The sequence below is a fragment of the Giraffa tippelskirchi genome, chromosome 13 (genome assembly GCF_054371585.1).
Source record: "Giraffa tippelskirchi isolate mGirTip1 chromosome 13, T2T-mGirTip1v1.2.pri, whole genome shotgun sequence".
In the NCBI taxonomy this organism is placed as follows: Eukaryota; Metazoa; Chordata; class Mammalia; order Artiodactyla; family Giraffidae; genus Giraffa; species Giraffa tippelskirchi.
The window spans coordinates 118,110,767-118,687,482 of record NC_137287.1 but is presented as its reverse complement, the minus strand read 5'-3'; the positions used below and the strand labels follow the sequence as shown (position 1 = coordinate 118,687,482).

The 576,716-nt window shown below is 45.7% G+C and overlaps 7 protein-coding genes, 7 long non-coding RNA genes and 4 other non-coding genes across 87 annotated transcripts; 6 read left to right on the top strand and 12 right to left on the bottom strand.

Annotated features, from left to right (window-relative positions):
• The first annotated feature begins 939 nt into the window (after nucleotides 1-939).
• PTGIS (prostaglandin I2 synthase) lies at nucleotides 940-54,706 on the top strand. Of its 2 annotated transcripts, XM_081561090.1 has the most exons (11): nucleotides 1,100-1,292; nucleotides 14,657-14,780; nucleotides 16,814-16,992; nucleotides 19,782-19,925; nucleotides 24,908-25,059; nucleotides 33,989-34,170; nucleotides 42,510-42,678; nucleotides 43,649-43,830; nucleotides 44,942-45,093; nucleotides 47,721-47,801; nucleotides 51,961-54,706. In XM_081561090.1, the coding sequence occupies exons 1-11, from the start codon at nucleotides 1,219-1,221 to the stop codon at nucleotides 52,169-52,171; spliced, it is 1,650 nt and encodes a 549-aa protein (XP_081417216.1). In that variant the 5' UTR covers nucleotides 1,100-1,218; the 3' UTR covers nucleotides 52,172-54,706. The 2 variants fall into 2 exon arrangements, with proteins under 2 accessions (XP_081417218.1, XP_081417216.1); XM_081561092.1 differs by lacking the exon at nucleotides 51,961-54,706 and having other exon boundaries at nucleotides 940-1,292; nucleotides 47,721-48,527.
• LOC145533529 (uncharacterized) lies at nucleotides 36,400-43,247 on the bottom strand. Its single transcript, XR_014074144.1, has 3 exons — nucleotides 40,628-43,247; nucleotides 36,997-37,690; nucleotides 36,400-36,877 (listed from the first exon to the last, which is right to left on the bottom strand). It is a non-coding gene; the product is annotated as an uncharacterized LOC145533529 (long non-coding RNA).
• Nucleotides 54,707-64,004: 9,298 nt separating the features above from the next.
• On the top strand, nucleotides 64,005-167,060 carry KCNB1 (potassium voltage-gated channel subfamily B member 1). Its single transcript, XM_081561089.1, has 2 exons — nucleotides 64,005-64,571; nucleotides 163,989-167,060. Exons 1-2 carry the CDS (start codon nucleotides 64,005-64,007, stop codon nucleotides 165,996-165,998), a joined length of 2,577 nt encoding a protein of 858 aa, XP_081417215.1. The 3' UTR covers nucleotides 165,999-167,060.
• On the top strand, nucleotides 112,059-116,311 carry LOC145533528 (uncharacterized). Its single transcript, XR_014074143.1, has 2 exons — nucleotides 112,059-112,675; nucleotides 113,531-116,311. It is a non-coding gene; the product is annotated as an uncharacterized LOC145533528 (long non-coding RNA).
• On the bottom strand, nucleotides 134,625-134,697 carry TRNAE-UUC (transfer RNA glutamic acid (anticodon UUC)). Its single transcript has one exon. It is a non-coding gene; the product is annotated as a tRNA-Glu (tRNA).
• Nucleotides 167,061-179,868: 12,808 nt separating the features above from the next.
• Nucleotides 179,869-221,252, bottom strand: LOC145533353 (uncharacterized). Its single transcript, XR_014074016.1, has 5 exons — nucleotides 221,164-221,252; nucleotides 212,276-212,354; nucleotides 209,240-209,416; nucleotides 185,709-185,901; nucleotides 179,869-180,600 (listed from the first exon to the last, which is right to left on the bottom strand). It is a non-coding gene; the product is annotated as an uncharacterized LOC145533353 (long non-coding RNA).
• A 36,841-nt stretch (nucleotides 221,253-258,093) lies between these two features.
• LOC145532255 (uncharacterized) lies at nucleotides 258,094-261,425 on the bottom strand. Its single transcript, XR_014073109.1, has 5 exons — nucleotides 260,778-261,425; nucleotides 260,355-260,463; nucleotides 259,465-259,530; nucleotides 259,048-259,124; nucleotides 258,094-258,309 (listed from the first exon to the last, which is right to left on the bottom strand). It is a non-coding gene; the product is annotated as an uncharacterized LOC145532255 (long non-coding RNA).
• Nucleotides 259,295-259,386, bottom strand: LOC145533616 (small nucleolar SNORD12/SNORD106). The gene has a single exon (XR_014074203.1). It is a non-coding gene; the product is annotated as a small nucleolar SNORD12/SNORD106 (small nucleolar RNA).
• On the bottom strand, nucleotides 259,607-259,697 carry LOC145533615 (small nucleolar SNORD12/SNORD106). Its single transcript, XR_014074202.1, has one exon. It is a non-coding gene; the product is annotated as a small nucleolar SNORD12/SNORD106 (small nucleolar RNA).
• On the bottom strand, nucleotides 260,539-260,630 carry LOC145533617 (small nucleolar SNORD12/SNORD106). The gene has a single exon (XR_014074204.1). It is a non-coding gene; the product is annotated as a small nucleolar SNORD12/SNORD106 (small nucleolar RNA).
• Nucleotides 261,426-261,451: 26 nt separating the features above from the next.
• On the top strand, nucleotides 261,452-288,994 carry ZNFX1 (zinc finger NFX1-type containing 1). Its single transcript, XM_081556904.1, has 14 exons — nucleotides 261,452-261,544; nucleotides 263,569-263,724; nucleotides 267,477-269,288; nucleotides 275,749-275,880; nucleotides 277,466-277,614; nucleotides 278,195-278,344; nucleotides 278,956-279,070; nucleotides 280,676-280,926; nucleotides 282,609-282,748; nucleotides 283,744-283,898; nucleotides 284,331-284,476; nucleotides 285,313-285,423; nucleotides 285,746-285,841; nucleotides 286,473-288,994. The coding sequence occupies exons 2-14, from the start codon at nucleotides 263,664-263,666 to the stop codon at nucleotides 288,909-288,911; spliced, it is 5,757 nt and encodes a 1,918-aa protein (XP_081413030.1). The 5' UTR covers nucleotides 261,452-261,544; nucleotides 263,569-263,663; the 3' UTR covers nucleotides 288,912-288,994.
• A 2,258-nt stretch (nucleotides 288,995-291,252) lies between these two features.
• On the bottom strand, nucleotides 291,253-308,465 carry DDX27 (DEAD-box helicase 27). 2 transcript variants are annotated; one of them, XM_081556906.1, is made up of 21 exons: nucleotides 308,331-308,465; nucleotides 306,929-307,075; nucleotides 304,886-304,945; nucleotides 304,467-304,632; nucleotides 303,523-303,569; nucleotides 303,315-303,401; nucleotides 302,479-302,584; nucleotides 301,415-301,588; nucleotides 300,584-300,734; nucleotides 299,779-299,878; nucleotides 299,525-299,666; nucleotides 298,540-298,693; nucleotides 297,326-297,407; nucleotides 297,036-297,213; nucleotides 295,355-295,461; nucleotides 295,058-295,160; nucleotides 293,630-293,724; nucleotides 293,410-293,533; nucleotides 292,579-292,666; nucleotides 291,547-291,621; nucleotides 291,253-291,417 (listed from the first exon to the last, which is right to left on the bottom strand). In XM_081556906.1, the coding sequence occupies exons 1-21, from the start codon at nucleotides 308,421-308,423 to the stop codon at nucleotides 291,399-291,401; spliced, it is 2,298 nt and encodes a 765-aa protein (XP_081413032.1). In that variant the 5' UTR covers nucleotides 308,424-308,465; the 3' UTR covers nucleotides 291,253-291,398. The 2 variants fall into 2 exon arrangements, with proteins under 2 accessions (XP_081413032.1, XP_081413031.1); XM_081556905.1 differs by lacking the exons at nucleotides 291,253-291,417; nucleotides 291,547-291,621 and having other exon boundaries at nucleotides 292,155-292,666.
• LOC145532256 (uncharacterized) lies at nucleotides 299,330-308,850 on the top strand. The gene is made up of 2 exons (XR_014073110.1): nucleotides 299,330-303,744; nucleotides 308,077-308,850. It is a non-coding gene; the product is annotated as an uncharacterized LOC145532256 (long non-coding RNA).
• Nucleotides 308,851-311,961: 3,111 nt separating this feature from the next.
• Nucleotides 311,962-333,801, bottom strand: LOC145532252 (uncharacterized). The gene is made up of 2 exons (XR_014073108.1): nucleotides 333,417-333,801; nucleotides 311,962-313,682 (listed from the first exon to the last, which is right to left on the bottom strand). It is a non-coding gene; the product is annotated as an uncharacterized LOC145532252 (long non-coding RNA).
• STAU1 (staufen double-stranded RNA binding protein 1) lies at nucleotides 332,500-388,604 on the top strand. 46 transcript variants are annotated; one of them, XR_014073105.1, is made up of 17 exons: nucleotides 332,500-332,716; nucleotides 342,540-342,610; nucleotides 350,774-351,062; nucleotides 352,717-352,841; nucleotides 355,851-356,007; nucleotides 357,962-358,100; nucleotides 359,129-359,294; nucleotides 369,143-369,241; nucleotides 379,364-379,576; nucleotides 380,632-380,775; nucleotides 382,744-382,890; nucleotides 384,125-384,200; nucleotides 384,424-384,584; nucleotides 384,670-384,743; nucleotides 385,324-385,446; nucleotides 386,213-386,298; nucleotides 387,064-388,406. XR_014073105.1 is itself a non-coding variant. In XM_081556860.1 (17 exons), exons 4-17 carry the CDS (start codon nucleotides 350,858-350,860, stop codon nucleotides 387,077-387,079), a joined length of 2,016 nt encoding a protein of 671 aa, XP_081412986.1. In that variant the 5' UTR covers nucleotides 332,821-332,888; nucleotides 332,933-332,967; nucleotides 342,540-342,610; nucleotides 350,774-350,857; the 3' UTR covers nucleotides 387,080-388,604. The 46 variants fall into 46 exon arrangements, 44 of the variants coding, with proteins under 44 accessions (XP_081412985.1, XP_081412983.1, XP_081413020.1 ...); XR_014073103.1 differs by having other exon boundaries at nucleotides 379,346-379,576; XM_081556860.1 differs by lacking the exon at nucleotides 332,500-332,716 and adding exons at nucleotides 332,821-332,888; nucleotides 332,933-332,967 and having other exon boundaries at nucleotides 384,424-384,743; nucleotides 387,064-388,604.
• A 6,586-nt stretch (nucleotides 388,605-395,190) lies between these two features.
• On the bottom strand, nucleotides 395,191-449,204 carry CSE1L (chromosome segregation 1 like). Of its 15 annotated transcripts, none has more exons than XM_081556851.1 (27): nucleotides 448,853-449,204; nucleotides 438,012-438,106; nucleotides 434,503-434,619; nucleotides 424,107-424,202; nucleotides 421,629-421,771; nucleotides 419,290-419,391; nucleotides 419,070-419,215; nucleotides 418,644-418,734; nucleotides 415,396-415,503; nucleotides 413,868-413,960; nucleotides 411,962-412,129; nucleotides 411,727-411,856; nucleotides 410,842-410,907; nucleotides 410,223-410,425; nucleotides 409,708-409,792; nucleotides 406,989-407,050; nucleotides 404,602-404,738; nucleotides 403,384-403,487; nucleotides 401,505-401,602; nucleotides 400,150-400,300; nucleotides 399,796-400,004; nucleotides 399,328-399,425; nucleotides 399,140-399,225; nucleotides 398,534-398,615; nucleotides 397,169-397,315; nucleotides 396,041-396,272; nucleotides 395,191-395,409 (listed from the first exon to the last, which is right to left on the bottom strand). In XM_081556851.1, exons 4-27 carry the CDS (start codon nucleotides 424,195-424,197, stop codon nucleotides 395,320-395,322), a joined length of 2,922 nt encoding a protein of 973 aa, XP_081412977.1. In that variant the 5' UTR covers nucleotides 424,198-424,202; nucleotides 434,503-434,619; nucleotides 438,012-438,106; nucleotides 448,853-449,204; the 3' UTR covers nucleotides 395,191-395,319. The 15 variants fall into 15 exon arrangements, with proteins under 15 accessions (XP_081412977.1, XP_081412976.1, XP_081412979.1 ...); XM_081556850.1 differs by having other exon boundaries at nucleotides 438,015-438,106; XM_081556853.1 differs by lacking the exon at nucleotides 448,853-449,204 and adding an exon at nucleotides 448,124-448,283 and having other exon boundaries at nucleotides 438,015-438,106.
• Nucleotides 449,205-449,848: 644 nt separating this feature from the next.
• On the bottom strand, nucleotides 449,849-528,396 carry ARFGEF2 (ARF guanine nucleotide exchange factor 2). Of its 9 annotated transcripts, XM_081556838.1 has the most exons (40): nucleotides 528,112-528,396; nucleotides 514,684-514,714; nucleotides 513,451-513,574; nucleotides 505,290-505,436; nucleotides 504,152-504,331; nucleotides 503,554-503,796; nucleotides 498,868-498,877; nucleotides 498,523-498,591; nucleotides 496,580-496,731; nucleotides 494,019-494,149; nucleotides 492,593-492,827; nucleotides 491,448-491,547; nucleotides 490,602-490,741; nucleotides 489,344-489,452; nucleotides 488,501-488,669; nucleotides 486,565-486,676; nucleotides 485,835-486,040; nucleotides 484,894-484,978; nucleotides 484,619-484,790; nucleotides 483,839-483,990; nucleotides 482,530-482,658; nucleotides 481,338-481,496; nucleotides 477,786-477,933; nucleotides 476,553-476,652; nucleotides 474,454-474,494; nucleotides 474,183-474,352; nucleotides 470,815-470,966; nucleotides 468,815-468,987; nucleotides 466,427-466,587; nucleotides 464,685-464,815; nucleotides 464,424-464,553; nucleotides 463,061-463,196; nucleotides 462,478-462,616; nucleotides 462,315-462,369; nucleotides 460,642-460,756; nucleotides 457,918-458,048; nucleotides 454,815-454,983; nucleotides 453,544-453,682; nucleotides 450,979-451,096; nucleotides 449,849-450,453 (listed from the first exon to the last, which is right to left on the bottom strand). In XM_081556838.1, the coding sequence occupies exons 1-40, from the start codon at nucleotides 528,230-528,232 to the stop codon at nucleotides 450,277-450,279; spliced, it is 5,361 nt and encodes a 1,786-aa protein (XP_081412964.1). In that variant the 5' UTR covers nucleotides 528,233-528,396; the 3' UTR covers nucleotides 449,849-450,276. The 9 variants fall into 9 exon arrangements, 8 of the variants coding, with proteins under 8 accessions (XP_081412964.1, XP_081412961.1, XP_081412959.1 ...); XM_081556835.1 differs by lacking the exon at nucleotides 498,868-498,877 and having other exon boundaries at nucleotides 503,544-503,796; XM_081556833.1 differs by lacking the exon at nucleotides 498,868-498,877 and having other exon boundaries at nucleotides 464,298-464,553; nucleotides 503,565-503,796.
• LOC145532251 (uncharacterized) lies at nucleotides 522,967-528,079 on the bottom strand. Its single transcript, XR_014073107.1, has 2 exons — nucleotides 525,723-528,079; nucleotides 522,967-524,327 (listed from the first exon to the last, which is right to left on the bottom strand). It is a non-coding gene; the product is annotated as an uncharacterized LOC145532251 (long non-coding RNA).
• Nucleotides 528,397-576,716: the final 48,320 nt, after the last annotated feature.

The window sequence follows — 576,716 nt, the reverse complement described above, 5'->3', positions numbered from 1 at the left end:
TTCTGACCCAGGGATCGAACCCGTGTCTTCTGCACTGGCAGGCAGATTCTTTACCACCAAGCCACCTGGAAGCCTGGACAGCACTCTAAGCGCCATGTAATGGCCACCATATTCTGAGTGTGTACTGTGCTCCAGGAACAGGTGGTGGACTTAGGCTCATTGGTTTGTCCATTACAACAATTGTGAATGGAGGACTCAGAGCCAGATGCCCCGAGCTCTTGCTTCCCCTCCACTGTAGTTCAGTTCAATTCAGTTCCGTCACTTACTCTTGTCGGACTCTTTGTGATCCCAAGGACTGCAGCACACCAGGCCTCCCTGTCCGTCACCAACTTCTGGAGTTTACACAAACTCATGTCCATCGAGTCAGTGATGCCATCCACCCATCTCACCCTCTGCGGTCCCCTTCTCCTCCCGCTTTCAATCTTTCCCAGCATCAGGGTCTTTTCCAGTGAGTTAGTTCTTTGCAATCAGGTGGCCAAAGTATTATTGAAGGCAATATAGGGGCGGTACAATCCAGCCCAACCCCACTCCACTTGGACCAACAGAATAGAAAACTAATTAATGGTCTATGCCGTCTATGGGGTCGCACAGAGTCGGACACGACTGAAGCGACAGCAGCAGCAGCAGCAGCCCTTCTGGGATGGGGATGGGATGGTGGGGGCGGGGCGAAGGGAGGGCAGGGGGAGAGTCTTCTGCGGTGGCGGATACTTAGGTGGAGGGTGGAGGAAGGGCCCCCTCCCGCCCTTCCCACCTGGGTCTCTCCTCTCCCGCCATGGGACCCCTCATCCTAGCACTTGCCTCTCTCCCGCCACCCCTCCGTCCCCCATACTCCTTTCATGCTCAACACCCTCCTCCCCGCAGGATCCCTCCGTCCCTGTAGTCCCCACCTCTCTCCTACATCACCCCTCCCGTCCCACCACGTCCTCCTTCCTTTCCCGCTCGCATCTCCCCTCCCGGGCACCCGCACTTTCCGCAGCTCCTCCCGCCCGTGCCCGCTCTCCTGGGCCAGCGGGTGGGAGCCTGGCCCCCTGGAGCTGAGCCCGGGAGCGACCGCACCCGCCCTGGGTACCCTGGAGCGTTCGCGGGCCCCGCCCCCGGCGGGTGGGCGGGGCGTGGGCTGGGGGCGGGGTCGGCCCCGGGACTGGGACCCCTTAGCCCCCGAGGCCCCCGAGCCAGCCTCTCGCGCTCCGCCGCCTGAGCCTGGACGCCAGTCCTGCCATGTCGTGGGCCGTGGTCTTCGGCCTCCTGGCCGCGCTGCTGTTGCTGCTGCTGCTGACCCGCCGGCGCACGCGGTGAGTGCCCCCCAAGCCGGCCGGGTCCCGGCTCCCCCCACAACCCGGCCGGCCCGCGCGGCCCCGGGCTAGACAAAGGGGCGTCTCCGCTCAGGCGCGCGCCCCCCGGCTGCAGCCAGGGGGTCGCCGAGCCCGCTCAGGCCCGTGTCGGAGCCCCCCACCCCCGCTCCAGTTCTCCGGGCAGGAGGGGGTCACTTTCCCGCCGTCCCCACCATCCCCCAGGCGAGCCTGGAGGTGGGGGTCCAGGTGCCGGGCAGGGGGACTTCTGCGCCCATCTCCCGCCCCGGGGAGGGGGCCGGGCCCAAAGTTGGGGAGATGCGCGCGGGGACAGGGGCCCCAGAGGGCTGATGACCCACCGCACACACTAGCAGGGCTGGACTGCAAGAAGCTCAGGCCTGGCCCAGAGCTCAGCGCCAGTACCTGAGAAGGAGTTTCAGTTAGAACCGGGGTGCAGAGTGGGTGCGTGGACACGCTCCGTGTGACTCCCGGTGGAAGAAGCCCTCTCCTGCCCTTCACCCTCTGTCTGCGTCCTGCACCAACTCCGCATCAGCCCCCAGCCCCGCTCTCAGCAGCGTGTGGGCAGCTTTATTCCTCACCCCATTACACAGATGGCAGAGTTGAGGCCAGAAAGGCAGAGGCCCTGAAGGATGCCCTCTTACGGGGCCTGGAACCACCTTCCACAGGATTCCCCGACCCAGGGGAAGGAGCTGAGTAGTCTCCGTGTTTCCTCCTGCCTGAGAAACTCACTCCTGGAAAAGGGGCTCCCTTCTGCTGAGGTCCAGTAGCCTGGCAGAAGAGAACCAAATGTCTCAGCTTCCGAGTCCTAAGGATTCTCCTGCTCCTTTGACAATCCGCCATTTAGGAGAAAAGTAAAATTTAAATCAAGGAGATGGCAGTAAGTCTCTTTTTAAAAAATGTTTAAAAGATTAATTTGAATTGAACAAGGAATTATATTTGACTTAAGCATTTATCCCATTATAGATAAGACTGAAGCCCTTCTAACTACCCTCCCCAAAATTCATACTTCTCCTGTTGATTAATTTGGGAGGAACCTTCCAGATCTTTTTAAAAGTACGCCTTTTATTTTACATTGGTTTTATATTACAGGAAAGTTGTACAAAGAGTTCCCAAATACCCTTCACCAAATTCCAGCTATTGTTAACGGCTTACGTTATCATGGTACAATCGTTAAAGCTAAAAAAACGAACACTGGCCTGTTACGATTAGCCAGACTCCAAGCTTTGTTTGAATTTCGTCTGTTTTTCCATTAACGTCTTCTTTCTGTGCCAGGATCTCATCCAGGGTACCTCAGTGCCTTTGGTTGTCATATCTCCTCAGCCTCCCAGCTTTCCTCATCCACGTAGACATTTTCCCCGTAGATAACTCGGGGCGGTGAAAGTGTGTTTGTTTAAATCAGTGTGTCTGAAGCTTGCAGAAATTTTCTGGAAAACTTTTAGTTTTAAACAGTGTGTTGGTTGAATTTCTAAACAATGATCTCACCATAGTTTTCTTCAACCTCTAGACATCTTTCCAGATGAAACTTAAAACCATACATTCAATCATTTGCCTGGAAAAACGAAAAAGAAAAAAAGACCACAGATAAGTTTCCCTATGGATTATGAATTATTTTTCCTAAGTTGTCAGGCTTTTTGGAAATGCTGTAAAGAGTTGTTTTCGGACTGTATCTTGGCTGTTTTCCCTCTAGATTTTCATTTTGACATCTGTTCATGCAGCTCTATGGACTTCCCTGGTGGCTCAGCTGGTAAAGAATCTGCCTGCAATGCAGAGACCTGGGTTCGATCCCTGGGTTGGAAAGATCCCCTAGAGAAGGGAAAGGCTACCCATTCCAGTATTCTGGCCTGGAGAATTCCATGGACTGTATAGTCCGTGGGGTTGCAAAGAGCCGGACACAACTGAGTGACTTTCACATGTAGCTCTATGGCGGGTATGAGGGTCACTGACAGCTGGTGGGGAGCATTATGTAGACCATGGGGGGCAGTTGCTTGGGCCCTTGGAAGACCCCACAGGGACCCCGATTAAGACCCCCAGTCTCATTTTCTTCTTCCAGCTCAGCGAGGAGAACTCTTGTTACCCCTGTTTTACAGAGGAGGTCACTGAGACTCAGAGAGGCCTTGCCCAGGGTCACCTGGATTAAAAATCTAGGCTGTAAAAATTTTTAATTTTCAGAAGAAATGAATTTTCATGGTTCCCACACATTTTATTCGTGATCTGAATGCCCGAAAGTCTTAAACCACATGATGTTAAGATAGTAAGAGAAGCAGCTACAATCAGAAGATTCTTAAGGAAGGACAAATTATCAAGTGTTGGAAAAGAGAGACATGAGACTGATGCTGTGTAGACAGTGATTCAAAGTTTGAGTCAAAACACTCAAGGCCTTGCCTCTCCCACGGCTCATTGCTTTCTCCTGATCAGCCCGCCTGGTGAGGTCCATTACCCTACCTGATAGCTGGGGCTTAGGAAGGCTAAGTGACCTCCGTACATCTGCACAAAAGTTATACTGTACATCTAGCAGGTTCCAAAATGTTGCTTTTCTCACTCAGAGGAAAAAAAAGCGCTACTTCAGTCAGTCAGTTACTCTTGTCTTTACCTTTGGCCTTTAAAAAAAAAATCAAAACATTTTTAATTATGAAAAATTTCAACTATATAGAAAAAATAAAAAGAATTGTATAGGAAACCCTTGCACCCACCACTTGATTTGACAGTTGTTAATATTTTTAATTACAGATATTATGATATCTCAATACTAAGTATTTCAGCATACATGTTAAAATTTCTTTTTTAAAAAATAAATTTCTACGGTCTTTTTTTTTTTTTCTAGCTGCACTGCACATCTTGTGGGATTTTAGTTCCCTCACCAGGGATCAAACCTGGGCCCTTGGCAGTGAGAAGAGAGTCCTAACCACTGGACTGCCAGGGAGTTCCCTAAAAGATAATTATTATATATTTTTTAAATTTTATTTACTTTATTATTTTTTTGGCTGTGCTGGGTCTTCATTCCTCTGTGGGCTTTTCTCTATTTTTGGTGAGCAGGGGCTACTCTCTCGCTGTGGTACACAGGCTTCTCATTTAGGTGGCTTCTCTTGTTGAGGAGCACGGGCTCCGGGGGCCGTGGCCCTCAGTAGTTGCAGCTCCCAGGCTCTAGAGCACAGGCTTAGTAGTTGTGGCACATGGGTATCCCCTTTGGATGTGGGATCTTCCTGGCCCAGAGATCGAACCTGTGTCTCCTGCATTGGCAGGCGGGTTCTTTACCACTGAGCCACGAGGGAAGCCCCCCACCCCCCACCCAAAAGATAATTCTTAGTATCTAGTTCCCAGTCCAAATTCAAATTTCCGCTGTCAAGGTAAAGATTTTTAAAACCTGGCTCAGTTACCGTGCGTGTTTCCCCTGGTGTGAGTGTGGAGTTAGGAGGTCTTGGGTTGGGACTTGGAAGTCTAACTCCTGGGCCCTCTGGGGCTAATGCTCTGCCTTGTGATTACCAGAAACATCCTTCCTACTCTCCGGGCCTTAGTTTCTCCATCTGTGCTCTGCGATGGCTCATGCAGCTGGTCTCCCATGCCCCATCCCACTGCAGCAGGCTGAATGCATTGGCCTTCCTCTTTGTGCTTGTGTGGCTGCTGCAGGGAGCACTGGAAGAGGTCTCCTGGGTGGGAGACCCTTTTCGGGGGAGGGATCAGAGGCCATGGTGGCATCAGATGAGGGTTCTTAGAGGCACAAGGGCCTCTCTGGGCCCTTCCAGGATATAGAATTACCGGGCACAAATAACTCTGTCTCATTTCACCGCGCAGTAACTGGAGGTCCCCACATGGTAGTCCATGGCTGGATTCAGACCCAGGTGGGTCTGGTGTGGGCCACACAGTACAAGGGGAGAAAACTGGGGGAGTCCACACACACAGTTCCAGATTTCCTGCTTCTCCTGGAAGATCTCGCGGCACTTGCTTGGCACTCAGCAGCAGAACCCGCTCTAAACCTTGCCACAGTCCCCACCACTCCCTATTGCCTCTCCAACACACAACTTTTCTGCTTATCGCTATGCTTGCTCTACTGTTTCTTTCTTTTTTTTATTATGCTGAGAAACAATTCTATGAATCTGTGTCCACTGCAAAAATGGGAAAGCAAGCTAGAGCAAGATAGCCATGTGGTTATTCTACACCCTGGAGGCAATAAAGGGAAAAGTGGAAGAGGGTTAGGGAGAACCATTGGTGAGCAGCCAACAGCCTGCAATGAGTCCTGGGGAAGGAATGGGTTAAGCAGTTTAAATAGAAGCTCACGAGGTTCCAATTCAACTGGGCAGCAAACGGCCTCTCTGATCTTCCATGAAGTCCTCCCCGAGGCCCTGAAGGAGTTGAGACTACTAAACAGAGAAGTCCAACCATCCACCCACCCACGCTGCTCAGCTGAACGAGCAGCCTCTGCTCTGGGCCATCCAGAACATGGGCTGTGTGTCAGGCAGCTGACCTGCACTAGCTCCCTGAACCCTCTATCAAGTCCGGAAGGCAGGTGCTGCTCATTTAGCACCAACTGTGTGCTTGACTCATTCTTCTGAGACCTATGCATTAAGCGCCTACTATGTCCCAGACAGAGAAGGAAATGGCAGCCCACTCCAGTATTCCCACTGTTCTCAGTACTAGGTCTACAAGAAGTGTCCACCTGTACAGAAAGGATGGGATACGTCAAGGGGCCCAAAGGTGGGTGATATCCAGGCGTGACTTATACCCTGATTCTCTTGAAGTTTCAAGGGGGAGAGAGAGACAGGACAGGACGTGGGATTGGCGGTGGGGTCTGTGAACAAAGAAGGAGCAGGTTTTGAGGGACTCCCGTGGTAAGAATCAAGGCTCCTGGGAGGATCAGAAGAGCTGCCTCTGTATCTGAACCAGGAGGGTCAGGCAGTGCTCCACCGAGTGGGCCGGAGCTGTGGATGAGAGGGTCAAGCCTGGCATCCCTGCCCCCCAGGGCCTGGCAGTGCCTCAAATCAGTGAGAGTACCAGTGGGCGAGGCTAGAGACCGCAGACCCCAAAATAGAGCCTCCTCCATCCACCCTGCTGGCCTCCAGCTGAGTCACCCTGGAATATGACTGGGGCCGAGTTGGATTCCAGGCCTGTGGGCTGAAGGAGCTACTGGCACTTCAAGGGTCAGACGCTTGGGCCACCAGCTTCCTGCCTTTGTCTGCGCCTCCTCAGGACTTTTCTGGGGAAAGATAAGTGATGCCAGCAATAACAGCAGGCCCGCTGGGGACCTCCGGCAGCAGCGGAGTGAAAGGCGTGGAAAGGAAGTCCCACCCACACCCCAAAAGATGTCTTGGGCGAAAACCTCCTCCTGCATCTGGGCAGGTTCCTGAAACCTCTGTGTCTCAGTCTCCTCACCAGAAAAGTGGGGGTCCACGTGACCACTTGGGGCGACTTGGAGCCAGGGTCGCATGAAGACTGTGGGCTCCGTAGCCAGGCCTGCCTGAATTAGAGGCCTAGACCCTCTATGGTGGGTCCTCGGGCAAGTGGCTTAGCCCCTCTAGGCCTCAGTTTTGTCTGCTGTAAAATGGGTTGGATAGGAATACTTCCTTCTGCAAAGGATACTGAAAGGTTGTTGCTGAACCACAAAAAGACGCCGGGATTCTTGGCCTCTGGAGAAAAAGAATTCAATCCGGGGCCAGAGATGAGGCTTGATCGCTCAGAGCTTTTGTGTAATAAAATTTTATTAAAGTACCCAGCAATTAGACCAATTGTGGAATGCAGCGTGGGAATGAGCCCAGGACAGGAAGGCATTGTCTTGAGGGTCAAATGGCAGATTCAGAACTTTTGGAGTCAGCAGAAGTAGGCTCACATAGATTATCAGGCCCATCTTAAAAGTACAAAGTCAGAGCATAGAAAGTAAAGACATAAAATGACGCCACTTAGTTCTGGTCAGGGTGCCACCTCTTAATTTGAGTGTGATGCACCCATGAATCAATTCCTGGCACTTTGACAGCTGTGGGAGAAGAAAGAATAACCTGGTAAGGGCCTTCCCAGAGGGGCTCAAGGGATTGGCCCCCAGATCCCAATGTTTTTATCAGGACCTCGGTTCCTGGCTCAAATAAAGGCTTGCTTGACTCAGAGGCTGGGTCAGGAGTCATCTCCTGGAGTTCCGTTAATGCCTGTTGGAAAGCTGAGAGCTGAGTTACAAAATTAGTTAATTCTAAGGCTTTACGAAAACTTTTCCATTGAGCATTTTCAGGAATTACTAATTGTCCATTTGCAGACTGTAACCATCCTTTATCTGTAATCTTTGCTCCTCTTTTCTCATATCTTTCTAATTCTTCCTCAGTATATTGTGGTTTTTCCTGTTCCATAGCACCTGTCCAGATCAAAGGCATCTGCGGTGAAGGGGTTTCCAAAAGTGCTGCATTTCTAGCTTGACAGTCAGCCAGCTGATTTCCTTAGGCTACTTTACTCGCATCCCTGCTGTGCCCTTTGCAATGCATACCAGCTACTTCTTCAGGACAATAAATAGCAGTTAAAAGTCTCTCGATCTCTCTGAAATGCTTAATAGGTTCTCCTGTTGCCGTTTTAAACTGTCTTTCTTTCCATGTTGCAGCACGAGCATGTAAAGTCAAATAAACACACTTAGTATCAGTGTAGATATTTACTCGCTGCCCTTTGCTTAATTCTAGAGCTCGGGTCAGAGCCACAAGCTCCGCTAACTGAGCACTGATTCCCTGGGGGAGAGATTTTGCTTCTAAAACCTGTTCAGCCGTCACCACGGAGTAACCTGCTTTACGCTTCCCCTCCTGAACAAAAGAACTGCCATCTGTAAATATTTCCATGTCAGGATTGTCTAATGGGGTATCCATTAGATCTTTTCGAGCTGCATAGTTTAGAGTTAGAAATTGGGAACAATCATGACAGGCGTTTCATTTTCCTTCTCAGGAAGGAAAGTGGCAGGATTTAAATTTCGACAAACTTTAAGCTTAGTTAGTGGTCCTTCTAACAACAATGACTGATATTTAAGAAGCCTACTGTCTGTCATCCAAGTATTAACCTTAGAATTTAAGATTCCACTCACATCATGAGAAATCAATACAGTAAGATTTCGTCCATGGATTATTTTTAAGGTCTCAGGTGTTAATAAACCCGTTGCCCCTATTACTCGTAGACAGTGTGGCCACCCACGTGAAATTACGTCTAATTATCTGCTTAGATAAGCAATAGGTTGCAGGTGAGGCCCTCGGGGGTTGTGTCAAAACTCCCAAGGCATACCTTTTCTTTCATTGACAAATTAAATTCTGACCCTGTGGGCAAGCTCAAAGCGGGAGCTTGCAGGAGGGCAGTGTGAAGAACCTTAAAAGCCTTTTGAGTATCTGGAGACCAAACCAGTTTGTCAGTTTGGGCCTGCTGAGTCTCAGCTATAAGTTTATATAAAGGCCGGGCAAGTTCCCCGTAAACCGGAGTCCAAATGTGACAGTAGCCTGTTATTCCCCCAAATCGTCTTAATTGTCTTAAAGTCATAGGTAGGGGATGATTTAGTATAGGTTTAATTCTCTTGGGGCCTATGGCCCTAGTCCTTTCTGATATGACTAGGCCCAGATATCTAACAGATTGTTGACAAAGCTGAGCCTTTTCTCTTGATGCCTTGTAACCACAGCCTGCCAAAAAGTTTAAGAAATCTCCTGAGGCTTGTGAACACGCTTCCTCTGTCTCAGAGCAGAATATCATCTCCATATTGTAGTACCACTGCTTCAGAGCTATTCAAGTTTTGTAGATCCTGTGACAAACTTGGCCCAAATAAGAGAGGGCTGTCACGAAATCCCTGGGGCAAAACTGCCCAGGTTACCTGAGAAGCTGGCTGCGTAGGGTCTTCAAAGGCAAATAGAAATTGACTTTCCTCTGCAAAGACACTGAATAGAAGGCATCTTTTAAATCAGTTACTGAGAAGTATTTGACTCCTTCAGGAATTTCAGACAATAGAGTATAAGGATTAGGCACCACGGGGTGTAAAGGAACTACAGCCTCATTTATTGTTCATAAATCTTGAACTAGTCTCCATTTACCATTTGATTTCTTAATACCCAAAATAGGAGTGTTGCATGGACTGGTACAGGAAATTAATAGTCCCTGCTCCTTTAAATTCTCAATGATGGGTTTTAACCCTTCCTTAACCTCAGGTTTCAGTGGGTACTGCTGCTTTTTTTTTTTTTCTATGGAATACCTTAAGTATTTATTTGGGAACATCAGTGACAAAGAGAAATGACACTCAAAAATCCAGGCATATCCAAGAACCCTGTTTATGATACATGGACTGAGGCAGTTTCTCCTTTTGTCTTTGGAAACTGACTTTAATAGACAAGATTCCAAGCTGACCCTCCAGATGCACCCCCTGTTTACCCGCATGGTTAGATTTTATACGGACGGTTGACTTGAAGAAAGAGAATTGTGTTCTTTTGCTTCATTAGTCTGATTTAATCAGGTAAGTCTTCAACCAGGGAACTCTTTTCTGCAGTAAAAGATGAAATTCATGAAACTTCTTGTTGTTTAGTCACCAAGTTGTGTCCAACTCTTTTGCGACCCCCATGGACTGTATTCTGCCAGGGTCCTCTGTCCATGAGATTTCCCAGGCAGGAATACTGGAGTGGGTTGCCATTTCCTTCTCCAGGGGGGTACTGCTTCTTATGTGGAAATAAGCGCGGGTCTTTGAGCTTGACAACTACAGGAATAGTATTTTGTGTTCGACCCACAGATTTTCCATCAGCCCATACTCTAGGATTTACATTTTGTTCAATTAAAGGGAGAGAAAGGGAGGGCTTCATATTCATGAAAACAGAGGCCTGGACCTTGCTCAGTATATCCCTCCCCAAAAAGGGTGAGGGAGACTCTGGCACGATTAGAAACTCGTGTGAAAATAGCACAGAGTCCCAGTTATAGCTTAAAGGACAACTGAAGTAATACCTTTTGGCTCGTCCAGACCGTCCCATTACGGAAGCAGATTGGGAAGAAAGTGGGCCAGGGGCTTCAGTAAGCACAGAGAAAGTTATCCCAGTATCTAAAAGGAAATCGCTGGATTGGCCCCCCACAGTTATCAATACCCGGGGTTCCTCAGGTGTAATTAGGACGGGAGCTTGTGTGGGGACCCCCGGGCACCTTCAGTCCTGATTGTCTTGAGAGTCTGACCCCTGGAACCTATGCCTCTGGGGGCAGTCTCTCCTCCAGTGTGGTCCCTTGCAGACCAGACATGGAGCCGGGGCGGCTTGGATGTCTGAGGGCAATCCTACTTGAGGTGCCCTCCTTTCCACAGTAATAGCAAGCCCATCCCTTTTCATCTGGGTCCCTCTGGGCATTTTTCTCAGGCTGTTTAAGAATGGTTCTTACAGCCGTTACAAGGGCTTCTGCCTGTTCCTTTGTTTTCCTCATGTTCCCTACCGTAATAAACTGTTTGAGCCAGTTGCAACAGATTATCTAAAGACTGATTTGGTCCATCAGTTCAGTTCAGTTCAGTCACTCAGTCGTGTCCGACCCTTTGCGACCCCATGAATCGCTGCACGCCAGGCCTCCCTGTCCATCACCAACTCCCAGAGTCTACCCAAACCCATGTCCATCGAGTCAGTGATGCCATCCAACCATCTCATCCTCTGTCGTCCCTTCTCCTCCTGCCCCCAATCTTTCCCAGCATTAGGGTCTTTTCCAATGAGTCAACTCTTCGCATGAGGTGGCCAAAGTATTGGAGTTTCAGCTTCAACATTTGGCCCATATACCTGTTTTAATAGCTTATGGAGGATATCTGGAGCCAATTGAGTGAGAAATCTATCTTTGAAGATCACTCTTGCCTCTTCACTTTCAGGATCAATCTCAGTGAATCTGCGAAGGGCTTCTCTCAGTCTGTCTAGGAGTTTACCAGGAGCTTCCTTCTCCTGTTCTGTTTGCCAATTTGGCATAGCTTAAAGTTTTAGCATGTGCCTGCCTGAGTCCTTCAAGAATACATCTGACAAAACGACTCTGATCCCATCTTCCTTTAGCTGTGTTGTAGTCCCAGTCTGGTTCTGTAGTTGGGACCGCCTGATTCCCAGTGGGGAGGGCAGCTATCTCGTCCTCCCTCTTCCCTACTGATTCATTACCAATCCATTTGTCTCCATAAGCAACCACTTTCCCCAAAACTCAAGATTTTGAGTCGGGAGTCAGTGTTTGTCCCAAGATATACATCACATCCTTCCAAGTAAGGTCATAAAGCAGTTAGTCCTGTAAGGGCTTCTATGTACTTTTTGGATCCTCTAAATAGTCTCCCAGATCTTCCTTGATTCTTTGTATTTCTTGATAAGAAAAGGGCTTGTTAACTCTCATAGACTGACTATTTCTCCTGGTGGGTGCTTCATGAAGAGGCAGTGCTCAAGATGCTCAAGAAATGGCACCAAGAGTCATGTTGGTCCTGCTTCTCAGACCCACTCCAGCTGCCCCCCGGTTGCCAGGCACCAGGCACTGTTCTGTTACCCCCTTCATCTTCGTCACAGCCCGATGTAGTGTCAACACTTCTGTTTTACAGATGAGGAAGCAGGCAGCAAGAAGCAGTCTCGTGGCCAGCAAGAAGCACGGCTGGTTGGAAGCCAAGTGGTGCTCAAGTCTGGCCCCTGACCTGTCCTGTCCCCTCCGAACCCCCGCTCTGGTGCAAAAGTCTCCACTCCCGTCCTTGGGTTGTGACCTGAGCTGGGCGGGGGCTGGCACGCACTGGGCTCCTCCCACCCTGTGCTCTGCCATCCTGGAAACGGAGCCTCCAGGAGAAGCTGGCTCCCAGAGAGATGAGGGGGGAACAGAAGGGTCCTGGCCTCTCCCTCGCACCCGCTTCCAGTCCCAGAGCCGCACCTTTGCGAGTCTGCTCAGTGAGGGGCTCGGGGGCAGGGTGGGGTGGGGAGAGGAGGCGGCGGGTGGGGAGGTGCTTCCAGCTGCCCTGCGCCCTCCCCTGGTGGGGCTTCCAAACTGCCCGGACTCCAACCCCTCCAGTCTAGCCAGTCTCTCCTTCCACCACCTGTCTCCCCGTTCGGGTTATGTTGGGGGACAGTCAGACTGAGGAGGCAAGAGGCCATGGTGGAGGAAGGTAGACCAGGATGGGGAAAAGGATGAAGGGAAGGTGGTCCTCCTGGTCTGCTGGGCATGGCACAAAAGCCCCCTGTCCTGGGAGGGGGGGAGTCGGCTGCTAGGCCTGGCTCATGAGGGACCGCAGCCTCCACTCCCACCTATGTTGATTTAGCCTCCTGACACGTCTTCCTCTTGCAACCTTTTCTAGGGGGAGGGGGGTGTGTTGTGTGGCGTGCACCGTCTTAGTATCTTAGTTCCCTGACCAGGGATCGAACCTGTGTCCTATGCAGTGAAAGTGCAGAGTCCTAACCACTGGACAGTCAGGGAATTCCCTCTTGCAACCTTTTAAAAGCATAATCACGTTACTTCCTAAATCCTATTTCAAACCCTCCAGAGGGTCTCCATCACACTTGAAATAAAAGCCAGACTCTCCCCTTGGCCACTGGCCCTTCTGGTCCACAGGTCGTCTCCAGTCTTTTGGCCCCACATTCTTCTCCATTCCGGCCACATGGGCTCCTGCTGCCTTGAGAGCCTCGCCATATGTGCTTCTACCCCAGGGCCTTTGCACTTGCTGTCCCCTCTGCCTATAAAGTTCACCCCTCTCTTTCTTCGGGTCTCTGGTCACATGGTGCCTCCTTGAAGAGACCCTCCCTGACCACCATCTGTAAACTAGCCCTCTCGCTGTATCATATCACCTTCCTTTTTTCTTTAATGAGATACAGTTCATCTACTATAAAATTCAGTCTTTCAAAACATATAATGAATCATATGTTTTTAGTATCGGTTTCAGTAGAGGTTTTTAGTATTGTCACCGGATGTGTAGCCATCACCGCTATCTAACTCCAGAGTATTTTCATTGCTCCAAAAAGAAACCTGGTCCCCATGAGCTGTCCCTCTCCATTCCCCTCTCCCCTTAGAACCTGGAGACCACAAATCTACTTTCTCTCTCTATTGGTTTGCCTTTTCTGGACATTCCACAGAAATACACTCAACACGCTGTGTGGCCTTTTGTGTCTGGCTTCTTTTGCTCAGCATGGTGGTTGTGAGGTGATTCCACACTGTAGCAGGAATCCAGACTCCACTCCTTTTCATGACTGCATAATGTTCCACGGCATGAATACACCAGGTTGCGTTTATCCATTCATCAGCCAGTGGGCATTTGGGTTGGCTCCACTTTGGGACTATTATGATTAATGTTACATGATTAATGTTACTGTGAGCAATAGTGTGTGTCTTTATGTATGAACATGTGTTTTCAATTCTTTGGGATCAATTGCTGGGTCATGTAGTCACTCTTCCTTTCAAGAAACTGCCAGTTTAGTTTCTGGAGCAGCTGCACCAATGTACATTCCCACCAGAAATATATGAGGATTTCATTTCTCCGCATTCTTGCCAGCCCTTATTTTCCTTTTTTTTTTTTATAATTATGGCCGTCTTAGTGGATTTGAAGTGGTACTGCATGTTGTTTTGATTTGCATTTCCCCAGTGATTCATGATGTGGGGCATTTTTTTCATGTGCTTACTGACCATTTGTGTATCTTCCTTGGAGAACTGTCTATTCAGATTCCTCTGTGTATTTTTAAATTGGGTTATTCGTTTTGTTCATTGCCATGCTCTCCAACCTCATCCGCTCTTGGTGGGCATGACAGGAAGTGTGAGATGACCAGGACCCTGGTCCTTGCTGGCTCACACAGAGAGCTCTGTATCCTTATACACCTGCAGGGAGATGACCACCTTGATTGGACCCCCTGATATGTACCAACGTCAACTGGTTCCCCAGCTTCTACTCTCAGCCCCCTGTGGTCCATTCCCTGCTCAGCAGTTAAAAGAATCTTGTAAAAACCTGAACCAAATCCTGCCCTCTTCTGCTCCAAACTTGCCTGGCTCTCACCTCACTCAGAGAAAACGCTAAAGACCCCAGAGTTGCCTCCAAGACCCTATGTGGTCTGGACACTGTTACCGCTCTGGCTCAACTTCTGCTATTTCTTGCTTGTCAATCCAGCCACACTGGCCCCCTCATTGTTCTTCAAACACACCAGGCATGATCCAACCTCAGGGCCTTTGCACTTGCTCTGTCTGCCTGGGAGCGCTCCTTGTAGACATCCGTGTGGCTCCCTCCCTCTCCCGCTTCAGGTCTTTGATCAAATGTCTCCTCAGGGAAGCCTTGTTGTTGTTCAGCCGCTAGGTCATGTCCCACTCTTTGTGACCCCTTGGACTGCAGCGTGCCAGGCTTCCCAAGGTCTCAGCCCATGCCCTGCACTCTTTATCTTCTTCCCGGCTCTATCCGATGGTGACAAGTGCTGTGACTCCTGCAGGCGACCTGGCGAGCCTCCCCTGGACCTGGGCAGTATCCCCTGGCTGGGCCACGCCTTGGAGTTTGGAAAAGATGCTGCCGGCTTCCTCACTAGGATGAAGGAGAAGCATGGTGACATCTTTACTGTAAGTGCCTCTTGGGAAGGACGGGGATGAGCAACTGGACCTATTAAACCTGCTGTTTACTGATTTCTTCAATATCCATCCATACGCTAACCATCCAGTTGTCCAGCCAACTTTCTGTATGCCTGTCCAACTGTATGTCCAACACTTATCTAACACACATCCCTTCGCTACCCTCCCAGCATCTTCCCAACACCCAGCTATGCATTCACGATCTGTCAAATAAATGTACATTCATCTAACTGACCTCTATCCATTCATTCAACTTCCATCTATGACATAGCCACCCATCCATCTAACATCTTAACCTTCTGCCTCTCTGCCCAGTATCTAACCAGCCTTCTTCCATCTTGGTATCTATCTAGTATTCATTCGTATATTCCCTTTCTATCAAACCTCTATCCACCTTTCTAAATATCTATCCATTATCTGTCTATTCATTTATTTATCATCTAATCCTCCATCTGTCTACCCAAATGTGTGTAGTATTCTTCCACTCATGGACCTAGCATCCATCCACCCTTTATCCACAGATTCAACTTCTACCAGCTTCCCTTCTCCTGCTTACCTGCCCATGTTGCCATTCATCTGCCACTACCACCCAGTACTCGATTATCCATCCTTTCAACATCCAGCGTCTGTCCACTTCATACATATCTATTTATATCTCTCTCCATCCACCACTTCAACATCCATACAATCACCACTGATCCATCCACTTCCGTGTATCCTTCTAACTTTCATGTGTCCAACATTCACCGTTCAATCTGCTGGCCCAGCGCCCACTTAGCATCCTACCATCCGTGTACCCAACAGTCATTCATACATTTAGTTTGCAGCCAACTTGTAGCCACCCATCCATCCATCTTTCCATCCAATGTAGATTCAGTGATCTGTCCTTCCACTTATCCACCCATCTAACTATCCATCCAGTCGCATTTTTTCTTGGGTATTGGGCCTGCATTTTATAAGAGTTTGATTAATATGACTCATGGACCACATTTTGAAAACAAGGCCAAGACAGTGGGTAGTTACAGTTGTGTGACACCCTCCACCGACATTTGAGGGGAAATACCGTTACCTTTGTTGACTACAGGATCACAGTTCTCCAGTGCTGTTTCCTTCCCATCTTGAGTATTGTGTTATGTACAGAGTTCAGCCTCCCAAAGAAGTAGACAGTGCTTTCACATCCACTAGCATTTACCCAACAGTATCCTTACTTCCTTCCATCCACACACACACACACCCCTGTAACGTACCCTCTAGCATTATCCACCAGCATTCTTTAATCCATCCATCCATCCATGTATTCATCCACCCAGTTCATCCATCTGTCCATCAGTCCTTCTGTCCTTCCATCCATTAACCCATTCATCCATCCATACATTCACCCACACGAACCTATAATGTATCCACCAGCATTTGTCTGCCAGCATCCATCCATCCATCCATCCATCCATCCATCTATCCTTTCATCCATCCTCCCATCCTTCCATCCACCCATCCTTCCATCCTTCCATCCATCCATCCTTCCACCCATCCATCCATCCATCCATCCATCCTTCCACCCATCCATCCTTCCATCCATCCATCCATCCATCCATCCATCCATCCATCCTTCCATCCAGTCCATCCACCTGTGATGCACACATGTCCCTCTGCTGCCTTCTGTGGACAGACTGTCTCCTGGCTGCTGCAGATACAACCACCAAGACCACCGTGGCAAATGCTTACAAGTGAGGTGGTTAAGAGCATAAACTTTAGTGCAAAAAAGTGCTGAATCCCAGTCCCAGCTCTGCCACTTCTCGGCTGTGTCATCTTGGGCACAGTGTGTGCCTTCTCTAAGCCTCATGTGTCAGCTCTAAGTGGGTAAATGATAGTCCCTGCCTCGCAGGGTGATTGTGAGGGGTGGATGAGGGGACGTTGTCTATAACGTACTTGGTGGGGTCAGCGCCTGGCACAGCTAAGCCCTCGGCCCCTGAGAGCCTGTGTTGTGCATACCTGTGCTCCTCGCTCCGTCCCTGCCCGCTCCCCAGGTGCTGGTGGGCGGCAGGCACGTCACGGTCCTCCTGGATCCCCACTCCTACGATGCGGTGGTGTGGGAGCCCCGCAGCAGGCTGGACTTCCACGCCTACGCCGTCTTCCTCATGGAGAGGATTTTCGACGTGCAGCTTCCGCATTATAACCCCGGTGATGAAAAGTCCAAGATGAAACCGTGAGTGGCCACAGATGGCACCTGATGGATGGGCCAGGGTGGGCAGTCGGCTTCTACCTGGGTGGTTCAAGTCCTGTATGGGCTGAACTGTCTCCACAACAGGTGTCCAGTAAAGACATTTCATTTTGGACTTCCCTGGTGGTCCAGTGGTTAAGACTCCTTGCCAGAATGCAGGGGACATGGGTTCAATCCCTGGTTGGGGAAGATCCCACGTGCCTTGTGGTGTGACCAAAAAAATAAAAGATGTTTTGAGAAAACAAAAAGCAACAAGCAAATGCAGGGAATTGAAATGAAGAATTCTTTCCTTCTCAAGAGACAGGGCTAATTTTTAGTAGAAGACTGGGGTTGGCATCAGCCGGACATGGATTCAAATCCCAGCTTTCCCACTGCTTATCTTTGTTATTTTGGGCAATCACCCACCCTCTCTGAGCCTCTGTTTCTACATCTGTCAAATGGAGGTAGTAGGGTGATTAATGTTTCTGAGTCCATACTCTGTGCTGGGCACAATATGATCTCATGAGCCTTCCTAGCAATTTTGAAGGTTAACTTACGGCCCCATTTTATAGATGAGGACACGGGGGCTCAGAGAAGAGAAGCGACTTGCCTGAGGTCACACAGCAGGTCCTGAAACATAAAGGATATTCACATCAACAAAAGGACCTGTGAGCATATCTACTGTCTTCACTCACATGCTGGTCATTGTCTTAGATTCACAGGCACAGAATGACACCAGTTTCCCTTTGAAAGGGAAAGTGAAGTCGCTCAGTTGTGTCCAACTCTTTGCGACCCCATGGACTGTAGCCTACCAGGTTCCTCTGTCCATGGCATTTTCCAGGCAAGAGTACTGGAATGGGTTGCCATTTCCTTCTCCAGGGGATCTTCCCGACCCAGGGATCGAACCCAGGTCTCCCACATTGTAGGCAGATGCTTTGCCATTTGAGCCACCAGGGAAGTCTGGTGGCTTCCCTTTGAAGACACCTGCCAAATGCCAGGTGTTTTCATAGGCACATGTTCATATCTGTGCAACAGCCTTAGAGGTAGGTATTTTTTTATCCATATTTCACAGATGAGGACACTGAGGGTCAGAGAAGTGACATGACATACCCAAGGTCAACCACTAGTAAGTGGCAGAGCTGGGATTTGAACCCAGGTCTGCTGTGTCCACAGCCCATTCTTCTCCCCATGAGATACTGAGGAGATAAGACTGCATCTGCGCCTAAAGAGTGCATGCAGCCTGGTGGTCATCTTTAGAAAGAGTCACCTCCTGGGGTCAGGAAAAGCATCTAGGGGTCTGGGTTTTGCAGGACTGCTAAAGCTGAGGAGAGGCCGGCATCATAAGGTGAATATTGATGAGAGGCAATACTCAGTCTGACCGTGGCTTTGTGGAGCAGATTTTAGGAGTATTCCTGAGCCTGAGTGTCCTGGATCCCGCTATTCCATTGGTCCCATTAGCAACAAGAGTCCACAGTTGGTTCACTGCATCCTATCCCCCGACCCAGGGAAGATCCCAGTTTGCTCCAGGGTCTGCTCCCAAGAGCTTCTGGGCTTTTCTCACAAGTTGGCGTGAGGTCCTCTGGGCATGGCTGCTGCATCTGTTGATGACCACAGTCCCCACTGAGGACTCACGCTTGGAATAGAGTGATAAGTGTTGATCACTGAGCCAGCTCCCAGGTACCGAGCACCGTGTTAAGCCCTTTAACATATTGTCTCACGTGGGTCATGTCTATTGTTTTTCCAGTAATGAAACATCCAAAAGCTTTTATTATCTGAAGTTCACAACCCCCCCCCTGGAAGTTTTCCCATCTTGAATTCTCAAAGAAACGAGGGGCTTGCTCAGTCTAAAGGGATCTATCCTATTTCCAAACCCCAGGGGGCGACAGAGAGCCGGAGCCCATGATTGTGACGCTAGTACTGTTCTTGTTGTTGCCACCAGGTGGCGCTGTTGAACATGGGCTCTGCGCCACCCTGTGGGCTCCTCTCTTGATTCACTGGTACCCTTTGTGGTCTAGGTTCTTGCAGACTGTAGAGGGGCCTTACGCTTAGGTAGAAGATCCCATCTTCCCCAGCTTCTAATCATATGCTCAGTCATGGCTCAATGTTGAATGTTGTGGAGGCTCGGTACAGAGAGGCTTCTAGCTTTAGCCACACATTCTCCCAGAACTGGTCCTCTCCGTAGTATCCTAGGTACATAAATAATGAGACCAGATCACCAGCCATATTCCCTTACTCTGCATGTAGCCTTCACTCGGAGTCATGTCTTATCAGCAGCACTTGGCTGGGGACACTTTATCCAAACATATCTCCCTAACTTTGAATCTCAAGGAAAAATGGTTGGTTTCTTAGTTTTACCTCTTCTGTAAGTCTGTGAGTTCCTTATCTAAGCAGGCACAACTATCATGGTTAAGCATTCAGACTCTGGAGTTGGGCAGATCAGGGTTTCAGTCTTAGCTGTATCACTTACTGTCTGGTGAGCTTGGGCAAGTTACTGTCTTCTCTGTCCCTTAGTCTCCCCATCTGTAAAATGGGTATCATAATAGTAACTGCTATCCCTAGTGTGGTCAAAAGATGAAGTGAGATCATTGTGCTTGGCACAATAAATAGTAACTGTTGCCATTGTTGACAGTGATAGAAATAATAATATCATTCTGGTTAAGCTGGTCACCCAAAGAAGAACTGGAGCCCTGAGACTCTGAAGTCTGGGGAAGGAGGTGCTTGTGTGCTATATATATATATATATATATTTTTTTTTTTTGGAAGCTACACTCTCACTGCTTTGTTCCTTGCCCCAGGACTCTCCTCCACAAAGAACTCCAGGCGCTCACAGATGCCATGTATACCAACCTCCGCACTGTCCTGCTGGGTGACACCGTGGAAGCGGGCAGTGGCTGGCATGAGATGGGCCTCCTCGAGTTCTCCTACAGCTTCTTGCTCAGGTGAGCCCAGCACTCTGGACCGCCATGAATAGTGGCCAAGGGAACCAAGAGGACTTTATGGGTGCAGAAGCGGTTTGGGATGGTCCCAAGCCAAGGCTGCAAGATGACATTTTGTACCTGAAACTCCGAGTGGTCACCTGGTCCTCAGCCTATGGGCTGTAAAGGAGACATAGGCTGGGAAAGGGGCCTTGCTGGTCACCCAGAAGCTTGGCAAAGAGGGCCGGTGTGACTGGAGCCTAATGAGCTGAGGAGATGGGGCAGGGCAATGAGGATGCAGTTGGCAGAAACCAGGTCTCACAGAACTTCAAAGCCGTGGAATTTATTCTAAGATGAGTGACATTGGGAGGGTAAGCAGGGGACATGACACTATTGGACTTAGAATTGTTTTTTTCTAATATTTATTTATTTCTCTGGCTGTGTCGGGTCTTAGCTGTGCACGTGGGACCGTCATTGCTTCCTGCAGGATCTTCATTGTGATGTGCAGGCTCAGTAACCCCATGGCATGTCAGATCTTAGTTCCCCAACCAGGGAGCAAACCTGTGTCCCCTGCATTGGAAGGCGGTTCTTAACCACTGGACCACCGGTGAAGTCCTAGACTTAGAGTTTTAAAAGCTCTCTTTGTCTGCCAGATGGAGACTAGACCATAGTTCGGGTGGATGACAACAAAAGAGAGGCACGGGGACCTGTTAGAAGGCTGTTGTAGTTGCAGAGGTGAGAGAGAATGGTGATCTGGACCAGGACATTGGGAGAAATGGGGCAGCTTTGGGCTTCCCTGATAGCTCAGTTGGTAAAGGATCTGCCTGCAATGCAGGAGACCCCGGTTCAATTCCTGGGTCGAGAAGATCCGCTGGAGAAGGGATAGGCTACCCACTCCAGTATCCTGGACTGGAGAATTCCATGGACTGTATAGTCCGTGGGGTCACAAAGAGTCGGACACAGCTGAGTGACTTTCACTTTCACTTCACTCTGGGGGATGAGGTTGATGGGACCTGCTGAAGGACTTGATGGCCTGGTAGATGGAGGAACATGGCCACAGGTAGTGAGGGAAAGAGATTCAGTAAGGACAGCTCGTTGATTTTTGGTGGCACCATTAATGACCAGCACCTCATAAAAGCAAGACATTTCAACCGCTCGAAAAAATTAGAGCAACAGCTTCAGAATAAAGGACAGGCGTTTGCTGACACATATGAGTACCCTGGGACGTTTATGACACATGTGTACATGTAGGCTCAATGGGTGCTAATACATTTAATTCACACAATATCTCTATGAAGCAGGTGCCTCACAAACCCCATTTGACAGATGAGAAAACTAAGGCCTGGAGAGCCTAAGTCATTTGCCCAGAGTCTCCCGGTCGGGACCCTGGGAGGGCTGGCTGCAGAGCCTACACCCTCAAGCACAACCCTTGCTGGGTTCACTTTTTCTCATTTTACCCTGGACTGGTGCAGACACCTTCAAGGGCTGTGACTGGTCTGGGTGATGCTGGTCTGGTCCACCCTGTCATCGTATGGTGGGGAGACTGCGGTCCAGAGAGGGCCCCCCCAGCAAGATCACAGTGGGGAGCCTCCAGATCTCCTGGTTCCTGCCACCCTGTATGCTTTTGAGGGCAGAGAAGTCAGAGGAGAAGCTGAGACACTGGGGGAGGTAGGGGCCGCGTGGTGGCAGCTGGGTCTGTTCAGGTCCGTGGTGAGAGCAGGCTCTGCGCTGGGGGCAGATATAAGTGGATGCCTGTGTCTTCAAGGCCTGAGCCCTGGCTGCAGCTCCTGCCTCCCGGCTTGGCAGCAGCCTCTGGCCTTTTCATCGCCATCTGCAGCCCCTGAAATAGAGAGGGAGTGGGCGAGCTGGACGGCAGGTACCCTGATGGGGAGGCGCGTCTTCACGGAGCCCAGCTCACAGGGTTCCACCCGTCCTGCATGCGCCCGGGCCTCCCTCAGTCCCATCCAGAGTTCTGACTTTGATTCCTCTGGGGTCATCTCACCAGCCTCCTCGCTGCCCCTTGAACAGGCCAGGCACGCTCCCGCCTCGAGGCCTTTGCAGTTTCCGCTCCCTTGCCCAAGACTGCTGTTCTCTACATGCCCGCACGGCTCCCACCTCACTTCATTCAAGTCTCGTCTCAAGGGTCACCTCCTCAGGGAGGCCTTTCCTGACACCTCATTTACTATAATTTACTCTGATGTCCCCCGGGGCTTCCCAGGTGGCTCAGTGATAAAGAATCCACCTGCCAATGCAGGAAACACAGGTTTGATCCTTGGGTCGGGAAGATTCCATGGAGGAGGAATTGGTAACGCTCTCCAGTATTCCTGCATGAAAAAGCCCCTGGACCGAGAAGCCTGGGGGGCTACAGTCCAGGGGGTGGCAAATAGTCGGGCATGAGTGAGTGAGCACACAGACCTCTTATCCCCCAGCCTTATTCCAGCTTTTTCTGGCTGGCCTCTAGCGCCACCTATGGGTCAAGCATGTATTTACAGGTAACGTAATCACTTCCTGCCTGTCTTAGCTGTATTAGGTCTTATTTCCAAGTGAAGGAGCCTTAGAAAGGGCACCGCGTCCACAGTGTGAAATCTCGTGGTTCTTCCTGGTTTTCTTTTCTTTCTTTTCTTTTCGGGAGGATTTTTTTTTTTCCATTGCCTATTTTTGGTAGAAATTTTATCTAAGGAACTAGTTTTCTGCTTTAAGAAAAACAAGCAAACAAACAAACAACACCAGTACAAGAAGGGTGTTGAACTGCCGCGTCACAGAGACCTCGGGGCCGGGGGAGGACTGTGTGGCCCTGCCAGCTCGTCCCCGTCTGAGAGCGGTGGCCGTGACTCCGCTCCTGCCCCGGGCTGCCAGGCGGGGCTGCAGGCAGCCAGTGGCCAGACACTCCCCTTTCTCAAGACGAGATGGAGGGGGAAATCCGGGTTTTGTGTTCAGTTCAGTTCAGTTCAGTCGCTCAGTCGTGTCCGACTCTGCGACCCCATGGGCTGCAGCACGCCAGGCCTCCCTGTCCATCACCAGCTCCCGGAGTTGACTCAGACTCATGTCCGTTGAGTTGGTGATGCCATCCAAGATTTTGTGTGAGTTTCCCCAAATGTTTAAACATGCATTCAGTTTGTTTTTAGGAAGACACAATTAACCAAACAAAACACGTTTCTGGACTGAATCCTGTCTGTGGGCTGTACCTTTACAGCTTCTGCCGTAAGGGGACTGAGGGTGTTTTTCTGGAGAGGAGGACCCAGGGCTTACACGTCTGGGAGAGAAGGAGCAGGGAATCCCTTCCAAGCTGATGCAGTGGCGTCAGTGGGGCCCGAAGGTCAGAGCTCGTTCCAGCCATTCTGAAGGAAGGATTGCTTCCTCCTCATCCAGTGGGATGGGCAGGTCTTCAACCCGCCATCTCTGGGGGGCGTGGAGGCCAAGACGGGAGGAGGGGAGGGCAGTGGGAGGCAGGGAAAAGTAGGAGAGCAGCTCGGATAACTGAGCTCAGAATCATGGTGACCCTGTATTTTCTTCTAAGATCAGTGTTCTTGGGATTGAGTTCTAGCTATCCATCCAGCCAGCCACCCATCCATTCATCCACTCTCCCTCCCTCCTCCCATCCGTCCATCCATCCACCCATCCTTCCATCCATCCATCCATCCACCCACCCATCCTCCCATCCATTCATCCACCCACCCATCCTCCCGTCCATTCATCCATCCACCCACTCTCCCTCCCTCCTTCCCATCCATCCATCCATCTACCCATCCTCCCATCCATCCATCCATCCATCTACTCATCCTCCCATCCATCCACCCATCCATCCATCCATCCACCCACCCTCCCACCTTCCCTCCCTCCATCCCATCCATCCACCCATCCATTGATAGAATGTTTACTGAAGACTTATTGCACACCTACACTGTGTAAATGAGGGTGGGGACTAGACAGGCGTCTCTCAGCCCCACCCTCCCACATCCCTGCTTCCATCCTCTCTTCAGGAGAATCCCTGTCCTGGGAGATCCAGGGGCTAGGAGTAGCTGTGGGAGGCTGCGTCAGGGCCTCACGGTGTCTCTCTGCAGAGGTCCTGGCCCCTCTCACTGCGTGGAAAAAGTGAAAACCTGTGGTTTCCCTCCCAGGACTGAGGCCGGTGGGGCTGGGCTCCTGGAGCACTGAAAGTGAAAACATGGGTGGTGAAAACATTTCCTCTGGGAGCATTCCTGCGGGCACTGTAAATGTGTGTGTTGTGCGTATGGTGTGTGTGTGTGTGTGTGTGTGTGTGTGCACTTGCTCTTGCATCTCCTCCTTTCTCCCTACTCCCCCACCAGGCCCCGTCCCTCTCCTGCTCAGACCCCCCTTGCCCTTGAGGTCAAGGCCAGCCGTCCCATGTTGACGGCCAGCCCTGTGTGATGGGCTCTGGCGACTCCCAGGCCACTCCAGCCCAGCGCCTGGCAGTCCTGGGACCCAGCCATGGCTGCTCCCTTGGCTGCAGGCCTTTGCCTGGGCTGTGCCCTCTGCCAGAACCCCTGTCCCCTGCTTATCCTGCAGGTTCCAGCTCAGATCCTGCCTCCTCCAAGGAGCCTGTCCTGACTTCCTCTCCAGGGGCAGGAACCCCTTTTCCCGACCTGGGGCCCCCATCTTGCCCTTCCACCTACTCTGCTTACCCACTTCCAACAGCGCATCCGCGCTCCTTCCTGCGGCAGAGGTTGGCTCTTCCCTGTGCCCTGGACCCCTCCCTCTGCCCATCGTGCAGCTTGACCTGAAGGGGTGCCCCGCCCCTCCCTCTCCCGCGTTGTCCCTCCCGCTGAGCCCTGGCTGGCCCACGGCTCCTCCGCTCACTTCCCTGTCTGTCGTGAGGGGCTTGTGTCTTTTCTTCTCTGCTGACTCTCTGGCCCAGTCCCTGACATAGGGTAGGAAAATCTGGTGCTCCCCAGAGATATGAATGAAGCAGAGCTCATAGGCAGCCCCGAGAGCTCAGTTGGGGCCATTCAGAGACGGCCTGCTGACCCTCTGTTTGCTGCCTCCAGAGCCGGCTACCTGACTCAGTACGGCGTCGAGGCACCGCCACACACCAAGGAGAGCCAGGCCCAGGACCGCGTCCACTCAGCCGACGTCTTCCACACCTTCCGCCAGCTTGACCTGCTGCTTCCCAAGCTGGCACGTGGCTCCCTGTCAGCAAGTAAGCACTGTGGGGTCTTCGGTGGGCTGTTGGGCTGGCAGAGGGGCCCAGAGAGGGAGTCCACCCTCAAGCCGAAGGATCATAGATGACACGAGAAGGAAAACATTCTAATGCCTTTTGAGGCAGTGAGGTCCCCGTCATGAGGGTATGCAAGAGCACACTGGTGGGAAGGCAGGGCTTGGACTAGAGCTGGGGTTCCTGTTGGAAATTCTGGTACAGCACATCTGGAGTGGGGCTTGGGGGCCTTTTGTGTGTGTGCTTCCTTTCTAGGTTTAAGATTTAATTTGCTTTAAAGACTCTTTTTGTTTCTTTAGAAATTCTTACAAGTAGTTTATGCTGATTATAAGACGTTTAAGCCAAATAGAATAATTTAGAGGGAATAATAAAAGATTTCTCCACCTTCTTCTCATCCCAGTCCACCACTTCTCTTCCCCTCCACAGAGGTGATCTTTATTACTAGCATGGAGAGTTTTCTCTAAACACACACACAGAATTCTTTTTTTTTTAAATTGAGGTATATTTTATATATAAGTAAGCACACAGTCCTAAATGCACCGCTGAGAGATGAATCTAAACTTTCCATGCCCTTTCCCAGTCAATATCCACCCCCTAGAGTTAGCCACTATATGGATTTCTTCCACCTCAGCTACTTTTACCTGTTCTTGACCTTCCTATACAAAGAATCATAGAATATGTGCACTTGGATGTCTGATTTTTTCCACTCAACTTTATGTCTGTAAGATTCATGGAGATTGTTGTATGTGTCTATGGTTTCTTTTTCGTTGCTCTGCAGTATTTCATTGGAGTAATAATCACAATTTGTTAAACATTCCTGGTTGAGGGGCACCTGGGTGGTTTCCAGTTTGTGGCTATGAATTAGGTGGCTGTGCACGTTCTTGAACACGTCTTTCTGGCACAAATGCCTTCATTTCTCTTAGTGTTCAGCCCTGTGCTTTTTTAATATCAGTGTGGCACTCTGGAGGAATTGTTCTGCTAGAGTTTTCACTGAGCTCCACATCTAGAACTTCCCACATGGGTTTGTAAAAACCCACCGCCTTCATTTTTGTGGCTACAGAGGGAAATCAACATTGGTAGAAAGCGTTCTGCTGGATTCAGGGAACCAGACCCACAGGAACCCCTGGGATGCATTCTCCCCTGGCCGCTGTGTCTGAGACTTCCCCAGGGAGAAGAGTCCCCTGGGGCCCTTGTTAATAAGTCTGCAAGCGCCATCCCAGTCCTTTTGATTCGAATGAGCTTCCCTGGTGGCTCAGAGGGTAAAGAATTTGCCAGCAGTGTAGAAGTTGTTTAGTCACTCAGTCATGTCCAACTCTTGGGACCCCATGGACTGCAGCATGCCAGGCCTCCCTGTTCTTCACCATCTCCCGGAACTTGCTCAAACTTCTGTCCATCAAGTCGGTGATGCTGTCCAACCATCTCATCCTCTGTTGTCCCCTTCTCCTCCCGCCTTCAATCTTTCCCAGCATTAGGATCTTTTCCAGTGTGTCAGCATCAGGTGGCCAAAGTATTGGAGCTTCTGTTTCAGCATCAGTCCTTCCAATGAATATTCAAGACTGATCTCCTTTAGGATTGGCTGCTTGGATCTCCTTGCAGTCCAAGGGACTCTCAAGAGTCTTCTCCAACACCACAGTTTGAAAGCATCAGTTCTTCAGTGCTCAGCCTTCTTTATCGTCCAACCCTCACATCCATACATGACTACTGGAAAAACCATAGCTTTGACTAGACAGACCTTTGTAGGCAAAGCAATGCAGGAGACCAAGGTTCGATCCCTGGTTTGGGAAGATCCCCTGGAGGAGGGCATGGCAACCCACTCCAGTGTTCTTGCCTGGAGAATTCCATGGACAGAGGAGCCTGGTGGGCTACAGTCCATGGGATCACAAAGAGTCAGACAGGACTGGGTGACTAACACTTTCACTTTCTCCAGGAAGACTGGGACATGTGTTTTTGACAAGTTTCTGACAACTCAGCCATGAGAAGGCTGAGAAACACTGTGTCCTGGTCTCAGAAACTTGTAGGAAGACTTGGATTTGAATCAGTACTTTGTTGCTTCCTTGCTGGTGATTTAGGGCAAGTTATTGAACTTCTTTTTGCCCTTGGTCTTTTCTCTGGAGGGGCAATTGAAGCCCGTGGTTAAGACACTCTGGGCTGAGGTGGCTTGAGATGGGTCACTGGCTCTTACATACTTTCTCCGTGCCTCAGTGATCCCATCTGTAAAATGGAGAGAACAGTAGGATCTTCCTAGAAGGTGGCCGTTAGGATTGGCTGAGGTAATGAGAAAAAACATTATTTGTTGAGCAGTTTCTTTGTGCCAGATAACCAGGTTAAACACTGTGTCATTTAATGCTTACAACAGCTCATTTTAAAAAATCAAACTTTAACACGTTATATCGTTTAAGTTAAAAAAAAAGCAAAAAACATAGGGGACTTCCCTGGTGGCCCAGTGGATACGAATCTGCCTGCCAGTGCAGACGACACAGGGTTCAATGCCTGGTCTGGGAAGATTCCACATGCCTTGGAGCAGCTAAGCCTGTGCACCGCGACCACTGAGCCTTCGCCCCAGAGCCTGCACGCTGAACCCACGGAGCCGCTTTGCTGCAGCTGCTGAGCCCGCTCGCCTAGAGCCTATGCTCCACAGCAAGAGAAGCCCCCGCAGAGAGAAGCCCCAGCACCACAACAAACAGCACTCATTGCAGCTAGAGAACGCCCATGCAAAGCAATGAAGCCTCGGTGAAGGCAAACATGATAATACAACAAAAATAAAATAAGCAAAATTTAAAATTATATATATACATAAAAGAAAGAAACATAGGAACTGCCCTGGTGGTCTAGTGGCTGAGACTCTGTGCTCCCAATGCAAGGGGACCGGGTATGATCCATGGTCAGGGAACTAGGTCCCACATGCCACAACTAAGAGTTCACATGATGCAACTAAACATCCCTCATGCCACAACGAAATCAAACACCCCGTATGCCACAATGAAGACCTGACGCAGCCAAATAAGTATTTTTTTAAAAAGAAACATATTCTTGTGATAGATGCAGACAGAAAAAAGTAATAATGCTCTTCCAAGCCCATCTTCCTGTGGAAACCAGTGTTAACATACTCATATATCCCTTCAGTGTTTTGTAGGGATACTCTATTTAAAAAATGGAGACAGGTATATATATCTAAAGTGTCACTGTGTGTGTTTGCAAAAAGGGATTATATTTATTATCTGCAACTTATTTTTTTAATCTAACAATATAGCTGCACAATCTCCCTTGTCAATTCAAACATCTTCTAGAGGCATTAGCCAATGCAATTAGATAAGAGAAATCAATTACCAATATAATAATGAGTAAAGAAGAAATAAAACTATCCCTATTTGCAAGTAATCTGATACTGTGCCCAGAAAACCCCAGAGAATCTATAAAACTAACTCAAGCATAATATATATATATATATACGTATATATATATGTATATATATATGTGTATATATATATAGCAAAGCAGAAGGATGTGAAAATCAACATAAAAAACCCAGACATCTTTCTGGCTCTTTCAGGTCACTATTTAGACAGCCACCCCCTCCAATGGATATTTATAATTGTTTCCTTTTTGTGTGTGTGACTGTTATAGTTGGCATTGTTGTTGTTGTGCAGTTGCTAAGTTGTGTCCAGTTCTTTGCGACCCCATGGACTGTAGAATGTCAAGCTTCCCTGTCCTTCACCATCTCCCAGAGTTCACTCAAACTCATGTCCATCGAGTCAGTGATGCCATCCAACCATCTCATCTTCTGTCGTCCCCTTCTCCTCCTGCCCTCAATCTTTCCCAGCATCAGGGTCTTTTCCAATGAGTCGGCTCTTCGCATCAGATGGCCAAAGTATTGGCGCTTCAGCATCAGTCCTTCCAGTGAAAGTTGGCATTATTAAAATCCAATGAAAGTTGGTGTTATTAAACTCTTTTTTTCAGGTAAAGAAACTGAGGCTCAGAGAAGTGAAGTCATTTTTCATAGACACATAGCTGGTAGGTGGCAGAGCAGCAAGACAGGCTTGATGTTTGATTGCAAAACCTAGTGCACGGAGCACGGACACAGCCCAGCTGTGATTGCTTCTCCGGGGAAGAGGAGTTTCTCCGTTGCTGTTTCTTCCATACAGATGCCCTGGGGGAGTCTGGGTAGATGCCGAGAGGGACCCTCCCTTTTATCCTGGGAGCAGCTGTGGACTGGGTATGGGAAGGCTGCATTTCTCAGTATGGGCAGCAGGTGGCAATGTGGGGGACGATTTCTGAACTTAGGACAGGAGGCTGGGATGCAGAAGGGCCCCCGGAGCTTGCTATGGGGCATGTGAAGCTATGCAGCTACTTCGGAAAAGCAATTTGGTAGAACCTATCAGCATAAAATACACACACCTTTGATCCTGTACTTCCGCTTCTTGGAGATCCCCCCATAGAGATGCTCCCATGTGCCTACAAACCCACAGGTGTTCATTGCCTGTTATCTGTGGAAAATTGTTTTCCCTGGAAAATTGAAACCTGGTGCCAAAAAGTTTCAGGACCACTGTCTTAGAGTTTCTTTCTTTTTCTTTTATTATTATTGTTGTTGTTGTTGTTTACTATTTTCATGCCCTATTCCTCCTCTGGTTTTAGAAATATAAACATTTTAAAAGAAGATTGAGCTTTTGAGGACCTTAGACAATCGAATTTGGTGCTTCTCGTACAGGAGAGAGTTGGGGGGCAGTAGGGAGTTAAATAGAGCCCTGAGCTAAGCAAACCGCTTCTTTCTCGAGTAATCATTTCTCTGGATTATTGGCTGTTTTATTTGAATATTGTTTGGGGGGAGAAGCATTCTCATGTTAAAGAATCACAGGGTCTAATGCAAAAATCAAATGCATTTTAAAGGTGAAACACAAGACTTTAAAAATATGTCTCCACTGGGGGCCCTTCTGAACTGTACTCTTGGGTTTCTAGGGGACAGAGGTGTTTCCAAACCTAGACCTCTTGCTTTACAAATGGGGAGACTGAGGGACTTCCCTGATGGTCCAGAGGCTACTCTGAACTCCCAACGCAGGGGGCCCTGATCAGGGAACTAGATCCCACAGGCCGCAACTAAGAGTTCACGTGCCACAGCTAAATAGCTGGCGTGCCTCAGTGAAGAGCGAGGACCCCAAGTGCTGCAACTAAGACCTGGTGCAGCCAAACAAAGAAAGAAATATTTGAGGAAAAATAATGCGACTGAGGCTCAGAGATGGACAGGGCCTCAAGCCAAGCCCACCCAGCATGGGAAGTCTGGGATTGAACCTGTTTCTCCTGCTTCTGACCGAGTTCCCAGTCACATGAGCCTGGCAGTTCTGATTCACAGCCTCATTACATGGGGGCTGATAAATAGTACCTTACAAGAACGGCGGGATATAGCAAGTGCAATTTGCCAAATCCCTGCCAGTGCGGAGTGTGCTCCGCGTGTGATCTTTTTGAGTCCTCCTAGTGGTCCTCTGAGCCAGGTTGCCCCCATTTTTGAGATGGGGAACTGAGTCTCAGAAATACAGTGATTTACCCAAGTTTATCCTTCTAGGAAGGGGCAGAGCTGGGATCTCAACCTGGGTTGCTATGGCTGCAAACCAGGTGATCCTTATTTCACAATTTATTGTTTCTTAATTATAGAAATAATACACGAATACATTCCCCTTGGGCTAATAATTCACTAACATTCATTCAGCTTTGTTTGATAGTATAGCTAATGTTTATTAGGCCCGGGCTAGGCCTCACTCTTCAGGCTTTATCATGTGAATGCATTCAATCCCTGTACAACCCTATGTGGTGAGTACTCGTACCTTAATTTATAGGTGAGAAAACCGAGATGTTCAGAGGTGAGGTGCCTTATTCAAGATCAGGCACTCTGCTCCAGAGCTTGGGCTCTTAAGTGGGCTTCCCTGCCTCTTGTGAAAAAATAAAATATCGCAGAGAAGGCGTATACTCTTCTGACTCACTCTCTGTATCGACATCTATCTCCAAGGTAACCATTGTTACCAATTGAGTGTGGCACTGCTGCAGTCCACGGGGTCATGAACAGTCGGACAGGACCGAGCGGCCGAACAACAACTGCTAAAACAGTGCCATCCTGTAGAAATAGAATGCTGGCCACATATGTAATTTTACATTTTCTAGTAGACACATTTAAAAAAAATAAAGAGGAATTCCACAGCATTCCAGTGGTTAAGACTCCAGGCTTCCACTGCAGGGGGCACAGGTTTGATCCCTCGTTGGGGAACTAAGATTCCACATGCCGCAGGGTGCAGCCAGGGGAAAAAAATCCCATAAGAATAAAATAAATACATAAAATTAAATATAAAAAAGAGGTGAAATCAACTTTAATAATATTTTTCTTTAACCCAATATATCGAAACTATTAGCATTTTAGCATGTAATTAATATAAAATTACTATGATATTTTACATTTTGTGTCTGTCGCCAAGACTTGAAATCTGGTATGTACTTTTGACTCACAGGACATCCCAATTCTGAGTGGCCACACTTCACGTGCTCAGTCAGCATATGTGACTTGTGGCTTTCTTTCTGGACAGAGTTAGTCTTGACCCTTCTCCAGGTGCACATGTGAAACACAGTACACCCCAGTTATACTCAGATCCAAATACAGCAAGCCCTGGTTTTCCCAGCAGGAAGGGTTTTGTTTTTTGGTTTGGTTTGTCTTTTTAGTCAACCTAAACGTGGAAATAATTACAACTGGAAATGAAATAACATTTCCTTATCAGTTTTGTTGAGCAACCGTGGTTAAGCTCACACGTTGTATAAACTAACCGTTTAGAAATGCTTTCTTCTCACACTCACCTCTCAGCAAGTGGCTTGTTCAGACTCCGTCTTGGACACCTCTGTCATCTCCATCAGTGGGGTGGCAGGTGGAGTCACCAAACTCAGTTTTCCAGAACCTCTTTCTTCACTCCCGTATCGTCTGATTGAAATATGGAATTAACTTTTTGAATCTATCCATCCATGAATCTATGATCTTTCGCTGGAAATTCTTTACGGGGCTGGGGTTGGTGCCAGATTTTGTTTCACGTGATTCAAACGTTGAAAATATAAAATGGTAACAGCGAGACGTCTCCCATCCGTCCTTGTCATCCTTCCCTCCGCCCTGTCCCCACCACCCTGCCCACAGTCAGCTAGTGTTATTGGTTTCTCGTGGATCCTTCCAGAGTTCCTTCATGTGAATACAAGCGGACATGATGTCATTCTTTCTTTTCTCTTTTGCTCACAAGTGCATGGGGAGACACACTGGTGTGGACACTGCTTTTTCCTAACAGTGTAGCTATAATGAAATCTTGTGTAAGATTTTGTGTGTCCTGCACTATTCTAGGGGCTCTAAAAATGTTAAGCTGATTTTACCAAATTGCCAATATAGTTGTGTTTTTTTTTTTACTAATTTTTTTAAAGACTTTCTCCTGGACCTTTTGTTTTATTTATTTTATTATGATTCTTTTTATTTTTTTTAAGAGCTGCTGTAGGTCTTCGTTGCTACAGGGGTTTTTCTCTAGTTGCAGCAAGGAGGGGCTACTCTCTAGTTGTGGTATGAGGGCTTCTCACTGTGGTGGCTTTTCCTGTTTCAGAGCACAGGCTAGTTGCAGCTCGCACAGGCTTACTTGCTCCGTGGCCTGTGGGATCTTCCTGGACAGGGGATAAAACCCATGCCTCCTGCCTTGGCATCTTTACCACTAAGCCACCAGGGAAGGCCCCCAAAATACACATAACACGTAGCAAATATACATAACAGGAAAATCATGTATTTCGGACGAACAGTTGGCCTCTTTGCTTTAAATTGAGAAGTATGTCACCTGAAAAAGTGTCTAGAGGTGGAAGAAAAGCATATGGAGCATATTACGGGAAAACGTAATTAATATGCTTAAATAAGTTTCACCGCCACTTTACATTCCGTCACGTGAAGCCTGGTTTAGAGCCACTGGGTAGATGGGTCTTCCTGAAACACTGGTTTGTGGGTCAAAAAAGTCAGTGAGAGAGTTGCTAGTACTTTGGAATTTTGTAGCAATCCAAGTGACTCCTTCTTTTCCAAAGGGTGATTTGGGGGAAAGAAAAAAAACAAATTTTATATTTGCACATGTGTCAATGCAGCATCGTCTTGTAGCATTAACAAAATATATGAATAGTAAGCACTGACTTTGTGCCTTCAATGGTCTGCCTGTGTGGGCCACTGTACAATTTTCTGGAATATAAACACACCATCGTTTATTTCGTGGTGTTTGTTAACTATTGATCCGGGTGCCAAAGCGGACCCTCAGAGAAGCTTTTGTGACCCGCGCGGTGATTAGAAATGACTTACTGAGATGCTGACTTTAAAACACATGAGGGGATTCCACGTGAACATTTGGATTTCAGCTTCTCCTGGAATCACAGGCCCCCTGGCTGTGCCTTCTCTGTCAGGCCCGAGGGCCTGGTGGGTGTAGCTGAGTGGAGCCCCGGGACCCTCCTCCCTCGTGCACTGGACCTGCCCTTTCCTGCAGGTGTTGAGTTTGAAGCCCAGACCCGTCCGTCCCCTCCTGGTGGTCCGCTCGGTCATTTCTCCTGGCCGACGCTTTGCCCTCGGGGTCTCCGCACACACGTGGGCCGGCCTTCCTCTGGGATCAGACCCCGGGAAGGGAGCACAGGGCTCCCTGTTTCCTGTTCCCTCCCCTGCTCTGCGAAGAAACCCATTCATTTAACAAATGTTGGCGGAGCACCTCCTCTCGACCAGGCCCGCGTTTCAGGACTGGGGTCCCTGGAGCTTTCTCCTGATGGAACTCCCCACCCACACCCTGGGGTGACATCCAAAGACCCTTGGCCTCAGGGGGGAGGGCAGGGCAGGGTGGCCCTGGGCTGGAGGTGGATCTGTAACCCCCCCATCCTCTGTGCTCCATCCCTGCAGGGGATAAGGACCAGGTGGGCAAGGTCAAAGGTCGCCTATGGAAGCTGTTGTCCCCAGCCAGGCTGGCCTCCCGGGCCCACCGGAGCAAATGGCTGGAGAGTTACCTGCTGCACCTGGAGGAGATGGGCGTGTCGGAGGAGATGCAGGCCCGCGCCCTGGTGCTGCAGCTCTGGGCCACACAGGTGGGTGCCAGCGGTGTGGATGTAAGGCTGTGCCTGTGAGTGCCTGTGTGTGTGTGCGTGCACGTGTGTACTATGAGGCACACTAAGGCAATGTGCCTGCGAGTCCGTGAGCATGTGCCTGCATGGGCCTGTGTGTGCGCCTTACACGGGTGAGTGTGGGCCTCTGTGAGTATGGGTGTGGGTCCGTGCACACACACCCAGCTGTCTGCCCCCGTTCCCCCACTCTCAACTGCCAAAGTGTCTCATGAACAGGACTTTTCATTCAATATATACATTTTTAATTTGGAAAAATGTCAAACTTACAGAGAAGCTGTATTAATAGTTTCATGAACTCATATACACTTCACCTTAATTCCTCAATTTTGTTCATTTTTATTGGAGTACAGTTGATTCACAGTGTTAGATTCCCCAGTTTTAAACATTTGACCACATTTGCTTTCTCTCTCTCCTACTCTTGATTATCTTATTGAATCATTTGCAAATTAGTTGCAGGCATCATGATTCTTTGCCCCTAATTTCTTCAGTATGTGTATCCTAAGAGCAAGAATACTCTCTTCCATCTCCACAGCGCAGTGATCAGATTCAGGACAATTAACCCAGATATAGGACCATTATCTAATATACAGTCCACATTCCAGTTTTGCCAGTTGTTTTAATAATCTCATCTTGGTCCAGCACCGAACCCAGGATCACAGACTGCATTTAGTCATTATGCCTTCTTAGTTTTCTGTAGTCTGGAACAGTTTTGGTGCCTTTCATTGTTTTTCATGACCTTGAGGTTACTGAAGTGTGCAAACCAGTTATCTTGAAGACTCGTGTAGAAGTTCCAGGAACTCTATTCAGTGCTCTGAGTTGATCTAAATGGGAAGGATATCTAAAAAAGAGGGGATATATATATGTATATATGTGTATATATATATGTAAATGTAGCTAAATCACTTTGCTTATCATCCAGAAACTAACACAACATTGTAAAGCAACTATACTCCAGTAAAAAAATTTTAATTAAATGAAAAAAAAAGACTGACCTAAAATCTATTTTGATTGAAGCCAAACTTGATTGAGTCCTATTTACAATGACCTTAGATAATTTTGCTTCATTATTAAATGTATTATGTTTTCATTGGGGATTCTGAAAATAAATTAATTGCTCAAGAAAAATAAAAGTTCCACTGAGTACTTACCATGGACCTCAAAGACACTACTCTGTGTTGCTCATATTTCAGCCAGGAGTAGGGGTGGGGGAGACATCAAGGAAACATGTAGGGTGATTTCGGGTGCTGACATGCAGGATATAAAACAGGGTCATGAGTAGATAGGTCCAGGGGGTCTACTCTGGCCAGGGCGGCCTCTCTGGGGAAGAGCTGACTGAGCTGAACCCTGGATGATAAGAAAAAGCTAGGTTTGGGGACTTGGGGAGGGTATGGGGATAGAATATTCCAGGAGGGGGAAACAGCATGTGCAAAGGCCCTGGGGTTGGATCATGCCAAGTGTTTGAGCAGCAGCGAGGAGTTGACTGCAGCCAAAGCAGAGTGGGGGGCAGGGGGGCTGTGGGACTGAGGGCAGAGATTATGGAGGGCCCTTGGGTCCTACTCAGTAAAGACTCGAGATTTTTTTTCTGGGTTAAGTGGAAGCCCTGACAGGGTTCTGAGCAGGGGAGGGACAGGATCTGAGAAGCAGGGACATGGTGAGCAGACAGTGGTGGCAGGACCAGTGGTGGCCATGGAGACAAGGAAGAACTAGATAAATTTTGGAAACAAAGGGAAGGCAGTGCCCGTGGAGCTGGTGATGGCCCGGATGTTGCTGGCAGCGAGACAAAGCAGAGAGAGGGCACTGCATCTCCAGGCCTGGCTCCAGCCCTCGCCCCAGCCTAGAGCCCCTCCTTCTCTCGGCCTCACCTCGGCAGTGGTGGACGGTTGCACAGGCTGACATTTCTGGGTAACTCCTCTCCCATCGACTTACGACTTATTTTTAGTTTTCTCTCAAAAACGTAAAATGTCCTTGCAGGCAGAGGCTGGCAAGGGAAGGGGTTGGGTTTAATCAGCAGTTGGGGCCCCATTAGTGTCTAATAACATATTTATGGGCAGTGACCTGGAGCTCCAAACTGTCCCCAGAATCCCTTATGGAAATGGCCTCTGTCAGCAGAACTGTATGCTGGCCTGGAGGCTTGAGTGGCAGCAAGTCTGGGGAACAGCCTCTGGCAGCGCTAGGAGAACCGGGAAGGAGTTGGGGTCGGGATGTCCTCTCAGGTTGAGTCATTGGCAGCGTACACAATTCAGGCCGGTGGAAGACCCTTCGAGATCTTGAGTCTTGGGAGCAGGGCCAAGAGGTTGGGTAGCTCAGCAGTTTGGGGCACAGGCTCTGTAACCAACCTGCTTGAACTTGGATCCTGAATCTCTGCCCCTTCCTGGAAAGTCAGATCCTTAACTTCTTGGTGCCTCAGTTTACTCCTTTGTAAAATAGAGACAGCAGGACCTTCCTCAAGGCGTTGTGGGGAGGGTGAAAGGAAGCGATCTAGGTAAAGTCCTGTAACTGTGCTTAGCTGATAACCAGAGCTCAATAACCATATTCAAGGGACTTACCTGGTGGTCCAGTGGCTAGGACTCTGCCCTCTCAGTGCTGGGGGCCCAGGTTCGATCCCTGGTCACAGAACTAGATCCCACATGCTGCAACTAGGAGTTCCTTTACTGCAACTAAATATCCCCACCTGCCAGAATTAAAGATCCTGCATGCTTCAGTTAAGACCTGGTGCAGCTGAATAAATACATAAATAAAATTTTTAAAAAGTCATTTAAAAAATTCAAGAAGTATTTAGTGTGCACCCACCTGTGTGCCAGACACCGTTCTAGATGGTGGGAGTGGAGCAGTGAGCAGAATGAAGACCCCTGCCCTTAAGGAGCTGACGTTCTGGTGAGAGAAGGCAATTAATAAGCATGTTAATGTATTACAGATAATGAGTTCTCTATGGATAAAGCAGGCAAAGGGAGTGAAGAGGGGCTGCTTTTTTGAGTGGTCAAGGAAAGCCTCTCCAGGAAGGTGGCATCTGAACAGAAACTCAAAGGCAGCGGGGACATGCACCATGTAGATGTGTAGGATGGGGAGGGAGGACAGTGAGTGCAAAGGCCCTGAGGTGGGGATGAGAGTGACATGGCAGGGAGGTGGCAGATGCCAGACCAGGGAGGGCCCTGCAGGCCACGGGGAGGACTTCCGGCTTTTCCTCTGAAATGGGAGCCCTTTAAAGGCTCTGAGCAGAGGAGGGACATGGCCTGCCTTCTGCTTTAGGGGGGTCATTCTGGCTACGTTGCTGAGAACAGACTGTAGTAGGCGGGAAGTGGAGGCAGGGAGACCAGAGAGGAGGTCTACAGACGCTCGGCCAACGGGAGATCACGATCGTGGAGGCGCTGCACCGTGAGGATGAAAAGCGAAAGCGGTGTTTCAAGTCAGACAGACTCAGGTGGAACCCCAGCTCTGCTCACTGACTAGCTGTGCGACCTTGAACAGGTCCCTTCAATGTCACCATCTGAAAAGAGGAGGTCAGGGTAATAAGAATAATAGCTGTGCACAGAATTGGGTTTTCCCCCTTCGGTAGTTTGATTTTGAGATAATTTTAGGTTATAGGAGAGTTGCAAAGATAGTACAGAGAGCTCCCGAATACCCTTCCCCCAGCTTACCCCAGTGTTAACTTCTCACAGAACCACAGTGCATGCGGGGAACCTAAGCAGTCAGCACTGCTGACTAGTCATTGAAAGTCCACACTTCATTCAGCTCTCCCGTTTTTCCACTCATGTCCCTTTTCTCTTCCAGGGTCCAGTCCAGGACCAAGTTTGCACGTCTTCTTTCATTCCCTTAGAAAAAAAAATTTAATCCCCTCCAAAATGAAAAGAAATGTTACCTGTGATCTCCCCCACCCCTCAGCTCTGCGCTCTCTTGAGCTTCAGATGGACTTGCCCCGGGGGTGGCAGGAAAGGCCAGCAGCAGCTCCTGGCCACTTGGCAGCCCCTCCTCCCGGTGGCGAAGGGCTTCTGTCTTGAATACTAGCGCAGATCCTAAGTCTGGTACCCACTGGTGAGTCCATCACTGACTGACTGACTGGACCAGGCCGGCTCCTATGACCACACTGAGGTCTGGAGGGGGTTTGTTCAGCCCCAGACGGTCCACACAGACTTCGAGTGAAATGGAGGCGGTTCTCCGAAGGAAAATGGGCTGAGGAGCGATGCGGTGCGGGCAAGGCTGCAGGCCAACCCCGCTCCTGTTGACGGACAGTGCGGAGGGGAGGCCACAAGGTGGCGCACGTGAGTCCCCGCGCACCGGGCCTGGCCCCCAGGGAGCGCCCCCTGGAGGTCAGCTCCCGGGTGACGTTCACAGGAAACGTAGAAGAGCGCAGGGATGCTGCTGGGAGGGACTTCGCTGTGGGCAGGAATGCGATGAGACCCGAAGGGTCCTCCTGGGTGAGCTGAGGCCAAGCCCCACGGGAGAACACTCAGCTTCCAGGGCAGTGGTCTAAAGATCTCAAGGGTGTGTGATCAGATGCACACAGACACACACTCACACCTCTGTGCAGTTGGGTGGAAGACAGTCTGTCACCTCCCCAGCTCGTCACAGCTCCCTCCTGAAGGCAGAATTGACTGAGAGCCTCCTTTCCCAGTGCTGCTTTGTAATTAATGAGCAGGGGTCCCCATCTGACCATCTGGACAAGATAAAAGGGCCCTGGCACTGAGTTAACCCGGAGCCGAACTATTTATCGCCTACGTTCCGCTGGCTGTTTAAGTGATGGACAGCAAGTGACCTAGCTTGTCTCAGCTGGACCTGAGGTACTGGAGAAAACCTCAGAGAGAGGCCAGGGTCCCCATGGGTTCCTAACCTGAGGGAGGGGCCGGTGAGAGGGAGCGACGGTTTCTGAGCTCAGCCTGCGGAGGGAGTCCTTTATACTCCTTGTGGCCACCCCAGGAGTGAGCGTGTTTTTACTCCTATTTTACCAAGAGGGAGGTTCTGAAACCCAGAGAGGGGAGGGGCTTCTACAGAGTCACAGGAGGTGGGCAGCTGGGATTTGCACAATTCTGCCTGATCTTGGTCCTGGTCCGGGGCTCTGCCAGCCCCCTTCCAGGCTGCTTTGGAGGTCCCCAGCCCAAAGGGACACAAATAATTTATTCAACAAATATCATCGAGCCCCCACTATATGCTGGGCAGCGGGCAGGACTTGGACGTGCTTAGATTTCCTTTTCAGTTAAAGGTGGAGTGATACCGGTGCCTGCTGGATGAGGGAACCTGGCACCTCTGAATTCATGGCAGCTAAAGAGAAAGAAAATCCGTTCCACCATCACTGATGCCCCTCCCAGCTTCTGTCCCAGAGGCAACCTCAGCTGCCAGGTTCTAGAGTCTCTTTCCAGAGCTGGTCTGTGCTCTTCATATATATATATATGTATATACGTATGTATGTATATATATCTCCCTCTTTAAATACACACACAAGCGGTAGGACACTGAGCCTCCATCCTGCAGCTTGCTTCGGTGCATCTTGGCTCGAGACACACATCTGAATGCACAGTCAGTTCCTTTTTAACCACTTCCGGTATCATCATCCTATGGATGGATCATCGTTTATCTCTGCTGCTGCCAAGTCGCTTCAGTCGTGTCCGACTCTGTGCGACCCCATAGACGGCAGCCCACCAGGCTCCCCCGTCTCTGGGATTCTCCAGGCAAGAACACTGGAGTGGGTTGCCATTTCCTTCTCCAATGCATGAAAGTGAAAAGTGAAAGTGAAGTTGCTCAGTCGTGTCCGATTCATCGCGACCCCATGGACTGCAGCCTACCAGGCTCCTCTGTCCATGGGATTTTCCAGGCAAGAGTACTGGAGTGGGGTGTAATTGCCTTCTCCGTCGTTTATCTCACTGATCTCCTATTGCTAGATATTGAGGTTGCTCCCAGTCTTTTGCTGTTACATCAGCACTGTGGTAAATATCCTTGTGCAAATGTCCTTTTGTCCACGTGCAGTTGTGTCTGTAATAGAATTGCTGGGTAAACATGACATTTGATGGCTACTTAATATTCCATTATGAAGATTGGATAGGAGAGTCATTTATGGTAGATGAAAATCTTCCTCCGAATCAAGGTTAATTTGTATTCCAGCCACATCTAGAGTTCATTTAAGGGTACCCCATACATATTCAGCCACATGCTGAATACCTGACTATTACTTAGCCAAGGATGCAGTCTTGGAGCAAGAAGTTTTTATCCATTTTCCTAATTACCTAACTCCTGAGAAGTTTTACATAATTTTTGTTCAGGAAGCAAATAGCTTTCATGATCACCGTTGGTTATTGCTGCTTTGCTACATCCACATACGATACTCAAATATTTGAAAGCAAAAATTCAGATATTGTACCAGTTCCCTATTGTTGCATGACAACTGACCACAAAAACTCAATGGCATACCCTGATGAATGTTTATTTAACTCACCGGTCTGTGGGGCTGCTAGGAGTCAGCTGGTCTAGACTGGGCTCAACTGGACAGCTCAGCTCTGCTCCGTGTTTCTTGGCCTCCTCTTGGGATCAGGTGGCTCATTGGGCAAGTGGAAATGCACAAGGTCTCTTAAGGCCTGTGTTCAGTCAGTTCTACCTCATTCTATTGGCCAAAACACATCACATGGCTGAGCCCCAATCCACGGGACCTCCCTTTAATGGGAGAAAGTACAGAGTCACATGGTAAGAGGCATGGATGTAAGGAAGCGTGGGGAATTGGGGCTAAGGATGCATCCATCCTCAGATTTAATAATAATCTTTGTTTTTAAAGTCTGTTTTTGAATTTATTACAATATTGCTTCTGTTTTATGTTTTGGGTTTTTTGCTGGCAAGGCATGTGGGATCTTAGCTTCCTGGCCAGGGATCAAACTCATACCCCCTGCACTGGAAGGCAAAATCTTAACCGCTGGCCTGCCAGGAAAGTCCCAACAGAAATCTTAATTGATACATTGTGTTCTTATTACCAACATTTTCACTAATTCAGTTCAGTCACTCAGTTGTACCCAACTCTTTGCAACCCCATGGACTGCAGCAAGCCAGGTTTGCCTGTCCATCACCAACTCCCAGAGCTTGCTCAAACTCATGTCCATCGAGTCAGTGATGCCATCCAACCATCTCATCTTCTGTTGTCCCCTTCTCCTGCCTTCAGTCTTTCCCAGCATCAGGGTCTTTTCCAGTGAGTCAGTTCTTCACATCAGGTGGCCAAAGTATTGGAGTTTCAGTTTCAGCACCAGTCCTTCCAATGAATATTCAGAATTGATTTCCTTTAGGATGGACTGGTTGGATCTCCTTGCAGTCCAAGGGACTCTCAAGGATCTTCTCCAACACCATAGTTCAAAAGCATCAATTCTTCAGTGCTTAGCTTTTTTTATAGTCCAACTCTCACATCCATACATGACTATTGGAAAAACCATAGCTTGGACTAGATGGACCTTTGTCAGCAAAGTAATGTTTCTGCTTTTTAATGTGCTGTCTACGTTGGTCATAGCTTTTCTTCCAGGGAGCAAGCATCTTTTAATTTCATGGCTGCAGTCACCATCTGCAGTGATTTTGGAGCCACAAAAAATAAAGTCTGTCACTGTTTCCATTGTTTCCCTATCTATTTGCCATGAAGTGATAGGACTGGATGCCATGATCTTAGTTTTTTGAAAGTTGAGTTTTAAGCGACTTTTTCACTCTCCTTTTTCACTTTCATCAAGACGCTCTTTAGTTCTTCTTCCCTTTCTGCCATAAGGGTGGTGTCATCTGCCTATCTGATGTTATTGATATTTCTCCCAGCAATCTTGATTCCAGCTTGTGCTTCATCCAGTCCAAAATTTCTCATGATGTACTCTGCATAGAAGTTAAATAAGCAGGGTGACAATATACAGACTTGATGTACTCCTTTCCCAATTTGGAACCAGTCCGTTGTTCCATGTCCTGTTCTAACTGTTGCTTCTTGACCTGCATACAGATTTCTCAGGAGGCAGGTAAGGTGGTCTAGTTAGCTACAGAGATTCACTGAAATCACTGTGAACAGTTCACGGATTAGCTGCGGAGATTACCTGTGTGACCTCAGTGCAGTCATTTTGCTCAAGGTCAGGGATGCCAAGAACGGCCTTGAAGTAGGCACGGGGCTATGCCAAAGCCGCAGAGCATGTTTGAACCATGTCCTGAGCTGAAGGTAGATGGGGGTCATGCGGGGGGTGGGGGGTGGAGTGGGAACCCAGGCTTCCCAACCCCTGTACCTGGGCCAGGACTGTGTCCATGGCACAGACCAATCAACTCTCGCCCCAGCTTTGCCCTCTGGGTGGTGCAACAGAGGCTTCTTCTCATTTCAGGGGAACATGGGTCCTGCTGCCTTCTGGCTCCTGCTCTTTCTCCTCAAGAACCCCGAGGCCCTGGTAGCCGTCCGTGGAGAGCTTGAGACTGTCTTCTTGGGAGCAGAGCAGCCCATTTCGCAGATGACCACCCTCCCACAGAAAGTTTTGGACAGCATGCCTGTGCTGGGTGAGACAGACCCTTCAAGAGAGCCCCAGAGACCTGGGTGTCATGGGCACCCCCCTCCCCAAGCCCTTCCTCCCCATCATGGATTCCCATCAGTTCCTCTGATCTAAGGCCCCCCCAGGCCTCCTATCTTCACAGACCTGGTGTCTCTACACCCCGGTCTTCACTACCTGAGTCTCATGGCCTAGTGGGAGGCTTTTGGTTGCAGGTGGCAGAAAACCTAACTTAACTGGGCTGAAGCAGAAAAGGGATTTCACTGGGGGCAGGTAACTAAAAAGTCTAGAGGGACTAGCTCCAGGCGCAGGTAGATCCAGGTGGTTTAACGACACCTTCAGGTCTCAGTTTCGCTTCGTCCTCAGCTCCATTTTCCGCTCCAGTCTAGAGCTGGCAAGGCGGCCGCCCCTGGCGCCAGGTTGCCTGCCCCGGGGCGGGTGTGCGTCTCTGCCACGTTCCTAGCCAAAGTCCCAGGAATGGCTCTCATTGGCTCTCTTCAGGTCATGTGCCCATCCGGAGCCAATCATGAGGCCCGGAGGGTTGGGCTGCTCTGACCAGCCAGTCGCAGCGCAATCCCAGGTGTTGGGTCTGGACCGCGCAGCCTAACCCCTGAGGGCGGTAGAGGGGTGGTCCCCGGAAGAAAACAGGGAACTGTTTCCGGAAGGAGGCCGTCCGCTGGGCAGGAGGACCCAGCCAAACCCCGCTGTCTCCCCAGCGCTCTTTGATACCTGCCTGGCTCCCACCTTCCCGCGCAGCTTCTTCTAGGATCAGACCCAGAAGGTCATGTCCCAGGTCTCTGCGGCAAACGCCTCTCATCGCGCGGCCGGTTTGGGCCTGGCTCTGTGATGGCGGGAGAGCCATGCACCTTCCCTCAGACTCTGCACCTGCCTCTGTCAGATGAGGGCCGGGGGCGGGGGCGGTATTTCAGTGGCGGAGGGGACGCTGCTGACCGCCCCCGCCTTGACCCTGCCCCGTGCAGACAGCGTGCTGAGTGAGAGCCTCAGGCTCACCGCCGCGCCCTTCATCACCCGCGAGGTCGTGGCCGACCTGGCCTTGCCCATGGCGGATGGGCGGGAATTCAGCCTGCGACGTGGGGACCGCCTCCTTCTCTTTCCCTTCCTGAGTCCCCAGAAGGACCCGGAGATCTACACAGATCCTGAGGTAAAGACATATCAGGGGTCGGGGGGCGGAAATGAGTGGGTTCGCGTGCTGCGCAGTCTCAGCGGCAGCCCGTTGGGCTCTTTATTTGCCGTGGATCCCGGCCCAGACTACTGTCACCTCTGTGTCTCTGGTTTCCTCGCCTGTGAAATGGACCTCGTAATAGCACCTACTGCCATGGGGTTGTCAGGAAGACTACATGTGATTATGTTAAGAAAGATCTTCACAGCACCTGGTACACAGACCAAGCGCTTTGCAAGGGACAGCTGAGCAGTTTTTCCTATATTTAGCATCTTATACTGTTAGCTTCTCAACACTTGTCCCTCTCCCTAGATTTCGAAATGTGGCAGACTTTCACGATTTATAACAGTTTTGGATGTTTACTGTGTGCCATGTTCTGTACTGTGCATGCGTGCATGCATGCAGCCACCACCTGTCCATCCATCAATGCATCCATCCATCCATGCAGCGATCATCAACTCACTCTCCCATCTGTCCACTGGTCCAGTCACCTATCCTTCCACCTACTCTGTACAAAAAGCCCCGTGCTCAAATACACTCTTCATGTTACCACTCTACAAAGTAACCAGGGGAAACTGGCATTCTCTTTTGTAAAAATAATTTTAATTTCATTTATTTTAAATTGTTTTATATTTAAAATAATGCATACTTTAAGACAGAAATATAGACATCTATGTATTTACAAATAAAAATCTGTCTTCATTCCCTTCCTCTCCACTTCCTCAGGGTTCCCTAACCATGGTTAGGAGTGTGTCCTTTAGATATTTATGTCTTTTTACAGGCACATAATACGCTCACACTCATGTGAATAAGTATGTGTTTATATATTCACAGAATCACACAATATTCTGACACTTTCTTTTTCACCCAACACCCAGTCTTAAAAGTTCTTTCCAATGTCAGCTCACACAGAACAAGCTCAGCCTTGTCGTTAGCTGCCATCATGTTTAACCAGACCCCATCAGCTGAGCTTTACATTGTTTCCACTGTTTCTCTCTTATAAACAAGATTGTGATAAACAGCTTCAGACATTTTTCTTCATACATCCCTATTTTGGGGATGGAGTCAGAAAGGGACCTTCTTCCTGTTTCAGGTATTTAAATACAACCGATTCCTGAACCCTGATGGATCAGAGAAGAAAGACTTTTACAAAGATGGGAAGCGACTGAAGAACTATAGCCTGCCATGGGGAGCAGGGCACAACCAGTGTCTGGGGAGGGGTTACGCCGTCAACAGCATCAAACAGTGAGTACCAGGCGCGGGGAGCCAGGGGCCCCATAAATTCTCTTCCCTGGACCCCATGCGCTTTGGCCCTCAGATCACAGACCGGGAGTATGACATCCGCCTGTCCTTCTGTTCATCTGGGTAACCTCTGCCTCTGTTTCCTCAACTGTAAAATAGGGGTGCTGATCATCTTACATCCCAAGGGTGTCAGGACAAGTAAATGGGACCTTTCTAGGTACTTCAGCCACTGCCTGGCTCATTGTAGGCTTTTAATACAAGTTATTATTGTAATTACTACTATCCCCACTTTAATGTGCAGGCATTATGCTAGTGAATGGGCACATTCCATTAACCTTTGGCCTCAGTTTTCACAGCAGTAAAATAGAGATCATTTACAGTTGGTTCCACTCTAAAACTCCCAGTGCATTCTTGAAAATCCCTGCGCTGTGGGAAACCACACGATAAAAACCACAGGGCTGTAGTGGAAATAGACCCGGGGCCCAACATTCAGAAACCTCATCAATGACACAAAAAGATAACGCGCCCTGGAAAACATGGTAGCGCAGGTTTATTGTTGTTCAGTCGCTCAGTCGTGTGGACTCTTTGTGACCCCATGGTCTGCAGCACACTAGACTTCCCTGTCCATCACCAACTCCCAGAGTTTACCCAAACTCATGTCCATCGAGTCGGTGATGCCATCCAACCATCTCATCCTCTGTCATCCCCTTCTCCTCCTGCCTTCAATCTTTCCTAGCATCAGGGTCGTTTCCAATGAGTCAGTTCTTCCCATCAGGTGGCCAAAGTATTGGAGTTTCAGCTTCAGTGTCAGTCTTCCAATGAATATTCAGGGTTGATTTTCTTTAGGATTTACTTTAGGGCCCTACCACAGGTTTACACACGTTAGGTGGAATAAATAGAAACACCTAAGTGGTACAATAAATACAGTGCTTTACTTTGCCAGTGACCTGACGTACGTTTGCCATGGAAGTGGGCATTGGATGGAGCCATGAGTCACACTGAAGCCTGGGAGGGGGTTATCTGAGGTTGGACGCCTGATGGGAATGGTGTGACTCATCACCCACCTGGTGTACTGAGGTCGCTGGGGGACAGAGTATAGGTGTGTGCGTTTTGTGAATTCCTGCTCAGCTTCATTCAGCTGGGTGCAGTTTTTCATTCTCTTAGTGTTTCTTGTGGATGAAGTGACCACAGGCAGACGTGAAATTTGCATTATGCTTCATTCACGCCCTAATGGATAAATCCCACTGGCACGAATTCTCATGTTCAAAACAAGTGTTACAGCAGAACCGACTGTAGTTCCTACTCCAAAAAGTTTTTGGACAGATGAGAGAGATAATGGATACGAAATGCTTAGCAAAGTGGCTGGCACATAGAATTCAATAAGTTAGCTAATCTGTTATTTTTGTCTCAGTTCATCATCATGATAACTGACTCTACAGGTCAAAGCATTCCTCACGGTCAGGCACCTGGTGAATGAAGGTGCCAGGCTCCAAATCCAGGTGTGGGTACAGACCCCCCAACACACTGGTATAAACTCACCCTCTACCACTCTACAGCTTCAGAGCTGGAAGGAACACAGCCCACCCTTTTGACCCTCTTTGACCAGCCAGAGAAACTGAGGCCCAGAGTGGGAAAGAAACCCGAGGAGTCACAACCCCTTAAGAGGCAGAGCCCAAGTCTGCACCCAGCTCCCCTGCCCAGAGCGTTGACATTGCTCTGTCCTCATCTTTCCTCCTTTTTACTCATTCAGTCAGATGAAAGGGTCTTCCCTGCCGTGTGTTGTGCCAGTGTTGGGTGCCTGGGTGGCGGTGGGGGCAGTGATGGTAGGGCCCAGAGGAGTAGAGGATCAGGCTGACCTTCACTAACACAGGCAGTGGTAAGATCCGGCTGGTGGAACCAGTTCACACTGCAGTTCACACTGCCACCCCTTTTACGGGCCCACTGATTGCATCATCACATGGTTCGTGTACTTGTCAGGACAGAGTTCCAGGTGATGGCCATGCCTGCTGTGCGTCCTGCTCTCCCAGCATCTCCACGGCTGTCTGGAGGAGGGGTGCCCGCTTCTGATCTCATGAAGGCGGCTGTGGCTTAGCAGCAGCCCAAACTAGGGCAGACAGTCAGGGTTCCAGGAGTTTGCTGGGGCCTGGGGTGAGGATGGTGGGGAGAATCCGGAAGGGTCAGTGTCTGTATTAACCAGGAGAAACTCAGTTTTGCTGCTGTGGCAAATGACCCCCAAGTCGACCTCCAAGCTTGTACAGGTTTGGTTCCCACTCACGCAACGTCAGCTGTGGGTTTCGGGGGGTGCTCTTCCCCTCCATGCAGGAACTTGGGGGCCAGATTCTTCCCATCTTCCAGCTTCATCATCTCAACATGAAGCCCAGGCAGCCGAGAGAGCTGGAGAGCGGGGCAATGGCTCTAAAATGCTTTGGCTGGAATTGGCACACGTCACTCCTGCCCACAGCCTGTCAGCCAGGACTCGGAAGCACGTGGCCTTTGCGCTCTGCTTGCTCACCTTCCTTTCCCAGAGTGAGAGCTGGGGTCAGACCAGGAGGAAGCCCTTGCTTTCCTGCCTGCCTCTGAACGGATGCCCCTCTTTCCCCCTTCACGCCTCTGACACCATCTCTCTCTAGATTCGTGCTCCTTGTGCTGACACACTTTGACCTGGAGCTGATCACCCCGGACGTGGAGATCCCTGAGTTTGACCTCAGCAGGTACGGCTTCGGGCTGATGCAGCCAGAACATGATGTGCCCGTCCGTTACCGCCTCCGGCCGTGAGCTCGCCCAGCCTACCCCATCACCCAACTGCCCGTGCCTGCGTTCAGCCCGGGTGCTGTGCTCTGAACATCCAACAGTGCCAACGTTACCCCTTCCCTGCTGTTTTTCCGAAGACTGTGCCTGGGGGCAGTCGGATGTAGGGGGGAGAAGGGGAGTGAAGAAAAGACACCAAAAGCGGCACAGATTATCTGCGGCAAAGTTCCAAAATGACACTCTTTTGCTCCCAGCTCCTCCCACCTTTATGAAATCCACTAAAGCTACGGGTACATGTGCTCAGTCGCTCGTCGTGTCTGACTCTTTGTAGCCCCACGGAGTGTAGTATGCCAGGCTTCTCTGTCCACGAAAATGTTCCAGGCAAGAATACTGGAGTGGGTTGCCATTTCCTGCTCCAGGGCATCTTCCCAACCCAGAGATCGAACTTGCATCTCTTGCATCGCTAGCATTGGCGCCACCTAAAGCTACAGCAGACAGGGCAAGCTAAGAGGCCTCCTCACTGCTGTGTCCCCAACCCCCAAGGGACTATCATCCAATGCCCTGGGTGTGGTCCAGGCCATAACAAGTCAAAGCAGACGCTGGCCATAAAAAGTCCATTCGGGGCCTAGCAGTACATCTGTTGATATAAACTCTGTCCCTGAACTGTTATTAAACTACCTAAAGCCAAAGAGTCTCTTAGCATATCCGCTTTCCTGGGTGTTCCCTTCACTAGACACATCCCCCATCTCTCTGTTCACACCGATCCTTGAGAAAACGCAGGAGGGTTTCCCGAGGCTGGAGCTTCCACGGTGTGGGCTGGGGGCAGCCTTTGGATGCTGGGCTCCGAGGAGCAGGCTTCTCAGCATTAAGATTTCCAGGCTCCACATGGGATGGGCTCTCCCAGTGCTGGGACTCAGGCAGGGAATTAGCAGGACACAGCCTAGACGGGATGGCCCCCGTGAAAGCAAGCACCCAGGACTCCTGGGGCTGGTGGAGCCAAACGAGGAGACCTTGGTTTCCCCCATTCTAGCTCAGGAGCTCCAGCTCTGGGCCCCATCCAGACTGCAGGCCTGTTTTGTTTGGCCGCGTTTATAAAAAATACGGTAGTGTTGCCTTGTCATCTTTGGAAGAGTTGATTGAAAATGTCCAGTTTCTCTTGAAGACTTGAAAGATCTGTCCACACTGGGCCCGTGTTCCCGAGGGCCACCACTAGCCAGAGCCCAGTAGCAGCTGTCTCCCTTATCCGGAGCCCATGCGCTCTGGTTCACCAGCATTTCTACTTGGTCTGCTTTTCCATTCACAGTACCTCCTGTCCCTCGAAGGCACCAAAGTTTGAGAACCCTGTTCCTGCTCTTAGAGGTGATACTGTAGGAGGCGGTAGGATCCTGCTGATGGATTGTTTGTCAGACCAATGGTCCTTCCTATCCTGGGCGCGCCACCCTTTGATCAAACAGATCAGTGATGAAAACTTGCTTTTGCGTTTAGGGGAAAAAAAAAAAACAGATCAAAGAGAAAAATTGCCTGGAAGCCTTTATTAGGATGGTAAGTATTCTTGTTAATATTAGGTCCTGTTTATTGAAGACCCTCTAAATGTCTGTGACAGGAACAGTTTCTATTTTGATGGCATCTCTGGGAGGAGAGGATGGTGACATGCTCTTTATAGATGAGGAAATGGGCTTCAGAGAGGTGAAGTGACTTGCCCAGGGTCACAGAGCTTACAAGCTGATAGAATTTCACAAACAGACGTCCTCTCCCAGCAGCAAATGCTAGATGGGCAGCTCTGTGTTCCTTGAGCTCAGAGGGGTGGTGGAGGGGCAGTTCTGTTTGGCAGCAGACAGCATACAGAGCCAGAGGCTCCCATGGGTGGATGCATCTCATGAGATGCAGACACACACACACACACACACACATAACTAGATCTCTGTAGCTTTAGCTTGAGTGATAAGAGAAGACCTGAGATCTCTGAATGTTCTGGGGTCTAGTCTCTTCTCAGAGAGGCACCGGGGCTTGGGGGCTTTCCTGGCCCCCAGCCTCCAGGCGGCCCCAGGATTCCCAGAGTCTTTGTGATTGGCAGGAGGCAGGATATCCCCAGGGAAACCCATCTTCACGCCTGGGTGACCCCCGCTGCCGCCTGCTTCTTAACTCTGCAGGAAATCAGAGCTGGCAGCCTCCTGTGGGAGGAGGAGCTGGTTTCCATGGCAACCCTCAGCTGCCTCATCCTGACTTGGAGGGGAAGGAAGGAGGCCGGCAGAAATAGCTCTGGGAAGATCTCTGGCACGTGGCTTCTACCCTGATGTGCTTGGGAAAAGCCCTCTGATTATCCCCTTCCACAACAGGGCTGCTTTGTCGCTGAGACTAGATTCTCACCCATGTTCAAAAAAGTGCCTGTTCCCTTTAAAGAGGGCACCTGCTTGGAGCCACAATCATTAGGAAGAGACAATTCTCCCACCAGGCAGCCCCAGCTGGTATTGGAGATATTGAAGTATAGCTTGGGAGAAAGTGCTTTGAACCCACCTTTGTTTTCATCTTTTTTATTTTTTCTTTTTTTCCTTTCTTCTAAAAATACCAAGGTTGGAAATACCCGTACGTTGACCTAAAGGAGTGTTTCTGTACCACCATCATGATAATTATTTTTTTGCTGTATTTTGTATTGTTGTTTACCAGTTTATTTCCTTTAAATGGTCTCATTTTTAAAAACTTAAATTTGTTTAAAAAGGGAGCTTTTTTTCCACTGCCGGTAACTGACAACATGTATCACTTGCTGCCAAAAATAGAAAGTGATTGTGAAAAATAAATCTGCTGGGGAGGGGTCCCCTTTGCTGGTGTCACCAAGGCTCAGAGCCTGACTCTGTCTCTTCTGAGTTACAAAATGGAAGAGACAACTGTTTGAGTGGCGTTAAGGCCATGCCAGCAGCACCCTGAGACTTGATCCTCGTCATGGGGTGACGGGGACAGGAAGAGGAGTAAGGTGCCCACCCCACGAGTGTGCATCACACCCAGTGCGAGGGCCACCCTGGGTCATCTCCCACCGGTGCATCCCACCCACAGTGAGCAGGGGACATCTCACCTGCCCATTCTCCAGATGGAGAAACAGGCCCTGAGAGTGGAATCTTCTGGCCCAACAACATTAATCTGGATGTTTTTTGTTGTTGTTTTTAAAGATGGTGTTTTGTGAGTAGCAGTGATTGTTCCACCTTGCTGTTTTAATAAAGAATTCTATTTTTATATGATATTGTCGAGTGGAAATGTGCTGAAATACATCAAATCATCCTTGTTTGTGGAACTGCCTCTGACTGTGAGTCAGATTGAGAGTCGACTGTGTCCAGGGAGGCGAGGTTAGCGCCTGCGAAGGGAATGGAGCACCTGGGTGCCTGGCTCTGGGACACGGCCTTTCTTGGACAGAATCAAGTCACTCCCCAGCCTCCTTCCAAGTGGCATTACTGTCTCCATTTCAGAGGAGGAAACAGGGTCAGAGAGTCAAGTGGCTGGCCAGGATCACACTGTAGTAAGTGGTAGACTGGGATTCAATCACAGGCTCCCTGCCTCCTGAGACCAGGGTCAGAATCTATCAGCAATTCCCCTGAGGGCAGAGGAGGGACCAGGTGCCCATAGAGGACCTTGGGGAAGAGGCTCACCACCCAAAGTAAAGCAAGCAGGAAAAGTCTCTTACAAACTTTCCACATGTTCCATATGCTTCATGTAAATATATGCAGTTGTTTTAGTATTTAAAACAAGGGGAGAGAAGTTTTTTTTTTTTGGCCACACCTCGAGGCATGTGGGATCTTAGTTCCTTGACCAGGCATCGAACCTATGCCCCTTGAAGTGAAATGCAGAGTCCTAACCACTGAACTACCAAGGAATTCCCAGGAAGAAATTTATTAAATTAGCTTTGGGAAAACTTGAAAAGGGAAAATTGCTTTTTTTCTCTCAAATCTTTGAATAATAATACTGTCCTGAGGTGAATGTCCCTCCTATCAGTTTCCTCATCTGTGGGGGGCCACAGAGACACATTTGGTGGGATTGGATTGGGCTGTGACAGACCTCTGAAAGTTACATAGCAGTACTTTACACATTAAGATGTTTATATTCAATACAGCAGACATTGCTTTCTCTCTCATACAGATACAGACAATCAAAGGTGTGTGGCATCTCCACAGTCACCAGGCTCTTCCTTTTGGTCCTTCCAGCATCTGTAACCAGTGCTTTCTACCTCAGGGTCCAGGATGGCTGCTTGAGCTCCTGCCATTTTGTCCACATTCCAGCCAGCAGGAAGAGAGGAGCAAAAAAGAGAAAAATCTGCTTCTATCTCGTTGGTCACAATTTAGTTGCATGACACTCCTTACTGCATAGGAGACTGGGAAATGTAGTCTTTCTCTCCAGGAGACCAACATGTGCCTGAGGAGGGGCACTGCACCCCAGCTTGAGAAGTGCTGCACTATGCTCTCTTGTTTGCCATTCCTGATCTGAGCCACATGCAGGACCAGAGGGACAACACTTGGCTTCTCTGAGCCATTGACTTTATCAGCAGTCTGCAGCTCCAGGGTTTTGACCTTTCAGATTCTGTACCATAAAAGTTAACAGAGACTCCAGACTTTATTTTGCCAGGTAAGAACATTAAGAAATGCATTTGTCATTTACTTCCATTATCAGTCTATGAATGGACATTTGAATACCCCAACACAGAAAAGTAGGTTCCATATCAGAATTAACACAGTCACTCAAGAGTCAATATTAAATAACTCCAAAGTGGAAACAACCCAAATGTCCTTCAACTGAAGAGTGGATAAACACAATGTGGTATATTCATACAACGGATACCAATTGTCAACAGAAAGAAATGAAGTGCTGTTCCATGGTACAATATAGATGAATCTTAAAAACACCTAGCAAAAGAGGCCCGTCACAAAAAGCTACATATTGTACATACTGTATGATTCCATTTATACAAAATGTACAGAATCGGTAAGTCAGTAGTGGCAGAAAGCAAGTTAGTGGTTTCCAGGGGTTAAGGAGCGGAAGTTATGGGGAGAACAAGAGATCTTTTACACTCATCTGTGAAAGTGCTGCACTCAATATGCCAGCAAATTTGGAAAACTCAGCAGTGGCCACGGGACCAGAAAAGGTCGGTTTTCATTCCAATCCCAAAGAAAGGCAATGCCAAAGAATGCTCAAACTACTGCACAATTGCACTGGTATCACACTCTACCAAAGTAATGCTCAAAATTCTCCAAGCCAGGCTTCAGCAATATGTGAACCGTGAACTTCCAGGTGTTCAAGCTGGTTTTAGAAAAGGCAGAGGAACCAGAGATCAAATTGCCAACATCCGCTGGATCATTGAAAAAGCAAGAGTTTCAGAAAAACATCTATTTCTGCTTTATTGACTATGCCAAAGCCTTTGTGTGGATCCAATAAACTGGAAAATTCTGAAAGAGATGGGAATACCAGACCACCTGACCTGCCTCTTGAGAAATCTGTATGTAGGTCAGGAAGCAACAGTTAGAACTGGACATGGAACAACAGACTGGTTCCAAATAGGAAAAGGAGTATGTCAAGGCTGTATATTGTCACCTTGCTTATTTACCTTATATGCAGAGTACATCATGAGAAACGCTGGGCTGGAAGAAGCACAAGCTGGAATCAAGATTGCTGGGAGAAATATCAATAACCTCAGATATGCGACACCACCCTTATGGCAGAAAGTGAAGAAGAACTAAAGAGCCTCTTGAAAGTGAAAAAGGAGAGTGAAAAAGTTGGCTTAAAGCTCAACATTCAGAAAACTAAGATCATGGCATCCGGTCCCATCACTTCATGGCAAACAGATGGGGAAACAGTGGCAGACTTTATTTTTCTGGGCTCCAAAATCACTGCAGAATGGTGACTGCAGCCATGAAAGTTATGACCAACCTAGACAGCATGTTAAAAAGCAGAGACATTACTTTGCCAACAAAGGTCCATCTAGTGAAAGCTATGGTTTTTCCAGTAGTCATGTATGGATGTGAGAGTTGGACTGTAAAGAAAGCTGAGCGCCGAAGAATTGATGCTTTTGAACTGTGGTGTTGGGGAAGACTCTTGAGAGTCCCTTGGACTGCAAGGAGATCCAACCAGTCCATCCTAAAGGAGATCAGTCCTGGCCGTTCATTGGAAGGACTGATGTTGAAGCTGAAACTCCAATACTTTGGCCACCTGATGTGAAGAACTGACTCGTTTGAAAAGACCCTGATGCTGGGAAAGATTGAAGGCAGGAGGAGAAGGGGATGACAGAGGATGAGATGGTTGGATGGCATCACCGACTCGATGGACATGAGTTTGGGTAAACTCTGGGAGTTGGTGATGGACAGGGAGGCCTGGCATGCTGCAGTCCATGGGGTCTCAAAGAGTAGGACATGACTGAGCGGCTGAACTGAACTGAACTCCCTTGTTTAAAAGCCTTCAATTCCATTGCAATAAAATCCAGACACCTCCAGCCAACCCTCACCTACATGGTCTTTCTCTCCTCCTCTGTTTTTCTCTTCCACTCCTCAGTCCGTTCTCGCCCTCCCATACTCCGCCCTAGCCACAGCTGCAGTCTTCTATCTCTGTCAACCCTCTCGCCTGCCCCAGGGCCTTTGCATCTGCTCTCCTTTCTACCTTTATGGCTTGGTGATCACTCTGACTTAAGACTCATCAGCATCATCACTCTCTCAGGAACTTCTTGAGCTGAAGTCACTGCCTTTCCTTACCACTATTCTTTTTTTTTTTTAATTCCCTATGCATTTTTATTCTCCGATTTAGTCAATTTTTCATCTTGCCTGCACTTAGAGGCTGCCTATGAAGTCGTTACCACCAATTGTGTTAGCTGTCGTAAATAAATAATCGTTGCTTGGACTGTCTTCATGATGGGAGGTGGACAAGACTCTACTTCTGAGCACAAACTTCCTGGAGCTCAGCCCAAGAAGGAGGACAGGGAGGATTACCATTCTCTACACAGCACGGCAGCAGATGTTTTCTAAAGGAAGGAGCGTTTTAAATAAAGCGACAAAGAACCTTTCAGCAGAAATGATACCAGCATCCTGACAATCGCCCGTTTTGTTCTGGCAGAAGATTGTATTGATTTTGGGGCTTCCCTGGTGGCTTAGATGGTAAAGTATCTGCCTGCAGTGTGGGAGACCCAGGTTTGATTCCTAGGTCAGGAAGATTCCCTGGAGCAAGAACTGGCAACCCACTCCAGTATTCTTGCCTGGAGAATCCCATGGACAGAGGAGCCTGGTGGGTCAGGAGCCATGCAACCATGGGGTCACAAAGAGTTGGACATGACTGAGGAACTAGATAACATGACATGATGTGATTAAAATCAGAACATGAAGATAGACTATCATGACATGCATGGTTCTTGGATACGTGCTAAGATAATCAAGAGGGAAATATTTCACAGCCCACTTTTAAAAATTAAATAGTCAATATACAATATGATAGAAGGTTCCATGCATGTTCAGTCACTCAGTCATGTCCGACTCTTTGAGACTCCATGGACTGTATCCCCCCAGGCTCCATGGAATTTTTCAAGCAAGAATACTGGAGTGACTTGCCATTTCCTACTCCAGGGGTTCCCATTATTCGTACTCTCACACTTTTACTTCCTTCCTTCACAATGAGTATCAATATTAGATTATTTTTAAATGTCTCTGCTTGTATCTCCTGTTTAAATGTGAGCTCCAGGAGTGTGGGTTGGTTTCACCACTGCTGCATTCCCAGCATGCAGCCTAAGCTCAGCACCTAGTAGGTGCTTGGGGAATACATGCTAATATGTAAGTGAATGGCCTTTTCCTCAACTTGCGAGAGTGTGTCCTTTATTTAGACAGTGACGAGTCATAAAGGGGTATAAGCAGGGGAGTGAGTTGGTCACGCTTATGCCTTTAAAGGTCAATCCTCATCACAGCGGGGAGGTTGGAGTCAAGGAAGTAGAAAACTAGGGAAGGCAGATGAGAGAGGAGGCAGAGGAGATCAGGTCAGCATGGACAAGGGCGATGGGAAAGAGATAGAAGAGGGATCAGTCCCCAAAGACCAGGAGGGCTGGATTTAATGAAATATTATCTTCTGAGAATCAGTTAATTAGCTCTTGGTCTCTGTGGCGTTGATTTCCTCCTTTTGCTGACTCACGCCTTTTCTATTGCATCTTGGAGTTCCCAGGCTCTTCTGTGGGGAAGAGGTATCAGTTTACCTCTAATTGCTCTGCTGGAAGCCCATGCCTCAGTCCATTCTGTATTTCATCATTGTCTGGCCACAGACCCTGGAGGGAAGTCAGTGGCTTTGGCACAGTCCAGGCCATCAAGGGGCTCAGGGACTACATGCAGGTTTACCAATCTCCCTCTGTGAGGACCCTCTGGTGGCGTCCACATTGTCTCCCAGGGAGGGAGTTCAAGAGATCAGGCCTTGGCTTAGCACAGAGCATTACCTGTAGTAAACACTTCAGCATGGTAGGTGGTAGATGGTGGGGATGTCTGAGAAAGTGCATAGATTCGTGGGTGACTAGGTGGGTAGATGCATGAATATCTGGGCTGGATGAGTGATTGGGTGGGGATGAATGAGTAAGTAGAGGCATGGGTGAGTGGATGGTAGGTGAATGAGTGGATAGATGGATAAGTGATTGGGTATATGGACGGATGGGTGAATGGCTGGATGGATGAATGGGTAGAATGACAGATGGATGGAAAGACAGATGGTATATGGGTGGGTAGATGCATGGATAAATGGTAGGTGAGTGAATGAGTGGGTGGAAAGATGGATACTGGGTAGAATACAGGGATGAATGGAAAGAAAGATGGATGAGTGAGCAAGTGAGTGCACGGATTGATGGGTAAGTGGTGAGCAAAAGATGAAAAGAAAAATGGGAAAATGTTTAGGTTGGTCAGAAAACCAAGCACACCCACTTTCCAGAAACCTAGGCCAGAAACTCAGGGCTTGATAAAGGTAATCAGGCTAGCATAGAACAGGCACTAGAATCAAACATCTGGTCACTCGAGGATCATCCAACAGCTAATAGGTAGAGTGCTTGTTATATAGTAACTGCTTAATGTTAGCTGCTGTTATTGTGGTTGTTAGTAGTATTACTAATGTTGACTTAATATGAACTTGTTAATGCTATGTTTGGTGCTAAACACTTCATGTGCCTTATCTCATTAGTTCCTCCCAGCAACCCTGGGAGGTAGATTCCATCATTAACCCCATTTTACTCATGATTATGATTATGATTATTTGATTTTATTATTCTTATTGGGGCAAAAGAAAAACAGGCAAAAAGACAGAATCCAAGCTGATAGAAGAATCCCTGGGGCTACTGGAACTGTATCTGGGCAAGGCCATAGCATAGAGCAGTTGTCCTGAGTGACAGCCACTCAGAAATGTCAATTATTTCCCTTGAGCCTTTGGGTACCCCCATAACCACCCTCAGAAAACAACGATTCCTTCCCAAGGGTCCATGGGCAGAGGCGGGAGGGGATTAATTAGTTTGCTCAGTACCCAGAAGTGCCCAGAAATCTGAGTAAGACACTTAGTGAGGTTATAAATAAGTGATGCCTGGTAGTTTGGAGTCCAAGAAAAAAATCTGACTTCAAATGGACATGTCTCTTGCCAGCCCAGCTTAGAGGGGGATTCACTTGTATTTACATGGATGAATTAGGCTGACTTGACGGCACACAGCCTCAGGGAAACTCCCAACACCTCTCAGCGGGTGGTCTGCCAAGAGGGTCTGAGCAGAAGAGAGCTTGTAACTTAGTGCTTGTACTTGGCCACCCACTCACTGGTTGACCACTGGGAAGCTACTCCTTTCTAGTTTTCCCATCTGTAAAATGAGATGGTTATACTTGAGCTCTCAATGCAAGTCCCCTTCTCTATGGAGCATTCTAAGTTTTATTAGTCTTTTTGCACTCTTTCCTGTAAGTACATTATAAGGAGATGGTAAACTTCTGGTTAGTGGAGAGAGGACTGAATCAGTTGGGCTTTTGGGGATTTAATCTGGCTTAATCACAACTCAACCTGGCTTAGGTAAGAAGGGATATTTACTAGTTCCCATAAGTGGAAAAGCCAGAGGCACTGCCTTCAGGGATGGCTGGATCCAGGAGCTCTACAACATTGACAGGACTCAGTATCTCGGTCTCCAGGCTCTACATTCCCTTCTATTGGCTTTATTTCTAGATAGTCTCTCTGCTCATGATGACAGAAAATTCTAAGAAATGAAGACCAGATGCTTTCAAATAATTTATAGTCTTTTCATTCAGAAAATAAAATTTCTAAACTGGGCACTCTGCAGAGCCTGGGGAACCAGAGAGTGGCAAGACAGCTTCTTTGGACTCCCATGGCCTTTGTGCACAACAAGCATGAGCTTAAATTTATACCAAGACGAGGAAAACGACATAAACAAGAAAAGTGGCTTGAGTGAGGAGCATTAAGGAGTGGCAGGAACTGTAGCAAAGTAGAGAGCACATTCTGCCTAAAGGGTACAGCTGTGATTCAAGGCCAGCCACTCCTCTGTGCCAGCTGTAATTGCCATGTTACACAGGAATGTGGGCCAGTGTTAATAAGTTCCTCTAATTTTTCAAGAAAAGCCAGAAATCCAAATTTTCATGTAAGCTCCTCTGATGTTGACTTAAACCAAAAAGCTGCAGATAACCAGCTCATAACCTCTGCTATTTAGCATAGGGGATTGCCCAGAGGACCTGTGCACTGCTTACATACTAGACATTCCTTTTAAAAAGATATGTACAAATATCAGTTCAGCTAATTTGAGTCTGTGAATTGTCTCGGGGGGACTCCTCGTGAAAGGCCTGGAGTCAGAGAAGAGGGCCATAAGAGAATTCTTTGCCAGTTTTATTGCCTATGTACCTTGCCCCCATCCTCACGAATAAGACTGAATATGCTTGGAGTCAGATATGTATTTATTCATAAGTGTTTATATACCTTCCTATAAGAGGATTTATTTGTTCATTTAATAAATATTTATTGAGCATTTACCCTGTCCTTAGCATTGTGCTGGGCACTATGGGAATAGTGTGGCAGACACTGTTGACTGGCTACCCAACTTTAATCTCCACTTCTTCCTTGTTAAATAACTTCAATTTTGTAAAGGCAGTAATTGGCCTAGGCTTCTGGTGTGAATCTTAACTTCCTTTGACAATGATTGGTATGGAAGTGACCCATGAAATGGAACTTGGTAGAGACTGCCAGGGGATAAAAGCATAAAAGGAGAAATATTTTTTGCCACATTGGCCATCTCCTTCTTTCTGCTTTTGAATATGATTTTATGGAGGCCGATGCCTGGAGTGGTGGCAGTCATTTTGTGACTATGAGGCAACAAGCTTGGGACAAAAAGCCAATATGTTGAATAAGGCAGGGCAAAAAATGGAAGAAGCCTAGGTCCATAGTAACATAATGAGCTGCTTAATCAACTCTCATACCACCCTCTTCCTAAATTTTTATGGGAGATAACTAAATATCCTTATTCTTTAACCTCCTGTTAAAGTATTCTGATGGTTGAGATGTGCAAGACAGACCACTTCCTGCCCTTGGGTAACCTACAATCTATCAGATGATGAGAGCTAGCAATGAGTACCCGCTTTCTATAAATTCCTCATAATAATTTACTTCCTTATTTCACACAGAAAAAAAATCAAGGCTCAGAGAGGTTAAACCACCTGCCCAAGGTCATTCTGCAAGAAATGGCACCAGTCACCTAACGTTGTGACTCCAGAACTCACTCTCTGAGACACTAGCCACACTTCCTTCTTGAGTAAGTTTGTGCTGTATCCTTTGCACTGAGTAAATGAATAAACAAGTAGTAGCAACGTGACTTTTGCAAAAAAAGTTACAGAGCTGTTTGTACTATCTGTGCTTCTAAGACCCACTGTACACATATCTTTATCTGTATCTGGAGCCAGAGTAAGAACTTTACAGGAATCAGGCCACCTGGAGTGATGAATCTGAATGACATGGAGTATCTAGCCTTGGGCTTGCAGAGGACTCTCCCCTGTCAGAGCCCCATGACTGTGAAATTGCCCAGCCATTCCCACCACCACCGTCCCAGTCCAAACCCCATTATCTTTGACCTGGACAATTGTGGAAGCCTTATGATGGGTCTTCCTGCTGCTACCTTTTGTCCCCCAAATTCTGTAAAGCACACAGCAGCTAGAAGAATCACTACAAAATATATAGCAGCACATGGGTCTTCTCTGCTTAAAACTCTATCATGGCTTTCCATTACGATTAAGAAAAAAGTCAAACTCATTCCTTAACCTTGAGAATAAAATCCCAACTGGGATATGCCTGGCCTGATCCCATCCACCTCTCTAACCTCTTTTCCCAAGCTCATTTCTACCTTAGGACTTTTGCTCTTTCTGTTTCCCCTGCCTGTACCTCCTTCCCTGGAACTTCACATGGTTGTCTTCTCCCTGCCCTCAAGTTCTCACCTTAGATTTATCACCTCCTCCAGGAAGCCCTCCCTGCCTGATCACCCTATCTAAATTTGCTGATGCCTCATCGAGTCATGCTCTCTCTCACTTACTTTTCTTCACAGCATTTCTCAGTATTCAAATAATCTGGTTTATTCATTTACTTGTTCATTAACTGTATCTCCCACCCATGAGTATAGAGGCTGCCTGATTTAGTCTCACTGTATCTCCAGTGTTCCGAGTAGTTGTTGTTTAGTCGCTAAGTTGTGTTTGACTCTTTGTGACCCCTTGAACTGTAGTCTGCCAGGCTCCTCTGTTCACGGGATTTTCCAGGCAAGAATACTAGAGTGGGTTGCCATTTCTTTCTCTAGGGGATCTTCCCTACCCAGGGATCGAACCCATGCCTCCTGCATTGGCAGGCGGATTCCTTACCACTGAACCACTAGAGAAGCCTGTTGACCTGGCACATAACATAGTAGGTGCCCACTAATTACTGGCGGAGAGAATAGGATTTTCAGACTGGGAAATACCTTTGCCTTCTATTAAATTGATTTAAGATTTACCGACCTTGACACTATTGACATTCAGAGCTGGAGAATTGTTTATTGCGGGGCTCTGACCTGGGCACTGGAGGATGTTTGGCTGCATCTATGGCCTCTACCTATGAGATGATGGCACCTTGGACACAGATCATGATAATGGAGATGATGAGAAATGAACAGATTAAAATATAAAATACTATTATGTGCAACTCTGTGGAAATGAATCTCAATTTTAGAAATGAAGCAAAGGGTCAGGGGTGGGGTGGGGAACTGTACCTCAGGGCACTGTGGCTTGTTCAGTTTTTCCTCCAGGGAAAGAGCTCACTGCTGTGTCCACAGCACCCATTTACTTACCATGCAGTAGATATGTATTTGAAAGAGTAAACAAGTAGGGATTTCCCTGGCTATCAACTGATTAAGACTTCGCCTTCCAGTACAGGGAGCGCAGGTTCCATCCCCAGCCTGGGAGCTAAAATCCCATATCCCTTACGGGCAAAACACACAAAGCAATACTGCAGCAAATTCAATAAAGACTTTTTAAATGGTCCACATTAAAAAATCTTTAAACAAAAAAAGAAAAAAGAGTGAACATGGGGGCCCAACTGTGGCATCCTTAGGGAGGCCTTGCTCACTTCTCTAGGTAAGTTAGTCAAATTTTTTATTCATTTCTGGAGATTATTTGATCCATGCATTCTCCCCCACTGGACAGGGAGCTCCAGGGAAAGACATATTCCTTGCTGAGCCTGGCATAGGACCCGGCACACAAGAAGCTTTCAAAACCAATTGTCCAAAGTAACATGAATGAATGAATGAATGAATGAATGAATCACCAAGGTTTATAAGCTAGCTCATCCCTCACTCTCTCTTCCCATCACCTTGCTTTATTTTTCTTCTTAGCTGTTATCACCCGCTGCCACACTGGATATTTATTTGTTGATACACTCATTGCTCACCTTCCCCCACTAGAATCTAGAATTCATTTCTAGAATTAGAGCTTAGAGTCTAGAATGGAAGCTTATGAAACCGAGGGCTATTTAAAATTGCAATTTTTCCTCCTCACTCCACCTCCCCTCCCTCCTCACCATCCCCCACCCCCCATTCCCTTTCTTCTGCGCTTATCATGGTCTGACATATTCTTTGACTTTCTTGGTTTTGGTCTGCTTCCAACCAGCTCCACAAGAGCTGGATGTTTGCGTTTGGTTCACAGCTGTATCTCAGACGCTTATCTCAGGGCCTTGCATTCAGTAGGCTCTCAAGCCACACTGCTGACCGGATGAAGGAAGGTGGAATTGAGAGGCAGGCAGTCGTTAGGGGCACATCCTTTGCCCAAATCCCTAACCCGCCCCCAGCCTCACCAACCGGCCGGGCCGGGCAGGCAGGAGTTAAGCGGCGCGCACGCTTCCAACCCGCAGGTGGCGCCGTCCCGCCTCGGTGCCCGACTCCGGGCGCTCAGAAGTGCGGGACAGAATCGCAGCGAGCGCGGAGCCAAGCTCAGCTCCGACTTGTTGATCTCGCCCAAGCAGCCAGCCGCCACCGCTGCCGCGGGAGCAGAAGAGGAGGAGGTGGATCGCGAGGCGCCGCCCGACCTCAGTCCTGCCACCCGCGCCCCCAGCGCCCGCCCGCGCCCCCAGCCTCGGAGAGCGCGCTCCGGCCCCGCAGCGCCTGCAGCTCCGGCGCGTCGCCTGCCCGGCCGGCGTAGGCCGGGCCCAGCCCGGCCCCGGGTCCGCCGCTGCCCGCGGGCGGGGGCGCCCGGGCGACCGCGGCAATGCGCGGTCCCTGGCCCCGGGAGGCGGCCACCCTGGGGGTGAGTGTTGGGGCGTGCGGCGGGGACGCAGGGGGATCCAGAAGAGGGGCTCGCTTGTCGCGGTTCGGCCTGTCGGTCTACCCAGGCTCCGCGGTTTCAGGCTGGGGGTGGGGGGGTGGCGGAGCAAGAGCCGGGGCCCGGGGGAGACGCGCGATCCCCATTCTTGGGTGAGGGGGTAGGGCGTGAGCTTCACATGCCTGGGGGCTCAGAGGAGCCCTGAGATCACCAGTGCGCGGAGGGAGGAGGGCTCGTTTTGAAAAGGCCAGAAAATTCAGCTCCTTTCCCTGCCTCCCACCTCCCCCACCCCTTCCCTTCCAAGCCCCGGGAAAGGCGCAGAACCCGGAGTTATAAAAAGCCATCGCAGGAAAGGAGCGAGGAGGAGGAGGAGGAGGAGGAGAAGGAGAAGGGGGCGGGGAAGGAGCTAGGGGAGGACGGGCCAAGTGGGTCCCCTGGACTTTGTGCGCCAACCCCCGCCGTGGGGCAGGGGGAGCGGAGGGAGGGGCGGGACCCCGCGCAGAGCTTGGCTTTGCGTCTTCCGTGTTCACCTCGTTTCCGGAGAGACCTCAAGAGATGCTCCCGTGTGGCTTGGGGAGAGGGGTCGCTCCAGGACAGTGGGGCTATCGTGACTATCCGGTCTGTTGTGACCGACAGGTGGGCACCTGAAACCCTCCAGAATTCCCCCAAATCTTTAAAGGTTTAGAAAAAGCAATCCCCCTGTCACCGCCCCGCCGCACCCCCTCCCTACCCCCCAGCCTTCAAATCCTAATTATCTCGGAGTGGGGGAAGGAAAAGATAAGAAGTATTTTTTTAAAAAAAAAAAAAAAGAAAAGAAAAAAAGTTTTTTCATTCAGCTGCCCTCCTCTCCGCATGGCGGGGCCAGATGCGGCCCTCGACGGGGAGACCCAGAGAAAAGCGAGTTTCAGCACTCGACGGGGCGGACAGCGCCCCAGGCGGCAGAGTAGAGCCAGGGCGGCGGAAGCCCGGGGTGGGGCCTCCCGGGTCCCCCAGGCGCCTGTTGGGGGCCCTCTCCCCGCTCCAGAGGACGGCCCCTCCCTCCAGCCACGGGGTGGGGCGGACTTCAGCACCGGCGGGAGGGACAGCGCCCAGCCCGGCTGCGGTCCTGAGCGGCTTAAGCTCCGGGAAGGTCAAGGCCTGCCGGTGCCCGGGTGAAGAGGTGGGGAGGGGCCGCGCACAGCTCCGTGTCCGCTGACCTGCGTCCGCTTTCTGCCTCGCAGCCGTCGGGATGGAGGTGAGAAGACGGCCGTGACGCGCGCCCGCGTCGCCCCCTGCACCCCCAGCAGCCCACAGCGCTCCCTGCCCCCCTCCCCCGCGGCGGCCGGCCTCGCTGTCGAGTGACAGCGGCCTGGGGGGGCAGGGGGGGCGGGGGCGGCCGGACCAGCGATGCCGGCGGGCATGACGAAGCATGGCTCCCGCTCCACTAGCTCGCTGCCACCCGAACCCATGGAGATCGTGCGCAGCAAGGCGTGCTCGAGGCGAGTCCGCCTCAACGTCGGTGGTCTGGCGCACGAGGTGCTCTGGCGCACCCTGGACCGCCTGCCCCGCACGCGGCTGGGCAAGCTCCGCGACTGCAACACGCACGACTCGCTGCTGGAGGTGTGCGACGACTACAGCCTCGACGACAACGAGTACTTCTTCGACCGCCATCCGGGCGCCTTCACCTCCATCCTCAACTTCTACCGCACCGGGCGGCTGCACATGATGGAGGAGATGTGCGCACTCAGCTTCAGCCAAGAGTTGGACTACTGGGGCATCGACGAAATCTACCTGGAGTCCTGCTGCCAGGCCCGCTACCACCAGAAGAAGGAACAAATGAACGAGGAGCTCAAGCGCGAGGCAGAGACGCTACGCGAGCGGGAGGGCGAGGAGTTCGACAACACGTGCTGCGCGGAGAAGAGGAAGAAACTCTGGGACTTACTGGAGAAGCCCAATTCCTCTGTGGCCGCCAAGGTGAGTGAAATCCGGGCGGTGCTGGGCTGGGGGTTTCTGCTTGTGTGCCCAGATCGAGGACCACGGCTGGGGGACTGTGGCTTAGTTCCCACAAACGTGAAGACCAGGAAAGAGAAAGGGCTGTGGCTGAGATCTCAGAGGTGAGAACCAGCCACCCCTTCAGACTGTTCCTTCCTGTATGGCTCTGGCCACCTCATCCTTTTATTATTCAATACTTTATACCCCAGTTTTGCTGGAGGAAAGGATTTATGGAGACTTATGAAAACCCACATCAAGAGAATGGACACTGCAAATAACAGGGCACAGAGGGACAATAAAGCCTCGAGATGGAGTAGAGTTGTGTTAGGTCTATTCTACATAATGCTCCCTTGGGGATGCCTAGACCCAGGCTAGAGGAGCGTCACTCTGCAATTTTAATACTTATCCCTATATTTATAACCCCACTTTGCTCCAAGGAGGGAATGAAGCAGCTTATAGACCTACTTGGAGGACACTGAGATACTGTCAGGCAGTTTTAACATAAGTGAGAAAAATGAGGCAAAGGGACTCTGAGGAATGGGTATGTGCGTGTATGATGCATGCAGCTGGTTGTGGATGCCTGTGGGCAAAGGTTCACCCTTGGTTTGTTCTTTCTTCATTTATTTGGTGAATTGATTCCCGAATGGTTGATGCAGCTTCTAAAGATGCTTTGGCTGTCAGAAGAGGATGTAAATTTTGAAATAAGGGAGAAAAAATGAGGCAATGTGAAAAAGAAAGCAGGAGAAAGAGGCAGGAATGGGTCCCATCACAATGGATAGAACTATGTGCTGCCGGGTAAAAAAAAAAGGGGGCTGTAAGGGACAAAGGAAGGCTTGGGCAGACCAGGGCAGGAGGTCATTTGCTGATGAGCAACTTGTCTGTGTTTGGCTGGGACTCGGGGATACCTCAGAGAGATGGGGGCCTATCTTCACGTGGCCAAGGTGCTGGCAGTTGCAAGGAAATGACAACACATTGTGTGCAGTGCCACAAAAGAGGCCATGCGGGGCCCAGAGGGAGCCAGAAAAGAGAGGTGTTAAAGTCAGAATCCAGGAAGACCAAGCTGGGAAAGATACGTTGAAAATAACTCGTTCCCTGAGAGCAGGGCCAATAAAAGAGGGGAAGAACAGGTAAATGTATTTGTGGCAAAAAGAAAAAGAGAGAAGGAAATCTGCATGCCAGCCATGATGTGTGAGCTTGGGCTGCCTCCTGGACAGCCTACTGTCCAGAGGCCTGTCCTGCCCTCTCATTGTGGGTGCCCCCTGGCTCAACTGGCCCCTCACTAAAGGCCCATGTGGAGGGCCAGGTCTGGAGGGCGTTTTGAGGGGGTCCCCTCTCCAGATCTGGCTGCCCAAGGAGAGGCCTTTGAGAGTGTGACTGAAGGACTGAGTGGCTGGTTGGAGCACGGAAAGAGGTTTTTTCTTTTCCCTGTCCAGTCTAAAGAGGACACAGAGATTCCTAGGCCCGTCTCCTCTTTGTGGGCTGCCTCTGGCCATAATCCTGACCCAGGTTTCGTGTCCAAAAAGCCTCTATCTTAAGACATAGTCACTCACCCTTAACCAGCTTAGGATCAGCAGACTTATTTTGCTATTTCCAGGCCTGACCAGGTTTCTTCCCCTCCACACCTGATTTAGACCCAGATATGACTCCCTCCTCTCTGTCCTGTCCCTAAGACAAGAGAGTGAGGGGCAGAGTAGGCAAGGGTCAGTTTCCCAGAAGAAGCAGGCAAAGGGCTCTGTTTGGGTTGGTGCCTGGCAGCTAGGCAGGTGGCTCAGGCTTGCTAAAGGCGCTGGTTGGGAATAAACAGCTTTATCACTCCCTTGGGTTAATCCGATCACAGGGACGAGTTTCATGTCCTCTCTGTGATCGTGGGCTGGGGCTGCTGGCTAGTCCTGGAAGATGGACGGTCTAGGATATTTGCAGCCAAGGCTGAAATGGTGGAGCAGGCAGGCTCATTGGCCCTCAGCGTAGAAATCCTGCCATTGATCACATATCCACTGTATATGGACAACACATTTAGCCTTATACCAGTTCCCTATTATTATATCCCACCTTTCAAAAAGAGGGACGACCAGAGAGGTTAAGTAACTTGCCTAAGGTCACACAGCAGGCTCACGGGAGTAGCCAGAAATTCAGACTCAAGTGTGATTTTGAATTACTCTTCTTTCCACAGTGATTAAGTACCATAGCCTCCTTCCCAGTCTCCCTGCTTCCACCTTTGCCTCCTGCAATCCATTCCCCATTCAGAAGCCAGAGTGAGCTTTTCTAAATGTAATTGGATCACATTATTCAACCGCTCAAAATGCTCCAGAGAGTTTTCCCATCACAGAATAAAGTCCAAACCCTTCACCACGAATTCGGCCCCATGACCTCTCTGAACTCATCTCTTCTCTCCTCTGGTTCACTCAGTTTCAGCCTCACCAGCCTCCTTGCTCATCCCTACACAGATCAGTCTTTGTCCTAACTCAGGACCTTTGCACTTGTTCCTACCACCTGGAATTCTCTTCCCCATATTGTCCCATAGCTGCTCACTCTTTCTCATTCCTTTTAGGAGCTGGTCCCCGCTCAGATGTGCCCTCCTCTAAAAGACCTTTCCTGACCTCTATCTAAGACAGCCTCTCTTTTCTTACACTGACATCTTGCAGTGTCTTTCTTGCACAGGGCTTGAGCACTATCTGAAATTGTACCTGCTTCCTTGTGTTTCGCAGTTCCTCCTCTATAAGAATATGAGTGTCATGTATTTACTGCCCCACTCTCAACCCACCTGCAACCCAGTTCTCTGTGCCTCTGGCCTCCTTCAGTGATTTGTTCTTTGCCCTCCCCACCCGCTCCCAGCTCCCCAACTTGGAAGCTTCACATATTAGAACAGCAAGGGCTGTAGAAATTTCTCAGAGTTTGCAGGATAAGAAGTCAAATGGAGTACCATGGCTGGGTGATTGTAAGATACAGAAATGCCATATCTTACATATGTAAGACCAAAGACAGACCTGGGTTTTAAGGCCAGGTTCACTGTCTCTCCAGTTTCTGGCCTTTGGGGAGTTCTTCACCTCTCCAAGCTGTAGCCTCCAGCCTGTAAAGTATAGATAAAAGGCCCACCTTGAAGGGTCATCGTGTTTGCCAGAATTTAGCACAGTGCCTCCCTAACAGTACATAGGGCTTATTTTCATAAATAATAAGCAGCAGAGCCCTTTCTCTATGGCTGGGTGGGCTGGGCTGCAGCGAGTCTTTTCCTTCTGATAGCAGCACTGAGTGGCTGTGCTGCTGCTGTTAATAATTGATGGATGTTCTGGCAACTCGGAGACAAAGCAAAGCACAAGTCCTTGCCTTCCCCGTCAGGGGAGTGAAAATCAAAATCCATTAGACAAAAGGCAGCGTGATTGATTCTAGTTTGGAAGCTGGGGTCAGTCTCATCAGAGTGATGGGGTTGTGGTTCTGGGCCACCGCTGGGTTTCTGCTTTCTGGGAAAACTACAAGCTTTTCTCAGTAGGAGAGACAGAGAGCTAATTTGCCAGGCCAGGAGGGTCTTCGGTCCCTGGAAGAGTCTCAGGGTTAAAGCCTGAGATAATTTCCAGAGGAGCTGCTGTCTGTTGTGCCAGGCTCCGATTAGTGATGCTCTCTATGCACTATCGTTGAAATCCTTTCAGCAATTCAATCAAGGTCGTCTTCCCGCTTGGGCTGTAAGTCACAGAATAGGAAACTGGAAGTGGCTTCTATAAGAAGGAAGATGCATCTTCTTACCTAACAGGGAGTTTCAAGGTAGCTGGCTTTGGGCTAATGGTTCCATGATGCCATTAGGATTCTAGATTCTTATTTTAAATTAATTAACTAGGCTGTGTCAAGTCTTAGCTGCAGCACGAGTGATATTCGTTCGGTCATGCGGGATCTCTCATTGGGGCACACGGACTCCCTAATTGTGTCAAGTGGGTTCCAGAGCACTTGGGGCTTCAGTAGTTGCAGCACGCTGTCTAAGCTGTTCCGCGGCACGTGGGATCTTAGTTGCTGGACCAGGGATGGAACCCGAGTCCCCTACACTGCAAAGCAGATTCTTAACCACTGGACCACCAAGGAAGTTCCAGGATTCTAGATGCTTTCTGTCCTCCTACTTCTCCAGCTCCTGCAGGTAGCTTGGTCCGCAGGCTGGATGCCTGGTATCATGAGATGGCTACCCAGTTCCAGCCTTCAAATAGACACATGATGTCCAACCAGTGAAGAGGGGTGTGCCTCTTCTGTGCCATCTTTTCTTTTTTTTTTTTCCTGCCAGCTTAACCTTTCCCAGCTGCCCCCTGGCAGACTTCTTTTGAAATCCCACTGGCCAGGATCAGGTCACATCCTCATGCTCTATCCGCAGGGAAGCCTGGGAAAGCAAGTGTCTGGCCTTTTCAGATGAAGGAGGGGAATGGATTCAATGAGTGGTGTTAATATTATTTTACAAAGAAGAAATGGAAACTTAAAATAAGAAATGGAAGAGGGACAGTCACTTGCCAGAGCTCACACAACTAAGTGCGCTCAGTCAATATTTGTTGAAGGAATGAAAAGGGCAGAGCGAGGGTTTGAACCCAGGTTGGCCTGGTTCCCGAGCCTTTGCTTCTTCATCCCAGACTCTTGGGCAGATCATTCAAGTTCTCTGAGCTTCAGTGAACTCCTCTGCCAAACAGTGATGATATAAGTGCCCAACCCTCAGGATTTCAGATGGCGAATGTAATTTTCAAATGAAAGTACTTTATGAGTATGAATCATGTTATGATATTCCAAAGTGGAAGTATTCTTCATTTAGAGATGCTGGTCAGTGGTTTACCCACCACAGATTTGATTAGGAATCAGTTCTGGGGCTTTCCTGGTGGCTCAGTGGTGGGGAGTCTGCCTGCCAGTGCAGGATGGGTTAGACCCCTGATCCAGGAGGATCCCACATACCGCGGAGCAACTAAGCCCGTGAGCCCCAGCTACTGAGCCTGCGCTTTAGAGCCCGGGAACTGCAACTACTGAGCCCAAGTGCCCCAGGGTCCATGCTGTGCAACAAGAAAAGTCACCCCAATGAGAAGCCCACACACAACTAGAGAGGAGCCTCTGCTCACCACGACTAGATAAAAGCCCTCACAGCAAAAAGACCCAGCACTGCCAAAAATAAATAAACAAGTAAAAACTAAAAAAAGAAAAAAAAAAATCAGCTCTGGAGTCCTACAGATGTGGTTCATTTCTACATCGATTACCAGGAATATGACACCTCGGGCAAGTTCCATTCCTCCTCTGAGTCTCAATTTCCTCCTCTAGAAAATGGGAATTATAATGGAGCCCACCTCTTAGGGCCTTTATGAGATAATCTGCATAGAGAGCTTAACCCAGCGCCTGATATATGGTAAACATTCTATAAGTGACAATAGTGATTATTTGTATTACCACCAGATTCCTCTATTTTAACTACTCCCCCGCTTGGCCACATCCCCTGTTACAGTGTTGTTGATTGTAGACTCACTGGCTGCCCCCTTGGGATTTCCTGCCTTTAATGTGATGATGCTTCTGCTTCCTTGATCTGATCCAGGGGCATTCACGTTTTATCATCAAGAAAAATGAGGGAGGGACTTCTCTGGTGGTCCAGTGGCTAAGACTCCGTGCTCCTAATACCTTCCCTGGTCAGGGAACCAGATCCCACATGCTGCAGCAAAGACCGAAGATCCTGCATGCCACAGCTAAGACCTAGAACAGTCAAATAAATAAATATATAAAGTTAAAAAAGAGGTAAAGTGAAGGAAACCAACTCAGAATCCATGGGGCCAATCCAGTGCCATGAGTCGTCTGGCTGAGGCACCTGCCGGCGCCGGGTCAGTCATCCTGGATGTTTGCATTTATTCCTCGGAAACAAGATGCCAGAGGTTCAGAATCCCTGCTGTGGGGTCACAGAGACCTGGATTTGAATCCCAGCCCCGACATTGCCTAGCTCTGGACTTTGGACCAATCTCTTCACCTCTCGTAGCTTCTGTTTCCCCCTCTGTAAATGAGAATGGAAATAAAAGCCACCTCCCAGGGGTGCCCGGAGGATTTAGTATGACAGTGCATGGAAAGTGCTGAAGCCACGCTTCATAAATCCAGCATCCTGATTTGATAAAGGGAAACACGAAGGAGGCTTCAAGGACTTGCCGGGGTCACACAACAAGTCAGGCAAGATCAGGGGCTGTTCTCAGGCCTTTCTGGCCCCACTCCCCTGTTACCCTCACTGAGCTTCCGAGGCCTTTCTTTCCATTCCTTGATCAGGTCATACCTTGGCAGCTGGTCTCGCGGGGGTTTTGAAAGGCTCCGAAAAGCCAGAGATTGTCGGAACGCTCAGGAAGGAAACGTCCTAGCCAAATGAGCAGTTTGGCCAAAGTTGGATTGACTGACAGAGAGCAAGCACGCGTGGGGCACCGGCTCCATCCCCCGCACTGTGTGTACTTCCCACACGCGATGGCACCGTGGATGGGAGCCCTGATCTCAGAACTGGGTCGCCCAAGTTCAAGGTCTGACTCCTCTGCTCACTCACCGTGTGATGTGTGGCAAACTGCTGCACCTCCTTGCACCTCGGTTCCTTCACATGAAATGGGGGCAATAGCAGGGTTGTCTCATTGAATGGCCATCAGAATTAAACGAATATGCACGCAAAGCATTTCAAATAGGGCTTGGTACACAAAAAGCCCTCAGTAACTCTTAGAGGGTTTTATTTTGTGAGTTTTTTCTAATTAATATTTTATTTTTTCATTGGAGTATAATTGCTTTCCAATGTTGTGTTAGTTTCTGCTGTGCAACAAAGTGAATCAGCTGTATGTATACACATATCCCCTCCTTTGTTGTTTTTTTGTTTTATAACATGCTTTATTGTATAACATATGTTTAACATCTTCCATGTCAAATTAGAGTTCTACATCCTTCATCTTAATAACTTTATTGTATGCCAATTGTGTTTATCTTAATTTTTATTACTTATTTCCTAGTCTGGAATTTTTTTTTAATTGAATGTTTTGTTTTTAATTGTCATTTCATTTAACCCTCTGAACTGTCCTGCCAGATAAATAAGATCCTTTTCAAAAATTCATTATTCTTACAAAATGATACATACTCATCATAAGATGAAGTTACGTAACTTGGCTCAACGTCACACAGGCAGTTGGAGCAGAATGGGGACCCGATTGTGATGGAGAAGATATGATCAACCTCTCAGCCACGTCCTTTTAGCTCTTAACCTTTGCAGGGTCAGTAGCCCACTCCCAGCTGCAGCACTTGCAGCTTCTTTGCCTAGAAGCTTCCTCTGGCCATTGGAGTCCAGTAAAGACAGGGAGTTCTGGCCCTACCCGGAGGAAGCAGCCCTCAACCGATGACTGATGGAGAAGGTGCATAAATACTTCAGCTCCCTCCCCCGGTGCATGTCTGCATGCTTGCTAAGTCGCTTCAGTCGTGTCGCACTCTGTGACTCCATGGACTGTAGCCCACCAGGCTCCTCTGTCCATGGGATTCTCCAGGCAAGAGTACAGGAGTGGGTTGAAATGCCCTCCTCCAGGGGATCTTCCCCACCCAGGGATGGGGCTCGAATTCACATCTCTTACGTCTCCTGTGTTGGCAGGCGGGTTCTTTACCACTAGTGCCCACCTGGGAAACTCCCTCCCCCTAGATAGGGGTACAACTCCGAGGTGCATGGTCCACAGTGGCCCCCAGAGGTCCTCAGCAGAATTCAGCCCCAGGTGCCCACAGGGGCTCCTTGCTTGACAGTACACTCTGGCCTCTTTCCCTTCCCTGTCCCAGATCTCCTCTGGTAGCGGCACCGGGGTGTCCTGCAATCACCTTCCACCTAAACCATTTCTCTCAGATTCTTGTCTTAGGATCTGGTCCTGGGGCTGCAACCAAAGACTTGTGGGAAACCTCTGACTCCTATCTGGGATCATCTTTTTTTTTTCAGTGTTCATTTGGTTGCATGGGGTGCAGCACGTGGGGTCTTCATTGCTGTGCACAAAGTCTCCAGTCGTGGCACACTGACTCAATAGTTTGCAGCACGTGGGCTTAGTTGTTCTGCGGTGTGTGGGATCTTCGTTCCTCTCCCTGGGATCGAACCGCGTCCCCTCTGTTGGAAGGCGGTTTCTTAACCACTGGACCACCGGGGAAGTGGCTGGGATCATCTTCAAAGAAGACATTCCAGGGCTGGCTGGGCTCAGTCAGCCTCACCTCCATTTCCCACAGAAAATAAAAACAACAGCAACAGCGGCAGTGGCCACCCCTCTGCTTACGGTGTGCCGGGCGCAGCGCAAAGAGCATTGAACGCACAGTGGTGTTTGATCCCCACAGTCACCCCTCTACGGAGGGGTAATTATCCTCATCTGCAGCTATGGAAACTGGGGCCCAGAGAGGTGAAGTCACTGGCCCAGGGTCACACAGTGAATGGGAGGACTGTGAGCCTGTGATCTGGCCTCCATACCGTGCAATTGACCTTCAGGAAGTGAGAAGCAAGTTTCACGCGGCCTCTTCACCTTGGAGGATGGAAGTGCTCTGAATGTGAGAGGTCTCCAGGGTCTTCCACCTGACTTGGGAGCATTTCTGGCTCCTGCTCCTTTATGACCTTGGCCCCAAAAGGCTATGGGCAGGGACTATTGGAGACACGGGCTAAGCAGTAAGCTTTGTTTTCATGGATAATTTAAATAGATCAGGCTCTACCTTCTTGAGGGGGGATATTCTCGATTTTGGTGTCTCTGGTAGAGGTGGGCCCAACCAGATGGGGTCAGGGACAGACGGACACCCCAGCTCCCAAATTGGAGGGGGAGCTGAAATTGACATGTTTGTATCAGGAGCACCAATTCTCCTTTAAAATTTTCCCTGATGACATCAATAACAAATAAGACATAATGTAACCACATGACACATATTCCTGTGGGTACGGGAATGGCCTAGGTTCAATTCCACCCCCACTGCTTCCTGGCCATATGAGCCCACAAGGCACCTCACTTGTGCAAGGCTGGGGGTGGGAATAATAAATAGGGTGCTCTTCACAGAGCAGGGATGTTCACCCCCATCTGAACATTTGGGTCACCTTAGCTTCAACAAACACCTGTGCCCAGGCCCCATGATTGAAACAGTCTCTGGGTGATTTCTTTTAATTAATTAATTAGTTGGGCTGCCTCAGATCTTAGTTGCGGCATGTAGAATCTTTGTTGAGTCGTGGGGGATCTTTTATTTCAGCGCCCTCGGACTCAGTCACTGGGGCACCTGGGCTCCAGAGCACATGGACTTAGTTACCCCAAAGCATGTGGAATCTTTCCTGGGTTGGGGAGATCCCCTGGAAAAGGGATAAGCTACCCACTCTAGCATTCTTTGACTTTCCTGGTGGCTCAGATGGTAAAGAATCTGCCTGCAATGCAGGAGACCGCAGTTCGATTCCTGGGTTGGGAAGATCCCCTGGAGGAGGGCATGGCAACCCACCCCATTATTCTTGCCTGGAGAATCCTCGCGGACAGAGGAGCCTGGAGGGCTACACTCAATGGGGTCGCAAAGTGTAGGACACGACTGAGAGACTAAGCACAGGACAGCACAGAGACTGAGGCCTTCAAAAAACCAAATACATATACTTCTTGGACCTGAGCAATTGTGAAAAAGAAATCATGAGACAGGAAGATGCAGGCTAACTGGATATCTGATGTGATGGCAGAATGAATGCTGTTCCTTTAGGTGTGATAATTGCCGTTGTGATTATGTTTGAAAACATTTACGTTTTATAGATGCATAGTGAAGTATTCATAGATGAAATAAATATGCAATATTTTGGTTGTGAAACAGGGTACCACGGAGAAAGATCAGCAAGGAAGTGGGTGGCAGTGATCTGGTGAGGGAGTTTAACTGGGATGGTCAGATAAGGCCTCTAAGAAAGTGCTGGGACTTCCCTGGTGGTCCAGTGGTTAAGAATCTGCCTTGTAATGCAGGAGACTCGGGTTCCATCCCTGGTCGGGGAACTAAGGTCGCACATGCCACAGAGCAACTGAGCCCACCCACCACAACTAGAGAGTCTGTGGGTCACAACGGAAGATCCCACGTGCTGCAACTAAGACCTGACACAGCTGAATGAATACATGAATGTTTAAAGAAAAGAAAATGCCAATTAAGCAGAAACCCGAAGGAAGGGAGAGAGGGAGGCAGGTGGACTTGAGGGGAAGAGTTTGTTTCTGATGGAGAAAACAGCACGTGCTAAGGCCTTGGGGCAGCAGCACGTCTGGGAGAGTCAAGAAACAGCCAGTGGCCAGTGTGGCGAGGGGAGTGGGGCAGGCGTGGGCTGGGGAGGTGAGATCAGAGGGACGACGTTGTTGCTGTTGGACTCTGGCCTTTCTTCAGAGTCTGAGCCTCTACACTGGCCTCCCTGCCTCCAGCTGTCCCCTTCCAGGTCATCCCCTGCAGGGAACCCCAGTCGTCTTTCTCAAAGATGATAATTTGCTCATGCTCACCCTTCCGTGGCTCTCACTGCCCCCGGAGTCAAGTCCAGACTCCTCAGCCTGACCTTCAAAACCTCAGCCCACCACTCCACCGCGGTCTCCTCCTGTCCATTCCCCGTGGTACCCTCTGTTCACATCACGCCCACCTTTTCGCACTCCCTGAGTACTCCAGCCTGCCTGGGTCCTGCTCCACGCTTCCATCTGAGCCGACTTCTTCACCCTGCGCCCCGTTCTTCCTCCTGTCTGCCTGCAGCCTCACTCTGTTCACCCTCCAAAGGCCAGCTTCCCCCTCCCCCACCACCCACACCCTCTCAGGCAGCGCCGCCTGCTCCTCCGCGCCCCACGTCTAGGCTCCGGAAACCTGATGTTCATACCTTCCTCGCACAAAATGCTCTGAAGACTGGCTTATGAGTTGTTCTGTGGATGCCAGGCCCACAGAGAGAAAGGGACGCTTAAGAGAGCAGGCTCTGCAGCCTGACTGCCTACACTCACATCTCAGCTCAGTGGCGATCCAAACTGCGGCCCCTTGGGGGGATGACAGTTTCTCCTGGCTTCGATTTCCTAAGCCAGAATTCGGGTGCCTCGCAACAACCGCAGTCGTTATGACAATTCTATATGAAGCGCTTGGCGGTCCCTGGCGCTCAGCAAGTGTTCGGTACAAGTTAACTGTTGGTGCTGTTGTTATTTTTTTATTGCAGTTAAGGGTTCATAAATGTTTGTGGAGTGAAAGAATGAGCAAATTGGCATGATCGTGTGGTGGTCAGAGGGGTCTCTCTTCTCAGGCAAGGGTCTCCCAGGTGTACCCTCCCCCACCCCCCCAGTCTCCTCCCACCAGGTGGTCTCTACCTGCCCACCACCATCCCCACGCTTCCTGGGCCAGGAAACGACTCCTGAGCTTCCATTCATAGCGGGGAGGCATGGTTAAATTAGATACTTGAGATGTTCTTTCGCATTTTGACTGCTCCATTTTTGCTCTGTAGCTGGGCTGGTCTCCACCGTAATTGCCCACCATGGCCTGGCCTGGCAGGCAGACACTGTCTTTGAGAGAATAATGCTACACTGGCCAGTTCCACACATCATTCACATCCGCCAGGTAATGGGCCTGGAATCAAACAGCTTCTAAAAATAGACCATTATATTTCTCTAATTGCTACCTAGAGCCATCCCTGAGACTTTCCAAGGCCTGTGTGATCCTTAGGGCCCTTGACCTTGGCCAGCATTGATTCTCAGAGTCTTTGTAGACCCAATTGCACTTAACAAAGAGGCAACCTATGATTGCCCTGCCAGGGGCATGTGAGAAGAGGAAAGAGAGGTGGTGGTGGTGGTTGTTCAGTCTAAGTCCTGTCCGACTCTGTGGGACCCCATGGACTGCGGCACGCCAGTTTCTTCTGTCCTCCACCATCTCCCCAAGTTTGCTCAAATTCATGTCCATTGAGTCAGTGTCGCTATCGAACTATCTCATCCTCTGCCGCCCCCTTCTCCTTTTACCTTCAGTCTTTCCCAGCATCAGGGTCTTTACCAATGGGTCAGCTCTTTGCATCACATGGCCAAAGTATCGGAGCTTCAGCTTTACCATCAGTCCTTCCAGTGAATATTCAGGGTTGATCTCCTTTAGGATTGACTGGTTGGATCTCCTCGCAATCCAAGGGACCCTCAAGAGTCCTCTCCAGCACCACAATTCAAAAGCATCAATTCTTTGGTGCTCAGCCTTCTTTATGGTCCAACTCTTAAGTCCATACATGACTACTGGAAAAATCATAGCTCTGACTATATGGACCTTTGTCAGCAAATTGATGTTTCTGCTTTTTAATACACTGTCTAGGTTTGTCATAGATTTCCTTCCAAGGAGCAAGCATCTTTTAATTTCATGGCTGCAGTCACTGTCTGCAAGAAAATAAATTCTGTCACTGCTTCCACTTTTTCCCCATTCTATTTGCCATGAAGAGATTGGACCAGATGCCATGATCTTAGTTGTTTGTTTTTTTTTTCGATTCTCACATCCATTTTCTGGCTTTTTGTTTTCCCTTGCACTTACATGATTTAATTATTTTTTATTTCATTATTGTTTATCTTTAAATTTGAATTTCTAATAGTTATGGTTTTGCAGAACATTATCATTATTGGGGGTTTTTTCCTAAACACTGTCTCTTTAAATAAATCCATATTATCCACATTTGAACACTTTAACCATTTTTTGTGTACTCAGTCAGTCACGTCCCACTGTACAGTCCCACGGACTGTAGCCTGCCAGGCTTCTCTATCTATGGAATTTTTCAGGGAAGGATACTGGAGTGGGTTACCATTTCCTACTCCAGGCATGATCTTTGTTTTTTTGATGCTGAGTTTCAAGCCAGCTTTTTTACTCTCCTCTTTCACCCTCATCAAGAGGCTCTTTAGTTCCTCTTCACTTTCTGCCATTAGAGTGGTATCCTCTGCATATCTGAGGTTGCTGAAATAGACTTAAAGTTCAAATTGACTTAAGCAAAAAAAAGGTAATTGAAAAGAGCTGGGCTAGGTAAGGCTTCAGGTAGGGCTGGATCCGGGGGCTTAACTATGTCATCAAGAATTGGTCTCCAATCCATCTAAGTTTCCTCTTATCCACGTTGGCTTCTCAGCAGGCTGTGCAAACATGGCTGGAAAGATAACATCCAGCAACTGTATGTTTCCATTCTGGGGGAAAAGCGAGTTTCTTTCCTAGTGATTCCAGCAAAATCCCAGGGCTGATTCTCACTGGCCCATCCCTAAGCCAATTACTTAGCCAGGTCTGGGTCACATGACAATGGCTGGCTCTGAGATGAGACTAAGAATGGGAAATAGGTAATTCTTCAAAGGAAAATTGAAATACTGTTGCTAAGAAAGGAGAAAATAAATGTAAGCTGGCAAAAATAATCCATAGCCATTAGGGAGCTTATAGCCTGCTGGAGGGAGATAGGCATTAAACAAATAAAAAGTTAAATGAAAGGATAATCATAAAATGTAGCATATATGCTGGGGAGGAAGGAAGGTGTTTTGATAGAGAGTAACAGGCCGAGGTCAAAGAGGGGCTCAGGTGGCCCTTTCTGAGACCCTGAACTTGATTTCTCTCTTTTCTGAGCCACAGTAGTGACCATCTTCTGCAAATTCTGTTTCAACCTCTCCTGTACCATTTAGCATGCTCCCTCTGGTGTTCTATTTTCTCCTCATCCTGTCTTATAGCTTCAGCTAAAGCAGGATATTCTCAAAGTCTAGGACTTTATCTTACTCATTGCTGTGTTCTAAAGCAGGATGGGTGGCCAGTTTTGTAAATCAAGTTTTATTGGAACATGATCATGTTCATTTATCTATTAATGAGGGCTGCTTTTGGTAACAACAGCATTGAGAGGGAAAGTTTTCTGACCTGTGTTCTAAAGTCATCCCAGAGCCTGATGCAGGCTGACTTTTCCAGAGGGAGTTTGTTGAAGGACTGGAGAAAGGGAGCAAAGGCACAAGCTAGCCGTGTGACCTTGAACAAATCACTTAACCTCTCTGGGCCTCTGGCTCTGTATCTTGCGATGCCAGCTGCCCCTTCTCCTCCCTCAGATCTTGGCTCATATAGCACCTCTTCAGAAAGAATCTCCCTGACCTTGAACTACCAGTTTGGACTTGGTGGCATTTCCGCTCTTTCCATGATAAAAATCTCTCTGGTTTACTTTGAGATTAGGCCCACTTGAGGCAAGTGTCCTTCCCCTCCTCTTCACCGTGTTTTTCCTCGTCTCCTATGCCCTCTCCCTGGTGGCATGAGTGGAAAGAGCTCTGACTCGGAACTCTGGAGGCCTGCGTTCACAACCCCAACATCACCACATAGGAGCTATGAGACCCTAGGCAAACAGATCCAGCTCTTCAATGGTTCTGCTTCTTTACCTGAAAAAATGGGCATAGTAACTTGTCAAGCAGGACTACTGGAAAGACAGTTGCACTCTCTTGTCCCAGAGTGGCCAGCACGGAGCTGGCCAGGCATGGATGCTCCATTCATGTTGCTGATTTTCCTTCTCTCTTCCTTTTCTCAAAAGGCAGAGGGGAAAGAGAGGCTACCCTAAACCTTGCCTTAATTAGGCCTGTGTGTGCTCAAACACTTCATGCAACGACTGTGCCAAGGAGTAACTGCAGAGCTGGAGGGGCTTAGACGCTCCCCCAACCTTCTCCCCAGTCTCCATCACCCCTGCATCCTTTGATGTGGACACACGGAGCTTTCTCCATCTTACACAAAGCCCCAAGCAAATGCAACCCAAGCTAAGTCCCCTGGTCCCTCTGCCCCCGTCCAGGTTTCTACCTGCCAGTACGCCCTGCATAAAAATTTTAGATTCTTGCTGGCCTCACGACTGGGAGGATAGGCCAATCCAAAGAGGTGGTTTTCAACACTCAGCCTTAGTGTTAGGGAGGCAGGAGGAGTGGTGGTTGCCACAGTGACCTGGAGCAGACGTGCCATCTAACAAGGCAGCTGGATTCAGGTCTAGGTTGGATTCTGCATCCAGCCTGGGTTCTGAGCCCAACCAGAAATGTGAGCTTTCACTGAGATATCCCAATTTTTCAATGTTGCTGAAGAATTTTTTAAAAATTAAAACCATTTGAGTGAGCCAAACAGAACGCCTCTGAGGGCCACATTCAGCCTTTGGGGTTCCACTTTTTAACCCCTGCAGCATAGAACCTTTGATGGCTAGAAATGGCAGGGGGGATCGCTTCTTGCCTCTGAGACCCTCCTATCTGGAAGGGAGTGGGGTAAGGGGGATAGAGCTTGGATGACAGAAGCAACAGGTCCCCTCTCCTTACTCCTGGCATCAAGGACCACACAGAGTGGCAAGTGTCTGTTGAATGAATGACTGTCCCACACAGATGGAACTTGGCTCCAAAACTCAAGGCAGCCCATCCCTGGTGAATGCCAACACATGTCGGGGAAATTCATGTGTTGTCCTAAATTTACTAGCTAATAGGATCCTAAGTCCCCCTCCCCAATCTCCAAAGAGAGCAGGAAGAAAAATCTGCTGAAGTGATTAGAAAAGCACTGAGTATTGAGTCAGCAAGCCAGCTTGACTCTGAGCCTCAGGTTCCTCATTGGTAAAATGGGAATAGTAAATTCCTGGGTGCCAGAGGATAGAATGAGATATAGCTTGTGAAGCGCTCAGCAAAATACAACAAATAATTGTTAGCCAGCGTTATTCGTATTGTTGTTTTCATCCTCTTCATATCATCCAAGCTTCTGACTTGTTTCTGGGGGCCGTGGGCCTGTGGGAGAGTTAATTGTGTAGAGTTCAACTTTATATCCTTGTGGAATCATGCTGGCTCTTCAAATTCAGGTGGGAAATCTTGGGATTTCAGAAATTCTTGATTAGGGTTGATTAGGGTTAATTCTTGATTAGAGATTAGGGTACCTGGGATTGGAATTCTGGTGTTCAGGGTTGGAATTCTGTCACTGTAGATCACTGCTGTGGTTGATTGTTCATTCTTGGAGCATCGCCATTCAAGGTCACCACTCTGTGGTTCAGTCAGAATCCTCAGATTTGTCACTGGACCCAAGGAGTACAAGGCCAGAGTGTTGATATTTGTGATCAAAAACTCCAGCAAGGTTGGATTGCTGATGTTTCCGGTTGGAATTCACGGATGGAGTTGGAATTCTGAGGTTCCAGATCAGGGCACCTCAGTGGCCTTCATGATTGGAGTTCTGGCAGGCACATTCAGAACGCTGGTGTTTCGAGTCGGAACTCTTGTTGCCAACTTGTTATTTTTGGGTCTCATCCCTTGTATGTGTCATTACTGCTCATCACTCACCTTCCTGGCAGAGTTCCTGAAGAAATGCAAACCACAGAAGGTCCCCAAACCTTGATTTAGCCAGAGGGGTTCTGTTAATGGCTCTTTTCGTTTCTGACGCCCAGACACTCAGGTGGCGCCATTAGAGGTGACGTGATCCTCAGGAAGGCAGCCCAAGAGGGACTCCCCCACCCCACCATTACCAAAGACCCTTGAGCCAGTTGTCAGCTCCACTTCTTCTTGCTGGTGGGCCTGGAGCAGGCCCAGGGGTGCAGTCCTGCCAACCCCTTAGGGGGCACCTGGATGATCGTACCACCCTGTTATCCAGAGAAAGACAAGCGGTGTCAGGCAAGGTGAGAACAGAGTGCCAAGGGCTCGTGGCTTCCCCACATGTGGCTGGCAGCAACACGGGGTGGGGGACGTGGAAGAGTTTGCTGGTCACTGTGGTAACAAATGCATTCTTGGTGCCAACAGGAGGGGGAGCTTCATTGATTGTGGGGTGGAGAGGTGCCAAAAAATCATCTTTAAACTCTGCTTCTTGTTGTTTTAGTCGCTAATTCATGTCTGACTCTTTTGTAACCCCACGGACTGTAGCCCACCAGGCTCCTTCTGTCCATGAGATTTCCCAGGCAAGACCAGAGTGGAATGCTGTTTCCTTCTTCAGGGGATCTTCCCGACCCAGGGATCAAACCCACGTCTCCTCCATTGAAAGGCAGATTGTTTACCACTAAGCCACCAAGGAAGCCCCAAAACTCTGCTTACAATGGTGCAAATAATGGACACTCAAGGGGCACTGAGTGGAAAGGGCTCTTGCAGGGACAATTTGTTAGGTCGCATCCACTAGTAAATGGTTACAGCACCCCATCCCCCGACCTTCACACACTCCATTCCTTTACCTTCTTTTGTGTTTTCTCATAGCCCTTTCCACCACCTAGAATGCTATATGTTTATCTGGCTCTTGCCTGTCTCATTCTACTGCATTATAAGCTCCATTAGACAGGAACTTGGTCAGATTTTACTTCTATCTTCCCAGTGCTAAAACTGTGCCTAGCATATAGAAGTTCATAAATAAATGTTTGTTGAATAAATGAATGAATTACTTCTAATGAATGGCCCCTTCTAATATAGTTTTTTTTTAAAATATTTATTTAATTTATTTATTTGGCTGCACCAGGTCTGAGCTTTGGCACATGGGATCTTCAGTCTTCGCTGCAGCATGCGGGATCTAGTTCCCTGACCAGGGATTGAACCCAGGCCCCTTGCATTGGGAGCGTGGAGTCTTAGCCACTGGACCACATGGAAGTCCCTAATATAGTCTTAGAGAGTTTTCTGAGCTCTCAGATCATGAGCTCTCTCTCATGCAGAGCCCATCTGTAACAGCATCCACTCCACCTAGACAGTTTTTAGATGGGGATAAGGGGGAGCAGCAGTAGGAAGAGGCATCCACCCGTCCATGGCTTGTCGCTGTTCTCAGGATAATTTCCAAAATCCTTATCTGGCCGCTAAGGGCTTTTAAGAGCTGCCACCCCACCTTCACGTTACACACACATCATATGGCTCCTCATCTCCTTTCTCAAATCTTCTAGACACCAATCTTCCGGACTTCTGGGTCTCATCTCAGGGCCTTTGCACATGCTGTGCTGATGAGAACAATCCAGTAGCTCCTACCCTGGCCTCCTTGGCCTCCTTAACTCATCCTTTAAAACTACTTGAACACCCCTCCCTTGACTTCCCAAACTTGATTCTTCTTTACCTCCACCACCTTTTTTTTTTTTTTAATTTCCCACACTTTTTATTTATTTATCTATTTTTTAGCCACGCTGCATGGCTTTTGGGAATCTTAGTTCCCCAACCAGGGATTGAACCTGAAACTGTCAGTAGTGAAAGTGCAGAATCCTAACCACTGGACTGCCAGGGAAGTCCTCTGACTTCCCAAACTTGATGTCATTCTAAGCCATACAATGGGCCCTGATATTTCTTTCAAGGATTTGTCATTAGACCCCCTCGGTCACTGCTTGCGGATTCCCAGGTTCATGGCTTGGAGATAATCTTCCCTGAACTGGAGGTTCCTTGGAGGAGGTGCCCAGAGTCCCTTCCCTTTCACTCAGAAAAATGCAGAACCTGGTTCCTCCTCCCAGATATGAGACATTCTCACTCCAGGGAGGAGGAGTTTTCATCTCCCAGGAAGACTTCTTAGCTGCCCTCCCGAGCCTGTCTCATACTAACCCGTCACTGGGGACCCTGTGTTTGCTCCGTACTTCTCACCTTCCAGCTGTCCAGGCCTCCCTGGGGACTCTGAGGACTTTAGAGGCACAACCCCACCTATTTCTCTGACAACATCCACAAAGCTGCACTCCTACAGCACTCATATAGACGTGAACTCAGACAGCCCCACAACCCCCTCTGAGGAAGGTACTGTGTTTTGTCATTTTTTTATACTTATTTCTTTATCTGCACTGGGCCTTAGCTGTGGCATGTGGGATCTTTCACCTGTGGCTTGTGGGGTCTCATTCCCTGACCAAGGATTGAACCTGGGCTCCCTGCATTGGAAGCATGGAGTCTCAGCCACTGGACCACTGGGGAAGCCCCGAAGGTACTGTTGTTATCCCCATTTTACAGATGTGAAACTGAGCCCCAGAGAGGTGGAGTAACACACACAAGGATGCAACTAAGACGGGGCAGGGCAGCGTCTGACCCCGGCTGTCACCCGCAGAGCCCAGGCACTGGGCCAGCATACGCTCTGTTCTCCTCACCACAGCTCTCCCTCACTTGCTTCTTCCTTTTCTTCTTGGGCTTCTTGCCTTTCTCTTTTGACTTCTCTCCCTTTTCTCCTTAAGCAGCTCAAACACCCTCCAAGTTTTTAAAAGAACCCCAACTATGTGGACGTTTTGCTGTATTTTTCAAATTCCAGAAATCATAGAGCATTGGGTGTTTTCACATCTTTGTGATGTAAAGGGGGTGGAGGGGAAAGGTGGTGATTTCCAGTTGATCTGCTGGAGAAGAGTGTGGAAGGGCTAAGGATAAATGTCCTCCCAGTGTTGTGCAAAGCCTCCCACCTCTCTGACTTCATCTCCGCCACAGTCTCTTGGCTCCCTGTGTCCATCTACACTAATCTCATACTAAATTCCTTCCTGCCTCAGGCCTTTGCACATGCTTGCCCTCTGCCTGGAATTCTTTCCCCATTCTTCCTCACCCACTTATTGCCTGTTCATCCTGAAGCTCCCAGATCAAATGTCACCTCCTCCAGGAAGCCCTCCAAATGGGTCAAACCTCCCAGTAATGGTTTTCAAAGTTCTATGTACCTCTTTTGGATGGCCCTTGTTCTCACTGTAATTTCACATCCATTTTGGTGATTATCTGATTACTCTGCCTTCCCTTCCCCATGCAGATTGTGAACTGCCCAATGGCAGGACTTGTCTGCTGTGTTCACCTGTCTCTCCTGCACATAGCACTGTGCCTACCTCCATTTAAGCACTCTATAGGATTGTGTTGAATGAATTGATGAATGAAAGAATTTGGAAGTTAGTCACAATCGGCAGGAAGCAAATATCAAACTCTTTTGAGTGAGGAGTGGGTGAAATCATTTGAAATGTCTGGCTGGAACTCCAACCAGAAGGCTCTTATCATCCCAAACTGAAAGGAACAAAGGTACCAAATTCTTTCCAAAGAGCCAAATATCTTCTCTGGTGCTCAGAATGTATTGATTGATATTTAGTGTCTTCTATCAGCTCTTTTTATAAAGGTGCTTACTTGCGTTATCTTTTATAGGGTGCTATTGAGCTTTTCTAAAGCAAATGCCACATAGGAAGACTCTAAACCCAGGAAACAGAAGTTCTGAGGGAGGTTTCTAAATGAAAGATCCCAGAAGATTCACCAGAAATATGGTGTAGTTGGAAGTTAACGCTACCTTTGGGGGCAGATGGACTTGGTTCAAATCCCAGCCCCACCACTAGTGCCTGGAGCCTCCAACAGGTCACTTCCTCTCTCTGAGCTGACATTTTCTCTGAACGTCATCTTCGGAGACCAAAGCCAGGAGAGAGGGACGCCCTTCCTCTTCCCTGGCTGTTTCCGCCAAGTTCCAAGGTTGGCTCTGATTGGCCACGCTTGGATCACGTGCTCATCTCTGAACCAGTCCGACGTCGCTGAGGGGGCCCGCTTAGGCCAGAAACCACCACTGAATGCGGGGGAAATACCCGAAACATATTTACTTAATATTTGCTTAATACTCTTATTAAAAAATATTTACTTTTCTTCTTTAAATTCATTAATTTATTTTACTTCAATCAAATTATTTTAAGAGGAAATTTGATATCATGAAGAATTGGCACCATTTGCCGTAAGTCATATTGTGATCTTCTAGCCAGATGCTGGAGCCTGACCCTTGCTTTCTTTGGATTCAGAGGGGTGACGTTCGTGAGTTAGAGAGTTGTGACAGTCCTAGTAGCTTCCAACACTGACTTTCTCCTTCGGGAGTCTGAAGGTTCAAAGGAGAATCGGGAAAGCTAGCACCTTCTCACTTTGAATCAATAGGATTTGATGTCTTTCCCTGTACAGCTAACCCTGTCTTGGCTGCCTGTGAGACCCACCTGAGGATCTTCGAAAAATCCCAATGCCAGGGCCCCGCCTCCAGACCATTTAAATCAGAATCTCTGGGGGTAGGACCCAGGGACTGGTATTTTGCCAAGCTCCTAGGTGATTCCAGTGTGTATCACGATCGAGAAATCAGATTTCAGTGTGTCTGGTACTGGCGGTGTGTGTGTTCCACACTGGCACCCATAGAGGTTCAGCAAGCCTGCTGGGCTGCAGGTAGGGGCTCACTGAAAGCCTAGGGTGCCCTGGGCTGGTCAGAGTGGTCCAAAGGCACTTTGGACCTTTTAGGTCCTTTTTCCCTAAGAAATTAAGTGAGCAGGAGTCCAGGGAGGATCATTTAACACCGTCAAAATGGAAGGAAAGACTCATCTATCTCCCAGTTCAGCAGGATAAGGTTCCTGGAATGAAATTCAACTCTCACCCTGACCCTACCCTCTGATATCTGAGGTCTGACTGATTGCTATCTGAACCAGCTGTTAACCTCTTCATCCATCAGCCATCCCAGACCCAGGTCTGCGGCAGGCTAGCTGTGTGGCCTCAGGGAAGTCACTCAGCCCCTCTGGTCTTCAGGTTCCTCATCTGCACACTGGGAACACATTGCTGGGCTGTGTGATCTCTAAGGGCATTTCTACCCTGGGAACCCATGGATCTTCATCAGGGAGGCAGCCACAGGCTCCTTAACCGCTCACCCAAGCCCTAGGTCAGGGATTGTCAAACTCCAGCAGAATACAGATTCCTAGGTCCAGCCCCCAGGCTACAGAATCAAAGTCTCTAGAGGCAGCCTGGGATCTGCATTCTAAACAAGGATCTCAGTTGATTTTGATGCTGGTGGTCCTCAAAGTACACTTTAAAAACATAGCGTCTCTGCCTTGGGGCTCACCATAAAGACCTCTTCTTCAGCCCACACGAGCCACACCCTTCTCCCAGTAGCTTCCTTTTTATAGGTGGAGAAACTGAGGCTCAGAGAGGCCAAGTCCTATGCCCAAAGGTCTGCCCTGAGTACATGGCATAGCTGGGATTCAAACACTGAATCTGCCTAACTCCAAAGCTGGAGTTCTCTCTGCATCCATTTATAATTTTTCCCCCCACACTGGCATGCGGGATCTTAGTTCCCCAATCAGGGATCAAACTCATGCCTCCTGCAGTGGAAGCACAGAGTTCCTAACCACTGGACCACCAGGGAAGGCCCTCACCATCCGTTTTTAAATGGCGCCTTCTGCCCCCTGCACTCTTTCCACCTTCCCTGCTTTGTTGTTATTTTCTCCCGTAGCAATTATTCCGTTCTGGCCCACCTAACTCCTGGCCTACTTGAATATACGCTCCATGTGAGCAGGGCTTTCTGTTATATTAGTGTCCCCACACCTGAAGTAGGGCCAGGCACCCAGCAGGTATTTAATCAACACTTGTTAATGAATAAAGTCACCACGCCTCTCTAAGCCTCAGTTTCCCCATGCATAGATGTTTGACTCCGGCTTCCCAGGTGGTGCTAGTGGTAAAGAACCCGTCAGCCAATGCAGAAGACGTAAGAGATGCAGGTTCGACCCCTGGGTCAGGAAGATCCCTTGGCGGAGGGCATGGAAACACACTCCAGTATTCTTGCCTGGAGAATTCCATGGACAGAATTCCTGGCAGGCTACATACAGTCCATGGGGTCACAGAGAGTCAGACACGACTGAAGTGACTTAGCATGCACGCACACAGGAGTCTGACTCACCCACTCCAAAATGCTGAGCTAATAGGTGTTTTGCTCACTGTAGATTGCTGCTCCCAGGGAAGGGGTTTGCGCTTGGCATGAGTGAAGGGGAGGTGTGGGCCTGCTCAGGGCCCAAGGGTCTGGTGCCTTTAGCAGCCGGGGTGGGGGCTGCAGGCCAGGCCCTCACCTCCCCAGGGACCCTCTGCCTCACCTCTCCTGCTCCACCACGCCCCCTTCTCGCAGAATCAGATCCCACCATCCTCCCACGGCCTGTTCTGGGGCCTTCCCCGAGGCTCAGCCAGGCCATTTTGTCTTTCTTCACCTTGTAACTTCGTCCGCACCGCCTGTTCCTCCAGTCCAGCCCCCATACCGACCTGCTTTGGTGAGGCCTCCCCAGTGAGCAGATTAGCTCGGAGCATCTGAAAGCAATGATTCCGACATGCCACCCTGAGTGCCTCGCAGATTCTAGAATCCTACAGACAGAATAATTCTAACTTGTATCTGGGCTCTGTGGGCCCAGATATGCGAAGTGCTGTTTTTTTTTGAATTTCTTATTTTTTCAAATACTCCATTCCTTGGCCTGCCATGCAGGGAGGATGGTGGAAAATGAACCTCAGCTCGCTCCAGTCTTTTCCTCAGTTTCTTCCAAGGGTCGGCCCTGACCAGGGAGGTTTAGGGCTCGATGAGTTAACGCAGTAAGTCCACAGGCTGGATGCTGTAGGAACTTGATCTACATCCCTTTCCGGGCCTCCCTCACTCGCTGTCTCCTAAAGTTCTTTCTCTGGGAAGCTTGTGCATCAGGCTCTCAATGTCTGCTCTGGGGACACCCACCTAATAGTTATCAGGGGAAGTGATTGTGATGACATTTTTTTTTTAATAATTTTATTTATTTTTATTTTTGGCTGTGCTGGGTCTACACTGCTGCTCAGCTTTCTCTAGTGGTGGGCACGGGCTACTCTAGTTTCGGGGCACAGGCTTCTCATTGGGGTGGCTTCTCTTGTTGCAGAGCACGGGCCCTAGGGCACGTGGGCTTCAGTCATTGCCGTTCCTGGAGCTCAAGCTCATTAGTTGTGACGCATGGGCTTAGTCGCTCCTCGGCATGTGGGAGCTTCTGGGATTAGGGATCGAACCCAGGTCTCCTGCATTGGCAGGCGGATTCTTCACCACCGGGCCATCCGGGAAGTCCCTGTGGCTCAGACGGTAAAGCATCTGCCTGCAATGCAGGAGACCTGGGTTCAACCCCTGGGTTGGGAAGATCCCCTGGAGGAGGGGATGGCAACCCACTCCAGTATTCTTGCAGAGCCTGGCAGGCTATAGTTCATGGGGTCGCAAAGAATCAGACACGACTGAGCAACTAACACACACAAATACGAGGGACTGACAACTAAAAGCGATCCTCAGTCTAGGCCATTCCTGCCCTCCTCCCATCTCCCCTCCATCTTCAGGATGACCCCAGACCACTCCCCATTGTCCTGCGAGGCTGAAAGCTTTAGCGTCTTCTGCTGACTCGGTCGGAAAAGGCAATGGCACCCCACTCTAGTACTCTTGCCTGGAAAATCCCACGGATGGAGGAGCCTGGTAGGCTGTAGTCCATGGGGTCACTAAGAGTCGGACACAACTGAGCGACTTCACTTTCACTTTTCACTTTCATCCATTGGAGAAGGAAACGGCAACCCACTCCAGTGTTCTTGCCTGGAGAATCCCACTCCAGTGTTCTTGCCTGGAGAATCGCAGGGACGGAGGAGCCTGGTGGGCTGCCGTCTATGGGGTCGCACAGAGTCGGACATGACTGAAGTAGCTGAGCAGCAGCGGCAGCTGACTCGATGGGGACATGGCCAGAGTGGGCTGCAGCTCAAGCCTTTGTGTGCAAAGGGCTTTTAAAGGCTGGTCTGGCCCTCCTTCTCCACCCTCTCTGCCAGGAATGCCTCCCCTCCCCAGTACGAAAGCACTGGCAAGCTGGGCCTTGTTTCCCTTTGGCCTGGGTGTTTTCTGAGGTTTGGCTTGGCAGCCTTCTGCGCTGACCTTGGACTGCGTAATGAATTCGGGAGAGGCTCTGTGCCAGGTCCCCATTAACATGGTCTTTGAGGGTGTCTTGGAGCTCTCAAACGGTTTTGGCCTGTTCAGGTCAGGAAGTAGAGAGGGTGAGCCAGGCAGGGAGAAAATGATAGATTCAATGGTCCTAAGGCCCTGTGTGACCTTGGACAAGTCACACCCCCTTGCTGGGTCCCCGATCCCCCAACTCTAAAGGAGGGAATTGGGCTGGGTGATTCCTCCCAGCTCCCTGATGCACCCATTCATTGGAAAAACATTTACAGTGTGCTGAGTATGTGCCAGGCACTCTTCTAAGTTCTGGGAGTGGTGGTAGTAGTGTTAGTCACTCAGTCATGTCCAACTCTTTTCGAACCCCATGGACAGTAGCCCACCAGGCTCCTCTGTCCGTGGGATTCTCCAGACAAGATTGCCAGTCCCTCCTAGGTTCTCGGAACATGGTAGTAAATGAAACAAAGTCCCTTCCTTGTGGGATAGCATAGCCCTACTCGGGAGAATAGGAAGAATGTGGTTTTCTAATCAGAAGATGTGTTTGTTCGTTTTTTTGCCATTGACTTCTCCAAGCCTCAGTCTCTTCATCTGTAAAGCAGTGTTGTGCTGGGACATCCCTGAGATAGGGAATGCAAATGTTCTTGGTAGTAGCCGCTTCTAACATTTATTAAGCACCTACTGGTTTTCAGGGCATAGATATAGATAACACTTTGGCCACCTGATGCAAAGAACTGACTCACTGGAAAAGCCCCTGATGCTGGGAAAGATTGAGGGCAAGAGGAGAACGGGGTGACAGAGGATGAGATGGTTGGATGGCACCTCTGACTCAATGGACATAAGTTTGAGCAAATTCAGGGAGATAGTGAAGGACAGGGAAGCCTGGCGTGCTGCAGTCCACGGGGTTGCAAAGAGTGAGACACAACTGAGCAACTGAACAACAGCCATGGAGATAGTAACCCTCATGGTCTCTCTATAAGGAGGGGTCCTCTAAGGATGGTGAATGAAGGCTCTGCAGCCATATTGAGTTAAATCCAACTCTGCCACTGCCTAGCTGTGTGACCTGGGACAAGCTTCTGCACCTCTCTGTGCAGGTTCCTTACCCATAAGAGAGGGGTCTATATACTAAGCTGGCTGGAAGAATGGAGTGAGTTAGGACTTATACAGGCCTCAGAACAGTGCCTGGCACATAGTAAGTGGTCCATCCAGGGGAGGTGGGTGTTAGTCATTCCATTTATGGAGGAGGAAGCTGAGACTTTACATACTTTCCTGAGGTCAACCAGTGAAAAAAGAGTTAAAGGAGATGCTGAAGGAACCTTCCTGTGGTCTGGTCCCAGTGCCCAGAACTCCCCCATATTCCTTTAGCCAACTGGGACCTGGAGAGGCTAATTTGAGCTGCAGACTGAAGCCGTTGGATTTATAGCTCAGAAACACCCCTTTCTGAATGTGTACCTGGGTGCATCCATGAGCTTGTACATGGTGCATCCATGCACGTATGTACAACTGTGCACATTTACTTGAATGTGTCTGAATATGTTAATAGTCATCATCTCTATATGAGCTTCAAAAACAGGCAAAATGGAATTTGGTGAGAGAAATCAGAACAGTGGTTGCCTCTGGGAATGTCGACTGGAAGGAGGCCCTGAGGGAACTTTCTGGGTGATGGAAATACATGTACCTTAATGGGGATGGTAGTTATGCAGGTATATCCATTTATCAAAAGGCATTGTGCTGAAACACTTAAAACTTGTGCATTTTATATGCATAAATTATATTTCAATAAATAAAAGCATATCAGAGGAAAATGATCAGAATGCGATCCAGTTTACTGAGGGTGAACTAGCCACATGCCAGGCACTGTTTTGGGTACCGTACCGGTGTCTACCATTTACTCCTCACAGCGGCCCCACATAGCATGCCTGTGTGTACCTTGTCTGCGGCTCTTTCTACGCAGATGTAGGAATGGATCACCAAGCACATAAGTACACTCATTCATTCCCAAACTTGAGGGCCTCAGCAGGCAGGCACGAGGGTGCACATGTGTCCACAGAGACATCCACAGGAATAGATGTCTACCAGCACCTGTGTGCTATATGCAGGAGCATCACTGGACCATAGTCAGATGCTAACGGCGTGCCAGGCCCTGATCTGTGTAGACAAATCAAGTGCTCTTTCAGACAATAGTGGCAAGAGACCGACAGCCTGCCGCCTGTGCCAGGGAGGGGTGGGGACTCATGGGCACCAGGCAATTAGCATCTCTAAAGGGCGTCTTGGCTGACTGGTGGCTAATTTGCAGACATGTCCCATCAGCCAAGCACAGCAGGGGGGTGATGGGCCTCCACCAACTTGTGAGCCATTTTTGGCTGTTCCTGGAAGGAACCCACACTTCTAAAAGTATGAACAGAGCCTGCCTGCTCACACCAGCCCTGCCTCTGTCCTCTTTACCGCCTTGTGAGTTAGGGAGGACATGGAACCTCAGAGAGGCTTAGCAACTTGTCCAGGGTCAAACAGCTAGCAGGCCAGGGACCCAGGACCCAGGGCTTTGCAGTCATGCGTGTCTCTCACCACCATCAGGCACTCACAGACAGCTTTCAAGACTTTTTTTTTAGCCTTTCCTTTTACTAAAGCTACTGTTGTTTTCTTAGTATTTTTCCCATAAATGGTTCATTTAAAAATTTTAAGTTAGTTTATTTTCAAAAGACTCTACCATGAATGGAAAACGAGGATCAGATACCCATAAACTGAAGTAGGGTGACCAACCTTCCCTGTCCCCGTTTGCCTGGGACCGAGGCAGTTCTCTGCACATGGAAATTTTCAGTTTTAAAATTGGATGGTCCTAGCAAATGGGGTTGAGTTGCTTACCCTGAATGGAGGGCAAGTTTAAAAAAGAATACTGTGTAAATGAGCCAGATTATTAAACTGTGGCCTGCCACAGGCTGGGAGCCTGGAGTTTTGGGCTTGGAGAACCTCTTTCCTGCCATCTCCCCAAAAGTCCCAGGGTCCATTCTGATTGGCTTGGCTTGGTCATGTGCTCCAACTGAACCAATCCTTCTTGCCAGGGGAATGCACAGTTCTGATTGGTGAGCTCAGCTCAATGACCCTCCTGGCTCCAGAGCCAAGGGATAGTTCCTCCAAAGAGTGAGGGGGTAGTCCAGTGGTTAAGATTTCACCTCCCAATGCAGAGGACCCAGGTTCGATCCCTGTTTGGGGAACTAAGATCCCACATACTTGACACAGCCAAAAATTTAAAACTAAAATTTTTTTTTGAAGAGTGAGGGCACTTTTTACTGGGAGGAAGCCCCCCAGGCAGACACGAAACATCAGTTGACCCCCCCATTCTCATGGGAACAGTCTCCTCTTACTCTCCCAGGCCCTGGTTCCCGACCTGCTTCTTGCTCCCTGTGCCCCTTCCCTTCTCTGCATCGACAAAATGGAGGGTTGAGGGAGGTTGACTTGAATGATCTCTAAGAATCTTCCAGGCTTTGGCATTGTGAGATTTGTCTTCCCTGGAACAATTATTAGGTGGAATATAGTGGTTGTTACTGTTTTTCTCCCTTTCAATTGCTCAGAGATAGATGAGAAAAGGGGAGGTCAAATAGCATGAGTAAAGGAGCACAAGACATTTCCAGACTCAAATCCTAGAGGTCACTCTTTCTGGCTCTGTGATTTTGAGCAAGTCACTTCATTCTCTGAGCCTGTTTCCTCATCTCTAAAATGTAAGAAAGATAGAACCTATTTAAAAAGGTCACAGTGAGGATTAAAAATGGCAGAAGGTCTTTCTAAAGGGACTATGTCTGCAAGGAGGCATTTGGGGGCAAGAGACAGAAAAGCCAGTCAAACTGGCACACACAGTGAAGGGCATTTATCGGATGGTGTAACAGAAAAGTCTCGGTGAGTTTTGATCCAGGCGTTAAAGAGGAGTCACATGTCTTTTTAGTGTCTATGATTCAATCTGCTTTGCCCTTCTCTGTGAGTCAATTTTGCTCTTGGGCTGGTTCCCCTCATGAGAGCACTAAAGGTAATTCTAGACTTCACATTTGCATACCATGTCATCCAGAAGAAAAGAGAACTCCCAGCATTCCGGCAAAAGTCTCAGAAGTCAATCTCATTGGACTAGTTTAAGTCACATGTCACACACTGAGCAATCTCAGTTGTTAGAGGATGCAGCATGCTTATTGGCTTATCCCTGGGGCCGGAGTGGAGTCAGCTTCCTGAGGACCAAATGGATCTCTGGCTGACCAGGAAGAGATTGGGAAGGGAAAAATGCATGCTGGGAATGATGCAATAAGAGGCTGAAGATTACCAGAGACCCTAGTGATGACAAGGATGAAAGAGTTCTCAGGGACATTTCTTGTCCTTCACTATCGTTTACACAAGGGAAAACTGAGGCTTAGGGAGACGAGGTACCAGGTGGGTGTCACGTAGAAAATGTGAACTGAGATCTGCCTTTGGTGAGTTGCTGTTAGATCACATTGAGGTAATAATAATGCTTTAGGAAGGAAAAGAAGGACTAAAATGCATTGTGTGCCTACTCCATGCTAGATTTTCTACCCTCAGCATGTCATTTAATCCTTGTAGCCATTCTGTAGGATCTGTCATTGCTCCCATTTTACAGATGTGAAATGTAACACTGAACAACTCAAAGTGACCTGCCCAGAGCCACACATGCTAAGAGATGGTACAACTGGGTTACTAAGCTGGTTGTATATGAATTCCCATCAGAAGGACACTTGCATTTCATAGGACTTCCCTGATGGTCCAATGGCTAAGACTCTGAGCTCCCAACAGAGGGGGCCTGGGTTTGATTCCTGGTCAGGGAACTAGATCCCACTTGCTGCAACTAAATCTCCCCCATGGCGCAAGGAAGATGGAAGCTCCCACGTGCCACAACTAAGACCCAGTTCAGCCAAATAAAAAATTTAGAAAAAAGGCCACTTGAATTTCGTGTGGACTACCTATGTGCCAGATGCTTCCCTGGACACCATCTCTTGCTTGAGGACTCAGTGGGCCCGTCCCCATTTTGCCAAAAACCCTGTCTCTCTGTATACTATTATGTCAGAAATCCCTTCTTGGCTTCCAGAAATGGTCTGTTTTTCAAGTTGTATTTGCTAGCAGGGACTTTGTGACTTCTCTCTTCCTCTTTCTTTATCCTGCTCCTCATACCCTGCCCCCAACCTTTTCTGGCCTGGCAGTGTCCCACTGGGAGGTTCTGAATCTTTCAGCTCCCTGATACCCAGCCCTGGGGCTGGCCGAGGAAATTTTTCTGAACTCCCAGGCCTTTGTCTCCCTGGGCCCCAGGGCTCAGCCCCGCCCCCAGCTGCCCCCTCCCGGGCCCCTCCCCAACACTGGTTTGGGGCCAATGTTTGGGCTGCTATGGCCCTGGCCAGGCTCGAAAAAGGAATTATTTCTGTCTCCTTGCATAGTTCTCAGACCAATTCCCAAAATGGGAAGTGGCCTGGGAGGTGGGGAGGGCCTCCCCACCCCCAGCTCTGGTGAAGGAGGGAGGAAGGGAGAACTTGGCAGAGCTGTGAGAAAGGAGGGGGCCCAGCCAAGGACTCCATGCACCACCCCAAACACACACACACACACACACACTACAGCCCTTCTCCAGCAGCCTGTAAAAAACAGTAAGCCTTTAGGGTGGTCCCAGGCTCTTGGCTACTTCATAGGAAGAAAGGGCTCCAGGGATGGAACAGGGCATGGTGAAAATAAAGACACTGGAGAATGTGTGTGGACACCATGCCCAGTACTATTAGAGGACTGAGGCTAAGGAAAGAGGAGACTCAAGCTGGAAAGTTGCCTCCAATCCCGGCTGAGGGATGGGCAGCTAGCCCGCCCAGAGTGCTGTGCTATGGCCTGCTGAGCGTGGTCTTCCCCTCTCCTCTTCTTGGAAGCCTTCCCTGGCTGCACAGGTGTTTGTGTCAGGGTCCTGCAAGGGGTGTTCAGACCCCCAGATGGTTATTCTGTGACCACCTGTATCCCAACATCCTTCACAGGGTCCAGTTACTACTCTGCCCGGCCTGTATCATTATGATGACCAGCTGGGTCACTGGCAGGGGTCAGGGGGCAGGTTGGGTCGGACTGGCTGGATTGTTGACCAAACCACTGACTAGAGAAGGAATGTCTGAGTGATCGGCTTGGCAGTTGCCTGTCTTCCTGATGACCTGTCCATCTAACAAACTGATCACAAGCCCAAGTCACTGTTGGTCTGTCTGTCTTCCTGCCTGGGTGTCTGACTGACTGGACGGTTAACTGACTGGGTGAACGGTTGTCTGACTGTCTTTCTGTCCACCTAGGTGTCTGCCTGACTCACCTGTGCTGACTGAGTGGGTGACGGACTCTTTTTCTGTCTCCAGACTGGCTGAGTGGTTGCAAAACTGAATGGCTCCCTGTCTGACAACACTGGCAGAGCTCTGACTAAGAGGATGACTGACTGACTGTCTGACTGAGTGTTGGATCTCACTAATTGAATGCATAACAAGTTGTCCATCTCCTTGTTTAAACACCTTTATGAGTGTCTGACTGACTGGCCATCTGTCTGCCTGGGTGTCTGACCCAATGGCTGAGTAACCACCTGATGATCTACCTGCCTCCATGTCTCTCTGACTGGCTGACAGTCTGTTGGGCTATCAGTTTTCCAGGGTGTTTGACTGAAATTAGATGTATGACCAAGTGTATTTCTTCATCTCCTGGTCTGACTGCCTACCTGCCTGCCTGCCTGCCTGGCTGTCTCCATGTCTAACTGGCAAGAGGGCTGACAACCTGTTTGTCGGTCTGTCTGCTGGGTGTCTGTTGTATCTGACTAATAGATGATGACAAAGTGTCTGTCTGTCTATCTCTTTGTCTGACTGACTGACTGACCATTCGTCTCTCTGCCCAACTGTCTGACCGTGTGCCTGATCAAATTGCTGAATGACTGACTCGTATCTGCCTGTCTCTGTGTCCAACTGACAAGATGGCCAACAGGATGACTGGCTGTTTTTTCACTTCCATGTCCCACTGACTGGCTCACTGGATGTTTGACCCTTGACTCCCCAACTAGGACACAGCTCACAGGCTTTCCCAGGTAGTGGCAGGGCTTGAAGGACGCACGGCTAGAACACTCCCAGCCCACCTCAGCAACCACGCTTCCTGCCATCTCTCCACGTACCACCCCCATGTACCCCCTTAGCCCCCGCCACCCACAGGAGCTAAAGTCCTTTCCCCTCTAAAGAGGGGAAGGGAACTGGGTGGAAAACTCAGCATCTGCTCCATCTCTGCAATTTCAAAATGTCTGCACTCTGGGCAGGGGGAGGAAGTCGTGATGAACGTGTGTTTCTCACCCCATCCCCCGCCCCTATTTTCAGGGAACCCCGAGAGGCCTTACAGAGGAAACATGCTTCAGGGAGATCACAGGACGTGCTCCCAGTGTGCTGAGCTCTGCCCCAGCCCTGCTACCCTAGGAAGAGAGGGACCCTTTTCGATCTTCACACTCGCGCTGTTCACACACGGGCGGATTCCCAGGCCAGCCATCTGAGGGGCAGACAGCTGCCACCCGGGGAGACAGATTCCTTCTGCCAGCAGCCCTCCTCCCACAGGGAGCTCTGCAGCCCCTCAGAATGAAGCCAGGCTGTGGGGAGTGGGTCAAGCTCCGCGGAGAAAAAGGAGGGCACCGTCCTTTCCCACTGGCGGAGCTTCCTCCTGATGACAGAATTCTCCCAGCTGCGGGGCAGCTGTCGGACCTCCCTTCCTTAAAGACAGTTCTGCCGATGGATTTTATTTCAGGGTAAATACTGTGCAGGACTATGGGAGAAGGAGATGGGCAGGGAGAAAAAGGAGGGGTTTGAGAGCCTTTGGATGGAAAGGGGCCTCCCAAGAATCTAGCTCCACCTAAATCATGCCTTCCTTAGCTTCTTCAGGGCTCCCCAGGCCCCGCCAGGCTGCCCCTGCCGCGCCAACCCCCCACCCCGGAGGCGGCAGTCTGGACGATCCTCACGAAGGTAGAGGCGTTGATTGGTCCAAGCTCAGGGAATAGTGGGAAGAGGACCTTTTGGAAGATCTCCAGACCCCTGGACAGTAGACAGCAGCGGCTGGTGATGGTGCCCTGTACCTGAGGCCAAGGTAAAGCTCAGCCCAGGAGCAGGGCTCTGCCCGTGAGCAAGGTCATGGCTCACCCTAGGGCCAAGTCAGGGTTGACTCTGTGGCCAAAATTTGGGATCTGTCAGTGACCAGTTTCCGGGCTCAAGCAATGAGCATGATCAGGATTGAGAGCGTGACCAGCACCAGGACTCAGGGTGAGGAGGGTCAGGGCTAATTCTTGACAAGGATCAGAGCTAAATCAGAGGCTGAGGTCAGTGTGTGACCTGGATCATAGCTCTCAGCGTAAGACTAGGTCTGTGACCAGAACCGGGGCTCAGACCGTGACTGAATTGAGAGCTCTGTTGTAATCAGGGTCAGGGCTTAGACTGGGATCAGGGTCATGAAGGAATCTGTGACCAGAATCAGGATTCATTGTGACCAGGATTAGAACTGAGTTTGTGACCCAGGGCAGGGCTCGTGTAGGGGTTAGAGCTAGATTCAGTCTGGATCCTTGAGCTCTAAGAGTCAACTGAGGTCCTTATCCCTAAAGGACAGGCAGGCAGAGGCACTGTGAGTTCCTGGTGGTTCCTGCCCATCCTGCTCCCTCCCGCCCCTGGGCTCCGAGGGCAAAGCCAAGCTGCCACGTGCACCTCGGGGTCAGGTGAGTTACAGAGGGGTGCTCCCTCGTCCTTGTGTGTTCTGCTGGTGGTGGGACCAGAGAGCCATCCTCAGTTCTGGAGGAGGGTGAGGAGGCAGAGGAGTGCCCCTGATGAACAGGGAAGAGGAGGAAAAAGAGAAGAAAGTCATGAAAGGAAGTATTTACAAGTTTGAGATCTAGAGTAGACAGCCCAGGTTTCAGTTCTGGTTCTGCCACTTACCAGCTGTGTGACCTTGGGCAAGTTACTCATCCTCTCTGTGCCTTTGCTTTCTTATCTATAACATGGGAATAAAAATCCTATTGACTTCATGAAAGTGAAAATGTTAGTTGCTCAGTCATGTCCAACTCTTTGCAATCCCATGGACTGCCGCCCGCCAGAATCCTCTGTCCACGGGATTCTCCAGGCAAGAATACTGGAGTGGGCAGCCACACCCTCCTCCAGGGGATCTTCCCGACCCAGGAATCAAACCCAGGTCTCCTTAATGCAGGCGGATCCTTTACCATCTGAGCCACACTTTAAGTCCATTTACTTCATAGGATTGAAGTAACGATTAAGTAAATTAACATGTGTAAAAAGAGCCTCTTGATGAAGGTGAAAGAGGAGAGTGAAAAAGTTGGCTTAAGGCTCAACGTTCAGAAAACTAAGATCATGGCATCTGGTCCCATCACTTCATGGGAAATAGATGGGGAAACAGTGTCAGACTTTATTTTTTTGGGCTCCAAAACCACTGCTGATGGTGACTGCAGCCATGAAATTAAAAGATGCTTACTCCTTGGAAGGAAGGTTATGGCCAACCTAGATAGCATATTTAAAAGCAGAGACATTACTTTGCCAACAAAAGTCGGTCTAGTCAAGGCTATGGTTTTTCCAGTGGTCATGTATGGATGTGAGAGTTGGACGGTGAAGAAAGCTGAGCGCCGAAGAATTGATGCTTTTGAACTGTGGTGTTGGAGAAGACTCTTGAGAGTCCCTTGGACTGCAAGGAGATCCAATCAATCCATCCTAAAAGAGATCAATCCTGGGTGTTCATTGGAAGGTCTGATGTTGAAGCTGAAACTCCAATACTTTGGCCACCTCATGCGAAGAGTTGACTCATTGGAAAAGACCCTAATGCTGGGAAAGATTGGGGGCAGGAGGAGAAGGGACGACAGAGGATGAGATGGTTGGATGGCATCACCGACTCGATGGACATGGGTTTGGGTAGACTCCGGGAGTTGGTGATGGACAGAGAGGCCTGGCGTGCTGCAATTCATGGGGTCGCAAAGAGTCGGACACGACTGAGCGACTGAACTGAACTGAACTGAACTGAAAGTGCTTGCCGAGTGCCTTGTTGTTGTTCAGTAACTAAGTTGTGTCCGACTCTTTGTAACCCCGTGAACTGCAGCACGCCAGGCTTCTCTGTCCTCCCCTATCTCCTGGAGTTTGCTCTGACTCATGTCCATTGAGTCTGTGATGCCATCCAACCATCTCATCCTCTGTTGCCCCCTTCTCCTCCTGCCCACAAAGTGCCTGGTAGGTTGTAAGTTCGGGGTTTTAATTGTCTTAGTTCCAAAGCCACACGAGGCCACACCCTGTGCACAGCCTAGGAAGGAAGTCATATAAGGGGAGAGAGGGCTTGAGCCTAGGCTCCTGACCCCTGGCCAACTCCCCAGATCTGTAAGCCTTCCGTTAAGTTCCAATGCCTCTGTCATCTCCTGGACACCATCATTGTTACACAAATAATGCTGGTGGTTACTTCTCCAGTGGATCTGTGCTCCCAACTATAGCATCTACCCCTCGAGAGCTGGTTTCTCATCTTTCCTGCTTAACACTGTATTCTTAGCACCCAGCATAACAGCTGCACACAGTAGATGCTCAAGAAACAGTTACTGAATATGTGAGCATAATAAAGGCATCCAGGTGCTGTGCTTTGCCTCTGATTTTTTGATCCAATCTTTTAAAACTTGATAATTAAAATGAATGCACCTACCCAGTGAAGACTAACTCAAAGGATACCAAAGGGTATAAATGGAAAGATAGCAATCTCACCCGCACATCTCCAGCCTCAGGAAAAAAAAAAACATTTTCTTGTACTTCTTTTAAAAATCTTTTTCATGTCTTTGTATCTTCATACTCAAACATTTCACAAGCAGTGCAGCAATAAGGGTTTTTGCCCATTTTGTCCACTGCTATATTCCCACTGCTTAGAACAGAGCCTGGCAAGTAGCAGGTTTTCAATAAGGGTATGTTGAAAATTCAATTTTTTTTCTAATACCAATGGAATTCTGTCATACATCCTGCTCTGTACTTTGCTTTTTAACTATTAATAAATTAATAAACCTTAGAGCTCTTTCCACATCAGCAAAAACACATTTACCTCATTTGTTTTTAATGGCTACATAATCTTCTAGGCCATGGATGAACCATAATTTATTTAAGTAGATCCTCCATTGAGGTGGTTTGTTTTTTCATTTTTCTTTTAATTTAATGTAATTAGTTAATTTATTTTTGACTGAGCTGAATCTTCATTGCTGCACGAGGGCTTTCCCTAGTTAAGACAAGCAGGGGCTACTCTCTCATTGTGGTGTACAGGCTTCTCATTGAGGTGGCTTCTCTTATTGCAGAGCGTGGGCTCTAGGGCTCTCCAGCTTCAGTAGTTGTGGCTCACAGGCTTAGTTGCCCCGGGGCATGTGCAATCTTCCCGGACCAGGAATCGCACCCGTGACCCCTGCATTGGGGGGGCAGATTCTTAACCACTGGACCGCCAGAGAAGTACTGGTTTTCATTTTTGTGATACCTGCTTCACGCATTGACTCTGCAAACGGTTGTCTCTGATTATGACTAAGACAACACCTCAGAGGGGTTGTCACTTGCCCAAGCTCACCCAGCACACCTCCAAACCCACTCCACCACCACACTCAGGCCTACCAGTGGCCCTCACTGAGTTTTTCCATCACCAATCTCAGAGAAAGCTGCCCTGCAACAGTTTGATCTCCTGCACAGGGTTGCACCTTCAGCATGGGTCTCCTAGACTTTGCAATGCCTCCCAAGAGCCTAATGCGGTCTCAGGAGAGTAAGAGCCCCAGATGGACATGGGATCCGTTCCTCCAGAGTTGTGGTTCAGTGCTCAGCCAGGGGTGTTTTGCCACCCAGGGGACACTTGGCAATGTATGGAACATTTTTGGTTATCCCACCCAGAACGATGGGTGCTAGTGGCATCTAGTGGGTAGAGGAGAGGGATGGTGCTAAACATCCTCCAGTGCACGGCCCTCTAGACAAGAAAGATCCAGCCCCATGGTGCCTTGGTGGAGAAACCCTGTGTTAAGGGCATGGACTCTGGCCCAGACTTCCTGGAACCAAACCCTGACCTGCTGAGTGATCTTAGGCAAGTTGTTTAACCTCTCTGTGCCTCTGTTTCCTTATCTGTAAAATGGGGATAAGAATAGGCACTCTCGGGACTTCCCTGATGGTCTGGTGGCTAAGAGTCCGAGCTCCCAATGCAGGGGCCTGGGTTTGATCCCTGGTCGGGGAACTAGATTCCCACCTGCCGCAGCTAAAGACCCTGCATGCCCACATTGAAGATTCCATGGGCTGTGACTAAGACCGGGCATGGCCAAATAATAAATAAATAAATGAGCAAATAAAAGAGGCCCTTTCTTCCAAATGTATACATATTAGGTTTGTAGAGCACTTTGGCAAGAGCTTACCTATGGTAAGCTCTCAGTATATGAGACCATAGTTGGAATCCTTGCCCTGAGAATCTAGGTGTCAGAGTGAGCTGGAGGAAGATGTGGTCTGTAGTGAAAACAGGGCAGCCAGGCCGTTCCCTGCTCTGCAGCCCAGCCTCCCTCAGGGAGTGTGACTATAGTCCACAGATAGAAATAGAAGCCCCTGGATGCTACTGACCTCTGATCGGTCAGGAATGGAGAAAAAACTGCTCAGAAGACTGTTTCCATTTTGGGGGCTGAAAAAGCAGCTCCCAGGGGACCCTCAGACGTCGAGGATTTTCCAGAAGCTGAGCATGGGAAGGTCTTAGAGACCAGCAACCCCAAGCTATCCATTTTACAGATGGGGAAACTGAGGCCCAGAGAGGGGGTAGGACTTGCTCACACAGCAAGGCAGCGGCAGATCTGAGCTGAAAGGCAGCCTAGGACGTAATCTCTGCAGCTCCACCCAAAGGCCCTTCTCAGGCACAGATCGGTATCCAGGTTATAGTCATTCTTCCCTCTTTGATGAGAGGCTCTGGAGTCCAGCTGCCTGGAAAGTAAGGTCAGGTAAGTGTTCACAAGCACAGCTTTGACCTCAGACAAACCTTGGTTCAAATCCCAATTCTACCAGTTACCTGCCATGACCTTGAGTAGGCCACGTACAATTCTCTGAGCCTCAGTAAAATGGGCATTAGCATTTTTTGTCATTGAAAGGGTTAAGACAATGCCTGGGGGCTCTGGCACATTGCTGGTGGAATGCAGATTGGCCAAATCTCTTTGCAGGACAATCTGACATTTGGGAACACGCTCCCAATGCCTGGGGCCCAGGTGCCATCCCTGGTCAGGGAACTAGATCCTTTATGCCAAAACAAAGAGCCTGAGTGCCGCAACTAAGACCCAGCTCAGCCAAATAAGTAAATAAAAAGAAATATCTAAATTAAAAAATAAATGACATCTGCCATTTCTACTCCTGGATCTCCTGGAGGGCATGGCAACCCACTCCAATATTCTTGCCTGGAGAATCCCATGAACAGAGAAGCCTGGCAGGCTACAGTCCATGGGGTCACAAAGAGTCAGACATGACTGAATGACTGAACACACACACGGAACACACACGTATACAGCTATGTGCTCACATGTGGGAAATATATGTAATTGGATAATCTTTGCATGGTTGAGAAATGTGGCCTAAGGGGGGACTGGTTGAAGGACTCATGGGACATGAATACAAAGTCTTTGACACGATAATTTAATTAACTTTGAGACTTTGTGTGTACTGATTCTGTAACAACCTCCAAGACATATCATTAAGTGAATAAGTAAGATCCTGAAGAGTAGGTATAAAGAGTGCTACCTTTTTGTGGGGAAAAAAGGATATGAAATGAAGTGGAGTGAAGTCACTCAGTCGTGTCCGACTCTTTGCGACCGCATGGACCAGGTTCCTCCGTCCATGGGATTTTCCAGGCAAGAATACTCGAGTGGGTTGCCATTTCCTTTTCCAGGAGATCTTGCTGACCCAGGGATTGAACCCAGGTCTCCCGCATTGTAGGCAGACGCTTTACTGGCTGAGCCACCAGGGAAAATATAAATGCTATATATGAATAGTACATTAGTCAGGAAGGCATGCAGCTGCAAGGAACAGAACATTCAACAAATGATGGTTTGAACAAACACAACAAAAGTCCAGAGTTGGGTAGACCAGTGCCAACCCAAATTCCCAAGGATTCAAGCATCTTCCTTCTTCCCCATTCAGAGTGTGTGGCTTTGATCCTTGTGGTTTCAAAATGGCTGCACTGCCTGCAGGCATCAAGTCCACATTCCAGGCAGAAAGGAAAATGAAGGACAAAGAGCTAAAGGAAAATAAAAAGACAAGTCTTCTTTTCTAGGTGCTTTGTCTTTGGGGGGAAGTAGAAAGGAATGCCTTACCCAGAGACTTTTACCTACATTTCATTGCACAGAACTGAGGGCTGCTCCTGGTTGGGATTCTGTTAATAAGCTGGAGGATGGATATTGAGTAGGGGTCCACCATTCATAGCTCATCACTGGAAGGATCCATAAGAAACTGGGAACAGTGGTTGGTTCCAGGGAAGGGAGCTGAACCACAAGGAATGGGGACAGAAGGGAGATTCCCCCCTTTACCTGTATGTATATTGTCTTGTACATTTTGGATTTTCAAATGATATACATGTATTACCTTCTCAAAAAATATTATTTATGTAAAAATGTAATTTAGAAAAAAGGCAATGTCTACAAAATGCCTGGCACATAATAGGCTCTCAGTAAAACTGACTTTCTATTTAATCACTTGTTTTAGCATCGGATGTGGATTAGATTGCCAGGTCTGCCACGTCTAAGCTTTGTGACCTAGGGCATGTATCTTTATCTTTCTGTGCTTCCATTTCCTTGAACAAGATACAGAAAAACACATTCTTTGAGCGGCTGGCAGAGAATTCCTCCCAGGAGCCCAGTGCTGTTGGAGAGACCTCTTGAAATAAGTGAGCTTCTGGAGGCGGTGGGGGTGCAGCCAATGCTTCCCAGGAAGAGAGTGAAATTATGCTTCGTGAGATAAACAGAAGAATTGCTGGTGGGAATAGGGCATTGTTGTTCAGTCGCTCAGTCGTGTCAAACTCTTTACAACCCCATGGACTGCAGCACACCAGGCTTTCCTGTCCTTCACTATCTCCCAGAGTTTGCTCAAACTCATGTCCGTTAAGTTGGTGATGCCATCCAACCATCTCATCCTCTGTAGTCCCCTTCCCCTCCTGCCCTCAACCTTTCCCAGCATCAGGGTCTTTTCCAATGAGTCGGCTCTTCGCATCAGGTGGCCAAATTATTGGAGTTTCAGCTTCAGCATCAGTCCTTCCAATGAATATTCAGGATAGGTTTCCTTTAGGATTGACTGGTTTGATCTCTTACTGTCCAAGAATCTTCTTCAGCGTCACAATTTGAAAGCATCAATTCTTCGGCACTCAGCCTTCTTTATGATCCAACTCTCACATCCATACATGACTACTGGAAAAAACCACAGCTTTGACTATATGGACCTCTGTTGGCAAAATGATGTCTCTGCTTTTTCATACACTGTCTAGGCTGTTCATAGCTTTTCTTGACTGCCAACCATGTGCCAGGCACTGTTCCAAGTGCTCTTGCATACATTTGCTCACTTAACCCAGACAACAGTCATTCAAGGGGTCTATTATTATTACCATTTTATAGATGAAGAAACTAAGTCTGGGGACTTCCCCAGGCAGTCCAGTGATTAAGACTCTGAATTTTGAATGCGAGAGGAGCATATTCCATCCCTGGTGGGGAAACTGGGCTCCTGCATGCTGTGTGGTGCGGCAAAAAAAAGAAAAAAGAAACAGTCTGCAGTTAAGTCTGCCCGAATGACAGTGTTGGGTGGAGCTGGGTTTCTCATGGAAATTGGTAGCAGAGGCAGAGCCAGGGCCCAGGCAGGGACAGGACACTTGGTCACAGGAGAGGGACATGGATTCTGAGTCTACACTTTCATGGGAGTTTTCAGGGTTCTGGGTAGGGTCTGTGGATTGCGTGTTGACCTTGGACAGTGCGAGGAGTTCAGACTGTTCATTAGGGAGGAAGCCTCCTCTCTGAAAGTCCCTGCAAAGGTCAGGGCTGTAGGGAGATGCAGGCAAGACCAGGAATGGGATGGTGCACTCCACACCAGCCCCTGAGCACTTCCCGCACCTCCTCTTTCAGCCTCCAGGCCAGGCCCCCATCATCTCTCACCTGGTCCATCATGGTAGCCTCTTCCCAGGTTTCCCAGCTTCCGTCCTGCTGACTTCCACCCCCGAGTCCACTCTCCATCCCCAGCCAAAGGGCATCCGTGAACACCCGAGTCAGAACCCATCCCTCCTCTGCTCTCAACTTCCCCATGGCTCCCACCTCACTCAGAATAAAGCTACCGTTCTCAGCATAGCCTACCAGACCCTCCATGATCCAGCCCCCATCAATTCTCTGGTGTCACTTCCTGCCACCCTCCCCCTGACTCCTTACATTCCAGCCCCACTGGATTTTTTAAAACTTTTTTTGGGGGGGGATGGGGGAGCTGCATGTGATCTTCAGTTGCAGCATGTGGAATCTAGTTCTCTGACCAGGGATAGAACCCAGGCCTCCTGCATTGGGGGTGTGGAGTCTTAGCCACTGGACCACCAGGGAAGTCCCCAGCCCCACTGGATTATTGCTCCTGCCTCAGGGCCTTTGCACTTGCTGTTTCTCCAGGTGCCTGCCCACCAGATATCAGTGACTCCCTCCATCTCTTCATTCAGGTTCAAATATCACCTCCTCAGAGTGGCCTTCCTGAACCACAGTGCCTCTCCCCTGCCTATCCCTCTCTTCCCTTCCTGCTTTATTTTTCTTATCACCACAAGTCAAATGATACTTTTATTTGTTCCCTTGTCTCCTTCTTGTTAGCTCCCTGAGAGGCCAGGCTTTTTGTTTTGCTCACTCAGCTCATAAATATATCTATCTATCTGCATACACGTCCACATACATATAACAGCTCTGGTGAGATACTGAGATGTGTAACTCACCCATTTAAAATGTACAATTCAATCATTTTTAGTATATACAGAGCAGTACAACCATCACTATAATCAATTTTAAAACATTTTAAAAATAGTTTTGTTTGATAAGAGGAGAATCTTACTCACATAAATGCTCTATCATTTTATTTTTTTGGCTGCACTGTAAAGCATGTGGGATCTTAGTTCCCTGACCAGGGATCGAACCCAAACCCCCTGCAGTGGGAGCATAGAGTCTTAACCACTGGAACACCAGAGAAGTCCCTGAAGCATTTTTGTCATCCCCAAAAGAAAACCCGTACCCATTAGCAATCACTCTCTATTTTCCCACCCCCTTTCCAGTCCTAGGCAACCACTGATCTACTTTCTGTCTCTATGGTTTGCCTCTTCTGGACATTTCACATAAGTGGGGTCATACAATATGAAGCCTTTTGTGTCTGGCTTCTTTCAGGTAGCATAATGTTCTCAAAGTTCTTTCAAGTAACATGTATCAGTAGTTCATTCATTTCTATGGCTGAGTAACATTCCATGGTATGGAGGATGCTGCATTTTGTTTATCCTTCATCAGCTGATGGATATTCAGGTTGTTTCTTCTTTTGGCTATGATAAATAATGCTGCTGTGAACATTTGTAAACAAGTTCTTATGTGGACATAGGTTGTCATTTCTAGGAGTGGGATTGCTGGATCTTTTGGTAACTCTATGTTTAACCTTTTGAGGAGCTGCCAGACTGTTTCCCAAAGTGGCTGTGTCTTCTGGCATTCCCACCAGCAATATATGAGAGTTCCAGTTCCTCTTCACTTGTTACTATCTGTTTGTTTGTTTGTTTGTTTAATTCTAGCCATCCTAATGGGTATGAGGTGGAATTTCCCATTGTTGTTTTTTTTTAATAATTTTTTTTAAACTTATTTGACTGCACTGGGTCTTAGTTGCAGCATGCAAACTCTTAATTGCAGCATGTGAGATCTAGTTCCCTGACCAGGGACTGAACCCAGGCTCCCTGCATTGGGAGTGTGGAGTCTTAGCCACGGGACCACCAGGGAAGTCCCTTTCCAGTGTTTTTGATTTGCCTTTCCCTGACGGCTAATCGTGAACATTACTTGAGTGAATTGAACGACAAAATCTACATGGCTCAGCCAACTCAACTGCCCTCCAGATTAGGGCAGGGCTAAAGTCTGTTGCTAAGAGGACTGCCCCACCCCTGCAACACACAAACACACACACACACACACACCCCACCAGCCAGGATCCTGTCTGAGGCTGGCCACTCTCCAGGGCAGCCCTCCACTCTGACTGGCAGGGGTGGCCAGCTTTGGGGGCTAAGCTCTAGGAAGCATCACTGCAGTCCCCTCCCCAGTATTACAGAACCATGGCTGGGTCTCCCCTCCTTCCGTTTGCTCCTCAGCCTTTGTGGGAGCTGCTGCTACCTCCTGAAAAAAAAGTGAGGCTCTGACTTCTGGGCCCTGGGACACCATCTGAGCCCTGTGCTAACTCAGTGAGGGGAGAGGCTCCAAAGTGGCCAAGACTCAGCCCATGGAGCTCTCCCTGTAGTGGGAGAGGTACCTAGTGCACACGTAGACAAACGTGTAGGTGATTTCAGGAAGGGATAAGTGCAGTGAAGAAGAATAGAGAAGGAAAAGGGAAGCTGAGTGACAAGTAGAGAGGCTGCCAGTTTAGATGATAATAACAGTACTAGATGTGGCTTCCCAGATGGCTCAGTGGTAAAGAATCTGCCTGCCAATGCAGGAGATGTGGGTTCAATCCCTGAGTCAGGAAGATCCCCTGGAGAAGGAAATGACAACCCGCTCCAGTATTCTTGCCTGGGAAATCCTATGGACAGAGGAGCCTAGTGGGCTACAGTACATGGGGTCCGAAAGAGTTGGACAAGACTTAGCGACTAAACAACAATAGGACTAGACACTTGTGTGGTGTTTACCAAGGGTCAGGTTCCAGTCAAAGCAGTTTACATATATTTCCAAGTGAGGCAATCAGAGAAGTCTGTCACGGAGAAAACAGATCCTGCTCCCCCCCCACACACACACATACACACACACACACACACGCTTCATGGGCATTGACTTTAAACCAGAAAAATAAGGAGCCATGTGAATTGCAGCATGAGGGCACTTCAGAAGTGAAATCAGCAAGTACAAAGGTCCTGGGGTGGAAATGCATTTAGTAGTTTCTAGGACTAGTAGAGAGGCCAGTGTGTGGGTGTGAAAGTGAAGGGAGCGAGCAGGAGGTGAGGTCAGCAGAGTTGAGGGGAGGTGCAGATCAGGGTAAGTGACCTCGCAGGGAGACCTGTAGGGAGAACCCAGATTCAAACCTGGCTCTCAGAACCTGTAGCCCAGGGCTCTCTTGGGGGCCACACACTCCTCTTCTGTCACCCTTGCTCTCCTCTCCACTCCCAGGAGAAGGCATCTCGTGGGGGTCTGTAGCTCTCCTGCCCAGAGGCTGGGAGAACACAGCATGACCCTCTTTTCCTGGCCCTGTTGGGGCCCAGCATCAGCCTTCACTGGAGCCCAGGTCCTCCACTCCCCAACTGCGTGGCCTTGGCCAAGGGACCTGACCTCTCGGGCCTCAGATTCCTCCTCTGCCAAATGGAGATCTCACCTCAGAAGGTCTGTGTGAGAATTAACATAGGCTGAGATCACGACTTCCCTGGTGGTCCAGTCGTTAAGAATCCACCTTGCAGTGCAGGGGATCCAGGTTCGATCCCTGGTCAGGGAACTTCGATATCACATGCCACAACACAACTACTGAGCCCTCGAGCTCTGGAGCCCAAGCACCACAACTAGAGAGTCGGTGCACCACAATGAAAAGACCCCACATGATGAAACAAAGATTCCAAGTGCTGCAACTAAGACCTGACACAGCCAAATACATAAATTTTTTTTTAAATACATTCATATGAAGCTTAAAAAAAATAGGGTGAGATAGACCCAGTGCTTAGACTGACACCTTGTAAGTGCTTAATAAATCTGGCTTCTATTATTTCAACTGCTATTTCATTTTATTTTTACTCCTGCCCTATACTATGTGTGATGGACAGGGGTGGGGGTGCTTCTGGTCGGCATAACTTGGAGCCAGGGATCTGGGGGCAGAGTGAGGAGGGAGAGGGTCCAGGGCACAGACCCCCAGGAGGGGTCTCATCTGACACTGTAGGCCCAGTGCTAAGAGGATAAGTGAGTGAACTGTGAGTCAGGAAGAACTTGCAAGGGCGCTTCCCTGGTGGTCCAGTGGTTAAGACATCCCCTTCCAATGTGGGGGTTGCAGGTTTCATCCCTGGTCAGGGGAGCCAAATTTTTATTTGTCTCATGACCAAAAATAAAATAAAACAAAACAGAAACAATACTGTAAAAAGTTTAATACAGATTTTTTTAAATGTGGTCCACATAAAAAGAAATTTTTTAAAAGAAGCTTGCAGGGTACCTACGATGTGCCAGGCCTGCTGCTCGGCATAAGTGGAGTGGGGATGGAGAACCAAACAGAGTCAGCATCACTGCCGACACCTCCCCCTCCCACTGCCACCCCCACCCTCAGGCCGGCAGCTCCAAACAGACCGTAGGCACTGTCTCGAGCTCCCAGCTCCTGCAGTAGCGCTGGACTCCATGCTCTGAAGGGCCCCACACTTTGTTTATGCTCTGCTGTCACTGTCTGGAAAATCATAATAATTTCTGAACAAGGGGCCTTGCATTTTCACTTGGCACTGGGTTCTGTGTATCAGGCATCCAGCCCTGGCTGACACGGAGCTAAGCTAGAAGGCCCCCCTTCCCTTGCCAGAGCCAGCCAAATGGATGCTTGCTTTCTGTTGGGATTTGGAGACATTATTTGATCTCTCTCATCAAGCGCCTTGTGAGTTTTCTCGGAGGGTCAAGAGAAGTGTTTGTCTTTTAGGGGAACCGGAGAGCCCAGGAAACAGAGAGAGAGAGGACTGCACAATGCTTTAATAGGGAGGAGGTGGGGGCTGCAAAGAGTTGGATATGACTTAGCGACTAAGCAACAGCAACAAAAAAAGATGGAGGGGGGCTGATTATCAGGGACTCTGTCCCCTGAGATTTTTCTATAAATCACACCTCTGACTTCCAGGACCCCAGAACCTCCTGGAAGGGAAGGGAAATACCACTGGTCAGCACCACTTTGTGCCCAGAGCTTTCCCTAATGTTATTTCACTGAATCATCATCATTATTATTATTATCAGTCCGTTTTGCACAGGATGAAGCTGAGACTTTGTAAGGCAATGCCGATTGCTTAAGATCCCCTGGCTCATGGGAGCAGGGGAGGGAGATAGAGCAGCGGGGGTGGCAGAAAGCAGGACCACGTTACCCATTTCACGGGCCCTGAGAACTTTGGCCTCGCTCCCCGAAAAATACTAAATGTTACATTTGATGGCTGCACTGATACAAAGGTGAATAGATTAAGATTGCATATGAAAACATCTTCTGCAGTCTAAAAGTCCATTGTCTTTCCGGGATTTCCCTGGCGGTTCGGCAGTTAGGACTCCTCCCTTTTCACTGCCAAGGGCCCAGGTCTGATCCCTGGTCGGTGACCTAAGATCCCTCAAGCCATGCAGCACAACTGAAAAATAAAAAATTCATGGTCTTCCTTCTAATTATAAAGAAGTGAGAACACTGGGGAGAGGTCCCTAGAAGCCACGTGAGCCCCACACGCTATCCCTCCGGCATGTCATAGAGAAGTTGGCCCTGGCAGGTGTAGAGGCAGAGAAAAAAGAGAAGAGAAGAGAGAAGCGGGGAGAAAGCAGAGGAAGAATAAACCAGGCGGCATTACACATCAGAGACACCAAGGCTGCAACGAAACAGGATTAGCAGCAGCCAGAACTTCTGCTCTCTGCCCAAGCATTTGCACCCTGGGACTCGCCTCCCCTGAGACCCTCCTCTCCCTGACCACCTGGACTCACTTCCTCTGGAAGCTCTTTTTTTTTTTTTTTTAATTAATTTATTTTATCACACTGCATTAGATGTAGGATCTTCATTCCTTGACTGGGAATCGAACCCCACATTCCCTGCAGTGGAAGGGCATGGTCTTAAACATTAGACCACCAGGGAAGTCCCATCTCTGGAAGTGTTATCTTCCCAGCCTGCACCTGTCTGAAGCTACAGCTAGATCAGCCCTGTCCCACGACCCCCACCCCACCTGTTCTAGAAGCCACTTCTCTGCTTCCCAGACTGGACCTGGGTCTTCTGATTTATGCCATCACCTCGGCGGGCCACACCAGTCATGCAGCCAGCAGCACTGTTACCCTTTGCTGCCATTAACATGGCTCTTTACTTCCGGTAAAATGACCTTAATTTATCAGGCATTATGACTAATACCAGATGATTATGGCCATTAATATTTATGGCTTTCAGTCCCAGGAGGGGACTTGGGTGCTAATTGGCACTCTTCTCTTTACTTCTTCGATGTTCTGGGTTTCAGCTTCTTAGTTTCAAAGAGAAATATTGGCTGAGGCATTTTCTTATTTCTGGATGATTCTCTCATTCCATTCCCTCATTTCCTTGTGATTCTGTAAGCAGTCTAGAAACACGCCGGATGCACTGGGGGCTCCAGGACACTGACGAAGGGCTGAGGTCACGGCAGAGCGGAAGATGGCTGCATTGAGCTGCCAGGAGAGGCAGTGCTTTTGCCCAGAGGAAGGGAGACAGCAGGGAATGTGTACATTTGCCCAGAAACAGAGCCCCGTCTCAGACACCCACGCCTTCCTCTATCTCTAATCAAACGCTTTCTGGTCTTTTTATATAAGGTGGAATCCAAATCAACCCTTCCCAACACCCATCTCTGGGTTGGTTGAACAAATGGAGGTGTTTGGGGGCATCTGTTTCGGTGCTCGGATTGGAGAGGACATATCACACTGCTTCTCCTTCTGGCTCTTAGGTTTGGGGGCACTGGGAGCTGATGTCGCCTGTGCTGAGAGAGGTGTCCTTGTCGTCTCTCCGGTTCGAATGGAAGATATGTTGCAAATGGCAGCCTGTTGCCATGGTCACTAAGGCGCTTCCTTCTGGGGGGGGCGGGGAGCGTGGCCTGCCTGGGGGTCCCCGGACGGCCTCGCCCACTCCCGTTTGGGCCCCCTCTGCTGGGGCATTCAAATCAGAACGCCCTTCTGGAGCTATATGTGAATGAGGTGCCAGGAGGCCCCTGAGTTGGGATGGAGCACTGGTATCCTGACTGAGGCCACAGTCCAGCTCCGGGGAATGGCAACCGTGCCAGAAAATGGGCACCAAGTACTGCCAAACCTCCCAGTTATCTAAATGAGAAATTTGGCTTATAGGCTCACTCTCCCAATTACTTTTATTGTTGGCAAAGACGGCACATCGTAGAATTTTTAAGAACGGTGTGGGCCAAACAAAACACGTTCGTGGGCCAGCCATTTTGTCTGGCCAGTTCGGCAGTAATTCCGCAACCAGAGCGGAGAAGCGTCATCCAAAATGGCAGCCCTGTTCAGCGCGCTTTTGGGGTCATGAGGTCAGCGAATCCAGGAAAGCGGCTTTGTGAGGAGACGGGAGGCCCGGGCAGGCAGATTCTTAGCCACTGCTCCACCGGGCGAGTCCCTCCCTGTTGGTGTTGATCCTGGGCTCATAAAGGGGCGTGTGGCCTTGCGTCTGCCCCCAGCTTGCTGAGTGAGTTTGAACTCTCCGCCCTCCCAGGGTTTCCCCATCCATCTGTACCATGATGGGATTGGATCATTTCGGAGGGTCTGGCTACTGCTCACTGACTGCCCCTCCTATGCTCATTTACTCTGTGTGGCATGATGTCCACTCTGTATGATGCCCAGAAATTTCCAGAGATTTCACAGTCAAGAAACTGCTGCCTCCGTTCCGTTCACATCTTCATTACCAGTGACCTGTTGAACAAACCTCTGTGAAGGTCGCTGAACTGGGAATGGGGGTGAAGCCCTGAGGAGGACAGGCAAGATCCCTGGCCCACATGAGCTCACCTCCTGCTGGTAGAGGCAGGAAGAATGGAAGGATCATCCCATTTCTGCTCAGACACTGGCGAGATACTAGGCTTGACTCATTACCTGGATTGGTTTGGACAATGTCCTGTCTTTTCAGACTCAGCTGAGCTATTATAGCCTCCAGGAAACCTTCCCTAACCAATTTCCCCACCCTTCTTCCTTCCACCTGCCGCCCCTGTGAGTCAGGATTTGCCTCTGAGTTTTCTACTTCAGTACTGTTGACATCTGGATAATTCTGTAGTGAGGGCTGTCATGTACACTATAATATGTTTGGTAGCATCACATACCTCTACCTACTAGATGCCAGTAGCACCCCTGATATGCTCTCACACACACACAGTTATTGTACCAAAAATGTCCTGTGGAGGGGGAAAAAATCACCTTTGGGTAAAAACTGCTGATTTGAGACCATCATGGTGGCCCCATTCCTTTTGTCAGTGATGGCTTAAATGTGGATATGTGATGCCACCCATCAGATCTTCTGGGACATTTCTGGAAGGGTTTTCATCTATTTCAGAAAATGACAGAAGGATGAGAAGGACGTTTTTCCTGTTCTTGGTTGTGGTCATGTCTTCACATGATGGTCAAATGATGGCAGCCACTTTGGGTCCATGAGGTGAGTGAGCCTGGGAAAAGAGCCAATCCTCTGAGGTTGGTAGAGCAGATGGTAGAGAACTTGGATCTCTGATGATATTGTTGTCAACCTCAGTGATGGGGTAAGTCTATCTCAGGACATTTTGTTATGTGAAGCTATAAATCCCCTGCTTGTTTGACTCTTTCTTAGTCAGAATTTTCTGCTTCATGAACTAAGAACATTTCTCACTGATAAATCATGCTTTAGACCTTATCTCACATGTCAACTTCCTCACAGAGATCTCCTCTGCTCCCTGGTAGAAATTAGGGTCCCCTTATTATTCTGAACTTTCCTCTGGTGGCATTCATCCCAATTTGTGTTAATATTTTGTGCATCTGTTAAGGTTCATCTTCCTCTACTAGTCTGTGAGCTCCATGAGGACAAAGAACCTGTTTTATCTTTTCTTTCTACCATACCCAGTGACTTAACACAGTGCCTGGCAGGAGACCCCCAATATATTTTTGTTGAAATAATGAATGAATGGGGAAATGGGTGGGTATATGGCTAGAGGTATGAAAAGGTGTGTGTTTGAAGCTGTGCCTGTACACTTTGGTGGGGAAGTCTTCTTAGGTCTGCAAACCCCAAAGCTGAACCTAGAACTTCAAAAATAAAGGGAGGGCCCCTGAAAAGCATCTCATTCAACTCTGAAGAAAGCACGCCTGTGAAATCACATTATGCAAATGCTTCACAAGACAACAACCTTGTCTTCCTTGAACCTAGACATCAGGGTTATTTGAGAAGTGGCTACAGAGGCCACAGTGCAGAGCGGCCTGCCAGGCAGAGGAAGGACAGAGTCGAGAAAAACAGCACAGATTTAGCCTAGAATCCCTGGGTGGGTGGAGGTCTGAGAAAAGCTGCTTGGCTTTGTTCAAGTGAAATCTGATGAAATGTGGAGAATCATTCTATCAGAGGTAGTGAGGAGTGTTCTGGCTGAATCGCCCACCTGGACAGTGAAGGGGCCAGTGAGCTGGGATTTCGTGGTTCAGATGGGGAAACCAAGGCCCACAGAGAGCGAGGAACTTGACTGGCATTCCCCAGCAAGTGGCCTCAAGTCACCTGGCTAGTTGCTTGTATTGTGCTGTAGCTGAAAGCATCACCCTGTGTGACCTTGGGTAAGTCACTTCCTTTCTCTGAGCCTCCATCTCTTTGCTGGGATAATCGGGGTGGCGAGGTTCTCTCGAACTAAGCAAGGCTGTTGGGTGGCTTCAGCAAGGCATCAGGGAACAAGCCCACAGGTGAATCGTTGGGGCTTGGGGTTGGAATTCTATCTTGAAATCCTTCTTGAGACATCCAGGAAGACAGCATGGGGCTGCCTGAACTGGGGATATTTTCTTATTTGTGTGTTTGCCCTTCTAACTGAAACTCTGTTGTCATGGAAATGCTTCTCTTGGTATTCTTTTAAAAATGGTTCGGTTGGGATGTAATTCATGGCATAAAATTCACCCATTTAAAAGGTATAACTCAGGGGTTCCCCTGGCAGTCCAGTGGTTAAGATCTGAGCTTCCACTGCAAGGGGCACAGGTTCAATCCCTGGTCAGGGAACTAAGATCCCACATGCCTCAAAGTGCGGCCAAAAAATACATAAATAAAACCCTGGGAACCTATATGTTTTTTAAAAGGTATGACTCAGTAGGTTTTAGTATATTTGCAGAGTTTGTGCAGCCATCACCGCAGTCTAATTCTAGAACATTTACATCATCCCCCAAAGAAACCCCATACCCATTAGCAGTCACGCTCCATTCCTGGGTTCCCTCGGCCCCTGGCAACCAGTAATCTGCTTTCTGTCCATTTAGATTCACCTCTTCTGGACATTTCCTATAAATGGATCATACACCAGGTGGCCTTTTGCATCTGGCTTCTTTCACTGAGCGTAATGTGTTCAAGGCTCATCCATGTTGTAGCATGTATCAGTGCTTCATTCCTTTTTATGGATGAATAATATCCCATTGTATGGATCTGCCACATTTGGTGCATCGTTCGTCAGTTTGTAGGCATTTGGGTTTTTTCTACTTCCTGGCTTTTGTGACTAAGGCTGCTATGAACATTCATGTACATGTTTTCATGTGGAGAGAGGTTTTCGGTTCTCTTGGATCTATACCCAGGAGTGAAATTGCTGGCTCACATGGCAACTCTGTTTAACAGTTTGAGGAACTGCTCTCTGGGTCTCTCTCCCCTCAGATGGTGGAGTAGAATTCAGGTCAGAGCTGCTCTTGTGGGTCAAGGCTTGTACCTCATGTTGGATGTTGCCAAGGTCTCTTCCTCTGCTCGAATGTTCTAAGGGGGCCCCACAGTAAGACATTTTGGATTCAGGTCTGCTGCTTCAAGGTTGTGTGATCTCAAGTAGGTGACTAAACCTCTCTAACCTCCATTTCCTTCCCTGCAAAATAAGGAAAGATGCCATTCCTGGCTTGAAAGATAATTATGACAGTCAAAATGAGGACATGTGTGCAAGAAGTATTTGCAAAAGCTAAAAACAGCTGTGTGTTACTGTGCAGCTGCTATGCTGTGTCCAATTCTTTGCGACCCCATGGACTGCAGCGTGCCAGTAGAGATATTATTTATTCATTCAACAGATATTTGTCAAGAGCCTATTATTTGCCAGATACTATGTTAGGTGATGGGGATGGACCTGTGACCAAGGCAAGTAAAATGCATGCCCTCTGAGATTTTACATTCTGGTCTTTTCAGACGGTGGCCAGCCTCTCTATAATCTTGAGCAAACCGTGCGTCCTTTTCAGGCCTCAGTTTTACCACCTGTTAAATGGGTGTGCGGGATACATCCAGGTGGAGTCCATCAGTAAATGAACCATACTGGGCACAAATGAACCATACTGCAGGGACATAAACTCCCAAACTGCAGGGATCATCTTTAGGAGACAAGGAGAGTGGGCTCTTCCTAGACGTTCAGAATAGTTCAAGACGGTCCATGCAGGAAAGGCATGTGGACTAGAACAAGCTTCCTTCCGCATCTCTTCCACATCTCTGGGACTCAGTGACACCACCATCCCCAGGCAGCTCCCAGCCTAACAGGCATGATTCTGTTACATCTCCTGGCTCTTTCCTGTGGTGGAGCCCAGCCTGGTGGTCCAGACCTGGCTGCTGGCCACAAGTGAGAAAGGGGCCCTCTGGGAGTGTGTGTTCCTCACGAAGAACAAAGATGTGGGCAGCAGTCTACAATGGATGCGGAAAAACACCGCTTTTTGTTTTCTCTCTGGAAAGGTGGCTGAGTGAGCCACGGCAGGGGACCCAGAACATCTGTACTGAAAACACTGTTATTATAAGGCAGCCAGAGGAAGGAGCCAGGAGGGGCTGATGGAAGACACCACCCTTATCACCCTTGAATGCTCTCCAGACTGGGGTTTGGCCCCAGGAGAACCCTGAGCCAGACTTGATACCAAGGGTGATTCTCACTCCTGCTTCCCTACACCCCTGCTGGCTCTGACCGTGTCCCTTGCCTTGCTCCACAATCTTCTGTGGCTCCCCACTACCCTCAGAAGAAGCTGAAGGACTTAACAAAGCATTCAAGGCCCTCCAGGTTCTGGTCCCAAGTGACTTTGCTGGCCTCTTCCCACTCCAGGCTACTTCTTAGCAGTCCTAGAACTTGCCCTACACTTTCATGCCTTTGCTTACCCAGTCCCTTCACCTAGAATGCCTAGATTAGTCCATCAACTCAATTCTACCTAATCAAAGCAAAAAAATTTCTATGCCCCACTCCCTCCATCCCAAACCAAGCTTAGTGACCTTAGCCTAGAGACCTGGCTTGAGAGTATGAAATTCCCCAGAGACTGCGTGTGGTCAGGTGAATGAATGAAGGTGACCAAGAGGGGTGCCCAGCAGACAGAAATTCTCAAGCTCAGTCTAATGGAGTGGATGCTTCTCAGGCTTCCCTAGTTGCTGAGATGCAGGAACATGTAGCTTGATCCTCCAGTTTTGCAAGAGAAGTTGAAAATTGGGATTATAAAATGAAATCTCCCCAATTTTATGAATGTTAGCAACTAATTCAATGTTTTGGAAACACTTTTTAGACCAAACAAAATGTATCTATCAGCCAGATTCAATTTACAGGCCACAAATTTTCAATTTCCCTTTCCTTGTTACAAACAGAAGAAGCTAAGTCACAGTGTGTTATACGTCAGCAGTCTCCAAACTTTGAGGCACCAGGAGCCAGTCTCATGGAAGACAATTTTTCCTCGGACCAGGGGGTGGGGAGATGGTTTGGGGATGATTCAAGTGCGTTACAGTTATTATGCACTTAATTTCTATTATTATTACATCAGCTCCACCTCAGATCGTCAGGCATTCAATTCCAGAGGTTGGGGACCCCTGTTATACGTGATACAGACATATTTGGCCTTATCCTTGAGGCTGGGTTGGGTGCTCTCTCCTAGGGTGGTCTTGACAGTATCTCTCTGAGGAGATGAGATTTGTGCAAAGACCTAAAGGGAGTGAGGGAGTCAGGTTGTGGTGAATCTGGAGGAAGAACTTTCCAGAAAGTCAGACCTGCAAACGCAAAGGCCCTGAGACAGGAAAGAGCCTGGTGTGTCTGAGGCATAGCAGCAAGGCTGTGGGCTGGAGTGGAGTAAGACAGGAGGAGAGTGGAAGGGGATGAGGAATGATAACCAGGTCCACATCTATACAGGGCCAATGGGAGGCTGAATTTAATTCAGAATGAACAATGAAGACAACAAATCGATGAATGAATGAACAGATGAATGAATGAATGTGTTCCAAACTGCTCACTGGAATATTCATATTCGCTGTGGGAGTGTGGATGTGGCTGCTTTGTCTTAGGGTCTGAAGTCTTCAGAATTATGCTGGAAGATGTTGGTCTGTAGTTAACATCGCCAGGTTGCCGTCAGTCTGGAGCTGTTTTAATGGTGCTTGATTAGAAGCCTCAGATGGAGAGGGGTCTTCATGAGGGTGGGTATGTATGAGAAAGACAAATGGAGAGGAACCAAGCATAAAGAGATGGGGCTCACCAGAGTACCCGTCTAGTACCCTCATCCCAGCAGGCCAGGGACAGCAGGCCTCCAGGTGGGTCTCTGAGCTCCCCAGCACGCCCATGAGACTTCTCATCACCAAGTCCTCAGGACTCCTGCAGCCACCCCTGGTGAACCCACCGGTGATAGCATGTGGCAGACCCGCTCCTGTCCTTGGCCGCACTCGGCCTATGAGACTATTTTCTGCCTTGACTCAGGCACTGGCATCCCAGCTGCTGGCAAGCGAGTCTGGTGGGGTTGCCATGGCGACCCTCAGGCATGGATTCCCAGAGATGCTCCCTGCATCCTCCCGGAGCCTGCCACTGCTGATTGCTGGGGGAGAGCATGACTCACCGTTAAATATATCGCGGCCGTCCCAAATTGGCGGCTCAGCCCCGGCAGCCGGATGTGGGGACAGGCAGCATCTGGGGGAGTGTGAGGTTGGGAGGCTGAGAGGCACGACCTCCTGTGCGTCTTCAGAGCCTTCGGCTCCTGTCGCTCCCGGGCGGTACCTTCACCAATTCCCTGCCCAGATCTCCTGCCTTTCCCACTGTCTGGGTTTCAGTCCCAACTCCATTCACTTGCTAGCCGGGTGACCTTGGACAGGAAGCTTTCCTTCTCTGGGTCTCAAAGTCCTCATCTGTAAAATGGGGGTGATGTGAATGCCAACGGTCCAGAACTGTGGAGGGTCTGAGCTTTCACTTGGCTTGCAAGCTAACAAGTGAGCCTGCCACAGTTGAGTGGATACTGGCAGGAGACATGAGCTCGCTGTGTCAGAGATGAAGGACTATGACAGCCCAGCAGGCGGCATGAACTTCACGTTCCCATCAGCCCTCTTTGCCCCCAGGTTCCATGGGAGCCCTTCAAGGTGCCCCAGATGGCTGCTGCACCACCTGGACTTGTCAGCTAAGGATCCCCGGGCTTAGGAAACACCCAATTTTATAAGAAAGCTGCTGGCAAACCGGCTCAGCCTTTGCCCTGGTAGGAGACCTCATCTTTATTATATTGATGGGGAAACAACTCTCGCTGTACTATTTCTATCTTCCAAGGCTGCTGGCTAGACATCCTTGAGGAGAGAGCCCAGAACAAGGCTCTCATTGTCTCTTGCTCAGAAGACAGGCAGACACGGAGTGACCCGTGGAGAACTGTCTCCTGCATCAGTCTGTAGGGCTGTTGGGAGAGCAAAGGAGTTCATACATGTAAACTGCTTCACACGGCCACCTGGTGAAGAATAAGCACTTAATAATGTCCGCAGTTATCATATGATTCTCAGCTTTTGTTGTTGTTTAGTCACGAAGTCGTGTCTGACTCTTTTGTGACCCCGTGGACTGTAGCCCACCAGGCTCCTCTGTCCATGAGATTTTCCAGGCAAGAATACTTGCCTGGACTGCAAGGAGTTGCCATTTCCTTTTCCAGCGGATCTTCCCAACCCAAGGATCAAACCTGCATCTCCTGAATTGGCGGGCAGATTCTTTACCTCTCAACCATCAGGGAACTCCCTTCATAATATAATCTCTTTTTAACTAGTAGGAAGTCAGAGGCCTTCTGCTCTGTGGTTTCCCCAGTTAGGTGACTAAGAAAATCCCAGCTTCTATCCTTTCTCACCAGGACATACCCACTTATCTCCTGCGCTCCTCAAAGCTTTAACAACCCATAGTCCACACCCCAGGCTCCTCCCTCTGACTTCTCTGGGTTCTTTTTTTTAATGGCTTTATTGCGAAAATAATGTATATACCATAACATTCCTTCATTTTAAAATGTACAGTGCAATAGTTTTTAGTAAATTTACGGAGCTGTGCTATGAGCTGATTTCAGAACATCTCCCCAAGAAAAAACTTCCCACCTACTTGCATTCACTCCCCATTCCCACCCACAGGCCCAGGAAACCACACATCTGCTTTCTGTCTCTCTGGATCTGCCTCTTTTGGAAATTTCATAGAAACAGACTCACACAATACGTGGCCCTTTGCATCTGGCTTCTTCTGTTGAGCATAGTATTTTAGAGATTTGTCCATGGCGTTGCATGCATCAGCACTTTGTTCCTTTTTTATAGCTGAGTAGTATTTCATTCTTTGTCTAGTCCACACTTTGTATCCAATAACCTTCCCTAGGTTCCTGATGAGAGCTTTTGGGATGCTGTCAGTTTTGGCACGGGCATTGACTGTCACAGCTGGGATGCTGCTGTTGGCACTCATCAGGCCTTATCCTGTCATCTTGGCCCTTTGGGGAGTACTGGCGAGCTGAAAATAAGAGAGGAACAGTTTGGCAGATGGAGTTTTAGAGACTTTTAAAACCACACGGCACATCTACTTCCATGAAAAGCAAGCAAACCCACTTCCATGGAGCCAGTCCAAGCCCTGGAGAAAGAGGCATTCATGAAGATTTTACAGGCCAAATTCTCCTTCCTCTTCCCAGCTCCATCTCCACGGCAGCCCCACATGATCGTCCAAAGAGAAGAGCAGAAGGAGAGGTTTCTGATGCTTTCCTATACAATGGCCTTATCTCCTTAGACATTCCAAATAGGACAAGAGCTCCCAGATAATTCCATGTTCCATGAAAAATAAGTGCAATACTGAATTAAAGGAAAACATCTATTCTCCACCTCTGCCACCTTCACCCCTGACTGTGGAGGTTCTGGGGTGTGTTTGGTTAATAAAAGATTCTGTCTCAAAAAAGAAAGAGTCCATGACTATTCTTAGCTATTCTAGTTGATGAGCTGGAGAGAGATGGGGGAAAAGTCAGCAGGTGAAGTTTTCTGGCCTGATTTATTGACCTTCCTTCAAATAACCAGGAATCAGGATTCCCCGGTGGCTCAGACAGTAAACAGTCTGCCTGCAATGTGGGAGGCTCGGGTTCGATCCCTGGGTCAGGAAGATCCCCTGGAGAAGGAAATGGCAATGCACTCCAGTATTCTTGTCTGGAAAATCCCATGGATGGAGGAGCCTGGTGGGCTACCGTCAGTGGGGTCGCAAAGAGTCGGACATGACTGAGCGACTTCACTTTCCTCCTTTCAATAACCGGGCTTTTCTGTTGTTATTCACATCCTACCTCTGGATTTAGGGTTCCTGCAAGATGTAGGAAATGCTTTGCAAGTTGGGGAGAGTGGTGGGGAGATGTTCTGCTTATCTATTGCATAACAAGCCACTCCCAAGACTTAGTGGCTTGAAATAAAATCAATCATTGATTTTTTCATGAATCTGCAACGAGTACAGGGATGGGTGGAGCTAGTTCATTTCTACGGGGCACATGGTGCCCACTGGGACACCTCAGCTGGGGCTCCCTCACACAGCCCAGCCTAGGAGTCGTTACTGGCTGTCAGTTCCTCTCCATGGAGTAGTCTGCATCTCCTCACAGCATGGTAACTGGGCTCCAAGCGTGATCATACCAAGAAACAGGAAGTGATAGATGCCCGTTTCTCAACGCTCGGGTCCTGAAACTGGCAACACATCATTTAAGCCATACTCTATTGAACAAGCAATTGCAGAGCCCAAATTCAGGAGGAAGGAACATCAACCTCACCTCATGACAAATGAGAGGCAAAGATCGTGATGGCAGTGTTTTCTTTTGGCCATGCTGTGCAGCGTGTGGGATCTTAGTTCCCAGACCAGGAATTAAACCTGCACCCCTTGCCACTGGATCACCAGGGAAGTCCCTGAAAGTGAAGTTTGAAGACTCACGTGGCTAGCAAGTTCATGGGACATCAGTGGGTCAGGAGGTTTTGGAAGAAGGTTTTGTGACGGGACTATCAAACTGAAAGGGACTGCCCTAGAACAAGACCCCCCTTGTTGCCTCGTGTTGGCCAAAGGGGCATATGTGCTCAGTCACTCAGGTGTGTCTGACTCTTTGCGACCCCTTGGACTGTAGCCCCCCAGGCTCCTCTGTCCTTGGGATTTTCCAGGCAAGAATACTGAAGTGGGTTGCCATTTCTTTCTCCAGGGGATCTTCCCAACCCAGGGATTGAACCTACTTCTCTTCCATTAGCAGGTGAATTATTTACCACTGAGCTACCTAGAAAGCCCCTGGCCAAAGTTGATTTCAGCCAAATTTCATTTTGCTTCGTGGGCCAAATGTGAAGCAGGACTCCACCCTGCCTGTACTATGCCCCCAGGTCAGTGTCCTGCCTTTGGAAATCCAGGCCTTCTTGCTCAGTCTTGGCCCACAACATCCTCTCACAAGTGGGGAAACCCAGGGACTTCCCTGGCGGTCCAGTGGTTAAGCCTTCCAACGCAGAGGATGTGGGTCCCATCCCTAGTCAGGGAGCCAAGATCCCACATGCTTCCTGGCCAAAAACCCAAAACATAAAACAGAAACGATATTGTTACAACTTCAATAAAGACTTCAAAAATGGTCCATAGCAAAAAATCTTTAAAAAGAAAAAAAAAAGAATGGGGAGACCCACTAATGTGTTGGCCCGGCAACACACAAGTGCCTGCGCCAGGCCCCTAAGCCCCTGCTTTAACGGAATCCAGAGAAACCTCTCCAGACACACCTTTCACCAGAGCTTTTAGGGAAAATAGCTAGAGCTCTCTGGCTTCTTCCGGGAACACACCAGCAGTGAAGCCCCTGAACTCAGTGTACCTCATGACTGGACACTTCTGTCGTCTGGATTTTCTAGAACCCTTTTTCTTCAGACCCTGGCCAGCAGGCCTGTCCTTACCTGCATGGCTGTCTTAGCAGCAAATTGCTAATGCCAGTGTGCTTGGAGGATCTCTTCTTGGATAGGAGGGGACAAGACCAGGTTTTGGATGCTGTCTTCTGCTCTTAGTGGCTGTGGGTCATCAGGCAAGTGACTTCACTTCTCTGAGTCTCCGTTTCCTTTTCTGGCAGGCAGGAATACTGTTCCCAGATATCGCAAGAATGAAGTTGACTGTACCTGTTACACTCCATAATAGCTGCTCAGTTAATCGTAACTGTCATGATTGTGAATGATCATTTTCTGCCTAATAATGGTCTTTTGGAAAGGTGAGCATATTCCAAGGAAAGCCGATTTTGTGTGAGATCTCATTTGCTGGGACTTCCCTGGTGGTCGATGGTTAAGACTCCACCTCCCAAAGCAGGGAGCCCGGGTTCAGTCCCTGGTTGGGGAACTAGAGTCCACGTGCCGCAGTGAAGATCGAAGATCCCAAGTGTCGCAACTAAGACCCGGTACAGCCAACTAAATAAATAAATAATATTTTATTTAAAAAAGATTTCATTTGCTGTTTACAAAGGAATATTTCCTAGTTCCTTGGTAACCGTGCATTTGGAGCAATATGTCACGATACAAATTTTACCCTGAGCCCCAAAAAGTTCTCACTGTGTTTCTTAACTACCTTGGCTAAACAGAGCATGCTTTGCCTCCAGTCAAACGCACAAAACAGGTATTGTTACAGCAGTGACATGGGCTGGTGGCCAGCAGAAAAACTGCCCAACCCCAGTGGGAAGTCATATCTGCATTTCTTGGAAGGAAAAATCCACGGGGCATTTCAGAACTCCTTAGCCCAATTGGAGTACTAAGGAGTCTGGATTCACTTGTTTGTTCTCCAACAAATCTTTAGTGTCTACTATACACCAGCCCCTTGCTAGGCTCCAAGCATACAGTGATAAAGGAAAAGAGCCAAGGCCCCAGAGCTCATGAAGCTTACAGTCTAGAAAGGAGAGAGGAACGAAAAACAACAGGACACCATGAAATATATATCTGTCCACAGATGCGCTTTCCTGGTGGCTCAGCAGTAAAGAATCCACCTGACAATGCAGGAGACACAGGTTCAATCCCTGGGTCGGGAAGATTCTCTGGAAAAGGAAATGGCAACCCACTCCAGTGTTCTTGCCTGGAAAATCCCATGGACAGAGGAATCCAGTGGGCTACAGTCCATAGGGTCACGAAAGAGTTGGCCACGACTTAGCAACTAAACAACAGTAAATCCACAGATGTAATAAGGAAGGGCACAGATTTTGATGGAAAGTTGGTGGCATTTGCAGTAGGTCAGGGTAAGCTGTTCTAGCGGTGTGACATTTAAGCAGAGACCTGAAATAAGTGAAGAAAAGAGATGAGTGTTAGGTGGGGGGTGGAGTGTTCTAGGCAGAGGGAATGGCCAGTGCAAAGGCCCTGAGCCTGGAAGTGCCTGGTGTGTTCCAGGAGCAGCAAGAAGGCCAGTGTGGTTGGAGCAGAGTAAGCAAGGGAGGAGCGGAGAGAGGCAGGCCAGAGAGGGAAGAAAGGCCTGCCACGCAGGGCCTCACGGGCCTTGTAAGACGTCAGCCTTTGTTCTGCGTGCATTGGGAGACAGTAGGGTTTGGAGCCAAGAAGAGAGAAATGACCCAGCTTAGGTTCTGGGACACCTCAGATGAATGTGGAAAATGAATCGGTTTATAATAGGCACAAGGACAGAGGGAGGAAGATAGTGAGGAGGCGACTGCAACAGCCCAAGCAGAAAAGGATGGTGGCCTGGCCCAGGGGCATCTGTGAGAGGAGGGGGAGAAGTGGGTACATTCCAGATACCTCTTTTTTTTTTTTTTGGTCCACACTGTGAGACACGGGATCTTAGTTTCCCCACCAGGGATCGAACCCACGCCCCCTTCTGTGGAAGCCCAGAATCTTAACCACTAGACCGCCAGGGAAATTCTCCCGAAATCCCTTGAAAGTAGATGAGACAGGTCTTGCTGATGCATTAGCTCTTCTGAGATTCCCTGTCACTGGTGCCTCCACCTGCTCCCCCATCAGCAGGCTCAGCAGCACAGTCTAGACCAGGTCGGCTGGGCTCTGCCCACCTGGGGAGATGGCGGCCTTATCCACCCAATCTGGTGACCCAGGCACTGGGCAAGGGCCACCCTGGCTTCTCCTAGGTGGTATCTCAGGAAGAGTTCTGGACTGAAGACCCTTACCATGGGTGACAGCCCCCCCACTGTGTGACATTAGACAAGTCCCCTTCCCCATGCTGAACCTCAGCTTGCCTATCTGTGAAATGGGAATTTTGAAACCAACCCTACTTCCTCCTGGGGTGGCTGTGAGAAGTCAGATGCAGGCTGGGCACGAGTTCTGAGGGCAGCAAAGGGCCACATTCACAAAGGGGTTAAACTCCAGTACGTTATCAGTAGTGATATTTAGTCATTTCTGCTGTCCTGCGGGCTGCTGGGGAACTTTGACCTTGGTTCAGGTCAGGCCACAGCTATGCTAAATCAACATATCTCACTTTTCTTATTGAAGTATAGTTTATTTGCAATATTAGTTTCAGGTGTACAACCTAGTGGTTCTATATTCTCACAGATGATACTCCATTTAAAGTTATTATAAAAGATTGTCTATATTCCCTGTGCTGTATATTAAATCTTTGTGTCTTATTTATTTTATACCTAGTAATTTATCTCTCATAATCCGCTACTGTATCTTGCCTCTCTCCCCACTGGCTAGCCACTAGTCCATTCTCTGTATCGGTGAGTCTGTTTCTACTTTATTATATTGATTCACTTATTTCATTTTCTTAGATTTATAAATGAAAACATATAACATCTCTTACTTCGATGTTGTGGCTAAACAGCCTGGGGTGCGTGTGGGGTCAGACAGAACTGGGTGGAGCTTCTAGCTCAGTTTCCGGAAAGTCAGCTAAAAAAACCCTATGATCCCCCCAGTTCACAGCCAGACCAGCCTTCCAGCCTGGTATTCCCTCCTGCCCCGTCTCACCCAAGGTTCCCAGGGGTGAGCTAGGCCCCGCTCCTGCATCCCGGTGAATGTCTCACTGTCCCCCGGGAATGGCTAAATGTAGATCATGGGCTTACTGTTCCTCTTCTCTGAGCTTCCCTGGTCTCTCCCTGAGAGCTGGGTCCTTCAGGCCAAGAGAAACCTTGATTCAGTTCAGTCCCTCAGTCGTGTCCAACTTTTTGTGACCCCAGGGACTGCAGCATGCCAGGCTTCCCTGTCCATCACCAACTCCCAGAGTTTACTCAAATTCACGTCCATCCGGTCGGTGATGCCATCCAACCATCTCATCCTCTGTCGTCCCCTTCTCCTCCTGCCCTCAATCCTTCCCAGCATCAGGGTCTTTTCCAATGAGTCAGTTCTTCGCCCCAGGTAGCCAAAGTATCGAAGACTAGAAGACTTCTATTTTTTGAGATTCCTGAAATATGAATTTATTTTCTTAAACCCCCCAAATGAAGACCTCCCAAAACTTGCAGAACATTTAAAATACTAAATTGAACAAATTCATGCTTTTGACCTACCTGCACAAAATTACAGCACAGTGTATGTGTGAGGTTCACAAGATAAGCACAGGATTTGTTTTATGTGCTTATGTATTTACATTTTAAATTCATGCTGTTCTCGTGGCCTGAGCCAGTGATGGGAAGCAAGAGTGGCAGTCTTTTCTCATCATCATCACTTGTGTCCCTGTTTGTGTATGTAACCCATTTAGAGTTAAGATCAAAATTATAAAAATATTGGGATGTCAGTATTTTAAATAGGTGATATATTTTCTTGATGTGAAAGTTAAAGTGTTAAAAGGGGCACATAGTGAAAAGTCCTTCTCCTACCCCTGTCCCCAGCCCTCCTCCCCAGAGGCAGCCACAGTTACTAATTTCTTCTGATTCTTTCCAGAAACAATTTAACCACATACAAGTTCATCCTAATTCATACATGCATAGATCCTTTTTCTTTGCTTTATTGAAATGGGGGCTGGCTACACACATTGTTCTCATCTTCCTCTGTTTGCTAACATTATTCCTCAGGGATTTTTCTCTATTTATGCATCTTGAGCCATCCTGCCCCTTTTTTACAGCTGCATAGTATTCCATTGTATGGCTGACTCACTGTTGATTTAACTTTTGCATTGTTGATGGACACTGAGGTTGTTTCAAAACTTTCTAATCTAATAAACAACAATGCAGTGAATAACTTTATACTTATGTCATGAAAACTTGTTGAAGACCCTTAGGGATTAGGAGGTCTGGGAGGAATGGCCCTTTTTTACATACCTCCAGCCCCTTCCTGGAAGCTGAGGCTTGATTAAGGACAGCATCACAAAATGGACAAAGAACATTCCAGGCAGAGGAGACTGCAATGCAAAGGCCCTAGGGCAGAAATGAGCTCAGTATATTCGGAAATGGCAAGAAGGTCATTGTGGGTGGAGTGGAACCTGTGAGGGGGAGAAGTTAGGACTTCAGCAGGTAATGGAGCCATGGTGAGGTGAGGCAGGAGGGAGCTAATGAATAAATGAAGCCATTCACTGACATTCATTCATTGACACCTGAAGGCATCATATTCCAAGAGACAAGCATGGCCCTCCCCTGACCTCTGGGAAGATTGGTGCCCCCCTCCTTGGGTCCCCTAGAGCTTTCCCAAGGCCACTCACAGAGAGGAAAGAGCCCAGTGACCTGCCACAGGGCTGGAACCCACCAGGTCTTCAATCAGCTTGGCTCTGGCCTCTCCCAGTGCCCACATTGGCATGGGCCAAGCACTTTTTTCCATTATTTTTATCATTTTGTTTATTTTTATTTTTTGTCTGTGTTGCGTGGCATATGGGATCTTAGTTCTGGACCAGGGATCCCAGAGTCTTAACCACTGGACCACCAGGGAAGTCTCATACATTTTCAAAATGATGGGAACTCATGGGTGCTGAACTGGGCGGAGCTCAGAATATTCCACCACTTCAGCCACTCTAAAACACTCTCCTCCATCTTTGCATGGCCAGCCCAGTCTCTCTCTGAGCAGCTCACCTTCTTGGTCCACCAATGATCCATTACCTCCCTCTCCTGGTCCCCACCCACCTGGCCAGCCTGCCCCATCTCCTCACCCTTTGCAGCCACCATGAAGCTTGGTGGTTTCACAGCCCAGCTCTGCCCTGACAAGCTGTGAGCAGCCTGCTTTCACTGCTCATAGGGGTGAAAGCAGTACTGGCCCCCACCTTTCAGGGCTGGAGCGAGATGCAATAAATGCACATAAAGTATTCTGAGCAGGGTCTGGCACGGAGAGTGCTCCGAAGGTAGGGCATTGCTTTTCCACCCAGGGCCTTAAATCTCATCTCCTTTCATTCATTGCTTGTGTGTCATCAGGCTCCTGTTCTGAACCATGAGCTGGGGAAGGGAGTGTTGCCAGTCGGGTTCAGCCCTGTGCCCCCAAGTGATATTTAAAGAGACCTTGGAGGAGAAGTCCAGAGTTATCTGGGGCAGGAGGGATGGGGAGAGAGCAGAGACCGTGTGTGGACCCTGGGGGCGGCCCAGTGGGGGAAGGGGAGAGGAGCCACGGACTGTGGAGCAGTGAGGAGGGGCGTGGGGACCAGAGGGAGCGGGCGGCAGGGGCCAGGCCCTGCAGGGCCTTGAGAGCCACAGCTCGGGGGTCTGGGTTCATTCCCGAGGTACCAGGGAGCCACAGGAAGCTCGAAAGCAGAGGGGTGATGCCTTCAGGTCCTGCAGAAGATTCTGATCTTGGGGTTCTCCGGGAGGAGGGGTTGGAGGAGGCAAGAGAGTGGGCAGCGCCGACTCAAACCCTGACTGCCCTCTGGGGTCTGTCTGTCCGTCTGTCCCTCTCCTCTGTCCCCCTCGCCCTCTCCCCCCTCTTTTTATTCTCTGTCTCTCTCCCTCTCCTCACTTCCCTGCTTCCTCCTTGTCTCTTGTCTCTGACCATGGAGTCTCTCTCGTACCCACTCACCTTCCCCTCTCCTTCCGGCTCCTTCTCTCCCTCCCTCCTGCCGCTTCCCTGAACAGAACTCTAATTCATCTTCCCCACGCTGGCTGGCCCTGGCGCCCTTCCTTTGGCAGAGCTCATTATTTTAATTAAACTCTGGGATCTGTTTTACTAGCCTGACATCTTGCTTAGGGAAACCAAAAGAGGTGCTGCCTGGGGCCAGGACGGGAAGCCGCCAGGCACTGTGGGAAGGTTTCCATCGCCCTTGCCCTGTCCGGGGAAGGGGCCCGGCTCTTAAAGGGGCAGCTGGGCATGGCGGCTAGGGTTTGAGGTCTGGCTTGGCCTCAAAGCCCCATCACTTCCTCGGGCAAGCTCCTTCCTGGGCTATAAAATGAAGAATTAATAATTCTTCTCTCATAGGATTTTGAGAGGTTTAAGTGAGTTAACACAGTACTCTTCATATGACCCACTGAGGGTCATAAAATCAATTTAGTGGGTCACAACCACCACTGAAAACCCAAGAACAACAACAACAAACAAACAAAAATGCCACAATATGTCATCACTCGGATCCATGTTGTGTGAGGAGCCTTCATTTCAGGGCGGGAATGCTCTCTGGTTTGTTTTGTAAATGTCTCTCTTCCTCAGGCGGCCCTTTAGAAGGCTTGAAAGTACAATTAAAATACTCAGCAAAGTTCATACAGTAGATACCCAAACCATGGTGGCTGACGTTTTCTTGTGGGTAGCAAGAAAAGACTTCCTGTTGACTCCTCTATAGCATCAGTAGTTTCACCCCATCTTACACACAGGAAAACACTCAGAGAAAGAAGAGGGTGTCCCATGCCAGTGGACCAAGCAGAGCTGCAAACCCTGGCCTGACCGGGCCTGAGTACTGCCTACCCTCCCATCTAGGTCTGCAGGCATGCATGCGTGCTAAGTCGTTTCAGTCGTGTCTGACTCTTTGCGACCCCGTGGACTGTAGCCTACCCGGCTCCTATGTCCGTGGGATTCTCCAGGTAAGAGTACTGGAGTGGATTGCCATACCCTCCTCCAGGGGATCTTCCCGACCCAGGGATCAAACCTGTGTCTCTAACGTCTCCTGCATTGGCAGGCAGGTTCTTTACCACCAGAGCCACCTGGGAAGCCCCAGGTCTGCAGGAGGTGGAGGAGTAATCCTCTGACTGCTAATGAGAACTCCGGCCTGGAAGGACTCGGGTCTGTCTGGGCAGGGGCTTCTGGGGCTGGGGCTACCCTTGGCTGTGACCCCAGAGGCAGCACAAACCCCCAACCCAGTGATCTTGCCTCTCTAGTACCCCACATCCATGTCAGAGGGGAGAAGGCTGCAGTTTTTCTGCTTCTTTCTGGGCTTTCCAGAAGCCAACAAGTCTAGGGGAAATTCCCAAGTGTAGCAAAGGAAGATGCGGTGGCTTGTGCAGGGCTGTGAGGAGGGGTGGCCAGTCTGACAGGGTCTGCAGGCTATGGAAAGGCAGGGGGAGGAGGGGAGGGGACCACTATGAGGTCACAACAGAAAACAGGCCCTCAGCTGAGAGGTGGGAAACCTGGGTCCCAGGCTTAATTCTTCCCCAGCAGGGTTGTGTGCCTGAGGGCCAGTTCCTTCCCTTCTCTGGGCCTCAGATTGTACGCCTGTATAATGGGCATGGTGACTCTGAGGCCCTTTAGGAAGCTCACCACTCAGACATCTCAAAAACGCTCCCATGAGCCTGCGATTCTGATTCTGAGAAATCTCCTCAACTTCCCCAGTGGGGAAGGCCTTGTATATTTATTCATCCAACAAACATTTATTGAGCACCTCCTGTGTACAGGGAGCTGGGGACACACAGGGGATCAAGGCAGACCCAGTCCCTGCCTCTCATTCTAGGGCACGAGACAACAAGCAAGACAGAAATGACCGAGTGCTTTCAAAGCCCTGAAAGAGGGTCTTGGGATAACAAGTGAGGGTAGGGGGCCTGCTTTACCAAGATGGTAAGGAAGCCTTCTCTGTGGAGGTAACACCTGAGCTGAAACCTGAAGGGTGAGGAGGAAGGAGACCCAGGGAGACCTCAGGACAGTGAACCACAAGTGCCAAGGCCCTGAGGCTGGAGGGCCAAGAGGCCAGGGTGAGGAAGAGGTGGGTGAGATGGGAGAGGCCGTCAAAGCCAGATCAGGCAGGGCCTTGAGGCCTTTGATTGGCTTTGTTCCCAGTGCTCCGGGACACCCTAGGGGCTTTTGAGCAGGGCAGTGACTGGATCAAAGTGTTTTTAAAAGATGCTTCTGAGTGGAGAATGGGTTGCAGGGGTGACAGAGGACAGGGGGACACCAATAAGGAGGCCACTGCTGTTGTCCTTGCAGGATTCAGGAACCTGGAGCAGGGTGGTGGTGGTGAGGGATGTGGGGACAAGCAGTCAGACTCTGGATCCCTTTTGAAGGTGGAGAGAGCGGTCAGGGAGGGCTCCCGGGTTGGTGGCCTGAGGCTCTGGGAAGACGGGAGTGCCCTTAGCCGCAACAGGGAAGGGCCAGCACAGAGCAAGTGGGGGCTTGGCTTGGCCTCGCAAAGTTGGAGACACCTATGGGACATCCAAGTGTCAAAGCCAACCTCCTCCCACCCAGCCCGGCCCCGCCCGCCCAGATGCCGGGTGGAGGGGAGCCGGTCCTGCGGCAGAGACTAATTCCCATGACCCAGTTCTGTCTGCTGGTGGCTATGTGGGTCACCTGGACGACAGCGCCGTGCCGCTCAGAGCCTGTCCCGCACACACCCTCCCCTGGCCAGTGTTTTCAGTTCTCTGGACCCTGCGGCCCCGAGAACACTGAGGGAGGGAAACCGGAGCCTTGCTGGTCCACTGGCCCGTCTATGAGCCCCGGAGCCCCCGTCTCTGCTCTTGTTGTACCCTCTGCCTAAAATCCCCTCTCCCCTCCTTTTATTCTTTTTTTTTTTTAATTTTTGGCCACACCCCACAGCATGTGGGCCCTTGGTTCCCCAACCAGGGATCAAACCCGTGCCCGCTGCATTGGAAGGTGAAGTTTTAACTCCTGGGCCTCGGGGGAAGTCCCTCCGCCCCATCTCCCCTCTCAACTCTCACATATTCTCTCCATCCTTTTATGTCAAGCCCAGAAGCCGCCAAGAAACCTTCCTGGGTTTCCACTTAGAGTAATAGGTACCATATTTTAAATGCCTATTAAGTGCCAGGCTCTGTAAAAAGTAATTTATCTTTCTGGTCCCATCTAATCTTTGGAGATAGACATTACTTCTTCTGTTTTACTGATGAGAAAGGGTTGAAGGAGGTAAAGTCACGATCTTGAGGTCATGTGAGGGAAGTGGTAGGGGTGGCAGAAATTCAAACTATACTCTGTCATGTTTTACAGAGCAGCTTAGGTACTTATGTGCCTAAGGGACTTTGGGCTCCTCAAGAGCATAGATTGAGTTTATTTAGTTTTTGCATCCCCAGAATCTGGCACAAGCCCTCCATAAATGCTGGCTGGCTGGGTGGCTGGATAGATAGATGGATATGTAGGAAGATAGATGGATGGATGCCTAGTAGATGGGTGGGTGGATATGTGGATGGGTAGGTAGATGAATTATAGATGAACAAGTGGCTAAATAATGGATGGATAGATGGATAGATGGTGGGTAAGTACATAGATGGGTAGATGGAAGGAAGGAAGGATGGGTGAGGTGGATGGAGTAGAAAAAGAGACAAGAAAACTGTAAGAGATAGACAGTTTCCACATGAGAAAGCTGTTCTTGCACATTAAGTCATTGGTGATGGTCCCCTCTGACCTCAAGGATCAAGCAGTTCAGAGGTCAGCTCTTTTCAAAGAAGGCAGGAAACAGATCCACCATACATTCAGCACCTGTTATGGATCAGGCACCATCCTAAGAACTTTGTGTGCATTAATCAATCCTCACAAAAGCCCTATGAAGAGAGTACTATTCTTATCTTATTTCTCAGATGAGAATCAAACCACTTACCACAGGAGTGAGACCCCCATGGATGATCATAGTGCTGCCTGTTGGTGGGATGTGAATTAGAAGCTACAGTAATTCCAAGGTGTCACAGAGGTAAAGAATCTGCCTGCCAATGCTGGGGACACGGGTTTGATCTCTGGGTCAGAAAGATCCCCTGGAGTAGGAAATGGCAACCCACTCCAGAATTCTTGCCTGGAAAATCCCATAGACAGAGGAGCCTGGTGGGCTACAGTCCATGGGATGGCAAAGACTCAAACAGAACTGAGCATGCACGCATCATCTCAACTCTGAAAGGTTTTCTGACCCCACGGCCTTTGTACTTACTGGTCTCTGCCTGGGGCCACCTCCCATGATCAGCTCCTCCTCACAGTCAGATCTTAGCTCAAACATTTCCTCTCAGAAAGGCCGTTATCAAACACCTTACTCAGTAGCCCCCCAACTATTCTAAGAATTACTTACGGAGAATACAGATTTGGCTGCTGAGGTAGAAACACAAATAGATGTGGCTTATGCAATATCAAATATGTTTCTTCTCTTTCTTTCTCAGTAAGGAGAGGTCACTGGTTCTTGAAATGCGGTATATACATCTGAGGCGTGTGGGGCCCCCACAAAGCAGGAGGGTGCAGTGGTTAAGAAAGGGCTCTGAATCCAGCTCTGCCTGAATCCAAATCTCACCACCATCTCTCACAACTGAGGTCAGGTGGACCTGGCACAAGGACCTTAGCCCCTCTGAGCCTGTATTTCCAATCTGAAAATTCAGTTGTTAATAACATGTCTAGTTCATAATAATCCCAGGAATGAATACACACAAAATGTCCAGAGCAGGGGTCAGCAAGCCAGGGCCTATGGCCAAGTCTAGCCCACCACCTGTTTTTGTATGGCCTGCCAGGTACAAGTGGTTCTTACATGTTTCAGTCACTGAAAAATATCAAAGAAGAAATCTCAATTCAGAGAATATGAAAATTATATGAAATTCAAATTTTACTGTCCCATAAAGTTTTATTGGAACACAGCTCATTTGTTTCTGTCTGTTTCTGGCTGCCTTCATGCAAAAGATGCTGCTTCCCTGGTGGCTCAGATGGTAAACAATCTGCCTGCAATGCAGTAGACCTGGGTTTGACCCCTGGGTTGGAAAGATCCCCTGGAGAAGGAAATGGCAACCTACTCCAGTATTCTTGCCTGGGAAATCCCGTGGACAGAGGAGCCTGGCAGGCTACAGTCCATGGGGTCACAAAGAGTCGGACTCATCTGAGCGACTAACACTTTGACTTGTGCCAAGTGCAGAGTGAAGCAGGAGAGAGGCAGCTTTGTTTCTGCTTCAGATGTAAACTTAGGGCTCAGTTTTCACCAGAAAGGCATAGAGGGGTGAAATATTTATTTATTTGGCTGCTCTGCATCTTAGCTGCAGCATAAGAACTCTTAGTTGCGGCATGTGTGATCTAGTTCCCTGACCAGGGATCAAACCTGGGCCCTCTAAATTGAAAGTACAGAGTCTTAGCCACTGGACCACCAGGGAAGACCTCTGCCTCAAGGTTTGAACCGGAGAAGTCAAAGAGTGAGCAGGAGAGGCAGGCCATGCTCTCAGGGAGCTAGAGGCTAGCAGGGAGCCCAGACCTGGAGGCAGAAAGCATGGTAACAAAACAGAACAACTCGAGACTACAGAGAAAAGCTGGTGATTAATTGCCAAGTAAAAGAACAATGGGATCCAGTGGGACTGGTGTGGCCCAGAAAAAGGCCTTGATTTTGAGGCAGGGCATCTCAACCTCAGTTCCGTGGGAGAATCCTTTGTTGTGGGGGAGGGGGGCTGTCTTGTGCATTGTGGATGTTTAGCAGCATCCCTAGCTCCACCCACTAGAGGCCAGTATCAGGCCCACCCCACAACCACCGTGACAACTAAGACCTTCCGCTGGGGGTACATTGCCAATTGTCCCCTGGGGAGCGAAACTGCATCTGGGTGAAAACCAGAGTTTTCAGGTGTAATCTAAACTGTTGGCATCTAATTTGGAAAGCTTTTAACCCTCCTGCAGCCTCAGGTGTAGTTCATCAGTTCAAATGCATCCTGGCATCAAGCAGGTAACTGTCATCAGCAGGGCTGCTGGTTTGAGTCCTCTGTCCTACAAAATTAGGCTGACTCTGAAGGTCATTCATTGTACATATGGGGAGGGTGAGGCCCAAAGATGGGGAAAGACTTGCTGAGGTCACACGTGGCAGAGCTGGACCCAGAACCAGACTCAGTTTCCCCAGCCATAAAATGGGTTAGACTGGATGGGGAGGGCGGCCTGGCAACTGTTCTCTCCCAAGACTCAAGTGGTGCCTCCTGTGAGAAGTCTTCCCTCCTCCCACTCCCAGATGGATGCGGTTTCTCCCAGGCAGTGGGCTCCCCCCTCCCCTGGACCCTCTCACACTGCTTTGCAATGATTTGCGTGTCTGTCCCTCTGCTGCCTAGACAGGACGGACAGTTGGGTCTTACTTGCTTTTGCAGACCTGGTGTCTGGTCCAGAGCTGATCATCTTTAGTTCAAATCTATGCATTTTTATTTAGGTATATATGCAGTATACCAGCCCTTCATTCATTCAACCGGCAACCCCCGTGCATCAGGCACCACAGTGCTAGGAGTTGCAGGTTTGGCGATGAACACAATAAACATGGTAGACTGGGCTCCACTGCACTGTATCTCCTAGCAGAGCGGTGGAGATGGGCATTGCACCTCATCCTGCAAACATTCAAACTCATGTTGGCGGGGCCAGGAAGAGAGTGAGGCGCCCAGGGTGTAAAATTTAAGATGTTCACCCTCGAAGTGGTACAGGGTATGCCCCCTCCTCAGCCTGGCCCTGAAAGCAAGAGCAAAGAGACGTGCTCTCATCAGGGAGGCAGCAGAGGGTCATGGAAGGTGCCCCGAGAAGGGAAGATGTATAAACACACACATCACTCAGGGTAATGGTGCCCCACCCCCTAACCAATCCAAGCCCCCTTTATATGACGAATATTCTGTGAACTCCTCACCACTAAATGAAAGTCATAGCTAATACACTTGACTTGGTCGGGAAGATCCCCTGGAGAAGGAAACAGCAACCCATTCCAGTATTCTTGCCTGGAAAATCCCCCAGACGGAGGAGCCTGGCAGGCTACAGTCCCTGGGGTCGCAGAGTCGGACACGACTGAGCGACTTCACTTTTCACTGTTCCCTGGCAGTCCAGTGGCTAAGACTCTGCACTTCCACGGCAGGGGGCACTCCCAAGGGTTTGATCCTTGGTTGGGGAACTAACATCCTACATGCTGCACAGTCAAAAAAAAAAAAGAAAAAGAGGTAGATAATATACTTGACCTATGTACAGAACTCATCCCCCAGCCAAATCAATACACATAATGCCCTAACTTTAGCAGAAAGGAGAATTACAAGGAAAATAATTTATATTAAACTTGTATGCATTTCAATATACAAATGCCTGGTCACGACAAGGACTCCAGAAAACACGATGAAGCGTCAGGTGCGTACCCTATACATAGAAGCGCTCCGAGTGCAACAGAGACAAAAACGGAGCCACAGGTGTGCTGGCAGCCCAAATACCACGAGTGGCGTTGCCATCAGCCGCGTGGTTTTTCCAATGTCGTGAGTATCTCTCAGTAAAGTTCTGAACAGATGAAAGTACAGTTCTCCAGCTGTTTCAGTCAATGGTTGCATTACTGGAAAATTCGGGATATGTTAAACCTTGGCACTGGTGGAAGATATTTGAGGTGTTTAGATGTAAAATGGAGTCAGAGTCTAAGTTGGAGAAATCATAAGCAGCCCTGTTTTGTGCCGTTCAGGTCACCCAGCATACCAGCCTCTGCCCCCTGGGTGCCCGAGTGCCCCCCCATCCTTGGGACAGCCTCACACTTTTCCAGGCCTTCTGGGCAGAATCACTGGAACCAGCCTCCAGCCAACAGCCAGTCTCCAAGCAGAAGGCCACTCTTATCTGTTGGTCCTTCTCTTCTCAACCTAATGGCTTGTTTACACTTCATTTACATTATCAGGGGCCTGGCACACTGACAGCAGCTTCTCTACTTTTTTTTTTCCAATTTGTGCACATCCTCGGCAATTAGCCTTGTAAGTAAAGGAGACGATACCAGCAGAAATGTCCTCCTAGACCAATCTGAACCAGGCTTGTTCCCATGAAGTCAGCGGCCCCTGGCTGACTCCACCGTGAATTCTCAGCTGCTCCAGACCAGCCCTGTGGACATTAACCAGCTCCCCTGCGTGCTCACAACCAGAAATGGCAGCTCACGAGGTCTGGAACCCCTGCACTTGCTTCTTAGAACCAGAACCATAGTGAGTGCTTCTATGAGCTAAAGCCTTTTTTTTTTTTTTTATAATTTTGTTGATTTATTTTTTTGGCTGTGCTGGGTCGTAGCTGTGGTATGTGAGCTCTTCAGTCTTCACGCAGGAGCTTCAGTTGCGGCAGGTGGTATCTAGCTACCTCATCAGGGATCGAGCCCAGACCCCCTGCAGTGGGAATGCGGAGTCATAGCCACTGGACCACCAGGGAAGTCCCTATGAGCCAGACTTTTAACTCGAACAGACTTTCTTACCCAAGCGGCTAATGCATAACAACTGGGTTTCTCTCCCTTGAGAAGGAAAAGACAGAAAAAGAAAATTTCTTTTATTTCCTCCTTCATCCTTTCACCTTTCCCAAACGAGCCCCGCCTCCACATTAGACATGCACCTCCCGGTCTCCAAGAGGGAGATCTCATCCGAAATAAAGTACTTCACTTCTTGCCTTTAGAATTTCCGGATTTTAAGTCCTCCCAGTTGAAAGCTAGGGATCTTTAAGAGTAAAGGATGATGATTCATGATTCATCTTATGTAATTATCCTTGGAAACAAACCCATGAGGCATGTGAACCTACTGTGTGTTATTTCTACTCATCCTCACCACCTCCAGGGTAGACCTTTCTCATGCCCGTGTTTCCTCATTTCCCGTGAGGAAACAGAAGTTCAGAGAGGGCTTTGACTCGCCCAGGGTCACACAGCAGGTCTGCTGCAAAGCCGGAGTTCACCCCGGATCCACTGTTCTCAGAGCCCACCCTTGTTACAGTCACCCTGCCGCAGAGTGCTTTTCCTTCTCCCAGGGTAGAAATAGCTGTTTACTCTATTTTCTATGAACAGGTTTCCAATGAGGCCTCCAGAATGTGTGTGATCAAGCCAGCAAATTCAAAAATACAGCTCTTATTACGGAACTTAGTATTAGCCAGCCACCCACCCGCCTGGCTCTAATTAAAGGCCTGTCTGTCTTCGGCTTACACATCTCGGCTTTCTGGGGCCTATAATTTAACCAGTTGCAATCAAGCCCCGGAGAGTTGCGGGTAGAAGACTGGCCTCCCCACTCCTCGCCTTACTGAGGCTAGTGATAGAGAGACAGAGTACCATTAATATGGCCTTGGGTTCGAACCCTGACTCAGCTGCTCGGGTGAGGCCAGCAAGGTACAAAAGTGCAGGATCAGTATTATTGATTTTTTCTTTTCTTTCAAACTCCAAGATGGCTCAACATGGCAGATCCTGTCTTTATATAAGATATAGATATTTTGTTCATCATGCGTTTTTTTTTGCATTAAGTATGATTTTCTAAAATAGTGCGCTAAGATATTATGTATCTTGATTTCTGAGTTTTGGGAGACTTCAGCTTTGTACCCTTAAATTTTTTCACCCTAGTCTTGGCCCTGGTGCCACTTCATATAACCTTTGTCAAGTTACCATCCACTCGCCTCCAAGCTGCAGTTTTCCCACCTATAAAGTGGTGTTACTAATAGGACCTACCTTATTGTGTGGCTGGATCTCAATCCCTGGCATACAGCTGGCACACAATAATAGCTGCCAGTGTGGGGGAAGAGAGAAACTGGCATTGGCATTGGGGGTGGGATGAGGCTTTGATGCAAGGCTGTGCATCACCGGGCTTCTCCCATCCCTAGCTCCCACTCACTGAACACCAGCCCCAAATGTGACGATCAGAAATGCCTGCCCACCCACAGTTTTCTCAATGCCTCCCAGAGGACTGCCACCACCACTAGGCTAGGTCATCATCTTGGAGTCACACAGACCTGGGCTCAAATCCAGGTTGTCATTTAGCTGTGTGACCTTAGGCAAGTTCCTTAACCTCTCTGAGCCTCTTATGTGTTTTTTTTCCTTCATTTGCAAAATGACACCAGTATCTCATAGGGGTGATTTGAGTGTTTGACTATCCAATTTGTGGTAGTTGCTGCTGTTATGATTATGTCATTTGTATTCAAAGCAGTAAGCTCTTCTTGGAGCAAAGCTCTCTGTGGCAGTTTGTGGGGGAGGAGGGAACCAGCTACCAGATGAAGTTGTGAAGGAAGAAGCAGATCTAGCCTGCTAAAGTGTATTGTTTGAATTGAACTGTATTTACATATTTTAATTAGTTGCCAGCATTAACAATTTGGAAGATTTCATGGGGAAAAACTAGACTTGTTTGTTTGTTTGCTTCTCTTAAGAAGTCAGAAAATGAGGCCGCCTTTGGACCACCTCTTTTCCCTCCAGGAGCTGGTGAGAGGCAGCTTGAGCATCCCTCCCTACGGGAATTTTACATCCAGCCGACTGGAGCTGTTTGCACTTCTTGCCTGGGTCCCACAGGCCACCTCGTTTGCAACCCCGGCTGGCTGTGAGGGAGGGGGAGGGACGGAGCACTCCTTAGGAAGCTGGAAGGAAGGGTTCTAAAAGGAAGCAAGGGAGTAGGTCTGGGTTGTCAGGGAAGATAAGAAGTCCTGGCGGAATTCGGAGTGCCTCAAAAGTGGCTGAGAGAATCAGGTTTTATTTGCTCAATCTTGCAAGCTCATCGCAAATTGCTAAGAGCCAGGAAAATGTTAACATTCTAGGGATGGAGGCTGAGAAGAGGCATAGCCAGAGCAAAAACCTGGATGCTGGAATCCTCCTAAATTGCCCAAGGAAAGTGGGCAGAGGCTGGGATCAATCAGAGAGGGGATGGAGCACCAGGTCAGAGACCCCTAATCTAGTCCTGGCCCTGCCGCAGACTGGCCTGGAGACCTTGGTCAGTCACTCCCCTCTCTGGGCTGATCCTAGACTCTTACCCTAGAACAGGTAAAAGGGAAGCATTGAACCAAGGAGGCCTTTCTTCAGGCTCTGAAATTTGAGGTCATCTTCTTCATTACACTCATCATCATGCCAGTACACAGTAGGTGCTTAAGCAGCGTGGTACTGTTTTGGCACACAGGTGCACGGAGCTGTGTGGTAATTTCGCCCCACCCAGGGCTGTATTCTCTGAAGGCAGGGCTTAACAGCCCTAGGAACAGCCGGAGAAAGTAGCTGTGTTTGTAATCGCTGCCTGGGCTGTGGGCTGGAACTCTAGGGAAGATTCCAAACACAGGCAAGACAAAAAAAAAAAAATGGTTAGATGTGAGCTGGGGTCCCTTGGAGGGCTGAGGGCTCAGGAGACAGACTGTAGGGACGAGGTAAGGGAGCCTGGTCCTTAGCAACCACTGGTCCGGCTCAACTGTGATTTCTCTGAGGAGGGAATCAAGTGGTGAGTACCTTACCCATGGCAGCTGCCACAGGGCCTGACATGCTTGAGGGATGCATGAATAATTGAGGAAAAGAAAGATGGAGACAAACACAAATATAGGAAATGAGAGAGAGGAAAGGATGGATGGATGGATGGATGGATGGATGGATGGATGGTAGAAGACCAAAGGATATTGGATGTTGCAAAAGTGGATAGAAGATGGATGAATTTTAAAATGCACCATGAGTGGAAGGAGGAAAGGATGAAGGGAGGGACGGAAGATGAGAAAGAGAGAGAAGGAAAGCGGGAGAACTGACAGATGGAGAGCTGGGTGGAAGAACGAGCAGGTAGACAGTAAGTCAGTGAGAGGGAGGAAGAGGAACCGTATCTGGTTGCATAGATGAGTGGACACATAAATGTCAACTGGTAAGTGGCTGGCTGGCTGGCTGAATATAAGAATGGAGAATAGGTGAAAGGAAGGAATTAGATGTGCGGTAGATGAATGAATGGATAGAAAATTGAGTGGATGGATGAAAGGATGGAAGAAAGGAGGCTTAGGTCCGCCTCTGAAAAACAATCCACTAATAAGCGTTTATTGAGCCCCCGCTGTGTGCCTAGCCCCATACTAGACACTGTACAGACAGAGAAACAAAGTCAGGCTCCTTCCCCACCTCGCCCCCATATTCCAGAACCCCCTCCCACACACACAAGGAATTCACTGTCCAGTTGGGGAGAAATATTCAGAGGCTGGGTCCGTTGGCTAAGACAGCTCAGGTAAGAGGTACGATCCACAGCAGTCCATCAAGTCAGCCTGCAAACCAGGCTCCTCCACTTCAGTCTCAGAACCCTGAGTAGGAGCAGAAGATCCTGGCCAGACTTCTTGTGTGGGCTGCGAGGAAGCTTTCTGAAATGTCTCCCTGACTGGCAGCTCGGTGAGAGCAGGAACCACGTCTGTGCTCACCGCTGCACCCCAGCATCTAGTGGAACCCATCCTCACACACAACGCAGTCAATGGCGTTTCTTCCATAAATGAATGAGTAGATGAGGGAATGAATGAATGGAAGCCTAGTAGCCTGTCCTATGGCTGGAGGCAGACCCCATCACCTTTGCAAACCTCAGTGCCCTTGCCCCTGCCATGGATTATGAAAGAGCTTTGTGGGATTTCCCTGGTGGGCCAGTGGCTAAGACTCCGAGCTCCCCAATGCAGGGGGTCTGCGTTCGATCCCTGGTCGGGGAACTAGATCCCACATGCCGCAACTAAGAGTTTACATGCTGCGAGGAAGTTCGAAGATCCTGCAAGCTGCAACTGAGATCCGGAGCAGCCAGATAAATGAATAAATAAAATAAATATTTTTGAAAGGAAAATGCTTTGTAAACTAGGGAGAGATTTACAGATGGAAAGTCTGACGTTAATAGAGGCAATTGTAGTAACACTAGCACCTATCATAGGAGCAATAAGAGCCCCAGAAGTGATCACGTTCATGGTGGTGATGATGGTGTTATTACTGGCAGTGGTAAAAGAAGTATTAATGAAAGTAGTGATTTTATTGATGATGACAGTGATGGTTATTTTCTTGGTGGTAGGAAGAACAAAACTATTGATAGCTATGGAAAAGAGAAGGGAGGACGTTCTAGGAGGTAAAAAATATTCTGATTTCAGTTGCAAGTGACAGAAATCCAATACGAACTGGCTTATGCTCGAAAAGAAAGGGAGGGATGATTTATTGGCTCAAGCAGCTGGAAAGTCCAGAAGTAGCTCTGGCTTCTGGCCCAGATAAACAGGCCCTCGAACCATATTGTGAGGACTTGTCACTGCAACTTAGTCTCTCTCCATCTTTGGTCTCTGCCTTCCCCTGGATGAGCTTCATTCTCAGGCAAGCTCTCTGGGTTTCCAGGCCTCCCATCTCCCAGCTAGATATTCCCCTTGGAAAAAGAACTGCTCCTCTCCAGGCCCAGGGTGATATCCAAAGTCCCATGGCTTGCTCTCATTGGCCCATTTTGTATCACATGTCCATCACTCAGCCAGTCACTGTGTCTAGGAGGGCTGGAATATGCTGACTGGACCAGCCCGGGTCCTATGGCCACTCCCAGAACTGGAGGTGGATAGGTGACATCAGGGAAGGAGGACAGAGATGTACGTGGCAGGAAACCAGTGGGTGGCCTTCAGAGGCAGGGCCAGGCAGGTGACAGAGATCAAAGGGCCTGGTGCAGCAATTAATTTTTATCCTCCCTGTGCTCCGGGGATGGGGAACAACTCTTAAGTTGGATGATAGAGCGGAGCTGAGCTCACATCCTGGCTCTGCTGTATGCTAGCTGTGTGACCTTGGGCAAAGTACTTAACTTCTCTGTGGCTCAATTTTCTCATCCATAAAATGAGATGACAAAAATGGGTCGTTTTGAGCGTTAAACAACTTATTGCTTAGAGCGGGGCCTGGCATATAGTAAGTACCGAATAAATAGAAGTAATGTTGCCAATTTATATAACTTAATGGGGGTTAAAATCTCTTCTCTCTGACTGGACACTCATCTCCTGGATCTTCATACAGCTGTAACCTTCTCCTTCAGGCCTCAGTTCAGATGTCACCTCCTTCAAGAAGCCCTCCCTGACCACCACAGCTACCAATACCCTCCCCACACCTGGTCACGCTCTATTCCATTAACCCATTTTCTTTGTAGTACCTGAAGTGACCTTGTTAATTTATGTTTTCTCATTTAATATCTGTTCCCCACACCCAAATGTCAGAGTCTTGAAGACAAAGTCTGTCTTGGTCACTCTGTGTCCTGAGAATCTCAAACAGGGCTGGGCATGTAGCTTTGGCTCCATAAATGTTTGCTGAGGGGACTTCCCTGGTGGTCCAGTGGTAATGCAGAGGGTGTGGGTTCAATCCCTGGTTGGGGAGCTAAGATCCCCCATGCCTCTCAGCCAAAAAAATCAAACCATAAAACAGAAACAGTATTGTAACAAATTCAATAAAGACTTCAAAAATGATCCACATCAAAAAAGAAAATCTAAAAAAACGATTGTCAGATGAATGAATGGATTCCTCTTGTTTTCCTTGACACAGTGTCTTTGTACAGTGTTTCCCGCATCAGGGAGGACTCTGGTAGAGATGCGGGCATGGGGGAGGGGTGCAGAGCCACACTCCCCACAATGGCCGGGGTGGAGCGGGGTGGGCACCTGGATGAGCCCGTCACCCTCTGCCTTCAGAGAAGTGCTCCCTTTAGTCTGTGTCCCTGGCTGTGTGCAGGGTCGCAGCTCTGGGGGGCCTCGGGGGGCCAGGGAGTCCACTTTGACTTGGGTCAGCCCAGCCAAGGTCAGGCTAAAGCCGGAAGGCTAGGACGCTCGGATTACACATCCTTACATGTCCGGCTGCTTAGGGGGATTAGTGCAAACACCACGCCTACCTGTCCTGTCCAGGACCGAGACAGGGGCCCAGGAGGGTGGGTCACAGGCTACCTCTGTGTCCCCACCCTTCAGGCCCATCCTGCCCTGGGGAAGCCTCAAGACCCACCAGACACTGGGCCAGGACTGACAGACAGCATGCCTGTATTTTCCGAGCATCTTCATTGCCATTTGCTGAACGTCTCCTGTGTTCCAGGCCTGAACCCAGCATTTGATAGTTTCTCATTTGGTCCTTCAAGACGGCGGACTGGGTGGGGGAACTTCCCTGGTGATCCTGTGGTTAAGAATTCTCGCTACCATTCCAGGGGGCACGGGTCAGGGAACTAAGATCCTACATGCCATACAGCCAAAAAAATGAATTTAAAAAACAAAAGATGGCTTTAAAAAAAAAAAATGTGGTTCCTCAATAAATAGTCATGGAGCACCTACTATGTGCCTGCACAGGTCTAGGTACTGCGGACACAGAAGTGATAAAGGTGGTCGCTATATTCATGGAGCTTTCAGAAGGTAGGACACAGTCAGTGAGGAAATAAAGATTTTTTTAAATGCACTTCAGCTCCTAAAGCAGGGGATAGAGGAGGGGAAGGGAAGCCATGGCAGCGGGTGAGATCCGGCTTATCCTTCTTCTGGTCTCAGGAAGGTGATCTGTGCCCCAGAATCCACTGTTGGTCGGGAGGAGCATCGTTGTCTGGAAGTTAAATGTGCTCCTCTGCCCATGGAATTCTCCAGGCAAGAATCCCGGAGTGGGTTGCCACTCCTTCCTGGAAGGGATCTTCCCGACCCAGGGATCAAACTCGAGTCTCCTGCATGGCAAGCGGATTCTTCACCATCTGAGCCACCAGGGAAGCCCGAATATGGATCATTGTCCCATAAACATTGGCTGAATGCCTGAATGACTATTCTGCTGTTGCTCAAAAGCCCTCCATCGCTCCCCATTACCTGCAGGGTCTCCTGCAGACCCCGCAGCCAGTCTTCACAGCCCATCACGCCCTGGCCCCAGGTGCTCCTCTGGCCTCACCAGTGTGTTCCTCCCTGTTATTGCCATCTCAGAAATGGCTGCTACCGGCCTCCTGGTTGCTCAGGACAGAACTCGGGATTCCTTCTTGACTCTTCTTTCCCTCACCTCACATGTCTGAGCCATTGGCAATTTGGTTTGTTTTACCTTCAAAATATGCCTTGAATCTGTTTTCTGTATTCTCAACAGCCACCGCCATCTCTCACCTGGACACCTGCCAGGTCCTCTCAGTTGAATTCTTGCTTCCATGTCAGTCTCCCCACAGGCTGTTTACCAAATGCAGCTGGAGGGTCTTAAAAACCTACACGAGGCCATGCCACTAGCCTGCTGAGAAGCCCTCTGTGGCTTATTGTGTTCTCAGAATCTAAACATCCTCTCGAGTCTTCAAGGCTTTCTTCACTTCTCTTTAGGACCTCATCTCCAACACCCCTTGCCTTCCTCCCAGCTCTGGGCACATAGCTCTCCTTTCTCTTCCTCTTACAATCTATTGCCTGCCTCAGGGCCTTTGCACTTCCTGTCACCTCTCCCTGGGACACCTTGTCTGCCTGTCTTCCCATGCCCGGCTCCTTTGCATCCGTCAGATCTGCCCCCAAATGTCAGCCCCTCAGAGAGGCCCTCCCTGGCCACTTGCCCTAAAGTAGTCACTCCTCCCCTCCCTATTTTTTTAATCCTATTACTTTGTTCTATCGGCAGGATGAGGAGCGGAGAATGGTTGGGGGGAGGGCATCAGGGAGATCTAGAAATGGAAGAAAATGCAAAGAGGGGTCTGGGCAGGAGGAGAAGGCGGCAACATGGGATGAGATGGTTGGATGGCATCACCGACTCAATGGACCTGAGTTTGAGCAAACTCCGGGAGATAGTGAAGGACAGGGAGGCCTGGCATGCTGCAGTCCATGGGGTCACAAAGAGTCGGACATGACTGAGCCACTGAACAACAAAGGAAGCCACAGCACGACCAGGAAGAGCAGACCATAGCACAGAGTGGTGGGGGGCTAGAGCGGGCAAGGATTCCAGCCCCACACCCCTGATCTAGAGTATCCCACGGGCCCAGCTGCAGACCCAGCGTCCTTAAGGGGCCCATGACTGCTTCCTTGGCACTGTTTGAACCTTTCCTTCATCGCTGGCCACACTTCTAATGATTTATTCCTAGGCTCACAGACCAAGATCCCTGCAGAGGCCAAGCAGGCCTCATAAACAACTTGCGTGGGCCGCCTGTAAGACTTTAAAAGCTCAGGCCTGGACGAGCTGGCGCTCAGCCCTAGCCTGGGGTTCACAGAGGAACATGGGCTCAGAGGAGCCAGAGCTTCATTTTTTTTTTTTTGAGAAGTTGGAAATCTGAGTTCATAGGGGACATAAATGTTGGCAGATAATTACTGTGTGGGCCCACATTACCCACCCGTAGGCAGGCGGAGCCCTCCAGTTGGACGGGGGTCTCAGTTCGCACTTGGCACGGCCACTCGCCCTTCACCAGTACCAAGTGGCAGTCTGGGGTGTGCCTGTTCCCCCATGGTTTCATCCCTGCCTCCCAGACACCTGTGTGGTGGAGACTATCCTGAACCCCACCTTACAGATGAGAAAACTGAGGTTCAGAGAGAGGTATGATTGTCCACGCCAGGGCTCAGCCTCTACCTGGTGCTCACTTGTGTGGCCCCAATGCTAAAGAGATTCTAAACTCTGAACTAAAAGGTTTTACCCGATTTGCCTGATTTCTTCTTCCATCTCTGTCCCCTTCATACAACAGGAAACCGAGGCTCAGAGAGGTTAAGTAATGTACCAGAGGTCACCCAGCTGGCAAGAGCCAGGATTACAGCCCAACTTCGGTCCAGTGTCAGAGCTTGCAGATTAAACCCTTTATTATCTGTCCAGCTCCAAAGAAAAGCTGAAAAGTTCAAATGGCCACAGAATCCTTGGCAATGCTGAACCATTCTCTGTGGACACACCTAGTAAGTGTAAGTTTCAGTGCTAGGACTCTGGGCCCTTCCCTGGAAACCTTGGGTTGCAGCCAGGACCCTCAGATGGCATTTTTTGGAGGGACTGGAAATCTCAGGAGTTTTGTTTAAACACTGACATCCTGGCAGCTGATTCATTTTATTTGCCAACTCCTAAGCCTTGGTTCCCACTCTTACCAGACCCCAGCACAGTTTGGAGGTTTCCAGATGGAATCTGGAACCTGAACAGCAGCTGGGAGCTCCACATGGTGTATCTCTTCCAGTCCTCCATCCGCCACCCTGTGGTTTGTGGGAGAAGGGAACTGGCATTTACTGAGGACTTATTGGATGCCAGGCAACGTCTGTGTTGTATCTCAGTGCGACTCAGTCACTTTCTGGCTGTGTGCTCCTGGGCGAGTCACTTTGCCTCCATGAATCTTAATTTTCTTGCCTGTTAAGTGAAGAGAAGAATTTTGTTAGCCAGTCACTTTTTATTTGAAAGAATCAGAAACCCAGATCAAAAAAGGGCACTGATGGGTTCATGTTATTTCAAAGTCCAGGGAATGATCTCAGGAAAGGCTGCATCCAGCTGCTCAGCTAGTGTCATCAGAAACCCGCCTTTACCTCTTAGCATGGAGCCCCCTACACTGGCTGTATTCTTGGGCAGGTCCTTTCCAGAGGGCCAAAAACTACTCTCTGACCCCCATAGGTGGATATCCTGTCAACTCAGCAGTCTCTGATGAAATTATTTCCTAATAATTTCAGAAGCAATCCCAGAATGAAACTCGGTTAGCCGGTTTGAGTCAGGCCCACACTGCTAAACCAATCATTGTGTCCAGGGGAATAGATGAACCGTGGTGTTGGAGAAGACTCTTGAGAGTCCCTTGGACGAGCAAGGAGATCCAACCAGTCAATCCTAAAGGAAATCAACCCTGAATATTCATTGGAAGGACTGATGCTGAAACTGAAGCTCCAATACTTTGGCCACTCATTGGAACAGCCTACTCAAAGTCTTAAACATCAAAAACTACATGGGACTTTCCCGAAGGTGCAGTAGTTAGGACTCAGTGCTTTCACTGCCAAAGGCCTGGATTCAATCCCTGGGTGGGGAACTAAGATCCCACAAGCTGTCTGTGCAGTGCAGGAAAAAAAAAACAAAACAAAACACCCTACAAAAATATCTACCTCCCAGGTACTTGTGAGAATTAGAAGAGATAATATGCTGGGCCTGGCTCTTGTACCTGCTCGGTTAACAACTTACCTTTGTCTTTTCTCTCCTGGATCCCTGACTATCCCCCTGACCCAGCATGCCCACAACCAGAGTTAGGCAAGGCTGAGTTCAAGTTCAATCCTAATTCTCCTGTGTGACTTTGGGCATGTTATTTATCTGCTCAAAGCCTCAGATTGGTCCTCTGAAAAGTGGTGGTCCTCTGAAAAGTGGAAGTGATAAAACTTACCTCCGGGGATGGTTGTGAGTAAAAGCCTAGAGTGAGTAAATGATATGCAGTAGGTATTCAACAGGTGCTGGCTTCCACTCTTCCAGCCTTCCCTCTCTGAACACACCTGCCCCAGCCAGACTGGACTGACTCTCAATCCCTACCTCCAGACCTCTGCATCTGTGGTAACCTCTACCTGGAATACCTCCTCCCATCTCTGCTTGCTGGAATCCATCTCAAGTCCTTAAGTCCAGATGAGTCCTCCTGCTAAGGAAGGCTTCCCTCTCTGTGCCTTGGTTTTTCCCAACTGCAAAATCAGAATGAGAGTGTCTTCATCTTAGGGTTGACTTAGGGAGTTAATAAGACTGCCGATGGAAAGCAGTTGGCACAGTACCTAGCATGAGTAATCAATAAATACTAGCTGTTATTATCATATCATTGTTATTAGATGTTCAGCTGCTAATACCAGCTTGTGTTTCCCCATAATGCCTCACACAGGATGATGACTCAATAAACTTGCTGCATTTGGGTGGTCCAGTTGGAGCCACAGTTCCTGAACCCACCCACTCATCCATCCATCCAACAACCATCAACTCATCTATCCATTCATTCATTCATTTATTACACCGATATTTTTTAGTATATCCATTCATTCATTGCACCAATATTTTTGACCGCCAACTCCTTACCAGGCTCTATGATGTGCAATAGAGATCCAGCCTTGCAAGACAGACACAGTTGCTGCCCTCACAGTGCTAACCTGGGTGGGTAGGCAAGGAGAAAATAAATGAGTGGGCAAATGAATAAACAAGATGACTGCAGATTGTGGCTCATCCCCAACAAAGTGAAAGGGTATGTGGTGAGACTGAGTGAGTAGGGAGGAGTTTACTCTGGATCAAGTTGTCAGCGGCACCACTCTGAGGAGGAAATGTGAGGAATAAGAAAGAGCCAGCCATAGAGAAATCTGGAGTGAGGGCATTCAAGGGAGAGCAAATAGCAAGTGCAAAAGTCCTGAGGCAGGAATGTCCTGGTATGTTAAGGGGCAGCTGGATGCTAGTACTGATAGAGGAGAGGGATTGTGTGGGAGAAAGCAGAGGAGAAGAGATCTGAGAGGCCAACGTGGATCAGATCCAGCAGGGTCTTGTAAGCCCCATAAGAGACGGGACCTTATTTTGAAGGCAGTAGGAAGCCCCTGAGGGGTAGGGTGGGGGCGGCTGTAAGAAGGGGAAGGACAAGGCCTGGCCTCTACCTTAAAAAGAAAGATGCTATGACAGGGACAGTAAGAGCTGAGCCACACGTAAGAAGGGCATTTAATTCAGTCTGGGGAAAGTTGAAAATGCTTTTTTGAGGAGGTGACATTTCTGCTGAGTCCTGAAGGAAGTCAGGAAGCAAAACTGTGTGGAGGAGAGGGGCGGGGGAAAGGGCACTCCAGGCCCACAGAGCAGCAAACGTGAAGGTGCCGAGGGATCCGCTGACCCCCTTTTATGACGGGAAAATGAGAGGCTGCTGGAATCCAGAGAAGGAAGGCGTCAAAGGAAAAAAATCAATGGCACTTGTTAAGACGGGGAGGCCGACTTATTCGGGACCGCTGTGACCAGTGTGGGGACCACTGTAGTGGATGGGGTTTTACGGTAGGAGAGAGTCGGGGGTCAGCTCTGAGCACGGCTGGAGCGAGTGAGAGTTATAGCCAAGGAGCAGGGTGGGGTCAGTGGATGGAAGATCACTAAGAGGAAACAGCAGCAGAAAAGGGGGATTCTGTGGACTTCCCTCGTGGTCCAGTGGCTAGGACCCCACGCTCCCAATGCAGGGGGCTGAGCTCAATCTCTGGTCAGGGAACTAGGTCCCACAGGCTGCAACTTAAAAAAAAGATCCCTCAGGCTGCAACTAAGACACAGCACAGCCAAATAAATTAAAAGATAAATAAAAATAGACGTTTTTTAAAAGGGGGGGATTCTAGCCAAATTGACCTGACAGGATCCTTGGCTGAATATCCAAGGGACTCCTTTCCAAAGCGGATCCTTCGTGGGGCAGGAAGAAACGAGTGACAGTAAAACTGCTGCGGCTAATACTAAATAACAACCACGATCTGTCCTGCGCTTAGGATGTGAGGCCCGGAAATCCTTTCGCATTTGCCCTCATGACCTCTCTCACCTCATCTCCTCCACCTCTCCCTTTCACTCACCCTGCTTCAACTGCACTGGCCCAACACGTTCCCACTTCAGGGCCTTTGCACGTGCTGTTCCCTCTGCCTAGAGTGCTTTTCCAGCTGATGGTCACATGGCAGCTCCTCCTTATCACTCAAGTCTCCACTCCAACATCACCTCCCCACAGAGGCCCTCCCTGACCAAAGCAGCTACAGTAAATGCATCTCATGGGCATCTTCTTTCCCACTGACCTGCTTCATTTTTTCCTAGCAGCTGTCACCACCCGAAATTATCCTGTTGGCTTGCTGCTGTTCACTGCATGTCCCTTCCCTCTACAAGATGGTCAGCTCTACACAAGCTGGGATTTTTGCCCAGTTTGTTCACTGCTATATCCCTGGAGATTAAAATGGTACATGGCATCATTGAACAAATGAATGAGGTCAATCTTAATAAAAGCCTCACCATGCTGATATTATTATTCCCTTTTTACAGATGGGGAAACTGAGCCTCAGAGAGGTGAAGTTCCTTGTGTAAATTTTCACAGCCGTATGAGGGATACAAACTCTTTGGCCTCCCTCCAATGAATAACAGCAATAGCTAATTGTAACAGGTCCCAACTTAGAATAGTCTTATGTTGGGATTTCCCTGGCGGTCCAGTGGTTAAGACTCTATGCTTCCACTGCAGGGACCTCAAGTTCAGTCCCGAGTTGGGAAACTAAGATCCTGCACGTACATGGCATGGAAAAAAAAGAAAAAAGAACACTCTCATATCGAGCTGAAGTCTTCCTCTCAGTTTCTTTTCTTTAAAATGAGCCACTAACGTTCACTGAACCCTGTGTGCCAGTCATTGTCTCAGTGAATCCTCAGTGAGGTAGGAACTGCTTATCCCCATTGCAGAGATGAAGAAATTGAGAGGCTCAGAGAGGTTAAGTAACTGGTCCAAGATCTCACAGCTGGAAAAATCAAGAAGCTGGGATTAAAATGCAGGTCTAGTTCTTAACCAGTGCATTCTAGTCCCTCCATCTCACTGGACCTAGTTCATTCATTCATTGTCTTTAAATTCACTTATCCTGCTTTCTTCTTATATGTGATGAATGAGTGAAGCCAGGCTCACTGTTAAAGAAAGTGGATGAAAATCCATATTACAGAGTCTCCCCGATAATGACGATCTGGCAACATCATCATTGTTTTTAACCTCACGTTACTACTGAAGGACTCACAGCAGGAGGAGAAGCATCAGTTTAGCTCTTGTCTTGCTATTCACCTGGGCTTGCATTATTAATACTCTCTCCAAGCGGTTGTTTCTTTGTGAGGATCTTTGTAAGCCATTCATGTTTGTCTGTAGTCTTCCCTTGTGGCTCAGCTGGTAAAGAATCCGCCTGCAATGCGGGAGACCTGGTTCGATCTCTGGGTTGGGAAGATCCCCTGGAGAAGGGAAAGGCTACCCACTCCAGTATTCTGGCCTGGAGAATTCCATGGACTGTATAGTCCATGGGGTCGCAAAGAGGCAGACACAACTGAGCGACTGTCGCAAAGAGGCAGACACGACTGAGCCACTTTCATTTTCACTTTCATCTTTGCCTTCAAGGAATAGTTTGGTTAACACCAGAGTATTGAGGACTTCCCAGGTGGTGCTAGTGGTAAAGAACCCACCTGCCAACGCAGGTAGATGTAAGAGAAGCGGATTCAGTCCCTGGGTGAGGAAGATACCCTGGAGGAGGGCATGGCAACCACTCCAGTATTCTTGCCTGGAGAATCCCATGGACAGGGGAGCCTGGTGGGCAACTGGGCACACAGGACACAAAGTAAAGAATCTGCACTGCATCCACCAGATGGATTCGAATACCCTAGATTATGCTGCAAGATGTACAAACACACAATTTCATGACTCTACGTCAAAGTTTATTCCTGACTCGTGCTATTTCCACTAAGGAACCAGTAGCAATCCCGCACAGCTCTCTTCTGAGTGGTGACTTGAGAATCCAGCAGCCCCATCCCGTCAACCTGAGAGCTCCGTTCCTGCAGCAGCAGGTCCTCAGTGGATATTGTGTGAGAAAGATCAGCGATATGAAGACACTTGGCTTGAGAATGCCCATGCTCAGTCGTGTCCGACTCTTGCGACCCCATCGACTGTAGCCCACCAGGCCCCTCTGTCCATGGGATTCTCCAGGCAAGAATACTGGAGTGCGTTGCTGTTTCCTTCTCCAGGGGATCTTCTCAACACAGAAATTGAACCCGCATATCTTAAGTGTCCTGCATTGGCAGGCTGGTTCTTTAGCACTTGTGCCACCTGGGAAACTGTAAGAATGCCCAGCCAGAATTAAAACATAGGTCTCTTGACTATCCAAACATCCACACATCCACTTTACCTCAATATGAATCTCTAGAAAGACTAAAATGCTACATGAAGAAGAACTATTGTCAAACCACCCAAATGCCTCTTTCTAAATGTATATTAGAGGCACTCCCTTGTGGTCTAGAGGTTAAGACTCCATGCTTTTGCTGCCCAGGGCCCAGATTCAATTCCTGGTTGGGAAGCTGAGATGCCATAAGCCATGCAGCACAGCCAAAAAAAAAAGTAGAAGAAAAAATATATTGGCCATTAACCAGCAAATCTGGCTATTGTCAAGCATGATCACTATGGAGCCATCATTCTGACATTAGCCAGAGTAGTACCCAAAATCTCAGCTTCCAGACTAACACATTTAGCTTTTCTAGCAACCCAGCCACCTCGGCCAAGCTCTCAGACACGATCCTTCCCATCCCCATCCTGCCAGACTCAGCAGCCACGGGGACAGGTTTGGGGCTCAGCAGAGCCTGTTGACACTGTCCTGGTTTAACATCTCATACGCGCCTTGTTTTTTATCCCAAACACTGCTCTCTGCAGCAGAGATGGATGGATGCCATTCATCACTGTTAAGACTGACAGTCCCTTCTTCAGCTCCTCTTCCCTCAGCAGATATCAGGGCTTGGCGATCACTCAGGCAGGAAGGACATGGCCCCACATTTTTCCCTATCACCGCCTCCTTCTACCAGGATCAGAGTCAAGTTGCCTCCCCCATCTGAGCCATTGTCCTCGGATGGGCAGGACGTTGTAACGTCACCAGCTTCTAGAATTCCTGCTTTGGCAAAGCTCGTGGGAACTTAGGTGAACTGTTAGGAAGACCCAACCCAGAGCTTGTTGGGAAGAGAGAGGTCACCTAGGAGAGACGGTTCAAGTAGGGCATATATTAAAAAACATAACCCAGACCCAGGTAGGATAAGATGGTAGGAATGGTCCTTGGTTTCTAAAGAAAAGAGGGGACACTTCAAAGTCTAGTAGATGTGCGTTTAACCTGCCTCTGCCCCTTTCCTGTCGCTTTGGGTATTGTCCTTCTAAGCCTCAGTTTTCCCGACTGTAAAATGGAGAGAGGGACACAGCACGCCCTGCAGGTTGTTGGGGGATGAAATGACATCCTTTATTCCCTAATGTATTGAGCACCTACTGTGTACTCTGAGGACTCAAGTTTGAGAAAAATCAGACACAAGCCCTGTCCTCCCATTGCTTACATGCTACAGAGGAGAATGTTATTGTAAGATTGCCCCTTGGACAGCATCATGAGGAGAAGGGCGTGGTACTATTAGTGCCTGTGATGAGGGATTTGCCCTGGTCTGGGATGGCTTCCCTGAGGAGGTAGTGCCTGAGCTGAGAAAGAGGATGTGGAGTTAACCAGGCAGAGAGGAGGGAAAAACATTCCAGGCAGAAGGAACAGCGTGGGCAAAGTCCTCGTGGTAAGAAGGATCAGGGAGACAACGAGGGACCAAAGAAAGGGTAATGCGTCTGAGATGAGAAACCAAAGCGGAACGTGGAACAAGCCGAGGCTGGAGAGTTAGGCAGAGTATAGGCTAAGCGACTGTAACTATGAGACCCAAAAGCACAGTGGCTTCAACAAGATGGATGTTAGCAGGAGTTGGCAAACTTTTTCTGTAAAGGGCCAGTCTATGGCTGGAATTAGCTTCCATGTCAGATCCAAGATAGCTGCTCCAGCTCTGCCCGTCACGTCTGCCTCCCCTCCAGCAAGAATGAGGAGGAGAGAGGGCAAGCATCATTTTTGCTCACATTCCATAGGACAGGCTTAGTCACATGGCCATATCTAACTACAGGGGAAGCTGGGAAAGGCAGTCTTCATTCTGGGTAGCCTTTTGTCCCGCTAAAACTCTTGCAATGAATGAAGGGAAGGATAGATATTGGGGACGTCTACGAGTCTTTGCCACAATGGGCCAGAGTGGCTTTGGGGACACCAGAAAGAGGTCTGTTTGTAGTGTCCAGTGGGAGGTGATAGTGACTTAGGACAGGGTCATGGCTTAGCAGGTGGAGAGGATGGAACAGATCTCAGATGTTTGTGAGCCAGAATGAACACTTGGCAATGATTTGGATGTGGAGGCAAAGGATGGAGTTGGATGTGGCAAGTGTGACCGCCTAAGTCCCTGGTTTGTACAATTAGATGCAGGTCTTGTCTGGAAAGTTCTTTGTATATGGTAGCAGGTCAGTTAAGTGTCGCTGTCTTCAGTGAGTCCAGGATGGCAAACCCAACACCTACAGAGACCTGACAGATAATGAAATGGGTGAAGGGGCCTGTGGACCTTGGGAGCCCATGCCCTGTCTAAAGGGGCAGTTGCTCCTTAGCGCCGGCAAGTGGTTGCCAAAGAGAAGGCAGGCTGAATGTGTAGGCTCAGCATCTGATGTTCCAAGTGCAATCTGAACATCTAGATTTTGTTGTGAAGCCTCCGAATTTGGACACTTGGGCAAATAAGTAAAAACAAATTTCTCAGCCCCAAGGCCTCTGGTTTATAATGCCTGGGACACCCCCCAGCAATGCCACTGCACCCTGATTACACCTTTGTGACTTGGTTGCCTTCTCACGGTGAAGCCCTCTGTTGCCTGGCTCAGCCTCATGCTCTCATCCTCTGCCATCCCTACATTCCTGTCTCTTGTGCCCATGAGCGCCTCCTGCAGGCTTCTGAATCCATTTTCTCACCAGACCCCCACCAGAGGCCCCTACCTGTAGAGAAGGCAGTCAAAACCATCAGCCTGCTCCCAATCCCCTTAATCGGATCTGCGCCAGTGACCCTTCTGATTAAAACTCCCCATCTGTAATCCCCCTTTAAAGCTGGGGAAGCGGAAACGCCATAATAGGAGAGCAAGGCTCAATGGTCCGGAAACCGCTACCTCCTGCGTCCTTGAAAATGTCTTGGGGAGACACACAGACCTGAGCTGGGAGTCCCAGATCTAATCTTTGCAAGTTGTGTGGCCCTGGAAACATCACTGCATTCTCTGAGTCTCCTTTTCATTCGTTTGGTGCTGCTGCTAAGTTGCTTCAGTCGTATCCGACTCTGTGCGACCCCATAGATGGCAGCCCACCAGGCTCCCCCATCCCTGGGATTCTTCAGGCAAGAACACTGGAGTGGGGTGCCATTTCCTTCTCCAACGCATGAAGGTGAAAAGTGAAAGTGAAGTCGCTCAGTCGTGTCCGACTCTTAGCCACCCCATGGACTGCAGCCCACCAGGCTCCTCCATCCACGGGATTTTCCAGGCAAGAGTTCTGGAGTGGGTTGCCATTCATTCATTTGCTTGTTCATTTTCTTAACTATTTAGGGAGCACCTGCTCTATGCCAGACACGGTTTCAGGAACTGGGAATACAACAGTGCCAGACAAGGCTGAGCCCTCCTGCAGCTGACATTCTATCACAGGACACAAAGGGGAAAATTCCAGTGCAGCAAGATCAATGCTGTGAAAGGAGAAATTCAGGGGCTGTGAGAGTCCCGAGGGCGGATGTTCTCAACCTACACGTCGGGATCAAAGAAGGTTCACTGGAGTTTCAATGGGCTGTAGGAATCAGCCAGGAGAAGTGGAGGAGAGGGACTTCTCTGTTGGTCCAGTGGTTAAGAATCCATCTTCCAATGCAGTGGATGCAGATTCGAAGCCTAGTCGGGGAACTAAGATCCCATATGCCTTGGAGCAGCTAAGCCCACGTGACGTAACTAAGACATGAAGCAGACAAGTAAATAAATAAATGTAACTAATTAAATATTTTTAAAAAGAGCTGGGAGAGAAAGGGCACTCCAGGCAGAGGCAAGTATCTGGAGGTGTAAGCAACCATGGCAGTGTGGCTCGAGACTTGAGAATTGTACGAGGTTTTGCCAGGATTCATTATGGAATATGCAATGGGAAATGGAGAAAATGGTCTGGAGAGAGAAGGAAGGCGGTCTTAAGACAAAATCCAGATCTCCCTGTTGCATTTCCTGCTTCTCTGACCTCATCTGCTCCCACCCTCCACCTGGCTCATGCAGCCGCACCCACACTGAGCTTCTTTCTGTTGCTGATATGCCAAGCTCATTCCCACCCCAGGGCCTTTGCACATGCCGTGCTCGTACCTGGAATGTTTGGATTTTTGAATGACATACTCCTCACCTTCAAGCCTCAGAACCAGGACATCTCCCGTGAAAGGCCTGCCCTGACCACCCAACCTCATGTGGACGCTGCTAGTGCTTCTCTCCTTCTTGGTATGTTTTCCTCAGTAACATGTAGCGCACGATACTATCTGACATCATTTTGCTCCTTTTTTGGTTTGTGGGTTTTTTGGCCTGCCTTTACCTACCAGTTCTTTGAGGCCAGGGAAATTGTCTTTCTTATCCACGCTGCATCTCCAGCAAAGAGCATAGCACTTAGTAAGTGCTCGGTAAATAACACGCCTAACAAATGCCGAGAGATCGGAGCTTGACAGGGAGCCATTGCGAGGTTTACAGCAGGGCTGTGGCTCACTCAGATTTCTGTTTCTCTCCTGTAACCTATCAATGTGAGTGTGAGGATTAGAAGCAATGGGACACTCTTTATGGAAAGTAGCCTTTTATTTAACTTATTTGAGGCTTATTTTACACAGCACAGAATTCACCCATTTCCAGTGAGCAATTCAATGACTTTTCAGTAAATTTGCCAAGTTGTACAACCATCATCCTAAATCAATTTTAGAATGTTTTCATCATCCCAATGAGATCCTTCATGCCCATTGACTGTTACCCCCTGTCCCCACCCCGGCAACAGCTAACCTGCCTTCTGTCTCCATAGATGCGCTTTTTCTGGGCATTTCATATACATGGAATCATACACTATGTGGCCTTTTGTGTCTGGCTTCTTCTACTCAGCATAATGTTCTCAAGACTCATCCATATTTTATCACGTATCAGTATTCCATTCCTTTCTATGACTGAATAATATTCCATTGTATAGATAGACCACGGTTTGTTTATCCATCAGCTGATGGACATTTGGATTGATTTCCTTTTTTGGCTCTTACAAATAATAAAACAGAATCACACAGCTTGAAAAAAAGTTAAAAGCAAAAAGAACGACTGAGAGCTGAGGGAAAAAAAAACAGCTTAAAAAAATAAAAACAAACAACAATAACAACAACAAAAAAACCCACTGTTCATCTGGGTTTAAGACTGTTTAGAGGGTGCTTGCTGCCTTAGCCAGGCACTGGGGTCCACAGACCTAGTCCTGGACTTCCCAAAGCCCCAGTCCAGAGGCTGGGGGTAAGGGGGACAATAAATTACCCAAATAATAATTGAATAACATAAAATATATATTAAGTGACTGTTTAGCGGTTCGGTTCAGTTCAGTTCTGTCACTCAGTCGTGTCCGACTTTGCGACCCCATAGTCTGCAACTTTCCAGGCTTCCCTGTCCATTGCCAACTCCCGGAGCTTGTGGTAGGTGCTCAATTACTTTCTTCTCCACTTTAGAGATAAAGAAATGGAGTCTCAGAGAGGGGAAGTGACTTGTCCAAGGCCACACAGAATAATAATACTAGTGCTTGAAGCCAAGTCCAACCAGCTTATAAATAAGATGCTGTGAAATGATAAAAGCTTGAGCTAAAGGCCTAATGAATTCATTGATTTCTGTTTTCCACATTGCAGTGACCACCCTCCCATTCTTACAGATGAGGAAACTGAGTCACAGAGGGTTTAACTTATGTTGAAAAGCTCCCCAGTCAGGAAGTCTAACCCTGACCCTAAGGGCTTCAGCAGGTCTGGAAGAGAAAGCAGTCTCGTGGGCAGGGCTAGGAGGGTGGGTCACACTGTGTTAGCACTCAGGATATTTGATGCCTGCATGTGCCAGGGCAGGAGGCTGGGCACGCTCTGACCCTCCCAACCCAAGCCTCAGCCCCTCTCCAGGATGAGGTGAGCCTCTGTCCTAAGTATCTCAGGCTGAGAGGAGGGGAGGGAAGAACACATTCTTAGGTACAAAGTAGGGGGAGCCGCCCTAGAATAACAGCGCCAAGGACTGTACAATAGGTGGGTGCATAATTCATGCAACTGTCAGCCGATATCAATTATGTGGGCCTCCCCTGGAGTTGTCTGGGGGTTAGAAACTGGAGCAGGCTTCCCTTGCCAGCCTCTGGGGGAAACCAGACCTCTCAGTTCTTAAAGTGGCAAGCTCTCCAGGAATCTGCTCCGTCCCCCCTGCAGCCGCCCTCGCCCTTGGGGCCTGGAGTCAGAGACAGCAGTGCCTCCACATGGAGGGAGGACCCAGCCCAAGGTCTCCGGCTGGCCGCCCTGAAAGGTCAGACCCTCTGTGCCCAGCTCTGGGTTGACAAGTCTTTTCCCTCATGCTCTGGCTTCTGAGAAGCTGACTTTATGTATATCCCAGAGTTTCTTAACCTTGGGACTATTAACATCTGGGACCTGATCATTCTCCGTGGCGGGGGCTGTTCTGTGCATTATAGGATATTTAACAGCATCCCTGTTTCCACCCACGAGCTGCCAGTAACACTCCTCCTCCAAGTCGTGACAACCAAAAATTTCTGCAGAATTTGCCAAAAGTCTCCCAGGATGGGGCTGGGGCATACCCAGTTAAGAACCACTGGAAGACCCTCATTTTACAAATAAGGAGACTGAAACAAGAAAAGTTGCAGTGTCCAAGGCCTCTTTACCAAAAACTGGCAGAGCTAAATTCCAGCTCCAGGGCCCACACATTTTTGTGTTTTTTTGGCCACACTGCACGGCTTGCAGAATCTCAGTTCCCAGACCAGTGACTGAACCCGGGCCCCGGGCCTGAGGACACTTGACCAGGGCCCGCCAAGGATTCCCCAGGGTCCACACTGTTAACCTCAGTGCGAGTTCCAAAGGCTTATTCCAATGCTCACGGAGTTATTTAAATGAATATTTAATACGTATATCCTTAGCTATGCAAAATCAGCAGTTTTGCAAAGATGATTTCTTAGGACAAGGCTAAAACAAAACCAGGTAAGTAGTGTTTGTTGATTTTATTCTGAAGGGAAGTTTAGTGCAAGTAGTGGGGGCTTCCCAGGTAGCACTAGTGGTAAAGAACCTGCCTGCCAGTGCAGGAGAGGTAAGAGATATGGGTCTGATCCCTGGGTCCCATACCAGTATTCTTGCCTGAAGAATACGGTGGACGGGAGCCTGGTTCAAAGTGTTGCAGTGAGTCAGACACAACTGAGCGACTAAGCAAGCAAGCAGGGAACTCTCCTTAATGCTCTGTGGTGACCTGAATGGGAAGGAAGACCAAAACGGAGGGATTATATGTATGTGTATGACTGACTCATTTTGCTAGTACAGTGAAAACTAACCCAACATTGTAAAGCTGCTATACTCCAATAAAAATTAACGAAAAATAGTAATTTGTTTAAGGATACATACATTTGTATTAAAAACTCTACAGAAAAGGGATGAGGATAAAAAGTCTGATTATCTCAGGCCTGGAGAAGGACACGCCAGAAGTGTCATTGTTATTGCTCCGTGCCCTGTTTTTTGGGTGGTGGGTTCACAGGTTTTGGTTTGATTATGGTTCATAAATGTACATAAATTAGGTCTACTTCTGTATGTGTCAAATAAGTCATTTTAGAAGGCTACTATAGATTTTTACTTTTTTAAAATTTATTTTTATTGAAGTATAGCTGATTTACAATGCTGTCATTCCAGTATACAGCAAAGTGATTCAATTATACATATATAATTTTATTTTTTCAGTGAGTGCTAATCCAGAAATTAAAACACAAAAGTTTTCTTTTTTCTTTTTATGATATGAAATATGTCAGACAGCTATGCGTGCACGCTAAGTCGCTTCAGTCGTGTCCAACTCTGTGCAGCTCTAAGGACTGTAGCCGGCCAGGTTCCTCTGTCCGTGAGATTCTCCAGGCAAGGATACTGGAGTGGGTTGCCATGGCCTCCTCCAGGCAGCTAGAGCAAAAAAAAACAAAAACAAAAAACAAGAAAGTGGTGGAATAACTGAGGCTGCAGAAGTACTGCGTGGCGTGACACTCCCTTTCATCTTCTGAGCTGGCCTGGAAAGACACTAGAGCCCTCCTGCTACCTGTGGTACCCCCAGCGCCTTGCAACATGCCTCAGTCGTTGAAGATGGTTAATAAATAGTAGCCAGATTGAAAACTGACTCTGAACCTGACCTTTCCATGGGTGCTCTGAGAACTTGAGCCCCAGCCAAGAAACACCATGGGAACCAGCTGTCCTAGGTACTCGGGGTGTAGAGATGAATCTCAGAAACCATCCCTGTCCCCTCCAAAGCTCACAGGTTCTGGGCAGTGATTTGCGCACACACACACACACACCTGTCACAGGCTGTGTGTGCTAAGTACCCCCAAGGCTTGGCAAAATGATGAGAGAGCCCCGCAGATGGAGTGGCTGGCCCCTCCAAGGATGACCTCTGTAGGGAAAGGCCATGTGGGCTGGATTTTAAAAGATGGATTGGAATTCACTGGACAGAGAGGAAGAGGCACAAACCTGCAGAACTGACCAACAATAGCATGTGATAAGGGAAGCATGGAACCTGGGTACCTGTGGCAGGAGAGACCAAAGAGGGGAGTCAGAGTTCAACCCAGAGGGACTTGCCAACCATGCGTCCTGATTGCAGATTCACCGCAGCGGCCTGAACTCTCTCATGCTCACCCAAACAGCACTGGTGTTTCCTTTCAGGACACAGCAGGCAGTTTCAGGTCAAGGGTGAGAAGCAAAGACTAGCCAGCGGCTCAGATGCTGGGTGGTCTGGGCTAACAGGGTAGTGTGGGCTGAGCTATTTCCCCTGTAATGACAGCTGGCATTTATTAGACACTCACCAGGTGCTGCTGGAAGCTGTCCTGAGTGCTCTGCGTGTGTTAACCCGTTTAATTTCACAGCAGCTCTCTTCACTGTTATTATTATCCCATTTTGCAGATGATGAAACTGAGGCTTAGAGAGGTTAATTGCCTGGCTCAAGGTGAGAAAGTGGAAGCTCTGAAACTTGAACCTGAAACAGCCTGAAAGCAGAGCCCAAGCTCTCAGCTGCGGCCCTCTCCACCCTTTTTCAAATCCTCTGTGTCCTCTCTGCTCCTTCTTTGTGCCTCTTCCCGTTAATCCCTGCCTTCTCTCAAAGGTTCAGCTTTCTCTGATTTTTTTTATGGCTTTTCTGATCCCCTACAACTTGGGAAAAAGCTGCTTGAGGCTTGGGCTTATCATGAAGCTGGTTCAGGCCTAGATGGTACTTGACCATTTAATTCAGAGGCTCACCATCCCCGTAACCTACTGTCCCCTGGATCCCTGAACTCAAATCTCCCATGGTGGACTGGTTCAGCCCAGCCTGGATTTTCTGTCCATCCCTGAGTCATTCAGCGGTAGTCAGGATCAAATAATACAGGCATGGAGCCCTCACCCCCACCCCCAGCTCTTCAGCAGAGGCAGAAGAAAGAGAGGGGCAAGCCTATGAGAAGAGGACAGTTTTGGGGGGAGGAGTGAGGAGGGCTGATTGATAAGTTTAGGAGTTTCGATTTTCTCCTGAAGAGGCCTGGAAATTTATTAAGCAGGAGAGTGATGTGATTGTATTTGTATTTTTGAAAAAAAAAAAAAAAGACACCAGAACAATGTATTACATCTGCCTGCATTTCTGCCTAAGCTGTAGTCTAGCCTAGGTTCTATTAATTTTGATAAACATCCAGTGAGCCCAAATATCTGGACTAGACCCTTTTCTCTTTTTTAAAAATTTATTTATTCATTTTATTTTTGGTTGTGCTGGGTCTTGGCTGTTGTGCGGACTTTTCTCTGGTTGCGGAGGGCAGAGGCTGCTCTTTAGCTGTGTTGCGCGGGCTTCTCATCGCAGAGGCTTCTCTTATTGCAGAGCATGGGCTCCAGAGCCCTTGGGCCTCAATAGTTGCAGCGAGTGGCCTCATCAGTTGGGGTTCCTGGACTCCAGAGCGCTCCAGCCCAGCCTCTCTGTGTCACATGGGATCCTCCTGGACCAAGGATCGAACCCACGTCTTCACTACCGGCAGGCAGACTCTCAACCACTGAGCCACCAGGGAAGCCCCCAGACCCTCTTCTTGATTCAGGGAACTCAAAAGTAGTTAAACTGTGATCCTTAGCCTTAAAAATTCATAGTCATACTCGGGAATTACTAACATGAGACCAGGATGTCTATGCCTCCCTGAAAATCATCTGCAAAATCTTGAGTGTTTAGCAAAAAGGTCTGTAGTTTTTATCTCATTTCTTACATGGCCTTAAGAGCTCGTGTACTGGGGGCAGACAAACCCAAGTAAATATTCTGGCTCTTCAGCTTACTAGCTTTGAAAGCTTAGGTTTCTTCCTCTCTTCTCTGGAGGTACAATACGATAATGGGATTGTTGTAAGAGTGAAATAAGGGGACTTCCCTGGTGGTTCCCCTGGTCAGGGAACTAGGTCCCACATGCCACAACAAAGGCCTGGAACAGCCAAATAAATAAATATTTTTTTAAAAAAAGAATGAAACAAGGAGCTTCATGGAAAGTGACTAGCACAGTGCCCAGCATACAATGAACACTTGATAAAGGGTAACTTATTATCATTGGTATCATGTCAGGAAAAGTGGTACCCACTCCACAATAGTTATGAACCACTATGAGACAGCAAACTATGACTTTCAGGTCAAATTCAGCCCACTGCCTGTTTTTGTAAATAAAGTTTTATTGAAATAGTTTTATGTTCATTCATTTATGTAATTTTTGAGGCTGTTTTCGTGCTACGGCTGCAGAGTTAAGTGGTGGCAACAAAGAATTCGTGGGCTTCAAGGTCTAAAATATTTACTATCTGCCCCTTTATAGACAAATTTGACTGGCCCTTGGGCTTGATGATTAGCTTTAAATGATTTCAATTCTCTGGGCATCAGTTTCCAAGTCTATGTGATAAATGGATTTGAATAAATAATCTTTTTATCTCAAATATCCAGCCTTAGCTAATTGACGAGATATGAAAATGCTCTTGAGCACTGAGAAATGTCCTACAGACCCAGAGTATTAGGATGACCGTCCCATTGGTGGTTGTTAACTAAATCCCACTCTCTTCTCCTCACAGATCCTTGCCATAATTTCCATCATGTTCATCGTCCTCTCCACCATTGCCCTGTCTCTCAACACCCTGCCCGAGCTCCAGAGCCTTGACGAGTTTGGCCAGACCACAGACAACCCCCAGCTGGCCCACGTGGAGGCCGTGTGCATCGCCTGGTTCACCATGGAGTACCTACTGAGGTTCCTCTCCTCCCCCAAAAAGTGGAAGTTCTTCAAGGGCCCGCTCAACGCCATTGACTTGCTGGCCATTCTGCCGTATTATGTCACCATCTTCCTCACTGAATCCAACAAGAGCGTGCTGCAGTTCCAGAACGTCCGCCGCGTGGTCCAGATCTTCCGCATCATGCGTATTCTCCGCATCCTTAAGCTGGCACGTCACTCCACTGGCCTCCAGTCCTTGGGCTTCACCCTGCGGAGGAGCTATAATGAGCTGGGCTTGCTCATCCTCTTCCTCGCCATGGGCATCATGATCTTCTCCAGCCTTGTCTTCTTTGCTGAGAAGGATGAGGATGACACCAAGTTCAAAAGCATCCCGGCCTCTTTCTGGTGGGCCACCATCACCATGACAACTGTTGGGTATGGAGACATCTACCCCAAGACTCTCCTGGGGAAAATTGTGGGGGGTCTCTGCTGCATCGCAGGGGTCCTGGTGATTGCTCTTCCCATCCCCATCATTGTCAATAACTTCTCCGAGTTTTACAAAGAGCAAAAAAGGCAGGAGAAAGCCATCAAGCGGAGAGAGGCTCTGGAGAGAGCCAAGAGGAATGGCAGCATAGTATCCATGAACATGAAGGATGCATTCCCCCGGAGCATCGAGATGATGGACATTGTGGTTGAGAAAAATGGAGAGAATGTGGGTCAGAAAGACAAAGTACAAGATAATCACTTGTCTCCGAACAAATGGAAATGGACCAAGAGGACACTGTCTGAAACCAGCTCAAGTAAATCCTTTGAAACCAAGGAGCCGGGATCCCCTGAGAAAGCCAGGTCATCTTCTAGTCCTCAGCACTTGAACGTCCAGCAGTTGGAAGATATGTACAACAAGATGGCCAAGACCCAATCTCAACCCATTCTCAATACTAAGGAGTCAGCCACCCAGAGTAAACCAAAGGAAGAACTTGAAATGGAGAGTATCCCCAGCCCCGTGGCCCCTCTGCCTACTCGTACAGAAGGGGTCATTGACATGCGAAGCATGTCAAGCATTGATAGCTTCATTAGCTGTGCCACAGACTTCCCTGAAGCCACCAGATTCTCCCACAGCCCTTTGGCATCACTTCCCAGCAAAACTGGAGGTGGCATGGCCCCAGAGGTTAGCTGGCAGGGAGCTCTGGGTGCCACTGGTGGTAGGTTCGTGGAGGCCAACTCCACCCCTGATGCCAGCCATCACTCCACTTTCTTTATCGAGAGCCCCAAGAGTTCCATGAAGACCACCAACCCCTTGAAGCTTCGAGCACTTAAAGTCAACTTCATGGAGGGTGATCCCAGTCCATTAGTCCCCATTCTGGGGATGTACCGTGACCCTCTTAGGAACCGGGGGGGTGCTGCAGCAGCTGTTGCGGGGCTGGAGTGTGCCACCCTCTTGGACAGGCCTGTGCTGAGTCCAGAGTCCTCCATCTACACCACAGCAAGTGCTCGGACACCCCCCCGGTCGCCCGAGAAACACACAGCAATAGCATTCAACTTCGAAGCAGGTATCCACCAGTACATTGACGCGGACACAGATGAGGAAGGGCAAGTCCTCTACAGCGTGGACTCCAGCCCTCCCAAGAGCCTCCAGGGGAACAGTAGTCCCAAGTTCAGTGTCGGGACGAGGTCAGAGAAGAACCACTTTGAAAGCTCCCCCTTACCCACCTCCCCTAAGTTCTTAAGGCAGAACTGTATTTACTCTACAGAAGCATTGACTGGAAAAGCTCCCAGTGGTCCAGAAAAGTGCAAACTTGAGAACCACATCTCCCCGGAGGTCCGCGTGTTGCCGGGGGGCGGAGCCCACAGCAGCACACGTGATCAGAGCATCTGAACCACCCCCACACGGAGGAGAGACTTCTGGCAGCGTCCAAAGAGGGGTGCTGTTCAGCTTACCTGCCGCGGAGGTTTTCTGCATGAACTCTGAAACAGAAAGGCTCTGCAAAGCCCCCAGAAAGAAGAGAGACTCCAGAGGAAGCTCCCTTAAAACCTTGAGAGCCGTTAACGGGTCCATCAGAAGCAAAGCCGGCCAAGCCCTGGGGTCTGGCGCCTTCTTGTAACAACTCTACTGCCCTCTTTGGAAGATGACAAGAACAGAACTCGCAGCCACCACTACCATGTTCTAGACACCACCGAGGCCACCTGCTCATTCTTTCATGGCTCGCCACAGCCTCCGAGGGCAACATCTTCATCCCTCCTGGCTTCCGCTGAAGAAGGATGCTGGAACAGGTGGCCGGTGTTCGAAGAGTGGGTTGACCATTTTGGTTTTGGGTGTTGCCTGGCCACCTCTAGGAACTTCTGTCCATCACCTGCTGGATGGATCCCTCTGTTAGAAGGCTACCGGGGATGCTCATGTCCTGGGGAAAGCTGCACCATAAGCCAGGATCCCAGCGCAAAACCCTTCCTCAAATGTCTTCATTGACTTCAGTATTCCATAGTACCTGAGGTTTTATTTTGAGATATCATCAGGGTGAGTTGCACCACTTGTACTCAATTCTAATTGCCCCCTGGCAATCTGGAAAGGGTTCAGAAGGCGGGTGCTCAGGCAACAGTATGAACTCTGAGCACTGCTTTAGGGTGGAGAAGGAAAACGCTTTCTGTACATCGCTAGCGTAGACTCAAAAGATATGCAAGTGTCAAATATGCAAAAGAATAGCTTATTCAAAGTGACTGTATGTTACCGAAGAACAGAATAAAATCTGGTTTTTTTTTAACCTGAAAAAAACGAAAGGAAAAAAAAAAATCCCCAATTGAAATGCCCAGTTTAGACTTTTGAATCCTTCCTGCTGAGGCAGGGAAAGTACTTATTATAATAGAATTTCTTTTTTGTTTCCTGTGGTATTTAAGTTTTAAGAAAAAAGTTAAAATAAAAAGCACTTTATGTTTTTCAAAAAAATAGGTTTTACCAGGGACAGTGTCAACCATCTCGCACTTTAAAACGAGCATGTTTTCCCGTGGGCCACTTCATTGGGACTACAGCTGAGTTTTTGCTCCAGGCGTGTGTCTGGCCACGGTGGGTGATACTGTGCTGGCATTGCTGTCAAAGTCTGTGGGCTCTTTCCCTGCCCCCTTGAAGCTTCCCCTTAACCCTCTTGCATCAGAAAGGGTACTTGGCCCTTGCGTGGGGTCCTGTGCTTAAGTCGTGTGTACAGGAGACACGAACATCTCAGAAGAATGATGTAGATGGTTGGGCATTGGGTGTTTTACTCTGTTCTCTTTCTTGTCCACCAGGTGTGGGTGGGTTTTCAATGTCACTGTCTGTACTAACAGCTCAGCTCTCCTTTCTGCAGCCATCAATGCAGCCAGTACAGACAAAAGCAATAAGTATTTGTGTGCATTGTGAGCGGTTCTGGTCTCCCTCTCTCCGTGTTGGTCTTCCTGTCTTAGTTTGATGACCTGGCGTTGACCTGCCTGATTTTAGTTCAACAGCATGGTGGTGCTGGCCATTCCCCAGTTCGGGAACACTGCGTGGAGCCACTGGTTAGCACGATGCCATGCTGTTGGCCCATCTGTTAGTGAAAATGACACGTTATTGATCTACTTGTCTTCAGTACAATGGAGCAATGTCATTCTCCTAACACAGTGTTGATGGATGGTGTCCCAAGTACAATAGCGTAGCTCTGCTGATCCTCAATATAGTACCAAGCATCCGTCTTCCTGATGGAACAAAACGTGGTTTGCCTGTCCTTCATAGAATCTGTTGTTGGTCTGCCTGTTAGTACAATGTCACAATCCACCTGTCAGTACACAAGCATCACAGAATCGTTCTGCCTGCCCTCTGCACAGTGGCATGAGATTGGGCCACCTGTCACAGGTATGATGACACGGGGTCATTCCACTGCCCTTAAAAACCGTTGTGTCCTCTGCTGCATATGCACCCGGTCCGTACTGCTTCTCAGCATCTCCAAAGACTGTAGATCCCTCCAAGAGGGCGCAATGCTGTTTTTTGCTGCGTTAACACAGTGTCTTGACTCCAGAAGTACCAGAGTACTCTTGCATCAAATCCTAAGGGATTTAAGGGGCAGGGAGTATGAGGTTATCCTGGGCTGGGGGCTCACCGAAAAGAGGAAGTGCAAGGCCCCCAGGTGCTTTGCTGAGCACACAGTACAAGCTGGGGGCCGATGGAGGAAGGGCTGCAAGACAGTCTTCCGGGGCCATCTCTCGTGTCTCTGTTTCCATCACCATTCACCTCTGCCATCAGCACAAACGTGAAAATTCAGGGAAAACAAACAAATGCTTTTTGATAAAAGTAAATAGTTGTGATTTCCGATTCAGATATTTTTAGAGCTGATGCTATCTGTAAAAATTAATAATAATAATAATATAGTCTATTTTACATATCAGGAAAGTGAACATGTTTAAATATAGCCATATATAGTGAGAAGGAACTTATCACCCCTTCTTCAAATCGAGGCATTTCATTTGCTGGTTGAAGCAGTCGAGAAGTGTACAGATTAGAAATGATTTCTTTTTTCTTTCTTTTTTTAAACTAATAACCAATTGGTGCAACTCTCCTTGTAACCAAAGGCCCTATCTGCCTTGCGTGGTCATGCAGGACCTTCCCCTTTCCTTCCTCGTGTATTTTGTCTGAACTTAAAGTAGCATTTTATTGAGTCACTTTTGAAGGATGAATTCAGAAGTATTATGAAGAACCTACCTGTTCAGGCTTAATAGCCAGAGTCCTATAGAGTTCTTATAGAAACAGAATATCTGAAACTCAGCATATACTATGCTTAGAAAGTATTGCATTTTGTTTTGGGTTTTCCTTTTACTTGTGGATGTTATCATAGGAATATAGCTTTTACTCTGTGCCGATTCAAAATAGAGTATTGTAAGTTTTCCCAGGCCCCCACCTGCCAAAAAGAAACATGCCCAGATTTTTTAAGATGTGTACACCCTACTTGTAAGTGTACTGTGTATGTGCACTGGGAAATCTAGCTAAGAGTCTCCACTGAGCAGCTAACCTTGACAGACTGGAGTTGATGGAGGAGAGAAAAGCAATGGTTTGGAGGCAAATACTGCTTTAACCTGGTGGTCCCACCCATTCCTGAACCAATGAAAGTGGGAGGAAAAAAAAACAAGAAATGTTATTTCAACCCAAAAAAATGAATCTAGGGGCTGGAGGTGGATGGATGTCTGGTCCCTTCAGCACATTTAGTAAAACTCTTCAAGAACCCCGCCAAACTTCCACCATTATCAAAAAGGGCTAGGGACCAGGTCCGGACACAACTGAGCGTGTGTGTCAAGACGCACACTACAAGGGACAACAAAAACAAGGGACCAGGTAGCTGTGCAGCCTGATCACCCAGGGGACCATCGGCAACCAGCAGAGAGAGGTGGGCAAGCTCGGGAGGAGTCCGTCTATTCACCTTTTTATCTTGGGGTAAAGAAAAACAATAGGACTTCCGTGCAGTAGATTTCTCAGTGCCTTCTTTAGGAATTTTATCTTAAGCACACTTAATGGGGAAAGAAAAAAGAGGAAAGAACATTCATTCCCATGAAACCCCTTTCTTTCCCCCTGGGGATCAAGAAGGAAGAAAATGACGCTGGTGAAAACAGCAAAATCCTGAGGAGGCCATTTCCTTTTGACCCACCTGGCTCGCCCCTGAGAGTTGCTGGTGACACAGACTTTTTCAGACTGATTACCAACCTTTCCTCCGCCGTGTCTTAGTATCTGTAAGCCTCGTCCTTGCCCTTTCTCCTAATAATATCCACGTTTCTAAAGAGAAAAAAAAAAACACCAGAATGGTATTCTCTTCTGTAAAACTGTAATGTATTGTTGATGTTTGTAACTATTGTATATTTCTGTCTTGCTCCAAGTCTTGGCTGGAGTGTATAGTCCATGGGCAGGGGGGGAATTTAAAATTTACCAGACAAGGGTCACTAAAGCCCGGTCTCTCTCTCTCTCTCTCTTTCCCTCGTTTCTCTGCCAACTAACTAGTCTTAAGTAACATGACCCCAAGCTTCAGCCTCCAGTCAAGTAACTTTGAATCCTCTGAGAGGGAGGCGAAAACCCTCTAGCACATGATCCTTTGAGAAAGGACTTTTTCTACCGCCATGAAGTTGGCAGGAGATGAAAGAGTCCTCCTGTGACTCCCCCAGCAGGACAGTGGAGAACCTCCAGCCCTGAAATGAAATTTCCTCACCTCCCACTGCTTATATGACAGCTTCCAAATGCTTTCACTCAACCCTGGGTGACCCAAACCAGCGCTGGCTACATCCAGAAATAAGAGTTACCTCTGCATTTTCTGTTGCCATTTTTCTGGCTCTAGAAATATCTGATGCGTGACTACATCATAGGATGTCCGCGCATCTCAGAGTAGTCTATTTTTTTGTTCAAATAAAATATATATATAATATATATATATGTATTTTTAGCAAATTTATAATTGGGCCATTGAGTCTACTTTCTTCTTTTGTAATACACAGTAACATCTTAGGAGTTTATTGTTAGTCATTATCGCAGCTGATGTCTTCTGATCTCTTTCATTTCCTCCCATTGTTCCTTGGACTGTTTTTTTTTTCTTCTTCTTCTTCCTCTTTTTTATTCTGATTTTCTGGAGGTGGGGAAAGACTTTGGGGTTCTGATTGCCTCATCAGGCATTTTCTAACACAAGGCCTAGAATCTGTTGACCTCTTTCCTCATTCTGTCTGTTGTTGTTTATTGTTCTTAAGAATCCAGAGCACAGATACAAGAGTGAGGCCAGGGGGAGCAGGGCTACAGATGGCCCTCAAAATCGGGATGGGATGTGGGCAGGTTTAGCTCATCCCCCACACCCTTCTGGGGTTCTAAAGGGACTGAGTTTTCTTCTTCCCAGAGATCTTGGAGTCTAAAATCTCATGCAAGAAAACCTCCCTCTGGCATTTCTGAGATTCAGAGAACGCCGAAACCCCTCCTGGCTGGCCTGTCGCCACATCCGGCGCCCTGCTGCCCTGTGACATCGATTGGATCTGAAGATCAGAGCACTTTCAGGTTCTCAAAACCCAGAGAAAATCCTGCGCCTCAGATCTCATCCACTTTTAATCAGTTATGCATTTCAGCCCGTGTCCGACAGCCTCACCACCACGGTCGGCCAGACAAGCTTGCAGCCAAATCCTGAGAAGGGACAGTCCCCAGAATCTGCCATCTCATCTCCGCTTCCCTCTCCAGCTGCTTGGCTCCACAGAGCCAGAGATCGTGGCAAGGATGGTGGTGTTTTTCCAGCTTCCACCTATCAGGGAGTGTCTGGACTGTACTGGTAATTCATTCCACCAGGCGGTTTCCAGGCCACAGGTGGCTGGCAACATCTCGTGAAATAGCATCTTCACCAGAAGATGATTCTCCATCCATCATTTCGTGCAAGAAGAGGAAGAAAGCCCAGATCATCTCTAGCGGGCATCTGTAGATTGTCATATCCCACCTGCCTCGCTGGGCAGGGCTCTGGCCCTCTGCGCAAGTCAAAGATCTGAGCCAAGTCAGGACCCCCCCGATGGCAGGGAACCATCGCCCACTGTGTCATCAACTCCAAGGGGAAACCAACAGAACAACAAACATATCATTCTGGCGTGTATGTTCGTCGCCCAGACGTGTCCGACTCTTTGCAACCCAAAGAACTGTAGCCTGCCAGGCTTCTCTGTCCGTGAGATTCTCCAGGCAAGATTACTGGGGTGGATTGCCATTCCCTCCTCCAGAGGATCTTCCCAACCCAGGGATTGAACCCTGATTCTTTACCATTTGAGCTACATTCTGGGCTAAGACTCCAATCAGAGTTTTCCCACCTCCCCAATTCCCAGTAATCTGGTTTGAAACAAAGCCAAATAAAATAGACAAGATTTAAAAAAAAAAAAAAACTTTTGCACAAGAACAACAAGACTGTCTCCCAGTCTTTTGTCTCCCAGCATTTTGCTAGGCTTGATGGTCAGATAAACAGACACTCTTGCCTGTGGGTGTCTGGGGGTGTTTCATCTAGGAAAATGTTGTATCGCTGGGGTTTCCATCCACTGCCCCTGATATTGTCTGAATCTGGAATTTCTCCTGAACTCCCCCAAATGCCAGCTTGAAGAAATGGATATGGAAAGGAGTCTGTTCGTCGAGTAGCCCCTCATCTTCACTGCTAACTCTTAACTCTCCATTCCTGCTTGAGGAGATCCTGGAAATATCTAAAGGCGGGAGGGGGATGGGATGGAGTGGGGCCATTCACCTGAAGAAGGGACCACCTAACCACAGGATGGCTGCATGCCAGTCTCTACAAGTTTCTCCTGCACGAAAGGGACCTGACAGTCAATTTCAGCTCAGATTAAGAAACCCCTTCTACTAGGCAGGGCTGCCCCCCCATGGAACTTGGTGCCATTTCGGGTCATGAGCTCTCTGACACCACAGGTGTTTAAAAAGAGGCTACTTGATGTATGAAACAGATGTTGCTGAGGGCACCTAGTACTGCATACCAACTGGACTGAACATCCGGGGAAAGTTTCTCTCCACCACCCCCTCCCCACCCCCTTCCAGTGTATGCCCGTGTGTGTGTGTGTGTGTGTGTGTGTGTGTGTGTGTGTGTGTGTGTGTGTGTGTGTGTGTGTGTATACCAACTGGACTGAACATCCGGGGAAAGTTTCTCTCCACCACCCCCTCCCCACCCCCTTCCAGTGTATGCCCGTGTGTGTGTGTGTGTGTGTGTGTGTGTGTGTGTGTGTGTGTGTGTGTGTGTGTGTGTGTGTGTGTGTGTGTGTGTGTGTGTGTGTGTGTGTGTGTGTGTGTGTGTGTGGTCTGAACATCTGAGCACAGGCTTAAGCCACGGGGGCACAGGCAGAAGGCGCAGTTAGCAGAAGCTCAGATTCTAGAGTGTGGAGCTTTCTGAGGGGGTATCAGGGAAGGAAGTGGCAGCGGGACACCCCGACCCCCTCTGCGCCCCATCTCGGACGACTGCAATGATGCCGCCAGGCCGCCCCCAGTGCCCTGCCAGGGACCACACTGTGGGATGAGGCTCGTGCTCCCCTCCCCAGGCCAGCCGGGGAGTGACCCCCGCTTCTCTGGCTGGCTTTCTCATGGTGCTTCACCTTCTGCCCAGATCCTGTGCCCACGTAGGCCTCAGGCTTTCTGTACAAGAGACACAGTTATCTTTTACCCACTCGCCAGCTGCCTAAGGAACCAACTGGCCAGGCAACGGCAAACAGCATCATCCCCAAAGGGCTTTTTTTTTTTCAACAAATAAAACAGGAAATCCCATTCCAGACCCTTGAAAGTCTCCTCCCCCGCCCCCCAATGAAGGAAGTCCAGAAGGGCCGAAAGGGAGAGACCGCTACAATCTAGTTTTACTACAAAACGAGGCTTCGACTATGGTGGCCTGCAGGAGGAGCGTCCACATCCAAGGACAGCATTGACAAAAGAGGTTTTAAATTTCCCCCTAATTGTCGATGGTGGGCCTGGAGGAGCGGGGACTTCGTCCTCAGGGTGACCCCGCATCCAGGAAGTCTCAGGTTGCTTCATCACAGCATGAGGCAGGGCGAGAGGTTTGGCTGGATAGTCTGAGCAACTGCCTTCCTCCCAAACCAAAATTAAACAAAAGCCCAGTTTCCAAGATCCCCCTTGAGGCCCTGTCCTGCAGAAACAGCGCAAGTGGCTGGCTGCCATGACGTGACCATTCTGGAAAATGAAGAAAACTCCCAATTCTGTCCCATTGAGATGCCCTCCGGAGTCCTGCATGGATTGCCACACACTTCCTGCCTCCCTAAGCTCATCCAGGCTTGGAAAACAAGGAAAGAAGCACGGGAGAAGATGCCCACAGGATTTGGACTTCTCAGCGTGGCTCGGGCCCCCTCGTCTTCACCAGGACTTTGGGGGTCTCTCTCCAATGAGCTTGACATCTGAGCTCAGATGCCTGGGGGGTGGGGATGAGGAAGACCAGCAGAGGTCGGGCTGTATGCCCCCTTTGCTCTCCAGGCCTGTCCTGGCTTCAATCCAAGGTCAAGGAACTCTAGTTAGCCCCTAACATATGACTTTGGCACCCAGCCTGTGGGTTTTGCTTTTGTTTTGTGTTTTTTGAGTGAGTGAGGAAATGTGAAAATGATTGACTTCTGAGTAAATGAATGGGTAAGTGAATGGGTGAGTGGAGAGAGGAGTTCATTCGTTCTCACCTGGCTTGAGGTCTTGCCAACCAGGAAGGAGGGAGAAATGGGAGGCCCCTCCCACTGAAGCCTGTAAGCCCCAGCGTTGCCATCTGTTCTTTGACTCAACTGGGAGCCAAGATGACGGTCAAATTTTATGCCCTGAGGGTCTTCTCGGAGCTACACTTCCAGGGGCCCCATGGGGGCAGCCCCAGTCTCTTTTCGACTCTCCTACCCTGCATTTTCACCCTCATACCCTACTTTAGCTCACCCTAGCCCATACCACAAGGTGGTTTTCCAATAGGCTAAGCCAAGGGTCCAAGGTCACGGTTTCCCCTGGGCTGGGACTTGCTGGGGGCAGGAATGTGGGAGCTGATATCTGGAACCTGGACTGCATTCCCTGAGCCATGGCAGTTGAGCTGGAAAGCAAGGCCAGCCTGTCCTCCAGCTTTCAGAGCCAAGGGTCTTCCTTTTTTTCTGAGCCCAGTGCCCCCCACGATAGCATGCTCCCTGATCCCGCCAGCTATGACCCTCTGTCTCTCCCAGGAACTGTGGGGTGAGGTTCAGGCTTTTCTGCCAGCAAAGCCATTCTGATCGCCCCGCCCATAACGGGGGCCAAGCCAATCACATTAGCCATAAACAACCAATGTCCTTAGCCACTCTTTTCCTGGAGTCACGTTCATGGGTTCTGTTCATCTCTAGTCAGTTGTTGTCTCTAGTCCTTCCCGTAAAGGTGAAAAATAAGCATCACACACACACACACACACACACACACACACACACACAAGGAAACCAAACAACAAAATACGCAGTGTCTTTTTATGCATGTGATGAGATGAAATTGTGACCTCCAGCTGCTGTCCTGTCTTGTAAAATACGTCCAAATGTTTAAGAATTTCTAAGCAAATGGTCCCTTAATGAGTCTGCAGAATTCAATAAAAAGGTATGGAGAAAACAGGCGTGGTGGTTTATTTTCTGGAGGGCACAGGGAGGTGAGGATGTGAAGATCGGTAAGGGAGGCTGAATTGGAGAGCCTGGGGACCTAGAGGAGCAGCGCTAACTATTACTCTTCATCTGAAAGAGAAGAAGCATTAGAATCTAGCTGACTCGTCATCCCAATATGCAAGCAGTGGTAACCCAATCCATGCTGTGTCCATGGAACTCCTGTTCTGGTCATTTGACTCTCATGTCAACCATGCCTGGGTATTCCTGATCTTGATACCTCATAAAAATGTCTCCTAGTACAAGTTACAAGCTCAAATGCCTATAGGAGTCAAGCAGGTAACATAAATGAGTAAAGCGACCCAGGTAAAAGACATAAGGGAGTGGTGGTGAGTGTGGCAAACTTAAGATCACATTTTCTGTCTAAAAGGGTGAACCTGGGGCTTCCCTGGAGGTCCAGTGGTTAAAACTTTCGTGTGCTTCTAATGCAGGGGATGCAAGTTCAATCCCTGGTCAGGGAAACTAAGATCCCACATGCTATGCAGTGCAGCAAAAATAAATAAGTAATTTTTTTTTAATAAATAAAAGGGTGTACTCTATTCATCTGCAGCTGGTTGTCACCAAATAGAGATGCAGGCCCAGTAATGCCAGATCTTCAGATTTTTTCAGAGAAGTGAGAAATCTTGATTTTTATGGGAAATATCTCACCTTTTTAATGTTAAGAACTAATTCTATTTTTTTCCTTTGATCCTGTAATAGCCAAATGCAAACAGATGTGGGCAAGCCAACCCTGCTCATACATTGCCCTTCTGTGATCTCCACCTTGATTGACAGGGCTTGATGATTTCTATATTAGTTATCTACTGCTATGTAACAAATTACCCCCAAGTTTAGTGGCTTTTAATGTTTATTATCTCACCCAGACATTTATTATTCTCACCCCTAAACGTTTTTGTGGGTTAGGAATTCAAGAGGGTCTTTAGCTGGATAGTACTGGCTGGGGTGGAGGGGGTATATATCATGAGGTTCAAACAAGACATCAGCTGCAGTCATCTGAAGGCTTGACTGAGGCTGGATGATCTGATTCTGACATAGTTCAGGAGGCCTCGGGTCCCTGCTGGCTGTTGGGGGGAGGTCTCATTTCCTCACCACATGGACCGCTCCACAGGACTTCTTGAATGCTCTGACAGTATGGACAGCTGGCTTCCCCCAAAGTGAGTGATCCAAGAAAGAGAAAGCAAGGAGGAAGTACAAGGCCTTTTGTGACCTAGTCACAGAAATCAGACAGCATCACTTCTACCAAGTTCTATTCATTAGCTCATACTCAAGAGGAATTGCAAAAAAAAAAAAAAAAAACAGGAATTGCACCTCATAAATAGAGATATATTGAAGAATTTGTGGACATATTTTAAAGCCACTAAATTTCATTTACTGGAAAGAGTAGTTTCCAACTTTAGAATTTCATAGGCCAATAGAATTGCCCGTTTGGTTTGGGGAAGTACGTAAGCCTTGCCAGCATTTTATTTTGTCAAGTAAAGATGTTGAAAAATAACCACCACGTACTATCACTATTTCCTACTGAAACGAAAGATTTCATGTCTCCCTCCAAAAATATAATCTCAGAATAAAAGGCTATCTAAAAAGAAGAATGTTTGTTTCTTCCCTAGGTCGGGGTTTCCCGGCCTCAGCACTATTGACCTGGATCATTCTTTGAGGTGGGGGCTGCCCTGTGCACCATGGGATACTTTGCAGCATCCCTGGCCTCCGCCCACTAGATTTCAAGGACATGCTCTCCTCAGCTGTGACAGCCAAAAATGTCTCTAGACATGGCCGGATGTCTCCTGAGGGACAAAATCTCTTCAGTTGAGCACTCCTGGAAGAGGTACCAAGTTCAAAGTCCAAAAGGTATGGTGAAAAGTGAAATTTCCCTCACACCTCTAGACCCCAGGCCCAACTGTCCCCAGAAGCAATTACTGCTACCAAGTCCTTATGTACCTTTCCACCGACATTCTTGGCAAACACACACGTACAAGTGTGTGTGTGAATGCGTGTGTGTGTGTTTTGTTTTGTTTTACCCCCTGCAAATAGTAACATTTGCACTCTGCTTTTTTCATTTAAAGTATCTTGTAAATCACTCTGTATGAGGACACAAACAGCTTCCTCATTCTTTTGCAAGCCTGGGTCCTGTTCTATTGTGCACAGTAATTGTTAGTCTCCCAGACTGAGCATTGAGGTAGCTTCCAAATTTTTGCTGTAACAAACAGTGCTGAAATGAACGGCCTGTCAGCGGAGCGGTTCCTGTGGGCTCTGCCTTCAAAATAGATCAGGAATCTGCACTTCTCACCCCTCCGCTGCTATAGCTCTCGGTCACCTCATCACTGTCTGCGGCCTAATGATTGCTGCAACCTCCAGATCAGGCTCCCTGGTTCTGCCCTTGGTCCCTTTCAGGCTCTTCTCAACACAATGGCCAGAGGGATCCTGTCAAACTGTCAGTTCGATCACGTCACTTTGCTGTCAAAACCTTCCAAAGGCTCCCATCACATTTTGAATAGAATCTGAAGTCCTCGGCATAGACTACAAGGCCATCCACCCCCCGGCCCCTGCCTGCCGCTCTGATTCTGTCTCTGTCTGCTCTCCGCTGATGGTGTCCTGCGCCGTTGTCACTGGCCTCCTTGCTGTTCCTCAAACGTGCCCACCATGGGCTCGCCTAGTGATGCGGCTCCTTTCTAGCACCCCTTCCCAGATCCTTCCACCCTCTGATCTCCTATCTTCTCTCTACCTCCTTCACCACCCCCTCACAGACATTAGCCGCCAGCCAACTTTCCAAGACGTCAAGCACAATTCCACCCTAGGGCCTTTGCTTCGGCTCCCCGCCCCGTCCCCCACCAGGAACATCTCCAGGCGAGTCTTGTGGCTCACGTCCTATTTATAGCAGCAATACCCCACACCACCTCCCTCAGAAGCACACACCTCCCAGTCCATCCCCTTCTCTGCTTTATTATTCTCCATGGTCGATTACCATCATCTGACATACTATATTTAATTTGTTTATTTCATTGTTTACTCCCTCCAGTCGAATGTAAATTCCTTCCCTCCAGCAGAGCGGAAACTCAAAAGCAGAAAAGCAAAGAGAACAAAGACTGAAAAGAAGAAGAGAATATACAAGGACCGACTGAATGGACTTGAGTTTGAGCAAACTCCGGGAGATAGTGAAGGGAAAGGGAAGTCTGGTGTGCTGCAGTCCTTGGGGTGACAAAGAGTCGGACAACGAACAACAAAATTTAAGGACGGTAGGGTGACTACAAAAGGTTTGACGTGTGTTATGGGAGCACCAGAAAGAGAAGAAAAAGAGAAAGGGACAAAAGACATATTAGAAAAAAAACATTGATTGAAAATTTCTGCAAAATTAATGTCAGACACCAAACCACAGATCCAGGAAGCACAGCGAATACAAAGTAGGATAAATGCAAACAAACAAAAACCTACACCCAGGCAGGACATCTAGCGGCTGCTCTCTCACTGCGTAAGGGGTGGGATTGCCATGGTTCACTTCTTACACTGGGCCTCTCACCCCTGGACCCTCAGAAGGATGTCCTGGGGTGCGGTGGGTGCAGATGAGCATGATAGGGAGTAAAGTCTGAAGAGGCTGAACCCCTGCTAGGCTCTATATTCAGCAGGAAGTGTGTGCGGTAGGAGTTTCCCTGCCCTGGGGCATCTCAACCTCAGCCAAGGGAGCTGACTTTGTGCAGCTGAGAGGAGGTGAAGCAAGGTGAAGCCCGCCTCCCAAGGGACCTTGGGCGAGTCCCCTTCTCAGGTCTCAGATCTCACCTGTGCCTGCCAGGGTGGCAGCTATTTTGCAGGGTGATGGTTTAAATGCAAGTGCTGGGCGTGGCATTAGGCTCTGCTTATTATCCTGATGAATCCAAATGCCCCAAGCCTCCACCACACCCTACGTGCATTGGGGACATTTTGCTCCCCAGGGTCATTCATTAACAGGAAAACTTCTGAACCTGGCTAGAGGAACTGGCACCACTACCCCTCACTCCAAGACTGAAATTCTTTAAATTCCATGTATTCCTTCACCCCTTTTCTGCCTCAGAATGCCTGTTAAACTTAATTTAGCAAAATGCAAAAAAAAAAAATCCTGAAAGAAGCCTAAGGGAAAAATCACCTCATCTCTGGAGGAAGAAAGAGAAGAATTATATATGACCAGCAAGAAGAGAATGGAATGCAATGTTTAAAGTATTGAAAAAAAGCAAACACTACCAGCCTAGAATTCTGGACCATGCAAAATTATTCTTCAGAAGCGGAGAAATTGTGATTTTTTTCTCAAAGACAAACAAAAACTGAAGGAATTTGTTGCCTGTAGCCCTGCCTTGCATGAAATGTTTTCTTAAAGTTATTTAGAGAGATGGAAAATGATAGAAGTCAGAAACTCAGAACTTCATAACAATGTGGGAGTTCCCTGGTGGCCAAGTGGTTAAGATTCCAGCTTTCACTGCCATGGTTCAGGTTCAATCCCTGGTGGGGGAACTGAGATCCTGAAAAACTCAGGGTAGACAAAAAAAGAAAAGAAAGAAAGATATCTGTTTCCATTGGGGAAACTGAGATCCCGCAAGCCCCGGGGTGCCCAAAAAAAGAAAGATAACTGTTTACATAAATATTAATCATCAAAAAAGAAATTAGCAAAGACAAAACAAAACTTTAATTTTCTTATTATCAGTTCAGTTCAGTCACTCAGTTGTGACCCACTCTTTGTGACTCCATGGACTGCAGCAAGCCAGGCTTCCTTGTCCATCACGAACTCCCAGAGTTTGCTCAAACCCACATCCATCGAGTCGGTGATGCCATCCAACCATCTCATCCTCCATCATCCCCTTCTCCTCCTGCCTTCAATCTTTCCCAGCATCAGGGTCTTTTCCAATGAGTGAGTTCTTCGCATCAAGTGGCCAAAGTATCAGAGTTTCAGCTTCAGCACCAGTCCTTCCAATGAATATTCAGGACTGATTTCCTTTAAGATTGACTGGTTTGATCTCCTTGCAGGCCAAGGGACTCTCAAGAGTCTTCTCCAACACCACAGTTCAAAAGCATCAATTCCTTGGATCTCAGCTTTCTTTATAGTCCAACTCTCACAGCCATACATGACTACTAGAAAAACCATAACTTTGACTAGACAGACCTTTGTTGGCAAAGTAATGTCTCTGCTTTTTAATATGCTGTCTAGCTTGGCCATAGCTTTTCTTCCAAGGAGCAAGCGTCTTTTAATTTCATGGCTGCAGTTACCATCTTTCACTCTTTTTCACTTTTTGCCATAAGGGTAGTGTCATTTGAGTATCTGAGGTTATTAATATTTCTTCCGGCAATGTTGATTCCAGCTTTCACTTCATCCAGCCTGGCATTTCGTATGACGTACTCTGCATATAACAGAAAATAATAACTTCTTATTATTAATTGATCTAATAAATAACAAAGATGGGCACACTAAAGACAGAAATGGTATGGACCTAACAGAAGCAAAAGATATTAAGAAGAGGCGACCCAGAGGTATGGAGAGGGGGGTTCAGGACTGGGGGACACATGTACACCCACGGCTGATTCATGTCGATGTATGGCAAAAACCACCACAATATTGTAAAGTAATTAGCCTCCATTAAAATTAAGAAATTAATTTAAAAGAAAAAAAAAGAAGAGGTGGCAAGAATACACAGAACTATACAAAAAGAGATCTTAATGATCCAGGTAACCACAATAATGTGATCATTCACCTACAGCCAGACATCTCAAGTGGGCCTTAGGAAGCATCACTACAAACAAAGCTAATGGAGGTGATGGAATTCCAGCTGAGCTATTTCAAATCCTGAAAGACAATGCCGTTAAAATGCGTCCCTTGATATGCCAGCAAATTTGGAAAAGTCAGCAGGGGTCATAGGACTGGAAAAGGTCAGTTTTCATTCCAATCCCAAAGAAGAGCAATGCCAAAGAATGTTCAAACTACAGCACAATTGCACTCATTTCGTATGCTAGTAAGGTAATGCTCAAAATCCTCCAAGCTAGGCTTCAATAGTATGTGAACCAAGAACTTTCAGATGTACAATCTGGATTTAGAAAAGGCAGAGGAACCAAAGATCAAATTGCCAACATCTGTTGGATCATAGAAAAAGCTAGAGAATTTCAGAAAAAAATTCTACTTCTGCTTCACTGACTATACTAAAACCTTTGACTGTGTGGATCACAACAAACTGGAAAATTCTTAAAGCGTGGGAGTACCAGACCACCTTATCTGCCTCCTGCGAAACCTGTATACAGGTCAAGAAGTAACAGTTAGAACTGGACATGGAACAATGAACTGGTTCCAAACTGGGAAAGGAGTACGTCAAGGTTGCATGCTGTCACCCTGCTTATTTAACTTCTGTACAGAGTACATCACGTGAAATGCTGGGCTGGATAAAGTACAAGCTGGAATCAAGATTGCTGAGAGAAATATCAACAACCTCAGATATGCAGATGACACCACCCTAATGGCAGAAAGCAAAATGGAATTAAAGAGCCTCTTGATGAAAGTGAAAGAGGAGAGTGAAAAAGCTGGCTTAAAACTCAACATTCAAAAAACTACGATCATGACATCCGGCCCCATCACTTCATGGCAAATAGATGGGGAAACAATGAAAACAGTGACAGACTTAATTTTCTTGGACTCCAAAATCACTGAGGATGGTGACTGCAGCCATGAAATTAAAAGACTCTTGCTCCTTGGAAGAAAAGCTGTGACAAACCTAGACAGAGTATTAAAAAGTAGAGACCTAACTTTGTTGACAGAGGTCTGTATAGTCAAAGCTATGGTTTTTCCAGTAGTCATGTACAGAGGTAAGAACTGGACAATAAAAAAGACTGAGCTGTGAAGAATGGATGCTTTTTGAATTGTGGTGCTGGAGAAGACTCGAGAGTCCCTCGGACTGCAAGGAGATTAAACCAGTCAATCCTAAAGGAAATCAACCTTGAATATTCACTGGAAGCACTGATGCTGAAGCTGAAGCTCCAATATTTTGGCCACCTGATGCAAAAACTAACTCATTGAAAAAAGACAGTGATGCTGGGAAAGACTGAGGGCAGGAGGAGAAGGGGACAACAGAGGACAAGATGGTCAGATGGCATCACTGACTCAATGGACTTGAGTTTGAGCAAACTCTGGGAAATAGTAAAGGGCAAGGAAGCCTGGCATGCTGCAGTCCATGGGGGTCACAAAGAGTCGGACATGACTGAATGGCTGAACAACAGCAATAATGTATTCCATTAGTATGCTTATATAAGTATACATGTATACACATATAACAATGCAGGAGATGTAAGAGAGGCAGATTTGACCCCTGAGTTGGGAAGATCTCCTGGAGAAAGGCGTGACAACCCACTCCAGTACTCTTGCCTGGAGAATCTCATGGACAGAGGAGCCCAGAAGGCTACAGTCCATTAGGTGGCAAAGAGTCGGACACGACTGAAGAGACTTAGCACACACAAGCACACTTGTGTATACAGGTATATGTATATATATACATTTCACTATCTATAAGTGAATTGAATGACAGTAATGATACAAGAGACAGGAAGGAAAAATTTGGATCAGTTACTATAAGGTACTCAAACTCCCTGCCAAGTTGTATAGTGTTGTTTGAAAGTGAATTTGTATTAGTTGTAAATGTATATTGCAAGTTCCAGGGAAAACACTAAAAAAGTTTTGCTTTTTTTTTTAAGTATAATAGGACTTCCCTGTTTTTTGAATAGGACTTCACTTATATATAGTGAAATGTATGTATATATATACATATACCTGTATACACATGTGTGCTTGTGTGTGCTAAGTCTCTTCAGTCATGTCCGACTCTGCCACCTTATGGACTGTAGCCTACTGGGCTCTTTTGTCCATGAGATTCTCCAGGGCCTGAGAGTCTGTGCTCTCAATGCAGGGGGCCCGGGTTCAATCCCTGATCGGAGAACTAGACCCCACATGCCGAAACTAGTTGACATGCTGGAAGTAAAAGATCTCATATGCCGCAACTTAAAAAAAAAAAGATTCCACATACCACAACTAAGACCCAACGCAGCCAAATACACAAATAAATGAAAATAAAATATAAAAGAAGAAAGGATGGGAAAGATATCCCATGCAAGTGGAAACCAAAAGAGAGCAAAGATAACTGTACTTACGAAAGACAAAAAAGACTTTAAGAGAAAAACTGTAAGAGACAAAGACTTCATATAATGATAAAAGGGTCAGTTCATCAAGAAGATATGACAGTTGTAAATATATAGGCACCTAACATGTATTAAATAAATACGAACAGATCTGAAGGGAGAAATAGATAGTAATACGATCATAGTAGGAAATTTAAGTAGGGATTTGAGTAGATTAAAGTACCAGACAGAAAATCAATGCAGAAACACTAGAATTGAACTATACTTTACCCCAAATGGCCCTAACAGGCATATATAGGACATTCCATCCAAAAATCCCCAAATTCAAGAGGAACAACGTCCAGGATAGATCATGGATGCACGCTCAGTCATTCAGTCTTATCCGACCCTTTGCGACCCCTCGGACTGTAGCCCGCCAGGCTCCTTTGTCTGCAGAATTTTCCAGCCAAGAATAATGGAGTGGCTTGCCATTTCCTCCTCCAAAGATAGATTATATTAGGTCACAAAACAAGTTTTAACAAATATAAGAAAATTTCTACCTTAGCAAATATCTTTTCGGAACACAATGCTATGAAACTATGGTTTCTAATCAATAACAAGAAAAATGGAAAATTTCTGTGTGCAAATGAAACAACACATTCCTGAACAACCATTGAGTCAAAGAAGAAATCAAAAAGTATCTTGAAAGAAGCAATAATGGAAATATTCCAAAACTTACGGAATGCAGCAAAAACAGTTCTAAGAGGGAAGTTAATAGCTATAAACCTGTACATCAGCAAAAAAAAAAAAGTCTTAAAAAACAACCTAACTTTACACCTCAAGAAACCAGAAAAAAGAGGACCAAAGTAAGCCCAGCGTCAGCAAAAGGAAGAAAATGAAGAAGATCAGAAAAGAAGTAAATGAAATCAAGACCAGAAAAGCAACATAAAAATCAAGAACTATTTTTTTAAAAGATAAAACTGACTAACCTTCAGCCAGGCGAAGGGGGAAAAAAAGAGATAAGACTTGAATAAATAAGTAAAAGGTTGGGAAGGAAGACATAAAACTGTTTTTGTTCACAGATGACATGATTATCTAAGTAGAAAATCCAAAAAAACTGACATAAAAAAATTCCTGAACTAACAAATGACTACAGCAAAGTCAGAGAATTCAAGCTCAATATGCAAAAGTCAATCACTTTCCTACAAACCAGCAATAAACAAATAGAATCTGAAATTTAAAAAACACAATACCATTTACAGTATCAACCAAAAAACTGAAACAGATATAAATCCAACAGATATGTATAAGATCTATATAAAATAAAAGTACAAAGCATGGGCACAATAAAGGACAAAAACAGTAAGGACCTAACAGAAGCAGAAGAGACTAAGAAGAGGTGGCAAGAATACACAGAAAAAGTATACGAAAAAGGTCTTAATGGCCCCAGTATCCACAATGGTGCGGTCACTTACCTAGAGCAGGACATCCTGGAGTGTGAAGTCAAGTGGGCCTTAGGAAGCATTACTAAGAACAAAGCAAGTGGTGGTGACGGAATTCCAGTTGAGCTATTTAAAATCCTAAAAGGTGATGCTGTTAAAGTGCTGCACTCAATATGTCAGCAAATTTGGAAAACTCAGTCGTGGCCACGGGTCTGGAAAAGGTCAAGGGGGCCTTGAAGAAACCACACATATACACACATAGATCATGGGTGCCTGCAAGAAACGTGCTGTGACCCAAGATCTCCTGTGTCCCAGGTGCTTTGCTGAACCCTTTCCATGTGCCATCTCTCCCAATCCACATGAAACACTACTAGGAAAACATCATTATTATCTGCACTTTGCAGCCAAGGAAGCTGAAGCAAAGAGTAGTAAGGTGACTTGTCCAAGGTCGTCTAGCTTAGAACAGGCAGAGCCAAGATTTTAACCCGGGTCTTTCCAATTTTATTAGGTTGTGTGCATGCTAAGTCACTTCAGTCATGTCTGACTCTTTGTAACCCTATGGACTATAGCCCGCCAGGATCCTCTCTCCATGGGATTTCCCAGGCAAGAATCCTGGAGCTTGTTGCCATTTCCTCCTCCAGGGGATCTTTCTCACCCAGGGATCGCAACTGCATCTCTGAAGTCTCCTGCATTGGTAAGCGGATTCTTTATTTTACCACTAGCGCCACCTGGGAAGCCCCTTTACTAGGCTGTTGTTCAGCCGCTGTCTTGTCTGACTCTTTGCTACCCCATGAACTGCAGTCACACTAGGCTTCCGTGTCCTTCACTATCTCCTGGAGTTTGCTCAAATTCATATCCACTGAGTTGGTGATGCCATCCAACTCTCATCCTCTGTTGCCCCCTTCCCCTCCTACCTTCAATCTTTTCCAAGATTAAGGTCTTTTATAATGAATCAGCTCTTGGTATCAGGTGCCCAAAGTAATGGAGCTTCAGCTTCAGCATCAGTCCTTCCGATGAATGTTCAGAGTTAATTTCCCTTAGGACTGACTGGTTTGATCTCCTTGCAGTCCAAGGGACTCTCAAGAGTCTTCTCCAGACCACAATTACCTGATAAAAGGATCGAACGTAATAATTTAGTAGACAGAACAGTGCAATGTTTGAGAGGTCTGGTCTGGAACCAGACTCAGTTCAGTCGCTCAGTTGTGCCCGACTCTTTGTGACCCCATGAACTGCAGCACAGCAGGCTGCAGCTAGACTGCCCGGGTTCAAAATCCTGACTCCTCCACTTAGTGGTTATATGGCATCAGGGGGGTCTCTAGCTGCTGTGTCTTCGAGTTTCCCTCTGCAGAATAAGGCTCATTTCCTTAAGCAACAGTTACATATTAAACCCCTCAGGGCCAAGAATAGGATGAGGTGACCGAGGCAGAACTGTACCAGTGCAGAGTTGGATTCTGTCATTATCTGAAATGTTGATATTTTGTTCACCGTAGCTTTTTTGCATTAATTTTTTAATATGCTTTACTTTGATTGCAGAGTTTGGGGCACACTCTTAAATCTCTTGAGAAATGAGTGCCTCACTCACCTCATCTTGGTCCCATCTCTGCCCTTGGGGGACTCATCCTTGAGCAAAGAAAATTCCTACCTTAAAGAGATGCACATTCTGGAGGGAAGGCTGCCAGTCAATGGAGTTTAAATATATGACACATCTGAAGCTAAGAAGTTGGGGAAAGAGACAGACACACAGGGCAAAAAAACCAGAACCCACCTCACAAGGTTGGTATAAAGAGTAAAATAAAAAATTAATATAAAGCACCTAGTATAAAGGCGGGCACCTGCTGAAGTGCTCTGCAGACACTGGCCATTAATGTGACTTCAGTGTTAGCTCTGGGGGCACACGACAGAGACTGCAGGGCTCTGCTCTCCTGGAGCTTACTGGGGCAGTGTTTGTTTCATAAACTGGGAGCTGGGCCCCACTGGTGCCAGGATTCTTAACCTTTTTGTGGACCCCCAGGCAGTCCAGTAAAGCCCACAGACCCCTCCTCAGATAATAATTTTAAGTGCATAAAATAAAATGCATAGGTTTACAAATGAAATCTGTTGACATGGAATTATCAAAATATTTTAAAATACATGATACAGTAATACATGGGCTTCTTAGCAAATTAAATAACAAGACCTAGCAGTGGGTCTGAGGCAGGAGGTAGATGATGTCCCCCACTCCCCCAGGGTAAAGCAATTGGAGATTCATTTCCTGCGGACTGAAACTCAAAGACGAGAATAGCAGGACAATCAATGAAGGCGGCTGGGCACGGCTCTGACCACATATTTCTCATTCTCCAAGTTAGGAGACCTCCCTGATCACACAGGCACAAAAAGGCTCCTTGGAGGTCAGAGGGAGGGTGATGCCAAGGGATGTTCTACCCATACACCTTTTCGGTAAAATCCGTCTTGGCTAAGAGATGCATGCACACACATGGGAGGACCCCAAGATATACCAAATGTGTACTGTGAACCAGGCAAATCAAAATGATTGGCCAAAGGAAGCCCAAGAGAAAGGCCCCATATAAGTAATTCAAACTACCATGAGGGTGCAACTCAGCGACTCTTCCGCTGAGTCTGCCCGTGTGTCTATCCACACGTACTGTATCTTCTCCTCCTAATAAATACTTGCTTCACCACTTTCTGTCTTTGTGGAAGTTCTTTTCTGCAAAGCCAAGGATCCAGGGCCCTTGTCACTGACCATGGTCTAGTGGCTAGGATCTGCAGCTCTCACTGACATGACCCAGCCTCAATCTCTGGCTGGGAACCCAAGCCCCGCTCCAAGCCATTCCAGTCCGAGGCCACCTGAGATCAGGTCTAGTAACTACCATAATTTCGAGGGAGTAAAGCATTTCTTTTCTTTCAAGGGAGTGAAGCATTTCTTGGGCTTCCTCGGTGGCTCAGATGGTAAAGAATTTGTCTGTAATGCAGGAGTTCAGGGTTCAATCTCCTGGATTGGAAAGATCTGATGGAGACGGGAATGGCAACCCACCAACTCCAGTATTCTTGCCTGGAGAATTCCAGGGACAGAGGAGCCTGGTGGGCTACAGTCCATGGGGTCACAAAGAGTCAGACACGACTGAGCAACCAACACACACAAAGCATTTCTGGGCTGCTTCAAGGCATCTGCAACAGCATAATGGAGGGTTTGTTAGTGTTTGTTAGTGACAATGTCACAAATACTGCTTATATTACTAAGATTTTTTGTCTCTATAACTGAAGGAAGTGCTACATTTCAGCTAGAGGTCAGTGAAAATAAAACTATTGAGTATTGTCCCATTTAAGTTCATGGACCCAGGTTACAAATCCCTGCATTAAGGGGCCTTTGAAATCTATTTCATGGGTCACAACTAGCACTTTTTTGATGAAATAATGATATAGACCAGACCAGATTAGAACAGAATGTAATAGATTGGTGAGTTCAGATTCACAAAACTTTCATTTGTGTGTGTTGGTGGTGGTGGGGTGTGTGTGTGTGTGTGTGTGTGTGTGTGTGTGTGTGTGTCACAGTTCACGATGCGAAAATACTTTTTGGGATTCCCTGGTGGTGCAGTGGCTAAGAATCTGCCTTGCAATGCAGGGGACATGGTTCAATCCCTAGTCCAGAAAGGTCCCACATGCCGTGGGGCAATGAAGGGCAAGTGTAGCAACTACTGAGCCTGCGTGCCCTAGATCCCGTGCTCCCAAAACAGAAGCCACGGCAAAGAGAAGGTTGAGCGCCACAACTAGGGAATAGCCACTCTCTCCACGACTAGAGAAAGACCACACACAGCAACGAAGACCCAGCACAGCCAAAAGTGAAATTAATTAATGGTCAGAAATATCTGAGAAGCAATGGCTCGAGGGCGCGCAGATCCGGCCGCGGCCCCATTGCAGGTGCAAACCTCCTTGTCCCTCCCTCCGGGCCCCCACTGGCCTTGGTTCGGTCCTTGTCTGCCCTTCTGCCTACACACAACTATACACACAGGACCCAGGCTCAGAAAACGCTCTGCTGTCAGTGGCTACACAGCTGTTTCCTCCGTCCTCAGGGAGAGGAGCAGGTGTGGCGATGCCCATGTCCTGAGCTCATCGCCTGTCTGGGGACATGCCCCTCCTGATGGCCACATGCACATATTAGGCAAATATTAGGCAAGCTGTTTGTGAAGAGCCAGCTGGCAGCATGTCTGGAAGTGCTGGGCTCCAAAGGTTTGGGGCTAATTAAACAGCCTCTGATGAGACGCTATAGGGAGCTAAGGCTGGGCAGATACTTTTGTGCTTTTTTCTGAATGTATGTGTGTTCTTATTGCCCAACCTGGATAGCAAAGGTGAGAGTCTGGGGACTTCCCTGGTGGTCCAGTGGCTAAGATTCCGTGCTCCCAGTGCAGGGGGCCTGGGTTCAATCCCTGGACAGGAAACTAGCTCCCACATGCCGCAACTAAGACCTGGAGCAGTCAATAATTTTTTTAAAAAAAGGTGAGAGCCTGGGAGAGGATATTGGAATCAGGAAAACCAAACTTCTAAGGGAATCGACTCTGGTTTCCCAAGGGGAAGGGGGTTTGACCCTCAGCAGATGGGAGCTGAGGAAACAAATTATTCGCTTGTCAGATGTGCTGGCAATTAACCCTGTGCTAATAAACAGGAAATAGCTAAAGGGGAAAGATGGGCTTTGTCAGGGTGGAGGTGGGAGGAGGGGGGATTTAAAGCTGCAGCTCAATCTAGTGGTTCAGAAGGGAAACGTTGGGGTCTGAAGCATCTGAGTTCAAATTCTGCCTACACTATTGCTTTGCTGTGTGAACTATGTATGGCACGTCATTTTTGCTCTGTGGATCCTTGTTTTTTCAGTCTATAAAATGGTAAAATAACAGTGTTTACTTTAAAACACTACTGGAGAGCTTTAACAAAAAGATGTTAAATGCTTAGCCCTAGGCTTGGCATGCATAAATACCCAATAATGGCCAGCTCTCTCTGTTACCATCAATGTTATTTGTCCGGTAGCCTGGGGCCTATATCTGTTCCTTAATGGAGATCTATTGTTCAGGTTGAGCTCCTCACAAGGCCAGAAATCCCGGAGAACATAAAATCCTGCTAGTTAAGATTTATTGAGCATTTACTGTATGCCAGGCACGGTTCTGAGCACTTCACACTCATTTATTTGCTAATTAATTCTTAGCAACGACTCTATGAAAATCAACCTATGAAATTATCATCTTGAGTATTACAAAATTATCATCAACAACAATTCCGTGAAACTATCATCACCCTCATTTTACCAATGAGGAACCGGGTTAGTTAGGAACTGCTGTATAACAAATTACCCCAACACTTAGCAGCTTAGAACAACAGTAAACGCTTATTATCTCAGTTTCTGTGGCTCAGGGATTTGGGGACTGCTTAGCTGTGTGGCCCCAGGGCAGACTCTCTGATGAGGCTGCGGTCAAGGTGTTGGCCAGGACTGTAGTTCTCTGAAAGCCTGGCTAGGCCTGAGGACCCGCTTCCAAGATGGCTCCCGCAGGCGCCTGACAAGCTGGTGTGGAGGCTGTTGGCAGAAGGCCTCGGCCCTTCACCACACGAATCTCTCCATGAGGTGTTTTCCGTATCCTCACAATATGGCAGAGGGCTTCTCCCAGAGTGTGTGATCCAAGAGAAAGACAGAAGCTGGAATTTCTTTTTGCTCTAATTTTGTGTGTGTGTGTGTGTGTGTGTGAAAAAAAACACATGTAACATAAACTTTACAAACTCTAGCCATTTTTAAGTATACAGTTCTCAGTGATATCAAGTACATTCATATTGCTGTACAGCCATCACCACCATCCATCTCCGGCATGTTTTCATCTTGCAAAACCGCAACTCTGTGTCCGTTAAACAGTAACTCCCCGTTTCTCCCTCCTCAGTCCCTCTTGCAGCTGAGGAGTCTGGGTCTCACCTGGCCTCTAGACATGGAAGGGGAAGGCATGGGGCAGGCCCTTCTAGCTATTGATTATCTAGCTGCCTTGGTGAGTTTGGAGATGCCCACTTGCCTCATGCAGGGAGAGCCCTTGGAGCCAAGGGGAGGAGCTGGGATTTGAACTCAGGTCTGGATCCTGAATTCTTAAGTCCTTCATCCCTCCACTAAGTTCAGGGAGTTGGTCCTTGTGACATTAGGGAGAGCATCAAAATTGCAAGCACACATCTGCCCAATACAACTCAACAACAATGATGAGCAGCGCTGCCTCCCACAGGAATAATATGCACTACTTAAAATTTTAACTGTGGATCGTGTAGAGATATCAAAACTTCTTACGCTATAAAGTTAAAAATGAAGAAATTCCAGACACAGCTAAGGCACTGCATCTTCCAGAAGGCTTTGCTGATTCCGTCTCCCATCGAAGGCAGGATCAGACCTTTTTTTCTGGGCTCCTGCAGCCTCCCAAGCCTGCCCCATCACAGCCTTTATGGCACCAGGCTGTAACTTCCTCTTTCACTGAGCTCATTAACCCAGCAAATGCGAAAGCCAGGGAGCCTGGGTTCAAGTCCTAGCTCCTCTCCTTTCTAGTTGTGTGACCTCAGGCAATTTATTTTACCTCTCTGTGCTTTATGAACTTGTACTAGGAGCAGCTAATTTCCAGGGCGGTGATGAGGATCAAGCGTGTTGTCTCTTGTAAAGTGCTTGTCACAATCAATAAATGTCAGTTACTGCGGCTCGTCCCTCTCTGCACCAGACTGCAAACCCCATGCAGGCAAAGATCTTGTCTTATCTCTGTTCCAATCACCAGCACAGAGTCTGGCACAGGGAAGGCACTCAAAAGAAGTTTGCTAAATGAATCCAGGTATTCATTCCATAAATATTTATTGAGTCCCTTCTCTGTGCCAAGTTCTAGGGAAACAAAGGCGAATGACATAGATGTGGTCTGTGTTCTCATGGGGTTTATATTCTCAAAGAGAGGACAGCCAATAAATAAATAGGCAAATTAGTAAATAAGAAGATACAAACTATTGCTCAGCACTATGGAGAAAATGAAACAGGAGGTGATCTGGGGTGACTGGGCAGTCAGGGAAGACCACACAGAGGTGGTGATTGTGAGACAAGACCTAATTGACAGAAGGAGCTAGCCACCAGGAGAGCTAGTTAGGAGAGCTTTTCAGGCAGAAGGCACAAGTGCAAAGGCACTGAGGTAGGAACACTCTCAGGAGACCAGCTCGGCTGGAGTGGGATGAGTAAGGAGAAGAATGATGGGTAGGAGGTGAGAGAGGTCAACAGGGCTCCATCACACAGCACCTTGTTAAGCAGGGTCACTCTGAGAGCAACAGGCAGCCATGGAGGCATTTAAGGCAGGGACCAACACAGTCCTGGCATCTAGGTGGTGGGGGTGGTTTAGTCGTTAAGTCGTGTCTGACTCTTGTGATCCCATGGACTAGAGACCACCAGGCCCCTCTGTCCATGGGATTTCCAGGCAAGAATACTGGACTGGGTTGCCATTTCCTTCTCCAGGGGATCTTCCTGACCCAGGGATCAAACTTAGGTCTCATGCATTGCAGGCAGACTTTTCACTGTCTGAGCCACCAGGGAAGCTTGCATCCAGGAGCCTCTCACATAACGAAGACAGCCCCAGATGAACCTAGAAGAATCTACTCCTCCAAGGCAGCATCCGAGAGCTCAGCCTGGAGCAGCTCAGCCAGAGTCACTACCATCCATCCTTGTCTCAGCCTCCCTGCAAGCCAGACTAGCATCCCCATTAATATAAATGAGGTCGTTGCTGACTCTGATTTCCAAATGAGTCCAGCCGTTCAAGATCTCTATTCCAGGAAATGCGAAATTTATGTAATGAAAATTAAAAGAGAAACTGGGGAAGCGGCTCTTTAAGTGCCTACTTCCTGGGTAAGTGAGTCAGATCTGGCAGGAGATGGATGAAGATGCCACCCTAGGTCTCCTGGGAATCTGTGACCAGCAGGGAAGCAGGGAGCATGCTGGCTACAGGCAAAGATGAAGCCCCCAGGCCCCCTTCCTTTACTCCAAAAAACAGCCATGATAATAGCTCACGTTCACTGCTCCTGTTCACCTGCCCAGCCCTGTTCTAAGCGCTTTACTTACATGGGTTATTTCATTTAACCTTCATGACAAAGAGGTAGTATAGGCACTACTATGTTCCCCATTTTGCAGATAGGAAAACTGAGGCCCAGGTTGTGACCTGATCAAGGACACATAACAAAACAGTGGTCAAAATGGCACTCGGGTCTTTTGTCTATCATCTCCACAGACCCTCTAGTCCAGAGCTCAGATGATGTGGAATGGAAGGAAGGCTCAGGAGGCAGAGAGATTTGGGTTCGAATCCAAGCTTCAACTACTGACCTGCTATATGACCTTGAACAAACTGCTTACTTCCCGGAGGCTCAATTCCTTTATAATCTTTGCCCCTTCTCCATTGAGTTCATCCCTGAATTAAAGAAGATAATGTATAAAGACGGCAACACAGGATTTCAGATGCCTTCTCAAACTAATTTTAAAAACCAACAGTAAACTCTTAGAACTGAAAAGTCTTTGGGCAATAGCTTCAGGTACAGTTGGATCCAGGGGCTCTAAAGATGCCAAGGGCTCAGTTTTTTCTTTTTCTCCATGTAGTGGACCCTCCCTAGGAGCTCCAGGATTACATCAAATTTCTTACAGCTAGAAATCTTGGTTGAAAGAAAGTTTTTTTCAAACAGCACCGCAAAAGTCCTAGTATTCACTCTGATTGGACCAACTTGGGTCATATGTTCATCCCATAACCAATCTTTATGGCCAGAGAGATGGACAGCGCTGATTGGGCCACCCAGGCCACCCACTCCTGGAGCTAGGGGGAGGGGTGGAGAAAACCAGGGCTGAGCCATGTGGACTGTGAGGGGGAAAGGCTAGCCTCCTCCCAAAAACCTGGGGTGCTGTTACCAGAAAAATAAAGAACGTATGCTGGGCCAGCAGGAATACCAGATGGTGATCCTGGCACATAGTAGGCCATAAATGAATACATGTGCAATTGAACAAAAAAATCCACCCCAGAGGATGGTTGTAAGGATAAAATGAGAGAATGTATGTGACTCCGTGGCACATATTGGCACTCAATAAATCATGTCTTAGAGAAACAAGAAGTGCTCAGATTGAGTTTAGATTCTGGTCACGTGCTGATAAGCACAGATGCTAGAAGAAACTGGAAGAAAAGGCTTCCCTCGCCTCAGCCAGGCCTCCCCCACATTCATTTTACATCCCGCGGACAGAACAAGACCAGGACTCAGGTAAGGAAAGCGAGGCACTTGCTGTGGCGTAAAATGTAAGGGGACAGGGACTTCCCTGGTGGTCCAATGGTTAGGGCCTCACCTTCCAGTGTGGGGGGAGGGGGGGTTTGATCCCTGGTTGGGGAGCTAAGATTCCACATGCCTCATGACCAAGAAAGCAAAAATAAAACAGAAACAATATTGTAACAAATTCAATAAAGACTTAAAAAATGGTCCACATCAAAAAAAAAATAATCTTTTAAAAATGTATTTAGAAAAATGTAAGGGGACACTGAAAAATAAAATAAATAGTATTTTTTAAAAGCAGTAGTGCAAAAGTCCATGCACTTTTAATATTTAAAATAGTAACATTTTAAATAGACATATCCATATGTACACATTGACGTATCACTTCTATGCAAATATCCAGACACATGCACATTTGGACATTTTCACAGACATGTCTTTATGGATTTCCTCATAAAATCTGCACAGGGCCACTGCATGGCACAACACCAGGAGGCCCCATTCCACTGTAATCTGCATAGATGGCATCCCCCGCACTGTGCAGGAACAGCACCTCTGGCTGAACACAGCAGTCCTGTGTGTGAATAAACGTGTATGCACATCTCCATCCACGTGAAGACTCACAACCACCCATCTACCACTAAATGGTGCCACATAACACCACACATGCACACATGCCGAACAATGGGACTGCACAATATGGTTTCATATATGCTGACTTTCTTGCCCCAGGGCTTTTGCACTTGCTGTTTCCTATACCTGGAATGTTCTTGCCATATAACCATGTAGCTCCCTCTCTTGCCTCCTACATCCTCGAAGGTTACTTTGTCAGGAAGGCTCTAACACCTCCACAACTTTCCATTGTCTAAAACTGCAAATCCTCACCCACAGTGCATATGCCCCCCAACCTTGCTTTATTTTTCTCCTTAACGTTTAAGACCATCTGACATAATATGTGGTTCTCCAGGTGGCTCAGTAGTAAAGAATCTGCCTTCCCATGCAGGAGATGTAGGTTCACCCCCTGGGTCAGAAAGATCCCCTGGAGGAAGAAATGGCAACCCACTCCAGTATTCTTGCCCGGAAAACCCCATGGACAGAAGAGCCTGGAGGGCTACAGTCCATGGGATCACAAAGAGTCGGACACAACTTACCAACTCAGCACACACATAGGTACATACGCATTTTCCTTTTTATCATATTTAATGTCTGCCCTGCTAAAATGTGGGGGCTTCCCTGATGGCTCCGATGGCAAAGAATCTATCTGCAATGCAGGAGACCTAGTTTTGATCCCTTGGTTGAGAAGATTCCCTGGAGAAAGGAATGGCTACCCACTCCAGTATTCTTGCCTGGAGAATTCCATGGACAGAGGTGCCTGGTGGGCCACTGTCCATGGAGTCTCAAAGGGTTGAACATGACTGAGCGACTAAAACATTCACCTTTCACCGCTAAAAGTTCAGCTCTACGAAGGCAGGGATTCTTGTCTGCTTTGTTGTGTTTCCCACCTTTAGAGCATCTCCTCACACAGAGTAGGTGCTCAGCAAATATTTACTAAATGAATGAAAAAAGCCAGGAAAGTGGGGATCCCTGAGGATGACTGAGACCAAATTCCCACTACCTCAGCAGAAAAGCAACAAAAAGTCAGATGAAAGTTAAGTTCTAGAACTTAGTAGCAATGTAAGATACATGCTAAGTGATGTGAGAGTATTATCTCATTTAATCAGCACAGTAGCCCTGTAAGGCCAGGATTCCCAGCATCCAGGATCTAATGCCTGATGATCTGAAGTGGAGCTGGTGTAAGAATAATAGAAATTGAGTGCTCAATGAAATAGATGGGGAAACAGTGGAAACAGTGGCTGACTTTATTTTGGGGGGTTCCAAAATCACTGCAGATAGTGACTGTAGCCATGAGATTAAAAGACGCTTACTCCTTGGAAGGAAAGTTATGACCAACCTAGACAGCATATTAAAAAGCAGAGACATTATTTTGCCAACAAAAGTCCATCTAGTCAAGGCTACAGTTTTTCCAGTAGTCATGTATGGATGTGAGAGTTGGACTATAAAGAAAGCTGAGCGCCGAAGAATTGATGCTTTTGAACTGTAGTGTTGGAGAAGACACTTGAGAGTCTCTTGGACTGCAAAGAGATCCAAGAAGTCCTTCCTAAAGGAGATCAGTCCTGAATATTCGTTGGAAGGACTGATGTTGAAGCTGAACTCCAATACTTTGGCCACCTGATGCAAAGAACCGACTCATTGGAAAAGACCATGATGCTGGCAAAGATTGAAGGCAGGAGAAGGGAATGACAGAGGATGAGATGGTTGGATGGCATCACCGACTCAATGGTCATGAGTCTGGGTAAACTCCGGGAGATGGTGATGGACAGGGAGGCCTAGCGTGCTGCAGTCCCTGGGGTCACAAAGAGTTGGACACAACTGTGCGACTGAACTGAACTAAAATGTAATACACTGGAATCATCCCGAAACCATCCCCCTCCCTGATCCCTGTCCATGGAAAAACTGTCCTCCACGAAACTGGTCCCAAGTGTCGAAAAGGTTGGGACCCATGAATAAGGTACCATTGTTTATCCCCAGTTTACCTTGGAGGGAATCAAGGCACTGAGAGGTTAAATCACTTGGACAAGATGTGCAGAAGTGGTAAAGCTGAGATTCAAACCCAGCATCCTGGCTCCACACAGTCCACACTCCTACACACACACACACAATCTTATATAGTGTCACCCGTTCCTTTCAGTTTTTAGGCAGCTCTCAGAAAAGAAACCTCCTTCCCTCAGACTGGGTGTCTGGAGTCCCCACCCCTCTGCCAGTCCCACCCTCACTGCCCTCATTGCATCCAAGCCAAATGCAAATCTGCATCCCTGGCGACGCTGCTGCTGCAGGAAGCTGTAGGCTGTCCAGTTGTCATGGCGATGGTCTCCAGCTCTTATCAACAGTCCCGCCTCCCGGCTGCCAGGCTGGCTCACTCCTACCATGCTTAGAGGCTGTTCCCTGGCCTTGCTCTGTATTTGACCCCTTCTGGGTAGCTGGGTGGGCCCAAAGCTTCCCTTGTCTCTCCTGTCCCCACCTGGGAGCAAGAGGATTAGAAGCAAGTCACCTGGTCCCCACCTACCTTCCTGCCCTCCTTGGCTATGTGACCTTGAGCTATCGCATCTCCTCCTGTCCCTGCTTTACAGGTGGCCATGAAGAGTTAATGAGCTCAGTCATTCATTCATTCCACAGATTATTACTGAGCACCTGCCATGTGCCAGGCAGTGGTCTAGGTGCTGGGGATACAGCAACGACTAAGACAGACCAGGTTGTCTGGGAGACAGACAACAAACAATTTCTGGGAAGGAGATAATGAAACTGAATGTAAATGAGTGGAGGGATCAGGACAGACGCTGTTTAGGGTGGTCGAGAAACGGCTCTCTCACTTGAGCTAAACCAGAATAAGCAGATAGTCATGCAAATATACAGGGAGAGTATTCCAGAAAGAAACTGCAGCGTGTGCAAAGGCCCTGAGGCAGGGATGAATTGGTCTATTTAAGGAGCAGAAGGCCCTTCCCTCAAAATGATGCTTCTAACTTTTGGAGGGCAGCTTCCAGGTGCAAACTCCGACTATGAAGGCAGAGAGAAAGTGAACCTTGACAAGGCTGCTCACGCTGGCGGGAGGAAAGTGACATCATAGCCAGCTGCTAGGGGGTCCAGCTTCCAGCTCTCGGGGGGCACCCCTCAGACTTGGAGTCTGAGCCTCTGCAGCAGGTAAAAGATCAGCGATACTAATACAACATGTTCTAGATGCTTTCCATGTGTTAATTAGTCTATGCTTCACATCCCTAAGGGAGAATTTATTGTTCTCATTATCTCCATTTTACAGATGGAAAGCTAAGGCAAAGAGCTGCTTGCCCAAGGTCAATGGCTGTTGACTGGCAAAGCTGAAAACATACTAGGCTGCAAAGCCCACGGCCTCAACCACCATCCCAGATGCTCTGTAAATGAACAAAGGGACTCAGTTCAAAGCCTCCAAAAGAGGTGCGGACATTGGTGAACTGAAGCCCATGACCTTTGCAGAGGGCACCACCACTCATGACCAGCCCACCTCTGGAGGCACATGGGCATATCGACTCTCTGTGGCAAGATTTTCCAATTTTCCAAAATGCAGCACGTTTTTATGTGAACTCTCCAAATTTTAAAATGTGGACCGAGTTCTTTCTTTTCAGCATTGAGCAGTCCAATAAAACGTGTTGTTTAGACATCCAGGTGGGACCAGCGGGGACCAGTGCAAAGTGATAGTGCAGCACCTCTTGTTCACAAATGATTCAGGAAAACCAGCAAGGACAGACCAGTAACCCACTGCGGGGCCTCCCTTCAGAGCCTGGGCCTCTGAACAATCGCCCGAGTTGCACATCTGTGAAGCCAGCCCGGGCTCTCAGGTAGGCACTTCCTAAATACTTACTTAATCAAATGGAAGGCAGAGGAAGGGCTTCCCTGGTGGCTCTGCGGTAAAGAATCTGCCTACCAATGCAGGAGACACAGGTTCGATCCCCGATCCGGGAAAATCCCACACCCCACCCACGGAGCAACTCAGGCCGTGTGCCACAACTACTGAGCCTGTGCTCCAGGAGCCCCAGAGCTGCAATTTCGGGGCAGTGTGCTGCAGCTACTGAAGCCCGAGTACCCTTGAACCCGTGCTCCGCAACAAGAGAAGCCACCGCAATGAGAAGCCCGCAAGAAAGTGAAATCATTCAATCGTGTCTCATTCTTTGCGACCCCATGGACTGTAGCCTACCAGCTTCCTCCGTCCATGGGATTTTCCAGGCAAGAATACTGGAGTGGGGTGCCACTGAGAATCCTGAACACCACAGCAAAGAGTAGACCCCGCTCACTGTAACTAGAGAAAGCGCAGGCCGCAACCAAGACCCAGTGAAGCCAAACACAAATAAATTAATTGAATTATTTTTTTAAAAAAAGGAAGTCAGAGGAAAAGGAAGGAAAACAGACATGTATTTGGCCCCTCAATGTATCAGTGTGTGTGTGTGTGTGTGTGTGTGTGCGCGCGCGCGCTCAGTCACTTCAGTCGTGTCCAGACCTTTGCAACCCTGTGGACTGTAGCCCCCCAGGCTCCTCTGTCCGTGGGATTCTCCACGCAAGAATACTGGAGGGGGTTGCCATGCCCTCCTCCAGGGGATCTTCCCGACCCAGCGACTGAAGCTGCGTCTCCTGCATCTCCTGCGTTGCAGGCAGATACTTTACCACTGAGCCACCAAAGAAGCCCCCAAAGTATCAGACGCAGCTCCACGTAATACCTCACAAGAACTCACCATGTGCGAGGCACTGTGTGTATCAATGCATTTAAACCTCACAGCAGCTATTCTCGCTTTCAGATGAGGAAACTGGAGCTTAGGGAGGTGAGATATTTTGGTTACCATTAATACTTGACAGAATTGATCAGACTGGCAGGAGTGAGGAAGAACAAAGATGGGGGGAGGAAAAGTGAGAGAGAGAGACAAGAGGAAAAGAAGACACCAAGGGCCTGTCTCCCAGGCTGGGCTGCACTCAGGTCTCTGCCAAGACCGCCTGGAATTTGGGGAGGCCGTCGCACCCCAGATCACAGTGCCATCCGCCCCAGCTTGGCTCCTCTCCGGCGATCCAATTACTAAATGCAGCCGCATTCTTTAAAAATGTCTTTCCTCTTATGTAATGCAATAGTGACAAACGCCAAACAGATGGTGCTATGACAAGCTTTTTAAAAGTTGATCAGGAGCTCATCTTTCACAATTAATGTATGGGCATTTAAACGAGCTGCAGCCAGCCACGAAACTCCATCAAGAATCCACACAGGACAACCGGCTTGACCACATGGCCATGCTCACCTCCTCTCGGGCCAGGGGTAGATGGGACAAGTGGTCACGTTGACTTGTGAGCCACAGTCAGAAGATACCTTCTGTGTGGACAGAATGAAGAACTGCCTCGGGCCTCGCAAAGCCCAGAAAGCTGGAGCCTCCCTCCATCTATTACCAAGACTGTTGTTGTTGTTTCCCCAAACTTTTATGTCATCTTCAAGAGAGCGGGCTGTCTCTCTCTCTCTCTCCCTTTCTCTCTCTGGGAAACAATTGAGTCACAAACAGTGTCAGATGCTGCTCGGGCGCTCTTTCCCCACCCCCACCCCCACCCATCTTCTCAGTGTTCAGGGATGAGATCATTTCATTCGGAGCCAATTATAGAAGGAGAACGCTAGGGATGCACAAAGAGACTTCCTCCCACTAACACAGGCTGTACCCTGCCGGCGTGAGCAGGAACAGGAGGCTGAATGTCCGGTTCCAAGTTCAACCTCAGGGTGCGCGAAGGCCAAGCATTCCTAAGCCGCAGCTTGGATCTGTCAAGCTAGGATGCTGGGCTTCTGGCTAAAAGAAATCTCTTGGTCAGAAGTTCAGAGCTGGATGAGTTCGAGGAGATTATTACTGTAAAAGATGGGCAAACTGGGGCTCGGAAAGGGGGAGCGGGGACTTCCCTGGTGGTCCAGTGGTTAAGACTCTGAACTTCCCCTGCAGGGGGCATGGGTTCAATCCCTGGTCAGGGAACTAAGATGCCACATGCCAAGCAGCCAAAATATATTTTTTTTAAAAAGAGGGGGAGGGCGGGGGTGGGACGCGTCACCCCAAGTTCACATAGCTAGCTGGCAGCGAAGCCAGATAGCTGGACGATATCTCCCACCTCCCATGAGGAAGAAGTCTGTTGTCTTGGACCTGTCCAGTCCCCTTCCTGCTGCTTCTTATAACAGCATCCTGAGTTTTCCTAAGGGAACAATCCTTTTTCCCCTTGGTCCATGTGGTTCATCCTCTCTAGCCCTAGGATGTCCCAATTGGCCAGTCCCAGCCAATCAGAGCCCACTGCCCTACCAGTTTAGGGATGGGCATGTAAGACGAGCCAGCTCAATAAGCAGTAACCCCAGGAGTTTAGCCGGAGCTAAAGCTATTGGAAATGATAAGTTCTCTTCCACTCGGCAATACTAAACTGGGAGGAAGAAAATCCAGAGATGCTGGTATCCATCTCTGCCACCACAAGGTCCCTGCCTCAGGAAAGAGCCGAACAGAGGAGAGGAGGGCCAAAGGGTAGTGATAAGACAGCTCCAACCTTGCAAGCCCTGGATCTAGCCACACCTGAAGGGAGATCTATCCTGAATATTTTAATTACATGTGTCGATACATTTCCACTTTTGCCAGAGTTGACTGAGTTCTGTCACTCATCACCCACACACACACAAAGGGCCTTGACTTGAAGTGCTTAGGTGTAGGGCAAGGCTCCAGGAACATCACACTACATGCTTCCCACCTTCATCTCCAAAACATTTCTGCATTTTTAAGCTTTTTTTTTTTTAATTGACATAGCCACATGGCATGTGGGATCTTAGTTCCCCAACCAGGAATCGAACCCATGCCCCCTGCATTGGAAGTCCAGAGTCTTAACCACTGGACTGCAAGAGAAGTCCTTTTATTTTATTTTTAATTTTTTTGGTATTGGTTGGATGGAGATACTTCCCCCTCCTCTGGCAGAGCCCCTGACTCCCTACAAACTCCTGCTGAAACTGGGGGTAATGAGTCAAATCCATCTCACCTGCCTTCACTGATCAAGGCTTTGCATGCCCTCCAAGCAGCAAGTAGCCTAAGACATAAGAAGTGGGACCCCGTTGTTTTCTAGGAACTTGGAGTCAGCTGTGTCTAGTTCTAGCTGAGCCTGTTAAGACGGGGCAAGATGGGACCACCGACCCTCCAACTGGCCATGCGTGAGTGTTCCCTTGGTGACCTTTTGATGCTAGAGGGTCAAAACCTCCACCCTCAGATGGTGCTAAGCGCCTTCATCTTCTAACATACAGAGCCCTGGAGCTTGGCTGCACCTGCACAGAACAATGATGCCACCTTTTTCCAACCACCTTTCCTCTCACTCCCCACGCTCAGACCCCTCCCACTTTATCGTCATCCCATAAATACTCCCAAGCTCCCAGCCTTTCTGGAGGCGGATCTGAGATTGGTCTCTTCTTTGTGCTTCGTGCACGCTTAGAGGTCTCAGCATCGTGGCCTGCTGTGTGTTGGGCAAAACGAAGCTGGTTCGGTGACACGGGCACACACTCCAGAAAGGGTACCCAAGGGAAATGTCCCCTTTCACAGTACCCGTCCCCGGGTGTTCCCCACCACAACCTCTAACTTTCTGTTCGGTCAAGAGCACAGGCTTTAGCAACCAGGTCAAATTTCAGCTCCAGCTTTTCCTAATAATGAGATCTCATACAGGTCACTTGACGTCCCTGAGCCTCAGTTTCCCCTTCTGTAAATGGGAGAATCCCAGAATCCTTGAGGAAGTTAAAACAGGCATCACTACTTAGGGGCTGGTTTTTCAACAGTAACTATGAGGGACTCCAAAAAGTTTATACCACAGAGCCCAGGCATCTCAGACACTGAGTCTGCTTGGCAAGACAGCAGCTAAATACTGCAGCCATGAAATTAAAAGATGCTCCTTAGAAGAAAACCTATGACAATCCTACATAGCATATTAAAAAGCAGAGACATTATTATGCCAACAAATGTCTGTATAGTCAAAGCTATGGTTTTTCCAGTAGTCATGTATGGGTGTGAGAGTTGGACCATAAAGAAGGCTGAGGGCCAAAGAATTGATGCTTTCGAACTGTGGTGTTGGAGAAGACTCTTGAGAGTCCCTTGGACAGCAAGGAGATCAAACGAGTCAATCCTAAAGGAAATCGACCCTGAATATTCATTGGAAGGACTGATGCTAAAGTTGAAGCTTCAATACTTTGGTCACCTGATGCAAAGAGCCAACTCATGGGAAAAGACCCTGATGCTGGGAAAGATTGAAGGCAGGAGGAGAAGAGGACGACAGAGGATGAAATGGCTGGATGGCATCACTGACTCGATGGACATGAGTTTGAGCAAACTCTGGGAGATGGTGAAGGACAGGGAGGCCTGGTGTGCTGCGGTCCATGGGGTCGTAAACAGTTGGACATGAATGAGCGGCTGAACAACAACAAACACACAAAAGATAATTTCCACATAAAACGACCTCCCATGGCCAAAGCGAGCTTAGGGGGAGAGGCAGAGAAAGCCTGCTTCTAGGGTACCTGACCTCAGTGTGAACCGCCTGACCGGTCAGCATCTCTTTCCCCTCCGTCACCCCAGCTCCTTACCCCAGACGGACACACACAGGTGCTGCTGACATGCTTGCCCGGTGACTCACTGACACTCCCAGAGATGGTGGGGACAGACAGCGATTCCCAGGAGTGCCCAAAGTCCTGATTTAGGAAAGAGGGTTGAGTAGCAGGAACATGTGGGCCAGTCCCTGCCCAGATCCAAGGGCAGTGGAAAGATACACCCCTCCCCCAACTCCGTCCTCAGAGCTCCTGGGTCCACAGGCTGGGAGACCCGAGCCAGCACCCTGGCAAGAGGAGGAGCGGGAGTAGGCCTGGACTCGCCCACCGTTCTTTATTCACCTGAAGTGAGATGGTTTTACATGAACCCAGGACAGGGCAGGAAATAATTGACTAGAAGATGGACGAACTTTGAAAACATGCTACGTGACAGAAGCCGGCCACGAAAGACCATTTGTATGATTCCATTTATATGAAATGTCCAGAACAGGCAAATCCATGGAATTAGAAAGTAGACTCATGGTTGCTTAGGGTTGGAGGGTCTGATAAATGAAGGGTAACTGCTGATGCGTACGAGACTTCTGTGGGGACGAAAAGGGTTCTACGATTAAATCAGGTTAGACGATCATCTGAATATACAACAAAAGACTGAATTGTACACTTTGAGTGAATGGTATAATGTTGTGAATTCTAGCTCAGCAAAGGTGTTAAAAGACATATTAATAACAGCTGACTCCCAAGGGGAGAAAAACTGCTCCCTTTCCATTCCCTTGTGATTCCTCTAGCTTGGCAAGGACCTAGTCTCCATTAGAACTCGTGGCCCCTCACTCCCTCTCCCACACACGCTAGTGTCTTGTTTGAACAAGGAGACAGCAGGCTTCACGTTCGGCTCCTTGAAGAACAGTACCTCGCCGGACTTGTTTGCTTTCCGTTGTGTTTGTTTTTCTGATTGCCTTCTAATTATGGCAACTGATTGTTCACCTGTTCATTTCATTTATTCAGTAAATATGTATTAAGCGTTATGGTGTGACAGACGCTATTCTAGCCACGGGGGACACAGCAGGGAAGAAGACAGACCAAAACCCTTGCCCTCATGGAGCTGATGTACTGCTAGGGCAGAAAATCTGAGCTGTAGATGTAGCTCATAGGTTTCAAATCCCCACTCTGCCACTCGCTGGCTGTATGTCCTGGGGCAAGTAACTTAACCTCTCTGTGCCTCAGTTCCCCCACATGCAAAAGGGGGGTAATAACTGCATCTAACTCAGTATACAATGAGTCAGTGTGTGTAAAGGGCCGGGACAGTGCATGGGACACTCTAGGTACTTAATAAATGTTTGCAACTATTATCTATTTTTATTTCTATTTGCAATTAAAAAAAATTCCCTCTTTATACACAGTATGTAAGTATAGGGCCTCCCTGGTGGCTCTGAGTAAAGAGCCAACCTGCAATGCAGGAGACCCAGGTTCGCTCCCTGGGTCAGGAAGATCCCCTGGAGAAGGGAATGGCAACCCACTCCAGTATTCTTGCCTGGAGAAGTCCATGGACAGAGGAGCCCAGCGGGCTACAGTCCGTGGGGTCACAGTGTCAGACACGACTGAGCAACTAACACACACATGTAAGTATAAGCTTCCTGTTAAAATAAATTTGTTTAAATAAAGAGATGAAATGGAGAGTCAAAAAGAGAGATACGGGTGAGGAAAATTGGGCAACCTTGAGAAGAGAGTATTTAGGAGAAGAAATTTGGGAGGCCCTGAACCAGAGGGAGATGGCGGTGAGGCTGTGACTCAGCTGGCACCCAGTGGAAACACAAAGCTATTTTCAGTGTCAGCGTAAGGACAAGGCTTCTTCCTTTGGTCTCAGACTTGCTGATTTCTCCCCACTTCTTCGTCCTGTGGCCTCCCAAGCCCTGAGGGTTTCCCTGCCGCCCAAGGAGGCTTTGGAAAGGGGCTCCGGACAGATGGGGGTCACGGCTGCTAGATGAAGACAGAACCGTGAACCACAGGGCGGGAACAGTCTTGGAACTGCCCACATCTCTCCCAGGTCCCTTGGCAGCTGGAGTTGCTGGCCGCTTGCCACAGCAACAGCTGGTGCCTGCAAGACACGGGGCTGTTTCAGTGGCGACTCTCCTGGGCACCAGGGATATTGGCTTTCGGGGACCCCTTCTCCATTCAAAAATACTTCAAATCAAAGTCTACGACTGCATTGTATAATGATAAATAGAATCCGGGCTGGATTCCGTATAGGATCTTCATTCTTATTACATCTTATTTCTTCTGACTTTAACAGGTTAAAATTAAAGCATTTTTGTGGCGTCTAAAAGTATATGGGCACTGGGTTCTGTGTATATTCTTTGCCTGAGGGAGCAGTTGGCCCCAGACTGCCCGAAGAACCGCTGATCCTAGAGGCCACTCCGGGCAATCCAGACTGGACTCTTAGAGTCTGACGAGGTGACCCGCTCATATCCTTAGTCTCCCTGTGCCCCCTTTCCCTCCTGTTGGGAGGCAACAGAGTGTAGGGGTTAAGAACACAGGTTCTGGCATGCGGGTGGAGGGGTTTGTGACCCAGCTACCAGGAGCTTCTGGCTCTTTGGTGAGTAACAGACATAACCATAGGTCTTCCCTGGTGGCTCAGATGGTGGAGAGATTGCTTGCAATGCAGGAGACCTGGGTTTGATCCCTGGGTCAGGAAGAGCCCCTGGAGAAGGGAATGGTACCCCACTCCAGTATTCTTAGTGGATACTGGAGAATTCCATAGACAGAGGAGCCAAGCGGGCTACAGTCCATGGGGTCGCAAAGAGTCAGACATGACTGAGCAACTAACACACATACAACCGTAATCTCTGCCCCTCTGAAGTGTTGGGAGGGTTTGATGAGATGCGGTGTGCAAAGTGAAAAAGCAATCGTGACAATAATAGTTAACCATTTCAGCCACAAGAATGAACAATCCAAGGCTACAAGGTAGTCACTCAGATAGACCTTGCAAACTGCATGCTGAGCAAAAGAAACTGAATTCTAAAAGGTACTTCCTATATCATTTCATTTATGTGAATTTTGGTGGGGGGGTGGAATTAAACTCTAATGCTTAGGGATCTGTACCGGGTTGAGTAAAGCTATAAAGAAAACGGTACAGTGGCTTACCATAAAGTCAGGATGGTGGTCTTCTCTATAGGGAGGGAGGGACTGTGGTTCGGGGGGAGGGTTCTGGGGAGACTGAGGGGCTAGCTAGATTCTATCCCTTGCCTAGGTGCTGACTACCCAGATGTGTCCTCTTTGCAAACGTTTATGAACCTGGTTCTATATGTTTTAGCCAGTTCTCTGTAGGTATGAAAAGCAAAAGTGTTAGTCACTCAGTCATATCCGACTCTTTGTGACTTCATGGACTGTAGCCTGCCAGGTTCCTCTGTCCCTGGGATTCTCTAGGCAAGAATACTGGAGTGGGTTACCATTTTCTTCTCCAGGGGATCTTCCCAACCCAGGGATCGAATCTGGGTCTTCTGCATTGCAGGTAGGTTCTTTATCGTCTGAGCCACCAGGGAAGCCACTGTAGGTATAATTCACATCTTTAAAAATGCAAAAGAATAACAGTAATAACATAGTGAGATTGTGTTATATGCTAGGCACTATTCTAAGCTTCTAAGCACTTCATAGACACTTCACAACGGATAGCATTTAAAGTTACCATTATTATTGCTATGTTCAGAATATAAACTAGGACTAATGCCCCTTTTCTCCAAAGGGCTTGTGAGGCTTGAATAAGAGCTCACAGACAAAGCAACCAGTTGGCACCCAGTGTGCAGTGGGTATTTGACTATGGTGGGTGTCCTTCTGCTTGTCCCAAACTCAGAGACATTTCTCCTGCTGAATAAACCTTCCTAAACTCCCCACCAGCAGGCTAACCCTCCCCAGGTCCCAGTCCTTTGCATGTCCACTGTCGCCAGCTGCCCATGGAAAGAATCTGGCTGGCAGCTCATCTCCATCCTCACTTTGATCCTCCTCCTCTGCCCAGTCCTGCCTGGTGAGCTCATGCCCCAGTCAAACCTTCCGTCACCTGTTCTGTGGGCCTGGCCTGGCTGGGATGGGGGCAGGCAGAGATGCCCATATCTGGCACAGCCCTGGCTCTGATCTCCATCCCGGCCCATGATGTCTGGTGAAGGCAGGGGTTCCTAGGACCCTCATCTCAGCCTCACGAAAGTGCCATGTTCCTGGAGTATGTGCTTCCAAAGAGAGGTTTGGGATTAATCAGAGTTTTAGGGCTAGCAATGCTTATTCAAAGCTGGATAGGTAAATTGAGGCTCTAATAAGTAAGCATCTAGCCCAAAGAATGAATCTCTAATGGCAGAATCTCAGGTCTAGGACGAGTAAGTGGTGGTGAGCAGAGATTGGAGTAAGGTTGGTCAAGAGGACCTCCTATGGTCTGCCATTTATTTATTTGACACCTACTATGTGCCAGGTTTGTCACATTTATTATATTTCATTTTCACAAAGTACATATTATTATACCCATTTGATAGGTTAAACATGAGAATAGCAGCTTCCACTAGTAAGCATCTCTGAGGAGCCAGGCGCTGTGCAAAGGTCTCAGGATCTTTCCTGCAGGACAAGTGATGGGGACTGTCAGGACCAGAAGTGGGGTTCGCACCTGGACCTGTGCAGTCCCAATGCCTCCTGTTCAGATGCATGTGTCCCTAACACCCCATCCGGCATCAGCTCCCCTGCTCTAGGTTTACATCGAGCAGGGCTGCTCAGTTTCACAAGGCAGGAAACTAACATCCTTAGAAACTGGAGAAGAACTCCCTGGACAGACCCCAGAGGGGGCTCTTATCCCTACAGGATAAAAATCCCTGCACTGGAAAAGCACATTAGTGGGAAACAGTCTAGACTTGTCTTTAGAACTTGGCCCAGGAGTCTGTGCAATTTAGGTTCAAAGCCTGATTCTGCCTTTTGCCAGGTGTGTGATCTTGGGCGCCTCTCCGTGAATCAGTCTCCTCTTCTAGAGAAAGAGGATCCTGAAAGTATTCACTCCGGGCTCTCCCCACTGCCCCTTGCTCATGCCACACCAGCCTCAATGGTGGCATGCTCCAACCTCAGGGCCTTTGCACTTGCTGTTCCTTCAGCCTAGAATACCCTCCCCCCAAACATCCACATGGCTCCCTCCCTCACTGCCTTCAGGTCTCTGTTCAAACGCCACCTCCTTAGTGTCACCTTCCTTTAAAAAATAATAATAATAAATATCCCCAGAACTTCCCCAATTGTGTGTTCTTTCCCTGACACTTATCTCCCATCTGACAAATTACAGACTTAACTTGCCTCATGTCTGCCTCCTCACGGCAGAATGTGTCTCCATGAGAGAAGGGACCACAGCTGTTTTGCTCACTGAATCTCCCCAGGGCATGAAACATTGCCTGACACGTTCTTAATAGTAAGTGCTCAACAAATTCTTGTTGAATGAATGGATGGATGAATACAGAATAATGCTTGGCACATATAAGCACTCGATAAATGTTAGCTACTATGGTAATACTAAGTGTTTTCCAAGACATCTGCCCTTGTGGGAGGAGCTTAAGCGATAATAACAGCCAAACCCTGTGTGACCCTGACTAAGTCACAATACCTCTGTGAGCCTTGGTTTCCCCACCTATAACATGAGGAGAACCAAACATAGCGTTTAAGGGAATTCTGAGGAGTCAACCATCAGACCAGCTCCCTTTTCTAGATGCCAAGAGCTATGCTAAATCTTCAACTTGAGCAATGTCATTTCACTTTCATCATTGCCCCATGGAGAGGTCCTCTGATTATCTGTACTTTCAGACAAGGAAATTGAAGTTCAGAGAGGTCATACAATTGCCCAAGGTCACACAGCTGGGAATGGCAGGAGCTGCTGCTCCTTGAATGCTGGGATCAGGACCCTCCTGGGCTCGCCTGCCCTGGGCAGAAAACAGGATCCCACTCCCTCCCACCTTCACCTCTCAGGCAGCAGAGAGGCCCGGGCTCTAGAGTCACACTTGCCCAGCCCCAAGTCCCCCTGCTTACCCTCCAGGCTCAGCGCCAACCCCGTAGCAGTGCCCGCTCCTGGCGTCCTGGGCAGGCCACTCACACGCCACACTGATTATGTGCCCCTGGGTCAGACACCTCACCCACTGGACATGGGGCTCCTTCACCTGCTGGCAGCTCTCCGGAACCGGCCCCGGCTGGGACTGGACACAGTACCTGCAGCCACACAGGAAGACACCACCTCAAACACTAGTGAGCATTTCTGGAGCGCCTGCTGTGTACCTCACCCTACCTAAAATGGAACTACCTCATCCCAAAAGCCTCAATAAGCACTCCAAAGTGCTTTGCAAAATATATCACTTTATAAAAAAGATCCACCATGAGAATTATTTAAATAATTCTCTCATTCTGGAGTATCTGGGAAAAAGAAAAAAAAAAAGTTGCTCAGTCGTGTCCAACTCTTTGAGACCCCATGGACTCTACCAGAATACTAGAGTGGGTTGCCCTTCCCTTCTCCAGGGGATCTTCCCAACCCAGGGATCAAACCCAGGGCTCCTGCATTGCAGGCGGATTCTATACCAGCTGAGCCACAGTGGAAGAGGGTCTGAGTTAAGACCCAATTTGCCGAAATTTTACTTCGACCCAACTTTTTCTTGGAGAAGGCAATGGCACCCCACTTCAGTACTCTTGCCTGGGAAATCCCATGGACGGAGGGGCCTGGTAGGCTGCAGTCCATGGGGTCGCGAAGAGTCGGACACGACTGAGCGACTTCACTTTCACTTTTCACTGTCATGCACTGGAGAAGGAAATCGCAACCCACTCCAGTGTTCTTGCCTGGAGAATCCCAGGGACGGAGGAGCCTGGTGGGCTGCCATCTGTGGGGTCGCACAGAGTCGGACACGACTGAAGCGACTCAGCAGCAGCAGCAACTTTTTCTCCAAGCAGCAGTAAATGGCGCCCCCTGCTGGAGGAGATGCAGGTTGTCACGAACCCTGGGGTGACTGTGTGGGCCTGCCGCCCTCTGCTGATTCGAGGTGTCCCCTGCTGCAGCCTCTGCAAGGTTCGAGCAGTGGACGGTTTTCTTCTGGGAGCAGCCCAAAGCCAGCCCAGAGCACTTTCCTCTCAGCCGCCCCACAGAACTCCTTAGGAATCTGTCTCTTACCAGTGAGGTGAATGTTGCTCAGTCATGTCCGACTCTTTGCGACCCCATGGACCGCTGCACACCAGGCTCCCCTGTCCATGGGATTCCCCAGGCAAGAATTCTGGAGTGGGTTCCTGTTCCCTTCTCCAGGGGATCTTCCCAACCCAGGGATCGAACCCAGGTCTCCCACATTGCAGCCGGATTCTTTACTGTCTGAGCCACCAGGGAAGCCCAAGAATACTGGAATGGGTAGCCTATCCCTTCTCCAGGGGATCTTCCTGACCCGGAAATCGAACCGTGGTCTCCTGCATTGCAGGCAGATTCTTTACTAGCTTAGTTACCAGGGAAGCCCCGTCTCATACCAGAAGCCTGTGATAATTGTAACTTTCATCTTTCCAACACACTTTCTCTCACCTTTTTGGTGGTTTATTTGGGGGAACCCTGTCCTCACCTTATGTGGTCTGCGAGGGGCAATCAATCAGGGAGCCTTGTTCTGGCTCCCCACACCTTCCCTAGCATGGACATATGATTGAAGTTGATCAATCAGAGGTCCCGTCCCCTGGACCACAGTGATTGATTCATTCACAGATGGGTCTGGGATCCAAGCAGGACCCAGCACCCTCCTCCAGAAATGACGATGAGATTGGGAGGAAGGACTTCTCCAGCTGGGATCGCTAAGCTGGGAGGATGTGGGGATGTTGGTGGGGCCAGCTTGGTGACCAGGGAGAGGAGCTGCTTGAGAATGAAGCCAATATATGAAGGGGGGGAAGTTGGGAGACAGGGTCTCGATAATATTTGACCTCTTGGCTCCAGTCAGGCTTGAAATGATATTATTTCAAAACTTCCCTCTTGGTTATATAAAAAATAATTCTTTTCCCTTGAGGCAGTTTGAGCTGAGTTTCTGTCCCTTGAAATGAAAGGAATCCTAACTAACAGGACTGCCCTTGCCATCACCCTTGGCACTGCCTTCATTCAGACCTTACTCTTTCAGCTGATACTTGTTGAATAGTTACTGCATGCGAGGCACTGTCCTAGGAGCCTGGCCTCATCACCACCATCAGCAACACACTGCCTGACTCCATCCCTGAAATCCACCTTCAAAGGTGCAGGGTTTCCATCCTGGTTCAAACCACCTTCATTTTTCATGTGGAGAATATATTGCAGTAGCCTCTGCACTGGTCTCTCTAATTCCCACCTTGTCTCTCTGAGATCAGTTCTCCAAATAGCAGCCAAAGGGATCCTGTGAAAACCTAAGTCAAAGTCTGTCATTCCTTGGCCCCAAACCCTCCCACCACTCCCATCTCATGCAGAGAAAGTTCCCGCCACGGCCTATAGCCCATGTATGATCTGACCACCCACCAATATATCATATTTCCTACTCTCTCTCACTCTCCCTGAACTCCAGCCTCCTTGAACACACCAGGCGTGCCCTGCCTCAGAACTTCACACTTGCTGGTCCATCATCCAGCCACACTCTTCCCCCAGGTTACCTCTCCGATAGCTTAGTTCAAATATCACCTTCTCAGTAGGGATGTCTCTAGCACACAACCCTCTTCCTGTTTTATTTTTCTCCACGGCACTTAGCACCATTTGACAGGCTATCTATTTTTTTCTTGTCTGCCTCCTCTGAGGCCAACTCCGTGAAAATAGGTATTTTTGTCCTTTTTTGTTCCTTGCTGTAGCCCCAAGGCCTAAACCCAGTATCTGTCATACAAATAATAAACATTGAGTGAATGAGTGAATGAATGAAGTTGAGTAGAGACCAATTATTAGGGACTTCAGAGTTCCTGCTCATGAGTTTACAGATGTAACAGGACACACAACGGGGAGAGGTTAAAGCTACCTAAGTAATAGAGAGACCGGATGAAAGTCTAATCCAGGGGAAAATGGTCACAAATTTGAAGTTGACTTGGGGTTTGTTTGCTTCCACTTACCCTAGTAATTCCTGATTCTCGCTGACATTTCGGTTTTCTCACTGTTTCCCATAGCTGCCTGTGGTTATCAGAGTAGGGACTGTGGGCCAGGGAGGAAACAGAGTTAAGTAACCCAGCTTTTCCAGCACCCTCCTCCCCCCACCCCACCCCCGCAAGGCTGTGACACCACAGGAAGCAGAATTAGGTACTTCTAGTGCCTGAGTCATTTATATGGCAGCTCTAAGGAGCCTGCGGAGTCGTGTAACTGGGCAGATGGTCCCCACAAGGACCCCTTATGCAATGATGGAGGCAAAATTATGTTTATCTCTGAGACTCACAGCCTAGCACAGTGGGTGGCACAGTGGGTCTCAACAAAAAGTTCTTCAAATGAATGATTTTGATGAATAAATAAGTGAGTGAGTGAAAAAAGAGATGAGTTAATAACTGAACGGATGGATGGGTGACTGAAATGATATAGGAAAGGAAGGATGGTTGGGCGGTGAGTACATGGGAAGATGGGAGGATGGGGAAAAGTAGGCAGACAGAGATGGTGAATGGGGAGAAGGACAGGTGGAGAGGTGGTAAGTGGATGGATAGATGAAGGGGTTACAGAGCCAGATGACAGAGGAATGAACGGGTGGGAAGATGGAAGGATGGAAGAAAGGGGGACAGAGGTATGGGTGGATGAATAAATTAATGAAAGAAACTAATTGTTGAGCCAGCTTCCAAATACCTTCCTTCCTAGAGCACAGGAGAGCACAGAGAAGAATTGAGTCAGTCCAGGAGAGGATGTCTATTCTTTATGGAAAAAGAAGCCAAAGGAAGCTCCTATTGCTCCCCAGTCCCTGAGTGATGGAACTGAATCAAAGATGTGGTGTTGAACTAATTAATGCTTGTCATCTAGAGAAGGTGACACACTTAATACACAACTTCTCTTCTCTTCTCGTGCTGCTTTTCGTGTAGCCTAGAGCATTAACGAGAGTCCCAGAGAAGCCCGGATTCTGGTTCCAGCTCTCCCTCTTACAGCTGAGTGATCTTGGTCCTCTCTGAGACTCAGTCTCCTGATCAGCAAAATGGGTATAATGCTAGAACCTATACCATACACTGATTGTCAGAGGTGAATAAAATGACACACGATGAACCACGTATCTCAGGCAAGTTTTGTGCCTGCCTGAGCCTTGGTATCAGTTCAGTTCAGTTCAGTCGCTCAGTCGTGTCCGACTCTTTGCGACCCCATGAATCGCACCACGCCAGGCGTCTCTGTCCATCACCAACTCCCGGAGTCTACCCAAACCCATGTTCATCGAGTCAGTGATGCCATCCAACCATCTCATCCTCTGTCGTCCCCTTCTCCTCCCGCCCCCAATCCTACCCAGCATTAGGGTCTTTTCCAATGAGTCAACCCTTCGCATGAGGTGGCCATACTATTGGAGTTTCAGCTTCAACATCAGACCTTCCAATGAACACCCAGGATTGATCTCTTTTAGGATGGATTGATTGGATCTCCTTGCAGTCCAAGGGACTCGCAAGAGTCTTCTCCAACACCACAGCTCAAAAGCATCAATTCTGCGGCGCTCAGCTTTCTTCACCGTCCAACTCTCACATCCATACATGACCACTGGAAAAACCATAGCCTTGACTAGACGGACTTTTGTTGGCAAAGTAATGTCTCTGCTTTTAAATATGCTATCTAGGTTGGTCATAACCTTCCTGCCAAGGAGTAAGCGTCTCTTAATTTCATGGCTGCAGTCACCATCAGCAGTGATTCTGGAGCCCCCAAAAATAAAGTCTGACACTGTTTCCACTGTTTCCCCATCTATTTCCCACGAAGTGATGGGACCAGATGCCATGATCTTAGTTTTCTGAACGTTGAGCTTTAAGTCAACTTTTTCACTCTCCTCCTTCACCTTCAACAAGAGGCTCCTTAGTTCTTCTTCACTCTCTGCCATAAGGGTGGTGTCATCCGCATATCTGAGGTTATTGATATTTCTCCCGGCCATCTTGATTCCAGCTTGTGTTTCTTCCAGCCCAGCGTTTCTCATGATGTACTCTGCATATAAGTTAAATAAGCAGGGTGACAATATACAGCCTTGACGTACTCCTTTTCCTATTTGGAACCAATCTGTTGTTCCATGTCCAGTTCTAACTGTTGCTTCCTGACCTGCATACAGGTTTCTCAAGAGACAGGTCAGATGGTCTGGTATTCCCATCTCTTTCAGAATTTTCCACAGTTTATTGTGATCCACACAGTCAAAGGCTTTGGCATAGTCAATAAAGCAGAAATAGATGTTTTTCTGGAACTCTCTTGCTTTTTTGATGATCCAGCGGATATTGGCAATTTGATCTCTGGTTCCTCTGCCTTTTCTAAAACCAGCTTGAACATCTGGAAGTTCACGGTTCACGTATTGCTGAAGCCTGGCTTGGAGAATTTTGAGCATTACTTTACTAGCATGTGAGATGAGTGCAATTGTGCGGTAGTTTGAGCATTTTTTGGCATTGCCTTTCTTTGGGATTGGAACTAAAACTGACCTTTTCCAGTCCTGTGGCCACTGCTGAGTTTTCCAAATTTGCTGGCATATCGAGTGCAGCACTTTCACAGCATCACCTTTGAGGATTTGAAATAGCTCAACTGGAATTCCATCACCTCCACTAGCTTTGTTCGTAGTGATGCTTTCCAAGGCCCACTTGACTTCACATTCCAGGATGTCTGGCTCTAGGTGAGTGATCACACCATCGTGATTATCTGGGTCGTGAAGATCTTTTTAGTACAACTCTTCTGTGTATTCTTGCCACCTCTTCTTAATATCTTCTGCTTCTGTTAGGTCCATACCATTTCTGTCCTTTATCGAGCCTATCTTTGCATGAAATGTTCCTTTGGTATCTCTAATTTTCTTGAAGAGATCTCTAGTCTTTCCCAATCTGTTGTTTTCCTCTATTTCTTTGCACTGATCGCTGAGGAAGGCTTTCTTATCTCTCCTTGCTATTCTTTGGAACTCTGCATTCAGATGGGAATATCTTTCCTTTTCTCCTTTGCTTTTCACTTCTCTTCTCTTCCCAGCTATCTGTAAGGCCTCCTCAGACAGCCATTTTGCTTTTTTGCATTTCTTTTCCATGGGGATTTTCTTGATCCCTGTCTCCTGTACAATGTCACGAACCTCTGTCCATAGTTCGTCAGGCACTCTGTCTATCAGGTCTACTCCCTTAAATCTATTTGTCACTTCCACTGTATACTCATAAGGGATTTGATCTAGGTCATACTGAATGGTCTAGTGGTTTTCCCTACTTTCTTCAATTTAAGTCTGAATTTGGCAATAAGCAGTTCATGATCTGAGCCACAGTCTGCTCCTCGTCTTGTTTTTGCTCACTGTATAGAGCTTCTCCATCTTTGGCTGCAAAGAATATAATCAATCTGATTTCGGTGTTGACCATCTGGTGATGTCCACGTGTAGAGTCTTCTCTTGTGTTGTTGGAATAGGGTGTTTGCTATTACCAGTGCATTCTCGTGGCAAAACTCTATTAGCCTTTGCCCTGCTTCATTCTGTACTCCAAGGCCAAACTTGCCTGTTACGCCAGGTGTTTCTTGACTTCCTACTTTTGCATTCCAGTCCCCTATAATGAAAAGGACATCTTTTTTGGGTGTTAGTTCTAGGAGGTCTTGTAGGTCTTCATAGAACCTTTCAACTTCAGCTTCTTCAGCATTACTGGTTGGGGTATAGACTAGGATTACCGTGATATTGAATGGTTTGCCTTGGAAACGAACAGAGATCATTCTGTTGTTTTTGAGATTGCATCCAAGTACTGCATTTCGGACTCTTTTGTTGACCATGATGGCTACTCCATTTCTTCTAAGGGATTCTTGCCCACAGTAGTAGATATAATGGTCATCTGAGTTAAATTCACCCATTCCAGTCCATCTTAGTTCGCTGATTCCTAGAATGTCGACGTTCACTCTTGCCATCTCCTGTTTGACCACTTCCAGTTTGCCTTGATTCATGGACCTAACATTCCAGGTTCCTATGCAATATTGCTCTTTACAGCATCGGACTCTGCGTCTATCACCAGTCACATCCACAGTTGGGTATCGTTTTTGCTTTGGCTCCATCTCATCATTCTTTCTGGAGTTATTTCTCCACTGATCTCCATTAGCATGTTGGGCACCTACTGACCTGGGGAGTTCATCTTTCAGTGTCCTATCCTTTTGCCTTTTCATACTGTCCAAGGGGTTCTCAAGGCAAGAATACTGAAGTGGTTTGCCATGCCCTTCTCCAGTGGACCACTTCCTGTCAGACCTCTCCACCATGACCCATCCGTCTTGAGTGGCCCCACATGGCATGGCTTAGTTTCATTGAGATAGACAAGGCTGTGGTCCGTGTGATCAGATTAGCTAGTTTTCTGTAATTTTAGTTTTAGTGTATCTGCCCCTTGGTATACCCTTCTGTAAAATGCAGAGTAACATTGGCCTCACAGAGTCAAGAAGTGGGGCAAAGTACATGGCAGACAGTAGGGGCAGTCAGGAAATCTTCCTGGAGAAAACTGACATCCGTGCAGGAAACAAAGAACCAGGCAAGCTAGACGTGGGTGGCAAAGGAGAGGCCCGAGGATTTCAGGCAGAGGAAATGACGCTCCCTCATTCCTCACCCCGTTACCACCCTGGTCCAGACAGCACCCTCTCCTGCCTGCATCACCACAGTGGGCCTCCCCGCTGCCCTCTGACCCCTTTCCATCTGCTGTCCCCACAGGGGTCAGAATCATCCTTTTAAAACACAGACAGAAGGAGGAAGGAGATGAGGTCACAAGAGGTAAGAGCCAGAGCACTTGAGCTCGTAGACCACAAAGGAGTTTGGATTTCACCCTGAGGGCACTGAGTACCTACTGGAGAATTTCAAGCAGGAGGGGGACACCAGGGTAGGATGTGTGCTGCGCTCCTTGCCAGGCTGTAGCATGGGAAGAGATTGAGAGGGGACAATCTAGCCTGCACTTCTACCCCTTAGGGAAAACCTCTGAAGGTTTCACTCTCTTGGTCAGTCTCTCCAGTTGTGAACTGAGCATCACCTATTTTTTGGTGAGATAAGAGCATTTTATTGACACGTGCAGTGTGGCCAGCATCTGTTGCTTTGCCTCCCCTGCGTCCATTCCCCCCAGTTTTCCTTTGGAGAACACCCCTCCCCTACTCTCGTTCAGATGGGGCTGACCCACCCCTCTAACTTCAAAGGGAACATGTGTCCCCAGCGTGGCCAATCAGACTATTGCATCACTCTGGCCCTACCAATCGGTTCAGCAGCAGACACAGGACCCAGGTCAAGCCAATGAGACTTCATCCTAGGACGTTTGCTGAAACTGAGGGGAAAGAGGCTTTTTCTTCCATCTGCTAGAGTGGTTGCACGGAGAAGACAATGGCAACCCACTCCAGTACTCTTGCCTGGAGAATCCCAGGGATGGGGGAGCCTGGTGGGCTGCTGTCTATGGGGTCGCACAGAGTCGGACATGACTGAAGCGACTTAGCAGTAGCAGCAGCGGAGTGGTTGCAGGGAAGTCTGGAGCTATCAAAGACTATTACAGGGGAATGCTTGTCTGAAAATGAGGCCAACTCAAAGGAAAACAGAGCTGAGAGATGGAGAGAGAGTCCCAGCAACATTGTTTGAGCTCCTGGGTCCAGCCATGCCTGAATGCAGACCTGAGTCACCCATTTTTTTGCTCAGGTCAGTTTAAGGTGGGTTTCCTATTGTCTTCATTTAAACAAAGTCATAACTGATTCACATGGAGAGATGAGTAGAAAGAAGACATCGAGATGCTTAGAGAAAGTCAGAACTTTCCCAGGGGAGGAGGGGGATCCGGGCAAAGGAAGACAAAGTCCCACCCTAAACTCAGCCCCCATACGGGAACTTGTGGAGGGCCCTGAAGTTCAGCCAGGTTGTTCCCTCCAACAGCTGCCCCAGGGGCCATCCCCACTCACTCAAGGCCTGCTGGCACTCCACACAGCCAGCTCACTCCTCCAAGCGGGGCAGGGAGCACGCCATTTCTTGGCTGCTGCAGGACGTGCCTCTTGCGGATGTGGTAAGAGACCTGGCAGGGCTTGACACAGTGACTCCAGCTGCCCTACTCTGCCACGATGCATGAGACTGCTGGAAGACAAGGTGGCATCTCCAAGGACAACTCCTATGGCATTTGGGCAGTGCCCAGCTCTTGCCCCCTTTTCCCACAAGCAGAACCCCTCACATCTGATGATTTGGCCTTTGAGACCTTCAGCTTCTTCATTCAAGTTCACAGTCCCAGGGCGGGACTGGGCCAAACCCCACGGAGAAGGCCATTTGCTCAAAACACAAGCTCTTCAGGCATTCCTCAGGGGGAAAAATTTTTGACAAGGAATTGTCAAGCCTTTCTTGAGATGCCTTGACAGTCACTCACACACACATACATTGCACACTCATGCATGCACACAAATGCACACTCGTTCACATGCACACAAACACGTGAGCACACAGGGCACTGCAAATGTCGGAATTAGGTCCCTCATCCCCCAAATATTTCTCCAGCATCTCCTGTGAGTCAGGCACTGTCCTAGGTGCTGGAGACACCACAGGGAACAAGAAAGACCAGGTCTGTCCTCATAAACAACACTCACCAGCGAGGACACCTGGCCTACTTCAGCGGCTTGAAAATGTGAAGAAAAAACAAAAGTGTGCATCCCTGAACTGAGGGACAGAGGTGACTGTGTTATAAAAACAGTGTTGCTTCTGGCACCTCGGGAAGTCATATACTCCTCAGATGGATCTCAGTGCTTAGCAGAGCTGAAATGCTCAGAGCAAGGGGGGAGGGAGGCAGGGAAGAAATCATGTGTTGCAGCCTAACAGTCATCTCTTGCTTCCAACATCCACCTAATAACGGCATCAATTACGTCACCGCTGCTGGGACCAGGCAAGTCACAGCCCAGACTTCGTGTGATCCTCACAACAGCCTTGGGACCCTTCTCTGGGCCCTCTGCCCCCCAGGGAAACCTGTGCATCCCAGAGGCTCCCAGGCCCCATGGCTACTGATTGAGTTCTGTCAATAAGGGGCACCCACAGGGAGGACAGAGCCACCCAGGGGTTTATCGCCCCACACCTGCCTCACCCTCACTCCTGCTTGGGGGGGACACATGGCCATGGGCCCCGCCCTCACTGGGCTGTTGTATCTCCCTCTCCTGCTGCTCCCTGCCCCAACCATCACGAACAGAGCCCTTGTCAAATTCTGTTCCATTCAGCTCTTCTGGGCGTACCATCTGTCGCTCGCCAGAATCCTAACTCCTACGTATATGTACGTATTTGCACTATTGTCAAATCCATCTCCCAGAACAGGCAAGTGGGGCTGAAGGAGACTGAATATCTGAGTTGAGCCAAGACACTGGAGTCTCTCAAGCTTGGATTCCAACTGCAGTCTCACAGGATTCCTGCGATGACGGATGTGAAGCTCTGGGAAGACAGTAAATGCTCAGTATGACAGGGAACTCTCTGCATTTAGTCAACAACTATTAAGGGCCTCTTAAATGCCAAGCACTGACAGAGGAGCAAAGCCGAAAAAGCTCCTGCCCTGCGGGAGCTGACATTCATTGGGGAAACAGACAAGAAACAACACAGAGACTTCCCCAGAGGTGCAGTGGTTAGGACTCCGCGATTCTGCTGCAGGGGGCACAGGCTGATCCCTGGTTAGGGAACTAGGATCCTGCAAACCACACGGTACGGCCAAAAAAGGAAAGAAACAATACAATATATGATGTAATTTCAACTAGCGAACCATGCTCTGAGAAAATCCGAAGCAGAATAATAGTGGTGGGGGTCCAGGGTGATGCGAAACTATTTCAGGTAGAGGGGTCAGGGAGGGCCTCCATGACAAAGGGCATCCGAGGAGGCGAGGGAGCAAGCTGTGTAGGTGTCTGAGAGGACAGGTTCCAGAGAGAACAGGCAGTGCAAAGGCCCTGAGGCAGGGTCCAGGTTGGATGCTGGACGGACAGTGAGGAGCCCAGCATGGCTAGAGTGTAAAAATCAGGAAGAAAAGTGGCAGAAAAAAATGTCAGAGAGAGAGGTGGGCATGATATCTACAGAGCCTTGATGGCTGTTGTAAGGAATTTGGATTTTTTTCTAAGTGTGAAGAAAATCCACTGCTGGACTTCTCTCGTGGTCCAGTGGATAAGAATCTGCCTGCCAATGCAGGGGACATGGGTTTGACCCCTGGTCTGGGAAGATTCCACATGCCTCGGAACAGCTAAGCCTGCACACCACAACTGCTGAGCCCACCTTTTAAGGCCTGAGAGCTGCAACTACTGAAGCCCGAGCACCCTACAGTCTGTGCTCTGCAACCAGAGAAGCCATGGCAATGAGAAGTCCCTGCTCACGACTAGAGAAAGCCCACCCACAGCAACAAAGGCCAGTGCAACCAAAAATAATTGTTTTAATTATTAAAAAAAAAAAAAGAAAAGCCATCGCCAAGTTCGGAGCAGAGGAGTGGCATTATCACGTTTGAGGTTTTAATGGGTGGTCTCTAGCTGCCAGGTCGGGGTCAGGTTACTGCAGTTGTCCAGGAGAAAGAGTATAACCTACAGTAGAAAAACCTACTAGAAGAAAAAATGAGTTTCATGTCACTGCAAGTGTTCCAAGAGTGGCTGGATGACCTGGCAGGGAGACTGCAGACCAGATTCAGGCACTGGCCGGGCAGCTAGACCAAGGGGAAGCACCAGCCGTCCACAAGGATCCCCTGCCAGGCGGGTGAGAGATTTTGCAGCAAATTAGGCAAACACCACTCTACGCATGTTTTTTCCACATTGCTGACATCTGTGATGGTCAGCAAGCAGCCGACACCCCCAGAGAACTGTCACCACGCCTGGTCTATCTAGACCTAGGGTCACAACCTCAGTACCGTTGTGTGATTTTTCATACCTTGCCAGCCTCCTTAACTAGAACGTCAGCTCCGTGGAGGCAGGGATTCCCCTGTTGAATTCCAGAACCAAAGACAGTGCCTGACATACAGGGAACCAGTAAGTAATCAGTCACTCAATTCTGAAAGAGCTCCTGGAGCCATGGCAACAATAAAGGAAGTATGACCACAAGTTGGCGTTACAAAACAATACCACCAGATGGCGGTGTTTCTCAAAACAAAGGTCACCCCACGTTCTTCTGAGTAAAGGAGAAATTCTAGCTTATCAGCGCAGCTGAAAAAGGAGGTTTTAAGGTTGCTCTTCCAGCCCTGGAGATCCAGATAACATCATGTCAGCCGAGCCTGTGGGAGCCAGACTGAATTTCCCACAGTCCCCTTGGATCCCATTGCCCCATCTCCAACAGACTCAGGCTCATCAGGAAATGCTTTTCTGGACAATTCAAACCCCAGCTTCTTCTCTGAACCTCACTGCCCAGCCTTCTGGCCGTCCATCCTCCTCACTGTCTACCAAAAAAATTCTTCTGGAATGCAGTTCTGGCCTGTCACCTGAAATCCTATAGTGATTCTCATCTCCTATTACCTCAATAGGTTTCACAAAAGGTCTTTTGTGATAGTGAATCACAGAAACCCCCGAGACTAGTGGTTGAAAATCTGAGTGTTCTTGCAATACATCTACAGTCACCCCCCTGCTTCCGCCTTCTGTTTGATGTCTCAGCACACTTTACTTTGAGGCTTCCCTGGTGGCTCAGATGGTAAAGAATCTACCTGCAATGCGGGAGACCCAGGTTCCATCGCTGGGTTGGGAAGATCTCCTGGAGAAGGGAATGGCAACCTACTCGAGTATTCTTGCCTGGAGAATCCCACGGACACAGGAGCCTGGTGGGCTACAGTCCATGGGGTCGCAAAGAGTAGGACAAGACTGAGTGCCTAACACTTTCACTTTCCCTGAAATGCAGGGACCCCCACAGCTCAGACGTGTGCAGCTGTCATTGTCCTCCCAGTCTCCTCACCCCTGTCTTCTTTTAACACCACCTTGGCTTCCTTTTGAAGAACCACCCTCCCCACACTCAGTCCACATACTTTGGACAAGGCTGACCTCACGTTCCCATTCCTGGGACTGAGTATGTGACCCAGCCAGGACTGATTGACATATTCCTTCACCCTAGGCTGTGATTTATTGGATTATGAATCAGCATGCAACCCAAACGGGGCCTATGAGAACCATCCCTGGGGGTTTGACTGGAATAACTAGGGAAGGGACCTCCCATTCCACTAGGGACACCAGTTTGGAGTTACAGAGGGCTCTCTGTCAACACTTGGGGACAGCATGCCTGAGATTCCAGCTAACACAGCAGAGCTAAAAGGTGGAGGGTCCTGCTGGCCTTGGAGTCGCCTTGGAGTCCCTGGGTCCAGCCCTGCCTGAAGCCAGAATCCATGGATTGGCTTTCAGTGACCTGCACCGATAGTTTCCCTTCTAATATGAGTTGTGTCACAACCCTCAGAGTCCTCAGACAGGTACAATGAAAACATAAGGGTATAAATGGGGAATTTGAGCCTTGCAGGATTGAAATGAGAGTTAAGGAGCATAAAATAGGTGAAATATTCAGTAGGGAACTTGAAAAACCTGAGGTCACGGTCTATCCGTTAAGGCTTTATTAGCTGCTCCAGCCCCACCCTCTCCCTGCTTCCATCCCATTCTCACCAATCATTTCCAAGCCTCATTTTGCTCTGACTGAAATTGTTTATTTCTTCCACTGCCACCCTGTCTCCCCCAAAACAGACTATAAGCTTGAGGGGGACCAGAGTCCCATCTTTCCGACCCCCACTACTCCCAGCTGAGCCAGGCACACAGCAGGTGGCCAGCAATGTAACTGAACTGAAGGTGGGCGACGTCAAGGGTTCCTGTTTCACCTGCGGCTCAATTTCCCTCCTGCAGCAGGCTGAAGCCCCTCCCATCCTCAAGCTACCATATGGTATCGTGATCTGGAGTCAGACTAAAAAGGTGAAAATGAAAGTGTTAGCTACTCAGTCGTGTCCAACTCTTTGCAACCCCATGAACTGTAGCCTGCCAGGCTCCTCTGCCCATGTCTCCAGGCAAGAATACTGGAGTGGGTAGCCATTCCCTTCTCCAGGGAATCTTTCTGACCCAAGGATCAAACCTGAGTCTCTTGCATTACAGGCAGATTCTTTATTGCCTGAGCCACCAAAGACTGCTGGGGTTCAAATCCTAGATCTATTGCTTAATAGCTGAGCAAGTCGGAAGTAGGTCACCACCTCCCCATGTCTGTGTGCCTTATCTATAAAATGGGCACGATAACACTACCTATTCCATTGGGCTGTTATGAGGCTTAAAGGAGATAATTTATTTAAAGCATTTAAAATAAATTTTTAAAAAAATATTTTTTAAGTACCTAAAATAGTATCTTCTGACACGTGGTAAGTACTCAGTAAGTGTTAGCAGGTTTTTTTTTTAAGCCGTCCTCAACACCTCTCTTTACCACAAACAATTCTTGAAGTCAGTCAACTCTACCACCTAAATCAGTCATGAAAAATACATATCTTACCTCCTAACCAGTCCCCGTGTCTCCTTTCTGCCCTTCTCCCCTCCCTCCACCCAGAGGTGGAACACTGACTTTTTCCTGGGTCTATTCAAAAGACCTCAGCTCCACCCAGCCTAGACAAAGGGGCAGATCTTAGACCTACTGCCTTTTTGTTGCCTTCTCAAAGGAGCAAAATATAGAAGCATGGGAAGCTTTGAGGCTGCTGGGTCCACCAGCCTGACCTGTTTATACAACAGCAGCCGCTGGGGAACTGATAACATGGTGTGACTCTGTGAGCTTGGGTGAGACTGAGGGAGAGTGTCACAGATCATTCTGCCTGGTCCCCTTCCTGGGCCCCCACTTCTGCACTGTGACCGGGGGCCCTGTGAGTACAGCTACACCAAGAACCTCAGCCCCACACTCTGAATGACCCTATGGCTACAAGCGCTCTCTGCACCGAAATCAGATGAACACAAAAGCATTCCTAAGACAGTCCTTCTGCAAGTTTAATCTGGGGGAGTCTCATTTGCTCTGAAATCTCATTGCGCAGAATTGATGCCTTTGAACTGTGGTGCTGGAGAAGACTTCTTTTTTTAAAGTTAATTTATTTATTTTAATTGGAGGCTAATTACAATATTGTAGTGGTTTTTGCCATACACTGACATGAATCAGCCATGGGTGTACATGTGTTCCCCACCCTGAACCCCACTCCCACCTCCCTCCCCATCCCATCCCTCAGGGTCATCCCAATGCACCAGCCCTGAACGTTCTGTCTCATGCATTGAACCTGGACTGGTGATCTGTTTCACATATGATAAAATACATGTTTCAATGCTATTCTCTCAAATCATCCCACCCTCGCCTTCTCCCAGAGTCCAAAAGACTGTTCTGTACATCTGTGTCTCTTTTGCTGTCTCGTATATAGGGTCATCGTTACCATTTTCCTAAATTCCATACATATGCGTTAGTATACTGTATTGGTGTTTTTCTTTCTGACTTACTTCACTCTGTATAATAGGCTCCAGTTTCATCCATCTCATTAGAACTGATTCGAATGCATTCTTTTTAGTGGCTGAGTAATATTCCATTGTGTATATGTACCACAGCTTTCTTATCCATTTGTCTGCCGATGGACATCTAGGTTGCTTCCATGTCCTGGCTATTGTAAACAGTGCTGCGATGAACATTGGGGTACACGTGTCTCTTTCAATTCTGTTTTCCTTGGTGTGTATGCCCAGCAGTGGGTTTGTTGGGTCATGTGGCAGTTCTATTTCTAGTTTTTTAAGAGAGTCCCTGGGACAGCAAGGAGATCAAACCAATCAATCTGAAGAGAAATAAACCCTGAATACTCCTCGGAAGGACTGATACTGAAGCTAAAATTCCAGTATTTTGGGCATCTGATGAGAACAGCTGACTCACTGGAAAAGTCTCTGGTTTCCACTCACTGGAAAAGCCCCTGGAAAGATTGAGGGCAGGAGGAGAAGAGGGTGACAGAGGATGAAATGGCTGGATGGCATCACCGATGCAACGGACATGAACTTGGGCAAACTTCGGGAGATGCTGAGGGAGAGAGAGGCCTGGTGTGATGCAGTCTCAGGGTCTCAAAGGGTCAGACATGACTGGGTGACTGAACAACAACAACTACTCATTTGCTATGATTTGGGAAGACACCACATCCAAAAATACTTTCTCCTCTCTGCTACCTGAATTTCCACCATTCGCCACTGCAAGTTGTGGGGAGCAGCAAGGAGCTAGAAGCAAGTGGATCGCCCAGCTCCAAATCCTGCTGGGTTGCCTTAGCTGTCCAAAGCCCACACCTCTCTGAGCCACGCTCTTCCCAGAGGCTGAGCAGGGACCGTATTATAGGCCAGAGCCCCAGAGCACTGTGAGACAGAAACCAGGTTGGATGAGACATCCAGCTTACAGAGTACACTGGTGGTCAGTAAATGTTGTTTGATCATTCAGTCGTGTCTGACTGTTGGTGACCCCATGGACTGTAGCCCCCAAAGCTACTCTGTCCATGGAATTCTCCAGGCAAGAATACTGGAGTGGGTTGCTATTTCCTTCTCCAGGGGATCTTCCTGACCCTGGAGGGGATTAAACTCTTGTCTCCTGCCCTGCAGGCGGATTCTTGACTACCAAGCCACCAGGGAAACCCCAGTAAATGTTAGGTCCCTTCCACTTTGAATTTTTTAAAGCTGCTCTCTTTGAAATATACGTTTCTGAAGGAAGCTCCCCTGAGGTCTCCAGGCAGAGGGATCCAATCAATCACCCTTCTCAGGACTTCCCAGCTGGTCCAGAGGTAAAGAATCTGCCTTACAATGCAGGAGATGTGGGTTCAATCCCTGGCTGGGGAACTAGCGATCCCATATGTCCAGCAACAACTGAGCACCACACCACAACTAGAGAGCCCGGCTCTACCCCCAAGGATCCGCCCACACTGAAATATCCGGCAAGAGACAAGGAAGGGTCCACCTCCAGCAACTGAGACCTGGGTGTGTACTCAGTCCCTCAGTCATGTCTGACTCTTCGGGACCCCAGGGACTGTAGCCCACCAGGCTCCTCTGTCCATGGATTTCCCAGGCAAGAAGGCTGGAGTGGAGTTGCCGTTGCCTTCTCCAGGGAATCTCCCTGCCCCAGGGACTGAACCCATGTCCCTTGCATTGGCTGGCAGATTCTTTACCACTGTGCCACCTGAGACCTGTGGCAGCCAAATAAATTTTTTAAAAAATCGCTACTCTCCCTGACAAAGGAGATTTAGGTCATACCCACTTGACAAGGTGACAAAATTTAGATTTTTTTGTCTCCAGTGGGAGACAACCCTGAATATTAATAATCAACCTTGAATATTCATTAGAAGGACTGATGCTGAAGCTGAAGTTCCAATACTTTGGCCACCTGATGTGAAGAGCTGACTCATTGGAAAAGACCCTGATGCTGGGAAAGACTGAGGGCAGGAGGAGAAGGGGACGACAGAGGATGAGATGGTCAGATAGCATCATTGACTTAATGGGCAGGAATTTGAGCAAACTCCAGGAGATAGTGAAGGACAGTGAAACCTGGCAGGTTACAGTCCATAAGGTAGAAAAGAGCTAGACACAAGTTAGGGACTGAACAACAATAACAACTCCAGTAGGTGTGAAAAGGTTATTCCTAGAATTTAAAAAGATTAGGGAGGGGGAGTGTTCCCTGGTGGTCCAGTGATTAAGAATCCACCTGCCAAGGCAGGGGACATGGGTTCCATCTCTGCTCAGGGCAACTAAGCCCTTGCCCCACAGCCGCCGAGCCTCCGCTCTGGAGTTCCTGAATCGGCTGCAAGGACTGAAGACCATGCGCCCTGGAGCTTGCGCCCGCAGCAAGGGAAGCCGCTGCAATGAGAAGCCTGCTGGCCGCAACCAGAGAAAGCCTGCTGGCAGCAATGAAACCCAGCGAAGCCAAAAATAAACAAATAGATCTTTTTAAAATAAAAATAAAAATGGAGTCCTCCCCACTAAGGAAGCTAAGTTGCTTCCGTTGTGTCCGACTCTTTGCGACCCCGCGGACTGTCGCTAGGCTCCTCTGTCCATGGAATTCTCTGAGCAAGAATCCTGGAGTGGGTTGCCATTCCCTTCTCCAGGGGTTCTTCCCGACCCTCGTATCCTACCTACCTGTTCTCTGATGTCTCCTGCACTGGCAGGCGGGGTCTTGATACCAAGCTGGCGAGGGGAGGGGGGGTGTCTCGCTGTAAGGTATGCCCTAGACCCTGGTACCCATGGCCACACCTCCCGCCGAGCCCACAGTAAGCACTACCTGCCTACCGTCAGGAACTCCCACCCTCGCAGCCCCCCGCTTCGCCTGTTTTAGACTGTTCCCCCCGGCCCCCGCCCCCGCACACCCAGTTCCTCCGCCCCTCCGGGACCACCCGGCCGGTTCCCTCTCTCTGCTCCGTATCCCTCCATTCCAAGCCCTCTCCAGGCTTCAACGCTTCCTTCTGCTTCTCAACACCGCCTCCGTCCGCCTTGTGAAACCCTCCTCCCGCCAGCGACCGTCGCCCGCCCTCCCGCTCCCACCTCGCACCGCTCCAAGCCCCACGCCCTTCCCCCAGCTAGAGCTGCCAGATAAAATTACAGGATGCCCAGTTAGATTTTAATTTCAGAAGAAGAATCCGTTTTTAGCCCAGTTTTTAATTTCAGACGAATAATCAATAATTTTTAATATAAGTATTCCAGTTTCAGTTCAGTCGCTCAGTCGTGTCCGACTCTTTGCGAGTATGGCCCGTGCAATATTCAGGACACACGTATACTCAATAAGTACGGGTTATTTATCTGAAATGTAAGTTTAACTGGGCATCTTGCGTTTTTATCCACTAAATCTGGCGCCCTACCCCAGACCGCCCGCGCCTCCCTCGCAACCCTCCACACTGCGAGAGCCCCGCCGACGGCCTGCCCCCTCCGCCCTCTTACCGGGTGTCGCCGTGGGCGCCCTCCTTAGCCCGTGCGCCCCTCCTCTCTCGCACTGTTTCTGCTGGGTGCCCTGCGTCTCGCCCCCGAGTGCCTGGCTCGCGCGCCTCTTCCTCGAGCTCTCCATCCTCAGACCGCCCTCCCAGGCCCCGTGCAAGGTGAGGACTCTTGCGCCTTCTCTTCCCAAATGCTCATCGACTCTTCTCGCATCCGTCTCCATCCGTCTCCCCGGCCCACAGACTCGCGCAGCGGGGTCGGGGGCCCGCGCTCATCTTTCTCCGCGCGCCCCTCGCCAGCCCCACTCTTGCCCTGGCGTCCCGCGCGTCCCCGTCCCCCTTGCTCGTGCGCCCCTCCAAGTCCAGAAACCCCTGAGGCTGGCTGCCTTTCTTCCTTGCGATCGCACGCTGGTACCCGGCTCCCCTAGGCCCTGAGAGCTCCGCCCCCGCCCCGTGCCCCGGGGGGCGCACCTCCGCGGACTCGCGTGCAGTCGGGGCCGCAGTCTCCCACCTTGCCGCACTCCTCATCGCAGAAGCAGCGCGGGGGCCCGCGGGCGGCGCAGGGCAGATCACGGCCGGAGCAGCAGCGGCCCAGCACGGCAGAGCCCTCCTGCCGGGCCCGGAGCGCGCTCGGCCTGCCCTGTGCCCAGGGCACCGCGGCCACCGCGGTCAGAGCGAGCGCCAGGGGCAGGATCCTCGCCCCGCCACGTGGGGCCGGAGCCGAGGTCCTACTGGGAACCGGAGGCCCACAGGCACCGACCCTAAGTAGCCCTCCTCGCGCGGCGGAGGCTCCTGGCCCGACCCCTCCCCTGCCTGTCACGGAGCTATTTTTAGCATTCACCCCTATTCATCCTATCCGGGCTTCCCTGGTGGCTCAGTGGTAAAGAATACGCCTGCAATACAGGAGACGCGGGTTCCATCCCTGGGTCGGGAAAATCCCCTGGAGAAGGAAATGGCAACTCACTCTAGTATTCTTGCCTGGGAAATCCCACGGACAGGGGAGCCTGGAGGGCTGCAGTCCATGGGGTCGGTCCTAAAGAGTTGGAAACGACTTAGCAATTAAACAACATGGTCGCAGAGAGTCGGACACGACTGAGGTGACTTAGCAGTATCCGAACTTTGCACAGCTTATTGGCAGTGAAATATTAAGGTAATAGTAGTTAACAACCACAGGGTTCAACTAGTAACAACAACTATTTCAACAAAGCTGTTCAAATAGTAACAACTTTGCAGGGTTCCCATTGCCCCCAGGTTCCAGGGAGATGCAAGTGATACTGAGGTTCATCAAAACAATGCATTGTAATAAATAACAGTAGTGTATTGTTACAGCAGTAATAACAGTAACAGCCACTATGCCATAAGAATAGTAGCAAGAAGATTAAAAATAGCTGCCTGCATTGTTTAAATAGTAGTAATAGGCTTAATAATTGCCAGGTAAAGGCAATGGCAACCCACTCCAGTACTCTTGCCTGGAAAATCCCGTGGATGGAGGAGCCTGGTAGGCTGCAGTCCAAGGGGTCACGAAGAGTCGGACACGACTGAGTGACTTCACTTTCACTTTTCACTTTCATGAATCGGAGAAGGAAATGGCAACCCACTCCAGTGTTCTTGCCTGGAAAATCTCACGGACAGTGGAGCCTGGTGGGCTGACGTCTGTGGGGTCGCACAGAGTCGAACACGACTGAAGTGACTTAGCAGCAGCAGCAGCAGCAAAGGACCTTTGGAGCCAGACTGTGTACCAGGCTCTTTGTATATCATCAGTAATGCCCAAATCTGAATCCCTTGAATACAGCTTCATTTTTTGCTATACTCCTACCATTTTGACTATCATTTCCTGAACATTTCTCTTTAAATTGACTCATTTTTCAAAATGTTCAGTGATTTCTTTGTTACAAAGCTGTATCACTCAAGAAGATGAGAAGACAAGCCACAGGCTGGGAGAAAATATTTGCAAAAGACACATCTGATAATGGACTATTATCCGAAACATACAAAGAACTCTTAAAACTCAACAAGAAAACAACTGGATTTAAAAATGAGCCAAAGGCCTAAACAGACACGGCACCAAAGAAGAACTACAGATGGCAAATAGCATATGAAGAGATACTCCACATCATGCCATTAAGGAAATGCAAATTAAAACAGTGAGCTACCACGATACCTCTGAATACTCATCAGAAGGACTGATACTGAAGCTGAAGCACCAATACTTTGGCCACCTCATGCGAAGAACTGACTCATTGGAAAAGACCCTGATGCTGAGAAAGACTGAGGGCAGGAGAAGGGGGCAACAGAGAATGAAATGATTGGATGGCATCATCGACTCAACGGACATAAGTTTGAGCAAACTCCAGGAGATAGTGAAGAAAGGAAACCCTGGCATGCTGCAGTCCATGGGGTCTCAAAGAGTCAGACACGACTGAACAACGGAACAACAGTAAGACTGGCACCTGGCAGGCTCCTCTGTCCATGGGACCCCCCAGGCCAGAATACTGGAGTGGGTTGCTATTTCCTTCTCCAGAGGATCTCCCTGACTCAGGGATAGTACCCTCATCTCCTGCATTGGCAGGCAGATTCTTTACCACTGAGCCACCAGCGAAGCCCATATAATACTATCCTGATTTCAGGCAGGAATACTGGTGAAAGTGAAAGTCGCTCAGTCGTGTCTGACTCTTTGTGACTCCGTGGACTATACAGCCCGTGGAATTCTCCAGACCAGAATACTGGAGTGGGTAGACATTCCCTACTCCAGGGGATCTTCCCAACCCAGGGGTCGAACCCAGGTCTCCCACATTGCAGGGGGATTCTTTACCAGCTGAGCCACCAGGGCAGCCCAAGAATACTGGAGTGGGTTGCATCTCCTCCTCCAGGCGATCTTCAGGACCCAGGGATGGAACCACAACTCCTGCATTGCAGGCAGATTCTTTACCTCTGAGCCCTTGGGGAAGCCGAGGCAGGAGGAGAAGGGGTCAACAGAGGATGAGATGGTTGGATGGCATCACCGACTCAATGGACATGAGTTTGGGTAAACTCCAGGAGTTGGTGATGGACAGGGAGGCCTGGTATGCTGCAGTCCATGGGGTCGCAAAGAGTCAGACACGACTGAGCGACTGAACTGAATTGATGTGTCATTATACATTTGTCTAAATCCATAGAACTTAAACACCAAAAGTGAACAGTAATGTAAACCATGAACTTTGGGTGATAACAGTGTGTTGATGTAAGTTCCATCACTGTAACAAATGGACCGCTATGGTGGGGGATGTTGCCGGGGGAGGGGCTCAGTAGGGGTAGGGGTCAGGGAGTTTATGAGAACTCTCTGTACTTTCTGCTGAATTTTACTGTGAGTCTAAAACTGCTCTAAAAAACAAAGTCTATTTTAAAAGAGAACATATCACTAACATAAGTGGAAAGCCAGGAATATTCTTTTCATAAATGAAACAAGAAGGAAATAAGGTTGGAAAGAGAGAAGACATATAAGACAGAGGATACTGTAAGTGACTTAAAGCCTCACGTATTGGAGCAAAACTCAGTAGAAAATGTCTAAACCTGATAATTCAACAAACGTCCACCTGAATACATGATTTAACACTATGGAAATAACAATTAGAAGAAATAGCTACAAAGGCTAGACATAGTTGCCATGCGAAGTGAGGATAGTCAAACCTCCTGATAAGACAGTTCAAATGTAAAAAGTACAAAGATACCATTTCTTACCAATTAGTGAAAATCAGAAAGGTTGATTTTTATTTGAATGGAATTGAGGAGGGTATGGAGAAAGGCAGGACTTCCCCAGTGGCTCAGTGGTAAAAAAAAAAAAAAAATCTGCCTGCAATGCAGGAGGCTCAGGAGATGCAAGTTCAATCCCTGGGTCGGGAAGATCCCCTGGAGGAGGAAATGGCAACCCGCTCCAGTGTTTTTGCCTGGAGAATCCCATGGACAGACCACAGGTCGCAAAGAGTCAGACGCAACTAAGCAGCTAACACTTTTCCCTTTCATATATGTAACAATATTATATGCATACAAAATTGTTGTTTAGTCCGTCAGTTATGTCGGACTCTTTTTGACCTCAGGGACTATAGCCTGTGAGGCTCCTCTGTCCATGGGATTTTTCAGGCAGGAATACTGGAGTTGGTTGCCATTTCCTTCTCCAGGGAATCTTTCCAACCCAGGGATCAAACCCACATCTCCTGCATTAGCAGGCAGATTCTTTACCTCTGAGCCACCAGGTTACATATATTATACAATATTGACTTACAAATGTTTTAACTACCAGAAGAAAGAAAAAAGAAAGGAAACAAGGAGAAAAAGAGACAGAAACAGAGAGAACTGGTCCCTATTGATGTAAAGGTCAGGTGGGAGCAGGCAACCACTGCTGGCCCTGCCTTGTCCCCAAGGCAAGAACCAGCAGCTTCCAGCCTCCAAAGAGATGCTTATTCTCCTCTTCACAGGGAGGGGCCCATCAGAATGCAGGAGAACCTTCCAGCTGAGGTGGAGCACCCGTCTCTCCATGGTTGTGGGCTGCAGGGTACTGGGCTTTGGTTGGGGCAGGGAGGCTGATCCATCTCCCTTCACTGCTCACATCTGTCTCAGTTATCTGCTGCTGCGTAACAAACTACCCCAGAACTTAGAGGCTTAAAACAACCATTTATTATTATCCCTCAGAGTCCTGTGGGTGGGTTGGGTGGTTCGCTTAGGGTCTCTCATGCAGTTGCAGTCAGAAAGCAGCTGCTGCTGGGACTTCCCTGGCGGTCCAGTGGTTAGGACTCTGTGCTTCTACTGCAGAGGGCCCAGGTTCAGTCTCTGGTCAGGGAACTAAGATCCTGCAAGCTGGGAGGGGGTGGGGGAAACACAGCTGCTGCTGAAGTCATGTCAAGGCTTGGTGGGGCCAGAAATCCAAAACAGCTTCTCCACTCACCTGTTTGCCGCCTCAATTGAGAAGACGAGAAGAATCAGGGACTAGCTGACCATTGTTTCCTCTTCATATTGTCTTGCCATGTGGTTAGCTTGGGCTTCCCCCCATCATGGCAGTCTCAGAGTCAGATTTCTTGGATGGCAACTAATTTATCCCAGAGCATTGTCCCACAGGGACTTCCCAGGTGCAATGATCAGGAATCTGCCTGCCAGTGCAGGAGATGCAAGAGATGCAGGTTCAATCCCTAGGTCAGAAATGTCCCCTGGAAGAGGAGATGGCAACCCAGTTCAGTCTTCTTGCCTGGCAAACCCCATGGACAGAGAAGCCTGGTGGGCTACAGTCCATGGGGTCACAAAGAGTCGGACACAACTGCACACACACTGCACGCAATGTCCCAAAATCAAAGGTGGAAGCTACAAAGCTTCTTACAGCTCCTTACAGCATGGCCTCAGAAGCCCCACTCTGTTGCTCAGCCCAGAATGAAGGTGGGAGACAAGGGTGTGCAGAGCAGAGTGAGCTTCTCTACGGGGCATCTCTGGAGCCCAGGCACTGCAGTGTTGCTGCCAGGAAGCACTCTCGTCTGTTCCTCCGCCTCTAAACTCACCAGCACTCCTTCTTAGTGTCTTGAGTGGTTTTTCCTCATCTTCTGGCTTCAAGTTACTCGAGTGCCCCCAGACCCAGACCTGACCTCTCCTCTACATGCTCTCCCTTAGTGATCTCATCCGGTCTCATGACTCTAAACACTGATAAGCTGACAACTCCTGAATTTCCATTGCCAGCCTGGACCTTTCCTCTGAAGTCTAGCCTCTAGTCTCCAACTGCCCACTTGACATCTGCACGTGGGTATCACACAGGGGCCTCAATGCTAGCCCCTTTAAAAACACCTGCCACCCCCTGCTCCCAGACACTTCACAAAAGAGTGTATGTGAATAGCCAGTAGTCGCACATAAAAAGAAGTTCAATGACACTAGTCCTTAGGGAAATGAAAATTAAAATCGCAATGAGACACCACTACACATCCATTAGAATGCTGAAAATTACCAAGACTGATCATAAGAAGTGTTGGTGAGGACAGGAAGCATATGGAGCTCTCATACGCTGCTGGGGGAATGAAAAATGTGCTAAGCCATTTTAGAAAACAGTTGGGTAGTTTCTTGAAAAGTTAAACGTGTCCCCACCATAAGATCCCATCTAGCCGTTCCACTCCTAGGCGTTTCTCCAAGAGAATTGAAAACATTCGTCTCCACGAAGACTTCTGCTTTAATGTTCAGAGCAACTTCATTTGTAATTACCAAAAGCTGGAAACAATAGAAGAAGTTTGTTAACAGATGAATGAATAAACAAATCATGGAACACCCAAACAATGGGATACTTCTCAATAGTTAAAAAAAAAAAAAGGAATGAATTATTGGTACCTATGACGTCTCAAAATCATCACACTGAATAAAAGAAGCCAACCTCCATCACGTAACAATGAGTACATACTTTATTATTTCACTTACATAAATTCCGGGAAATGCAAAATAATTTCCAGTGACAGAAGTCAGTAAGTGGTGGAGGGGGGAGAGGAAGAGAGGAGGATTTCAAGAGGGCACAAGAATGGATGACAGATTTGGGAGGTGATGGATATGTTCATTATCTTAACTGTGGTGAGGTTTTCATGGATTTGACCTAAATTTGCTAAACACCAATCAAAGTATACACTTTAAATATGTGCCATGTAGTGTATTTCAATTATACCTCAATAAAGTCGAATCAAAGAAAAAGAACAGAGGACCAAAAAGAAAGATGTGTATTTGGATGAGCGTGCATGCTAAGGTGCTTCAGCCGTGTCTGAATCTTTGCAACCCTATGGACTGCAGCCCACCGGGCTCCTCTGTCCATGGGATTCTCCAGGCAAGAATACCGGAGTGGGATGCCATGCTGTCTGTCCTACAGGGGATCTTCCCGACCGAGGGATCAAACCTGTGTCTCTTATGTCTCTTGCACTGGCAGGAGGGTTCTTTACCATTAGCACCACTTGAGAAGCCCGTGTTTGGATGAATGCACACCAAAAGTTAATCATCGTTACCTTGAGGAAGGGGTGTGGGCCAAAACTATCACTTGTTACCTTACACGCACGCAGCTTCCTAGTTTAAATTTCCTATAACAAGCGCATATGACATGCGTTTAAGAAAAAGAGCAATACATTTTCTTATCCCAAGTCTCAGCCCAGTGCTAAGGAGGCCTGTGTCACATGCCCCCAGTGGACCAGGTCGTTCCACTAAACAAAGACCCCACCCAGAGTTGAGCCAAGGGTTTCTGGGCCAAATTCCCATCTAGAGACAATGAAAAATGTGCTCCCTCAGGACAGGGACTTTATTTACACCTTATATCTACAGTCTGGATGGAGGCCCATGTGGGATGATTGCCCAGGAAGTCATTAATCTCTGCCCCAGACCAGACTACCCCAGCCAATTTCCCATCTGGGTGATTAAACCACCTGGCAGCCTGGTATCCATCTCTATGGGGTCTGTGGGGCAGAAGGACCAGGCCTCTCTGGATGTCCCACTTGGCTTCTCCAGAGGGGCAGGTTCCTGGGTGACTTTAGGAGAAGCGAGCTGACCCTGGGCTGGGGTCCTTTGTCATGACTTGGCTAAACCCAAGACTCAGGCAAACACGGACTTCTTGGCATGTCAGGGGTTGGAAACAGCTGTACGAGCTTCTGCTGTTGTGAGGCTGCCCATGTGTGTACTTGCATCCTTCCTAACCTCACACTGGTTCCACTGATGGGCCCAGGAGTGGGCTAGTCCACCTCTCCCCTGACTGTCTCCCTTCCTCAGTAACAGCATCAAGACTTTTCAAAGGAGGACCACCTCCCCCTGCCCCCAGACCCAGAAGGTACATCTTGATTTGGCTTGGCCCTCACTATTCAGAACTGGGTCCAGCTTCTGCAGTCATCTGGGGGCTTGTTGGAAATGTGGAATCTCAGTCTCCACCCCAGACCTACTGACCTAGAATCTTCATTTTTAAAATATTTATTTATTTGGCTGTGCTAGGTCTTAGCTGCAGCATGTGGTTTCTTTTTAGTTGCAGCCTACAGGATCTTTGGGCTGCCCAGGGGGTGATGGTGGTAAAGAACCCACCTGCCGATGCAGGACACAGAAGACACGGGTTCAATCCCTGGGTCGGGAAGATCCCTTGGAGAAGTAAATGGCAGAAGGAACGGAGAAGGAAATACTCCAGTATTCTTTCCTGGAGAATCCCATGGACAGAGGGGCCTGGTGCGATACAGTCCGTGGGGTAGCAAAGAGTCGGACACGACTGAAGCGACTTAGCACAAGCGAGATGTTTCGCTGTGGCATGCAAACTCTTGAACCCTGATGTCCAATATGGTGATCTAGCCACTTCCTCAAGCGGCCTTCCTCTTGCCCTCTGTGTGTGTTTGTATCTTAGATGATAAGTTTGTTTAAGGATAGAGCTAACTCAGTGGACAGTGTGTAACCATGTGATTTCCTGTATGGCTAGTCACACCCAGAGAGAAAAGATGGATACCTGATAAAACTGGAATTTTCCTGGCTGGTTTTGGATACCACCCAAGTCAAAATGCATATGGCACCCTCAGACACCAGGAAAGCATTCACTATTTCCTGCCAAATGCCTAGCTGGCTCCACTGGTAAATGATGAGGTTCAGGGTGTAGCCGGGTGCATGACCCTCTCTGGATGGATAACTTTCCCCTTCAATTTCTCTCTCTGAAAAAGAGAGTCTGGGAAACTCTCTTGTGGATTCCCACAAGTTAGAGATGAGGAGAATTCCTCCAAAGCAAATGAAACACATCAAGCATTTTTAAAGAATGTCTGGGGACTTCCCTGGTGGCCCAGTGGTTAAGAATCTGCCTTTCAAGGCAGGGGACACAGGTTCAATCCCTGGTCCGGGAGGATACCACATGCTGCAGAGCAACTAAGTCCATGGGCTGCAATTAAAAAAGCCAACACAATGAGAAGCCCACCCACTACAACTAGAGTAGCCCCCGCTCACTGTGACTAGAGAAAGCCCACGTGCGGCAATGAATTCCCAGTGTAGCCATAGATAAATCATGAATAAATAAAAGGAATATCTGGAGTTTTCCATTTTTACTCCACATTCACATGAGTCCAGGTCTGATAAGGGTTTAACTGGTGTTAGTTCTATGTGTCTAAGACCCACGTTCCATCGGCAGACAGGTTGTTCAGAAGCTGAAGCAGAGTGTTCAGCACAGTTCTGGGTAACTTCACCAAGCTCGTTCCCACTGGACAGAGTTTGCACTCTCTCTTCCTTTTTCCAGGATGCTTTCTCTTTCAGATTCTCTCCTGCCCGGCTCCTGTTCACCCTTTGGGTCTATCACCTCCTCAGAAAGACCCTCCCTGAACATCATAACCAAAGCAACCCTCTATTCATTTTCTCTCCTATGCCATTTTATTTCCTTTATAGCATTTCCCACTGTCCAACACTGTCTTCTCTCTGTGTTTGTTTACCTGCTTATTGACTGCATCCCCAACTAGAGTGAAAACTTTATGGGGTCAGAAACCACATCTTCCTGACTTCGCCTGGCAGTCTAGTGGTTAAGTCTCTGCATTTCCACTGGAGGGGGCCCGGGTTTGATCCCCGGTCAGGGAACTAAGATCACACATATCGCACCAAGAGGCCAAAAACACAAGATAAATAAATAAATACCTTAAAACACACACACACACATCTTTCCTAGCTCCACCTGCTAAGGGGCCTAGCAGCAGGGAGCATACCTGGTGCCTAAATCAGAGTTCCTAGGAGAAACAACTGTTTCCAGAGCTCAGTAGGTAAAGAATCTGCCTGCAACACAGGAGACACAGGAGACACAGCTTTGATCCCTGGGTTGGGAAGATGCCCTGGAGGAGGAAAATGGCAACCCACTCCAGTTTTCTTGTCTGAAAAGTCTCACAGAAAGAGGAACCTGGCAGGCTACAGCCAGTGGGGTCACAAAGAGTCAGACATGACCGAGCGACCAATGCCACACAAAACAAGAGCCAGAATAAGGAGCATGGAAATTATCTAGTTAACATCAGCACTCACGGGACAAAGTGACCTCAAGTACCTCCTGATACTCTGTATGGAGAAGGGCACAATAATACTTCTGTGTATTCTTGCTCAAAGGTGTAGAACCTGAATTCTTTTATAAGGAAACACCAGACAAACCACATGGAGGAACATTTTACAAAATAACTGGTCAGGACTCTTTACAAGTGTCAGGGTCAAGAAAGACAGAGTGAGGAACTGTTCCAGATGAAAAAGAGTCGAAGAAAAAGAAGAAAAATACAAGAGTCTAAGGAGACAGGACAACTAAAGGCACCATGGGATCCTAGATTGAACCTTGGACCAGAAAAAAAGATATTAGGAGGGAAACTGGAATAATTTGAATAATAACCAGAATAGACCGGTAGCTCTTAAAGTGTTGCTGTTTGGGACACTTTTAGAGGGTCTGCAAGGTCAAAACTATTCTCCTAATGACAGTAAGACGTTACTTACCTTTTTCACAGTGTTGACGGTCGCACTAATACTATGAATGCAATGATGGGAAAAACTGCAGCCTCCTCAGCATGAACCAACACAGTGGCACCAAACTCTGCTGGAAATCATTGTGCTCTTCACTCCTACACACTCACAGTTAAAAAAAGAAGAAAAAAGAGAAAGCCAAGAAGGTCACCTAGGAATATCCATAACAAGGCAGTAATTACTTATTTCATTAGATCTCAACCTTTGAGTAAATCTTTTTAACTATGTAGAAAAAGCTTAGAAATAAAAATGATAGATTATTTTGTGATCCCTTGCTATGTACCAACCATCTTTTTAGTGATTCACATCCATCAACTGACTTTACACTGACAGTAACTCTGGTCTGTCTAGATCATCAGGCACTGCTACTTAGAGATTCAGGGTGAAAAATCATTTGAATAACCCAGTGCCTCTGTAGGGATGGTTTTCTTTTCTTTTCCTTCTTTTTATTATTTATTTTTCTATTTATTTATTTATTTTTGGTTGCTCTGGGTCTTTGTTGCTGCACCCGGGCTTTTTCTAGTTGCAGTGATTGGAACTAGATATCGCCCTTTCTTGTGGTGCTACTCTTTCTAACGGTGCGAGGAATTCTCATCACGGTGGCTTCTCTCGCACTGGAGCACAGGCTCTAGGCACACTGACTTCAACAGCTGCAACACGCAGGCTCAGTAGTTGTGGTTCGCAGGCTCTAGAGGCTCAGGCTCACTAGTTGCGGTGCACAAGCTTAGTTGCTCCCCGGCATGTGGAACATTCCAAGACCAGGGATTGACCCCTTGTCCCCTGCAGGCAGATTCTTATCTGCTGTACCACCGGGGATGTCCCAGGGATGGATATCACCAGCATCTTATTTGGGGTAAGCGCATCTCGCCCAAAATCTGATTGTTCTGCCTCAAGAGCGCTTTTAAGAGTTTAGCATCATGCAGGATTTGACATCAGATAAAATTTATTGCTCATAAAAACAATCTCAAGCTGAGCATTTTTCTCTAACCACCAACTGACCAGCTTCTACAGTGATCATCAGCAATGTAGGAGAGTTTTCACTAGAGGGAACACTTTAGGACTGTATTTGCTTATTTAGGGAGTCAGCATATTGAAAGAGACAATTAAAAGGGGGGAAGGGAGAAAGGAAAAGAAACCCATGATTGTTTTAAGTGGATCTAGAAAAGAGAGAGACGGAGAGAACTCAATTTTTTTACTTTTTCCAGAATAATGCCCTCAAGGGCCACGCCCCAAGGTTAAATTCAATAGCAAGCCATTAAGTTGTCTGTGCCACTCTCCTATTTTGCTACTATCTTTGGGGTGGGCATTAAGAGTTTTTCCAGGACTTCCCTGGTGGTGCAGTGGATAAGAATGTGTCTGCCAACGCAGAGGACACATGTTGGATCCCTAGTCCAAGAAGATTTCACATTCCCTGAAGCAACAAAGCCCCAGAGACATAACTACTGAGGCCACATGCTGCAGCTACTGAAGCCCTCATGCCCTAGAGCCTGGGCTCTCAGCAAGAGAAGCCACTGCCAGGAGAAGTCCCAGCACCACAACAAAGAATAGCCCATGCTCACCACAACTGGAGAAAGCCCACACAGCAACAAAGACCCAGTGCAAACAGAAATAAATTTAATTAATTAATTTTTTAGAAGGAGTTTGCCTATTTCACAGCTCTTTAACTGAGCTCCTTTACTGATTTCACACCAGACATTTTCCATACTTCATTATTGCCCCAACCCAGTGAGGCATCATTATGAGGCCCATTTTACAGGTAAGAAAACTGAGGCAAAGAAAGAGTACATGATTTTCTAAAGTCTCACAGCTGGGAAGTGATATATCCCAGGATGCCAATCTCTGTGGGATTTCCATACAGAGTGGGGGTAGGAGAGGCAAGGATTCAAACACACACAAATATACTTTCCCTTCATAACAGCAGTCTGTCTCCCATGGGAGCCATGGCATATCCTGTGACTTTTTCTAGCTGGAAAATCTGAATAGAGATGTGCTTTGTATTTTAATATTGTTTTCTTTTCTAAATTTTTAATATTTTTCAAAAGAGCCATATATTTTTATATTCAGAAACATTTAACAGTTTTATATTCTTCCAGACTGGCTGCAAAAGCATCTTTCTTTTTTTTAAGATGATACAGAAGTTTTTATTTATCTCTCAAATTTTTCTTTAAAGTTATTTTATCTTAAAATAGAAGCTTCCTTTGTTTTTTTTAATTCACGATAGTCTTTTATTTTTATATTTTTATGAAATTTTTATTGAAGTGTAGTTGATCTACAACGTTGGGTTAGTTTTTGCTGCTCAGCAAAGTGACTCAGCCAGACATATGCATACATTTTAAATATTCTTTTCCATTATGGCTTACCACAGAGTATTGAATATAGTTCCCTGTGCTATACAGTAGGATGTTGTTTATCCACTCTATACATAATTTTTTGCATGTTATAACCCAAAACTCCTAATCCCTTCCTCCACCACCCCAGCCCCCTTAGCAACCACAAGTCTGTTCTCTATGTTAGTCAATTTCTGCTTAGTTGGATAGGTTCGTTTGTGTTACATTTTAGATTCCACATATAAGTGATATCATATGGTACTTGTCATTCTCTTTCTGAGTTACTTGACTTAGTATGATAATCTCTAAATCCATCCATGTTACTGCAAATGGCATTCATTCTTTTTCGCGGCTGCCCAGTATTCCACTGTATATATGCACCACATCTTTACGCGTTCATCTGTTGAAGGACGTTTAGGTGGTGTCCATGTCTTGGCTGTTGTGGATAGTGCTGCTATGAAAACAGGTGTGCACGTATCTTTTTGTATCATAGTTTTTTCCAGATAGATGCCCAAGAGCAGGAGTGCAGGATCATATGGCAACTCTATTTTTAGTTTTTTGAGGACCCTCCATACTGTTTCCCATAGTGGATGCCTCAACTTACATTCCCATCCACAGTATAGGAGGGCTCCCTTTTCTTCACACTCTCTAACGATCCCATTCTGACTGGTGTGAGGTGGTACCTCACTGTAGTTTTGATTTGCATTTTCCTAATGATTAGTGATATTGAGTATCTCTTTTTGTACTTTTGGCCACTCATATATCTTGTTTGAAGAAATATCTATTCAAGTCTTTTACCTATTTTTAATCAGGTTTTTTTTGTTGTTGTTGAGTTGTAGGAGTTCTTTAAATATTCTGGTTGTTGACCTCTTATCAGATATATGATTTGCAAATATTTCCTATTCTATAGCTTACCTTTTCTCTCTGTAGGTTGTGTCCTTTGAACAGGGTTTTTAACTTTGATGTAGTACAGTTTATCTATTTTTACTTCTGTTGCCCAAGAATCATCTTTTATGCCATCTTTTTAATTATATAACACAACACTGAAGAAAGAAAATACAGAGACATACAGTTGACTAATAAGTTTATTAAGAGATCTTCTACATCATAAGTCATCAGGATATGAAAATTAAAATAACAATGAGATACCACAACACACCTATTAGAATGCTCAAAATCTGAAATACTGACAACACCAAATTCCAGCAAGGTACCGTCATACGTTGTTGGTGGGAGTGCAAAATGGTAAGGCACTTTGCAAGTTTCTTACAAAACTAAACATACTCTTACCATATGATTATACTCCAAAAGAATTGAAAGCTTATGTTCACACAAAAAACTGCACAAAGGTAGCAATAGAAGCTTCATTCATAATTGCCAAAACTTGGAAGCAACCAAGATGTCCTTCATTAGAAAATTGGATAAATAAAATATGGTACATTCAAACAAGGGAGTACTATACAGAGCTATAAAGAAATGAGCTACCAGATCATGAAAAGACATGGAGGAACTTTAAATGTATATTACTATTACCAAGTAGTGAAAGAAGACAATCTTCTACTGCTAGAAAAAGCTACTGTATGATACTAACTGTACGTATGCAACACACCGTGTGATTCTGGCTATATTAGGGAAAAGGTAAAAACATCTAGGTAATAAAAAGATCAGTTGCCAGGGATAGGGAGGAAGGAGAGATAAACAGGCAAAGCACAGAAGATTTTTAGTGAAAATAATCTTTATTATGTTATATATGATGATTAATACATGTCATTAGGGGCTTTCTTGGTAGCTCAGTTGGTAAAGAATATGCCTGCAATGCAGGAGACCCCGGTTCGATTCCTGGGTCGGGAAGATCCCCTGGAGAAGGGATAGGCTACCCACTCCAGTATTCTTGGGCTTCCCTGGTGACTCAGATGGTAAAGAATCTGCCTGCAAGGCAGGAGACGTGGGTTCGACCTCTGGGTTGGGAAGATCCTGTGGAGGGGGGCATGGCAACTCCACTCCAGTATTCTTGCCTGGAGAATTCCATGGACAGAGGGGCCTGGCGGGCTCCAGTCCATGGGGTTGCGGAGAGTCGGACACGACTGTGACAAAGCACAGCACACATGTATGTCATTAATCATACGTTTATCTAAACTCATAGAGTGTGCAATCCCAAGGGTGAACTGGAGGTGAGCTACAGACTTGGGATGATTATGGTATGTCAGTGTAGGCTCACCCTTGGTTTAAAAAAGAAAGAAAGGAAGAGAACCTCCTTGGCAGTGCAGTGGTTAAGACTCTTCCCGCTTCCACTGCAGGGGGCACGGATTCAATTACTGGTTGGGAAACTAAGATCCCACAAGCTACTCTGCAGCCGAGAAAAAAAAAAGAGAAAAAAATGTACTGTTTGGTGAGTGATGTTGACAGTGGGGACTTCCCAGGCGGCTCAGTGGTAAAGAATCCACCTGCCAATGCAGGAGATGTGGGTTAGATCCCTGAATCAGGAAGATCCCCTGGAGAAGGGAAAGGCAACCCACTCCAGTATCTTGCCTGGAGAATCCCATGGACAGGGCAGCCTGGGGGGTTACAGTTCATGGAGTCAAAAGGGTTGTACACGATTGAGCAAGGATGCACAGACGCTGACGATGAGGGAGAATTTACACATGTAGGGGCAAAGAGGTACATGGAAAAATCTCTGTGCTTTGCTTTCAATTTTGTTGTAAAGCTAAAACTACTCTTAAATAATTGCATTTAAAAAAACAGACTCCCTCAAAACACATATGCTATATATAAACACATAGAAAAAGATCTAGAAAGATATACAATAAGGCTTAACATTATAGTCTGATTTATGTGAATATAGTGTTTATTTCGTTCTATATTTGACTTTCTACAATGTGCTTATTCTCTTCTGGTAACAATGAAATATTTTAATTTTTTATATTGAAATATAGGCTCATAGGAAGCAGATTCTGCTTATTTAACTTATATGCAGAGTACATCATGAGAAATGCCAGGCTGGATGAAGCACAAGCTGGAATCAAGATTGCCAGGAGAAATATCAATAACCTCAGATACACAGATCACACCACCCTTATGGCAGAAAGTGAAGAAGAACTAAAAAGCCTCTTGATGAAAGTGAAACAGGAGAGTGAAAAAGTTGGCTTGAAACTCAACATTCAGAAAACGAAGATCATGGCATCTGGCCCCATCACTTCATGGCAAATAGATGGGGAAACAGTGGAAACAGCGACAGGCTTTATTTTTTTGGGGGGGGGGCTCCAAAATCACTGCAGATGGTGACTGCAGCCATGAAATTAAAAGATGCTTGCTCCTTGGAAGAAAAGTTATGACCAACCTAGACAGCATATTAAAAAGCAGAGACATTACTTTGCCAACAAAAGTCCATCTAGTCAAGGCTATGGTTTTTCCAGTAGTCATGTATGGATGTGAGAATTGGGCTATAAAGAAAGCTGAGCACCGAAATATTGATGCTTTTGAACTGTGGTGTTGGAGAAGACTCTTGAGAGTCCCTTGGACAGCAAGGAGATCCAATCAATCCATCCTAGAGGAAATCAGTCCTGAATATTCATTGGAAGGACTGATGTTTAAGCTGAAACTCCAATACTTTGGCCACCTGATGTGAAGAACTGACTCATTGGAAAAGACCCTGATGCTGGGAAAGATTGAAGGCAGGAGGAGAAGGGGACGACAGAGGATGAGATGGTTGGATGGCATCACCGACTCAATGGACATGAGTTTGAGCAAGCTCTGGGAGTTGGTGATGGACAGGGAGGCCTGGTGTGCTGCAGTCCATGGGGTCGCAAAGAGACACAACTGAGCGACTGAACTGAACTGAACTGAAGGAAGCAGAAACATAATGCATAGACTATCATGTATCCTTCACCCAGCTTCCCTCAAGAGGGACATCCTATATAATGTAATGCAACATAAAATCCAGGGAATTGACTTTAATGCAATAATATCAACTAGACTGGGGTTTTCCAGGTGGCTCAGTGGTAAAGAATCCACCTGCCAATGCAGAAGATGACGGTTCCATCCTGGGGTCAGGAAGATCCCCTGGAGAAGAAAATGGCAACCCACTCCAGTATTCTTGCCTGAGAAATCTCATGGATAGAGGAGCCTGACAGGCTACACTCCATGGGGTCAAAAAGAGTTGGACACAACTTAGTGACTAAATAACAATTAACTAGACTTACAGGACTCTTTCTATTGTCACCATTTTTGGTCACATTTATTTGTGTCTGAACACACAGGCACATAATTCTATGTAATTTTATCCCGTGTATAGATTCATATATTTGTGTAAACACCATCACAATCAAGATACAGAACACAGAGATTTTTCTGGCCGTCCAGTGGTTAAGATCCCTTCTTACAATACAGGGGCTGTGGGTTCGCTCTCTAGTTGAGGAACCAAGATCCCACATGCCACGTGGCTAAATCAAAAAGAGAGAGAGAGAAAACACAAAGGAATTACCTAACACTATCCATCTATGTTTGCACGCTTCTCCCCAGTCCCTATACATAGGCAACCACTAATCTATTCTCCTTTTCTATAATTTGGTCATTTCAAGAATATTATATCCATGATCGTACATGTGTAACCTTTTGAAATTTACTTTTGTCAGTAAATATAACACCCTTAAGATGAATCTAGGTTGTTGTATGTTATCAGTAGTTCATTATGCATAGTAAAAGTTTTATTTTTAATCAGAATATATTTGAGTGTATATCCCACCTGAATTGACTTCCCTGGTGGCTCAGACTGTAAAGCGTCTGCCTACAATGCGGGAGACCTGGGTTCGATCCCTGGGTTGGGAAGATCCTCTGGAGAAGGAAATGGCAACCCACTCCTGTGCTCTTGCCTGGAGAATCCCATGGATGGACAGCCTGGCAGGCTGCAGTCCATGGGGTCGCAAAGAGTCGGACACGACTGAGCAGCTTCACTTCACTTCCCACCTGAATTTAAAATTTAAATTTAAAAAACTTCTGTGTGTCCCTGTTTCCAAATGTGAGGCTAGAGTCTGGAAACCACAGGTGAGGAAGCTTGTTCTCAACCCCAATAAAATTCTAGCCTGAAAAATTAATCAGGTAGTTGGCGACATGGCTGTGAATTGTTTTAGGGCAGAGACTGAAGGACAGTTAGCCATCTTGCCACTCCTTTAGCTCCACTTAATGTTTTTCCACTTAGGGAATGTCCAGGAAGCACTTCTTAAAATGATTCTCATTAAGCCCTTGGGGGTAGCCCAAGAATGAAGGTACAAGTCTTTACTAGGAGCTTGTCCCTAAGAACCAGCCATATCAAGCCAGCGTTGTTTTTGATTTGTTTTCAATAGGGTCCATATACTAGCATGTGGCTTCCCAGTTGGTGCTAGTGGTAAAGAACCTGCCTGCCAATACAGAAGACATAAGAGACGTGGGTTTTATCCCTGGGTTGGGAAGATCCCCTGGAGGAGGGCATGGCAACCCTCTCCAATATTTTTGCCTGGAGAATTCCCATGGACAGAGGAGCCTTATGGGCTACAGTCCATAGGGTCGCAAAGAGTCAGACACAACTGAGGTGACTTAGCACAGCACACACATACACTAGCAGGCTTCCCAGGTGGCTCAGTGGTAAAGAATCCACCTGCCAATGCAGGAGACGCAGCAACGATCCCTGGGTCAGGAAGGTCCCTTGGAGTAGGAAATGGAAACCCACTCCAGTACTCTTGCCTGGAAAATCCCAAGGACCGAGGAGTCTGGTGGGCTACAGCCCACAGCGTTGCAAAGAGTTGGATGCAACCAAGCACACGTGCATACAGTAGCAGCACAGAAAACGCACTTCACAACATCTATAATTGTTGGAGCAAAGGAATAGGAATGAGACTAGGTCGTGATCCCAGCCTGAATGAAAACCCCGTGCCTGGAAGGGGCAAGGAGCAAGCAGTGCTAGGAGGCCATTAGCAAAGAGGTTATTTTGGAGTCCTTGGGTTCAGATCCCAGCTCTGCTGTTCTACTAGTTCTGCCCCGCTGGAAACAGAATAACTCTAAGCAGAGTGTAATTCAAGAAGAACACAATGATGCTCATAGGATATGAGGCATCCACAGAAGCTAGTGCAAAACCTTGGAGCTGGAATAGAGGGGGTCCCGCTACTACACCTGAGAGGGCCAGGGAAGGTGCATCAGAGCCTAGAGGGACAGTCAGGTAGAAGAATATCTGGAGAGGTGGCCCGACAGCGGGGACCTAGGGGAATGCACAACTAAGGTTCACTCTTCAGCCCCTTCCCATCTCCTGCTGAGGACCACAGGGCTCAGAGCTGATGCTGATGAGTCCCTGCTCCGGGTACACTGAGAAAGGTAGACTAGGGTGAGGAGGGGACCTGGATGAGCAAGGAAAGGCACTGGCAGAACCATTTACTAACTGTGTGACTTGGGGAGGTCACTTGCCCTCTCTGAACCTCGGTCTCCTCATCTGTAAAGTCAGGATGGTAATATTATTGCCCTTGTAGAGTTGACAGGAGGAATAAATTATTGCTTTTTTTAAGGAATAAATTATTTAAAACATGCAAAGGACCTAGCAAGGCGGCTGGTAAGAAATTTTAACAAATGGCATTGCAATTACTGTGCTATTACTATTATGATTCAAGTAGGAAAACATGGGGGCTTCCCTGGTGGCTCAGACAGTAAAGAATCCGCCCGCTATGCAGAGAGAAATGGAGCTTAGAAAGGAAGGTTTGGATTTGACCAAACAGTGGGACAGTGAAATATTTGAGGCAGCCTAGCTTGTATGATGATAAATACCACCACACTCAGTAGGTAGCTCCTCTAGCTGTAAAAACGGGCAGCGACAAAAGTGATGACGAAATCCCAGGCTGCACATGCCACCATTTTAACACTGGAGAGAGAGAAAAAAGCTCTTACCCACCAGGACCACCCCCATCCCAAATCCTCCCACCTGCAAACTGTGGCTCCATGGTGCCAGTCTGTTTTAGCAAAAGGACCATTTGTTTAAACGAGCCTGCCAAGTGAGAGGATCCAGATGTCTCCTTTTCTCTCTTTTTAAAAAAGCCCCAGATATAAATAAGCCCAAGATGGCCTGTTTCTGCCATGACTTACAGATAAAAGAAAAGACAGTTGCCTTCTAAACAGACCTGCAATTAATCAACATTGGGACCTTAGGAGAAATTGATCAGCGAATCAGCTCAGGGTACCGTAGGACCTGCCAATTCTACCCATCCAGGCATTGAAGGTAAATTGTAAACTATCGGGAAATTTCATAAGCCACCATTTCCCCGAAAATAATCGGGAAGAAAAGTTCAAGTCAGCAGAGATACAAAAGTTACTCAGAAGGTACGAAGTCCACTGAGGCTTCCTTAAAGAACTGATGCGTCATCCCAGGCCAGATGCTCTCGACAATGAGGTTGCCAGATTTAGCAAATAAAAATACAGAACACCCAGGTACATTGGAAGCTCAGATAAGTAACAATTTTTTAGTGTGTGTCCCATGCAATATTTGGGACATGGTTAAAGTTATTTGTTATCTGAAATTCAAATGTAACTGGGCATTGTGTGTTTTATCTAGCCCAGGAATGACAGGCTTGGTGCTGAAAGGGTCACAGCTCAAATTCCAGAGGTCTCACGCTGGTGGCCGCAGGCTCTACGAGGCTCACGCTTGTGCGTTGTTCAGTCTTCACTGTTGATAAAACTGGAATCAGTTGCCAACATTTTACGGATTTCTGGCTTTCTTTAAAAACTGGAAGCTCCAGCCATGCTGGTAGTAGTGGCCCCACTATAGTAACATAAAGAGAACAGAAGGGAATGTGGAAGAGTGAAAATTAATTACTGATATCTTAGATTGAAAGGATCACGGGTAAATATGGTTTTGGTTGGTTTGTTACACAATGAGTGGTGGTCGCAAGATCAGTAGCCCGAGCTTCAGGCCTGAGGAACTCGATCTTTTTCAGGTTCCCCAAAGTGCTGGCTGCAGAATCTGAAAAGCTGGCCCAACCGCGAGGCTCCTCATCGCGCTCATGTTGGAGAAATGTGTGAGCACAGCGCCCCCTGCAGACAGAGGCTGAAGCTGCAAGTTCTAGAAGGGACAAAATCAGTTCAGTTCAGTTCAGTACCTCAGTCGTGTCCGCACTCTTTGTGACCTCATGGCCTGCAGCATGCCAGGCTTGCCTGTCCATCACCAACTCCCGGAATTTACTCAAACTCATGTCCATCGAGTCAGTGATGTCATTCAACCATCTCATCCTCTGTTCTCCCCTTCTCCTCCTGCCTTCAATCTTTCCCAGCATCAGGGTCTTTTCCAAGGAGTCAGTTATTTGCCATCAGGTGGCCAAAGTGTTGGAGTTTCAGCTTCAGCATCAGTCCTTCCAATGAATATTCAGGACTGATTTCCTTTAGGATGGACTTGTTGGATCTCCTTGCTGTCCGCGGAATTCTCAAGAGTCTTCTCCAATACCACAGTTTAAAAGCACCAATTCTCTGGCACCCAACTTTCTTTATGGTCCAACTCTCACATCCATACATGACTACTGGAAAAACCATAGCTTTGACTAGATGGACCTTTGTTGGCAAAGTGATGTCCCTGCTTTTTTAATATGCTATTTAGGTTGGTCATAGCTTTCCTTCCAAGGAGCAAGCGTTTTTTAATTTCATGGCTGCAGTCACCATCTGCAGTGATTTTGGAGCCTCCCCCACCAAAATGAAGTCTGTCACTCTTTCCACTGTTTCCCCATCTATTTGCCATGAAGTGATGGGGCCAGATGCCATGATCTTCGTTTTCTGAATGTTGAGTTTTAAGCCAACTTTTCCACTCTCTTCTTTCACTTTCATTAAGAGGTTCTTTAGTTCTTTGTTTTCTGCCATAAGGATGGTGTGATCTGTGTATCTGTTATTGATATTTCTTCTGGCAATCTTGTTTCCCGCTTGTACTTCATCCAGCCTGGCATTTCTCATGATGTACTCTGCACATAAGTTAAATAAGCAGAGTGACAATATACAGCCTTGATGAACTCCTATCCCGATATGGAACCAGTCTGTCATTCCATGTCCAGTTCTAACTGTTGCTTCTTGACTTGCATACAGATTTCTCAGGAGGCAGGTAAGGTGTTCTGGTATTCCCACCTCTTGAAGAATTCTCCAATGTGTTGTGATCCACACAGTCAAAGGCTTTGGCATAGTCAATAAAGCAGAAGTAAATGTTTTTCTGGAACTCTGTTGCTTTTCCAATGATCCAATTTGATGTTGGCAATTTGATCTCTGGTCCCTCTGCCTTTTCTAAATCCAACTTGAACATCTGGAAGCTCACAGTTAACTATTGAAGCCTGGCTTGGAGAATTTTGAGCATTATTTTGCTAGCGTGTGAGATGATTGCAATTGTGCAGTAGTTTGGGCATTCTTTGGCATTGCCTTTCTTTGGGATTGGAATTAAAACTGACCTTTTCCAGTCCTGTGGCCACTACTGAGTTTTCCAAATTTGCTGGCATATTGAGTGCAGCATTTTCACAGCATCATCTTCTAGGATTTGAAAGCTCAACTGGAATTGCATCACCTCCAATACCTTTTTTTGTAGTGATGCTTCCTAAGGCCCACTTGACTTCACATTCTAGGATGTCTGGCTCTAGGTGAGTGATCACACCATCGTGATTATCTTGGTCATGAAGATCTTTTCTGTACACTTCTGTGTATTCTTGCCACCTCTTCTTAATATCTTCTGCTTCTGTTAGGTCCATACATTTCTGTCCTTTATTGAGCCCATTTTTGCATGAAATGTTCCCTTGGTATCTCTAATTTTCTTGAAGAGATTACTAGTCTTTCCCATTGTATTGTTTTCCTCTATTTCTTTGCATTGATTACTGAGGAAGGCTTTCTTTCCTCTCCTTGCTATTCTTTGGAACTCTGCATTCAAATGGGCATATGTTTCCTTTTCTCCTTTGCCTTTTGCTTCCCTTCTTTTCTTAGCTATTTGTAAGGCCTCCTCAGACAACCATTTTGCCTTTTTGCATTTACTTTTCTTGGGGATGATCTTGATCCCTGTCTCCTGTAGAATGTCACGAAACTCCATCCATAGTTCTTCAGGCACTCTGTCCTTCAGATCTAATTCCTCGAATCTATTTGTCACTTCCACTGTGTAATTGTAAGGGATTTAATTTAGGTCATACCTGGATAGTCTAGTGGTTTTCCCTACTTTCTTCAATTTAAGTCTGAATTTGGCAATAAGGAGTTCATGATCTGAGCCACAGTCAGCTCCCAGTCTTGTTTTGCTGACTGTATAGAGCTTCTCCATCTTTGGCTGCAAAGAATATTATCAATCTGATTTCAGTATTGACCATCTGGTGATGTCCATGTGTAAAGTTGTATCTTATGTTGTTGGAAGAGGGTGTTTGCTATGACCAGTGTGTTCTCTTGGCAAAATGCTGTTAGTCTTCGCCCTGCTTCATTTTGTACTCCAAGGTCAAATTTGCCTGTTACTCAAGGTATTTCTTGGACTTCCCTGGTGGCTCAGATGGTAAAGCCTCTGCCTACAATGTGGGAGACCTGGGTTCAATCCCTGGGTTGGGAAGATCTCCTGGAGAAGGAAATGGCAACCCACTCCAGTATTCTTGCCTGGAAAATCCCATGGATGGAGGAGCCTGGTAGGCTACAGACTATGGGGGTTGCAAAGACTCGGACACGACTGAGCAACTTCACTTTCACTTTTCCAGGTATTGCTTGACTTCCTACTTTTTTATTACAGTCCCCAATAATGAAAAGGACATCTTTTTTGGGTGTTAGTTCTAGAAGGTCCTGTAGGTCTTCATAGAACTGTTCAACTTCAGCTTCTTCAGCATTACTGGTTGGGGCATAGACTAGGATTACCGTGATATTGAATGGTTTGCCTTGGAAATGAAGAGATCATCCTGTTGTTTTTGAGACTGCACCCAAGAACTACATTTCAGACTCTTTTGTTGACTATGACGGCTACTCCATTTCTTCTAAGGGATTCTCGCCCACAGTAGTAGATATGTGGTCATCTGAGTTAAATTCACCCATTCCAGTCCATTTTAGTTCACTGATTCCTAAAATATCGATGTTCACTCTTGCCATCTCCTGTTTGACCGCTTCCAGTTTACCTTGATTCACGGACCTAACATTCCTATGCAATATTGCTCTTTACAGCATCGGACTTTACTTCCATCTCCAGTCACATCCACAACTGGGTGTTGTTTTGGCTTTGGTTCCGTCTCTTCATTCTTTCTGGAGTTATTTTTCCACTGATCTCCAGTAGCATATTGGACACCTACTGACCTGGGGAGATCATCTTTCAGAGTACTATCTTTTTTCCTTTTCATACTGTTCATGGGGTTCTCAAGGCAAGAATACTGAAATGGTTTGCCATTCCCTTCTCCAATGGACCACGTTTTGCCAGAACTCTCCACCATGACCCACCATCTTGGGTGGCCCTACACAGCATGGCTACTCCATTTCTTCTAAGGCCATCCTAAAGGAAGTCGGTCCTGAATATTCATCGAAAGGACTGATGTTGAAGCTGAAACTCCAATACTTTGGCCACCTGATGTGAAGAGCTGACTCATTTGAAAAGACCCTGATGCTGGGAAAGATTGAAGGCAGGAGGAGAAGGGGACGACAGAGGATGAGATGGTTGGATGGCATCACTGACTCAATGGGCATGAGTTTGAGTAGACTCTGGGAGTTGGTGATGGACAGGGAGGCCTGGCATGCTGCAGTCCATGGGGTCGCAAAGAGTCGGACACGACTGAGCGACTGAACTGACTGACTGACTGACATGGCATGGCTCATAATTTCATTGTTAGACAAGGCTGTGGTCCATGTGATCAGTTTGATTAGTTTTCTCTAATTGTGGTTTGCATTCTGTCTCCCCTCTGACAGATAAGGATAAGAGGCTTATGGAAGCTTCCTGATGGAAGAGACTGACTGAGGAGAAGCTGGGTCTTGTTCTGATGGGCAGGACCATGCTCAGTAAATCTTTAATCTAATTTTCCGTTGATGGGCGGGGCTATGTTCCCTCCCTGTTGTTTGACCTGAGACCAAACTATGATGGAGGTAATGGTGACCTCCTTCAAAAAGTCCCATGCATGTACTGCTACACTCAGTGCCCCCAGCCCTGCAGCAGGCCACGCCGACCCACGCCTCCGCCAGAGACTCCTGGACACTCACAGGCAAGTCTGGGTTAGTCTCTTGTGGGGTCACTACTCCTTTTTCCTGGGTCCTGGTGCACAAGGTTCTGTTGTGCCCTCCAAGACTCTTGTTTCCCCAGTCCTGTGTAAGTTCTGGTGGCTCTGTGATGGGGTTAATGGAGACCTCCTCCAAGAGGGTGTATGCCATACCCAGGTCTGCTGCACCCAGAGCCCCTGACCCTGTGGCCACTGCTGGCCCACACCTCCGCAGGAGACACTCAAACACTCAAAGGCAGGTCTGGCTCAGTCTCTGTGGGGTCTCCTGGTGTGCACAAGGTTTTGTTTGAGCCCTCTGAGCATCTCTGGAGGGTATGGGGTTTGATTCTAAATGCGATTTCAACCCCCCCTACTGTCTTGCTGGGGCTTCTCCTTTGTCCTTGGATGTGGGGTATCTTTTTTTGGTAAGATCCAACATTTTCCTGTGGATGGTTGTTCAGCAGTGAGTTGTAATTTTGGAGTTCTTGCAGGAAAAAATGAGCACACATCCTTCTATGTCGCCATCTTGTAGATGTTTTAGGGATAAAACGGGATGGTAGTAAACAAGAGTGGGGTATGGATTAATGAGAAAATAACTAACACAATATCGCACATGGTTAGCACTCAATGAGCTCACTTCTTACATCTCTCCAACATAGATCTTCTCCCATCTCAATATGGCAGGAAGATTTTATTCACTAGATATGAATTATGTTTTGGGACTTCCCTGACAGTTCAGTGGTTAAGGCTTTGCCTTTCCCTGAAGAGGGTATGGGTTTGATCCCTGGTTAGGGAACTACAATCCCAGACATTTACCAGCCAAAAGGCCAAAACATAAAACAGAAACAACACTGTAACAAATTCAATAAAAATTTTTAAAGTGGTCCACATTAAAAAAAAAAAAAAAAAAGAACAGAGGGGATGTGGGCAACAGCATTAAAAGAAAAAAAAAAGAATTGTGTCTCTATTATGTGCCAGGCCTGGGCTAAGTGCTTTACAGACCTGATTTGATTGAAGCTTACAACTCTCTGAAGCAGGCATTGTTATGAATCCCCTTTCACAGATGAGAAAACTGAGGCTTATAGAAGTAAATAATGTGCCCAAGGTCCCTCAGCTAAGAGGACAAAGAAGTAGGATGAGTCTGAAGCATCAAACGTTTAGTGAGACTAAAGCTGGGAGATAAGATGCAACAAGTTTGAGCAGCTAAGGCCTAACATTGCCTGTGCAGTTCAGAGAAGCAGTAATAGCAAAGGTGAGAGATTCAAGCTGGGTGGAAGCTCTCTTGCAAATGTCTCCAACCCTGGCTGGTAGGCATTCGGGGCCACCTCTGACCTCAGAGGTATTTCACCAAGGAAGTCAGAAGAATTTGAACTTGTAAGAACCGGAAATTGACTCCTTCCAGACTGCATTTCAGTAAGAGGCCGCCATTAAGTCAAGGGTATAGACTCAAGACTGACTGGGTTTGAATCCTGGCTCTATTACTTACAGGCTGTGTAACTTTAGACAAGATGTTTTCTCTCTCTGAGACTGATCCTTCAACTGACATATTTAATACAACTGTCTCATACAGTTGTTGGAAGAATCATGTTTTATTACATGTGAAGAACTGTAATTAACACACAGTAAGGGCTCAATAAATGTTAGCCATTTGCTGTTTAGTTGCTAAATGGTATCTGACTCTTTTCAACCCCATGGACTGTAGCCTGCCTTGGTCCTCTGTCTGCGGGATTCCCACATTCCCTTTTACTACAAGGGCAGGTACATTAAGGAGGGAAATACACCCATGTGGGGAAATGGAAAGCACATGACCTGCCTAAAAACATACATACAGGGACTTCCCTAGTGGTCCACTTGTTACGACTCCACGCTTCCAATGCAGGGAGCACAGGTTCAACCCCTGCTCTGCGAGATCCCACCTGCCCACATGCCGTGGGACAACTAAGCCCAGGCCCCACAACTACTGAGCCCTTGTGCCTGGAACCCATGCTCCCCGACAAGAGAAATCCCTGCAATGAGATGAATCCTGTGCACTGCAACTAGAGAGCAGCCCGTTCGCCTCAACAGAGAAAACCCGCCTCAACTAGAGAAAGCCCGCTCGCAGCAACGAACACCCAGCGCAACCAAAAATAAATACACGAGCTAAAATAGAAACATACATACACACGTGTTACTCAGCCACAGCCAATTATCAGGTAAGAAAATGGGCCCGCTCTGACCAGATCTTCCAAATTTTCCACGAGAAGCCACACTGGCCTCCTTGCTAACGAGCAGGTTTTCACCTCAAAGCCTTTGCACCGCCTGTTCTATCTGACTGATAAACCATTCGCTCCCTGATCTCCTTCAGCTTTGTACTCAGATGTGCAACTTCACATTTCTATTCCTTTTCCTCACTTTAGTTTTCTCCATTGCGCTTATTAAATATCGTAACACAGTACATTATTTTTTTACTGTTTCTCCCTCTGCTAGCCATGTCATGTCCCATGCAGGCAAGGGTTTTTTTTTTTCCCCACTACTGTATCTGTAGCACCTAGAACAGAGCCTGACACGTGGTAGATACCTGATAGTTACAGAATGCGTCATGTGAGTGCATTTTCTTTTAAGAAACATTCTGGGGACTCAATATGTCTTCAGGTTTCCAAGTTGAGTGACGGTTCAAGGAGTCATTTAATCAGTTTTGCCTCACTGAGCACCTACTATGTGCAAGGAACAGCTTTAGAAACTGTAGGGGATGCAAAGAACAGAAAATACTTGTTATGGTAAAAGGCAGTAAGTTGTAGACAGAAGAGGAGTCAAATTTTAAGTCAGGGTGTGTGACCTGATTCTCATACAGATTTGGGGAGCTCTCTGAGCCTTAGTTTCCTCATCTATGCAATTGGACTGGGGATCATGGTAGCTCTCTCCTCACAAGGCTGCTGTAATGAGCAATAAGCATGCAGGTCAAGTGTCTCAGTGGTCCCACAGGCGCTCATTTAACATTTAGTGGCCTCCCATGGGCCAGGCACCGCCACGAGTCATGGAAGGGCCACAAAGGAGTGAAAGCTGCTTTCTACGTGGAATCATGGTCTAATGCAGGGAGACAGATGATGTATGTGCTACATGAACATATAATGTATGTATACTGTATATGCATTGACACTATGTATTACACAGTGAAAAACAAAAGGGAATTGAAAGTGGCGGGGACGATTGTTTACTACCAGGTCCCCATAGAAGGTGGCGTTTGAGTAAACAGAGGGAACCATGCAGGGGCTAGGGCTGGGCATTCCAGATTGGAGTGAACCTGAAGGACAGTTAGGAGATCTATGTGGCTGAAAGAGAAGGAAAAGAGATGAGGTCAGAGGTTACAGTGAGGAAGATGGTCCAGGTCATTGACTCCACCTGTTACCGTGTAACGTGGGGAAAGGACAGGTGGGAAGAGTCCTCCCAGCATAGAGAATAGATGGTGGCTCAGACGGTAACGCATCTGCCTGCAATGCAGGAGACCCAGGTTCGATCCTTGGGTCAGGAAGATCCCCTGGAGAAGGAAATAGCAAATCCACTCCAGTATTCTTGCCTGGAGAATCCCATGGACAGAAGAGGCTGGTGGGCTACAGCCCATAGGGTCACAAAATGTCGGACACGACCGAGTGACTTAACCCAATAACACAAACCCAACAGTAAAAAATCTGCCTGCCATGTGGGAGACCTAGATTATCACAGGGTCAGGAAGTCACCCGGGAGAAGGGAATGACTACCCATGACAGTGTCTAGTCAAACGAATGGTTTTTTTCAGTAGTCATGAATGGATGTGAGTTGGACTATAAAGCTGAGCCCTGAATTGATGCTTTTGAAATGTGGTGTTGGAGAAGACTCTTGATTGAGAGTCCCTTGGACTGCAAGATCAAACCAGTCAATCCTAAAGGAAATCAACCCTGAATATTCATTGGAACAACTGATGCTGAAGCAGAAACTCCAATACTTCAGCTACCTGATGCTAAGAACTCATTGGAAAAGACCCTTATGCTGGGAGATTGAAGGCAGAAGGGAACAGAGGATGAGACGGTTGGATGGCATCAGCGACTCGATGGACAGGAGTTTGAGCAAGCTCCGGAGTTGGTGATGGACAGGGAAGCTTGGTGTGCTGCAGTCTATGGGGTCACAAAGAGTCCAGACATGACTGAGCAACTGACAGTATTTGTCTGAAGAATTTCATGGTCAGAGCCTGGCAGGGGCCATGGGCAACACCTTCTCTTCCCCCTGGTGGTCGTTGATTAAGATTCTGTGCTTCAGAAAAAGAAACCCTCTGCTTCTGCTGCAGCTGTACACGTTCTTAGTTCTAAGGGGGAACTGAGATCCCACACGCAGTGAAGTACAGATTTAAAAAACCAAGACTAAAATCTCTGTTGTTCAGCATCACACCAGGCTGCTGTCCCTGGAATTCTCCAGGCAAGAATACTAGAGTAGGATGCCATTCTTCCCCAGATCTCCCCAACCTAGGGATGGAAAACAGGTCTCCTGAACTGCAGATTCTTTACTACCTGAGCCACCAGGGAAGCCCTTATTGGCTGGAGGTCAATCTTAATTTTTGCTAGCTTGTTTCAAGGTTAGGAGGTTATGAGGAAGGGAAGGAACTATCAGTGGATGTCAACAAGTCAGTTTTCTCTTCATTGGAAGCACTAGGTCCACAAACAAGGGACCCGAGGGAGTAAATACTGTATCAAGAGCCAGGTCAGAATATACAACAAAGTAAAAAGTACAGTGGGGACAAAGCAGGGAAATGGAACTTTCCATGGTTAAACCATGAGATCTTAAATATACACACACACAAAAAAGTAAAAATGAAAAAACTAGTAGGTATAGCTCCAACCACACTTCTCTTCCTCATCAGCTACAAAGCACAGAACCCATGATTCAATGTACACAATCTGTTCAGAAATGCCGGTAGAAATGTAGAGTGTGGGATCCACCTTTTAACTCAGTATCATTTGGTTCAAGGTCTTTCTAATGACTCAAGAGAACAGCATTTTCATTTCAAGGATTTTATTTCTCCAGACAGGAAGGCTACAAAGTTAGAACCTTAATAACCAAAGTTTAATATAACACTTCATTCTTCAAAACAGCTACAAGCTTTTTACCTCTGGACACTCAGGTTACACAACAACACAAACCTTCATGCATTCTCAGAAGTCAATGTACATCTTTCTCAAAAGGTCTTGCATTGACTCCACAGCTGAAATTCCTTAAAAAGAAAGATACATCACAATCAGTACTTCATTAGGATGCAAACAGCTACTTGTTTGGGATGTCGGAGTATCTGGACTTCAAGAAGATGTACAGTTAAGTACCAGACCAAGGAGGGAGACTTCCAACCTGCGGTCTGCCCATCAAAGTCTGTATTGTTCCTGATATGCCAAATGTTGATTCTACTCAACCTTCCACATGAAATAAATGCAAGATACTTTAGGGACAAATGGAGGCATCTGAATGTAAAGTAGATAAGCAGGCATACAAAGTGTTATGTTTAAGAAAGGAGGCAGAAGGTGTAAACTGTCTACCCGATTTGCTCACTGTGATGATGCAAGGCACCATGCTTTTCTAAAGTAGTTTTAAAATATTTACTTCTATTTATTTGGCTGTACCAGGCCTTAGTTGATCTACATAGGACCTAGTTCCTGGACCAGAGATCAAACCCAGACTTGTTGCCACTGGACCAACAGGGAAGTCTGTCTGCCACGTGTGAAGCCCATGGAGTTATGTATTGAGGTTGGCATCCAACTAACAGGGTTAAGAATTCAGTCTTTCATAACGAACTACAACCCATTTGAAACTCAACTCAAAAGGTAACTTGGAACCCAACTTGCAACTGGCCCCCAAGTCACTCCCAAGTGGGCAAACCCAACACTTCTCTACCTGAACACATTGTTATCATTTTACCAAGGGGTTAACACCTAATGGGACAAATTTACAGAAATCTTACCTGTTACAGAACTGAACCAAACTGCAATCAGGCTGCCATCAACCTACATAGGCCCTGATGTACACAGGGCTCTGGTCCTGTATGAAAGTAAGAGGAAGCAAAGCTAAAGGATTTGAATGATGCCAGGGAGGAAATGATAAGGCAAGCCCAATTCCCACTAAAAAAAAAAAAAAAAAAAAAAAAAAATCACCCCCCCCCCCCGAGAAAGTCAGTGGTAAGCAGAAAACAAATAGAAGTTATCTTTGAGGCCAACGCATCAGACAAAACTGGCTAATAGTTCAGTTGGATCAACAGGGTCGATCTGATGGGGAAAAAAGTTAAGTCATCAGCTGCAATGGCCATACTTGAGTCACAGAACAGTAGAATGCAGGGGGATAACCCCTTCAGAAGAAAAGCAGTTAAATAAATATGACTTACAAATACTCTTCCCAATCCCGGATCCATCATGGTCCACTCAATGCCTGTTTGCTGCCAACAGTGAGCCTGAGATGAAAACATTGAAACATGACCTCTAAATCAGCTAGATGCAAAGCAGTGGGGGGATAGAAGAGCTGCTTAAGCTGGCATATCAGACAGAAACTGGCTTAGAGAAGTTAGATCAACATGGTCGATCTGTCGGGGAAAAAAGTTCAGTCATCATTAATGCCAGCAGGAAGCTCTTGGACTCTACAAGGCAAACACCCCGGCTTTCTGTACTTAACATTTGATAGAGACCAGCATGGCTGGCAAGAGCTGTGGCAAAATGGTTGGCTTTTACTTAAGTGACTGCAGGGTTTTGACTGTGTCAGGATATCACACTTGAACGCAACATGTCATCACTTCTAACACAGCAAGATCTAAAAGGAAAACTTTGTCCCAGAGATCGCAGCATTAGGATGGTATTTTTGGACTCGGTTAAAAGTTAAATCGTTGGGAATTAGAGTAACTAGGTCAAAAGAAACATTTGGCCTTCCTTAAAAGAGCAATGTCATCACAATATGCATCCACTTGGAAATTTAAGTACAAAAACGCTGTTTACTACTAAAAAAGGGAAGGAACGGCATCTGAATATGTGCTGTAAGGAGCATTTTTAAAAATTAACACCGATTCACTAATCCTGGTTTGAAATGCGTCTAATACCTATGTTTTTGTGAATTATAATAAAATGAAGTATCCAGACTACCTCAAGAAAATCGACTAACTAAAATATGCTTATTAGTTACCCTTACTCTCCTTTGTTCCCCTGCAAGGCGGCCTTGCAAACCAAGAGGTTCCTCAGAGCACACATTTCCTGCAACAGGCCAAAAAAATAAGAAAAATGTGCTTACTCCAGAGGTCAGGAAGCTGAAGGTTTTGCCTGTCGACACGTGGTTCCCTTTGAGCCCCAGCAGGGACCCCTCCGCCAAGATTCATTCTGTAGCGTCTGATCACGCAAATCTGCGAACCAACAAAGAAAGGTCGTCAGTCGCCATCTTTGCGCAGTCAGAAGAGAACAGCGCAGCGCCTTTCGAGGCCGGTGTTATCAGAATTAACTGGCAAGTATTCAAAGACATCAACATAGTCGATCTGATGGGGAAAAAAGTGAGTTCATCCTTTACACCGGCCGAGGAATCCTAGGTTTCTTCAGCTCTCATTCATCTCCCAACGATGCTTAGACCTTTTCAGCCAAAGGAGAGGGGACCACCAGGAGAGGCGACGGCACAAAGAGGGAAAAGGAGGCGCAGAGATGTAGAAGCAAGGTTTCTACTCACCACATACAGTAGTAAATTCTGATTGCAGGGTTGAGACGACATTGGATGAGAAACAGACGACAGAGAAGAAAGAAGAGAGAGCGCCGCAGACGCAAAAGGAAGAACAGCGCGCGAGCCTCGCTTAAGTAGCCGGCGAGGACTCTCACGCCTGCGCACTGGCTCCGAGGCGCTTCCTTTTCCCCGCCCCCGCTAAGCCCGCGCCGCGCGAGGCCCTCTGGGAAATGTAGTCTCCGCACGGCCCAGACGGAAGAGGTCTAATGGTCGTCCAGGCCGCTTTAGCCCCGCCCCTTCTCTGTACCTACTAGGCCTCCGGGTCCCGTCGGCCTCGTGGCCATGTCGCGCTTCACAGGCACCGAGCCTTCCGCCGGGTCCCCGCTCCTTTGGGGACCGCTGAGGCCTACAACGGCCTTGGGTGCTGTTAACCCGCCCCCCGCAGTCCCCTCCCTTCAGCGGCGCCCGCCCGAGCCATACTGCCCAGCCGCCTGGGGTAGCTGAGGCGACGCCCGCGCATCCGCCCGCCCCTGACGAGCCTCAGGGCTGGGGGGTGCCGGCTGTGCCAGCGCCTGGCCCCCTCGCTCGGCGCCCCGGGCCACCTCCTCCTCCTCCCTCGTCTTCCTGCCGGCCGGCCCCTCGCCCCGCCCCGTGTCTGAGGAGCCGGGAAACCGAAAGTGCGCGGCGCCGGGCGGGGCCGCGGACCTGCCTGGGCCCGAGTCCGAGCGCCAGTCGGCGGCGGCGGCGGCGGCGGAGAGAGGACGCGCCGGAGCCCGGTGAGCGACCCCTGCCCTGCGCCCCGACCGCTGCCCCGCGCCCCTGTCCCACACTTGGTCCCGCCCGCCGCCACTCCCGGCGCCCGTGCCGCCCTTCCCCTGCCTCTCCCGCTGCCCCGCCACCCTCTCAGCCCCCGCGTCCCCATCACCCGCCTCAGCGCCCTCATCACTCTCTCAGCACCTCCATCACCCATCTCCGCACTCGTCACCCCCTCAGCGTCCCTATCATCCACCTGAGTCCCTGTCCCCTCTTCCCAGCGCCCCTCTTACCCTCCCTAGCGTCTCCATCACCTCCTCCGCCTACATCCTCATCATCTAGTTCTCCTTTGTCCCCCACATCTCCGTCCTCACTTTCTGCCACAGCCCCTCCTTCATCCTCATCTTCCATCACCTCATCAATCCCCCTTCTAGAAGCACCCTCCGCACCTAGACTCCCCATCCCTATTTCCAGGAGCGCCCCCCCCACCGCCCCCGGCACTTCAGCAGACAGCCCCCAGCCGAGCTCAGTTCCGCCCTCCTCTTGAGAACCCCAAACCTTTTCCAGTCTCCCCAACCTCCCCAGCCGCTCCGGGCTTCAGCCTTGCCATGGCCCCATCTTCGTGGCCCCACCCAGCCCTAGCTGTCCCTTGACCCTGTAATAGCTCCATCAGGACCTGCTGGGGCCCTGGGTGTAAGGGACTTCTCCATCCTTTCTTCTACTCTCTCAGGAGCCTGGAGACTTCCTCTAACATCTTTCATCCTACCCTGGTAAATTACATTCTTCTCTGATTTAACTCCTCCATTGGCTTGAACATCACTGATTTTCTTCTTCCAGTCCTTTGAGGCTTTGATTCCCAAAGAAACTCACTCTAGTTTGCTTTTTTGATAGCGTTTCCTGTTCCTCCCTGCTTCTCCCTTTCCTTGCCTTTCTGCTTTCTTTTCTTCTGTTTCTTTTATTCCAGAAATTTGTGAGTTTCTATTTTAGTATTTTTTTTCAACAAGAGAAGGAATTGTTCCCTGAGAAGTTTTTATAATTAAACAGAAAAACTCTAAAATATTGAACTTGTGCCTTGAGAACTGGGTTTGATAAAATGAGAGATGAGATTCAAAAAATATTCCCAGCAGGAAGGAAGAGGACTCCTTTTTCTCATGAGGATAAAAACTACTTCTAATATAATGCCAGATCTGTTCACAGTTTCCAAGTACGAATGTGTTAAAACTTAATGAGAGGGACAGTTGGAAAAGGTCCCTTTGCTGTGAACTCGCAATTACCCACTCTTTTCCAGCCCCAGCCCACATGCTGTGTATGAGTAGGATGGAGACCTTTCCTTTAAAGGGGCTTCCTCTTCCTCCTGTAGGACTACCTTTGCAAATCATCCAGATAGAAGAAAGAAGGAAGGAACTGCAGATTTCTATTTATAGTTGGTCCTGAGAAAACAGTAGCCAGTAGATGTTAAGCCTCCTGGTTTTTCAAACATTATTTCTTTCTCTTGCTTCGGTGGAGGGGAGGGCTTAATCAGTTTGGCTCTGTTCCAAAGAGTAGTATAGGGATATCTGCTCACTAATTATTTACAAACTATAGAGTACTGCAAGCTATAGAATATTGCAAGCTATAGAGTATTCTATAATAAAAGTGTTGGGTAGAGTGGCGAATACATGATTTTGGGGTTAATAAAAATGTACTTTTTTCTGTCCTGGCAACAATACTTGTTTGCTTTATAAGAGAGGAAAATGAAACCTAGCAACTGATTAAGTAACTTGGCTAAAGGTATAAACCAAACAGGAGTTTTGAATGGGAAATGACGACACTTGCTTAACCCCAAGAAAATACAAGGATACAGGGAAGGGGGAATTTGATCCTTTGGAATTTGATCCTAAATTGTGAATTTCATGTTTTGTATCATAATTGGGCATTCACAGAGTTGAGCACTTGTGCACATGATTAAAATCTGTGATTGATTCTTAGTTAACAAAGCATTAAGATACAGAGGCAGAAGGATTACCTTGATACTATTTGGGTGTTTGTCTTTTTCTTTTTCTGCTAGATGCTGTGTTTCAAAGGCACTGAAAACTATCAAACCGTGCGGACTTCCAGACAACTGAAATAACGTGACCGTGGAGGAGATCAGGTGACTCAGACATGGAGGACCGAAGACCTTGTCCAGAGGTGGGGCCCAGGAATCCTCATATTAACCACAGAGGTGAGCAAGGTTTTCTACCCTCAGACGATCCCAGATTGATGTTGGTTCCACTTAAAATTTTTGACTTTACAAGATGGTCCAAAAGCAATATGCATTCAGTAGAAACTGTGCTTCAGATTTGAATTTTGCATTTTTCCTGGGCTAGTGATATGTGTGTGGTAAGATGCACTCTAGTGAAGCTGGGCAGCGGCAATGAGCTTCAACTCACGGTCAGCCTTGCTGTCCCAAGAGCAAGCAATTAATACACTTAAAACCACTTGTATCTAGACAACCATCTTATTCTTTCAGTACATTATTCAGTAAATTACATGAAATATTCAACACTTTGTTACAAAATAGGCATTGTGTTAGATGAGTTTGCCCAACTGTAGGCTATTGTTAGTGTTCTGAGCACATTAAAGGTAGGCGTGGCTAAGCTATGATGTTTGATAGATTAGGTGTATTTAGTGCTTTTTTTAACTTAATGTTTTGAACTTATAGTGGGCTTATCAGAAAATAACCTAACATAGGTCGAAGAAAATCTGCAATGGGAAGGAAATCAAGTTCCTTACGGATGAGCGGGCCCACCAAAATTGACTACATCTCTCAAGTAAAGAATGGTTTATTCTTGAGAATTCCCTGGAGGTCCAGTGGTTAGGACTCAGTACTTTCCTACAATGGCCCAGGTTCAGTCCCTGATTGGGGAACTAAGATCCTGCAAGCCAAGCAGCAAAGTCAAAAAAACCAAGAATGATTTATTCCTTAGCTACAGCGTGAGTGACTTTGAGACTAGACAGCCCTCCCCTTTCCTTAAGAGAGCTTCTAAATTGGTACAGTTGACTTTAGCAAAGGTAAAGATGAGGTATCAGAAATGGCAATAACTGGTTTAGAGCAGCATTATCCAGTAGAAACATAATGCAAGCCAAAAACATAACTTTTGATGTTCTAGTAGCATCATTTAAAAAAAAGAAACAGGTGACATGAAATTTAAAAACTTACTACTAAATAATAATTTAATAGAATTTGGTTTTTGTCTTATTTAAGCCAATGTATCTAAATAATATCATTTTATTATAATTGAATATATTTTATTATTATAGTTCTTTTCTTGGAGTTTTTCCCTTCTAGTTTTATTGAAATATAATTGACATACAGCACTGTATAAGTTTAAGGTATATAGCATAATGGTTTGACATATATATATATATATATATCATGAAATGATTACCAGAATAAGTTTAGTGAACATCCATCATCTCATATAGAAACAAAACTAAAGAAATAGAAAAGTTTTTTTCCCTTGTGATGAAGGAAAAAATTAGGATTTTTAGGGTAGATCTTAGGATTTACTCTCTTAAAAACTTTAAAATATAACATATAGCAGTGTTAACTACATTTATTGTGTTGTACATTATTTCTCTACTATTTATTCATCTTATAACTGGGAGTTTGTACCTCTTATCTGCCTCACCTACTTCTCTTCTTCCCCTACTTCCCTCCCCACTGGTAATCACCTGTTTATTTTCTGTATCTATAATTCTGTTCCTGTTTTTTTGTGTTTGTTCATTTCTTTTGTTTTTTTTTTTTAAGTTCCACACATAAGTAAAGTCTTAGAGTATTTGTCTTTCTCTGCCTCATTTCATTTGCCATAATACCCTCTAGGTCCATCCATGTTGTTAAAAATGGTAAGATTTCATTCTTTTTATAGCTGAGTTATAGTACATTGTGTGTGTGTGTGTGTGTGTGTGTGTGTGTGTGTGTGTACACACCCCACATCATCTTTATTCATTCACTTAGACTGCTTCCATATCTTGACTATTGTAAATAATGCTGTGATGAATATAAGAGTGCACCTGCTTTTTCTAATTAGTGTTCATAGTACTTCAGCAATTTCAATTTTGTGTTTATTCCCCTGAAGTATTCAATATTATCATTTTCAGATGTTACCAATATAAAAAATTTTAATGAAGTATTTAACTTTTTTTCTGTTAAGGCTTCAAAATTCCATGTGTCATTTTACACATCTTAATTCAGACTAGTCACATTTAAGATGCTTAATAGCTACACATAGCTAGTAGCTATGTATTCGATAATATGTGTCTGGAGTCCTAGTCACCAAAGCAAAGTTAGTTCCAAAAGCATCACTCTACTGCAGTGATTATTCTGTTTGCTCAGAACTGTCTAAAACAAAACTGAATGGAGTCTTGCCTTTTCCTAAGTTTACAACATATCCTCTGAATTTCATTTGTGGAACAGATAAGGAAGAACTGTAGAATATTATTTTATGAGCTATGTGAATGTTGAAAGGTTAAGAAATAATACAATTTTCCATTCTTCCAAAACATTGTCTTCTAATCAGATCAGCATTAAAAGTAGGACTTTTTACCAGTATTAAAAGTAGGAGTTTTTAATGATATCTTGGGAGTTTGAAAAGTAAATATAAAAAGCAACAGTTACAGGAAATATGTACATTAGTAGATTTTTTTGGATCTGACGGCATGAAATGGTACAGTCGTCTTGAATATGATATGCATTTGAAACTTTCATACCATTTGTTACCATCAAATCATTGCATACAGTCTTATTTTGTTTATTTGTTTTTAAAATCTCCCAAGTTGTTCTGCTAAGTTGGGTCAGCTCCAGACTCAGTTTTAGAGGAAAGCAAAGTAAAAGAAAATGGGCTTGGGTAAGTTGGCCAGGGTCACTTATAAAATGTGTGGCAGATCAAGAAAGACATGTTCAGCTTCATCCATAGGATGATGTTAGCTTTCCTGTGTTGCTGGGTACGTCTGCTCTTCTGCAGACCTCCTAGTCTGAGGATTGGTAATAGAGAAGTACTATGTAGATGAACTCATGCTGCAGAAAGGAGGAAGAGTTAAGTTTCATTTTTCGGGTTTCTGAATCACAGTTTGAGTTTCACTTTTCAGTTTCCTGAATCAAAGTTTGAGCTTCATTTTTCAAACCTGAAACAGAACTTGAGTTTCATTTTTCAGTGTCCTTCACAATCTATTATTTGGCTCAAAAACATCTTGGTAAAGGAAGCCCTGCCTTCCCCTTTGCCATCTGATACTGAGCAAAGTTCAAATATATTTTTCCCTGCATACTTTTAACCCATTTGATGCCTCTGTTGCCTGTGACCTAATTGTTTAGAGACAGAAACTGTGGCCCTAGAAATCAATAGAGTATTCCCAATAAAAAATGATTAGTATTTCTGCTAGTAATAACTAACATTTAATGAGAGCTTTTTATATGTCAGATAGTATACTAAGCATCTTGTAAACATTTAATCTTTACAGCAACCCAGATAGTGAGGCTTAGAGAAATTGTACAACTTAGCCAAGGTTGTACAGTAGGGAAGTCCCTAGGCCAAGATTTGAATCAGGTCTGTTTGGCTGTGAAACTCATGCTTTCACTATTATTTGGTATTGGCAAGAGACTGAGAAATTGAGATGATCTTTTTGAGCCCCTGAAATAATCCCAGCTTATGAAAATTAAATGAGTAATTATTTTCTGTCATGTATGAGGCACTCAACAAATGTTTATTCTCTTTTTTCTTTTTGTACCCTAAAAAAACAATATTTTCGTAATATATACAGCAACCATAGTAATCTATTTTATATTTATTACATGACTTGGTAGGAAACCTTTTTTCTCTCCAAATAAAACCTAAGCTCCTTAGTTGTTTTAGAAAATAAGTATGTTCATGTTGTTGTACTATTGGATTTTCTTGCATCTTGATTTTTATGTTTGCTCCAAATTCCCATTGTGTTTAGGACCTATGGATGGAGAATTACCACCAAGAGCTAGAAATCAGGCCAATAACCCACCAGCCAATGCTGTCAGAGGAGGAGCCAACCAGCCCGGAAGGCATCCTAGGGCCAACAACCATCCTTTTCCTCATCGGCAAAGAGAAGAGAGGTTTGGGGCCATGGGCAGGAACCCACATCAGGGAAGGAGGAACCAGGACGGGCATGCCAATGACGGGCCTAGAGGCCAAAGACATGGTCAGGAAAATGACACCAGGAGGAGAAATGGCAACCAGGAGGCAAGGAACCGCAGACCCCCACCACGACCTGATGAAAACTTCCAGCAGTGGCGGACTCCCCACCAAAAGCCTGCAGAACAGCCACAGCAGGTGAAAAAACTGGGCTACAAGTTCCTGGAAAGTCTTCTGCAGAAAGACCCCTCTGAGGTGGTCATCACACTTGCCACATGTTCAGGACTAAAGGAACTCTTATCTTATTCTTCTATGAAGTCCAGCTTCCTTGAGCTCATCTGCCAGGTTCTTCGGAAGGCTTGCAGTTCCAAAATGGACCGCCACAGTGTTCTCCATGTCCTGGGCATATTGAAGAATTCCAAATTCCTCAAAGTCTGCTTGCCACCTTATGTGGTAGGGATGATCACTGAACCCCTCCCTGAAGTTCGAAACCAGTATCCAGAACACATTAGCAACATCATCTCCCTCCTCCAGGACCTTGTAAGTGTCTTCCCTGCCAGCTCTGTGCAGGAAACTTCCATGCTCATTTCTCTCTTGCCAGCTTCTCTTAATGCTTTGAGGGCCTCTGGTGTTAACATAAAAGAGGAGACAGAGAAGAACCTGGAAAAGGTCCAGACCATCATTGAACATCTGCAGGAAAAGAGGCGAGAGGGCACTTTAAGAGTGGACACCTACACTCTTGTGCAGCCCGAGGCAGAAGACCATGTTGAGAGCTACCGCACCATGCCCATTTACCCCACTTACAACGAAGTGCACTTGGATGAGAGGCCATTCCTTCGCCCCAACATTATTTCTGGAAAATATGACAGCACTGCTGTCTATCTAGATACCCACTTCAGACTCCTACGAGAGGATTTTGTCAGACCCCTACGAGAGGGCATTTTGGAACTTCTCCAAAGCTTTGAAGACCAAGGCCTGAGGAAGAGAAAGTTTGATGACATCCGAATCTACTTTGATACCAGGATTATCACCCCCGTGTGTTCACCGACAGGTATTGTCTACAAGGTGCAATTTGACACAAAACCACTGAAGTTTGTCCGCTGGCAGAACTCCAAGCGATTGCTCTATGGGTCCTTAGTGTGTATGTCCAAGGACAACTTTGAGACGTTTCTTTTTGCAACTGTGTCTAACCGGGAGCAGGAAGATCTCTGCCGAGGAATTGTCCAGCTCTCTTTCAATGAGCAGAGCCAACAGCTGCTAGCAAATGTCCAGCCCTCTGACTCTTTCCTCATGGTGGAGACAACCGCATACTTTGAGGCCTATAGGCACGTCCTGGAAGGACTCCAGGAAGTCCAAGAGGAAGATGTCCCCTTCCAGAGGAACATCGTGGAGTGTGACTCTGACGTGAGGGAACCAAGGTACTTGCTCATGGGGGGCAGATATGATTTCACTCCTTTAATAAATAATCCCTCAGCCACTGGGGAACCTCTGAGGAACGCCGAAGGCTTGAGACGTCCCAGAGTTAATGTCTTAGATCCCTGCCAGTGGCCCTCAAAAGAAGCCCTGAGGCTGGATGACTCCCAGATGGAAGCCTTGCAGTTTGCTCTCACAAAAGAACTGGCTATTATTCAAGGACCTCCTGGAACAGGTAAGATAAAATTTTTCACAGCACACGACATCTGCCCTATGAGATAGGCAAGGGTGGCTTGACTCGAGGTTTCTAGAATGTCTCAATTTAAGACATTCCCCTGAAATGGGCATCAAACTTGTTTAAAAAGTAGCTGCTCAAAAAATAAATAAAAATGTTTACACATTTTTAAAAATTAAAAACAACTGCTCATAGTGATTCTCCAGTGAGGACTCATTGATATACATGGTAATAGATCAAAATCACAAGACTTCTAAGGGGTCAGACTTAGGGAGATGCCTGACTTCTGTCTGCTTCATCAAAGGCTGTGTTGATTTGCTTGATTTTATATAAATTTAAATAGTATCAACTATAAATACCCTGTGTGCCAAATATTACAGTATATTTTTTGCATATGTTAACTCATTGCAAGGCTGTGAGGTAGAAGCCATTCCATGTTAATAGATGAAAAAACTAAGGCAAAAAGGAGTTGAATGATATGTTGCTGCTCACACAGATGGCAATTGACAGACCGGAGACTAGATCTCAGGCAGTTTAGAAGCCAGCTCCTGGCTCTATCATCTACCTCACTGTACTTGTTTCTCTTGGAAACACACCTCCTTACCTCCTCCCCGACCCTGTCTGCCACTCTAATCCTTCTTTGGAATGATAGCTACTATTAGCAGTTTGACGGACATCATTCCAAATGTTTTCCAAAGTTAAAACTGATACATCTTTGTGTCTCTGTATTTATATGTTTACATACATACATGCATACTTTTCCTATTTTTTAAATAACAAAAATAAGATTATGCTATGCTGTTGCTGCTGCTAAGTTGCTTCAGTGGTGTCCGACTCTGTGCGACCCCATAGACAGCAGCCCACCAGGCTCTCCTGTCCCTGGGATTCTCCAGGCAAGAATACAGGAGTGGGTTGCCATTTCCTGCTCCAATGCATGAAAGTGAAAAGTGAAAGTGAAGTCGCTCAGTCGTGTCAGACTCTTCGCTACCCCATGGACTGTAGCCTACCAGGCCCCTCCGTGCATGGGATTTTCCAGGCAAGAGTACTGGAGTGGGTTGCCATGTCCTCCTCCAGATTATGCTATATTTATATATATATATGGGTCTACAATTTATATATGTATGTATATAACTACACGTTAGAGATATTTTTGCATTCTTTACACTACAGTCACATTTAGAAATGCACCTCATCTTTTTACAACATGCCCGTATTCGTGGCGTGAATGTACCATGTTGTGTTTTTTTTATTTTGCTTTTTAGTTTCACAGACAGTGCTTATAAGTATTCATATATCTATTTCTGTATGTTTTTATCTTTGGGTACTCTGCTTATCACTTCTGTAGTGTTTTTCCTAAGGTGGAAATTCACATTAATAGTTAGAGTAGGTACTGCTGTATTACCCTCTCAAAAGTATATTAAAAAAACAATAGGAAGAGGTTCTTAAAAAATACTAATAAAATAATGGCAACTCATGATAAGAAATTAATGTAACAAAATGCAAAGTTCTTTCTGATGAGACACTCGTATGATGGGGAAATATGCATAATTAAAGTGGTGCTTTCAGGGCTTTAGAAAAAGAAAAGGATGTACCAGTTTGTACTGCCACCAAGAATGAATTAGTGTTCCTATTTCCTTACATACTTTCCAGCATTGTTGTATGTTATCAAACTTTTCTCATCAGCAGTTTTTGCTGATCGATGAGATTATAATTTTTGGCTCATTTTAATTTTAGTTTTATGTTTTAATTAAAAAGTTGGTTCAAATTTTTTTTTTTTAATCCATGTCTTTCTCCCCTCACCATGCCACTCAGTTCCTTTATCTAAAGCAAACGATGTTAGTGTCTTCCTATTTATCCTTCCTGAGATATTCTGTGACTATTCAAGCAAATGCATACTTATATTTATTTCCGCCCACTTTTTTTTAACTCACTGTTCTAGAAAACAGTTTGCATGTTGCTTTGCTAACTTATAAAATATCTTGGTGATCCTTTCATATTGGTGCACAAATGGTATCCTGTTTATGACTATATAATATTCCATTGTATAATTAGTCTATAATCTCTTTAACCAGTTCCCTGTGGAAAGATTTACTAAAACAAACAATGTCAGTGAATAACCTTGTCTGTGAGTCATTTCACACAGAAGCAGAGTATATCCAGGGGAGAAATCCCTAACTGAATCAAACAATATGTGAATTTGTAATTTTAATAGGTAGTGCCAAATTGCCCTCTAGAAATGTATATCACAGTGGTTAATTTGTATTTCTTTAATCAAGAGTGAGATTAAATATCCTCTCTTGTCTTTATTAGCTGCTTACATTACTGCTTCTATGGATTGCCTTTTTGTATTTGACATATTTCTATTGGGTGGTTTCCCTTTCTTACTGATTTGTAGGAGCTGTTAGTATATTCAGAATATGTGTGTTCCAAATAACTTCCCCTAATATTATCATTTGAATTGGGACTCCTTAGCTCCAAGTATAGTAATAATTTAGTAATTTCACACTAGCTTTACATGCGTACACACACACACACATGCAGCTACTAAAAAAGAGCCTACCTGTGAATTTGAGGGGAAGTAACAGAGGGGTTATCTTGGAGGCAGAAATCCCAAAAAGTATCCATTCTAAGGGGAAGGAAACAGTGGGAGAGAATGGGGTAAATATTGAATTGTAAAGATTTTCTTTCCTCTGGAGGTCTCCTTATCCATCCAAGACTCCAAATTAAAAACATAGGAGTTACTCTTTTCTGTTCCCCACCCCAGCAATGAAATTTACCTCTGAAACTCCTCCCCAGTCTGCCTCCTTATCTCAGCTGCTGGAGCCAGGCCGTATCCTCCCTGACTCTCTGGAAGATGGCAGGAACCTCCCAGCCAGTCCATTTCTATTCCCTCTTGCCCAGCCTTACTCAGTTACCACTTTCCCAGAAGTGATAGATTAGAAGCCTCTTCTACTCTCATTGAGTAGACCAGAATCCCAGTTGTTTTCTTGGTACCTTGTATTGCTCATTTCCCGCATTTGTGATTTTTACATTTGTTTGTGTGATTATCTTTCTCTTCTGCAAGTCTGTAAGTTCCAAGAAGATAAGAACCATGGCTGTTTTGCTCACCATTGTATTTCTTGTACTTAACCCCGTATCTAACACCTATTTGGCACTCGATACATAGATTTAAGGGAATAGATCTGATGGACAGAGTGCCTGATGAACTATGGACGGAGGTTCGTGACATTGTACAGGAGACAGGGAATCAAGACCATCCCCAGGAAAAAGAAATGCAAAAAACCAAAATGGCTGTCTGAGGAGGCCTTACAAATAGCTGTGAAAAGAAGAGACACAAAAAGCAAAGGAGAAAAGGAAAGATATTCCCATTTGAATGCAGAGTTCCAAAGAATAGCAAGGAGAGATAAGAAAGCCTTCCTCATATTACTCAGCCATTAAAAAAAATACATTTGAATCGGTTCTATTGAGATGGATGAAACTGGAGCCCATTATACAGAGTGAAGTAAGCCAGAAAGAAGAACACCAACACAGTATACTAATGCATATATATGGAATTTGAAAGATGGTAACGATAACCCTATATGCGAGACAGAATAAGAGACACAGATGCATAGAACAGTCTTATGGACTCTGAGGGAGAAGGTGAGGGCGGGACGTTCTGGGAGAATAGCATTGAAACATGTATATTATCATATGTGAAACAGAACACCATTCCATGTTCGATGCATGAGGCAAATGCTCAGGGCCGGGGCAATGGGATGACCCAGAGGGATGGGATGGGGAGGGAGGTGGGTGGGTGGTCCAGGAAGGGGAACACATGTAAACCCATGGCTGATTCATGTCAGTGTATGGCAAAAACTACTATAATATTGTAAAGTAATTAGCCCCCAACTAAAATAAATAAATTTATTAAAAAAAAAAAAAAACCGTCCTCAGTGATCATTGCAAAGAAATAGAGGAAAACAATAGAATGGGAAAGACTCTCTAGTCTTTCCCATCTCTTCAAGAAAATTAGATACCAAGGGAAAATTTCATGCAAAGATGGGCTCAGTAAAGGACAGAAGTGGTATGGACCTAACAAGCAGAAGATATTAAGAAGAGGTGGCAAGAATACACAGAAGAACTGTACAAAAAAGATCTTCACGACGCAGATAATCATGATGGTGTGATCACTCACCTAGAGCCAGACATCCTGGAATCTGAAGTCAAGTGGGCTTTAGAAGCATCACTATGAACAAAACTAGTGGAGGTGATGAAATTCCAGTTGAGCTATTTCAAATCCTAAAAGATGATGCTGTGAAAGTGCCGCACTCAATATGTCAGCAAATTTAGAAAACTCAGCAGTGGCCACAGGACTGGAAAAGGTCAGTTTTCATTCCAATCCGAAAGAACAGCAATGCCAAAGAATGCTCAAACTACCACACAATTGCACTCATCTCACACGCTAGTAAAGTAATGCTCAAAATTCTCCAAGCCAGGCTTCAGCAATACGTGAACCGTGAACTTCCAGATGTTCAAGCTGGTTTTAGAAAAGGCAGAGGAACCAGAGATCAAATTGCCAACATCTGCTGGATCATAGAAAAAGCAAGAGAGTTCCAGAAAAACATCTATTTCTGCTTTATTGACTATGCCAAAGCCTTTGACTATGTGGATCACAATAAACTGTGGAAAATTCTGAAAGAGATGGGCATACCAGACCACCTGACCTGCCTCTTGAGAAACCTGTATGCAGGTCAGGAAGCAACAGTTAGAACTGGACATGAAAGAGCAGACTGGTTCCAAATAGGAAAAGGAGTACGTCAAGGTTGTATATTGTCACCCTGCTTATTTAACTTAAGTGCAGAGTACATCATGAGAAATGCTGGGCTGGAGGAAGCACAAGCTGGAATCAAGATTGCCAGGAGAAATATCAATAACTTCAGATATGCAGATGATACCACCCTTATGGCAGAAAGTGAAGAAGAACTAAAGAGCCTCTTGATGAAAGTGAGAGAGGAGAGTGAAAAAGTTGGCTTAAAGCTCAGCTTTCAGAAAACTAAGATCATTGCATCTGGTCCCATCACTTCATGGGAAATAGATGGGGAAATAGTGGCTGACTTTATTTTTCTGGGCTCCAAAATCACTGCAGATGGTGACTGCAGCCATGAAATTAAGAGACGCTTACTCCTTGGAAGGAAAGTTATAACCAACCTAGACAGCATATTGAAAAGCAGAGACATTACTTTGCCGACAAAGGTCCATCTAGTCAAGGCTATGGTTTTTCCAGTAGTCGTGTATGGATGTGAGAGTTGGACTCTAAAGAAAGCTGAGCGCCAAAGAATTGATGCTTTTGAACTGTGGTGTTGGAGAAGACTCTTGAGAGTCCCTTGGACTGCAAGGAGATCCAACCTGTCCATCCTAAAGGAGATCAGTCCTGGGTGTTCATTGGAAGGACTGATGTTGAAGCTGAAACTCCAATACTTTGGCCACCTCATGCGAAGAGCTGACTCATTTGAAAAGCCCCTGATGTTGGGAAAGATTGAAGGCAGGAGGAGAAGGGGACAACAGAGGATGAGATGGTTGGATGGCATCACCGACTCGATGGACATGGGTTTGAGTGGACTCCGGGAGTTGGTGATGGACAGGGAGGCCTGGCGTGCTGCGGTTCAGAGGGTCGCAAAGAGTCAGACACGACTGAGTGACTGAACTGGACTGAACATACTATTTGAAGAAAAAAAGGAAGCAAGAAATTTTCATTTATTTATCTATACTGAAAAGTATTCAGCTATACTGAAGTTTTTTATTTTCTTGTATTACTCAGTATTGAGTACTTTTGAGGACAATGGCTACCTTCTCAGCCTGACAAAATGTAAGAATTTAGCATTTACTAATGAGCCCATAACTCTAACTCCAATGTTGATTTCTGTGACTTTTTCTCTCCTATCACAAAGGCAAGTCTACTATGGTATATTAAAAGCATTTCTAAGTAATTCACCATGTGAGATTAGAAGCAATGTATTAATATATGTCTGTCAGTAGAAAACTAGCCAAAAACAATGCCTTCCGCCTGTGAAAAACAAAGGATTCTTTTTCTGTACTGATAGAGAACCACTTCCAATTTTAGTAAGTGAAAAAAACAACATATAGAATAGTGAAAATAGTCTGCTACTATTTGTATTTTAGAAAGGAAGGGGAAAGCTAGAAAAAGACTATATTCATTTTTGTTTGTGTATGCATAGAATGACTGTCTCTGAAAAGTTATGCAATAAACTAGTAATGTTGGTTGTTTCTAAGAGAGGGACTAGGTAGCTGGAGACATAAGAATGAGGAGAACATAATACAAAACCATTTGTGCTTCTAGGATTTTAAACCATCTCAATGTATTGCCTTAAAATTTTAAGTAATAATTTGCTATAAGTAATTAATTACTCCTTTTAGAAAGTCTCAAGTTTTTTAACTCTCCCTTTTCCTTGTTTTTTAGGCAAAACCTACGTGGGTCTAAAAATTGTTCAGGCCCTTCTAACCAACGAGCCTGTTTGGCAAATTAGTGTCCAGAAGTTCCCTATCTTGGTTGTGTGTTACACTAATCATGCTTTGGACCAGTTTCTGGAAGGTAAGATCTATAGGCAAAATTATTCTCTGTTGAGAGTTCTCTGGTGGTCTGTGGTTAGGATTATGGGCTTCACTGCCATGGCGCATGTTCATTTCCTGGTCGGGGAACTGAAGTTCCACAAACCACGCAGCACAGCTGAAGAAATAAACTTCTCTATTAAGACATATGTAGTTGAACCATGAGCACCTTCGGTTGCTCTCTGTTGCACTTTGGATCAAGTCCATAGTCCTTAACTTTCCCTGACAGGAGAGGCTGTGTGTTGTCCGTGTGCTTGTGCTCAGTCCCTCAGTCCTGTCTGACTCTCTGCGACCCCCGGGACTGCAGCCCACCAGGCTCCTCTGTCCGTGGCGATTCCTCAGGCAAGAAGACTGGAGTGGGTGCCACGCCCTCCTCTGTGTGTTGTCTGCTCCGGCCTAATTCTGATGCTCTTGTCCTACCTCTTCCCTTGTTCTAATTCCAGCCACACTCATTGTCTACAGTTTCTTGTCTTCCTCCAGCTGCTTCTTGGCCCATGCTGTCCCCTCTGCCTAGCATGTACTTTTTCTTTTCTTCTCTCTCTGTCTTGATGCATCCAGCCTAGATGGTTCCAGCTCATTCCTCAGGTCTCACTTTGTATGGACTTTCCTTCTTGCCCCAGGTCCGGTTGTATTTTTTCTTCTAAGACTTAATTGGCACATATGTAACCATTTATTAGTATGTGTCTCTACCCTGGATTATAAACACTAAGAGCTTTGGTCCTATTTCTATATTCACAGATCCTGCCACATACTAGACACTCAAAAAATATTAATTGCATTAATGAATGAATAAGTATTTATTTCTTCTTTGGAAAATATTGCTTAGACTATTATTTTCTACTCTTTTATATCATTCTTTCGTCTACATTAAATCTTCAGTATTTCTGGAGTCTCAGTTTAAATTAGATCCTCAAAAATTAGATCCCTACCCCACCCAACTAGTTAAGGTCCCCTGTTATACACTTTTAGCATGTATTTATAGTATTAAATTCTATTAAGTTAAAATGTTTATGTGTCTTCTCTGGTAGACTGTGAGACATGAGAGCAAATGAGGAACTGAGCCTGCGTTTTGACTACTTTAGCCTCAGAACCTAGTACATGCCTGGCACATAATAAGCAATCAGTAACTATCTATAGAGTGAGTAATAGCATTTACTAATGCCTTCTTTGGGCCAGGCCCTCCCTAGAAGCTAGAAAGATACTCTCTCGTTTATCCAGACTATAGCCCTGTAGGGAAAGTATTACTGTCTACAAGTCACAGACAAAGAAACTGAGGCTCAAGTGAAGTGACCTGCCCCAGGTTACATAGCAGTAAGTGGTAAAGACAAGACTTGGGTCCCCAGGTGTCTGACTCTAAAGCCTTTGCACTGAAGCATCCCGCTTTACTGCTCTGCAGGTCACGTCATCTCTGGGGCCTTCTTGCTCACTGGTAGGGTCGACTTCCCGTAAGGACCAGTCTGTACCCTCAGGGACCAGCTGCACCAGCACCCCAGACACACGCAGCTCTTACCCGAGAGAACCCAGTGTAGCTCCTCTTAACTCTGCCCGTGCTCCACTTTGCTCCTTAGGCATCTACAAGTGTCAAAAGACCAGCATTGTGCGGGTAGGTGGAAGGAGCAACAGTGAAATCCTGAAGCAGTTCACCCTGAGGGAGCTGCGGAACAAGCGGGAATTCCGCCGCAACCTCCCTATGCACCTCCGAAGGGCCTACATGAGTGTAAGTCCCAGCTTCGGAGATCTGAGGTTGCTCAAGGGAGAACCAACCAAGACAGCAGTGGCTTTGTGGGTGGGCAGTCCAGGGAAGATAGGGAAGCTCCACAAACCTGGGAAGGACCCAGGTTCCTTCCAGCATTCCATTCTGCTAATCCTATGGTGGGATCTTTGCCCTCATAGTCCAAGATGGAGAAAGGACAGAAAAGGGCACACCACCCCTCCCAGCCCCTGCCAGGACCTTAAAGCTACTTCCCCCAAACTACCCATAACATTTCTTCCAGCCTGTTGGCCAGGTAAATAATCATCTTCTAGCTTGGCAGTGTTGTGCCCAACCAAAACTCTGAATTCTTACTGCTAAGGGAAAGAGAAGTCTCCATAACAGTATACTTGGTCTATTTTCCTGTTGTATTATTTGTTTCCTTTTCTTCCTAGTGGTAGGAGGCTTTAAGACATTTTAGATACTAATCGTCTGGTTTTAAGACTAGCTGTTCCTGTGTTACCTTTGTTTTCCCTCAAGGCAGAGACTGAGTTCTGGGCATGATGACATACTTCCTCATCCACTTATTTCCCTCTGCTCTTGGTAGATCGTGACACAAATGAAGGAGTCAGAGCAAGAACTGCATGAAGGGGCCCAGACTCTGGAGTGTACCATGCGTGGGATACTACAGGAACAGCATCTGGAGAAGTTTATCTCTCCCCAGCACTGGAAAAGCCTCATGAATGGACCGAACCAGGTAGAGGGGTACATCCTGTGGGGTACAAGCATTTCTCGTTCAGTATTGAGAGGGAGCCTCCAGCAGAAGTAGCAGTCAAAGTATTAGCTACAATCTGCTATGATGCTGCTGTGATGTGAAAAGTTCCTTCTCAGGAGAAAAGTCATGTGAATATACTAGTCAAAAGTAAGACTCTAGAGCCAGTCTGCTGGATATGAATCCTGATTTTGCTCTAGGCGAGTTACTTAATTTTTTTGGTTCCTGTTACCTCTTTTATAAAGGGGGATAGGGACTTCCCTGGTGGTCCGTGGTTCAGACTCTGAGCTTCCATTTCAGGGGGCGTGGGTTTGATCCCTTGTCGGGGAACTAAGATCCCACGTGCCATGAGGCGCAGCAAAAAAAAACACACACACATGGGGATCATAACATTTAGTTGAACTATGTGAAATTGCCAGTATTTGTAAATTTAACTTGCAAAAAGGCAGTCTTTTACAGATCAACTTAATTCTGATGGGATTGTTATTGGATAAGCAAGTTAATATCTGGAATTACCTTTTGATCCCTTGAGAAGACCTTTCCTTCATACTGAGTTGTCATAGAATTCTCATGACTATTAATTCTTCTTTCCTCAGGATAGTGAATGGGTTTGCTTCCAGGGCCGGAAGCATTCCATGATGTTGGAGTTTCTCGGTCTGGGTGTTGGTTCTTTCACCCAAAGTGTTGCTCCAGCAGTACCTGAAAATACAGGTAAGAAGTGCATGCCTACCTAGAATCACATCTTATGGTGGAATGTGGTAAAGACTAGAAGAGCAAGACTTTAAAGTAATGCCCAGAATTTATAAAGAGCTATAATCAATCAAAAAAGACCAATAAAAGCTTAATAGGAAAACAAATAAAAGACTTTTAAAGAAGCACATCACAGAATCTTCATGGTCAATAAACATGAAAAGTGCTTATTAGAAACAAGAGGAATTAAAACTACAATAATATACTATTACACAGCTACTAGACTGGCAGAAATTAAAATGTTTGATATAATCCCACGCTGATAAGAATGTGAGCAGTGGGAACTCTGATATGATACTAGTGGAGATACTGATTGGCAGAACCACATAAGGAATTCAGATGTCCATCCACATTTGTACAACAGATGGATCAATTACCATCTGTTCAGATAATGGATACAACTGTGAAAAGGAATGAATTACAGCATATACAGCAATGTGATATGACTCTCAGAAATATGCTGAATGAAAAAAGCAAGTTACAGGAAAATATATTCAATGTGATTTCATTTATTTAGAGCTCAGAAAAGTCAAAGCTAGATAATGCATTATTTGAAGATATATATATACATTATATCCTAGAGAAGGGAATGGCAACCCACTCCAGTATTCTTGCCTGGAGAACTCCATGGACAGAAGAGCCTAGTGGGCTCGAGTCCATGGAGTTGAAAAGAGTCGGACACAACTGAGTGACTAACACACATACACTCATACATTATATATGTGGCATCATCGACTCAGTGGACATGCTGCTGCTGCTCAGTCGCTTCAGTCGTGTCCGACTCTGTGCGACCCCATAGACGGCCGCCCACCAGGCACCCCCGTCCCTGGGATTCTCCAGGCAAGAACACTGGAGTGGGTTGCCGTTTCCTTCTCCAGTGCATGAAAGGGAAAAGTGAAAGTGAAGCCACTCAGTCGTGTCCGACTCTTAGCGACCCCATGGACTGCAGCCCACCAGGCTCCTCCGTCCATGGGATTTTCCAGGCTAGAGTACTGGAGTGGGGTGCCATTGCCTTGTCCGCAATGGACGTGAGTTTGAGAAAACTCTGGGACATAGTGAAGGACAGGGATACCTGGTATGCTGCAGTCCGTGGGGTCACAGAGAGTCGGACACGTTTGAGTGACTGAAAAACAACATATATATGGTAAAATTAAAAGGGAGGAATAAGTAATAAAAAATTCAGGTTAGTACAGCCTACAAATGTCTTCAAAGAAATTGATAACTTTCTGCTTCTTAAGTTGGGTGGAAGATACCTGGATATTCATTTTATATATTTTTTTATTATTTAAATTGCACATTTATGTTGTATACTTTCCTTTGTATATGTATTGACATAAGTAAAATCTCCCTTAAAAAGGCATAGATTCATGTGATTTTCTAAATGTAACGAAACTGTGGGTGAGGAAACGTGTCTGTCTCCCCTTCACTCCTCCTGTGTTTCCCTAAGCAGAGGTCACCATTTAAACCTTGAGAATGTCTCCACACATCTAAGCTCTCATAGGTACCCTTTTTCACCCTTTGACTTTAAGACTCTCCATCCCTGTCCTGCCTGCTTTCCTCTCTTAGCCCAAGCAGAAAGGGAGGAGGAGGAGGAAGAAGGGGAAGAAGAGGGTTCACTGATTGAGATCGCAGAGGAGGCCGACCTGATTCAGGCAGACCGGATGATTGAGGAGGAAGAGGTGGTGAGGCCCCGGCGACGGAAAAAGGAAGAGAATGGGGCAGTCCAGGAGCTGGCAAAAGTGCTTCTGGCCATGAGGCTAGACAACTATCGCCCCGGGACAGCAGCCGGGCAGGAGCAGCCTGCAGGAGAGTGGGAGGTAACTCATTTCCTCATAGCCCCTGAAAGCCCTAACAGAGTGGAGAAGGGGAGTTCAGTTATTACTGCCAGGGGATTGTGGGTTAAACTCTCCCAAAACAGATGTGAGAGCATCTGTCCTGACCTGATATTCACCTCCTTCTGTTGCACTATATTCACTTCATCCTCATAATTAGCTTAATTTACCCTTTCACAGGGCTTCCCTTATGACTCAGCTGATAAAGAATCTGCCTGCAATGCGGGAGACCTGAGTTTGATCCCTGGGTTAAGAAGATCCCCTGGAGAAGGGAAAGGCTACCCACTCGAGTATTCTTCCCTGGAGAATTCCATGGACTGTATAGTCCAGTGGGTCACAAAGAGTCAGATACAAACGAGCGACTTTCACTTTCATTTCCCCCTTTTACAACCTAATCCTTGTATAAGATGGTTCCAGTTTTCAACGGTATAGAAATTACGGCCTTTTAGAGGGGCCCTGCCAATAAATGCTAACTTAGAAAAACAGGAAGCAGGTAGCCAAGGACTTCTCTTGAACTTTTAGAGAAATGTAGCACATATGAGTCAGATCAGACACTGATGGCCTTAGTGCTTGGTGCTTTTATAAATATTCTCAACAGCACACCAGCCCGGGCATTAGGATTTTAGAGGATTCAAATAAAACAGAATGAAGTAAGCTGTATAGACTGAATGGAATGTTTGTCCTTCATTCACTTTGAAATTTGTTATTTCTCTTAGAGCCAAAATAGTATAAAAGCCCAGACTTTCTGTCTGCTCCTTCCTTTGATAGAACCCTGATGTCCTCAGAATTTACCGTGTGTTACTATGACAATAGAGCACTGAACCCTGCTGATGATTTAAGGGACTTTGAGGGCAGGTTTTTCTGAGTGCAACTTTCTCCAGTCTGCTGGCTTTGAGCCTGATCTCCTAGTTCAGTTCAGCATCTCTATATGTGAGGCACAGAATCACGATCATAATACTTAGAAGCATTGATTGGGCATCTCTCTGCCGTGTGGCCTTAGGAGGAACTGAATTGTTTGGTTTTGAAGCAGAGGGGAGTCCATAGTATTGTGACATCCATCTGGCATGCTAGTCCTTCTAGAAGGTCGTGGCCTCAGATTCTGACAGAGCCAGGGAAGAGTTCTTTCTCCTAAATGGTGCTTTTCACCCACATGTTTAAGATACTATCTTGATATAATGGCATTAAGACCATCTTAGCAGGATTTGTGTAGCATTTAGTGAGAGAGACACACCTCCGCTATTGTCATGACGTATGTTTTAGGAATAAGAAGGAGACTGTGGTCAAAAGACGCTCAGTGATAAATAATGCCAGCACTCTTCTAAAGCGCTTTCCATGTATTTTACTGCTCCAGTCAATGCAGCAACTCTGTGAAGAGGTACTATTATTATTCCCATTTTATAGAAGGGGAGGCTGAGGCACATAGAGGAGGTTCAGTAAGTTACTGTAGGTCCCACAACTAGTAAGAAGTAGATGGGAGTTTGAACCCTTACAGACTGGCTCCAGAGCACTCGTTTAGCAATGATATATCAGTGGAGAGAGTGTGGAACATTTAAGAGATGTTCATCAGAGATGACAGTTCCATTTTTCAGTGTGCTGTGGCCCCCATCTTGGGCTTAGAACCAGGCCCATCTCTGCTTAGTGACTCTGACTGGTATTGATATCTGCAGACCCAGCGCAGCCAGAAAAAGAGAATGAAGAAGAAAGTGAAGGTTGAGCTTCGCAAGCTGAACACCATGACTGAGGCCGAGGCCAATGAAATCCAGGATATTTGGCAACTGGACCTGAATTCCCGCTGGCGGCTTTACAGGTACGGTGCCTGTCCCCATCCTCACCCCCACCCCACCCCGAGCCAGCCCATGTAATTTCCCCAGGGTGTCCCTTTTCTGTTTCTGGAATAGAAGCCCTTCAGATCCTCAACATTAGTGCTAACTGATGATTGATCGAGCACTCCCGCTGAGCTGAGTGCTAGATGTAGCCATGGGATAGAATAGACACACTTGGCTCTACCCTGTGGGTTCAGAGCCTAACCAGGGAGACAAATTAGTTTGTTCCACAAATAAAAAATTACAAATAGGCATCGCCACTAAGAAAGAAAGGACCAAGGAGCTAAGAATATTAACATGGGAACTGAGCTGGTCTGAGCTGTCCAGGAAGGTGACACTGGGGGCAAGAACTGAAAGATGAGGAGGCCTTATTAAGGCCGGTTGGGAAGGGGAGCAGATGAGCTTGTGAGGACCACATGCATAAAGGCCTCAAGATGGGAGGGAGCATGTTTGTTTGAGAAACTGAAAGGCAACCACCATGACTGTGGCTCAGACAAATGGAAAGTGAGGTCAGAGAGGGAGGCAAGGACCAGGCTGTGCAGGGCCTCTTAGGGCTGAAGGGGACTGTTGGAAGGTTTTATAGCAAGAGTGCTGACATAATCTGTTTTACTTACGGAGAATTAAGGGGGGGGGGGGAGGGGGCTTGGCGGGAATGGAGTAGGGACAATTTGTGAGAAATTCTCCTTGAAGCTTTTAAAGTTCCTTACTCTTGTCCAGTAATTAGCATCTGTTCGTTATCCCCCTCCTTCCTTAGCTCCTGACCACTTACATACATCTCTCTGCACATCTCTTTTGTTGGGCATTTTTTGTTGTGCAGGACTCTCAGGTCCCTGCACATCTGGGTCTTGTCTTCTTTCTCTGTGACATGTAACCTCCTCTAGGGCGTAGGTTCCACTTACGCGCAGGGCACACTGAAGGGGGTTCCACCACTTCTCAAAGAGCACATGGCTTCCTCTCCCTCATTCTGCACATTTTTCAGGCTGTGGCTACAGATGTACCAGGCTGACATCCGCCGAAAGATCCTCAGCCATGAACGCCAGTACCGCACGTCAGCAGAGAGAATGGCTGAGCTGAGGCTCCAGGAAGACCTGCATATCCTGAAAGACGCCCAGATAGTAGGGATGACAACCACAGGTAGGAAAGCAGATCTCACTGCTGGTGCCAGATGCCTGTCAGGTTACCTAGGGCAGGTGAAGAGAGACCTCTTCAGTAGGCCAGAGGAAAAGGCCATGAGGAGCTCTTGAGAGCAGGCTCTGTTTTGGATTCTCTTGGTGAAATTCACCCTCTTGCTTCCATTACGTTTGGGACTTCAGCAGCTGGTGATCCCAGTGCCGAGGTTCCAAACGCAGTGAAAGCAAGTGCCCAGTGGTGATAGTATGGGGACACTGCTGCTCTGGAGACTGTCCAGCAGCACTCATTCTCGTCCAGTGGCCCCCAGAGCGCTGGGTGGATGTGAGGACTCAGTTGGAACAGACCCAGGCTCAGGGTTCACCAGTCCAGAAGCCCAGTGACACAGGGAGTCCAATACATCCACTCAGAGGAGTCTCTTTCTTCTCTTGACTCAAGGTGCTGCCAAATACCGCCAGATCCTGCAGAAGGTGGAGCCCCGGATTGTCATCGTGGAAGAGGCTGCGGAGGTCCTTGAGGCCCACACCATTGCCACACTGAGCAAAGCTTGCCAGCACCTCATTCTGATTGGGGACCACCAGCAGGTAGGCCTGGGCCCTCTAGAAGATGAACTGACTCTCTGCAGGGGTGGAATCAGACAGGAAGACCCTGGCCTCTGCTTCCTTCCTCCATCCTCAAGCTTGTTGGTGGCTTTCTGTGATTCCTCTTTTCCTCACCTCCCATGTCCCATGTAAGAGCAGGTCCTCTTAGATTTGGGGTGTATTTTAGAGGTAGCATCATCTATTCCATCTGGCCCCTTTGCTGTTTTTAATTTACCTTGGCATTTTAAGTGGACTGTTAAAACAGCATGCTCCCCATCCCACTGCTTCCGTTTTTTGCCATGCTGTAATCCATTCCTCATAAAGGAACCAAAGTGAATTTTTTTAAAAAACTCAAATCAGGTCATGTTACTCCCCAGCTTAAAGCCCTACAGTGGTTACCCATTGAACTTAATATAAAAATCAAGCATCTTAAAGTGGCATACAAGGACCTGTACTCTCAGAGTACAGCCTGTTTCTCTGGCCTCACCTCACACCACCATCTATCTCAGTTGCTCACTGTGTTCCCAACTCCTGTCTTTTCTGTTTCCTCTTATGGCTTCCTTTTTGAATGACTAGCAGCTTCCTCCATGCTGGTGTCAACTCAGATGTCACTCTTCGGGGACACCCGTGTGAAGAACCTCCACCCCCGGGCGCTCTGTCACATCACCCTTACTTCCTGGCTTTATGGTCTTTGTCACTTTCTGTCCTTAGCCTGTTAACGTCTAAAGCCAAGCCTGGAACCCAGAAGTCACTTGAAAAACATTTGATAGGTGGGTGGATGGGTGGACGGTTAAAATACATTTTCAGTGGACAATTCTCAGCCATGTTTCTCTTTTCAGCTGCGCCCCAGCGCCAATGTGTATGACCTGGCCAAGAATTTCAACCTGGAGGTGTCCCTCTTTGAACGGCTGGTGAAAGTAAACATTCCTTTTGTCCGTCTGAATTACCAGGTGAGAAGCTAGATCTTCATTATTACCAAATGTCAAGGTGAAGGCTTCTGGCAGCCTGCCAACTGCCAGCAAGAAAGGGATCATAAAATAAAGCTAGTTTAGTAATGAAATGACTCTGTCTGATTTTGTTTTGTTTTAAAATAACACAAGACCAGCCCATGGTGAGCTTGTGTCAGATGGAGGAGCTTTTTCTCTTCTGTTGTTTTCCCCCGGCTCTCTTCAGATGTTATTGCCCTAGATTTTCCACTGGCAACTTAATCTTTAGAAAACTGTCCGTTTATTCTCTGCCCATGTGTTTAATGACATACATGTCTTGTTTCAGCACCGCATGCGTCCTGAAATTGCACGGCTTTTGACCCCTCACATTTACCAGGATCTGGAAAACCATCCTTCTGTTCTCAAATATGAGAAGATTAAGGTGAATCTACTTTACCTGATCTTTCTTTGATGCTGTCGGCAACCTAGGAGGTTATCTTTTCCTGAGGACGAAAAGGGGCTTTCAGAAGGGTATATAGCCAGCTTTCTAAAAAGCCAGCTATCGGGAACTCCCTGGCAGTCCAGTGGTTAGGACTTGGTGCTTTCACTGCCAGGGCCCAGATTCTATCCCTGATCCGGGTACCAAGATCTCACAAGCTGAGCAGCGGCAAAAACAAAGCAAAACAAACAAACCAAAAACCCCAGAGAGTAAAAAGCTGGTTATTAAGGAAGAGGAGTGGTACAGAGGTTGAGAACACAGACCTTGGTTTTTGAATCCCAGCTCTGCCATTTAGTAGCTGTGTAGCCTTTACCAAATTATATACCAGTTCTAAGGATAAGGGTCTTCTGTACAGTGAGAATAATGGTTGCTGCCTGATTGCATTACCGTATTGCAGGAGATAATGTATATAAACCATCAGCACAGCAGATGCTCATAAATTAAAGATTGTGGTATGGAGTATACAGAAGCCTTCTAAGGTTCCTCCCTGGAACAGGGTCAGTGGCCAGCACACATGAAGCTAGAAAAAGCTGCCACGAGTAAAGCTAACGTGTGTCTTCTTTTTTCTTTCCAGGGGGTCTCTTCCAACCTTTTCTTTGTAGAACACAACTTTCCTGAACAGGAAATCCAAGAAGGCAGAAGCCACCAGAACCAGCATGAGGCTCACTTTGTGGTAGAGCTGTGCAAGTACTTCCTGTGCCAAGAGTACCTGCCCTCCCAGATCACCATCCTCACCACCTACACCGGGCAGCTCTTCTGCCTGCGCAAACTCATGCCTGCCAAGACCTTCGCTGGCGTCAAGGTTCACGTGGTGGACAAATACCAAGGGGAGGAGAATGACATCATCCTCCTCTCGCTAGTACGCAGCAACCAGGAAGGCAAGGTGGGCTTTCTCCAGATACCCAACCGCATCTGCGTGGCCTTGTCCCGCGCCAAGAAGGGCATGTACTGCATTGGGAACATGCAGATGCTGGCCAGGGTGCCCCTGTGGAGCAAGATCATCCACACCCTTCGAGAGAACAACCAAATCGGCTGCGCCCTCAGGCTCTGCTGCCAGAACCACCCCGATACCCACACTTTAGTATCCAAAGCTTGTGACTTCCAGAAAGTGCCCGAAGGAGGCTGCAGCCTACCCTGTGAGTTCCGGCTGGGCTGCGGGCATGTCTGCACTCGTGCCTGCCACCCCTATGACTCCTCACACAAGGAGTTCCAGTGCATAAAGCCATGCCAGAAGGTGATCTGCCAAGATGGGCATCGGTGCCCTCTTGTCTGCTTCCAGGAGTGTCAGCCTTGTCAGGTAAAGGTGCCCAAAATCATTCTCCGTTGCGGCCATAAACAGATGGTCCCGTGTTCTGTGCCTGAGTCAGATTTCTGCTGCCAAGAGCCTTGCCCCAAGGTCCTAAAATGTGGGCACAGGTGCAGCCACCCGTGTGGTGAAGACTGTGTGTGGCTGTGTTCAGAAATGGTCACCGTGAAGCTCAGGTGTGGGCACAGACAACAGGTAAAGTGTGGCAATGTGGAAGACCTCAAGTATGATCTGCCAGTGAAGTGCACCACCAAGTGTGGTACCATCTTGGACTGCGGGCATCCGTGTCCCGGCTCCTGCCACAGCTGCTTCGAAGGGCGCTTCCACGAGCGCTGTCAGCAGCCCTGCAAGCGCCTGCTCATCTGTTCACACAAGTGCCAGGAGCCCTGCACTGGCGAGTGTCCACCCTGCCAGCGGACCTGTCAGAACCGCTGCATCCACAGCCAGTGCAAGAAGAAGTGTGGGGAACTGTGCAGTCCCTGCGTGGAACCCTGCATCTGGCGCTGCCAGCACTACCAGTGCACCAGACTCTGCTCTGAGCCCTGTAACCGACCGCCATGCTATGTGCCTTGTACTAAGCTGCTGGCTTGTGGCCACCCATGTATTGGTTTGTGTGGGGAACCATGCCCCAAGAAGTGCCGTGTCTGCCACCAGGAAGAAGTCACCCAGATCTTCTTTGGCTCTGAGGATGAGCCAGATGCTCGCTTTGTACAGCTGGAAGACTGCAGCCACATCTTTGAAGTGCAAGCCTTAGACCGCTACATGAACGAGCAGGGTGACGAAGTTGCCATCAAGTTGAAGGTCTGCCCTATCTGCCAGGTGCCCATCCGCAAAAATCTGAGATACGGAACCAGCCTCAAACAGTGCCTGGAAGAAATTGAAGTCGTTAAGGAAAAGATCTTGGGCTCAGCAAGCGAGATCGCAGTCAGCCAGGAGCGACTTATGGCCCTACTGGAGGGGAAGAACCTCCTCTGCCAGCTGCTCCCTGAAGATTTCCTGAAGTTGAAAGATAGGCTGGCCCAGAAAAATCTGTCAGTGAAGGACCTGGGCCTTGTTGAGAATTATATCAGCTTCTATGACCACCTGGCTGGCCTGTATGATTCCCTGAAAAAAGTGCGTGTCTTAGAGCAAGAGAAAGTGAGGACTCGATTAGACCAGGTTCACGAATGGCTCGCCAAGAAGCGTTTGAGCTTCAGCAGCCAGGAATTGGATGACCTCCAAAGTGAAATCCAGAGGCTCAGATACCTGGTGAACCTTCTGATCTGCTGCAAGATGGCCGAGGGGAAGGTGAGAGGCAGCGTCGCGGAAGAGATCAGCACTATCCGGAGCATCCTCGAAAGAACATGTAAGTTCACCCGGAAGGATGCACAGCTCGTGAAGAGCAAGATGGAAGCTCTGAAAGCCACTCTCCCCTGCTCTGGCCTGGGCATCTCGGAGGAAGAGCGAGTGCAGATCGTCAAAGCCATGGGTTACCCTCGTGGCCACTGGTTCAAGTGCCCCAATGGCCACATCTATGTGATTGGCGAGTGTGGAGGAGCCATGCAGAGGGCCACGTGCCCTGAGTGTCAGGAGGTGATCGGGGGGGAAAACCACACTCTGGAAAGAAACAATCGGCTTGCTTCTGAGATGGATGGAGCTCAGCACCCTGCCTGGTCTGACACAGCCAACAACCTGATGAACTATGAGGAGCTCCAGAGGATGGTGTAGGAAGGTGGCAGCCCACTGCCTTTTGCCCTGGCCACCACAGGGCTGGGGCCAGCTCCCTCCGGAAGGAAATGAAGTTTGTTTTTTATTATTGTCTTTTAGTCTTTGCACCTATTTAAGGATCCACTTTTAGGGCTTGCCCAGATTTGTTTTCTAGATTTACCCCTGCGCTAGAGTAAGCACTTTACTTCCAGAACAAAGTTAACAGATTTCTCTTCTTTTTCTCTCCTACAAGTTAGTGGACAGACTACCTGGAGCATGTTTGGGCTTCCACCCAGGGCTGCCTGTAGTGTCTCTGGGTCCTGACTCAGATGTTCTTTCTCTGCAGTGCTCCAGAGGCAGATATGAGCTCAGTGAAGCAGACTCATTCTAAATTGCCAGGCCCTAACTTGCAGACTGACTTCTGCTCTAATAAACAGAGCCCCAGAGGAGTTGTTTGTGAATTGCTTATCATTTCAAGGAGCACAAGAATCCCTCTTCTCCTCGGGCACCTTCGTTCCAGGAGAGGGAGGCATGTGATGAGACAGACTTCACGGACCAATCATGTCCCAGTTACATATTCACTGAGTGGGGGAAGGTGTGACCCCCATGGCTGGGGGCTTGTGCAGCAGGCCTAGGCTAAGGAGTGACCCCCCGTACCCTTCCTGTGACTTGCACTTCGGGATGGTGGAGGTTACTTTCCCTATAGTAGGGGAGGTTCAGTAGCTATGCTGGTTCCCCAGGGCCTTGAGTGGAACTGGACTTTCATTGGGTACCAGAAGCACCTATCCAAAGTGTGACCCTTTGTCCCAACACCCTCTGTTGCTTTTACCTGGGCAGGGTTAGCATGCCAGCAGCTTCTGCAGGTCCCAGGTCCACACCAGAAGCCAGCCCCCAGGTCTGCTGCCTGCGTGCATACTCCCTCAGTCCCGTGTTCCCTAGAACTGACACTTAGGCATCTCAGGTCTTTCTAATGTTGGCAAGAAAACATCCCTTTGCTACGTATCCATTTCCTTTTTTGTCTTTACTATGCACTTTAGCCTATAAAGCCAATTAATAAAAACAGTGATTGAGAAAACCAGTGGTCTGTGTTTGTCCTCAACTGTTAAAAGCAGCTCAGGCAACGAGAGACAGGATGGGGATGGGTGCACTGCCTACAGGGAGGCCCTTCATCTGCGGAATGGAGGCATGTTGTGTATTTTGTTGTTGTTGCTGTTTTTGGCTGTTAAGTCCCTTTTACTCTTGGTAAAAAGAAAAATTTTCAACTTGTACAAAAAGGCATACTTGAAGTTTCCTTCCCCAGCAGCAATCCTAACAGCTTCATGAGTCTTCCCAGAGATAATCATTTCATACATTTGCAATATCTAAGCCTTTAAAACGTGCATAGTTCTGCACTTGACCTAACTTGGGGATCTTTCTGTAAGCACCTGAAAACGGTGAGTCTGGGATTTTCCTAGTGGTCCAGTGTTTTAAGACATTTGCGCTTCCACTCCATGGGGTCCGGGTTCAGTCCCTGTTCTCCATCTTGTGTGTGGGTCGTTTACTGAACTGGAACCCTCTGTTGGCAACTTTTAGGTGAAGCCTAAATGAACAGCGTTGATCATAATCTAATACTGAGGGTATGTGCTACTGGATAACTAATTACAACTTGAAATTATATATGACAAACTACAATCACAATTTTCCCCTGGCTTAATCTAATTGTCAAAGGGAACTGTGATTCAGAAAAGGAAAAGAACCATCATTCTACAGGGTACAGGCTGTTTTTTACAACAAAGAGTTAATTTATCTAGTATTCTTTCTGTTCCCTTTGAGCATCCATCTCTCCAGTACCATTTTCCACATCATTGTAGAGTCGGGGTATAGGTCCAGGTACACCGATTTCGAAAACCTAAATTCCCCTGGACAATTTTGGGAAGATACTCCATCTTTCTAATCCTCCATTTCTTTATCTGCAAAATGGGGATTACAGTACCTGCCTCATAGGAGTGTAGTGAGTTGAATGAGACAGTGCTCAGTACAGAGAATGTCTGGTGCACAGTTGGGGCTCAATAAACAACAGATTTTCATTCTAGGACATTGAAAGAGAACTTCTAGTAAGAGTTTCCTACTCCACATCCAGCTCCTCTCCAAGCACAGAGATACGTTCCAAGTATATATGGTAGTGCCAAGCTAGGAGGTGACATAGACTGTGCTACTGAGGGAAGACACAGATGTACAATTAGACTGGTCTCCACGCACCCCAAAAGACCCTCCATTTGGTATTTTCTTTATGTGAGAGCGAATCAAGGAGCCTTAAAACAAAAAGGAAATTTGGCTGACAAGGACGCTTAGAAAACATACATACATGTCCACGACCCCCAGCTTTTCCCTTTCTTTAATGTACAAATGACAAAGATTTATTGAAGTTTTAAAGTATTTTTTACAGAGAAAAGAGAGACCAAGCCAGGATGACTTCCCACAAGGAAGAGATCTAAAAGCTGCCCAATGAAATTCCTCAGCTCATCACGGCTACTTCCTCCTCTTGTACCTATGAAGAAAATGCAGGGTAAGTAAAGACCAACCCACAAGCCCACACAGGAAGAAGCTCCTTTCCCAGAAAAGCTTTCTTCTCTAACCCCACTCGTAGCCTCCGGCCCTCCAAAACTGTAAACATTACCTGGATTTAGAGTTAAAGTTTCCTCCTCGTCTCTGGTGGGTCAAGCCCAATTTTTTTCTTTCTTCAAAGGAGGGGCTGTGAGTGAGAAGACAGCAGGATGGTGGACAAGCGGGCAGTGTCTCACCCCCCCCACCAGCAGCTCCCACCCGGAGCAGCAGCGCGACGCAGATGCGTCGTCTTTAGGGTCTGAGGTTCCAAGTTCCTGTTTCCACCCGATGATACGGGTTTATCAAAGTCAGGGCCCAGCTCTAAAGACTGGAAGAGGCCCTTCCCTCCTGTGTACATAAAAAAACTGCTTGTGTTAATAGTCTACCCAGCCGCCAACCCCAGCCCAGAGGATGTGGGGAGGAACAGAACATTCCAGAGCACACCACAGTCCTCTGCGCTCTATTACTCCCCTGAGAGAAGCTATACTTCCAAACCATAATGTGCTATTTTACCTCCAAGGCAGGAGGGCCTTCACACTTCCTTACTCTCACCCTGGGACCCACAGATGGGCTCGGGGAGGGGGTAGATGGGAGCCCTTGAAATTACATACAGGCAGACCTCAAAGATATTGTGGGTTTGGATTTTGTTTTTTTGGTTTCCCAGTGCATGTAACAGTTATGTTTATACTATACCAGAATCTATTTAAACTGTGCAATAACATTATGTTTAAAAAACAATGCTCGTATCTTAATTTAAAAATACTCTATTGCTGGGAATACCCTGGTGGTCCGGTAACTGGGACGTGTTGCTTTCACTGCTGGGACCCAGCTTCGATCCTAGTCAGGGATCTAAGATCCTGCAAGCCATGTGGTGCGGCCAAAAAACAAATAAAAACTAAAAAAAAAATAGGAAAACTCATTGCTGAAAAATTTTAAAAAGCTATCCATCATCTGACGACACAGGGTTGCTGCACTAAGTGCAATAAAATGAGGTATGCCTGTATTATTAATCTGTAGGTATATGAGAATTAAGAGTGGGGAACAAAGGAGAAGATTCACAGCTTTCATCAGAAAACCAAGAGCTCCACGATGACTTAAAACCAACCCAGCTCGATACTGTTTCAGGGCCTTCTTGCTTGTGTTGGTGAGTTCTTCATCAAATACTGATTTCTTCACCTGCTTTTGCTTCTTTGCTGCACACAGAGAAAATGGGTTAGATAAGGCTTCTTTGTCCCAAAGTCCTAAATCCCCTTATGCTCAAGGTTCCCGCTTCAGTGGATGCTCTGGCTTGATGTTTTATAGACGTGGAAGTGACACATCAGATCCCAGCAGAAAAGGGATAAGGAATCAAAAGTACCAGGTGTGGAAAAAAAAATAAAGGATGCTTAAGGACTCCAAAGGTGGAATGGACCACCTAAACATAAAATGGGCCAAAAATGTCTTCACATCATTCTACCCTGACCCATTCCTCCAATAGCAGCTGGTAGAGATCTAGGCTCCAGAAACAGAAAGTGTTAGTTGGTCAGTAGTGTCCAACTTACTGCAGCCCCATAGACTGTAGCCTGCCAGGCTCCTCCATCCATGGGATTCTCCTGGCCAGAATACTAGAGTGGGTTGCCATTCCCTTCTTCAGGGAATCTTCCCAACCCGGGGATCAAACCCGGGTCTCCTGCATTGCAGGTGGATTCTTTACCATCTGAGCCACCAGGGAAGCCCAAGAATCAGAAAGACTGGGGTTCAAATCCTAGCTGTCCCCACTAACCATGGAGTCACTTCACCACTTGGAGCCAGTAAGGACAGCTGTACATGCAGGCACATACTCATTACTCAAAAAATGTGGGCTCTTATCATCGTCATCCCTCCTGTTTCCTCCCTGACCACAAGCACAGGTTTCAGGCAGATCCTATCAGCTCCTTCAGGCTCCCTGTCTACCTACCAGGCGCCCTCACTGGCTCCTCCTCGGGCATTGCTCGGGCCCGCTTAGCTCTGCGGTTCCTCTTGGCCAGCCGCTCAGCAAACATCTGTGCCTTGAGGATTTCGAACTGGGATCTCTCCTCTGCCTGGGGAGAAGGATGACATGTATGTATGGAACAGATGAGGCAGCCCTGACCCAGGTCCCCAGGCAGGGATCCAGCTCCAAAGGGGAGGCCACTCACTGTCATCTCCCCTTTTTTTTTGGCTTCCTTCATAAATTTCTTCCTTTTCTTCTTTCCTCTTAAGGCTAAGTCAAACTCCTGCAGAGCCTTGGCCACTAGGATGAGAAGAAAGCATGAAATTTCAGGTCCCGTTTTATAAAATCTTTTTTTTCTTAACTCACAGTAAGTGCACATATTTTAAAGTGATACATTGAAGAGCTTAAAATGAGAAGAAGCAACCACTTCCTCTTCTGGTGGTTACCTCCATCTCACTAAATAACATGTTTATTCCACTATTTCTTAATTAATCCACTTGAGACATTCATTATCTATCTGCCTCTTGTTATGAAAGACATACTCCCCATACCTTCCCACAATCCAGTTCTAACCCTATTTATAACAGAGACTTAACATACATACACACACCTTAATGTTCGGTCCCATCACATAAAGGCAGTGTTTCTTAAATTCCTGGTACAACCTCTTTGGAGGGTAATTAATTGTGCAACCCCTAACAATATAATAAACACACATACCCTCTGACATACAATTTCACTTTCTGGAACTTACCTTGTAAATCAAATATGCTTGCTTAATCGTGAAAGGACATCTATATAGCTATTCACTTGTTTATAATAGCAAAAGATAGGAAACAACCTCAGTGTCCCTCACTGGAAAAGTGATAAACTGTAATCCACCCATATGATGGAGAAGTCACTAAAAAAAGAAAAGGCAGCTATGTGTGTGCCTGTATAAAATGATCTCCAAACGACAACATAAATGGAAAAAAGCAAGGTGTAGAACAACGTGAATTCATCTGTTTGTTTTTAACAGGGAGAGAGAAGGGAATATATATACACACACATATATATATATATACATCTAAATATCCAACTTACTTTTTTTTTTAATTGGGGCAAAATATATATAAAATTTGCCATTTTACCATATTTTAATGTACGATTCAGTAGCATTAATGGCACAATATTGTACAACCATTGCCATCATCTGTTTCTAAAACTTTCATCATCCCAAATGGAACACTAAGGAGCAACTCCTTGCCCACAACCTCTAGTAAGTTCTGTGTCTATGAATTTGCCTCTAGGTACCTCATATAAATGGCATCATAAAGATTTGTCCCTTCGTGTCTGGACCATTTCACTTAGCATGTTTTCAAGGTTCATCCTTGCAGCATGTACCAGAACTTCATTATGGCTGAGTAACACCTCATTGTATGCACATACCACATTTTGTGTATCCACTCATCTGATGATGGGCATGGTTGTTTCCACCCTGTGGCCGTTGTGAATAATGCTTCAATGAACACTGGCATACAAGCATCTGTTTGTGTCCCTGTTTTCAATTATTTAGGGCATAGACCTAGGAGTGGAACTGCTGGGCCCAATGGTAATTCCACGTTTAGCTTTTGGAGGAGCCTCCCCGACATACTTTTTTCCTTCTTCCTCTCTTCCTTGGTCTGGAACCAGCTCCTCTCAGGCTCAGGGTTTGGTGCCTCCTTCCCTTTCCCCAGGAGCCGCTGTGCTGTGTTGATCTGCGGGGACAGCAGGATGGAACCCACATCTGATAACACGGAACACGGTGACTGCAGGAAGCCACGGCCTGCCACGGCCTGGAGCTCTGATGGTACGTTTGGCAGCACCGCCCCTTAGACGGCAGAGCAGCAGGGGCCTGTGCGGTCTGCCCACTGAGCGCCGTGGCACCCCCGAGCCCTCCTCACGGCCTCACCTGGGCTTCCGACTTCTGCATCTCTTTCTCCTCAGCCTCTAATTGCAGAACTGCATACACATCTTTCTCCATTTTCTCAATCTTGTCCCGGAATTTGAGGATGACGTCTCGAGGGAAAAGAACAGAAAAGATTTTAAAATAAAGATGAATATGGTGTAACTAATGAAAATAATGCAGGTGGGTATTTAGTGACAAAACGTTTTTTTTTTTAATGTGTGGCTTCTCTGCCTAACACCTCCCCAAAGGCTTTCTGATTCTCCTAGAACAAAATCCGAACTCCTCAGCATGGCCCTTCCTACCTCTCTGATTTCTGTCTACCGCTTGCTCACAGGCCCTGGGCCTCTGGCCCTCCTTTCCTACTCACACACCAAGTGTGTTCCTGTCTCTGAGTTTTTGCCCTGGTTTTCTCTGCTCAGCACACCCTGTCCCCAGACCACCCATGGCCACCTCATTCTTATCATCCAGGACTCAGCTCAAATGCCATCTGTTTAGAGTCCTTTCCCAACAGCTTTCCAAAAACAGTCACTTCTCCTGTCGTTCTCAATCACATCTACTATTAGCTTAGTTTATTTATTGTGCCTTTTTCTCATCAAAGTCAGGTGCTTTGTTTCCTGCTGTATCCCCAATACCTAGAATACAATAAAGGGCAATAGACTGAATGAATCAAATGAAAAATTTTTAAATGAAAGGGAGAAAAAAAGACCCATGAGTGGGAAAAAAGGTCTGAAAAGATATACATCAAATGCTACAAGCGGTAAGCTCTTTCATATGCAATTACGTTCTTTTAAGATTTTTTTGTTGTTGATGTGGACTAGTTTAAGGTCTGTTGAATCTATTACAATATTGCTTGTTTTATATTTTGGGTTTTGGCTGCAATGCATGTGGGATAATCGAACTCACATCCCCTGCCTGGAAAGCAGCCTCCTGAGAACTGAACTAGGGGGTGTGTGTGTTCAATCACTTCAGCCATGTCTGACTCTTTGTGACCCCATGAACTGTAGCCCGCCAGGCTCCCCTATCTGTGGAATTCTCCAGGCAAGAATACTGGAGTGGGTAGCCATGCCTTCCTCCAGGGGATCTTCCCGACACAAGGATGGAACCTGCGTCTCCTGCATTGTAGGCGGATTCTTTACCACTGAGCCACCTGGGAAGCCTGGACTCCCCAGTTCCTACAATCACGTTTTTACTCTTCTCTGAAATACTTTTTTCCAGCACTGAATGCATATTATTTCTGTAACTTAAGAAAAATTTTTTTGTAAGGATGTGCTTTGTATGACCCTTATGGATGAGAACAACAAAAAGAATGAAAACGATCCAACAAGAATGAGTACTAACTTGCTCCTCACTCTCTGGAAAAAGGGAGGAAGGGTTAATGGGGGTGGCACCTTAAGAAGAAGCCTTCTCTTCCCAAAGGCTGGCAAATGCTGTAAGCACTTGGGGCACAAGGCTTTCCTCACTCCCTTTCACACACAGAGAGGCTAGGGGAGACCTGCCCAGGACTCCTCAACAACGAAGTGGCGGAGCTGGGATTCCCATCTGGCTCCTAACAGCAACCAGCACCTGCTCTCACCCATCACCTGTCCCCTGCCCCGTCCTCCTGGGTCTGATCGAGGACCCTGCCCGCCCCGCGCCGCCCCCCACCCCAAGCCATCCTGGGCTGCTGACACTGATGCTTGCTCACCCTGGGGCAGAATGCGGGCCTTCACGGGGGCCTTGGCGGCCTTGACAATTTCCTTCAGCATCTTCCGCTCCTCCTCCCCAACCAGAGAGACGGAGCGCCCGGCCCGGCCGGCACGAGCTGTGCGCCCCACCCGGTGGACGTAATGCTTAATGGTGTTAGGCATGGTGAAGTTGATTACCTGGAAGGCCAAAGCTGAGCATCAGTCGGGTCTGGGAGCTGACAGGGAGAGGAGGACACAAGGAGGTAAAAGGATTCCCACCGGAAGCTCAAGGAAAGGGAAGCCTGCTCACCGTTTTGACCCCCTCGATGTCCAGTCCACGGGCTGCTACATCAGTGGCCACAAGGATGTCAATCTGTTCATCTTTAAAGCGCCTGGAAACAGCCACAAACATGTTCCTCTGAATACTTGACCCCAACGCTCTGCAGGAGCCTGAGCCCACCGTGAGAACACAAACCCTTCTGGAGTCAAGCAGCAGAGTACAGACCATCACGGAGGGGACAGGTCCTAAATGTCAGCCCAGCAACACTTATGTGCCCCCCAAACAGCCCACTGCTGCTGTCGCTGCTGCTAAGGCGCGTCAGTCGTGTCCGACTCTGTGCGACCCCATAGACGGCAGCCCACCAAGTTCCCCCGTCCCTGGGATTCTCCAGGCAAGAACACTGGAGTGGGTTGCCATTTCCTTCTAAACATGCCACAACATACAGCAAACAAGTTTTGTGTATACTGCTTTAAACAGAAATTCCTATGAATATGGAAGCTCGGGAACCACAGAGCTAGACTATAAGAAGTAGCATAAGCAAATATCTCAGCATTCAAAGCAGCCTTTAAGAAACAACTCTGGGGCTTCCCTTGTGGTCCGGTGGCTAAGACTCTGAGCTCCCAGTGCAGGGGGCCCAGGTTCAATCCCTGGTCAGGGAACTAGATCCCACATGCTGCAATTAAACATAACTAAGACCCAGCACAGCCAAATAAGTAAATTAATTAAAAAAAAGAAAAACAACTCTCCACTGTCTATGATGACGAATAGGGACAGGTGGAGTGTTCTAAAGGGTACCTCCTTGCCTACCAAGCTGATCCCATTCTGTGGGCATTAAGTAAAAAATCACATGGAAAAGCACAGGGTCTGGCAAAGTAAATGCTCAAGAAATAGCGGATGGATTTGATCCAGGATCTCGTTCTAGCAGACCCGGGGACGTCCACCGCTCTGGAAAGGCTGCAGAGATCAGAAACTGCTTCTTCCCAAGTCGGAATTTCCTGCTGTGACCCCACTCAGCAGCTCCTAGTCTCTGAGTCCTAGGGCAAGGGTATCATTTTCTACAAAGTCAAAGTTCTGAATGTATCTGAGACATGACCCTATAATGGTTAGGCTAGAATGTCTGAAGGGGGGATCTCTGCTGCGTGCCCTGCCACTACGGTACCATGACCTCTGGGAGTACTCCCCTTCTCTGGCATGAAGACAGCCCTCTCTGAAGGATGGGTGGGAGCCTCAGCCCGAGACTTTACCGGAGGGCCTCCAGCCGCTGCGTCTGAGACAGATTGCCGTGGAGCTCGCCCACCTGCAGCCCCATCAGCCCCAGAAGGATGTGCATGCGGTGGGCCTGCTTCTTGGTCTGGGTGAACAGCATTACATGGTCGGTGAAGGTTCTCATCAACAGAGCTGTCAGGGAGACAAGAGTGAGCCAGCGGCCACCCCCAAGCACGTCCTGCTCCTCGCCCCAGTGTGGCTGCTGTGCCTGGGGCCACGAAGGAGCTTCCACTGCAGGAAAGAAACAGGGAAGCCAGGGCCGCTTCAGGGCTGGCCTCTCTGAAGAGGTGACGTTAGGCTGAAGGATGAGACAGGCTAATCTACTAGAAGAACTGGGGGAGGAGTCCAGGCAGAGGATCAAGAGCAAATGTAAAGGTTCAGTCAAACACAAAAGCTTAGTGGGTTTGTGAAAGCGAAGGCAAGTGGGTATGGCTAGAAAACCGTGAGCTAAGGCTCCGAGGCCGGGGGCTCCAGGCAAGCAGGGGCAGGTCCAGAGGATCTTACAGGACTTGCTAGGGAGTGTGGATTTCAGTCTAAGAGAAATGGGAGAAGGCAGAGGGGTTCAACAGCAAAGGAACAGGGGTGAATGCTTGTTTGTAAATGATCCTCTTTAATGGTCTGCAGTATGGAGAAGAGACAGGGTGGAAGCGGATGGCCAGGTAAGAGGCAGCTGTAACAAGCCAGGTGACGCAGTAGTGGCCTGGGCGAAGAGCCAGAGGGACCGCTGGAGGTGTCCAGGACTTCAGCAGGACAGAGAGAAGGCTGGATGGCCGAAGGGAGGTGAGGGGATGAAAGAGAGGGGGGAAGCACTCCTGGTTAAAGTATGGAGCAGACGGCAGTCCCAGGCACGGGACTGGGGGAGACGGGATGGAGGAGGTGGTGCCGGGGGAGAAACCAACACCGCGGTGTGAAGCTCAGGGAGCTGAGCACCCCGCCCTCCCCGGTCCCACCCCGGGCTTGCACCTGCCACAATGGCTTCCCGGTCCCCTTCCCGGTTTGGCCGGATTCGGACGAATTCCTGCCGCAGGAACGGGGCCACATCCGTGTTGCTGTTCACAAATATCCGGACGGGATTCTTCAAGGAGACAGAAGCCAGATCTTTCACCTGCCAGCCACAAAAGACAGGGAGGCTGACTGGCCTGCCGGGGGCGGGAGGGAGACGCTGCCCCAGCCCAGCCCGGAGCCTCTGTGCTGTCTCTCCATTCCCCACGGCCCACCTCGTCCGTCATCGTGGCTGAGAAAAGCATGGTCTGGCGGTGGTGGGAGCACATTCGGATGATCTCCTTCATCTGCTCCTCAAAGTACTCGTCCAGCATCCTGGCAAACAGGGGAGGGGAGAGGTCAACAGAAATGAGCTGGGCTTGCGTCTGGATCAACGAAGCACAGAAAACATCAGACAGGTGATGTTTGCGTATTATCACTAGTTACGTTTCAGGCCCATGTATTTCCTTATTTTATGAGTGTTACTTTACCCTTTTACCAAGATTCACCAAGAATTACCATCTGGCCACATTTGCTTAATCTTTTTTCTTGTGCGGAATCATTTGCTTTTAAGTTCCAGGTATCACAACATCTGACCCCGAAATATTTCAACAAATGTTCCTTAAGGACAAGGATTCTCTCCTATGTAGACACAGTGTCATTATCACAGTTAAGAATTCAGGTAATCGAGGCTGCTGGCTGAATCCTCACCAGGCACACTGGCACTTTACCAGAGTTACTCCTTGAATCCTCAACACCATGAGGCTGGGTACTTAACCCCTACTTACAAACAAAAAGGATTTGCTTTGAGAATCTAAATAATTGCTTCCCAATCTCAGGAAGTGACAGAGCCAGAATCTGACCTGCCTTCCCACTTAACCATCGCGTTACAGAGAGAGAAAGAGAGCCAGATAATCTGGGTGAAGATGGACAAAGGCGCAAACGTGAACAGCTGAACTGGTGAGAGCCACGTAGGACCATGTGGAGTGCAGGTTCCCATCCGGGGGTGGGGCCCTGGGGACCCCAGCATTTCAGGCGTACCTGTCAGCCTCATCCAAGATGAGCACCTCGATGCTGCTCAGGTGGAAGGAAGGGCAGTTGTGGAGGTGATCGATGAGCCGGCCCGGGGTGGCAATGAGGATGTCAGGCGCTGCCCGAAGTGCTGCTTCCTGAGACTTCACGTCCAGGCCACCTGCAAAGAGCAGAGCCCACCAGGTGGGCAGCCGAGTCATTACCGGTAGGACTCGTTACCCTTAAGGACTGAGCCCTGTCACCCACCAGGTCTCACGGCAGATGCAGAGCAAAAGGCAGAGAACAAGGCCAATGGAGGCCCCACCTGCATGGATTTTACAATACACTGGGAGAGACGGGTTATTTAACTCCAACTGTACTAAATGCAAAAATCAAAAAAAGAGGATGACAGAAAGGCACTTTAGAATAAAAGGAACCACAGAATAGAATGAGTCAACCATCCAAGGACTGAGATGCAGCAGATGAAACCAATAATCTTTCTAAATCACCTATGACTTCCTTCTGCATAAGGAGGGTAAAATGAAGGCTGACTATCATATAACATCATCAGAAAAACCCTGCTCCAATTAATATTTGATTCATTATTTGTGCAAGACAAAAATTATATCCTAAATTTGTTGAGTACCAAGAAAAAAAGTATTTTCAGTATTCTGAAGTTCCATTTTGCAAGGTTCCTGCCTCCCCATCCCCCTCACTATCTACTGTGGAAACGTCATCTGGTTTTAAGTGGATTCAGCCCCATGAAGGTTTTCCTGCACCCGTCACCCTCAGACAGTGGTACACATCCATTCTTCCCACGTCAGTCTTCCAGGGGCAAACGGGCCTCAGCCAGACACTCACCCACAGCCAGGCAGGTGGTGATGCTACAGAACTGGGCCAGCTGCTTGGTGACAGAGTGAACCTGGATGCCCAGTTCTCGGGTGGGAACCAGCACCAGCACGCGGGTCACTGGGGCCTGGCGGGGTTTGTAGATCAGACGCTCCAGGACCGGCAGCGCAAAAGCTGCAGTTTTACCTGGAGGGAAGGGCAGCAGGAACGCAATGAGCAGAGCTTCAGTCCCTCATAGGTCCAGGTTTTCACCTGCGTACAGAAAACCTACATATCTGCTCAGAGGGAAGTGAAGGAACTTAGTTTTCATAAAACTTTCTTTCTAGTTTTAAATCACATGGTCAATGTAGAAAAATCTGGGAAATACACAAAAAATTTTTTTCTGAAATCATCCACAGTTCAGCCAACCAGAGGTAAGCATTAACAAAACAGTATCTATATTACCCATCTTTTTGTATTAATGGACAGAAATATATAAAAATATACACTTTAATGCAATAACACTATATATTGTTTAGTAACTTCCCTTTAAAATATTTTCCCATTTCTTTACGGACTCTACTTTTTTTAAATGATTACATCGTATTCTATTACATGATTATTTCTCCTCTATTCTATGACATGACTAGTCCACAATGTTGTGATAAACATCCCTTTTACAAAACCTTTACTCCGATGACAGGGGCCTATCACGGGAGTGCCAGGAGGTCACGGGCACAGACACACCTTGAGGGGATTAATAAAGATGCCCTTCACCAGACCCCCTGAGACCTGCAACCTGTGACTGCCCTATCTGAAAAAAGTAGAGTATTTAAAAAGAGAAAATATACATAAGCATTATTTAGAAGGGAAGTTATTACACAGAACATACAGTGCTGTTGCATTAAAACTGTGTCTGCATATTTAGCAAAGCGGCCTTTTGGCCGGCCAACCCAGAGCCTCTGTTGCATTAAAACTGTGTCTGCATATTTAGCAAAGCGGCCTTTTGGCCGGCCAACCCAGAGCCTCTGCTCCGTTCCGCATCCTGCTCCTGGCGTCCCCGCCCGCCGCCACCCCCAGCTCCCTGTCCTCGGTACCTGTCCCCGTGGCTGCGCAGGCACAGATGTCCTTCCCCAGCAGACCCACAGGTATGCACGCCTTCTGGATGGGGGTGGGCTGCTTGAAGCCCATGGCTGTGATGGCCTGAAGAGAGAAGGTGGGGCCAGACAGGAGGGGGAGGGGGAGTCTCAGCATCAAACTAACAAGGCAGGTTTCCACTGGGTTTCGGTCCCTTCCAGTCATTCAGTCCGTCTGCTGTGTGTGTGTGTGTGTGTGTCTGTCGATGTTCCAGGCACTGAGCACAGAGCAGGCAACAAAAGAAACAACGCTGCCCCTGGGAATCTCAGAATCCATGAGAAAGAAACCGGCCAAAACCACAGGCTGTCGCATGAAGAGAAGTGCTGTAGAGAAAACCCCAGCGGTCGAGCGGGCTAGGCAGGGCCGTGGGGAGGGGGTGAGAGCGAGCTACAGTCAGGCGGTCAGGGACTGACGGTCTCACTGAGCAGGGTATACTGAGGAGAACCCTGAGACAAGCGAAGAGCACCCCAACAGGTTTTTGGAACCATCTTCCAGGCAGTGGGAACAGCAAGTGCAAAGGCCTTGAGGAAGAAGACGCCTGACCTGTGTGAGGGTCAGTGAGGAAGCCAGCGTGGCCAGAGCAGAACAGCTGCTGAGAAACATCACCCGAGGGGACCAGAAGGGGCAGGGCCGTGCGTACAGGCCAGCAGGGAAATCTTTGTGTAAGCGGGCTCTCTGGCTCTCTGTAAGCTGTGCGGACAACCGAGTTCAGGGAGACCACCGACCCAGGTTAGGGCAGAGGGCCCAGTTACGGGGCGACGGCGGGAATCCCATGGTTGACAAAAGCAGCCACTACCTTAAGAAGAGGGCGGGAAAGGTTCATGTCCTGGAATGAGAGGTTTTCATCGTACTGAGATGCATCTTCAAAAAATCCTCCTGCTTCCTACACCAGAAAATCAGAAGACAAAGAGAATTCAGCAAAAGGGGCCTAAGAAAACTAAATGACCTGAAAATCCTTTCAGGTTGTAAAACAAGCTCTATGTGGTTTCCAAGCCCATGCTCACCTGTCCTTTCTTCTTTTTCTTCTTCCGCTCCTTTACTTTGAGTGTATCTATGGAGAGAAAGAGAGCAAATATCAGGGCTCACACCTGCTGAGCACTCAGTCGGCTAGACACTGTCCTAAGAGCATTCCCTGGACAGACACCTCACTGAAGCCACACAACGACCTGGGGAAGCTGCTGTCACCAGTGTCACCGCACAGAAGAGGAGGCTGTGCGGCTGGGAAGGTAAGTCACTCAAACGAAGGACGCTCACCATGCTCCAGAGACCAGACTCCCAGTCACTGTGCTGTATGATAACGCTTTAGCTTTAGCACCCATTTCTGCAAGAAGTTATTCATGGAGCCCCCACTACGTGGGTGGACTCATCTGAGGTGGGAGACCCATCACCCCAAATAAGTTTGAGTCATGGAAGTGCCAATAGCTGGGTGGGGCTGGAGATGAGGAAAAGAGTGAGCTTGGGACCTCCTTAGTGGTCCAGTGGTTAGAACTCATGGCTTTCACTGGGGCCTGGGTTTGATCTCTGGTCAGAGAACTAAGATCCTGCCAGCCATGTAGCATGGCCAAAAAAAAAGAAAAAAAGAAGATTTCCAGTGGTCCAGGGATTAAGACTTTGAGCTCCCCCACCCCACCAAAAAAAAAAAAAAATTAATTAATTAAAAAAAAAAGATTGCACTCCCAATGCAGGGGGCATAGGTTCAATCTCTGGTCAGGAAAGATCCCACATACCACATGGCATGAGCCAAGAGCGAAAAAAAAAGAAAAAGAGTGAACTCAGTCTGCAAAGTACAACAGCCCTAATAAAATCCCAAGGAGAAACAGAAGCTAAAAGAAAGGAGTTCAACATGGAGATATCTTAAATTTGACTGTGCAGAAGGGCACAGAATAGTCTACAAATGTCCAGGTGAACACTCCGGTTTCCTGTCCCCGCTTCTGACAGCATCACCTACCTGCTTTGGTAAGGATGTTCTCATCAGCTGATGAGTAGTCAGTCTCTGATTCTTCATCTTCTGAGGCTTCTTCACCTTTTCCTTCAAGGTCTTCCTCCTCCTCTGGTTCAGAGCCCTCCTTTGCTTCTTTCCCCTCCTCTGACTTCCCAGACTTGGCTTCTTTATCCTAGAAAAAGAAACTGTAATAAAGCAAGACGACAACACACTTTAGGAAATTGAGAGCCTTTGAAGAACAATGTTACGCTGCCCACCCTGGGGGAGCGCTGTGTGGATTCTTAGAGCATTAACCACAGACACGCAGAGAAAGCCTGCCTGGACCAGCTGCACTGCGACCTAGGCTCAATGAGAAACAGGGGGCTTGCTCTGAGAGTAACGCTCAGGGCTGACCAACAAAGAGAAGTGATGCTTTGCTTACTCACCTCTGTTTTCCTTTTCTTTCGAATTTTCTCAATCTTCTCATCTAATGTTGTGGCAGCTCTCTACAAATAAAAATGAAGAGATGAAAGAGAAACATTCATATGGGAAAGAGACAGAGCAGGCATCTTCTGAGGGTTGGTTCTGAGACGTTCAGTATAGAAAAAGCTCGTCTGTCCTTAGACAGATTGATCAATCTAGATTATTCACAATAAGAAAAACAAGCAAACAAAAAACCATTAAATACACGGTCTGTTTGTAAAAAAAAAAAACCTTTAAATTACCTGGAACCAATAAGGACATCCACATTCTAGAAAGTGTTGACTATTCAGAATGATACAATTACCAAGAGATGTCACATCATATCTGAATGAAGGCTACTTGGAAAAAACGTTCCCCCTTGCAAATTGAACATAATTTTGCCTATCAAATGTCAAAATCTGAGCAAATTCAGGGAATGCTGGATACTGCTAAAACTCTAGAAAGAGTAAGTAACGGCAGGCCCCCCTTCTGCATGCTCAAAGCACCCTAAACTGCTACAGCACTTACCACAACCACAATTAACTGTTTAATTATTTGTCTAGTTATTTTCTACCCTGCTAGAATGTAAGCTTTATAAGACCAAATCTTTTGATTACATGAATTTCATATGAAAAGAAAAAAAATTCTTTCAAGATGACTTTGAAAAGGCAATGCTGTTTCATTTCAGTTAGAACAAGGACCAGCAGTTCAGTTCAGTCGCTCAGTAGTGTACAACTCTTTGCAACCCCATGGACTGCAGCAAGCCAGGCCTCCCTGTCCATCACCAACACCCAGAGCTTGCTCAGACTCATGTCCCAAGTCGGTGATACCATCCAACCATCTCATCCTCTGTCGTCCCCTTCTCCTTCCGCCTTCAATCTTTCCCAGCATCAGGGTCTTTTCAAAGGAGTCAGTTCTTCACATCAGGTGGCCAAAGTATTGGAGTTTCAGCTTCAGCATCAGCCCTTCCAATGAATATTCAGGACTGATTTCCTTTAGGATGGACCGGTTGGATCTCCTTGCAGTCCAAGGGACTCCCAAGAGTCTTCTCCAACACCACAGTTCAAAAGCATCAATTCCTTGGCACTCAGCTTTCTTTACGGTCCAACTCTCACATCCATACATGACTACTGGAAAAACCATAGCTTTGACTAGACGGACCTTTGTCGGCAAAGTAATGTCTCTGCTTTTTAATATGCTATCTAGGTTGGTCATAACTTTTCTTCCAAGGAGCAAGCGTCTTTTAATTTCATGGCTGCAGTCATCATCTGTGGTGATTTTGGAGCCCAAAAAAATACAGTTTGTCACTGTTTCCACTTTTTCCTCATCTATTTGCCATGAAGTGATGGGAATGGATGCCACGATCTTAGTTTTCTGAATGTTGAGTTTTAAGCCAATTTTTTCACTCTCCTCTTTCACTTTCATAAAGAGGCTCTTTAGTTCTTAGCTTTCTGCCATAAGGGTGGTGTCATCTGCATATCTGAGGTTATTGATATTTCTCCCAGCAGACCAGCAGAGTTTGGATTAAACTGCTCTGAGCAGGCAATAATTCTCTCTGAAGCACATGAAATGGAAAATAACTTTCAAGCATCTTCTAGCTTGTTAATAACCACATTCAAAGGAAAGCACAGGATTTTGGCAAACAAGATGACAACATTTGTGGTGGTTTTGCCTGTGATGTGTGGGAACCAGGAATCCTAAACAGTAAGGTCACCTGAGATCACGTGACAAGTGACAGAGAGTAACAGTCTCTGTGGGACTTAGTCAAGCTTTCAAAAACCCCACTACCAAGGAAATCTGGATTGTTCTTTGTAACAAACTGACATTAAAAAGGTTTCTTTCTAATACTCAAAACAAGGAGTGAACATCTAGAAAAGAGACCATTTTAACACAGCTAAGTCCATTTTTTAAGTCAAGAAATTTATATGTGACATTTGGTATTCCTACAACACTGGACCCTGAAACCGTGTCCAACCTTAACTGTGTCCGATCCGTGGCCTGGAACTGCCTATCACTGTCAATCTCACCTTCTTCTTGAGCTGGCTCAGGACATCAGCCATGGCCCAGCTGCCATCGTACATTCCCTCCTTCTCAGTGAAAATAAAGTCAGGGTTGAAATCAGCACTGCGGTTCTTCTGTAAGGCTTTCTGCTTTCTGCCCAGCACAATGGGCCCCTGGAAAGAGGGAGAAGGATGACTATGGGACCAAGATGAAAGAACACCAGAAAAAGAAGAAGGAAATGAGGGACTTCCTTGGTGGTCCAGTGGCTAAGACTCCACCCTCCCCATGCAGGGGACCAGGTTCAATCCCTGGTCAGGGAACTAGATCCCAGATGCAGCAACTAAAGATCCCTGTGCTATACAGAAGGACCTTGTTGCTTCTCCATCCTATATATATAATAGTTTGCATTTACTAATCCCAAATTCCTAATCCCTCCCTCCCCTGCCACAAGTCTGTTCTCTATATTTGTGTCATGTTTTAGATTCCACATATAAGTGATAACTTTTCTATGACAGTTTTCCATTCGGGAAGTGAAAAGATCATTCTGGCTGTTTAGTGGAAAATACACTGTGGGGGAAGAGGGAGGAAAGAAAAACAGCTAGAGACTAGGTATGTTAAGATTGTAGGTAACCAGGTACAAGATGGTAGTGGGCTGGACTAGGGTAGAAGCAGTGTGGACGGAGCTGGAAGATGCTGAGAGATTTCCAAGGTAGCCTACAGAGTATTGGAGGGGAGAGAGGAGAAAGAAGCTGCATGACTGCAGGGTTTCTGGCGTGAGATGGAGAAGGATGGCAGGGTGAGGGAGACCCAGAGTCAAACTTTGAAAAAACTGAACCCACAGAGGCCAAGGGACCCTCAAATGGAGGTGTCAGTAGGCAGATGAGGATGCAGAGGGGGAAATACTTGAGCTGGATCTTTAAAGGGTGAGCACCATTCCAGGACACCTATGCCTTTTTAATCGCCATCCTGCTTAAGTCTCTTAACTCCCCATCCAACATAAGCTTTAGGAGAGCGGTTTCCTTGTCTATCCTGTTCACTGCTATGCCCTGGATGCTCAACACTAGGTGTAGCACACGTAAATGCTCAATTAGTACTGACTTAATGAATGCGTGGATAACACGTCTCCTTGAATAAGAACCAGGACTGACTCCGTCTCTGGATCTCTATGACACAGGCCTGGATTAAACTTCAGTTCGGTGAACGGATACGGAGCTCACCAAGGCGACACGGAATGACACGGGCACAGGCGCAGAGGTGAGGAAAGGCTAGTGGCGACCATCGGGGGTCCAGGTGAGGCCCAGGGACACTTGGCAGCCGGGCAGAGGATACCGAGGACCTGGGGACAGGGACCTGAGGCACCGCGGAGAAGGGAAGCAGTCAAGGACAACGACTGCCTGCCGCCGCGCTGCCACCCCGATCGGCCCGTACCTCCTCCTCCTCGTCCTCAGAGTCCGTCTCCGGCTCCACTGGCACGTCCTCATCTTCGCCTATGGTCCCAATGAAGCCCAGATCCGAGAGCATGGCGCCTCGGCAGCCACTTCCGGAAAGCAGCGCGGCGCGCCCGCAGGCTCGCACACTTCCCGCCCCTCGCGTCCTCACTGCGCACGTGCTGACGTCACTTCCCCTCGGCGCCCACCTCCGCCGGTGCCCGGCCAAACTCTGGGAGCGCGCATGCGTGCCTTGCGTGAGGACACGACGGATCGGCGTGTATCTTAAGCAAATTCTGCTTGGTTGGTGCTTGGGAAACTGTGGGGTGGTTGGAGGCGTGTGCGAGGAGGAAGTCTACAGAGATGCGTGGATAAGCCCCACATATTTCTGCACAAAGAATTGTGAAAGAAAAATACAGTGAAACAGTTACTAGTGATTGTCTCTGGGTGGTAGAATTTATAGGTGATTTTTATTTTCGTCTTAGATTTTTTTTTTCCACAATAAACATTTATTTTCGTCAGTTCGGTCGCTCAGTCATGTCCGACTCTTTGCGACCCCATAGACTGCAGCACGCCAGTCCTCCCTGACCCTCACCAACTCCCGGAGTTTACTCAAACTCATGTTTTTTATTTTCATTAAAAAAAAATTAAAAATAAGAATAGATAACACCTATAACATTTACTCTGTACCAAGTGCTGATCTAAGCACTTTTACAGGTATAAAGCAATCCTCACCGCAATCGTCGCAGAAGTTACCATTACTGTCGCTTAGCCATTTTACAGATGAAGAAACTGAGGCTCAGAGAGGTTCTCGAGGTCACAGAGCGAGTTAATTACAGAGCCAGCATTATAATCGAGGCAGGGGCTCGAGGGTACTTAGGAAAGAAGATCTCACAATTTACCAAGAAGTTTTCATCTCTTCTGCTTGTGGATATCTTCCTGAATCTTAACTTTACTTAAATACACCTCCTGCCTGAAGTCTTCCTGAACTACCCACCGTCCTTCATAGCTGTTTGCTGCTTCCGTATTAACACTTTCTACTTGCAACAGAGTAGTAGTTATGGCCTAGAAGTAGGTTCAGTTGTCTTCTTTTAACTTTTTTTTTTTGGCCACACCTTGTAGCTTGTCAGATCTTAGCTCTCCAACCCTGCATTGAACCCCAGGCCTTCCACCGTGAGAGCATAGGAAGCTCTATAGGAGAGCATAGGTCCAGTCTTAACCCACTGGACCACCAGGGAAGTCCTAAGTCCTAAGATTTCCTTCTTTTTAATGGCTGAATAATATTTTGTCGTGTGTATATACCATGTGTTCTTTCTTCATTCATCCACTGATGAACATGTAGGCTGCTTTCATGTCTTGGCTGTTGTTAATAATGTTGCTATGAATATGGAGGTGCAGATATGGTTTTGAGTTAGTGTTTTCATTTGCTTTGGGTAAATAACTAGAAGTGAAATTGCTGGATCATACAGTAGTTCTGTTTTTAATATTTTGAAGAACCTTCATACTGTTTTACATAGCAGTTGTACTAATTACATTACCACCAACAGTGCACAAGGATTCCTTATTTTCTCCACAGCTTCACCAACAGTTGTTATTTCTTGCCTTTTTGATGATAGCTATTCTAACAGGTGTGAGGTGATACCACCTTTTGGTTTTGATTTGCATTTCCCTGATGGTTAATGATGTTGAATGCCTTTTCATGTATGTAACCATTGGCCATCTGTATATCTTCAATGGAAAACATGTCTATTCAGATCCTCTAACCATTTTTTAATCAGATTTTCTGGGGGCTTTGCTATTGAGTTGTGTGAGTTCTCTATATATTTTGGATATTAATTAGACTCTTACCAGTTATGTGATTTGCAAATATTTTCTCCTATTGGTATGTTGCTTTTTCATTTGTTGATGGTTTTCTTTGCTGTGCAAAAACTTAAAAAAAAATACTATTTACTTTTGGCTATACAAGTGAAGAAGAACTAAAGAGCCTCTTGATGAAGGTGAAAGAGGAGAGTGAAAAGGTTTACTTAAAGCTCAACGTTCAGAAAACTAAGATCATGGCATCTGGTCCCATCACTTCATGGGAAATAGATGGGGAAACAGTGGAAACAGTGTCAGACTTTATTTTTTTGGGCTCCAGAATCACTGCTGATGGTGATTGCAGCCATGAAATTAAAAGACGCTTACTCCTTGGAAGGAAGGTTATGACCAATCTAGATAGCATATTTAAAAGCAGAGACATTACTTTGCCAACAAAAGTCTGTCTAGTCAAGGCTATGGTTTTTCCAGTGGTCATGTATGGATGTGAGAGTTGGACGGTGAAGAAAGCTGAGCGCCGAAGAATTGATGCTTTTGAACTGTGGTGTTGGAGAAGACTCTTGAGAGTCCCTTGGACTGCAAGGAGATCCAATCAATCCATCCTAAAAGAGATCAATCCTGGGTGTTCATTGGAAGGTCTGATGTTGAAGCTGAAACTCCAATACTTTGGCCACCTCATGCGAAGGGTTGACTCATTGGAAAAGACCCTGATGCTGGGTAGGATTGGGGGCGGGAGGAGAAGGGGACGACAGAGGATGAGATGGTTGGATGGCATCACCGACTCGATGGACATGGGTTTGGGTAAGACTCCGGGAGTTGGTGATGGACAGAGAGGCCTGGCGTGCTGCAATTCATGGGGTCGCAAAGAGTCGGACACGACTGAGCGACTGAACTGAATTGATACTGGGTCTTCATTGCTGCAAGAGCTTTTCTCTAGTTTGGGAGAGCAGGGGCTTCTCTTTGTTGTGGTACATGGACTTCTTATCTTCCAGTGATCACTCTTATTGTGGAGCGTGGCCTCTAGGCATGCGCCCTTCAGTAGCTGCAGCCCGCAGTTCCCACACTCTAGAGCACAGGGTGGGTGGTTGTGGCACAGGGGCTTAGTTGCTCCCTGGCATGTGGGATCTTCCTGGACCAGAAATTGAACCTATTTCTCATGAATTGGCAGACAGATTATTTACCGTTGACCCACCAGGGAAGCCCTGTGCAAATGCTTTTGAAGTTTGATATAGTCCCAGATGTCTGTTTTTGCTTTTACTGTCAGATGTAAAAAATCATCACCAAGACTAATGTCGGGGAGCTTACAGCCTATGTTTTCTTCTAGAGGTTTTATGGTTTCAGGTCTTAGATTCAACCTTTACTCCATTTTGAGTTAATATTTGTGTGTGGTGTGAGACAGTAGTCCGGTTTCATTCTTTTGCATGTTGTTTGTTCAGTTTTCTCAATACTATTTATTGAAGAGACTGTCCCTTCCCCATTGTATATTCTTGGCTCCACTGTCATAAATCAATTAATCATATATATTTGTGGCTTTATTTCTGGGCTTTCTATTTGGTTTCATTGATCTATATGTCTTTATATATGTTTTTTATATCAATACCATACTGGTTTGGTTACCATACCTTTGTAATATAATTTTAAAACCAGGAAGCATGATGCCTCCAACTGTGTACTTCTTTCTCAAGATTGCTTTGGCTATTTGGGGGTCTTAAACAATTCTTTATGTTAAATTTTCTGTGTTAGTATAGTTTCTGTCTTGTAACTGAACTTTGATACATAAGCCTATATATATACAGACAAGTGTACACAATCATGTATATCAGAGTGCTATTTATAAAGGTAAAAACTTGTACATGATCCTACTGTGTAACAGTGACAAAATAGTTCACTCAATTGTGGTACATTCTTGCGAGGAAAATCTGTAGCCATTAAAAAAGATATAACTCCATTTATGCTAACATAGAATAATATCTAAGATACCATAAGAAAGGAGATTATAAAACAACACATGTGGTAAGATTCCATTATTAAACAGTTGGTATTTTGTGCTTTTTGCTGCTGTGGATTCACCAGAAGCAGTCAGCGAGATGTTAGGCCCATCAAGGAAGAGTAAATTGAGAGAACCAGAGGAGAAAGCAGCAGAGGTATGTCGCTTCAAGCTTGTGAGAAGAGTGTTGTCAAATGTTTCTGTTGGGTTGTAGGTTTTCTAAAACTAGTAAGAGGTGGAAGCTCCTGCTTTGAGTTGAAAATGGACAACTAATACAATCCCAGAAAGTTGCTTATTGGTCAATGAAATGATTAAATGTATGTGTCAATTTGAGTGGGCCACAAGATGTCCAGATATTTGATCAAACATTCTAGGTATTTCTGTGAGAGTGTTTCGGGGTGAGATTAACACTTAAATCACTTGATTGAGTAAAGCAGATTATCCTCCATAAGGAGCCTAATCCAGTCATTTGAAGGCCTGAATAAAACAAAAGACTGACCCTTCCCAGTTTAAGGTGGAGCTAATTAGTGGGAAGAACTGGAGATGTGGGTTCCATCCCTGGGTTGGGAAGATCCTCTGGAGTAGGAAATGGCAACCCCTATCCAGAATCCTTACCTGGAAAATTCTATGGACAGAGGAGTGCTACACTCCATGAGGCTACAAAAACACAACTGAGCACCATATCAGTTCAGTTCAGTTCAGTTCAGTCACTCAGTTGTGTCCGACTCTTTGCGACCCCATGAACCGCAGCACGCCAGGCCTCCCTGACCATCACCGACTCCTGGAGTCCATCCAAACCCATGTCCATTGAGTCGGTGATGTCATCCAGCCACCTCATCCTCTGTCGTCCCCTTCTCCTGCCTTCAGTCTTTCCCAGCATCAGGGTCTTTTCCAATGAGTCAGCTCTTCGCGTCAGGTGGCCAAAGTATTGGAGTTTCAGCTTCAGCATCAGCCCTTCCAACAAATATTCAGGACTGATTTCCTTTAGGATGGACTGGTTGGATCTCCTTGCAGTCCAAGGGACTCCCAAGAGTCTTCTCCAACACCACAGTTCAAAAGCATCAATTCCTTGGCACTCAGCTTTCTTCACCATCCAACTCTCACATCCATACATGACCACTGGAAAAACCATAGCCTTGACTAGATGGACCTTTGTCGGCAAAGTAATGTCTCTGCTTTTTAATACGCTTTCAAGATTGGTCATAACTTTCTTTCCAAGGAGCAAGCGTCTTTTAATTTCATGGCTGCAGTCACCATCTGCAGTGATTTTGGAGCCCAGAAAAATAAAGCCAGCCACTGTTTCCACTGTTTCCCCATCTATCTGCCATGAAGTGATGGGACCAGATGCCATGATCTTAGTTTTCTGAATGTTGAGCTTTAAGCCAACATTTTCACTCTCCTCTTTCACTTTCATCAAGAGGCCCTTTAGTTCTTCTTCACTTTCTGCCATAAGGGTGGTGTCATCTGCATATCTGAGGTTATTGATATTTCTCCCGGCCATCTTGATTCCAGCTTGTGCTTCATCCAGCCCAGCGTTTCTCATGATGTACTCTGCATATAAGTTAAATATCACATCTTAGTATAAGAGAGAATTCTTCCTGCCTCGGGCATTTGTTGAACTATAACTGGAATCCTCCTGATTCCAAAACAACTTCCAGCATTCAGACTCAAACTGGCTGTACAGATTTTGGGCTTACAACACTTGATTACATGAACCAATTTCTGTTAATCTCTGTCTCTCCCTCTGCCATTCTTCCTCTGTCTCTCTTTCTATATCTCTATAAAATATCTCTAGATAGATGGATGGATAGATGTATACGAAAGAAGGAAGGAAAGGAACATATCCCAACCCTTCATCAGACTTCTAGAAATGCTGCTTCCATCCCATTGGCCAAAGGTTAGTCTGTGGGCACACCTACCTGCAAAGAGGCTGGAAAATACAGATTTTATCCTGAGCAACCAAATGCCCAGCTAAAATTCTATGGAAGAAGTGGACAACAGCTATTGGGGACAACAGAAAATCTGTCACAGTCAAGAGGTACATACATCCCACTTTATCTCTGGAAGGGGGGTAAAATTACAGGTGATTTTTAGTTCCTTAGAGTTTTTTGTAATACTTGATTTTTTAAAAACTGGCCATATATTTATAATTAGAGGAGAGTGGGAAACATTGTCACTCTTCAGTTTGAGAGGGAAATACAGTTTGAATAAAAGAAATGGTAAAATGATACCAAGAGGTGCTTCCCTAGTGGTCCAGTGGCTTAGACTCCGTGCTCCCAATATAGGGGGCCCTGGGTTCCATCCCTGGTTGGGGAGCTGGATCCTGTATGCTGCAACTAAGACCCAGCACAGCCAAATAAATAAATGATACCAAGAGCTAAGGCAATCCTTAAAGAAACACATCTGCTTTCAGAAGGTCTTGTGCAGTGTTCCCAAGGCAGTAAAACTTCCCGGGAAATGCTGCTTCCTTTAGCAACCCTGTTTGGTTCTCTGCACCTACAGATACTATCTGCATTGATGTGTGTCTACTTGCCTCAGTCCTGATGCTGCCAGACTGTGTTCCAGGAGTGCTGTGTGTCTCCCTGCACTGCGCATGGTGCCCCCAGTGGCTTAGGCCTCCCTAGATGTGTATTAGCCCAACCCAGGATGCCTTCACATCTTAATTCCCTGAAATGATTTGCCGTGGATAAGATCTGGGTAGATGTGGAAATCCTGCCCAAGAATGAGCAAGTCCTCTGAAATCCTTGGAAGTCAAAGATTGGCAGTTTGCTGTACTTGCCTGTAAAATCCATCCTGACTCTCACTCCCAACTCTCCCCATCACCATCCACACTTAATTTCTTATCTTCTTTCCAAACCAAAGTCTAAGAAGAGCAGACTGGAAAAAGGAAAAAACTGATTTCTTATTTTTCTCCCTGGGGGTCTAGCATCAGTCCCAGATCTTTAGGTGCATTTAGAAGAACCAAGTGTTCGCTGTCCAGTTCAAAGCAAAGAGTTTCCAACCGATGTTATTCTCAGAGAGTTGAAGTGAATGTTCTCAACATTTAGTGTTAAGCCATATTCTACTGAACCGTGGTACCAGCTCAAGATCGGTTTGCTAATGTCATGTTTTCATTAATTCTGCAAGTATTTATTGAGCTCCTGTTTTGCTCCAGCCTCCCTTCTACACACTGGGCACATTGCCTTCTCATTCCTCCTCTCTCCCTCTCATCAGAACCAGCCATTCTCATGAAGTTGAAGTGTAGCCTTCCTAATGGTGCTATCATATCCTCATTGTACAGGTGAACAAACTGAGACACAGGGAGGTAAAGGAAATTGCCCAAGGCCACACCCTTGGTAGGCTGTAGAACCAGTTCAGTCACTCAGTCAAGTCCTACTCTTTGCAACCCCATGGACTGCAGCACGCCAGGCCTCCCTGTCCATCAACAACTTGGAGCTTGTTCAGACTCATGTCCATTGAGTCGGTGATGCCATCCAACCATCTCATCCTCTGTTGTCCCCTTCTCCTCCCGCCTTCAATCTTTCCCAGCATCAGGGTCTTTTCCAATGAGTCAGCTCTTTGCATTGGGTGGTCAAAGTATTGGAGTTTCAGCTTCAACATCAGCCCTTCCAATAAACATTCAGGACTCATCTCCTTTAGGATGGACTGGTTGGATCTCCTTGCAGTCCAAGGGACTCTCAAGGGTCTTCTCCAACACCACAGTTCAAAAGCATCAATTCTTCAGCACTCAGCTTTCTTTATAGTCCAGTAAAAACCAGTAAAAACAGGTAATAAGTAAGATGAAGAAACCAAGGGAGGTTGATAAGGGGACTGTTCCAAAGCAGAGAACTGAAGATGTAGAAAGGCACTGAATGAAGCTTGCTTGGAAATCCTCCCCACACACCCCAGCCCTAGGCACCCACGAATCTACTTTCTGTCTCTATGGGTTGGCCTCTTCTGGAAAATTCATGTAATTGTATAATATTTTGACTGGCTTCTTCCACTAGTTTTTTTTCCTCAGGTTCATCCATGTTGTGGCATGTATCATTACTTCATTCTTTTATACACAGCTCAATAATCCATTGTATGGATATGCCAGGTTTCATTTATCATCTGTTTTTTGTAGAGTGATTTTAATGTTATGTGAATTGCATCTCAGTTAAAAATAAAGCAATAGATTATAACCCGTTCAATACAAGAGAAAAATAAGTTGAAAGTCTGTATCTCTACAAACTACTACTGTGCATAGAATAAATAAGGTACAAGGATATATTGTACAGCACAGGGGCTGTAGCCAATATTTTATAATAACTGTAAATGAAGTATAATCTTTAAAAATTCTGAACCACTGTTTTATACCTGAAACATGAAATATTGTACATCATCTATAACTCAATGAAAAAAATTTTTTAAAGAAAGAAAAGTCCGATGAGGAATACGGTATTTACCTAACTTCAAAGTGCCTCTCTACAAAATACATAATAAAAAGGAAAAAAGAGTAAGTATACAGATGTGAAGCCCAGCAGACGCCACCTGAATCAAGTGTGCAGAGTGAACACCATTAGCGGGGGGACAGATCACAGTCCCATGTCACCTGGCCAGATGTCAGTGAGAACATTCCGTTATCGGTGTTTGATTTTCCTGCCCCAAACCTGAATAGAATCATGAGGAAACCTCAATTAAACCCAGATAGAGGAACATGTCACAAAATAGTTGCGCTGCAATCTTCAAATGTGTCAGGGACAAGAAAGTTGAGGAAACACTGAAGAATGGTTCCACACTGAAAGAAACAGAACAATCCTCATGCAAAGATCTTAGAGCTGGAAGTTGCATTATTTGGCAAATCGGCAAACCTGAAAGGGGTCTGAGGATTAGATAATAGTTCTGTATCATATTAATTTTATTTGGATGTGTATATCACATAGCAGAAAGACCTTGTTGTAGGAAATACGCACTAAAGTGTTTGGAGATGATGAGGTATCAAGTCATCCTTTACCCTCAAATGGTTCAGGACAAAATATCTGAACCATATTTGCAACTTTTTCTCTGCAAATCATATAGTTTTTAAAAATCCATACACCATCTTCCACTGAGCCCATGTGCCACAACTACTGAGGCCCGGGCACCTAGAGCCCATGTGTGGCAACTAGAGAAAAGCCCCTGCAGCAACAAAGACCCAGCACAGTCAAAAATAAAAAAACGATAAAATAAAAATAAATAAAAAGAAAGAAAATCATCCATCCATGTTGTTAAAAAAAATTTCATACACCATTTTCCAATGTGGTTTCATAGTTTCTCAATTAACTTACTTTAACATTAATCTTCACTTTATAGGGGCTTCCCTGGTGGTCTAGTGGTTAAGACTTGGCACTCCCAATGCCAGGGGCCTGGGTTTGGTCCCTGGTCAGGGAACCAGAGCCTGCATGCTACAACCAGTACAGCCAAATAAATAAATAAAACAAATATTCACTTTATAATCTTATATCTCATTGAATATTAATAATATCTACCTTTTACGTAGCATTAAATTCTTTATACATGTGTGACAACATGCATGAAAAACCCTATAATTTATCACATCACATAGAGTTCAGAAACCTGCTCTAACTTCAGCAAGAAAAGAAACTCACCGGAAGGATGTGAGATATATGGCAGGCTCTGTTGGAAAGAGCTCCTCCACCGGAAGTTTGTTATCTTGGGCAAGTGCCGTAACTGCTCTGTGCCTCAGTTTCTGCATCCATAAAATGGAAGAAATTATACTACCTACCTCATAACATTGCGGTCAGGAGTTAACTAGTACATGTGAAGCACTTAAAAGAGTGCCTGACACAGAGTGTTCCTCCATAAATGTTATTTATCATTAACTGACTTGTCCAAAGAAACCAGTGAGTGGCCAGTGCAGGATCTGAACCGAAGTCCATTGGAAACCAAAACCTGATCTTACCGGCAACACTTTGTCCCGACATGAACCGAGCCATGATTCCCCCGCTCTCCTCCTAAACCTTGATGCAAACTGAAGGATGTTTCTTCTCCCATCCCAGGAGCAGTTACTTCCTTTTGCATTCTCCTAGCACTGACAAACAAAAACTTGACAAGCCAGTTCCACCCTTTCAGAAGCTCTGTCTGTGTCCACACCCTCCAAAAACTTTTGCTTCACTGGTACACTTTGTTTGCCTTGGATAATGTTAGTCTTTTAAGTATGGAGGACATTTAATCTAAGTAATACTGTTCATGATCTTCGGTCTAGGCCTGCAACAGTGCAGCTATGAGTAACATACTTGCTTCATGCAATGTCTAGCTAAGTGTTACTCTTCTTTCTCATGCATGTGTGCTAAGTCACTCCAGTCATGTCTGACTGTTTGCGACCCCATGGACTGTAGCCCACCAGGCTCCTCTGTCCATGGGATTCTCCAAGTAAGAGTACTGGAGTGGGTTGCCGTTTCCTCCTCCAGGGAATATTCCTGATCCAGGGACATCTCTTATATCTCCTGCATTGGCAGGTGGTTCTTTACCACTAGTGCCACCTGGGAAGCCCCTTCCTTCTCATATTTGATGGAAACTATCAGGTTAGCATCTGAAAGAGTAATGCAATTCCCTGGAAGGTGTAGTATTGATCATATTTTAAATTTTCTGTATTTTTCTGATGTTTTGATATCTTAAGAACATGACTTCCTCATGGTCCAGGGGTTAAGAATCTGCCTGCTGATGTGGGGACATGAGTTCGATCCCTGATCCAGGAGGATCCCATATGCCACAGAGCAGCTAAGCCCATGTGCCACAGCTATGGAGCCTGTACTCTAGAGCCTGCGAGCAGCAACTACTGAGTCCGCGTGCTGCAGCTAATGAAGCCCATGAGCCTAGAGCCTGTGCTCTGCAATGAGAGAAGCCACTGCAATGAGAAGCCCACGCCCTGCAACAAAGAGTAGCCCCCGACTCACTACAACTAGACAAAGCCTGCACACAGCAACGAAGACCCAGAGCAGCACCCCCCCCCCCAAAAAAAAACCAACTTGTTGATAGGGAAGAGACTGCTTCTCCCAGGGCTACTCAATCCTTAGAGATACCAAAGGGCTCAGCTTGGGGCACATTTTTCATACACAAGCCAATGAATCTCTAGTCTATAACTCTAATCACCTCCTTATCTAACTCATTCATGAAGCCAATAGACTCATCAAACCAATATTTCCCCTACCCTACATCATCCCAAGGCTAGATGTAATATTAGGAATGATAGAGAGGTCACTTTTCAAGGTCTTTTAATTGACAAAAGCAGTTAGCCAGCCAAAGTGCCTTTCATCTACGTGATTATATGTGTGGTCTCACTACAGCAGTAGTTCAAACACAACAGAAGGTATAAGAACCAAAATTTCTTCTCTGCTTTGTAAATACAATTCTATGTTAGGAAAACAGATGTGTGCTTTCTGATAGCTCTAGAGTTTGAGAACCCGACAATACAGAATTTTCCCCTACCAACAAGAAGAAAGAGGAGGAGGGGGAGGAGAAGAAAGAGAGAGAAAGGGAAGAAATAAGAGAAAAGTTGGTTTCCCATCTAAGTGTAACGTTCTAAGGAACAGATTTCCAATTCCCCCATCCCCTCTGCCAGAATAAGAAAAATTCTGTGTTCTGAAGGGACAGTGTTTTCTAACCTAAAGTTCTATACCCAGCCAAATTATCCATGAACTGGGAGGATAGAATGAAGACCTTTCCAGATATGTAATCTCTCAGCATCTTCTCTTTCTCAGAAAGTGAATGGAGCATGAGGGAAAGAGCCGTGAAAAAGGAACTTATGGAATCCAGGAAACAGGAGATCTAGCTCAGGAAAGAGGCAAAAGGAAGGGCTAGTGCTGCCACTTCTAGCAGGCTAGAGAGGAATCAGTCCCAGTCAGAGCAAGAGAACAGAGAAGCACAGGGGAACGTCTCCAAGACAAAGGAAAAGAAAAACATTAATAGGCTATCTTATGTATTTGAATCTATTGAGAGGTTTTCTATTCCTGTCAGAGTCTTTGTGGGTTGACTGGTGATAAACACGTAGAAAACGGAGTGTAGCCAATTTGTTGAACAGATGGGACCTATGAGGTGTAGGCAGAAAAGAAGTTTATTCTTGGATGCAAAGTTTATTCTTCGCATCTTCAGATTGTCTCTGGGAAGCCAGTTCTCCCCTCGTACCCATTTGATGAAGTCTAGGGCAAACCTCACTCTGAGGTAATAAAACTCTCTTCATCACTTAAAACTCCCACAGTCTTGGTTTGGTAATTAAAATGTCCCCTCTTATGCATTATGCTGAATCACATGAAATTGTCATTCTTGTGAACATCGGTGGTTGAATCCTGGCAGTTTCACTTGATTCACTCTAGTGAGTCAAAACTTTCAAATTTATTTAAAATAAAAATAATCTCCCCTTCTGCCTCTTTGGACTGGTCACCTGAGGTGAGAAGGGGCAGCCTGGTGGGCTTCTCTGTTTCCCCACCCAGCCCTTCCACCACCCTCCTCCACTCAGGAGTCAGCCTGTGGTTCCTCCAGGAATGAAGCGGGCTGTGGAGGCAAAAGAAAAGAGGTGATGTGGGTGCTCTCTGTCCTTGGCAGGTGTTCACAAGGAACTCTACCGCTCCCATTTGTGAGGCTCCAGAGACACTCCTCCACCCCACCACCTACCAGCCTGCACTCCACTCCATGGGTGAGGCCTTGGTCAACCTGAAGACCCCTCGATTTGATGACTGCTTACAATTCCACCTTTAGCCCCCAGGCATCCAACCTCTTTGATGGGGTCACCTCACACCATAGGGCAAACCTCTCAGAAAGGATGCAAGCTGGTGTTTCCCCAGCACAGCCCAATCTGGTCCTCGGGACACCGTCCTGCACCCTCAAACACCACCTCTTCACTCCCTCTACCTCTATCAGAGCAGGTAGCCAGCCTCAGTGCCTTCAGAGCAGGTAGCCAGCCTCAGTGCCTTTCGTCTACGCCTCTCAGGCGTGAGTCAGATGGCACTCACTGTGCCACCTGGGCTTCCAGGGACACATCTAGCTCTTCAAGAGGTCTTACTGAAGTGCCTTTCTTTAGGCTCAAAGAAAAAACATCTTTCTCTTCCCCTCCCCACAAACGAGCAAACGTATTATCACATCTCATTCTCTCCAAACTGTTTGTTTTAATAATCTCTGGAAATGTGAACCTCAGCCCTTTCATGCTCTTGAATGTGTAAGGGACCAAAGATAAAATCCAGTTTTTAGTTTTTTTAATTTAGTAGATTTAATTTATTATTTTTTTGAGCAGTTTTAGGTTCACAATAGCATTGATCAGAAGGTAGAGAAATGTTCCATATATGCTCTGACCCAACAGATACATAGCCTCCTCCACTATCAGTGTCCTGTGCCAGGGTGGTACATGTGTTACAATCATGAACCTACTCAGGGATTTCCCTGGCAGTCCATTGGTTAGGACTTTGCGCTTTCAATGTAGGAGGCATGGGTTCAATCCTAGTTGGGGAAACTAAGATCCCTCATGTCACTCGTAGTGACCAAAAATTAACAACAACAAAAACCTACACAGACATTATTATCAAAGTCCGTAATTTACACTATGATCCACATTTCCAGAGATTATATATTCTATAGATTTGAAAAGATATATAATGGCATGTATTCACCATTATGGGGCTTCCCTAGTATCTCAGCGGTAAAGAATCTGCCTGCAATATAGGAGCTGTAGGAGATGTGAGTTCAATCCCTGGGTCAGGAAGATTCCCTGGAGGAGGAATGACAATCCACTCCAGTATTCTTGCCTGGAGAATCCCATGGACAGAGGAGCCTGGCGGGCTACAGTCCATAGTGTCGCCAAGAGTCAGACAGGACTGAAGGAACTGAGCATGCATGCATCCACCATTATAGTGTCGTGTAGAACAGTCTCACTGCCTGAAAAATCCTCTGTGCTCTTTTTATTCATCCCTCCTTCCCTCCAAGCCCCTGGCAACCATTAATCTTCTTTAACAGTCTGCACAGTTTTGCGTTTTCCAGAATGTCATACAGTTGAAATCACATGGTATGTAGCCTTTTCAGATTGGCTTTTTCTCAGTAATTTGCATTTAAGTTTTCGTCATGTCTTTTCATGGATTGATGCCTCATTTCTTGTTAGTGTAGAATAGTAGTCCATTGTCTGAATGTACCACAATTTTTCCATTCACTTACTGGAAGACATGCTTCCACATTTTGGCAATTATGGATAAAGCTGTTGTAACCAGTTTTTAATCACCTCTTTTATAAGTCCCGCCTAGGTGGATTTAACTTTGGAATGGGGAAGCATCAGTTGAAACTGAGACTGAAATAGTTCTCTATTATATCCTGTTACATTAAGAAATGAAAATCAAGGCAATTAATAATTTAAGGGAAGGAAATATATGTAAGAAATGCAATTTAACCATAATACTCTATATAATCAGTGGTGAATACCATTACTTATACAGTCAATATAAATATTGAATTAAGAATTGTGATAGAAACATATTGAAAGGATGAGAAAAGGAGAAATTTATGTTGTGGAGTGGGTTGGAATAGGACTAAGAGAACAAAATTCTCTCTACCATAGTAAGCAAGCAACAGTCGAAGTCTAAATTGAAGAATCAAGAACTGTCTGTACAGGCAAGTCATTTAGAAATACAAATGAGGAGACTGCCCTGGTGGTCCAGTGACTGACCCCACGCTCCCAATGCAGGGGAAGGAGATTCAGTTCCTGGTCAGGAAACTAGATTCTACTTGCCTCAACTAGAAGTCCTGACCACAGCAACTAAAGATCCCAAGTGCCACAACTAAGATCCGGCTCAGCAAAATAAATTAAAAGAAAGAAATACAAAAGAAGATACCAGAAGAGCTGAAAGAGTTCACAGTGAGTGGGCTGGGGTGTTGTTTCATGATAAGATTCTTCAAACTATTTGACTCTTAAAACTATGAACATATTACACCAAGTAAGCTATTTAATTTTAAAAACTGTAATAAAACACAGGTCTTCCCTTGTGGCTCAGCTGGTAAAGAATCCGCCTGCAATGCAGGAGACCTGGGTTCGATCCCTGGGTTGGGAAGATCCCCTGGAGAAGGAAAAGACTACCCACTCCAGTATCTTGGCCTGGAGAATTCCACGGACTGTACAGTCCATGGGGTCACAAAGAGTCGGACATGACTGAGCGACTTTTGCTTTCACTTTTGCTCTCCTTTCAAGCAATTGAATTTTAAAAATTGTAATAAAATACAAAAGCTATCTAGAGACTATGTAATATTTGAGTATAACAAGAGCACTTGTGGGAATCCCCTGGTGGTCCAGTGGTTAAGATTTGGAGCTTTCACTGCCCCAGGCCCCAGGTTCAATCCCTGGTCAGGGAAATAAGATCCCAGATGTTGAACATCAAGGCCAAAAAAAAAAGTGCCCTTAATGAGAAATTATTTGCACTAAGCCAAAAGTTATTTTGCATGACCAGAAAGCTTTCTGATGTTACAGAGAAAATTGCTCCCTGCAGCCTTCTGCTTGCAGGATAATGTAAAAATACATCATCTTATTTCCCAGGAACCTTGAGATAAGCAGTGGATTCTCCTACAGGATCAATTTAAACTTATATCGTGAGGGACCTGTTTTTCCCACTTGATTACTTAGTATTAAGTTTGAGACAAAACCAGGTCGGCTAAGCCAACAGGGGCTACCTTGTTGCCGGAGAAGTAACTCATGATCACTACTTCTCACCTCACTTATCCTGGAGCCCATAACATCCCTATAATGAAACTCAAGCAAGATTTTTTAGGACAGGGACTTCCCTGGAAGTCCAATACTAAGACTCCATGCTCCCAATGCAGAGTTCAGTCCCTGGTCAGACAATTAGATCCCACACGGTGCAACAAAAGATCCTGCGTGCAGCACTGCCAAATAAATAAAATTTTTTAAAAAGATTTTTTAGGACAACAGGCAAGAGAAAATGACCAAAAAATGAAAAAGAGAGGTATGTTCTTCATGTAACCTCCATGAGAACAGGGGTCTGTCTTGTTCATTTCAGTATTCTCAGTGTCTGTCCCATAGTTAATGCTCAGTAAATATCTAATTTTGTTTATTTATTTATTTATTGAATAAACAAATCAACGAGTGACCCTACATCCTCAATTTTCCCAAGGTCTAGGTGCATTGGAAGAAAGTTATATCTACCATAAATCTAGGAAAATCAACAGGTAAGAGCCCTTAGATAAGGTTACCTCACTGGATGTTTTGTGAAACAACCAATTACAAATATTGGAAACGTAAAATCTACCAAGTGCGTGAGGAGATACGTGAGGATGTTGACGCTGGTATTAGTTATAATAGCAAGAAATGGCACTAACCTAAAAGTCCATCGAGAGAAGCCTGGGTAAATGCAAGACGGTATACTCATTTGATGGCATACTCTATAGCAGTGACAATGAACAGACTAAAACTATGTATATAAATATAGATGAACCACTGAAGAAAGTAATGTTGAAGGAAAAAAAAGCAACTTGTAGAAGAATTCAAATAGTATGATGCCATTTATATAAGATTTTTAAATATACCAAACAATATTGTTTCTAAAGCCTTCATTTGCAGTGTAAGTATAAAAGTGCATGTTGTTGTTGTTTAGTTGCTAAGTCATGTCCAATTCCTTTGTGACCCCATAGACTGTAGCCTGCCAGGTTCCTCTGCCCATGGGATCTCCCAGGCAAGAATTCTAGAGAGGGTGGCCATTTCCTTCTCCAGAGGATCTTCCTGACCCAGGGATCAAATCCCTGTCTCCTGCATTGCTGGCAGATTCATTACTGCTGAGCTACCATGGAAGCCCCAAAAATGCATGGAAATAAGAAATTCTAAATGTTGAATAAATGAACCTCTGCCTCTTGCTTTCAATTTTATTGATATCCGCTCTTACCTTTGTTATTTCTTTCCTTCTTTTGATCTTTTTCTATCTTAAGTAGAGAATTAATAAGTTTCTTAAGAGACTAGGATTGAGACTTTTTTGCTGTGCTGAGATAAGCATTCAACACTACAAATTTTCCTCTCAGTTCAGTTCAATCTCTCGGTTGTGTCTGACTCTTTGCAACCCCATGGACTGCAGCATGCCAGGCTTCCCTGTCCATCAGCAACTCCCAGAGCCTCAAACTCATGTCCATCGAGTTGGTGATGCCATTCAACCATCTCATCCTCTGCCGTCCCCTTCTCCTGCCTTCAATCTTTCCCAACATCAGAGTTTTTTCCAGTGAGTCAGTTCTTCGCATCAGGTGGCCAAAGTATTGGAGTTTCATCTTCAGCATCAGTCCTTCCAACGAATATTCAGGACTGATCTCCTTTAGGATGGACTGGTTGGATCTCTGTGCAGTCCAAGAGACTCTCAAGAGTCTTCTCCAACACCACAGTTCAAAAGCATCAATTCCTCGGCGCTCAGCTTTCTTTATTCTCACATCCATACATGACTACTGGAAAAACCATAGCTTTAACTAGATGGACCTTTGTCAGCAAAGTAATGTTGCTGCTTTTTAATACGCTGCCTAGGTTGGTCATAGCTTTTCTTCCAAGGACCAAGCGTCTTTTAATTTCATGGCTGCAGTCACCATCTGAAGCGATTTTGGAGCCCTCCAAAAATAAAGTCTGTCACTGTTTCCATTGTTTCCCCATCTATTTGCCATGAAGTGATGGGACCAGGACTCTTATGACTACACAGTGGAAGTGAGAAATAGATTTAAGGGACTAGCTCTGATAGACAGAGTGCCTGATGAACTATGGATGGAGGTTCGTGCCATTGTACAGAAAACAAGAATCAAGACCATCCTCAAGAAGAAGAAATCCAAAAAAGCAAAATGGCTGTCTGAGGAGGCCTTACAAATAGCTGTGAAAAGAAGAGACGCGAAAAGCGAAGGAGAAAAGGAAAGATATTCCCATTTGAATGCAGAGTTCCAAAGAATACCAAGGAGATATAAGAAAGCCTTCCTCAGCGATCAATGCAAAGAAATGGAGGAAAACAACAGAATGGGAAAGACTAGAGATCTCTTCTAGAAAATTAGAGATACCAAGGGAACATTTCATGCAAAGATGGGCTCAATAAAGGACGGAAATGGTACGGAACTAACAGAAGCAGAAGATATTAAGAAGAAGTGGCAAGAATACACAGAAGAACTGTACAAAAAAGATCTTCACGACCCAGATAATTATGATGGTGTGATCACTCACCTAGAGCCAGACATCCTGGAACGTGAAGTCAAGTGGGCCTTAGAAAGCATCACTATGAACAAAGCTAGTGGAGGTGATGGAATTCCAGTTGAGCTATTTCAAATCCTGAAAGATGACGCTGTGAAAGTGCTGCACTCGATATGCCAGCAAATTTGGATAACTCACCAGTGGCCACAGGACTGAAAAAGGTCAGTTTTCATTCCAATCCCAAAGAAAGGCAATGCCAAAGAATGCTCAAACTACGGCACAATTGCACTCATCTCACACGCTAGTAAAGTAAGGCTCAAAATTCTCCAAGCCAGGCTTCAACAGTATGTGAACCGTGAACTTCCAGATGTTCAAGCTGGTTTTAGAAAAGGCAGAGGAACCAGAGATCAAATTGCCAATATCCGCTGGATCATCGAAAAAGCAAGAGAGTTCCAGAAAAACATCTACCTCTGCTTTATTGACTATGCCAAAGCCTTTGACTGTGTGGATCACAATAAACCATGGAAAATTCTGAAAGAGATGGGCATACTAGACCACCTGACCTGCCTCTTGAGAAACCTGTATGCAGGTCAGGAAGCAACAGTTAGAACTGCTCATGGAACAACAGACTGGTTCCAAATAGGAAAAGAAGTACGTCAAGGCTGTATATTGTCACCCTGCTTATTTAACTTATATGCAGAGTACATCATGAGAAATGCTGGGCTGGAGGAAGCACAAGCTGGAATCAAGATTGCCAGGAGAAATATCAATAACCTCAGATATGCAGATGACACCACCCTTATGGCAGAAAGTGAAGAAGAACTAAGGAGCCTCTTGATGAAAGCGAAAGAGGAGAGTGGAAAAGTTGGCTTAAAGCTCAACATTCAGAAAACCAAGATCATGGCATCTGGTCCCATCACTTCATGGCAGATAGATTGGGAAACAGTGGAAACAGTGGGTGACTTTATTTTTCTGGGCTCCAAAATCACTGCAGATGGTGATTGCAGCCATGAAATTAAACGACGCTTACTCCTTGGAAAGAAAGTTATGACCAACCTAGACAGCATATTAAAAAGCAGACACATCACTTTGCCAACAAAGGTCCATCTAGTCAAGGCTATGGTTTTTCCAGTAGTCATGTATGGATGTGAGAATTGGACTATAAAGAAAGCTGAGCGCCAAAGAATTGATGCTTTTGAACTGTGGTGTTGGAGAAGACTCTTGAGAGTCCCTTGGACTGCAAGGAGATCCAACCAGTCCATCCTAAAGGAGATCAGTCCTGGGTGTTCATTGGAAGGACTGATGTTGAAGTTCAAACTCTAATACTTTGGCCACCTGATGCGAAGAGCTGACTCATTGGAAAAGACCCTGATGCTGGGAAGGATTGGGGGCAGGAGGAGAAGGGGACAACAGAGGACGAGATGGTTGGATGGCATCACTGACTCAGTGGCCATGAGTCTGAACAAGCTCTAGGAGATGGTGAAAGACAGGGAAGCCTGGCTTGCTGCGGTCCATGGGGTTGTAAAGAGTTGGACAGGACTGAGTGACTGAACAACAACAAGTGAACTGCAGTGGATGCGGCTGTGTGTGCCGTCCACGGCTCAGTCAGATGGAGAGTGTAGGTCTGCCTTGCTGTTGTTCAGAGCTCTGCGTTGCTCTGTGGGATCCTCTCTCTTTAAGCCTTCCGCTGCCAAGTAAACAATTTGATGGCCCTGAGGCTGCCATGCTGTGAGGAAGCTCAAAGTGCCCATTGAGAGATCACATGGATAGGCTTTCCAGAAGCCCAGCTTGTACCCAGGCACTCTGTCCCCCAGTGGTCCATTCCACACTAGAGATGCCAAATCAGAAGATCCTCGTCAAGCTCCTTCCAAATTTTAGACCCACAGATCTACTAGAGATAATAAAATGATTGCTGTTCTTTCACGCTACTAAATTTGGGATCGGTTTGTCTGGCAGCATAGTAACGGGACCTGGGCCACGTGTCCCGACACAGGGCTTTGCACATGCTTTCCCTCCTACTTGAAACACTTGCATTGCTTTTGCCTAGTTACCGCCTACGTGTCTCCTTGGATCTTGGTAAAGCTACAATGCTTCTGGAGGCTCCACTCCCCAAAGCCTGAAACTGGGATTTCATAATGCCCTCATAACACCAGGCACCTCTGGTACTTGTCACAATTGTACTTAGAGATTCTTTAACTCGTCTTTAGGACAAGTCTTCAGCTCCATAGACCAGCATTCAGTCCATGCAGTTATAATGTAGGCCAGGCATTGTAAACTCAAACATCAACAGGAACAGGAGAGTAACATAAATGAGAGATGTGGGGAGCGCGGGGGTTGTGGTGAAATAAAAGTACTCATCTCTAGGGCAGTTGCCACTCAGCAGGCTCTGTGCAGCCAAAGCTGCCTCCTTTTTTTTTTTTTTTAATTTATTATTTATTTATTTGGCTCACTGGGTCTTAGTTGTGACACTTGGAATCTTTAGTTGCGGCATGTAGGATATAGTTCCTCCACCAGGGATTGAACTCAGGCCCCTGCATAGAGTGTGTGGAATCTTAGCCTACTGGACCACTAGGGAAGTCCCAAATCTGCCTCATTTTTAAGGAAATGACACAAACCCAGATTATTATGTGAATGTTACAATGACAGCTTCCCTGGTGGCTCAGACGGTAACGCGTCTGCCTGCAATACGGGAGACCAGGGTTCGATCCCTGGGTCTGGAAGATACCCAGGAGAAGGAAATGGCAACCCACTCTAGTACTCTTGCCTGAAATATCCCACGGATGGAGGAGCCTGGTAGGCTACAGTCCATGGGGTTGCAAAGAGTCAGACAGGACTGATTGACTTCACAATGACAGCAACAAATTAAAACTAAAAATCCAGAAGAAAGAAAAGGAGAGAAAAGAAAAACAACAATCACCTGAAGATTTAATGCTCCTTACTTTTTGAGAACAACTTTGAACTCTCACGTTGCATAACCAAGGAACTGTATTTAACTGAGGCACAGGTTAGCCGTGGGCTGGCTGGGGTTCAGGAGTGGGTCACTTGGATTTATTTTTCTCTATTTGTACCTAGAGACCGTCAGTCAAATTCTCTTCCAAGGGCCAGAAGACTTGACTCTTGTCTAATTATTTAAAAAAAAAAAATTTTTTTAGGAATTACTTACTTTTCTTTAGGGAGAAGATGGAAGTAAGGAATTGTGACCATTAAGTTACACTAAATCCTGTGTATTCCTTCCCAGAATTTACATTATATGTATTTGTAATAAGGAATGGGGACTTGCAGAACTCATGGAGGTCCTGTGAGAAGTTGATTTTTATCTAAAGATCATACCTATTATTTCATGTATCGGTTAGAAAATAGAGAAATGAGCTATCAAGCCATGAAAAGATACGGCTTTATATCTTTTCAAGGAATCAAGGAGGATGGAATTCCTGGCCATCCGGTGGTTAGAACTCTGCGCTTTCACTGTAGTGGGCCGGGTTCAGTCCCTGGCTAGGGAACTAAGGTCTTGAAAGTCACACAGCACAGCCAAAAAGAAACGAAGAGCAGTCAGTCACCTTCACTGATCAAAGCAGCATTCTTGACTCGACAATGCTAAGGCGAGTCCTGAGTCTTTAAATGGGGAAGCTGAGACAGGGTGTCTTCAGACTGCTAATTCTCATGACCCTGGGTCAAATGGGAACTTGTTCCTATTTAACTCAGAGGAAAACTGAGGCCCAGCTGTATTGAGGCTTAAGGCATAGGATAATATCCCAGGACTGTGTTGGGGCTGGAGGATGAGTAAGAGAAATATCCCCCTCAATATATAGAAGGAGGGAAGAAAGCTGAGACTGGAAGTCATAGGCCCATCACCTGGGTCACCAGGGGTGATATTACAATGGGTCAGAACGCTACCTTACACTTTTTTTTTTTTTTTACTTCACCAAAGGTTTTACTAGGCTTCCTTAACAGCAGTATGAGATGTCTGCTTAATAAATATGTGCATTTATTTATTTTTTGCTTTACTTGGAAAACTTACCAATGTAATTTGCCAACACATGTTTTAAACCAGATTCTCTCATCTAATGTTTAAGATGGTAGAACAAGAGGAGACAAAAAGTAAGGGCGGTTTAATGTTCATTTGCCTGATTATTTTTTAATATCAAAATGAGTTTTCACTGGACAAGATACAGATACAGATTGAACGATGAGGTTAATATGAACTACTTCAGTGTCTATTCCCCCATTTCATTTTAATATTTTTTTGTTTTGTTTTATTTGGTTTTCTTATAAAATTTTTAAAATTGAAGTATAGTTCATTTATAATGTTTTGTTAGTTTTACATGTACAGCAAAGTGATTCAGTTTATATATATATATGTATATTCTTTTTTTTTAATTTATCTATTTTTTAACTTTACAATATTGTATTTGTTTTGCGATACATTGACATGAATCCACCACGGGTGTCCCCTTCCAGAACGCACCTCCCACCTTCCTCCCCATCCCATCCCTCTGGGTCATCCCGGTGCACCAGCCCCGAGCAACCTGTATCATGCATCGAACTACCTTACACTTTTAAACCTTTGAAGAGATTGTCTGGTTGTGCAGAGACCTCAGCACTGGGTTTAGGGAAACCTTTCTGTGCTCCTTTATCCAAGTGAACTATAGTATCCAGCTTGCTTGAAAATTAGAAAGAAAAAAAAATTCACCTTTAGCAGAGGGCTGGACAATATCTGAATGTTGGTTAGTACTGTCTTACATGGGTACTAAATGGACAGTGAAGTTCCTTTGACTGTTTTTGGCGCCCTAAAATTCAGGTTCCTCGTATTTTTTTTTAAGACTACATAAAAGTGCCTTTTTATTTAGCTAACTGATTATTTTATATACAGTTTATAAGTAAGGAAAATAACAAGAGAGATAAAAGTCACTTTTTTAGATCAATGGGGAAAAAATTATAAAACTTTTAACTCAATATTACTTTCTCATCAACAAGCTGTTATTGGAATTGTTTTTGAATTATTTCCTTTTTTCCCCCTAACTTTAAACTTTTTATTGTGTATTGGGGCATACCTGATTTAACAATGTTGCGGTAGTTTCAGGTGAACAGCAAGGGACTCAGCCATATATACATGTATCCATTCTCCCCCAAACCCTGTCCCCATTCAGGCTGGCAAATAACATTGAGTAGAATTCCAAGTGCTATACATGGAATTCTATACGTAGGTCCTTCCTTGTATTTTATAAGGAGCAAAGTCAGGAGGCTTGCCCGATCCGGAAAAGGGAGTCCTCTATCTATGCCTGGGGCAAGGTCCCAAAGCACTGTTTGGAGCAGCCCCATCAGCCACTTGATATCATGAACTCATGAAAATTAAACTATATTGCCTTGGCAAGAGAGATTGAGCAATAGTTAGATTGAGAGATACTGAGAGAGATAGAGAAACTATTTTTAAATAGCAAGGACACAGTCCTAGAATAAGCAAGAGAGAACGTGCCTGGACATCAGCAGTCCCTTCGCTTACTGTTCCCTGGACCTCCCACAACTTGTGCGGTTCTTGACTGCCTCTGATTCCACGTTCCCCGTGCGCAAACCTCAATCTCTTATATGAGGGCTGCAAAACACTACTTAGTTCATCTAGAACTCGGCGAAAGAACTAAAAACCCGGCCCTTCTTGCCTTTTATTTATTTATTTTGCCTTTTAACTCACTATAAAAGTTGGTGCTTTTATTGTGTTTTACCCTCCCTAGAACTTAAGTTCCATGAGGGCAAGGGTTTTTGTCTGATCACCACTATATTCTCATCCCTCGGAGCAGTGCTCTGCACGTAGCCGGCGTTTCATAAACATTTACGAAAGGAGGAATCGAGAGGCGAGAAGGAAGTAACGCAGGTCGGAAGAGACGAAGACGGAAAGGGGAAAAGGGGAAGAACGAAGCGGAAGGAGAAAAGAAGGAAGGCCCAGCCTCCGCTCCGCTCCAGCGGGCAACCCACACCTTCCCCCACCGCCCAGAGGACTACAACTCCCAGCAGGCCCCGGGCGCCGAGGGCCGGCCGAGGAGGCGCAGGCGGGGCCGTACCGGCTCCAGCCAGCCCGGCTCCCGTCGTGCATCACGTGACGGCGGCCGCCGCAGCGCCCGCCGGAACCTGTAGTCTGGACTGCGGGTGGGGGTGGGGCTGGGCACGGAGACGGGCGGGGGCCGGGAAGGCGGGCGCAGGCCCCTCCCCCGTCACTTCCTGCGGGGCTGCGGGCGCCGGGGCGGCTCTTGAGCGTTTGCGCCGGCGGCGGCCGCGTCTGGCTCGGCTCCCCGCCTCCCTCAGACCCCCCGGCCCGGCGGCGCCCGCCTCCTTCGCGGCCACTCCGCCTCTCCCCACCCGCCGTCCCTTCCTTCTGCCCCTTCCTCCTTTCCCTCCTCGCCGCCGCCCAGGACCGCCGGCCGGGGGACGAGCCCGGGGCAGCAGCCAGGTGAGACGGCCGGGCCTGACGGGGCCGCGGGGGCCGGTGGGCCGCGCGCCTGGGGCTTAGGCCGCGGCGGGCCCGCGCGCGCTCGGCCTCGCTCCCCGCCCCCCCCCGCCCGGGCCCCTCTCTCCCGCCCGCGGGGCCTTCCCGGAGGAGGCGGGCTCTTCCGCGCCCCCCAGCCCCGGGGCGCCCCGCGCGGCCTGGACCCCGGGGCGCCCCCAGCCCCTCCGTCCCGCGCTGGGGGGCCCAGAAAACAGGTGCCACGCCGCCTAGCCTCATTCCTTTTCCTCGCGCGGCGTTGCCGAAGTTATTCTCGGGGCCGGGGCGGGAGGGGTGCGGGGGGGCTCCCCCGTTTCCAGTCCCTGGGGGGCCGGGGCACCCAGATCACCTCAGCCGGGTATGGAGCGTGATACGAGCGTGGCCCAGGTGTCCGACGCGGGGGGTGGGGGGCAGATCCCAGCACTGTCCCCCTCCCTTCGGCAAGTCGCTGGAAGTCTTTTGTGTTTTGGTTGGTAAAAAAAAAGGGGGCGAATGCCGTCCCTACCTCCGAAGGCTGGTAGGGTTCAGTGAAACGGGGCGTGGGAAGCGCTTATCAGGGTGCCAGACCCACAGCGCGTCCCAATACACCGGCCTGCATAATTTATTACCGTGATATTAGGGTCTAACTTAATGGGTAGAGAGATTGGACCAGAGTTGACCTACCTACCCGCTTTGGGTTTCCTTAGAGGCGGAAACGTTTCAGCTTTGTGCGCACCGCCAGCGCCGGGGCATTGTTTTGGGGTGGTCAGCATCTGAAAGGGGCGTCCGTTTCATGGGGACACTGTGAGCCGGCAGTCTGTGAAAGATAAGTGTTGTTATTTCCATCTCCTCCGCTGAGTCAACTGCAGGATTTTCACCAGTTCGCTCAAGTCTGCGAGCACCCTGTCCGGTTTTTTTTTTTTTTCTTTTTCCCCTGCCCATCATCCGGCTTCTTGTTGTCATTCCATTTCTGGGAAAGTTTCCTTGAGCTTAGCAAACCATTTTGGAACGCTTGCTGTGTTTGTCAGGCTTTGGAGGGAGAGTGTCCGTGTCCGGAGCTGGAAAAATGTGTTGTCTTTTCTTGCCTCTACATCTCTTAACTTTTGACTTTTTTTTTTCTCGCCGCAGCTTTGCTTTTAAGTCCCCTCTGTCCCGCGGGCCGGCTTTGCTTTTAAGCCCTTGCCCCACCTCCGTGTTGCAGTGTTGCTTATGTGGAAGTTTTCTTCTGTTTGGGCGAAGATGTGTGCTTCAGTCTGTTCTGCCTCTGTTCTCTGGCCGTGGGGACGTTTTTAAGGTTACTCTTGCCCTTCTGCTTGTCGCTTTCATCGTTTAGAGGGTGGTGGAAAAAGAGACCAGATTTTTGGTTGATTTTGGACTTTTCAGGAATCAGTGTGCTTACCAAAGGTAGATTGCACTGCAGCTTGAAGTCAAAACCAAAAATACAATGGGATGGTGGAGGGAGCTTCAGTCATCCTGGTCACGGGTGGGATTTTTAGTTTTTAATTTTTATTTCTTTTGTTGGTGGTGATTATTTAGTTGGAGCATAATTGCTTTACAGCGGTTGTGTTAGTTTCTGCTGTACAGTCTTGTGAGTCAGCTATATGTATGCGTATATCCCTTTCCTCCTTAGCCTCCCTTCCAACAAGTGGTATTTTTAAAACAGCAGCTTGATTTGAAAATACTGAGTTTCTTTTAATTCTGTTTTCAGTTGTAGAGTTGTCCCCTTCATTAAGGAAACTCAGTTTATGGGGGTTCTAACTTACGGAAGAGTGAGGAAGGTGTGTTTGCTCTGCTGACTGACCCTCCTATATCAACAGGATTGTTTTAGGTAGTACATTTCCTTCTGAACTTAAACTGTTTTGATTTACACCCATCTCTCAGTAACACATCAGATGCAAAGTGGCCTTCCGGATGTTTTGACGTTTTCCTAGAATTTTCTGACACAGTCTTAAAGTTTAAAGTCTTTGTTTGGATGACTCTCTAAAAACAGCTATACAGGCAATACAAAGCATGTCTTTTGTAATATTCAAAATTGTAGTGTTAGGGAAATGACGTTTTAGCCCTGCAGTTGATAATCTAATTTTAAAAAAACATTTTATTATGGAAAACATACAAAAGTCAAATAGTATAGAGAACCCCTGAATTGATCACTCACATTTGATAATTATTAACTCATAGCCAAGGTCAATCTTGTTTCATGTAGTACCCCCTCCCCCAAACTGGTTATTTTGAAATAAATCCTGAATATCATACAATTTTACCAGACTGCCCCAGACTCTTAGTCGATCACAAGGTTTACTTTTAGTGGAATCATAGCTCTCATTTTGTTTGTTGGGCTTCTTATCTCTGTTTATACATGATTACTGTATATCAGGGGGAAAAAAACTTAACCACCCTCAAAAGTGATATCTAAAATGCTGCCCAGCCTCTTTGTGTACAATAGCAACAGTTCTTGAGCTATTAATGACTGTAATTGAAAAGCAATCAGAAATACAGATATCCCTAATCTTGTTTTGGTGGAGGCCTACCTGTTAAACCACTGTTAATGGAGAAAAGCTTTGTGTCAGAGTTAAAGTACAGTTAATAATTCATTATGAAACCTCCAAAGTTTCTTTACAGTAGTGGTGTAAATATACTGCTATCACCTTAGGTTAAGAATTAAGCAAAGGATATTTTATTTCAAAACTGTTGTGAATTGTTTTCTAAAGATGGCCACTCCCCACAATCTGCTGTATTTACAAACCAGTTTTATAAATAAGAATGAATTCACAGCATAAATGTTCCATGTTTTTCTTTCTCATCTAAAAAGAGATCTCTCTTAGAATGGAGGTTGACAGGAATATTCTTTTTGTGACTGTTACTTTTGAAATTTCTGGTTATGAACAGTTTTCAACTTGTAGACCTGTCACATCGTTATTTCAATTGTTCAAATTTGCTTTTGAGCTTAATTAGTTCATTTACTTGTTAGTTACTACAACCTAGGAGATGAGCAGGAATATGCCTGCCTCTTAAAATTAGGGAGGGGGGAAACCCAACCATTTTGATATCTAAGAAAGGACATAAAATATAGTTTATTTTTTTTAAATGCTTAGTGCTTCCCAGTAGGCGTTAAGTAAAACTTTTAAATATTTGTAATTGTTACCGTTTGTTCAGACTAAAGTGCTCGCTTTTAAGATTCGGCCAGAAAGCCTATTTTATATACAGATTATCTTAAGTTTAGTAATGAGCATAACTCGTGGAGCTTCCCCCCCTCCGATTCTGAAGTCTAAACCATTAGCATTCTGGATATAACTATTAAACATGGACTATACCGTGCTGCTTTATACGGAGTTTCTCTCCAGTAAGGCGACGGTGGGAGGAGGCCTAGGGTGGGTCTCAGCTTGTGGGGCAATTTTCTCTGATGTGCTTTGACTGGATGGAGTGAGAAAGAGTGAAATTCACCAGCAGAAAGATGAAACTTTCATGAAAAGGGTATCGTTCTGTAGGATGTCATATATTAATACTAGAAGCCTAGTTTATGAATCTCCAAACTGGATCATATTTGATGTCCTGCTTAGTAACAAAGAATTGCTCAATTTGGGGAAACATAAATTTCTCTCCCTCAAATGAGAGCTTTTGGAGTTGCTTTATTTCTGTCAGAATAGGATTTGGGGGCCTTCGAAATTATTTAGAGAGCTTTTGTTTCACTTATATATGTATATGTGTTATATACGTGTGTTCATTGAATTGTTGTGTAAAATTACTTTTTCAATCAGAAAAGTTCACCAGCTACTGTTGTTAAGTTATACTGGTGCAGATTCACCTAAAAAAAAGTTTAGAGGATTTTATAGCATATTTTTATTTCACATTAGATCTATAACAGATTGTTTCAGATTAACTTCTTGTGACAGAGACCTTTGTGGTCAAAATGCTTCTGGTGTAATTTTCTGCATGGGCTTTTCCTTAAACGCTTGGTTTTGACCAGGTTTTATTTATGCTGTTCCAAAAAATATAATTTATACATTGAACCATGAGAAGACATTTTAGTTGCTATGGTTATTTTTCCCTAACATTTTGTTATGAAATTTTTCACACTATAACAGAGTTTGAAGAATTTCAGTGTACACCTCTGTATTTACCACCTACTTTCTGCCATTATTTTACTATATTTGCTTTATCACGTGTCATTTCTGTCTTATCTCTTTTAATTCATTAATCTGCTTTATTTTCAGTACATTTCCAAGTAAATTATAACATCAGCACACAGCATGATTGTCTACCAGAGTTAATCTTAAATTGAGACAATTTTACAAGGTATTCCTTGATCCTGAAAGCCAAGAGCTTTGTTGACTTTTGTTTCCAAATTTTATTTTGATTACAGAACTCTTTGCTTAATTTTTTTGGCTGCACTGTGCAGCATGTGGAACGTCCCTGACCAGGGATCGAACCTGTGCCCCCTGCAGTAGAAGCCCAGAATCTTAACCTTTGGACCACCAGGGAAGTCCCAGAACTTTGCTTTCTAAAGGGAATTGTTTTAAGGACTTTTTGCATGAAGATGTGCTTATCCATGTTTCAAGTATTGTAAAGTTTGAATAATGTTGATCAGATCCTTTCTTCTCACATAAGGAGATAATAAGATTATAAATATGCAGCTATGTTGATCTTAACAAATGCTGCCAGATGGATGGCTTGGATATATTTTGCTGACAGCTTCATGCTCTGAACTAAAAAATGCTCTGAACTATCAAAGAGAATTATTTATTTTAATAAAATGGTAGAATGAGGAAATTACTGCCAATAGCTTGTTTATTTTTTAAAATATGTACATTTCCATAGTAGTGAATAAGGCTAATGTAAAGTGATTTGTGTCACCAGATAAATGGAGGTAGAAGCAAACTCTCTTCAGACTTAATTATATTTTCTGAAATAACACATGTTCAATTGTTAAAGGAGTATATTCAGGGGACTCCCTCAAAGTATATTTACTGAAAACAAAAGTAGGAAAATCTATCCAAGGATATATTTGCTTTCAATTAAAAATTGATCTTCTCAATATCGAATCTGTAGCCCATCTGCTTCTGTTTAAACTGGAATCTAATTTGGAAAAGTGTGATGACTTTGTGAGTTTTTAACAGTAATGAAAGCAAAACAGAAAATTGTTTTATCATATAATAGAGGTCATAATTATCTTAGAGGCCTTTTGAAATGTCTACTCAACTACAAAGTCTAAGAAAACCTATTTAAGTGCCCTGGGGTCTTTTCCCAAAATGAAAATGGTTGCTCATCAGATTGTCTACCTGAGGTATCGGTACAGTTGGTTACCCAGTGAGTGTGGGTTGATTTTAATCACCATGTCTTTACTTCCATTAAAAAAAAATTTTTTTTTTACAAGTGGTATGTAACTGTAAGTTTATATTTATAGATGTTTTATGACTGAGGACAGGATCAGTGAATTTGCTGGATAATAATATTTGCTACTATTTATTGAGCTCTTACCATGTGCCAGGTTAGGATTACAGGGTGAGAGTTACTTGATGCAGCAAAGGAATCTGAAAGGTCAGATTGAATTTATTTAATAATATAAAAGCTGCTGTTCATTGAGCTCTTCCTTTGTGCTAGAGGTTGAAGTGGATGCTTTATGTTGTATTTCTGATCCTCCTGAGCTGTCTTTGCAGTGAAGGGTCATAATAGCTAAGGTGCTGAGGTCTGTCCGGGAGGCCCAGTTACTGGAGCGGGTCCTGAGCTCTTTCTACTGAGCTACACCGTCTCTCATTATTCTCAGGTGCTTTTTGTTTAGGATAATTTATTCTGCGTGTCCACGGTGCTTTCTTCCCAGTTCTCTCACCCACGGCAGTTAGGATGAATTTTGTTCACTAAGGCTTTATACCAATTTGGGAAAAAGTCTGGCTCAGTAATACTCAGTCTTTTAAATGAATGCTGTGTCATTTCCTTGAAGTAGCTTGGATTTACAGTTACCTTTTATTTGTTGTGATAGATTGCTCCAGTCAACTTAAACTGTTAGGCTGATTCAAAGGTTGAGGGTAGGGCTTAGAATTAGAAGTAATGGGGAGGAGGAGGTTTCATTAGCCTTTGTGTTGAAGGGTGCTTTTCCCTAAATTATTGCTGTAATCCCCCTTCATGAAGTTTATTATAAATGATTGATTAATTGTAGACAAGATTGTTGCTAAGAAAACTAGTTTCTTTAGAATCACGTTATTCTGCTTTATTGGAAATGAGTTAACTAAGCCTCTAACTTTATAGGGCTGTTGCCCTCTTTGGTTCCCAGCCATTTCTAACATTCATTTCCTGGCTGACTGTACTCAGAATGTTTATTGTAACTTTCTGTTTGGTATTGGACTGCCTCTTAAACAGTTTCTTTTTTACTTTCTTTGAATTGATGATCCCCTGAAGGAGAAGCCTTTTTGGTTCTCCAGCTCTGCAGTCACTGTCCCTTACGGCTAGTCTTAAAAGGCTAGATCAGTGAAGCTAAGTGTGCCTTTGGTTTTGGGGTTTTAGTGAGATGGTGTTTGAGTTTCCATTCTGTGTTTAATCTCAACCAAGGTGTTGTAAATGTGTCTCATTAATCAGGAAAAGGTGTTGGAAATAGGTCTTTTCTGGGAAGGGAGTGAGCAGATAATGCTTCTTGAGTGGTTACTGTACTAGCTCCTCTCAGGCAGGAGCTTACCTAGATCTTGTCTAATTCTCACACATTTTTTCTTTTTGAAGTCCATGCTTTCTATAGGTTAAAATTAACTGAGGCATGAACTTTCTACCCTTGCAGATTCCATCCTTATACAAATAGGGCCACAGTCTGCCATTGCCATTGTGATTTGGTACAAAATGCTAGGCGGTCCTTTCCTGTCAGTAGAGAATTTATATGTGATGATAAGTCTGATTATTCTTGGAGGCTTATGTTCTTTGTTGCAAAGTTTAACCTGCTCATTGATGCTCCATGACACTTGACCCAGATGACAGTCAAATTTGGTCAGGTAAATCAGTTTCCTTTTGGTTTGTAGTAGAATGAACCTTCAGAGTCTGGAAGTTAGAGGATGATTGCTTCAGGGAACTGTTTTTCCCTGTTAACTCAGAATTTATTAAATACCAAATAAAAAAGAATAAAGTAAAACAATTTTTTTGGAGGAAATAAGGTTGTTTTTAAGTTTGTGACAATCTTTTTTTGCCCTGTTACAAGGCATGTGAGAGCTTAGTTTCCCAACCAGGGATTAAATCCACGCCCCCTGCAGTGGAAGTGTGGACTCTTACCCCCTGGACCCCCAGGAAAGTCCTGTGTATTTTTTTTCTTTCTCAAATTATGTATCTTAAACATAATTTATTAGTATTACAATGTTGGTTACTGTGTACCCTAAGAAAGTGATGTTAAACAGCTGACTTTGGTGTGATATGTCATTGTTTACAAGCATTTCACCTACATTACCAGTTAATCCACCCAGGAATAATATGATTATGGTTTATTAATCATATGGAATTGGTGGCAGTAACCCTGTTTAACATATTAAAAGGTTGAGCCTACAGAGTAAGTTGCTTAGGGTGATTCAGCTGAGCACCAGAGTTGGGACCCAGACTCAGATCCCCAGTCAAGAGCTTTCTTGGCCACTCCTTCTGGGTCCGCCTGCCCTCAACGCCTTGAAGGTGCACTAGCCTTTGTTTACCAAATAAAATTCTGAGCTGTAATCAAGCTGTTGAAAAAGTTTTCTGTGCCTCCCCCTAACTGCCGTGTAATAGCTAGTTTGCCCTTATCTTACATCAGTGTCTTGCAGCCAAGGTGCCTTTTATGTTTTGTTGTGTCTTCTTTAGTGATGAGGTAATGTGTATTACAAATGATGTTACTACTAATTAAAATGCTACTGTAAATTATTTAAATTTGTGTTGGGTTCAAGGTTGTTCCTGTGCAAATGTGGATTCCGTGAGGACAGGAACTGCATCTTATTTGTGTACTCCTCTCTCCCTAGTGCCCAGAATAGTGCCTGCAATGTAGTAGGTGTTCAGTAATTACTTGTTGAGTGAATACAACAGTGAATTTAATTCACTCTCTTGCATTCTAGTGTGTTTCTTGAGTGGGAAAGAAAGGGAGTTGGGCTTAACCTGTAGTCTCTGCTGCTTCTTGGAGTGAGTGCTATAAACATACACTGGTAATAACCATGATGGCTTTGGAAATGGTTGGGGATTTAAAGAAAAAGTTGGCTCATGGAAATGTGAATGTGTATGTGAACCTCAGCTATCACTTACGCATGTTGAGACATTTGAAATCCAAGTGGTTGTAGACTGCCCTCCCCCTCACCCCCATTTTCCTTGCTGTTAAGTTGCTGGCAGTTGTTTCTCACTGTTGTCTGAATCTGTTAATAGCAGCTGCTTTATTCCATTTAAATTTGTAAAAAATTAATTTATTTGGCTGTGCTACTTCTTAGTTGGAGCATGCAGGACCTTTCATTGAAATGTGTGAATTCTTAGTGGAGGCATGTGGGATCTAGTTTTCCAACCAGGGATCAAACCCAGGGCTTCTGGATTGGGAGCACGGAGTCCCAGCCACTGACTGGACTACCAGGAAAATCCCCCGTTTTAGTTTTTTTTTGTTTGTTGTTTTTTCCCCCCCCCGTTTTAGTTTTTTAACTTCAGGTTTGGGCTGGAAAACCAAACCTACCAAAAGCATTCAGCTTCGATTTAGATGGGCTTGAATTGAGGAAAGCCCCCACTGACCAAAGGCATGGGCCCTGTTAGGTGGTCTTAGACATCTGTTTGGGCTGTGCACGGGCCTTTCCAGTTTCCAGTCATGCTAGTCTTTGAATGGGCAAGATTCTGTAACAGTGGGGTTCTAGATTGGAAAATTGTTAGTGTAGTATACTATTTATAGAAAGAACTTGGGTTGTTAAAATACTGTAGAACAATTAGAACTCATGATTTTATTTCTGAAATTAGTTGGACAGCAAAGCTACTTTTTATTGCTTATTAATCACAGTAGCAGTGTGAAATTGAAATGAGCAACATTAAAATTATTTTAGGTTGCAAGAATGCAAAAAGCATCTCAAGGTAAGGAATTCTATTTGTTACTGACTATTGACCATTTAAAGAGGAGGAGCTGCTAGGTAAATGAGACTTGGGAGTTTGAGAGTTAAACTCTTATGTTACCTGAAATCCAGTTCTAAAGAATGATTATGATTTTAAATTTACTAGAGGTAATGTGTTTTTTCATATTTTGCAGTTTAATATAAGAGTACTTATGTACAGAGTGCCTTTTTGTAAATTTTCCCATGTAATTGCATTTGCCTCAAGCGTATGGCAAGGACATTTATGTCCTAAAATATTTAACCAGTAGTTAAAAGAGGGGAGCTGCAGATTTAAAAATCAGACTTGTGGTTGGAAAGTATTTTATGTCCGTGTCCTTTTTTTCTTTTTCGGCCACACCATGCAGCTTGCAGGATCTTAGTCCCCCAGTGAGCAATTGATCGAATCTGTGCCCTAGGCACTGAAACAGTGGAGCCCCAGCTGCTGGGCCGCCAGGGAGTTCCCTTGAGTTCCTTTTAAAAAATTAATTTCCGAGGTATTCATAGTTCTCTTAGCAGGAAGTAATGAAGACTTAAAAAGGAAATTTCTATTGTCTCTTACGTTTGTGTCTCTGCAGAGTGCTTTGTACCCGTTTAGTTCCCAGGCAGTTATGTCTTCTGTTAGACGCTCCAGGGTGCTGCTGCAAGCCTTGACATCATGCTTTCAGAAACTTCCCTACTTATAAATTTTTAGTCTCCCCCAAACTTGAGCAATATATATCTTTAAGAAAAAGATCAACTCTAGTAAAGTACCACGCTTTCTTATTTTCCAGGAGTTTCCTAACCACGTAACCTCTCAGAACTGAACCAAAACGACATTGTTGCTGAAGCACTTGTTTTTAAGGTATGCATAATTTGGCTCTATAATTTCATAATCTCTAATGTTTTTGAATTCTTCAGTGATTTGTGTGGCAAATGGCTTTTACTTCTGACTATAATATAGAGAAACAGGAGAAACTTTATGCAGTTTGATTTCTTTTTACTCTTGGGATTTAATTCGAAAGTAAATACAGGGAAAATTGTTGAAATAATGTAAAACCTTCTAGCCAGCCTTACCATGTACTTTAGATGTACAGACATGAAAATTGACCACTGAAGTGGCATTAAACATAGCATCTTGGTTATAGAAACTTTATTTAGTTTGCCTTTGATTTAGAGATTTATTTAGAGGTTTGCCTTTGATTTTTGCTAAACTTGATTTTCAGGCTAGTGGGAATAATTCAACATCGTTTTCTATTATGAATGAAAACAAGTTGCATTTCTCACTGGCTGCTTTTGATCATCTCAACCAAAAAAGGTTTACAGTTAGCGTGTTCAGGATTTTACGGTCCTTGATCAGGACACTGCAGAACACGCTGCAAGCACTGATGCTGCTTGGTGCTCTGTAGCACTCTCCCTCTAAGAGCTGCAAGCCCATCGTCACACCCTCTCTCTGAGGTGGTGATTAGTAGACAAGTGAACTCTTGCTTTCCTTGGGAATGAGGAAATTGATGCAAAAGAAACTAAGAGAAGTTATACAAAGTCCGGGAAAAGGATATAGATGCACTCATCACACTGAATTTGTAAAGTGCTTTCCTTTTCAAAGAACTGCGCAACTGCCAGGGTGCCTCAGGATTCCTTCAGGGTTGTAGCTTTCAGATCACTGCAACTGAGGCTTTGTCAGAGCCTGTATGTGGTGCTTTGGGCAAACTGAGGAAGCAAGCAATGGATTGCCAGGAGTTGGACATATAATTGCTGTCTGAGTTAGAAGTAGAACTGAAAGATACAACTGAAAGGTTTGATCTGATTTAACATTGTTGGTTGCTACTTAGTGGCAAAGGGCTTAGTGGCTCAGTGGCTAAAGTGGCTCAGTGGTAAAGAATCCGCTTACCAATGCAGGAGACGCGGGTTCAATCCCTGGGTCGAGAAGGTCCCCTGGAGAAGGAAATGGCAACCCACTTCAGTATTCTTGCCTGGGAAATTACATGGTCAGAGAAGCCTGGTGGGCTGCAGCCTATGAAGTTACAAAGAGTTGGACACAACTGAGCACACACACGTAGCAGCAAGGCTGGTTTCTTAGAAACTAAGTCTTGGCACTGGTCCGTTTTGCCTGAAGATGATGGTAAATGCTGTTGTGTTTCTAGGTAGATGGCACAGGGCTACAGTCTACAATTTCTCTGAAAGGAACAGCCAATTAACGGAGTTGAACCAAGCCCCTTCTTATTCAAGATACAGTGCACAGTACTACTCTTAAAAATCTCCAGCAAATCACAGATGGATATTCATTTTGATTTAAAAACATTTCCATTTTGGGAGTGCCCTGGTGGTCCAGTGGTTAGAATTACTCGCTTTCACTACTGAGGGTCCAGTTCAGTTGCTGGTCGGTGAACTATATAAGATCCCACAAATTGTGCTGCATGGCCAAAAGAAATACCAACCTCCCAAACCCACTTCTGTATTTACAAAAATAATGTGTTTGTGTTATTTTTAAGAGTTCTCCTAGAAGAAGGGAGAGGGGGGGATCTTGATAAGCTTTCAAGCCTAGAAAAGAAAGATTTGCAACTTGCTAGGCTGCAGAAGGAAATCTTTTTTTTTTTTCACTTTAGGGTATGGTATGGTGTGATAGCTTTTCTATGATGAACAATTAATAATGAATTCTCTTTTGGGAAGTATTTCTTTAAATGGACTACCCAATGGTTACATTTGTGTGGAAAGAAAGTTGTCCATTGCCCACGTGGCATTGGGCCAGCTGTGTGAGGGGGCTGCAGTCAGGCACTTGTATTGGATGCAAAGGTCTTGACTAGTCTGGGTTGTTTCCAGGCATTATTTTTGGCTCACTTTATTGTCTTGCAAGTGATTGTTCCTCAGCATGGCTGTTTGTCCTGTGTCTTTCTCCTGGGCACCAAGTACACTGTGGTCTCTTTTTTTTTCCTCTTAAGTAGTTCAGTCATATTTCTTTTGAAGAACCTTTTATTATTATGTGATTTGATATGTGGGCCTGCTGTTGACCGTTATTTGCTTGGCTTTGACATTGTCTTTTTGGAAATGGTTATGTAGGATGATGAGGACTGCCGTGTCTCTGTGCTTCTGGTGCTGTGCCTGCGGGTGTTTGGATGACCTTCGGAGTCAGTGAACTGCTGCTTTCAGCGGCCAGGGGGTGGAGGGTGCTGGTGGGGGGAGGTGAAGGTGGGGTGATGTGGTGGTTGGGGGAGTGAGTGAAGTTGCAGAAAACTGGATAACCTCATTGCAGCTAGAACGGTGTCTGCAGAAGGACCTTGGAAGTAACCTGTTGGATGTAAGGGAATGATATGGATATTTTAGGTATATTTCAAGACTTTTATTGGAGAAGGAAATGGCAACCCATTCCAGTATTCTTGCCTGGAGAATCCTGTGGACAGAGGAGCCTGGTGGGCTGCTGTCCATAGGGTCGCATAGAGTTGGACACAACTGAAGCGACTTAGTATGCATGCATGCGTTGGAGAAGGAAATGGCGACCCACTCCAGTATCCTTGCCTGGAGAATCCCAGGGATGGAGGAGCCTGGTGGGCTGCTGTCTGTGGGGTCGCACAGAGTCGGACATGACTGAAGCGACTTAGCAGCAGCAGCAGCAAGACTTTTATAGGAAAAGTGGTTTGTTCCTTAACTTTTTGGTGTTGACAAAGTTTCTCTGAGAGTGAAGCCTCTCAGTAGCTGTAGAGAACAGATTAATAGATGTACAGTTGGTTGCTTAAAGAGCTCTTCTTGTGTCTTTGAGGAAAAGTTTAACAAGTAGTTTCTAGCACTTGAGAATGTACAGTCTGCCATAAAAGAGTTCACATGTAGTAGAGGCTTAATAGATTCTGTTGAATAGTGAATAAATGTATCCTAAAATTGCTGTTGGTACTGCTAAAGTTCTGTCATGGTGAAGCACAGATCCTTCATATCTGTGTACCCGTACTATGTAAGACATATTAGGTTGGTACAGAAGTAATTGTGGTTTTGGACCATGAATTTTAAATCATTATAACTAGGCTCAAACACATCTTTATTACTCAAAGTAGGGATCATTACAACCAACATACTTTTGTCAATGAGAAATAAGTTAGTTTATTCCTGTAGCATAAAAATCCGTGCTTCAGGATTTGACAAACTCTTGGAAACCATTTTCTGCCTCCTGGTTGTGGAAGCGTTTTTCCCTGCAAACAGTTGTCGAGATGATGGAAGAAGTGGTAGTCGTTTGGTGAGAGGTCAGGTGAATATGACGGAAGAGGCAAAACTTTGTAGCCCATTTCGTTCAACTTTTGAAGTGTTGGTTTGTGCGACATGCGATTGGACGTTGTGGCAAAGAATTGGGCCCTTTCTGTTGACCAATACCAGCTCCTGGCATTGCAGATTTTGGTGCATCTCATCAATTTGCTGAGCATACTTCTCAGATGTAATGATTCAGAAAGCTGTAGTGGATCAGACAGGGAGCAGACCACCAAACAGTGACCATGACGTTTCTCTGGTGCAACATGGACTTTGGGAAGTGCTTTGGAGCTTTTTCTCAGTCCGGCCACTGAGCTGGTCGTCGCCAGTTGTCATATAAAATCCACTTTCCGTCGCACGTCACAATCTGATCGAGAGATGGTTTGTTGTTGTTGGCGTAGAGCAAGAGAAGATGACACTTCAGAAGGATATTTTTTTTTTTGATTTCTGGTCAGCTCACGAGGCACCCACTTACTGAGTTTTTCGCCCTTCCAATTTGCTTCAAAGGCTGAACGGCTGTAGATGGTAGACGTTGAGTTCTTTGCAACCTCTTGTGTAGTTATAAGAGGGTCAGCTTTGATGATTTCTCTCAGTTGGTCGTTGTCAACTTCTGATGGCTGTCCACTACACTCATCTTCAAGACTCTCATCTCCTTTGCAAAACTTCTTGAACCATCACTACATTGTACGTTCATTAGCAGTTCCTGGGCCAAATGCGTTGTTGATGTTGTGAGTTGTCTCCACTGCTTTACAACTCATTTTGAACTTGAATTAAAAACTTGCTGGAATTTGCTGTTTGTCTGATATCATTTCCGTAGTCTAAAGTAAATATAAAATAAATAGCAAGTAATGTCATTAGTAAAAAAAAAAAATAAAGTGAGAAATGTGCATTAAAATGATATATTAATACAACATAACCACATTTAAGGATGTATTTCCAGTATCAATTGGCAGAGTTCAACAGTGCAAAATCGCAGTTACTTTTGCACCAACCTAATAATAAAGGCAAGAAGGGGAAACATTTAGTGCGGTGTTTTGGCTCTCAAAAGCTTATCCAGAATTGGGATGACTTTTTTCTTTTCTTTTTCTTTCCTTCCTTCCTTTTTTTGAAAAACACATCTTGTTTGGAAACATCACTTATTACCAAGGGGAATGATGTGTTGATTGCACAAAAATATGGACACTTTATTATGTTACGTGTTAATCCTGTTAAAAAATGGATATTAGTAATAGAAGTGATGTTTTCCCATAATTGATGATGTAGGTGTTTCATACTGCAGCAATTTAGCAGTCTGTTAGTTGAAAGTGGTTAGTACTAAGCAGTACTGTAGGTGGTTCTGTAAACTGTTTCTAGAAGGATCTGCCTTTTTGTGTATTAAGTCACTCAGGCTGTGCACTCAGTATGGCCCAGTTTTGGTAGATTCATTGCTGAGTTAGGAATGTGCATTTTGTGCCTGATCACTTTTTAGCACATCATGTACAATTTTTCAGAATGCTTTTATAGAGTTCATGTGTCCATATTCCCCTTCCTGCAACCCATTAAAAAGTACTTGACACTTGTAAAATGGAAATTGCCAGGTGGGACTGTTTTTTATGAGATTTTTATGTCGCCAGGCCCAAGTTAAGATCTGGGGGGAATTGGAATTAGGAATCTTTAGAAGAGGTACCCATAACTCTTGTCATCTCACCACTCACAATGTTGTAGTCCTTTATTTGCATTCCATAAATTTAGGATTTGAGAATAGGATGAAAATGGTTTCTTGAGTTGGTATCTCAAGCTCCTCAATTAGGGGAAACAACCGGGAACTGAACGGTTCTCATCTGTGCTGGAGGCAGGAGGCAGGGAAGCAGCGCGGCACAGGCTTCACAGTCAGAGCGTTTCCAGCCTCGGGGAAACTGGAGTCTTTGTGTTTTACACTTTTCAACCTAATTTTCCTGTGTGTGAAATACTGTTCTTTTGTAAGAAGACTCTAATAAAGCATTTAAATCTTTTAAGTCCCTAATTTATCTGATGGAAAATAATGCGTATAGACAAGTGTAAAGGAAAATGTAAGTTTTCATGTAAGGATTTAATCTCAGGATGATGTGTTGAGCGAAAGGGTCTTAACTTATGCAGAAATAATATCTCTGAAATTCTTGTGATTCCCCTGAATGCTTCTATGAACTATATGGATGGCAGTAGTGAAAAGCTTTATCTGTAGCTGCCTGACTTCTCTTAGAGGAAGAGCATCTGTTTGGGTAAAATATTAGCCTCAGTATTTCAGAGCCTTTTGAGATGAAAAGGGGGTTTTCTTTTCCTCTCTGAGAAAATAAGCTCCTTCATACATTAGTAAGATTTTATTCTGTGAACGCATATATATGTGCTAGAAATAGCACCCTTGCTCCTCTACCCACTGGATACCAGTAGGTTCTCCCATTTCCCAGATGTGACAGCCAAGTGATGTCTACAGATATTGTCAGATGTCCTTAGGGAGCAAAATTGCCTCTTTAGAATTACTTCTTTAGATTCTCTTTTCAGGCTTAAAGACAGATAGAAAAGTTAAATTAGTAAATGAATTAAAATGAGTACTGTGCTGAATTTTTATTGGTCATATTGCAAACGAAAAAATTATAAAATATAGAGCCTTATTAGGGTTTAAAATATTTTCTATCTGCAGTTTGAACTACTTATTTCAGCCAGTTGTTTGAAAGATATAACTCCTCCAGGTGTACCTGAGGTTAGCATTTTGGGGGCAGTCTTAATTAATATCCTGTTTGTTCCATTTCTCAACTTCTAGCAAACCTATGAATTATGTCTGTCACTGGAAATGCTGGCAGTGGGCCTGCTGTAGAGAACACTAGCCAAAAAAGATCCCTTTGGGCCCGACCCTTTCTAAATGTAGTTCATTCAGTCTCAGACTTTCAAGAGCCACCCAGGGCAGAGTTGGGTTGCTCCTTCTGGGATGCAGGTAGACTCTGGAACAAACACTGTGCTTTTGGCTTATGTTTGGACCTGTGATCTGTGGTTGGTGTTGTGAAGTTGTGAGTGCAGCTTTCAGGGTTTTTTTTTTTTTGCGGAGGAGGGTAGAAAAATGCCCTCAGGACAGAGCTGAGAGACAGGGAGAGAATGAGTAACAGCAGGAGGGGAAGATTGAGAGAGAAATATTTATATTTTGGCAGCTGATTGAACAATGAAGGAAGGTCATAGCTGCCTTCTAAAAGGTTCTGGACTTGTTGCTTGACACTGGCAACTTGTCTACTAAGACCACTACCGAGATCTTCAGTACATCTCCTTTGTTATTTTGTTTTGATTTCAAAAGTAAACAGGGAACAACTGTAATGTTGGAGAATTTTGTTGTGTAAGGTAGTATTTATACCTGTTATTAACCAAAGTCATAGTTTAGCCAAGGTGCTTTTGTTTCTGATTTTTGCCTTATTTTGAGTTTTGTAGTCCTTTTTGCTCTCTGCAAAGGGCTTCCCTGGTGGCTTAGATGGTAAAGAGTCTGCCTGCAGTGCAGGAGACCAGGATTCGATCCCTGGGTCAGGAAGATCTCCTGGAGAAGGAAATGGCAACCTGCTCCAGTATTCTTGCCTGGAAAATCCCATGCACAGGAGCCTGGCAGGCTACGGTCCATAGGGTCATAAAAAGAGTCGGACATGACTGAGCGACCTCGCTTTTTCACTTGGCTCTCCACAAGGAAGGGTATTCCAAGACTTCAAGTAACTTATCTGCCTTGGTCATTCATCTGTTTGTAGAGGTTTGGCTTTCATTAAAAATCATTTTGAGACTTAAAAAGAAAAACTAACAAAAATTACTTTATAGTAGAACTTCTAATTTGTTGGTTTGCTGGTTTCTGCCCTGCTTGGCTTTTTCTGTTCTTTGTTGCTTAATGGTTATTTTTGAGTACTTTTGATTTGCTTAAACATTTTCAGCTTTTTGAATGATGGCCATGAAAATGAGAAGAACTGTCCTTATTTTTGACTTGTGAAGAAATTTAAATGTATTTAGAATTAATGCCTTTGGAACTTACAAGATACAGTAAACAATCTTCTCTGCTCCCCCCACAAGCCACACTAGGAAAATTGTCAGCCTGAGATCTGTTCCTCTCTTCTGCATCTTCTCCACTTTTGCTTTTAATAATAAACATACTATAGAATGCTCTTTGCTATTCTGAGGATCCATGAGCATGGTTGTGGGTGCAACAGTTCTTGTTTGGAATCTGTAAATAAATGAGACTATCGCAAACAAACCTCACAGGAGGACAAAGAGGTCTTTTATCATCATAAGGAAAAAGAAATGGCAAAAGTGAGGAAGTCTTCTCTTTCTTCAGTCAGCCTAAAGGAGAGCTCCAAGTGTGCCAGTCTGAGCACATGGCCTACAAATGGAAGCAATGTTTACATTCACCAATAATGGTGTTACAAACCCAGTTTACTTTCAGTTTCTTATCATTTTGAGCCCAGAAACCTTTACCATATCCCATATTCAGTGGAAAAACTCTTCATGTTTTTAATTTGATATTTTAATGTAGGCTATAGTTTATAATTCTTAATATTCAACAATAAGTATTATTATACCCTGCTGATTCTCTTTGTAAAATGAACATGCAGGGTATGTGGGTATTGTAAGTCATTTTAAAACACTGGGGAAAAAAAAAACTATGAGAAATTCACAAAGCTAGTGAATCTTACTGTACATCACAGTTACAGACAAAACGGGCTGTTTTCATACTTGAGTAGGTGACACCAGTTTTTGACTGAATATTGGCAATTACATATCTCTTCTATAATTTATCTTTTTATTTTCTTTCCCTTACAACTTTCAGGTAGAACTTTAGACTTCATAGCACTGAATTAACCTGCACTGAAAGCTGTTTACCTGCAGTTGTTCACTTTTGTTGAAAGTGACCATGTCTCAAGTTCAAGTGCAAGTTCAGAACCCATCTGCTGCCCTCTCAGGGAGCCAAATACTGAACAGGAACCAGTCTCTTCTCTCACAGCCTTTGATGAGTATTCCTTCTACTGCTAGCTCTCTGCCCTCTGAAAATGCAGGTAGACCTATTCAAAACTCTGCTTTACCCTCTGCATCTATTACATCCACCAGTGCAGCTGCAGGTAAGCGTATGATCCAAGTGTCTTCTGTTTCAAATGTTTTCTTAGCCTGTTTTCTGACCTGATAAGTAGATTGCAGATACAGGGAGCTCTTGCACATTTACCTTGAAGAAGCAGGAGAAAGTATACCGCCCACACTTCTTTATACCACATATAAAACACACTTGACGATATACTGGCTCAATGGAAGCCTTTTACAGACCATTTCAAAGTGTAAGGAAGAAAATTCAAAACCAAACTATAAGGCCTACTCTGTTATAAACTGGTAGCTGGCAGAAAAAAATTGAGCAATAAATACCACTTTGGATATCCATTGTTATATGGGAAAATTCTGCTGTTAAAATGATTTCCCAGAACTGATTTGTAGGTGTAAGTGCCCTTTTTGGAGGTCTGTAAGATTTATCCCAAGCAAGGGGACAGCCAGATTTTGGGACGCAAAAGAATGTGTTGGCATTTGCTAATTTTTATTTTGACTAAGTAAGTTTAAGTTGCCATCCAGAGGTAGTTGAGAAATCACAGAGAGGGCCAATGAGAAATAGAACAAAGCAGCAGAGATGTTTAAAAAGGAAGCCCTCAAATTTGAATATTAGGAAAACAAAAATGAAATAAAAATATCCATGGATCAGAAAAGACTTGCAACCCCTGGGGAAATAACCCTTAAAAACAATATTCTGCTCCCCAAACCTCCCCTCTCCTCCTCCCAAGTTGCAAAGCCTATTAAAGGGGGTGTCTCTATACTGGAGTCACCTTGTAATAAACTCTTGGCAGCCCTTAGTGCCTGACATTTCTCTTGCATTTCCTCCTCCATCCTCTCGTTTCCTTTACTTTGTATCTCTCTTCTTAGAGTTTTAGCTTGTCCCACTCTCAGCTGCACAGAATCTATCATGCTGCTACCTCTAGACTTCCTTGGTCCAGCTCACCAGATGGCGTTCTTGGCTTGTCGTAGTCCCCTAGAGGTTCAGTGTGCCCCGTGTTTGCCATTTGAATACCATCTTAATAGGAAATGGCACAGACTAGTTCAGTCCTCTGGGATTTAATTGCTTTTTCTTCTAATGTGTTCTTATATCCACATTTTGTTGATTTTATAAAACTCCCGCCCTCCAAGACCATTTTATTTTACTTACATAATTATTAAAGATAGGTAAAGTCTGAGGATGGCAGCCTCTGGAGATAAGATGAGGAGATGCCCCAGGAATGAGAAGTTCGCTATTTGGAAAAAGACAGTTGTTGTTTGAGAAATGGTATTGGCATATTGCGTTTTGTGAAATAACAAACAGGGTACAGCTGACAACTGTTGCAGTAACCAGTGTGTGTATGTGTCTCTGCTCAAAAGACCTCCTTGTTATTCCCTTGGTTATAATAGCAGTCCTTCATCTGATTTCAAATCTTGCGTGCTTGCCATGGTTTAGTTATTCCTCTGACTTCTGTTCTCTCTCTTTTGAAGACACACCTCCTCCTAGGTTACCTGACTTCAACTGGTTCAGAAAAGATCCCAGCTGTGTCTTCAGATATGTGCCCTTGATGTGGTTTGCAGTTTTGCATCACTGTTGCTCTAAATCATTAGACTTTGCGTTTGTTTTCCCTCTCTTCATATCTCTGGAGAGCCGCAGTCTCAAACACTGCTGGTTGACTTCAATGCTCTTACATTATTTTTCAGTTCCTTCTAACATGGCACACCCTAAAGAGAAAACCCCAATGTGTCTTGTGAATGAGTTAGCCCGTTTCAACAAGATTCAGCCTGAGTATAAGCTTTTGCGTGAGCAAGGTCCAGCTCACTGTAAGGTAAATATTGTCCATACTGCTTGTGCATTTATAACCCACTAGGAATGTTTTCTTTCTTTTGATACAGTTGCAAGTGGTGCAGTGATTCAAAACACATATTTGAAACTGCTGAGGTTGTTTTAAAGAGATGCAGAAGTACAGATTTTGGGCGAGTCATTTCTTTTTTCCATCCTTGCAGAGTGGGTCAAACAAAAGAGATGCTTCTCTGGGGGATATTTGGCTTTTAAAACTTAGGTTAGCGTGTGGTTGTTTAGGATTCTGAATGAAGACAAGTCCCAAGCACCTGCGAGTGGTTTCCTGTGAGTTTTCCAGGCTCTGGGCCTCCTGGCTGCAGCCTCCGTCTGGCTCCTTTCTGTTTGTTTGCTCGTGCGTAGCTACCTTAGGTCTGAGCAGGGAGAGGAGGTGAATGGGAAGTCAGTGTTGTCTCTTGTTCAGAATCAGATACAGGGTTTGAATGTGAGAGATAGAAATTAATCTCTCCGTGTGAGTACATGGAATTATCTCTGATTTCAGGTACCCTTGTCACTCTCATCTTAGAGGATGAAAGACTGACTAATTTGAATTTTTACTATTTGTTATTCAGGAGTTCAGTCTTTTAAGCTTGCTTGATATCTGTGCTAATGTACTTCTTGTACCGTGAATGTTTGTATCTGGCTTTATCTTTTGCAGCTATAGTATGAGAGATAAGGAATTAGGCCTATTTCTGATTCTAGCCTTGAAGTAAGATAGAACAGTTTTATAAAGATGAGTTGTTTGTCTCTTTGTGCCTCAGTTTTCCTGATGTGCAAACCTCAAACCTTGAATGATGCCGAGTTTCTCTTTTTCTTGGACTAAAAGTAGTGTCAACCACAATCATGAATGGGCCCCATAGGGTAGCGCGGTTTGGTTAGTTGCCTTTGGAGTCAGACAGGTCTGGGTTTGAATCTTAGCTTCTTACTAACTTGGCGACCCTGTGCAGGTCACTACTTTTTTTGAAACTCCGTTTCCTCATCTGTAAAATGGAGATGATAATGCCTACCAAATAGGTCTATTGTGAGAATATATATCAAAGTGTGGAGCACAGTGTCTGGCACATAGTAAATGCTTGAGAAATGGTAGCTATTACAATTAAGCAATTATACATTTAAGAAAAACAAATTTCCCACTCTCATGAAGGTAGTTTTAATATTATTCTAAAGCATAATTATATTTGAAATATTTCTTTACTTATAGAAGGCAATTAGCCAATTTTTTTGGTAACTGTTCTGTTTCTTCTACAGGATTTTTTTTGCAGATCTTAACTTTGGGATTCCCTTTATTAACTGTTTTTGGTATTTTTGGAAATATGTACTTTCTCACTTGAACTTTAGTATCTTTTAGGTAATTTGGCTGTGTGTTCAGTCTGTAGCTGCATTTTTTTTTTTTTTGCCTACAAGTTGTTCAAAGAGAAAAATTTATTCCCTCCTAGATGATTAGACTGTTTAAAAAGTCAGAGGTCTAGTGTACCTTTAATTCTGGCTGAACCGAGATCTAACCTCACCACCACACCTCTAACGCAGAAGGCAGCAGCCTGGCAGCAGCGCCGACAGGACAGTCCTGGAGAAAGACAAGACTGACCATGAAATTAACTCTTTTCTGTTTTATAGCGCTTTCCCCCTTCGATGTCTTTCCATGAAAGGATCACGAAAATGACTGAGGGATTGCACAGCGCTGCAGGCTGCTTCTGCTGTTTGACTTCTCATGCCAGCCAGGGTTTTGAGTTCATGCTATTGGTGCTTAAATGAGTAACTTTATGAACTGCAGCATAAATACAGGAGACCCCTAATATTTCAAGGGGGATGAAGGATTCTTTAATTTTTCGCCCTTTAGTGGAAGCTGTGCACTGAGGGAATCCTGAAGTTAAGATTTACAAGAAAAATCAGCTCTAAAGGCAAGTTGGCCCCATCCCTTGAGGCACCAAATTTAAATGACCCGGACATACTCAAATCACCATTTCTCATGTGAATTATTTGTAAGTGAAATACAGTGATAGATTCAGTGATAAAGAAAATCAGATGAATAAAAGCTCCAAAGTAGCGAATCTCAAACATTGAAGTGCATCAGAATGACTTTGGGAGCTTATTAAAAATACACAGGCTCAGGCTTCCCCTCATGCTGTTCTTTTCAGTCAAAACCCCTGGCATGTGTATTTTACCAGGCTTCCTGGGTTATTCTTCAGATGCACACGAGTGTTAAAGAATCACTGCACTGTGATGGGTCCTAGTGTTTTTTGGTTGAATTATTTGTCCAATTCTGATGGGATTAACATAACCTAACTTTACGAATAGAGCGTGCACACAAGTTCCCTTTATACTTAAAAAAGAGGCTTGTCATTAGAGGCTTGTCATTGTCTGCAGTTGTTAAGGGCAAAATTAGCTCTTTTGAATGCCTCCTTAGAATGGAGTTCAGAAATGTTGTTAGATCTTTGCTTGCAGTGAATCTCATCTTCTGAAAGAGGGGCCAGTGTCTGAATAGTACAGTCTTAGGAAAGTAAAAGGTAGCGTTGTAAAACCTGAAGGACATTACCAAATTCACATGAGGTTTTGGCCTAATGGGGTTGTATTTTCAGACAAGAATCAATGAACAAGTTACAACAAATGCTGTCTTCGTTTGTGTGAGGTACTGTTATGTGTCTAAATTAAGCTTGCTAAATTTCTTCCATGAGAAGAAATGGGAAGACAATTTTTATTTCGATGGCTTCCAGATAATCAGCATTTAATATTTTAATATATAAGAGAACAGTTTTTAATTTCTGTACTTACCCCATCTTTCAAAAGATAGTTTTTTCATGGAGTGCTATGCAATACAAGTCAATGATGTATGTACTTTTCATGTTTCTAGAAACAGTGAAAAGGGGGATGAGGGGATAAATTGCAAAGATGATGACCAGGCCTTTTAAACCATGACCATAAACTATATTCAGGGTCCAGGTGACATATTATAGTCAACATCAGGTTTCCTGAATTGAGAGCTCACAATTTTCATTTGTAGGTATTTACAGTACAGCTAACACTTGGAGATCAGCACTGGGAAGCTGAAGGAACTAGTATTAAAAAAGCCCAACACACAGCTGCTGCCAAAGCTTTGGAAGGAACAAAATTTCCTAAACCTATAGTCCGCCCTTTTCGTAGCGAAGGAAGAAATCCAGGTATTATGCGTGGGCCAAGACAGGTTCCTTTCAAAAGTGTGTCTAGAGGTATCCGTTTAGTGTGTATATGAATTCTTTCTTAACTAACTCGTTGATTTTGAAAGCACAGAGTCTGCACTACCAGTGGCAAATGCTTATCTTTTCAGAATCTTAACCTCACTCTAAAGCAGTGGTTCCCAATCTACAGCCCCTCGATGCCTGATGACCTGGAGAGGTGGTCACGGGAGGTGGGGAATGTCACCAAATGATTTCGGAGACTTTCAGAAAAGCTTAATGCAAGGAATTTTTTTTTTTTCTTTTGATAAGGATTGTATAGATTGTGAGAGTGTGGGTTTTAGCTAAAATCACTTCAACTTTGTGTGGTAATATTGATTATAACATGTTGATCGTAACCCCAATTGTCAGTTTTATGTCTCTTGATCATTAACAAGAATGACAAAATAATTTAGATATTTATTTCTTAAATTCAGATTAATAGATAGATACCCTTTTCAGGCAGGGGACCCAGTTGGGAAGAATACTGTTAAAGAGGAGTGTCCTGTGAAAGCTTGGGAACCACCGACCTGGCAGCTGTAGGTAGAAGTGGCTGTTTTAGGAGAGTCACCCCTCAAGTATATGAAGTCACCCCGGGTCCTTTGTGTGCAGGAATGATCCGGGAAGACCTCGGCCACACCTTTCTTGTTCTTTCGCTTTCTCTGTGGGTTCTTTGCTTCACATTTATCCTCTACTGCAGATAAATTTTATGGGTCAGAGCTGCTCTTACTTAAAACACAACTATTTGAATTGTGTAAAAAATATAGTTCATATGTTAGCTAAGAAAGAAAAAAAAAGAGGCTAATTACTCATGTGACCCTCTGACTTTGCAGACTCAAAGATATTCTTATAAGTTTGATTTATGCACTAGATTAGTCAAACCAGTTATGGTACAGAATCAGGTAATTTTTATTTTCCTCTACCTATACCCTAAAGAAGCGTTTTCAAGTGGATTTCTGTGTGCATTTCAGTTGAACTTTGCCATTGCTAGTGTTGTTCTGTGTTTGATATGAAGCTGTTGATTTTAAATGTGATTGTGCACTGATGCTAATCTTTCCAGGTTGGTTTTCTTTTTAAATGATCTTTAAAGGTTTATGAATTGGATGAACTTAGAGGGGGAAAAAGAGAAGGATGAATGATGAGTATTTTCTAAAGTTGATAATTCTGAGATAACCTAAGATATACTTGTTCCTGTTGTATATGGAAAGAGAACTCATTTTTCTAACAAATATTACCACAAATCAAATCCCATTATAAATATTAAGAATGAAAACATCTAAGTATTTTGTGGGTCTCATCTGACTTCTCCAGATAGAATTTGCAGTCTTCTCCTCGGCGATTCTGCGCCTTTCCTTACAGCACACATAATGTTGTATCATAGTTCTTGAAGTGTGTCTTGTGTTCTCTGGACTCCTCTGGGACAAGAATTGTGTTTCTCAAGCTTAGCGCAGAGCTTTGCCTCCAGTTAGTACTGAATAAATGCATTGTCGTATGAAATAATGTGTTTGGACATCCTTCTAAGTGTAAGTCAGTCAGTCAGTACGACCAAAGTTATATTGGTTGAGTATTGCCAAACAATGAAATGATTTGGATAGTCCTGTGGGATCTTTTAATCATGAAATTTGATGTGTATTGGAACCTATTTCTGACAACTGACTCTCACTGCTAACATCTTGTGTTACATTGCTGCTCCTCAGTAGTCCTTACTGTATATTTTGTGCTGTTGATTGTGTATTAATACTTAGAAATCACAGGAGATTCTTGGATTTCCTGACCTGATGCCTAGCAGTGAAGTACTTGGAGCCTTTCATGAAATGCATCACGAGTCCAATTAGTAGAAAGCATGCTATTCTTTTTTATTTTAGTGAGTGTCATTCTCATATCAGGAAAAAAAGTTCTTTGTTTTGATTCTGTGTTGCAGAAAGCATAACCCCTACTGTAGAGCTAAATGCACTGTGCATGAAACTTGGGAAAAAACCAATGTATAAGCCTGTCGATCCTTACTCTCGGATGCAGTCCACCTATAACTACAACATGAGAGGAGGTGCTTATCCCCCAAGGTACGTGTCTGTTTTGTTTTAAATCCAGGTGAAAATATATTTGCTCTTTCATGTAGAATAGTAAGATGTGCAGATTGTAGAGTACATGATGGTCTGGTCTTCTTTGGCCTGCCAGATGCTACCGTCAGTCTGAATTGTCCTAGTGTCACTGGAACTGCATTTTGATGCTCTTCTAACTCCTGTCATTGGACAGGTCTTGGGCACATTCCTCACGAACAGTACAGCTCGTGCCCCAAGCAGTCTGGTTAAAGGTCGCCTGTGTAACTGCTTTGTGCAACTGAGTCATATTTGAACATGATTCCTGCAACACCACAATTCTCAGCCCTCATAGGTTTCTTGATTATTGTTTACTGGGTACTTTTTGACTTTTGAACTTACTTATGTGCTTTGTAAATAGCCTTGGTATACAGGTGCAGTGCAATATTAATTGAAATCTGAAAGTGCCATGCATTCAAAACCTTCTGCTCGAGGTCTTAAGACACTAGTGGAGAGACTGATGATCAAACTGGAGGTCTTCGTTTCCCTGCCCTACTTTGGGGTGGGAGTGAGGTGGAGGCCAAAGCCGTTTTAAAAGTAGAAACCAGCCTCTGCCAGGCTTTAGGCTGTTGGGATTTCTAGAAATGAGGGTCCTTTCCAAAAGACATCGGTTGAAAAATTCCCATTCTTTTCTGGAGACATGAAAGTGTGAATTTCAGGCACGAGAAAGTAGAGCAAGTTAAGTTTTCTTTCTTAACCAAAGTCTAATCCAGTTTAGATTTTGTAAGTATGGGTAAGCTTTATAAATTGAACTCATGTAATTTGTAAGCCAATTTATTTTGTGAAATGTAAACAGTATTTGCTCATTCTGTGTGGGAATTCTAATCTAGCATAAACATATGAAATCTCTGGATGTGCTGATGAGGACTCATTATTGGCGAGCAAACACTGCTGTAATTAGGACCTGTGATGAAGGAAATAACCTGGAATTTCTCAGAGACGGTATCGTGACTTATCTGAGACTAATTTTCCTCACCCCCTTCTATTTTTAGGTACTTTTACCCATTTCCAGTCCCACCTTTACTTTATCAAGTTGAACTTTCTGTGGGAGGACAGCAATTTAATGGCAAAGGAAAGACGAGACAGGCTGCGAAACACGATGCTGCTGCGAAAGCCCTGAGGATCCTTCAGAGCGAGCCCCTCCCTGAGAGGCTGGAGGTGAGGCGAGGGCAGAGCTGGGGCTCCTGGCGCTTGGGGTGGAGCGGGAGGGTGGTAGGAAGACATCGCTTCAGGTTGGTGCTTCTAAGAGGATGCGTTGAGAGCTCTGCTTAATGTTCGTTGTTAGATAACGTACAAGTTCTTGGACCCTGGAGGTTTCTTGCCTTTCTCGCCTCTCCACCCACCTCAGAAATTTTAGCAAGAAAGTCAGGTGCCTTCTTATGCACTCAGTGGCGTAGTTCTGAGTGAACATGTTAGAAAGATTGTGACTCACTTGAGTGGTGAAGAGCACATGTGGACGAACTCTTCGGTGCCGAACGTTATTCTTGTTGGAATCTGTGATTTATGGTACCAGGTTAGGGGATTTTCTGAAGCCATTTTGACCAGACGTTTTCTGTATTATCTTGAAATGCCAGTTAACCATTTCTGCTTAACGAACTGTCCCAAGACTTCATGGCTTAAATACCTCTAGGCCTTTATTCTGCTGACAAGCCTGCGGTCCAGGGAGAGTGTGGCACGGGCACCTTATCTCGGCCGCACGCAGCTTGCGCCGAGGCAGCGCCGCAGGGCTGGAGGGTCTCTTCCAAGGCGTCTCTCGCAGGGCTGCTGCGCTGTCGCGTGGCCTGCGATCCAAGAGGGAGCCTTGATCCCGCCACCTCAGTCCCCTTCCTGGTTGGCCTGAGCAGAGACTCTTTACACATCCTCACAGTGTGGTAGTTCGGTCCCAAGAGGGCGCTTTCTGGAAGTCGGGAGGTAGGAGCCGCCGCCGGTGTCTCAGGGCCCCAGCCCGGAATTCAGCCCAGCACCACTTCTGCCGTATCCTGTAGGTCAAACAGGCGGGGAGCCCAGACTCAAGAAGGGGCTACAGGAGCTCACTCTTATTTCTTTCTTTCTTTCTTTATTTTTGTATTGAGGTAAAATTCACATAATTTCATAGTTTTAACCATTGTAAGTATACAGGTCAGTGACCGTTAGTACGTTCACAATATTGAGAACCTCATTTGTGGATGAGAGGAGTATCAAAGAATTGGGGGCTTATTTTTTTTTATTTTTGGTTACAGTGTGCAGCTTGTTGGGACTGTTTCCCAACCAGGGATCCAGCCCGGGCCCTTGGCAGTGAGACTGCAGAGCCCCGTCCACTGGACCCCCAGGGGATTCCCCTGGGGGTTGTGTTTTAAAATGATCACGATAGGTATAGGATGTTGTGACTAAATAGGAATACAGGTCTTAGAACATCACTAAGTCGTCAACTAAAATGACTCCATGCTATTGAGCGGCTAAAGCGTTAGTGGCTGGCTCTGATAAAGCAGTCGTATCACCAGAGGTCCAGGTGAGCCCACTGAGCAGAAGACGTGATTTCATGATTCTGTTTATCACAGCATGAAACGCCTCCTGAACATAGCCCATGGAAGCATTTGACTTTTCTTGCTCGAGAAACAAGTTCTCAAACAATCAGAAGATCTTGCACTGAACGTTGGGCCAAATGGGTGATGATAGGTATGAAGTCGGGGGAGCCTTGGTGGGGTGCTTGGAGAGGTCTCTTTTGTCCAGCTGTCCCCTAGGGTGACCCAGCTCAGGGCAGTGCTCTGTGGCTTCATGGCTAGCTGCATGGGAAGGTTTTGCTTTTCTTTTGTTTTGGTGCATTTCCATCTTGAGTGCAATCACACATTTTAACAGAGATGCTCTATTTCCAGAGTTCACTTAGGACCAAATGGAAAGGAATGGACTCTAACTTAGGAGGATTTATTGAAGTGAAAAGATGAAATCCTTAGTGGTGAAATTTGTTAAAGCACTGAAGGTAGTGAAATCTGAGTCATTTTTGGAGGCTTTGCATTTGTTGAGTTGACTTTGGTGCTAATCTAATTGGAATCAGATGGAGTAGGTATTTCTTGGTTCCTTCTAGCCAGCAGTTGTTAAACGATTACTGAACACTGGTATGTGGGTTGTCTGCTTCAGAATCACTTGAGAAGTTAAAAAAAAAAAAAAATTCCTTGGCCTAACCCACACAATTCTAGATTCTAATGCAGTAGGCTAAGACCCATGAGTCTGACTTTTTTTTTTTCCTGGTCATGCCACGTGGCGTGTGGGATCTTAGTTCCCTAACCAGGAATCGAACCTGTGCTGCCTGCATTGGGAGCACAGAGTCTTAACCACTGAACTGCCAGGGAAGTCTGACTTTATTTTTTATTTTTTTTCTTTTTAATGAGCTCTTAGAGTAACTCAAACAGTCAGGGTTTGGGAATCACAAGTCCTAAATATTGTCAGTGCTTCCTAGGCAGTTTTCGGCCTTTGAATCCTCCTCGGAAGTTTGAACTCACCAAATCGCTGCAAAGGGAAGGTGCTTGTCAGAGCCTTAGAGTGACCCATTGCCCGCTGGAGCAGTTGGTTGCCTCAGGCCTGAGGGCAGAGGCTAGAGCAGCGGGCGCCCTTGGCGCGCTTGTCTGACTCCTGGAAGCAGCTTGGTTGGGAGTCACGGGCATCATTTGTCCTCTTGTTTCCCCCTCTTTGCCCCTTCTCTAGCTCTGTGTGATCTGAAGCAGAGACAGTTCCCTTAAGAAATGCTGCAAAGGCTGGCCCAAACACTGCTTCAGAAATGACAGTTTCTTTGAAGTTGTCAGTGAAACACTTGGCTTTCCACCTAACTGAGCTGTCACTGGTCTACCAGGCCCTTTGGAGAGTGGGCAGCAGGGGAAGAAAGACATTTTTAAAAGATAGCTTTAATTTTTTGTTCTTAACAAGGAATGCTTGTGAACTATAATAATTTTTAACTTCAGAAAAGGAAAAAATAAGTTTCCCACTTGTAGGTAGTCACTGTAAACATTTTTGTGGATATCAGGGCATATGTAAGTAAGCACACACACCTATCTATTTCACAAAAATGGGGTGATACTGTACAATAACCGCTGTCCCCCCCCGCCCCGAAGTGCTTATTATGATGTGTTCATGCTATTTACTTAAAATTCCATGGAGAACTCAAATTCAGCATGCCTCTCAGCCATCTTCAACGGCTGCAGAGTGCTCCACTGTGTGAGTATACCAGTTTAGTTTTTCAACAACAGAGGCTTGAGTTTTGGGTTGTTTGCAGTTTTTCCTGTTATAAAATAGGTAGTGAAGAACATTGTTGTCATGAAATCTTCGTGTATGCCTGTGGTTATTTTTGTGAGCCATAGGTCTCAAAGTGGAATTGCCTGGTAATGTTTGTGGCTTAGTTCCCCACCAGGAAGATGGTACCTGTTTAGGCCTCTGCCAAGAGGGCCTGAGGAGCCTGTTTGCCCACAGCCTGCCTGCATTGGAAGTTCACATTATAAATAAATTGTCTGTTTTGTTCTTGATAATTTTAGAACTTGTGATTGTGTGGTGGATCAGTTCATCTTCTCTAGAGCATAGCCAATAAAGCCAGCAGTTTGTGTCTGTAAGACAGGTGTAGTCTGACCCCTTGACAGCAGGCACTGCGCTCGGCCAGCCCTGCAGGTAAACAGTGGCAGTGCCCCTCCCTGTGTGGAGCTTGGTTGAATGGAGTGTCATCAAAAAGCGCAGCTAATGCTCAGGTGAAAGTGTCACGTGTCACGAGCGCAGAGCGTCTTGTTCAGGCTGGGGTACGAATGGTGCATGAGGGACGAGTCGTTTAAGCTCAGAATGAAGATGGACAAGAGAACAGGGCAAGTGCTTCCCAGCAGAGGGAGTGGCTTGTGCACGGGTCCTGAGTTGGGAAAGCAGTTCTTTTCTGTTCTATCTATTCTGTTCCTGTCTTTTCTTTTCTATGGCTTGTGCTAATAAAAGATGACTCACTCAGTGTTGAGGTGGTAGGAGTAAGATGGTCATAGCTGTCTGTGATAGGGAAAAACAGGAGCTAGCCTCATATGGCCATTTGTGGGGAAATGGTTAAATATAATAAATGAATACATTTATCCCAGGACTACCAGAGTGTGGTAGATCTATTTATGTGGACCTAAAAGAAGGCTTATAATCTTGAATGGGTGGGGGAACCATGATGCGGAGCTATTACTGCAAATATAGTGCTATTGTTTGTGTTAAGTAAATGAAGGCACCAACTGTGTGTGTGTGTGTGTGTGTATCTCTGTATGTTTGGATGTGCATAATTTCTATCTTGAAGGTTATATCAAACTTTAGAATTAGTTTTCTCTTGGTGGTAGTGTTAGAAGACAAACTTTTTAAAATTGGACTGTTTGAACTTTTCTTTTTTGAAATACTGTGCCGTGCTGTGCTAAGTCACTCAGTCGTGTCTGACTCTTTGCGACCCCATGGACTGTCGCCCGCCGGTCTCCTCTGTCCATGGGACTCTTCAGGCAAGAATACTGGAGTGGGTTGCCATGCCCTCCTCCAGGGGATCTCCCCAACCCAAGTCTCCCATGTTGCAGGCAGATTCTAAACTATCTGAGCTGCCAGGGAAGCCCAGGAACACTGGAGTGGGTAGCCTATCCCTTCTCCAGGGGAACTTCCCGACCCAGGAATCGAACTGGGGTCTCCTGCATTGCAGGCAGATTCTTTACCAGCTGAGTTACCAGGGAAGCCCAGTTTTTAGATACTACTTTGTAAAAATAAATAAATGCAGCTCTTCCTGTTTTTGAGTTCTTATCTTCACTTGAGCCAGGGATGTGTTTAAGTAGGAGTAAACTAAAATTGGAGACCATACTGTTCATTATACTATCTATACTTCATTCTATGTTCAAGGTCCATTGAACCCAATTTTTATTTTTGAGCTTTTTTCTAGTTCTGTTAGGAATTGATACTACGTGACTTTTATTCTTTTTCTAGAGGTATAAAAGAACAAGGTAAAGATATACTTAATTTTGAAAGTAGAATAATAATTTGTCTTACGATCATGAGGGTCCTTTGGACCCTTTTATAAATCTTAACATTATGGACTCTTAATTTTCTTGTGTTTTGAAACATTTTGCTGCTTGTCATCCTACATACTATTTCAGCACTGTAATATATTCCCAAATCTGCAATAAACAAGACTGAAATAATAAGAGAGTGGAAGAATGATGAAATCCCTTGATGGATGATACAGTCGTGAAATAGTTGTCACTGTTGCATCATCTTTAATATCTTATTGCATTGCCTAATGCAGCATATTATCTTTCAAGAAATACAGAAGAAGACTGGAGACACCCGTCTTTTTACTCTGTTTTTAGCTTTTGTTGAACCCAGGTGAGAATTCAAAATTTTTCTTTTTCCATCCCTGCTGGCAAACAAAAGAAAACTGATGGAGGAAGATATATTTTCCTTGTTAGACCAATCAGAAGGTGAATGCAGAGAGACAGACAGCAGCACTCTGGACTCGCATGGGGATGGGGACATTGAGTGTGGACGTGACTTGGACTGGGAGTCTTCAGATGATACCTTAGATAAGTTTGCCCAGAGTCAAGAGTCTGTGAGGGGACTGTGTATTTCTGTGGTGTATGAAAAAGAAATGTGCATTCTCTCCTGGTCAGTCATTCAACAGGAAGGACTTTTACCACACAGTATTTTACAACAAGAACTGGACCATCCTGTTTTGACTTTCTAAAAATATTTGTGTGACAGCCTTCTTGCATATGATGTTTAGCCACCAGAATTTTCTTGCCACCTAATATCCACAAAATAACTGGATCATGCAGAAGGAGGTGTGTGCATTAGAAGGAAATTGATGATATAGTAATGACAAAAATATCATTAGGCTGATTCTTCTCTTGGTGTTTATAAACCTGCAGATGAAAGCATTTGGCAGTTATGGAGCAAAGGAGATGGCTGTTCTCCCTTCAACAGTTATGAGTCATTTTCAAAAGTAATATGTTTTGACAATATGAGTACAAGAACAATCAGAATCATGATAAGCTGGAACCCACGGGAGTGGGTTTGAAGTCTGGCGTTGTTACTGTGGGCTGTGCTTTTAAGTTCAGGCACGGCAGCTGGTGAGCCATTAGTTGTGTTTAGGGTCTTTGCCTGTTTTGGGTATATTTGCCTTCATTCCTGACCACAAACCTGGAATAAAAAGTTAGGTTTGTTATTTTAATTTTTTAATTAAAATCTATAATGGAATGATTTTTTGTTGTCCTTTTATTCTGTGTGTTATTTGTAAAATGCCTTTAAATATAGAAAAATCTAGAAGGTCCATTGGAGCCGGATGGTAAATGGTGATGATTGTTTTTCCCTGGCATGTTGAGGGTTAAGCATGGTTCAGAGTGTGTTTTTTCTTCCTTAATGTTGCCTAGATTTTATTGCTGAACCATACACTATGGGATTGATGTTAACAGTAATTACCACTTCCTGAAGGTAAGACTAAGGGCCCGCTACAGTTTCCTTACCTCACTGGGAATGGTATTTGTGGATTTTTTTTGAGTCATTTGCTGCTTCCCCCATTGAAACATTTTGTCCAATCCAGATAATATTAAAATTATTTATGTAAAAGAGCAGTATAATCTCTCTTCCAGACATGTGTATATCTTTGTTTTCTGTTTTGCATTTTTATTTTACTGGCTGCTTTGTCAAATCTGCAATTCTGTTTGAAGCAGTAGCTTCGAGCTGTGAATCTCAACTCTGGTCGCTAGGGGACTTTTTAAAAAAAAACCCCAAAAATAAATATCATATATGAAATGGCCCTGCCTGCAGAAATTTGAGTTCACGTATCTGGAGCGAGGCTCTGGCATCTGTACATTGTTTTTGTCCATTAAAAAGCAACAACAAAAAACCCACATGGCTGGGAAAGATCCGGTCCCATTTTAGAGAAGTGGTTCACTCTCCTGTGGGAAAGGAGTGTGAGAAGGATTTCATTGTTTTCCTTATCAAAGGAAAAGAATAATGTCAGTAGTGTTTAGTGCTGCCATTTGTTACATCCAGTAGAGTTGTGTGTTACATTATTATCTGTACTTTTCTGTATGTTTGGAACAGGACATAACTAAAAGTAAAAATTAAAGGAATTGAACTGGTATAATGAACAAAAAGAAATTGAAAATTGGGGTACGTGCCTGGCAAGTGAAGTCTTGTGTCAGCAGCTCCTGGTTTATTTCCGAGTTTGGTTCTGGTTGCCCCTAAGGAAAGCATTCTCATTGACACAGTTACATATCATGAGAGTATGTAGATAGCTTGTGTATTTTTTAAAAAATAGCTCGTGTATTATAAAAATCTTTGAACTCTTCAAATAAACAGCTGTCACAGGAGACTTGGTTGTGCACAAAAAGTGTTGTGCAACTGTCACCACTGTCCATTTTCAAAACGCTTTCATCATGTCACACAGAAACTACAAGAGGAATGGACCCGTTGGGCAGTAACGCTGCCTTCCCCCCACCCCCGCTGCTTCAGGCCCATGGTTAACCTCCGTCCTGCCTCTGTCTCTGTCCTTACCTGTTGCAGATGCCTCGTGTAAGTGCACATTTGTCTTCTGTGTCTGACTCACTTCATTTATCATGATGTTTTCAAGGTTCCTCTGTGTTGTAGCTTGTTTCACGATCCCATTCCCCCCCCCCCGACCTCATTCCTTTTTAAGACCATTGTATCTGTGTTCCATATGTTTTTCATCCATTCAATCTGTTGATGGATGTTTGTGTGATTATCGTCTTCTGGCTATTGTGAATAATACTGCTGTGAACATTGATGTACAAGTATCTGAATACCTACTTTTAATTCTTTTGAGTATGTGTTTAGCAGTGAAATTGCTGGATCATATTGTAATTCTATGTGTAAATTTTTTAGAAACCCACCATACTATTGTCCACAGAGGCTACACCATCTTACATTTTCAACAGAAATGTGCAAAGATTGCAATTTCTGCACAACCTTGACAACAACTTGCCATTTTCTGTGGCTGTCCTTATGGGTGTGAGGTGGTATCTCATTGTGGTTTTGATTTGCATTTCTCTTTGAGTAGTGATGTTGGGCATTTGCATGTCTCCTTTGGAGAAATGTCTGTTCAAATCCTTTCTCCATTTTTGAATTGCATTGTTTGTTGTTGAGTTGTTGTAGTTCTTTATGTATTCTGGACAGTAATTCTTTTTCAAATGTGTGATTTGTGAGTGTTTTATTCCATTCTGTGGGTTGTCTTTGCTCTCTTGTGTCCTTTAATGTACCAGTGTTTTTGGGTAGTTTTTTGTACTAAAGTTTTAAATTTTGATGAAGTCAAAATTTACGTATGCTTATGGTGTTCTATCCAAGAAATCACTGCCAAATCCAGTGTCATGAAGCTTTCCCCTGTGTTTTCTTCTAAGAGTTTTATACTTTAGCCTTTACGTTTAGGTCTCTGATCCATTTTGAGTTAATTTGTGAATGTGGTATGAGGTAAGAGTCCAACTTCATTTTTTTGGTGTGTCGATATCTGGTTTTCCCAGCACTGTTTGTTGAACAGGCTTACTTTTTAAAATGCTTTTTAATAGGTTTGTTTAAACCTATTTAAAAAATAAATTTCAAACCAAACCTCTGTGGAACCCTAGATTCTAAGACACCTTGCTTGGAGATTTATGGCTTTTAAAGATTCACTCATAAAAAGGCAGGCCCTCTTTCTCTTTAGGATTTAAAGAACAAATATAAAAATGTGTTCGGCTTACTAAACCATCAGTAAACAGTATATCACCAGGCAGCGAGTGAAATGAAACCAGATGGAAAGAAAATACTATCATCACGAAAGGAGAGACGGAATTACATTGTCTGGTTAAATTTATGTGTATAGGATCCTATTCTTAATTCTTAATAATTTTTTTTAATTTAGAGCTTTCTTTTATTTATAGCTTGAAATACGGATCCTAGGTTAGGGTTAGACTCTACCTCAGGAAATACACAACAGATCAAATCCTGGATTTTGCTGCACATTGCCTATTCAGTAATTTCAGCCACAGGTTCCTGTCATAGAAATTCTGATCTTGAAAGTAGGATTTTACAAGTTCTTTGACTAAAGAATCCCCAGGAATAAGAAAAACACGGGTGCATTGCCGTGTTTTGGGTCACTGCTGATCTTGTTTCTCGTATTATCACCCCTGCACAGTATAGAATCCATGTGGGCCACGTGCACAGAGATCTCTGCCCCTCTTAGTCCAGCCTCTAGAGGACTGTAAATTAACCTTATTACGGAGCTGGAGGCAGCTTTTGTTCAAGGCTAGTGGTACTAGTGGTAAAGAACCTGCCTTACTGTGCAGGAGACATAAAAGTCATGTGTTTGATCCTTGGGTTGGGAAGATCCCTGGAGGAGGACATGGCAACCCACTCCAGCATTCTTGCCTGGAGCATCCCCACGGACAGAGGAGCCTGGGGGGCTGCAGTCCATGGGGTCGCAAAGAGTAGGACACGACTGAAGCGACTGAGCCGGCAGACGGTTTTGTTAGTTTACATCCTGCATTTTCGCCAGCAGCAGTGAAGTGTGACACCCATAGTGGTTTTATAACTGTTCCACTGCATCTTTTTTAAAAAGTGGTTTCTAGTGATTTTTTTGTCCAAATGAGAAACCCACATACCCAGGTGGAGAGACCTCCACTTGTCCTTGCCGTGCCCCACATAGACTGTCTGTGCTTGAACTTTTTCCAGAGTGTGGCTTGCCCGTCCTCCAGGGGGCTTTGGCTGCCCCGCTCCCCAAGTGGCCGTGGCTCTCACCATCAGGCTGATTATACGTAGAACCCTGTTATGTGTGGATTGTTGATGGTGGATTTATGAGGTACAAACTGACCAAAATTTGATAGGACATTTTTTAAAACCTTTTAAATTTCACAGAACACAGTACATATGTCGCTCTGTTCACGTGGTTAGTGCTCAGTCCATAGAGCCTAGGTTCAGTGCTTTTAATTTTAAGGTTTATCATCGCAGCTGGGATCTTGATAGCTTTTTAACACGAGTTAACTGCTAACTGGTTATTGTTCCCTTAGGTAAATGGAAGAGAGTCAGAAGAAGAAAATCTCAATAAATCCGAAATAAGTCAAGTGTTTGAGATTGCACTTAAACGGAACTTGCCTGTGAATTTTGAGGTAAGCTTATTTTACGCATCTATTATACTCTTGGTGTTCATCATCAGAATAGTATTTTTCCTAAATAGCGTTGGAATGATGATCACATATATGTGAATCTTCACATCTAAGATTCAGACTTCATATTTAGCAAAGCAGTATTTGGTCCTAGGGTAGCCATGAATCTCCAGACAGTCCATAGGTGGCCTCAGAATGTCTGTGAACCTCCTGAAATGGTCTGAAGGGGATCTTGTTTATGTTCCCGTGTGTTTTCTTCTGGAGGGAGAGTCCATAGCCTTCATAAGAGTCTCAGAAGCATATGCTACCCCCCAAATATCAAGACTCTGCGTAAGTGTCCAAGTAGTTGTTAAAAGAACTTACGTTTTGTCATTGTCCAGTGCGTGCCTCCCAGTTCGCCCGTTTAATAACCTCAATCTGTTGTTGGAGACTTTGTGGTCTAAAAACAGTAATTAACAATTACTAGTTCAAAATGGATAATAAGATCATTTGGTGTGTGTTTCCTTCAAAGACACAATGAGTCCAGATAGATTAGGCAGGTCGGGAATTTTTTTATTTTAGGTTTCCCTAGTTTTTGAAAATTCTTTGCAAATTCTTTCGTTTGATTTCTGCGCTTGGCTATGCAAGGTTGTGTTTTAATAGTTTTTTTAATCAATTATTTGGTTTTTCAAAATTATAAAGTATATATATATATATATATATATATATAGTTTTCCAAAGAGCTTAAGCTCACGTATTAGTTACTTCAGGCAAATGAAATTTGAGGTGGGACATCTGCTTAAATGGAGAAGGAAATGGCAACCCATTCCAGTATTCTTGCCTGGGAAATCCCATGGACAGAGAGAAGCCTGGTGGTCTTCAAGTCCATGGGGTCACAAAGAGTCAGACACGACTGAGCGACGAAGCATAGCACATCTGCTTAAAACAATTTTAAATGGTCGTAAGTTCTTTTGGCCTATTTGTGTTTTAAAAAGCCTACCTGAAATTTATTATCCTGTAAAATACTTTAGCTCTGTAGTTTTAGGTAATCCCCAGATTTCATGGCTGACTTATATGACTTTTATAAGATGCCTCCTATTATGTACTAGTGCCCTGAGCTGGCTCCTGAGTTCAGTCCTTATTCTCTCATTCGAATAGTGATGATTTCTGACCTAGCTGGCCGTGCTCACCTGCTGCCATGAGGCCCAGATGAGGGTGGGGAGCTGCCCTTGGGTCACAGGGCCACCCCGCATCCCGCCGCAGTATCCCTGTCCCGCCCCAGCAGGCAGGGCCAGTGTCTTCGTCCCCCTTCCAGAGCGCAGCATATCGGATGGGGCTGGCATCTTCCTCCCTGGCCCCACATCCCTCCCAGCCTTTCTCTCTCTGTTCTGGGAGGGAGGCAGTGAGACAGGACATACAGAATAACAGGGCTGTTGTTGGGTGGGAACCAGGCGGGTGCTGCTCCCGAGGAAGCCACAAGGTCTCCCCGGGAACCTGTTGTGGAAAAGGGAAGAAACACTTTTTTCCCACACTAGTCCCTGCTGAGGAATTAGTGTGGCACATGAGTGGGTGTTTAAAGACCGGAGGGAGGGATTCGAAGACTGTGGGGGTGGGAGAGGCCTGCCTTCTCAAGTCGCAGAAAGGTCACAGAGGTGACTGCTGGCCAGGGCCCGAGACCCCGGTGATGCTTCTCACCTGCTCACACTAACCTCTGCTCTGCCTGAGGGTGCCCGAGCTCCCTGGACCTCAGTAAGGGATTGCCAATTTCTATTTTTGCTGTGGAATTTGGGGATGAGATTGCCTCTGCCCCACCTCTACTAGTGTTTAGGTTTTAGACTTGGCTTTCAGACTTTGCTGTTCAGGATTAAGTAACATACAGCAGGGAATTGTCAAGTAGTCACAAAAGAAATTGTGGGAATGCCCTCTGGTGGTGAATATCTCTTAAAGTAATAATTTTAAAACTTGACAGTTTGTGTGTAGTGTGGCATTGAGTTTGTTAATATGAGTGGTGCTTATATTATTAATTAGCTCTCACGTAACAAATGTTCATGTTCAGTTCAGTCGCTCAGTCGTGTCCGACTCTTTGCAGCCCCATGAATCGCAGCACCCCAGGCCTCCCTGTCCATCACCAACTCCCGGAGTCTACCTAAACCCATGTCCATTGAGTCGGTGATGCCATCCAACCATCTCATCCTCTGTCATCCCCTTCTCCTCCTGCCCCCAATCCTTCCCAGCATCAGGGTCTTTTCCATTGAGCCAGCTCTTCACATGAGGTGGCCGAAGTATTGGAGTTTCAGCTTCAACATCAGTCCTTCCAATGAACACCTAGGACTGATCTCCTTTAGGATGGACTGGTTGGATTTCCTTGCAGTCCAAGGGACTCTCAAGAGTCTTCTCCAACACCACAGTTCAAAAGCATCGATTCTTCAGGGCTCAGGTTTCTTTACAGTCCGACTCTCATATCCATACATGACTACTGGAAAAAGCATACCCTTGACTAGACGGACCTTTGTTGGCAAAGTAATGTCTCTGCTTTTTAATATACTATCTAGGTTGGTCATAACTTTCCTTCCAAGGAGCAAGTGTCTTTTAATTTCATGGCTGCAGTCACCATCTCTAGTGATCTTGGAGCCCAAAAAAATAAAGTCTGACACTGTTTCCACTGTTTCCCCATCTATTTCCCATGAAGTGATGGGACCAGGTGCCATGATCTTAGTTTTCTGAATGTTGAGGTTTAAGCCAACTTTTTCACTCTCCTCTCTCACTTTCATCAAGAGGCTTTTTATTTCTTCTTCGCTTTCTGCCATAAGGGTGATGTCATCTGCATATCTGAGGTTATTGATAGTTCTCCTGGCAGTCTTGATTCCAGCTTGTGCTTCTTCCAGCCCAGCATTTCTCATGATGTACTCTGAATATAAGTTAAATAAGCTAAATGTTCATGTTAGCTTCCATTATTAGGTTGAGCAGGAGCTTTCATTTTTTTCCCACAGTTTTGTCTCTGGCACCTGGAAGATTAGTTGTCATATATTGGATATTGGATGCCCAGGGAACAGTTACTGAGTACATGAAAAGAATAGTTTTTTGTTTTTTTTTTTTTGACAGCAAGATATGTCATGTTGGAAGCAACAGGAGAAGACAAGAACTATTCATGTAATTTTTCAGAAAAGTATAGACAGCTTGCTTTTTGATGAAATCGTTGTAGTTAAAAGTATTATGGCACTGATTGACAAGTCCCTGGGAGGCAGTCGTGATTTGATCCCTGTGAATACGTTCCAGCTCAGGTTGCAGACACAGATCGGTGGCGGGGTTGTGATGTGAGCAGCCAGTGAGAGTGGTTGCTGGAGGGCCCAGGATGGACGTGGGTTTGACATGAGCCTTGGGGTGGCCACTCTAGTTTTCGAGTCTTGTCTGAGGACATGGAGCCCTGCTCAGGGAGGGAGCGCTCGGCAGCTGGGCTGTCGAGGCGGCTGGGCAGCCGGCGGGCTCGCTGAGGTCAGCCTGCAGGCGCCCTTGGGAGCAGGGCTCTCTCCCGCAGCCTCCTTCGTAGGGCTGTGGGCCACTCCAAGCTGAGGTGCTCCCGCTCTCACCTTGAGAGCACAGCACATGTGGGCTCACACGCTTTTCCTTGCCGTCTTTTCCACTTCTTACTTTTAAACTTTTCAGGCCAATGGAAAGTTGTAAGGATAGGACCGTGATTGTTGCCTTCACATAGGATCACTAATGCTTAACATTTTAGCACCTTTGCTTTTCTGTTCTCTAAATGTACATATTTTTTCTGTATTTTATTTAGCTGAACCGTTTGAGAATAAGAGGCAGATATCATGAGCTTTGACTCCAAATATTTCAGTATGTGTATCTTACGAGCAAGGACATTATCTTAACTAACTATAATCTAATTGTCCACACAGGAAGCGTAACACTGCTGTAATACTGTTACCTAATGTACATCCTAGGTTCACATACTGGAGTTGTCCCCATGATGTTCCTTTATTTTCCTGGTCTTGAGCCTGGTACAGGATCACACCTTATGTTTAGCTGGTGCATCTCTTTCAGTTCAGTTCAGTTCAATCGCTCAGTCGTGTCCGACTCTTTATGACCCCATGAATTGCAGCCCACCAGGCCTCTCTGTCCATCACCAACTCCCGGAGTTTACCCAAACCCATGTCCATTGAGTCGGTGATGCCATCCAACCATCTCATCCTCTGTCGTCCCCTTCTCCTCCTGCCCCCAATCCCACCCAGCATTAGGGTCTTTTCCAATGAGTCAACTCTTCGCATGAGGTGGCCAAAGTATTGGAGTTTCAGCTTCAACATCAGTCCCTCCAGTGAACACCCAGGATTGATCTCCTTTAGGATGGATTGATTGGATCTCCTTGCAGTCCAAGGGACTCTCAAGAGTCTTCTCCAACACCTCAGTTCAAAAGCATCAATTCTGCATTGCTCAGCTTGCTTCACCGTCCGACTCTCAAATCCATACATGACCACTGGAAAAACCATAGCCTTGACTAGACAGACTTTTGTTGGCAAAGTAATGTCTGTGCTTTCAAATATGCTGTCTAAGTTGGCCATAACCTTCCTTCCAAGGAGTAAGCGTCTTTTAATTTCATGGCTGCAATCACCATCAGCAGTGATTTTGGAGCCCAAAAAAATAAAGTCTGACACTGTTTCCACTGTTTCCCCATCTATTTCCCATGGAGTGATGGGACCAGATGCCATGATCTTAGTTTTCTGAACCTTGAGCTTTAAGCCAACTTTTTCACTCTCCTCTTTCACTTTCGTCAAGAGGCTCTTTAGTTCTTCTTCACTTTCTGCCATAAGGGTGGTGTCATCTGCATATCTGAGGTTATTGATATTTCTCCCCGCAATCTTGATTCCAGCTTGTGTTTCTTCCTTAGTCTCTGTTAATTTATTACTCAGCTTTTTTTTTGGTCTTTTGTGACATTGGTATTTTTAAAAGTCAGTTTTATGTAATGGCCCTAAATTTGGGTTGGTCGGATTTTTTTGCCTCATGGTTAGTTTCAGTTTATGCTTTTTTTTTTTTTAACAGGAACACTGCAGAACTAATGTCAGTTCTTCTCAGCATTGCATGGTGTCATTTTATCCAAGTTAGTGATGTTCGTTCCGTTGTCTACACCAGATGTGCGCCCCTCCAAGGAGACTTTCTTTCCCTGTGTAGTTAACCCGTAGCCTGTGGGGAGATGCTTGACGGCTGTGTGTGTCCTCACAGAGTTCCTCGGTGTTTCTAGCAGTCATTGATGATTCTTCCCAGCACCAGCTATCACTGTGGTGGATGTCAAATGTTCATTTTCTGCATGTCCAAAGAAAATTTCCCCCTGCCTTATATCATTAATGTGTATAGTTGCTCAGTTATGTCTGACTCTTTGCGACTCCATGGACTGCAGCCCCCAGGCTCCTCTGTCCATGGGATTCTCCAGGCAAGAATACTGGAGTGGGTTGCCATGCCCTCCTCCAGGGAATCTTTCCAACCCAGGGCTTGAACCCAAGTCTCCCGCACTGCAGGTGGATTCTTTACTGACTGAGCCACCAGGAAATGTGTTAATTTATATTAGTATAGATTCATTCTACATGTAACTCCATTATTCTTGCTTGTCATTTTAATGTTCAGATTGCCCTTCAGACTAGCTCCGGTATCCTTTGACATGCCTCTGTCAGGTTTGTTTTTGGGGGGTGAGGGGATGAGGGGTCAGATTTCTTGAGTATAATTGACATGAAGTAAAATTTGTCCTGTTTATGTATATAATTTGATGTGTTTTGATAGTGTAGTTGTGTGAATACCGCCACAGCTGTGATAAAGAACACCTTTCACGCCATGACGTTTCCCCCGTGTGCCCTAGCCGTCAGTCCCTTCCCACCATCCTCAGCCTTGGGCAGCCATTGATCTGATGTCTGTCCATACGTTACGCTTTGCTTGTTTCCAAAATGTTACATACATGGAATTATTGAATATACTGCCCTTTTTTGGTCTTTTGGGGCTTCCCCTTTGTCTATTTATTTAACAGGAATGGGTAACAACATTTTGAGAAGCCTGGAAAGAGCACATAAAAATATAAAGCCATCTTAGAAAACACAACCCAGACATGACCTTTCTGTAATTACATTGTAAATCATGATGAGAAAGGCCATAGTTGTTGTTCTGTTCTCCCCTCAGGCCTTTCACGTTTTAACAAATGGCCCACCAGGTACAGTGTGTTCAGTGTTGTCCCTTTAGAAAGTTACAGTCTACTGGCAAGAGTATCTTATTGCCTTTTATGTGGCTTCTTTAATGTAGTGCAGATTTTGAGTCCATATGCTGTATGTATCAGTAGTTGATTTCTTATTTCTGAGTAGTATTCCACTGTCTGGATTCACCTCAACTTACTCATCCATTTCCCAGCTGAAGAACATCTTCATGGTTTTTAGTTGTTAGTGATTATGATTAAAGCTATCACGTACATATATAATCTCATAATCACTAACAACTAAAAACCATGAAGATGTTCTTCAGCAGGGAAATGGATGAGTAAGTTGAGGTGAATCCAGACAGTGGAATACTACTCAGAAATAAGAAATCAACTACTGATACATACAGCATATGGACTCAAAATCTGCACTACATTAAAGAAGCCACATAAAAGGCAACAAGATCCTTGTGTACCTGGGCTTCTCTGACAGCTCAGTTGCTAAAGAATCCACCTGCAATGGAGGAGACCCCAGTTTGATTCCTGGGTCGGGAAGATCTGTTGGAAAAGGGATAGGCTACCCATTCCAGTATTCTTGGCTGGAGAATCCCCATGGACAGAGGAGCCTGGTGGGCTACAGTCCATGGGGTTGCAAAGAGTCAGACAGGACTGAGCGACTTAAAAGCGCGGCGCCAGCCATGTGTGAGAGCTTCAGTTGTTCTGTGCCCTCTCGAACACTTAGTAGGGTCGGTTTCTAGTTGGTGTGAGTCGTAACTTACGGTTTTAATTTGTATCTCCATGCATACTAGCAGTATTGAGCATGTTTTCATACGTCTATTTACCATCTGTACATCTTCTTTGGAGAAGTGTCTGTTCTTATCTTTTGTCAGGTTTTTGAGTTATCTTTTATTACTGGATTTTAAGTGTTCTTTATATATTCTGAATACAGTTTGTTTCTTAGATAGGTATTTTCCAGATATTTTCTCCCAGTCTGTGGCTTGTCTTTTCATTTTTAAACAACATCTTCCAAAGAGCAACAGTCATTTAATTTTGGAGAGGTCTAGTTTGTTAAACTTTTCTTTGATGGCTCATGGCAGTTGTGATCCATCTGAGATAATTTGCCTGATCTAAGGTTCTTCTCCTTTGTTTTCTTCTAGACGTTTTGACTCTTAAGTTTAGATTTATGGTTCATTTTGACTTATAATTTTTATATGTACCATGAGGTAATAGGCAAGGTTTTTTTTTCTTTTGTGTTTTGTATTTGGAGGTCTTATTGTCCCTGTGTCCTGGCTCTCAACTCCCCTGTTCCTATTTTGAGAGACCTTCCTTCCATTGTGATACAACAACGTTTTCGCCTTACTTGGAACTTTCCCTCTTCTGACTTTGGCCCCGGCAGAAATGGAAATTCTAATACAAATGGTCTCAGCTGTTCTTCCAAGGAGTTCTGGTTCCCTTTCACAGAGTGTCATGGAGAGGCCAGGCTGAGGGGAGGTGGGCTTACTGCTGCAAGTTATTGCTTCCAGAGCCTGTTAGCAGAAGATACCACTAGGAAATAGGTACACTGTTTACAGAACCACAAGTTCATCCCTCTAATTTCAATCTGTCATCATAGGGCTCTTCCTCTGTTTCATTCTTCCATGTTTGGATCTTTTCCTATCATGAGACTCTGGCTCCCAACAACATCAATATATTTATCCACACCTTCAACAGCAAACATACTAAGTAAAGTCTAAGTTATCTCCACACTTTTTATCTTCACACTGAAGGTGTATCTTCAGAGCATTGCTTTCGTGATTTCTTGGATTATTCTTCCTCTATGGTAACAGTCTATTATATAGTGAATATAGGTATCTTAAGTGCACAGCCCACTAAATTTTAGCATGTGTAAAAACCCATGATTCACTACCCAGATCAAGATAGGGAGCTCTATCATAACCTCTGTAAGTCCCTGTGCCCTGTTCCACCCAGAAACAGCTGCTTTCTGCCTTCTCTGTAGATTTGTTTTCTGTGTTCTTAGACTTCATGTAAATACAATATGGATTGTTTGTGAAGTCCCATCCATATGTTTCAGTAGTTTAATGCTGAGTGGTATTCCACTGTATGAATGGAATGGAATGTATCCATTGTTCTATTGATGGACATTGGATAGTTGGGAACTGCTATAAATAAGGCCGCTAAGTCATCTTGGGTGCATGTGCAGTCAGAGTTGCTAAGTTGGAGGGTAGGTATTTATGTAAAAATTGTCAAACTATTTCCCAAAGTGATTGTACCAGTTTACACTTCTACCACGTGCTCCCTATCCTTGCCAAGAGTACCTGTTGAAGTATTTTTTTAATTGAGTGTTTGTCTTTTTTTATTATTGACTTGTAGAATTTCTTTCAGTGTTTTGGGTATGATTCTTTTGTTTGGTACATATATTGCAAATATTCTCTCCTATACTCTGAGTTCCCTTTTTTACCTCTTTTTTTTTTTTTTTTCCCAGATTTTAAACTTTTTATTTTGTATTGGGGTATATAGGCAGTTAACAATATTGTGGTTGTTTCAGGTAAACAGCAAAGGAACTCAGCCCTACATATGTATGTATCCATTCTCCCCCAAACTCCCCCTTTTTTACTTTTTAAATGTTATCTTTTGATGAGCAGTATTTTAATTTTGGGGAATTCTAATTTTACTTTATGGTTTGTGTTTTTTGTGTCCAAGAATTCTTTGCCAGCCTCGTGGTCATGAAGTTTTCTCTTGTTTTCTTCTGAAAGCTTTATAGTTTTAACTTTCATATTTGGGTCTGTTTTAGCTTAATTTTTGTTTTGGGTAGAATTTGAGATCTTGGTTCAGTTTTTTCCCCCATGTGGAAAGAAACTGTATCTAGTTGCTCCAGTGGCATTAAAAAAAGAGAAGGATGTTGCTTTTGCTTTGGTTTGTGTTTGCTGAACAAGAGGCTGTATATCTGCAGGTCTGTTTCTGCATTCTGTTTTATTGATCTGTTGGTTTCGCTAAACAATACCATGATGTCACAGATTCTGTAACTACAGAAAGTCTTGAAGTCTGGCATTGTAAGTCTGCTGATTCCGTTGTTCTTTTCAAGGGTATCTTTCCTAATGTAGGTTGGACTTGATTTTTATTTTCCTTCTGTGTGATTATGTAATCACTTTAATATACAGTTAGATTTCTGTTCATAATCCATTTTGTATTTTCCCCCATTTCTGTTGACTTATATTTTTAATATGTGTAACAGTAAATGGTCCAAAGTGTCAAAACTACACAAAAAGATACACTCAGAAGTGTCCTCTTGTTCCCCTGCCTCAGTCCCTCCCCCCACCTACTGTAGGAAACTGTTTAATTCCATTGGTTTGTGCTTTATCCTTCCTGAGTTTCCTTTTGCAAAAAAAGCATATAAACACACATGTGTGTCTATATGTGTGTGTGTGTGTATGTATATATAGATTTAATACTCTGCACCGTTTTTTTTTTTTTACACTCTGCAGTTTGCTTTCTTTACTTAGCAAGTGCTAGAAATCACTTTACGTGTTTGGAGATTTTCTCATTCCTTTTTATAGCTCAGAGCAGCCAGTATTTAATAAGCTCGGTCTTGGCTGGCGGCTCCGAGCAAACAGTAAACTTGAGCTCGTAGTTCTGCGTTTATTTCTGGGCTTTGCTGGGCCAGCTGCCTTGCTGCCATTTGCAGGGGAGCACGCTAAGCTCAGGACCGTCTGTGACCCTGGGTGGTGGGAGTAGAAAACGGTGCCCTGTTCCACGGCGCTTTTGGACTCATCAGACCTGAGAACATTAACAAGTAGGGGGCAAAAAGAAATGGGAAAAAAAGCATTCAGCATTCTCCACATTTACACTGCCTTCATTTAGTGAGTCTTGTCCTTAATCGCCCTTTCCCTGGGTTTCACGCTGAGCAGTGTGCCTCGCAGCCGGTAATGCGTGTCTGTCACGCTTTCACTCAGTCTTTCCCTCCAAAACAGGTTGCCCGGGAGAGCGGCCCACCCCACATGAAGAGCTTTGTGACCAGGGTGTCGGTTGGGGAGTTTGTGGGGGAAGGTGAAGGGAAGAGCAAGAAGATTTCAAAGAAAAACGCTGCTATAGCTGTTCTCGAGGAGCTGAAGAAGTTACCACCCCTGCCTACAGTGGAGCGGGTGAAGCCCAGAATCAAAAAGAAAACAAAATCCATAGTCAGGGTAAGAATGTGCCTGAAAGAAGAGGGCATTTCCATTGCCCGAAGACAGCTGGGAATTTGCAAGGCTGGTGAGAGAGGCAGGGCACCGGTCCGCACACACCTGCCTTAGCGAGTCCTTACGGGCTGCCTGGTGCCGCTCCCAGGAGCCCCGGGTCAGGCAGCGACGGAGGCCCTGGGTGTGGTCCCCGCGAGGACTGTAGTCATCTGCGGGAAGAGGAAGCCCAGCTGCACGGTTCTGAGGGTGCGGGAGACTCCTGGGCGGAGCAGTGTCCGGGGCGGGCCAGGAGTCAGACGCATACACCTTCTTCTGGGTCTTGGAGTCATGCTCATGGACCATTCAGAAATTACACTGTCCCCCACCCTCCCAGAGAAGGGAGGGGTTCCATTTTGGGACAGTTACGAATGCCAGGATCTGTTTTGTTCTGATTGTCCATATAGTTTCATGTTGTGTTAGAATACAAGTTTTTCTCACACACAACTTAGCATTCTCTGCGTAGGAAAGTTAGCAGACTGCGGCAGTTTCCTCTGTCCACTTAATGTCTCCTCCGGTGGGTGTTACCGGTGAGCAGATGAGGATTCCCTGGCATGGAAGGTGCCACCACGAAGTCACTGTGGGAAGTTTAGGTTGTTTCCACACGGCGTCAGCATTTCCACATTTATATATATATAAATGATTTCTGGATTTTGAGTCATCATTAGGAAAGCTGGAAACCCATCCATATAATATAGGCTTTGGGAGCTTGTTAAATTTTTCTACCTCTTCATTTATTATCATCCATTGACATTTATTGTTCAAAAGCAGACATTACGACGATGCTTGCCTACTCATAATGAATGGTGATGTTGGTTTGCTAAGAAGACCTAAAATCACCTCAAAGCAATCAAAATCATTGAGGCATCTTTCAATGAAAAAAAAAAGGTTTAAAAAAGATGTGCTTAATTCTGAGCCATTAGATCAGCATAGACGTATTTAGCTGTTACGTCCCGGCCTCTGAGTTGGCAAGGTCCTTTCTGTGACTAACACGGCACCTGGTTTCTACCCTGATTGTTCCTCAGCTACAGAGCGGCCCCGAGTACGGCCAGGGGATGAACCCGATCAGCAGACTGGCCCAGATCCAGCAGGCGAAGAAGGAGAAGGAGCCGGAGTACCTGCTGCTCGCCGAGCGGGGCCTCCCACGTCGCAGGGAGTTTGTCATGCAGGTGGGCTGGCCAGGCTGTGGGCGTCCTCCCGTCTTGGCCGGACACCTCCCTTAGGAGGCCGAGCCCCGTGCGTTGCCCTGCCACCAAGTGTTGCTAAGATCATGCTGCTGCCATAACGTGATGCCTTAACATGTGCTGCACAGCACACGTGCTGCTGTATCAACAGGAAGGCCCCTGTTTCTCCTTTGTTACCCCTCAGAGGTTTATATTGTCTTACAAACTGTGTAAAGGATCTATTCCCGCTCCTCCTGATCCTTCCATAGGATCTGGAATCCAGGGACTGGGGTTACACTTCAGATTGTGCAGAGGGAACAGTTACTTGTACAGGCAGCTGAATTTGTGGTGGGAATTTCATAGTGTTTTCTGGTGAAAACCAGAAAACTTTGCAGCAGTTTAGAGCTTATAAAGCACCAGCAGCTAGCCTGGTTTGTCTCACTCCACCGTCAGAGGGCAGGAAGAGGATGATCCTTCCACACACAAGAGAAAACTGCAGCTTGTTGAGAGGCTCAGTAATTTGCACAGGATCAGGTGGCTGGTGGATGCCAGGTTGGGATTCAGCCTCACACCTCTCTTCACAGGCCAGGGTTTCCTTGACTTTTGTGACCCGGGGCTTTTGGTTTTGGTCTGTTGTCAAGACCAGCTTCCCAGCTGGCGCGGTGGTAAAGAATTGGCCTGTCAGTGCAGGAGACGCGGCTTCAATCCCTGAGTCGGGAAGATTCTCTGGAGAAGGGAATGGCAACCCACTCCACTATTCTTACCTAGAGAATCCCATGGAGAGGACCCCTGGCAGGCTACAGTGCATGGGGTCACGGAGCCAGACCTGACTGAGTGACTAACACACGGCAACAAGACCAGCTTGGAAGGGGGTGGGGAGCCGTGACGCGCTGGGGTGTTTCACAGCAGCTCTTCGGGGGCGGCAGCGTGCTGGGAGGAAGGGTGCGTGTGGAGACCCCACGTGTGTATGCGCATGTTCCATGGGCATGTGTGTGTGGTGAATTTTAGTGATAGGAAGTACAGCACACACTTTACAGGTACTGTGTCGTACCCTGTTGTACATTTCACGTCTGTGACCTCAGTGTGACGGTCACCAGTAGCAGTGTCACAAAATGAGACTCCTGTGAGTTCTTCACTCCTCTCCGGTCCAGCAAGGAGGTGTGCTCACGTCATTGTGGAATGACTGGTGCTAGCGTGAGTCCTGACGGCTGTTTTTGTTCACATTAACAGCAAAGACATGTCAGAACTCAACTCATAAACAACACGGACGGTTTCTGTGCCGTATCAGATAGTTTTCCAAGACTGGAAGTGGCGCTTTGCTGCGCTAGTTAAGTTGGCTGCAGGCTTGATGACGCTTGCGTTGTTAACGGTCACTTACGTCTAAGAAAACGCCCGTCGGTGGTGATAGTTACACAGGTCTGTAAATATACCAAAAATCATTGAGTTGTGCAAGTAAAGGAAGCGCATTGTATGGTGTGTAGATTATAATGCAATAAAAAAAATTTTTTTTTTTAGATAGTTAAAAAAAAAAAGAATAGGTAATCGGCAGGGTAACTCAATCCTTGAGAAGTAGTATTGCCGGAGTCTGTGGTGTGAGTGCTCCCTCTGAGCAGGAGAGAAATGTGTCGCTGTGAGTGGACAACAAACACATACAACAAGTATAAAGAGCCTCAAAAGTGTAGATAATTTTAAAATGGAGTCCAGCTAGGAAGCGATGCATTTGAAGTATTCATTACCTCTGTTGGTTAAAGTAATTTAATTATAAGCTTATATAATTAGTTTAATAATAACTACCTTTGACCACCAGCTCTCCAACAAATTCCTCAGTATGTCATGATGCGCTCTCGCGGGCTGGTGCTCCGGGGCAGCACCGTGAAGCCATCCAGTTGCTGATCGTCCTGGGCCCTTTTCCGCTCCTGGCGGGCCCTCATCCTTCAGGTTGAGCACTAATCGAGTCCTGCCTCCCTTACGCAGGTGAAGGTGGGCAACCACACGGCAGAAGGGTCGGGCACCAACAAGAAGGTGGCCAAGCGCAACGCGGCCGAGAACATGCTGGAGATCCTTGGTTTCAAAGTGCCGCAGGCTCAGCCCTCCAAACCGGCCCTCAAGTCAGAGGAGAAGGTGCGCCCTCAGCTCTGTGTCCTTGCTCTAACTGCAAGATGGGCTTCTCACCTCATCGGGGGCTCGGGCTCCTCCAGGGCTGAGCTTCAGGGCACCGCTGCCTCCTCCCGGCTGTAAAGCAGCCCCGCTGAGCAGGGTCTTAGCTGTTACAACTTTACAACGTGCTCAGAAGGGGAGGTGCACGTCCATGGCTCAGGCATGGCGCTGGGTTAAGTCGTTACTGTTCCAGTATCTTTGTGGTCTGGGATGCTTTGCTGGAGGCCTGTTTGCTTCAAATCACCATGTGATTCTGTTATTTGTGTCTTAGAATGAGGCCTCCATAAAAGACTCATCAACCCTAGGCTTTTGTTAGTGTAGAACAGGCTTTGGTTTTCCTGGGACGTGGGGATAGCATGATGTTAGATTCAGGGCCAGATCCATAGTCTCAGTTCGCGGTTTCTTTTTCATTATGAATTGAACATTAGATAGAAATGATCCAATGTTGAAAATTGCCGATGTTGGTAAGCAGGACCCGCAATGAAAGCCATGGCTGACCTTGTTTCCAGATACTAGATGGTCCTTTTGGGATAAACTTGAAAATACCAGGACTGATTCAGTTCTGTCGGCCAGTGCTGTCAGCAGAGATAGAGGGCATCAGCTATGGCCATATAGTTAATAACTGGAATCCTAAGCACTCACCAGAGAATCTTTAGAGATCCTGGACTTGGCCTTGGGGTTTTTCATTCCGAAATCTTAGAGGGCATCATAGGTACCTTTATCTTCCCAGAAAGGGGACTGCTGTATTTGGCATAACTTTTATTGTGTAATATTTTCCCCCTCTATTTGTTACCTTTGATTTGTCACCTTATCTTTTAGTTGGGCATTTGCTCCAGGAAATAGTCTATTTAATTGTTGAGCATCAACCTAAAAGTGTCTTTCTTGGTCGGCTCTGTCAGTCTAACACCTCCTGGCTCTTTCCGGTTCAGTGTTCCCCTCTCCTCTCGTGAGCACAGAGCCGAGGCCCCTCTGTTAGGTGCTGTTCACGGACAGGTTGACGTGGCTGCGCATGCGCTTGGGGAGGAGGCAGGGGCTCTGCCCGGGGACACACTGCACAGGCCTTCCTGCCTGTGCCCTCTTATTTAAAAGTTAATAAGCCAAGAATTGTTGGTTGGAGTTTGTGTAGTTTTGGACAGCAGGAACTAATTTTTGAACGGTTTCATTGATGCTCATGGCCTTTTTTTTTTTTTTTTTAAAGACACCTATAAAGAAACCAGGGGATGGAAGAAAAGTAACCTTTTTTGAACCTGGCTCTGGGGATGAAAATGGGACTAGTAAGTGTGATGTTAACCCTGTCCAGATCTGAATGTGCTTCTGGCCTTTGCGTGATTCCCGGTGGTAGCAGTTACCGGGTGAGCGGGTTGCAGAGTCTGCGTTTGGCTCCGCGTTGTCCCTGTGTCCCTGTGCTGTGCTGAGGGCGGGCCAGGGTGGGGCTTTGTAACATTTTTCCAGGCAGGGCATTTGGACTTGCATTGATTTGTCCGTGTCCCTCCCCAGGCAATAAAGAGGATGAGTTTAGGATGCCTTATCTTAGTCATCAGCAACTGCCTGCTGGAATCCTTCCCATGGTGCCTGAGGTTGCCCAGGCAGTCGGAGTCAGTCAAGGACATCACACCAAAGATTTCACCAGGGTAGCTCCGAATCCTGCCAAGGCCACGGTAACTGCCATGATAGCCCGAGAATTGTTGTATGGGGGCACCTCGCCTACAGCCGAGACCATTTTAAAGAGTAACATCTCTTCAGGCCACGCACCCCACGGACCTCTGACGAGACCCTCTGAGCAGCTGGACTATCTCTCCACAGTCCAGGGATTCCAGGTAACCGTTCGGCCCAAGCTGGGCGGTCTGTACCTCAGGGCGGTCCTCTCGGTTTCTCTGAGAATGAAGTACCTTGTTTTTAAATGAAGCTCTTTGTCTAGGTGATGATTGGGGGAAGCCTGGTGAGGAAGGGAGGAGGCATGGAAAGTGTTAGAACCCTGGACAGTAAGAGAATATGCTCAACCTTTGGTGAATTTTAAAATTCCAGGGCAGCCATAATAATAATGAAGCCTCTAATCCAGTGGTCGTTACAAATTTAGGCTTCAGTGAGAACAGATGTGTTGTGCTGGCCCTTTCTGCCTGCTGGGAAAGGACATGGCTTCTAGACCAGGGTTCTTGAGTAGATAGATGTCTAGGTTCTTGGGAGATTCTGGAAGCTGGGGCTCTGGTATCATGCCTGCCCCTTCGCAGCAGGCCCCACTGATGGCCTTTTGTGCCTGCAGAGCAGGAGCTGGTGTAGACTCGCTGGGCTGAGACAGGAACGCGCGGGGCTGGGACAGGGACACAGACCCAGAGCCACCGCCCTGCGCCCCCTCGTCCCCCCCCCCATCCCTCGCCTCAGCTCTCTTTTCCCTTGTAGGTTGAATACAAAGACTTCCCCAAAAACAACAAGAACGAATTTGTATCTCTTATCAATTGCTCCTCTCAGCCGCCTCTGATCAGCCACGGTATCGGGAAGGATGTGGAGTCCTGCCACGACATGGTACGTCCCCCACGCAGGGCCTGGTCCGGCTTGCTGCTGGCCTCAGGAAGACAGGGAGAGGGTTCTCCGTAGACTGTGGGAACAGTTGACTGCTCTGCAGAGTGCATATTTCTGAAGACTTTCGATCACTGGCGTGATGTCTCCTTCTGTTTATCAGAACTCATGGGCTTTGGCCAACCCTCTCCTGCCTTCCCTTGCTGACCTGAACGGGACTCGGATCCTGAAAGGCTCCAGATACTGTATTCATTTCACCTCTGACCAGAACAAGGAATTGCAGCCCCAAGTTCTAGCAGCTTAGAAAGCCTCTCATTTTAATGTTCTGTTCAGAGATCAAATTGTTACTGTCAAGAAATACTAAAACCAAGAAAAGGAATTGATTAAATTAATAGACATAAACTATGGTATATTCATCTGATGAGATATAATGCATCCATTATATGTCACTGAGGGGAATGTATTCTAATGCTAACACAGAAACACAGGTTTTACATTAAAGTGGGGGTATAAAATTAGTAGTCTGGTGACCACAGGATGAAAATATTGTAATGTGATACATAATAAAATTAACAGAGGGTGGGATTCAGCGAGGTAACAGTGGATAACTTTTTTAGTTTATAGTTTTGATTAAAACCGCAAGCGTGAAATGGTTCCTCAGTAGCCTGTGTATTCTGTTGGGCAGTAGAAGCCCTCGAGTCGCTGTTCACTGTCGTGTACTATGGTCCTGAGCAGTGGCCATGGTTTGACTTTTCCTTTTCATTCTCACTAGGCTGCACTGAACATTTTAAAGTTGCTGTCTGAGTTGGACCAACAGAATACAGAGATGCCAAGGACAGGAAATGGACCAATGTCTGTGTGAGTGAGCTGATTTACATGGAAAGGCATTTCTTTTCCTCATTTGCATTAAATTCAAATTGTCTGCTCAACTTAGGAGTGAAACACCTGTTGACTTAGTCACTTTCTGTCCCTTTCCCCTGAAAGGTTTCCAAGTTTTGGGCAGAGAGTGCTACCTTTTTTTAAAAAAACACCTTTGAACAGGCAGTGCAGTCGCACGGCGCCAGTCGGAATCGTTTTAACAGGTGCCCGCAGCGCTCGGCCTCACGCTCACGCAGGCCCCCGCCACGCCGAGCGCGCATCTGCGTTCGTGTCTTGTGTACCTTTCCTGTGTGTTTGTTTTAATGCAAATACATTTCTTTCCTTACTTCCCTCCTTTGCCCCCTAGAGATAACATACTGTCTACCCCTTTTCTTCTTTGCTGTTTTCACTTGATTGTATGTGTTAGTTGCTCAGTCATATCTGATTCTTGGTGACCCCATGGATTATATAGCCCCCCAGGCTCCTCCGTCCATGGAATTCTCCAGGTCAGAACACTGGAGCGGGTAGCCTATCCCTTCTCTAGGGGATCTTCCTCACCCAGGGATCAAACCCGGGTCTCCTGCACTGCAGGCAGATTCTTTACCAGCTGAGCCCCCAGGGAAGCCCCCAGCCCCCGGTGTGTGTCAGTTATACACTGGGGCCTGAACAGCAGGCTTCTTGATGTCTGCTAGTTCCAGTTTTAACATGGCTTAATTCCCTTAAATTTTAAAACTTAGACAATTTTCATGTTTTTCTTCCTTAAAGGTGTGGGAGGTGCTGAACTTTATGTGGCCATGAATCACTGAAAAATCCCAACATATATACTGAAAATGCTGAAACTGCTTTGAAAATTTGGAATTTCTGATACCTCCAGTGGGCCGAGAGACACGATGGGTAGAGGCCTGGAGACGGCAGTGGTGAAGAAGGCGGGACCCCGAGGAGGCAGCGGCGTGGCTGCTCGCACGTGGCAGCAGCTGCTGGGGGCTGGGCGGGTGGCAGCCGCCCCTGGCTCCACTGGGAACCGCAGGCCTGTGCCCCAGGCACCCTAGTGTTGGTTTTGGTGGGGGTTTTTTGGTTTGTTTGTTTTGGGTGTTTTTTATTTTTTTCTTGCTGTGTGAAAGAAGAAACAAAGCACCACCCTTTCTCAAACTGGCTCATTCAGAACACTTTGGGACAAACCCTGGACAGCCGCGCTGGCGAGAGGCCTTACCCTGGCCCTGGAGCTGAAAGCACCAGAGAAAATCAAATATGCTTCCTGCTGGGCCGGAGCTGACCTTCTTGGCGCTCTGGCCCACGCCTCCTGCGGTACCCACACTGTCACCACTGCTCTCTTCCAGAAGAGATATGTATTCTTAGTTTCATTATTTTCTTTTGATTGAAATGACACTATATAAATTTCCATTTGAGAGTTTCTCAATTGTATCTAGTTACATAGCACAGTTTAGAAACTTGTCTGAGACTGACTTTATCAGTAATCTAACCGGCAAAGATCATATCCATGTGTATGTGGTTATACATTTTTATTTCATTGGTCTTAACCCAGGACCATTTCAGTGATGCAAATTGTGTACCCTCGGGTTTAGCTGAAACAGTCCTGGCCTTGATGAAGTCTCCCACAGTGGTATAAATTGGACAACTTAGGAATTTTAAACTTTAAACAATCATTTGGTTCCTTTTCTATTTTTTGTTAATGCACCAGGATTTAAATGAACTTTGATCTTTGTTTTAAAGATTATTAAACAAATGGTGTGTATATAATACGCCTCTTGAGGACACATAGCTCTCACTACACTACAGGATATGGTCTCCACGTAGCACATATACAACTGCAGATCGATTTTCCTTGAGTGCTTTATACTGTTGATTACATCTCCATGTAGGGCTGAAAAGAATGACCCATGTTTATCTCTGTAACTCTGTTGCTTTTGATGTCGTGTTGCTGTGCACAGAGATGTGTGCGGCGAGGTCCTGCGTAACGGCCCAGATGACAAGCACGGTAGCCTTGCAAGTTAAGTACTGCTTGGATTCATTGTTTACGCTGGAATTTTTTCTCCCCATGGAATGTAAGTAAAATTTAGTGTTTGTCACCAATAAATGGTAATACTAAATTTTTTTTTTTTTTTTTTTTTGTTAATTTATTCTCAAATGCCACTACTGCTAGGTTGGTCCCTCCCAACCTGCCCCCAACCCCTTTTTTATTTTTAAGAGAAAAACTTTGTAATGCTTGTGATTCCATTTGGGCAAAATTCTGAAGATCTGAAATAACTTTATATCAAACCATTGATCAATAAACAGCTACTAATGAATGTTTGGTCCTGTCGAGCAGTAACTGAAGAAGGGAAGATGTGAAGGCATGAAGCATGGTGCTGGGGGCAGTGCTGCCAGCGAGGGGCGTGTGGAGCTTGTTGCTAAGCGGGCCATTGTGTCGAGGCCCCATGGACAGCTAGGAAGAGCATTTATCTATGTATATGCATGTATCTATATGTACACACAACCTGCTGAGTCATGTTATCTGTTGAAAAGCCACGTGTTTGTATGGATGCCTTCGGCACCTCGGCATTCTTCAGCCTGCCCTGCTGTGTGTGTTTATTGGGCTGCGTTGGGTCGTGCAGGGTCTTTGATTGCAGCGTTTGGACTCTCTGGTTCTGGCAGGCGGGCTTAGTTGCTCCCGGGCCTGTGGGGTCTTAGTTCCCCAACCAGGGACTGAACCTCTTGTCCCCTGCACGGCAAGTTGGAGTCTCAACCACTGGACTGCCAGGTAAGTCCCTTGGCTGCTTTTTCAACTGTGTGTTGGCTCCAGCTGCCAAAGTCTTCTGCAGGAAATGGCCTGAGATTCCCCTGGGCCTTCGTTTCTCTGTGCACGTCCCCCGGCCCAGGTTCATCTGCCTGATGTCTGTCCTGTATGCCGAGCATATGCTCACCTGGTGGATTCAGAATGCAAATCTGAAAACGCTTCTCTGGATTGTAATAATACTGTCGAGCAGCTCCTTGTGTTCATGGACAAGAACAGTGTAAACCAAGCTGAATCCAGCTAAGCAACCTGGGACTGCTCAGACCTTCCACAGCCCAGGGACCGTGACTTCCGGAGTGGTGTGTGGCCAAGTTGGGGGGTTAGGCCTAGACTGTGTGTGGGCAGCCAGTTAAGCGTGTCCGAGATCTCCAGCGCCTGAGTGGCCCCAGACCCGGCCCAGTTCTTTGTGCAGTGGTTGGTCATCGCTCCCCTCAGCCAGGCTCTGTTTTCCCGAGGCCCCAGATGAGGGACAGCCCAGGAGATGGTGTGTGGTTAAGTCTTCTGTGCTGTGAAGAGCGCCTGTAACTACATCACCTCGTGAAGGGCCCAGATGTTGTAACGGGTGGATACTGACCCGGCAGCGGCTCCGCAGTGTGCTCCTCGGTGTTCCTGCAGCCCGGGCCCTGAGGCCTGTTTCTTCGAGTCCCACCTCTCGGGGGCTGAGGCATCGGCCCGATTCCTTGCTGGACGTTCCGAGCCTTCCTGCCTCCTTCCCAGGCATCCCCTCATTCTGTCCTTCTGTCCCACGCTCAGGGCTCTTCTCTCAGGGACGCAGACCCTCGTCCACTTCTGAGCCTCCCCGAAGAAACAGGGCCATGAAAGCCAAGAGTTCCTGTCCGTCTCAGCTCAGTTGGAGGGAATGGATGACTTCTGGAAGAGGCCCCGAGGCCTGCGGCTCTATCAGCCACAGCCGTGATGTCTGCCGCCTTTTATGCAAAACTGAAGCTGTTCATTCCGTATCTTTGAAGTATGATCCCGTCTCACTTTCGAGGCCATAAAACGTTGAGACTCAGACCGTGTTCAGCTTTTGCCACGCCCACCTGTCTTTCCGATTCACTATTACTTTACTTCATCCAGTGCTTGTTCAGCTGCTTGAGCATGAGCATCCGCTCCCCGGGAAGCGGCTGCCATTCTCAGAGCTTCTGTTGCAGTAGGTCTGGGGTCGAGAACGTGTTTCTAATAAGGCCCCAGGTAATGTAGGTGGACTTCCAGAACTAGTGTCCGGAGCAGCAAGTCCATGAAATTGCTAGTGGTTTTTATCCTGGTACAAAACACAACTTGAAATGATACATGATTCTTTGGACGGCACCCACAAGTTGTGCGAATTATGGTGAGATGCGGTACCTTTGACTAAACAGGGCAGATGGCTTTGGCCTCCGTTCTGGGCTCTGCAGGCCGCTGTCCCAGCCCATCTCCTTGGGACGGGAGGCAGGGTTCTCGGCTGCCGGTTAGGAGGACGGGGGTAGGGAACGCTCGGCCTGCGGCAGTTGGCTTCGTTTGTTTGTTGCCCCCAACCCTCATCCCCGGCTTCTTGTTGGGAAGGTTTCTCCGCAGGGACTTCTTTCAGCCTGAGACCTACAGTCATGACAGAGTGGGGCTGGCCTCAGCTCAGCTACGGCTCGGAGTGTGACTGTTGGCCTTCCAAGGACACCCAGCTCCACTCTTGTCTTGAGTGGCGGGACCTGGTGAGAGCTAGCTTCCTTCCCACTGCTCTGCGGACCCACCTGGAGACCCTTTAGGATCTGTCTTCTTAGGGGGCCTCTCCTGAGAAACCCAGTTTCCTGGAGCAGTATTTCCCTCCCTAGACTCCAAAGGGTTGACTCTCAACTGCTTGCAAGGAGCCGGACCCTCTTCCCACCATAAGGTAAACCCCCCCTTTTGCTTCCCACCTCTCCAGCCCTTCTCGCTTTGCGTCAGGTCTGAGAAACTTTTCCCTGACCTGTCGATAGTGGCTGCTCTTCTCTTCCTTCCATGTTGCCACGTTTTGCTCTCACATTATCCACTTTATTAGAGGGAGAAAGTGAACTTTTTAATTTTTAAAAAAAGTCTATCACACAGCAACCCCAGAGAAGGGTGGGTGGATGAGGGCGGCTGCCTGCGCAGGGGCAGCGTATTCGTTTATTACCGCATTCTTAGCTCATATAGAGGATCCACAGGAAACTGCCTTGTACATTCTTTTCACTGGATTTCAACACTCAGGTTTTCTGAAATGGAGTAAAAGATCCCAATCCAACAGAGTGGACAGACGGCCAACAACATTCCCAGTGTTTGCCTCACAATCACACCTTTATTAACAGGTGGCATGTGTGCTAAGATGCTTCAGTCGTGTTACTCTCTGTGACCCCATGGACTGTAGCCCGCCAGGCTGCTCTGTCCATGGGATTCTCCAGGCAAGAACAGCAGTGGGTTGCCACGTCCCTTCCAGGGGATCTTCCCGACCCAAGGATCAAATCTGCATCTCCCATCTCCTGCACTGGCATGTGAGTTCTTTACCACTAGCACCACCTGGGAAGCCTTATTAACGGATTCCTTGTTTCTAACTTTTGCGAAGCTATGGCATAGCGGCCAAGTCCTGTGCTCCAGAAACCATGCTGCCTGGGTTTCAGTCCCAGTTCCACCCAGCTGTGTGACCTCTCAGACCAATGACTCATACCTGGTTCTCAAGTTTCCAAGAAATACTGGATGAAGGAGCAATTTGGCTAAAGAACCTGTGTGACCCACAAGAGGCAGTGAGTTGTACAAAGAACATCCCAGAAGAGTGGAAAGGATCCTATGTAACCCTTAGAATGAAGAAGGCTAATAAAAACCCATCAGGATCCAAGTATATCACAAGATAAAATCGGGCATGGCTTGCTCTGAGCACCTCATGGAATATGAAGGAAAAAGAATCCATTTGATCTTGACTCTAAGAATGGTCTCATTTGAGGGAAAACAAACACTGGACTTGGGAGGAAAAAACAATCTGTACACACTGCCAAGTCCAGTTCTGAATGCTATTTATACCATTATAATAGTTCACTTACTGATTATCCATTTTTACCTTTTAAGAGAGACCTACAGACGAAGCACAGAAAAGGACCAGTGCACAGGATGAAATGCTATCTGCTGTTAACGGTGTGAAAATGAAGTCACAGGTGGAGGGTAGGGAGACGTCAATACAGAGGACAAGACAGCGATGAAGACCACAGCTGATGGGCACCGCGAGTTAGGACTCCTATCAAGAGAGAAAAGACCTACGAAGTGTAGGCTGGAAGTAGTGCTGTGAGCTAAGTTCTTACCTGTCATAGCAGGGAAGGAGGAGGTCTTATGTTGATAATTAACTGTAAAGACTGCAGCACTAGTTGAAAGGCGTCGCCTCTGGGAGGCAGAGACGCTGAGGCGCTGCTCAGCTGTGTGCTCAGTTGCGTCCAACTCTTTGCGACCCCGGACTGTTGCCCGCCAGACTCCTCTGTCCCTGGGCTTCTCCAGGTAAGAACACTGGGGTGGGTTGCCAGGCCCTCCTCCAGGGGATCTTCCCAACCCAGGTCTCCCACATTGCAGGCAGATTCTTTACCAGCTGAGCTAGACGCCTTATTTATTATTAAACTTTTACCACATGCAGCTAATATTCTGACTGGATGCCAGATTCGTTGTGCCCCACAAATAACGAATAATGCCCAGTGTGGGTAGGGACGTGTGACAGAAATTGGCACAACTTTTCCCACAAGAATAATTCCACCTTCAGGAAAAAAAAAGATGAAGATTGGCCTAAAAGGTTGTCTACTTCAAGATTTATAAAATAATAACTCTACATACCTAACAATGATTGTATAATTTGGTAATGGTATATCCAAATGATCAACTATACAACCACTGAAAATTATATTTGCCAAGTAAATGTTTGAAATGGTAAAAGGTTTTTCTAAAAAGCATATAAAATTTTATTTATGGAATGAGCTAAACTTTGCTTACAGAGGAAAGAGGACAAAAATGCTCGAAGGTAGGAATATGAATGATTTTTAATTGTTAAAATATTTTCCTGTATTTGCCACAAGGAAAACATTTATAAAGAGGAGATATGGTCAAACAGCAGGGAGAATCAATGGGTCCAGCAGGAGACTCTCACAAAAAACTCTGCAGTGACAATGGCCCCGTGTCTAGAACCGTCCTGAGAGAGGGCCTTGCCTAGGTCAGGACTCCCATCTTCCCTTCTATGGGGCTGCTGTGCAGGCAAACACTGCCTCCTGGCCACATCCACACCCCAACCTAAACAACTAACAGCTTCGTATTGATTAGTCCTCTACAGGTTCTCCTAAGTACTTCAATGTTGTTTTGTTAAAACCATCCTGACAATAAGTAGTGGTATTCTCCTTTTTCAAAAGAGGAAATAGAACTGTGGAGGTCAAGGCTTCAGTGGCAGACATGTGATTTAAACCCAGGTTGGCCTGATCCCAAAATATGAACCCAGTTCTTCATATACACAGAGAACTGGTACCACCACTGAGGAACGGTCACTGAGATGTCTCGAAAACATACCACAGCAACTCCAGCCTCCCATCTTTTAAACTCGTTATCAGATAGATATAAAAACTGTCTTGGATGCAGTAAGAAATCTCAATTTTAAACATTAAAAAAAATTTAACAAAACATGCATGAATTATGCTAGAGTAAAAGAATGCAAGTACCAGCCTTCCTGTTCAGAAACCATTTTAAGAGGTGCAGTGACAAAGTGAAATGGTCCATCACTCGTTTTAACCGAAGAAGGAAAAAATTCAGAACTCGGACTCTGAAGACTGATGAGGACGCTGAAACAAGGGTCCTCCAGAACAGTGACCTGCCTGCACCCATTCAGCTGCTACCCAGCAGCTTTAGCAAGCTCAGAACGAGAGCTCCTCCAAGTGCCAAAGCAGCACCAACTCTGCCATTTCAGACATTTCACCTGTATTAGATCATGTTCATAGTTTAAAAACAGATCTCAACGCTATCGCAGTATTCATCTGCCAGTGACGACTTAAGCCACATAGTAAATATTTAATGCTTCCGTTATTATTCAAGTCAAAAATAATTATTAGGTTGGTAGGTACAAGTACACTAGATTAAACTGTAAATCTCTCAAGCAACAGAACAAAACCAACATGTGAAGAAAATAAAAGCATTCAAGTCAGATGAGAAAAAAAACAACCACATAATCTGTACAGAATCAGATTCCGGTCTAATTGCACTAAACAGACAATCCCCGCATCCTTTGTAAAAACTGCGCCCCCCTCCCCACGTGGATAATCTGATTCTTTATCCTCTAAAGACAGAGGCCACGGAACCCCAGACTCAGTCCAGGGAGGAGCCAGGCTGGCAGCCTTCGCCAAGACGGATGCCACGGTTCAAAAAGTTCCAAGGGACCTCTGATCTGCAGAGAAGAAAGACACTTAACGAGAGCAAACGCCTGCACCACCCACAGCAGTCCCAACAGCCCTGTGAAGCCAGGCCGAGGATTTCTTCCCAATTCAGAGGAAACCATTTCCCAAAGTCCATGTTGCCGCCCAGGACCTGGGCTAACTGAAAGTTCTAACACACAAGTCACAAACCTGCAGTGATGGTTCCCTTTCCCTTATTAAAAAAAAGACTAGGTAATCTGAATTTGAATTGTTTAGAAATTAGGATTTTATGGAGTCCAGGAGAGGAAAAACTTAAAGAAATTCTTCATTATAAAAATATCAGCACCAAAACCTGTCCTTAAGATGTTCTTAGATACATATTTTAGGGCTTTTTTTTTTTTTTATTGCTGATTACAGATTTAAAACTATGTGCATTTGGCAAGTTACACAACTGATTTCTTTGCTTATTCACATTTCCAGTAAAAGCTTAAGGAAACAGACAAAAACACAAAGGACAGGAGAAACACGAAGGACAGGAGAAACACGAAGGGCAACAGCCTCGAGACAAAAGGACTTAGTAACAGAGAAAACGTCTCCACAGTCAGTGTCTGTCAAAAGTTTAGAACTGTCAAAACAGTGCAAATGCTCAATCAATGTCATACACTAAGCTAGTAATACTTGTCTTTGTAGCTGCAAACTGAAAAAGTCACTCACTTATATTTATGATCACACAAACTAAATTGCTCAAGCTTCAGCTTAAAACAACATTTAATAGACAAGTTCAAAAAGAACACACTTTGTTTTAATGCAGCTGTGCTCAAATGTCTACATGATTTCCTCAGAAACCACTCTGGACTAAGCCAATTCAAAAAAGGCAGTTCAAAGCAGCGTCACACTAGCCGCCTGAAGGTATCCTTGGAGATACTGGAGCGCTTCTGCATTGAGGCTGGTGCTCACCATTGAAGGGACCTACAGATGGGAAACAGATGGCAGATCTGAAACGTGGACCCATAGGAATTACTGCTGTCTTATTGTTCAGTGTGATAGCGGTATTATGGTTGGTTAAATAAAGTCCCGTTGGTTACTGATGCCTAAGGCTTGCTCTCAAATTACTTAGTGAAGGTCTGTAATAAATGTGAGTATTTATTACAGTTTCCAAGTTATGTTCTAAATTTTCCATAATAAAACAATCAAATATAGATTTTCTGACAAAATTTGTAAGACTGTTTCTGGCTAACGCAATATAAAGCCATTATTAGATTTACTCTATGGTCCATTATTTCTGAATATGTTGCACTTAAAAACATTCATACCTCCATTTTAAAAATGGATTATTTAATTCTGGGAAATAAATACATTTCTGGTCAAAGGGTTTTTATCCTCCACTTTGTCTTTACTCATAAAATCATTTGCACATCATAAAGGAAAAAAAGAGCCTATCACTGAAAGAGACCTTGACTGTAACTACCTGAGGTTGACTGCTGAACAAGGAAAACAGGCACCAGAACTACTACCCTCAGCGCTCTCCCATAAAGGTCTGTGAATTAATTAGATCAATTAAGAGAAGATTAGAGTTCTCTGAGGCAACAAAGACACTTACCCTTCCAGGACAGGCAGTGGACAGCTTGTGCAGTGACTGTGCCAGGTGAATTTTGGGGTTGTTCACCATCTGACCGACAGGATCGTGCTCCTTTTTCCCAGCAAATGCCAACTGTGAGAAGGCAGTCTGGTATCCCGGGGTATCTTCTATATCAATAAAATGTTCTTCATCAGGAATGGTATCATCCTCGGGTAACTCGAACAGGCCAATCAGAGACTGTAATAAAGGAGTCCTGGATTGGAAGATGACAAGATTTAAGTAACCTCTTGGAAGATTTAAATTATTAATAAAGGAGCAATGTCTTCAGAGACACAAAACTATAGGCTCATAGTCTCAGGAGGAGTAAGGGATTCTTGAGATTTTGTCTAACTGGAAAGCATTCTTCAATTCTTTGGGCCACAGCATGCCCAAAGAATTTGGGCCACAGTCATGCCCATGTCCTTTGCCCAGAACTCTCAGTGCTGGCTGTGTGACCCAGGCTAGTTAGAAGGCCATGTGTGTGAAGTCAAAGTGAGGAGATTCAGTGGTTTTAAGTTAGAAGAAATTTAAGCTTCAAGGTATCAGATCATTTGATGGAAGAGGCTGCCTGACTGAAACCGTAAGGGAGAGGCAAGGGGTCAAGAAAAGCTCAGTCATCATGGAGCTAGACATCAAGCACAGCATGTAAGATCTTCTCCTGCCTATTCAGTTAGTTTCTCCTTTTAAAAGACTTACGCCAGTTTAGTGGAGTGACTGTGTAAAAGCCTTAGAGATAGATCACCTGGACCAGGGACTTTCAGCAGTCTCTCTAAGGGGTCCATGAATTCCCCCACAAACTTCCCTGGTGGTCCAGTAGTTAAAACTCCACACTTCCACTGCAGGGGGCACAATTTTTATCGCTGGCTGGGGGAACTAGGATCTTACATGCTGCTAAGCATGACCAAAAGAAATAAAAATAAATTAATCAGGAAACAATCTTTCTAGCCCCAGAAGAATCTACAAGTCATGTCTTGGATTTGATGGTAGCTACAGGGGAGGCTGAGGGTCAAAACCCAATTCTCTTGGCCCCCAAGAGAATAAGCTTGGTTAATTTTGTCATTATAGGGGAAAGAACTGTAATTTCCAAAAACTTCAGAATGAAGTACTTACCATAGCTTGGTGTACTCTGTGTCCATCATTGGGGGACATTCTGTTAGTAATTTGGTTATCCCAACAGCACAAATCTTTTTCTCTACATTTCCAGATACTTTCTGAATTTCAGGAATAATGATTTTTTCCAAAACCATTCCAAACATTCTGTTAATCAAAGCAAAATAAATTCACTCAATATTTAATTACAGTAGTCTAACTTATTTACACTCAGTGACTCCTTAGGAATATAATAAAATACAAGAAAAGGCTGCTACTTTTGGTCACAGAAAGGAAGAGACCTAAAAACATCAAACCGTTACTCTGACCAAGTACCACCATCTTCTGTGAATGCTGCACCTTAAGCCACGCTCAAGGAAAATCTTCCGAGCCATGTTTTTGGTCTTGCATGTTTTTTTAGATTACTCAAGAAATCTTTGAAAAACTAACAATCAGAGCACAGATAAGCAAGGAGAAAAAAGAATCACTATCACCTCACCATCCAGCAATAACCAGTTTTAACATTTTTGGATTATAAACTTCCCAACTTTCTAAGCTTACATACCTCTAAGTATGTGAATGTTAAAGGCTGTATTTTTAAAAAATGATTTGGCCAGTGATTATTGTTGCAAACATCCTGGAATTAAAGTTTTCCATAATTCTACACGCTATAAAATTCTTAAGTTTATACTTCCGTTATTAAGAATTTATCTTTTTAAATTCTTTGAAGTGGAAATGATAGATATCAAGGCACACGGACATTCTGATCTCTAGACAAGTGCGTATTTTTTGCTCTATGGAAGACCCTGCTAATTTAGGCACCACCAGCACTGAGTAAACTGCTCCTTTCCTCATGATTTCCTACAGCTAGAAAACATTTTCTGGTACTTCTCAGGTTAATTCATTTTTCACATTTCAATCAATTGGGAATTATTTTTGATTTACTACATTTTACTCCAAGAAGTTATTCTCTATCATTACTTTACTGCCTTCCTTCCCTAGTAAATGAGTAATGCTGCTTAACTGTATTCTTAATGCATATATATTAAGTCAAGAGCAAAATTTCACTGATCCAAACTATTCTCATTTGAAAAATCACTGTTGGCCTTAACAGAGGGAGGCTCCTGGACACATGCCAGACATGTAACACAACATAGAGCCCTGGCTGTAAAGAATACAGCGGGTAGGGGCAGGGACCTTTCGGAATTAGCAAAATGTTTGCAGGTATTTTCTTCTTTATAGCCCAAATCCCCCCAAGACTATTTTGGAAACCACAAAGATACTATCACTGAGTCAAGAACTATATAGTCATCTATACAACAGAGACTGAGAGGTCAAATGTTTTGTTTTTAAAAACAGGATGATAAATAATAAAAGCAGACTTACTTTGGCTGTATACCATCAAATATTTCCTGCAGTGCTAGCGCCCCGTATTTTATACAATACAAATTAATAAAGACTAAGAAACCTGTCAAAAGGAGATGCAGAGTATCAATACAGAGGACTGCATTAAATAAGCAATTTAGTCAAAGTCTGCCAAATAGTTTGGCATCAATACTAGCCTTTTAATACAACTTAGCATTAGTTGCTCAGTCATGTCTGACTCTGTGCGACCCCATGGACTGTAGCCCACCAGGCTCCTCTGTCCATGGATTTCCCAGGCAAGAATACTGCTGTGGGTTGCCATTTCCTTCTTCAGGGGATCTTCCTGATCCAGGGATCAAACCCATACCTCCTGCATTTGCAGGTGGATTCTTTACCATCTGAGCCACCAGGGACAAAAGGTTTACATATGGTCTCTCTCTGATTTATATTTCTTTATGATTTTTCTATTAAAAATATTTTGATGTTCAAATTTACAAACTAACCTTTGGAGCATAGTATATTGAAAATGACTTAGTTTAGAGAACAGAAGCATCTTAAAATATTTTATATATGAAACTTATAAATAATAAAAAATTTTTGTAGGAAAACTCAAATGACTTTACTTACTCTTGATAAACTTTGTTGTTTTGGAATTCTGAAGTCTTTGGAATAGAAGAATGAAGATTTGCTTCCTGTACTGGTCAACTGACTCACTAAAGAATTGAATAAAAAAGCAACAAAATAAATCCAGCATTCTTCTGAGTTCTGAACAGAATCCTCAATTAAATGTACAATGAAGCTATATTCATACTCACGGGGGCATGTGCTCTATTATACTATTTAGAAGATAAAAACCTTGGTGGTCATTGGCTTTGGATGCAATCAGCTTCTGGAAGACACCTAGTAACCCAGGCTACAACAAATTAGATTAAACAGTAATTAGTTAAAGAGGCAAGGATTAATTATTCTGAAAGTTAAACAGGTGATCTGTTTTGGAAAAGAGTGCATACTGTAATTATGTAAACAGCATTTTCTCTGTCTTACTTCTGAAGTATGGGGGGGGGAATCCCAAATAATAAGCTCTCAATGTTAAGTTTCTACCAAAGAGATAAATAACTAAAGGATACCTAGTTCTAATAAAATGTATGTTAACATTTTCTACTAATTAATTCCCTTTATAGTAACTTCATTTTAAGAAATTTTTTAAAAATTAAAAAGAATCTGCCACCTCTATTTTCTCAGTTATCTTAAAAATTAGTTACATCAAAATAAATCTGACTCACAATTTTGTCAGCTGCAGCACTTGCTATTGTATTTGAACCTCGTTCTAAGAATGCCTGGAGAAGCCTCACTAGAGCAGGAATATTTCCTGTTCTTTCCCAAAGCACTGGCTGAAGGAGATGAGGAAATAAGGCCATGTAGGATGACGGGATGTCATTTTTGTGTGTTTCCAGAAGCAAAGACATCACTTGAAAGACATACGGAATAAATTCTGTTGATAAAAGTAAAAACAGAGCTTTCAGCTTCAGAATTAATGGCTCTGACACAAAAGACACATATCTCTTAGGCAGATTGCATTTTATAATCACTTGAATAATTTTTAATCAACCAGAAAGAAAATAACTTTCTTTACTTACCTTGTACATCATTTTGTAAAATTTCAGTAAACACCAGAAACAAAGCCTCCTCAAAATTTACAACAGCAGCAGGGTTAGACTTGCAAGTTATTCTTATGGATAAACATATTGCCTCAAACATATAGTGATTAAAGTGAGGTTTGCTTGGGTTCTGAAATTTAAAGAAGAGAAAAAGCTTATGTCTAATAATCTAATTCACTACCTAAAACACATTTAACCTTACTGAAAACACTATTAAGAAAAAAAACACCAATTATACTAAAAAGCCTAGATGCTAAAATTTTATAATGACTTGAAAATTCAGAAAATGAAATAGTAATACTAACGCTGGTTTGGACTTTACTTTTAATGGGCAAATGTGTCCTTATGAAAAATACTTCAGAGGCACAGGAAGGTGACTGCACAAACCTCAGCTCCCAGTGTTTATAAGGAGCTTTTTTACGCCTGTGTGTCCCCCTAGAGCCGTCACTGTAACAGTGATGGAGGAAATGAACCGGGACGTGCAGGGCCCAACCCTGCCTCTGGCCTGGTGTGGGACCTCAGGCAAACCGAAACCTCTGCAGGCCTCAGTATGCCTACATCTGCAGCAGCAATCCTTCAAACCAGCGGTTTTCAGTTTTCTCTTTCAACCAGAACCCTTTGAAGGCTGCCATCCAAAGCTGAGGACCGGAAGGTGAGCGTGCAGCACGCGGCCAGGCCAACGTGTAGACCTTTCTTCTCTTTGCCCTCAACTCCCCCAGACCCAAGCAGGCCCCCGAGGCTTACCCAGGCTTCAGTGCAAAATGACCACTATTCTCAAAGTTTCCCTAGTACTTCCTAGGACTTCCTCTCCTTTTAATGGAATAATTAACAACAACACATGAATTTTATTGGACTTAAACCAATTTCTCTTTTCTAAAACTTGGTATTAATATTTAAATATGGATCAAAATATCTGTCAAGTTTTTGATCAAAGAAGGAGTGAACCTTATTTTGGGGGAAATGAGTCAGAAAGAAGAGACACAAAAGGGCATTAATCTGAATAGCCTCTCGTGTGTCCATTGGGGCAAAGCCTACTTATTCCATCTAAGATTATTTCAGATTGTTCGTATTTTCTCAATTCTCTTCAATTAACACGTTACTTTTTAAACTGAGAATAAAACGTTTTAAAGTTTCTGAGCTTACACTTAAAGGTGACTGCTGCCATGTCTCCAATCTATGTCACCCCACACTTTCAGAATCATATATTAACTGCTGGTCAAGAAGAATTCATAGATCTTTCCCTGTCCGACTGATTGCCAAGGAGTTCTGAGGCTCAAACAGTTTGAAGCATTTAGGTTAAAAAGCAACCGCACTTTCAAAACTGGCTCTGTTACCTTACTAACAGCTAATAGCTTCTGTGTGAGCTGAGTGATGAGAGTAGGGATGTAGGGGATTATGGCTTCTTGTAGGAGGGAAAAACTTCTCATGATGGCTGTAAAATACAAGAAGAGCAGAAACAAACAGTTTAGTTAAACCTTAGAATAACACTTGTTAGGGGGAGAAAAAAGTCTTCTGATTCATAAAATAAAATTTTAAGACTGAAACAACCCTCAGATAGCTCTCTACATTTAAAAATAATCTAAAATTCCCCTTCCTTTTAAAATTAGGCAACAAAATTTGTTATTTCCAGAAGGCTTAAGGGACAGTAAGAAATAATGAAGTGACTAAAGGGCAGGTAAAGAGGAGGTGAGTGAAGCAGATTGACAGAGGGAGCAGCAGGTGGAAGGGAGTCTCCTCCATCACCCATCAGTGGCATGGAATTTCACCTACAGTCTACTGGAAATATCACAACCCACCACAAGCTGAAACAGAAGGCCACCTGCCCATCTTCCCACAAAAGAGAGACGAGGAGCCTGAGACAAATCCAGAAATACACAGCAAGCGATAGAGGGCCCAGGTTGTGAAATTAACAGACACCCAAAAAACACTGGGCAGTGGAGATAAATAATTAGGCTAAAACTATATGATGGCTGTTTCTACACAAATGGAATAGATGTTTACTAAGTAGAGCATCTACGATATGTCAGGTGCACAGGACAGAAAGTTATCCTCTTTCCTCCTAAACTTTGCTGTGATGCCAAAGGCTCGCCCTCCAAGTAGCTAACCGCTCCCTATCCTGAAGCTCAGCTTAGACACGACTTGCTAGAAAGCCAAGGTTACAGGATGGAGCAGCATCCCTCCACCGGGCTGGCACAGAATCCCTGCATTCACTCATACAACAGTCTTTATTGGGAAGCTGCTACATACTACATACATGCTCCTGCACATCCTAGGAACACAACAATGAAGACCATGGACCAGTCAGCTGTCCAAAAAATGGACATTAAACAACAGTAGTTACACATCACTGTTGGGAGAAATACAGTGAAAACAAATACACCTAGATACACACAAACAGAAAGACATGCACACCCACCCACCCATCCACCTAAGAGTTCTGATCGACCAAGCCAGAGGCACTGGTGACAGTTTCTTCGAAAAGCATTTCCTGCTGCTGCTGCTGCTAAGTCACTTCAGTCGTGTCTGACTCTGTGCAACCCCACAGATGGCAGCCCACCAGGCTCCTCTTTCTCTGGGATTCCCCAGGCAAGAACACTGGAGTGGGTTGCCATTTCCTTCTCCAACGCATGCATGCTCAGTTGCTTCCGGTGCCTTCGACTCTGTGCGACCCTAAGGACAGCAGCCCACCAGGCTCCTCTGTCCACGGGATTCCCCTAGCAAGAATCCTGGACTGGGTTGCCATTTCCTTCTCCAAAGCATTTCCTATGTGTCATATAAACTGTGCTGGACTCTTGGAATGTCCCAAAACTATCACTAAGACACTCCCCTAAGACAGCACAGATGCCTACAGCTAGCTGCCTGCTTCCTCGTCAGTGGTGTCTATGAAGGCAGATCTGTGTGGGGTCCTTCAGACACACCCAGACCTAGCAGAGCATGATGTCCATAAATGTAGTCCCAGCTCATCTTGCCCTCGAGAATGTCAGTCAAGGAAAAGAAAAAAGGAGTTTGATACCTTTTCTTTAATAAGAGGAGTTCTGTATCAAGTTAGGGTAAAACTTTCTTCGAAAACACTGTTAATAGTAGAATTTTTCATTTAAAAATATCTAAACCTAGCAAATTCTCAACATAACCTGAACTACAACTCAGTACTGACCACCCCTGCAGTCTATGAGATTAGATACTTAGAGTCTGTATACCACGGAAATGGCCTACCTTTCATAATATATTCATTTTCTGAAGAGCCAGGAAGTGTGAGAGCTTTGAAAAGGTTTGTCAGCAGAATCTCAACAAACGGTGCGATTTCTGCAGCTGTAAAGCTATAGATGAAAAAATAGCTTTCAGTCACCACCAACTCTTGAGTGTCACTCTGGAATACCCTTGGCAACTACTAAATCACACTTCTTGGCATAAAGTGAGCCATCTCCCACCACTGACAATTGGTACACAGCTTAGGAAAAGATTTCTTTTATATATGATCACGTTAAGTTCCTAAGAAGGCAAGTCTGAGACCAAACACAATTCACCAACCTCAAGCCAGGCAAACCCAAAACTGTTTGGACTGCTGAGGTCCTCACTAGCTCACACCCGTCAACGCTGAGGATGGAACCAGAGGCTCTCGATCATCTAGCTGTCCGGGGGGTGGGGCAATTTCAGAACTCTTTTCTGCATAAACTCTGAGCCTGAAGACAGTACTGTCTTAACTCACCTCAAAGGATAACCTTTTAACCCTTAACTAGCCACTGAGTATATCTGGACTTCAAGTTCTTGATGAAGAAAAGAATCCAGAATGTTTTCCATCTCTAACCCAAAGCTTAGCTTTCAAGAAATAACACTGTTGAAGAAAGGCCTGAAAGGCACAGAGACCATCCAATCCTCTTCTTTTTATCCTTGGAATAGGCCTCAGGAGCCACTACCTTGCACCCCAGAGAATTACTTTCACTCAGCTGTATCTTGTCTCAGCACTAAGTAAGATGACAAGAACAGCCAGGTCAAAGGGCTACTACACAGTATTCCCTTAAACAAGGCCTACTTCTGAGATGCCTTCTGAATAACCATTTTAATTGTAATCTCACAGACATTATGGACATTTTAACCCACCAGGTTTCTCTCTTTGCCTTGGTTGCTACAGGATGCCACATAAAATTCCTGAGTTTCTTTACTATACAGGATCCTCTGACAAACCTCTTTATTAACCTCACACTCCAGTTATTTTTCTTTGCTCCAATTTCCTCCACTTAACTTTACTGTTGTAACATAGCTACTTTGGCATGCAGTCTCAAATCCTTTTGGAATGAGACATAGTATAAATGAGTGAAATAGTCACATTTATTTTTCTAACTTCTAATGAAATTATGAATACACTGAGCTATCTCTAACCAGTACCGATGGTCTCCACCCCAAGATGAAAAAATATACACATCAAATACTTACAGAGTGGCACTGTTAGGCCCTCTCATAGTAAACAGTCTCTCAAGAGCATGTGCTGCGTAAGTATGAACAACAATACTTTCAGCTTGAAGATGATTGATTAAGAGGGGAATAGAGACTAAAAGATGCTCTTTTGGTACCTGAAAAAAACAACAATATATATGCGATAACTCACCGATGCCATCTTTGAGTAAAAGCCAGCTGGAAGAGAGTGCTTTGCTAACTCTAAAAAGTTAGAACCTTTTAGAGATCAGTTAGAATTTTAGAGATCAGTTAGAATCTGATTCTAATTTCCAGCTACTATTATAATGGAGATGATATGATATGGGTGAGAAATCAAAACTTTTTCCTCCACGCAACGGTTCAACTCATATTCACTTTTCCAACCAATTCTCTAGCTGAGCATGAAACTATGACTTTAGGGTAAAAAAAAAATCATGGAGAAGCAGACTGATTTAATTTGTCTTAGGAACTATACTTTCCACTAGTAAGTTTCTTAGAAAAATCACTCAAGCTCTTTGTGCCTCATTTTCTCTTTTTTAAAAAACAAAGGGCAGAGGGGAGGCATAAACATAAGCATACTACTCTTCATTAAAAACTTCTAAAACTTGAATATCTAAGATCCTGCAAGCCATGTGGTGCAGCCAAAAAAGAAAAAATGGAGAAAAACTGTGTTTAGCATACTCTCTTCTGTGTAGGAGAGCGGGAAATATGTAAACAGATAAAGGACAATTTTAGGTTATATTTTCAAAATTAAATAATGGAAACATAAACCAAAACTCAGTAAAAAATGGTTACCTTTAGGAAGAGAGAGAACAGGGAGGAAAGCTAGCCCTTTCTGAATATACCCCGTCTGACTTTGGAGGCATGTAAAGTAACCTTTCTCAGGCCTCTCGCCAAAAAACAAAACCCCATCAAGTATGAATCTAATTATTTATCAAGTTAGTGGCAAAAATGTAGAATAATTTCAAGTTGTTTTAAACAGTTATTTCTTGACTATCCATTCAATAGGATAATATGCTAAGGATATAAGATACACAATGAAATCAAATGGCACTCAGCAGTATTACTTTGGTGATAATATTGGTATTATTTATTTCCCGGCTCTCTTCATGAAAAAGCATAGAATCAGCTTCCCCAGCATCTATATTATGGTCTCTAAATAACATTTCCCACCTTCAAGGGTAGCAAACTCAGGTCTGGGACAGAAAATACACAAGATGAACCTGAAATACTGTCATATATGAAAGAAAAGCTGCTGCTAACAAGTTACTAAATTTATGTCAAGAAGACACAGGAAGGGACATATGTATACCTATGGCTGATTTATGTTGATGTACAGCAGAAACCAACACAATATTATAAAGCAATTATCCTCCAATTTAAACAACAAAAAAAGAAGATACGAAACCCTACATAATGGGGCCCCTACTGGCCAAAGATGACACTAGAGAGTCAAAAAAAAAAAAATCCCATTTGTCCTCTGGAGGTTGGTAAGGCACCAAACTCACTACTCTGAACTTATAAAGGGGAAAAACACACAAATATGTATCCCGTTTTCCCCATTCAAATTGGTAATTAATTAACCTATGAGGCAGTAATGTTGGTTGTGCAAAAGAATAAGCATACTAAAACCACACAAGTATACATTTAAAAATGGTGAATTCTACATTAAGGTTACCTATATCTCAAATAAAACATGTGATCATCACTCTTAACCTCACATTAGAAATACAGGGAACAGAGGAACAAGAGGTAAATTATACCACTGAGGATGCAATCAGCCAAAGGTAGAATGAGAAACTCTACAAGATAAATGACTGCTACTGCTAAGTCACTTGAGTCGTGTCCGACTCTGTGCGACCCCATAGACGGCAGCCCACCAGGTTCCGCCGTCCCTGGGATTCTCCAGGCAAGAATACTGGAGTGGATTGCCATTTCCTTCTCAGGTGCATGAAAGGGAAAAGTGAAAGTGAAGTCGCCCGGTCGCGCCTGACTCTTAGCGACCCCATAGACTGTAGCCTACCAGGCTCCTCTGTCCGTGGGACTTTCCAGGCAAGAGTACTGGAGTGGGGTGCCATTGCCTTCTCCAGATAAATGACTAGTTTCTTAAAAAAAAAAAAAAGGCGTAGGAAAGGGGAAGAAGGACCCCTCTGTTGTAAACTAAGGGACATGAGACATATCAACCATAAGCAATGTGTGAAGTGTTTTTGAGAAACTGAGAAAAGTTAATCATGGCCTAGTATCCTACGTTCTTAAGGAGATATTGTTAATTTTGTTAGATGTGGATATCAAATATGACTGCACAGTAGAAGGGAAGAGAAGCTGTTATACAATAAAGCTCTTAAGAGAGTAAGTGGCATGTAACATATAAATGAAAAGCTACTTACTTGATTCCTAAAAATCATAATGTATTTGATGCCATCAGCTTTAAGAACAGGAAACTCATTTACTATTAAAAGAAATAAAAAGTCACAGTTATTTAACTGTTACTCTCAAATCAGTCACAATATTATCAGATTTTAAAAACATGGTTCTACTAAGAAAATGTCAAGTAATTAAAGCTTAGTTAATTGTATAATGATCTACCATACAACTATTAATTCTGGTAAGTTTATGAATAATTTTATTTTTTTCACCTTTATCTTTAATTTTCACTACAAAGGAACATACATTACTTATGTAATTGAACAAAAATGATTTGGGCCACTAGAAATAATGACAGTATCTTTTCCCAGAACTGAAGCTATTCTGAATCAGGAGCAAGTCTCTCTAGATGAGCTAACATGAGCAGTGGGAAGTACACTAACTAGTGAAAGGGACAGAATATTGGCCAAATGTCAAAAACTCTTGAAGCTGAATGACAGTAACATGGAATTTCTTTGTTATCCCTACTGTTTAGTGATTTTAAAATTTCTACAACTTTACATCTGTCTATCTATCTTGATTCAGTTCAGTTCAGTCGCTCAGTCGTGTCCGACTCTTTGCGACCCCATGAATCGCAGCACGCCAGGCCTCTCTGTCCATCACCAACTCCCGGAGTCTACCCAAACCCATGTCCATTGAGTCGGTGATGCCATCCAACCATCTCATCCTCTGTCGTCCCCTTCTCCTCCTGCCCCCAATCCTACCCAGCATTAGGGTCTTTTCCAATGAGTCAACCCTTCGCATGAGGTGGCCAAAGTATTGGAGTTTCAGCTTCAACATCAGACCTTCCAATGAACACCCAGGATTGATCTCTTTTAGGATGGATTGATTGGATCTCCTTGCAGTCCAAGGGACTCTCAAGAGTCTTCTCCAACACCACAGCTCAAAAGCATCAATTCTGCGGCGCTCAGCTTTCTTCACCGTCCAACTCTCACAACCATACATGACCACTGGAAAAACCATAGCCTTGACTAGACGGACTTTTGTTGGCAAAGTAATGTCTCTGCTTTTAAATATGCTATCTAGGTTGGCCATAACCTTCCTTCCAAGGAGCAAGCGTCTTTTAATTTCATGGCTGCAGTCACCATCAGCAGTGATTCTGGAGCCCCAAAAAATAGTCTGACACTGTTTCCACTGTTTCCCCATCTATTTCCCATGAAGTGATGGGACCAGATGCCATGATCTTAGTTTTCTGAACGCTGAGCTTCAAGCCAACTTTTTCACTCTCCTCTTTCACCTTCATCAAGAGGCTCTTTAGTTCTTCTTCACTTTCTGCCATAAGGGTGGTGTCATCCGCGTATCTGAGGTTATTGATATTTCTCCCGGCCATCTTGATTCCAGCTTGCGTTTCTTCTAGCCCAGCGTTTCTCATGATGTACTCTGCATATAAGTTAAATAAGCAGGGTGACAATATACAGCCTTGACGTACTCCTTTTCCTATTCGGAACCAGTCTGTTGTTCCATGTCCAGCTCGAACTGTTGCTTCCTGACCTGCATACAGATTTCTCAAGAGACAGGTCAGATGGTCTGGTATTCCCATCTCTTTCAGAAGTTTCCACAGTTTATTGTGATCCACACAGTCAAAGGCTTTGGCATAGTCAATAAAGCAGAAATAGATGTTTTTCTGGAACTCTCTTGCTTTTTCGATGATCCAGTGGATATTGGCAATTTGATCTCTGGTTCCTCTGCCTTTTCTAAAACCAGCTTGAACATCTGGAAGTTCACGGTTCACGTATTGCTGAAGCCTGGCTTGGAGAATTTTGAGCATTACTTTACTAGCATGTGAGATGAGTGCAATTGTGCGGTAGTTTGAGCATTCTTTGGCATTGCCTTTCTTTGGGATTGGAACGAAAACTGACCTTTTCCAGTCCTGTGGCCACTGCTGAGTTATCCAAATTTGCTGGCATATCGAGTGCAGCACTTTCACAGCATCACCTTTGAGGATTTGAAATAGCTCAACTGGAATTGCATCATCTCCACTAGCTTTGTTCGTAGTGATGCTTTCTAACGCCCACTTGACTTCACATTCCAGGATGTCTGGCTCTAGGTGAGTGATCACACCATCGTGATTATCTGGGTCGTGAAGATCTTTTTTGTACAGTTCTTCTGTGTATTCTTGCCACCTCTTAATATCTATCTTGATTAACATACTTTTATAAACATATGAAAGTATCCGGAGCGTCTATTAGTCTCAAGTGTTTTAAATTTACTTCCATTTTTATGAGTTCATTTTTTTTTAAGTTTTATTTTATTTTTGGCCATGTTGTGAGATCTTAATTCCCTGACCAGGTATTGAACCTGGGACCTCAGCAGTGAAGCACAGAGTCCCAACCACTTGACCGCCAGATAATTCCCAGGAGTTTTTTAAAATGAGAAGGAAAACAAAAACCAAGGTATGATTTCTAGTGTGAAATTATTAGGATAACAAAGCTGAGTGACAATTCAGTCTCTCTTGTTCCTATCTTCCTTCTATATAAGCAACATTTTCTTTAGGGAAAGTTAATTTCACCTGGGCAAGAAATTTTATCCAGGAGAAGAAACTGCAAGGATAGGAGCCACCGTTTTCAGTGTCATGAATGATACAGAGCCATGACAGCATTCATTTGGTAGTTTAAAATAACAGTGCACATAAGAATAATAGGTACACTGTAAGTTGTATTAAAAACATTTCACAAAACTCACCATTAGCTGATTTTAAATCAGGGAGAATGTGATTCACGAAGAACTCAGTCAGGTTTACAAGCTCATTTGCTTGTGTAATCCCATGCTAAAAAACAAATTCATAACAGGAACATGAACTACCTGTATAAATCTACCACAATGGAAATTTAGGCAGCTTTAGAAAACCAGGTTAAAGATGGAGATAAATACTTCAAAACATAAACTGCTTACATATAAAGTAAGACTGGTTTAACAGAGAATAAAGAAACTTCCCTAAAGAACAGCTAAATTTAAGCTTAGCAAGTCTCCTATACTGAGTCTCACCTAAAGAAACAAGTGTACCATCTATACTTTGGTCTATGAGAAACAGGTAATTAACACATCAATATAAAGTCATTTCTGGAGACTATGAATTCTAATCAGAGCACATTATCTAGCAGAGTAGGCTATATAACCAGAAATATATCACTTCTTTTTGACTTCTGTGCTAAAGGACAACTATGTTTTGGAAACAAAAATATACTGAAAAGAGTCACCTTCTGTGTTTGGGCTTTCGATGCCAAAGATGTCACCAGGTAAATGGCTGCATCTTTGTGTTTCCAGTTGACAGATGGATTTTTGGCATATTCCTGTAGCATGGAATTAACATAACCAGAGAAGATTCCTGTCACGGGTCCCTCAAAAAACTTGCATAATCCTCGAACTAGATCACAAGCAGCCCTGCGTCTAGTATCAATATCTACAAAATCAAAGGGAAATACATCATGGGAGAAAGAAGCAACCACCAACCAACTGATCAAGTTTATAAGAAAACAAATTGCCATCTGATAGCTATAAGCAACAAAAAACAATGAAAAAAAAATCCTCTCCCACAAACAAAAAATGATAATGAAACTAAAAGATCATAGTTAGTATGATAAATACTCATAAGTATATAAAAAAAGAGAAGAGAAATGATTCAATATCTGATACTTTGATATAGCTCACATAAGGGCTGCTTTTTACCACGCACAAGTTAAAGAAGGAGAACAGTTCTCCAGAGAAAGACAGCTGAAATGACCCACTTACCCTGACTCCCTTACTTCCCCTATCTATCAAAAAAAGAGCAACGTTAACACTGGCTCCTAAGAGACCAACAGTTAAAAATCAACATACCAGATCCTTCCAGATCTCTTCTTATGTACTCCTCAGAATTATCCTCAAAGGCTTCTTCATCAGCAGCTGCAAAAGCAAGATGACATTTCAGATCACCTCTTACAAGACGTGGCAAGTCATTCTAGCTTTACAGTTGGGTATGCAGAAGAGCATGCGGAACCACCGTGTTTTACAGCCAAGTGTTCTTTCCCAACCAATGACTATTTCACACACTCTTATTAACTGTTCTCAGAGCAGTGCACGCTACCCTGAACGCTTAGGCAACAGGTGATTCACACAGCTGTGCGACAGGCTCACTGTTCTAATGTGAGCGTCCACAGAAGTGTACTTCATCACCAACTCTCACAAGCGCTGGAGACCAATCCCGGGAGGGCTGCTCTTTATTCTGCCAAGTAAAGACATTAAACAACCGCCTAACCACTACCATCACCATTATTTCAGAAAAGTCACTTCAACACCAAAACAAGTAGGACAGTATCAGAATAAAGATCTGTCTTTTAAATATGGTTTTATGAAAAGGAAAGGAAATAGAACCCCATGTTATACTTTTATTTCCTCGTTCTGTTCCAGACTGAATGATCTAATGACTGCTCTTCCTACTCATAAGAAAGACATTCTGTACAAATAGACTCTTAGGACTATTTTAACCTTAAAGCACGAACCAGGTGGGCTTTAATTCTGTATTTAAAAGTTATCAATCACTTCTCGTCTCAAGTCAGCTATTCAAAAATAGCTTTTGCCTTGGTTAAATACTAAATCCAATAAAACATAGACTGAATTTGTTACAAAAAGCAACACAGAGAAGATTTCTTAAATTCTTAAATTTACACTAACATACTCTTTTAAAAAATGAGCTTTTAACCTAAAAAAGCTTCCCACAATTACCTCTGAATTCCATGTTAGGCACAATAACCTTTTCACAGATACTTGTCAGCGTGTTCTGGTCCTCAAAGAGATTCTTATAGTGAGGTCTCTCACAAACTGAAGCCAGAAACTGAATTGCATTACTTACCAACTGGAATAAAACACAAAAATAAGCATATTTAAGAGCAAACTGAACCATTTACTTCATGGGGGAGGGAGGGGATGACTTAATTATTTGTCTCTACCGTCATCTTACCAAGTCATATTTAACCTCTTGACCTGTTGTAACTAGTAAATTCCAGATGGCTGTGACAAAACGAGGCAGATACCGTTGAAATTCTTCATCGTATTTTTGTGCATAAAGTGCAGCATTATCACAAATCTGGGATTTTAAGAGCTCCAGTAAGCCTGCTTCCTCTTCATCCTCACATAAGAGAAAACAGAAAACTCAAACATACAACTTCAATGCTACCATAAACGTGGAGAGTAGCTGAACTCTTCAAAAATTACAAATTCAAAGTGCTGTAAACACATCTATGCCACTGAAAATTTGTTCACCTGGTCTTTTCAAATAAATAAAATATGAAAATGCTTCTTATTTATTCATCAATGAGAACAGTTATCAAAAGTTTTCAAGTTATATAAAGCCCTTTCTTCTGGTTGCTGAATTACAAAATATTTACATATTAAATTGAAAACAATATATTCCTAAAAAAACCCGAGTAATAAACATCAATCATATCACACTTCCATTTCTAATGTAGTGTTGCTATCTCTCAAAAGGTTCTCATTTTCAAATGTATTAAAATGTGTTCTCTTCCCCATAGTTAATACTATAACATTCTCACAAATAATAGTTTGGTTATAAAATGCTGGAGAAGGGAATGGCCACCCACTCCAGCATTCTTCCTGGAAAATCCCATGGACAGAGGAGCCGGGTGGGCTACAGTCCATGGGGTCGCAAAGAGTCGGACGTGACTGAATGACTAACACTTTCACGTTTACTACAAAATGTTAAACAACCACCTAAAGCAGGGGTCAACCTGCTGCCTGATTTCTGAAGTACAGTTTTATTAAAACCCAGCTACACTCATTCTTTGTTTTCATTTATACAACTTATACTTTTTGAGCTATATTATGTGCCAAAGAACTCAAATTGAGAAGAGATAAAAAGTACAGCTCCTCAAAGCATAAATATCAGGGATGTTACACACAGAAGACACACAGTTAAATGGGCAAACAACTCCCTGAAGAATCCTACATGAGAAACTTCCTTTAGACTTAAGTGTAAAGACAAGCTTGTTTTCTGAGGGAGTGGTTTCTCCCTAGTGGACTGAAGGAGTTATTTTTTAGGAATCCTTTTCTTGGTTGCATCCTCTCTGTAAATCTCAGGTAAAATGTGCTGTATACCCACAGTAATATCCTCCCTCTGTACACCACTCCCCAAACAGGTTTGCATCACCAATTGTAACTTTTACCTGGCATTAAAGTATTCTTACTATATCACCTTTTACATTTTTTGTTTCTTAAGAGATAAATCATAAATATAATAATAAACAAGCAAATGAATAACACAGAAGAAGCGTTATTATGTTGAAAAGCACTTATTACAAAAGCCAGATCAGAAACTTACACACATTACAAACTTTCATGGACCCTCTTTCCCGCACTGGAGATGCCTTTTTCAAGAGAGACTGTTATTACAAAGGTTTAAATTTTCTTAGTGTCTTCAATGACAAGTGATTTTCTGTTTCATAAAATGCTCATAATGTGAATATTCTTGAAGACTTACTTTCAATAATGTAATGAAACAGCCTTACCTATAAATTGTGACTTAAGTCAGTACTACAAGAGTAATTCTGCACATTATAAATAATCAAATGTGGAACATCCCACATAATCAAATTTTACTTGCATCCTTAGAATTTTATCTATTAACAATGCAAAAGTAAATAAATTATAAGGAACCACAATGCTAAATGTTCTCAAACAACTTACATTTTTCTGAAGACTAATTAACTATCCTCCCTCCAATATTCTCAGAGGTACTCAAATAATTCTTTTAACATTTAAAAATACTGAGATACAGCTGACATTTAACATTGTATTTCAAATAACTCTTAGTTTTAAAAAAGCCTACTTAGGAAATAAATAGTACTTACATCAGTTTGTAGAAGCTTATTATCTAATGTTAAGAGGGTATGAAAATTGTTCATCCAAGTTTCCATATTATCTTCAAAAAATTCAGGGAGATCCTAAAGAATAAATGGTGACTTGAGACTCTGGGCTGAAATAATTATATTTCAATAAGTTTTCCCCATGACGCTAAATGTTTTCCACATGCCTATAGACTCAAGTCCACATTTCTCAGCTGTGTCAACCAATATCTACTTTGATAAGAATTTAATGCTCCAGCTGGGTCTGGCAGCTGAGTAAACCATTCTGTCTCTGTAAGCTTTCAATCACAAATGATGCCACCTGTTTCCTGTCCCAATGTAAATCTGCTTATTCCTTTAAGGTCAAGCTAAGGCTCAAGACCTTCCTTACACAACACAGTACTTACCAATACATTTCTTTTCCTTTCTGAATTACTGTGATTTTTTTTAAGATGACCACCAAGTCCGGCTTACTGGCTGATACAGTTACTGATTTCCTGTGGCACAGTACTGCCCTCTTAATGAGGAATAATCCCCCAAGGGTAAAGATTATGCCTCCTTCCTACTTAGGCTTCCGTGACTAACAAATTATTAAGCATCTCATTCTACCTGACTTCTAGGAAGTAGAATTCAAAGGTGTTAAAAAAGAAAAAAACCCAGTGGCATCCTTTAAGAATTTCTCAAATTGCTGTCCAGCTGGATATGGATGAAGGTATGCAATTTTGGGCTATTCATCTCCCATTCATTCTATTTCCTTTTAGGAATGCTGTCCCTACCACTGTGAGGGAGTAATGTTGGAAGGATTAAGTCTGGTACTTGGTTCTGGCTAAAGTCAACAGAAAGGCCACATCCTTCCTCTTAAATCTCAGTACAGGAATCTGTACCAGTAAGACTTCCTCCTTGTCCTGAAGCCCTGACTCTTATTTAAAGTAGTGACTCAAGAAGAGAAACAATGGCTGGAGGCCACCACCTCACTAGCAACAGGGCAACCAGGCATTTTCTACTGTACGACTGTGGCTGTGTTTCCTGTGAAGCACAGAGGTTCTGGTTCTTACACTTTCCCAAGCCTGCTTCTTCACTGTCTTGTCTCCCAGATATCCTTCCATTAAAAGCTATCAGCTTTTTTTTTTGGTATTACCTAGGCAGAGGCCTCTAATCAAAACATGGTTCCCCCAGCGTCAATACCCACTTAAATGAACAAGAGGAAGGCCTGGGAATGTGCTCTGTGTCTTCAGTAAAATAGAATATAGGATGACACCCCAACAGTCATTTAGGATGTGGGGTTTCCCTAACTTACTAGACTAAGAGAATGCTACTTTTCCCTATGAAACATCCACCCACTAGCATATCTAGGAACTACTATAAAATAGAATACAATTTGTAGATAAAAAGTGGGGGGAATCAGAAAAAAAACAACTAATACTTATTCTTTGGGGGGTGGTGAAATCAGTGCTAGCAAAGAAGTCTTTATCAAGTGAAAAACTTTACGTTTGTCATCAAAGAATAAGAACCAAAAGCAAGAAATAAAACTTACCTGAAAGTTTAAACTGTAGAACAGTTTTGAGATTAGGATCAGGGAAGAAAAAAGAATCCTCAGAGCAGAGGCATCATTTGCATGGGTGCTGCAGAGTTCAATAGTGGCCTTGGAAAAGAATTTAGGAAGATGGCTTTAATGTATTGTAAACTTTAGTGAAAAATCCTTGTAATATGCTGAACCTTTTGGCCAACTCAATATTTATATATATTCTCCAAAATTTGGCTTTTAAATAGTAGTGTGCACTCATTTAAGATTTTTGAAAAATACTTTCAAGTATATATTTTTAAACTGTCCATAATAGCACTACTGCAAAGTCCAATATTAATATTTTGGACTAGATCCTTCTATTCTCTTCTGTGTATATATGTAACTATTAAATGTTAAGACTATTAAATGTCTTCATATGCATTCATTAAATAATTTCCTGCAACCTGGCCTTTAGGTTGTTTGCAACTATTTGTTATTCTAACTGCAATAAACAAGTTTATCTACAAAACTTTGTGCATACACTTCTAGTTTTCTGAGTCTGAGATTCTAGAACTATATTACCAATGCAGAATGGTATGCTGTGAGTAAGGGTTTTGGAAGCCAGACAGATCTAGATACAACCCAGACTCTTACTCACAATGAGCATGACTCTGAGTTAAGTTATTTCAGAGCCCCATCTCTTTATCTGTAATTAAAAGTAATGCCTATTCAATATATATCAAATGAGAAAATATACATAAAAGGACTTGGTAATTTGTGCACATCTATTATGTAAAAGACACACAACAAATGTTGCTAACTATATCCTGGAGTCAGGAAATAATGAATATTATGGTTTTCTCACTGAAATGTCAAAACTCCAGAAAGCTAGTACCATATATAATCCAATGGGGAGGACACTAGTGTTCATTTCAGTGCACTCTGGCAGAAAGATCTCCCCACCAGTTCTAGCTGTTCCTGGCTAAAACTTTTAACGTCATTGAAAAGAAATAAAAAATCTCTGCTAATCCAACAGGTGAAAAAAATGATCACATTTTGTCCAATTTTATTTTTGAAAATAAGAATGTACTATCAGTAAGATATCTTAACCATGAAAAATTCTGTGCATACTTTATAATTTAGAAGTTGTGACGATCACACAACCTTTCCTTTTTGAAAACAGGAAATGAGCAGCTTTTCTCGAGTTAGAAAAACTACTGAGGCCTGGCTCTTTTTATCGTGTGTGAGACCAAACTCTCCTTTTTCCTTATCTGGGGAAAAAAAAAGGTTGACATTACTTCTTTTTCAATCTTAAAGGATTCTCAGAAAGATGAAGAACATGTTTAGGGAAGTTGCTTATGTACTATACGATGTTGTATATAAATTAAATTCCACGAACAGTCAAAACAAAATACAGGCCTATTCCTTTAGAGATATACAAATACTTGAGTGAAATAACATGATGCCTGGGATTTGCTTTTAACTATTCATACTAGAGCCAGACATCTTGGGATGTGAAGTCAAGTGGGCCTTAGGAGGCATCACTACAAACAAAGCTAGTGGAGGTGATGCAATTCCAGTTGAGCTATTTCAAATCCTGAAAGATGATGCTGTGAAAGTGCTGCACTCAATATGCCAGCAAATTTGGATAACTCAGCAGTGGCCACAGGACTGGAAAAGGTCAGTTTTCATTCCAATCCCCAAGAAAGGCAATGCCAAAGAATGCTCAAACTACCGCACAATTGCACTCATCTCACACGCTAGTAAAGTAAGGCTCAAAATTCTCCAAGCCAGGCTTCAGCAATACGTGAACCGTGAACTTTCAGATGTTCAAGCTGGTTTTAGAAAAGGCAGAGGAACCAGAGATCAAATTGCCAATATCCGCTGGATCATCGAAAAAGCAAGAGAGTTCCAGAAAAACATCTACCTCTGCTTTATTGACTATGCCAAAGCCTTTGACTGTGTGGATCACAATAAACTGTGGAAAATTCTGAAAGAAATGGGAATACCGGACCACCTGACCTGCCTCTTGAGAAATCTGTATGCAGGTCGGGAAGCAACAGTTAGAACTGGACATGAAACAGCAGACTGGTTCCAAATAGGAAAAGGAGTACGTCAAGGTTGTATATTGTCACCCTGCTTATTTAACTTATGTGCAGAGTACATCATGAGAAGTGCTGGGCTGGAGGAAGCACAAGCTGGAATCAAGATTGCCAGGAGGAATATCAATAACCTGATATGCAGATGATGCCACCCTTATGGCAGAAAAGTGAAGAACTAAAGAGCCTCTTGATGAAAGTGAGAGAGGAGAGTGAAAGTGTTGGCTTAAAGCTCAGCGTTCAGAAAACTAAGATCATGGCATCTGGTCCCATCACTTCATGGCAGATAGATGGGGAAATAGTGGAAACAGTGGTGGACTTTATTTTTCTGGGCTCCAAAATCACTGCAGATGGTGACTGCAGGCATGAAATTAAAAGATGCTTACTCCTTGGAAGGAAAGTTATGACCAACCTAGACAGCATATTAAAAAGCAGAGACATCACTTTGCCAACAAAGGTCCGTCTAGTCAAGGCTATGGTTTTTGCAGTGGTCATGTATGGATGTGAGAGTTGGACTATAAGGAAAGCTGAGAGCCGAAGAATTGATGCTTTTGCACTGTGGTGTTGGAGAAGACTCTTGAGAGTCCCTTGGACTGCAAGGAGATCCAACCAGTCCATCCTAAAGGAGATCAGCCCTGGGTGTTCATTGGAAGGACTGATGTTGAAGCTCAAACTCTAATACTCTGGCCACCTGATGTGAAGAGTTGACTCATTGGAAAAAACCCTGATGCTGGGAAGGATTGGGGGCAGGAGGAGAAGGGGACAACAGAGGATGAGATGGCTGGATGGCATCACCGACTTGATGGACATGAGCTTGGGTAAACTCCGGGAGTTGCTGATGGACAGGGTGTCTGGGGTGCTGTGATTCATGGGGTCACAAAGAGTCGGACACAACTGAGTGACTGAACTGAACTGAACTGATTCATACAAAATCAAAAAGATAAAACAAAGTAAAAAGAAACAAAATGCTAGTAACTTGTTAAACTTGTGCAGTCAATATAAGGGAATTCATTATACCACCTTCTCTATTTACATATAGGTTTGAAAGTTTTCAAAAGAAATGTTGCTCTAAACCATAACCTGTCAAATAAGCTTTCAAAGCAATCTCTAAAATTTATACAAATATTGAAGCGCTTTAAAATATTAACTAAAAAATATCACCAAAATGTTATTGCATACCTTAAACAGATTTGTCAAAGGCAAAGCAAAGGCATCGAGGACAAGTTTAATTTCAGTCCATAACTCGTTTGACTTAAATTCATGGCGATATCTAAAAAAATCAATGTAAAATAGGTAAATTCATAAATATTTGTTAACTGACTTTAGGTCTTCAAGGCTAGATTAGACAAAAATCTATGGCTAGACAGCTTTCTGAAATAAAAAGGGAATTCAAGCACAGTTTATCAAGACCAGGTATTTTGCAAGTAACAGGGCAATATGAAATAAACATCCTATACTTAATAATAAACAAACATGATAATGAATTGAGAGGCTTATGTCCTTATTCTAGAATTATCATAAAAGAATGACAATAGTCACAAAAATACACACAAGCAAAAACACCTGAAAAAAGTATTTTAAAAATATCAATTTATATATCAATACCTTTTAAATAAAGAATGTGCTGTACGAAGGACTCCGTTAATAACGTGGAAATCTCCACTCTGAAAGCGATTCACCATTTCGGTCAACAAGTCAGGCCATTTCTGAGGGAAATCTTCTCTGCCAATAATGCTAATGGCATCACTTAACTGGGGGCAGGAAAGAGACTAATTAAGATGAAACCTCTACAAACAAGCCCCCTAACGAGCAGGGCCTCACATACCTGCTTCTGAATTTGCTCCGGGCTGCTAAGCATCAAGTGCACTATATTAGCTTTAATGGCTACTCTGTCGGCTTCACAAATTTTATTTGGTTCATCTTCAACCTAAAAGCAAAACATTAATGAGCAAGTAACATAAATTCATATCCATGACTGTACAGGTTGGTAGATAAAACAGAACCATTTCTCATTTCCTGGTTTCCTAAGAAAAACAGAGGAAGACAGGGCCTTTCTTCTGTATGAATGGGTCACAGATTCCTTTAATAATCAGCTTCTCTGAGTCTCTGATGTCAATTGAGAATCTCAGTTCTATATGATAATTAAAACGTGGTTAAAATCTTCATAGATATATGCTACTCAGCTCATATTCATCCTCAATTTGATCATTACCTTAAGTTAAAGAAAGGTCTTGTCAATGAAAACTTCTTGACCATTACCAGTTCAAATGCAACCAGGACTATATCACCCAAAGACATTCTGAGTCTCATTAGTTTTATAAATCAAGACAGAGGGGGCTTGAATGTCTACAAGTAGATGTGTGGATTTTTAAACATTCTAAAATTCACCAACTCATTTGTGAGAACACTTGACTACACAAGTTTAAGAACAATATTTACTATTTTTAAATTCTTCTATGGAATGAAGAAAAAAGACTCTCAGTGAATAAGCAGATGTCAAGTTGATTTTTTAGAAAAACTGACCATTTCTGTCAACTTTAATACCTTCTAAATGTGATTGCTATTATTACTAAAAACATTCCCTTTTTCTTTATCCTAACCCAGGGTTACCTCAGCCTTGCATTTCTGACATTTGGGTCAGATAAATCTTGGTTGTGGGGGTCTTTCTTGTGCATTATAGGATGGTTACCAGTATCCTTGGCTTCTACCCACGAGTTGCCAGAAACACCCCCCACCCCCTGTGAAAACCAAAAAAATCTCTAAATATCCCAAGATGGGCAAAATCACCCCCAATTTTAGAACCTCTATCAAAAGCTAAGGTAGGGAAAATACCCGTTTCTGTTTCTCAATGTCTAATCTTATACTGATCATTTAACTTATAGCACAGTAAGTTTCACCCTGTAGTGGTAGAGGTTTAGTTGCTACGTCATGCCTGACTCTTTGTGACCCCACGGATTGCAGCCGGCCATGCTCCTGTCCATGGGATTTCCCAGGCAAGAATACTGCAGTGGGCTGCCATTTCCTCCTCCAGGGGATCTTTCTGATCCAGGGATCGAACCCACATCTCCTGCTCGGCAGGCAAATTCTTTACCACTGAGCCACGTGGAAAGCCCCCATTAAACTCACAGCATATTGAGATTTACCTTGTAATTAGAAAATATTTACATATCCAAGACATAGCACAAATACCTTATCAAAAATTTCTAATGCGTTATACACGTTATATATATATATATATATACACACATATATATATATTTAAAACGTGTTTTTTCCAGCTTTATGTCATTTTTCCTTGTCCACAATAGAAACTGCTTCAATTATTCATTTAGGCTGTGTAACGTTCCACATAATGTCTCTTCAGCAGAGAGTTAAAGTTAAATTTCAACCATGGGACTTCCCTCTTGGTCCAGTAGTTAAGACTCCATGCTCCCAATACAGGAGGCACGGGTTTGATCCCTAAGATCCCACATGCTACAGGGTGCAACCAAACAAAAAAAAAACCAAAACAAAACAACCACAGAACACAAACTGGAGGTTAAAACAAAGTCTCACTCTCTCGAGCAGCCCGGGTTATGAAGTTGACTTAATCAATATGAATTTATATAAAACGGCAACTTTCTGTGAACAAAGAGTTTAAAAATATCTTTCTTTCCAAATGGTATACTCCTTTACTTACTGCATTATCAAGGACCTCCAACAAAATATTGCAAAGGAGTGTTGAGAGGGGACATCCTTGTTGCACACCTGATCTTAGTGGGAAGGTTTCAAGTTTCTCACCATTATGTGTATTAGTTATAGCTTTTTCATAGTCTTTATCATGCCGAGAAAGTCTCCCTCTATTCCAAATTTACTGAGTTTTTAACCACGAACAGATGTTGGACTTTGACATAGGCTTTTTCTGCACCTATTGAAATAATAATGTGACTTCCTTTTCTCAGTCTATAGGTTTTTGAATGCTGAAACAGCCATGCATATTTGGGATAAATCTCACTTGGTTATGGTATTTTTATACTTTTTGTATGTTTTTGGGTTTGACTTTAAATATTTGGTGAGGAGGGTCGTTTTTTATCTTTAATCTGTGTCTGAATCACTCAGGAACACTGCACATATAAATCTTTTATACATGCAGGGTCTTAAACTAGGTACTCACAAAATACTTACAATTCTCCAATTTCTTTTAATATAGTTCTTGAATGTTACAGAGGCACACACTTTAATAACGTTATCCTGGGACTTCTCTAGTAATGTTAACAGCAACAGTGGGTAGTTCTGATTTCCTTCTACAGATTCAAGAAACTTCTCAGCTGGAAAACAATTCCCATGTTAGAAGATGTGTTATTAAAACCAAATCTTAAGACTGTATGTGTATGTGAACTATGTATATTTCTGACTGAAGCATCAACAAATGGAAAGATTAGGATTGTACATGATGTTGTATTAAATTTATATAGTATCTCAGTTTTCAGATCACTTTACCATCCATTAACTCACCTGATTCTCACAAACCTATGAAGTGGCCTGATCAGATGATCACCTCATGTGAAGAAGAATCTGCTTTTCAGAGAGATTAAGTGACCTTAGGGCAAAAAAGTCATAACCCTATCCTGTTCCAGAAGGATTATTAGTAGTAGTAATGGTAGTAACATTTCTTTTATAGGACTGTGATTAAAATTAAATTTGTTGATTCATTTTAATATACATTATTATTAATCATATGGGTCTGCAGTTTGACTCACATATGTTAAGTTGTCACTACTACGCAGAGAAGTAGATAGTATTACCCTTACTTTAAGGACAAGGCCACCGAGGTTAAGTAAGCTTGTCAAAGATCACACAGCTAGTGGATTTCATCACTGAAAAAGTTTTAGTCCAGTCCTTATTCTATCCTACTAGCCCTCAGTATTCTTTTCAAACTACACATTTCTAATATCAGCAATAACCTTATACAAAGATTTTACTCATATATTTTAAACTCATACTACAGTTAGGGATAATAAATCTCATGGGTTTACAGATCAGACCATGACGATTTATAGCACTTCTAATTTTTTCTACCTTAAGCTTCATAAGGCAGCATCCAGTCCAAGGTTTCAGCATTTACTGAAAAGGTCAGCAGTTAGCATCTATTATTCTACCATTTAGTATGATTTATTCTACCATTTAGTATGATTTAACACCTTCTTTCCAAATTGAGTACCAAGAGTTTAGCTTCCACCCTCAAACCGTCCCTGCTTTGTGTCCACCATGTGTTTCTTGAAAGACAAAAGACTGTTGAACTGAAAAAAATTTTTCAAGAGGGGACACACTATGGTTTATATGGTTTTATAGAAGGTTTTGCTTCAATATTTGGTTGGCCAATATTTCATATCCAGCAATCCCTGTGAAATGTATGTTTGCAACTCTTCTCAGAAACATCAATTTATTCCTACATTTTGTCCTGGATTCATAAAACAACAGCACCTCCACCTGACAAAGACACAGTTATTAAAAATAATTTTCATTAAACAGTGTTCGCAGAGGCTTTCTGGGGAAGTCTAAGACTAGAACCATTAATTTTCTTCTATCCAAGAATAAATTACTTCTTTAAGCACTAACAGGAAAATCACAATTTTCTCTCACAGAAATCACAAAGGCCTTTCTAGACTAGGATGAATGCATTAACATGTAAGTAATAAACAAATAATTCTGTTTACTATATATAATATACAACACATATGTGCACACATTCATCTGGGTCTTCATGGAGTGCTTCCAAAATCCTCTTTATGAGAATGCACATCAGTAAATTCTGAAGAAGCAGATTAAGAGGATTTCTGGTTAATATGGCTTACAACAAGGATCATCAGCTTACTACCCACAAGACACATGTGACCCCCAGAAGTTGTTTGTTTGGTTTGTGTGTTATTTCAAAAGTTTCTGAAGTTAATCGCTATCATTTAAAAATGAGAACACTTCATATAAGTATCCCTATTTTTCAAGCAAAGCTGGAAATCTGATCTTGCAAGACTGGTTTGAATCCCCCCAAGTTAGATGGTTCCAAATATTGATAACATCTGCCCCTTAACTAAGGCAGTTAACCCTGCAGCCTGCTCCCTCCCTTCTTTTTACCTTCATGTGCAACTCCAATGGGCATTCAAGTTTGCAATTTTAAGCTTACACTAATTCTCTAATGGAAACTGGTCAAATGTGGGAGGAGAAGGGGAGGAACCCTAGGTCTTAAAATATTAATTAAAACAAACCCAACATGGGGATTAGATAGTTTCATTCACTTAATCACTTTTAAGGCAATTAACTCTTACCTCTATGCTCTGATTATTGTATCTCTAAAACAGGAAGGTGTAGGGATTTTCAGGAAGGTCAACGAACAAAGCATCCTAAATTTACTAGTCCTTTTTATCCCAAAAGGGATAAAAGTTATTTTACTCAAGAAACAGAAACACAACAAACAAACAAGAAGGAAAAAACCCACTACCATATGTTATAGCAGCTGTAAGCAGCCATCTAAACGCCTAAAGCCAGAAAATGAAAAATAAACTATGCGTAAGAATTCAAGCAGTAATCTCTTTTTAAAAATTTACAGACAGATTACACCAAGCTTTCTTTCACCGGTCTTTTAAGAATAAATGAACCACACTTTACCTGGACGCCTGATGGCAGGATCAGGATCAAGAGTCTTCTTTAAATATTCTGTTAGTGTTTGCAAATTTGCATCACTGAGCTCCATTGCCATTGAGCCTAAAACAAAAATGAGGTTTGGGTAGTTGATCACATGAGGAGACAGGGATTCACATAAGAGAATCATTTTACATTATGGATGTCCCCCTCTCTGAAAGTCATCTACTTGATATGCTTTGGGTATCACCTATAAGCCTTATTCTTAGCCAAGACAAGGTTCCAGAAGATGGGCTTTTTTGAATCAGTGATGAGACAATTTTTCCACACAAAAGCTAAATCAAAGCAAAAATAAACAAGTGGGATGACATCAAACTAAAAATGTCCGCACAGCAAAGCAAACCATCAACCAAATGAAAAGGCAACATATTAAATAGGAGAAAACATTTGCAAATCGTATTTGAGAAAGAACTAATATCCAAAACATAAAAAATTGAAAAAAAAAAAACCTCATACAACTCAGAAAAAAAGAGTCCAATTGAAAAATGGGCCGAGACACTGAATAGACATTTTTCCAAAGAAAATTTGAAAAAGTGCTCAACATCACTAAACACAAGGGAATGCAAATCAAAACCACAATGAGATTGTCACCCCACACCTGTTAGAATGACTATAATAAAAAAAGACAAGAAATAACAAGCATTTGGCGAGGATGTGGAGAAAAGGAAATCCTGGTACCTTGTTGGTGGGAATGTAAATTGGTGTAGACACTATGGAAGTAAGTATGGAGGTTCCTCAAAAAACTAAAAACAGAATTACCACATGCTCCAGCTATGCCACTCCTAGGTATTTATTGAAGGAAACGAAAATTCTAACTGAAAGAGAGATCTGGACTCCCACTGACTGCTGTTCACTGCAGCATTATTAACAACAGTCAACACATGGAAGCAACCTAAGCATCCATCGATGGATAATGAAATGTAGTATATATACAGAATGGAATATTATCCTGCCACACACAAAAATGGAAATCCCTGCCATTTGTGACAACATGGATGGATCCTAAGGGCAGTATACTAAGTGAAATAAATGATAAATAAATACCACAGACTAGAGATCTCTTCAAGAAAATTAGAGCTACCAAGGGACCATTTTACGCGAAGATGGGCACAATAAAGGACAGAAATGGTATGGACCTAACAGAAGCAGAAGGTATTAAGAAGAGGTGACAAGAACACACAAAAGTGTACAGAAAAGATCTTCATGACCCAGATAATCACGATGGTGTGATCACTCACCTAGAGCCAGACATCCTGGAGGAGCCTTAGGAAGCAAAAGTACTACAAACAAAGCTCGTGGAGGTGATAGGCAGAGGAACTGGATAAACATTTTCCCAAAGAAAATATGGAAATTTTAGTTGAGCTATTTCAAATCCTGAAAGATGATGCTGTGAAAGTGCTGCACTCAATATGCCAGCAAATTTGGAAAATTCAGCAGTGGCCACAGGACTGGGAAAGGTCAATTTTCATTCCAATCCCAAAGAAAGGCAATGCCAAAGAATGTTCAAACTACTGCACAATCGCACTCATCTCACACGCTAGTAAAGTAAGGCTCAAAATTCTCCAAGCCAGGCTTCAGTAGTACATGAAACATGAACTTCCAGATGTTCAAGCTGGATTTAGAAAAGGCAGAGGAACCAGAGATCAAATTGTCAACATCTGCTGGATCATCAAAAAAGCAAGAGAGTTCCAGAAAAAATACCTACTTCTGCTTTATTGACTATGCCAAAGCCTTTGACTGTGAGGATCACCACAAACCGTGGAAAATTCCTCAAAGATGGAAATACCAGACCACCTCACCTGCCTCTTGAGAAATCTGTATGCAGATCAAGAAGCAAGTTAGAACTGGACATGGAACAGACTGGTTCCAAATTGGGAAAGGAGTACGCCAAGGATCTATGTTGTCACCCTGCTTATTTAACTTATATGCAGAATACATCATGCAAAATGCCAGGCTGGATGAAGCACACACTAAAATCAAGATTGCCGGGAGAAATATCAATAACCTCAGACACGCAGATGACACCACTCTTATGGCAGAAAGCAAAGAACTAAAGAGCCTCTTGATGAAAGTTAAAAAGCTGGCTTAAAACACAACATTCAGAAAACGAAGATCATGGCATCTGGTCCCATCACTTCATGGGAAATAGGTGGGTAAACAATGGAAACAGTGACAGACTTTATTTTGGGGGGCTCCAAAATCACTGCAGCCATGAAATTAAAAGATGCTTGCTCCTTGGAAGAAAAGCTATGACCAACCTAGACAGCATATTAAAAAGCAGACCCATCACTTTGTCAACAAAGGTCTGTCTAGTCAAATCTGTGGTTTTTCCCGTAGTCACGTATGGATGTACGCTTTGGACTATAAAGAAAGCTGAGTGCCAAAGAATTGATGCTTTTGAACTGTGGTGTTGGAGAAGACTCTTGAGAGTCCCTTGGCTGCAAGGAGATCCAACCAGTCCATCCTAAAGGAGAACATCCTGGGTGTTCATTGGAAAGACTGATGTTGAAGCTGAAACTCCAATACTGTGGCCACCTGATGAAAAGAACTGACTCACTGGAAAAGACCCTGATAGTAGGAAAGATTGAAGGCAGGAGGAGAAGGGGACAGCAGAGGATGAGATGGTTGGATGGCATCACCGACGCGATGGACGTGAGTTTGATTAAGCTCAGGGATTGGTGATGGACCGGGAAGCCTGGCGTGCTACAGTCCATGGGGTCGCAAAGAGTCGGACAGGACTGAGCGACTGAACTGAACTGAAATACCACACGATCATGTTTCTATGTGGAACCTTAAAAACAAAAATTCATAGATAAAAAGAACAAATTAGGGAACTTCCTCAGTGGTCCAGTGACTAAGATTCTGCCTGCCAATGCAGGGGGCATGGCTTCTATCTGTCCCACATACTGTGGGGTGTGGCAAAACAACAACAAAAAACAGATTGGCGGGGGCATGGCAAAACAACAAACAGACTGGTTAAAAAAGAAACAGACTGGTGGTTGACTTCATGGCAGGGGCAAATGGATGAAGGTGGGTAGAAAGGTACAAACCTCCAGTTACGAAATAAATATATAAATCACTACGATGCAATGTCCAACACAGAGACTTCAATTAATAGCAGTGTGTTGTATATTTGAAAGTTACTAGGACAGTAAATCCTAAAAGTTTGGAACACAAAAGACAAATAAATTTGTAATTATGTGTGATGATGTTTAACTAGGTTTACTGTGATCATTTCACAATATATACACGTCAAACCATTGTGTTGTGCACCTGAAATTAACAATGTTACATCTTAATTATATCTCAATAAAAAGCAACTTTTCAAATATTTAAAGCTTAAACAAAACTAAATATAATTCACAGAATATGCTATGACTGACCAAAAAAATCCACATCTAATATATTACAAATGATTAATAGGCTTTATAAAGGGCTACAGCTAATGCTGAGCTTGTGACGAGTACTCCTCCACAGCCAGAAACCACAGCCTTCTAAGGAGACCAATCTTTGAAGCTATCCTGTATTCTCCTCAACACACTCGTTTTTATCACAAGGGACGCCAACATGCTGGCTGATTTGGTAGACTCCACCACTTATATATTCACTTCCTTTGATCCAGGGCAAACCACTCTACGGGCATGAAGTTCCACTCAACCAACACACAATTTACTGAGAAGCAACTCTTCCTGTGTTGTACACCAAAGGTTTGGAAAATGCTATGCATCATATTCACCCTCTTTTGGAGATGCACTTTAAAAGCTTCAAGAACCAAAGAGTAAGTTATCCGTTTAACATTGTTTACTCCAGAGCTTCCCCCAGAGCCTGGCCACAGAACCACTTTATTATGGAACACAGGCAGGAAAGCAGTGATTTAATCAACTTATTTCCCATTCTTTTTTCTGTGTTGAAATGCTGAATCTGTTATGAAAACATGAAAGTTTCCTGTTGCCAAGGAAAACTGTTTACATCAGTATATATGAGCTAAAAAAAAAAAAAATTCTTAGCTACATGCAAATTATTCTACCTTTTGGGATTTACACAAGGCAGCATGTGTGTTTAGGGGATTACAGAGGTTAACTGAATCTATTTTGTTGAGTTTAAATTTTAAATACACTCCTTAATAAATCTGCATTTTACTAACTTTCTTTATGACAGAGTCCCATGCAAGCTGGCACCTGTCAACCTTATCTCCGACCTTCTTGCTGATTATGTTCCAGCCGCCAAAGCCTCCTTTCTGTTCCTCAAACCAGACGAGAGTTCTCCCTGACTGTAATAACCCTTCCTTCTAATTTGACATCAAGCATCATCCAGCCCACTGTCAACTCCTCAAAAAAGCCTTCCACAACCATCATCTACCTCATCACTGTTGCACTGTTCACAGCATTTATTCTCATCTGAGGTATCTTTGCCTTGTTATCTCTCATTTGTAAGCTCCCTGGGGCAGGGACTTTGTAGGTCTTGCTCATCTCTGTATGCCCAGGACCTTCAACATTGCCAGGCACACAGTATTCACTAAGCATTTGCCGCATGAACTAACGGATAAGCTAATATGTCAGTCAACGGGCTAAAACATGGATCCAGTCTGGAGACTATTCTCTGAGCATCAGTTATTAGCAAGCCTGACATAATGTAGGAACTCAGTTATATCTGTCAGATAAATAGTGACCAACATACTGACATAATTAGTTTCTGTTCACTCAAAAATGCTTCAAAGAAGATGGGAGTTTGAACTTTATCCTGTATTACTGTTCATATCTGCCAGTGCTTATTTTGGGGGTTAGGACTTACTGTCTCCTCCGCCTAGACACCTCTGCCCCTGGAGAGCTTTGTAGTTCACTCCCCGCCTCATTTGGGTCTCTTTTCAAATGTCATTTCTTTTTTGAGATGCTGTCCTGGACCATCCCATCTAAAACAGCATCCAGCTCAGTCACCCTCCATTCTCTATCAGACCTAGAAACTGCTTTCTTGTTTTCTACACCTCTCCCTCCATTAGACTGTAAGCAACACGGGAGCAAGGACTTGGTGTTTTGTCCACTGTCATCTCCCTAGATTCTTAAAACAGTGAAGAGCACCTAATACCTATTTGTGCTACTGTTTTCAAAAGCTACATACCCTTTATTGATCTTTTTTCCCCCATCAAAAAGCACTATCATTCTTCACATTTATTCAGTCAATTGACTGTGACAAACAGGAAGAGCTGGAGACAACTGATTCTAAGAGCACATGACAGTGACCCCCAAAAATGACGAAGCTGAAGTGTTCGAGTTTAAAAAAAAAAAGTGTATGGGGGGAACTATTTGTGTGTGTGGTGGTGGTGGTGGAGGAGGGATATAAACACGTGAACTAAAACTCTGTGTGTGTGTGATGGTGAAGGAATATAAACATGTGCTAAAACTGTGTGTGTGTAGTGGTGCTGGAGTGGTACAAACATGCATGCTGCAACCCCCGAAAGTTAAAATACTAGATACATCTTGTATTTTTAATGTTAAGGGACTAAATGTTTGTCAAAAAAAATCCCTTTTCTGTCTCCTCAGTGACAGTGTCTATAAACCCAAATTGTAAGCTTAGTCCCGATTTGGGAAAATATGACAAATCAGGTAATTTTAGAGAATACTCCACAGGTATTCACAATATATCAGCAAGATGAAGGTCTAGTTATCTTTATTTGCCAGAGGTGAGGGTACACTGACATTCTGAAATATGTGTAATATATTAATGTAAAAAGCGTTACTGCCTTTAGAGACAAACTAGAAATGAAAAAAATCACTCTTTTGCCTTTAAATGAAGGGTGATCCTTTACTTCTCCACTGAGCTATTTTTGGAAATCTTTACCAAAAAATACATGAAAAATATGTACCACAATGGGCTTCCCTGGTGGCTCAGCTGGTAAAGAATCTGCCTGCAATGCAGGAGACCTGGGTTCAATCCCTGGGTTGAGAAGATCCCCTGAAGAAGGGAACAGATACCCACTCCAATACTCTGGCCTGGAGAATTCCATGGACTCTCTAGTCCATGGGGTCGCAAAGAGTTGGACACGAATGAGCGATTTTCACTTTATGTACCACAATAAATCAATTATGCCAGATTTTTTGTTGAAAGACTAGTTGCACCTAAGTCTAGCCTCTTCTCAGAGGTCCTCAACTACAGATGAAGACGTTTGGAATAAAAGCTTTGCTTTCCAAGGCCACCACACAGACATCTGTGACATAAGTTGACCCAAGATGTATGCTTTTTCCTTAAGATATTTCTTCTGCATTAGAGAACCACTCCAGAGGCCCCACATCTGGGGGAAGGGAGAGAGATCCAATAAATGAAAACTATCTGGCACAAACACATTAAGAACACACTGCAACACCTGATCCACCCTCTGCTTTCTAATCACAGGAAAGTACGTACCACTGAGATGCAGATTCAAACTTTTTACATTGTCTACAAAGCCCGATGTGATCTGACCTCTAGATACCTGTCCCTTCACATACTACTCTGTGAAAGCTCGATCTTCCTTGAACCCTTTGTACTTTCTATTCTCTCTGCCTGGAATGTTCTGTTCCCTCATCTTTCCATAGCTGGTCTCAGCTCAAATGCCACCTCATCAGAGAAGTCGCCTTCATCTGTCACTTGTCTGGAATTATTTAAGTCATTTACTTGTAATCCTGTTTCTTTCCCCCACTAGAACACAAGCTCCTCAAGGGAAGGAACTTTGTCCATTTTGTTTGAGGAAAAAAAAGATAAATTTCACTGTATTCAAAGAGATTAGTGGGTTAAATGAAGTTACTTATCAAATTATTAAATGAATAAAGGAACAAATTAATACCAAAGGTAGAGCACTGCCCCCAAACCTATCTAATACTGTACAGAAAATGGTTCTCCTCTATCCTAGCTCCCAACCAGCAAAAATCAAAGTAAACAGAAAGGAAGAAAGAATTCTCCTGCACTGGTGTAAAGAAATGAAAGATAAAGGGTCTTAAGAAATAAGAGGCTGGGTAGATCCAGTCCCACAAATTATGTGAAAAATGGAGACACAAAAAAAGGGCCAAAATCTTCACTATGGTGGTCCAAGTGGAGGAGAAAAAGAGCACTGGTAGGATCCAAGAGTAAAAAGTCCCTTTCCGTGAATTACTATTCCCAGGAATAATACTTGTGCATCTACCATGTGGCAAGCACTGGCCACCTGCTTACAGCAGCAACGAGACAGGTAAGGTACCTGCTTTTGAAATTTGAAAAAGACAATAATCAAGTAAACTATTAGTGATTCTAGAACATGATAAAAAACTATGGAGTAAATAAAACTAGAGTTATGTAATTAGTTGAAAGAGATCCTTTGAAAGGTTGGTCAAAAAAAGGCGTAATGTGAGTGAAACCTGAAGGACAGGGAACTAGCCTTGCAAAGATCCGTTGTTGGCATGTTCAAGCAAACGAAAGGCGCGTCCGAACGCTTTCCGGAGGACATGCGCTCGGAACATGTAAGAAAAAGAAAACGTAAGCAGCATGGCTACAGTGGTCAAGGAGAAGAGGCGGGTGGGAGAGGCGGACAACGGTCATCCCAGATGGGGCTTGGTAATCTAGGGTAGTAACTCGGGGGACCCGCAGCCACTTTACGAGGTAGATGTTTTCAACCCCGCTTTTCCAGATGAGGAAGTGGACACTCGGAGAGATGAAGTGACCAGCTCTAGGGAGGGGTTAAATCTGGAAACGAATCCAGGCCTTCCCGTTCGAAAGCTGAATCCCAATGCTCCGAACTACCACACCGTAGGTGTTCACCCCTCAAGGGGCGGACCCTGGGTCACCCGACAGGCGCACGGACCCCCACGGGGGCACAGACCACAGTCTAACCCTCACGAGCAACTCAGCCAAGTGAGATCACGAGGCCCGTTTCACAGCCACGGAGACCGAAGCCTTCGGCGGTGTGGCGCTCCGCCGCCGCCGCCCTAACGGGAAACGGATGCCCAGGGCAGCGGCGGCGGCCGAGGCGGCGGCCCGCACGCACGCCCCGCAGCCGGCCAGGCCCCGCAGCCGCACTCGCCTCACGCTGCGGGCGGCCGGGCGCCGAGAACGGACACACGGGTGAGACCAATGAGAGCAGGCCGCCCCGAGAGCGCGGCCAATCAGCTGGGCGCTGGGGAGGAAGAGGCGGGCGCTCGCGCCGCACGGGCTAGGCCTCGCCCGGGCTGCCCTCGCTCCTCACAGGCCCGGAGTGGGGGGTGGGGTTGCTTACCGAGCCTGCACCTCAGACCTGGGATGCCGCCAAGGGAGGCGAGACGCGAAGGCGAAGCCCCTGCCCCGCGCGCTGCCCCGGACACGGGCCAATATTCCGCTCTCGCCCGGAGGTGCGGTCCTGGCTTCCCAGCGTTCAGAAGCGCAGGGAGCGCCTCCACCCTCCCCCAGCCGGGTCCCGAGAAGCCCCGATACCAGGCCGTGCAGGCCTGCGCCTCACCTCGTGGGGACGCGGGAACGGAGAAGGGAAGCCCAGTCACGGACCGTCGCCGGCACTCTCCACTCCTACCGCTGCTCCACACCTCACATTCAAACCCCGGCAAAATGGCGCGGCAGGGAGGCTGCGGCCGGGGCGCATGCGTACACGGGGCCGAGTAAGGGGCGGGGCCAAGGGCGCTCGGCTCCACCCAGATTCCAATCGCCAATCACGGCCCCGCTCTGAGGGGGCTGACGTCACGCGCGGCAATGCTCTTTGACCGCTCTAGTGGGCATCCCTCTCCCGGTTCTGAGAAGGGCGCACGTGCGGCGTGTGTCCGCTGAATTGTGCCCTCTTTTGATGTCAGAGCTTGAGTCAGGCATCAGGTGGGTCTTGTACAACTATCGAAGGAACTGTCCAAAGTCATGGCCAAAGCATCTCCGATAAAGGAGAACTTTTCTGCCCCTCGTGGAGCTTATGTTTTAAAGAGAGGAAAGGAATAAATAAGCTCTTTTCAGATTTGATAAGTGCTGTGAGAAGATTTAAAGACAGTGATACGGCAAGGAGTGACGTAGATTGTCAAGGGGATGGCCAGAGGAGACCTCTAAACAAGTGACCTGAAGTTCAACAAGAAGACAGCTGTGGATTAGCCTGCGGAGCTTTCCAGGAAGAGGGGATGCTAATAGCAAAGGCTCTGTGGCAGGACCCGGTTACATTGGGGCTTAAAAAATAAAGTGGAGCATGGCAGGAGAAGGAGTTAGATCTGCAGGGGCCAGATGATGTAGGCCTCCTACCTGTATTGCATGGAACGTACTTAACACTAAAAAAAAAACAACAACCAGTGTCTATCTGAAATGCACATAGAACCAGGTGTCCAATATTTTATTTGGTGGCCCTAGCTCCATTATCTTTTCTTCACAGCATTTATCACTCCTTGCAATTAATTGTCTCTGTTTTTAATTGTGCCCCCCACTGCATACCTAAGGACTCTGTTCAAACAAGGGCATTCTCTTATTTACAGCTGTACCCCAGCACCTAACACAAGGTAACTGTTCAATAAATACTTGCTGAATGTTGAATTAAATGCCGTATATAAATAGGTGAAGTCTATTGCGAAAGGTATACGTTGTTAGAACACTGATGAAAAAGATGTATTTCTACCATGGCAGCAATAGTACAAGCAATCATCTTGGTCATATTAGTCTGCTTTCCTGGACATTTTCCTCTAGCATGGGTGAGAGCAACCCTGATGACTTAACAGTTTTTCATCCCTGAGAGCCAATCAGGAAGGAAGCTGGCTAGCATCTTTTGTCTATCTAGCATGACTGCCAGGTTTTGTAGGAAGCCCCAGGCTTCCCAGGTGGCACTAATGGTAAAGAACCCGCCTGCCAATGCTGGAGACTCAGGTTCAATCCCTGGGTCGGGAAGATCCCCTGGAGAAGGGTACGGCAACCCACTCCAGTATTGTTCCTGGAGAATCCCATGGTCAGAGGAGCCTGGTGGGCTACAGTCCATGGGGTCACAAAGAATTGGACACAACTGAGGTGACTTAGCACGCACGTAGGAAGCCCACAGGCTGTGCCAGTTTTATCATATCTGTGGACGTGGCTCCAGTGAGGTCATCTCCCCCTGGCCTTAGCAGCCCGAGGAACCATGCAGGTGAGGGTGATGGAAAGGCTTGCGTGTCCTCCCTCTTCACTCTCTGTGGGGCCTGGGTGACCCATGAAGATTCCCTGGGAATTCCCATCCTGCTCGCTCACCACATGCACACACTCTCAGGTTTGCTACAACTGCTGCTGTGTTGAAAGCCAAAGAAAACAATTGAGCCATTTTCAGGAGCAAGAAGTGAGTATGCATGTAGTCTTCTTTCTTTCCAAATCCTGATAAAATAGTGTATATATTATATATATACTGTACGGAAAGACTTTCTGAAAAGTGGAAGACACTTACATTTGATTTGGATTCAGAAGGGCATGGACACATCTGACTGTGCTTGGAAAACAAGTCTGAGTTTCGCTTTGTCTCACTTTTAAAGTCCACTTCTGAGATCCAGAAGAGTGTTGATATCTAAAATTGAGACAGGTCTGATTGTGGCTTACCTTTTATTTTATTGTTTATATTTTTAATGTTGGCGGCTGTTTTTCTTTTGGTGTGCTGCATAGCATGTGGGATCTTAGTTCCCCCACCAGGGACTGAACCCGTGCCCCCTGCAGTGGAAGAGGGGAGTCAACCACTGTGCCACCAGGGAAGTCTCTCTCACTTTTTTTTTAATGGAGGCAACTTTCTTTCTTGGGCACATGGTGGCAAATTCACATGGTACAAACAGCCTTTGGTCTGTCACTAATTGGGACGTTGTTTAGTTGCTAAGTCATGTCCGACTCTTTTGTGACCCCATGGACTGCAGTCCACCAGGCTCCTCTGTCCATGGGATTTTCTTGACAAGAATACTGGAGCGCATTGCCATTTCCTTCTCCAGGGGAGCTTCCTGATCCAGGGATCGAACCCGTATATCCTGTACTGCAGGTGGGTTCTTTACCACTGCGGCACTAGGGAAGCCCAGGTAGGACATTCAGTTCAGTTCAGTTCAGTTCAGTCGCTCAGTCGTGTCCAACTCTTTGCCACCCCATGAAAAACAGCACGCCAGGCATCCCTGTCCATCACCAACTCCCGGAGTTTACCCAAACCCATGTCCATCGAATGGGTGATGCCATCCAACCATCTCATCCTCTGTCGTCCCTTTCTCCTCCTGCCCCCAATCCTTCCTAGCATTAGCGTCTTTTCCAATGAGTCAACTCTTCGCATGAGGTGGCCGAAGTATTGGAGTTTCAGCTTTAACATCAGTCCTTCCAATGAACACCCAGGACTGATCTCCTTTAGGATGGACTGGCTGCATCTTCTTGCAGTCCAAGGGACTCTCAAGAGTCTTCTCCAACACCACAGTTCAAAAGCATCAATTCTTCGGTGCTCAGCTTTCTTCACCGTCCAACTCTCACATCCATACATGACCACTGGAAAAACCATAGCCTTGACTAGACAGACCTTTGTTGGCAAAGTAATGTCTCTGCTTTTAAATATGCTATCTAGGTTGGTCATAACCTTCCTTCCAAGGAGTAAGCGTCTTTTAATTTCATGGCTGCAATCACAATCAGCAGTGATTTTGGAGCCCCAAAAAATAAAGTCTGACACTGTTTCCACTGTTTCCCTATCTATTTCCCATGAAGTGATGGGACCAGATGCCATAATCTTAGTTTTCTGAACGTTGAGCTTTAAGCCAACTTTTTCACTCTCCTCTTTCACTTTCATCAAGAGGCTCTTTAGTTCTTCTTCACTTTCTGCCATAAGGGTGGTATCATCTGCATATCTGAGGTTATTGATATTTCTCCAGGCAATCTTGATTCCAGCTTGTGTTTCTTCCAGCCCAGCATTTCTCATGATGTGACCCCATGGACTGCAGCACGCCAGGCCTCCCTGTCCATCACCAACTCCCGGAGTTTACTCAAACTCATGTCCATTAAGTCAGTGCTGCCATCCAATCATCTCGTCCTCTGTTGTCCCCTTCTCCTCTTGCCTTCGATCTTTCCCAGCATCAGAGTGTTTTCAAATGAGTCAGTTCTTCGCATCAGGTGGCCAAAGTATTGGAGTTTCAGCTTCAGCATCAGTCCTTCCAATGAATATTGAGGACTGATTTCCTTTAGGATGGACTGGTTGGATCTCCTTGCAGTCCAAGGGACTCTCAGGAGTCTTCTCCAACACCACAGTTCAAAAGCATCAATTCTTTGGCACCCAGCTTTCTTTATAGTTCAACTCTCACATCCATACACGACTACTAGAAAAACCATAACCTTGACTAGATGGATCTTTGTTGGTAAAGTAATGTCTCTGCTTTTTAATATGCTGTCTATGTTGGTTATAACTTTTCATCCAAGGACCAAGTGTTTTTTAATTTCATGGCTGCAGTCACCATCTGCAGTGATTTTGGAGCTCAAAAAATAAAGTCTGTCACTGTTTCCCCATCTATTTCCCATGAAGTGATGGGCCAGATGCCATTATCTTCGTTTTCTGAATGTTGAGTTTTAAGTCAACTCTTTCACTCTGCACTTTCACTTGCATCAAGAGGCTCTTTAGTTCTTCGCTTTCTGCCATCAGGGTGGTGTCATCTGCATATCTGAGGTTATTGATATTTCTCCTGGCAATCTTGATTCCAGCTTGTGCTTCCTCCAGCCCAGCGTTTCTCATGATGTACTCTGCATATAACTTAAATAAGCAGGGTGACAACATACAGCCTTGACGTACTCCTTTCCCTATTTGGAACCAGTCTGTTGTTCCATATCCAGTTCTAACTGTTGCTTCCTGACCTGCATACAGATTTCTCAAGAGACAGGTCAGGTGGTCTGGTATTCCCATCTCTTGAAGAATTTTCCAGAGTTTGTTGTGGTCCACACAATCAAAGGCTTTGGCATAGTCAATAAAGCAGAAGTAGATGTTTTTCTGGAACTCTCTTGCTTTTTCGATGCTCCAACGAATGTTGGCAATTTGATCTCTGGTTCCTCTGCCTTTTCTAAATCCAGCTTGAACATCTGGAAGTTCACGGTTCACATACTGTTGAAGCCTGGCTTGGAGAATTTTGAGCTTTACTAGTGTGTGAGATGAGTGTAATTGTGTGGTAGTTTGAGTATTCTTTGGCATTGCCTTTCTTTGGGATTGGAATGAAAACTGACCTTTTCCAGTCCTGTGACCATGGTAGGACACTAGCTGTAGGTAATTTATTGAATATTTAAGTTCTTTATGTTCTTATTTTTTAAATATTCTTTATTAATGAGAGGTATATGAGTCTCCCATCATGATTCTGACTTTGTCATTGTTAAACGGTACTTCAGTCAGCTTCTGATTTATTTTGAAGCTATTAGGTCGATAAAGGGTTCCTGCTGCTTCTTCTTGATGATGTCTATCATCTTATAATGTGAAATATTCCTCTTTGGCCCTTTCAAAGCTTTCCTCTTCCAATTCAATTTTGTCTGATATCAACACTGTTGGACCTGCTTTCTTTCTGTAACAATTTCCTGGGTTTTCTCCTCCCCCAGTTTTATTGAGATATAATGGACATCCTTTTCAGCATTTCTTTATTGCTAGAATTCATTCATCCTTTTGTATATCATACTAGTTAAGAGCGTGAACTTGAGCCAGACTACCCAGGTTAAGACCCTAATGCCATTTGTGTAACACTGGGTAAGTTATTTATAACTTGACTGCCTAATCTCTAAAATAGGGGTAATAATATGATTCTTCCTCTTAGGGTGTTTGTAAAGATAAAGATGTATGAAGAAATGATAAGTATGAAGAAATGGTATGTATGAAGCCCATGAAAAAGCAACTGGGAAACAGTACCCGACAATGTTAGCTGTTATGACCATTTCTTATGACGAGTTGAAGTGTATTTTTTTTTTTTTCAAATATCATACCACATCCCTTGGCGTGCTGCAGCCCATGGGGTCGTGAAGAGTCCAAAACGACTTGAGGACTGAACAACAGCGACCACATCCCTTATTTGTGGAATCTAAAAAGAAATGATACAAATTAACTTACTTACAAAATAGAAAGAGAGTCACAGACTTAGAAAATGAATTTACGGTTGCCGGGGGTAGGGGAGGGATAATAATAGTTAGGGAGTTTGGGAAGGTCGTGTACACACTGCTATATTCAAAATGGATACCATCAACAAGAACCTATTTATAGCACAGGGAACTCTACTAGATGTTAAATGGCAGCTTGGATGGGTGGGGGTTAGGGGGAAAATGGATACATACACATGTATGGCTGAGTCCCTTCACTGCTCACCTGAAACTATCGCAACGTTGTTAATCGGCTATACCCTAATACAAAATAAAAAGTTTAAAGTTTGGGAAAAAAAAGATGTTTTTTGATGTGGACCATTTTTAAAGTATTTATTGAATTTATTACAATATTGCTCCTGTTTTATGTTGCTTTTTTTTTTCACCGAGAGGCACGTGGGATCTTAGCTTCCTGACCAGGGATTGAACCCGCACCCACTGTGTTGGAAGGTAAAGTCTTAACCACTGGATGCCAGGGAAGTCCTGGAAGAGTATTCTTGACGCCCTCCCATTGTCCCAGCCCTCGGTTTTTCTCAGGTGGTGCTGCTTTAGATCTGGACAAGCCTTCGGACCCTTGCCTTGGCGTCTGTATTTTAGAGGGCTCCACATTGACCCTCCTCCAGCCGCTCCCTGTCCACAGACCAAGTAGGGGAACTTCTGTGCTCACCCAGAACCTGTGCCATTCCCTTGCAGATCATCTTCCAGTCGCCCAGCACCCTGCAAGTCCCTACGCTTAGGCCCTGAGTCCTTTTCCAAGATCTGTAGAAATCTCTTGCCTGTGTCAGTTCTGAGAGCAAATGTACAGCCAATGGGAGCACCCCAAAGCTGGAAGTGTGACGGAGGCAAACGTGTTCGCAGCGGATTTGTACAGAGGTGAGTATCCACACACACGTTCACAGCCCTGTGGTGCTGCTTGTGGCTTGAGGGAGCAGAGGGTGCAGGACAAAGGCCAGTTCTCCCCCCGCTGCTCTGTTTTGGCATGGAATGCTGGGGAGCCTGAAAATGCAACTTTTGAACTGAGACTTGCAGGTATTATAAAAGTATTTATCAAGGAAGGAGGTTCACTTCAGTTCAGTTCAGTCGCTCACTCATGTCCTACTCTTTGCGACCCCCTGGACTGCAGCACCCCAGGCTTCCCTGTCCATCACCAACTCCCAGAGCCTACTCAAATTCATGTCCATTGAGTCAGTGATGCCATCCAACCATCTCATCCTCTGTCGTCCCCTTCTCCTCCTGCCTTCAATCTTTCCCAGCATCAGAGAAGGAGGTTAGGATGAGTTTTATTTGAAAGCTCATAGCTTGATATTTAACTTTGAAATATTTAGACTTACTGCATGTGTATAGTCAAAGCTATGCTTTTTCCAATAGTCATGTATAGATGTGAGAGTTGGACCATAAAGAAGGCTGATCGCCCAAGAATTGATGCTTTCAAACTGTGGTACTGGAGAAGACTCTTTAGAATCCCTTGGACAGCAAGGAGATCAAATCAGTCAATCCTAAAGGAAATCAACCCCAAATATTCACTGGAAAGACTGATACTAAAGCTGAAGCTCCAATAATTTGGCCACCTGATGGGAAGAGCTGACTCAGTGGAAAAGGGAAAGACCCTGATGCTGGGAAAGATTGAGGGCAATAGGGGGCGACAAAGGATGAGATGGTTGGCTGGCATCACCAACTCAATAGACATGAGTTTGAGCAAACTCCAGAAGATAATGAAGGACAGGGAAGCCTGGTGGTTTGCAGTTCATGGGGTTGCAAAGGGTGGGAAACAACTTGGCGACAACTGCGTGAGCCCGTGGTAGTTGTATTTCTGCCCCAGAGCCACCGGATGTCAGTAGTGGGCTATGTTGGCCCTCTGGAGCCAGCGCCCCAGTGAGCTATATCCATTTGTCTGCTTTCCAGCCCTGGGTTGGGAAGATCTCCTGGAGAAGGGAAAGGCTACCCACTCCAGTACTCTGGCCTGGAGAGTTCCATGCACTGTACAGTCCATCGGGGTCGCAAAGAGTCAGACACGACTAAGCGAATTTCATTTCCCTTTGCAGTGCATTAAATAGCCCTTCCCTTGTGTGAGATCCCTGCTCAGGGAGGGACCGAAGGGAACGTCAAGGCTGCAGGTGGAGGGAATTCTCTGTTATGCAGTATGGCCAAAAAAAAAAGGGTGGGGGGAGATGCGGTGGAGGTGAGGGATGCAGATAGGAACTAGGTAGTCAAACAAGAGATGAGGTTCCCCCACCCCCCACCCCGCCAAGAAGTTAGCTTTTGAGTTGGAATCCAGGAGGAGGAACTAGCCATGAAGCAGTCCAGAGAAAATACATCCAGGAAGAGAAATAGCAGGAGCAAAGGCTCTGAGGCAGGAGCAAGTTGGAACTCTAAAGAAGTCACAAATTTGTGCCTTTTTTTAAAAAATTGAAGTATAGAGGCTGCTGTGAAAGTGCTGCACTCAATATGCCAGCAAATTTGGAAAACTCAGCAGTGGCCATAGGACTGGAAAAGGTCAGTTTTCATCCCAATCGCAAAGAAAGGCAATGCCAAAGAATGTTCAAACTACCACACAATTGCGCTCATCTCACATGCTAGTAAAGTAATGCTCAAAATTCTCCAGGCCAGGCTTCAGCAATACGTGAACTGTGAACTTCCAGATGTTCAAGCTGATTTTAGAAAAGGCAGAGGAACCAGAGATGAAATTGCCAATATCCTCTGGATCATCAAAAAAGCAAGAGAGTTCCAGAAAAACATGTATTTCTGCTTTATTGACTATGCCAAAGCCTTTGCCTGTGTGGATCACAATAAACCGTGGAAAATTCTTCAAGAGATGGGAATACCAGACCATCTGACCTGCCTCTTGAGAAACCTGTATGCAGGTCAGGAAGCAACAGTTAGAACTGGACATGGAACAACAGACTGGTTCCAAATAGGAAAAGGAGTACATCAAGGTTGTATATTGTCACCCTGCTTATTTAATTTATATGCAGAGTACATCATGAAAAACGCTGGGCTGGAGGAAGCACAAGCTGGAATCAAGATTGCCGGAAGAAATATCAATAACCTCAGATATGCAGATGACACCACCCTTATGGGAGAAAGTGAAGAAGAATTAAAAAGCCTCTTGATGAAAGTGAGAGAGGAGAGTGAAACAGTTTGCTTAAAGCTCAACATTCAGAAAACTAAGATCATGGCATCTGGTCCCATCACTTCATGGGAAATAGATGGGGAAACAGTGGAAACAGTGTCAGACTTTATTTTTCTGGGCTCCAAAATCACTACAGATGGTGACTGCAGCCATGAAATTAAAAGACACTCCTTGGAAGGAAAGTTATGACCAACCTACATAGCATATTAAAAAGCAGAGACATTACTTTGCCAACAAAGGTCAGTCTAGTCAAGGCCATGGTTTTTCCAGTGGTCATGTATGGATGTGAGAGTTGGACTGTGAAGAAAGCTGAGCACTGAAGAATTGATGCTTTTGAACTGTGGTACTGGAGAAGACTCTTGAGAGTCCCTTGGACTGCAAGGTGATCCAATCAGTCCATCCTAAAGGAGATCAGCCCTGGGTGTTCACTGGAAGGACTGATGTTGAAGCTGAAACTCCAATAGTTTGGCCACCTGATGTGAAGAGTTGACTCACTGGAAAAGACCCTGATGCTGGGAAGGATTGGAGGCAGGAGGAGAAGGGAACGACAGAGGATGAGATGGCTGGATGGCATCACTGACTCGATAGACATGAGTTTGGGTAAACTCCGGGAGTTGGTGGTGGACAGGGAGGCCTGGCGTGCTGCGATTCATGGGGTGGCAAAGAGTCGGACACGACTGAGCGACTGAACTGAACTGATAGAGGCTTTCCTGGTGGCTCAGCTGGTGAAGAATCCACCTGCAATGCGGCAGACCTGGGTTCAATCCCTGGGTTAGGAAGATCCCCTGGAGAAGGGAACAACTACTCACTCCAGTATTCTGGCCTGGAGAATTCCATGGACTGTATAGTCCATGGGGTCACAAAGAGTCGGACACGACTAAGTGACTCTCACTTTCGCTTTCATAGTTGATTTACAATGTAGTGTTAGTTTCAGCAGCAAAGTGATTTATATATATATATATATATATATATACACACACACACATATATCTTTTTCAGATTCTTTTCCATTGTAAGTAATTACAAGATATTGAATATAGTTCCCTGTGCTATACAGTAGGTCCTTGTTGTTTTATCTGTTTGATACACAGTAGTGTATATCTGTTAATCCCAAACTCCTAAATTATTTCTTCCTCTCTCCTTTCCCTTTTGATAACTGTAAGTTTATTACTTCACTTGGTATGATAATCCCTAGGTTCATCCATGTTGCTGCAAATGGCATTATATCATTCTAATGGCTGAGTAATATTCACATGCGTGTGTGTCTGTGTACATACCACACCTTCTTTACCCAGCTTCCCCAGTGGCTCAGTGGTAAAAGAATCCACCTGCAGGAGACACTCAGGAGACCCAGGTTTAATCCCTGGATTGGAAAGAACTGGAGAAGGAAATGGCAACCTGCTCCAGTGTTCTTGCCTGGGAAATCTTGTGGACGGAGGAGCCTGGTGGGCTACAGTCCATGGGGTTGCAGAGTCGGACACGACTGAGCAACTAAACAACAAACAACATACTGCATCTTCTTTATCCATTCAGCTGCTGAGACACTTAGGTTGCTTCCATGTCTTGGCTAATACAGATCATGCTCCTGTGATCACTGGGGTGCATGAATCTTTTTGAATTAGAATTTGTCTTTTCTGGACATATGCCCAGGAGTGGGATTGCTGGATCATGTGATAATTCTATCTTTAATTTTTTAAAGGAACCTCCATATTGTTCTCCACACCCTCTCCAGCATTTATGAACTGGTGACTTTTACAGGTGTATATTAAGGTGGAAAAATGAAGGCACAAACCACGAGGGCTTACTGGCCCAGCCTCGGCATCTGCTCACTTCCTCTCACATTTTCTTGCTAGTTGCTATTTCTTTCCTCGACTTCTGAAGTCTGTGCTAGTCAGGAAAGGGTCTGCGGGGACAGACCTACAAAGGCAGTGTGAGAGATCTGATAATGATGGTTTCTAACTCAGGTATCTATAATGCCCAAGCAGTTCAACTTACAAACAGGGTCCTTGGAAAATGAGCTCCTGCGAGACCAGGACTGTGTTCTGTTGGATGCCCTGCTGGGTTTCCCACCTCATCCCCGAGAACGGGCACAGTGGGTAGTCTGTGTGTGCCCTAAAGACAGAGTCTGGGCCAGAGTCCCAGCCCCGCCACTTTTCCGCTGTGAGACCGAGCCTCACTGGGCCTCAGGGCCCTCATCTAACGGGTCCTCATCTAGTGCTGCTACCACTCAGGGCAGAAAGTTCACACAAATCCTTCTGTACAAAAAGGTCTTCCTCCCAGCTGCCACGATCTGACCGCTGGCCTCTCCTATACTGAGTGGTGCTTGGTTTTTTTCAGAAACCCATGTACTCTGGAGAAGGAAATCAATATGCCATTATTTAAGCCCAAATTTACTCAACCTAAGAAGTTTATTAGAACACATGAGTATTTCCTAGACATAACTTAAGATAAATTCTTTAAGCAAATCTAAATTAGGTTAAAGGAGAGGAAGCTATAGAAGCTTAATGTGAAGATTAGGAGTCTCTGGGAAAGATGAAAATTGACTATTACATAAAATTATCCTCAAAAGTTCAGTCTTCAGTTGAGTACCAGATAAGGTTGGCTTGTGTCTGAAAAGAGGCATTAAAAAAAATACTAAAATCATTTTTTCCAGAATCCTTAGAGTCCTCATCCCTCCTCCTCTTGCTGTCAGTATGCAACTGCATTCACTAAGCTGGACGTTCCTAAGATGTGACACAAATCACTGACCCAAGGACAATTTAGATTTAGTTTTCTTGGGCTCCCAAATCACTGTGGATGGTGACTACAGCCACAAATTTAAAAGACGCTTCCTCCTTGGAAGAAAAGCTATGACCAACCTGCTGCTGCTGCTGCTAAGTCACTTCAGTCGTGTCCCAACTCTGTGCGACCCCATAGACGGAAGCCCACTAGGCTCCCCCATCCCTGGGATTCTCCAGGCAAGAACACTGGAGTGGGTTGCCATTTCCTTCTCTAAAGCATGAAAGTGAAAAGTGAAAGTGAAGTCGCTCAGTTGTGTCCAACTCTCAGCGACCCCATGGACTGCAGCCTACCAGGCTCCTCTGCCCATGGGATTTTCCAGGCAAGAGTACTGGAGTGGGGTGCCATTGCCTTCTCTGATGACCAACCTAGACGTGTATTAAAAAGAAGAGACCTCACTTTGTGTCATCAAAGCTATGGTTTTTCTTTAGTAATGCACAGACATGAGAGTTGCACCATAAAGAAGGCCGAGAACCGAAGAATTGATGCTTTCGAACTGTGGTGCTGGAGAAGACTATTCAGAGTCCCTTGGACTGCAAGGAGATCCAACCAGTCAACCTTAAAGGAAATCAACCCTGAATACTCATTGGAAAGACTGATGCTGAAGCTGAAGCTCCAACACTTTGGCCACCTGAAGTGAAGAGACGTCTAACTGGAAAAGACCCTGATGCTGGGAAAGATTGAAGGCGGGAGGAGAAGGGGGCAACAGAGGATGAGATGGTTGGATGGCATCACTAATTTAATGGACATGAGTTTGAGCAAGCTCTGGCAGACAGGAAGGACAGGAAGCCTGGTGTATTGCAGTCCACAGGGTCACAAGGAGTCAGACACGACTTAGTGACTAAACAGCAACAAAACCTAGACAACAGGCATGTTACACAGGTTTGCAAAAATTCTAGGGAAGGCAACCATTCTGGTCCTCTGAAAAAGGAAATGTACTTTCTCCTAAAACGTGCACCAGTCTGTTAGGGTACAAAATGCAGTATGATGCTAAAATTACCTTTCAAAATGCTTAAATCAGTAACTTGAAATAAGCCAGTGACCTTAGCATGCCCTCCACATGGGTGAGCAAAAGAGACTTTAACGGGACAGCCAAAACAAGCTGAAAGTATCTGTGCAGAAAGACTTTCAGGTCCTATAGTACATGCTGAAGGAGCCCTGTTACTCAGAGGAAGTCACTTTAGTTCAGGGTGTTTAAACCTTGGCACTACTGACACTACAGCCCCCACTCCACACCCCCAACTTGCGGGTTGGAGTGGGGGGCTGTTTAGCAGCATCTCTGGCCTCTACTCACTAGATGCCAGGAGCACAGCCATCCCCACCCAAAAACGTGACAACCAAACATGTCTGCAGACTTTGCCAAGTGTTGGGGGCAGAACTGAAAACCATTAGTTGGCAGCAGGCTAAAAACCAGTGCTCTAGATAAAACTCATGAAGTATGTGCTCTGAAGAGATAGAAGATTCTTCAGAAACCTTTTCCAGAAGAAAAGAAAGTGAAAAGTGAAAGTGAAGTTGCTCAGTTGTGTCTGACTCTTTGTGACCCCATGGACTGTAGCCTATGAGGTTTCTCCATCCATGGAATTTTCCAGCCAAAAATACTGGAGTGGGTTGCCATTTCCTTCTCCAGGGGATCTTCCCGATCCAGGGATCGAACCCGGGTCTCCCGCATTGCAAGCAGATGCTTCTACCATCTGAGCCACCAGGGAAGCTCTTCCAAAAGAAAGGGCCGTCCCTTGTTCTTCCCTGGAAGCACCTGAAATGTGGTACCACAGAAAGATGTTTTATACCAATGAATTAGTAAAGACGACTATGTGTTAAGTCAATTTCAGCAGTGGAATATTTTAATTACAGTCATGATGTACATGAGATATTTCAGAATGGATTCTGCAGGGGAATTCCTTGGCGATGGAGTGGTTAAGACTCTGTGGTTTCACTGCAGGGGGTATGGGTTTGATCCCTGGCTGGGGAACTAAGATCCTGCATGCTGTGAGGTGAAACCAGAAAAGAAAAATGGATTCTGCATTTGGAAGCAGGAAAGGCGAGCTTCCTAGGTTGGCTCCCTGTGTGAACCTTAGGATGGCCTCCCACTCATGCCCAGTTGGCTTCCCCGGGAGTCCTCCTCTACAATCTTGCCCTCAATGCCAGCAAGAGGAGATTTCTGTCTCCTCTTGGAAACTAAGCCACTGGTCAAACTAACTAATGAGAGGAAATAATCTTCTCATGACCTCATAACTGGGTATTTTCCCCTTTCATGAGGAGGGGGATAAAAGGGGAATTTTACTTAAAAAAATTAAAACCCACAATTAATATTCTCCCATTAATAATTATATTAGTTAAATATAAAGTCCACATTTTACCACCAACTGATAAAGTACAAGCATGTATCTGCCACAAGAACAAACCCAAACCTTGACGTGCTGTACCGTGCTTAGTTGTTCAGTCATGTCCGACTCTTTGCGACCCGCCAGGCTCCTCTGTCCATGGGGATTCTCCAGGCAGGAACACTGGAGTGGGTGGCCATGCCCTCCTCCAAGAGGATCTTCCCAACCCAGGGATCGAACCCAGGTCTCCCGCATTGCAGGCAGATTCTTTACCAGTTGAGCTACCAGGGAAGCCCCATACATGACCAAGTCTGATATGCATAATGGCTTGATATACATTAATTACTACATTAAAAGCAGTTTTACTTTTTAAAACTTTATTGATTTACCACTTGATTAAAGCATAGGATATTTATTTTAACAGTATTATACATAATATTTTTACATAGAAAACTTTACATAACATTTCATATTATATAATTCTGCTTATTCTTTCAAAAATGTGTACATCCATTGGGCAAGGAATGCTTTTCATTAAATTACCAATATTAAATGCACTTAATCATCGTGTATAGATTAAACAAAAGTAGCTATTAACTAATTTTTAGGCATTTTTAAGGAGGTAAAACATACATTTGCACATAAAGAAATATTTGATGCAAATATGCAAGATAAAATTTTTAAAAAATCAGAAACACTGAGAAAAACTACAATTTTGATGAGTGTCTTTTTTTTGAGAGCAAGGACCTCCATGTAGAGTCATTCTTTTAAATACTCAGCTTTGGTTTGTTTCCCAAATTACAAAGCTGCGGATCGCAAACTCCAGGATTTCACATGAGTTCGAGCTATGCCTACTTTTAACACAAATATCAGAACAGAATTCAGAAAATGCAGTTAAGGACCCAGTTTCTATTTAAACCAATATCCATTCGCATCGTAACAACAAACATCTGAATGTGATGGTCACACTTGCATTTATTAGCAGGTTCCTGTAATAACTACTCAGTGTATAACCATAATCACAAAAGAATGATGGGAAATTTTAGTTTTTTTTTTTTTTGCATTTTGTACAAAAGTCACCTCTCAGAGGAAATGTTTCCAGATATTATTAAACAATTCCCATTATGTATGTTCTTTGGTTGTACGTTGAGGAGTGACAGGAAAAAGGTGCATTTGACTCTAAAGATGCATTATTAGAAATAAAATTTCCCATCCACTGTTTGTTGTTAAGATGCCAAAGCTGGTGATCTCCCTAAAGGACAATGAAGAAAAACAAAATTGCTCAAAGCAGCAGTACTGTAACAAAGAGAAGCTTCTCTAGAGGCCCAGCACAGATAATCAACACTTAGAGCAACTGAGCAAGACTAAGGCCTTGGAAACGCGGCGCTCTCCTTTGTAACACTGTGAATGCACGGCCACTGGCCCGGGGCTGCGGGGTCACCCCTTTCACGGGTGTTGGCAGAGCGGCATGAGCCACGTTCACCGTGAGCTGGGATAGACTTATTCACAAAAGAGAATTTAGGCCGAATGGCTTATTACTGGAGGTAAGGGATTTTCATCTGTATGTCACAGTCCAATGACAAGAAAAAAAATCACCCTAAATGGTTTGACATCCAGTTTTTAAAAGGTCCATGCTGGTACAATTCAAATGCCTCACTCAGAAAGTCAAATCTCTTTACAGCTGAAAAGAAATTCAAACCTGAATGTTTTGGCAAGGAACAAAATACACTTACCCATTTCCTGCACTGTGAGCGGAGGGAGAAATGAAAGAGGAGGCAGGACTACACGGGCAGAGTCCCGCAGTCCCATTCAGTGAAGACAACATCCACGAGAACCTCAGAGGGGAGACAAAGATCTCCCCGCAGGGACGTGGCTGGACAGAAAATGTATGCGTGGGCCTGTGTGCGTGGGCCCCACTAATACCTCAGTGCAGGTGTTGATGGAAACGGCTGACTCGCTGAGGCTGTGACAAACCACAGAGCCAGCGAGGGAGCCTCAGCGTGTGGGTTCCACGCTGCAGGGTGAGGATGTAATGGAGTCCAGGGCCAGGACGTCACATGCGCTAACATTTTCCACTCACAGTAAAACACTCTCCCCCTGCCCCTCCCTGCTAAGTGTCATAGCCCCTCTTCTCTCATGGATGTAAATAACGTAAAAACCTAAACATCTCTTTTTTTCTTTGGTAGAGAAATTAAAACACTTTTGGGGAAAGAAAAAAGCAGAGTACTGCTGGCCAAAACCAAACATTTCTCAAGACTGGTAGAACACACACAAAAAAATGTGAGAAATCGGTCTCTTAGTAAACGAAAGCACCAGAAATCTTTCTTTATAAAGAAAAACTATCGGATTTTTTCTTAGATTAGGTTCCCAACTGACTAACTTCTAAGGCACCAGAGTTGACCTCAACACAACCCAGTTTATAGGACTACAGAGCGTAGGTAGCAGTCTGCATGTTTTAATACCTCTGTAACGGTTCTAACGCTGAGGGCTGCTCTTGGCGAGCAGAAGGTGAGGGCAGAGATGAAGCTTGTGTTCTTTCTCACCGACTCGAATCAAGTCAGCTCCCGAACCGACTGCTTGCAGGCCTCGGGCCGTATGCATAGACTGCCCACTCCACAAGCTGCACCACGATTCAGTTCTATGGCAGCTAAGAGTATTGCACCATCATTAACATCATAAGGACCCCAGAATCTAACCCTTCCAGAGAACTCAGCTCCTCGGCTCTAATTACGGAAGCACCGAACATCTGCCACCTCTTGCCAAGGTCACAGTCAGCTGTGCTGGCCTCACAATGGCACAGGTCTGCTTGGGTTCAATCTGTGACACGTGGCTGTGGAGGCTCACAGGAGCCCCCGGCTCACGCAGAGTGCCCAGCACCCTCCCTCCATCTCCCTCTCTCTCTTTCGAGGGCCCATGCTGGGGACTGTGCCAAGCAGAGATACTATCTGTTGGTATACTCACTATTCCGAGGTAAAAATAAAAGGTTTACTCAAATATAAATTAACTCTCTTAAATTACTACTTCATTTTTGTCACTACTTCAATTTTGTTACTGCTTCATATATTAGATGGACAATGTATTCTGGAAATTTTAATACCCCTCCCTCCACAAATACTTCAAGGAAGACCAGTTATCTTCATTCGTTCCCTTTTTTTATAGACTTTTCCTCCCCAAGTTACTAAAACAGGGAGAGCCAGGAGCACTACATTTGGTTTTTAAACCTTGCAAGCTCTTCTAACTTAATTACTAAGCTCTGCTTTCAATCAAATCCTCAGTAATATCTTTAAAAAAAACAATGCTTTAAAAATCACCCAGACATTAACAAAATGGGGGAAAAAGAACAAAGAACTCTTTTTCCCCGTACCTTTCCTCCAACTAATATAACTACAGTTGACTCACAACTGACAAAAACACTCAAACTTCTCTAGCACACTCAAACAACAAAAAAACCCAGCGTATTTTATGTGGCACTTAGCCGTTACAAGAAATTTTATTAGTGTACTCTCTAGTAATCACGATCCTGTACAGCTATGTTCAGTATTTTCAAGGAGAGTGACTTCCTCTGACGAGTGAACAGCCGGCTGTGGGACTCTGCACGACAGTGACGGCGAGCGCAATGACAGGCGGCACGCAGTTCGATGGGTAACGAGCAAAGACTGACGGAGATGAGACAGACTCCCCACCTACAGTGTCGGCCGGGTACGCAGCAGTTTAAAGAAACACCGCAACACCCGAGTCCTGGGGCTCTGATGGAACCATCTTTACCCAGGCCACTCTAGCGTCAGGATGTCAACTTTCTGCGGTCTGACCCTTCCCGAGATGCGCCAGGCAGGGGCAGCGTGGGGACAGTTCCGCAGAGATACAGCGGTGCCCGCAGGGGCCTGGGCTACCAGATTGGTGACAGGCTCCCTGGGACTTGTGATGGCTCTTCTGGAATCCATATCTTATACACAACACCTATCCTCAAGAAGAACTTCCGCAGAACGGCTCGGAGCTCAGGAATCAGGTCAAACTGCATAATTTCACACAGGTAGGGGTAGTACATGGAAGCGTGTGCTTTAAACTTGAGGTGGGAGAGAAGGAGAGAGAGAAAATTAGACATGAACTATTTTTCTGACCCTGGTTTTCCGAAAGTATTCGCCTCACCCTGGAACTTCTTGCAAATAATGTTGGCACTTTTTCCCTCGCTGTTGGAAAGTAAGTGCAAAAAATTGCAAATTAAAACTTCTTTTAGTTATATTTAATGCCAAACACAAACTGAGGACAGCCTTGCTACCCAAGTCGGTTTTCATTTCAGTAAATCAAGATTCCAGTTCTAATTCAGGCTTTCACAACCTCAACGCTCTCTTCCAACAAAGCCACAGTGAAAATCAGGTGGTTGTTTAACAGCAACCTGCCTTTCTCCACTGTGGTTCTTTGAGAGAAAAAGCCCAATAACCTCAGACACCCACTGTTCGTAATGAATCAACTTGTCGCCAATGTTCCTAGAACGGTGCTAGTTATGTAACCATCCTTGGGAGAATGGGGAAAGTCTCAGCAGAAAGCCAACCCAAACCCCAATGCTGGTGAAGACATTACTTGTTTATACCTTTTCGTCGTTTATTTTGAGGGTTTTCGTTAGAAGTAACAATAGGAGGCTTGTCCAGGCTTCCCGATGGCTTTCAGAATTCACCGTGATGAAATAGGCCAGGGCCTCGGAGCACACACTAGAAGAACCAGGGGAGGGGGTGCGTGTCAGACAGAAGAGGAACATCATGCATTTCACTGGAGCGGAGAACTCTTTCATCTTTTTTTTAGACTTTTTATTTTGTATTGGAGTATAACTGATTAACAATACTGTGGTATTAACAGTTTCAGGTGGACAGCAAAGGGACTCAGCCATACATATACATGTATCCATTCTCCCCCAAAGTCCCCTCCCATCCAGGCTGCTGCATAACACTGAGCAGAGTCCCCGGTGCTGTACAGCAGGTCCTTGCTGGTGATCCATTTTAAATACAGCAGAGTGTACACGTCAATCCCCAACTCCCTAACGATCCCTTTCCCCCATCCTCCCCATCGGCAACCACAAAGAGAACTCTCTAATCTTGCAGTGAGTATCTAACAAGCAGCTGTTCTGGCTGTGCCATCTTGAGCAAATCCCTGAGCGTCAGTTTGCTTAGCTATACATTGGGAATCAACAACTGTACCAAGCTCAAGGGGCTGCTGTGAGGATGAAATTAAGCAGGGACATTCACCGTAAGGCCAGTGCCGGGCCGGTGGCTGGGGCTCGGTCAGGCAGGGTTACAACCAGCACGAGAGCCTGTTACCCACAGTTACCCACGAACCCCCAGTATCTTCTCACGTCACACACAACAGCTAGTTTTTAAAACATGCTGTGTTAAAAACTGAACATTTATGTATGTCCTTTAGAGAAACTCTATGAGACTATGTAGGTAGTTCTCTTTTGGACTTGATGTTAAGTTGAAAGGAGCTGCTAGCGTCCCCTTTAATTAATGAATTCATTTTTCAGTTTATGACTTGTCATATACTCTCTTTGTAAGATGACTGAAAAGGGCAAAAAAATCACTGAAGAGAAAAAAAACTCCCACAATCCCATCACTGTAAGGAACGTGTGTGTGCGCGATGTCACTTCAGTTGTGTCCGACTCTCTGCGAACCCACTGATTGTAGCCCGCCAGGCTCCTCTGTCCATGGGATTCTCCAGGCAAGAACGGTGGAGTGGGTTGCCATGCCCTCCTCCAGGGGATCTTCCCCAACCAGGGATGGAACCTGCGTCTCCTGCATGGCAGGTGGATTCTTTACCACTGAGTCACTCGGGAAGCCCATTCTAAGGGACACATGACAGTATTCTGGCATATTTCCTTCCAGCTTTTCTTGGTGATTTTTAAAAAGCAATGCTGAAATGTTACAAGTATATATGGTTTTACATCCTGCTTTTTTCTGTGGTGAAACCTGGGTTATGAGCATGTTTCCACATCAAGGAAGATTTTATTTTAATTATTTTTATTTTTTGGCCACACTGTGTGGCATACAGGATCTTAGTTCCCTGACCAGGGAGCAAATCTGCGCCCTCTGCATCAGAAGCTTAGAGTCTTATCTGCGCTGGACTGCCAGAGAAGTCCCAGAAAATCACTATTATTTTTTTCTGGAAAATTATTTTTTAAACACTTCATTTGCAAAATTTCATTTATTTATTTTTTGGCTGTGCCATGCGGCTTGCGACATCTCGGTTCCCTGACCAAGGATTTAACCCAGGCCACGGCAGTGAAAGCCTGCAATCCTAACCGCTAGGCCACCAGGGAATTCCCCCAAACTTCATTTTTAAAGGCTGCCTAATATTCTATACATTACGGTATACAATACCTATACACAGCTGAGCTGCTTTAAATTTTTTCTCTTTATAAGTAAATCTGCAGTGAATGTTCTGTGTGACAATCGTGATTCCCTAACAGTGGAATTACAGAGTCAAAGAAAGATGGAATTCTTTAAGGCTCTTGAGATACATATATACATATATATACACATATCTATGTCAAATGCCCTGTGATTTCTAGGAAGACCCAGTGGTGCAGGAAGACTGTGTGTCTTATCACACGGTTGTCAGCACTCCATGTTAATGTTTTCAAATCTTAAAGGAGTGTAAAGAGGCGTAGACACAGCATCTTGCTCACAGTTGCCCAAGAAACTGGGTGGCAAAGATCTACTTCTCTGCAGAGGGCTCTCTCCATGGCATCCACTGCCTGCCCACTGCTGCATTTCTGCACAAAGTAAGTGCATCCTGGTACCCACGTGATTCTAGTATGTTTCTCTTGGGAAGCAGGAATGGTGGGATGTTGGAGCGGACAGTGCTCTAGAGGGGACCTAGCCAGGACTAGGGCCTGCTGACTCTGAGCTCAGGGCACTTTCCCCTGCTGAGGTTTCTGTGCTTTAAGAAATGATACATGGAAGAAGTGAGGCCCTGTCCTCTTTAAGGCATTAAGAAAACTGGAATAGAAGAGTCACCCAACAGAAAGAAAAAACAAAAAGGAAAACGGTTTCTAGGGCAGTCAACATGTAGGTATTTTCTTCCTACTCTTTTCAAATCACAGTACTGTTGTAAAGCATTTGGTGTATTACAGATAAGAAATCTAATCAGAAATAATTCTTCTAACCTTAAAAGTCGCTGCTGAATTTCTTCCCAGGAATCCCTGCGGTTCTCATCAACATACATTCGAAACAGGATCCTCAAACAGCAGGCCAGGCTGCTGGTTTCTTGCTTTAGAAGATTGGGTTTAGACTTGCCCTTAAAACCTAGGGATCAGATAGTCATGTAAATTGTGCATGCTCCCAGGGTAATGCTGAGAAATCATGTGGGAACCTAATGTAGTTACTTTAGGAAATACTGAACCATCTCACATTTAAAAAAATAAAATTACTATTTATTTGGCTGCACAGGATCTTAGTTGCAGCATGTGGGATCTAGTTCCCCGACCAGGGATGGAACCCAGACCCCCTGCACTGGGAGCATGGAGTCTTAGACACTGGACCCCCAGGGAGTCTCCATCTCACATTTTTAACACGGCTCAATTGTGATATTGAACAAAGGCAGCCCTGACGTTGCACCCTCCGTATAGGACATACTTTGCTCCTAGACACCCTGAACTGTTCTCCATTCAGACTCTGCTCACTGGTGGGTGAAGCCATTCATTTCATCTTCTCAAGTGTTATGGCTCTTTAAAATTCTAGCACGTTTCTGAGTTGCTCGATTTTTTTTTTCCACAAAGCACATATAAACAAAGCAATATCAATCAGCCACTGGGATGTGTAACCCACTCTAATAAGCAAAATCATATTACTGGCAGACATAAAACACCTAGACAGTTTAAAGCTAGAAGACAAAAATGACATTTTAAAATTATGGGCTAAAACAGGCATCTGGGGAGAAAATTAATGGTAACAATACAAAAATTATATATAGAGTACCACTTCCACATAAAGTTCACAAAATGAGACTCCTACTGTCGTCACCCCTATACACACATACACCACTCACGTCCAGGACTTATGTATTTACATATAGAGGTGGGAGAGAAAAACCCCTAAATGCCTCAGAAAATGTATCAATGCATCTGTTTCTCCTAGACTTCCACAGTTTTTATACCATCATATTTAACTTTACAATTTTAATCTAATGTAAAATTTCTTGACTTGCTAGGTTAAACTCTAAACGAATTTGTTTTTCCATCAAATCCTGAGAATCTCCTGTGTGCCAGGCAATATTCCTGGTACTGGGATGAAATTTTTCTTATTTCTCCCTCAAGAGTGAAAACACCTGTTAAGTTATTCCAGCTGTGTGTACCATACCAGGGACTTTCCAAAGGCTTTAACGGTTTAGGACGGTGACCAGGGTGACCACCTGTCTCATCTGTGTGATCTGCCTTACCTGCTCGCCACAGGACAGTCCGTTGCTCGTAATTGGAGTTGAAGGCCTTTGAGAATGAATGGGACTCCTGCAAGCAGTCCAGGAGCTTGAACAGGTGCTGGGAAGACATGTACTTGTACATGCCCTGGTCCTCCGTCTCTATGTGGATATCTGCGTCCAGCGTGTCTTGCTAGAGAGGGGAGGATAACAGAGCCGAGTAAGGAAGACAGAGTGGCTTTGGACACGTTGGTATCAGAGCTCTCCAGAAGTCCTCCTCTCTATAAGGTACATTCCTTCCTCAACAGTCTCAACGGTTTTCCATTTAGACTGCTCGCCGGCTGGTGCAAGGATACGCGGAGTCCCTGCATGATGGCAGGCTCTGCGGGCCACAGTTTCAGCTATGGCAGTACTGCCTTCACGGCGTGAACAGGAGTGTGCGTTTCTCCAATTAGTTCATTACAGATCTCATTACACGACTGCACTGTCCACTTCTTATTTTATAAAGAAAGTGGAAAATGAGAAAATCAAACTGTAGTACCTGTGACAGAAGCTGTGAGGCTCAAAACATAGTGGAAGAAATTCTGAGGCGAAGCCCACGTGGTATCTCATCTCAAGCCTCATCACGTGATCAATGAACTTTAGTAGGTTTGACAACTGTGTTTTTAAATGTGAAGGGAAAAACCATAAAAACAGGTATGGAATGCTAGAAATTTTTATTGACCATGTTGCCTGAAATGTGGGACATAATTAGGGATTTTGTATTTGTTGAGCCCTCAAGGAAAATGGACTACATCCCTCCCTATAAGCCAGAGGTTACAAAAGGGCAGAGTTCACAATACTCCTGAAATAGATCTATAAATTCAGTGTAATCTCTCAAAATTCCAGCTGACATCTTTGCAGGAATTGACAAGCTGATCCTAAAATTCATAAGTAAATGTTGTAAGTGACACAGAACAGCCAAAACAGTCTTGGAAAAAAAAAAAGAAGAAGCACAAAGCTAGAAGACTCATACTTTCCTATTTAAAAAAAAAACTACTGGAGTCAAGACAGTGTGATACTAGCATAAAGACAGACATACAGATAAATGGAACATAACTGAGAATCCAGGAATAAATCCTCAAATTTATGATCAAGAGATTTCTAGCATTGATGTCAGAATAATTCAATGGGGAAAAAATAGTCTTTATATCGAAGGGTACTGGGATAACTGAGTATTTACATGCAAAAGAATGAGGGTAGACTCCCTATCTCCAATCATATACAAAAATAAACTAAAAAAAAAAGGATCAAAGACCTAAATACAAGAGCTAAAGCTGTAAAATTCTTAAAAGAAAATGTAGGCCTAAGTCTCTGTGACCTTGAATTAGGGCAATACTTTTAGAAATAACTTTAAAAGTACAAGTAACTGGAGAAAAAACAGTAACTTGTTTTAAAAAATTAAAAACTTAAAAAAAAAAACCACAAACTTTTGTTTTTCAAAGGACACCATCAAGAAATTGAAAAGATAATGCACAATATGGTATAGATCATATATCTATGTGCTAAGAGACTAGTACCTAGAAAATACAAAAACTCTTCCAATGATAAAAAGATAAATAAAACCAGCAACACAATAATAACCACTGGTGAGGAGGTGAAGACACTAGAACCTTCACACACTGTTGGTGGGAATGGAAAATAGTCTAGCTGTTTTGGAAAACAGTCTGGCAATTCCTCAAAAAGGCAAACACAAAGCTATCATATGACCCAGCAATTCTACTTCTAGGTTTATACTCAAGAGATTTAAAAACGTTATGTGCACATTAAAACTTGCACAAAAATGTTCACAGCAGGATTATTCGTAACAGCCAGACAGTGGACACAACCCAAATGTCCATCAACTGATGAACAGATAAACAAAACGGGGAATGGGCATACAATGGAGTATTACTCAGCCATAGATAAGGATAATGGAGTAAGGATACATGCCACAACATGATGAACCTGGAAAGCACTATGTTAAGTGAAAGAAGCCGGACACAAAAGCTCACAAATTATATGACTAATATGATATGTAATCTCTGGGTTAGACAAACTCAGAGATAGAAAACAGATCAGTGGTTGCCAAGGGCTGGGGCAAGAAGGGAGTGGGGGGTGGCACTGATGGCCAGGGTGTTTCCTTCTGCAGTGATTAAAATGTTCTAGAATTAGTGGGGAAGTCTGCATAGCTTTGTGAATATACTAAAACCACTGAACTGTATACTTAAATAATATAAATGCAAACCAAAAAAGGACAGCCTTTGTATTGAATCTATCCCAATTATAGTATTTAATAAACATGAGATTTCCATTTTTCAGGGGGGTGGTCTGCTGCACAGCCTCTGAGATCTTAGTTCCCTGACCAGGGATTGAACCTGCACCCTCCATGTGAAAGCGCCAAGTCCTAACCACTGGACCGCCAGGAACATCCCCCCAAATCTTGATTTCCGACTCCTCTTGAAAAACGAAGACTGTCACAGCTTCACCCACCTGACAGCAACTGGCCCCTGGAGCTGGGAGGTGGTGGGGCTCGAGCTCAGCGGTCTCCCACTGTCCCCACAAGCCTGCCGCCCCTACTCACAGCATCTCCCAGGCCATGAAGCACTTAGGTCTGCAACCTGTGGTGGAAGGTTACTGTCCCACTTTTGGACACTGAGCTCTGTTTCCAAGCATACTATATATATAAAGAGTTGCATATACAAAACAAAAAGGTATACTTTCTGAAGGAAAAATTGGGACCTTTAGCCACATAACTTTTCCTTCTCAGTCAGTTATGGGTTAACTGTGTATCAATGATAAGGAACAGTCCTTATGATTAACAGCACTTTTTCTGAAGCACCAAGGCAAGGGGTGGAACCTCAGCAGGGGAATGCTGGTAAACTGGCTCTCTGGGGCAAAAAAAAGCACGGCTGACTTGTAGTGCTTGGTGATTTCTGTGGGGTACACACTCCCATTACAGCCAATATTAAGTGACCAGTACCCTTGTCACTGAACACAGGGCTGGGGGGAATGAGCATGAGGGGCTCTGGTGGCCCACCCAAGGTGGCTCCAGCACATGACCGCACCCGGGCAACCTCCCCACCGACAACTCCAGGCCCGCCCTCACCTGGGCAGCAACCATATGCTCCGCGTCTTCCTTCTTGCTCGTCGCAGGGTAGAACACGATGTTGTCAATGGTCTGTATCAATTCCAACTGGACCACACACTTGATGAGGAGGCTGGCAAACAGTTTCTGATCTATATTAGATGACAAAGATTAACCCTAATGATGATTCAGCCAGTACTGAGTTCACTGAGCTCTTTCCGTGTGCCAGCACAGATCTTGATGCTGCGGCATAACCATGAGTAAGCTGCACAAAAACCCCTGCCCCCCCCATGGCAGAGATGGACAGTAAACAAGCTATTTAAGTATAAGATGTAGTGTGTCACACAATGAGGACATAAGGTGGGGTTGCGAGCTGGTCAGAAAAGGTTCTCTGAAAATGTGCTTTCTAAGCAAACACCTGAAGAGGTGAAGGGGGTCAGTGACGCAGGTCCCATGTTTCTCCAGCACGTTTCTCTGCTGCCCAAAGGGTCACTTCTACAGACCAGCTCTGGACTATGCTCTGTCTAAGAGGCTACAGGTTCCTGTGGTAGCTGGCCTTGCCAAAGGGCTGAATCTCAGTCATGAGGGTCGGGGGAAGGGGTGCAGCTCATATGAATTCTTAGCTCCTGGATCGCTGGATGAAGCAGCCACTGCCCACATTTTCTGCTTCCATATTCCTCAGAATCTTCTGCCTCTTTCAGTGGCTAGCTCTCTTTGATCAGTACATAATTCTTTGTGGAGAATTTTCCCTGCGTAGATTATTGGTGTGGTTTCTGCCTATGGACCAGACTCTGACTAATGTCTCATCTTCTTAATCCCTGGGCACTGGGACAGCCCATGGCTGATTTGACTCCAGTTCAAGTAGAGCTTCCTTTTCAACTTACTGTTAAGGAACCAGAATGCTGAAAGTATTAGATAAACATTAACAGGGGGTTGGGTCATCTTCAAGCTTTTGAAAGTGGCTATGAAATTATACATATAAAAATTCTCCACACAGAATTAGTTTTAAGTTAAAAAATATACAGTGGAATTGCAACAGATGTACAGTTAACTTACATTTACTCAATAACACCACCACCTTGGACCAAAGATAAAAAGAAAGAAAGAAAACAATGCAAGTGTGTAAAGGACTGTGCCTGCTGCTCTATGCACTGAGCTCATGCCTAAAAAGGAGGCTGAGATGGGAAACTGGGAGAAACCAAGTTCTGTTCCCTGGAGAAAGGGCAGGGTCTCGAGTCCCAGGCATCTCTCAGAATATAAGTATCTTGCTGTACCCGGCGGTTCCACTGAAAGAAATGTCCACTTGTTCCTTTATCTGGGGCTGATGAGGACTCAGCTCATCCTTTGCCTGGACCCTGGAGACACCCTGGCTGTGCCACTGAGATGGAGGAGTGGCCTGCAGTCTCCAAGATGGTGCCTCTTGAATGAATTCCGAGGGTGGTTCTTTTCTAGCCTTCAAAAGATAATGGTGACCACATAGGGCTTTGTCTAACGCGCTGCCTCAGAAGTTCATGCCAATGTGGACACCTACAGACTGGTGTGTTGAGAAGAGGCTGAAACCACTATGAAGAAAAATGTCAACCACAACTTTAAAAAAAGACCAGACTACCAGAAATGGTTCAGTTTCTCAGTCAAAAGTGTCTGAATCCTGACTCTACCACATATTAGCAAGTCACGTCATCTAAGACCTAATTCACTCAAATGTAAAATGGCACCCGCTCAAACGGCAAGGGTAAGAATCCCGTGAGACTATACACACATGGGACACCCAGCGCCCGGCTCACAGCAACTGGAAAACCTGTTTTTTTAAATGACAGACAGGAAAACACACCATAAGCAACATTAACGGATAAATCAGTAGAAGTAATTTGAAACTTACATCCAGCAAAGGGATCTCTACCACAAAGAGCCCCCTCAAAACAATAAAAAGACCCACAGTCAGTACAATATGAGCAAAGATTACGAACAGATAGCTCACAGAAGAGAAAATGGAAGTGGTTCTTAAACACAGCAAAAACTGCTCAGTTTCACTCATAATTAATTAAAAAACTGCATATTAAGACTACTCAAAAGATACCAAGTATCACCTAGGTGTTTTCAAAGATCATGTTAATAGGTGTAACCTTAATAGGCAGCAACCTGGAATTATCTATCAAAACAGCAAAGGCACTTCTCTTTGAACCTAGCAATTCTGTTTCTGGGGATTTACTGTACAGATAAACTCACAAATAACACATGTATTATGTGATTCAATGCAGTATTGTTTATAACAGAAAAAGACTAGGAATAACATAAATATCCACTGGTAGGAACCCAATTAAGCAAATAATAGCACATCTACAGTGTGGGGCAACATACAAGAGTATAAAAGAGTGTGAGAGCACTTCAGGTACTGATTTTGAATGATCTCTAAGTTGCATTAAGAGACAAAGAACAATGAACGGTATTCCATAATGTCTATAAAAATGAGTGGAAGATAATTCATATATAAATATAGACACACATTATATGCTTGTGTAGATGGATATGCATTTGCTTACATATAAGTCTCTAGAAAGGACTATAAGCAACTGGTGGCACTGGCTGCCACAGGGGAGAGGACCTGTAGACTGAGGCCCGGGGTGGGAGGAAGGCTCACATCCTCTTTACTTTTCTGCACCTGCCGAATATTTGAATCACGTACATTGTTATCTACTTAAAATAACAAATAAATAAAAACAAAAACAGTAAGAAAAGGGGTCTTACTTGCATACGGTCTGGCTTTCCAGCCGTCATCGGTCGGGTTAGAGAGTTGGCTCTGACCCCTCTCGGAGGCATTTTTATCAATGCTGCTTAAAGACTGGTGGTCCAGATCCACATCCTGGAAGTTAACCAGAGAGAAACACAACACTCACTCCTCCGTTCACAGTTCAGGACCTGGGCAGAGATGTGCCTGGTTTTAACACTGCTGGCCCTACTTGAATGTGTAAGTGTCTTGCTGAGCTTGAAGTACAATGTAGCACTTTTCAGAGAGATTATGAATTTCAACAATTTCTTTCTCCCATTAAAATTTCATATTTTGTGATTCCAACTTAGGTGGCATTTCTCTACATACTATGATTTCATGATGAATGTGACAATTTTTAACGTGATCAAGTTCAAAAATAAATGAGTATGGCAGGCGCTTTTTTTAAAGTTGACAGCAGAAAGTTAAACAGAAAATGTTTACATACTGTGCTTTATTTTTAAATGGCTATATCCTAAAAGCCTTTCAAAATCTAATGCCTTTATAGTTATTTGGAAATAGAAGCTAGTAAGACTAAAGATTTACCCTGTAACCCACAGTATTTTAAAGGGATACTTGAATTAAAACTTCTTTATGGGGCCTTACACAAAAAATAAAAACTATTTCATTGGTGAAGAGAAAAGCATTCTAAGATTTTTTTTTGGGATACGGACCTTTTTACGTCTCTTATTAAATTTTTTATATTATTGCTTTCTGCTCTGGTTCTTTTTCTGGCCATGAGGCATATGAGATCTTAGTTTTCTGGCCAGGGACTGAACCTACACCCCCTGCACTGGAAGACAAAGTCTTAAACCACTGGGCCACCAGGGAAGTCCCAGGAAAGCACTCTTTATGTAAGAGGGCAATAAATAAGAATAATCACACCAAAGCACTATTTACAACAGTGAAAAGCCAGAACTGACATGACAGTCCAACAAGAGAAAATCCACTAAATAAATTATAATAATGTGCAGCCACAGAAGAATATATATTATATTATAATATATAATTTATATTATAATAAATTATAATAATGTGCAGCCATAATCCACTAAATAAATTATAATAATGTGCAATTATAATAATGTGCAGCTGTTCTCAAAGACTATTTAAGAATATGGATAAATGCCCACAATGGTATTAACTAATACATTATATACAAAGTGAGCCCAAGCTGCAAATGTGGGTTGCATGTGCTCAGTCACAGAAACAAAAGCTAGAAGTATTTTGTAGCTTTTACTGAGTGAAGTGACTTATTTTCTTAATACTTCTGTGTACTTTCAAAAAATATGTTAATGAATATATATAGTGTTTAGCTCTTATAGGGCTTCCCTGGTAGCTCAGGTAAAGAATCTGCCTGGAGTGCAGAGACTCGAGTTCGATCCCTGGGTCGGGAAGATTTCCTGGAGAAGGAAATGGCAACCCACTCCAGTATTCTTGCCTGGGAAATTCCATGGACAGAGAAGCCTGGCGGGCTACAGTTCATGAAATCGCAAAGAGCTGGACCCCACCAAGGGACTAACACTTTCACTCTCAGCTCTTATAACCTTCTTTACTCACTTCCCATCAGAAAAGCCTAAACTCCTTAGGCTGCTCAACTTTTTACTATGATATGTGATCACAGAAAAGACAACTGAAAAAAAAAAAATCCTACCAAATGTTTTTCTGCTGGATCGTCCTCCATTCCTACAGGTCTCCATGTCAGCAGACTTCAGGGAATGCAAGAGAAGGAAAATAATCAATGTGAAGGGCAGCCTGGAGCTTTAAAACAACTACTGAAGACAGAAACAAACAGCAGTAATCACATTAACACTTACACGTGGGGGATGGTTGTTTTGAAGATATCCAGCATACAACTGCAAGTTTCATCCCAGACGTTAGGACTGAATTTCTCTCCATTGGATATTACTAAGTTTTCTAAGCAATTTGTACCTGATCGAGCCAACTGCTCATTATCTGCAAAATAAAACATCTATCATTAAACTTCAAACGCTGTTCTGACTCCAACCTGATCACTGATGCTGCATATTGTGATGTGGGGAGACAATGCAACTGGTAGGCTAGTGGGCTTCTAATTAACGAAGCACTGCTAGGGACGGTATTAAAGCTTTTAGCATTTAAGTAGGCTGTAAAGAGGTAAAATTATTTTTTACACTTTATTGTTAGGAATGGAAGAAGGTCAACATTTTGGTACTTAAATTAATTGGCTCCTTGTATGAGAAATGCTTTATAAACTGACTTGGTGGAGAAATTGTTTCTATGTTCTAACTTAATTAAAAATACTCGTTTTCACCAATTATAAATGCACTCTTCAGCCTTCACGCTTCTATATGTTGAAAAAATTAATCTCTCACTAAAGACTATGTCAAGAAAAATAATGCCTAGCTACACGAAGAGTACCTTGTTTTACACACCACTGCAACTGTGCAAATACATCAGAAAGAAGAACTTCATTCAAAGCTTCATAGAACTGGGTAAATACATCACAAATAGCATAAAGTGCATGATTGCAAGTTGTTGTCATCCACTCGGATTTCTGGAAAAAAAATTAAAAGATAACATTTAAAAGCCACTCTCCTTGTGGTAAGATGAGAATTCTCACATATCACTGGCAAAATATTCTGAAATGAAATTTGGCAATAGGGATCAACTGTCTTAAACATGTCCACATCCACTCATGCAGTAACACTACTTCCAGGAATGAATCCTGAAGAGATAAAGATCTGTGGCTGAAGGTTTATGAATAAAGATGTTTACCACACAGGTATTTATCCACTGTAAACACAGACATAAACTAATGCTCGGTAATGTGGCAATTACGTTGAGAACACGCATATGACAGAATTTAAACAGTCATTCAAAGTGATACTTCTGGGAAGTCCCTGAAGGTCCAGTGGTTACAACTCTGCTTCATTGCTGGGGCCCAGGTTCAATCCCTGGTCGAACCAAGATCCTGCAAGCTGTGTGGCACGGCCAAAACAAAAAACAAAACCCCCCCAAAATGATACATCCAAAAATTTTAGTTATGTTAAATACACCTTACACAAAAATGTAAATATTAAAAATGATGTTGGATAGATAGGTTTTTCCAAAGATATTCAAATGGCCAACACGACAAGGCACTCAAAATCACTCATCATCAGAGAAATGCAAACCAAAATCACAATGAGATAACACCTCGGGCCTATCAGAATGGCCATCATCAAAAAGACAAGCGATAACAGATGCCTGAGAGGATGTGAAGAAAAGGGAACTCTTGGGCATTATTGATGGAAATACAGATTGGTGCAGCCACTATGGAAAACAGTATGGAGGTTCCTCAAAAAATTAATAATAGAACTACCACATGATTCAACAAATTCTACTTTGGGGTATACACCTGAAGGAAATGAAAACATGATGCTGAAGAAACATATGCAACCCCACATTTTCCCAACTGCTCAGAAGCTGGTATGAACCCAACAGGAAGAGGACCGCGAGGCGCCTGCTGCACCGGTGGGTTCCGTGCTCAAGGGCCTAGTGGGCACACAGTGCAGATGTATTCCCCCTCACTCGTCCCCAGGTGGGAAGTTTCTCAGCACTACTTGATGACTGGGAGAAGAGGGCCAGGAAGGGTGCTTTCCTTTTCAAAACACACCCGAAACAGCTCGCTGTGTGAGACTTCTGTGGGCTGTGGATGCTGACGACACAACCCTGGACACAGACGAGGGCCAGAGCAGCTCTTCTCCCATCTCCCCGGGCCAGCGCTTTGGTCATCACCCACCTCCGACTGCTGCTCGGGGAGTTTCATGTTGTCAAAAATCCTGAACACGATTCTGAACAGGTCCTGCCACCAGTGCTTTTCAAAGGTGTGGCCATAGCTCTTCATGATCTCGAACATGACCGTGAGCCCTCTGGGGAAACAAAGCCAGGCGCGGAGGAGGGGGTGGGTGGGGGAAGAGGGCAGGGCTGGGGGAGGTGGGGACTGAGATCTGGGCAGCGAAGGGGGGAGGGGCGCCAGGGAGGGGAGCCGGGATGCAGTTACCTGGTCCGGACATCTAGCTTGCATCTATTAATGATGCAGGAGAGCTCAAAGAGTATGGGGAACCAGCCTCGGACCCAGACTCTGTCACCAGGAGCCACGTTCATGTCGTCGCTTGTATATTCTTGCAGCACCTACAATGAGACTGTCCCTCAGAGGCGGACCCAGCAGGTGAAAGGAAGGAGCCAAAACAAAACTATAAGAAGATGAAAGCCCCTCGTTTCTCCTCCTAAAAAGCTCAGTTCAGCAAGGGTCTGTTGGGGAATCCTGCAGAGAAAGAGACGCACATACGCCGTTTCCAAATGCACATACGCAGTTTCTCCCTATGGACCTATGGACCCTTGTGAGTTTGAGAGTAAGTTGAGTGAGGCAGATCACAAGAATCCTGGCGGCAGGTGTTACATTAAGAAAAGCGATAAAGTTTAAATGGTGATAGTAAAATATCCAGGATGATTCGGCATCTCAGACTGTTCCCAAAGGTTACTACAAAAGGAGAAGGGGGCAGCAGAGGATGAGATGGTTAAGATAGCATCACTGATTCAATGGTCATAAATTTGAGCAAATTCTGGTCGATAGTGGTGGACAGATGAGCCTGGCATGCTTGCAGTCCATGAGGCTGCAAAGAGTCAGACACGACTCGCCAAGTGAACAACTATAATTATATTACTTAAAATAGGAGCGGCAGCAGCTACTATTGACTAGGCACTTGCTATAGGCCGGGAGCTGTAAAGGTGTTTTACACGAATTAACAATTCTCACAATTCCCTGAAGCAGGTAGAAATCATGGTCCCGCTTTGTAGATGAGTTAACCGAGGCACTAAGACCCAAAGTCAAGTGTGTAGGCACTGGCCGTCTTTACACAGTCCAGAGGTGAAGCCCTACTTGCTGCCCTGTCTCTGGGATCCTCAGCCCTCTGATCCTCAACCACTCTTGAAGAAGCATGCTCTGCTGCAATGGAGTTTCTTTATCAACTCTGGTTATTTAACATTAGGCGATCTGTCTCTGTGCTTCACTTACTGCCCCTGCATAATGGGAATATAATTACCCCTCCTATAGGCCTGATGTGGGGCTTAAAGGAGTCTACACACAGAACGTGGCTAGAATGCTGCCTGACATGTACTGAGTACTCAATCAACACTGGCTCTCATCGACATCTCATCTTATTGAGCTGTTGCCGGGACCAGATGTATCATCTCGGGGGCGTGCACTTCTGTAAAGAATGCTTAAAAAGAGATCCGTATAGGCCATCAGTTTAGTCGTGCTTGTTTTCACCCAACTGCAGTATTTTGAAGCTGTCAGCTGAACCACTTTAGGAAAGTGGGATGTAACAGAAAAACCCTCAGCATTTTTGGGAGAAAACCAAAGGCGATCTCTAAATGTGATTTCTTGGCTATATCACAGTGGCATAATGTCATTTCCTAAAAGAGAGGTTTGGTTTCTCTCAAATACAATGTCTAGCTTCTTCAGCTTTGCCAAAATTCACAGCTAAACTATTATCTTCTGAAAAAACAATCTGTAGGATACTATATAAAAGTTCAGCCTAAAGAAAATACTTTCATACATACAAAATACCCAGAAAGGTAAAACCCCTGCAATGGCAGTATGTGGAAATAAACATCTAGTTTAGGGCAAGCACACATTTGTAAGAGAGCAGCTGGAAAAGCTCTTTCCCAGGAGAGCACGAGTTTTTGCCCACGCCTCCCTCCCCGCCATGGCTCAAACGAGCGAGAAGAGGAACAGTGTACCCGTGGCCTCTCGGAGACGTATTTCCCACAGAAGCGGATGAGCCGGATGGCTTCCATGCTCGTGTCAGGGAAAGCAGCATTGCAGGCAAACTCAGATAAGCACTTCACAGCATCTTGAAAGGAATCGATGGCTGCAGGGAAATGGTGCTGGAAAATGGTTGCTGGGGAAACAAAGGCACATTTTTAATAAGACCAGGATTTAGAAACGAGGATTAAACACACACCCACACTCACACAGGAGATGATCGCTGCAGTGAACATCTAAGGAAAGCATGTCAGTGTCTCTGGAAGACAGGGTTTCTCATGAAATTACTCAGGAACGAATGCACTGAGTACAACGAGGGGCGACCACACTGCCCCCTGAGCTCAAGCAACGAGGCCCAACTGTTCGTCCCTTCAGTGGACACTTACTGAGAGCCAACCACATGCAAAGTGTGTAAAGCAACTATACTGCAATAAAAATTAATAAAATATAAAATTATGGATAAGATGGGAAATAAAAACCCCACAAAGTGTGGTTGTAGGCCCCGGGGACAGAGATAAGCAACCGAATTTCCCGCCTTTGCTCCAACGGATAAGATGGACAATAATCACCTAAATCAGTAGACACGTGAAATAATCCCAGGTGGGGTGGTGCTGGGTGAGGGGACAGAAGACAGGAAAGGCCGGTGGTGGGGGAAGGACTCTGGGAAGAGCTCGTTTCTGAGATGCGGCCCCAAGGAAGTGAGAGAGGACAGCCAAGAGAAGACCAAGCTTCACCAGGATGACCAGCTGTGCATTTTAGGATGGAGTCAGCAGAAGTGTGAGAGATATATGAATGTGGATGCACGTGGGGTTGGCCCAGAGGGTCTGCCTGACGGAAGCTGAAGAGAGGGAAGCGCTGGCCCCGGTTCTGTGACCCTGAGCACATCCCTTCATTCCCTGGCTGCTTCCGCCCTAAGATCACATCTAGTGCTACCTTGCTGGGACCTTGTGAGGACAAAGTGAGCCAGGGTAGGTCAGTGAGCCAAAGCTGACAGGCAGTTTAGAAATCGAGGGTTTTCAAAATCTTACAAATACCACCTAAGAATATGAGTGACAAGAATTAAAAAAAAGTTAAAAGACCTCAAAAAAATCAAAGCTGACCCAATGTCTTACGATGTCCACAAACAGCAAGGCCCAGGACTGTGGTCAGTGCAGGGACACGGCGCCAGTTCTGGGCCGGACTGCAGGTGGCAATCTTCCGCCACCACCTCCCGGCTGTGTGACCTCAGACAAGCTGTCCTGCCTCACTTTCCTGTGTCTGTTTCCTCTTCAGTAAAACAGGGGGAAAGACTGGTATCCATATCAGTGGGTTCAAACCACCCCAGACCAAAACTATCCCGGAAAAAAAATTTCAGGAAGTTCCAAAATGCAAAACTTGAATTTGCTGCATGCAGGCAACTAGGTACATAGCCTTATGTTGTATCATGTATTATGAGTAACCTACACATGATTTAAAGTACACAGGAGGATGCACAATGGGTATATGCTATTCCATCTTAGGGACTTGAGCATCCATGGATTTGGTACCTGAGGAGGGTCCTGGAACCAGTTTCTGACAGATATGAAGGGACGACTGTGTAGTCAGTTCTTGTTACTCATGGTACTTGTGTTCTACAAAGTTTCTGGGAGCAATACATTAGCAAATGCTGAACCATCGCTCCTAGGGGAAATGGAGTTAGGTTCCTATGAACCCGTGCTCACGATCCTTTCATCAACCTATCAACACACAAACTTGCTTTGTGTGTATTCCTGTCTAAAGACAATTTACTCAGAATATTTTGTTGGCTCACTGATACTGAACTTGCAGCCAACAGCAACGTAGCTCATGCCTGAGCGAAGCTAAGCTAAGACATGTATTTTCTCCATCAAGTACCACACAGACGTCCTGCCCTTAGGAACACTGGCCAGCACATCAGCACTGTGCTATGGACTAGTTTAAAAGGTGAAGTCACAAACTAAGACAAAGATGCCAAAAACATGGCAGTCCACAGAAAGGATACTTCGGAGGCCTCGCTCAGGCTCGGCTGGGAACACGCACCCTTGGTGACAAGTGTTTTGCTGCTGTGGGTTCACGTCAGCAAACGACCACCAAAGGGCCAGCAATGTTGCTTCTGGGGTGACATATAAATTTTAGTGAGTACGTGAACTCACAAACGGAGAATCTGTGAATAATGAGGGTCGACTGTGTTTCCTTTCATGGTTAAGCACATGTCAAGAGCCCAGCATACCATGTGACACGTGAGTACATCACAGTGTGGCTGAAACAAGGAAGCCCCTTTTGGGAGTAAACTAGACGGGAAATAAGTGGTCACCCTCCTAGACTTGCATGTGGGGCGTCAGTCAGGAGGGAACGGAGACACTCACTGACGATGTGGCCCGTGGTCTGGAAGGCCAGCTCCACGATGTTCCCGTCGTGATCCGAGGCCGCCTGGTGGAACACGGCGAAGATGTTCTTCCAGCCTGAGCGGATGTTGGCCGCCTGGGAGTTCACCATCTGGGCGATGCAGCGGATTACCATGTCCCGGATGGTTGGAGACCTGAGGAAGGACGGGTAGCCATGTCATCTGTACTTTGGACAGTGGAAAGATAAATGAATACAGCTCAATCCATAAAAGCAGTACTTAAAAAAAAAAAATTTTTTTTTAAAGCATGTAGTAATCTACATTCATTAAAAAGAAAAAAATTAGAGACAAAAAGAAAAAAATAATAGGACAGTCAATGAGGCAGTTAGTTGCCTAGTCAGCGGTCATCCTCCTATCTCCTTAACAACAGAAGTCTGATTTCACCTGGGCAGCCACATGCTTGATCTCAGGTAACCAACATAAATAGTCTAAGCAATGTGACAATCTTGTGTCATGTGCCAGATCCTCAATTTCCCAGTCTCCCTTGCAGCTAGGGGAGCCATGTGATCTGACCAATTAGATGTAAGAGAAAAATCTATGTCCATGGGAGGGGAGGGGCTTCTGGGAAGGTTCTGTTTTTGTCTTAAAAGGAATACACTTGTGAGCCACTGCCCTTTTTCCTCTTGTTCCCATTCTGATGGTGGGCTCTATCCCTTGAAATTACTCCCACTGTGAACACGCCATGACATCTACAGCTGAAGTCTCCATCCAGCAAACATGAAACAATAAGCTCAAGGAAGAAAAGTCCCCTGTTTTAGGTCAAACAAAGGGACAGAAAGAACCTGGTTCCTTGGTCACAATTTGGGCTATGGGACCAATGCTGGGACTGTCTGCCTCTGACTTGTTAAGCAAACAGTCCATAGCCTTGTGGTCAATTTTCCTGGCCCCAAACATTTAGAGTAACAGACTCATAATTCTTCCATCCAGAGATAACCATTCCTAAAAGTGTATATCCTCTTAGATTTTTGGGCAGAGATATTTGTGTATGCCAAATACACACACCTGGATGGGAATGTACATATGTAACTTAAGACGAATATTATAAATTATTACAAAACAAAACCTGAAGACAGAAGAAATAGTCCATTTCCTGAAGCAGATGCAAGATCAACATGATGTTCCCTGGATATTCACAGCAGATTAGAATGTACGTCTTTTAACACACCTCAGCTGACTGCCCCATATAAGAGTGCTCCCCTTACCTTGACACTGTTTTTCAGAGTGGTTATCACCGCTGACTAAACATTTTGGGTTTATTTATCTATCTCACTGGAATATAAACAGGGATTAAAAAATTTTTATTATGGAAAATTTCATTTACATAAAAGAGAAGATGGGGTAATAAACACACACAGGTCCATCACTTAGCTGCAATGATCATCAAATCAGGGCCAAACAAATCAGGAACTTTTGACTGTTTTCTGTATCATTGTATGGCTGGCAGCAAGAATAGAATGTAGCGGATAGCAGGCTTCAGAAAATACAGGCCGAGTGAATGAATGAACAGAGTGACTACTTCAGAAGAAAAGCTGCCCTGACCTCTCTTATCACCTCCCTGGGGCATAAATGCTGGGTCAGACAATTCCTCACCCTGTTCAAGGATACTTTGGCAGTGGCCCTTTCTCTGAACTCCCTTGGCACCAGCCCAGGTAAGGACGCATGACGTATTTCTACGAGCTGCAGTGTGTGATCTGCTCTCTGTGGAAGGTGATGAAGAGATCTCAGTGGGCTTGACTTAGAGACAATAGGTGTGAATCACAGACCGCTCATTTTATCTGCTTCCATCAACAAGAGAGGAAAAAAGACCAACTGTGTGGTTATTTCATCACAAAAGTGAGTGAGCTCCACAAGGACAGAGACTTCATCTGTCTACTACCTGGTACAAGGTACTCAGACAGTTTGTTAAGAGACCTTTTTAGACTTCAGCAGGGGTCTAAGGGTCTTCCAGAATAACGCACATACCTGTTTTTCTTCATAATATGCTCAAAAGGCCTCAGAAAATCTTTCTGGAAACGGAAGTTGGCTAATTCTCCCTTCTCAAGGAACTTCATGGAGAGTTGCCTTAATGAGTCAACAGCAAAGATAGCCACATCCTCATTGGGGTTACAGCCAACCTAAGCAGGAACAGAAGAGGTGAAATAGGCACAGTGGAACAAGTGTGGATGTGGGTTTCTGAACCTCAAACATGCCAGCCTGCCTTCAAAATAAATGATCTGGGAAAACTCACCTCAGGAGGAAGAAAAAGGTCTTTCTTGGCTACTACCTGTACAATTTAAAGTTTCACAACAAAATACATTAAACATGCTTTTAAAATATGCTCACTTTGTGTTTGTGTCACGTTTTGATAATTCATACACTATTTCAGATCTTTTCATTATTATTAAATTTGCTACGTTGATCTGTGATCAGTGATCTTTGATGTTACTATTTGCAAAAAGATTACAACTTGCTGAAGGCTCAGGTGATGGTTTACATTTTTTAGCAATAAACTATTTTCAAATTAAGCTATGTACATTTTTTTTATTATTATACACTTAATAGACTACTGTATAGAGTAAGCATAACTTGTTTGAAAGTGTTAAGTCGCTCAGTCATGTCCGACTCTTTGCAACCCCATGGACTGTAGCTCGCCAGGTTCCTGTCCATAGAATTCTCCAGGTGAGAATACTGGAGTGGGTAGCCATTCCTTTCTCCAGGGGATCTTTCAACCCAGGGACTGAACCAAGGTCTCCTGCATTGCAGAAAGATTTTTTACCATCTGAGCCACCAACCAAAAAGTTCATATGACTCACTTTACTGTGGTATTCGCTTTACTGCTTTGGTCTGGAACTGAACCTGCAGTTATCTCTGAGGTTAGCCTGTATATCAAATGGATTAAAAAAATAATTAGCTTTAATGAGGGTCTGGTTGAGGGTTGCTGATGGTCAAAGGTGCTGTTAACTGTAACATTTTAAAGTGTTCATGTAATGCTGATGTAATTAGAGACTAGTAAGAATATTGTTATTCCCTGGCTAAAAATCCCTGGCAGCTTCATGAATACACTCTACACTTACTGTGCCCTAGTCTGGAAGAAGAAAAACATGTGACTGTCCCAATTACTGGGGGGATCCCGAGAGCTCTACTCCACCACTCACTTCTTCAAACTCACAGGCTTCTCACGTGCTCTGGCTCCCATGGGAACATCCTTCTGAGGTGGTGGAAAGAGTGATGAGCCCCAGGCTGAGCAACTGAGCATGGCACAACCTTGCACTTCACAGCACTGATGAGATGGAACGGGCATATGTAATGCGGCTGACAACCATGAGATGTCTAATTACTACCTGCCAGCTTAGATCTCAAGCATGTCATAGGCTTGGACAAGAATACAAGGTGCTGCTGCTGCTGCTGCTAAGTCGCTTCAGTCGTGTCCGACTCTGTGCGACCCCACAGACGGAAGCCCACCAGGCTCCCCTGTCCCTGGGATTCTCCAGGCAAGAATACTGGAGTGGGTTGCCATTTCCTTCTCCAATGCATGAAAGTGAAAAGTGAAAGTGAAGTCGCTCAGTCGTGTCCGACTCCTAGCGACCCCATGGACTGCAGCCTACCAGGCTCCTCCGTCCATGGGACTTTCCAGGCAAGAGTACTGGAGTGGGGTGCCATTGCCTTCTCCAATACAAGGTGCAGTCATGCTAATGATTCACATTTTCTCTCTCAAACAAGTTCCTATCAATGATGTCCACTAGGAATTTACTTACCCAGAATGGTGGGAAAGATGGGTGCTGACTGGTTTGATGACTTTAGGTGACAATGTTACCCTTCACTCAACAAACATTTACTCTGGGTCATCAACAGGCTCTTGTGGCTCCCTCCTCACTGAGGGTTCAGAAGGTCACCTCCAGAGAGGCTGGACACACTGCAATGCCTGAACCTTTACCATCAGCTATTTTATCATGAGACCTTCCCAGGTGGCTCAGTAGTAAAGAATCTGTCTGCCAATGCAGGAAATGTGAGTTCAATCCCTGGGTCGGGAAGATCCCCTGGAAAAGGAAATGGCAAACCACTCCAGTATTCTTGCCTGGGAAACCCCAAGGATAGAGGAGCCTGGCAGGCTACAGTCTGTGGGGTCACAAAAGAACCGGATATGACTTAGTGGCTAAACAATTTTATCACAGAATGCAAGTGAGCTCCATGAGGGCAGGGACCTCATCTGCCTACTACTTGGTACAAGGTACTCAGCTAGTTTGGGGAACAGGTGGTGTGCTCAGAAGCACCTCACTCAGAGCTGATAAGGAAGCAAAGTAACAAAGAACTCTGACTAGCTGACGGGCCAAGTCAGAAACAAGACTGCATGTGACAGTGCCTCCTTCCAGAAATGGGGTCCCATGGCTGCCCGGGACAGCCAACAGTGCCCGCCTCTTGCCGGTCTGCATTTAGTGACGTCACACTGAGAGCTCTCCCTCGACCACTGTGCAGTCTTTACACCACAGAAATCGGCAAACACCACAAATGGTTCACCACTGCTCAACTGTTTGTTCTAAATCTCAATGGCAGATTACTTCTTCTTCTGATTTTCTTCTATTCATTGCAGAGAGAACAGTTCTCTTTTGGATAAGCTGTCTTTTATTAACACTATTTCTAAGCATCTGTGTTACAACTCTTTATCCCCAGGCCTGAGAAAATTGTTTCAAAATCACAAAATGTGTTTTGGTAGGAAACAGTATTATTAAGCCGTTAGTTTTCCCTTAAAAAGCAAATGACATTACAGATACATACATTTATGTACATAATATATATTCTGACTTCATTTGTTCAGTATACACATGCATGTGTCTGTATGTATATAATGAAACCTCTCGTGGAGAGCAATCTGGCTGTCTCTCTGTAGTTTTCAGTTTAGAACACAGAAGTCTCTGGCTTGTTTCTGATGTAAGTAAATGCTAGTTTCCTCAAAAAGATTTCAGATGAGAGGTGGTGATGGAAGTCAGAATACAAGAAGCAGTGACATTTATAATGCAACTATAAAGAACGTAACTTAATCTTTGGTCATTCAGAAGGCGCTTCAGGGTTTTGCAATGTTTTCAAGCACCAATATGTTTGTCCAGTGATTATAATGATTTTTATGGTGTGAGCCTACATCCTAAATGTGGGATATTTAAGTATTTTATACACAAATGGATTTTTAACTCATTCCCCATAAGTTCTATCCATATGTAAGTATGCTATCAGCTGTTCTTGACTCCACAGGGAAAGTGAATTTTGGCACCTAAACACTCAATCGCTTGTGTTTTGGATTTAGTCCCCTGCCTGTTTTTTGGACATCAACAGAGTGGTTGTTGAATCTAAAGAGTTACCTTATTGAAGTGATCTCCGATCACATGCCATATTCGGGACCACTGCAGTCGAATCCGATTCATGTTGTAGTAAGAGATCTCCACGATCTTCTGCAAGCTGAACATGCGGGGATGGTGGGGGGAAGCCAGCTCGTCCATGGACACGGCACACAGCCAGCGGACAAAGTCAACTACAGGCCAGATCCAACAACACAAGCGAGGCCGCGTTAGTAATGGTCAGACAGTTATAACAGGAAGCTCTGCAGTTATCACAGGTGAGTCAAATACTTACCTATTGCATTTCCATCCAGCCTGGTAGAGCCAGTAAAAATTCTAAGAAGAAAATTCCAGATACAATAAAATAAAAATTAGATTTGGAAGATGAAGGTTCAATTTCAAACACTCAGAAAAGGCAAAAAGGAAACATTTCAGGTTTGGCACTTCCACTAAAATAAATTATGAGGCATCAGAGGTATAGAACTGGTCAACGAGGTGCGTTGAAAGCAGAAATGCTTATACTGGCAGGAAGAGAAAAGCAACATCAAAAGGAGGGGGGAAAGTCAAAATATGATAATGTGGAATATGGTATTCCACGGCTGTGGGAATGCAGACTGAGGACCTTTAAAAAGCTGTTCCTCCATAAGAGCAACCAAAAAACTGACAAAAATTTAATAAATTTTTCAGATCTGACCTCTGGAAATTACCAAAAGCTTGGGACAATGTTTATTCAAGAAAAATGGCTGAATCTTTAGACAGCATACAGTTAGATCATGTTTACTTTAATCCATCCTGCCAATCTCTCTTTAGATTCAGACATGAATAGGCTGAAGGTAAAAGTATGAAAAAAATACCACATGCAAACAATTAACAAAAAGAAAACAAGAGTAGCCGTACTGATATCAGACAATACAGACTTAAAACTGGAATCATTACTAGAGACAAAGAATATTTTACAATGATAAGTGATTTAATCTGTGAAGACAATCTAGTAACTGTAAATATACACGTGTTTAACAACAGAGGGGTTTCTCTGGTGGCTCAGTGGTAAAGAATCGTCCTGCAGTGCAAGAGACATGGTTTGATCCCTAGTCCGGAAAGATCTCCCAGAGAAGGAAGTGACGACCGACTCCAGTATTCTTGTCAGGAGAACCCCACGGACAGAGGGAGTCCATGGGGTCTCAAAGAGTTGGACAAGACTTAGCAACCAACAACAGAGCCCCAAAATCATGAGGCAAAAAAGATATAATTGAAAGGGGAAAATAATACAATTCAAACAATGTCCAGAATCAGCAGATCTACACAGGCAGGAAGTGTACTAGTGGTTACAGGAACTGGGGAGTGGCTCCTAAAAAATGTGGGGCTTCTTTATGGGGTGATGAAAAAGCTCTGAAATTAGATGGCTGCACAGCTCTGCATATACTAGAAACCACTGACTGTATGTACATTTTAGAAGGATGAGTCTTAGACTGTAGGAATCACGTCTCAATTTAAGCAACGTAACAGCACACAGAAAGGTGCTCGACAGGCTGCTGTGCACTGTCTGCCCAGAGACGGGAAAGAAACGTGCAGTCAGTAGTGGGACAGACGTTTTGTTCTATCAGCCCAAACCTAAGAGGAAAAAGTGGGGAAAACTCAACAGAAGTGCGTCGCAGACAGTATTTCTATTGGAGAGAAGGAGAAAAGCAACAGGAGCAAGATGATCAAAACATGTTGACAAAGAGTTTAAAATACTAAGAAAGTTGTTCTGACAACACTACAAATGATGTCATAAATTCTGCACTGCTATTATCTGAAATTATTTACATTTAATGTATATGATCATTCAATGGCAATTTTCAGGAGTCTGTTGACTTTGAAGAGAATTCCTATTTTAAGCCCTAGTATGGAAATGGCAACCCACTCCAGTGTTCTCGCTTGGGAAATCCCATGGACAGGGGAGCCCGGCGGGCTACAGGCCAGGTGGTTGCAAGAGAGCCGGACACCACCTAGCAACCAAACAACGACATAATGAGTATCTTTAAATGAGAATATCTGTATTTCTCTTGGATGTTTAGGTCAAGTTTTAAGTAAACAGAAACAACTGAAAGGTTGTGAGGAAAAAGAAAGGAAATGTCAACTTGGCCAACTCTCACTTATAGGTAGGCTTTAAATCCAACACTTTTTTCGAATTTTTTAAAAAGTAACCTCTAAACTAAGGAAATTTAAAACATTTAAAACTAAGGTAATCAGTAGCTGTGGGCCACGTGTGCTGCTTTTACTCTTTCTCAGTTTGAGTGATCTGGGGTGACAACACAACAGTCAAACAAATTAGGGATCCTTCACACCCAGCAACTATACAGAAGGTGCCAAGGCACTGGGTGGTCCAACTTCATTGGAGGACAAATTCATTACCTGTCTACAGCCACCACCACACTCTGAGAGCTGGTCTCGCCGACTGATTCCTGGAAGCTGGCCATCTGTCTCTTGTCCACTCCACCGCTCACCAAATTACCTGAAACCCAGCGCACAAAAGCAACAGTGCTTCTGAAACAGTCAAGTAAAGAGAACCAAGTATCCTGTGACATCAACGTGCACAGACAAGCGACTGTGAGATTGGTTTGCAAGAGAAAAAAAAAAAAACCCTCCAATGATGGCAGAATAAAATTAACTCAGGTTTTGGCATTTTTGCATTTAGAATACATTCTTATACAAGTTCTCTCTCTTCCTTTACCATCCATCTCCCTGTCATAACAGTCTTCTATATTTTTTATAGTATTAAATGTCTATGTTTAGGAAAACAAGTTCAAGTTGACTGATACTAACTCAGAGCTCCTAGAACATGTAACGGTTTAAAACTGCTGAAGCTCTGAGGCGTTCTCCAGGGTTCACTTCAGTCATCCTTACGTACACTGCGAGAAGAAGGTGCTGTTACCCTTCCCCCGTGTTTGGAGTCTGTACTTTTAACTGAACTACTCCAACCAGTGTTACGTGGGACCCAGGAGTCTGCTCTCTGCATCAAATGGCCTGGGTTTGAAACCTACCTCTGCTACTTCCTCCAAAGGGCACCTTGTTCATAACACTTCACCCCTCTGTGCCTCACTTATATCATTTACAAAATGGGGATAGTAGCCTCAATCTCACTGAGTTGTTACAAGGATTAAATGAATTTAAATATACAAACTTAGTGCTTAGAACGTGGCCTGGCATGTCTGCCCTTTTTCACTGTTATTGTTATATCACTGACAAGAGAGTCTCTCATTTCAATGTATTACCAGAAATAATCCTACTTTCACAAGAATACCTATTAATATAAGCCTCCCAAATGAATAGGGAAAAGAGGTTGAATCTATTTGAAATCTAAAGATATGCACACCCACTCCTCAAACACCAGATGGCTTCCCACCCCCCAATATACTTATATGCATAGAAAGAAAAGTAATGCACCCTGCTGATGCCGGTAAAATTAGCATTTACTCGACAGTTTAATCACAACTGAGAGAGCTGAGGCAGCACTTCCACTCCGTTAACAGACATGCTGTCAGCTGGCACGTAAGACACAGGCGATCTATGGTCCTGATGAAACAAGGGCTTCGTGCCAGTTAACTGGTGAATCGGGGCGGCCGGCTGGGGGGCCTGGTACCTTACCGAGGCCAAGGCCCATGAACTCTTCTCCTGCCAACGTGTGGCCCTTCAGGCTCCCTTCTCTCTCTCGCCCGGAGCCAGACAGGTAGCGCGTCTTCACACCGGTCCCTATCAGCTGAGCCAGCTCCAGCTGGCTGATGCACTTCAAGATCTGAGGAAAGAGGGCATGAAGAGATGAGTTCCCGCTTCATCGGCCGAAAAGGGTAGTGCCCTCTTAACTCAGCCATTACAGAGTTCTCCCAGACATGCGGCCTTTCAGGAGAGGATAACATCTGAGAGACTCAGGCTGGCTTCCCTACTTCTGGCTGGGCAACTCCCTGAGTGTGGGTCTGGAAGACAGACCTCACTACTTTATTGTTTAAACTATTAAAACGGGAAAGAGAAAATGAGCAAAAGAAAAACTACAACAGAGTTAGGCGAGATGGGTGTCCTTTTATGCAAATTTAAATAAGTGCTCAATAAAGACAGAGCATCTGATCAGAGTGGCGGATTCCAGTCACCAGGCTGTTCACCCTCCCCGCTCAGCCACCCCCACCTCCTTCCCACTCTTCTCCTCATATCGACAGCACACCGGCTGTTCCCCATGCTTGAACGTGCTACTTTCGCTCCTCCCCATGGCTCACCCCTTAGACCTGTGTCCCCAGAGACCTCCCTCAGCCACCTGAGATCACACACCCTCCCCATCACCATCCCCTGGCCATGCAGTTTTTTTTCTAAGTACTTACTTTTTGGCATTATGTCATATATCTGTTCTCTGTCTTATGTGCCAACAGGGCATTAACTCTATCTTGTTCACTGCTGAATCCCCAGCACTTGGCGATTCTTTTCTGGTTAACAGAATAAATGAGGGCGTGCCCTGGCATGGGTGTGCGGTAGGAGAAAAGACGATTTCCCAGCCCCATGGGGTGGCTCAGGTGCTGGAGAACCCGTACCTGCATCCGGCCCTTTCACCTGGAGCTTATCTGAATACACAGAGACTGGCTTCAACTTCTACTGCAGCAAAAACTGGCTGCTTGAAAATTAAGGAGGGATGGCACATCCATCTCCAGGTAAAGCCTTCTTTAAGAATTTCCATGGGGACTTCTGACTATGGCTGAGTTTTGCTTTCCATGGTGACCTTATAACCCAATCTGAGTATGGGACTCCACTACACCACAGAGCACTGCTGAGGATTTTCACTTAGAAACTGACTTCCCCTTGACTAAGATAGGCACTTGAATCAACCACAGAGTCCACACAGGACACTATTAAACTATTACTAGTAAACTGCTAATGATCTCCCTCTTCCAGAAGCTGGGATATGTATGTCTGTAACACCTGTGGCCAAGGACTTACAGACTCCAACTTGACTTCTCAAAGTGTCTGACCATCAAATCGGTGATGGATTTCTTTGGTTGATTCATTTTCAACATCTCCAGATGCTGCTGTACACCTGGCAGCTGGCAGGGGCCCCACATTAACTGCATCTCTCAGGTAAAAGAAAAAAGAAAGCTCTAGGGGAGACAGCAGCTATTTACTGATTCACTAGGTACACTTATTCCTCAGGAAACAGGAAATAATTTATTAGTAAAGCACACAACTCAAAACAATGACGACCTACCCCTCCCATGTTTTCTAATATGGAATACTCCAGAGGGGTGACAGAGAAAGGAACAACGGGGTGAAAAATGACTGAGGTATGTGCCATGATGATGATGGTGAGAACAGCTAAGAGCTACTAAGCTCTTGTACGTGCTAAGTCACTTCAGTTGTGACCGACTCTCTGCGACCCTATGGACTGTAGCCCACCAGGCTCCTCTGTCCATGGACTTCTCCGGTCAAGAATACTGGACTGGGCTGCCATTTCCTTCTCTTCTTGCCAAATTCAGTTCTAATCCATTTTCCACATGTTAATTCCTTTCCTTCTCAAAACAACCCTCTGAAGGTTGCACAGAGGAGGAAGGTGAGGCTCAAAGACTAAGTAACTTGCCATGTCATACGGGCAGAAGAGGCGGACACTCAGACCAGCTGTCTGGCTCCAGGCCCTTCCCCTGAACCGTGCGATCCCCGTGGCAGCAGGAGGCTGATGGCAATTTCCTTTCCAGGTCATCACAGCCCCATCACTCTCCACACCTGAGCCTCTACTCTTACACCGTTTTCCCTCTAAAACAAAAAGTAATACCTCAGGCGGTAGAGAAATTAGAAAATATAACTGAAGGAAAAAGAGAAAACAAATCGTCTCCATAATTCTATCACACAGAGAGCATGCTAACGTGTTCACTTATCTTTTCAAATCTCGTTTTCTGCATATGCCTGGCATGAAGGATGATGCCGCACCATGTTTATATAGTGATTTTTTAATTTAATACACTGTGATCAAAGTATTAAAGACAGTCTTAAATAGCATCTTTATCAGTTTTTCTCTAAAATTTCTTTACAGAAAGAGGCTTCTCTATGTTCCCTTCCTTCCCTCACTCCTCTACTATTTTTCGTCCAGTTTATTTGTTGAAGAACTTGGTCATTTGCTGAGAGTCTGTCGTATCCCACAGTTTGCAGGCTGTGTTCTCATGACACCACTTACTGTGCTCCTCCGTTCCCTATATTTCCTTTAAATAAGCAGTGGAGGCTTGAACTGACTCAGGCTGGAGTTTTACGCAAAAACATTTCTTAAGTGGTATCGTGTGCATCCATCAGGGAGCACGTAATGCTGGCTGTCTCTCCTTTCAGAAACGTTATCTTTTTTTCTTTTAAAGATTTTTTTCTGATGTGGACAGTTTTTAAAGTCTTTATTGAATTGTTACAATATTGCTTCTGCTTTATTTTTGTTTTTTGGCCAAGAGCATGTGGGACCTCAGTTCCCTGAGCAGAGGTCAAACCTGCACCCCCCGCATTGGAAGGCAAAGTCTCACCACTGGATGCCAGGGAAGTCCGCTGAGCAACTTCATTTTATATGTCCATATAATCTAAGGAGTGGTACACCTCACTTTTTTTTTAAAGATCAATCTCTCATTGATGGGACAATCTAGGCTGTCCATCTAATCTCTCCCTAGAACAACTAAAATTTCGATGCATGACCTTTCAAACATCTGTCTGTACACATGGGTAATTATTTTCTGAGGTGAAACTCTTAGAACATGGTTTAGTTAAAAAAAGCTCACGTTAGATGCTGACCATGTCCTTTTTGCTACATTTGGGAGAGAAATCAGGCTCTGGGCTTTGTTTAAAATCCACTCCCTGGCAGTAAGAGCTCTCAGGAGGGGCATAAGGACTTGGGGAAAGAGGTGCTGATGTGGGAAGAAAGTGGCTATGACAGAGGTCTGCTCCGTACAGACACTGGCGATGGTGCTGGGGGCACTGTGTGAGGTGGCGGATCTGAGGCGTTTCACTCGCCGCAGCCACAGGGAGGCTGACTTTCTGATACATGAGGTACACAGGGAGTAAGACAAAACCCAGAGTTAAAGTGAGGCTTGACTGCAGAGAAACAGAGTCGACCCGAGAGACGGAGTTTGAACTGAAGGAAAGCTGGGGTTCAACCTCACTGAGAAAAGGCAACCACCGGGCTTTAGAGACACTCACCTCGTGCCAGGAGTTCCCGAGGTAGTTGCCGTCGGTGTGCGCCACGGTGATGAGCGTCTTTATGGTGTCAATGTTTTTCTGCTTCATCTCCGTGATGCTGGAGCTGGCCGTCAGCAGGGAGAAGCGTGCGAGGGCCTGAACATAGGCATCTCGTTCCAGCTGCAGGTGAAGCAGAGAGGGAACGCTGAGATCCCGACCTGGGTGAGAAGGGTCTCGCATCGAAGGGACCGGGCACTGGTTCCTCTGCTGCCTCCCGCGCGCGTGGGGACAGGTTCTATGCACATTAACCCACTTGGGCCACACCAGGTACTCCACACCTCTGTCCTCCCGCTACCCAAATACCTCATCACCCATTTGAGGACTAGCCTCTCCTCTGCAGCTGACCTCCGTTCTGAGGGAGGGGCAGAGCAACCTGCTGAATGCTAGGACTGTCGAGTAAATGCGGGTTTCTACAACAATCCTGCAGGTTGGTCTATTATCTCAAGTTGGCAAATGAGGAAATAAAGGGTGACTCAGGGAGAAGGTGGCTAGACCGACGTTACGCTAGAGAAGCAGCAGAGGTGAGGTGTGAAACCCAGACTGTCCGAGGTCAAAGCCTGGGGTCTTGGTGCAAAAGAAAACGTCTGTTTGTAAGACACATGGGAACAGAAGCCTGAGGGTTTCCAAATAGATGGGCACACATTCTTAGTGATTTAGGACATATGAAACTGACAACTTCCTGATTTCCTAAGAGTTTAGAATTGTATTATGCTTACTTCCTTGAATTTTTCAAGACCCAAAAGATTTACAGACATATTCATTTTCCACTGAACTACTTATTTCCCCCAGAGAAGACCTGGAAATAAGGGAAATTAAAATAATAAGCTGGTTTTAAAAGGAAAAACACCATTAAACACTATTTCCAGCACCAGGCACCTAGCCAGATGGATAGAAAGGCTGTTTTGTCAAGTCCAATTAAGTAGCTTGGACGCCCACCTACCTTCAAAAATGGTTTTTAATCCAAATTGCCAATTCTTCCTCCAATCAGGCTGCTGCCAGCACACATCTGTCATCTTTCTCTCAGTGGGCATGAGTGAGGTGTCTGCTGAGAAGTTTTCAGCTAATTGGAAATATCTGATAGTTTCTAAATTTTTCCAAATCCTGAGGAACACAGCCCACCAGTTTCTCTGGAGCTGTGCTAAAGTACACCCACCTGCATTCCAAAGATGCAGGCAATCCGGATCGCACACCGGATGCCTTCCAGACACAGAGAGGCCACCTCAGTGTCGTCACAGTTCTGCAGTCCGATGCTGTAGGCTGCCAACAGCGGTGTCCACACCAGCTACCAAAGGAGGAAGGTTTGGAAAACGTCTGGAATCTCAGTGTGGAAGAGCACTTAGAGGCCACACTCTTAAGTTACAAGCACAGCCAGTATGTCAAGTTCACGGCTACTCTGATTCATTCACAACACGAAATAAAAATTCCTCCTAACCTGGGGTCAAAGCCAACACTACAGCATGCCATTTACTAAACGTAAATTCTAAAGGAAGGATGGCATGTACGTGGCTACTGTGCCACCACCATGTCTATCTGTACTCATGGCAGACATCACTAATCAATCAGCGATCCCACTCCCTGCTTAGTCTAATCGGGGCCAGAGAATCCTTTACACGGTGCAGCAGGCATCTACTGCCAATCAGAGGTTGGCATGCAAAGTAAAATCTATAAGCAACTTAGGTCCTATCAACTTAGCTTACTGAAAGCTTCCTAATTCAGATTACTTAAGAGCTTACTTTTCCTCCAGCTTTCTTGTGAATTCCCTGAAAGTAAAGGCACACAAAAATCTAAAAGTGATCAACAGGATATTAGCAGTTACTATAAAAACTTAAGAGAAAACATGAGTGCTATATATTTAGAACAGGTTATCTTTTTTAGACATTTAAAAAACAGAGAACTTAAGATACTGTTTTTGTTTTTGGCTGCACCAACTGGCATATCGGGTCTTAGTTCCCCAACTGGGGATCGAACCTGTGCTCCCTGCAGTGGGAGTATGAAGCCTCAATCACTGGACCACCAGGGAAGTCCCAAGGATATGTCTTTTACTTCTACCTAATTTCATCTTATAGGCTAACCCTGAGGCCACTGAGATGAGATATCACAATAAAACTGTCTCTTTTGCCTGAATAATTCATCCATTCAATCCCCCCAGCACCCCTGCGGGACCCATTTCACAGATGATGAACAGAGAGAGGCTGAATAACCTGATTCAAGTCCAAGAGCAACAAAGTGGCAAAGACAGGGCTTAAATTAGATGCTCTCACTGTACAGCCCGTGCTGACGCATCCCCAGCAACACCACGGGGCTTCCAGGAAGGACTCGCTTTAGTTACTAGTCAGAAAGAAACACTAGAGTTGGCCTTTCCCTTCCCCAGTCTCTTCACCATTATAAACTCGCTGGTGAGCTTCTGGCTGATCAACTCTAGAATCACGTTCAGCCGTGTCTTAACTTCTCTGTATACTCACTTTGAACATTGGCCGGACATGGTCCAAGTGAGTGGCACTCGTAAACGGGGCTTTGGCATGGCTCACGGCCTCCATCAGAGCTTTAGCCGTTTTAGCCATTTGCTCCATCTCCAAGTTGTACAGTAGCCGTCGCTGCTTTTCACTAGCAACACCTACGAAGAAATAAGAGAGTAACAGCAGCTAATACTCACCGAGTGCTTGCTATGTGCCAGGCTCTGTTTCAAAAGATTTACACCAACTAACTCACAAATCCTCCTCATGAGGACCACTTTCTGAGTCTGTAACAAGCGTTACTGCCATTTCACTTATGGGAAATAAGGCACAGAAACCTTAAGTAACTTTCCCTGCGTCACACAGCTGACAAGCAATAGAGCTGGGACCTGAATTCAGACAGTGTGGCTGCAGAGCCTGTGCTCTAAACCGGACACGCTGCCGCCTCACAAACGAGACTGACAGCTTCGCAGGGGCCTTAAGTAGGAGAATTCTAATCAAGGTTGACACAATCACCACTGGTATTACAGCGAAGTTTTAAGAAACATTTTTGGGGAGTAATTTAGCTCTCAGATTATTTTAAATTCCCTCTTGTATCTAATTACAAATCTAGTAAGAAGTTAAGTGATACTATGAGAGTGTCAATGTAATCATAATAACTAATTTAATCACATTTCTTATTCAGATAGCTAGATATGCAAATTAAATGTATCACCAGGGAACTTAATCATGCATTCTGATACACCTGAACACTGGAACTGATAAAAATACTTTGCTGTTAGACCTTACTCTGCTTAGTAGATTTGGTGGCGATTGTGTGTTCTTTTGTTTCTTTCATCGCAATTTTCTTGCCTTCTATCTCCTCGTAGATGCTTGAGAGATATTCTTCGGGTAGATCTTTACTATCATTGATACCCCGATTCATTTTAATATACTGCTCTTTTGTCATTTTATTTTTTACCTGAAATTTAAAAAAATGAAGAATCCACTTAGGAGACATCCAGTGGCCCAAATACAGTTATTTATTTAGCTAATGGAGTATTTAAGTCATTAAAATATGTTACCTGAGGGCTGTGCAAGTCTGTAGTTAGCATAATAATTGAATATGCTAGGACATACGCAGTGTCAGCACTAGCAAACAGAGTTTGCCTAAAAAAAAAAAAAGATTTCAGATGTGAGAACATGGACAGAGACAAGGCTGGGCGGCGGCAACAGGGCTCAGGGAGACACGCCTCCTGCAAAGGAGGCCGACTGCTCCCCAGATGCTTCCATCACCACTTAATGATAACCAATGACCCAGAGTCTAGAAAAGCTTAATTAAGAAAAAGTAAATAATAAAAATAAATTAAATTTAAAAACAAACAAAAAAAGACCAGAAGAGATGTGACCCAAAGAAAAGAAACTCACTTTTTTATATGCTACCACCTTTCATATCGTGAAAGCAACACTACTAGACCTTAATTCTTCCAAAAACTAAAAAGACATAGTTAATATGAGATGACAGAGGGGCTAATCATCACTACCATGGCAACCATGTTATGTCAGTCACTTAGTCGTGTCCGACTCTTTGTGACCCCATGGACTGTAGCCCCCATGGACAGGCTCCTCTGTCCATGTAATTTTCCAGGCAAGAATACTGGAGAGGGGAACCATTCCCTTCTCCATGGGATCTTCCCGACCCAGGGATCAAACCTGGGTCTCCTGCATTGCAGGCAAATTCTTTACCATCTAAGGCATCAGGGAAGCCATAATACAATATATAAATGTATCAAATGTTGTAGACATTAAATTTACACAATGCTATATGTTAAAAAAAAAAAAAAAGAATAGGAGGTCTTGCATGAGATAATCCCTCAGCACAGTGCCTGCTGGTGAACAGTGAATAGAAACCTTAGTGGCTGGGCACAGATTTAAAAAGATTAGACTGAACCCCCAACCACAGGAAGACGGATGCTCTGAGGAAGGCAAAAAGATGGTGTGGAAGAGACTTAAAGATGGTGCTCACCCCTGGTTACACTCTATGTATCTTGCAGCAAATTTCTCCATTAGCCGATCAATCTTCTGGGCTTCTCCAGGTAGGCGGAAACCTTCTAGAAATGTCCGCAGTGCTGAGACAAACTCCTTTTCACAGAAGTCGAGTTGGTCCACATAGGCATACATCACCTCCTTGTTGAACTTCATACTTTCTCCCAGAAAATCACCTACTTGGGTCTGAAACACACACACACACACACACACACTCACTCACACCTAAAAACTGTCAAATATGAACACCCAGTGAAAGACACTTCAGTCAAACAGGGGAGGCATAGTGTCCCAGCTCTAAATACCTAGGATGGGCTGGGCCGCTAGAAAAGCTGGGTCACTCCCTAAACCATTCCAGGTTCAGTTGGTCCTGCCATGAAGAAAGGCACTGACAAATGGAGGAATGATAAGACACACTCAACAGGGAGATGAACTGCAGGTGAGCACCCAAAAGAACAATTTCTGGCAGTCAAGGGACACTTAGCTCCTACACTGTCCCCTCAAATAAACAACCACCTGTCAGGAGGGTGGTTTATTCCCTGTAAAGAACTTCTTGCAACACTAGCCAAAGGGATAAATAGGACTACTGTAAACAGGAGCGTAGACAATGGCACTGCACTCAGGGGTTGGCCAGTCTCTAGGTGAAAGCCAGGAAGGTCTCAGAGCCACACAGAAGAGCCCACAAGTATGTGCCCAGCCCCCCGTCTTACAGAATCCAGACGCTCCTCCTGGTGCAGGAATTGGGCAATGTCTTCCACCGATGTTCCCAGCATGCCCTGCTCCTGGAGATACTGGATCCCTCTCTTGGGTTTCTTGTTGAATCTGTTTCAAGAGATGGGACACAGGTTGCTGATTCCCAACTCTGGGAGATGGAAATAGCTGGCATTTGAGGCAAATTACAGTAACACCATGAACAAGTCATCCTGTATCAGCTGGGAAAGTCTTGAGTGTCCTGGTAGCTTTTCTCAATTCTACCTTTCATTTCTGACTTTGCTCTAACAGAATCTGCTGGTTGTCACCAAAAAATCCATTTTCTTCTTCTCCAACACTAATACGACCTAGCTGTTTAGCTGGGCACACAACTATCTGGGATTAAAAACACATTTCCCTGCCTCCCTTAGACAAAGTATGGCAATGTGATAAAAGTTCTGGCCAGTGAGAGATGAGAACTGGTGGGGGTACTTCTAGGTAGAATCCTGAAGAAGGCTGACTTGGCTGGGAGGTGGGTATACGTCTCTTGCTTTTTCCCCTTCTTCCCCACAATACACGTGTGATGACCAGAGCTCCAGCAGTCATCTTAAACCATGAGGCAACAGTGAAGATGAAGATTTTGTTCAGGATGGTGAAGCAGAAGGATAAAAGAAGCCTGGGTTTCTGACATCCCTAAGAGCCACTGTAACAGTCCTAGACTGTGTACTCTGGGATTTCCTTCAATGGCACTTGAGTAGTTATTTCTGTATTTCCTGTTAAAGGCAGACAAATATAACTGCTATATAAATTCAACTTGTTGTTCACCACGCCATGCACTGGGAACTGACCTTCACACAGAAGCACAAACTGTGGCAAGAGCTGTGAAGAACGGCTATGCGGGGACACAAGTGACCTTGGACCTGTCCAGAGAGTGTGGTTACTGGGGTCCTCTTTGAGGAAGAGATGCTTTGTCAACCTGAAGGTTGAAAAAGACCCAAGAATATTCCAAGCAGAGCGTGCAATGGTGCTAAATGCTTGAGATGTTCAAGGGACTGAAACCCATGTAAGGTCCAGGAGTACTGGAAAAAGAGATCAGTGAGGGAGGCTGGAGGCTGGATAGGGCTGTGGGGAGGAAATGGAAAACCTGGAGTGAGTGTAGGCAGGGGGGTGATAAGACTGATGTGAGTTTTCAAAAGATTCCTTTAGCTTCTGTGGGAGAACACACTGGGGGGATGCAAGGGATGGTGAGAATAGAAATATTCACACTGGGGGCTGGCTAAAAACTCTGTTTGGGTTTTTCCATCAGATGTTACAGAAAAATCCAAGTGAACTTTTTGGCCAATCCAATAAATGAGTACTGTAATATCAATTTTTAAAATAAACTGAGTTTACAAAATTGACTAACCATTCAAAAGTTGGACAGGATGTGAGAATGTATGCATTTCTGTGTATAAAAGATGAAAGAAACCATGTTTACTCATGATTCTACGATGATGATGTGATTATATGGGAGAAGGTCCTTTATTTTTCAGCCACGTAGAGCTTAAGTAATGTGATGGCTACAAATTACTTTCAAATGGTTCAGAAAAAAAAAGTAGAGAACACTAATACGGCAAGAATTAATTTTTTTGTATGCTGAAGTTTTTTACAATAGATACCAATGGCGATTTCCCCTAGGTAGTAATTTTATGAGTGATTTTAACATTCTTACTTTATACTTTTCTGCATTTTCTAAACTGGTTAAATTTTTTACATTAGGAAGAAAGACAAAAAAGACCAGGCATCAACCACACAAAACTACTAGATTTCTCTCTCACACACTCATGTGTGTGCTCAGCCCAACCTGATCGGGCCTGACCACAAGCGCCAGCCCTGGTCATTTGTAATAGGCATTCATCTTCAGGAGTCAACGCCAGGTTCCCAAGAGACTCAGCCAGAGGCAACAGCCACACTCACAGCTCGATGCCGTGTTCAATCATCTCCTTCTGTTGCTTGATGACCTCAAACTGCTCCGGATCATCCTGGACAGTTGTCTGAGTCCCCGAGGACACCGTGGACTCCATGGACGTCACACTGCTCCGCCTTGCCAGGTCCCCCATCTCCTGGTCCATAGGCCTCTCCTGACCTGTGACAACATAAAAGCAAAGGAAACCAAATGAGCACATGGGACGCAGGTGCAGCTGAGCTGAGGCCTGGCTGTGTGGTTCCCTTTCCCAGACCTGTAACAATAACCTTTGTACTGGGGTTCATGAAAATCTTGATATCGCGGTTACTTTACTTAACAACTTGGTTGTGGAAGATAAGCTAATGCTAAAATTCACATGGAAGAATAAAAGTGCAAAAACACACAAGACACAGAACCTGCCCTAGCAGGTTTTGGAACTCACTGTAGAACTCTAGGCATTTGAAAAGCATGGTATTGGTGGAGGAACAGACAAATCAATAGAACAGAAAACTCAGAAACAGTTATGCAGACAGGGAGATGTGATATACCATCAAGGTGGTGCTTCAAATCAGCGAGGGAAAGAGAGACTACTAAAAAAAGTTGTAATAAATGGCTGTTTGGAAAAAAGAAGTTAGAGCACAATTCACATGACCTCCACGTCCCTCCCCACAAAGTTCCAGATGGATTAAAAAGCAGAACCTTTAAAATACTTCAGGTATTTCCCAAACTAAAGTATTTTGCTAATTCTAAGACAACTATATCAGGATAGCTTTTTCCAAAAGTCATGAGTAGCCTACTGTGAGCGGTGGGTGGTGGTGGGTGGGAGGTGTGTGTGTGCAGTGGGGGTCTCTCACCCAGGCTGGTCTGGTGGTTGGGATTCACATACAGGTCTTTGCTCCACTCCACCATGCACTTCAGGATGGACACGAGGCACTCCAGGCCTTTCTTCCTGAGACTGAGCTCCTAAAGAACAAAAGTGACAAGTACAGAGACTCAGCAGATAAATTAAGTGCAGATGACTGGAGAGCTCCAGGAATCCTATGACAATATGAGATAATCACTGATGTTTGGTGTTACTGACTCAAGGGAGAGGGAACAGGGGATGTAAACACTGAGGGCTCACTGCAAAAACCATGATCGTCTTTTATAAACTCCCTACCTGCAAAAATATGGGATGTTGGGATGTGTGCTTTCCTAAAGTGAAGAGCATTATTTGGATTTTTAAAATGAAATTCTCATTCATTGTTTATATAAATTAAAAAAAACACAAAAAACCAACACTTAAAACCAAAACTTTAAAAAAACGGAGAGTCTTCACTAGTGACCCTGAAAAAAGAGAAAAGAATCTTAGGTAGCAGATGAATGACCGTGGACGACACCACCCCATGAACACCCACAAAAGCATTCCATCTTAACACTTACTCTGAAGTAAATAAAAACTTTTTTTTTTTTAAGTAGCACTTCTCAACTAACAAGTTGAATGTGAATATGAGTTGCAGATAATCTTTCAAAAAAGTGCAAATATTTCAGACTCAAAACAGCATCTAAGATGGTCTAGATCTCCCCGGGCAATCTAATGACAACTATAGACCTTTGTCAAGGAAAAATGCCCATACACCAAAACTCCACGTGTAATTCCAGGTGGCTCACAGACCTTCCGACCAATTTCTTCAGAGACCTCAGGTTAAGAACCCTATTGTCTTTGTAGGGAGGGAATAGAGAGGGGATCTAGTAAGAAGCAATCTCCTTTGCCTTTACTCTAGCCTGGGATCCTGTATTCACACGATCTATGGAAAGGTAACAGAGTGAACACGCTTCCTACAGGTCTCAGCTCAAGCGTCACTTTCTGAGGGAGACGACCCTGACGGCCCCACCCTCACCTCCAACACCCTTTCTGTATCGTCCCTGCTTTATTCTTCCCTGCAGCTTACTTCATCATTGTCTACTTTTAAGTGTCAGGACCACAGCAATTGTGCACATGGATGTGCTTGCCTGTGTTCTGTTCACTGCTGTATCCCCAGCACCAAGGACAGTGCCTGGCACATGGTGGCGCTTGACAAACGTTTACTGAAATGAACTGTAAACATAAACAAACATTCTCAGTGTTTTTACCTGCAGAGGTGTCATTCCCAGCTCGTGTCCACTTCTTCCCTGAGCAATTTTGGATAAATCGTTTACGAGGCGCTCAAAAATGTTAGCAGCATTTAAATCACAGTCGTAGTTGACATAAATATCTACAACGCACTGGGCATCTTGGAAAACAAAACATGGATGTTAGAAATTCTGATTAAATACAGAGAGCAGCTATGTTTCCTTATTAAATGAGATTCCTTGGTCAAAAAGTTTTCCCAGTGAATCAGTAACTCAGGCTGGACACGCCTCACACAGGAAGTGTACGATGGAAGGGCTAGGAATGCAGGAGGCTCTCCTTCTAGGCCTGCCCTGGCACTCACTGAAATCTCAGGCTGCTCACTCAAACCCTCACAGCTTACTTTCCTCGTCAAAAAGGGAGAACAACTGCCTCATCCAACTCTTAAAGCCGTATAACTTTGATGAGGTTACTTTGATGACAAATAGATGCTCAGTTTATCATCACACAATTGGGTGGTGTAAAGGGAAATGCAAATTTACTTTAGCACTCAATCAGGAGTTAGGACACTCATGTCTGGGACTATGTGACTTATAAACCATGTTCAGCTTGTAGGTACAGTGACAAGTGTCCTAGTTTTTCAGGATTAGGGGGTTTCCCACATTTTCCGTGCTACAATCAGCAAGTCCAGGGCAAACCAGTCTGGTCATTAGGTGAGCAGCAGCCTTTAAGGGAATGATTTCCTTAGCATTTCATTACAGCGCTAAAAGGAGGGGATCAAGGTCTTCATCTGGACTGTGGAGAATGAAAGCCTCAGAAGCGTTTTTGAGCAAGTCAAAAGGATAAGCCCCCTCTCCGGGAGAAAGTACCTGCGCAGATCCTTGTCAGGGTCTGAATGACCATCCACCTGTGCTCGAAAGAGCTTGTTGATGTTTCTAAAATGTTCAGGAAAATCTCTTTGAAAAAGACCTATATGACAGGAAGAAGATAAAGGAGGACAGCAATTAATAGCTTAAATTAGGGCTCAAAACCCCTTTAAGAGCAGGTAGAGTCTATGAGTAAAGCAGGGAGGGAGAGTGTGTGTGTGTGCGCACGCACGTGTGTGTGTAGGTGGCTGACCAGCACAGGAACCCTGGCCCTGGTGGGACAGTGAGGAGGGCAGGACCACAGTGAACACGGCCCCATCAGAGTTAGCAGTTGCTCCAGAGAAAAAGCCAAGAATTGCCACGTGGAAAGGCAGAACTGGGGACATGGGTTTTTGAGAGGAAATCAGAAATATGGATTTTCATGGAGAATCGCGTTTCCCGATTTTTAAAAAAATGTATTTATTTATTTCTTTGGCTACTCCAGGTCTTACTTGAGGCACTTGGGATCTCTTGTTGCAGCATTTGAACTCTTAGTTACGGCACATGGGATCTAGTTCCCTGACCAGGGCTGGAACCCAGGCCCCCTGCATTGGGAGCTCGGAATCTTAGCCACTGAATTACCAGGGAAGTCCCTGACTTCTCAGTCTGGATACTAATTCAAGTCATTTCAAAAAATGTATAGGCTAAACAAACATGTCTGGGGGACTGAGTCCAACAGAAGACTATACAGTTTAAACCTTTCGTTAAAATGAAAGGTATACAAGATTTGGGGCTTCCCAGGTGGTGCAGTGGTAAAGAATCTGCCTGCCAATGCAAGAGATGTGGGTTTGATCCCTGGGTTGGGTAGTTTCCCTGGAGTAGGAAAACGGCAACCCACTCCAGTATTCTTGCCTGGAAAATTCCATGGACAGAGGAGCCTGGCAGGCTACAGTCCGTGGAGTCATAAAGAGGTGAACATGACTGAGTGAGCACACATATACAAGATTTGGGGGAAGTAACTTTTTATGAAAAGGAATTCTCTTGCTCAAAAAGTTCTTTGGGGTGCCAGCAAGTAGAACGTGTAACTCCCACCAATATTTAACACATCATATAAAAGCCTCATCAAACTTCAAATAAAAAACCCAAAACAGTCCATTTGGAGTCCATACCTCTATTTGCATCTTCAGGTGCATTTTAAAGTTTGAAAGAAGAGTAAGAAAAATAGCGAGAGAGAGCTCAAAGACGTCAGGCACTGAGGAGACGCCGTTCTTGGACAGCGCCACACAGAGGTATTGCTTGATCGCGTTGATGAACATCTCATGAGTCCTGAAGACCGGGCCGGCGTTCTGCAACACGGAGAGGAGCAGCTGCAGGGAGACCACCTTGGAACGCAGCTCATGGGACCTGGCGAAGGAAACGGAAAACAAGGGCAGCGCTGAGAGGTACAATTTCAGAAAGGATGTTTCTTAAGAAGGTCTCACTCCTCTATCAGCGAGAGGATTTTTCTGAGAAGCCGGGGACTCAAGAATCAGCAACAGCACCTAAAATGTCAAGAGAAAGAGAGCAGCTGGCATGAGGAAGGTTCTCAGAACCCGCAGGCCCTGGGAGAACGAGAGCTGCCAACTGTTGTTTCTCTCTCCCACTCATAAAGCAGAAAATACAGCAGGAGCAAAATAAGTGCAAACTGATTCTGGAAAGGTGGTTCTGCAAGTGATCTAATAGAACCAATTACTTCACATCCATCATGTGAGACTAGACTGTCTGTCCCGCTCTATGTTTAGAGGAAATGAGAACAGAGCTCTTCATCTACCTGCCTCAGGCTCCCCATCCCTGCCCACAGGGCTGGAAAGACAGGGAAACCTTCGTGAGTCTTTTCCCTAATGGTCATCATATTCTCAACACAAGAGGACTGTTATTAGCAGCTAGTTATGATGACAGTAACAGTGACTATAAACTGTCGTGAAGGACCGGGCCCTGTGCTCGGGATGGCATTCTGTCATTTTAGGTAAATGAGCCTGTGAGGTGAGTTTCCATATCCCCATTTTCCAAATGAGGTTTAGGAGCTCCTACGGCCATGAAGTTGGTCTCAAGTGAGCCAGGGCTGAATGCAGCTCCCCGTGGCTCTAAAACTTCTGCTTTGACACCCCACAGCACTACCTTCCCTGTGGTACATCCTTCACTCTAAAGGCCTGGCTTCTCTGGGTTGAATTTGGGGCATAAATTTGTATCCATGAAAACAGAAGTTTCCATTCAGGGCAAGAAACTGAGATTCTGTATGCATCCAGGTGGGGGACTCTCACTCTCAGAAGATTAAATTCATCAGTCAGGACAAAGAGGGTGAATATTCAACCGAACAATTGTTTTTAGTATATAAACCAAGGAAAGCAAAATTGGGCCAAATAATCTTGGTTGGTGGGCACACAATCTATGATGAGAGCTCTGTGGGACGTTCATGAGCCTGAAAACATTGTAAAATCGTCCTATAAATTACTGCATTTACACCAACCAGGGGACAAGGTAGTGGGGCTTCTTGGAGCCCCAAGATCCTCCTGGATCGTTAGGATTATAGATGGCTATGAACTGCTGTTAGCTCACTTTGGATCTGGGGGGCCTTCGCCAAGCGGTTTCATGGACAGCTTGCACAGTGAGCGAAACACCAGGAAGGCATCCTTCTGCAGAATGTGGGAGAACCTGGCGGCCACTGGATGTCCTTGAGCATCCGACTCCTAAGATTAGAACAAAGATGAGAAAAATCAAAGGGTCCAAACAAAAGGATGACTCTTTTCAAAACTAAGAAATGCAATTATCTCATGAAAATGTAAATTATTTATTCAATGGGGAGGTGAAGGATGTGGGAGAGGCAACAGTATGTCAAAACAGGAGCTTCTGGGGGAGTTGTCACAGCAATTCTAAAACCTCCTTCCTTGTCCTTCAAAAAGTGGGTGTGAGTGGTTTAAAATGATAAATGAGCAAAGGTTGAATCATAAAAAACCCAAAACGAATATAGATAATTGTATCAGTTTGGGTAAAAAAGATATTTCTAAGAATACTGTTGGGTTTCCCAGGTGGCTCAGTAATAAAGAATCTGCCTGCCAATGCAGGAGACGTGGGTTTGATCTGTGGGTCAGGAAGATCCCCTGGAGAAGAAAATGGCAATCCATTCTAGTAATCTTGTCTGGGAAATCCCAAGGAAAGAGGAACCTGGCGAGCTACAGTCCATGGGGTCACAAAAGAATAAGATCTATCTACAAGGATGTTCACTGTAGAACTGTCTCCTATGATTAAACGGAAATAATCCAAAAACCTAATAGGGAACTGGTTAAATAGATTATGGTAATCCATGATAGAATTTCACATGGCCATTAAAAAATTAGTTAGATATACACGTACTGATGTGAAAAGATGTCCATAAACGTGTTGAGGGAACAAAGCAAGTTGCAGTCTAGTATGTGACACAAATATTGTGTGTGAATTTACACACAGCCCTATATACATGCATTCTTTTTTTAAAAAAAATTTTATTGGAGTATAGTTGCTTTACAGTATTGTGTTAGTTTCTACTGTACAGCAAAGTGAATCAGCTACACATATATATATGTCCCTCTTTTTTGGATTTCCTTCCCATTTAGGTCACACAGAGCACTGGGGAGAGTTGCCTGTGTTATAGAGTAGGTTCTCATTGTTATCTAATTTTATACATAGTATCAATAGTGTATACACAACAATCCCAATCTCCCAAATCATCCCCCCACCAGTGCCTTCTTAATGGGGATGACAGAACCCCAAGGGGACTGCTATAGACTGGATATCTATGAGCCCCTCACTGAATTTACGCTGAAACCTAATCCCTAATGTGATGGTATCTGGAGATGGGGCCTTTGGCAGTGAGTAGGTCGTGAGGCGGAGCCTTCACGGACGGGATTACTGCCCTTATTAAACAGGCCTCAGAGAGCTCCGCTGCCCCTTCTGCCAGAAGGACAGAGTAAGAAGACGGCTGTCCATGAACCAGGAAACAGGCTCTCACCACACACTGAAACTGTTAATAGCTTGACCTTGGACTTCCTAGCCTCCAGAACTGTGAGAAACACATTTCTGCTGCTTATAAGGCACCCAGTATACAGTATTCTGTATACAGTATACAGTATTCATGGAGAAGGAAATGGCAACCCACTCCAGTGTTCTTGCCTGGAGAATCCCAGGGACGGCGGAGCCTGGTGGGCTGCCGTCTATGGGGTCACACAGAGTCGGACATGACTCAGCGACTGAACTAACTGACTGATACAGTATTCTATTAAAGCAGCTTAAACAGACTGAGACAGGGGCAATTGGTTCAGGATGGGGTGGAGTAGGGAATAGTTGTAGAAGAAAATCTTATTATTTTTAAGTATAAAGTGGATATACATACAGTACATAAACAGGTATCTAGTTATCAGTAACTTTAAAATTCCATGAAACAGGGTGATGAATAGGAAAAAGAAATACATAAAAAGGCTCCTCTGTGTGTGTGTGATCATTTAAACAGTTGAGATACACGTGAAAAGGTAGAGACTGAGTGAGTTCTGGAGCCAAGTTCAGATCATATTTCTTCCTGTTTTGAATGTTTATATATAGCATTTTCAATAGAATAACAAAGCTGTCTAAAAAAATAATGAAGCAGACACACTTAAGGGTGCCTGAAAGGGTGTTCATAATGTACCTTAAATTAAAAAAGCGGGTTACAAAACAGCATGTATATCATGTTATTACATTTAAGTGGTTTAAACATGGGAGGGAGAGAAAAATCTAAGTAAGTAAAACCTTAACAAATGTTATCTCTGGGTTAGATTATGGATGACTTCTACTTCCTTATTTTTCCTTCTCTGTATTTCCCTTATTCTTTCTCTAATCAATGTACACCATTTTGAGAGAAAAGAAAAAGGGCAAGAAATGTTAAGTTTTGAAAAGTTCTGAATAAATAGGGTTTAACAACGTTACATACCACCAGCATTAATTAGCATGTTCCAAGAACACACCGAGTATCAGGCCAGGATGGTGTGACTAAATAACTGAACAGGGCTTGCTGGTTTTCACTGGCTTCTTCTGATAGAGATATGATTCTGCATCTTATAGAAAAAGTAAACATCGAAACCAGTCTGATGGCAGGATCACCAACGCACCAGGTTATCTGCTGATGACAAGGACTGTCTGTCGTCCGCTATCCCGTTGGTCTGAGAGTTTTCATCAGCTGCGGGGGGTGCAGCATGTTCCTGGCACTCCAGTTCACTCAGGACCGTCTCCGCCTCTGTCAGCCCATGCTTTTGTGCTGCTTCTTAAAATACAATGCAAAAGTCATCATCAAGTCAGTACTTACTCTTTAGGGTAAGTAGATGGCCTGACACCAAGAAGAAGTTGTTGTTTTTTTTTAAGGTTTTTTTTTGGTGTGGACCATTTTTAAAGTCTTTATTGAATTCATTACAACATTGCTTCTGTTTTATGTTTTGTTTTTCTGGCCATGAGGTATGTAGGATTTTTAGCTCCCTGACCAGGGATCGAATCTGCATCTCCTTCAGTAGAAGCACGCTGTCTTAACCACTGAACTGCCAGAGAAGTCCCAAGAAGAAGTTATTCACATGACCTTCAAGCTACTGCTTTTCCCCTTTCTGGCTTTCTGTGTCTGTTACCCACAGCCCCACTCCCAGGTCATTTTATACTGTAGTCTGGGTCAATGGTACCTCCAGAAATGTGCTATATAGCAGTCTTGTCCACCCCTACCTACTTCTGAAGATAATCAGAAGCAGCTAAACAGAAATGCACAGAAAGGGTTACTAATGTAGGGGTTAGAGAACAAGAGTCACATAAATGAAGAGAGATTGATAGCTATGATAGAAAACCTTAGTCACAGGAGGAAAAAAAAAAAGTAGATCTGAGCTTCCTGGCAGCCATGTGGAAAAGGAAAAGACAAAGAATTAAATGGATTCCATCATTTAATGAAAGAAAGCATATCTGATGACTAGCAGAACAGCTGAACTCTATGAGGAATTTACCATATGGATTGTTATGTTAATATATTTAAGGGACACCAAACAACTCAGTAAGCACAATCTTCAAAAATGGTTTCTGAAGCATATTCAACAAATATTTATCAGGTGCCCACTATATGCCAAGCTCTAGGGCTAGGGGCTGGGGGATATAGTATGAGCAAGACAGACAAGGTTCACCATGTGAGGACTTCATATATTGGCCCCAGGAAAGAAAAATATAAAGGTATGAAATAAAATTACTTTATTTTAAAAGACATTTCTACAAAGAGTTAAACCAACGATGAAATCTATGACTATAGCTTGGGGATACCTTAAATTAACAAAAGGACAGGGCTTTGAGCAGTGGGTCAAAGCTCTTTGATCTTGACCCTCACTCGTTAAGAAATACATTTTAAAAGTCAGGACCCAGTATACATGTGTGGACAAAGATAAATCATTGAAACATGTTTCATGGAGCAGTGCTTAACATTACTACATGCGAGACATTCAGTTTGTACCTATTTTTGTCTTATTCTCTCCCATTTAAAAACATGGATTACAAACCACTAATTTATTGACTTCTCAACCCATTAATGGTTTACTGACCCCGAAGCTCAGTGTTCAGCACATAACCACTGACCTGAGAGTTGGAGTAAAAACAAAAGGAAAAATCATCTAACAGTCATTCTGAGCTATACAAGGTTAATCCCACTGAAACTACACCGAAAACTGAGGCAGTTATGAATGAAGCCGAACAGAACTAACAGAGCTTCTCTGCGCATCTGACACCTGCTGACATGAGGACTGTCCCCTGGACACATTAGTGTCTAGCTGGGAAACTTCACTGCCTCAGGGCTCCCTGCCCACTCCTGGGGACACCTGGCTCTACAGGGCATGGACCTCCGTTAGACTGCGCGACCAGAACCCCACCTGAGGGAGAAGGAAACCCATCACGAGTCACAAGTGATTGCCAAACTCCGTGTTAAGATGGGCAGACTCATCTGCAGGGGCGGGGGCGGGGGTGCACTCTTCCACTGGCACAGCTGGCTGTGGACTTCTGTGAAGGAGCAAGGAGGAGCAGCTGGGCGCTTGGCTCTCACCTTTAACTGCAGACGTGACCACGTCTTCTAAGATCTCCTTCACCACCTCCTGGGCTCCGTCTTCAGTCCCTACACACACACCAAATACACAAACGCAAACACATATATGTGGGCATTTCCAAGGAAAGTCAAGTAAGGTGGAGATTATTAAGTCAGTGTTCTCCAGAGTCACAGTTGGAAACAAGAGCGCAAATAAGCCCTCTCCAAAGCCAAAGCTGACCACGTCCCAGGAAATTTGGAAACTTGGGGGCAGCATCTGCTGTGACTCAGTTTTCCCCTAAGACCCCAAGGTCTTAGACACTCTTCCTTCCTGAGTCACAGTTGCCGGCCCAGGGTCCCCTCCACCACCCCCGGGCTGCAGGCAGCAGCTGGATATTATCCAGCTATGGTTTCTGACAGAACAAAAGGAGCAGCGTCATCTTGCCCCTTCACCTCGTGTACCCAGAGCCTTGGTAAGCGATGTGCCTTTGGCTTCTTCCTTTTCCCACAGTGTAAACCCAGAACTTAGCATGAGATTTCTCATGTGATAGTTGAGAATTTACTACATTCTAAATGGACTTATTCTGTAAGATGGTAGCTGTTTAAGTGGAAAAGGCTTGCTACCAGTTGTTTTGATAGAAAACTAGTTCTGGGAGAACTAGTAAACAAGCACTCGACTAGTCTTCACTGACAAAAGGGCCATCAGGTTAAAGAAAACCAAAAAAATCCTTCAAATTCTTCTTTAACAACGATTTTCCAATCACGCCACAATTTTATACCTTTGGTCCTGAAGAAGCAACAGGAAGCGTTTTCATTTCCATTGGGCACTTAACCCAAATGAAAGAAAAATGCTGCCCCACACGTCAGATCAGTAAACAAAGGATGCTGCAGCCATCACACCACTCCAGACACCCCCTGCAGTAGGCCCTGAGGGAGCTGAGGATGGAGACAAAGATCCTGGAGCCCTCAGCCACCCCCACAATGGGTGCACCCTGAGGGGCTGCAGGATAGGAACACACAGAAAATTGGAGCCAGAGAGCCGAGATACACATCAAAGGAATGATCTCAGTGAGCCCAGACTTGTGCACCAGCCTGTACAGTGGAAAGCACTAAATTTATGGGACTGATAAATCTGGTTTTCAATGCAGAAGACAGGAGTTCAAGCCTTGGGTCAGGGAGATCGCCAGAGAAGGAAATGGCAGTCCACTCCAGTGTTCTTGCCTGGGCAATCCCGTGGACAGAGGAGCCTGGCGGGCTATAGTCCACAGGGTTGCAAAAGAGTCGGATACAACTTAGCGAGTAAACAACAAATGCTCTTCTTAGAGGGCAAAAAGAACTTGAATGGAGGTTAGAAAAGCCCTCAGTCACAGGCAAAATCTTCTAAACCTGTTTCTTCATCTAAATAAGACGATTCAGTCTAGATCAGCATTACCCATACTTCACAGTCGTTCTCACACAACCTTCATAATTTCTGCCATTTCATGTATGGAGAAGGCAACGGCACCCCACTCCAGCACTCTTGCCTGGAAACTCCCATGGACGGAGGAGCCTGGTAGGCTGTAGTCCATGGGGTCGCACAGAGTCGGGCACAACTGAAGCGACTTAGCAGCAGCAGCATGTACCACTTATTATATTACATGTGTATATCTAACAGTGCTCTTTAACTCACTGTAAGCAATAATTAATATTCACAAAACAAAGGCTTCAAACACTAATCACACTTTCTTAATGCATGTTAGAACAAATGTATAACTATTAAAATAAAAACCATTCACCTAAGAGCCATCTAAAGTCATCTCATCTAGACCATGATTTGGTAAACACATGTCTCATGTGTCTAGGTATTTTTAAGTTCCTTTCTAGTTCCAACATTCTCTGATGCTATGATTTAACAGAATTGTGATGACAGGGTCTAATCTCTACTAAACATTCCAAAGTCCCCTGTACACAATCAACACCTAAGAATTAGCCAGATGAATATGTTTCATCAGAGGAGCTGCAGGCTTGGTAAGTTGTTGGGCTGTTTTTCCCTTAATGAATGGGATGCAAGACAAAAAGAGTGAGCAAAGACATCTGTGAGCACACTGGTAACTGTGTACCTACCATATACATATTAGCTGTACACGTGTGTCAATGCTTAAGTCTAATGCTGGGAGTTAAAAAGTAAGAATCTTAAAAATAAAAGAAAATGGGAAGTGACTATTCTCGGGTATAGGGTTTCTTCTGGGTATGATAAAAATGCTCTAAAACTGACTGTGGTGATTGTTGCACAACTGTGTCAACATACTACAAAGAACTGAACTGTACGTTTTAAACAGGTGAATTTACGGAAATGAATTTCAAAAAACTTGTTTTCAAAAAAAACTGACAAGAACAGCTGGGTCTTTGGAGGGCTGCGAATGGACAAATGGAGTGAGGTCCCCAGGAAACCCTGTTGGCCAAGCCCTAAGGTTCACAGAAGCTAGCATGCTGTAGGTTCGAAGATCTCATTTGGTGAATTTACAAAGAGCAATCTGATCCACTTCTTGCACGGGCTGATAAGACTGACAGATTATCATTTTTATCAACTGGGGGTGAAAAACTGCCAAGGGGACGAAGATCCTCTGGTCTGCTGGTGAGCTGTCATCCACACAGATTCCACCAAGAGGCACATTATCTCAGGAAGGCCTGGGAGGGTTCCCAGTGAAGTAGGACCACGTATGTGGAGCGCCCAGGTAGTAAGGACCACGCCTGGCACAGTGACTGCCTGGGGGGAGAGGGGGGTCTGATGGCCAGTCCACGGGAGGGAACCAAGAGGAGAGCTGGACAGGTCATCTTGGTCATAGAGGCACTGGAGCCCCGGGGGGCCTCGGCAGCCTGGACTCTAGCCCAGGGTGCTGTGTCTGTCAGCCTGCACCTCCGCTATCTGCCTCTCAGGCTGCCCTTCCTCCCAGGCGCCTCATCCGGTTCTCCTGAAGGATGCGTTCTTTCTTTAGAGCAACATCTGGACAACTGGAGGCCTGTCCCTCTTAAGGGCGACGATGCACCTCCACTCTGATCTACCACTTGCAGGTTTGTGGTCTGATTCCTACAGACACTCTGATGCCCACGATCTTGGGAGAAGCCTCACGGGGTGTATTATACCTTGTGGCAACAAAATTCACAGCAATATGCTAAGTGTAAAGCATTCTGTGTTAGAGCAGAATTTTAGGTTCCTGGGTTTCTGTAAAACCATATTCTAGAAATCAAATCCCCCCCCCACTCCATTCATTCAGTAAAAAAGGTATTTACTGAGTATGTGTACTGGGCACCAAACCAGGTGTTGGGAATATTGTGGTGCACGGGGTGGCTGATGCCTTGGACCAAGAACAAGTGAACACAAACTCTTCAGTGATTTGGAGTAGTGATCAGTGCCATGAGGAAAATAAGACAGGGTGATGGGACAGAGTGATAGGGAGCTTCAGAGAGGGGATCACTTAGAAATGAAACCTGAAGACAAAGGTTGGGTAAGGAAGGGACAGTAGGTGCCAAGGTACCAAGAGCAAGCACTGCACTTTCAAGAACCAGAACCACCACCTGCACATCCTATAACAAACAAGGGGAAAGGAAGCAAAGGAAGGGTACAGGGAGGTGGGCGGAGGCAGGACACACAGGGCCTTGGACATCGTGGAGATGGGGCAGGCACAGACGTCACTACGAATGGGACAGGATGGGAAATTACCAGAGGGGTTTAAGCAGAGGGAGGTCCTGATCTAATCCATGCTTTTAAAAGATCACTTTGGCTGCTGAGTGGAAAATGGGCTGCAGTGTGGAAGCACTTTCATGCAGCTTAGGAAGGCCTGCTTTTCCATCTGCACGGTTACGCTTACTACAGTGTGTTTAAATATTAATATCTGTTGACTGGTCACAGTCTGATAAAGGTTCCAGTAAAAACCTGTCTGCTCCCTGCTCTGAGAGTTAATAAGGCAAAGATGAAAACAGATACAGAAGGTGGGTCAGGACTTCCTGAACACCTTACAAAACACGTGACACTGAGCAGCCAACAGTGCTCACCCAAGACACGTGTGGTTCCCTGTGGCAATGTTTTCTTTGATCCTTGCCTTGGGTGAACTGATACAGAACAACATTTCAGCAACAACACTTGGTCTCTTCCTACCCATGCCAAGCTCTGCTAAATTACAGATGAACAAAAAACTGCTCAAGTATGGGTTCTGGTAGCGAACATACCACCAACAGACCTCATCACCAATAAGGGGGCAGAAGAAGATATGAGGCCAGTTACGAAGGGGGGTCCGATATTTCATTGTAGAACCATCAGCTAGAGTGAAAAATTATTTAGCAGAAATCACTTGGGAATAAGGTATGTTCTTAAAAAATTTTAGAATTTAGGATTTTGTTTGCACAAATTGCACAGCGAAGGAGAGGTAAATACTCAAAAACAATCTTAACCCAATTCAAAAATTTCATGCCTAATGTTTCATTTACTTCAAGACTATCATCAGGTATGGAAGATCTCTTTCATTTAAAAAAGCAAACACAACCAAGTAGTAGTGTACTTGGTCTCAGAAGAAGACAAAGCTATCTGTGTATCTGTTTCTCTATGAATCCACCCACCCACCTTCTGGCTCCTTTCTAAGATGCCCATCAATAGTGACTAACTGCCCGTAAGTGGGCAGAGCACAGTGTATATGTGACAGATGATGTCCGTGTCCTCCTCTGGGAGATGAAACAGACACTAAATGCTCAACCACCCAAACGATTACCTACTGGGAGACGAGCACTCCAAAATGAGCCCCCGGCACTACAGCTGACATCAAATAGCAGTAGCTCAATATATCCCAGAAACAACCCCCCACCAAAAATAAAAAAACACCAATAACCTCACAACTGACAACGGGATCTGAGACACTCGGCCTCTTGGGTTGTGTTTCGTAAAAGCAAAGCAAAGGGGAAGTCAAGGGGGAGGCCCAGAAATAGAAGAGCTACCAGAGGTTTCCTGACATGCCACCAGACAACTCCTTCACCTGCCCCTCGGACGCAAGACGACTCGGTCACTGCAGGACAGGGAAGCGCAGAGGCCGTACCTGACAGCGACGGGCCCCTCTCTCTGGGGGCATGTCCATTCTCTGTGATCACCGCAGAACCACTCCTGGCATGGTCCCCATTGGTTAAATCTGTCTTTTCAGGAGTTGTTGGTTTGCTCTGTGCCTGGCTCTGCTTCAAACGATTGAACTTTGGGGACACTGCTGCAGCTTGGATCACAGGGGACTGGGGTTTCGAATGGATTGGTTTTTCCAACTCTCTGGCCTCCTGCAACTGAAAGGCAATGAAAAAGGGATTCAATCTAAATGGATCCAGCGTTTTGATAAGGAATAGAAAAAAAGCCAGCCTGTTGCATAAAGAATATCCAAACAGAAGGATAGAATTTAAAAAAGGAAATCAATTCCTTCAACAAACTCACAGCAAATCTGGAATGCAAATTTCAAAGCCCATCGAGATTCTCTCTCGGCTTTTTAAAGCAAGGACAAAAACAGAGTGCAGAGAATTCAGAGGAAGAAGGGATTAACTACAAGATGCTAAGACTCTTCACCAGGCACCGAGGCCACACAAGAAAGAGTTCACAGCATGGGACAGTGTCCCACCCACAGCAGCTGTAACTGCTACCACTCACCACTTGGTTTTCCATGCGGGTGAAAATGACGTTCAGCATCTGAGTGAGGGTAGCTTTGGCAGTGGTTTGATTGATGAGATTTTTGCTGGCCAAATAGATATTGTAACATGTCCTGACCGTCTGCAGGATGGTGCCCTCATGAATTTCAATGTGCGGGGATGTGACTGCAGTGAGAAGAGCCTGAAACGGAAATCCGAAACCTTCATATTCGGGAGCGCCCACCGCCCATCCTCTCAGAGCCCAACTTTTCCACAAGGTTTGCCTTTGCTTTTATTTGGTTTGGTTTAAGAAGATGGCTCTGTGAGCTAAACTGGATGATTAGTACCAAGAGCCAAGTCCCTGCTGCACCAAGTTCAAAAAAGTTTAAACACACTTATTAACTACACAGAACCCAAGTTATGTGAAGTAACTGAGCTGTGTTGAAGTATACTCTCTACCAGCTTACTTTTTAAAAAGCCAAAAAAACAGACACTTCTCTCAGGAGAGAAAACGCTCCAACCTGATCTCACATATGTCGATCACAAAATATACACGCTTTGATGGAGCTGCGCGGTGGGGTGGCGGGGTCAGCTTCCCAGTTCCCTGGTGGATTTTCAAGGGAGCTTTAAGTGGGGTGCAGCTAGCACGGGGCCATCCCTCACAAAGCTAACGTGTCCAGGACTTATTTGAAACGTTGACCACATCTATCCTGACTGGTTCTGACAAGCAGACGGGACCATCCCACGCCAAACCATTCCTGGCAGCAGAAACAGAACAGGATGATGGAAAAGGAGGATAAGGGGATGGGGTAAACTGGCGATAAAAGTATCAACACAGGACCTGCTGAGAAATGGCAGTCTGGGAATCCAGAAATTCAAGGGGAGAGAGTAGAGGATTTCAAGTCAATCTAATTCACAAGCAATTTATGTGATTATTAGCGGAACTATTTACTTTGAAAACACACCTGTTTCTGCTCTTCTTTCGTGGTCCATGCTAATCAGTTCTGACACTTAACAAAAGATCTAGTGATGCTTACATATTTCTGCTCTAGCTCAGTGCCTCCTGAGACAGCTAACACATGGTAAATTAGAAATTCAAATTCCCAAAGGGGATGAGTTTTCTCATTTAAAATCCAGACCAGGCAGACAGACAGAAATACCTTAATGATTTGTAACTGAACTCCTTCATCGGTCTGAGGGCCTTGAAAACAGTTGCAAATGGTTTCCACGATCCTGTCAATCAGCCGCTTGCCGGGGGCGCCACTGTCGGGGGCGTTGCCGGTGATGTGCCCGTAAGCAATGAGTTTCTAAACACAGAAAGCACACACGTGAGAAGTTTCCGCCTGGCCAGGGCTGAGGCCATCCACAGCAGTTAAGAGGCAGGCGGGAGGCTTGGCCTTTAACTTCCGGTTCCCAGAGTTCCCTCTGCTCCCCCTGGGTGCAGGGGGCATGGTCACCCCAAAAGCACAGCATCCGTCCTAACTCCTGATGGCAGAAGAGCCCATGACACTGCGAGTGGCCGGGGGAAAAGGCACGTGCAGACTGTCCCCCAGTGCACAACCACTTCTGTGAAAGATGGAGGAATCCGGGATTTCCCTGGTGGTCCAGTGGTTAAGACTCTTGGCTCCTAATGCAGCAGGGGGCCTGGGTTCGATCCCTGCTTGGGGAACTACATCCCATACGCTGCACTAAGACCCAGCACAGCCAAACAAATTTTTTAAAAAAAGGAATTAAAAACTATATATAACAGAGATAGAAGTCGTTAGCAACTGCCTAGAGCTAGGGGATTCTGGGGAAATAGGGAGTGACTACAAAAATGAACAAATATGGGGTTTCTTTCCGAGGATAAAAATGGTCTCTAATTAGACTTTGTGATGATGGCTGCACAACTCTGTCAATATACGAAAGTTACGGAATTGTATACCTCAGACGGGTGAACTGTATGCATCTGAACTGTATCTCAAGCTGTTACCCCCCACTCCCCACCACAAAAGGCAAGATGCATAAAAACTAATGATAACAAATTTTGCTCGAGCTCAGGGAGAACTAAGCAGCTGTGAGCAGGAGCAGGACTAAGACATATTGTGGCTCAGGCTTTCATTCTTTCTGAATGGTGCATCATGCCAGTGCATTTTCTATTCCAAAATTAAAGTAAAACCCTTGCTGAATTCTGCACCAACGCTATCAAACTGCGTGTCACCCATGCTGCTGAAGAGACAAGAGGCTGTCCAGGCTGTGCCCTCAGAGTCAGGTGACGGATCAGTTTGGACACGGGCCACCTCCCTCCTGACCTGGATTTCGTCAGGGACAATCTGAGAGCTGGAAGGGAACTCAAAGGTCAGGATGGTTTCAAAGCCGGGCTGATATTCAGCATCGAAGAGGGAGCCTGTGACAGAAACAGACTCCTGGACCTCAATGCAGACATCCTCGAGCAGGCCGGTCAGGTGAAGCTCAGGAAATAATGTTTTTCTCCAAGTCATGCAGGTTGTTCTGATGGCTGACCAAATAAAAAGAACCACTCATCTGCTATAGCCCCTCTGGGGTCAGTGAATTCTAAGGCACCCTCTGCTTCCAGCGACTTAGTCAAGACTCTGACAGATGCTGCTCTGTTCTTCATCCTTTTGGTTTCTGGCGTGTCACATTCTTGATCTGCCTGCCCAGAATGACACGGCTCCAGTGGCGATCCACAGGGCCGCGGCCCCCTCGATACGCAGACACGCCCCCTGCCGAGGCTTCACACCACTTCTCAATGGCTTTTCCTCACTGTTAGCCTCGAAAGCACCACCGTTCAACACACAGGAAGAAAAACTGATTGAGAGAGAGAGGCCGAGAGCAGAAATACGACCCTGCTGGACCGAGTGACCGAGCGGGCAGGAGAGAGGCCTGCACACGCTGTGGGACTCAAGATCAAGCCCAGGGAGCCCCCGACCGAGGCAGGGAGGTGCTCAGCGTGGTTTTTGTTCTTAGTCATTTCTGGCCCCATCAGCACATGTGGGAGCTCATGTCCCTGACCGGGGATGCACCCTGCACCCCGTGCAGTGGAGTGCAAGGTCAGAACCACCGGCTGCCAGGGAGGCCCCTCAAGTGTGTTTCTGAAGAACAAGTCCAGATGCCTTTGTCTCATTCCCTCTCATCACTGCTCCACAGGCTGGCTTCCTGTGAGGGCAGCGCTGTGGTTGTTTAGCTGCTAAGTCATATCTGACTTGTTTTCAACCCCATGGACTGTAACTGGCCAGGTTCCTCTGTCAATGGGATTCCCTGGCAAGAAAACTGGAGTGGGCTGCCATCTCCTTCTCCAGGGGATCTTCTCAATCCAGGGATCGAACCCACGTCTGCTGTGTCTTCGGCACTAGCAGGCAGATGAGCCATCTGGGAAGTCTCAAGAAGAGGAGGAGTAAATAAAATGGTAGCGTATCATTTATCAGGAATGCCCTCTACTTGCATGGGGTGTTTTAACGACATTAAAACCAATGTTGTAAAAAGCAAGCCACAGAAAATTCTGTACAAGTATAAATGGTATGTGATATCATTTCCAGCTACTATGGCTGAGTTGAAGAGTTAGAATGGAGACTATATGACGCGCAAAAAGACTAAATATTTAGCATGCAGTCCTCTACAGGCAAATGGTATCATAAATGATACCATTTATGTTTTAAAAAAAAGAATTAAAACAACGGAACAGGCAACTAGGTCTGGGGCTAGTGGTCTAAGGGACTTCAGCCTTATCTGTAAAGTTCTAAAAGAAATTTCTAACAGAGAATGTAGTCATGTACAACTTATATTATTACACATCAATTTTAAAATGAACATTAAAACATACAATGTCTTTTAGACATAAATGCTAAAAGATAATGCTTGTGGTATGAACCAGGTAGCTTAGACCAGTGGTTTCCCACAGCTTTATGTAGAAAGAAAATATTAGAACTCTATTTCTATCTACTTTTTATCTTACTCTTTTAAAGGTCTGTTTTTGTATGGTTTATAATGTATGTAATGTAATAACAGTAGCACATGTATATAATCTTATAATTGAAGAAATACTTTGAGAGAATATTTTCAAAAATAATTTCTGTGGTTGGTATATGCCCAGAAAAACTTGGGAGATCACTCACTAAGTTTAGACACGACTGAACTAGTTCTCTCTCCCCCAGGTCCTGGCCTTAGGGTAGCGTGCAGAGACCAGGTGCTGAAGGAAAGGATCTTTATCACTTGGGAGAAGCGAGAACAAGGGAAGGCTTCTCCCTGGGGGAAAGGGAATGCTGAGCTCTGTACATGTAGCAAACCAAACCCAAAGCATCTCTGCTACCCGCTCAACTTTCCAGGCTAAAAAAGGGACGCCTTAGAACGCCCAGGGCACAATACAGATGCACCCATAGCTGGCTTCAACCCTGACCAAACCAACCTTTCCTCCTGGACCCTGGCCCTCCACTTCCAAGGTAGAAGTCACCTCGCCCACACCAGGAAAAGCCAGTTGAACAGGCTGTGCAAGGACAAACCCCAAGAGGAAATCATTGTTTTTCCTTCAGTATTCTGGGGAGCACCTAGCTACTTTTTAATGTCATAAAAAGGACAACACATTTTGTATACTAAGCAAAGAAATCCTGGTGCACCTACTACATCACAAAGAACTTCCAATCTAAAAAAGAGAGCTAACCATATGCCAAAAGCATTAAGACAGGTACTGTAACTCAAGTTGCTGAAGCAAAGCAGGACATCAATGTTTCCACCAGAAATCATACATGTACACCGAGTCTCAGAATAAAGAATATTTCTAGGAAAATAGCCTATTTATAACTAAAGAGGCCAGAAGTACAGGCTAATAGTGAAGACTGGAGGTCAGCAGTCTTTTTCTGTAGAGGACCACCTGCTAAACATTCAGGCTTTGCGGGTCATATGGTCTCCGTTCCAACTCTTCAACTCAGCTGTAGTAGATGGAAAGCAGCCAACGAAAGGGCCTGGATGTTGTTATGAACTGAATGCTTGTGTTTCCCCAACTGAAGTCCTAACCCTCCATGTGATGGTAGTAAGAGGGAGGGTCTTGTGGAGGTTATTAAATCTGGATGAGGCCATGAGTGGGGTCCTCATGATGGCATTAATACTCTATGAGAAGAGACCAGGGATTTCCCTGGTGGTCCAGTGGTTAACAATTTGCCTTGCGATGCAGGGGACACAGGTTTGATCCATGGTCGGGGTACTAACCCACATGCTGTGGAGCAATTCAGCTTGCATGTTGCAACTACTGAGCCCACACTCTGGAGCCTGTGTGCCACAACTAGAGAGCCTGCATGCTGCAACCAAAGATCCTACACGACACAACAAAGACCCTGCATGCTGAAACTAAGACCCAGTGCAGCCAAATAAACATTAACAAGAAGAAACCCGACTCCTGGCTTGCTCTGTCTGCCACCTGAGGACACAGTGAGAACCTGGCCACCTGCAAACCAGGAAGAGGGCTCACCAGGAACTCAACCAGCTGGCACCTTATCATGGACTCCCCAGCCTCCAGAAAACTGTGGGATATAAACGTCTCTTGTCTGTATTATTCTGCTGCTGCTGCTGCTGCTGCTAAGTCGCTTCAGTCGTGTCCGACTCTGTGTGACCCCATAGACGGCAGCCCACCAGGCTCCCCTATCCCTGGGATTCTCCAGGCAAGAATACTGGAGTGGGTTGCCATTTCCTTCTCCAATGCATGAAAGTGAAAAGTGAAAGTGAAGTCGCTCAGTCATGCCCGACTCCTAGTGACCCCATGGACTGCAGCCTACAAGGCTTCTCTATCCATGGGATTTTCCAGGCAAGAGTACTGGAGTGGGTTGCCGTTGCCTTCTCTGATTATTCTGCTACATCAGTCTAAACAGATTAAGGCAGCTATGTTCCAATAAAACTTTATTCACCAAAGCAGGCTGCAGGCCAGATTTGCACAGACTGGTTCCAAATCGGGAAAGGAGTATGTCAAGACTGTATATTGTCACCCTGCTTATTTAACTTACATGCAGAGTACATCATGAGAAACGCTGGGCTGGATGAAGCACAAGCTGGAATCGAGATTGCTGGGAGAATTATCAATAACCTTAGACACACAGATGATACCACCATTATGGCAGAAAGCGAAGAAGAACTAAAGAGCCTCGTGATGAAAGTGAAAGAGGAGAGTGAGAAAGTAGGCTTAAAATTCAACATTCAGAAAATTGAGATTATGGCATCTGGTCCCATCACTTCACGGCAAGTAGATGGGGAAACAATGGAAACCATGACAGACTTTATTTTGGGGGGCTCCAAAATCACTGCAGATGGTGATTGCAGCAATGAAATTAAAAGATGCTTACTTCCTGGAAGAAAAGCTATCACCAACCTAGACAGCATACTAAAAAGCAGAGACATTGCTTTGCCAACAAAGGTCCATCTAGTCAAGGCATGTTTTTTCCAGTAGTCATGTACAGATGGGAGAGTTGGACTATAAAGAGAGCCGAGCGCCGAAGAATTGATGCTTTTAAACTATGGTGTTGGAGAAGACTCTTGAGAGTCCCTTGGACTGCAAGGAGATCCAATCAGTCCATCCTAAAGGATACCAGTCCTGAATATCCATTGGAAGGACTGATGGTGAAGCTGAAACTCCAATACTCTGGCCACCTGATGCAAAGAGCTGACTCATTGGAAAAGACCCCGACGCTGGGAAAGATTGAAGGCGGGAGGAGAAGGGGACGACAGAGGATGAGATGGTTGGATGGCATCACCGACTCCATGGACATGAGTTTGAGTAAACTCCAGGAGTTGGTAATGGACAGGGAGGCTGGACGTGCTGCAGTCCAGGGGGTCACAAAGAGTCTGACACGACTGAGAAACTGAACTGACTAAACTGATAGTTTGAGGACCCCTGATGAAAAACACAGGCTTGGACTAAACAAATCCTAGACACCCACCCAATCCCATCACCGCCTGGCTGGGGGAACTTGGCAGGGCTGGACACTTTATTCTCTAAGACTCAGTTTCATTCATTCAAAAATGAGGATGAGAGTAAGAAGCTCAGACAGCTGTTGGGAAGGCTAAACACAATGATGGGGATAAAGCTCTTAGAACAGGGCCCAGCACAGGCTGAGTGCTCAAGACATTAGCTGTTGTTAGTACATCAATAATGTTAACTATCGGTACCAGCTTCCAAACTAAACCTTAACATGAGGACAAAACAATGAAAATTAAAATTAAGCCAAATTTTCTTCAGAAAATGTTCACAGCAACAAATATTTTAGGCTAGAAGTAGGATTTGAGCCTGGCATTTGAAAATTCTTGGCTGATGACATGCTTCACACAGGACAATCTGTACAGAATTATATTGAATGAGAAAATGGCTTTTCATTTGGAAGAGCTACTTCTGTGAAGAAACTGTCATCAATTTTTAAGTATAGCTATAGCAAAGAGGAGAGATTAATAGAGTAAATATTAGACTAGAGATGCCAAAAGTGTGGCATGCCCGCCACTTGGCAGTCCTGGGTCTCAGCAGACATAACCAATCAATTGTGGCACTTTCTCAAGAAACCCAGATGAGGCTCCAGATGATTTTTCAACACAGCTTCTAAGCAATCATAATACAGAACCTATTCCCTATTCCTGCTCTAGAAAGTACTGGTAAACTGTGTATTGTTCCCCTGTATTTTTTAAAAATTTATCAAGCTCTTTTCATTGCTGTAGGTTCCCACTGGGGTTAAATGTTTCTTGGGGAAACAAAAGCTTCAGGAGTAGACCTCAGGAAAAATTCAAGAATGCCGGAGCAAAAATTAAGAAGCCCGGGCCGTGGTGCTGCTTCTGCCCCTCAGTACCCGCACATCGCCAGGCAAGTCACCTGACTGCCGCGCTGCTGCTTCCTCACCAGTCAAAGGGAATTTATAACAAGGTGACTTGTGGCCCTAAATACAGTCAGTCCTCATTATTCACAGATCTGCCCTTGTGAGTGCTCCCATTTACTAAACTGTAAGTCCCAAATCAATACTTGGGACACTAATATGGTCATTTGTGGACACCCACAGTGCAGAGAAAAATTTGAATCACTTGATGGTCACGTTTCCAACTGAGGTCAAACAAGGGGCTGCCCTGTTGTCTTGCTTCAGCTCTCTCACTGTAAGCAGTGACTTTTCTGTGATCTATTTAGTGCCACGGTATTCACATTTTTGTCCTTTTTGTTGGCGATTTCACCCTTTAAAATGGCCCACGTGCACAGAGCTGAGTGCTATCTTAGTGTAGCTAAGAACAAGAAGGCAGGGACGTGCCCTAAAGAGAAAGGATGTGTGATTAGCTTTGTTCAAGCATGTGCCACAGTGCGGCTGCCCATGAGCTCAAGGCTAATGAATCAACATGTAGGTTGTTGTAAATAAGGTGTCTTTAAACAGAAACATGAGCTTCCCTGAAGGCTTAGTGGTAAAGAATCCACCTGCCAATGAAGGAGACCCAAGAGACGCGGGTTCAATCCTTGGGTCAGGAAGATCCCCTGGAGGAGGAAATGGCAACCCACTCCAGTATTCCTGCCTGGGAAATTCTATGAACAGAGGAGCCTGGAGGGCTACAGTCCGCGAGGTCACAAAGTCGAACACAACTGAGCACGCAAGCATGCAAACAGAAACCCAGAGAGAGTAAGGTTGTATGTTCATCAACTGATGAACGGGTGAGTGGAGAGGCTTGTAGGAACCTAGTCCTGGAGTTCATCCAGGAACAACACTTCAGGACTTGCTAATTCTGTGCTCACAGCAACTTTACACACCATCACCGCAAATAACACGAGTCGATTATCTCTACTTAATGAGTATTAATGCCATCAATAAAGAAGCTACATAAAACACCTTCTGTGCCTGCATATGTACCAATATTTCAATCAATGCTAGAGGTTTCATTTAGGAAAACACACATAGGAGAGATCAACAAAATACTTCTAGGAATCAAATTCTTTTTTCACGTAAAGAGATCAGACCTCTCATTCTTCCCTCCCTGACAGTAATATAAAGAATGAGATGAAAAAGCTCCTCCGTCCACCAACTCAGAGCATTCTGAGTGCCAGGGGTGGTGAGCACAGCTCCTGTGGCAGTGGTCCCCAACCTTTTTGGCAGCAGGGACCAGTTTCACAGAAGACAGTTCTTCCATGGACCGGGGCGTGGGAAGGATGGTTTCAGAACAATTCGAACACATTATGTTTATTGTGCACTTTACGTCTAGTCTCATGTAGCCCCTGATCTGACGGGAGGGGTCGGTCCGTGGCCTGGAGGTTGGGGACTCCTGGTATAAAGGACCACCTGTAGCCTGCGAGAATACCCTATATACCACCAACCTGAAACACAGTACCTGTAAGCAGTCGAGGGACGTGCTGACCACCCGGGGGGACCTGGACTGGCAAGCTAGCTCAAACGGAAGGAAATACTTGTCAGCTTCAATGAAGTTTGCCTTTGGTGGTGCGGCAGCACCAAGCCTAGGAGAAAAGCAGGAGAGGGCCGGAGAGGGGAGATGAAAAGAAAAGCTTGCTTGTGCTACTCACCCCGCCATACCACTTTAATTTCCCCTCCCACTTGCAATCATTTAGTTAAAGTGCCTGCAAACTGCATCTGTGGGGCTAGACAGGGAGGAGTTTAAAGACATCCACCAGGGAAAAAAAACACCAAGGCACCACACGCAGAAAACAAGGTCTCCGATGACAGGCTGTCTCGTCAGCAGCCTGGACGTGGATCCTGGATGCCACATCAGAGCTGCATTTCTGAAGTGGGGACTCCAGCTTCATTACTCTGAGGATGAGGGGCCGCCCCATAACAGCACACACTGTCCTATCTGAGGAAGCACGACCTACAAGAGCCAGGGCTTTGCCTCCTCTGTCAAGAGAAGGTGACTGTTGGTGCTGAGTCGCTACGTCATGTCCAACTCTTGCGACTCCACGGACTATAGCCTGCCAGGCTTCTCTGTCCATGGGATTTTCCAGGCAGGAATACTGGAGTGGGTTGCCATGCCCTCCTCCAGGGAATCTTCCTGACCCAGAGATCAAACCTGCATCTCCTGCGTTGGCAGGTGGATTCTTTACCGCTGAGCCACAGGAGAAGCCCCAGAGGAGAGGGTAAGGAAGGTCGAGTTAATGACGATGAACCTTCCACTGGGGCTTCCCAGGTGGCTCAGTGGTAAAGAATCTGCCCACAATGCAGGAGACTGGAGTTCAATCCTTGGCTTGGGAAGATCCCCTGGATGAGGGCATGGCAACCCACTCCAGTATTCTTGCCTGGAGAATCCCATGGACAGAGGAGCCTGGTGGGCTACAGTCCATGGGGTCGCAAAGAGTCGGTTGCAACTTAGCACACACATGCACACACCCTCTCCTCCAAATATGCAGTTGTTGAGCCAGTAATCTGTTAACCTGGCATCAGTACGGACAGATATAGAGTCCTGCCATGTGTCCAGCACTGTGCTGGGAGACTGTGTGCCCCACCCTCCACCTGGGATCAGAAACAGGAGAAAACACACAGAGAAAGACGTTTCCACAGCCACCGCCAATTCCCGTCACACTGCCCTTCAGCAGGAGAAGGTGCCCAGGCTTACCTCTGCTTCTCTATTTCTGCTTTGATTTCATCTGGTTGGGAAGAAAGAAAGGCATGTGAGGAGCAGGCAATGTGTATATAAAAGAAAACAGAACAAAATATTGAAAGCTGTCTAAGTAGGGCAATGATGACCTTTCTTTTCCACATTTCTATGGTAAGTATATATACTTATCCTTTAGCATTTACAAAAATTGTGGTAAATATGCTAATACAAAATTTACCACATTATTTTTAAGTGTACAGTTCAGCAGCATTAAGGACATTTCTATTGTGCTAATATACATAATTATAACTTATAATATATATACTATATATATATAACTTTATAATATATAACATATATATAATTTTTACGAGTTAAAATTAATTTATGAACCTTTACCATGGAGGGTACATCAACTACACGATTACGGTTATAGTCTCAACACTCAGCAGTCACAATCTCAAAGAGAGAGTCTTATTTCTAGGAGGACACGATTTTGTGCCACTGAAACAAGAACATCCTATCTAAACATGCTGGTTTCCCCCACATCCCCTCAGTCGAATGCATTCCTACGTGGTGCACTTGGCAGGCTCATGGTATTATCAAAGCAGGCCAGTGAAGCCGGTCTACCTGAATGCCACGTATTCAGATAACTTCCAAAGGGCCACCCTTCTTTATACAATCTCTTGTTCCAGTGGTCTAGACACTGCATTAGTTACCCTAGCAACTCCAGAACGGAGTGCTGGGAGTGACAAATTTCCTCTCCCCAAACAACTCTACACTAGACTGACTTTTAGGAAGTGAAAACCGAGTAACTGAACTTTACAAGAGGTGGCAATTTTAACCTTCGAGCCAATCTTTCAATGTCCTCTTTCTACACACATAAGAAAGCAGAAGAGAAACATCCGGATGACTAATATCAAACATCTCGCTCAGGGACCATAAGGCCTGTGACACACTGGGTTGGCTAAACAGAGCTCCGTGGTGTGGTTCCTGCCCCTCCAGGACAAGAATCCATGAAGAAGCAGCTTTGGCCTCCTCTCGCTGAGGCCTCAGGCTGTGGGAGTGGCCAGGGAAATCCAGCCCAGGAGGCTGGTGGCCAAGCTTTCCGCTTGCAGAAATCAACATGACACAGCCTGGTGAGGTGAAAGGCAAGAAATGGGTTGGCAATTCTGGCAGAACTAGGTTCTGGGATGGATATCTCTCAGCTAAATGACGCCAAGTGGGTTATTAAACCTCCCTGAATCTTGATGTCCTACTTTAAAAAACATGAGCATGATAAAAAGCAGCTGCGTATGCTCCAAAGACTCTTAACAAGGCAGGTGGGTGTGGGTAACTTTTGACAAACGCGATGTGTTCATGGCTAAGGCAGTGTCAAACATACACAGGTGGTCAATAAATGGCAGTTCTCTGGCTCTTAAGACAGGAGTCGGTAACAGTGCAAAGTCTCTACTGCCATCGGTGAACTACACAGAGCCAGGGGAAAGAAGACAATTAGTGGAACGCCAATCACGTAACAGCTAACATTCACAGGGGCACGGGCCCATCTGGTCCTCCTTACACCTCTGGAAGACAAGAGACTCATCTCCTATCCATGTGAGGTGGGGAATCAGGGCCCAGAGAGGTGAAGTCACCTGTCCACGGTCACAGCCAGGAAGCACCACTGTAGGACTCACAGCCCGGCTGTCTGCTCCAGAGACGCGGAGGGAGAGGGGAGGCGGAGGAGCAGATGGCAGGGCACACCTGCTCCGGTTTACTGCCCCGCGTTTTAATAGGCCCTGCTCTCCTAACTGCCAACTGGGCAATTAGCAGCAATAAATAAGCAGGCTGGAAAGGAGGGAGACCTGAGTGGGGTGCGGCAGCTGCAGCTGCAAGGACATGCTGTCTTCCTGGGAACTCCTTTCTGGGCATTGCTGTCCTACACGAACCCCTCGGGTCACACCTCCTGGTTCATCGATGACTTTAGCACCAGCTCACCTTAGCTCTGCTCCCAGGCTAGGTCCAACAATGACCATGACCAACCTCAACGCCGCTGCTGGTCAACTCCCCCAAGGTTCCACAACATCCCTGGGAACCTTCACCTCCCCTCATACATTCGATCTGCTACACGCCCCCCACTATGCAAATCCACACGGCCCTCGGCCCCTCCCCCTCCCTCCTAAGCCAGCCTGGAGTGTCTGGTCACACTCTGAATCTTGGGTCCCTGTTTGGAATGGCACCACTTCCAGCTCCTCCCTGTACCTGACCACCTCCTGTCCTTCCAGTTGACCTACTAACTGCCCTCAGTGGGCCCTTCTTTGGCCTGTCAGACTTGACTAGGCCAACTTGTCAGCTTTCCCTTTCTTCATTTTTCCAGGATGGATTCCATTAGCAGGATTGTAATCTGTTGCTGTTCGGAGAAGGCAATGGCACCCCACTCCAGTACTCTTGCCTGGAAAATCCCATGGACGGAGGAGCCTGGTAGGCTACAGTCCACGGGGTCGCTAAGAGTCGGACGACTGAGCGACTTCACTTTCACTTTTCCCTTTTATGCACTGGAGAAGGAAACGGCAACCCACTCCAGTGTTCTTCCAGTGTTCTTGCCTGGAGAATCCCAGGGACAGCAGAGCCTAGTGGGCTGCCGTCTATGGGGTCGCAGAGAGTCGGACACGACTGAAGTGACTTAGCAGTAGCAGCAATCTGTTGCTGTTATCATTCAGTTGCTAAGTCATGTCTGACGCTTTGTGACCCCATAAGACTGCAGCACGCCAGGCTTTCCTGTCCTTCACTATCTCCAGGAGTTTGCTCAAACTCATGTCTACTGAGTTGGGTGATGCCATCCAACCATCTCATCCTCTGTCATCCCCTTCTCCTTTGGCCCTCAATATTCCCAGCATCAGGGTCTTTTCCAATGAATCGGATCTTCGCATCAGGTGACAAAAATATTGGAGCTTTAGCATCAGTCCTTCCAACGAATATTCAGGATGATTTCCTTTAGGATTGACTGGTTCCTCTCCTTGCCAAACAATAGGCTTGACTTGCTCTCTGCCCTTTAGTGTTAACTTCTGGCCAAATCCCAAACTTGTATGACCATCCCCTTCTGACCAGTCTCCACCCAATGACAGACCTCTGACAGCAGGGAAAGCTGGCAGGTATCTAAAGGCCCTAACGACCAACCACAGCAGTACCCTAGATCCTGCTGGTTAAGCCCACCTTCTCTACCTCTCCAGAGTCCTCTGCACATCGCATCCCTCTCCTCAGACACCCTCTCGCTCCTTCTTGATGTCACCATTCCTCTTTACTCACGATCAAACAGCCCATTTCATGCAAAAATTAAAAGCCACAAGGAGACTCCTTCAACTTCCTGTTAGCCAATACATAAACTGACCAGCTTGTACTCTCTCCTGCTGGAAAACAATTAGTGTCAAGTCCCTCCACATTTGCAGTATCCCGTCCCTACTGCCTTCTGAGGAACTATTTAAATCCGACCACTTCTCACCACGGGGGACCACCCCCATTTCGCCAGGCCAAGCTGTCACCATCTCCTGCCTGGACCGAGAGCCTCTTTCTTAACTGGTCTCATGGCTTCAACTCTCACTGTTCCTCATGGCCCACAGTGTTCTCTACACAGCAGCCAGAGGGATTTCCTTAAATATAAATCAGATTATATCTGCTCAAAATAGATTGTCCATAACCATTATAATGTAAATCTGATAACATCTGCTCCTTTGCGCAGAACTCCACCAGCTTCTCATCTCACACAGAGTAAAGCTCACAGTTCTGATCTTGGCCTCCAAGCCTCTGAAAGATCTGGGCCCCTGCGATCCCCTCTGCTCTCACCTCCCATCACCCTACCGCAGCTCAGTCATTGCCAGTTCCTGTTCCAGGGCCTTCGCCCCAGCTCCTCCTGCCTCCTGGAATGCCCTCCCGCCCCCAGATATCCACCGGCTCACTCATCGATTCCTTCAGACGACTGTTCAAATGTCACCTCTTCCCTCGTTACCTGAAACTGCCACCCGACCCCTCCTTGTGATTCTTCACTACCTTACCTGCCCTATTTTTTCACTTTACACCAATTTTTCTAGTCTTTCGCCATGTTATTTACCACTTGTGACACACTGTTTTATTTATACTCTGACTTCCCCAGGAGAACATAAACTCTGTGACAACAGAGACTTTGGTCTGTTCTGGTCACTGCTGAATCCCCAGCATCTAGGAATTCCTAGGCACAGAGCAGGTGCTCAATATTTGTTGAACGAATAAACTGTCCTTTCTTCTTAGTTAACCTCTCCTTCAACTGGCTCCGTTCCCAATGATGTTTAAACAAGCTCAAGTCTCTTCTACCTTCAAACAAAGATAAAAATAAAACCAAAAAACCCTCCACAATCCACATCTCCCTCTTCACACCCCAGGCAAACCCTGGGAAAGAGTTGTGTCCATTTCCTCACCTCCCACACCTGCCCCAACCCATTCCAGTCTGGTTTTCACTGTGCCACCTACACAGCTCCAGCTAAGGTCACCCATGACTCGCAGGGCTCCAAAGCTGACGGGCTGTTTTCCAGCTGCTCCGCAGCGACTGACCTTACTGACCTCCCCTCACAGAAATCTTCTCAATTTAAGGGCTTCTCTGGTGGCTCAAATGGTAAAGAATCCGCCTGCAATGCAGGAGACATGGAGACACAAGTTTGATCCCTGGGTCGAGATGATCCCCTGGACAATGAAATGGCAACCCACTCCAGTATTCTTGCCGGGAAAACCCCACGGACAGAGGAGCCTGGCGGGCTGCAGTCCATGGGGTCACGAAGCCACGACCAAGCGAGAGTGAGCACACTGCACACCTGGCCTCGTAAGCACACGTTCGCATTGGCCCTCTGCTTCCCGCCCCATCGCTCCTCCGTTTCCTTGGCGTATTCAGCCTCCTCTGCCCAGCAGGTGGGCCGGAGTTCCTCAGGCCCAGGCTCTCCTGCGTTTCCTTCTCCGTAACACTCAGCTCTTCCTCAGAGGCATTCGCAGCCTTGCCTGCACCTTCAATTCCCACCTGAGTTCGGATGACTCCCCAGTCCTGATTTCCGGTGCAGGCCTGCCTTAGGAACATGAAGCGTGTACGTTCATCCAATATCCAAGTCCCAACTCAGATCAAGCTCCTCCACCCACCTCTCTCCAGATGGTCTTCCACAGCCATCTTAAACAACTGTACCACCATCCCTCCAGTTAGGTGAGTCAGAAACTTGAGAGTCAGCAGTACTGACCCACATTCTGACGTTCTTACCCAATCCAACCTCAGGTTTTCTGGCTTTACCTTCTAAACCAGTGGGGAAGACCTTCATTCCACTCTGTTCCTATGTCACTGCTCTAAGTCTGGGCCACCAGCATTTCTCCCCTGGATGGTGGTAACTGCCTCTCTAGTGGTCCCTGGGCAACCCCTCCGGGTTTCCTCGAAGATGTTCTGAACATAATGGCTCAAGTGATCTTTCCAAAATACAGACCTCTTTACCTACTTCTTCCCTGTTTAGAACTCTGCAGTATTATCTCACTGCTATTGCTCTAAAAATCAGACTCCTCAACACAACCTCCAAGGTTCTGTATGCTGGGGCCCTGGACTACCTCTCCTACCTTATCTCCAAACACTCTCCCCCTCCATCTACCATGCCCCAGTCACACAGTGGCCTCCTTTTCTTTTTTTTTTTAATTATTATTATTAAAACGTAAAAACATCCCAAACTTTAAAGATAACTGTAAAATCACAGGCAGTTGTATCTTTTACTTTTCCTGAACTGTCATATTCCTCTCTGCCACAGGGCCTTTGCCTATGCTGTTCTGCCCCTGCTGCCAAAGTGCCTCTCACCCTAACCTCTTTAATGTTTATTATTATCATTCAGCTCTCAAGACATTCTCAGGGAAACTTTCCTTCATTCCTTGTCCACTTTGCTTGTGGGATCAGGTTTTTCTCCTTCATAGGACTTGTCACGTTACTGGTATGACTCAGAAAACGTGATTATTTGAACAGATCCCTTCTTCCCCATTAATTCCAAGTTCCATGAGAACGGGGTCTTTGTTTTCTTTGTGTCGTGACAGCAGGTATGACATCCAAAGAAAAATCTTTTAAATGAATGTCACCCGGGTTCAGTCAAAAGACAAAAGGACTGTATAGAGAACAAGAACACACTGACCATTCTTTAGGAATGAGGAAAATTTTAAGACTTCTAGGTCCTGGCATAAGAAGGCTGTTCTAAAAGTCTAGAAAACCTAATGAAATACCTAATAAAAAAGCCCAAAGACTCATTTACAACCAAGACAGTAATCCCAAAGAAGCTTCTTATAGAAAGACTCCAGGAATGAACTAGTAAACATTTAAGTATTTTCTAAGATAACCTTGCTGGAAAGAAAGTCAAGTATTTTCCTGGCAGGCCCCCTAAGCCTAGTGAAAATAAATGGTAAGAATTAAACACAGTTCTGAGCTATTTATATGAGAGACTCCATGTAGTTGCTGATTGAGTACACGTTTTCACAAGTTTGTGCTTTTCCATAAAGAATGATCTTACTGTTTTCCCCAGCACTGCTTACAGAGTCTCTCCTGAGATTTACAAGTACGGGGCAGAGCTCTAAACTCTTCCAACCACTTGCCTCGCTGGTGTTGAAATGTCAGAGACCAGCAAAGACGTCCATAAACCAACTAATAAGGGAGGCAGAGAAGAACAAGCATTCAGTTCCTTCTCCTCTAAATAAAAGTAACACCAATGCCTCTGAACTTTAGCAAGTCATTTGTTAGGTGCCAGGTACGTTGTCAGTTATTCATTGTGTTAGTTCATGTAACCTTTACAATAATCCTGTGACACAGGTATTATCACCTTTCTCATCCCAGGAAACCAAGGCTCCCAGAAGCTAAATTATCAGTTCAGGACCACAAGACTAATCAATATGCAGTTTCAAACACAGCTGCCAATGAATTTTCTGCCAATCCGATAAATAAATCCTTTTCAATAATCAAAATCAAATTTTTAGTGCTGCTTCTAGACAGAGGACCTCCTCCTGCAAAATACTCATAAAGCTTTTCAATAAAAAGTAATGTCAGTTAAAAGAGAGTCCTACTATTACTCAAGTTTTATAATCCATAGCACTCATAAACAAAATGTATAATCAAAACACTAGACTTTACTAACATGAAAGTTTTATTCTGTATTCCAACTGAAAGCCTTACTTTATGCTAATTTGGGGATATTTTTGATATTTTTCAAATTTTGCACTTATATTCCTTCTAAGGGTGAGAACAGTTATTTTGAACGCATCAAAGTTAGAGGAACAACAGTGCACAGGGAAAAAGGCATCTTACCATGTTATATGGTCATGTGAATGCTGAATGTTTTTGTATATTAATATGCAACTAAAATTTATGACCCCCTGTAGAAGGAAATGTGGCTTCCCAGCTGGTGCTAGTGGTAAAGAATCTGTCTGCCAATGTAGGAGACGTTAAGACCTGCAGGTTCGATCCCTGGGTCAGGAAGATCCCCTGGAGAAGGAAATGGCAACCCACTCCAGTATTCTTGCCCGGAGAATTGCATGGACAGAGGAACCTGGAGGGCCACAGTCCACAGGGTCGCAAAGAGTCGGACACAAATGAAATGACTTGGCATGCATGGAGAAGGAAATGGCAACCCACTGCAGTACTCTTGCCTGGGAAATCCCATGGACAGAGGAGCCTGCCTTTGCTACCCTGGCAGGGTCAGAAAGAGTCAGACATGATTTAGCAACTGAATGAATGAATGAAAATTTATGAATGTACTCCCTTAACTGGCTTCTTCCTAAAGACATTTAAACAAGTCTGAGTTTTTCTGTCTTTAAAAAAAAGAATAAACCAGAGCACTCCTATGATCTACACTTCCCTCCTCCCCTTCACAGCAAAGCCAATCTTTGGGAAAGGGTTGTGTGTTGCTCACCTCCCACTCACACCTCAGCCCACTCTGGTCTGGTTTTCACCCACATCATGCCACCAAAACAGCTCAAGCTAAGATCACCAATGATCCACATGTTTCTAAACCCTGTATGTTAAAGAGTTGCGAGTCTAAAACTGGACTTTATGATATGTCAGCTGCATGCTGTCATTGTTGCCCACCTGGCTGGGCAGATGTGGGCAAGTTGCCCTTGAGCCTTGGTTTCCCTTTGCCTGCTGTATCCAAAGATGGACATCAATTACATGTCACAACTCTAGAATGAATAAGAGGGACTTTACTGCTGATAAAGAGACAGAGGTCATAAATCAGAAAGATTTAATACCTCAAATGAAGCTTATGGGAAACCAGCTCTTTACTCTCATTTCTTTCTTCCTTTTAGTCCCGAAATTAAACCAAATACATATGCAGTGAAAAGCTGCAGAGAAAAAGCTGTGATCTTTTTGATTACAGGCTTTCAAATACTACATCTCAAAATTCAATTCAACCGTATTCAAAAAATATGGTCTCTTTATTTACTGAAAAATTACCAAACCATCACTGCATAGAAACTTCAGCTCAATATAATGACTGTTTAAGGCTGCACTGAGTACCTCACACAGCACAAGAGCTTCCTTGCCAAGAAGCAATGGTGGTAATGGTTACCGTGGGCTCTGGAGCCAGGCTGCCAGTGTTCACAGGCTGGCTCCACGGCTTTCTGGTTGAGTTAGTCAGCCAAGTTCTTTAGGGCTCAATAAGGATAATAATAGTAAGAACTAAACTGCATGTAAAGTACATGGCACTGTGCCTGGAACACAGAAATGCTTAGTACATGGTTGATATCATATAGTTATTATATAACATGTGATTTTTAAAAAGTCACTCACTTGACTGGGTGACAATGATGCATCAATGTTAGGTTCATCACTATAAAGATGTCCAATTCTGGTGAGGGATGTTTGTAAAAGCATGTGTGTTGGGAGGGAATATGGGAATTCCTTGTACCTCCTGTGCAATTTTGCTGTGAACCTAAAACTGCTCCAAGATTAAAGTCACTTAATTTCATACAAAAAACATAGGTATGTTTAACGACAGCTGGCAGTTACAGAGCACTCAGCCCTTACATGGCACTTTGTGGGTTAAATGACGAAATAAAACACTGCATCTCTTATACATGAAGAGTAATGTTAGAACAATTCAGTTCAAGTTTTGGAGATTTCAAAATCTTCCCACACTATTTAAAAACACTCAGATTATCTTGTCAAGTCTCTAAACTTCATAGTTTTTTTAAAAATTTATTTTTAATTGGAGGATAATTGCTTGATAATGTGTTGGTTTCTGCCATACAATGTGAATCGCCCATAAGGATACATATATCCCCTCCCTCTCGAGCCTCCCATTTCCTATCCCATCCCTTTAGGTCATCACAGCACCAGGCTGAGCTCCCTGTTATACAGCAACCTTCTGCTAGCTTCTAGTTTACACGTGGTAATGCATATATTTCACTGCTGCTGCTGCTGTTGCTAAGTCGCTTCAGTCGTATCCGACTCTGCGCGACCCCATAGACGGCAGCCCACCAGGCTCCTTCGTCCCTGGGATTCTCCAGGCAAGAATACTGGAGTGGGCTGCCATTTCCTTCTCCAGTGCATGAAAGTGAAAAGTGAACGTGAAGTCGCTCAGTCGTGTCTGACTCTTTGAGACCCCATGGGCTGCAGCCTACCGGGCTCCTCCAACCATGGGGTTTCCCAGGCAAGAGTACTGGAGTGGGGTGCCATTGCCTTCTCCGATATCTCAATGGTACTCTTTCACAATTCGTCCCACCATCTCCTTCCCCCACTGTGTTCACAAATCCATTCTCTTCGTCTCTAATCCTGCCCTGCAAATAGGTTCATCAGTACCATTTTTCTGGATTCTATCACAGGGTTTAAGACCAGAAACATAAAAAGATCATGGGAAAGAATAACTCTCAAGTAAGGCAGTTGTGAAAGGAAGGTTTAAAAATGTGATTATATGCTCCAACTGGAGGGTTGAAAGGTTCGTTTATTAATATATATCAAAACTTCATTATGAAAGTAAAGAGCAACAGCATCCCTGGGGTGATGAATACTCTCACAGGTTCTTCTGATTTCTCAATCAAGGTTGGAAGTCCACGATTTTCTAACTGGTCAGACCCTACCTATGCATTTGGCCTTTAGTGAAGATGAATGCTGTTCAGCTGCTAAGTTGTGTCTGACTCTTTGTGACCCCATGGACTCCAGCACGCCAGGCTCCCGTCCTTTACTATCTCCTGGAGCTTGTGCAAACTCATGTCCATTGAGTCGGTGACGCCATCCAACCATCTCATCCTGTCGTCCCCTTCTCTTCCTGCCCTCAGTCTTTCCCAGCATCAGGGTCTTTTCCAACGAGTGGGCCCTTTGCATGTCTCCTTGAGATTACTCCAAACCTATTAATCCTGATCATGGAACCCCTGTCTTCATTGAGCTAGGCAAGTTAATACTCTAATAAACAGAGCCTTTTAGTCATGTAATTACATTCTTATTCATTGCATCTATAAACCAAATAGAGCAATAAGTCATTCCTGAATGAAGAACCAACCTAAGTTAAGAACATCAAGCCAGGTGCTTCAGGTGTCTGTGGTTTGTCACAGTTTCAAATAATAAATAGCACAGCAAGCCTATACGGTGTACCTACTGCACGCCAAGTGTTGTGCACACGTCAGTTAACTTCATCTTTAGAACAGCCCCAAGAGAAAGGTGTAACATCTGTCCAAGATCACAAAGACAGCAATTGGAAGGCAAGGGATTTGAAGTCAGGCAGGCGAGTCCAGAGAACACACTCCAAACCCCTACACCACACAGCCCCCGCATCCCCTATTCCCTCCCCCCAACACACCAGGACTCCTGGAAGGTCACAGAAGCTGTTTCGAGGAACAGCTCCTACTGGTCAACATTTCAACTTCTGAGTGGTCACTTACAGTTCCTCTTACCAAAACGATAGGTAATCTCTAAAATACTCGTCACGCTGCAGTGCTTCTTGTGCACGGGAATGTGTCAGCTACTTTTCGTGTGCGTGCTCAGTCGTGTCCGACTCTTTGAGACCCCCTGGACTGTAGCCTGCCAGGCTCCTCCGTCTGGATTCTCTGGGCAAGAGTACTGGAGTGGGTTGCCATTTCCTGCTCCAGACAGGGATTGAACCTGCATCTCCTGCACTGGTAGGTGAATTCTTTTACTGCTGAGCCACCTGGGAAGCACCCTTCAGATATTTTTACTGGACACAAAACTGGGCCTTGAGATGCAGGGTGAAATATCACCAGATACTTTGCTGTATCTTTTTTCTGCAGTCCTTTATTTAACAGCAATGAAACACAAGTACCGTCTTAAAAAAAAAAAAAAGATGGCCAGTTTAACACAACACTTTACACAGGTTACTTTATAATAATTACTCAATTTGATGATGAGATACCATGACAATCAGCTATTCAATTAACCTGTATCAATTACTTCCTTTATAGGCTATTTTTTTTTCTTAACATTATATATCCCATAACATTATATGGGATATTTTATTTAATTCATCTATATTGTTTGACAAGAAAAATATTTTTAATGGAGAATTTATATTTTCAGTATAGGCTATTTCTTACAATTCACCACCAAAATACTGAATGTGTGTTCCACAATTCAGGTTGGAAAAATCTGAAGTTCTCAACAAAGATATGATCTAAAAATATCTAAAAACCTCCCAATGTTAAGGCTCTTTTTATAACCCATGTGGTGATTTTATAAGTAGGTTCCAACAAAGTGATATACGATTTGGTGAAATTTTGATGTTAAGTTTTCTGAAGGGCGAATGAAAACTTTGCCAAATAACTATTTTCAAACTTCTGCAACAATTCACTTAAAGTAACAATGAGAGGATAGAACACAGGCAGATGTCAAAGTAGAGCTGTAAATACCCGGCTTTCGCCTAACTGCTTTGTAGGGTTTATCCTACATTCCTGATAAAACAATATCCAACAGTTAGCCTTGGTTTTCTGAATAAAAAAGCTTTACAAATCTAAATCTCAGTGAGTTCCTTCAATTGATCCTGAATTTCACAGGACTAGCATCTGTTCCCAGATTATCTCAGCAACAACCACCTTTGTTATCAATAGTTCTTGATCCTTGAGGGTGTCTCAAACCCACAAAAAGTAGGGCCTTCCTCCCAGAAAAATAAATGCAAAGCTCACAAACCCATTCCTAGGCCCCAAGACTCCCAGAGTATCTTGCACCAAATGAAGAGAGAAAAGTGATGGTAACCTTAAACCTCAAAAGGTGACAGAAGAAAATCAAACTTTCCATTTACTCAGTCACTTGTTAGGAAAACAGGTCTTTTTACAGATTCCAAAGCAAAGGCACTGGGACAGCGAATTAACCGAGAGGCGACTCTGGGCAAATGTACTGATCCTCACCCACTGTCCTCTCCTGAAATCCCACGTGGCGGATACTTCCTGACTTTTAGTACTTGGCTCAAATGTCCCCTCCCCAGAAAGGACTACTTTTCTTGACCATGCTGTCTCAGGCCCTCTTTATTACATTTTGCTTGTTTACAAAAAATTTTACAAAAGTAATTAACAAAAAAATTACTAGTACAGAAGTATGTATTAGTATTAAAAAATGTCTCATTAATCTTTAAATTTACTTACTTCATCTTCTCTATTAGAATATAAGCTCTGTAAGGGCAAATACCTTGTCTGTCTTCTTCCCCACTGTATCCTCAGTGCCTGGTACACAGTGGGCATTTGATAAATAAATATTTGCTGAATGACAGAAACTAAGACAGGATGTTGATAATGGAATCAACTACTAAGGTTTTAACTAGGGATGAATGAAGACTTCTCCCCGTCGCTCAGTCATCTGTGGGTCCATTCATGTCGGCACCATCTACCGTGTGCCAGGCACTGTTGGGGATCCTGCAGTGAGTAAGACAAGTATCTGTGCCCTCACAGACCCTCTGTTTGAGAACGAGTAGGTCTCTTGCACACTACAATACCTGGGAGGTGCAGGATAACTCTCTATATTCCCTCCTGGAGGGAGTTATGGGCGATACCCAAATTAAAGAAAAACAGTCAGCACTTGGACACTTACAAAGCAGGCCTCAGTTTTCCCTAAACCAGCTGGGCGGCTCTTCCCAGCTGCCCAGTTCACAAGGGACAACTCCAACCAGGAGAACCCACGTAAAGAAAAACTTAAGAGCAAGAGCTGCTGCTTCTGAGGGTGCGAGGGAACGAACCAGGAAATGGGACGGCAGGGAGTCGTGGCAAGAACCCAGAGCTGGGAGGCTGGAGAGCCGGCCCTGGCTGTCACCAACTTGCTGGGTGACCTTGGGCCAGTCTCGAGCTGCCAGGGCACCAGGTTCCCCCCGGATATAATAAGGAGGCCGCGCGGGTGGGCCTTGGGGTCGCGGGGGGAAAGTGGCGCCCAGGAGGCCGGGCTGAGGCCGGGTTGGGTAACGGCCAGCATGGGGAGGCCGGCGCGGGGCCGGGCCGGGGCGGCTCACCCACCGAGCGCCACCTGGCAGGCCCTGCGCAGCTGGGAGTGCTGGGGCCGCTTCACCTCCTTGTCGGCTAGGATCTTCTCCAGGGCCCGGGACACGAACATGCTCTTGGTCTGGCTCTCCTGCATGGCCCCGGCCCAGCGGGGGCTAGCAGCCCCGCGGGCGGACGGCGCGAGCGGGCGGCCGAGCGAGGCTGCGGGCCCGGCGTCCCCGCCTGCACCAGCCGCGTCCGTCCACGCCACCCAGTCAGGAAGCGACGCCGCAGCCCCACGGCGCCGCCATGTTGGAGCGCGTCACGTGACCACGTGACCGGCGGAGAAGCGACGGCGCCCGTCAACCCCGTGACCTCGGGGGCGGGGGCCTGGGGCGGGGCGGGGCCTATACCGGGGGCGGGGCCTGTCACAAGGGGCGGGGCCAGGTGGGCGGGGATGGAGGAAAGGCGCGGGGAAAAGTTGCAGAGAGAGTAGAAATGGGCGGAGGCGGGGGGCGCGTGAAGGACAGAAGAAAAGAGGTGACAGGGAGGAGGGAGGGTGACGGAGGTGTGAGGAGAAAGAGGCTACGAGGAGCGTGAGGATGGGGGGAGTGACCGGGTAGGAGAGGCAGGAGAGAGAGGGAACTGGAGAGGGAGAGGGAAGAGAAGACTGGAAAAATGGGCGAGAGATGGCGAGAGAGGAAAGAGAGGAGGCGAGGGAGAGAGGATGGGAGAAAGTTGACGCGGGAGAGGTGGTAGGGGAGTCAGGGGAAGTGAGGAACAGGAGAAAGCTGGACGAGCAGGTGAGGGAAGCGAGGAGGTGGGCGGGAAGTGAGGGGCCGTGGGGAGATGGGGAGAGAGCAGGGAGGCGAAAGAGCGGCCAGGGGCAGAGCAGGCGGGTGGGGGAAAGACGGGGAAGAGCGGCGTGAGGAGCGAGGGAGCGCGGTGGGACCGAAATGCTGTGGGAGGAGGTGGAGGGGAGACGCGAGACAGCAGGCGGGGACCGAGAGAGAGCAAGGGAAGGCGGGGCTGGGGTGGGGCGAAAGGGCAGGTGGAGGGAAGGCTGAAGGAGACGGAGCGTTTGGAAGGAGGTGTGTTTATGCAGATTCTCCAAACGGGGTTTCCCCACCCCAGTGGCAAGACACGCGCCTTCCACGCGCAGCCCTCCTGCCCCTGGAGTAGAGCTGACACCTGGCATTCAGTCCAGGTGCTGCGTCCCTGCCGAGTGGTGTCAGGAAGGACCACCCCGAGTGCACCTCCCCCTGGTATCCATCTATTTCCACAAATCCCAGTTCTGTGTCTCAGGCGAGGGCTGAGGGTTGTTGGGGCGGCACTTGGGGGCATCAGACAGGGGAAGAAGGCAGAGATGGCCAGTGTCACAGGCCTGCCAGTGAGGGTAGGAGACAGATATTCTAGCCCACTCTCTCCCACAGCCAGTGATGTCACAACACCATCGGTGATGTCCACTGGACCCTCCCTTGAGCTTCCCCCAAGAGGGGCCGTGGTGCTTCTGGGCTCATGCAAGAGCATGGTCTTCCGTGGAATCTTCTAAACTTCTGACGCAGACATGCTCAGACGCTCAGGTGTCAGCTCCAACATCTCAGGGAGGCCCTGTCTCCCTCCAGCACTTTCTGACCTTTTTCACTAGTTGACTTCCTTGTCTGACTAGGGTACAGGCCACAGCGAGGCAGGCTACATCTCCAGGGCCTGGCCTGGAGCCAGGTTGCAGGTTTCATGGCCATAAATTCCATTGCCATCTCAAGACTTGGCAGCTCCTCAGGTCAAGAAGTAGAGTCTGTACAGAATGGATAAACAACAGGGTCCTACTGTTTAGCACAGCAAACTATATTCAATATCCTGTGATGAACCATAATGGAAAGAATGTATATATGTATAACTGAATCACTTTGCTGGATAGCTGAAATTAACACAACGTTGTAAATCAACTATACTTCAATCATTTTTTTTTTTTTTAAAAAGACTTTCTGGAACAGAGTCAAGTTTAAAGTGAATAAATATTATCTTTAAAAAAAGTCTGTTTCTCTACCCCCTTGGACTAGTCTCGTGATTTGCCTTGACCGATGAATGTGGTGGAAGTGAGGCTGTGCTCTTCCAGAACCTGGGCATCATGAGGTCTTCAGATGGATGTGTAGAAGCATCTGGAAGAAAGAGCCCGTGGAGAGAGAGGCTCGTTGTCCCAGCGCTCCTGGCTGAGTGCAGCCCCAGCTGACCCACCAGCCAAATTCAACAGCTTGAGAAACCCTGGTAAGACCAATAGAGAAACTGCCCAGGTAACCCACAGATTCGAGGAAAACAACAAATGATTGTTATTGTAAGCCACTACATGTTGAGGTAGCTTGTTATACAGCAGTACATACATCACCGAGACGCTCCTCAATCCTCATATGTTGAATGAATTAGTGAATGAATGAATGCGCGAAACTCAGAAGAATGCGGTGCGATCCACTGAATGACAGATGTTTTGAGCCCTCCCCGTGTGAACAAGGTCAGGCCGCATCATTCCCCAGCTGAAAGCCCTACAATGACTCCCCATCACTCCTGGAATTGAGTCTAAGTATCTCAGTGTGGCTGACTTCTCAGGCCTCATCTCTCTCCCTCTTTCCTCCTCATCAGAACTCTCCAGCCACTCTGCATCCCTTTTTGTTCCCATCCAGAGCTTGGCTTAGGCACTTCTGTTCCTCTCAATCAGTGCTTTTCCACGAGGCAGTACCACCCTCAGGGGAATTTTTGGAACTTTGTGGAGGAGGTATTTTTATTGTCATGATAGGGGAGCTGGATTGTTCGTCTGCATCCTGCAGAGAAGTGGACAAGCCCGTATAGCAAAGAATAATGTGTTATCTCATGTGACCGGACTAGACACTTCTGGAAGTGAAAAACCTATAATGAGGTGAACCTAGGACCTACATCTTCTCTACCTACAAACACAAAGCATTTTTAGTATGGTTTTAATATATATTGAATTTTCCAGGAATACAACTGTGGTTTATCTGGAACATGACCAAATGCTGTTCACCGTTTCAAAACCACATCACCAATGTTGAAGTCAATTATCATATTTGAGTTGCCCAATGGCACCCTGGCATTTGGAGCTGTCATAATCCAGAGGGTTCGACTTTCAGGTTCCAGCAGCTGACTGCTTTATTTTATCTCTTAGTGTAATTGCACCTGAACATTTATACATTGAAATAAAATCTGAAAATTACACATTGCTTTCCTTTTGTTTCATCTTTATTAGGTCATTATCTTTTCCAAGAAATTATGTGTGTGGGAAGATTTCATTATCTATGAATTTCATTTCAGAATAGTTAACGGAGGTAGAGTTTGCATCTGTGCAGCTGGAGACGTGGTCTGTGCTGTTCACATCTCAGCCCAGAGCACACAGGAAGTGCTCGATAAGTGTGGGACAAATGAATGAAGGACGGAATAGAGGGGGCTGGATTGGGGGCCACAGAACTTAGTCATTTAATCAGTAAGTTACGGGAGAGGTGGAGTAATTTCTATGTTTCTATGGCATAATAATCATCCCCAAAGACATCCACCTCTTAATCCCTAGTGAATAGACTATGTTAGAAGGCCAAAGGGACCTGGCAGATGTGATAAAGTTAGGAGCTTTTTTTTTACGTTAAAGGTTTTGAGATAAGGAAATTATCCTGGGTGATCTTGTTGACTCAGTGTAATCAGGAGCCCTTAGTAGGGGGACACAGAAGGGTCGGAGTAAGGAGGAGATGTATTGTTGGAAGCAGAAGTTGGAGTGATTGTGGGGCCACAAGCCAAAGAACACAGGCCTCTAGAAGCTGGGAAAGTCAAGAAACAGGTGCCCTGAGCGCCTGCTCAAGGAACACCACCCTGCTGATCCATTTCACCCTTGTGACTTCCCAAACCCTGAGAGCATACATTTGTGTTGCTTTAAGCCACTAAGTCCGTGGTCATCTGTTACAGCAGTTACATTTGAATTTCAGCTAGACAAGCAATCCTGGTTTTAGTATAAATAGGTCCCATGCGATAATTGGGACATAGTTATATTTTGGAAAGTATTCGTTGTCTACCTGAACTTTAAACTTAACCAGGCACGTTGCATTTTGTCTAACCATCTTCCTCCCAGCTCCCTTTGTCCAGTAGCCGTGTTGGACCCACGAGGCGCTCCTTGGGATAGGAGTTTTTCTCAGCAGAGCAATAAGAGAGAAGGCGCCTGGGTCCCTGATGTTCTGGAGACTCATGCCAATTCTGGGGTACCATGCCAGTTCTGGGGTGCTAACTTTTACATGAGATAGAAATAAGCACCTTTTCTTTTCAGTTCCCTCTCTTTCGCAGCTGAGTCTAGTCCTGATGGATAAAGTTGGCGGCCCACGCCGTCTGCTTTGACTCCTGCTCTCCTCTGAGTAATGTCTCAACTTGGTAACAAGTACCAGTCATTTAAGGCCCTTGGGGCTGTGCCTGCCGTCGGCCCTTCCAGCTGCCAGTCTGGTTTCTTCCCACGATACACAGCCTCTTTATAAATCCAGACGTTCTGGGTGTTCCCCCCGCTCCCACAGTGCCCTTGTGTGTCACTGCTCCCCTGGAAGCAAATTTACTTTCCATGTTTACTTTAAGGCAAAACTCCAGCGCAGCCTCCTTGATGCCTGTCAGCAGGGCTGGGGAGGGTGTTCAAGGCAGAAGCACCATTTGGTTGGAGCCTCATATTTAGGAAAAGCCTCCAATGTAGATTTTCAAGATTCTCTGGTATTCTTTCCAAAGAAGGTTATGTATACGGCAATTGTATTCTGGTTTTTTGGGGGTTTTTTGGCCGTGCCCTGAGGCATGTGGGATCCTTGTTTCCTGACCAGGGATCAGACTTGCACTCTCTGTATTGGAAGCACAGAGTCTTAGCCTCTAGACCACCAGGGCAGTCCTGTTCTCCTTGTTTGCATCCCTGTGTCCAGCTGCACTAAAACAGTGTTAACTCGCCCCATGTAAATATTTAAGACACCACAGTTGTGGGGTTTTGCTGTTTATTTGTTTGTCCCTGGATCTTGGCTTGGGCTCCCTGAGAAGAGGACCCCAAGACGAGGATTCCAGTGTGTTTGGGAGGTGATCCCAGGATACAGCTGCAGAGAAGTTACAGTGCAGCCCAGACAGGTGTGCTATCAAGCCCCTTCCCACTGAGCACATCTGGGGCTCCATCCCACAGGGCAATTCTGGGAGCCAGGGTAGGGATGCTTCCGAGTTATCCCAGCCTTGGGATGGGCAAGCCAGGGTGTCCATGCACATACTTCCCACCCATCATTACCTAAAGGCTGCTTCTAGGGGCATCAGCTCTGACACCGTGTCCTGCTTACGAGCCCAGGGCTTATGGGAAGCAGGCTTTTGCAGCGGAGGTGATTACTTGGGGGAAGTGGCTAGGGCACTGACAGTGTTGGCTACATGCTGTATTGGTATTCGTTTTGTTTTGTTTTTAAATATACCAGCCTCTTGGCCTGAGTGCTCTCTGTGGACACAGATGTATGCTTGGCTGAGCCTGGGACAGACCAGTAGAGCCAGTGGGTTGACACACTGGGGAGAGTTACCCAACAGTGAACAGACGGCCCTGGCCGCACACGCTGTTGTGGCTTCCTTCCCTCCCCTGTCTCACTTCCCCTCTCTCCTACTGATACTTCCCAAATAAACCATGTGCATCCGAATCCTTATCTCAGAATGAGTGAGCTCCTGGAGAACCCAACTGTGGTAGACAGACTGGTAACTCTCCAAAGATACCCACCCACATGCTAATCTCCAGAACCTGTGCCTGTTACCTTATGTGGCCAAAGGGACTTTGCAGATGGGAATAAACTGAGATTTTTTTTTTTAGTTTTTATTTTATATTGCAATAGAGTTGTGACTCTGTCTTCTAACAGTATGGGCTTCTCTAGTGGCTCAGTGGTAAAGAACCCACCTGCCAGTACAGGAGATTTGGGTTCGATCCCTGAGTTGGGAAGATCCCTTGGAGAAGGAAATGGCAACCCACTCCAGTATTCTTGCCTAGGAAATCCCATGGACCCCATGAACTGGCAGGCTACAGTCGATGGGGTCGCAAAAGAGTCGGACATGACTTAGCTACTAAACAACAACAAGTAGTTGATTAACAATATTGTGTTAGGTTGACTTCCATGGCAGCCCAGTGGTTAAGATTCTGTACTTCCAGTGCAGGGGGTGGAGGTTCAATCCCTGGTCAGGGAACTAGAATTCCACGTGCCGTGAGGTATGCAAAAAAAAAAAAAAAAATGCTGTGTTAGTTTCAGGTGTATAAGCTGAGGATCTTGAGATGGGAAGACTATTGTGGACTGTCTATGTGGGCTGAATATAATCACAAGAGTCCCCATGAAGGAGAGAGGGGGTCGGAAGAGTCAGAGTCAGAGCAGGGAGCAGTGATGACCAAAGCAGAGGGCAGAGTTATGCCCTTGCTGGTTTTGGAGATAAAAGAGGACCACAAGCCAAGGGATGCGGGCTGCCTCTCGAATGTTTATGGCAAGAAGACAGATTCTCCCCTAGAGATTCCAGAAAGGATCACAGCCCTGTTGACACCTTAAATTTGGCCCAGTGAGACCCATTTCAGACTTCTGGATTCCAGAACTGTAAGGTAATCAATTTCTGGTATTATAAACCACTGCTGCTGCTGCTGCTAAGTCGCTTCATTCATGTCCGACTCTGTGCGACCCCATAGATGGCAGCCCACCAGGCTCCCCCGTCCCTGGGATTCTCCAGGCAAGAACACTGGAGTGGGTTGCCATTTCCTTGTCCAATGCATGAAAGGGAAAAGTGAAAGTGAAGTCGCTCAGTCGTGTCCGACTCTTAGCGACCCCCACCAGGCTCCTCCGTCCATGGGATTTTCCAGGCAAGAGTACTGGAGTGGGGTGCCATTGCCTTCTCCTCATAAGCCACTAGGTTTGTGACAGTTTGTTACAGCAGTCAGAAGAAACTAAGCTCTAGATAGGGAGTGCATCAGACAAGGTTCTCAACTGTGAACAATAGCACTCATGCTAGATAATTTAAGCAGAAAACGGTTTTGTTAAAATATATCAAAAAGCTGGGACTTGCCTGGCAGCCAAGTGGCTAAGACTCTATGCTTCCCCGACAGGGGGCATGGGTTCGATCCCTGGTCTGGGAGCTAAGATCCTGCATGCTGCACTGTGCAGCCTAAAACATGAAAGTGAAAGTGTGAGTCACTCAGTCATGTCCAACTCTTTGTGACCTCATGGACTGTCGCCCACCAGGCTCCTCTGTCCATGGAATTCTTCAGGCAAGAATACTGGAGTGGGTAGCTATTCTCTTCTCCAGGGGATCTTCCCGACCCAGGGATCAAACCTGGGTCTCCTGCATCTCAGGCAGATTCTTAACTGTCTGAGCCACCAGGGAAGCCCAAAACATTAAAAACAAAATAAGTCACGAAGCTGATGCAAACTCTGGGAGGGCCAGAAAATCAGGTTTGGAGGCTCTGCAGCCAGATGCAATGCCCACATTTCACTCCTGGGCAACCCCAGAAAGATCCCCTGCCATCATTCTGGGATACAGGCTCCATGGACAAGGCTGGGAATCGGTGTCCTTTCCACAACCCCCACTTCTGCAAACTGCAGGCCTCTGCTACTCTTCTCGGATGGATTTAGGTACACCTTCTTCAGGGCACTCACCTCCAAACTGAAGGCTGGTGTGGGTGTGACTGATTAGCAAAACCATGCCACACGACACAAGGGAGGCTGGAGATCAGTTTCTTCATCAGTAAAACGGGAATAGTAGCAGTGGCAGCCTCTGGGTTTGTGTGAAAAGAGTCAGTGTATACAAAGCGCCTAGCTCATTAGCTTGCACGTAGTAGGGGCTCTGTATTTGTTCTCACTCAAAGGGCCAGTTTTTAACTTTCTCAGTAGATACCCACTGGGTGAAGAACAGTTTGAAGTTCAGGATGGGAAATAAAAGAGGAGAAGGCAAGGTCTCCCGGATCTTATATTATCTTCTACTACAATCAGGAGTGGAAAATAAGACGTGGTCAAGGGTGAAACAATACAAGAAATAAAATATCATGGATATAGGTGGATCCATAGATACAAAGTATAGATTAAGGGTTTTCAAACACCTGGGAGAGACAGGGTGAGAAATAACTGCTGAATGTATACGGAGTTTCTTCAGAGGGTGATGAAAATGTTCTATTAGATTGTGGTAATGATTGAGCAAGTCTGTGAATACACTAAAAACCAATGTCTACCTGAGGTGGGTAAATTGTATGACATATGAATTAAAGTTCAACAAAGCTGGTTTAAAAGTTAAGAAAATACACTGGAAAAATAACTAACAATGTAGAAATAAGAGAGCTAATAGTGGGTAACACACATAGTACTTCCCCCAGGTCACACTGTTCTACATGCTTCGCTTAAACTAGCTCAACACTACCCCAGAAGACGGGGTTGAAAATCGCAGGACATGACTGAGCAACTGCGCAAGCACACCCCAGGAGATACGTGTGTTAATAGTATCTCCTTTTACAGAAGAGAAAACTGAGGCTTTGTGAGGTTTCTTGTCCAAAGTCACACACAGCTTCACATGAGCGCGAGGGTTTGAATCCAGGCTGCCAAGCTCTCAGAGCTGAGCTCATCATCTCTACAGGGTGCTGTTTTAAGATGTGGCAACTTAGTAGAGTGACTCAGCAGGAGTTTGAGAGAGCCACAGAGGAGGGAGCGAGGAAGCTTTAGCCTAATCCAGGCAGAGAGGACAGCGACCAACATTTTCTTCTGTCCCGTCACCCTATCGGTTCCAGCCACTGGGGACACTGCAGCAAACAAAATGCCCAAGTCCTTACCCTCATTAAGCTTAATTTCTTTAAAAAAAATTTTTTTTATTTGGCCATGCCGGGTCTTAGTTGCAGCATTTGGGATCTTTAGTGCAACATGCAAACTTAGTTGTGGCATGTGGGATCTCGTTCCCTGACCGAGGATAGAACCTGGGCCCCCTGCATTGGGGGCATGGAGTCTTAGCCACTGGATCACCAGTGACATCCCTTATTGAGCTTAATTTCTAATGTGGAGAAGCAGATAAAAAACACATAAACTAACGTGGTGGGTATTGGAAGCCTTATCTGTATCACACTTTAAATTTTTACCAAGAACTAGTTGTTGTGGCAGGTTTAAAATATAGCCACAAATTCTCTGAGACTCCTCCCATTGAGAGGTGAGATCTATGTCCCAACCCTTGAAACTGGGTGGGCTGTTGAGGCGGTGATCAACTAATAGAGTAGGACAGAAGTGATGCTATGTGTTTTTGAGGCTAGATCATAAATATTGGTTCGGTTTCCACCCAGCTCACGGGAACACTTGTGTGAGCCCTGAGTTGCCATGTAATCAGGCATGCTGCCCTGAGTCCTCCATGCTGTGAGGAAGCCCAGCAGCCCACGTGGAGGGCCCAGGTGCAGAGAGGGAGGTACTGCCCCGACTCCCGCCCCGCTAGCTCTGGCTCCCACTGTCCCAGCCCCAGCCTCCATATTCACTTTCACACTCCAGTCACAGAAGAAACTTCCATCCAGAACTGCCAAAACCACATTCTTGCTGAATTCTCGACCCACAGAAACAGTGAGAGGGACTGATGATTAAGTCACCACGGTTTTTGTTGTTGTTGTTGTTGGAAAATTAAAATAATTTTTAAAGCCACTAAGGTTTGAGGTGATTTGTTCTGCAGTGCAGTAACCAGAACAGTTATTTAATTAGAAAAAATAATTTGACGACAAAGGAAATGATCACCCTGCTAGAATGGGTCTAAGTGAGAATACTCCAAAGAGGAAAGCTTCTGCTGTTTTCTAGCTGACAGGGGAAGGTGACCAGGAGCAGGAGAGGCGGTGAAAAACAGGAAGGTTCAAGACCAGTTTAGAAAAAAGTTAAATGATCTGGCCTCAGGATCGATCCGAATGTGAGGATGAGGGAAGGTAGAATGTCGAGAACGACCCCCGGTTTCTTATTCGGGGAACCAGACAGGTGGTGAGGCCATTTACCAAGCCAGGGAACATTGGAAGGGGTGGCTTCAGAAAGAGAAGGGTGTTACAGACTCCAGCTCCAAGATTACCCTTTCCAATGGGCATTTCTCTTAATCCTGGAGACAGAGAGCAGGGCTGTGCGTGCACCTTCCGTCGCGTCCGACTCTTTGTGACCCCATGGACTGTAGCCCACCAGGTTTCCCTGTCCGTGGGATTTTCCAGGCAAGAATACTGGAGTGGGTTGCCATTTCCGTATCCAGGGGATTTTCCCGACCCAGGGATCGAACCTTCGTCTCTTATGCCTCCTGCATCCACAGGCTGGTTCTTTCCCGGCTGAGACACTAACCTTTCTCTTTTTCGTAAAAGGCAAAGACCCTCCACCTCTCCTCCATCTTCAACTTTCACACAATCTATATCTTGGCCATCAGAGGGCGCCAATGTTCAGGCAGTTCAGATAGACGCCACCTGGATCTATTTTACTCTCTTCAGGGGGAAAAAAAAAAGGAGGGAAAAAGGTTTTGGCTTCCTCCTCTTGCCTTGAAATCATTTTCCTGAGTTACCTTGGCACCCGAAGAACCTCTAATAGTTATGTCATGTGTGAGTACCTACCAGCTTATTTTATTCCCCAGAGCTAATCCGAAAAAAATCTCCCTCACCGCAATTTCCCATGAGCCCATCTTACAAAGTCTGGGGACTTTTTCTTATTTATTTTCATTGCCAGTCTTGTGCAAAAATCAATCAAGGTTTTGGTACACTGACACCTCTGCATTATACTCCCTGTGACTCCCCTCCCCATCTTTGACCGTCTCTTTTGTTGCCTGTTCTCATTTCTGCATTTCCAGCAGGGAGCTCTGGGACTAACTAGAAAGGTAAGAAGATAATTCCTCCCCACCATGAGTTCAGCTACAACCGCCCTGTATGTCCCCTGAATTCTCCAAAGGGCTTTAGGAGTGGGGGTCGTGGGGTCTCAGTTTTACGGAGCCCAGCCCTCTGAAGTCTGCTGTCCCAGGCACCTTGTTGTCCCTCGTGATGGTGCGAGGACCCCACCTGTCTCCTGACCCTCTCAGGGACTGCTGCTTCCCTCTCAAAACTTCCCGGGATGGGGGGTGGGCAGGCAGTTAAAGGCTAGTTTCTAAGCTGGATCCTATCAGAGGTGATGGTTTTCAGAGTGTCTGGGGCCCAGGAGGAGAGCGGACCAAACCCTCCCCTTGCTTTCATGAATGCCGCAACTGGAAGAGATTATTTAGCAATAGAATCTCTGCTCCTAAAAGGTACCAAGGCTCTAGGAACTGTAGATTCTCTCTGGTCTGGGAAAAATTTCCTCCCAGACTTATGGACACGTAGAGTTCATCCCAGCCCACTCAGATCTCTGCTCCCCACCTGGTTTTCCCCACAGTCAGAACTGATTTCTGTCTCTGGGTTCTCTTATTACTTGTGCCTCAAGGATTAAAGCAATTATCCCCCCTATTTTTTCCTTCTTGGAACCCAAAGCTCCTTAAGGCAAGAACCACTTTTTACGTGTCTCAGAATTTTCTAGAGCTGGGGTACCTAACATCCCCCCAACTATACACACACACACACACACACACACACACACACACACACACACAACCTGGCTAGACAATGAGGAAGGTTTTAGGTTTGTTTTTGGTTTTGTTTTTTATTTTAACCAATTCAGGATACTTTGGGGAAAACAACAATGTAGTGAAATTTTTATAAACAACTGCTGTTTATTCTAATATTTTAATCTTTTCCCCCTTTTAAGGGATAGTGGTGGTTACAATGTCCTTTGTGAAATAATGATGAAAATAGCTCTCTAATTTTCTTTTATCTTGAGATCTTTACTTAGCAATATAAAAAGGAGACCATCTTGTGCAGATCACCAAATCATGTGTTTTGTGGAAATATGACATTTGTGGAAACGCCATCTGATTCCAGACAGCCCTGTGCCTAACTCAAGAAAAAGAGGAGAAAAAGCCATTGGGGTACTACTCACAACCTTTTCCACAGTTTTTTCGGGCCTGAACATCCACATTCATGCTAACAATAGCATTGGAGTCCCTGGATCAAACTGTGCCTGAAACCAGGACATCCTCTGGACTTTTCAGTTATATAAGCTAATAAGTTCCCTTTTGCTGCTTAAACCATTTGGGGTTGGGTTTTTGGTCACTTGTAATCAAGAGTCCTAACACATTTATCGAGCACCTTTATTCTTGTATTCAGGAGATACATTCCAAGTATTGCCAAGAGTTCATCATTCTGATCTAACAGCATGGGAGGAAACCAAATCTTGTAGGTAGAGTCCAGTCAGAGAAGAGTCCAATCAGGGAAGAGTCCAATCAGAGAAGTGTCCAATCAGAGAAGAGTCCAATCAGAGAAGAGTCTAATCAGAGAAGTGTCCAATCAGAGAAGCAGAAGCACCTCAAGTATTCAAACTGAGGGAACATAATACAGGGAATTGGTTATGTGGGTGATGGAAGAATTGAGAAGCCTAACAGGGCTTATTAAACAGCCCAGTTATTAACCATAGTAGGAAGAGGCTGCCACCTTGTAGAGGGAGGAGGAAAGACAGGAGTTGGTAGTAATGATTCCATCCCTGGGTCGGGAAGATCCTCTGGTGCAGGAAATGGCAACACACTCCAGTATTCTTGCCTGGGAAATCCTATGGACCGAGGAGCATGGTGGGCTACAGTCCACGGGCTTGCAAGGAGTTGGACATGACTGAGCGCGCGTGCGCACGCACACAGTTAAAGCCTGGGCCACCTCGGACAGGCAGCGGGAGCCAGGCCCCGTGGGGGAGCGGCTACGTGGCAGGAACGGGAACCACAGAGGAGACACAGCAGCTGCTGGAGATGCTGCTGGAGACAGAGAGAGGAGGAAAAATGCCTGGATCTTCCCTTCCTTTCACCCTCCAATCTCCAACTAGTGCCTTCCCTTTGGCAGAATTCACCCACAAACCTGTGAGGTCATTCATATACGTGCAATACCTACCTGAGTCCTGGCACGTGACAGGCCTTTGGGAGGTGTTGGTTGACTTTGAAGAAAAGAGAGAAGTCTGTAGTTTCATGTGGACAGTGGGGATAAGGAGAGAGTGACAAGTAGGATAGGCTTGAGGTTTAGATGAGCTGATTAACACCAAGCATTAGCACAGACATTGGCATATAGTAAGTGTGCAATAAAGAACCACAATCTGTCCTACCACCGCACAAGGCAGATGTTAACACGTTATTCTCCCAGTTTCACTGGGAGGCTTAAATCTTTTTGGAGCAGTGGTTCACAGCTGGGGATGGCTTTGCTTCCTGGGGCACACTAGGTTGTCACAGTGGGCTGGGAGTGCTATGGGCATGTGGGGGGATATTACTAATCCCTCATTGCTCAGGACAGTACCTACAACAGAGAAGGGTCTGGAAAGAACCCCACAGACTCCCCACAGCTGCAGTGGAACCCAGTGTGTGTTGCCTTTTCTCCCTCAAGTCCCTTTCTTCCCCTCCGCCAAAGCCTGACACTGCTTTCAATTCCCCATTGGTTTCTCGGAAGCATTTCTTCCTGTTTATAAAATCTCATCTAAGTAGCTTGGGCTCCAAAATCACTGTGGATGGTGACTGCAGCCATGAAACTAAAATGCACTTGCTTCTTGGAAGGAAAGTTATGACAAACCTAGATAGCATATTAAAAAGCAGAGGCATCAATTTGCCAACAAAGGTCCATATTGTCAAAACTATGATTTTTCCAGTAGTCATGTATGGATGTGAGAGTTGGACCATAAAGGAAGCTGAGTGCCGAAGAATTGATGTTTTTGAACTGTGGTGTTGGAGAAGACTCTTGAGAGTCCCTTGCACTGCAAGGAGATCAAACCAGTCAATCCTAAAGGAAACCAACCCTGAATATTCATTGGAAGGACTGATGAATACTTTACTCTAATACTGAATACTCTAATACTTTGGCCATCTGATGCAAAGAGACAACTCATTGGAAAAACTCTGATGCTGGGAAAGATTGAAGGCAAGAGGAGAAGGGGGTGGCAGAGGGTGAGATGGTTAGATAGCATCACTGAATCAAGGGACATGAATCTGAGCAAACTCTGGGAGGTGGTGAAGGACAGGGAAGCATGGCGTGCTGCAGTCCATGGGGTAGCAGAGTCAGACATGACTTAGCGACTGAGCAACAACCACAGTCTAAGTGGCTCAGCTCAGCCAGGTAGGCACTCTGTGGGGAGCTACTCAGGTGCTTTCTCACTTAATCTGTAGGACAAATCCCATGAGGCTATTCCCTGCCCTTCACATGGAGAGATGGAGGCTCACAGAGAATAAGTGAATTTCCACATAACTAGGAAGCACTAAGCTCCTGAGTTTGAACCCAGGGCCATGTGATCGCAGAGCCTGGAATTGACACCATCTAGCCAAGGACTCTTCCAATCTCTCTTGGACACTTCCAGACAAGGAGATCCAACCAACAGGGCCCAACCCCATCTCCAAGAGCCAAATTGCAGTGCAGCCTGCTTGGGGGACTAGACACTAGAGGGGCTGCAGAATCGGTTTCACATGTACCAGCCAGAGCCAGAAGAGTGTGGATGGATTGGGTCCAGAGGGCGGGGTATAGGGAGATAACGTGAGATTGCCTATGAACGACCTCATCATTTGTGAGTGTTTTCTTGTGATCTAGCGCCTTGGCATTTCCCCAGGAGAAGGATGATGCTCATATGCTCCCAGGAAGAAAGCTTGAAAAAAAAAAGGGGGTGTGGTAGAAATGCCAGAACTGCCCCAGCAGACCATGAAGGAAGGGAGCCAAGACCCAGAAAGGCAGGTTTGTAAGAGTGGGGAAACCCCATCCTGCGAGTCCGCTCTGCAGAAGGGCCCAGGGACTGCTCCAGTACCAAGCCCAAGAGGGATGTGCTGGTGCAGAGCTCAGGGGAGCTGGCCTCCGTAGATCAAAGCTGGTGATAGAGACGCTGCCACAGACCCGGGCTCCCCAGTAGGTGTGGGATTGCTGGGCATATCACAGTTTTTTAAATTATAATTTTAATATTTTTGGCTGTGCTGGGTCTTCATTGCTGTGCTCAGGGTTTCTCTAGTTGTGGCGAGCAGGGGCTACTCTCTAGTTGCAGCATGTGGGTTCAGTTCTTGTGGTGGACGGGCTCAGTTTCTCTGAGGCATGTGGGATCTTCCCAGGCCAGGGACTGAACCTATGTCCCCTAGAGTGGAAGCTTGGAGTCTTAACCATTGGACCACCAGAAAAGTCCTTACTTTTTTTTTTAAATCAGCTTTCTTCTTAAAGAACACTTAGGATGTTTCCAATTTATTGCTGTTACAAGCAAAGTCTCAAGAAGTCTCAATAAACATCCTTGTGCACATGGACATACTTTTCTCTGGAGTAGAAAAAAGTGGAATAGCTCAGCCGGAGGGTGTGTACAATTTTAATTTAGTAGATATGCCAAATTTCCCTCCAAAGAGGCTGCTATCAGTTTATAATTCCATGTTCTTACACTCTTGCCAACACTTGATAACATCAGTTTCAAAATGTGTGTCTCATAACTAGTGAGATTGAAGTTTTTCATATATTTGTTGGTCATCTGTTTTACCTCTTCCGTGAATTGCCTGTTTCTCTCCTTTGCTTGCTGTTGCCTTCGATCATTCGTCCTTTAACAAATTAATGTGTAGAAGTTCTTTTTTAAAAAGATATTTTATTTTTTTATATTGAAGTACAGTTGATTTACAACATCGTATTACTTTCAGGTGTACAACATAATGATTCAGTATTTTTATAGATGATACTCTAATTAGTTATTATAAAATATTGGTATATTCTCTGTGCTGTACACTCATCCTTATATCTTATTTATTTTGCCTTCCCCTGTCTTGCATTTGTAGGAGTTCTTAACATATTTTGGGCCCTAATCCTATGCTTGGATAAGCTACAGATATTTTCTCCCATCCTGTCCCTTGCTTTTCGGCTTTGTTTCTTATTTTTCTTCTTCTTGTTGAGCTGATAGATATTTATAAAATGTCACAGCAAGTCACCAAAAGAGTCAGCAATTCACCGAAAGAAGCAATAACAATGGTAAAGGTGTGATGAATGCTTCCTCTATGCAAAACAAGGCTGGGGCCAGGTAGGTTGAAGCAAGCCAGGCAAGATTTAAGGAGGTGCCAAAAAAACTCCATGATTGGGAGAAATGATATTTATAATGCAATATTTATAAAAATCAAAATGAATACCAAAAAGCTACCACGAACAAAATATTAACATTTTCTGTAAGGACAGGATCAGAAACGGTGCCATGCTGCTCCGTATTGGAGCCTGGGACAAGAGGCAAAGTCTTTAGTACTTCGTTGTTTCCATTGTTTAGTTGCTAAGTCGTGTCTGACTCTTTTGCAACCCCATGGACTGTAGCCTGCCAGGCTCCTCTGTTCGTGGGATTTCCTAGGTGAGAATTCTGGAGTGGGTTGCCATTTCCTTCTCCAGGGGGTCTTCCTGAACCTAGGGATTGAACCCACATCTCCTACATGGGCAGGCAGATTCTTTTCCACTGAGCCTCCAGGGAAGTCCCCTATAGTACTGCTCCTGTATATTTAAAATGTTGGCTATTTTTATCCAGGGCTTCCCAGGTGGCCCAGTGGTAAAGAATCCACCTGCCAGTAGAGCAGATGCAGGAAGATCCGAGTTCGATCCCAGGGTCCGGAAGATTCCCTGGAGAAGGAAATGGCAACCCACTCCAGTATTCTTGCCTAGAGAATCCCATGGACAGAGGAACCTAGCAGGCTATGGTCCATGAGATTGCAATGGGTCGGACATGACTGAGCACACACACACACACACACACACACACACACACACACACACATTTTTATCTATCATGAGCTTTTTACATTCATTTGATTTTTTTAAAAATATGGCATTACAAATATCATTTACTTTAATCACCAAGTTTTTGGTGCCCCTTAAATTTTGCACCAAAGCAAGTTCCTCACTCATCTCACCCTGGTCCCAGCCTAGGTTCCAAGCACTCTTCTAGGTTCTTACATGCATTAATTCACTTAATTCTTGTAAGAATGCTAAGAAAGATGGGGAAATTGAGGCACAGGGGAATGCTTTAACTTGATCATGGTCGTGTGGCTTCTTTTCCATCAGCAAGCAGATTCTAAGATTCATGTGGAAATGCAAAAGACCCAGAATTGCTGAAATAACCTTGAAAAAGAACCAAGTTGGAGGACTGACAATTTCCGAATTCTAAACTTAATACAAAGCTACAGTAATCAAGAAAATGTGGTTTCAGCATAAAGCCAGACGTAGATCAATGAAACAGACCAAAAGAGTACAAGTAAATCCCTTAGTTGCTTTTTGACAAGGATCCCAAGATAACTCAATGGGAATAATCTTTCAATAAGAGGTGCTGGGACCAGTCAGTATCCACATCCAAAAAATAAATTTGGATCCCTTTGTCACATTATACACAAAGAATAATTCAAAATGGATCACAGACTTAAAGGTAAGAACTAAAACTATAAAATTCTTAGAAGAAAACATCAGAGCAAATCTTTGTCACCTTGAGTTAAGGACAACCTTCTTAGATCTAACAACAAAAAAAGCACAAGGGACTTAGGAAGAAAAATAGATAAATTGGACTTTATCAAAATTTAAACTCTTCTGCTTCAAAGATCACCATCAAGAAAGTGAAAGGTCAAGCTACAGAATGGTAGAAAGTATTTGCAAATCATGTATGTGATAAAGGGTTTGTAACCAGAATATATTTTTAAAAACCACCTACAATCCAACAATTAAAAAAAAACAGTAAACCAACTGAAGAGTGGGCAAAGCATTTAGACTGACATTTCTCCAAAGAAGATATACAAATGGTAAATAAACACATTAAAAGATGGTCAATATCACTAATCATTAGGCAAATCAAAGCCACAAGACACTATATCATGCCTGCCAGTGTGACTAAAATAAAAAAATAGACCATAATAAGTGTTGGTAAGGTTATGGAGGGAGGAGCTGGAACTAGTATACATTACTGGTGGGAATGTAAAATGATGTAGCCACTTAGGAAAACAGCAATTCCTCAAAATGTTAAATATAGAGTTATCATTTAACCCAGTCATTCCATTCCTAGGTATATAAACAAGAGATATGAAAATATATATTTGCACATAAACTTGTACGTGAAAGCTAATATCTTCATTATTCATAGTAGCCACAAATTGAAAGGAACTAAAATGTCCATCAATGGACATTTTATCCAATGATCGGATAAGCAAAAGGTGGTATATCAATGACATGGAATACTTTTTGACTGTAAAAAGGTACGAAATACTGATATATGTCATGACATGGATGAACCTTGAATACATTTTGCTAAGTGAAAGAAGCTAGTCACACATGGGAAAAATGATATTGTATGATTCCATTTATACGAAATATACAGGCTAAGCAAATACATGAAATGAGGAAGCAGACAACTGGTTTTTCTCTAGGACTGGGTATGGGGGGAGGGGTTGGGGGAGGGGAATGGAGAGTGACTTCTCATAAGTATGGGATCTCTTTTGTGGGGTGATGAAAATATTCTAAAATTAGTCATGCTGATGGTTGTATAACTCTGTGAGAAGCCAGTGAATTGTATGTTTTAAAAGCATGAATAGTACAAGAGGTGAATTGCATATCAATAAAGCTGTTAAAAAAGTAAGTTGATAAAGAAAGTAGATAGCAAGGCCAAAAAATATGAGAGAATAGTGATGAGAGAAACTGCCTGTCAATTAAGCTTAAAGCAAGTTTATTAAAAGGAACATTTAAAAAGCAATTGTTGGAAAGGATTCATTGCAGACTTTAAATCTTTTTTATTATGGAAAAACTTTGAATATACACCAAATCAAAGGGAAACATAAAACACAGTCCCGTGTGTCCATCACCCAGTCCAGCAATTTTCAACTCATGGCCCATCTGCTTTGAGCTCTTCTCCCACTCACTCCCTTGTCTTGAGTTTTTGAAGCAAATCCCAGAATCGTGTTGTTCCTTTATTGCAGGAATATTGTTAAAGATATTACCCACCATGTCGCCTGTCTTCCTCATGAAGACCGGTGGGGAGACTTTCTTTTTAACCTCTATATTGGGAAAAGGTAAGTTTTTTTGTTCATTTGTTAGTTTGGCTCTGCAGCTTGTGGGATCTTACTTCCCTGACCGGGGAACTGAACTCCAGTTCTCAGCCGTGAGAGCATGGAGTCCTAACTGCTGGGCCACCAGGAAATTCCCTTTTTTTTTTTTATTCTGAGCAATGAATTTGCTTTCATGTATATGTATGTGTGTGTGTTAGTTACTCAGTTGTGTCCAACTCTTTGTGACCCCATGGACTGTAGCCTGCCAGGCTCCTCTGTCCATGAGATTCTCCAGGCAAGGATACTGGAGTGGGTTGCCATTCCCTTCTCCAGGGGATCTGCCTGACCCAGGGACCAAACCCAGGTCTCCTGCATTGCAGGTTTCTTTACCGTCTGAGCCACTAGGGAAATCCATATGTGTGTGTGTGTGTGTGTGTGTGTGTGTGTGTGTGTGTGTGTGTGTGTGTGTACTCTCTAATTGTGGTGCACTGGCTTCTCATTGTGGTGGCTTCTCTTGCTGCGGAGCACGGGCTGTAGGGCCCACGGGCTTCAGTAGCTGCTGTACGTGGCTCAGTAGTTGCAGTTCCTGGGCTCTAGAGCACAGGCTTAGTAGTTGTGGAGCACAGGTTTAGTTGCTCTGAGGCATGTGGGATCTTCCCAGACCAGGGATAGAACCCATGTCTCCTGCATTGGCAGGGAGATTCTTCACCATTGAGCCACCAGGGAAGCCCAGCAATAGGTTTGCTTTCTTTGTTTAGATAAAAGGCTTTGTATCTAGTCACAGATTCCTTTCTGCCATCGTCACTAGGACGCTCAAAGACAATCTGACCACCAGATACCTGAAACATCTTCGCAGTAGGCAGTTTTGTGAACCAGCTGAACTCCTAGCTTTCTTCCTTTTCTGAGCTGTGGCAGAGATTCCTAGGGGCCTACCTGTTATCCATTATCCCTCTTTGTTGGCATCCAAGCCCTAATTTTATTTGAGGTGGCAATATGCACAGTTAAGAGACTTCACTTCTCGGTTTCCTATGCAGCTAGGGTTAAATGCTGGCCAGTGATAGATAAATAGAAGTTTGGGGCTGGAACTTCCAAGAAGCTCCTTAGAGAAAGCTGGGATGGCAGGGTTTTCTCCCTTCTGGCTTCCTGTTGCCTAAAATGTGGCTGTAATGGCTGGAGGTCCCATAGCCACCTCGAACCATGAAAAATGACCTTGAGGATGGAAACCACATTCTAAGGATAATGTAGGAAGATGCTAGAAGGAGCTTGTATCCTCAATTATTGTGGATCTGTCACAGCAGTTCTGGACCTCCTCCCTCCAGACTTCAGTTATGTAAGAGAAAAATAAATGTCTACGGTGTTATTTCTGGTTTCTCTCGCCAGCAGCTGAGCACAATACCTATCAGATGTACTGCTCTTTATTTTTCCTTCTCCCCGATTCCCTCATGTATTGATTTCATCTTGTACATATTTTTAAAAACCACTTTAAATCCTTTATGGACTTAGAGTCAAAATAAATAATTTATTAAATGGCAGCATTATGCAATCGAACTCAAGATTCTTATTTCAAAGAGCACCCACAAAAATCATTTGCAGACGAAAAGTTAAACGCGTCTTGTGATTCGCAAAACTAGAGTTTGAAGCAGGAAGGAAATCCGTTGCTTATTACCAGAAAGATGGGCACCACATGGAAATTCAATTTCCAACAGAGTGAGTTTTTAAAATTTGAAAAGCTGAACAAAAATGGACCATATGTCCCGCCGTGAAGGAAGGGTGAGGCCAGTCATCGTGTGTTAAAACAAAGGAATATCAGATTGCTACCAGGAATCATAACTGTGACCATGATGTAGATATAAAGGAAGGAGCTCTACAAGATAATAGGCATGGAGGAAAAAAGGACTTGGTCTTGTGCCCATGCCTGCTTGGTCACCTCTGTGCAAAACTATGTCTCTGGCATCATGAGGATCAGAAGAGGTGACATAATTAACAATAACTGGTGATTCCAGGGATCAAGGGTGAGGCTTTTATTTTGTGAAACTGTTGATAATTTAGTGTTTCCATCTAATGCATGTGTACTGAAGAGTTGACAGATTATCCAGAGGTGATATAAAAAATATGTAACCTTAGTCAGAGAGCGTGTCCAAGAGGCTCCAGCCGGCCCTGGGGTTAACTCTTTAGGTGCTAGATTTTAGGTCAGGCTGGAGAGTCCCAAGAGAGGGCTTGGGTGCATCCTGGAAATCCAGGGAGCACTTGGGAGATTCAGAGTGGTGCTATTTAACAACCATCGTGAAAATATTTTAGTGTTCTAACAACCCATGTGGCCACGCTGGTACCAAGTGAATACCAGCCTTGATGACGGAATTTTAAAAACTTTTTTCTTAAGTAAATGTTTTAAAAGTGAAAACAGATTTCAATATGTGTATAGAAGATGGAATCATAAAATGCTAATAATAATGATTCCCATTTTTTGGAGCACTTCCTGTGCTAAGCACTTTATTATTCACAATCTCATTTAACCCTTACAATAGCAGCCCTTCGGTGTGTTCGTTTGGTTGCAAGTTACTGAAACTGAACTCAAATCGACTTGAGCCGAGAAGGGAATCTTCTAAGGCATGTAATGTTAAGTCTAGAGGAATTCAGGCATGGCTGGATCCAGAGGCTCAAAGATACCACCAAAAGTAGATTTTTCTCTCCCTGCTTCACTGAACTACTTTCCCTGGTGTCTGTCAAGTAGACTCTCTCCCTCCACATGGTTGCTCTGGTGACTTAATACTTGTGTTATCTTTCTAACAACATTAGCATAAAGTGAGATTTTTTATTTCTAATAATTCCAATGGCAGTATCAGGACTGAATCTATTAGACTGACTTGGGTCACATACCCATCCCTCAACCAAGCTCTGTGAATAGTTTTGGAATGCTGTTGGAATGCTCTGATTGGTCACTCACAAGTCTATCTTTGGATCCGGGATGGGGTTAACACTTCCTGAAACACTTGGTGGGTGAGGGGATATCACAGAGGTACCAGAAAAAAGAGGAATGCTGGGTGGATAAAATGTAATATGTCTCCTACAAGTATCCCCATCTTATTCATATAGAAACTGAGGCTACTGCGTGCCTAATAGTTAGTGGTTCAGCAAGAAGGACAGCCTGGCTGGAAAATAGTGAGCAAGTGGAGATTAGCGGGAGAGGAAGTCAGTGAGGAATCAGAGTTGGGCAAGGGGCAGATCACGCAGTGCCTGGTGAGCTGTTGTAAGGACCTGGGCTTTTGTGAGATGGAAGGTCCAGAGTGGAGGAGTGAAATGACCGGATGTGGGTATTAAAAAGAATCACTCTAGCTGGTCCGTTGCTTGAATGGAAAATATTGTATTGCTGTCTTTAGCCTTTCATATTTATTCATGTAACAAATATGAAATGGCCACAGGCCCAAGTTTGGCCAATCAGCATATTCCATTCCCCTGGCCAGTGACTGTCTCAGGAAATAGCTTGTGACGCACATGAGTCCAGTAAGATCCAGTCCAGGCAGTTCTGCTATAACTACTGGGAGAAAAGAAACCTTTTGCACTGCAGATGTTAAAGATGTAATTCTTGGCACCAAAAGTCACCACTTAGAATCTTCTTGAGAATGAGGCCAACACAAAGAGCACAGGAATAGTGATGAGGGGGAAGAAAGTCTGACCTTGATGACTTCGGTTGACCCCCAGGTCCAGCCATGCCTGAAATAATCCTAGCCTTGGATTTCCCAGTTTCATTTGAGCCATCCTGAGCTGGGTTTCTCATACTCACAGCTGAGAGAATTCTGAATGAGATGACACGTATATCGAGCTCCATTTTGTGCTTGGTACCAGAAACAGATGCCGGTGTAGTTTTGACGAGGTCTTTGCAGATGAAGAGCCTGTGCTTCTTGTCCCCCCTTATCTAGATTTGTTGTTGTTGTTCAGTTGCTCAGTTGTGTCCGTCTCTTTTTGACTCCATGGACTGCAGAACGCCAGGCTTCCCTGTCCTTCGCCAGCTCCCAGAGTTTGCTCAAACATGTCCGTTACATGCCATTACAGACCCCTTTTATGCCAAGACAGTCTTTTACTTTTCTGTTCAACAATTTACTTGAGGATGTGACTTGCAACAAGAAAATGTTAAAAATCTAGGGTGTCTGAGAAACCTGTCTGCCTCCCAGGCCAGAGTACAGTCTGACAGTCACCCACAACTCCCATCCCCCAGACCCCCCGGCCAGCAATTAACCAGGAGGTAAAAGGAGAGAAAACAAGGACAGCTCTATTCCCTTTCTTTGATTCCAAGGAGGAGTTGGCCCAATAAGATCAGCACTTGGCCACCTCTGCCATCTTTCATGTTGCATTGGGTTTCACCTGTGTCCTCTAAGGGGCTGGTCTCGCAGTGAGAACTGTCTCCAGAGGACGCGGTTGGCTTCCATCCTGCCCTCCTGAGGCCAGGTGGATGAGAAAAACAGTTTTCCAACCTCAGTCTTAACAGCAGACTTGGGCTGGAGCCCGCTGGGGAAAGGGCTTCCTGACGCAGGGGTTGGGAATAGGATTACAGGATCTGTCACGCCCATCTGCCACAGTGACCCCTCCAAAAGGTGTGTCTTTGTGCGAAGGAAGAGGGGGAAGGGCCCCAAATGCCTGTTCTGGTCCCTCGGGATGAGAGAGAGCGAGGAGGTGAGCCCGATTATTATCACGAACCATCTGATCCTGCTGCTTCCCAGTTCCCATGCCTGGTGTGGGGCGTTGTGTACCACCTACCCCCAGCCGAACCCCCGGCATCCCCTGGGCCCCTCTCCTCCAGGAATCTAAGCTTCTAACCTCTGCCTGACCTATTTCCTTCATCCATCGCGCACATTCAGAACACCCTGCCTCGGCCTCTGCTCTGCCTTCTGCTTGGAGTGTCCTCCCCGCGGCCTCGCTTAGTGAGCTCCCATTCATTCCTCAAGATCTAGCTCAGATGTCACCTTGTGACACCTTCCAGATGCCAATCCCTCCCTCCTCTCTCCCACTCCACCGACACACAAGAATTTGTCTCCTCTGTGCTTTGTCTGAACTCTGAGTAAACGGCTTTTCAAGTTTTGTTATTCGAGGCATCTTTTTGAAACCTGAATTTCTAGGTGCAGAGCTGACAGAGAATGTCGTATCCCGAATCATCACACAATTTACACAGTACCTCCCCGGCCCTGATCCCAAGCCGCGTGCTGCCCTGACCTTGCTCTTTTATATGTTCTCGAAGTCACTCTCGCACGGTCACGTAGGGATGCTGTCCTGCTCTGGCACCAGCACATGGTCACGCCCACTCAGCCCCTCTTACCTGCTTATCCCACGCAGGTCAGCTCGATCCCTGCAAGCTCTGCTGACCGTCTGGCCTTACCTCATCCCCGCTTCCCTGCCTCCATCCCCACTCCCTACCTCCCCACCCAGGGATCCTCTCATCCTCGGATGCTCACACCCTCTCTGGCTTCCATCAGGGCTTTGCCACGTGCCATTCTCTCTCTTCCCCTGTTGTTGTTGTTGAGTTGCTAAGTCGTGTCTGATTGTTTTGCCACTCCATGGATTGTAGCCTGCCAGGCTCCTCTGTCTGTGAGATTTTCCAGGCAAGAATACTGGAGTAGGGTGCCATTTCCTCCTTCAGGGATCTTCCCGACTCAGGGATCGAACCTGCGTCTCATGCATTGGCGGCAGATTCTTTACCACTGAGCCAGCAGGGAAGCCCTACTCTTTGCCTGATTTCCACTCAGCCTTCAAGGTTCTGCTTGAAGGTCAGTTCCTCAAGAAACCTCCCCTGATCTCGATCTAAACTAAGCCCCCTGGTGACACAGCCACATGACATCAAGTTCCTGATGCAGGCCAGGATTCATTCTTTCTCCTTTCTCTAAATCCCTCCCATTTTCTAGAAAAGTGCTTAAGGCTCATGTGCTCCGGTGTCCACCTCTCAGAATAACAGAAAACATCCCATCGGTGTCCAAGCACATCCTGCTGTGACGTTCAACTATGTCAAGAGAGACTCCTTCTTTCTTTAATTATAAGTGACCGGAGGCTGAGGGTCTTTTCTCCACAATGTGTCTCCCAAAGCTCCTAACACAAGCCCAGTCATAGTAACAACTCCTTTCTCCTTTTCCTAAAACCCACTCACTGTCAACACACAAACAAAGTCTTCCCTCTCGGTGGTCCCAGAGGATAAGCAAAGTGGGCTAGTAGCAAGTTTAGTGGTACAACTGGATCCCCCTTTTATGGAGGCAGTCTCATTGTAATAAAGATAATTTTTGGAAAGTCCTAGGTTTGAGTCCTGGTTCAGCTATTGAAGAAGGGGGTGATCTTGGGTAAGCGTCTAAACCTCAGATTCCTCGCTTATAAAACAGCAACTCAAAAACTCTAATCATAGGGTCAATATAATTGTTAAATGGTTAGATACTTATAATTGTCATGTGAAAATACATAGAGTATGAGCTCATTGTGTAAAATAAAAACCTTCTGTGTGTGTGTGAAAGTGTGGGAAAAAGTCTGATGGGATTTGACCCAAAATGATGGGGTGATTATGCCTGGCTGGGGAGACGGAGGATGGGGAGGAGGGTAAAGTATTTTCCTCCTTTGTTATGTTTTTATACTTTTTTTCTTTTTTAAAAAAATTGTATATTTTTAATTGGAGGATAATTGCTTTACAATGTTGTGCTGGTTTCTGCCATACATCAACATGAATCAGCCATACGTGTTTTTATACTTTCTGTTCAAATTTTTTTAAACTATTAGGCACTATAGTTCTATTCTTTTTTGAAAAAAATAATTTAAAAAATTTAGTTCTTACTCTCTTTATTTTATTTTTTATTTTGTTTTATTATTTGGCCTTGCCATGTGGGATCTTAGTTCCCTGACACTGTAAGTGCAGAGTATTAACCACTGCCAGGGAAGTCCCTCTTGTTTGAATGTTTAATGCCACTCCATTCACAACCCACTCCAGTATTCTTGGGCTTCCCTTATGGCTCAGCTGGTAAACAATCCACCCGCAGTGCGGGAGACCTGGGTTCAATCCCTGGGTTGGGAAGAGCCCCTGGAGAAGGGAAAAGATACCCACTCCAGTATTCTGGCCTGGAGAATTCCACGGATTGTATAGTACAGTTCAGTTCACTTCAGTCCCTCAGTCGTCTCCAACTCTTTGCGACCTCATGGACTGCAGCACGCCAGGCCTCCCTGTCCATCACCAATTCCCGGAGTTTACTCTAACTCATGTCCATTGAGTCACTGATGCCATCCAACCATCTCATCCTATGTCGTCCCCTTCTTCTTCTGCCTTCAATCTTTCCCAGCATCAGGGTCTTCAAATGAGTCAGTTCTTCACATCAGGTGGCCAAAGTATTGGAGTTTCAGCTTCAGCATCAGTCCTTCCAATGAACATTCAGGACTGATTGCCTTTAGGATGGACTGGTTGGATCTCCTTGCAGTCCAAGGGACTCTGAAGAGTCTTCTCCAACACCACAGTTCAAAAGCATCCATTCTTCGGTGCTCAGCTTTGTTTATAGTCCAACTCTCACATTCATACATGACCACTGGAAAAACCATAGGTTTGACTGCACGGACCTTTGTTGGCAAAGAAATGTCTCTGCTCTTTAATATGCTGTCTAGGTTGGTCATAACTTTTCTTCCAAGGAGTAAGCGTCTTTTAATTTCATGGCTGCAGTCACCATCTACAGTGATTTTGGAGCCCAAAAATATAAAGTCTGTCACTGTTTCCACTGTTTCCGCAATTATTTGCCATGAAGTGATGGGACCAGATGCCATGATCTTAGTTTCCTGAATGTTGAGTTTTAAGTCAACTTTTTCACTCTCCTTTTTCACTTTCATCAAGAGGCTCTTTAGTTCTTTTTCACTTTCTGCCATAAGGGTGGCAGAAAGAGTTCTTTTTCACTTTTCTGCATATCTGAGGTTATTGATATTTCTCCCAGCAATCTTGATTCCAGCTTGTGCTTCATCCAGCCCAGCGTTTCTCATGATGTACTCTGCACATAAGTTAAATAAGCAGGGTGACCATATACAGCCTTGGCGAACTCCTTTCCCGATTTGGAACCAGTCTGTCATTCAATGTTCGGTTCTAACTGTTGCTTCCTGACCTGCATACAGACTTCTCGAGAGACAGGTCAGGTGGTCTGGTATTTCCATCTCTTTCAGAATTTTCCAGAGTTTGCTGTGGTCCACACAGTCAAAGGCTTTGGCATAGTCAATAAAGCAGAAATAGATGTTTTTTTGGAACTCTCTTGCTTTTTCGATGATCCAATGGATGTTTGCAATTTGATCTCTGGTTCCTCTGCTTTTTCTAAATCCAGCATGAATATCTGGAAGTTCATGGTTCACATACTGTTGAAGCCTGGCTTGGAGAATTTTGAGCATTATTTTACTAGCATGTGAGATGAGTGCAATTGTGTGACAGTTTGAGCATTCTTTGGCATTACCTTTTTTGGGGATTGGAATGAAAACTGACCTTTTCCAGTCCTGTGGCCACTGCTGAGTTTTCCAAATTTGCTGACTTATTGAGTGCAGCACTTTCACAGCATCATCTTTTAGGATTTGAAATAGCGCAACTGGAATTCCATCACCTCCACTAGCTTTGTTTGTAGTGATGCTTTCTAAGGCCCACTTGACTTCGCATTCCAGGATGTCTGGCTCTAGGTGAGTGATCATACCATCATGGTTATCTGGGTCATGAAGATCTTTTTTGTATAGTTCTTCTGTGTATTCTTGCCACCTCTTCTTAATATCTTCTGCTTCTGTTAGGTCCATACCATTTCTGTCCTTTATCGAGCCCATCTTTGCATGAAATGTTCCCTTGGTATCTCTAATTTTCTTGAAGAGATCTCTACATTGTCCCATTCTATTGTTTTCCTCTATTTCTTTGCATTGATCACTGAAGAAGCCTTTCTTATCTCTCCTCGCTATTCTTTGGAACTCTACATTCAGATGGGAATATCTTCCCTTTTCTCCCTTCCCTTTCGCTTTTCTTCTATTCACAGCTATTTGTAAGGCCTCCTCTGACAACCATTTTGCCTTTTTTGCATTATTTTTCTTGGGGATGGTCTTGATCTTTGCCTCCTGTACAGTGTCCCGAACCTCCATCCATAGTTCTTCAGGCACTCTGTCTATCAGATCTAATCCCTTGAATCTATTTCTCACTTCCACTGTATATCATAAGGGATTTGATTTAGGTCATACCTGAATGGTCTAGTGGTTTTCCCTACTTTCTTGAATTTAAGTCTGAATTTGGCAATAAGGAGTTCATGGTCTGAGCCACAGTCTGCTCCTGATCTTGTTTTTGCTGACTGTATAGAGCTTCTCCATCTTTGGCTGCAAAGAATATAATCAATCTGATTTCGGTGTTGACCATCTGGTGATGTCCATGTGTAGAGTCTTCTCTTGTGTTGTTGGAAGAGGGTGTTTGCTATGACCAGTGCATTCTCTTGGCAAAACTCTATTAACCTTTGCCCTCCTTCATTCTGTACTCCAAGGCCAAATTTGCCTGTTACTCCAGGTGTTTCTTGACTTCCTACTTTTGCATTCCAGTCTCCTATAATGAAAAGGACATCTTTTTCCGGTGTTAGTTCTAAAAGGTCTTGTAGGTCTTCATAGACCCATTCAACTTCAGTTTCTTCAGCATTACTGATTGGGGCAAAGGCTTGGATTACCGTGATATTGAATGGTTTGCCTTGGAAACGAACAGAGATCATTCTGTCGTCTTTGAGATTGCATCCAAGTACTGCATTTTGGACTCTTTTGTTGACTATGATGGCTACTCCATTTCTTCTAAGGGATTCCTGCCCACAGTAGTAGATATAATGGTCATCTGAGTTAAATTCACCCATTCCAGTCCATTTTAGTTTGCTGATGCCTAAAATGTTGGTGTTCACTCTTGCCATCTCCTATTTGACCACTTCCAATTTGCCTTGATTCATGGACCTAACATTCCAGGTTCCTATGCAATATTGCTCTTTACAGCATCGGACTTTACTTCTATCACCAGTCACATCCACAGCTGGGTATTGTTTTTGCTTTGGCTCTGTCTCTTCATTCTTTCTGGAGTTATTTCTCCACTGATCTCCAGTAGCATATTGGGCACCTACCAACCTGGGGAGTCCATCTTTCAGTGTTCTATCTTTTGGCCTTTTCATACTGTTCATGAGGTTCTCAAGGCAAGAATACTGAAGTGGTTTGCCGTTCCCTTCTCCAGGGGACCACGTTTTGTCAGAATCCTCCACCATGACCCAACCATCTTGGGTGGCCCTACACGGCATGGCTCATAGTTTTATTGAGTTAGACAAGACTGTGATCAGATTGGTTAGTTTCCTTTGATTGTGGTTTTCAGTCTGTTTGCCCTCTGATGGAGAAGGGTAAGAGGCTTATGGAAGCTTCCTGATGGGAGAGACTGACTTGAAGAGGAAATTGGGTCTTGTTCTGAGGGGCAGAAAGTGGAGAAGAACTAAAGAGCCTCTTGATGAAAGTGAAACAGGAGAGTGAAAAAGTTGGCTTAAAGCTCAACATTCAGAAAACAAAGATCATGGCATCTGGTCTCATCACTTCATGGGAAATGGATGGGGAAACAGTGGAAACAGTGTCAGACTTTATTTTTGGGGGGGCTCCAAAATTACTGCAGATGGTGACTGCAGCCATGAAATTAAAAGACTCTTACCCCTTGGGAGAAAAGTTATACCAACCTAGACAGCATATTAAAAAGCAGAGACATTACTTTGCCAACAAAGGTCCGTGTAGTCAAATCTATGGTTTTTCCAATAGTCATGTACGGATATGAGAGTTGGACTATCAGGAAATCTGAGCACCAAAGAATTGATGCTTTTGAACTATGGTGTTGGGGAAGACTCTAGAGAGTCCCTTGGACTGCAAGGAGATCCAACCAGTCCATCCTAAAGGAAATCAGTCCTGAATATTCTTTGGAAGGACTGATGCTGAAGCTGAAACTCCAATACTTTGGCCACCTGATGTGAAGAACTGACTCATTTGAAAAGACTCTGATGCTGAGAAAGATTGATGGCGGGAGGAGAAGGGGATGACAGAGGATGAGATGGTTGGATGGCATCACTGATTCAATGGACATGAATTTGAGTAAACTCTGGGAGTTGGTGATGGACAGGGAGGCCTGGTGTGCTGCAGTCCATGGGGTCCCAAAGAGTTGGAGATGACTTCTCTTGTGTTGTTGGAAGAGGGTGTTTGCTATGACCAGTGCATTCTCTTGGCAAAACTCTATTAACCTTTGCCCTCCTTCATTCTGTACTCCAAGGCCAAATTTGCCTGTTACTCCAGGTGTTTCTTGACTTCCTACTTTTGCATTCCAGTCTCCTATAATGAAAAGGACATCTTTTTCCGGTGTTAGTTCTAAAAGGTCTTGTAGGTCTTCATAGACCCATTCAGTTCAGAGTGACTGAACTGAACTGAACTGAACTGATGGGCAGGGCCATGTTCAGTAAATCTTTAATCTAATTTTCTGTTAATGGGTGGGGCTGTGTTCCCTCCCTGTTGTTTACCTGAGGCCAAACTGTGGAGGAGGTAATGAAGATAATGGTGACCTCCTTCAAAAGGTCCCATGCATGCAGTGCTACACTCAGTGCCCCCAGCCCTGCAGCAGGCCGCCACCGACCCATGCCTTTGCTGGAGACTCCTGGATACTTTTGGGCAAGTCTGGGTCAGTCTCTTGTGGGGTCACTGCTCCTTTCTCCTGGGTCCTGGTGCGCAGAAGTTTTTGTTTGTGCCTGCCGAGAGTTTGTTTCCCAGTCCATGCATAGTCCATGGGGTCACAAAGAGTTGGACACGACTGAGCGACTTCCACTTCACCTCCATTCATGTATTATTGGTTGCACCAGACTTGGTTATTTTTAAGCAAATATATATCCTCTCTTCCTCCACTTCTGCAGTAGGCTCATACTTCTCCATTTCTTGTCTTTAGCCTTAGCCATGTGATTGGCTTTGGCCAATGGGGTATCAGTGGAGATGATGTAAATAAAGACTTGAAATATGCTGGTGGAGTTGAGATGCTCCCCTGGCCTCCTGCATTTTACCGTGAGAAGAACATGCTCTGGGTAGCCTGCTAGTCTCCAAAAAAAAAAGAGTGACATGTGAGGCATCCCTAAATCAAACCCCCCTGCCCAGAGGCCCAGCTGAGATCATGAGATCAATGGTAGCTCCCTACAAAATCCACAGATGTGCGAGCCAGAAATAAATGAGAGTTTGTTCTGTAGCAAAAGCTGACATACACTTGATTTTTTTTTTAAACAACCCCCCTTTTTTTCATGTTCCCTTTTTAATTCCTTTTTTTGTTGAAGTAGAGTTGATGTATAATGTTATATAAATTACAGCTATACAATAGAGTGATTCACAATTTTTAAGGTCTGTCCTCCAGAGGATAAGGAAGAGAAGGGGACGACAGAGAACGAGATGGTTGGATGGCATCACCGATTCAACGGAAATGAGTTTGAGCAAACTCTGAGAGATGGTGAAGGACAGGGAAGCCTGGCGTGCTGCAGTCCATGGTGTCGCAAAGAGTTGGACACGACTGACCGACTGAACAGCAACAAATCCTCCAATTGTCATTACAAAACTTTGGCTATCTCCCCTGTGCTGTACAATGGATCCTTCTCGCTTATTTAATTACCCAGTGGTTTGTATCTCTCACTCTCCTTCCCCCGTGATGCCGCTCCCCCCTTTCCCTCTCTCCACTGGTGACCACTAGTTTGTCCTCTATATTTGTGAGTCTGCTTCTTTTTTGTTATAGTCACTAATTAATTGTTTAGATTCCACATGTAAGTGATATCTTATTGGTGTTATTTTTTAAAGAGAAAAAACTCAATAGAAAAAATTAAATCAGGAAGCAGAGTGTCAAGCAAATAGCTGTTTAATAAATGCGAGGTCCTCTTTCATTCCCTAACCCTCCTTCAAGAACTGATTCTGAATACTCCAGAAGCCCTTCCAGGCTCCCATTTGAATGGGTTGCTCTTCCCCATGGTACTTTGCAGCCAACAATTATTTCATTCTATCTTGCAAAATAGTTAGCCCTTCCCATGCTTGTCTTACCCACTAGAAGATAGTCCCTGCTGTCAATCTAGTTGCATAAAGTTGAAAGTGCAAGTGTTGGTTGCTCAGTTGTGTCCGTCTATTTGCGACCCCATAGATTGTAGCCCGCCAGGCTCTTCCGTCCATGGAATTCTCCAGGCAAGGATACTGGAGTGGGTTGCCATTCTCTTCTCCAGGGGATCTTCCTGACCCATAAACACAATATAAATACAAAGGAACTGTTTTCCATGTGTATGCAACTGACACACATCTAATTATATTAATATGCGCTCGTTGGAAAAAACCATGATGTGATGAGTATGGGTGATTCTGCGCACTGCTGCTGCTGCTGCTAAGTCGCTTCAGTCGTGTCCGACTCTGTGCGACCCCATAGACGGCAGGCCACCAGGCTCCGCCGTCCCTGGGATTCTCCAGGCCAGAATACTGGAGTGGGTTGCCATTTCCTTCTCCAGTGCATGAAAGGAAAAGTGAAAGTGAAGTTGCTCAGTCATGTCTGACTCTTAGCCACCCCATGGACCACATCCCACCAGGCTCCTCCGTCCATGGGATTTTCCAGGCAAGAGTACTGGAGTGGGGTGCCATTGCACTATTCTTGACTAAATGAGAGTGTGACATGGAGGAATAGGAACCCATAAACCTTCTCTCCTTTCACGAAGGCCCAGTTCCTTTGAGCCTTTCATAGCCTGAACATCTTGGTGAGCTGGGCCTGATTCTCATGTTCAAGGTACTTATTTTGCGTCCACTGTGGTTATCACAATTCCAAATGGGGACTATCTTTATCTTCCTATTATAGCTGAGGGAAAAGAAAGCTTCAAAGAGACAATTATCCAAAGTCATACCGTTTACAAAAGGATTGAACCAGAAGTGGAACTCAGGTCAGTCTGGACCCAAAGCTACTTTCTGGGTTTAGTTGCAGGCTCACTTCTGTAATAAGGGGCTTCCTCAAGCATTTGGGCTTCCCCTGTGGCTCAGCTCGTAAAGAATCTGCCTGCAATGCGGGAGACCTGGGTTCGATCCCTGGGTTGGGAAGATCCCCTGGAGAAGGGAAAGGCTACCCACTCCAGTATTCTGGCTTGGAGAATTCCATGGACTGTATAGGCCATGGGGTTGCAAAGAGTCAGATATGACTGAGCGACTTTCACTTCACTTCAAGTACTTGGATGAAGGATGTTAGGTTCAAAGAACCCAAATAAGTAAGAGTTTGTTGTTGGTTGTTATACAGCAAAAACTGACCGATACATGTGAGAGGAGGTACTTGCTGGGTGTGGGGACAGCTCCATCGACAGTCACCATCCACAAATAAGCCTGGTTATTCTTTCAAATGTTCGAGTTGGCAAGATAACTCTGTAGAAGCTCTAGTTTCTTACCACCTAAGCTGAGGTGTCCCTGAAATTGGCAGTTGACTGAGAAGTAGATCAGGAATGGGAATCAAACTGTCAAGATTTGAATCCTGACTGCACTTCATTTGCTTTGCAACTTGAGGGAAGTCAGTCAAGGTTTCTGGGTTTTGAAGGGCTGACATTGTTAAAGTTAGGGCTGACACAGTCCACAGGCTTGTTTGTTTGGATGCACGTCATTTTTATTCTGCTTCATTTTATTTGTCAATATTAAAACAATAAGGTGTTTAATTGTGAGGAAGTAGTCATTCATTCATGACTAGTAGGAATGGATCTCGTACCACTACTATGAGGGGGACAATTTGGCAGGGTTGTTAAATATTAAAAATGCAAATATAGAAATTCTACTTTTTAGAAATTAGCCCACAGATACATGTGTACATGTGAAAAATGATATATGTTGGAGGTTATTCAGGCAGCACTGTTTGTAAAAAAAATAGCCATTTCAAAAAAAAAGCCCTTTCTATCAATAGGGCATAGGTTACATCAAATGTAGGTCATCCATAGAATGGAATACTATGCAGCTGGAAAAATGAAGACACTGCCCGGTACTGATCAGGTAAGTTCTTTAGGATAAACTGTTAAGTAAAAAGCCAGATGTAAAACAAAGTGTTTATTGTGGTCTCTTTTGTGTAAAAATGGAGAAAAGAAAAAATATATGTAAATGTTAATACTATTTGTTTATATAATTTTGAAGAGACTTTAAGCATTCATAAGAAATCAATAACTCTTAGCTATGGGAGTGAGGGACCCAATTGTGAGGGAGAATTTTTCTGTTTATCTTTTCAAAACATTTTTAATTTTGAATTTTGAAAAAATGTTTAAAGCATTTGGTGTTTTCAACAGCCAAGACAGGAAACAACTTAAATTTCACTGACAGATTAATGGATAAAGAAGATGAAGAAGATGTGATGTATATATGCAATGGAAAAGCCATCAAAAAGAATGAAATAATGCCACTTGCAAACATGGATGGACCTAGAGATTAGCATACTAAGTGAAGTATGTCAGAAAAAGAAAGACAATACCATGGGCTATCACTTATATGTGGACTCTAAAATATGACACAAATGAACTTATCTATGAAACAGAAACAGACTCACAGACATAGAGAACAGACTTGTGGTTGCCCAATGGTCAGAGGAAGGATGGATTGAAAATTTAGGATTAGCAAACTATTGTGGCTCAGCTGGTAAAGAATCCACCCGCAATGCAGGAGACCTGGGTCTGATCCCTGGGTTGGGAAGATCCCCTGGAGAAGGGAAAGGCTGCCCACTTCAGTATTCTAGCCTGGAGAATTCCACAGACTGTATAGTCCACGGGGTGGCAAAGAGTCGGACACAACTGAGCGACTTTCACTGTTCACTGATCACTGATATAGACAGTGGATAAAAAAAAAGATTTTACCATATAGCACAAGGAACTATATTCAATATTCTATGATAAACCATGCTGGAAAAGTGTATGAAAAAAATATATATATAATAATTGAGTCAGTTTGCTCTACACCAGAAACAAACACAACATTGCAAATCAACTATACTTCTATAAAAACACATTTTAAAATAAATCAGATGTTTTCATATATAGATGATCTGGCATCCGTGTAGGCATGTGTCAGCTGGAGCTGAGTAGTGTCTGCCTCTCAGATGGGGTTGCACGCACTCCAGTTTGCCACAGTCCCCGCCACTCCCTATTGATTCCCTGACCCCAGCGTCTGTAGCCATTGATCATTTCGCTCCCTGCAGTTTTTCTTAGACTAGAACTAAGAGTGATAGACTTGCCATCCCCATGCTCTACCAAGAGTGGCAGGCTCACTTTACAACAATGTGAACGCACTCAATGCTCCCGAAATGAACACTCAAAAATGGTTAAGATGGGACTTCCCTGGTAGCCCAGTAGCTAACACTTCACTTTCCAATGCCGGGGGTGTGGGTTCAACCCCTGGTCTGGGAGCTAAGATTCCCACATGCCTCATGACCAAAACACCAAAGCATTAAAAAACAAACAAACAAACAAAAAACAGAAGCAATACTGTAACAAATTCAATAAAGACTTTTAAAAAACGGTCCACGTTAAAAAAAAAAATCCTTTAAAAAATGGTTAAGATGGTAAATATTGTGTTATGCACATTTTACTACAGTTAAAGAAAAATGTTGGCAGGCTCTCCACCTGTGAATAGATGCAGAGATGGCACCCGGTACCAACCAAGGTTCCAGAACCAATTCTCATGAGCCCAGCTTCGCTCATGTCTCTGCTCTGCAGCCTGTGGGCTGGAATGGCTGACAGGCTTCCCTTTCAGGCATCACCTGTGTGGCCTTCAGAGTCTGTAACTCTGATGAAGTAGGTGGTTTCAAAGTCTCTCCTACCTCTATGATTCCTGAACCGTTGCTGCCCCTAACTTGCTGTGTGACCTTGGACAAACTGCGTCCCCTCTCTGAGACTTGATTGCTCTACCTGCTAAATGAGAAGCTTAAAGTGAATTATCTTAGAGGCCCTCTAGTTCTAAGAATCTCCCACTTGATTTCTCCTGGAGCAGTGCTTCTGTCACTGTCTCCAAAGAGACGGAAAGTGGGCTTGGAGCTGGGGAGAGGGGAGCAGAGTCCTCCTTTCATGTCGGGCCTGTGTGGGCTGCAGTGGGAGGTTCCCTTTTCTTTCTTCCTTACTTTTGTTTTAAACCAGAAAGTTATTTTAAACTCTTAAGTGGGGAGCTGCTGAAAGCCACACGCCTCAGACCTCACGTGCTACAGCCTCTTGTGGGGAGAGAGCGGCGTTCTGAATCCTTCCTGTTCTCTCCCCTCCCCCGCCCGCACCCGGAGGGAGGGGACCACTCTTTCATTCATCCTCTGCTCAGCTGAGTCACAGAGCTGAAAGATGCTTGTCTTCTGGACTTGGAGCTCCGGGGCTGGCTGCAGCCTGAAAACCAGCACCTCTCCATCTTGAGCATCCTTGCAACTCACCTGGGCATCTTTTCAAAACGCAGGTTCTCTTTCCGCAGGTCTGGGGTGGAGCTGAGGTCCTGCGCTTCTAGGAGTCCCCTAGGTGATGATCATGAGAGTCCAGAAGGTGAACCACGGGGTTCAGGATGCTGGAAACTCAGAAAAATCCAGCTGGAAAATCACCCAGTCACCCGAAATTACTCAGCTGCTCCTTCTCTTTTGGAATTTGCCCTGCGCCCCTATTTCAATAATATTCTTGAAACATATGGTACATGCAAAAGAAAAATTCAAACTCTTCAAAAAGGGGGTGTACTGAAAAGTCAGCAGCCCTCTCTCCCACCCACGTCCGTTAGTTCCCAGAAGCAGCCCCTGTACCCTGTTTCTTGTGGCTTCCTCCAGAGAAAGTCTGTACGTTATATTGATAATTATTATTATACCTACCCTTTCTTGACCACTTCCTACATCCTAGGCACTGAGCAGAACCTCCTGTGTAGCTTACCGTATTGAATCCTTCCAATAAGTCCGGCTGTCAGGACCCAGTTTCACATTAAGTTGAGTATAGTCATCTCTTGGTCACTGGGGGTGTTTGGTTCCAGGACCCCTGTGGATGCCAAAATCTGTGGATGTTCAGTAAAATGCTTATAGCAGATGATGCAGTGCATAAGTCAGCCACCTGTATCTGCACATGAAGCATCCTTGTATGTGGAGGGCCACCTGTACTTTGCTGTTCATTACACGGCAAGGCGGGTTGGAGGGGGCGGGCTTCCTGGGTGGCTCAGTGATAAAGAATCTGCCTGCCAATGCAGGAGATGCAGGTTTGATTCCTGGTTGTTGGGAAGATCTCCTGGAGAAGGAAATAGCAACCCGCTCCTGTATTCTTGCCTGGAAAATCCCACAGACAGAGGAGCTTGTCCAGCTACAGTCCATGGGGTCGCAAAAAGAGTCAGACACAATTTAGTGACTACACAACAACACACAGCAATGGAGGGGCCAGAAATAGAATGCCTAGCCCCAGGACTGAGCCCTCTCTCACGATTCAGCACCTCTGTAGACAAAGCCCTCCCTCCCTGCTTCTTTCTGTTACAGCTGCGATGTCATATAATGTTCTGAGGCTTGCTTTTTCCCCCTTAACAATTTATCTGGAAGAAATCTCAATCACAGTAAGTGGAGAGCTGACTTTTCTTTTGAACAGAACTACAGTTTCTTTGCGAGCCTGGACCTTGTTTGTTTTACCAGGGGCCTGTTTAGGGGATAGGAGAACTACGGGGTTATTCCACTTTTGCTACAAACTGCTGTAATGTTTGAGTTGGTGCCTATATCATCTTGGATATGTGTGTGTGGATGATGCTGATGTCCGTAGGATGAACTCCCAGACTTGGGATTGCTGGGTCAAAGGCTGTGTTCCTTTAAAGTTGAGTAACTGTGATCAATTGTTTTCCAAAGCAATTATAGCCATTTCTCTCATCAGCAGTGTCTGAGAATCTGTTACCCTAGAGGTTCACCAACATGGTTTCAGAAATTTTTGGCTTTTTCTGCTGCTGATTTTGAACCACACTGGCAGGAAGCAGAGTTGGGTGAGACTGCCTCCTTCCCACCCTGCACCTCCCGCCTGATTGTCAAAAACACCAGCTGAGGTGTGTAGCTTTTTTCCATACCCAGGGAGTCTGTTCTCTTGGTCAGGTCAGCTTGCTCCTCCAAAGGACAGCATTTGTCATCAGGGATTTAATGTCTTAAAAATAAAGGGGATCTGATTGCACTCAGGAGCCCTGGCCAGCCAGGAGCCCTTCCCCCCAACCCCCAGGGACGAAAGCTAAGCGACTGGAAGAAGCTAGAAGAACAATGAAGTTTGGCCTCTCAGAACCTGAAAGGCAGGGAGCTCCAGCACAAAAAGATACAAGAAACTGAAGATCAGGGTCAAGCCTGGGCTCTGCCACCAGCCCTAGGTCTAAAATTACCTCCCATTATTTCACAGTGTAGACTTGGGAGACCCAAGACTGGATTCAAACCCTGCTTCCTCCACTTTCGAGCTGTGTGACATTAGGTTAGTGATTTAACCTCTCTGGACTCCAGTTTTCCTATCTGCAAATGGAATAATGATAGTCTTACTTCCCAGGAGGCTTGTGGGGATCAGCTGCCTTAATGCACACAGAGTTTGAAATAGCGCCTGGTGCAAAGAAAGTACAGAATAAATATTGACTGTCCTTTCATTATTTATGTTATTTAGTTATTGTCTGTCTAGAATGTCAACTCTAGGAGGGCAGAGTCCTAAACTTTCTGTTTTCAGCAGTGCCCCCTGCCCCAGCACAGTACCTACACATAGTAGGTCCTCTGTAAGTATTCACTGGAGGAGTGAATGTCACTTCCCCTCCCTGAGCCTCAGTTTCCTGATCTGTAAAATGGGAGATTTTTATTTCATTCTCAGTGCATGTCTACCTTATCCTAATCCACGGTGTTCCTATGTCACTGCTTTTTACAATTGGAAGAAACAATTATTTCAAAATATATAAACCTTTGTTCATAAGTGCTGAAATGTGGAAGCAACCACGATGTCCTTCAATAGGTAAATGGATAAACAAAGTGTGTTACATGCAGACTATGGAATATTATTCAGCATTAAAAAGAAATGAGCTCTCAAGCCATCAAAAGACAAAGCGGAACCTTAAATGCATAGTGAAATAAGCCAATCTGAGAAGGCTACACACTGTGAGATTCCAACTGCATGACATTTTGGAAAAGGCAAAATTTGGTGACAGTAAAACAAAAATTGGCTTCGCAAGTGGCTCAGTGGTAAGGACTCATGAATTCAATCCCTGGGTCAGGAAGATCCTCTGGAGAAGGAAATGGCAACCCACTCCAGTTTTCTTGTCTGGAATGTGCAGGTTTGATCCCTGGTCGGGGAACTAAGATCCTACATGCCATGCAGTGTGGCCAATATATATATGTGTGAGTGTATGTGTGTGTGTATGTGTGTGCATATATGCATATACACATTATATGAATATATATGTGCAGATTATATATATATAACTCTGCAGTTAATGTGGATAACTATCCACTGGTTATCAAATAGTTACAAAACAAACAAAAAAGAGCTTTTGTTATGATTGATGAGCCAATAACAACATACCAGTTCAGTTCAGTTCAGTCGCTCAGTCGTGTCTGACTCGACTGGCAGGTGTAGTCCATGGGGTCGCAAAGAGTTGGATGTGACTTAGTGACTGAGCATTGCACTGCAAAACGAAAATTGGTGGCGGCCAGAGGTTTCAGGGGAGGAGAGGGAGGGATGAACAGGCAGAGCGCAGAGGGTTTTGAGGGCAGTGAAACTGTTCTGTGTGATACTGCAATGGTAGATACATGTCACTATACATTTGTCAAAACCCATAGAATATACAACACAGAGTGAACCCTAACGTAAACTGGGGGTTTAGCTAATAATGATGACATCACCGACTCGATGGACATGAGTTTGAGCAAGCTCTGGGAGTTGGTGATGGACAGGGAGGCCTGGCATGCTGCCTCCCTGCTGCTATACATGGCAGGTATAGTCCATGGGGTCGCAGAGAGTCAGACACGACTGAGCGACTGAACTGAACTGAACTGATGTGTTGTTATTGGCTCATCAATCGTAACAAAAACCCTTTTTTGTTTGTTTTGTAACTATTTGATAACCAGTGGATAGTTATCCACATTAACTGCAGAGTTATATATGTATAATCTGCACATATATATTCATATAATGTGTATATGTATATATGCACACACATACACACACACATACATTCACACATATATATATTGGCCACACTGCATGGCATGTAGGATCTTAGTTCCCCGACCAGGGATCAAACCTGCACATTCCAAACCTCTGCATTGGAAGTGAGGAGTCTTGACCACTGGACCACAGGGAAGTCCCCAGATTTTTGAAAGCGGTGACAGAGACACAGGGAGCCATTGTACAGAGCTTGTCTGGTGAATCTTTGTCCTCGTTATGCTTTCCGTACACCCACAGGTATAGTAGCGGACAGTCATTATTCCTCTGGCCTGAGTCAATGCTCAGAGCCAGAACTCATGTCTCCTTCACAGCAGACTTCTGTATCTCCCTGAGTGTCCGAGGAGCACGCTTTCTGAAGTCCGTTCCATGGATGTGCTTGAGAATGTTGATGGTGTATTCTCTGGGTACCACCTTGTTGCCGGCAGAAAGGTCCTTCTTACTATCCTTTTTTGTGGGAGCCATTCTACCGTCCGGATTGGGAAAGAAAAAAATGCAATGGATTACCAATTAACTGGCTTTTAAAACACACGCACACACACCCAACACTGGCATGTAGGTGGTTTCAAATTCATTCTTTTTTTTGTATGCTTTGATTGTTAGGAAATGTGTTCAGTTCAGTTCAGTTCAGTCACTCAGTCATGTCCAACTCTTTATGACCCCATGAACCGCCAGGCCTCCCTGTCCATCACCAACTCCCGGAGTCCACCCAAACCCATGTCCATCGAGTCGGTGATGCCATCTAACCATCTCATCCTCTGTCGTCCCCTTCTCCTCCTGCTCTCAATCTTTCCCAGCATCAGGGTCTTTTTAAATGAGTCAACTCTTCGCATCAGGTGGCCAGAGTATTGGAGTTTCAGCTTCAACATCAGTCCTTCCAATGAACACCCAGGACTGATCTCCTTTAGGATGGACTGGTTGGAGGAAATGTGTTCAAGGCATAACAGTAAGTTTAGACTGTCATGATGACCTTGCACAGCTTAGAGATTTCACAGATGCAAAAACTGAGACCTGGAGAGAGGAAGCGACTTGTCCAAGGTCAGATCATAAGAGGCAGGAGAGCTAATGTCTATCCCCTACCCCTGTGTGGGCTGTGCCTCCGTTGCCTCCTCTGTAAAATGGGGCTAAAATAGCACCTACCTCATCCGCTTGTTGTGAGGACTAAATGAAACAATATGCAAAGTGCTTAGAAGAAAGCCTGGTACACAGCAAATGTTCAACTAAAAATAGCCATTATCCGTATTAATGGATGGTGAGGGGGCGGAAGAAGAGGATGGCAATGTTCCTTCCTGTTTCTACTGTTGGAATTGTCAAGGAACAATCACAAGAATTTAAGAAGGGTGACTTTTGTTTTTATTTTTTCAGAATAATTTTTTCCTTACGTATTTTCGTTTGTGCCAGGTGTTTGTCCATTCCGTGGGCTTTCTCTGGTTGTGGTGTGACTTCTCATCACAGTGACTTCCCTGGCTGCAGCTCCCGGGCTCCAGCGCACAGGCTCAGTAGCGAAGTGAACCAGTTGGGGCATACAGCCTTAGTTGCTGCTCAGCATATGGAATGTTCTCGGACCAGGGATCGAAACCCAGGTCCCCAGCATTGGCGGGCGGATTCTTATCCACTGCTCCACCAGGGAAGTCCAGCTTTTTCACCTGCTTATAAGCTTAGAGATGGAGGGGGGAAAGGCGGTGATTGTCTTAGAGCCCCTCAAACAAGGAGGCCTGGGGCGGGGGGAGTCATTGTAGGTTCTCTTCCTTTTCTGCTGGGAACCCCGGAAAACTGAGGTAGGAAGTCAAGTTGTGGGATGTCAGTGGGGGTTTGTGGGGTTCCCCGATTTAGGGAATTGGTCTGCGGAATGCTGGGGTTAGAAGTTCAGAAAAAAAGAGATCCCAGGTTCAGTGGGTCCCATGATCAGAAACCTCAGAGCTGTGTTTCCAAGGAAATCCTCGCCCAGGAGACTGTCAGTGAAGCAGGAGGGCCCTCAGATGTCACCTCATTCAGGCTTTGCAGACTCAGCCACCCGCAGGGCCCTGTGAGGGACGGTTCAGGCCCATGGGGGGGACAGTAGGGGGCTCACTGGCCCTGCCCAAGGGGGCCGCCTCGGATGGCGGGGACCACAGAGGGACAGACCATGGTGGCTCGGCCTTCTAGGGGGAAATCTCCTGATTTAATTATTTTTTAAATTCTTCCTTGGGTTCTTTTTGTGTTTGGCTGTGCTGGGCCTTTGCTATACACATGGGCTATTTTCTTGTTGCGGTGCATAGCCTTCGCATTGTGGGGGCTTCTCTTGTCATGGAGCAGGGGTTCTGGGAGCTCAGGCTCAGAAGTTGTGGTCCATGAGCTTAGTTGTGCTCCTTGGCACGTGAGAACTTCCCAGACCCGGGACTGAACCTGTGTCTCCTGCATTGGCAGGTGAACTCCCAACCACTGGGCCACCTGGGAAGTTCAGAAATTTCCCAATTTTCAATCTTGCGAGGGCCAAGCAAGACATGCTGGGGGCCGGATATAATTTCTGCAGTCCATCCCCATCACTTGTACAGATGGGGAAACTGAGGTCCAAGGAGGTAGAATAAATTGTTCAAAGTCTCTCACCCCCCAAACCAACCTTAGAATTCCCACTTCATCCCTCTCCACCTCCTTCACTGCCCTACTGTCCTGGGGCCCAGTCCGAGATGGCTTCCCTTAGGGTCCCAGAACTAGCCTCAAATCTTTAATGTTCAGAAGGAGCTGAATGGGGGCCACAGGGCTGCAGTCAGAACCTTGTCCTCCCCATCAGAAAAAGAGACGTCCTCTCTGGGCCCCAGCAAAGAGTCTGGGACATCTTTGTTTTTAAACTGCTTAATTGTGATAAAATACACCTAACACACAACTTGTCATCTTAATCGTTTTAAAACCTACAGTTCAGTGGCATCAGTGGTCACATACAGTTGTGAGAGCTGGACCGTGAGGAAGGCTGAGCACCAAAGAACTGATGCTTTCGAACTGTGGTGCTGGAGAAGACTCCTGAGGGTCCCTTGGACTGCAAGGAGATCCAACCAGTCACTCTTATAGGAAATCAATCCCGAATGCTCATTGGAAGGACTGATGCTGAAGCTGAAGCTCCAGTATTTTGGTCATCTGATGTGAACAGTTGACTCATTGCAAGGTCCCTGATGCTGGGAAAGATTGAGGGCAGAAGAAAAGGGTGTCAGAGGATGAGATGGCTGGATGGCATCACCGATGCAACGGACATGAACTTGGGCAAACTCCGGGAGATGGTGAGGGACAGGGAGGCCTTGTGTGCTACAGTCCATGGGGTCACAAAGAGTTGGACACGACTGGGCGACTGAACAACCACCACAATAGGGTCTATTCACACTGCTGGGCAACCATCCCACCAACCACCTCCAGAACTCTTGCCACCTGGCAGAACTGGAACCCTCTACCCATTAAACAAGAACTCCCCAGCGCCCTCTCTCCCCAGCCCCCGACAACTACTGTTATGCCCTCTGTCTGTGTGAGTTCAGCTGCCTTAGGCACCTCACAGGCGTGGGATCACACAGTGATTGTCCTTTTGCGACTGGCTTGTTTCACTTCTCATGACGTACGCTGGGCTGGAAGAAACACAAGCTGGAGTCAAGATCGCCGGGAGAAATATCAATAACCTCAGATATGCAGATGACACCACCCTTATGGCAGAAAGTGAAGAAGAACTAAAGAGCCTCTTGATGAAGGTGAAAGAGGAGAGTGAAAAAGTTGGCTTAAAGCTCAACGTTCAGAAAACTAAGATCATGGCATCTGGTCCCATCACTTCATGGCAAATAGATGGGGAAACAGTGGAAACAGTGTCAGACTTTATTTTTTTGGGCTCCAAAATTACTGCTGATGGTGACTGCAGCCATGAAATTAAAAGACGCTTACTCCTTGGAAGGAAGGTTATGGCCAACCTAGATAGCATGTTTAAAAGCAGAGACATTACTTTGCCAACAAAAGTCGGTCTAGTCAAGGCTATGGTTTTTCCAGTGGTCATGTATGGATGTGAGAGTTGGATGGTGAAGAAAGCTGAGCACCGAAGAATTGATGCTTTTGAACTGTGGTGTTGGAGAAGACTCTTGAGAGTCCCTTGGACTGCAAGGAGATCCAATCAATCCATCCTAAAAGAGATCAATCCTGGGTGTTCATTGGAAGGTCTGATGTTGAAGCTGAAACTCCAATACTTTGGGCACCTCATGCGAAGGGTTGACTCATTGGAAAAGACCCTAATGCTGGGAAGGATTGGGGGCGGGAGGAGAAGGGGATGACAGAGGATGAGATGGTTGGATGGCATCACTGACTCGATGGACATCGCTTTGGGTAGACTCCAGGAGTTGGTGATGGACAGAGAGGCCTGGCGTGCTGCGATTCATGGGGTCGCAAAGAGTCGGACACGACTGAGCGACAGAACTGTGTGTTTCACTTCATGCGGTTTTCTCAAGGGTCATTCATGCTGCAGCCTGTGTCAGAGTTCTTTCCTCTTTAAGCCTGGAGAGTATCCTGTGGTATGTTTGTATCGCGTTTTGCTTACCCATTATCCATTCATTGATGGACACTGGAGTGGCCTTCACCTTTTGGCAATTGTGAATAATGCTGCTATGAACATAGGTGTGCAGATATCTGTTTGAGTTACTGCTTTCAATTCTTTGGGGATGTATATCCAGAAGAGCAATCACTGGGTCATATGGTAATCCTATTTTTAATTTTTTGAGGACCCGCCGTACTGTTTTCCAGTGGCTGTACTGTTTTACGTTCTCAGCAGCAATGGATAAGGGTTCCAATTTCTCCACATCCCTGCCAATACTTGGTTTTTACATAGCAGCTATCCTAATGCATGTGAGGTGAGGCAGGCATCGCGACTGGCGTCTGAAAGGTCTTCCTGAAGGATGTTTCCACAGCAGTTGTGTGCCATCACGTGGGAGGGTCTTTCAGGTGGCATGTTATGGGGGGCAGGGAGGGGGGGTTAAACAAACTCACTGGTTTTGTTTTTGTGGTTGTTTTGACTTAGCTGGCTTTTGAAAACTCCATAAAAATCACCAAGTTTTCTAAGAATCTTTTTATTTCCATTGGACATAGATGCTTTTATGAATGAAAACTTCAAAGTACTTAATTCCATGCATAGTATATAGTAAGAGCTCAATGCACGTGCACACGTGTGTGTGCTCAGTTGTGTCTGACTCTTTGTAACCCCTTGGAGTATAGCCTGCCAGGCTCCTCTGTCCATGGGATTTCCCAGGTGAGAATACTGGAGTGGGTTGCCATTTCCTCCTCCAGGGGATCTTGCTGTTCTGTGGATCAAACTCGCATCTCCTGTGTCTCCTGCATTGTAGGTGGATTCTTTACCACTGGGAATACCAAGAGCTCAATAAATCTGAGCTATTATTATTGTTATTAACATTCAGAAGACTTATAGTTGCCAGAGGCGGGGGCTGAGGGTGGGGAAAATGAATGGAAGAGGTCCAAAGGCACAAAATTCCAAACATGAAATGAATCCTAGAGATGTAACATACAGCATGGTGACTGCAGTTAACAATACCATATTGCATATTTAAAATATGCTGAGAGTAGATCGTAAAAGTTCTCATCACAAGACACAAAATTGTAACCGTGTGTGGTGATGGATGTTAACTGGATTTACTGAGGTGATCATTTTGCAGTATTTATAAATATCAAATTATTACGTTGTATATCTGAAACTAATATAATGTCATAGTTAGTTAGCTCTCAATTAAAAAAAAAAGAGAGAGACAAGTATCTATATCAAAGAAAGATACCACCAAAAAGTCTCAGTTACAAAAAAAAGAGAGAGACAAGTAACTATATTAAAGAACGATATCACCAAGGAAGGGTTTTGGAGGCCCGATGGTGATTTGCTGGGGAGTGAGGACTCACACCTCCCCCTCAAGGGTCCCCTAGAAGCTGCCCCTGTGCTTGGTTATTTTGGCCAGCCTTCCTCTGGCATCCCATCTGCCATCACCTAACACCAGGAGTGAGGCCAGAGGAGACAGCTCTGGCCCCTAGAAGCCTGTCCCCAGGGCAGGGCTGATAAGACCCTCACTCAGGTCTGGCCCACATTCTCCCTGCCTTCCTACCTAGTTCAGAGTCACTCCTGAACTTCTCTGCTTGTTGTCTTTCCCTACCCCAATGCCTGCCAACGCCAGCGAGGACCGAGATGTCAGTTCATCTACTGCAAGACTCCCAGAGAGGGTGACCTTGAGAAACCGAGGTGAAGACCTGCTTTTGTGTGAGAAAGGCAGTTGCTACTGAACTTGTGGGCAATCAGAGCTGGGGGTGGGATGGGGCCGGGGACTTAGAGTCGCGAGCCAGGGGTACAACTAGGAACTTCAGGGTCAGCTGAGGAAGTCCCGGGATGTGCAGGAGGCCAAAGGGAGCTGTGGACAATGGAGCCTTGGTTCTGAAGATCTAACACCAACCCCAGAACCCTCCACCAACAGCCACGGCTCTTAGGACTGAATCCACAGTGGCCTGCGAGGTTCTGCCCCCATCCCTCTGATCTCATCTCTCAGATCTCATCTCTCACTTGCCTCCTCCTGGTCTTCCCCGTTCCAGCCACACTGGCGTTTCCTTTCTGTTCCGCCAACACCACACTTGTTCCAACCACAGGGCCTTTGCACGTGTGGTCCCGAGGCCTGGAACCCTCCGCTGCCTCGCTCTGAACATGATTGCTTGCTTCTGGCCCCGCTCATATGTCACCTCCCCTGGGGCCCTTCTCTGACCACACTCAGTTAGTCTTGCCAGTCCCTCTGTTTTATTTCATCCATACTCTTGGTGTTTTCTGAAATTAGCTTGTTCATTATGTTATTTTCTGTGTGGTCTGCTCCTCACTGTCCCCCACCACCCACCCAACAACGTTCACTGTGGTGCATATATGCTGACTGAATAAATAAACCTGCTGTACAGCCTCAGATGAGCAGTTTCACTACTCTGGGCCTGAGTGTCCTCATCTGTGGAAAGGTGATGAAGTGCTCCGCATCTGAAAAGCACAAATGAGAAGTCATTGAGAGCAGAGAAACCAGTCTCCGGGATAAATTGCTCATTTAACACATTTAATTTGCTTTGCAAAGTGTTCCTCACCCAGCGGCAACCCCTCAACAAATAGGCTCACCTCCTTCTTGCCCTGGGGGAAGTAACAACTTCTTAAGGAGACAAGTCTATTGATTTTATTTGCTCTCATCTTTCACCTGAGAGTGGGATGGGTCAATATTTGTTTTATTTTGGAGCCAAGTCCTGAAAACCAGGGCCCTAGCAGGAATGTACTAGGTGAGCTTGGGCACATCTCCCTGCTCCCCAGCTTTTCCATCCCTGGAGTGAGAGAAGGGAAATGTCTGAACCCTGGGCTCGCCCAGTATGGTCTTTAGGATAACAGAGTCACCAGGCTGGAGGGGAAACAGTCCTGTCACTCAGTGCCCCTGGCATGAGCCTTGTACAGCGTGTCCATTCGTGACGTTCTGATCAGCTGCCCGGTCTCCCTCTCAAGGGGCTTCCCAGATGGCGCAGTGGTAAAGAATCTGCCTGCCAATGCAGGAAATGCAAGAGACGCAGGTTCCATCCCTGGGTTGGGAAGATCCCCTGGAGGAGGTAATGGCAACCCACTCCAGTATTCTTTACCTGGAAAATTCCATGGACAGAGAAGCATGGTGGGCTACAGTCCACGGGGCTGCAAAAGGTCCGACACGAATGAACGGCTGAGCGTGTGCACACACACACACACACACACACACACACTCCCTCTCAAAGCTCTTTCTCTTCATTACATCCTGGTGGCTCCTGGGTGGAGGTGGGGTAGCAGGCTATCGTCTTCATCCCAGTATTTCAGATGAGAGAGCAGGAGAGAAGCAAGGCCTTGCCTGTCTATCCAAACTCATTTCCTATCATTCTCTCCCCTGACTGCCTCAGGGCCTTTGCACATGCTATTCACTCCCTCAACCCTCACTTCATTAGCTCTTCACTTAAATATCTCCAAGAGGCCATCCCAGATCACTCTGTTAAAAATAACAACTCTCAACTCCTACCACTCTCAAGGCCCTTGCTGCTGTTGTTCAGTCACTGAGTCGTGTCCCACTCTTTGTGACCCCATGGACTGCAGCACACCAGGCTTCCCTGTCCTTCACTATTTCCTGGAATTTGCTCAAACTCATATCCATTTAGTTGGTGATGCCATCCAACCATCTCATCCTCTGTCACCCTCTTTTCAACCTGCCCTCTTTCCCAGCCTCAGCGTCTTTCCCAATGAGTCAGCTCTTCACATCAAGTGGCCAAAGTATTGGAGCTTCAGCTTCAGCACCAGTCCTTCCAGTGAATATTCAGGGTCGATTTCCTTTAGGATTGACTGGTTTGATCTCCTTGCAGTGCAAGGGACTCTCAAGAGTCTTCTCCAAT

Coding starts and splice junctions, on each gene's coding strand:
- CSE1L (XM_081556841.1), bottom strand. CDS start 431,632: ATGCTGCTTACGTTTTCTTTTTCTTACATGTTCCGAGCGCATGTCCTC. Junction 419,392..421,628: donor TTAAAAGAAATTGGAGAATT/GTAAGTATTTTG, acceptor TTTTGCTTTTAG/GTTGAAGATGAACCAAATAA. Junction 404,739..406,988: donor TTATGATTTTTAGGAATCAA/GTAAGTAGCTTT, acceptor TGTTTTTTTCAG/GTACCAAAAGAGCATCTTTT.
- ARFGEF2 (XM_081556833.1), bottom strand. CDS start 528,232: ATGCAGGAGAGCCAGACCAAGAGCATGTTCGTGTCCCGGGCCCTGGAG. Junction 486,041..486,564: donor AGGAGGAGCGTCTGGATTCT/GTAAGACGGGGG, acceptor TGTGTGTTTCAG/ACCCAAGTAGGTGATTTTCT. Junction 462,617..463,060: donor GCAGTGGTGTGTAAAACAAG/GTACTCTTCGTG, acceptor TTTATTTTGCAG/ATAATGAGCAGTTGGCTCGA.
- ZNFX1 (XM_081556904.1), top strand. CDS start 263,664: ATGGAGGACCGAAGACCTTGTCCAGAGGTGGGGCCCAGGAATCCTCAT. Junction 275,881..277,465: donor TTTGGACCAGTTTCTGGAAG/GTAAGATCTATA, acceptor TTTGCTCCTTAG/GCATCTACAAGTGTCAAAAG. Junction 285,842..286,472: donor TCAAATATGAGAAGATTAAG/GTGAATCTACTT, acceptor TTTTCTTTCCAG/GGGGTCTCTTCCAACCTTTT.
- DDX27 (XM_081556905.1), bottom strand. CDS start 308,423: ATGCTCTCGGATCTGGGCTTCATTGGGACCATAGGCGAAGATGAGGAC. Junction 295,161..295,354: donor TGCAGAAGTCGGAAGCCCAG/GTGAGGCCGTGA, acceptor CTGTCCCCGCAG/ATCAACACAGCACAGCGGCT. Junction 293,534..293,629: donor AAAAAAAAGGGGAGATGACA/GTGAGTGGCCTC, acceptor CCTTCTCCCCAG/GCAGAGGAGAGATCCCAGTT.
- PTGIS (XM_081561090.1), top strand. CDS start 1,219: ATGTCGTGGGCCGTGGTCTTCGGCCTCCTGGCCGCGCTGCTGTTGCTG. Junction 16,993..19,781: donor GAAAAGTCCAAGATGAAACC/GTGAGTGGCCAC, acceptor TCCTTGCCCCAG/GACTCTCCTCCACAAAGAAC. Junction 42,679..43,648: donor GGACAGCATGCCTGTGCTGG/GTGAGACAGACC, acceptor TGCCCCGTGCAG/ACAGCGTGCTGAGTGAGAGC.
- STAU1 (XM_081556857.1), top strand. CDS start 350,858: ATGTCTCAAGTTCAAGTGCAAGTTCAGAACCCATCTGCTGCCCTCTCA. Junction 384,201..384,423: donor TGGGGATGAAAATGGGACTA/GTAAGTGTGATG, acceptor GTCCCTCCCCAG/GCAATAAAGAGGATGAGTTT. Junction 385,447..386,212: donor TGGAGTCCTGCCACGACATG/GTACGTCCCCCA, acceptor CATTCTCACTAG/GCTGCACTGAACATTTTAAA.
- KCNB1 (XM_081561089.1), top strand. CDS start 64,005: ATGCCGGCGGGCATGACGAAGCATGGCTCCCGCTCCACTAGCTCGCTG. Junction 64,572..163,988: donor ATTCCTCTGTGGCCGCCAAG/GTGAGTGAAATC, acceptor TTCTCCTCACAG/ATCCTTGCCATAATTTCCAT.